The sequence below is a fragment of the Coturnix japonica genome, chromosome 3 (assembly GCF_054131305.1).
Source record: "Coturnix japonica strain WE chromosome 3, WE-NBRP24, whole genome shotgun sequence".
Lineage (NCBI taxonomy): Eukaryota > Metazoa > Chordata > Aves > Galliformes > Phasianidae > Coturnix > Coturnix japonica.
In genome coordinates, this window is record NC_140665.1 from 44,077,046 (window position 1) to 44,653,761 (window position 576,716).

Genomic DNA, 576,716 nt, shown 5'->3' on the forward strand with positions numbered 1-576,716 from the left:
AACTGGATGAGTAAATGCATGTGTCTGAATGTGGCCTATTTACACTCAGTATAAAAATCCAAAATCTTTGGAAGACAAATCTCAGAAATCAAGACACATTCAGATGTGGATGTACCACTCCTTGAGATACTGTCTGGAGTTCAAGACCCGGTTAAGCATCCCACGTTGACACAGCCAACACATGGAATATCCGCACCGCAAGGGAGCCAAATGTGAACCCGGCACTGCTCATCAGCTTCTCTGAGGTTGTTCCAGATATTAAGATCCCCATTTCCTACCTAAGTGGAAGAATTGTGATTCATCTGGGATATGACTGTCTCTGTTGAACCATATCTGTGCATTATGCCATGTTTTATTTCCTGCTAGATCTTGGGGGAGTCACTTCACAGTTCAGCATTGTAAGACACAAAACAACATAACAGTAGCCAAATGAATTTTTCTCATAGAAATGGATAAGACATAGCTAAAGTGCATGACAAGAAGGCACAAGAACATTTGCTGTGTGAGTAGAACAGACTCCTGAAATCAGCCAGAGCTGGAGGAAATAGCTTATGTGGGGAGACTTTTACGTGCCCTAACATGGCAGCATTCATTCTTTCTAAAAGACAGGTTTTCTTGTGGTCTCTTCTAACCCTAAAAGTAATGAGTCTCAGACGTTAAGCACAGCAGAGGCATCTCTACTGATACACCATGTTGGCATATTGACACGGCTGCTCTGCCTTACTGGCAGCACATGGAGGCAGAAACTGCAATGCAAACCCAAACACAATCATTTAGTTTATTGCATCTGTAAACAGTTTGTTGTCCAATTTTATACACCAATTCAAACTCAAGACCACTAAATGTTCTTTCTCCTGAGGCTGACAGCTGATGCAAAACCATAATTCCAAGCCAGTTCTGAGACAAGCAAGTTCTCTTAATTAATACCCTATTTTTACAGGAAACCTCAGATTTCAGAAGGCGTATTTTGCATTTTCAAGAAGTGAAAACATCTTCTGCTATCATCTAGGGAAGGAGGTGGGGATTATGCAGTTTTCTGAAGCTTTCAGCTCCAGCCTCTTCTTTTGTGGCTGTTAGCAGATGGCTGACCTACACCCTGTGTCTCTAGGAGCCTGTAATTCTGGCTGTTAGTTGAGTTCCTGCTGAAGGAATACAGATGTGTGTGAAACATGCAGATCCTGTACCAGAGTGGCTTCTCAGAAACATTTCAGGCTCAGTGGCAATTACAAAAACAAAAGCTTGTGGAAAAGACACAAGAAGACTGAAAACGAGATCCAATGCTAAGTAGTTTTGCTCATAACTGCACTTTGTAAACAATGCACCAGTCTCACAGAAGATTTGAGACTTAAAGAAACCCATGGACAGATTTTGATCCACTCTGAAGGATTCCCAGAATCGCGGAGTCTGGCCCTGTGAAGCATCCTAAAGTGGTGGAGATTCTAGATGATCCCTTTTATTCTTCTCTAATTGCATAAAACAACCTATGTACAAGTTGAAAGACCTTGGAAAACTGTGAAAACATATGGGAATCTTTCAGTGGCCCACCTGCTATGACATTCTCAAGAGGTTGCACAATGTTTCTTGCAACTGCCAGTGATTCTGAACAACTAAGTCATCAAAATTTGGTGCTCTTCTTGTGATCCCTTAGATTTCTGAGATTCCTAGGCCTTTAGCTTTCTCTGCAAAAAGGAAGGGCTGAACGACAGGCTGCCAATGCAAGCATTGATTCAGAGATCTTTGCTCTGTCATAGCAAAAGCAAGCTGCTGGAGACAAGTGTCTAGCTTCTGCAAGCTGAAGGGCATTCCTATCACCCTGGTGCCTAACTGCAGTTTTCCATTCTTGTCATCCACATTTTCATTTACACAAACATTCTGTTTATCTGAAGTATCACAGCTCATTAATACACATCCAGACCTGAGGTCTTCCTACATCAAAAGGCTGGAATTTCATTCAATAGCAATACACAAAGCATAGTCTACTTCGGTCCTCTTGGATCTCACACTACCAAGGAATAACAGCAAAGGAGATTACACTTTTCTCACATTCGAAGGGAGGGAAGTGGTAACATTCACAGCTTGGACCCATTTTCTCTTGTTTGTTCACTGCTGATTAGCAGTACAAACTGAACAGGACCTCTGCTGACTTGTGTTTACATACTCGGCTGTTTGGTTAGAGAACACAAACACACACACATCTACCCTTTGCAGCCTGTGGACCTCTCTTATCCTGGGGCTGGGGGAAGGAGCTGACCTGACAGTGCTTGATTGCGGCCCCTGGACTCATAGCATGCACAGGATGTCCTACACTGAAAGGAGACCTAAGGACAGCATAGGAACTGTTCATCCAAGACAAGTTTTGCAGTGTGGACCAGGCCCAGGTAGGAGTCAGTTGGAGTCAGCATGAAGGCAGAAAGGCCAGGTGAGATGGAGGAATGGGGAAGCTTTGATCCAAGGTCATTTCCAGTCTTTTATCACCTCTGTTTAATTCTCTCTTGATGCCACTTGACATAGGGAAGGTAGGAATGCTGCTACCGGGTGGTTTGGGGGACTTGCAGAGTTGTAGCATTAGCATCTCCTCTGTTTATGGATGAAGTAACATGGACAAGGCAGGTTAAGCATCTGCTAGAAGATATCAAATGGGACAATATCCGTGGTTGCAAGGAAGGGAAGCACTGTGAAGCATTTTTGGACATACTGCACAGCATAATTTCAGGACACAGTACTTCACTTATCTCCAAGAATATCCAGATACAGAAGGAAGAGGTCAAGGGGGGCAAATAACGAGGTTAATAATGGAGGATCAGAAAAAGCTTATGGGGGTTTTATTAACATTTTAAGTAAACACAGTCTATGCTTTCAATGGATGAAGAGGACCTGCAGCTCAGGGAACAAAGACCTCCAAAACGATCAAGTGTTGAAAGCAATTCACTGAGCAGGAACACTACTGTGATCATATACCAGAGGAGTTTGAAAACATATCTTCCCTCCTAGAAATGGTCAGAGACGATTTTGCTTCTACTGCAAGATAAACTGGTTCTTGCTGCTCACAGTACTCCAGGGAAAAATCACAGTGATGGCAATTTTAAGAACAACATCTCCCAAAAAAACATGGCAGGAGCACATTGTCTATTTGCTGTTTGTCTGGTTCTACTTATAACCTTCCAATGCTGTAGACATACCAGATCGTAAATTTTGTGAGGAACGGGTGATCTTTTTAAGATGATGTCTCTAAGGGCTGGGAATGGACTTTGCTACACCTCAGTCAAAACCAGAGTCCTGTTGATACTGTTTTCTTGCTATGCATGTGCAACGCCGAATGTACATGCCATCTGCACTGCTGTCATTCATCCCTGCTGTAGAGAGCTGCTACAAGGCCTGGCCAAATATCATCTCCTGCCATCTAGAGGCTTATTGCACACTTGTGAAGGTATCACCAACACTCATGTCACCTGCTCCCCAGAGGCAGCTGTGGGCTTGCACAGATCGTATTTGGAGAAGCACGTGCAGGAACAACTCATAGCAAGAAGCCAAGCTCAGAAATTCTTCACAGGAGTCTACAAGACTCTCTTTCCTTCTATTCTGTCACAGCCTTCCTTACAATCACTTAAGCCTTTACCTGTGAACCACTTTGCAAATTACATTTACAAAAAAAGATCAACAAAAAGTTTTTGTTGTTGTTTAAATAACAGTGTTGATTTCCAAAAAGAAAATAAGTATGACATTGTGGTCTTGTAGACAGATTTAAAGGCACTGGTTTCCCACAGCAAGGAAATACTTCCTAGCACACCTCTATGGAATGACAAAGCTATATTAAGCCAGTGAGATGAACCTTCAGGTTTGGAGTTTCCTTCACCTCTCTGGGCTGCTGCTCCTATGCCTGATCATGCTTATACTAAGAATAGTTTCCTAAAACTTCACTGAACTTTTCCATGTTACAGTTTGTTTCTGTTGTCCTCTCTCCTTTCACACCATGCCTCTGAAGAAAGTGTGGATCCATCTACTTTACAACCTCATTAGGATGTTGGAGATACCAGTTAGATCCACCTCCTTACCAAGCCTTCCCTCCCCAAGACAAAATAACTGAAGCACTCAGCATCTCCTGTATGTCCTGTGCATATTCTGCTTCAAGTTCTCTTTCCCATCATGGCCATTCTTTTCACCAACAGTTGCATTGCAATGGTATGGCAATGTGGCACAAGTCCTGTGGGAGTGGTCCTGGCTGTATGAGACACAGAAGCATGATGAGAAAGGAAGCTGAAATACAAGGCATGACATTGATTTCAAATGTTGCCAGCTCTGACCCCTCAGGCAGGCTGGCCACCCTCCAGGGGTGGGATATTTTAGACAACTGTTGATGCCAGCTTCACCGTGGGAGGAAGCAGAGCCATGCTACTACTGCATTGACCACATTCCCTTCTTTATTTACCTCATTCTCTTCTGCTGGAGGAAGGCAGTATCTGAAGTATGAGTATCTGACAGGCTGCATAAAAGGACAAGGGCTTAGGGGATAGAAAACCATGAAGCTTCTTCTATGGAGAAACCACAAGGAGCATTGTACATTGTTCAGTGGGCTGGGTTACCTCCTGCCAAGGCCTTCAATTATCTTTCCAAGTGACGCCCGATGTTTCCTTCATCACCAAAGGGTTTTTCTGTTTGCATCCTGGGTCTGCATGCTGGGCTTTGGCTGCCCCCAAGAACTCCTGGCATTTCTCACATGCAGACAATTGTTCCTGTTGCCTTCAAGGCAAAAATCCCAATTCTCACAAAAAAATAAAAAATAAAAATAAAAATAAATAAATTAATTTTAAAATGGTGCAGCAAGCATAGATTAGCATCTGGAACTGACCAGGGTCAGACAATGCTTCAAGCATCTTCTCTGCCTGTCTCTTCCTCCCCACCCCATCTCCTGCTGTGTTTTTCTCCCTTTATTTGCTAGGTCTATAGAATTCCCCACCAGGCAGGGCCCTCGCATTCCTCCACCCTGGAGGGACTTGGACAGGAGACAGCACCAGAAGAATCTGTGTGATTATTCTCTCTGCAAGGATCCTCCCACTTTTCCATTCCATTCCCTCAAGGATTGCTCAGAGGAGAAGACAGGGTTGGTGCAATACCACTCGGAGCCTGTGAAGGGACTCAGTATTCACCAGTCTGATGCCAAGGGCTTGGAGACCAGATGCAGATGTCGATTTGCCAGTGGGAGTGGCACGGGAGAGATGGAGGGAAAGACACATTCCTCTTCCTTTAGCAACATCCAGAGCAGCACAATGTCCCCTTTCAGATAGTGTAGCCACAAAGCTGAACAGATACTTTGATAGAATAAGGTTTTACCTGGCACATGGGCAGAGCTTGTTCTACTGCTTATTCTGTGAAGCAGCAGGACCAGTGTGTCACAGGGACAGTGGGGAATGGAGGCACCAAAAGGCACTCAAGTCTTTTGCAGTCTTGGTGATTCTATGATACCATTGCATCTTGTGTCCCACTGAGTTTGTCCTGGCTGGCTTAGCCTCATCAAAGATTTGCATTGGAGAGTAATAATGGGCAATGCCCTCCACCCCTCCTCCCTAGAATTTCCCAATTCTTCCTCAGCTGAGGCTGTTGGGGGGGGGGGGGGGATGAATTATGCTCTGAGCTCTTCATTTTGAGTGGGACATCCCTGAATGACATCCTTCAATGGGAATACACCTCAGGAGTATTTCCAGCGGGGGATGAAGGAAACAGATCTCTGTAGATGAGGAAATCAAAACCTACCTGTGGTCTGTGAGGGTGAAAATACAGAATGCACTGACTGTAGAAGGGAACATAGATCTTCAAACAGTAAGCCAGACCCTGACTGGTGAAACCAGGCCCTGCTCTTCAAAGTTAGTGACACATTCCATTCACTCATTCTGAAGACTGGGCTCTAGGCCAAGGAATGATTTTGATTTAATAACAGAAAAAACTGTTTTATTATTTCTGTTCTAGAATCACAAAAAGTCACTGAATAATTTACATTGGAATGGAATTCTGCCATTCTCATATCCAAACTGTTGTTCACAAGGACCCCAAGTCCTCTTTAGCAAAGCTGCTGCCTAAAAAGTAAGACCCAGCCCATGCTTCTGCAAGGAGATATTCCATCCCACACACCAGACTTCATCTCCCTTTGCTGAACTGAGACTCCTGTCAGCTCATTTCTCCAGTCTGCTAAGGTCTATCTGAACAGCAATTCTGCTCTCCAATGTGTCATCTGCTTCCCAGCCCCAGTTTATTATCAGCTGCAAGCTTGCTGATGGTGTATTCCTTCCTATCATACAGGTCATTAGACAGTACTGGCTTCTAAGGGGTTGTGCCTATAATCAGCTGTCATTTGGACTTTTTTATCACAACACTTTGAGTTCAGCCCCTAGGAAAAATCAATACATCTTCTCCCAAGGAAGACTTCAAAGAAGTGAACAATTTGTCACATAGTCAGGTTGCTTGACACAGATGACCAGAAAGGATGGAATAGAAATGGCACGATTTATCATAGGTTTATTAGGGAAAGAAGGTATATTTCAAGACCATATATTTGGCACTGTATGGAAGCAAAAGTATCCAAGAACAATTAAAATATTAGAAGTCAAATCATCATGAAAATTAAAATGTTCTCTAATCAGTTCCTCTTCTTCCTGTACAATTTACAGTAACCACTGGAAGGAACTCAAAAGGTATTAGCACTATACGAAATGTAAACTGGAAGGAGACCTGGGCTGTCAGAACAGTGGAGTCTTAGTAATATTAGCAAAGGTACTGAGGTGTTACAAGGAAATGGTAGACTATAAAATTTACTTGGTAAACCATTAGTGCTAGATCGCCCAGGAATCCCCAAATCTTATATTATTACAAGCCTACAAATGTTTACTACAATCATTATAGCTTTCAGCCGTGTCAGCTTTTGCTTTCTGATCTGGATGGAAGAGATTTTGGTAGCATTTTAAAAGAAGTGCATCCTGATTTGTCTTAGGACGGATCAAAGTCAGAGGAGTTTCCTGCTATTGGAGTCTTGTAAAGGCTTGGTGGCTTTGGCTTCCTTTTGGAAGACAAGTTAAGAGCAGTTTCCCATTTGCAAGTTACCTGCCCTGTGCCTCCACAACATGAAGTGAAAGATAAGGAAGGAGCAAAGAAATAAATAACATACTCACTTGATGAAAACTGATTTAAGAAAGGTTACACTAACCCTTATCCTGTTACACTTTCCTTATCTCAATAAAACAGTGGTGCGGTGAAGCTTAGCTACCTGTTGGTGTTAAATGACCACAACTGTAAAGGACAGAAAGTTTAACTGATGCTGATAAACTGCTGGATAAGTGTTTCTTCTGGAAACACTGCCACTCTAATATGGACAAAGGAGTAGATTTCTACTGAACATCCAGTCCGTAGGTTGCCACAGAAATGGGACACGGGTGTTTGATCAATAATTCATATATCAGACCAAGAGTACTCACAAGAATATAGATCTTTCCTTGGTTAATATATTGAGCATAGCAGTATCTCAAAGAATTAACAGCACCTTTTACATAAAAATTCCAAATATATTTATCTAGTGAACAAGAAAATCTCAGCATCTCTAAGCAGTACTTCTGCAGATGTACAGTACTGTATTTATATAGACATACATAGATATATATATATATCAAAGTGAATTTACACTGTGACCTGGTGATTAGTCCAGCAGCGAGTGAACCCACAAGAACTCACAGATAAGTCTTCAGGAAAATATATTGCTTTTGGTGGGTGGCCAGCTACAAGGCATGACTACATAGAAGAGCCCTGGCAGCACCCGCTGCTGGCAACGAGGGACAGTTTAGCATTCCATTCAGCAAGCACAGCATGCTTAGGTCATTCCTGCAAGATATAAGAGACTTCCACATTTTCATGGCTAACACAGTTCTAGTTTTCACAGGTCGCGCATGTTGCAACCACCTCTCTCTGCCTTAATGACCCAGAGGAGGAAGGAAGGACACCAAACCTAGATTCTGTCCATGCTTCCAAGTGGAAGTCAAGCAGTATCAAAGATTTGGGCTCGTGAAGGCAGGACCATGTCTGGTTTCACAGGGGTTTCTTGAGCAGATGGTCTTCACTGGTTTGCTTAATTAGTGGTGGTTTTTTGTGTTGTTTTTTTTCTGACTCAGCTGCTCACAGTCCTCTGGTAGAAATCATCTGAAAAGTGTGGTCAGTCTGTCCTGCCTAAGATGGAAAAGCAGACTGCTACCATTTCCCTGGGATAGGCACGCCACACTCATACCAGCCCACATAGTAGTAGGGAGTTGTGTATCCAATGCGTCCAAATGATACAGGCTCCTGGCGGTACTGCCGGTAATACCCTGTTGGGAAAAGACACGGGAATCTGACAAAAGTGACAGACACAGTGGGAGTCAATTCTACAGTCCAAATGGAAGCATACAAGCTGTCTGCTAGCAAGCTTTATCAAAAGGCTATTTGTTAGCCCTGGTATTTGGCCTAACTCTTTGTTGAATTATTTAACTCTGGTCCTTTATATTTCCTGCAGTTTTGATCGGTTTTACTGTTCAAAATCTTTTCAACTATTGTGTAATGCTGCGGTCTGCCAAAGAGCTTCTGCATTTCACTCCAAAGGTGGCTGTATTTAAGCAGCTTTTATGAAGTTTGCAGATCTGTTTAAATATATGAAATACTCTAGGGCAAAAAATACCATCAGATCATATTATCTCATCAGGCTCAAGAGACTATCAATAAACATCAGCTTTTCACAAAATAAAAAGGTATCATTTCATGCAGTAAATATGAATTTAAACCCTTTCTGCCCCATCTGATAGACTTCTTCTTCATCTGTAGAAAGAATGCAACTGCTTAATGCGTTAGGAGAGGCTCAACATTCTTCTCTGCATAGCTTGTGCACTGGAACATCTGAAACACCGATATGTTGTGCCAATAATGTAATTTCTGTGTGTTCTTTATCTCAGTCTCCTAGACCTAGTTATACACAATTCCCCATTCCTTTTCTGAACACAGAAATGCAATACTTCTCAGGAATATATAAGTATTAATGAGTGCTTCAGTTTCTTCTTGGTAACACCACCATGGATATCAACAAATAACATGGAAACTATTAAACCCAGATGAATGGTTTATATCAACTGATTTTTTTGAAAAGACTGGCTGAATTTCATGGCTGGTTTTCTTTTGTGGAGTAAGACATCAGTCTGTCAGCTGTATTAGTCGAGCAGCTCTCAGAGGAGCTCCTTCAAGGTGAGAATTTTCACTTGGAAAGAAGTTTCTACCAGGCCAGAATAAAAGTGCTGCAGACTGAACTAGATGCACTCCTATGTGTTTTGTACTGAATGAATTGGTCAGAAACCATTTGCAGAGTAGTCTGTTGAGCTGTAGCTGCCCATTGTTTTAAGTGGAAGAGTTTCTGCTCTTTGATTCAATAAAGCGTGTCTTAAAATTGGAACAAAAAGATTTCATAAGCCTATACAATTTCTTTCTTTCTGCTTTTGTACTCTGTTTCTGTAAATTATTTGCATTACATGTCCTTCTTTCTCTTTCTCCCTACACCTGAACCCTACAGATAGTGACAGGCACTTGGCCAGCATCCCACTCCCACACTACCATACCTCGGATGGTGGGCAGGGCTTCAATGTACGACTGAGGTCCTGTTCTTCCATCCAGGTGTGAATCCACAAACTGGCAGTGGTCTTCACCCCTTCCCCAGCTATCCCCAATGCTATAGAAAGTATCTGAAGAGTAATAGAGATGCATTATTTGATTCAGCATTATTTTTGTTTGGGATGCTCTTCTACAAGTGTGGAAACAGATGTAAAAGAAATATATTATAGTTAAAACGCATAATCACCTGTGAACAAATAGCAGCTGAAAAGAGAGAAAATGCAACTTTCACATTACAGAAACAGAAATTATGGAAAAGAGAAATGTTTTATAACTCAGTAAGGAACATCCTCCATTTTACATGTTTATGGACCCACTGCAACAAAGATGATGGATACAGAGAATTTCATTGCAATACATATAACGCAACAGCAGGCATTGAAATGATCCCAGTACCCTAGATCAATAACTGGGAAAGTTTTTTCATTATCTCTCTGCAAACAGATCCATACAAGAGATACTGTAAACCCTTGGGAGTACCACTTACTCAGCCACAGCGACACCTGCCTTCTCCTACTCTGTTCCCATCTGGATCTGCCCTGCAGAGTTCAAGGGTGCATTGCTCTGTTTGGCCATGTGCATCCAGCAGTCACCTGCCTATGAGGCAGGCATGGATCTTCCCAGGAAGATGTGTGGGGAGCAGAACATTGCTTTCAAGGGACAAAGCACAATGTGTCCCTCAGGATACAAATGTGCATACATTTTTCAAGTGAAACTTTCTCCTGTTCTCTATCCTCTGTCTCAAGAGCTCCGCTTAAAAGCTAATGCTACTTTAGGAACAAAATGCAGAGGCAGGCTGGCTATCATACTGGACCTTCTTGAAAGGACTCAGATAATCACCACAAAAGACTCAGTGAGACGTAAAGAAAGTGAGAAGGCAGAGACAACATCAAGTAATCATATAGCAGGAAAATAATCTCAGTACCTACCTTTCAGGTCATCACTGAGGTAAATCTTGTACCTTAAGGAGTTACAAAGAACCACCCCTACAAACTTGCGATACCAAGTTCGCTTCACATACTGCTTGCCACTGCAGTCTGAATAGGTGGGATCATATTTGAAAGTGAATGGGATCCAGATAGGCTCACCACCTTGGAGAAAAAAAATCAACATTAAGGACAGACATCATCAGTCTTAAGTAAACATTCTCACTGATTTTATTAAGAGACTTCTCTACCTAGTGATACAGCTAGTGATGTGAAGGAAAGTCTTTTCTTGCTATTGTGTTAAGAAGTTGAAATTAAAAACCTACTTTTCTATGTTGTTTTCTCACATTAGACCAAAACAGTGGAGGTTCCAATAAGAGACAAGTGAGTCCTTTCATGGGGAACTCTGCCTAAAGCACTGCAGCAGAAGTGACAATGTAATTATATCACAAAAGATTAAATATTCTACTGGCTTGCTTATATCTTTGCTTTATTGAAATGTTTCTTGCACTAATGGGTATAGAATGAGATATAGAACTTCCAGTGTGGTAATTGGTATTCTCTCTACCTACAGAACAGGGTCCTGTTTCTACTGTACCAACCTCCTTCCCATTAACAGACCCACAGAATAACTGACAGCAAAAAAACCTGGAGGTGACCAGGAGTATGGGAAGACCACTATTCTTAGAGGTCTCCCATACTGGCTGCCAGAGACACTTTATATCTATACAGCATCAGAGACACCTGAGAGGACATGTAAAAAACAGGCTAACAAGCATAATCAAGCATATCAAAATATAAACAACATCGTTGAAAAGCCCCTGGACTATCCATTTAAACTGCTTAGGAAAGCTGACTAAGTGTAACAGCCATTAAGGTCTTTTTCCCACTACATACCAGCAGTATTGTTCCTAGCACCAGGATACAAGCTCTTCTGATGATAGGCTGAGTGTGCAATACGCCACAAAAGATGCAAAGTGATAAGATTGAAAACAGAAAGCAAGCTCAGCAACTTCATGGCATGTCCCTGTCATACAGTTCTGTTATAAGTTCTGGAATTTTTTATTATTTATAAGAGTATGACAAACAGTGCAGATGATCATAACAGCTAGATATTAGAAAAACTGGTTATGCTGTATAAGCTATGCTCAGGCAACTGGAGGACACAAAAAAGCAATACAGTTTAGTGCTTTTTACTAAGCAATGAAGGCTGACATACCAGGCAGAAGGTGGGCCCAAGTAAAGCTCATAATCTAACAAAACTTAGAATGTGTTTCTTTTCAAAGAGTATGAGATCCTAAAACTAGCGCAGTGAACTATTTCCCTCTCCTGCCTAAAACTGCTAATTCAACTGTCTGTTGCAATGCTTCTAATATATATAACTGTTTTTCACAAATGTTATGCTCTTAATTTAAAAAAAATGGAAAAAGACTTACCAGGTGGTCTGACAATAAGGAGGGGATTATCTAGAAGAATGAAACAAATACAGAAGGAATCTCAGTATTTTATTCCAAGTCTTGTTTTATCAAATGAAATGTATAGTATCTCCCAAGAAAACAAAGATTAACTGCCATTAGTGATGCTGTGAATGTGGGATTTACGTCTCATTGATTTGCAGGGCTGAGCTGTGTGACTAACACATACAGGCCTAACTTAAAAAAGGGAAAGGTAGCCTGCCTTTGGCATGTAAACCTTAGTCTCAGATATTCATCGTGTTTAGCACTGTTGTTTAGTGGTATTCATTAACATGTGAAAGTCATCATTTTAACTCCTCATGTCACAGTGGAAGATTTTCAAGAGCCAACTAGACAGTGCCAGGAGCTCTGTCCAACACATCAGGAGCTTCTGCTTGCTTGAAATACTTTTCTAAACATAAGGAGGATGGAATAGGTGTGAAATAAAGATAACATATTAACAGTATCTAATGAGTGAACTTCGTCATATTCATTACAATGCTACTTCTGTTGTCTCAACTGGGTCTTATTATGCACAAAGTACCTGAAGAAAAAGTACGGTGCTTATACACTGATGGGGAAAATAAATTCCAGGGAGTTTTTACAGTTTGATTAAAGAAAACAATGGTTTTCTTTTCTCTTCAGCAAATGACTGAGGGTAAGATGTGGTATTTTTGGTAAGCTACTTGATCCCGTGATAGCATTCTTTATGGAATACTCTCATCACCTCAAACCTTCCAATTGTGCTCAAACAGCACTCAGTTTTTTTCTCTCTCTTTTGATCTATTCAATCACTGTAACTATACCACTTGGCTTTAGTTTTAGCAACTGCTTTTGCATTTGTGCCAGCTGGAAAGCCATCTTTGGCCACATGACAAGTGCAGGAACAGTGCTGCAAATAAAACTTTAACTTCAATGGAATTAACTTGTTACATAAAGTTCATAACAGGGTTGATTTTGGTTGGAAAAACTAGGCATTCAGAACTGCATAGTGGCAGTTAGCTAATCAGCAGAACTCCCCAGAAGGTCCAGCACGTTGCATTTGCCCATTGCCAGACTTCTTGGGATTTATATCTGAGCTTCTCTGACTCCTCTTAAAAAAAGAAAAAGAAAAAAGAAAAAAAAAAAAAAGAAAAAGAAACTTCTGAACACGTTATGCAGGACCATTTGCTTTTCCTCCACCTTTGTCTCCCTTTTGTGCAGGCTTACTTTCTTAATGGTTCTTAATGGCTCTTCTGAAGTGACCACTACAGGTTGAAGCTAAATGTGCAAATACAAAGACTACATAAACCCCATGTTGTCAAAAGGGCAAAATTCACAAGAGACAACTGACCTATTGCTCAAGTAAAGATTAAAGGCTTTGCCCTTTATTTTTTGGTGGAATCACTGACCTTTGGCTCAATGGAAATGTGTAAAAATAGCTCACTTAACACACTATTTTTAGGAGGGGGTGTTACTCTTGAGCACACTGTTAGCCCTGTGAAAGAGAAGCGTGCTTTGTCAAAAAAGGAACAGAGAACTTTCTTTGCCCATCTGATGGAACAATTGTTTCCTATATTTCTTCCAGAGACAGCCAATTCCAACTGCTCAGCTGTTCACAATTAGGAAACCAGTTTACCAAATCTTTGGTCAATCTATTAATGACATTAAACTTCCCATTGCTTCTGTATTTTGGAACACTAGACGTCTTTTGTATTTTAAATTTAACTTCCTTTTCCCTCAAAACTTTCACGTCACTTATATTTTCTTAGTGGCATTATGACTGTATTATGTTCTTAGCTTTAGTGAAAACAAATAATTAACCTTAAAAAACTCTCAAAGTAGTAATTTCAGGATAATCACAATTACTATCATGTTTGTTTCAGTAACTGCCCTCCCACATCTTTCATTATGAATTCAGTTATGTGATGAAAATAAAAAGCAGAACGTACCAGATTCTGTGATAAATGAGACTGAAGAGCTAACAGGTCCATAACCAAAGGGGTTCTTTGCTTGGACTTTAAAGTAATATCTGAAACACAATGAGAAGAAAAATAAGATTAAACCATTGATTTCACTGCAATGACTAAATTAGAAATTATATTAAAATAGGGAGAGAATCAAACCAACACAATTCCAGTGAGTCTGAGTGCCCTTTCTTTTGTATCACAGAATTGTAGAATGGCTTGGGTTGGAAGGAACATTAAAAAATATTCAGTTCCAACCTTCTGCCATGGGCAGGGCTGCCATCCGCCAGTTCAGTCCACCCAGGGCCCCATCCAACCTGGTCTTGAATGCCTTCAGAGACGGGGCATCCATAACCTCTTTGGTCAACCCATTCCAGCCCTTAACCACTCCCTGAGTAAAGGATTTCTTCCTAATCTAAATTTCCCCTCTTTTAGTTTATAATTAATCCCCCTTGTCCTATCACTATCTAGCTCTCTAAAAAGTCTTTTTCTCTGCTGTTTTTAATCTCATTTATAAAAAAGACTTGGATTTGAATACTCAGCCAGGCTATGAGCTGGCTGTTACACACAAATTTCATCTTGTTTATTTTTATCATCCTCACAATTACATCCACTTTATAAGAAACAACCAATAGCAGTAGGCTACATGAAAAAAGTTGGGAGGAAATAAATTCTGACCTTTCTGGAAGCTTTATCCAGATTAATTCCTAGTAAAGTAGTGGTATAAGCTGCAAAACTAAAGCTGTATCAGATTTATACAAGATCAGAAGGTAAGCTTTTGACCTTTCTTCATGAACTCTAGCAACAGCAAGATTATTTAAATCATGTGCTTAAATTAAAGCACATGACCAGCTACTAGAACTCCATTCCTTGCCTGACAAAAACAAAATTATTCTGTCTTAGAGAGGAGAATGTGTAAGCATATCTTTTTACTTCATTTCCAAATACTCTGATTTTTATTTGCTGTCTACCCTGACATTTATTTTTATGTTTTTATCCAGTCCAGAAGAAACAAACAAGAATGGAAGATTACTGGAGAAAGTTCCAGCACAGCGTTTTTTAAGTGCCTGTGTTTAGGTTTTCCTTTCTTGCATGCTTGCTCAGTTATGCTCTTGTAAATAAATTAGATATATCTGTAATATTCAACAGCATAGAGCTAGCTTTTAATCCAAAAGCAGACAGTTTCAAAACCATACTGTGTGACCAGCAATATTGTGTGAGCACTTACTCACAAGGATAGGTGCCACCAACCACTGATGGGCAATGTCCCATCCAAGTGGCAGGTATTAAAGCAAGCCCCATGAAAAGCATCAGCCTGCTCACTGTGGCAAAGCTCACCCCATCCTGCACAGAAACCCTTCAGCACTGCTGTGCTTGCATGGCCCAGCAGTGAGGTGCACTGGGCTAAGACAGAAAGCTTCATAGCAAATGTGGTCTGCTATCCCCTGGAAGCTTCTGCCACCAGCCATCATCTGTGTATGAAGTACAGACACCATCTACATCAAAAGCTTTGCTCCCCTTCCTTTACTTCTGTGCACAAGAAATAGCAATAGTCCCTGCAATGTAAGTGTGCAACATGTGGCTCAGTGACGAGTAAGACGCTGATGCCTTGCAAGCTAGCAGGGTGCAAGCAAATTCAACAGCATCCAGCTGCAGGAACCTTGCTTATTCTAGCAAGGAGTAAGTGGGCAGCAGGAGTGGGAGTATTCAGGAACATTCCTGAATGTGCATAAAAAGGCTCACAGTTTTCTTTTAAAAGACATACACACCATGGCAAAATGAAACCACATTAAATAGTGAAAGTTAGCAAGGCTGTGTTTTTTGATCATTCCTAGCATAATCCTGGCAAAAGTCTTGTCCTGTGGTTTCAGCTGTTGGCCTTGATTTCCTGACAACAGATTGTGAGTGTTCAGTGTGGCCGGGGAAGGAAGACAGAGAGGCAAAATCCTCCTGCATGCCCCTGTGCCCCAGACCAGGGCATGAAGCAGAGGACTGCTTTAACTACCAAGTCACCAGTGTTCCCAAAGGATAGTTGCACCAGAGACCACACTCCATTCACACCTCCTTTGCCACTTACACCTCTGTGATAGGGGCAGGGAGCACCGTGTGGCACCAGGCTGACCTCAAGGATGGGATTCAGGCAGTTCTTCCTCTGAAATGGTGGCAATGCAGCAGCCAGCTCTTGTTTATACTACTTTAGAAAAGCAGGAGGAAATGTTTGCCAGCCAAAAAGTGTGAGCCTTTCAATAGCCTTATTTAATGTGTATTAACGTTAGGGTGAAAACACTTCTGGTAGACACATTGCTGCCATGATCCGTATTTAGAATAGGAGAAAGCAACCCAAGAATCTCCTATACAAAATGCATCCACTTAAGCAGAGAAAAGCATGCAGCTTTGTATTTAGTGCTCAGTGCAATAATAGATTACCTAACTAATCAGGGCAATTGTACTCTCAGGTGTCCTACTGTGCACATAAAAAGCCTATCCGAGATACAAGATTGTTGGGGTAGCCTGAATCACTATCTGGAAAAACAGCAATGAAGTTATGAGGATGTTTCTCTTCACTAAATTGGAAAATTAGTTCCTAAGCCTTTAAATATACAGGAAGACTTTCATAGTGCCAGAAAGAAAGCCAGGACTCATGACTTGCTGACCTGTGATTTAAGCATAGACCATGCTATGCTTGCTGTATTAAGTGCATCAATAAAATAACGAAGTCAGGATATGTCAGACATGACAAATAAAGAAGAAATTGCCAAAGCCTTTCTAGTCCGTTTGGCACTCAGAGCCAGAAGGTCTCACAATTGCTGTTTGCAATTGTGAGGCCTGAGTCTGAGAGCCTCCTGTGACATGCTCTGCACAACACCAGAAGTGGTAGCAGACATTCTGGGGTCAAAACAGCCCTGAAGGGAATAGAAACCATGCAGAAAGGGAAGGTTTGAAGATATAGCAGCAAAAGAGGTTGTTCGAAATCACAGGGCTATCTAATTCCTAATGTAAGGCACTGCCACAGCTTTCCTGCATAAACAGAGAAAAGCCTAGCGGTATTCAAGGAGTTTGAAACGTTTATGAAGAGAATAACATGATTGCAAGAGATCGGATTTAGTGGCAAGCTCTCCAGCCCTCTTCATTGCCCTTCTTCTGTGATAGCTGAGAATTAAGCTTAGGAAAGCGATATTGTCAAGACTGCCACTTCAAAGATTTAAGGTTTGAAGTAATTTTAGCACCTATATTCCTCTGTCATGAGGAAGCAAGTCCTGTACCCACCAAAGCTGACCAGTGATTTGCAAATGGAAAAACTTCCACTTCTCAACTAGAGGCCAGGCAAGGCCTCCTAAGAAACCTTATCACACAGGCTAAACTTAGACTTCAGTTTTTGTTTTTCCTGAACACCAGGAAGACATTTTCCCAGACATGTCAACAGCTTCAAGTCTTCTCTGGAGCTGACTTCTGACACAACACCAACCCCTTTCTGGTATTCTGTGCGCACCACAGATTGCACCACCAGTAATCCCGCAAGGAATACCCATCACTCCATAGCATCTGCATACAGCAATCTGACTTATCAGAGATAACTCACACTATTCATTCCTAAGGCAAACATAACATTTTTAGACCAACTTCAGATACCACACCATGTTTTCTTAATTAGGATGGGGTTCTTTCCCAATGGTTAAGGGAGTTATTTTTAAGACTAAAAATATGCACTCAGTTCGGCCTTTGGATGTGGAGAATGTGAATGAGATTCACTGATACACACAAATTTTCTGTTATAAAGAACCCTACTTCACCACAGACCCCACATGACGCCTTTCCTTCTTTCAGACTATACAACAGAGGCCAATGGATTACACTCCTCTTCAGAAAGAATAGGTTCATTTTGTTTGAATCTCTCTGCTTTGAAAAAGCCTTCGTGTTCAACAAAGGAGTCAGTAGATTTGTGGATATGCAAAAACCTTGCTGTTTCTATAAAAATTCACTCCATTACTGTGATCTTCTGAAGCCTGGAGTTCATATATGTCTCAGCAGACCTATTGCTGGTTGGGAGCTCAATTCCCATTGATTCCTCTGCACAGAGCATTGCCGAGTCTCCAAGGGATTTTCACTGCAATTGCTCATCCAGGTGACAGAAAACCTTTGAGATTTTGGCCACAAGAAAGATCTATAGTAGACACTTGATACTGTTCTTGGGGTAGCAGGAGAAGGAGGCTTCAATGAAAGACATTAAGAGGATGAGGAGCTGGGGCTAGAAGGCAGAAAGGCCAGAGAAACAAATGATGGAAGAACCTTCACAGGGGAAGCTGGGGCATGGCGGCAGTGCCTTCCTGGCCTGCACAAGGCATAGTGAGAGTTGGGGAGTGAGGAGAAACTATGGAAAATTAGTGATAAGTAAAAGGGCTGGGGACATAAAGGAGTCTGTGGTGTGGAGGCAGGAACTGGTACTAGAGGCAAGAAGAGAGAGATTTAGGGAAGTGATGTCCTCAGGGAACAAAGATGTACACACAAAGGCAGGAGGGTCTGCATCTGCTTCTCTCACTATCTAGGAAAAGAGTTTAGGGGAAATCAGATGTCATCTGTCTTGTTCTAACAGGAGACATCCAGAGGTAAGCTGTGCCCCACAGCTGTTGTTCAGATAAATATTCAGATAGCTCTTCTATATTTTTGAAGTTGAGGTTTATGGCTTTAGCAATCAACCAAACCCTTGAATAATATGAGAAGTTATACAGCAATTAAAACAAGTGGGATGTAAAACCATACTCCCAACTGCTTTTAACCCTCATACATAAACCATTTTGGAACAAAAAGATCCTTTAAAGAACACTGTTTCTCTCTTCTGTGCTGCTGTGGCTGTTCTAGGAATGACTGGTCTGATTTATACATTCTCATCAAGTGAGGCATGCTAGTCCCCAGGATCAATCCCAGTGCATCTCCCACACTATCAAATACATGAGCAGCACACAACACCTTAAGAGACTGTAGTCATTATAAAGTGAAGAACCAACATCTAGCAAACGGCAGACTCAGCATCTGAGAGAACAGGATTGAGAGACACTGAGTATGTCAGTGATTTTAACATGTTCCCTCTGTGCCTATTCACTTCCCACCCAATCACTATAAACTATTCCAACATCATGCACAGCACACACTCTTGTTTTGCAACTTCTGTGAGATTTTTTGCAAGATAAAGAGCTACACAGTTCCTGCCAAACAGACTTCCAAGCAAGTGTCCTGGTCTCTTTATACCATGAAGCCTCCTCTACTGGCACAACTAACGTAAGCAAACAGCAAAAACAGGCCACTGAGAGCTGGCACCTTTTCCCACCATCCCATAGCTGCTAAATTTTGAGTATGCTGGTATGTTGGAATGGCCACATTAAATTACAACAAGAGTATAATTTAATATACTCTTCCCACAAAAATTGATTAAGTTATGCATACAACTAGAACATATAAAAACTAGAAGTTTTTAAATAAAATTTTCCCATATTGATAAGTGTTTTTATATATACAAACACATATTCTTGTACACACAGTCATCTACTCCAGTATTAACATGGTAAGCATATCACACAAACAGTCATACGGTTCATAAAACAATTTTCTGCCACACAGAATGATTAAAATCTAGATCAGGCATAAATACTTATACCAAGACCAAGGGAAAAAAAAAAAAGATTTTAAATTATTGAATGTGTTTAATTACCTTCCAGAACTGATAAAAATGGATCAAATCCTTACCGTGTGTTTGGCTTCAGGTTCTCAATTGGCAGATGAGTAGTACCTGCAGTTCTGGTTGACCACTTGTTTTTCAGAAAGTCATCGTAGGATGCGCTGTAAACCAGATAGCCTGTAAAAAGGAAAGACAAAAAGCTGGGAGCATTTTAAACTTAAGAGGTATTCCAAGCCTTAGGTGCCATGTTCAATTTCACGAGTTAGAAGGAATGTAAGCATCTTTGAATTTGTGAGTGAATGCCTAGCTTTCCTGGAACCACCCAGGCTACAAGAATGTCCTGTCATTGGCCAATAACAAGCAGCACCAAAGCAGAGGCCTTTTCCATGGCATATATTATATGTATATTCAGATATTTTGGGTCCAATGGCAAATAGGCTTTGATTTTCTTCTAAAAATATTTCAGCTATTTATCTATTTCAGTGTTTTCTAGCAATTTAGAGATTCATTTTTGAAGTCAGTTTGTGCTTTTATGTGGCTCTTAAAAGGTCTGAAGTTGCCTTAGCTCAGAGGGGACTAAATGCAAATGTGAAAGAAAAAGGCAAATCTGGGAAGTGCCTGCAGTGATGCTGAGTGTGCTACCCAGGAGCAGAAGTAGTCAGTCAAACTAATTGCTATTGTAAACACTGCACTGATGAGAAGTGATGCCTTCAGAACTGCTGCCACAGAAGCAGAACAAAAATCTGAAATATCTGGACCAGCATAAATGGATAACTCTGGCACTGAAGGATGACAAAAGGACCTTCTCACTCCTAAGAAAGCAGTCTTTCTTTTCTCCCTCAGAGAAATGTAATAGAGAGAGAATTTCACGAGCAGTTAGCTCAATTTGATAACAATGGTCAACCAGCAAAACTCTCCTCCCTCAGGAGAACAGCCCTGCCTACCCATGCGCTGGGGACATCAGTTCTGCAGTACCTGTTACCATGTCTCCTTGGGCAGGCTTGGCCCAGTCCACGATGACAAAGGAGTGACAGCCTTCTACTGCCACAACAGTGATGTTATGAGGGGCTCTGAGGGGACGAATGTCTTTCTCTTTAAGATCATTAGGGATGATCTCATCAAGGCTTTCCACTTGGAAGTGCTCCAGGGCCTCTGTCAAGGAGCAGGGGGCTGCTGGATCTTTATTTAGATAGGTCACATAAGGTGCTGAAAGAGACAGGGAAGGGTGACATTTAGTTAGTACTTTGTAGATTCCACAGTAACATGCAGGCTGACAATACTCTGTATGATTCCTACAGCTCTGAGTAATAGACAAGGTCATCTGTGGCCTAGGCCAGCTTGGGATCACATCAGGATTTCCTCTGTTTCAGTTTGTGCCCATTGCTTTCTCTTTTCAGTGGACACCAAATGAGTAGAGCCTGACTGTCTCATCTTTACAGTCCCCATCAGCTATTTATGCACATTGACAAGTTTCCTCTTCTTCACATTGAAGAACCCCAGCTCTCTTAGCTTCTTCTCATTCATCAGATGCTCCAAACCTTTCATCACTTTCATGGCTCTAGTGGCTTCCCGCATTTCTGCCTAATCTTTCTAGCCAGTTTGACTTGGGCAGCTCTGGCTGTCCAACCTCTACACATTTCTTTGTACTTCAAGGTGAACTGGTCTCAGCCAAGTTCCGCAGGCTTCCTTTTGCTATAGCAGTAAACCTGATCTAAAGGATCAACATGAAAAATACCGTGGTAGAGAAATGATTGGTGCTGCTTGTGCCCTCTTTAGCCTTTCCTTAGCTTACACCCCTCAGACCAGTCTCTTGCACTTTGCCAAAGGAATTTAGAAAGGAAAACAAAGCTTTTGGTGATCTCCAGGTAAGCAACCAATGTTCACATCACAACAGCTTTAGATTATAGCCTTGCCCTTGCTTGGTAGCCAGGAATCTTCTCTTGCATGTTCTCTCTCTCCATACAGAAATCATCTGCACAAGGGAGATATGCAAGGAACCATTTACTGGTCTTTGTAATCAGAAGCCACTGCAGCAACAAAGCATGGATCCTCCTCAATTTGATTCATAAGCAGGGGAAGGTGGGCTGCCAACATTCAGGGCTACCCCACACTCACAACTGTACCCAATTACCTAAAGAAAGGAGGTCCATTTTTACTGCAAGATGCAGAGGAGAGCAGTCTGGCTGCAAGACCCTCTACACGCTACCTACAGCTGCTCTGGGACGTTGTGTGGAAACATCACACAGACTCTTGGCATTTTATACAGGAGAACAGACCCTGCCAGCCTTTGATTAATATCTAAGACTTTACCAGGTCCTACACAAACATTCTGAAACTAGGCTGAAACAACAGGATGAGCAAGAATAATTCCAAAGTGAAGTCTGAAAACTTAAAGCAATTAACACAGTGGTCCACTGGGTATTAAGGGATTGGCAGTCACAAGTCTTCACCTTCCAGGAACACAGTCTGTAATTTCTATTTTTAAAATACTTATATTGACTGGAATTCCACTTTGGCTCAGTAAATAGACTAGACCATCTTGTTATTTATTTAAATGCAATAATAACATTCAAAATAAAGACTATAACACTTGCTTTTGGAAATGTTTATTCTGTTGCAATAATAAAACCCATTGAAATTGTAGTGTTTTTTTTCTCCAGTGCCTTTAAATGCTCATAAACTAACGTTTCTTGGTTTACCTTATTGGATTTCATGCCCCCTTAGGAATTTTTTCCAGATCTTGCAATGAAGCTAATTTTAGCCCCTCTAGCTAAATGAATCAAGAAGAACTGTCAGTGAGAGAACTAAACAGAAACATTATGAAATTGTTTGGACAGCAAAACTGAAGATGCACTGGAAAAAGTCTTGGCAAATATAAAAGCAAATATTTCGCTCCAGCAGCAGAGTTCCACTGTAAGCCATGTGAAGCCTGCAGATGTTGGAATGGAAAGCAAGACATGATTCAAAGATGACTCTCCATCCCCTGAACTCACATCTGAAACACTAGGCAAGCTAGCACGTGATCTGACCTCAGTTCAAAGTCCAGACATTTTCAAAAGAGTGTTAGGGGTTGAGCAGTGTTGGCTGGAGGCTGGAACACAATGCCCTTGCACCTCAACATCCCTTCAGTCTGACCTCAAGCTGCTTCTCTGACACTGAAGCAGAGCAGCTCTGAGAAGAGTGCCTATCTACACACTCACATATGCTGGAGCAATGCTCACTCCTCCTGACAGCATACTGTGGGTTCATTCCCTAAGTTCCTTCTGCAGAGCAAAGAAATAGCAAAGTCAAATTTATGTCTGCAGGCTTTACTTTTTGGAAAGTTCATATCCAAATGTCATTCATTTATTGACTTTCCCATATGTCCTACGTGAAGCACACCTTTGATGTACATGGTGAAATTACAGGCATCACACAGGGCAGCGAAAAGAACTAGGTCTTCCAGAGGATGATACATCTACGTGGAGACTTGTACTGCCTGAACTACAGGTGTGAATTTGAAGTGATGCAGCTGAGCTTACTGGAGCACCAAAGCAAATACTCTGACTTTCTCACTGACTTCAAGTAAACTGAATGTGATGCAGAATATATAGCACAGTAAAATAGAGACAGGTTTGCACTGCTTCAACAGTACTGGTGTAAGTCCACATGCAGATGTGCAAACATGAAAGCAATGAGCAAAGTACTGTAGAGTAGGTTTCCCTTGTGCCAGTCCTTACAAGGACTCCACCCTAGTCTGTTGGTCATATTCATGCAACAGTCTTGGCTTAATGGCTGATCTTCCCAGAACAAGAATTACTTGCAGCACTAGCATCAAGCTACATAATGCAAAGGATATCCTTACCAGTGAACCGTTTCTTCCCAGCAATGTCATATTCTGATACAGGGCCAGTACCAACAACACTAGTCTCTGGAAAGTCAATTTCTGATTCTGTTGTTGTAGTGGTAGTGACAGTAGTGGTGGTTGGTAGCAAAGTGCTCTCCAAAAACTCATAATCTTCAAAGGAAACACAAAATGAAAACGTTATACCCTATTTTCACATTATTTTGGCTTAATTATGAGAAGAAAAAAATTTCTATGATCAATCCCAAAGAAGTGCCCAAGGAAGCCCTACTACAGCTACTGCACATTTCTTATGGGCCTCTAAATCACAGTTAATCACACTTCAGCCTCGCAAGGGTTTCCACCAAACTGATGGACAGCAAGCACAAAGCCTTAGAAAACTAATGGCACTGCTGACTAGGACCTCATTCACATAGGTGAAAAGAGTGACAGTAAACAAATGTATATTCTATATTTTTGTAAAATCTATATTCTGAACTAGCTCTATTTGCCACTTCCCCTTTCCACCCCAAAGGAAGACAGCACAGTAGTTGAATCCACAGCCAAAGCCTTCAAATGCCAAAGGAGAGAGATAAAAGAGTAGAAAATAAGACTTTTTCAAGCAACCTCCATGTTACTAATATAAAATCTTGGAGCAGGTTCCTACTGCTTTTAAACCCTCCAGTAACTTTCAGACATAGTGTCTTGTACTTGCCATTTGCAGTCCCATTAAGGGAAAGCAAATTGGTACATATGAGCCTCCTGACATTCCGTTGTCCTTGATATTCAGTGCCATTAATTCCAGTGCTCTTTGAAAAGCCACCATGCTACAAGACATGTCATTTGCAATAGATACTTATAGTTAAACAGTACCATCATCGTATATCACATATGCCTCTGGAGTCGCTGTCACTTCTGAATCCAGTCCTGAGAATGTATCTACTGCAGGAAAAAGAAAAAAAACAAACAAACAAAAAAAAAACAAAACAAAAAAAAGAAAGAAAAAAAGAAAAAGAAACATAAAAATTCACTGGTCACCATCCCATTAAAATATTAAAGTTTAAAATAAAAATCTTTATCTTGTTGATTTATAAAGAAATAAAGACAACCACCAAGTTTGCCAGATAACACAGTGACAGTCCATTCCACATATTTAGAATAACAAGTGAGTAGCTAACTGCAACAGACAGGAGTTTTGCTGGAGGAAAATGGTTTGATAGCTGCTGCTGAAAACTGAGAGCAATACACCTTCCAGGGGCTCTGCCCTGGGCTCGAGGGCTCTTGGAGCAGAGGCAGACTATCTACAACCACATGGCACTCATGTCAGGATTTAAAAATATTCTATAGTCTCAAGAGTTGCAAATATAAGAAATCTATATTAAAGAAAATAAAAGATGAATTCAAAGCAATTCACAAAACTAAAAACTTCAGATATCTTTTGCAAGGTATGAAAAATCAAGCAATCCATAGATCCATACCAATTCATTCCAAAAGGCATGGATTTGTGCAATGATGCAGTTTGTGCTGGGTCTCCCAGGGTCCAGCACCCAGATCTCTTCTGCACTTGCTCTAGTCTGATCCAAGAGACTGAATGCCCTTTACATGTTGGGGCACATACATGTGCCTTGTTTTCATCCAAAAGGAATTGAAATTGTTCACACAGAGATTGCTCCATAATACAGATAAAAGCATAGCAAGTAGAGATGACTGGGAGGTGCACATCAAAACCCTCCCATTCAGCCCAAAGACTAATGCAAATGCTTCCTGAATTCCCGCTCATGTAAATCTTAATCACCCTGTACATTAGGTATTCAGCACCTGATACTTCAACTGCCCGGTAGCTCAACTTGTGAATTCTGAGGGCTTCCCAGCATGCTTGGAGAAATTTCTCCACAGTATTCTAAGGACACGAGGCTCAGACTAGCCATGAAAAGCAATGCAAAGAAATCAGAAGCATAGTGCTGAAATCCACAGCAGGTAAAATCAGAAGTCTTCAATGAAACTCTGGGTTTGAGAGGAAGGCAGTATGCAAATAGAAGAGACAGGCAGCAGTGACCTCAGGGTAACTATGCTAAATTAGGGAAGTTCATATAGCACTTAATGCGAGAGAAAGTGATTTTCACTAGGCCAGTACTATGAATATTGGAATTTTTCAACTGCCACCATTAAATAAATTACAAGTGTGAGTGATATGTTTTGTATTGCTTTTTTAAAATTTAAACCTAACAATTATTGTAAAAAATGATGGATTTTTTTTTTCCACTATATGAAGTTTCTTCGTTAATTCTTGCCAGACTTTTATAGCAATTCTGACATTTTCTAATGGTATGTTTAGGCTGTGCTCTTCAGAAGATCAGCTACTTGAAAGCCACTTTTGACAGGCTAGATTTCCTGTGGAATTCTGCAGATCTTCTACCACACTGGTGTCAGTCAGTATCTGCAACACACACCATTCTCTTTGACCCCAGAATCATCAGGAAGGCTCAGAAATTTGAAGTCTACTGTACAATAGATTTCAACTCATTCACACCTATTAGCTAATCAGCTTTCATTCATTTATAACGTATTTATTTATGCTGAATTCTGTTTTCTATTTTTTGTGCCTGTGCAGCCTATTCTACTTCCCTTTCTGTGTTTTGTTGCATTACCTGTGGCATGAAGAGAGTGGGGTTGTCCCCAAAAGACGTGTCTATTATTTTCTCCCCATATATCAATTGTATTCCTCCTGCTTGCTCCAATCACTCTTGTTGCATCTTTTCAGTCAACCCTGCCTGTGCAAAGTAAGGCTAAGTCTTGTTTGCCATGGTCTTTTGCTATCTGTGAAGACAGCAGATTGCTCAACAACTACTTGATTTTATAGTTGAGGCTTTATTCCACATGAGATCACAAAAAAAAAAAAAACCTAACTGATTGCACTGGCAAATCATTCCAGTGCTGTCAATCCCCTTCCTGAAAGTTCAAGACTTTTGAATCTAGTTGATAATAAATTCTGCTGGGTTAGGCAAAAATTCTGCCAGAGAGTAAGTGAATTTGCCAAAGCTTAAGTAGAACACATGTCGGTGTTTTTTGGCACTTGCAGACCCTGGCTGTTTAGAAGTAAAGCTCTTAGCAACAAAACATCAAGCTTTGGAGGAATAAGCATTTCATTAAATGAACTGAAGCGCATTCCAGATACAGATTACAAGGAAAGGCAAAGTAGAAATATGATTTGGAAACCATCAATGGAGAACAGCATGAAATGTTTTGATAGTTCAAGTAGTAGTTGTTTATCCCTCTTGAAACAAATACAGCACTTGTTAAACAAACAAACAGCAACCATTAAGTAAATACTATCATCATGCTTTCTCTCCAAGGAAGCTCCTCTGTGAACAGGCAGGTTGTCTTGCTGCATTCATAAATTGCTGACCAACGGGATGAAGAAAAATGATGCAAGAAAATCCTAATAATCACCCTTCAGACAAATTTTCGTGCTTGTTAGGTTGCTCAAGTTATATAACAGGTAAAGAGTGGAAATCCAGCATCACCTTGTACTTGTACACCTCAATCCATTTGCAGATTTTCTGTTGAAACACCAGACAGTTTAGGAGCGACTTTGAGAGTCGCTCATTCTGACTGAACACGCAGTCTGTACAAAAGTACTGTTTCTCATTCTTGGCTCTAACCAAGTTTTTCAGGCCATGCATACGTGACCTACTAGTAAATCTACTTTGGCTTCAGAGATATACGTATATAAGGTAATGTAAATGGGCTCAGTTACCCACTGAAACTAGCTACTCCAGATGGCAGAAGTCTGACTGCCAACTCTTTCTTTAGGTTACAGCCATGCTTCTGCTGCCCCTGGTTAGACTGAGCAGGGGACTACCTATAAGAGGAAAGAATAAAGACTGCCGTGGTGCTCCTTGATCCAGTTTCATACAATAAGTAGCTAACTGATTTTCAGTGCAGCATTCAGGTGGTGAAAGGATAAAACCTGATAAGAACAGGCTCAACGCTCCATAACTCCAGTGAACTTAGATTTGTTTATTTTGGATTTTAGATTTGCACAACATCCGAAGCTTCTATAACTGCATGAGAGAAATAATGGCATCCACCAACACCATTTTCTATCTTTAGATGAGACAGAAATTAATGTACAAATCTTTGTATTATCTGTGCAGAGTCAAGGTTGTCTTTCCCCAAGTTCATCCATGCTATGCTGCATTTCTGCTTGAAAATTGCTACCTCTGAGGTCTGGAAAGATAACAAGAATCCCATCTTTTGAACATTCATCCCACCATAGCCCAAAAGAGAGACTTTTCAGAACTTACTATGAGAAATAAATGCAAAATGGATAAACTGTAGGGACTCTTTTGGGTCCTCCCCTGGCCTGGAGTGAGGATTTGATTCTAGGTGGCGGCTGTTTTAGCTGCAAAACTGCTGCCTATGTTTGTGCACACATGCATGAACATATGTCAGAAGACTGGATTCAACAGAATGTGAGTTTTTTTCTGAAATCAACATATTTTCATTATAAACTTCAGCTTTGGGGCAAGCTGGCATTTTCTAGTGGAAAACCACTTAATAAGCAAACCCTAGCTGCTGTAGTTTTAGCTCCTTACTTTATCATGCGGGCCAAAATTTTCAGAGGCAGATTCTTTTCTGCTTCACATTTATGCAAGTGTGGCGTACAAAAAGCACAACCAAACAAGTTCAAACAGCAAAAAATGAAGTTACCTTCTGCATTGCACTCTGGCAAGCCATCGAACCCTAACAGCAAGTTGCCCTCATCATCATACTGTGCATAGGTGCCTGGAGGACAGGTTGGGGGTGGTTTCTCAGTGGGAGGTTCAGTTGTAGTTGGTTCAGGAGTGGTAGTTGTAGTAGTTGTTGTGGTGGTTGTAGTAGTTGTTGTCGTAGTTGTTGGGGGTGTTGTTGTAGTTGTAGTTGAGGGAGTGGTTGTTTTCTTAATCATTTCAAGACCAATTAGAGGTTTCCCTCCAAGGCTTATTATTGGTTTATCTTGTGCACTTGCTACAGGCTTACTAAATCTGCCATGTCCAAACAAAGGTATTCCATCAGGACTCACCATTGGGGCACCTTTTTCATCTAGGAGAGAACAAAATCAAAATATCTCATTTATTATCTGTTGCAGGCTAATAGTGTGGTACTTAGCAACAGTAAGAACAACAAGAATGCTGAGCGTAACTACAACCTGCTATAATTAATCTGGCAGAAAAGAATGCTATTATCTAGGAAAGACACATTGGGTGATTCTTTCTGCCTCATACTCAAGAACCTTGCAGTGTGCACCCTGGCATTCCCAGATCCTGTGATGTGCTGACTGTCTGAAGGTGACCTGAAGTATAGTAATCCTAAATGGCTTGCTCGGGATCTAGGAATGCTTAGAGCACCAAACAGCTCAAAGATTTGTACCACGTGCAATAAAAACTTTAGATTTTTTTTCTGTAAATGGAAGCTGCAACTTACCAACAATTGTACGTCCGTCCCCTCCTAATTTCACTCGAAGTGGCTTGCCTTGGGAATCTTGGAGGTATTTTCCTTCAACATTTAACACTAGTCCTCGGTCAAGATCTACAATCTAAAAGCAATAGATGGACTTAAATTTAGCCAACATGAGATAATATGAAAGGAAATTTCACAGCAACAGAAATCCTGGGGAAATTCAGATATTAAGTGTGATGAAGAATAGGTACAACAGCTCCAGAAAGACTTTTAAAAGTGAGCATAAGTATTGCTGACAAATTACTGCTGAAGAAAGCAAATCCCCATGAGCTAGGCTTCAATGTTGCACAAGAACCATATTCATATTGGCCTCTATAGTGCTGGCATATACAGGAGCTACTCCCTTGACTTGCTGCACTACTACTAAGGTGGATTCATGTAACGCTTATTTGAGTATGATCCTTTTAAAAACAGTATTTAAAAGTATGCCCACTAATTTAAAAAATAAAAAAAAAATAAAAATAAAAAAAGAGAGAGAGAGAGAGAAATTAGTTAATTTAGATTGAAATAGTAGTGAAAACAAAGTAACTAAGATTTTAATTGAGGTAGGAGACTGAAGAAAAGCCTCTGTCTCATAAAACAAATCTGTCTGAGAGTCTGGACTGAATTTAAGAGGTTACTTCAGTTAAAATCCAGTCCTCGTTGCTATTTCAACCCAAAACAGCTGAACTGTGTGCTGTTTTAACCTGGGTTATTACATGCAGTGGCACAGAACACAAAAATACAAAAGCTGCTAGCTACTGAGAACTGGGAAGAAGACAAGAGCAGCACTTTCAAGTTGGCAAGAAAAATTTGAACTTGGTGTTACAGAAAAGACTGTTGCAGGAGGAACAGTAAATCATGAGATTTGCAAAGCCCTCCAGGCCCCAGATGATGACAGATAATGACATAGGTCTTCTTGTTTTACAAGATATTTAGAAAATTCTACTTGTAGCAGTGCACTCCTCTTCTGCAGCTGGGACAGTTGCTCCACAGCTTCCTTAGGACCTTTCTAGTCCACTTTCTGAAGTCTATCTGAGTTTTGGATTTGCTTTTCACCCCATAAAACCTACTGTGACTTATTTGTTTTTAGAGCACCATGCCATTTATGGAACAACTTCTCATGCTGACGGTCTTGTTCATGAGCTTCTCTCTGGAGCATCTGGAAGAAGCATCATCACAGAGCCCATCTTTCATGGGAACTGTTCTGGACAGTTTCCATTCACACTGTGCAGCAGTGTCCTGAGTCACTGGGAAGCAAAAGTTCCACTGATCACGAGGAAAAATGTTTTGCTAAGTCTATGGGAGTAATGATGCAGATAAGAATTCAAGGTTTTAAATCAAATGTTTGAAATGTATGAATAATAAAATGGAGTATTTAGATTTAAATGAAACAGTGGAATTACACCATTAAACATCACCTCATTTTACAGCTTCTTTGACTAGGGGCACTGCTTCTCCTCTATTTCTCAAAGAAAAAGTAAGTAAAACAAGAGTCCAAAGCATCTCAAATTTGCAGAGGTCACCCTACCCACTTTGTTCCTTGTGGGCCATTGATTACTCTCTGTCCACTTGGTTTTTCATTATTACCAGTTAATATTTTTCCATTTCCATTCTTTGTTGTAAGATTAGGTCGGCCATTGTAACCTGAAACAAGAGAAGGAAATACACTGTTCAGAAGAAAACTGTGTATACTTCAAAGCACAGTATTTTATAATGTAATTTAAAATGCAGTCTAAAATGCAAAGAAATACAAAACCTCTTAAGACTATACTGTTAAATGCAAATCCTGTATAGGTGCTTTACTGGTGAAGGTTCTAAGATATCTCCCACTAGCAACCCTTAACTTTGTTTAACAGATAAAGATATTCAGGACATTCTCATTATGATACATCTCAGAATCTGCAATCAACATTCAAGAAGTAAGCAATTGAACCAATGTGTAATATCATTGCTGGTTCTGAGTAGCCATATAAGACCCAATTCAGCAGCCGTGCATTGCAGCAGAGGTGGAAACATAGCGATCAAGATACTTTTGAGCTTTGTAAACATCTGCGGAGTGTGTTGAGAGAAGAAATCTTATCAAACAGAATAACTTTCCTAATCTATCCTTACACAAAACTGAACACCCAGAAATCACTACGGATGATTGGAGCCTGTGCAGATCAGACTTCAGGACCAAAGTCCTAGGGCACCACATCACATGGACTAGACAATGTCCTCAAAAACTGGGCTCCCTAAGAACATCCAAAATAGAAAGCAGAATGTTATACTAAACAACTGAGTTTGCATTCTGATACAGAACTTTTCACAGGACTGTTGAACTTTCAAAAACCTCAATTCGGTAAAATTAATAGAAGAAAGACAAGGTACCTTGCCTATAAGGAGGTCTAACAAACTGCCGCTGGGAAGGGCTCCGTAGCCTGGAATTCAGTAGTCGCTGGCGAGGGGACAAAGTGGAAGAGGAAACTGTTGGAGGAACAGTGTGCGTCGTTGTCGATTGAGAATAACGTGGCCAGATGAAGCTTGGTTTAGATGGGGTATGTTTGTTAGAGGAATGAATAATTCGCGATGCTACAGCAGAACTGCCTGGTGATTCAGGAGAAGACATTTTTAATGTTGGAGTTTCTTCCTTATCTTCCTCTTCGGATCCTAGTTTGTGAGGTAGAAGAGTGTCCATAGATTTCCTCTTATTGCTAACAGTGTCATCAAATGTGTTTTTATTATCTCTAGAAAGAGAAGGAGACCACTTTGCTGCCAAAGATGTAGGTTTCTCTTCCATCTCTTTCTGATCATACTCACTGTTATAATCATCCTCTTCATCAGAAACTGACTGATGAGATTTAGAAGAGGAGGAGGAAGGAACTTTTCGAGGAAGTTCAGTTTGAGACATTTTAGATGGTAACAGGTCAATTTTTTTCTCCGTATGGGACACCATTCTTGTAGCAGCCCTTGACTGACTAGGTAATGAGGGACGAGTTTGTCTTGAAGAAGTGGATGACAACTTTGAATTATACTGGTTGTCTTTTGCTTTACCACTGGCAAAACTAGAGTTTGGTTGAGTAAGCTTTGATTTGTAGGAAGGTACCTGAGAACCTGGCTGCTGTTGCTTTGATAGAGATGAACTTGAGCTTCCCTGAGAGAAAGATGTAGGTAATCCTCTAGAAGTGGACACCTCCTTAGGAAACACAGAGCGGCTGCTGGCTCTGTCACTGTCTTCTGTTACATCCTCATCATCTTCTTCATTACTATGGGATGAGACAGGAGATGGCAGCCGCCGGCCCCTGGAATGCAGTACCTTCTGCAGAGGTTCTGAGCGGGAAGTCTTCTGGGTCTGTTGTGATGGAAGATGAGAAGAGAATGTCTTTTTAGGCAAAGATATACTTGGATGGCTTGGGTCCACCTCATGAGTTACAACAGCTTGCCGATTTGATGGCAAACCCAGGAGACCAGGTTCTGAAGTTTTAGAAGGCACTTTCACCAGCAAGGGATCTGGCTTTTCTTCCATACTGCTAGAGAGATCATTATTTTTAGCAGGCAGAGACTGGGAAGAGGCTTTAGGAGAAGGCACATTAGTGTTACTTTGCCTTAGGTGCTTTGTTTCATTATCTGAGTACTTAGGAACAGATGAGGCAGAAGAGCGCTGTGCCTGGGATGGTGACAATGCTGATGGCTCACGTTTCTCTGTGGTAGTCTGCCGTGACACCTCTGATGTGTGGGTTCGAACTGGGGTTCTCCCTGAGGCAAGAACTGGGTGGATTGTCCGGCTGGAAGACGGGGGTCTAACAATCCTCCTGTGATCCTGGGCTTTTGGTAGTGTCACCGGAGCTTCTTCAGATGAATTATGATCCTCTGTCACTTCAGTAGATTGGAGATTACGTTCCAGCTCTCCTGTCTTTCTGGAAGGTAACTGAGATTTACTTGGAACACCTCCTCGACTCAAGATTTTATTCTTATATTCAGAAAGAAGACTCTTTTTATCACCAACACCAGGTGAATGAACAGATGACTGCTTAGAGGGAAGTGACATCTGCATGTGTGAAGAAACAGAGGAACTTTCAGAAGGAGATGAACCAGCATTCACAGGTTTTTTAACCTCTGAATTGTCTTGAATCTTTGTTTGTTGCTTAGCAACTGAATCCTCATTAGGAGCTGGAAGAAAAAAAAAAAAAGTGTTTATTCATAACAATAGCAGAACAAAATACAATAAGAGAAACCAGTCAGGTACAAGAACAAGACTACTTGGGAGAATGTGAGACGGTATTTATTTCTGTACTAATCCACCTACGTAGAATTTTTTGTAACTTGAGTAAAACTTCAAGCAATTAAAATCAAGTATATAAAAGTGGGGACTGAAACATTCGGTCAGCAGAACCAGATATTTAGCAGAACTTAGTCACGACTATGACAGTACTGTTCTGTCTGAGGCAGGACACCTTTTTAGATTAGGATTATGCAAAGTCCCACAACAGCACCTCTTTGACAAGGAGGCAAACATGGAGTTGTATGAAAGTTGGCTAGTTTAGCTGACTTCAAAGAGAAGGAGATGTCAGGAATAGTGCAACCAAAGAGCCAAGTATGGTTTTATTTGGCCTTTGCATAACAAGAGCACATATATTCATGCAGCATAACAGGAAATAGAGTATGATGTGCCTTTATTTAAAATATTACAACGTTCATAATGTTACATGTGGCAGGGCAATGAATGCTCATCTATAAGCTTAACTACTAAGCTTATCTGCTTATCTGCAAGCATCTCTTTGGACAATGTAATGATGAAAAGAGCTAGCAGAAACAATGTTGAAGAAGTAAAATCCCATGGGTTAGATAGATGGAGAAAGGGAGAAGCTAAGAAAAGTGAGAGAATGAACACAACTGGAATCAAACCAAGAATAGGCAAACTAAGCAATCAGTGACTGGCTTGTTGCTTACCTGCTGGGATGGCAACACTGAAGGCTTTAGACTGAGGACCGGGTCCCCTCCTGTTTGCTGCACGAATTTTGAAAATATAGCGCTCTCCAGCCTGCAGACCATCTATGATGGCTGATGTTGTAGCTCCAGAGTAGGTGATGGACTTTGCTCCAAAAGGCTTGAGAGCAGGGGCGTATGAAAGAATGTATTCTGAAATGATTTGGCAGACGGTTGGAAGGAGGAAACTGAAAACAGTCCTGTTTCCAGCGGACAGACTGTATGGGTAGGATGAATTAGAACGTGCATTACTAAAATTAATACACTAGCAATGCACGTCGAGTCAACAGCTGGAGTACAAAGATATGATATATCTACAGATAGGTAAGTTACATCGATATTTGTTCATCTTAATAGAAAGATAAAAACAAATCATTGCAATGATCTAATGACTGAGATGACTTAAGAAATTTGTCTTGTCCTCATCTTTCAGATTAGGATTACAGTGGTACACATGCGCCCTGCTAGTTGTCCGTAGGAAGGGATTACTGTGGGCCTGAAGAGATCTTAGCCATATGCAGATTTCCTTGTCTTTTGAAGCCTCTGTAAGAGCTTTCAAATGGCTACCAGAGGACAGTTCTTTAATAATAGTATAAACATGTAAATAATAATAAATAAAAATAATGGTATAAACATGTAAAAGGGAAAGACTGCAAAACAAAAGGACAGAAAGACAATAATTCCTTATTACCATGTGCTATCAAAATGACTATGAAGTGCTAATTCAGTGGTTTCACTTAGCCAGTGTAAATATCATGTACACTGCTTATTTAGTTTAAATATAAGGCCTCTCTTGTAATACTTCATAGCCAAGCAAAATGTATACTAAGTGCATGTAAGCATTCAGCTCTTCAATATACAGATATCTTCAAAATAGTTCATCTGGGTGCATTGGCTAAAGATGACCAGCCAGATATGGAAGAAGGGTTAGAGACTGCTCAAAATGACAAGCAGATTTTAAATTTCAGATAATGTCGCTACATGATCTTATTTTAAGAAATAATAATTCTTAGACAGAATTGCAGTTCTATTGAAGAAACTGGCAAAACTCCTTCCAAGTTCAAAGAAGAAAGAATTCCAGCACTGCCTTGAAGAATGCATACAGTAGATCTTTTACAGGGACACAGCACACTTCCCTCCAGGACTGGGACTTTTTAAACCCTGAGATGCTACAGTGCTGATGAGGCACTTCCAGAAACCTGTGTTATTGGAGAATACAATCCCATTGGTGGGAATGAGAGAGGCCAAAAATCCTGCCTGTTTCTTTTTGAAGGAAAAAAGGAGGAAAAAATCCAAGAAAGCTTTAAAAAAAAACAAAACAAACAAAAAAAAAAAACACAAAAAAACCACCCTATGCAAGCTAATCGCCACTGACAAATGAGTTTTCCAGCCACATACTACACTGCTACACTGCATAAGCCTTATGTGTGAAATCTGTTGAAATCTCTGTTTGTGCTTGCTTTATTAACAGAGGCATTCCTTCCACAATAAACTAGAGATAAAACACAGTACAAACTCACATTCTTGGCAGCCACTCAACTCTTCCTTAGTTTTGTTTTGTTTTTTGTTTGTTTGTTTCTTGGGTGGTTTTTTTTTTGTTTGTTTGTTTTTTTGTTTCTTTTGCCTAACTGTTACAAATCCTTTGGGAAAACTCCTTCCTGAGCTCCAGTTCAACCTGCTTAATGATGAAGAAGAGGTAAGTATGCATGTGGGATACCTCAGGAAGGTCTGTGATATCCTGGGAACAAGGTGATGGCTTCCCAGCAGTGCAGTAGAAAATCTGGGCTTGGAACAAGGAAATCTTGCTTGGATGTGAGCCACTAACAACCATGGAAGTCCCAGCACAGTCAGCGGTTTCAGTTTGCTGTGTAGTGGCAATCTGCTTTTGAGAAGACCAGGTCCTCTTCAGAGTTACAAACAGAGAATGATGACTTACCTTTGACTTTTCCTTCGCTCTCTGGGAGAGCATCCCAGGATGCTGCTACAGAAGTTGGTTTACCCTTCAAGGGCCAAACATCTAAATTTTCGGGTGCACTCGTAGGAGCTGTGAAACAGACAAACAGTAAAAAGAGCAATTAAGAAAGCATGACCTACATGGTACATGCTTTTTGCGTCTTCCTCTCGTGGCAGAAATGCCTATATGGTCATTTCAAAGACAAATACAAAGTACATACAGAGTCTGGGTCCATGCAAGCCCATATTACACCTTTGTGTCAGGCTGATGCACCCAAAGGAAGAGGCAAGTCCAAGCTGTGGTGCTGTTCCCCAACATACCCAAACCACTTCTCCCACTCACATCCCACTGCAGCAGCACTAGATCTTCTTCATACATACCCGCCTCTGGGGTTCTCTGGAAAACAGACACACTCCATTTGCCTTCCTTTTCTCCCTCCAAGATTTGGACAGCAAACTCATACATGGTGTCTGGTGCCAAGTTCTCCACCAGCGCCCGTCTGTTTGACACCTGCTTGTAATCCCACCTTGCTGATTCTCCCTTTTCCCGATAACGAACACTGTACTGCCTGGGATTAGACAATAGTTCAAACACAAAGCACATTAGCAGAGTGAAAGCAACAGCCCCCGAGGTCCCAGCCCCATCCCACAGTGCTGTCTGTGCTCACTTTTGCCTCCAGATGGTGAAGCACCCCCTACCAGCCACCATCACAGAGACATGCAAGCTCCTGTGCCCTAAGCAAAACTGCTCCCACTACCAACTGTAAAGTAAACATAGAACTAATCAGTACCGTACTGTCAGCATTTCACCTCCAGTATCTATTCAGAAAAGGACATGTGGGCTAATTACCTATTTGCTGCAGCCTTCTGCTTTTCATGCTGTGGGTCCGTCCAAGCAACGAGCACAGACTGTGAGGACATCACTCGAACAGTTATGTCCTGCACCACCTCCACCTCTTCCTCCTCTGAAATAAGAAAATAAAATGGCACATAAACAACAAGAATAGCGGAGATCTCATTTAAAAAAACAAAAACACACAAAAAAAACAACCCAGTAATTTATGCTATAATAGGCAGATAGCATGGATGCGTAGCAAAGACAACAGTAGTGGAAATGCACATGCATTTGCTAGTAGGACTTGAGTACTCATATATTCCGTAGTCCTGTAATATTTTGCTCAAGCAAGTGGCTGCAAAGCACATTTCACTTCTCCCAAATGGGTTTTTTATGCGGGTGGTTCTCAGGCAATACAAGATTTTCCAATGTAAACAAAACCTCCTGCACAGTAGCAAAGAGGTCTTATCTACTACTCTAAAAGCGACTTAGGCAACCTATCCACAAAGAACACACATTTTTCACCACCTCTCATGACGGCAGTATTTCATAAATGCGCCACAGAAGCGGGAATCTCTGCCTTCCTCCTGAAAGTGGTTGCTTGCAATGGGAGCACGTGAAGGGAGGAAGTAAGCATGAGAAGTGGACAGCAACACCTCCACAGAGAAGATGCATGTTGGGATTTTAATGACACAGCTCCCAGTTTTGACAGAGGTATTTTGCATTTGTTTCAAATAGTTGAAACAAATCCATCCACCCTGCACTGTTATAATGAGAGAGTGCAAGAAGGTGAAACAGGCAATGAGGTGACTCAGAAATTCACTCATCCTTTTTGACCACAACTACAGTATGTAGCTTCTTCCCTCCAAAAGAAAGTGAACACTTTACTAGGACTTTGCTGACTGGTTTGACTGGAAATCAACTCTGCATCAAAAAAGGCAGAGGTGTGACAAGAAGGCATTGAGTTGTGGAGGTGCTGGCTTCCATTTAATCAAGCCTTCTTATGGGGTTGTTGCAGTCTGTAATGTTTGCCAATAGCTACAGCAGAGGAGATTAAAAAATAAAGAAGAAAAACAACAACAACAACAACAACAACAAAATTTCAACCATATTGTAAGATTCTATTCTTTTATTAGTACTACTTGAGACACAGAAGCAAAGACAACTACCAGGCTCTTTAACCCACATAGAAAAACCCATCTCTATCATTTGCAATCAAGAAACACAAAACTACCTCATTTCATTCAGATACCTCAAGGAATTGACAGCTGATGTGAAAGAAACATACCTATGACTTTCCTTTTAGTTAAAGATGACCTATAGACAGGTTGACTGCGTCCTGGGTTACTTCGTGATGGCAAAGAAACCACATGAACTGATTCGGAGGCTGCACATGGTGGGAGAGAATAAAGACTTATCTGTAAGCTTTATCGTTATAAAAAACAACAAACATTAGTCTTTACAGGTAAAAATTAATTTTATTCTTTCTCAAGATACAAAAGAATAAGAACTTTATTTGGAAAAGATAAACTCAAAACCCACCATACATAACACCTAGAGACAATCTCAGCCTGAAGAAACTTAGAGTAAGGATGAAAGCCTCAGAAGCAGAAGCAGCAGCAGCAAACACAGCAGCCAAGCACTACAGAGAAACTCGGACCAGAAGAGAACTGGATTGCTAACGCAACATTTGCACAGATGTGGAAGCACTGTCAGCTACAGTGAGTCTCTTTCCAGAGCTGGTCTTGGCAGAAAGATGAAAAGTGAAGAGAAGGGATGAGAATAATTAGGAGATCTCTGCTAGGAAAGGCTGTGAAACCCTGGAATAACTGATAAAGGCGACCTAGGAGTTCTCTCTCCTTGGACAAACCAAGATAAATACGTTCCTTTTGTACAAAGCCTACAAAATAAAAGAGGAAATAGATATTTAGATTACAATGCCAGGAATTCTGGCAGCCGTGTGTGATTTTTGAAACATAACCAGTCTTGTAATCCAAGACCAAACTGTCTGTGAGATCGGCTTCCAATAGACAGGAGAGATTAAGAATTTTAACCTTAAGCAAATGCATCCAAGCAGTAAAGAGCAACCAAAACTTCCAGGAAGAGGGTTAAAGTAAGAGTGTAGACCTTGAGCCCACTCAAGGTAGAGGAGCTCACAGGACAAAGACAGGTGAGAGGACAATGACACAAACAACACAGAAACAAATGCTCTGCCTCAAGAGAAACAAAATCGCTGCAAACCCTATTGTTACAGATATCTCAAGTCCTTTAGATCAAGAGCATGTGATCTAATGAAGGAATACAAATCATCACAGTATGGCAGGACTGGAAGCACAGCAGAGGCCAACCTGACACACAATAGCGGACAGGATCAGGAAAGAACATGGGCACATGAGGGTAACACTCCAGTACGGAGACCATGAAACAGTTTTACTGGTAAACATGGATACCTTTGATTAGAGTTAGTTTTCTATCCACTAGTCTGAAATAATGCAGGGGCATGATTTTTAAGAAGAGGAGAAGGAACAATGGATTTGAGAGGTGCCCCACCACATGCCAGGAGACTGAGCTATGCCTCTTCTCTGATGTTCATACACAGGCAACTTGCATATGGTCTCTCTTTAATACATTTTACTTTGCTTTCCAGCTTGGTAATCATAATTTCATGCAACACCAAACACACTTATAGCAAACATTTTCATTTATAAGAGGAGATCATTCTGATGGCTACAATAACATGATCTATGGCCACGTAGCAGCAACAGGCAATTACAGAAGATTGCTTTTTGCCTGGGGAACGGCCTTGTCAGATATGGCAAGTGAAACCAAAGACACCGAACAAATCAATGGGGCAACTGCCAAGGGCAGTCTGGCAGCAGTTCTCCCCCAGGTGATATGATAGGAATCCAGCTTACCAAGTTTTCTTGCTTCCTGGTTTTGCCGTTCTTGCGGCAGTGGAGCATAGCTCATCCTTCGGCTGCTCTCTCCATACCCACGGATCTGCGATCTGCCGCGTGGACCCCTGAAGCCTGCTCCATAAGGTGGCCTCCACCGAAAAGGAAACCTGCTATCTGGAGACTGGGCACGAGCTCTCAGAGGTCTGCTTGGCATGTCCTTCTCTTCAAAAAAATAAGCAAACACACACAAACCCCACCACAGTTATTATAAAGCATATGACATATACAGCAGCCCACGTACATCTGTTGCAAGCACACAAATAACATCAGAACAAAGAATATAATTCTGTAGTTTTTTAATTTTTCTCTAAAACCCAACTGCAGATAGAAGCTTTCCTGGTAGGATGCACAATACTCCACAATGTCATTTCTCAGGCACTTCAGACAGAGTGGTGCAGCACACCCAAAGTGAAAACACACTGTAGTACAAGAGCTGCTGCCAGAAACCAGGATTGTCTTGCAGCTTTCCTGTTTAATCTTTCCCCATTTTTTATAAATCCCCTTTCCATAGTTCAGGCACACAAGAACATTATTCTTCTGGCAAGTGCTAAAGGTCAGTCTAAAACGAAGCACGGAACAATTTCACTATTTTTAGACTTTATTTTAGAAAGAAATATACATTAAAAGCAGGTTCTCCTAAATCCTTCACTAATGATTCTGCTCACTGACAGCCTTGCATTTAACAGGTCTGTTCTACAAATGCCTCCACTTGACTTCATGAACTCCCGCTACAAGACGCTTGAGCATTCTGCATTGTAATAGGTACCTCATGCAAGCCATTTGGCAAATTAGCAGTGCTCTTCCAAGAAGCAGCAATAAAGCAAGGATTCCTCAACCATCTAGACTGCTCGTACTCAAATCTTCTCACATATTGGCTAAGCCAGCTACTGCAACTGCAGAAATGTCAGGATAACAAGAGCCTGGGACTGTACCAGCAGCCAGCTGCAGAGACCTGGGCAGACATCAGTACACTGAAGTACCCCCTGCCAGAGCAGCAGTGAGATCCTCTGTCCAGCACCAGCTTGGGAGCTCCTACTTATTTCCAGTTATGACACCTGAACTGTGTATCAATGCCCCCATGTCCCCACATACACCAAAAGCAGATTCTTCGCAATGTTCCTGCTCAGTGATACATCTATAAACAAGCTTTGCACTGGGTCCTGACCTGCTGACAAAGCTTCATCTTCTCACAGTCTACAAATAAACTTTTATCCTATTAATTTATTCGTTGGAAAGGACCACAGTGACTCTCAAAGTTGTTTGCGGAGCTCCCTTTGAAGTCTCCAAGAAATGCAAGGTTTCAGTGCTAAACAGGTATATAACACACGCAGAGAACAGCACACTCCCAGTGAACTATGCTATTGCACTGAAACACTGGGCAGCAGCTCAGCACGGTAAACTTTGCTGAAACTTTTATTTCACCTACAGAAAGACAACATCACCATTTTAAACACATAGACTTAACTGTGCCTCCCTGGTGGCTGCTTCTCACCAGTCCAACTAAATGAAGCAGCTATAAACCCAGATTAATCAGCCAATCAAATCAGTACAATGATGAGAATTGCTTTCACAAGGCTCCCCAATCGCTTTTCAAGGAATGTTCAGTCACATGTGCTGTTAAACACCTGCTCCCACAGAGTCTCTTCTTGCTCTCCTGAGCAGATGCTGAGCACAGATTTCAGAAGCTCACCAGTCACTGATCTTGTAGGCAGAAGTCTTCATTGCAGCATCACCACAAAAAAACAAAAGACAGCAAAATCCAAGTTGGAAGGAAGCCCCAGAGTTCTCCTGTCTGACAGGAGCCAGACCACCCCCAACACTAAGCAAGGCCAGCTCAGTCTTCAAAACCCCACAGACAGAGCTCACACAGTGTCCCTGTGGACCTGCTCCTGTGCTGCATCAGCTGCCTAGAGGGAAAGTCTTCCCAAATATCCCACCCAAACCTCCCAAACTGCAACTTGTGAGTGCTTGCAGCAGCCTAACAATACCAAGCAACAGCTTTCTGGTTCAAGCAGTAGCTGGCTGCTGGGGGATATCCCCTCACCCTCTTCTTGGCCAGACCAGGCAAGCCACACTCCCACAGACTCTACCAGCATCACACATGCAACTGGCAACCACAACCTCCTCACATCTCAGCATCCCTCCTGAGCCCCCTCCTTAGAGGCATTCAGCCAAGGTTGGATGGGACCCTGGGCAGCCTGATCTGGTTGGTCGCAGCCCTGCCCATGGCAGGTGGTTAGAGCATGATGATCTTTAAGGTCCCTTCCAACCTGAGCCATTCTATGATTCAATGAGTGAGGTCCCATTCAACAGCAGGACCTAGGATACTGCTGTGGCTGCCCAGCTCTAGCCAGAAGGCAGTGATAAAAGCCCAAGTTTCTTCTCAGCAGTCCTGAACGCTGCTGAGTGCTAAGAGCCAGCTTGGTGTGGGGAGCAGGGAGTGCACTGCAGCCCATCAGCTCTGCTTCACCAGTGAAAGCCATGGCTTCCAACTGGAATTAAAACAGAGAACTCTAAGTGACAAAGGATACAAAAGAAACTAGCCTAGCCAGAAAGCCATATGGCAAGAGTTCAATTTAAAACAAATGTGGCTTTAGGCAATGAGAATTTTACCGGCACTGATGCTGTATGGAGGAGATCAGCTGAGGTTTTAAAACCAATGCTTCCTAAGGGTTCAGTTACTTTCTGCACTGTAGCACATTTACTGCCCATTGTTTCTAGTTTGCTAGTTATCTTCACTCATTTATCTTCTCTCATTACAGTTTGACCAACAGGAAATCATCCTGGACAGAGCAATCAAAGAATTGTTTAGATAGAGCTGATGGTAATTGTAGAACCACCAAAACCCAGTATTTTTATGTGAAGTATGTGTCCAGTTAGGCGAGGAAATTCTTTCTTATTAGGAACGAAGAGAAGCAGAATGAAACTTGTTCATGATGCTGCAGCCCATGGCCTGGGAGCCATTGGCCTCATCCAGAACATGGCTGAAGGCCACATAGGCCAATTGGACACAGAAAAAGACTGCTTCATCTCATATAAGGACCTGCAAGCTTGCTGTCCCAAAGGGCTCAATTGCACCACAAAGCTGGACACTCCACCCTCCACCAGTCAGGACATTTCCCACTCAGTAAGTTCCTCATAGGCAGCAAGTCACTGCTTCCTGCTGTCACATCCCCTGCATCTGTGCACTCTTCTTTGATTGCTCTGTTCAGGATGATTTCCTGATGGTCAGACTGTAATTTAATAATATTTTCCTAAACACTGATTAGGAGGAAGAAATAAATTTGGTTCATCATTTAAAGTAATTCAGTTCCCAAAGTTGTGATTCCTGTGGGGAACCTGAACTCCTCAGGAAAAACAGTTCATGAAAAAAGTAAGCATTACAACAGTCAAATCCCATGACCTTCTGTCAATAGGATCCCATTCACTGCACATCCAGGTGCTAGATGTGCACATGGAAATGCCAAGGCTTGGATTTATGAGAGTGTGCAGTTTATTTATTTGCCTTGTTGAGCTAAAGAAAACAAAAGAAAGCAAAACCTCTTAGAAAGAAAAAAAATCAAGGCATTGTTTTTAATCATAGACTGAGACAAGAACAGGTGCAAGAAATGGTAATGGTAAGGAATGTAAGTACGACCAGGCTTTTTGCCTGATTTAACAGTTTTGTGGACCTCCATTCTGGGCAAACTACAAAAATGAACTACTAGCCACCTTAAGATTTCATCTAAAGTGCCACCTGCAATTAAAATAAAATCATGTCCTTTTCTAAATTCAGTAAAATAAGAACGAGTGACTCCCTTGTGTGCTCTCTTTAGTGTAGAGTTCAAACATTAGCTACAGCTGCAGGAATTTGTATGTTGTATCATGGACCCAAAAATGCAGGGCTGATTAAAGCCTTTGTAGTGACTTATCATAGTTGAAGCATCCACCAGTATTGCCAAAGTTTGTGTGTGTGTCAGGACTGTGGGAGAACGCTTTACAAATGATGTAAGCCCAGAGTTTGAGGTCTAAGCTGAGGATAAAACATCCTCTAAACAACCACACAAGGAGGCAGCTTGCACTTGCCAAATCACACAGATTCTTCAGAAAGCCTCATCAATTATCGAGCAATGGAAAAACAGATTAGCTCCAGATGAAAAGGAAAGTACTGACCCCTAGTAATCAATCTGTAACTGCGGGGAAAAAATATCCCAAGCAATTCAAACCTATTAGAATATTAACGTAAAAAGTAGATGAAATCTAAGGCCACCAAAAAAAAAAAAACAACAAAAAAACCAAAAAAACACCAAAATAATTTAAAAAAATAATTGAGCGCTGTTAGTTTACCACCACAAGTCTAAGTGCAAAATGTTTGCTTTTGCCTTTCGCAGTCAGCAAGAAATTTTCTGCATTTTCTTTCCATATGTCATTACTTTCAGCCCTGGAAAACTGGACCTATAAAATGTGTTCCGCTACAGAGAGAACACGTATTTGGCAGAGATGGCAGACAACATTCATACAGTCTATAAACATCTACCAGTCTTTCCACTCCAGGCAGAAGTTTGGGAGGCTAAACACAATGACCCAAACTAGCAGATTGAAGAGAGACATTGCTTGGAGATAATGAACTCATCAGAAAGTGATCAAATGCACATATTAGCAAAGACCAATAATGCAAGCTGGGAAGAAAATCTTGACGTGGACAGCTCTGCTAAAAATCATCATGTCTACACTGCAGTGGTATGCTGGTGGAATTTTTTATAGATAAAAAGATATGTAGTATGTTAGGTTTTCAGATAAGATCGATTGATTCTGTACCCTGGCTTTGAGACCAGTGCTCCTTTCCCAAAAAATACAAAATAAAACATGGAAGACTAAACAAAATGTGCCAAACTGCTCAGTTCATTCACTCTCCTGAAAGAGCAGATCCTTGTCTTAAGTCCTTGACTGCTCCCTTATTGCAATCAATTGTCCTCTGAGATAATAACATTGCATCTCTGCCAAATCACAAGAGCTATCCAGATTCAGAGCTCAGCAGTGAAGTTTATGAACACCCTACAGCTTCTCTCCCACGACCCACCACCAAGGCTAGAAATCAGCTATGGTTACTACATCTCTGAGATAATTCTTTAGGATATAACACTGTTGTATACCATGCACTCTACTAAGTGTTCAAGCCATTGTGGAGGAGGAATCATAAATACATCAGTTGTATTAAAAAAAAAATTGACAGAAATTGAACAGAAAAGAGAGGCACTATATTTTGATTCTTTAGTTGGCAACGCTAAAATGAATTCCATTTGTGAGGCAAGACTCTTCATAAAACATCAGCACTCTATAGCTTATTATATCAACCTCCCCTAAATACAGCTGCTGAGAAATGAACATTTGGTGACGCTTAAGTCTGTAGTGTGTGGCAAATGCAGCCACAGAAGGCATGAAGAAAGCCAAAGAGTGTTCAGGCACCAAGGCCTGTATCACAGCCAGACCTCTACCAGGAAAATAGCTTCTTGTTTTCAAAAATGCTTTGCAACATGATCTCCTATCATTTCTTCATGCCCGCAACGAGTGTTGTTTTCCATGTGGCTCTCCATAGTCCTCCAGCAGGTAAACCGCTTATTGCACTGGTTTTAAGGGTTGGGACGATTTGGACACATCATTTCATTTTTCCTTCCAATTTAAAATAAGAATATGAATCCGAAAAAGGAGAAAGCAAAACTTCAGTAGCAGAGCCAAGCATCTGAAGCTCTGCAATTCTTTGTCCAGCTCAAGGTTTTCTATCCAGCAGAAAAAGAAAAGCCACATTTTATCATCACTGAGAGGCAGCATGGAAAGCACAGCTACCTTCCTCATCCAGCAATCTGTGCAGGGGCAGCTTTGTTCCCTGCTTTCACATATTCTCAGTGTTACTTATCTTCACGGAGCTATCCCAAAGCCACATCAGCAGAAACGAAGAAAGAGAGCAGACAAAATAACACAGGAAGATACTTGTTTCCTACCCAAAAATTAATGCACCGTGTCACTTTGGCAAAATACTAATGGATTTTTCCTTTTTTTTTTTTTTTAGCTGATAGCCTGATCCAAGGTTCATTGAGAAAGTGGGAGCAATTCCATTAGCTTCATCGAGGGCTGGACTGGGGCCATCCTGAGAGGAGTTCACTCCTCAAAGATATTTCCTGCAGTCAGTGAGCCAGCTCATACAGTGCTGATGTGGCCCTCTAAATCAAGATGCACTGCCTGCTCTAACTGCACAAGACCCTGTCCTTGACTTACTTCAGCTCAGCCACATCACAGAGCGTGGTGCTAACTCTAGCAGGGCTCTTCCTAGCATTGAGGCTCTTAATGTGTAGAAAAGTGGGAAGCATCCAATTAGAGAAAGTAGGATTGAAATGGGAGCCCAAATCCAGCCTCAGGCTTACTGGATAGTAGGCACTGTCAACCTTGACCCCACATGGACCGATTAGCTTTTTTAATGCTGCTAATTCACATGCTTGGCATCAGATCTCCTCCTGGAAATAAGCCAATCAGTTAAAGCAGCAGAGGCAAGTGACACACAAATGCTTTGTTTCACACAGAAAATTCATTCAACACGTTTCCACACACTTAAGCTTGGCCATGGAAAGCAGAGACTGGAACACTTTAGTTCCTGCAAAGCACAATAGAAAGTGTGCCATAATTCACCAGGCTCCAGTGAGGAGTTTTGGTCAGAAAACCGGTATCCAACACTAATGTTTGATTTATGCAGAGCTATTCTTTATACATCCGTAGAAGAGTTACCTAGCTTCCAGGAGACATTCCTTAAATTGACAGCATTAACAGAAGTTTCCAGGGCTCCCTCTGAAGAGCCCTCTGAATGCCAAGTAGAGTAGGACTACAGCAATTTGCAAACTCAACAACATACTTCTATGTGTCTAACAGACAAATTACAACTTAAGAACAGCAGAAAGCAAGTCCCCGAAACCCTGCAGGGGTTGCAAAATCACACCACAGCCCTGACTTGGGCTGCAGGTGCCCATCCCAGGTGCTGTTCACCACCCTGCCACCAGGCAGGGCCTCTTCCTCGGCAGCCCCAGTAGTGAGAGCTGGGAGAGCGGAGGGAAGGTCTGGACAGAAAGGGGGATACATGCACACACACCCTACACTGTATTCAGAGCAGAAGGGTTTAAGAGAATGAACAGCACTTCTATCATGGGAGCAGGAAAGAAAAGAGGCTGCAAGTTTATTTCAAAATACTTTCCATTTTGGATCCCCTTTCCACATTCTGACCATATCCATTCATTGGTCCATTCACTTATGTGAGCAGTCACGTTCAGAATCACAGTCTGTGTCCAACTCTGCAAGCTTCACATCTCCCTTATCAAAAAGATGTACTATAGTGAGACATTATCTCCTTGGCTCTCTACCAACCAGTGAGTTTGGAAGAAAAGGCAGAAGATCTGTGAGTGCCATAGTTTCTGTGGGACACCATGACATCCACTTAGATGACAGCTTCATTCCTGCTTTTTCCAAGGAATCCAAAATGACAGATGTACATACTTATACTATGGTAGCATCCACCAGCAAAAATCTTTCCAAATGCTGTTCCAGACTATGAAAAAGAGCCAAGTCCATAAATCTTATTATTAACGTTTATTCTGAGCCGACTTTTTACTGAACTAACCTACCACATAAGCAGACTTCCACAAGTTCTGATGTAAGAGCAGTGCTAAGCTGTTCTGATACAGGATGAAGACTCAAGATTGCCAGCTCCTCTGGGACAGACTTCAGCACTGCTGTGCTGATAAGAATGCAACTTTAACTTGGAGTTTCCTGAATTCAAAGCTTTCAACACCAACATTCATGAAAAATGAGGTACGCATAGAATAATAAAGACATTCTATTAATAAGTGTGTGTTCACAAGTTTAACATTTCCTTGTGGTTATATGTACGTGGATATAAACTGCATATATATCTATGTGATGCGCTAACAAAATTTATAATACACACTGGAAGATTAAAAAAGACATCACTAAGAAGTAAACATGAAACAAAGAACACCATGCAAAGCAGCAGCATTGCTGTTGCTCCCATATTGACCATAGTAACAACACAAAACCATCCCCCCGAAAAAAAGAAAAAACTCCCAACAGTGTAACTCTGGCTGTATTGGTTGGAGATTATTCTAATCTGCAGTGCAATGAAGCCTTGCTGTTGTAAGAACTGTGTTCTACAGCCAGTTGCTATGTTTTTAAGAAGGATACAGGCCCACCAAAGAAACGTGAAGATGTTAAGAGATCTAAAACATGTGACCTCAGAGCCAGAAGAGATGAGAAACATCTCAGTGCCTGGGGACTGAGGCATGAAGCGCTGTCTCTGAAAACGATGGGCCAAATTGCAGCTGGAATTCCCATTAAGAGCATTTGCAAAACCTCTGCAAGGGGCACTTCCTATTGAACATCATTATTTTCTGAGGATATATCAGTAGACCTCTGTTCCATACAACACCTTTGGGAAAGGACTACCCGCAAAGACCCCAAGACAAAATCAGTGATATATTAAGCACATAAACGCGGGGATGGATTAAAGCTAACCTCGGATTACCTGAAGAATGACAATTACAAAAGGCATCGACAACAAACACTTAAAAGTATCTCTCTTTGAATTCTTTGATGCAAGACTTTATCCAAAGCTCTTTGGTGCTCTTCAAGCTGAGACCTTGGTAGCACACTGTTCCCACCTTTTGTAAGCTACTCCCACTCTAGAGGGAGAGGAGGAGGCAGCAAATCATTGCTCCTTCCCATTTGTGGTGAAGATTAAAAAAAACTTCACAGTCCAGCAAAGCTGTGCAGGAGGGTCCTGGGCTCTCTTGGCTGCACGGCTCAGGCCTCAGGACTCCCTGCTGCAGCCCACACAGAGCACACTGCCTGGGCTTTAGAGCATATGGTTTACATCAAGCCACCGTTTCAGCTCCTGGAGAACTATGGCAACTGCTTGACTCAGCAGACATGTCTAGGAGTATAAAACATGAAACCCATTCCAGTACCAGGCCTACTGAAAATTTCCAGGTGCAGAGCATGAGATGGAGATGGATATAGCACAGACTATAAAATCAGGCATGATACATAGATCTGAAACACATCCACAGTAAAATCTTCAATCATGAAGAGAAAATGGAGTAACACTTAGAAAATAATGTATGTCATAAAAACTTTAATTATTCTCAACTCCCTAATAAACAAGAAATGGAAAAAGCTGAACATTTGGCAGAGCCATTTCAGAAGTGTTTTTAAAACCAGTTACTTCAAAAGCATTACCAGAAAGTGGCATTTAAATCCACCACTCAAGTCCTTTCTTTGTCTAGATCCATCCCCTCCACCTGCTGTTTAACTCCCATTGGTATTATTCTGCTTCCCATGCTAGAACCTTTCTTTCTAAGTTTGACTACGGATTCTCTTCAATGCATCTTTCACAGCTGTAATATTATTAACTTTCTTACATTTGAAGTTCCTCACTTGGCAAAAGTAATCTTTATTTATAGTAAATCATTCTCTTTGATGTGGTTCAACCATTCAGCCAGAAGTGCTATCAGAATGACTAAGAAGGTAAGAATTCCTTTTCCCATACAGGACAGTGCCACAAACTCAACATCAGCTGTTCTATGTGAGTCTGGTGAACCATCCCAGGAGGAGTACAAATGTAATAGGTGTTAGTATCAACAAAATTAAGCTTATGGCCTTCACAGCTTTTATAGCAATTAAATTTCAAATCCCTAATAGCCAAGTGAGTTTCAATTATATATGCAAGTATCCTTTCAATCTTTGTTTACTGGCTTAGTTACATTTTCTCAAGCTTTAAAAGAGAAGCAGGTAAGGAGTTTCTGGACTCTGTGGTACTCCAAGTTTGACTCAACGTTCCCTGACCTCAGGGAGGGAACCTCTCCTTTATCACACCTTATCACAGGAAATTAGGTTTGCAAAAAGTGGAATTTGCTGAATAGAAGAAAAGCTGGCAATGGACCTGATAAAGCCATCAATTCCACCTGATTCACCCAAGCATATCCTTTCACTTTCCCAATTCTGTGCTTCTTATCTGCCAGGCACCTGAGGTTTCCTAGTGATGACCCTACACTGCTCCTCAGGACTCCTGGCTGCTTCAGCTGGGGGTTCCGATGACTCTCAGACCCAACCAGATGGGCAAGGAATTCTAGGCTTCAGTGTACATCCAACTGCAGAAAGAGCACAAATATCAACTTACAGGCTCGGTTTCTGAGATAAATTAGAGCCTAAAGGTGCTCTAAGTGGTGAGGTCTGAATTTAATCTGACAGCAATAAGAAACATGTCAGAAGCAAAGAAAAAAAGATAATAGAATTTGTTTTCCTCTAGATAATCCTTTCACAAGATGTCTCCTAGCTCTAGTCATAAACTCACTGACAGCTGAGAGACCTGCTGGAGAAAATCAGAACATGAATCAACATCAAGCTCCTCATGGTATGGCAGGACACTGTCTGGAACAAAAAGAGTTGCTTCAAAGCTTGTGTCATTCTACACTGTGGAGTGTATGAACACCTTGCACTTGGCCTTGTTAATCCTCATTAGATTCCCCAGAACCCAAATTTCTTTTCTGCTGTGTCAACTGCATCACTCAGCTTGGTGTAACCAGCAAACCTGCTGAGGATATGACCCCACTATGTCATTAATAAAGATAAAGATACCGAAGAGCACTGGCCCCAAGATGGACCCAGGGGAACACCACTCATGACCAGCCTCCATCTGGATACAGAGCTGTTAACAAGTCTGTGGCTACAACCATCAAAAACCTAAAAAACTGCCAAGAAATCAAATTTTCCACAGAGCTAACAATCCTATTACACAGATGCTCTCCCCAGCACTGATGCTGTTTTGCCCAATCTGACCCTTCGTCTGGGCATCATTTCATCACAGCCTGTCCTCAAGTCTTTATCCTTGTCTGCAGGTGAGTCAGGCTCTTCCCCTGGAGTGGGCCTCCAAAAATACCTGCAGGCCAGGTAACAAAAGAGAGAGCTTATTGTTTCTAGGCTGTCATGCATTCCCTCCCCATCCCATGTCCCAGCAGTTAGCTTTGAAGTGGGTTGGCAGGGGACAGAGCTTGAGCATGTACTTTTATGAGCCAAACCCCCATCCTGCTGCCTGCAGCCATGGCCATCGATCTCCAAGCAGGAAAACACACCCATGAAAATTGCATTGCTCGTTAAGAGGCCAACTAAACCATAGAAGCATCTTTGTGTTGTGCACCTGGATCATTTCTCGTGAACTTAAATCTCCATTCCATTGCTCTGCTTTCACATTAGTGCAATTTCATTAAAATCACTGGCACATTACAGAGGCAGTGGAGTGAAGAACATGGCCCTGCTCCTTCAAAGGCTGAAAGAAACATTGTACATAATTATCTTGATGCGAGATATGGACAAGGCTTATGGAAACTCACTGCAGGCAGTACAGTCCTCTGTCTACACCAGCTTTCACTCCATCCCCACCACGCAGTGGCTGCTCACACACATAAAGCACAAGGCTTTATACCCTTAGTTCACATTACTCATTTTCTACGCCTAGTTTCATTCAATGAAACACACCCATTCAAACACCTAATCTCCTTCCAAACTTTCCTCAGCTCATGGCTTCTGGGATGTTTTATGGCAGATCCACAAAGCAGGAGACAAATGCTGCTCCCCTTTGTACTGGTTTGGGATGCCATGTTAAGTGGGAATCAACACCTCTCTGCCACATTCACCTCTTTATGCCATTATTCAGAGCCTTTGAAGAAAGAGTTCATCTTAGGTACCTTTACACCCACTAACTGGATTACCTTAGTCACTTGTGGAAACAATACCAAGTGCTAACTAAGCTGTAACTAGCCAAAAACTCATAGCTTTAACTGCAAGTCAGGTACCTAAGCCACAGTTTTGACCACCCTCCCATCCCCCCAAAAAGGTCAGTGAGGCACTTCTGAAGCAAAGACTAGATTGGGACCCAAAGTCTTGTCAATTGTCTCATTTCCTTATGTATATCACAGACTTCACCAAAATTGCCCTCCCTAAGAGCTCTGGAGAACTTGCATATGGAAGGGCTGGTTTACTCCTCTCCCTAAAGCCACCTCCATACATGCTAAACCTGCTTGCTCCCTTACCCTGTGAAGTAGCATAAATTTTTTAATCTACCAGAGATTCACATGTTTATGTAAAGTTTTTCCATTCCATCTCTAGTTGAAGTGCACGTCTAACTTTCCACTAGAAACTGCCAAAATTCCTCAGGCTCGCAAAGTCAGAAAGTAGGAATTCAAGCTTCATCGTGCACTGAAGGAAAATAAGTTAAAACTATCCATATATTTTTTTCATATTACAAACCGTCATAAATCAGAAAAGTTTGAGTTTCCCAAAGCACAGGTTTGCTAAGAACAAAAAACTGCCTCTGCACTAATCTCTACTCTTTCATTAGAAGCTTTTAGAGATTAAGTTTCTTCAAAAAAGATTAGAAAAAGTACATCCTAAAATAACACAATCAAACTTGCTTCTTCCTATTCACAAAGGAAATGAAAATAAAAAGCCTTAAAACATTATTTAATGACCTGTAATATACAACTGCTCACAATTCACATCTTGAATTAATACCGGCTCTGATTCTTCTAAATAACTTTATTACATGTTATTTTAAGAGATCTTTCAAAAAATAGATACACAGGTATGTACCCTGAAACAGGAAGCTGACTGTGCACAGTCCAAGTCTCCAAAAGTTCAAAACTCATAGATACTGGAAAAAAGGCAGAAAAATTTTACCATTGTCTTTCTGAACTATACACTAGCTTGGTCTCAGAGAAGAAATGGATAAGCACAGATTTTCCTAAGTGATAATCAACCTTCCTGTTTCATTTCATTTTCAGAAAGAAAACACCATTAGTGTGATCCAAAGTAATGTCTTCGTGAAAAGCCCAGGGTTGTACTTCACATTTCTCTATATCCAGCCCTATAATATCTGAGCATGTACAATCAAGGCAAATGGCAACAGCTCCCTGCAGTCACATCAGTTTATGCACTATGGTCTACCAACTATTAGTTGGGGTGGATCAGCAAAGATTTTACCCAATTAAAACCCTTGAAGAGCAGCTGAACATAGTGAAAAGACACAAAAAGACACACATCTCTGAGGGTTTTTGAAAGAGAATCCATGGACATCTCCCTTGGTTTATCCTAGGGATATCTACAACTCTATACACAGATTCCTACAAAGCCATTTGTTGACTGGTACATTATCAATCTGCACAGCCTGCAGCTCCCATGTCTGAGCAGCCAATGTGGGAGATTTGGTAGGAGTAGAAGGAAAGGAGTTACTGATGCTACAAAGAAGAAAATAGATGTACAGGACAGAAGATACATTTTTTGTTTTCCTTGACATAAATGCCCTTCATAAAAATCTTCTTTTGTATTTGCTTTTGTAATGAAGAAAGTCCTCTCCATTCATTGCAGTAATCACCACCAACAGGTCTGCCAGCCAGCATCAGCTGTTTTCTATTTCCAGGACATGGAGCTCTGACAGCATCACTGCATCCTAAGCACAGAAATGCTGTGGCTGTCTAACAGCATCCAGCAAGATCTTGCCTACAGCACAATTTCCTACCATTGTCCTCAGTAAAACAGTCACTGGCCACGCTGATTGGAAGGGAAGTAGGACAGAAGTTGGCTTTTAGGATACTACAGCAGCCTTCCCATGGGGGGTTTGAGACTTTGCAAAGACATAGAGAGTTTAAAATACTCCAAAAGATAATTAATCTTAGAGCTCTTCACGATTGTCTTTTTTATATCTTGTTTCAGATTATATCTACTCAGTCATAGTAAGACTGTGCCTTGTTGCATGTACCAACATTAACTTCAGGGAATCTACTAACAGAATAACTATCAATATGCATGAGCAAATGCAGTAGAATCTGCTCTTTGTTTTTGTTTGTGAACTTTGACTATGGTCTTCAAGGAGTACTACAGTAATTGTTGGTTAAATGAAATCACCCTGAAGGCAGGAAAATCCAAGCCAAAATTCTGGGAAAGGAAAACTGAACAAAAGGAGTAAGGAAGAGGGAAAAGAACAACTGAGGTTAGAAAACAGAAAAAAATAAAATGGGAATTAATAGCTGGTCTTACTCCAGTGTCAAACTAGAAAACAAAAATCCCTGCCTAGGCCCCATCTGAGAACTCACAATCATCTTGAACTGCAGAAAGGAAGAAGTATTTCACTGCACTCTGATACGTAAAGAAGCAGTGCACTTGCTCATTTGGCATTGTGACTGGGATCAGGTATGGCATTGGCCTGGGACAGGCACAGCGAGAACACAGCTCTGAGTGGCCAGAACTGCAAATACAGAACAACCAGCTCAATAGCAAGATACCCAATGACCTGGCCTTTTTTCTTCCAAGTGACAGGGACCAGCAACAGGAGGCATGATTTTACTACTACCAGTGCTTTTGTTGTTTTTTTTTTTTTTTTAAATCACTGTTATTTGTGTCAAAAAGAAAGCAGTGGATAAGTGGAATATAAACCCAAGTCAGTGGTGCAGAGCTCTGAAGTAAATCCTCAGCTTGAGAGTCCTAAAAGCTTAATCCTTTGTTATCAGCACGAAGCAGAGCCCCCCAGAGTGCAAGGGTCATCCTACCACCTGCACACACTAAATGAAAATACCAGGCCCAGAGATCTTGCTTTAAAAAGCAGTTCTTGAAATCCAGCTTGGATGAGCACAGCCCAAGAGCTGCTCTCTGACCGCTGGTTGATGGCCCTCTGACATCGAACCGGAACCAGCAAAGTTTAGGGACAAAAAAGTTTTCAGATATCAAAGTGTTCATCAGGTATTGCCTGCTGCTTGTGAGCTGCGAACATCCCTTCACGAGAACTAGCCAGTTCCCAAAATGAGCTCCTGCTGAAAACCATCCCCAAAATTCCATGTCAGGAACATCCACTATCACAGGGCTTTGACTTAACCTGCACAGCATGCAAGGTGCTGTTCAATGCAGTTAGAGGCAGCCTGAATCTTTTAAGCTCTGTACGCTCAACACTGAGGAAGCAGCTCTGCAGGGACAGCAGACAGAACCTTACCTCGGGTCCCTCTAACCGAGACTGCACCCTACTGGCAAGGCACCAAAGTTTGCACTGCTCTACACATAGCTTAAGCAATTTGCAACTGTCATCTGGATTTGCCATCTGCTACCATTCAGAAGCCTGAAAACACAGTTTTAACAGCCCAAAATACATAAAGGCTCCTGCAGACAGTTCAAAGTTTTAATATTTGCCCTCTCTATTTTTACAAGGAGTGCTTGTAGAAATAGTAAAAGATTAAAAAGAAAATAAAAATAAAATCTAAAAAATATGTATACGGCACAAACAACTTAAGATATACATTCTGGAGGCCCCTCTAAGAACCAAACAGGTACTTTATGATCACCAAAAAATTTTGCAAAACCTTTGGCTAATTTCACAGGGGCTCTTAGATCTTGACTGGAGTCTGTTTCTGCCACTCTCACTGCAGTTCTTAGCAGCATGTTCTGCAAGACAGTGGCCTTAGGAAAAAGTCTTTCTCTCTCCAAGGCCAGCAACAGGTTGAATGGTGGCAATGTGCTGACATGACTCACCACTCTCTTCAAGCATCCTGTCTTTCAGAAACATTATGCTACTCAGCAGCTACTCTGATGCTTGTCCTCACCAGAACAGGAGGTCCTTCAAGTATCTGAGCTCTTGCTCCAGCACTCTTCACTGCACTGACATCCTTACTTCTGGATGCTAAGAAATGAGCCCATGGTTTGTGTATGACTGCCTATCAAGATGCTTGTATGCATGCTGAAGTTGTGTGCCTGCCTGCATCAAAATAAATAAATAAAATAAGAAAAAAATAAAGATCTTCACTTTTCTTACCAAAAAGTCCTGATGGAATCCCAGCCCAGAGCCATCCTCACACCTGGGATATCTCTGCAGTGGGGGACAAGCACCCCAAAAGAGTCTAAACGCACCTAATCACAGAGCATCTCTAGGAAATGGCAATCCTGAGTCCTGATGGGAAAGTAGAGACAGCACTACAAAAGCTATCAGAACGCAAATGTTAGTACCAATGCCAAACATTTTTAGTTCAAAAAACATCCTTTTTCCTTTTGTCTTAAAATGTACACTCAAGAGACCTCCCCTCTCCTTTAGGTAAGCCAACTGAGCCCAAACAGACAAGTGCCCTGCAGTGCTCTCAATAAGGCCATTTCTCCATGGTTCCAGCTCTCAAAGTGCACTCTTCAGATCCACACAAGTCTCCCACTGTCTTGAGACATCAACATGCTTTGCTCTCCATATGCCCCTGGCTCAGGACACCCATATCTATCACACACTCTAATTTAGGATCTGCTTTTCTGCTTCCATCCTATCCTCTCTGATCACAGACTAATAAGACTTCTAAACAAAGCCATCCCCAAACCTTTTTCAATCCAATCTGTTTCCACTTCTCCAGCGTTTCATGTTCATTCCCATCTACCTCACACCATCAGCATAGCTGCTCTGATGCTGGTCTGGAAAGGCTGTCACTGAGATGCACACCATGCCCACTGCATTCCTGACGTGGCACATCCCAAGGCTGCCTCGAGTGATGGCAGCCAGGAGGAGCAAACAGCAGGAGCCCAGAGCTCTGCCATGGGCAACACTACACTGCAGACAAAACACTACATTGCATCGCACAGCCAACGAGAATATTTGGCTTCCTAAGACTGTTCACACTTTCTAGGTTTTCATTGCTGTAGCTGTGCAGCCACAGAAGAGACTATTTTTTTGTTGTTGTTGTATTTCATTTTCTGGTTTTTTTTCTGGGGGAACTGACCCGTTTCTTTAAGGGGTGGATGCCATTCAGAACCCCCTTGGTGGACCACCACAGAGTTGAAGATATTCAGGTAGCTCTTCCTCTCTCATCTGGTGCATACATACACCCTGTAACTGAGGAGAGGGCTCTAGCATCACCGAGATCTTTAAGATCCTACAACACTACCAGTACGTAGATCAACAGTAAACCATCTCACTCACAAACCAAACAATTAAAGAGCCCCCCCAGAGCCTTCTCTTCTCAAGGCTGAACAGCTCCAGCTCTCTCAGCCTGTCCTCGTAGAGGAGGTGTTCCAAACCTTGGATCATTTTTGTGGCCCTGGGATGTGCTCCAACAGGTCCATGTCTCTCCTGTTCTAATGACTCCATATCTAGACAACCCTGGAGTGAGGCCTCCACACAGAGCAGAGGAGCAGGATCACCTCCCTTGACCTGCTGGACATGCTTCTTTTGATGCAGCCCAGGATACAGTTGGCTTTTTGGGCTGCAAGGGCACACTGCTGGCTCACGTCCAGCTTCCCATCCACCCCTAAGTCCTGTGCTCAATCCTTTCACTTCCCAGCTTGTACTGGTAGTGGGGGTTGCCATGACCCATGTGCAAGACATTGCACTTGGCTTTGTTGAACACCATGAGTTTCACCTGGGCTCACTCCTCAAGCCTGTCTAGATACCTCTGAATAGCAGCATTGTATTGACTGCACTATGTAGCTTGGTGTCATCTGCAAATTTGATGAGGGTGCACTCAATCCCAATGTCAGTGTCACTGATAAAGATGTTACATAGTGGTCCTAGGTCTAATCCCTGAGGGACACCCCATCACTCATCTCCATCCAGTCATTGAGCAATTGACCACCACTCTCTGGATACAAACTTGCAACCGGACCCTTGTCTTTCAGCTGTGCCTAGAACTTCCACTTAAGCAGATACATTTGCGTGCAAGCACAGAGTAAATCACAGCATCAAACAGAGGGAGTCTACAGTAGGGACAAAAATCACAATCTGCTTCCTGAGAAGCGGAGGGGATCCTGCATATTGTCCTCTAGGGAGAGTTCCAAGTGGAAGAGAACAGAGGCTGAGCATCACTCAGGCACCAGGTCTTTAGAACAGGGAAAGCGGAGCTGAGGAAATAGGAGATATCACCCTGAAAGTTTGTCTCTGACATAAATAGAGCCAAGTCTGTGGTCCAGCCCTCTGTCCCTGCAATAAGATCTCAGACACTTAGCAAATACATGTATTAAAAACATATGCAACTCAAAATCACATTAAAGCCCCAGTCCATCTGAGCCAGATGGAGCCTTTCTATCACTGCCATTTGCTCTTTAGTTGTTTATAATACATTTACTTTGGGAGACCAGAAACAACAAGCTGATGGCACAGCTCTGAGAGAAGCTGGTGCAGAGCTTTTCTGATGCTGATCACAGCACAGCAAACACATGACCCAGAGCACCTACTCCTGTGAGTGCTGAGTGCCCTCTGCCAAGTCGGCTTCAAGCTGCTGCGGCCCCTCTGTTCTTGAGCTAAGGGGCCATCTGCAAAGGATCCAGCACTAAAAACCCCACACAATTATGTCACCAAACTCAGCATGGCTTCAAAAGGTGATGAAAGGGAAAGACATTCAGACTATGTGAAAGCACAGCTCAGTTGTTCATGCAGAGCACGATTACCGGTACTGTGATGTATTTCAGTGCAGCTGCCACGTGAAGCAAGACACTATCCAGCAGGGATAGCAGCATCCAAATCCAGCCCTCCATCTACCTGGATAGAGAAATGGAGCATGCCCTAACAGAACACCCAGATAAATGATGTCGACTATTCAGTTTCTCTTACTTTTGTCTTTTTTATTTTTCCTTCTTTTTTGAGACAAACGAATGGGAAAACCAACATTCCAGCTCCAGCAATTCTATACTTTCTTCCAAACAAGAATTTCAGCCAAAAATATTGCAGCCAACTATACAGTAAACATGACGACAAATATCCATTTGAAGAGTTGCCTCTTACTTTACAGCAGACATATATATTAAGAATAACTGATTCCTCCACTGGAAAAACAATCAGTAAAAGGCCAAAAGAATACAGCAGTCGGAAAGATTTGCTGGAACAGAGACTGATGTGAGATGCCCAAAAAGACTTGATGAGTAACAGCGAAATAACCATGCTGGAACGATGAAGTAGGAACACACTCCATAGTCCTCTAAGGGTGATTTGCTCTGTTTGATGAAGAACTGATTTGATGATCAAGTTACTCATTGAATTGGGGTGATGTAAAATGCTTACCTCTCCAGACCCCATTCTAACAAACAGGTTCATATGTAATTTGAATGCACATGTTAGGTCTCCTTCCAGAGCAAGGAGAAGCATGGATTAACTTCCTTTTAGCACTATTTCAGTATTTCATCTGTGGTAATCAATACTAATCCATTAGTTTAGGAAAAGCTCTTTACTTAGGATATACAGTTTCTGTATGACTAGGGTCATTCCTTCACCTTTCTTCATTTCTCCACTACTCAGGGCTGATGCCTGGTCCCAGTATAGACCAACTTTGCCAATCAAGCCCTGTGCTGAAAAAGAGCTATGACACAAACTGATTGCAGGGGCACTGCAGGTTACACAGGCTCCTTTACCACCAAGACTTAGAGAACATGGAAATCCAAGAAAAACAGGGCCAACAGGTATCCTAAAGGCTCTTGCTTTCAGGGATCATTTACCTTCATTTGTGGTAGCTGTTTATGTCCTGCTGCCACTGCACTGGAGAACCCTTGCCACTGACATATGATTGTTATCCCCACAACAAGCCATAGCAACAACCTGGGCATACATTTGCAGAAGTTTGGAGGAGCAGCAGAGAGAGGGGCCTGTGTTACATCTCTGAAAGCAAACCCTGGAAGCTGGGGAAGAGGAACTGAAGTTGGCTGAACTGCATGAGTCAAAGAGCCAGCAGCTGCCTGCCATGGGAGAGAGGGATGCAGTAGGAGAGGTCTACAGAGATGTGTGTGCCAGAGAGAAAACGACCCACATCATGGAGGGGTAGAGATACCATCAGACACCATCACAGGTTCCACTGGGGATATGGTGGCAGCTACCACAACCTCCCCAGTCCCCAGGCTGCCTATACGACAGAACAAATATACCACACACACCATGAAAACACCTTTGAGGTTGTCCTTGATAGAAGCTGAGTGCTCAGGCACATGGTCTACTTTATTATAGGCTACTTTCAAGTTTACTTTGGAAGTCTGGCACTTCCCAGGTTCCTGTTTGTCTCCAGAGCACCTGAGTCCTACTACCCTATGACAGGGTGCTGCCAACAAGCACTGCAGCTGGGAATAAATCAGGACTGGGATCAGAGCTTCATGGAGTTCAGACAGACACCAAGCCAATGCAAAACCCTTTGCTGGTGTAAATGCCCCTTTAGTGCAGAGGCAGGCTGTGGAGATGCAGGCTAAGCTGCCAGCCTTCTAGATCCCAAATATTCAAGGGTGTGGAGAAAAGCACAGGAATGTGTGTCCCTGAGACCCAGAGAACAGACAGCAAGCAAAACATCTCAGCCCTTCTCAATTTTAAATCTTGGGCTTTCTAAGCCACTGTCTTGATCTTGGCAATGCTTATCTTGGCACTGCAGCCTGCGAACATTCAACACAAGCTGAGCCAACAGCACAGAGAAAGTATAGCAAACACATAGACAAAAATGTAAACCTGAGATCAGCAGCTTCACGCTGGTCATGCACAGCAGACAATCTCCCAGGCCACCTCCTGTTGCTTCAGGAGCCCCACTGCTCCTTTCCAACCCTGAAGACATGAGCCACACTCCTCCTCAGGGGAGTAAAAGCACTTTGTGGTTTAACATATCTGCAAAACAGTTGCTGCTTCACAGCACTTGAAGTAGAAAAGATGAGTGGGACTTTCAGGGAGGGAATTGCACCAGCGCCAGCTTAAAGGACACGGCACCTGGTAGCAGCACATCTGCATGCCACCTCAGCCACATTCCTGTCCCCACTAATAGCAAGAGCTGGGTGACACTGGGACCAGCTATCAGCCAGAGAAGCCACTGCCCCAGAACACCAGGAATGGAGCCTGGTAAGAATAATGCCCTGCTTCAGTGACCTGAAGACAGCAGAGCACCTGCAGGCAGCTCCGTACCACCTGGAGCAGACAATAAATCCAACCTCAGGAGCTCAGAAGCCACATTTACCACTTCAGTGCTCTGCATGAGAAATGCCAACTTCAGGCACTGCACATGTACGAGAGGGAGTTGTCTATAAGAATGCACACTCAGTACACTGGGTCATACAGACAGGATCCCATTCCTTCTGCAGGCACGGGCAGCGTACAACATGTCTTTTTTCTTTTGTGCCATGATCTACTCCTTCTCTGTAGCCCAACTTCTGCAAGTATTTCCACACATCAAGACAGCCACGATCCTTGTGCAGTCTGCAGGGCTGGAATTACACACTTCAGCAGCACAAGGGCTCTCATACCTCTGCACACACAGACGCTGGTACAGAGCTACACAGTTACAGCATCATCCTCATTACATTACAGCATCATCCTCAATAGCTGAGAAGGTACATTGCATAGAGTCAAATGAGGTGGAAAGTTCCCTTGGGGACCCCACAGCTCTGTGTGTGTGTCACACAGTCTGGACAAGGAGGGAGCACGAGAGCTGCTTCTGCTGTCAGTAAGACTCTCAGTCTGAGTTCAGCTTCGTAAGGTTCCTCCCAGTTTTCTCTCGCCGTCCACCACAGACGGTGCTTCAGCGTTCTTTGTATGAGAGCAACTAAGGAGGGGTTGTTCCCACAGGAGGACAGCTTTCCATCCGCCTATCAGTAAGAGCTGGCCACCCTTCCACACACGGGACTCGGCAGCAGACAGCGAGGGGTCTCTCTGGGCAGCGCACAGCCGCATCTCCCGCAGCCCGGCTCTGCCACAACGCCCCTCTCTGTCGCCTCCTTGGCCCGAGGGGCTGCCCGAATTGGACTGCGGCGCCAGCGCAAGGCCAGAGCTCATAGGAGAAAGCCTTTTCTTTCTATCCAGACAAAAACGCAGGGCTCCTTCCCTCCCTTTGCCACCGTCCCCCCTCACTGAGCTCAGCCAGCCTCCCCGCCCCCCGGGCACATCTCAAGGCTCCCAAACGTAGAGAGAATTTGGGACCAGCTCCCAGCAGGGGAGCACCAAAACGAGGGAAGGGGAACAGGGATGGATTTATTCCCACAGTCTTCAGCCTCCCCTAGAACCACTTCAGACGTTGTAGTCGGACGAACAGAAGGCAGAGTTCGCAGCTGGCTGCCTCCCCTCCCGGGCTGTGACACTTCTCGCAGACATCGCCCGTGTCCCAGCACACCAACTCCCCACTCCATCCCCTTCTCCTCGCGTTCAGGAGTCCCAGGGACGGCACACCGGGCTCCCATCAGGGACCCTCACCCTGGCTCGGGTCACATAGAGCTCTCCGGCTCCCTGCAGCCGCACCGAGCTAGGACAGGGAAGGGAGCAGGGCCGAAGAGTAGCGTCCGTCCCCGCTCCGCCCCGGGAACCCAGCGGCTAAAGCCTGGTGACGGATCGCCCCTCAGAACCCCTGCACCCGCTTCGGGCACGGGATGAGGAGCTCCGCGGGGCCGACGGTGCCGTCAGATCCGCAGCGCTGTGCGCACCCCCGGGGGAAGGCTGGAGGGGATCCGCAGCGCGCACCTCCGGAGCGCAGCCGGTCACACACCAGGAGCCCGAGGGTCGCGGCAGCGCTCCCAGCCGCGCTCACTGCCCGAAGATGCGACCCGCGGGGCCGAGGGAACGCACCGCGTTTCCTTCGCCTCTCCACCCGGAGGGTCGTTCAGCGCGGGGCCGCTCACCCGCGGCTCCCTCGCGCAGTTACGGGACTGCGAGAACGCGACCTGGCCGAGGAGCGAGAGAAGTGCGGGGCGGCGACAGGTGCGGCTCCACGCGGGGCACCGCCTCGCCCGTGCCCGGGCCGCCCCCGGATGCTGCCTACCTGTGGCGGCGGGGAGCAGCGCGGCGAGCAGCAGCAGCATCGGCAGCAGCGCGGCCCGGGGATGCGGCGGGGCCGCGGGGGGCGCAGCCATGGGGCCGGGGAGCGGCGGGGCGCGGAGCTGCCGCCCGCCCGGCGTCCGTCTCCGCGGGGCTGCCCCGCTCCTTCCTGCGCGCCCCGCCGTCTCCTCCTCCCGGGCTGCCGGGACACTGCAGCGGGGCGGCCTCACGGAGGCGGGCTTCTGCCCTCCGCCCCCCGACGGCCCCAGCCCCAGCCCCAGCCCCGGCCCTCGGTCCGTCCCGTCCCGCCCTGGTGAGTGCGGGCTGCCCAACCCCTTCTTCTCCCACCCGCAGGTTGGTGCTCATCCCTCCCGCCTGCGCCCGGAGGAGGTCTGTAGTGCCGTGGCACTCGTAATAGGTCGTCTACTGGGGGGAACTAAGGAAGAGAAGAAAAAAAGCAATCAGAACAAAAATGGTTGAGCGGGATGCGGACATCACAGTCCTTGTCTGCTAAGCACAAATCAAAGCAAACCAAACCAAACGCCCAACTTCGCACCTGCTCCTGTGCAGCCACCCGCCCCGAGTGCCACTACTATTGCAGCGTGTGCGAGAGGGGCGTAGAGGCGGCTGCGGGGACCACGCTGCCAAAGCGCACCCGCACCTCTGCTGTTTGGGGTACTGCTCCAGGGCCCCGCTCTGCGTGCTGCTCAGTGCCGAGCTGCTCGCAGCCCTTGCCCACGGAAGCGCCGCGGCGCGGTGTGTGCGGCCGACAGCAGAGCTCTATTCTCCTTAAGCCCCAGATGCCAGAAATTAAGTCCAGACATCAGCTTGTGGTTCTATGGCAGAGCAATGAGGGCTGTATGCCCTGCTGACGCTGCACTGCCGTACTGGGGGTGATGCCCACTCATCCTTGCTGGGTTTGGGGGCACCCCCCCAAGGAAACGTACCAGTTTGCTTCCCAGCAAAGTGACGCGTGCCCTGATGCGGCCATGGTGAAGTGGGGGCTGTAGCTGAAAAGTAAACTGGAGTCCCAGACTGTGTGGCAGTGTAGGCACAGCAGTACTGACCAGCCAAGGGACCTGATCCCAGCCCTCAGCTGTGGGGGTGTTCAGAAAAACACCTTTCAACACTCCTGGAGTATTGAAACACTTCAGAACCTCACTGCTGCAACATAGAAGAGACTTTTAGAAGCAAAACTGCCTACCAAAGAGGAAAGGAGCCTCCAGATGACAGGGTTCAGGTGGCTGGAGGTAAGACACAAGTACTAACTCCCATCCAGATTCCAGAGTTTGGGATCTCAGCATTGGAAAAGACCAAATCCTGCCTGAGACCTGCATCAAAAACGTTTGTCTGTGAAGGTGTTGTTGGAGAAGGCAGTCATCTGGGAGTTGCACCTGCTGGATTGCTGCACAGAACTGAGCCTTTGCTTTGCTTTGCTTTGTGCTTAGCAGACAAGGACTGTGACACCCACACCCCTCCCATTTTCCTTTTGGTTGGGTTTATCTTTTCTCCTTATTTCCACCAGCAGAGGACCCACTATGAATGTCATGGCCCCACAGATCTATGGGTATGGGTAGCATGGATAGGCAGATACTCACCCTCAGGACCTGGCAAGGCAGGCATACAGCCTCAGCACTTCCTCAAGCACCCACATACCCACTGAAAGGCTTTGCATTTCTCTCCCATCTTTCTTCAATGCCTGCCCAGTGCAAGTGCATCCAGCACAGACAGAGGGCTGAGGCATGGAGCAGCACAGCCACCCATCCCCAAAGGAAGTGCCCTTCCAGCCCACCTGCATGCGCCGTGCACCAGAGAAGTCTTTCTCTTAAAAGGCAGAATTGCACTGAGATGGTGAATAACTCCTGCAACAAGCAGGGTTCTGGACAGTTTATCTCCTGTGCAATCCAGAGCATGGACTTGGAAACAACCAAGCAGGCTTCAGCCCCAGCATTGGTGTGGATATGGAAGTGTGGGCTGTGGGATGGGCAGCTGGCTTGTGGCAATTGTCTGAGAGCTGGCTTCCACACAAGCTGCAGTCTCATCTCTCAATGCAGGTGAGAACACAGAAGCTTTCATGAAATGCAGTAACATTTCCTTTACTTACACACATGAAAGTATGACTGCTACAATAAAGGAGTTTCTGAACAGTTTTGCTAATGGTTTTCATCACAGCATTGAGAAAATTGTTTGAAACCTGCAAGAAATGCAAGAATTACCTGTACGTATGAAGCCTAAGCACCTATTTCACTTCAAGATAAATAGAAAACTGATGTTAATCACTTATGCTTTTCAGTTGCAGTGTACAGTTGTATTGGAGGCCAGCAGCTGCAGCAGAGAGAAACAGGATGAAAGAGAGCCAGGTATTGCCTTCCAGCCACATAACACTCCTGTGAGCACCTGGTAACCACATCCTTCCCTGCAGATTCTCTTCCTTCAGCATCAGTGTACACACAGGTGGTAGAAGCACAGGCAGCTGCATCACATAAAATGCATTTTATGTTCATTTTGAGTTAGAACTATGAAAAAGATGGCAATGTGGAACACATAATAATCCATAATATAATAATAATTCATTTGCTGAACTTTGTCTCTTCTTCTGGTGATCAATGTTTGCTAACAGTTTCTTAATGTGTTTGTTAATTGCTTCTATTTATATGCTTACCCCCATTTGTGTGCTCTCACCTGAACCAAAAGAAAGATTCTCCCTATTTTAATAATGAACTGGCTCAGGTGATGTTCATGAGGTTTGTAGATACATTCAAGAAGAAAAGCTGTCCAAAGAGACTGAAAAGCAAAATGTTAAAGTGATCAGTGGAATGTCAGTGTAGTCGGGGTTCCTGTGCCCATTAGGTAGACTCTTCCAAGAAGAAAGAAGAGGTGGTTGTGTTACACAGTGTCTGCACATGGACACACAGCATGCAAGGCTTTTCAGACAGCAGTGGAGCTGGCATTTCTTGTTCTTTAGGTTGTTTGTGTCTGAAACTGTGTCTTTTCCATGCTGTTCTGATCATGGAAACCCCGATGTTTTTATGCAGGGCTCAAATGCCTGGCACTGCTGCAGTTATGCTCCATTGGACGCTCTTCCTTCCTACAGCTTACAGCTCTACCCTGACTCTCGTCTTGCCTTCCTAAAGCACTTTCTTGCAGCATCTCCTTTCAGCCTTTTTTGTCTTTTTCTTTCAGGAAAGAGAGATCCAGAAAGTGTGTCTCTGTAGCTGATCTGAACAAATTCCAATTTACTGCATTGACAAAGAAACTGAAAAATTAGTTATTGCCATAGACCCAGCCCAAACTCCAGTCACGGGTCTAAAACAACAACCCTGCCTTCAGTATATTTCCTGAAGTTCATTATATCAGTCTGTTTATTCTAAGGTTCTTTCATTTGGTCCTTTTTATCAACCCGCCTAAGGAGACGTATCTGTTACTGCTGCAGCTGCTCCCAAATCCCAGTTCTTCTCCTTCCCCTCCTAGTGCTCTATCTGCACAGAGACTCATTATCCAGCACGATGAGTGTGAGTGGTGCTAAGAGCATGCTGCTCCTCTCTATTAAACAGCTTCTGCTCCTAGAATAATTGATTGGTTTCCTTTGAGTGTTTATGGACAGTATGGAGATAGCACTGTATTATTCTAAAATGTGATTTGTCATAACAGTGAGCGTAATGTGATGACATGGTTCTCTATTCCTCATTTCTTGGTGATTTTCTTTACGAGATTTTGTTAATGTAATTCAATGATATAGAGTTGTAATCTTTACTACTTCACCAGACACCTTTCAGCACTACAGTCAGCAGTAAAATACACAAGATCTGTTTCTGAAAGTGTTGGCAAAATTTATGCTTATGGCCTCAAGAACACATTTCCTTTGCTCTGGCAAGGTTTTACAAAACCCAAGTCCAGCTCTGGGACTGACAGCTCAGTCAAAAACGAAGTGGGTAAATGCAGCAAGCCCTAAATTTCATCAAACCTGAGCAATGCTGTTCCTAGCCTGGAGTATGCAATGCTCAGTGGTATAGGGCCTATGCCAGAGTGATGCCTGGGGAGGAATGTTCACAACTTGGGGACTATCAGGAGAAAAGCTAACTGACTTGATATCCAATGCCAGGCACCATACTTGGTCATCAAACTTGGCTAACTGGGTTTAAGGTTATTTAAACTGCTGAAACTCACAGTCAGCACAAAGAAGCATTGAGTCTGGTAAGCATCGTCTTGGCAAGCCGCAGTCTAACAAAAATGTGTCACCTTGGCCACTCTTACTGTGTGTTCTTCCAAATTAAACACAATGGTAGCTGCTGCTAAAATGGGGAAAGATGCCTTGTACTTCTCCACTGAACCCTCAGCAACAGAAGATCACTTAACTGGAGAGGCACTCCAGTTTTCAAGGCTGTGGTTTTAGAATGACTTTCATATCTCCACAATGAAGCTGGTGGTGACACTGAGACAACACTCTGAAGAAAAACCTCAAGGAGAGACAGAGTTTAGGGCTCTACACATAACCCCAACATGAGCTGGAGAGGAGCTCTGCTGAGAGGGACCTGGGCGTCCTGGTGGACGACAGATTGACCATGAGCCAGCAGTGTGCCTTTGTAGCCAAAAAAGCCAATGGCATACTGGGGTGTATTAAAAAGAGCGTGTCCAGCAGGTCGAAAGAGGTGATCCTCCCCCTCTACTCTGCCCTGGTGAGGCCTCATCTGGAATACTGTGTCCAGTTCTGGGCTCCCCAGTACAAAAAAGACAGGGATCTCTTGGAAAGAGTCCAGCGGAGGGCCACTAAGATGGTGAAGGGCCTGGAGCATCTCCCCTATGAGGAGAGACTTAGGGAACTGGGTCTGTTTAGCCTTGAGAAAAGAAGACTGAGAGGGGACTTGATCCAGGTTTATAAATACCTGAGGTGTGGGAGCCATAGTGGTGAGTCTGGTCTCTTTTCAGTAGTGCATGGGGATAGGACTAGGGGTAATGGGATGAAAGTACAGCATAGGAAGTTCCGCACAAATGTGCGGAAGAACTTCTTTACAGTGAGGGTGACGGAGCACTGGAACAGGCTGCCCAGGGAGGTGGTGGAGTCTCCTTCTCTGGAGATATTTAAGACCCGCCTGGACGCCTTCCTGTGTGACATGGTGTAGGGAGCCTGCTTTGGCAGGGGGGTTGGACTCGATGATCTCTAGAGGTCCCTTCCAACCCCTACAATTCTGTGATTCTGTGATTCTGTGATGAGCCACTTTGCCAAAATAAAATGGTTTCCATCACAGCTCCAAGGGAGCTCCCCCTAAGTCCTACAGAAGGAGCTATGTAGGAGCTAGCTCTATAAGGAGTATCACTTGTTTTAAAGGAGGATCCTGGCCAAGGCTTCTCACTTCCATGTAGTTTGTGCATGGGACTTAGCCATAGTGCCCCTGATTCTTCACACAATTCAGGCAAATCTTCTGCAGCAGTAAGATGATTGTGCCTTCCTTTATTCTTCAGAAAGAGTCCCCCTGGGCAAACAATAAGAAGCTCCATTGCCTAAATCTTTGTGTCAGCCTAGAGACTGGAAACAATGCTGCTATTGCATAAGCCAACCCCCCAAACATTGACAAGTTGTGTCCGATTCCTTCATGAATGGTCTCTCTGTCACCAGGGCGATGAGGAAGGCCAGATTCCCACCCCCAGCCCTGGCTACCACCCTACAATAGCTGGGTGTTTGACTAAAGTGCTAGGCAGCAAGCACTGCAGGCGTTCATCTGTTAGAGCTCAGCACTGCTTAAGGTTTCCTTGGCCAAGAGGTGCTGTCACCATGGGATCCACAGCTGGGAGGGCAGCAAACCCCAACAGGCACAGCTGGAGATGCAGGGTGGGTCTGGAGAGCACTGCCACAGGCTCTGGCTCTGCCCATGACACAGGAAGAAGAGGGAAGTTTGGCAGGCATGTGAAGTTCCCTGAGCTCAGTGGAGACAGCCCTGCTGTTACTGTCTTTGGAGAAAGATATTCCTAACAAGCAATACCTCCACATGATTTAAGGGCTGGTTTGGAAACAGGACACAGGGTCACCCTGACAAAACTCTTCTGCAGCATTTATCTTATTCAGGGTGCTTTATCCTTCAGCTTTGCATGGATCAAATTCTTTCTCTGCTTCAGGAATTAGGTACTTTTATTAAGAAACCTGGGCTGGGAGTGTGGACTGCACACTATTGGTATCCAGGTACTGTAAAGGGAGTTGAAGTTCAGCCTAGTAACAGGAGCCAGTGATGACACTGCAGTTTCAGAGGCTCTTCTCCATCACTGTGATTTTGTCATATCTCATTTTTCCTTTGCTTAATCAAATATTCTTACTTTTCGGTTTTCATCTCTCTTTCTCAGATTATACTATATCACTTTTTCCTTCCACTTCTTCCTTTTCCCTCTTACATCCTTCTCAGCAACCAGGTTTAATACTCTACCCCAGGGAGACCAAAGCTGCTGGACTTTTATTCTCATTATAGCTGACTGCAGCACCTGCTCTCTCTTCCTCACCCTTTTCCCATAATCACCACTCACTCAATACTCCTTTGGGCCCTATCCTGGCACTGCTGTGCCCTGATAGCCCTTTGATGTTCTCTCTTGAGCTTTGACTTTCCCTTACCTCATTACCTCCTAACTCACCAACTCTCACCTTCACACTGATGCCCATTTGATTACCTGGCACCTTTGCCCTTTTCCTCTGGTTTGCCCTGCATCTGCCTGTTTTAGACTCCCTGAAACAGATCTTTGCCATCGTCTACTTTGCTGTTGGTCTGCTTGGCTGAGATGATGACACCTGCTTTAGCACTACCTCCTGTGTCTGGCAGGTCAGTAAAAGATTTCACTAACTCCCCTCACTCCTTTACATGAAATGAGTGCTTCTACCTCTTTATAAAACTGCTTCTGTGTCCCAGTTTTCTACACCTTCTGCAGTATCTCTAAAATCTTCCTTAACTCCCATCGTTTCACAGCCCTCTTCCTTCCCAGTTTTGTGTACTCCCTTCAGAATGCTTCTCTAAATCATTTTCTCTCCATTTCTAACCTTTAGCTTCCCAGTACCTCCATCTCATCAAGCAGTAGCTCCTCTTTTCACCTTTCAGACTCTTCCCTAGGTGACCATTTTTAGTCTCTTTCATCCCTGAGCCTTTGACATTTCCTTGCTTTCTGCCATATAAAACTTCTGCATGTGAAAATTTGCTGTGAAGAGCTGTTCCCTGTGTAAGCCTCATCTCTTGAAGAAGGAACTCAACTCTCTTGTTTCTCACCTTGTCTAAGCAGAATAACTCCTATTCCTTCCCACCTCCAGCACCAGCTTGGGAAACAGAATTGCATTACAGCCAGTGAAGTGAAACTGGCTTGATAACAACAGCTAAGTCATCCTCACCTTGATGGAGAACACCTATGCAGATGGATGGAGATGGGATTTAAGTAATCCCCACAGCATTTATACTACCAGGTAATCTAAAATACTTCTGCATGCATCCAAGTTTAAAAATAAAAAGACTACATGATGGTTGATTCTTAGCAGTTTCTGGTGCCCAGCTATTGTATGTCTTTCTCTTTTCTGCCTGTAGGCACTTCTTGGCAGGGCTCATCTCATTTCTCCTGCTGTACAACAGCCAGAAGAACACAACCTCGCTCTCAGCAGGGCTCTGGCAGCACCAGAACTGGGTGGCAGTGCTCCATCCAAACAGCACTGCAAAGGCAATTGGCATAAATTTTCTGGGAGGAGGAGAAGAGACTGCCTGAAGGGAAACTGTTGTTGCAAGAGGGATACAAAACTCAATATTTCCTCATACTTGGAATGTTTGGCACAGAAGTTATGAAAATAAAGGACAATCAACTCTCTTCTAAGGAAATAGGTACAAAGATGATTTTGACGTAAATTCTTCTCATAAACCCATTTCCCCCATGAGAATGTTGGCAATTAAATGCATTTTAAAAGCAAAGATACATGCTTAATTTGTCCTCTACTGCCAGACAGGAACACTGCATTTCAGATTTGTCTCAAGAACTTCCTGGGCAAGTTCATTGGTGTGTTAACTTCAGTCTTAGTTGTGGGTTACTTTGCTAAGTGCCAGAACTGCTAGGAGTTTATTGATTGCTGAAAAACAGAGCAGTGTTTTAAATATCCAATAGGATTTCACATTTTAACAACTACACACTAATTGTAACAGAGATAAGACTGTGGTCGACCAGAACTTTGGAAACAAAATGTGCAGAAAATGATTGCTCTTTTCTTTTTCATGAGAGGATGCTGAAGCATTGATTCTGATTCAATGTATTGAATTTCTGGCTTTTGCTGTCTTAAGTGAGTGGTTGATGAATTATGAAAACTGGAAAAAATAGATCTTTACTAATCAATTTACTAACCAGTACTTTGGTGGTTAACAAAAGGAGTTAAAAAGTAAGGAGAAAGCACAGAGAAAGCTCCTTCTTGCACAGACTGTTGCTGTTCAGTATCCTAGTAACACAGCTCACTGTAGATACGCTCACCCATCCTCTGTTGCTCTGTGATAGCCCCACAGAGAACTGATTCACATTCAATGCCTGAGACACTTACCCCTGAAGCACTGAGGGATCTGGATCTATGCTAAACAACAGACTTTCCACTGCTGCAGTGTGACTGAAGTTGATGAGTTAATGCCTTGGTACAGGAGCTCTTCCCGCTGCTAGTCAGCAGTGAGCACCAGACAGGGCTTTCTTGAGAGTTCATGTGACACCAAGATTCATGCAAAATATAACATAACAGTTGGCCATGTGGGGATCAGGCCAACCAGTTCCTGATCCACAGAACCACAGTGTGCCCAGCGCCTGCTAACACTGGTGCACAAACATGAGGCAAACCTCCTCTCTTTCCATTCATTAGTTTCCCAGAAAACCTGAAGAAAATTGGTAACATCTCCTGCAACACAATTGTTTGTGCTCTTGCTACGAAGATTCTGGACTTCAATATATCCTAGGTGATAATATCTTTGCTTAAACAGATTGTGCTAGGATTAGACAAACTGGGACTACTTAAGATTCCTGAGTCTGAGGTTTAATGATTCAGTGAAATGATGATCCAGAAGGATTTCCTCTGTAAAACAGGGTGGAGAGAAGACAGATTTCAAGCCCTCATTTCCAAAGGACTTAGTAAAAAGAATTAAAATTCTGGAACACTTAAAAGACATTAAGCCCCACCTTCTGGTGCATAGCTAAATAGCAGGATGAGATATGGCTCTAGGTTAAATAAAATAAGGGAATTTTTACAAGACTATAGGATTCAAGTAGTAAAATGCCTTAAGTAAATACACTGATTTCCACCAAAATGTCAACAAGAAGGCTTTAAAAAACATCACAGTGTTTTATTTCAAGAGGTTTTAATGCCTTACATTCCATGTTCATCACTTGGTATAAACTGTCATGCTATAAAACAAACTTTATGTTTCAACTATTTTAAACAAAACAATTTGAAATGCCCTGCTGCACAAAACCTCTCAGTATGTTGTCTTTCTATTTTGTTAAAGTGAATAAAAATACACATTGAAATGTTAAAAGTTTCTCCAAGGACAGTGAATGCTTCCCAGTCAACACTCCATAGCCCCAAGCCCTAAGTGGTGTTTTCTGGCTCATCAGCAAACAAACAGTAAACATCAGTGTGGTGATCTTACTCCACAGGTCCCAGAAAGGGGCTGTGCATATGTACAGGGAAGAAAGCTTGTGAAAGCAGGAACTGTGCAGCTCTTTTTCACGTTATAACAAATGAATATGTTAAGGAGGGATTGGAGTCAGAAAGCAGACATTAATATGACAGGGTTTTCCTCTAGGTGCACAGGACAACAAAGGAGAAAGCACAATGGGAGAGTAGCCTTCCCAGTGGGTACAGCAATCTTAATGTGTTATGTTGGCTGGTTGGAAAACCAGGGTAAAAAACAGCATGACAAGAGCTACAGTTGCTTAAGAGTTCTTGAGTTCTGCTGTCTGCAGTGCTGATCCTTGTCCTTTTCAAGTTTGGCTTTTGGCACACGCTTGCTCCTGGCACATCCAACATGCTGCTGCAGTGCTCTTAAAGAAGGTGAGGGGGGTTGTTTGTAGGCTCTTCACATCCACAGAACATCCACACAGTGTGAAATGACAAACAAAGCTGCATCCTTGGGAACAGCATGTTTTCATGAGCCACAATTTATAGTATCTAGAAAACAGATTTTCAAGGCAAACCAGTTTTCCTTCAGTTAGTAAATGAAAGATGAATATCTGAGGTGTGCCAAGATGACGCTTGGAAGAAGTAGCACTTAAAAATACATTATCCAACTGTTGGCCCAGTCTGTGTATAATGTATATGTAGATACACACAGTGTCAGTTCACCATGAGGATTTTTTTCCCGCTGTTTCTCCAAGGCCAAGAGCTCTGTTTTTGTTTTTATTTTATGCTGTGAGAGAGAAAATAATGAAAGTTAGACTGATACAAAGAGCAATTTGGATATGTTTTTTGGGGGGGGGAAAGTAGGAGAAGGGCTGAATCCAGTCACCCTATGGGACATTGGGCCTGTCTTCCATTACAGTGCACAGGCTACAAAGCCTGGTGCCATGGGAATGGGCTTTGCCCTCAGCACTCCTTCACTTAGCGCTCCTTCTCCTAGTCACAGCAGACCCATGTTGAGGAGAAATATTTCCTTCTGGCTAACCAGCCTCAGTGGTTTTCATACTGACATCTTCTAACTGCTCCAGTCTCAGGGGAAGGCCACCTTTCTCTGTGAAATCATGCTTTCCTTGCTGGAGAAGATGGGAGGTGTGGGCAAATGAGTCATGACTCTGGGAGGATCTGACAGAAAGTCCTGCCATCGTGGAATCTGCATTTAACTCTGTGGGACTGGGGGGCTGACTGGAGGATTTGGGATGATCTCCAGGGACAGCACAAACACAAAAAGCAATTAGAGCTGCACATTGTTCATCAAGTGACTACGGAGTAAAATTCAGCTCTGGAGTCTCCAGTCTGATTCTGTGATTCTTGTGCATGTGTATCTCAAAACATATACAGGGAATTCGTCTGGAACTGCAGTCTTCCCCAGATTATTCCTCTGGGCATCTGATACAAAACAGTTGCTCGCTGACAGCTCAAAGTAGAGCAATTAGTCATAGTTCTAACAGGCTTGGCCAAAGCAAGTTTGTTTTGTTTTTCTTCTTTCTCTTCTAACATCATTGAAAGACGGAAACAGAGGTATCAGCACCAGGAGCTGTTGCTAGGCTGAGACATCAAGCAGTAGCATAACATTACTAATGCCTGGAATGCTATGCTAACTGACTGCTAACAGAAAAAAAAATGAGATGAAAAACACAGGCAAAAGACAGTGTAAGAGAAGGGATTACATGAAAATTGTACCTAGGCAAAGCAGAAAGAAGGAAATGTGGAGAAAAAACAGTCAGTCATTTGACTTACCTCATGCACCCAATAGTAGCTCATTGGGAAGCAAATCAGAGAGGGCTCATATGGCAGGGGAAAGAAATAGGCCAGAAAAGGCTACAGTTACTCTCTGAAGTGTGAAGTTCTTCCCAACTGCAAAAGTTCACAAGGTCTTTCAGGTGCCACAGACTGGAGCTCAGCAACAGGATACAAGACTTCATGAGCAGAGATGAGAGGCCACATGAAGACCCAACCCAAACTGATGATGAGGACTTGAAACCCACTCTAGAATTCAGTGGGAAGCTCCAGGTGAGATGCTGAAATCTGGGTACAATCTGGGTCCAGATGCCCAATAGATTGAACACCCCAAGTGCTCTGCTCAGGTTGGGAAGTCCTAAGCTGAAAGTACGCAGTGTTGCAGGGCCATCCTGTGGCCTGCATTGCCCCATGTCTTGACATTGCTCCAAGTCAGTCATCCTACACTGCTGCTGGGATACAACAGGCCTCATTGCTTTCTGCAGCTTGCTTGATGAGCATATGGATCATTTCTTTCTCTTAAAGCCTCCTCATAAACAACTGGTCAGAATACTGGGAATGCAATCACGAAGCAGAGTCTGGAGGGAGCTGTCTGCCAAAGGGCTCACTCTAGCTCTCCCAGGTCATCCCAGGACAGCTGGAGTTAGCTCTGCAACACAACAAGTTAAATTGCTCACAGATTTGTCTGTACATAGCTGCTTCAGAACCAATCGCTTAGAAGGAAAACATTTTAACAAGCAATGAAAAGTAGGATACAACTCCTTAAACAATGGGCTTTAGTGCCACTTGTGTGAAGGCCTGCTGCATCCACTCAGCAATGCCACCAAGCCCTGGTGTGGGTGTAAGCCACTTTCCCAGCCTGTGGATGGACCTGTCACACTCTCAGGGCAGCTGGTGGAGGTCCAGCTCCACAGGTCCAGCCAGTGATGTCTTACAGTTTGTTTTTCATAAGTCTGATGCTTTACAGACTTAATAGGAAGGTAGTGGAGTCACCGACCCTTGGGGTGTTCAAGGAACGTTTGGATGTTGTATTGAGGGACATGGTTTAGTGGGAGCTATTGGTAATAGATGAATGGCTGGACTGGATAATCTTTAAGGTCTTTTCCAACCTTGGTGATTCTGTGATTCTGTAACAGAAGGAAACAATACTAAAGAAACATTTCCCTCGTTATTACAGCTTTTACTACTCTATAGATTGAACAAGAGCCTATTCTCAAACACTGCTCCCAATTTAATAGCAGCGCTCTGGTTTTCCAAGCCTTACACATGTTTGCTTAGCAATGCATGCATCCAATTGCACAGCAGTCAGCAGGCCGTTACCTCAACATTTCCACACAGTCTGTAACAACTTCTGGCTCAAAATGAAACATGTTATGTTTTTTTTTCCTTTTAGCAAAAGTGGCTTTCAAATGGTTTTGCTTCCAGCTGGTTAATCTCAGCCTGTTGACAGCAGCTCACGTGATTCAGCTCTGCCAACATCATGCGCAGTCAGGCTTTAAGCCTGTTTAAACGCCACCTCCTGACTTTGTGTGATGTTTACAAACTGTTATCACCCATGAATGTTTATTTAAATGAACCTGAAAAAAACAAATGTGAGTCATATGCTGAATATAACAAAGGAGAAAGAAGTGAGAGAAGTGATCTAAGGTGGACCCTGTGGAGGAAATAACTCACTAGTGCAATTGTAACACTGCAAGTGTTAACTAAGGCACTGCTGTCATTCCAATAAATCAGAAAACAAGTACTAAAAACTATAGAGCTGTAGTACTGTACTAGGTTTTTCATACTGTTCTATTTACCTATTTGGAATAAAAGGTAGGATATAATTTCTGAACCTTAGGAAAAAGCTCAGTATTTCTGCTTACTGGTAAGTTTTAGCCATTTTTTAAAGTACCCATCTATTCCTTTCAGAGGAACTTTGCAAGATAACATGCAATTCTATTCAAGTAATAGCGTGCCCTTATTTGAACAGCACTGTCATTTGCTGCCCTCTGGTGTCATAAAAAAAAAGAAAAATCACTTCCACTAGAAATCAGGAACATGGAAATTGAGTAAACTGTCAAGATTTCTTAATTTCCATATTAACTCAGTAATCCTCACATTTCTACCTGGTGTATTATGCAGGCACGTTACCAAGAGAACAGTAATAAACTGTCAAGCTTGATTCTTCTTCTCTTGAATGATCCATAATTAAAGTACTGTGAGCAGGCCTTTCTACTCGCTTACACCTGCTCTCACAGAAATCTTACCTAAGTCATTTTCGTATTGTATTCTTGGCTAAATAGTTATTAAATACCACATATAACGGCATATATATCTCATGGATATATATCTCATAGACATATATACCATTATATGTGGTATTTAATAACTACTTAACCAATCTATATCTAGGAGATAATAAATCTATATCTAGGAGACATATTTATCTATTAGAATTTTAAATTAAAAATAGCAATAGAATAATATGTACACGTTCTACCCCAACCCACAAAGATGGGATAGTTGGCAGAACAAGTGAAATTCCTTCGTGCCAAACACAGTGCACATCTGCATCGGAAACAAGTTATTTCTTTCACACTTCACTTTATCTGAGATTAAACTACATAAATTAAGGAAAATGAGATGGAGATCACAGTGGAAAGCCAAATTTCTCAGCCAAAACTCAGACTTCTCCCTGAAAGCAGCTTGGCTTATATCATAAGGATGGCCTGGAAGAAGGAGGCGTTCAGCTCTGCCCATGTGCCCTACACTTGTTGCTCACACTTGCTCACATTGCTTACAATGCTTTGTGAACAGCACTAGTCCCCACAGATGTAGCAGGTTACATTTGATTCAGGATCATTTCATCTTTGCCCTCATTGCAGTACATGCAACAACAAAAAGCTATTTCTGAGTTCTTCAGACTGATATTATGGCTTGAATGTGACCTCAGGAGTGCATGCACTTGTTCTTACTGCAGCATTTTCAACAGCTTAGATTATAAGGCTTGGAAAAGAGAATGAGGCGTTTATTGCTCAGAAATTCTGAGGTCACCAACTTCAAAAACGCCATTGGTAAACTTGCATACAACCTTAGCCAGACTTTACTTTGACGTTTTCTATTAGAAATCAAAATTTACTTTTATTACAATAAGAGAAAGCTTATTTTAGGGGACAAACCCAACATCCATTTTGTTTGCAGTCTGAATATAACTAAAGTGAAAGTCACCTTATAGGGATTTCTAGGCATTTTACTTCAAAACAGTAATAAATAACTCCTTTTTTGCCTTCACATCACTCCTATTTACAGTGTCTAACCCCCACATTCATACTTGCTTGTGCAGTCAATCGTGGAAACATCTTTAATCACTGGATGGATACAAACATAATTGAAAAAGAAACAAAGCTGGAATAGACACAAGAAAGAAATGGAAAATGCAAAATACAGGGAAAAGGAAGACGAGGCATAAAGCAGTCCGTGAAGAAAAGTCACTCTGGAGTTTCAGAGCCCTTAATCAACTGACTTGTATTTTACTCACAGATCACTCCATTCAAGAAATGCTAACAAAAAATCAAACTCTTTCAGTGCCAGCAGGCTTCTTCCTTTCCCTTCCAGCAGCAAGTGAGCACCAGTCAGTGGGGCTGGGAAGGTGCTGCCATGCTGTTAAACATCTGGACAGCTGAGCTGAAAAATGTAATATATCAGTATTCCCTTTAGAACCAAGAGCTCTTATCAGCAGATTACAGAATCACAGAATGACCCCGGTTGGAAGGGACCTCAAGGATCATGTAGTTCCAACCCCCCTGCCTGGCAGGGCCACCAAACATACACATTTACTAGATCAGGTTGCCCAGGGCCCCGTCCAACCTGGCCTTGAACACCTCCAAGGACGGGGCATCCACAACCTCCCTGGGCAGCCTGTTCCAGGACCTAATCACTCTCCTAGTAAAGAACTTCCCCCAAACATCCAACCTAAATCTTCCCTCTTTTAACTTAAAACCATTTCCCCGTGTCCTGCTATTGTTGATTACCACACAACACGTTAGAAACAGACAGCAGATTTTATTTCCCATTAAAAAAAAACCACAAAGAGCGAACAGCCGTGCAACTGAGCGAAACGAAAGTGTCCAAGAGAGGGCGTTACACAGAGCTTCCTTCTCCCTGCAGCTCCCTTCGGCGGACACCGAGGATCGGGGCGGCTCCCACCATGTCCCCGCGGTGTGTGGAGTCACAGCCAGCCCGGAGCCGGTGTGTAGGGCAACGGGTTAGGATTCGTCGGGCTTGTCGGCGGGCGGCCCGCACGGCTGCAGCATCTTCTCCATCAGGTTGAAGCGGACGCGAGCCTTGCTCTCATTCTCGGCGATGGCGAAGTAGTTGAGCAGGTCGAAGTGGCCCATGTAGGAGCAGTACGAGTCGCGGTGCTGGTTGACCAGCCACTCCCACTTGGTGGTATCGGCGTGGCCCGTCCCGATGTACTTGGACTGGAGATGCTCCAACTGGCTGTGGATGGTGTAGCGGTCCGTCATGGCGCTGCCCCTGCAAGTCAAATGGCGGCAGGAAATGACGCCACAGGACGGCGGGATCCTTTTCCGCTCCCATAACGGAGAGCGGGGGGGATTTCGCCGACTATCCCGGATGAGGGGAAGGGGGGGGGAATATGCGGGTCTATAAAGGCATGTCGGGGGGTGTAGTCCTAGATTGGACATGTTGGACCATGGAGGTGTCCAAGAGACAATTGAATGTAGCACTGAGAGACATAGTGATACAGCAGGGATGGGCTGATGGATGGACTTGACTTTAGTGGTCTTTTCCAACCTTAATGATTTCTGTGGGCAAAGGCAAACTTTGCAGCTGGGCAGGCACAAGGGCTATGTTTAAGCCAGGATCAAATGTTACCATTGGAAATTACTTTTTCTTTTGTTGATGCGGGTAATATTTCATGTGGATATTAAACTCATGAGCAGATAGAAAACTTATAATTTGTATCACCTATCAAACTTGGTCAACGTTGGGACTGAAATACATTCTATGATTCATCAAATAAGTAGTCTTTCTTGATCATAGAATAATCAGATATAAAACTTGTAAATTATAATTTGTATCACCTATCAAACTTGGTCAAAGTTGGGAATGAAATACATTCTATTATTCATCAAATAAGCAGTTTTTCTTCTCTAGCTCTCTTCAAGAGAGCTGTTTAAAAATCCATGTTAAATTTAATAAGTGTGGAACAATACATGCTGTCACATGGGAGTGCTGACTTGAATTATTTGCTTTTAAATAGGAAAGACATGTAGCCAGCAATTTTCTGAGAGGATGCTTCAAGCTATTTCTTTGTAAATGCTGTATAGTCCAAAGAAACCCACGGAAATCTAATCCAGATGATTCAAGGCCGCTTCTTCATAAATGAGCATCTTATGAAGCCAAGGCCATGCAAAGCAATGTCAAAACAATAAAACAATATAATATCCTAAACTATCTATATTCTAAGCAACAATCAGTCAAAGCCGAGTTTGAAACTGTCTGGAATTCAGGAGCCGGTCGAGAGTGAAGTGGCCGCTGGGTGTCAGAGCTGTACCGACTCAGTACTCATTGCACAGGAGCTGTGAGTTTCTGCCGCAAAATCAAAAGGAATAGAGTAGATGAGGCAGATGCACCAATAGAGGGTGGTAGTGACTGTCCCCTTCAAGGTATAGCCGGTTTTTCACGTTTCCTGTAGACTCTTTGAATGAAAAAGACATAGCTGCCCCTCCAAAAAGGGGAAAGGATTACTTTAAACGATAACTGCAATAAAAGCCCACACAGGTGATGAAATGAAGGGTGTCATTTATATATATATATATATATTTGAGAAATTCCTCTATTCTTAACCATATTCATTTATTCTGCAAGTACAATAGTGCAAAAAAATTGTTGGAAGTTGTGGTAGCCTAAAATGAATGAAGATCTCTTGTGAGAGAAATTAAATAAGGACAATAAATTAACGTATTTATGTGGGAAATGACATTTCTTCTGAACTTTGTTGCTTCTACTGTAACTGGATTCTTAAATCCCTACTTACAGAGCTCATGTTACAAATGAGCAATATTAGGCTGCAGAAATTACCTGTCATAGGTTGCATGCTCTTTTTGTGTGTATTTTTTACCTTGGATTTCCTGTGTCAGCACATACACCGTGAAATCCTTTCAGTAGTGCATGCAGTTTGTCAAGTGTTGTCATAGCCTACAAACATAAACAGCCTCAGGAAATGCTGCTTTTGGCCCTGAAACAGGTGGAAGATCTTTTTGCTGTTTTTTCTCAGAGGTCCTATGAAAACCTTTTTTCATAAGCACGTATCTTTCTTCACATTGTCTTGCGTAAGCTCCTCTAATTTATTCCCCTCAATGTCATAACTATGGCTCTGCTCCAGTGCAAGAATAACGCCTTAATTCTGTGGCCACTAGCAGGCTTTGGGAGTGATCCTGAGATGGGGGAAATGCAGTCACTGGAAGCACTGTTGAATTTTAAACATTCACCTCTAGACCAAACACTAGAAAATGTGTTTTGCTATTGCTTTGAAAGCATGAATTTATAGTGTGGGTATACCCAGATATCTGAAAGCTGCTTTTAGGGTTGTGCTGCTGATTCTTAGCCAAGAAGAAGAACAGGAAAGAAGCAATAGGAAAAGAAGCAATACTGTGTATCCTGCCATTCAAGCGCACACTTCAAACTGTGTGTCTGTGTTTTGGAGGAGAATATCATATTTTAAATCAGCCTGCAACATTTCTCTCTCATGTCAGATACAAAATTCACTGCTGGAAAATCATCTTGTCCTGAGGTTCAGGAGAAGTAGCATTTAGTGCTGGGCAGCAACACGCTCAGTCTTTGATATAGTGTGTCTGGAGCTGGGACAGGAGGCTTTTGTACTGAGCAGTTTGAACCTGTTGGAAATTAAATGTAGGAATGAAAATCCTAAACTTCTTTTAGTGTCAGTTTCAGAACTTTTAGATTATTTTTGTTTTGTTTTCATTTCATTGTATCCTTATGCAAAACTCCTTGAAGTATTTCTGAAATAGTATGTTCTAAAGCACATTGATGATGCAATCTAAAAGTCTTGATAACATAACCTGGCACTGCACAAGACCCTTCACTATCAAAATGAGCATGTGTATGACCTGCCTTCAGTGTCCCTTGCCTGGGAGCAGCTTACAGAATGGAGAGGGTCTGTCTAGCAGCTTCAGCACTGCATTGCTTGCTTGTGAATGTTGGCATATCACTGTGCTCCTTCTGCATATGTCTGAGTAACAGCTACGTGCCTTAGGTCTGCTCTACAGTTCGATTAGCTGAATTCAGAAGTTAAAAGCCATTTCCTAATGTGGTGTAGGAGCACCGTAAAAGTAGAGTCACAGTAGTAGTCACTAGCACAGTGCTTACAGGTGGGACTCTGAAATTCCACAAGCTGAGAAATGAGGAGCATTGCTACCAGGAGCACATCTGGGCTCCAGGACAGTCAGTGATCATTTGCTATCTTAGAGGAAAGATTTGTTTTCCAAAGCCATTACTTAAGAAGATAAAAAATCCCTCCACTAATATGAGTCCCCTTCAAGCTGAATATAGAGCTTGTAGTGTGTCGGGTGAATTGAAATTGCTTGTGTCCACGTGCGTTTTCGTAGTGGGGAAGGATTGTTCTTTTCATATGTTTTGAAATAAAATGAATTGATAGTAATAAATGCAACAAAACTATAAAAGACTGCAAGACTATCCAAGATGCAGCTGTACTCGGACTGAATTTTTCTCTGCCTTTGCTTCATTCACTCCACATAAATTGTCACAGCTCATGCAATTAATAATTGTGTCCAATAAGGCATGCAAGAGTAGGAGTGTTGAAAGACAAATCTTTAAATAAGTCTTAGAGAAGATACCAGAAATTCATGTGAGCTTAAATTAGAAGAAATTGCTTTGAACATTGAGTAGTTCTGTGTATCATGTTACTATCTTCTTCCAATGTGCAGGGTAGAGTTAAGGACACAGGAGGTGATTTTCCTCTTCTGAGTTTGACTCTTGACGCTGATTAGCGCAGCTCTCATTTTTTTATTGACCATGTAAGTGTCATGTTTTAAACACACCGATTTCTTCAGGACAGTACTTTAAAGTGTGCTCTGTGAAGAAGCCTATCTGTAAGTAGGTTTTTTTTCCCATTCCAGCTCCCCCCTGCACACATGCACACATTTCACCTCTCTCTGCAGTAAGCATGGAGAACATCAGTGTCACAAACCGTCCCTTGACAGAACTCCAGCATGCGTGCAAGGGTAAAGCTCATCTGCTAATGCACAGCTGAAAAATAACAGCAGGAGAAGTGAGGAGACAGTGGCATCAGGGAGTCATCCACTAATCTGTCTGATGCTGGCAGAGGGTATTGTAGTAGTTCATGCTAAGAGATGCCAGTCTGTGGGTTGCTCATGCAGCAGACAGCAAAGGAGAGGGGGGAGGGGAAGCAGTAGTGGCTGTTGGGGAAATTAATGCTATTACAGAGAAAAGAATCTAACTGTTCCTTCCTTGTATCTCTAGGAAGAGGAGAGCCAGTAACTGTCAGCTAACCACTTGTTTCTCAACTTCCTCACATGAAAGGAGAAATGGGCATGACCCTCTTGCATTTAATACAAAAGAATAGCTTCATTCGCCACTAATAATGCAATATAGTACATCTCACTTTCAGCTTTATTGAAATATCATTTTTAATTAAATTTAGGGCATATAGAACAGATTTTTTTACTATGAAAAAAAATGCACATGTTCCAAGGACATAAGATAAATGGCTTCCTGCTCACAGGTTTATTTCCTGGGAATATCTTGTTTGTCAGAAGCTGAACAGTTTGGAATGTACCAGAGCCTGAGAATATAAAGAAAGTAAATTCAGATTGTTAAGACTTGGCAAGAAATAAGCCACTGAAAGGAAGAGAGTTATAATCAAGATTGGGCAAGACTCATAATGTACGATGATAGCCATCACACCCATACATTTTGGCATGCGATTTAAGAGCATGAGAGAGAACTGTTGATTTTGGAAAGCAAACATATGCAAGGAGTGCAAGGAGTGCAGCAGAAAGATTTTATCTGTTTTAGATGTAGCCATTCCCCACACCTCAGCATCACGCAGACTGAGAAACCTTGAACTGGATAGAATCCAAACAACTGCTGAACTAAGTACTGTCAAAACCAGGCCCTCAGAAATCACCCAGACCTGGAAACATTTAAGTGAGGTTTTAAAACTGTTGGGGATTATGCTGATATTTGCGGGGTTTTTTTTGTTTGTTTATTTGCTTCCTTGCTTTGTTTTGTTGTTGTTTTGTTCTGTTGCATTTTTAGATTCTATATTTCACCTCATTTGTGTTTGCTTTTCTCTGTGTTAGAAAGAGTTTATTTACATGATATTTGAAAGCACTTATTGTTAGAGAATTAAAGCCATACTTTTCATGTATTCAAGTGACTGCAGGAACAGAAGCTCTAAGAAAAGTGGTGGTCATTGTGAAAGCTGTCAGCACTGGGGGTATGACCTGGGACTCAACAGGACGTGCATCAGTCATACAGAGGACTGCTGATACAGCAGTCATGAAGAACAGGCATTTTGACACTCACATACTGCAGGTACTCCATCCACCTGTGTCATGAAGCTCATTTTTTGATGTCTTGGAAAAGCCTCTTGTGTGAAATTACAACGTTTGCAACCATAAATCTCTGATCCCTTTTCCCTGTCTCCTTCAGCCTCACATAGCTTGACTGTGAGCTCCTCTTGAGTAAGACATTCTCACAGTGTTTGCACAGTAATTCACCCATTGGGGCCTCATTCACAGCCTTGTTGTGGGATTATTGTAACAACTAATGTAGCTGCTGGTGAAGTTTGCCTCTGGGCATGAGTGTAAAGATACCTTTTTTTTTTTGAACAAGAGTAATGATACATATATTCCTTACAGGTAGAGAGGGGGAAGTGCAATCTACCCACTTTGTTCTTTGCTTTCATCTCTGAATAAAGCCTAACTTTCTCTTCGCTAGGCATTAATGATCAGATATTTCAAGTGTGAAGATGATTGGCAACAATCATTTGTACCTGACACCTCAAAAGGATCAAATGTGAGGGGTAAGAATGTATAGGTTAGGTTGTCAACTTAGATGTGCCAATAAAAAAGTCCTCCCTCCAAGATGAGGATGGAGGAGCAGTTCTCATGCCAATGTGTGTATGTGTTTGTGACTGCCTTTAACTGGCATGATAACTCAATTCATGTGACAATAAAACATAGGAAAGTATTTCCAACCCTTGGAGAAAAAAAAAGGTAAAGATAATGAAGTAATCCATTCTAGACTACAACAGCAATTACAACAAGTTTCCAGTTGATTTTTATGAACAAGGGATGAGCATACAGCAGTAGCAACAGAAAACGCTATGGGAAAGAAAATCTAATCTCTTTTAGTACAGGGCTGTAAGCACCACTCAGTGTAATCCCATGACAGCTTTTTGTTCCCTCATGTAGTTAGTTTCTTGTGTGAAGATGAGCTGAACATTATTCTATTTTAAAATGCATTTATTCTATCTCACATAGGTAAGGACATGCAGAATAAAGGCTAAATTTATCACACTTCAACTGACTGCTGCAGGATGGATTGGTCTCCTCAGTGGAGAAGAGCCGTGGGGATGCTGAGTCATAAACTTGCCTGCATAATTAGAAGGGTGAAACAAGTTTGTTGAGTGACTCAATTTGCAATTTGATACCAGACTCATTCCCACATGCACATGCACCTGTATTTTGGAACAGTAAGGGCAGGTAATTACAGTTTGAATCATTTCAGTGGCACCCATGGAATTTCTCCTTCAGAAACACTCTTCTGCTCAATTTCTGTTCCATAATCCCTGGCGTCCAGATGAGCACTTACTACGAAACTCCAGAGAAATACATCTGTGTTTTCCTTTACAGCTAAAACCAATCAACAATAGTTTTCTTGCTGATCCTTAAGTAGAGCTTAGAGTGGTATCTTAGGTTTAGAAAAGAAGATGAATCTTCTGTGTGTGTGTATCACTGTTCAGTATCAGTGGCATAGAAATCATAAGCCAAACATTTTCTTGCAGATAAAGGTATTTATTTCTGCTGCTTTGAGGAAGGAGAAAAAGTTGACCTTCCAACTCTGCTTAAGAGAAATTAGAAAGCACTCTGCATTGAGAGATTGTCCATCTCTGTCAACCAAAGAAACAGAAACATGTAACTGTGCCTTAAGAGAAAGCAAACCATACACCTAGAGAAAAAAATAGTGTTAAGAACAGTCATCTACTTTACGGATGTCACTGTTTCCTTTATAAAACGTATTAGGATGTGTAATAGTCTTTCATCTGGGATCTTTATTGTGTCCTACAAGCACTAACTCTTGATAGATGTGCTAAGAAAGAAAACTAGAACAATGAACAGTCTAGAAGCTGACATAAGCCACAGTGACACTGCCTGCCAGGCGTGCCATGGCAGCAGGGCAGGGCTATTGCAGGCCTGCAAGTGCTCAGCATCCCACTGCAGCCCGCTGCTTCTGGCACATCTTCCCCTGACTCGGTACACTACATCTTGGTGAGACTCATTTCTGACTGCGGTGGTTCACTTGGGGTAAGTTATTAGCCTTTTGGAAAATTTCATTTTCAGTTAAGTTTCTGTTTCCTCCCACATTCTTGAGCAGAGTCTGCTGAGCCCACACTCATGCTGACACATTTCTCACCCTGCTTACACTGCAAGCTGAGCTCTGAGCTCCACATGTTGACTTGCATGGAGAGTCCCAGGTTCAACGCCACTGAGTTCTATCACCTTTATAGCAAATCTGATAACTGTTGCTGTCTTACTCAAATAAAAAGAGAACTCTGTTGGGGTGGGCCAAGGAGTGGGGTGCCTCTGAGTATGCTTTCAAAGTGCTTCTACCAATGTGCTCCACATAAACAACACCTTGCATGTGCAGCCTCTTTGCAGAGGACCATCTAAAGACAAAAGTTGCCTCGTTCAACCCATTTCTCAATTTCTTCCTGAAAATTGGTTAACAGCTTGTGAAAGAAACAAACATGAGGCTTAGAAAGGCCTTGGTAGCAGCTCTTTTCTAAGGAATGAAGACACTCTCATATAAAACATTCATGATGCATAGGTGGAAGTAAGGGTCATGGATTGCTACCCCACCTCTGGGTGCAAGCCCATCCTTCTCAAGGTTTGGGGCACCCTGGATCAGCCCCCAGGAAGGTGGGACAGTCACAAGTATGGTCGTGATTTGCCATGTGCAAGTACCTGAATTCCAGGTGATAGTTTGGGCTTGTCTCTAGGATCTGGAAGGCGTTTCACCAAAAATATATGTTGGAAGTGCCAAAGCCAGCTGCCAGAGCATCTGAATAATTAATTTCAGTTTGCTTTCTGGTTCTTGTCTTAGGGGCTTTGACTAGAGGACATGCACAATCTCTTCACTCAGCTGGACACAATGGCTGTATTTTTATTTTCCTTTATACCAGTATAAGTGTAGGCAACATTCTATCCTCCATCCCGCATTTCCTGTATTTTTTTATGTCGAGCCTGACTCTGTCCCCTGTGATGGTCAGATTTCCATTGACTTCATTCAAAGAGGAATTAGGCAATTAATTTTTACTGGCACAGGCTTATTATTAAGTAACACACGGTATTTTCTAAGCCAACAGCATAGTATTCTTATTTAAGAAATTATTTAAAAGAGAGGAGTGGAAAGATGGCTGTATGGAGGCATCAGCCTGATGAGAAGAATACTTCTACAGGAAAGAAGGCAAAGATGTGAAAAGACATGTAATCTTTTTGTGGAGAAGTCTAGCACTCGGGGGGATTTGGATGCAACTTCCAGTTAGATTAAGGCTTTCTGTACTCCTGCAGGCATTCTGATGCTTTCTGTGATTTCTTTCCCATCTATAATATATGGGTAACCATATACATAGAAGTATTTTTAAAGTAATTGCTTGCAAATTGCTTTAGAGAGCCTGAAGTGGAACATGGTTAAAAAATGCAATGTGATATTTGTTATCACATTAATTGAAAATCTAGTTTAGTCCATCAGCTTAATTTGTCACCAATGTCACATGTATGGCAAGGCTTCTAAGATTATTTAGCAATCACCTTGCAAGTGAAAATGTTACATTCAAGAACTGGCATGTCTTTCTCCTTTCATCTTCAGCGAATAAGAATCTGAAAATTCCCACGTAGTACAGGTTTGAAGGCTGATGGGCATATTACTCTGTGTGTCAGATAAACTGGAGAGCACTTGTTTGCACCTGTTCAATCTATCTTTATGACTTGTAATGTATGGCAAACACTTGTTAAGCTTTTAAGCTGCCTGTTAATATTCTTTGACCAAGACACGGACAGCTCAGCTCATGGATACACCTCAGCCATTCTGCAACATATGCAGCTAGGCCACCATTTTATGTCTTGTCCTGATGGAGTATAGGTTGTTCCACCCAGACACCTGAATGATGACAGAGTAGCCTTCAAAGAAAGCTATGAACTGTTAAACTGCAGGTGTGTATGATCAGAATGACAGACCTCTGGAAAATAAGCTCAATAGATTGGTAACTGAGATCAAAATGAAATGTATATGCGTTGCAGTGTGAATGCTAAGGACCAGCAGGCCTTGCTGTACCAGCTCACTAGCCTGCCCGAGCCAACATTCACGCAGTAACAGCTACTATTTTGAAGGAAATGTAGGGAATTTGTCTTCTCTGTGCATCTTATGGCTCTCCATATCTGCTGCTAGAGGATTTAAAGCAGGGGGCTGCACAGCACCAATTGGGCAGGTGGCCTGGATGCCTGGAGAAATGAAAAGAGAGAAAAAGCCTCTGTAAAGAAGGATTATCTTCCATGTAATTAATTTAACTGTCAGTATACCTGCAGATATGGCAAGATTTCAAATATCACTTGGAAAATTTTCTTGTCATATAAAAGAAACATTTGTCATCACAAATTGATGTGTCTATCTCCCGTCATCTTTACATAGTGCGCATATAAAATTTGATATGCAGGTATTTGGTGTGTTATTTGGAATAGAAATGAAGAATAGATTTGCTTTTCTGCATGCGCACAGAGTACTGACTATTGGTGAACTTCAAATAAACTTGCTGTTGGATATTTCAGGAGATTAATTGTGTTTATCTGATGCTGAATGCTTTTGTTAAGTTATACTTCATTTTAGGTCCACACCAAATTAGTATTACAGCAGTTGTAGATGACATACAGTTAATACTAAACGTGAACAGTATTGTCAATTATTGTTTATGGAGGATCTTCTCTTGCTTTCTTTCACTTACTGTGATGTAAAAGATTTATTCTCTGAGATGGAAAACCTATTTAACATCCTTCTTATCAATACACGTCTAGCACTGCCGTTATTATATATCAGCTTTGCCATAAAACCAATGGTCATGTGTATATTATATATATACTTCTTCTGTTAGAAATGTGTCTGTTGAACTCAGCCAAGGAGGAGAGTTTATTTTATTAGGCATTATACAAGTGTGTATTAGATTATATATCTTCTCAGAGCTAATTTTCTTTCAGTAAAAAATTCCCACAGCCAGGATAGGTTGCTCACTGAAGGTGAAAGTGCAAATAAGGGATAAGAAAGGAATATGTATGCACAGCACAGTCATCTTCTGCTGCGGCAGCACACAACCTATAAAGGGATGCTACTTGTAAGGCACATATATAAGTACATAACATGCTTTCCAGATCATATACTTTTCTAGACTGACAGAGTAGAGTAGGGGCTCTGTGCTCTGGTTTTGATTCATCTGTTGAGACTTCTCCACACATTTGCTCACTCAGCTGTGAACTGAGCCAACAAAAAGGCCAGTGTCCAATGTTTTCAAAGATCTGGGAGTTAAAGGATATATATAACAATGCCAATGTCCAGATCTATCCTGATGCGGAAGCGCACAGTCAATTAACTGGAAACTAGTAGTTGCTTTCTAAGAATCTGTAACCATATGCTTTGGCTGCTGCAGAACCTCTCATACTTGCGATGCTTCCTGAGTTCAGAGCCAGGTGAGAGGCCAGCAGGAGCTGGCAGCCGCACAAGACTCCAGCAGATTTGGTCAGGTTTCATCTTTCTGTAAGCTAACACCAAGGCAGATACATCTATCAAAAAAGAGACATTCACAAAAACAAACAAACAAACAATTAATTAATAAAAGCTATCATTAAGCTGCCCTTTTGCTATACCCACCTCTCTGTATAGATGCTGCATCTATAAACGGAGATATTCCTTGATTGGAGTAAGTGAATCTACAGGCTCCAGTGGCATTTGTATAAGTATTTATAGCAGTTTGGTGCCCACAGTATCTATTGTCTTTGCATTTCTTAACTGTAAGACTTGAAGACTGGTAACAACAGCATCCTGGAAACCTGAAATACTTGCAACAGTCTACAGACAGGTTTGAAAGATAAAATACATGCCTTCACTTTCCTCAGATGGGTTTTGAAGGTTCTCTGACAAATACCTCTCTACCTTGATACACATCATTAATTTTTAACTTTTCCCAGCTAAAACACTCTCCTGTTAAGTATAACCGTAAAAATGACTTTGTTTCATTCCATGGAAATCTGTCATGCTATTGCTCTGTCACATATAACTTGTCTATTGACTCTCCACTGGGTGACACCTCTAGATAGCAACTTGTGCTATGAAATGTATTGCCCTTGGGCTGTGTATTCCAAGCTAGAGTGGATCCCAAATGATTCTTTCTTTGCCTTCAGCTTGCTGAAAAGCATTCTTTCATCTTAGATGTGTCAAACATCACTACCATGCTAATCTTGGATAGGTCTACTGCAGAGCATTTAGATCTAGCCACAAAGCCATTTGTGCAGCATACTTTCAGAGCCTGCATGGGTATCTTGCTTGTTGAAAAGCACTGGCAGCATGGGTTAGGTGATCCAGGCCGTGTAAAACCAAGCAGTTCTAGCACAGAGATGTTCTATTTCATTGAAACTTGTTGGTTATAAGAAAGCAGCCTGTTTTCTCTGACTAACTATTTGGAAAGGATGCTGTACACAAACTGGATGAGTTCTCATTTTCTGATGGCTCTCTTTGTGAGTAATAGAACAGTGTCCAGTTCTGGGCTCCCCAGTACAAAAAAGACAGGGATCTTTTGGAAAGAGTCCAGCGGAGGGCCACAAAGATGGTGAGGGGCCTGGAGCATCTCCCTTGTGAAGAAAGGCTGAGTGAACTGGGACTGTTTAGCCTTGAGAAAAGAAGACTGAGAGGGGCCTGATCCAGATCTACAAAGATCTGAGATGTGTTGGGCAAAGTGGCGAGGCCAGACTCCTTTCAGCGGTGTGTGGAGACAGGACAAGGGGAAATGGGCAGAAACTGGAGCATAGGAAGTTCCACATGAATGTGCGCAAGAACTTCTTTACGGTGAGGGTGATGGAGCACTGGAACAGGCTGCCCAGGGGGGTGGTGGAGTCTCCTTCTATGGAGATATTCAAGACCCAACTGGATGCCTACCTGTGTGACATGGTGTAGGGAGCCTGCTTTGGCAGGGGGGTTGGGCTCAATCTCTGGAGGTCCCTTCCAACCCCTACAATTCTGTGATTCTGTGAGTGTCTGTTTAGCCTAAGCCACACTCTTACCATCCTTCCCATCCACGCTTTTCAGTCAGTCATGTCTCAAAGACTTCCCATCCTCTGCTCTGCCAGGTAACAGAGTGCTCCCTCTGTTGCTGTACCTGCTGTTAATCGAAGGGTGTGTAAGCATAAAGATACCTCACTCCCCAGTGATAACAGGTGTCAGAACATGTTTTATAGAACGCAGAAGCAGGGCTAGGAAATACTTTTTGTTAGGTCAACGGCTGTGATAGGATTCTTGCCATGTTGAGTATGTAGAACTATATCCTTGTGTTCAAAAGCCATGACAGCAACATAGACAGCCAATAGTTTACCTGAAAACAAACCAAGCCTTCAGCTCATGGAAATCAGTTTTGCTCCATTGGTTTCAGTTAACTATTTTTTATGTCCACCACAAAAAAAATACTTAAAGTATGCTCATTTATCAATTAGTATCTTGGTAATTAAGATGCCATCACCTATGTAGTCAACACAAGAGCTAGGGCTATTCCCCTTATCTCTGATCTGGCATTTAACATAATCTTAACTAGATTTGCAGCTCCTTAAGCACTTGTGTATGCATAATGAACCGTCAGATCAATGCATGGGAGCCAAGCTGTGGTTCACAAGGAATTCAGGGGTGTTAAGCTGAGAGCTGGCTCTACATGCCTTCCTGGCATAACGGGAGAAGAATGTTAACTGCTTTCCTAAAGGACAGAAAGAAACAGCCCTGTCATGGGGCGTCCTCCACCTCTGAGCACGCCTCTATCTGCACAGCTTTCAGCAGCCCCACCTTTTCTATCATCCTTCTTCATTCCCAGTCAAGGAGAGAAAAGAGGAGTTAAAAGGAAAAGAGCTGCAGGGCTCAATGCTGCTCTTTGCTATCCCTTGCAAATCCAAACAACACCATGATCTTCAGCAAAGAATTAAGCTGGATTTAGCTAGCTGGCGAGAGCCTTGACTTCTGAATTCTTGTGAGCAGCCCATTCCTCATGCAAGTGAGCAGGATCTTGTTGCATCACTGATGTTTAGTGAAGAAGCTGTTCTGTGAAGTCCCCTGCTTTTGCCAGAGGCTGCAAGGTCTCTGAAAGGCATTGCTCGAGGTGGGAGTGTTGCAGCTGGAGACTCCCCAGTGAAGGCATATAATGAGAGGATTTCCTAGCATCAGCCTCAGCCTTCCTGCACTAATCTTGGAAACAACTCATGGGTATTACTACAGCAGTAAGATCTGCCTTTAGCTATGTGAACAGAGTATTTCCTTTCACACAACTTTCACAGAATGTCTCTCATCTAATGAGAGATGGTATAAAGTGGGGAAAAAAACCCACCCTACTTTGTTACTTCGGTAGCTTTGCAAATAATGCTTCTCAGGACTTGAATAAGTTGACAGGGCTGAAAACTCTCAGTCTCACTTATGGGTAAATCACTTTGTCTAATCACTTTCATTATTTTAAAACTGACAGAAATGAGCATAACAAGTGCTCATAATAATAACATTCCTAAGAAATGAGCATTAAAAGTTTTCCATCTCATGACACAGACAATCTTTACATATGGCATACCTGGTTCATTTGCCATTGCTGTTCTGTCATGGCCTTAAATTGCACCATGGGAGGTTCAGGTTGGATGTAAGGAACAATTTCTTCTTAGAAAGAGTAGTGAGGCAGCTGCACAGGCTGCCCAGGAAGGTGGTGGAGTCACTGTTCATGGAGGTACTGAAGAACTGTGTGGATGTGGCACTCAGGGATATGATCAGTGGTATGGATGGGCTGACAGCTGAGCTGGTGATCTTAATGGTCTTTTCCAGCATTAATGATTCTGTGATTCTAAACATTCTTTACCCACGCAGTTCCAGTAACATGCAGCTTCATTTTCAGCTCCGCCTGTATGAATTAACACCACCCCAGAGGCCAAAGACTCCGCACGGAAAGAAGCAAGAAGTGCACTATGGGGTGTTTTGCCTTTTCCCTCAGGCAGACACAGCTACTCTGTCAGACACAATTTAAACTGGTTATTAACCATAAAACCTCAAGTATTTACCTGCTGCTGAGGTGTTTTTGCTGAAATAACAGCAGCATAGAAAACAAGAGAGATGGGAAGCCTTTGCAACAGACAAAATACATGGTGGGAGTGCACAGATGCAGTGTGAAAGAGGTTTGGGGGCATCAAGGGAACTAAGAATGGCTTTGGAAAGCATAGATGTTCTTCCAGCCATTATTTGCTATCATCATCATCATCAACAAGTCAACACCCAAGAATGGGCTCAGTGCAGCCCTCTAAGTGCAGCCCATCTCCTTTCACACGCTGAATGGAAGCGGGGGTTTGAGCTGTGTAGTAGCCAGTCCAGCACGGTATTTCCGCGCCCACATCCGAAGACAACAAGAAGCGGCTGTCGGTGCCCACGGTGCTGACTGCCAAGCAGAGCCGCCCCGCGTTCGCCCACGTTTCCCGTACAAATCCGCCCCCCGACGGGCGGGGCGGGCGCTGCCATGCAAATCAATGGGCGGTGAGTCGAGACACGGGGCGGGGTGTTCCAATAGGACCGGTACTGGCCTCGACGGCGCGGACTGAACGACAGTGAGTGCGTCTCGAAGGGAAGCACGTTTGAGCTGGAGGTGAGTGCTGCGCGGGGTGGGACGGTGCTTTCCGCGCTGGGCTCTCGGTGTTGCCGTCGGTGTCTCGCTCAGCATCGGGCCCGTGGGGTGTGAGGAGCGCTCTGCAGTTTGGCTTTGCCTGAGAGTAAAGGAAACGGCCCCGTGCGAGTCGAGAGTGAAGTGTGAGCTCGGCAGCAGAGAGCGGGTTGGAGACCGGAGGTGTTTGGTTCCGTCTGTGGTTGTGGTTGCCTGTAAGGGGTAGAGGACATCGCTGAAACGAGAGCGTTCTCTAAACGTACCTCCTGGTCCTGTCTCAGCGCTGCAGCCTGCTTCGCCCGTGCTCCTGCCTCGTGGTGCTGCATTGCGGGCTGAAGGTGCTTGGCTTCATAGCGAGAGGTAACAGCTTGTGCTATTCCCCTTTTCCTTGGGCATCCCTGTGGCCAGGTCTGTGAGCAAGGCAGGAGCTAGTGCTCTTTAATGGCTTCCTATTAAACTGACATTAGTCTCTTGTCCTGCTGAGGAGCGTTAGTGATGCGTGTGTCTGAGATAGCAGTACTGGGGAAGGAAATGACTGGGAGAGTACCGCTGGCCTGCAGCACTCAGTGGTGCTTCTTGTTGCTTCTTGTTTCTCTGCTTCAGGTGGTGTTTTTGGAACCTTTTGTTTTGTTTTAAGCTGTTAGGGATCCAAATGGAAATGCGTGGCTTGTTAAGACGAGAATGCAATTTGGAGGACGCTGGCTTCCTGTTAATGGTTCTCCTTGTTGTTTAAGCTTTTTTCTATGGGAGTGGTGAGACTACAAGAGGAGCACAACTTTAGTCAGAAGGAAAGACAAAAGGTTTAACAGCCCGAAGGAAAACGGGGTGAAGCCTGTTGGTGATCTCTGAGGAAGAGGGCTCCTTGGTGTTCCTGTGGAGAACTGATCCTATTTTATCCTATCACAGCTTGTTCAGTGTAACTCACATATAAGTCAAATGGATGACGTTGGAAATAAATAACCATTTCTTTTTATGAACTCCTTCTGTGCATTAGAGTGTGGTGTCTTTATGCCCCATCCTTTGAGGCACTGAAGGCCCCACTGCCTGGTAGGTGGCAGCCCTACCTATGGCTGGGGATTGGAACTTGAATGGGCTTTAGTGTTCCTTCCAACCCAAACCATTCTGTGATTTCTCCCTGATCTTGTGTGAAGAACAAGCTTATGTCCCTCTCCTCTTTCTTCAGTCTCCTGCTTTCTAAACCCTTTGGAGACTGGTGAGTATCCTCTGGCTTTCCTAGCTTGGTAATGGGAGCTGGATGCAACCAAGGCCTTACTGATATCGAGCAGGGTACAATTGGTGCTTCCCATGCTACTGCTTATATAAGTGATGTGTGGGTTTTTGTTTTCTTTTTAACTTTAAATTAATTTAACCTGATAAATTTACCTCAGCCCCAGGTGCCGGCTCTTCACATTGATGCAGCCTTGCAGAGAAGCCATTCTGGGGGCACAGCTCCAGGCCTGCCCCTGACCATGCCCATGCTCTGTGGCCATGCTACACTGCTGGCAGGGAGGCTTCTGGGGAGCCAGCAGTGTGTGGTTCAGCTTCTGCTTTTTTGCTCTGCTGTTTTGATAGCTTCTGCTGATTGTGTCACCATCCTGCTATCTCATCTAGCCTTCTGCACACAGCGCTCAGTGTATCTCATTTAGGCCTTGTTTCTGTACTTAATCATGGTCTCACGGGACCTGACTTTGTGAGGCTGATCATGTGTGCTGCTTCTTCTCTATCTGCTGGGCAGTAAACAGGAAAGTCTTAACTGATATGGTGTAAGATTATTCTTGATTAACTTGTATCAACAAAAGCTAGGGAGAGATTTCTTGAGTACTGGTGGCACTGTACCACCAATTACATCTGTACCAGTGTCCCTGGTACTTTGAAGAGGCCTGAGAACACCCATAGGTGCTATGTGGTGACTGCTGTACTGCTGGTCAGCATGTCCTGGGGCTGGGACTTTGCCTGCATGTGTGTGTGAGGGTTGTTTCCTGGCTGAACCTCTTTGGTTCTGTTAGAGGTGTGTAGGTTTTGCAGGAGAACCCAGAGCTCAGTCTCCTGTACTGGTCCACGTGAACAAACACCAATAAGACACCTCATGTTAAAACACAAAGGGATTTTTTTCCTATAAGTCGAATACTTGATGTCAGATTGTATAACCATAAGCTCTAAATGTATGTATACTCAAAAAAGAAAAAAAAAGCAGTTGTGCTGATTTACAAATGCTTGTAGAACACTGTGCTTCTGACTTATAATCACATGCAACCTCATATTTCCACGCAGATGTTAGGATAATGTCTTAATTGTGCCTAAATACCATCTGGTAGTAGCAATGGTAGTTACGTGCAGCCTGTACCCAGTTGTTCTGCTGGGCAGACCTGTGTCAGGCTTGTTGAGGTGATTCACCAGAGCAGGATCCACCTGCAGCACTCATTGATGGCATCACATCTCCATGTGCCGTGACTCATCACACTTCTCAGCTGCAGTAATTGCCAGAAATGCATGGATGGCCATCTCACTGTTTATGTTTCTGTATGACTATATGCAAAGCTTAGGGAGGTATAATCCATACTCCCTCATCCCCATCCTGTTTTAACTGAAGACTCGAGCTTTCTTTATCACAGGAAGACGGAACATGCTGCAGTAGTTTGCCTGCAATATACCACATGAGAAGGACTTAAAGGAGAGCAACAGTGGCATTTTTTTCTCTCTGTGATTAAATACATTCTCATGGACATGCAACTGGTTGTAGTAACACTCCCTTTTCAGAGAGCTGGATGTGTTCACAGCTCATAGGTGTAAGGGTTCCAGCAGTTCTACAGTGTTTCAGAACCTGAAGCTGATAACCATAGTGTTTCTAGAGTACTTGGGGAGGGGGAGGGAACCCTCCCCCTATAACCAGACAAAACCAAAGCTGGTTACAGTTTTATAGTAATGGTATTTGTGAGGAAGATGCTGAGGATCCATCTCATTGTCTGTGCAGGACAGGAGACTTGTCAATGGTGATCCACGGCTCCCCTGCAGAAGCATAGACAGTCCAATAAATAGTAACACCAGGTATACATTCAACAGGCTGTCCTCTCTGATGCCTGGATAAGGTTTAACTACCATGTGAACTGTGTAGTAGCAAGGTAAAACTTCAGGTTTTTATTTATTTATTTATTTATTTATTTGCCAGCTTCTTCATAAATATCTGAAAAAATATGTGCATATTTTGTGTGCAGCAACTTCCTTTGTTGGTGTCTGGAAAACCTGATAACCAGTCTCTGGGAAATACTAAAATAGTTATTTCTGCTGAATACTCCCGGGGAGTAGGAGAAACGTTCTAGGTCCCTGGAATTATAATATGCTCTGGTGCCAAAACTGAGTTACTTAGTGCTGTAGAGGAAACCTGGGTGAGTCAAAGAAGCTCAAAAGCTATCAGCAGTCAAGCAATTATGCCTCATTACCTTAAGTTAGAGGAAACAACCGATTTGAATGTTAATGGTTTTTCCCCCCTATGCCTTTCTAACTAGCCTTTGCGGTATGAAAGAAAGCAAGGGAGACATGGAGATTCAGATAACTGCATAAATAGTCTATGGAGAATGAGTTCTCCCTGTTTCTTTGAATATAGTAGTTTGTAATAAATAACTTAATGTAATGTAAGCAGAAGTCAGCACTCCATGTAAGATTTGAAGAAAAACCTGCCCTGAGACACCTGCATTTCCATGCACTCTCACTAATGTGACTGGAAGTAGGATGAGATATTCTGCTGTGCACAGGTGTTGGCTACAATACAAAGTACCTGTGTATAATATTCTCTGGATAAATTTTCAACTTTGTGATGGATTTCTGTGTGTGTGTGTGTATATATATATATAAATATACACATATATGGCACTGTGTCCTAATTGCTAGATTTTTTTGGGTCTTTGCACTCACAGACAAGAAGTGAGAAAAAGAAGCCATTCTACCAGTGATGGGGATGATGTAGAGGTCAGGGAATTTGGTCATAAAATATGGTTTGCATTATGCTCTGATTCAATTAGAAGTTAGTTTTTGTTTTGTTTTGTATAGAGGAAATCCTCTTGCAAACATGTTGTCTGAGTTACTATTATCTAACCTATCGCCGGAGAACAGATACCAGAGAAAATGATTGAATCTGCTCCAAAACAGAAATGTAATTATTAAGTCTGACACTCTTAACTCTGAAAAGAAAGTCTTTGGTTGTATTTACTATAAATTACTCAGTTTTGTGTAGCAGTGGCACATTATTTGACTCACAATTGAGTATATTATGTGCCAGCAGTCCGTATGAGTTTCTGTTTATACTGTATGGTCCACAGAAAGTATGGAAGGTTGCTGGAATGTGCTGATGTACAGCTGGACAATGAGTAATTCTGCCTTTAAGTAATTCTGCCTAGGAGCAGATTGTTTCCCAGTTGTTCACCTCTTGTTTCTTGGGTCATGTCTGTGGTGCATCATGCAAGCAATAGCATGTGGCATTCAGGGGTAGGATACTAGGCCAGTTGAGCTATGGGCACTCATACTGAAGCACGTAGTGACTTTTACCTTCCAAAAGAGTGAAGAACCATTTCTGCAAGCAGAAATGGTTTTAAATGGCTTGTTTTGAAGTATCTGTTCCTCAAATAGGCCACTTCAACTGGAGTAAGACTGTCATCTTGTAAGGCCTTACCCAAGGTTGAAACAATTACTGACTCGACTTTTGTTAACCTACAAGCCGCTTTTAGCTAGCAGGTGCCTTCTGGGAATGATGCAAAAAGAAAAAATACTCTCTGGCTTCCTTCCCAGCTGCTTGTGATGCAAATGTGGATGCTGTGCTGAACCTGCTGGTTTATTTCACTGCTTGTCACCAAACCCAGTGATGTGGATATACAGATGTTAACGCTGAGACGAATAAAGGTGTGCAACTTGTTTGCTTTTGTACATTACTTTCTAGCCTTTCTTATTTCTACTTAGAAGCAAAACATTAGCACAGCAGTGAAGATACATACTAGTAGTTCTGCTGTACATAACTTGCTCTTAACATCCAACACTTGTTACTACAAATAGCTTACTTTATCAGGCACTTTATGTTACCAGTAATTCAGGATTTCTGGTCTGAACATGGGGCTTTTGGGAAGCAGTTTTGTGCAGCTAGAGGTGATTTCCTTTTCTGTCTGAAATCTCATGTCATGCACTCTTATTGCAACAGAATAACTTGCAAATTTCTTACGCATCATGGGAAAGTTAGTCATAGTGATTAACACCAAGAAGCAGCGTGCTAACATGAAGAGGTGAATGCTAAGCATATCCCCTACTGACTGTGCTTGGTGAGTATTTGGCTTCAAAGCAGTGACCTTTACAGTCATTACCTGGCCTGTATTTCCTGTGTGCATGTGTTTGGGTGTATGCATGACAGGTTGCAGTGGGAACTTTATTTTTACAAGGACAGATTTATCTACCCCAAAAATACAAACAGGAAGGTACGTGTTGCAGTTTGAATATGCACATTATTTTGAAATAAAATCCTGCCCACAATGCTGTTGGTGTGCCACAAGGATGCAGAGCTGATTTATGTTCATGTTGATGCCCACCAAGACCCCTGAGTTCTTTTTGCAAAGATGCTTTCTAGCCAGAGAGGCTCAGCTTCTCCTGCTGCACGGAGCACTACATAAGGGAAGAGACTGCTTAGGCTATCCCTAACAAAACGTTAATTTGATCCTTCTGTTCATATTTAGAATTGGATTCTACTGGATCACAGAGATCATAGAAGATGTGGCACGTGTCTTTGGAGATGAACTTCTAGTGAATGGCCTAGATCCATGTATTCGTTCACCGATGTCCAGCTTGTTGCTTTGGGATCTTACTTGGTGAAGTGCCTGAGACCAACAGCAGTGGCCAAAATCAGGCTCTGACTTCTGAATTTACAAGGTATGGAGCAGTGGTCTTCAAGTGTCTTAAGTTGGCATTGTAACTCATCAAGAGTGATGCTGTTGTCCATAGCCAGTCTGTGCTGAAATCTGTGTCTGTGGATTGGGTTGCTAGAGCTGCCCTTCCCCAAAGGGGACTCCTGAGTATATTGAACATTCCGGGGGTATCACAGGAGAAAACCCTGAGGAAGTGACCTGCATTAACATAGTAAATGAGATATCTGACCATGAGCTAAATTATGAATATTCAATTTTATGTTATAGAACATTTTTTTTTCTCAGCACATATAGACTGTAGACAGACTTGGTGGAAGTAATGGGACGTAGGCCAGTGTTTAATTCCAAGATCATTCTGTGTATAGGCAACATTACAGTGCAATCTGAGGCAATACTTGGGAGGTCCTTGCTCTTACGTTGGTGCTCAACTTTTTAACTTTTCATGTGTGTTGTATTAAACAAACAAACAAAAACAGAACACCAGTACTTCACAGAGATGCTGAAGAATTAACATCCATGCAAATTTATTACAGCATTAGTAATCTTCATGCTATGAATTACTGTGTTTCTACTTCCCCATTTGTTCTTATTTTTGTTTTATCTAACACTTAAAAATAGTGGTGAGTAAGAAAAGACAAATTACAAAGTGCATCCTTGAGGGTAGAGGAAGGAAGTGCAGACCTATTCCTGTAAAGTTATCAGCTTATTGTGTAAGTGTTCTTATTCAGTGTAGTTCTCTGTTTAAATGTAAGCTTTCCTCAGTCAGAACTCTTGCTTAAGTTTTGAACAGACAAAAAACTGATATTATTCATACCAAACTCATGATTTGTGTGCCTGCTTAAGAGCAACTCTTGATTAAAATGATTAGTAGATACCTACATCCTTTGAAGTCTGCAAGAACACAGTGTAGCTGCCAATAGATTGAACCATTCTTATTTTTCCGCAGAAGCACCTTTATTAAGTGCAAGCAAATGTACCCCCCCCCCCCCCCTCCCTACACACACACAAGTAATTATTGCTAAGCCACTTGTCAGACTGCTTGCTGTGGGGATTTCTTTAGGAAGTCCACTAAAATTTAGTTTTCCTCAAGCTGGAGGACCATTCCTTCAAACACAGCAGTGATGTAAGCCTGCACACACATGACACACAGAAGTGAGATTCCATCTGCATAAGATAGATAGATCCACACATTAAGATGTGGGCTATTGTTTCCAAAAGTAGGTGTTAAACACCAAATGAATAAATCACTGAGCACAACACATGATAGTCAAAGAATCAGGCTAAAAGTGGGAGGATTTTAGACTCTAGGGAAGCCACTAGCAGTCAGGAATGCAGTCAGACTAGCAGTGTGGCTGCTTTTCAGTCCCACATCTACATTTCAGGTGAAAAACTCAGAAACAATTGGTAACTAGAAGAGATCTAAATAATCCTGAGGCTGCAAGATGGCTCTTTTTTCCCTTTCCACCATGCTGTCTAGAGAATATTCTAGACAATATAGAGAATAACACAGATGGTAGATTCTCTAGCTATGGTTCCTGTAGGTAATCTTGGCCACACAGTTTTCAAGTCAAGTAAACTGGTCATTAAAGCTGCCCTTTGTGATTTTGTTTTCCTTGTAGGTGGGGACTTTTCATCTCAGTGCTATGGCATGAGGTGTAGGTCTTAATTTTGTTATTGCTGTGGGAGGTGGTGGAAAACCTTTGATATCTGAAAGCTTTCCCTGTGTAATTTAATTGCATCTATGTGGGTTCTGGTTTAAATTCAAACAATTGTTACGTAGGTAGATTCCTGACTGAAAGCTCATTTTTCATCATATTGGACTATATTTTTTTCGTTTGTTTTATGTTGCTTGGAACAGAATTAGTTTAGGCTGAAAAACCTTTTTTGTACCAGTGTAAATAAGATTATAATCAGGATGCTTCTTGAGATGAGCATATACTCTCATTGAGCTGAAGAGGCTTTGTCTGTGATGGAATTTTCCTTCTCTTCCCCAACATCTTTAACATATTTAACAATCCCATGAAATTGGCTATAGAATCGAAGTCTTAATTCACATTGGAGTTAGGCCTGTTATCTTGAGTATGTTCACATGGTGGGACTTTACTTAATTTTAGAGTATCTGGTAAACCTACGAAGGGATGTGTCCAGAGCAGGTAATTTGTTTGTAAATGCTCATGAAGGTGTTCTAAGTCCTAGAAAAACAAAGATGATTCCTCTAGACAAAGAGATTTGGTGATGTCATGCTTGTTATTAGTTCTTAATTTGGTTCTCTTTCTCATTAATTTAAATGATGTCATGGAAGATACTACTTTTTTTTTTAATGGGAAACTTTCAGCTTCCTGCTTGCTGCAATACTTAGTATAGGGTTCTCACCAAAGCTTTCAGTCTTATTTTCTGCAAAGATTTTAGCTCTAGAATTTCAAGTGAATAACATACTTACAGGAGATTTATGTCTTGTTACCACTTAACCGGTCTACACAGATTACTCATTCTGCATCTGTTTTAGTGAGATTTATAGTAAGTCTGAGGCAAAAAGAACAGATCCTGACCTGTAACAACAGTGTTACTTTATTCTTTCTGTAAGATCTTTCCATTATATAAGAATAAATGAGACTTAATTAGTTGATTTTACTTAGAAAATTGAGCTATTGCTGTGGTTTTTTTTAATGTTTGGTGCACTATGATTAACAATAGCATCTGAAGATCCTAAACTTGCTGATTCCTTTTCTTCATATATATATATATATATATATATATATATATATATATATGCGCCAACAATATTGAGTAAAGCTGTATACTTTTCTGAGAGACTTCTGCTCTCCTTCCAGGAAAAGCAAGTTTAGAATGATAGAGGATCTGCAATATTTTGGTTTATCTTTAATGTGTCATTAGTTAAGAACTTGTAAAGCAATACTTTACTTACTGTAAATTCTTTTTCCTTCTTTCCTGTTTTACAGGCAGGATGAAAGACCGGCTAAATGAGATGCGTGAACTTGCCAGGCTGCACAACCAAGAGTTTTCTTATAGTGAGGATGATGAAAATTCACCCCGTGACATTCTCCTTTATGAGACTGATTACGCCTTGGAAACTCTTCATAAGGACATAGAGAACATCCGGACTGAAAATAACCTCCTAAGGGAGGATGTCAAGCGACTAAAAAAGCAAAACAGCCGCTTCCTTACTTCCATGCGCCGTCTTAGTAGCATTAAACGAGATACTAATAGTATTGCCAAAGACATCAAGGCCCGTGGAGAAAGCATCCACAGGAAACTCCAAATAATGAGAGATTTCTGCGAAGATGCAATAACAAAATACGGGGTTATGTCTGTCATTGCCAGGGTAGCAAAGAACCATTACGTTGACCTCATGCATGCCTTCCAGGAAGCTATGTTTGAATACAATGCGACAGAGATGAACCAACGGGAGAACTGCAAGATCCGAATTCAACGTCAGCTAGAAATCATGGGCAAAGATGTTTCTAGCAACCAGATTGAGGAGATGATTGAGCAAGGCAGGTGGGATGTTTTCTCTGAGAATCTCTTGTTGGATGTGAAGGGAGCTCGCTCAGCCCTGAATGAGTTAGAGACACGTCATAAGGAGTTGGTGAAATTAGAAGGTCGTATTAAGGAGATTCACGAGCTCTTTCTGCAGGTGGCCCTGCTAGTGGAAGAACAGGCAGACACCTTTGACGTCATTGAGATAAATGTGCAAAATGTTGAGGACTATGTAGGAGAATCCAAAGAGCAAATAAAAAAAGCATTAGAATACAGAAGAAAACACCCCCTCATGACAATCCTCTGCTGCTGCATTTCATTTTGCAAAAGGTGATGATCCTACTGAAGCAATCGTGGACCAACTTGAATGTTTTCAAATCAGATATTCTTTTCAGTGATTTTTCTTTAATGACAACGCCCATAATTGTGGGCACTGTTGTGCAGTTTGTTTTGTTTGGTAGCATGTTCCTAAATGTGCTGAAAAATTGCTCTATTTATGGCCTACTGGAAGTGTTGATAAAACTATTTTAAACTATTTTTAATTGAAATGCACTCTCTTACTGTAACCGGAGGTGCAAGGACTCAGAAGATTGCTGTGCAATGATACTTGTTCCAGTCAATAAAGAGGAATGAAGGACAGGCTAAGAGCCCTAGGGAAAACAACAAATTTCAAGAGGTTATTTTGTTCTTATGAGTCAAAGTGGTCTGCAGGCAGTGCATGCTTAATGCCTGTGGTGACAGAATACACCACAGAATCCAGAGATTGGAATTCTAACTAGTTTAGGGCCTGCTTGATGCAAATACTTGAAGAGACTTTTGCTCTGCTTGTGCAACAAAATACTGAGCCTGGTACCAGGAGCAGGATGCAAGACTAGCTTCTGTTTCAACTTTATTTCCATCTGTCACTGGTCTTAACAGAAGTAAGCTGCACCTTAAAGCATAACAGGCATGTTTTGCTGTTTGTGTTCAGGTGACTGTTTGTCTCCATTTTGAGTGCCCACAACTGCAACACAGAGCCATCACACTGACTCTTTTTAAATTGAGCCACTGAAGATCTTAACTTAAAAACTGCCATACTTTTAGGTTTCAAATACATGCTTCTGCCAATTGATGTATCAGACAGCAAAAGAGATGCGTGCAGATGCCTTCTGTAGAAGCACGTGTAAGAAGACAACAGCTGGGAGACAAAGAAAGCATTTTAGTCTCCTGTGATGTCACATCCCCACAAGCAGTGTTAGTGGAAGGATTACCCCGTCAACAGACTTTTAATAAGCATTGATTTTAATTTGGAGTTTTTATATGTATTTTAATAGCATGAAGGATTACATTTATTAACATTCAGTTTTACTGGTTTACAAAAGTTAAGGATTTTCTCTCATCATTAGAAAATCTCTTCTGGGGAAAGAAAAATCCAGGTGTATTCTTCATCTTCTGCACCTGAAGAATAAACAACATTTTTATGTCATTTCAGTGCCCTTTTCAAGCTTAAAAATAATCTTTCCTTTTGTGTAAGTTTGCCCATAGTTGGTTTGACAGATGAGGAGGGAATAGAACATTTGCAGCCCTGGAAACCACCGAGCATTGTCAGTGAAAGATGCATTCATAAGGTCTGGAGAGTGATTATAGCTGGAAGTTTTCCAACACTTAATATTTCTAGGTGACTTCCTGTTACACTGTGATCTATTGGTATCCTTTGAATTAATGCAGGACATTTTTTCAGAAGTTAGTGACTTTTTTTTTTGTTGTTTTAAATAATTCTTGTCGTATTTATAGCTGTTTTAACAACCATATTTAAGCATTTCAAGTATTTTGTATTTAGAATTTCTGTCTAAATGTGCAGAGTCATCTTGTCAATCACAATGAAGTTTTTCTCTTCTGAACTTTTGCACACTAATTTTATACGCTTAAAAAAATACCCAAACATTTCGTACTGTTTATATTGATACATAACAAAACAACAATAGAAATTCAGCTTCCAAGCTTTTATATCCTTGTGGGAAATGCTTCTGTGCCAGATGAGCTTTTTACACAAAGAGAAGCTAAACAGATAACAGTTTTCAGATACAGGAAATCCCTTTAGCTGAAGCGCCTGTCTGTGGTAACATGGAAGCATGAAGAACACTGGTCTTCTAAACTAGAAGATATTTTGATATTAAGTGATGTCTTGATGATATCAGTATTACGCTTGCTTGAGAGTCTCTCAAACAACCCAGTATTCAAAGTTGAAGCAGGAGAAAAAAGAGCGGAGGTTGAGCTGGCACCGTCATTTGACTGCTTTGGTGCTACTCAAGAAGACAGAAGCCATTTATTCCATTTGTATTGACATTTAAGTCAGTGGAACTGCGTTTGTAGAGAAATACCCTAAGGAGCCAACAATACATGGATGTAAATCAGTGGGAATTAAAATATGTATTTCATTTTGTCCTCATATTCTTAACAGTTAACAATGCTTTTGATAAAAATATGTACCTGCTTTTGATAGAAATATGTACCTGTGGTTTCCTTTTTGCACATGTGTATGTCCACAAAGGCAATAAAATATTTAGTAAGAAAAACTGAAAATGCAGAGTATCGTGCGTTGAGTCAACAGCTCTGAATAGTTGCTCACATAGTCAAAGTTTTGTTTAAAAGCTTCTGGACTAAAGTGTAAATTAATGGTAGAAGATTAATGTCTAAAAGAATGTCCTCAGAATATTTGTTGCCATGGTAAATCAAGTATATTTTGTATTGAGATGGACTTATTATAATTTTTCCTATTGAAAACAAGAATGAGTTTCATACATTCTAAGACTATTCTCTGCTGCGAGAAAAAAATACAAATTTATTCTGACAGTTCTGAAATATCTTGATGATTTTGTTATTAGAGATATAAAGCTTATATTCAAATCTTCAGTCGGGTTTGAGGCACCGAGGAAGAGAGCAAGAGCATGAGGACAAAGGTAATTAAAGTCCTTGACTTCAGGCTGTTGCTGTGGGGAAGAAACTAAGAATCATTGAAATCAGTTTGGTACTCATAAAACCATCTCTCAGTTGCATTGTGAATTAGAGGCATTTGAAAAGCTACTCCCAGTAACTAAAGAAATAATTATCTTCCTTTCAAACTTGTTCGTTGCTTAATACTAAAGTTTGTGGGGTTTTTTTTTGGTTTTTTTTTTTTTCTGTTGTTGTGTAAGAACTCCATTAACTTGCCCAGTAACAGCCAAACAGGCTTTAGAAAAAAAGCCAGAAACAAAAAACACTCCACACTGATTACACTACAGTTGCAAAGAATAATGCCATGCAGGATGAGTGGGAGAAGATGATAAAAGTAAAAGCCTGATATTGTGTTAACGTGCTACTAAAAGAAGCTGCAGAACGGGTGACTTCATGCTTGCTAAGGAGAGCTGCCTTCTCAAAGTCAACACAACTCTTACGGAGCTGTATAGTATAGTATATCCTGTGGAACTTTTTTTCCTTTCCAAGGTGTGAAAAACACCATAGCTGGTACCGAGGGGGTTGCAGTAAAAAGTGAGATGGGCTACTTCAGCTTTTAGGATTGCTGTATTTTCTAATTCCTTGAAAACAAAATAGTTAAATAGTTTCTCTATAGAGTTTTGGGCCATGGCAGATGTTTGAAATAGATCTGAAAAAGAGCTACATGTGACTGTGTGTGTATCTCTACAACAATATCACATGTGATGAAAGCAGGAAATTGTCTTTTAAAAGATACTATGTGTAATGATTACAGTTAATCAGAGGTAATGTGATTTTTTACAGGAAGCCAATGAATCTGTTTCTCTGATATGTAAGAATGCACTAATGGGTGGATCTTCTTCCATATTTGTGTCATAATATATAGTGTTTTCTGAGTTGAAGCTTATAACAGTCACTGAACAGATACTGTTCTGCTATCAGACCTTACCTTACAGTGCCTACCTTGTAAGGGTATTGGTTTGTTTTTTTTTTGCCCCTTGGTCAATACCATGCCAGCACCAACCTACCGGTGTATCTAACCACTGCTTTCTGTAAGTTCATTTCATTTTCTTCACTAGGAGAGTGGTTAGGCCCTGGAACAGGCTGCCCAGGGAGGTTGTGGATGCCCCGTCCTTGGAGGTGTTCAAGGCCAGATTGGACGGGGCCCTGGGCAACCTGATCTAGTAAAGGTGTATGTTTGGTGGCCCTGCCAGGCAGGGGGGTTGGAACTACATGATCCTTGAGGTCCCTTCCAACCCGGGTCATTCTGTGATTTTGTCTCTCGGAAATAATTTCACACATGAGCAGGAAAGAAAATAACCTAGATGATGTTTCTTGAAGGTGTTTGCTCAGACACACCACCACACCAATTGTGGAACACCACTAGCAAATAACACAGCATGTTAAACGTCACACAGAATCACAGAATGACCCGGGTTGGAAGGGACCTCAAGGATCACGTAGTTCCAACCCCCCTGCCTGGCAGGGCCACCAAACATACACATTTACTAGATCAGGTTGCCCAGGGCCCCGTCCAACCTGGCCTTGAACACCTCTAAGAACGTCAGTCAAGGAGTTGTTCTTTCATCTATGGATATCAGTGCATGAATTAGAAGATTAATGAAAAATAGGCTGGATGCTTTACATCTTCTCTCCGTACATATCCCATACTTCCGAGGGTTGGCTCCACCGTGAGCAGGTTTGGTTCTGTGGCACGGGGGAGGTCCGGCTCGGCGCCCCGCCCGCTCCCCCTGCTTGCGCGGCGCCTGGCAGCGTTCCGCCCGCCTCCCCCGTGACCCCACAGTAGCGCGGGACGACCCGGGCTCCGGCCGAAGGCACGCCGGAGGGGTGGTGCTGCCGCCCGGTCCCGGCTGGCTGCGGGGCGCAGGCCCGAGGCGGTGCCGGGATCCCCTCGCCCTCCCACCCCCCCCCTCCGGTCCCGGCCCACCCGCTTCTCCCGAAGCAGCCGAACGGGGCCGCCCGCGCGCGCCGCGCTGTGCGCTCTGAGCCCTCCGGCGCTGGAAATGAAGGCGGGGGGGCGCGGCGGTGGTGGCGGCCTGAGGGTCGGCGGGGTGCAGGACCGGGAGGGAGCTGAGCCTTGTATGTAGGAGCGTCTGCGGGCGGTTCCTGTATGTGCACCAGGATGGCCGAGTGGTTAAGGCGTTGGACTTAAGATCCAATGGACGTATGTCCGCGTGGGTTCGAACCCCACTCCTGGTAAATGAACATTTTTTTTCGGGAGCGCCGCGAATTTGTCGGGGAAGACGCGGGCCGAGGCGGAAGCGTGGCCCGGGCTGCGAGCAACGGGCTGTGCCCGGCACTCGGCGCCGGTAGCGGCCTGCGGGAGCTGAACGCACTGCTGAGGCCTCCTGTAACTTCAGCGTAAAGTTGGTCTCGATGCTTATTGGTGTAATTCTTTATTTTTACTTCCTTTATTTACTCAGCTTTCGGGACGGCGTTTTGTTTTGACAGGAAAGTATCGCTGCATTCCGGGGTTTGGAAGGGTGTGGGGGGGGCACACAGTGAAGTGTGTTTGTCACAGTGCCCGTGTCAGATTAATACATTGAAGTATTGGTGTCCACAGCCACCCTGCTGCTGTAATTGCAGCTGAAAAGATGGTTCTGAGCTCTCAGTCCCAATGTATCGCCCCACACAGAGGCTGGCACAGTATCTTTTTTGACTGTTTACCTATTGAACTGTTCCTGCCATTAAGTTCTAAATGCAAAACAGCGCCTTCTAGAACTGCTCGTTTAAAAGCAGTACCTTGGATTGTTTCATTAAGTAAACTTACATTCCTGTTAGCTCAGGAACAGAGTAGTAAAAACGGGCCTGTATTTGAATGCATGTTTTACTTTTAACGTTGTGATGGATTATGGCCGCCCTTGAAAACCCACATGTTTGCATGCCAATGGGGTAATTCTGCCTGTGCCCTTATGTGTAGGCCTGCTTGTGCAAACAACAAACACTCATGTAACTGTTGCAGATGCAGCACTTGTGGTGATGAAAAGTCCCTGCTATGTCAGCTACAGGATGGGTTGGTGACCACTATTCAGCATTAAAAGAATGGAAAAATGAAAAGTAAAAGTAATTGCAGGTTGTTTGGTTTTTTTTGTTTTTTTTTTCACTGACAAAAAGCCAACAGTCTTCATGTTAAACAGATAAACAACAGTCTTCATGTTAAAGAGATATAGAAGACCCAGAGTTCCAGGCTGCAAATTCCACTCTAGGCCCAGTCCTTCCTGTAAGAGATTTCTTTTGCAGAGAGCTTTACTTGGTCTTATGATGAAGCTGTGTTCCCTGCTTTCTGCCATGACTTGCTGGAGCGTGTGCCATTCTGGGGTTCTTCACCATTTCCTACTCTTGTGAAATAACCATAAAATCCACTGGCAACAAATATGTCCCATCCCCATCCTTCATGTTTCCACATAGAAAAGGATCATCTTATTTATTGTCTTCTATTGTAAGTGAAGTTTTCCACTGCATAATGTAGAGATAAGAAGGATTAACCATCTACAAAATGGTTTGCTCTGAATTATGTTCATTTTTTTTGTGAAGGGAGTTCAGATACTTCGATAATCCAGTCATGTTAGAAAAGCCCATGAATAGAATATCAGTTAATTCAGAAAATAACATGAAATAAATAAGGCTTGGAGCCACGCTTTGAGCTGTGAAAGTCTTGTGAAGTATGGAAAAACTGGTTAACCAGCAAGCTCAACGTGATGTGTGCTGAACAATGTGGGATTCTTATAGGGAAACAGCAAGGCGTAATTGAAGTGAAAATTATTTCTCACTTCATAATCAGGAGACCAGATCAGTAAGGAGGCAGCCTGCTGGTGAAGTACTGTTTGAGACTGTTCTGTTTCAAAAATGTTGAGCAGCTCTCACTTCCTTCAGTTACATTTAGGAGTGGATCTTTTGTTCCTTTACTTAAACCCTTTTCTGTCATTCCAGGTGACCAGTACCTCAAGTTGAGGAAGAGGATATAAGAAAGCTATGAAGTTCTTGATCTGCTGTATAATGCTGTATATGGTGTACTAATGTGCCTTTTTCTGGGATTTTTAATTGCATTAAAATAATCTGAATAAATTGATTCTTTTTCCCTGTCAGGAGCTTTTGTCTGAAGATCACGGAGTACTTACACATGGTAGCGGTGGTGATCTTACACATGCAATTAGAAAAATGCCTTCATGTCCCTAATGATTTTAGGAAGGGAATGTGCTCATCAGGTTTCTTCATTTTCCTCAGTTGTTTTTCCTTCATTGTCTGTGCCTGACCATGGCCCCCTTTCTGGGTTGGAAGTGCTTCAGGCTCTTTCCTTCTGACCTCATTAGCCTCAGCTTTTTCTGAGTGTTGGCTAAAGTTGTTCATGCAGTTTTTGACTGGATTATACTCCCTGAATGTGTGATTTGATGAGTTTCTAACACCTGACTTTTGCTTTCTCATTGTTTGTTGCAAACTTCCATAGGAGTGTTGCCACTGGTGGGAAGTATAGTTTGCATTAGAGAGCTCTGTTTTCTGGCTAAATCCATATTTAATGATTGCCAGGCATATGTTTCACATGTCCAGTTTTGTATCTGTTGCTATTTTCTGTCACACCCCCACTGTTAGCTTTTTATGAGCGCATCAAGAAGCAGATCAGCTGGTCTACCAGCTAGCTGCTGCTGCTGAATGAGGCAGAGATGCTGTCTCTCCCCTGCCTTAGCTGTACTCTACCTCCTCACTGTTTCCCTCAGTCTTCTATTGTCTGTTTCCCATTACTTGGATTTAAAATTAACTGCTGACATTGCCTGCAATTCCTTATTTCTTCACAGGAAAGTTCTTTAAATGAGATAATTTCTTGTGTTTTGGGCTCCTAAGCAGGGTCAGTACGTATCAATCAGTTGTTTTTCTTCCTCACAGGATGGCGAGGGCTAGAAGGCCACCGTGGAGCTCCTGTAGTCCAGCTCTCAGCTTTGAGCACTGTAACAGTGCAATATATTTCTATGCAGGTTAACAAATCTTATGGTGTTCTATGGAAAACATGCCTAACCTGTTGTACTGCATTCATGCTGATGAACTGCCCCAAAAGACACTTGTCACATCAGTAAAAAAGAGATACTGAAAGCAAGTAGATTCAGTGTTCTTTCTTTCTTTATTATTACTTTTATTATATCTGCTTGTCCAGCCCTCACAAACAAATATGTTTCTTCAAAAGCAAAAGAATGATTGGATAGGGTAAGAATGATATTGTATGAATGCACGATCCAGATTCCTGTGAGAGGAGAAAGTAGTTAATGCCTCCCAGTATATAAAACATAGAAACATCATGCATGTGATTAAGTCAGTTTTCTGTAGAAAATATTAGGGAGAGAGCTCATCCACTAGCACCTGGAGTGGAGTGTGTGGAGACAGGACAAGGGAAAACGGCCAGAAACTGGAGCAGAGGAACTTCTGCACAAATGTGCACAAGAACTTCTTTACGGTGAGGGTGATGGAGCACTGGAACAGGCTGCCCAGGGGGATTGTGGAGTCTCCTTCTCTGGAGGTATTCAAGACCCAACTGGACACCTACCTGTGTGACGTGGTGTAGGGAACCTGCTTTGGCAGGGGGGTTGGACTCAATGATCTCTGGAGGTCCCTTCCAACCCCTACAATTCTGTGATTCTGTGAATAGGGTGGAATTGAGCACCTCAGCATTATAGTTGGCTTCTTTTAGAGCTTTTTATTGTGGTCAGAAAATCTTTTCCTATGCCTGCTTCTATTACTTTTCTTGGTAGGTTGTCTCCAAGAGGGATTTCAGTAGCGCTTCAGAGCATACCCATTTTAGGTTGACATCTGCAGAGTATGTGTTAACTGATATTAATGTACATGTTGGTGGTACCCATATCTCAGAACAGCAGCCTCTGGAGGTCTGCTTGAGCCAGTTTGAGAATGCCTTATGGATATCTGAAAGTGCTTAGCAGACTTGTCTTCAAAACCAAGAATGACCCTTAATTTTAACCTTAACTATGTTGAAATGCTGATTTTTTTTATTATTATTATTTTTAAACCAGAAATACTATATTAAGATACTGTCAGATTGGGATACGTATACTTAATGAGGTGCTTTACATTGTTCCTTTTATCTTCTGTTTGTCATTAATAATGTTGGCATTACTGCTTCCCAGGTTGTAAGTATGTTCTGGTATAATTAAAGCATTCAGCTTCCTTTGCAGACAAAACCTCAGAGATAATATCTCTGGAGGGAGACGTTTGGAGCTAACCAAGGAGTTACTGACTGCTGTTTATCTGTAAACCAGTACTTCTGGTTGCGTATTTCTAAATCAGCATCCCTGACCACCGCTATATATACAGGTACCTGCTCTGGTCCATATGCATAAGTCATTGCTTTGCCTAGGAAGAAAACACTGTATTTTTTTCAGCAACTTATTTTTGTAGCCATTTATTCAATTTAAAGACTTATTTCATTCATATCAATATCCATGTAAAAATATAGCTCAGTTAATTCTTAACTAGATAGCTGACTTCCCACAGGGAGGTACTCGCGTGAGTCACTTTTGAGGATATACTCTATTAGCTCTGTTACTGCAGCCAGTGTTTATGGATATAAATTCAAGAACGCTAATCCTGTGTCAGTTTATGTAAGCATATTGTTTATCACTGGAGTTTTGGACAGGCACAGAAGCCTGCTTATATAATGAAAACTGTGGTGTCGGCACAATTGTTATATTCTTAAAATTACTGTGCCTCAACTTCACCTCCTTCGATTGATCTTCAAACCAGCACAAAATGAAATTGAAAATGTAAGCAGCTCCAGCAAAATTCCATTATGGGCCTTAAAGAATATAGGGTTTGGCAGAGTTGCTGTGCAAAAGCAGGATTACAGTGTTTTCCCTATCTCATAGGAATTTTTAAGAGGCATTATAGTATTAGGAGATGCAATGAGACAAATCTATATAAAAAAAACAAGAAATCATGCATAAGCAGTTTTAGCCTCTGCAGAAAGAAAGAGTCATAGGTTATAAGCTCTTTGGAAAGCCCTTCTCCCATACCACCAAGTCATTTAAATAATGAATTCTTGGGAATTTGTAGAGTTGCAAAGACTCGACTGGCTGTAACTTTGTGTAAGGGAGAAATGAAATACAACTTGGCTGTGAAATGAAAAACAATCTTGACTGTTTGAAAAATAAAGGCCCTGTTAACATTAACAAGGTTGAGCTGGATGACTTTTGGAAAAAAGCACTTGGATTCTTTCCTTTGTGCTTTACACAGAAGCCCTGATGCATTTCAGGTGACTGTTTGCAGGACAGGTCAGGCTCTGAACGTGAAAACAAATTCATCTTCTGTTCCACTTGTCTTTCAGTTCTTGGTTTATCCTTTATGATATGTGGTACTAACTCCCAGATTTAGTCTGTGGGTTCAAACAGTTCCTGAAAGGGATGAAGTGCCTTGCAGGCAGCAGTGCTACCCCTTTCACAGATACAGCCGTTTCTGATACAGAAAGGCCAGAAGAGCTGGTCAGGGGCCAGCAGGCTGGGTGATGTGACTCCTCACTTACATGCCTGTATGGCTCAATTACTGAATCATTGCACTGTTTCTCTGTTAGGTGGCAGAAGTGTGTTTCTCTCAGGGTTTTGAGGAAGGAAACAAATTCCGTGGCTTAGCTACCATGTCTGAGGTGACTTTTCTGTGCAGGTTAGTGAGAGAGGTGCAGTTAAAACCCTAATGTGCTTTGTAACAGTTCGCATTTTCTGTATGATTCTCTTGGCACGGTCAGTGGGATAATTCACTCCTTTGAATGGTGCTTTGGTGCTGATCTACCCTTCTTTTTGCCCAGAGAAGTTTCTGATGGTCCAGCAGTTTTCTGGTCAGTGTGAGTGTTCCCAGAAAGCTGGAGGGGTGGCCAGTCAGGTCCTTGGTCATTAGTAGAAATTACCATCCAGCTTTCAGACTTAATTCTCATGGGAGAAGGGAGCAGAGCGTGATTTACAGTGATGCCTTCATAATCACCTGTGATCACAATTCAAGGGGTCTGAAGGCTGCCTATTTATGAAGAGTGTTGGCACAAAGTCTGGGAAATGTGCGTGGCTTCTGGCTATTCTGCATTACACAGAAGCAGAGGGCAGCCCCAGGGCACAGCAAACCAGTCAGACTCCACTAGAAGTGGAACTATTTATGGAAGTTGGCTGTTTTCTCTTGTGACTCAAGGCTGTTGTCTCTTGTTCACCCAGGCTCTGAGCCCTATCACTTTGCAGTTAAATATCTTTCCCAGGTTTTCAGATCAACTGTTTTCCCAGAGGAATGTCTGTTCCTGGCATGTAGCCCTCTTTGATCATATCAAAGACCATCTCACTCATTGAGTGTTGGTGGCTTCTGATAGATGACTGACCGCCACCCCCATCAGAATGAAGGCACAGTGGTTCAGTTGATCCTGCCTCCTAGTTTCTTCTTCCCGTGCCATAATTCACCGAGGAAGTTTGTCTTCTGTGCAAGCTGAGGCAGGTGGTGGTAGGGTTCATGGAAGCAAGTGCATGCACAGCGGGTGGTTTGTTGTGGTTTGTGATGCCTACCTGCATCCAGTTCTCATGCCAAATGCACATGCGACAAAGCTGTCAAGATCAAGTGCTGTTTTTGTGTATATACTCTGTAACTTAGTCAAATGCTGCATTTAGTGAGAGATCTTTTCAGGTCTCCTGACTAAATACCCATAGATGGCATCTTAAGAACAGGTACACAGCTGTTCATTTAACTTCATAGTTAATGTATGATATAGCTACTGTAAGAAACACCCTTCTTGCATGTGTTTCTTTATAAGAAGCTTGATTCCATATCCTCAAACCTGGCCTCACGTTTGTATAACTTCCTGAGTCATTCAGAGTTGCAACACACTTATGAGTTTGTTACTGCAAGTGTGCCGCAGGTAATGGTGTTGAATGCTGAAGTTCTGCTACTTCCACTTCAGATCAGAGAGATCAAAGGTCTGGTGTTTTAAGCGATTTGGCACTTCTAGATAAAACACGGTGCATTCCACGCACGTCCAGACTCTAAAGATAAGAAGGGAGGAATAGAGTAAAAATCCTAATAGCTCCTTGGAAAGGATTGTCGGAATGTACTGTGCATCGTAGTTGTTTTCATCCTTCAGTTTACCTTTATTTGTGTTTTCTACTTGTTACAAAGCTTTCTTTGGCTTTTATTTTGTTTTTTAATTGATGATGTGAACATTTGATGCGTGCCGTGTGAAGATTTTGTCATTTAAACAATTGCTTCTCAGCATTTCAGTTGTTCGGGTAGATTCCTATAAACGATTAAAGCTTTTGGGACTTCCAACTGATGTTATTTTAACATATGGTAACAGTATTTGATAATTTCCTCTGGGAATCCCACCCACTGTGTTAGCTGCAAACAGCCATATGAAGAATGCTGTTCTCATGTTTTAAACTCTTGTAATGCTGTCCCACCCAGTGTAACCTCAATTTGAGAATGACTTCTAATCCATGAAGTAAGTAGTGGAGCTGTACGTTACTGTCTCTCTGATAGAAAGTTATTTCTTCCAATTAAGTTAGCACAGAGATTCCTCAGTTTTACTCTTAATAAAAATACAGTCATGTTAAAAAAAGAAATAAAAAAAGGCAAGTGTTCTATCTGTTTCATTAAAGAAATACACCACTGAGTTGCCTTAAAAGGTGTGTGTGTATGTGGGGGGGGGGGGGGGGGGAGGGTATAGAATTCTCTTAGTTCAATGGAATAAAATACAGGGTATGACAGGATACATTTTCCTAAGTGAAATAGAAAATTGGCTTACGTTAGGTAAAACATTAATGGCAGTTTCATTAAAATGAAATCTTAATGCTGCAGTTCTATCTAACACTGTAATTTAAGACTAGAAATCTTTCTAGAAACTCAGCCCATCCTGCCGTAATGCAGGACTGTTTTAAAACAGAAGCAATTTCATCATGGTGTGTGCACGGTTTGCCAAATTCAGAAGTGTCCCAGGTTATCCCATCATGGATAATGTAAGAGTTTTTTTATTTGATGAGAATGTTGGGATGATTTCTTCTGTAATGCTTTTCACCCCATTTCCTCACTGTTATTACTAGCATTTCGTACCAGGTGCTGTTCTGTCATGAGAGAAACTGCTACTTGACTTTATTTTATTTTTTTGGTTCATGAAAACTTGTCTGCCTTTTCTGAGTGTATTAGTTGGTCCAGTAAAATCTATTCCCAATCTTGTTGAATGTCATTATACTTTTCAGGTTGGATATTAGGAAAAATTTCTTCTCAGAAAGGGTAGAGAGGTTTTGGAACAGGCTGCCCAGGGAGGTGGTGGCGTTACCATCCCTGGAGGTGTCCAAAAATGCACTGAGAGACATGGCCATGGTGGTGATGGGCTGATGGTTGGGCTAGATGATCTTGGAGGTCTTTGTCAACCTTAATGATTCTATATGATCCTTTGATTCTACTTCTTCCGTGGTGCAGTTTAATGGTTGAGTGGGTTTAAATGGAGGCCAGAAGGGGTAATGCTTTATCCTTCTCTGCCCTTAGCAACACTCTCCCTCTGCTGCTCTCAGTGCTGAAGCAGTTTCCTTTGGAGTCAGCTGAACAGCTGTGCTGGAGAAGCAGACCCAGTGGAAACATAGAGGTGAGAAGAGAGGGAGCATCTGTTTGGCTGGCAGCTGCTGTCTGCCTCAGCCGTGTCATGGACCTGCTTGTCTAGATGCCTGCCTGGCCTTGCAAGGTGCCAGCTCTTTGTCTCTACAAATCCAAAGCAATTGAGCTGTTGAGGAACAACGTTGATTACAAAGGCCATAAAAGGTGAAGATAAAGCTTCCACAGTCAAGGGAGTCAGGGCAATGAAGTTTTCAGGGATGGTTAAATAATTCAGACAGCAGACTCTCTTGAGGATGCCTTGCAACATATGTTTTGTGAAAAAAAAATACTGCTTTGGAGCTCCCTTGCAGTCTGTAGACCTCCCCAGACTAAACCTAAGAGCCTTCCTGTAAATAAGGAGGGATCAGGCCCTGAAGGCCATCGAGGCCTCTGTAAAAAGCTGGGGCTTAACCTCACAACAGCCTTAATGGTGGGCTGGGGCCGAAGCTGGTAAAGCCAAGGCTTGGAGTGGTGCCATCCCACTGAATCTGTGCTGTGTGAGGGACACACAGGTGCTCCTGCTGCTGTCATGCTGCAGGGTGGTGATGCAGGGATCCTCACTGGTTGTCCCTTTCTTGCTGCATCAAGCAATGATGAAAAGAAAATCTGAACTCAGCACTAAAGCCAAGCTGGTCGTGGAACGCTGGGAAGGGAGGCCCTGGGAGGGAAATGCAGAGAGCCACTGAATCACTTCACCACCCACAGAAATACTCTGCAGATAAAGTTGTGTTGTTTAATCATAAAGCTCTTGCTGAAATGATGTAATCCTGAATGTACATGGGGGGGGGCACCCAAAAATTACTACCTTAATTACTGGTGACAGCTTTGGCTGAGTTTGAAAGTGTATCCTAAAGGCGAAAAGCAATCCTTGGGTTTACAGGATTTCTACATCAGCTCCAGTACTTTTAGGCTTCCTCAGTGATTGCTGAAAAGGTTTTGTTTTCCTTTATTTTTCATCTTCTAATTTGGTAAGGATCCTTTCCCATTGCTAGTGCTCCCGTGCTCTGTTTATTGGTTGCTGTTCCTAAAAAAGAACCCCAACCATCCAGGCTTAGGTTTTTCGTGGGAAAAAGATGTGGAGTAGGGAAACAGAGGGAAACCTTTAGGATGATTTGTGGCATTTAATAACATTACAAACAAGGCCAACAGCTATTTAAAAAGAAAAGAACTGTTCAGTTGGTTTACTTGTATCAAAAATAGCAGAGGCCAAAGAAGCTCTTACCCACTTGGTTGTGAGGCTCAGGATTTTCCACCCATGGTGTTTGTCCCCCTGCTGAGTGCTTTGTCTTCTATTGGCCTTGGTGGAGGATTTAATAACACACTGCTTATTTTGCTCTATTGCTCTGAGATGTCAGCACGGCTTTGCACATGGAATATTTTATAAAGAAACGGTTAGTTTGCACAAGTCATTTGTTCTTGAAGCGGGCAGAATATTTTAATAACATATAAATTCAGAGTCGTGAACTTTAGAAGCTGGGTTTGTAGTTTTGACCTGCTGTAGTTAGAATTTGTGTCCAGGCAGGTACATAGAGGACACACGGCAGGAGCCTGGCTGACCAGCAGCTGTAACAGAGACCCAGGAGATACCAGGAGGTGAGAAGCTGCTGCTGAATCTAGTTGTCTGGCTGTATCTGCTGTCCTCTGAAGGCCATTCCTGCTCCTGTAGGGCTTTGCAGACACTGCTGGAGGCAATCTCACTTAAAGCACCTCTGCACCAATAGTTGTCAGCGGAGCAGGCTCTGGCCACCTCACAGCATCCATCTGGGGGCCTACTGTGACATTCCTAACTGGGGAATTTTAATAGTTCTCTCTGTGTTGCATTAACACATAATTGAGGCTGCATTGGTTGTTTTTGGCAATGAAGACCCCTTTGGGCTCAGCACTGCATGGAAAAGGCATCCAGGCATTTGCCTCTCTTTTTAAGAGCAGGACGTGTACAGGAGCAGTCACACACCTCATTCCACACTCAAAATAGCATAGCTCTTTCTATGGAAAAGTAAATTCCCAGTTCCTGAGGGAAAAAACACTGCTGAATAGCACTGTGCAGACTTCAGTACTGTGTGTGCTACAGTAGATTATTACAGTGAGGGTGAGCTTCAAGGGACAGTAAGAACAAGGTGGGGCTGAACTCTCAGGGATCCCTGCTGAGAACTGGGCTGCTGCAATTGGGTAACCCCAGTGAAATTCTGCAGACATTTGCATCCAGAACACACCATGGACTCCCTTAAACCATTATTCTTTTGTCCTCCTGCACCTCCCTGTGCATTTATGCCAGCAGTAGCTAAATTTGCTTGATGACAGGGGCAGAGCTTTGCTCCTGCCCCAGCCTAGATATGCTCTCTCCGGGTGAGGGACTTTGCTGCTCCTTGTTTATATTTTCTCTCTCACAATGGCAGCTCGTCCTGGCGGAGCCCTTTGGTACTACTGTGCTATAAATAATCTGGCTCTGGTGTACCTGGTAAATGTTTTTAAGATTAGTCTTTAAGTGCTTCAATTGTAAGTGCGTGCTTGGGTATTATGTTACAGTTATAATGGCACAGTATAGTGGACACTGTAAGAAAAATCTTGGTCTAATGTGCTTGGAAAATTCTTTAAATATACCAGTAGGAATTTTTATTTTCTGAGATACAAAGTTTTGAGTTCTTCCTTTCAAAGCAGTGTTGTTTTCTTCTCAAGCTCTTGGCCTCTGCATGCCACCTCCAGTTAAATACAGCACTGATGCATTAAGGCTTTTTGATGCTCCCTCATTTTCTTTTGACAGTAACTCCAGAAAAAAAAAAAGGCATTTTCTGAGTGGGAAAATAGTTTAAATCATCTTTTCATTCAGTTTTGTGGTCTCTCTCTTCGTTTCAGTGATTAGGGACTTGGCAGGGCTGGGCTTCTTTTTTGATTTGGAAGATAGCTTTGGTTTGGAACATCCCAAAATAAACGATGTCCAAAAGTTTCCTCTTTGTCTGCTGTGATTTCAAAGCAATTTTCATGGCTTCATTCAGGACTGCCTAATAGAAGAAAATGGAACAATAATTACTGCCCACAGAGATTCTAACACAGCAGTTATTTAACTAGGATCTGACAAACATCTCTTAGACGCACTCCCGCTCCCTGAAGAACTGCAGACTTTAAGCCAGGCCCTTCTGATGGAGGTCACTGTCTTTACTCAGGCCAGCTTGAAACAAGCATGAAAGCGTGAAGCAGTGCAAAGCAAGATGACTCAGGCAGCACAGAGATGTGTGCACGCGCTTTGTCCAATGCCATGGCCTGTAGAGCACCTGCCAGCTCACGTTTTGAAAATATGATGCCAATGGTAGTCGTGTGTGCAGCTAAAGTGGGGTTTTCTGAAGGGATGCTTTGGTAGATGTGGCATATCCTGGTCAGACTTCTCCTTGCTGGAGGCCAAATCTGTGAACATCTGTTCAGGGCTGTGAGAGCAGCTATGCAGCTTCTGGACCGCAGCTGCAGAGATCAATGCCAAGGAATTTCTAGGTTGGCTCTTGTCCACCTTGGTAACCACCCGTGTCCTTGCATGATTCAGGAGGGTAAAAGGCACAGTCTACCAAGTGCAGTCTGTGCAAGGGTTGCTGCTGCTTTTGGTGGGCAGGGCTGTGCCACCATCCTGGTATGGAAGTTAATGAACCATGTTCTGCAGCAGAAAGAGATTTTATTAACACCTGAGCGATCTCGTATGCAATATCTTAAATTATTCTTCTGGTTGGGAAACTTCTTAAGGGGGCAAGTACAAAACGTCTGCTATGATTATTTACCAGGATACAGCAAAGAAATAGTGACACATACCAGGTTTCCTGGTCTAATGTCAGGCAAAATTAAAAAGTCATGGTTATTTGCGGAAAAGTGTATATGTTGTACTTGCTTTTGTTGTTGTTGTTTAAATGGGTTTGTATTCATTGTATATTGGGAAGGTTCACAGAATGCTTTGTATGTTTTGTAAGGAATAAATGTCATCTTCTCCTACTGCCTGCCTTTGAAATAACAGAGTGCAGAGTCACCAAGGTTGGAAAAGACCTAAAAGATCATCCAGTCCAAACATTCACTTATTACCAATAGCTCCCACTAAACCATGGCCCTCAATACAACATCCAGTCTTTCCTTGAACATCCACAGGGTTGGTGACTCCACCACCTCCCTGTGCAGTCCATTCCAGTGCCTGACCACCCATTCTGAGCAGTAATATTTCCTAATGTCCAGCCTGAATCTCCCCTGCCGCAGCTTGAAGCCATTCCCTCGAGTTCCACTAACCAATAAACACTGCCATTGTCAAAGCTGTATTAATGTATTCATTTAGCCACTAAACAAACCTGTGCTGGTACACAGTACTGCTGTTCAAAGGAGGGTGAAGCATCACAAAAACAAAACAAAGCAAAACCCCCAAAAACAGGAAACAGTTTGTACCAAAGAGACTCTGACTTACTGCTGTCACCTGCCCTTACAGACTGTGGCAGCACAATGTTGACCAAGGGTTTCTGTCTTTTTGATGATGGTGGTTTTCTGCTCCAGCTTAGAGTTATGTCAGGAGGGTAAATTGATTACTGTAATTGTTCATTAATGCACTCTTGTTTAATGTACTTCTAGGGTTATATTCTTCAGAATGATGATAAATTATGGTGGCTGCAATTAATGTCGCTGCAGTTAAAAGGATGTCAGCATTTCTATTAATACAGGGTAATTTTAGGGGGGTTTTATAATGAAGCTATTAAAAATGGCTGAAACTTAGGATACAAAGTTTCAGTGTACTTTATGCGCACAAAATTGCCTTGAATCTTATCTAATCAATAGATATCGAATCTAATGAGATGCTAAAAATAGCGTTGAGAGAACCTCTGAAGTGACAATTTGTGGATATGGAAGTATAGTCACACGAACAATGCAGGGGTGACCAGATGGAAACATGGTGGTGAAGGTGATGGGCACTTTGAAGGGCGCTCTACCCCCAGCCTGGTCTGTTTGTTGGGCTGTGGGTCCACCCCTTTGTTTTCTGTACCAGGAGCTTCCTGACATGAGGTTTGCTGTCTGTGGCAAAAACAGTTCTGAGCTTAATCAAGAAGTGTAACTGAGTGCTGCTGGATGGGGTGGCTGTAAGGAAGCTGCTCCAAATCTGTGTCCCCAGCAGCCCCTGGTAACAGTGGTGAGCAGGAGCAGTGGAAAAAGTGACGGAACAAAAGTACATTAAATATTAACAAGATGAGCGATGTAGAGGAGCTCCGAGGGAGTTTATACACAAAGGCAGCCAAGCTTCAACTAAAAATAAGCCACCTAATGTTAAAATCTGGTCCCCTCTTCCTAAATATACAGCGGTTTTCTGAAACGATGACAAAGCAGTGATGAATGAACAGGCATTATTATTATGATAGCTGTCAGTCCCAGGTAATGAGATACACACAATTCTTGGCTGTGGCAATCCTATCGGTTATGGGTGTTTTCCAAACACAGAAATGCTGAGAGCAAAGACAAGGAGCCGAGTAGAGGCACGACTCTCTTGTTTCCATGCATTATGGAACAAGGTGTTATTTACTCTCAGGTCAGAGTTCAAGGGCTCCACATCTCAGCACATTTCTTCTCGGTTTCTTTTTCTGCATCTGCTTGTCTTTGCCTTCTTAAAGACATCGAGGGCTTTGGGGCTTTTATTTTCCTATATTTTTTTCCCATCTTTTTTTCTTTATTTCCTCGACGGACTTTGTGCCTAAAGACCCGAATATAAACATTACAGCCCTTGCAAGTGAGAAGCCGACAGCCTCGGTAACTAGGTGGGAAAGCTCAGACTTTGATCAGCAGCAGAGCGAGCATTGCTGTGCAAAGAGGCACGTCTGAAGAGCACCGGGAAAATGAGTTCTGCCGCTTCTCCGAGGTAGCGTTCAGCCTCCTCACTCCATTGCCTTTCCGCGGTTCAAAGGAGAAAGTGACGCTTCCTGCCTAAAGAAGAAAAAGGAAAAGGAGACGCTACCGGGGTAAACTGAAACGGGTCAGGCATCCCAGGCCAGGCATCCGACCCGGCCCTCAGCTCCCCCACAGCAGGACGGCGGCAGACCCGGCGCTAACTCCTCCTGTGTGGCGGGGCGGGGCGGGGCGGCGCTCAGGTGCGGCCGGGGAGGCTCCGAGGGCGGAGCCGCGCTGACCACGCCGAGCCGCGCCCGCCCCGCGGGATCCCCGGCCTCTGGGCCGCGGGGGCCGGGGGAGGAGCCGCGTCCCGCCCCGCCCCGCCCCGTCCCGGCCGTGTCCCGCGGCGGGCACCGCCCCGCCCCTCGGAGCGAGCCCTGGGCGCTCTCCCGCAGCCGCCGCGTTGCCCGGCTAACAAAGGGGGCCGGGGGAGGAGCCGCGCGGGCCGGAGGAGGGGCGGCGGCCGGCAGGAAAGTTGTGGCTTCGTCGGCGCCGCGGGACGGGAGGAGCCGAGCGGAGGGAAACGGGGCCGCTCCCGCCGCCGCGTCCGAGCGGTGAGCGGCGTCGGGGCGGGTGGGCGTGGGGCGGGACGGGGCCGAGTTCGTTCCCGGCTCCCCGCCGGAGAAGGGGCCTCGCAGCGGGGAGCCGGGACGGGAAGCGCCGGGGCCGGGCGGGGGCCTCCTACCGGCCGCCCCCGAGCGGGAGCGGGGCTTCGGGCCGCCCCCGGCACCCCCTTCCGGGCCGGGTCTTGGCGGGGGTGTGGCGGCCGTGTCACGCCGCCTCTTTGCTCGCCTCCAGGTGCCGAGTCGGGACCCATGGGAGCCCTCCTGCGGGGCGCTTAGCGGCGTCGGCAGCGGAGCCGCAGCGCGGCGGCATGGCCCGAGTCGCCCCGCCCGAGGAGGGGGCCGCCGCGTCGCACGGAGAGTTCGGAGACATCATCAAGTCCCGCTCCGGTAAGAGGCAGAGCGCTCGGTTCACTTCGACGGGGTCCTGAGAGCGGAGCGTCCCGCGGCTGTCCCGCCGCTGAGCAGCAGGAGTTGTGCGTCTATCTCCCTCCGTTTTATTTTTGTTTATTTATTTATTAATCGTTAGTCGGGTCTGTTTGTTTGCCATCCACCTCCCGCGTTGTAATTACCTCTGCTTTTGTAAATAACCGTGTGCTTACGGTGCTCTTATGCAACGTGCCGTTGGCAGCTCTTATCCCCGCTCGGAGCAGCGATGCCGTGCCGCGCTGATACCCGTGCAGTAAAGCGGTGCGTTTCCCTCTCCGCATAAAGCAGCCGTGTGAGGCTCCCGGCTCGGGCGCTTCCTCCGGCAGATATGAAGGTTAATGAGGATTGTGCTTTGTTTTGATACGTCTCGGTCTATCTGAGGCTCTGGTGGGTGCCGGGGAGGTGAGGGGCCGTCCTCAAGTCAGGAGCGGAGACTCAGTAGGTGTAGAAGTGCGTTGCTTACACCTTGGCAGGTTGCTGTCTGAGGTTGGTGTCTGGCTGCCCACGGCTTTAGCCTCAAAGGCTCTTTTCTTTTTGAAGTGCCGAGTGCCACCCGTGGCAGAGGGTTTATTCTATACGTGTAATTTACATAGCGTGCTTTCTAAAAAGAAAAACAGTGAAGTTCCATGCATTAAAATCTGTAACTCCTCCACTGACTGTGCCTCGATCTGTCAGATGGAGCGTGTGTGGATTTGAAACTGGATGGTTGCATAGACAGTTCTCTGATGTTTCTCTTATGAGAGCTGTGGTGAGCAGAGTCTCTCTTAACTTCTGAAAGTGCAGTTTAGGAAAGGAACAGTTGTGTCTTGGAGCTTTGAGTGCTGTAGTGCCTGTATAAGTGGTGTAGGGAGCCTGCTTTGGCAGGGGGGTTGGACTCGATGATCTCTAGAGGTCCCTTCCTACCCCTACAATTCTGTGATTCTTCTGTTATTTCTAAAGCTTGGATGTGACTTTACTTGGCTGTAGGCATGTAGGCAGAACCTGTCAGACAGTTTGTGTGTCTGTGTATAACATGTGCTGTCCATCTATGGTACATCCCAGGGAGCTTGGCTGTGTTTGAGGTTTTCCTTGGATGCACGGGTGGTGCAGTGACTGCTGTTGTTTGGGTTTATGAGGCCAATTGTAACTGTCCTGTTAAAACCACTGTAAATTTTCTCTCTGTCAATGAGAAAGTTACTTACGTTCTTAGACTTAGAAGGGTAAAGGATTTGTGTGCTATGCAAGCAATTGTGAGCAGAGATTGCTTTTATATAGTTGGTCATTTAAGAAAATGCTACTCTGACTTGGATCTGGGTGCGTGAGCTTGTGAAGCTGATCACTATATAGCACGACTGGATCTGAACCTTTCCCATCGAGTGAATCCATGGGAGGAATTCCCTAATGAAAGGGCTGAAGTTCACTGCAGTACCCATGGCAGCAAATTAAAGGCCAGTTGTCAGGACTGGGGAAGATATTACTGTCTCTGCTTCCATTTTTCTTAGTTACGTGGAAAGGAGTGTGTTTTTCCTTTTAAAGTATCAAAATGAACAGAGTTGTTTATTGCTGGGCTCATTTCTCCGGCATGGGATGGCCTTCACTGTGTGACAGGAGAACAGTAGGAGCATTACCTTGTAACTTGCTGCTATTTGAGATCTCTGGAGTCTGCGTCTGTTTGAGGACACAGGGTGCAGAGTCAGCTAAGATTTATGGTCTCTGCTTTACTTTGTTTTGCAATAGAAAATGAGTGGTGTTCCATCCTTGAAGGTGTTCGAGAAGCATTTAGAGGTGGCAGTGAGGGAGGTGGGTTAGTGGGCATGGTGATGGATCAGTGGTTGGACTAGGTTATCTTAGAGGTCTTTGTCAACCTTATCGATTCTACTATTCTATAAACTCATAACCAGTAACATGTACCATATCTAGCAGCGAATCAACAGAGCGTGCAAATACACATTTTAAATATCTTGTTATAATTTGGAGGAAGAAGAATCGTTCACAATGGAAATGTTTTCCAAAGACAGGCCCTTAGCTGGTAAGAATATTTCTAAATACTTATGTGTAAGCTTAAACTTTAGCAACCTAGCAGACTCAAACTATTGTTGCTTTAGTTGTCTTGTTTAGGGGAACTGGGGAGCAACCAAAAAAGTCCTACAGATGACAGGAGTGTGGTGGTGGCTTATTGAAAACGTGAGTGTGGATCTAATGCTGCTCTTGTGAGAATGCAATTAAGACTTGTGGGGTTCTACTGCTGCCCTGGACTGTGTGGTGCCCATCTGTACCTGTTCTTATGAGAGGAACCGGCTGTGTGACTTCTTTCTTAATGACTTGTCACGGGAAAGCTGCCAACAGATCACGAGAGGACTAGAAGAGTGTTGCAGCGAATCATGATTTTTTCTATAGAGCAATCAAAATAAATTAACAGAGGGTTGGGATTTTATGTATGTTACTTGTGCAATCCTCTATCACAGGATTTCACAGATGGAAGAAGTGATAGTGCAGGCTATCTAATTCATCCCCAAACAGGATTGATAGAATTGTGCTTCTGAAAAAAGATCCTTGTATGTTATTGTGTTGAAAACACTTTTTCCTTCAGTGTTCCGTAAGAAAACTTGTGGGAGTGCTATATGCTGTAGTTGTTGTAAGTGATAAATGCTTGACTGTGCAAAGGAAAAGTGTTGGGTTTATCCAGTGATCTCACTTTAGTAATCTATGACACTGAGGGAAGAGAGTAAGACTTTACTGTTGTCCAGTTAGCCTTTATTTTCTGCCCTGGATGGTTTCAGTGCAGCAGATACAGGCTGGTTTTGATGAGACATCTTCTGCACTTAGAATAGACTGCAGCAGCAACTAAAGCCACCTCTAAAATAACTGTGCTGCTGTGATAATCCAAAGGGAGGATGCCTCATGTTTGCCTCCCTTCCTGTGAGCCAGGGCTGGAGACTCACTGGCTGGGTGGCTTTGCTGGGTTTGTGGGTTGGATATTTAGTATGTGTGTAGTCTGTGCTATGCCTTTACCTCTACATGGCTGCTTGCTGTGGAAAAGCAGCTTTTCTGTTCTGCTTTGCTACGAAGTTACACATACAAAGCCAGTTTGTATCTTCGAACAGTGTCTTGTACAAATAGGTGATCTTCCCTCTTCGCTTTTGGGAAGGAGTGCTGGGGGCTGATTGCCTTGCTGTGGTGAAAGCAGGGCTGTCATCACCATGCTTGAAGAACAGATGAATCTTTGCTATGATTAATTATGGAAAAAAGAAGAACTTGCTTAAAATCTGTCTTGGTAGTTTGGAATGGCAATATGTAATTAAGCAGTAAGACATGACAGGAAAAACATCGCTGGCAGATTACTGTATACCTCTGGTGCATTTAAAGATAGGAGTTCCTGTCTAAAAGGAAAGGAACTTAATTCTCATCTACCTTACATTTTTAATTACATTTAATACATTTTGCTGAAAGGCTGCTTTAAGAGACTAACTTATTTTTGTAGTTCTTGAGCAACTCTTCTGAGAAGTACTGCTGTTCTGTCCTCATGAAGTGATGCCTGCAGCTGCCCTGCCCTGGGACACTGTGCTTTGCCTCTGCAGACATTCCTTCAGCCTGACCCTATGTGGCCATTTCTTGTCTGTCACCTTGGTTTAATCAGTGCGAACTGGCTGCAAGCGTGCCCTTCAGATCTGTCTGGTGCATGCAGGATGGGCACAGCTGCTTTTGCATGGCGTGATCTTTCCAGGGATGTTCCTACAGAGCATGAACCGGTGAGGCGACGTGGACAAGTGGTAAATTCACAGGTCCTTATTTCTAGCTGCTAAAACGGAGTTGTCAAAAATAAACCTCAAGGTTGCTTTAGGCTGGCTCCTTTCTGTCAGCTATTGCTGCCTTGTCCTCTGTGGACAGATTAGGTACTGTGATGAAGACAGTTCTAGGGTGATGCTATAGCTGTCATGAAATGGCAAATATATATATACCAGACTAGTTTCCTCTAGTCTCTTGATTGGTAGCTAAAGAAATAACATATGCCATACCATGTGCTTGAAGCACGACTTTGCCTTGGAATAGAAAGCAAGGCTCCTTAGGGAAAGAAAAAAACCCAAACCATAAAAGCAGCCCATTGATTTCTGTGTGCTCTGCCAGGAAATGAAGAAATAACCCTGTGCAGGAGCTGCTGCATGAGGCACTCGCTGCCTGTTGTAGTTCAGGCCTCTGAAGGGGTCAAAAGTCACAGTGGGGAGAAGTGGCTGCTGCTGTGCAAGACCCCCGTTTTCAAGGATGACTTTGGGGGGAGGGGTGGACGGGAAGCAGCAGACCCAGAGACCTGCAGTATTCCTTCACTACCTCCCCCTCAGCCATGGAGTCTGATGAAGATGGATGAATCTCAAGAAGTCTAAGGAAAATGATGTGCATATGTGTAAAGAAACAGCCCAAGTTCACAACACTGGCCAGTTTAACAAAGATTTAGCCATATCTCCACAATGGCTTGTCACTTTATTGCCTCTCCTTGGATGTTTCTCTTGACAGGATCACCTCTGTGTAATGACTCACAGAGCAGGGAAGAGTAAGGCAGTATTTGTATTTGAGTCTTCAGTATGTGGAGGATGCTGGCGTGGGGGGATGTAGGGGGATGGACTGGCGTATGTAATTCAGCATATGTGGGGAAGACATTGAAGGTATACTTGAAGTGAGCCAGTTTTGTTTTGGGGCTGCCAGGTAGCTGTATATATTAGTGTGCTCAGAGCCTGCATAACGTGCTGTTTTTGTTATACAGCATCTTTCCTCTGAAGGAAAATTCTCTGAGAAGCCCACAGCTGTTCACACCAGTCTTGGGAGCAGAGATGCTTGCTGCCCAAAGTTGGGGGAAACCATATCTAGTTTGGATGACTTAATAACAGCCTGAAGAATGAATAATAGGGTTTAAACGTGGTGAGGTGGGAGGGAGGAGTTTCATTGTCTGACTTCTTATTGTGTTGATGAAAGATTAAGTTTTAGCGTTCCGTAGTTTGTCAGAAGTCTGCTTTATGTCTTCCTCCCCTGTCTTGTGTTTCTGGAACTAAATGAGGAAGTGAGCTGAGCTATAGTTTCCAAAAGTGACAGTATATGCTCAGAAGAAAACTGGGACTTTGAAGGTAGTGACAAAAATAACAGTAAAAGTAAATAGAAGAGCCCTCTGGCATCTTTGGGTTTGCAAGCTATAGTTTTGGGAATGAAGCAAAAGCTGACTGTCCTGTAAATAGATACAGCTGCAAAGATGGTGAAACATCTGTTTTCAAAATAGAAAAGCAAGAAATTGCTATTTATTAGAATGTGACATTTTGGGCCCTTTTTCTTTGAAGGGACTACCAGAACATCTCATGGTCTATTTGGAGTGAGGAAGTGAGAGGAACAACTTATTTTGTTCCTGGTAACTGAGCTGAGCATGTTGAGCAGTGGCACAAGAAGGACCCCAGGCAGCACACAAACACTTGCCTTTACCTTCTGCAGTTGCTCAGGGCTGGTGTGCTGCGTTATGCCAGGAGTGCTGCCAGGGGGTGGATGACTGCTGCAGGGAGTGTGCAGGCAGCTGTGCTTCCTCCTGCCTGGCTCGTGTGGAGCCCATGGCAGTCCTAAGGCTGTCTGGGTGTGTTGAGGCTGTGTCTTTCCTCTGACCATCAGCCCTGGGTGGGAGCCGAGGGATGCAGTGGGCCCCATTTATCAACACTGTTTAGGCTCATCTATAAATTTCTTTTGAAATTTAAATGCAGTTCTCATGTCAAAATGAAGCTTTCTCTGTGTTTCCCTCTGAGTGTGGATGAAGTGGTGAAGCACTGCTGAGTTTTCCGCTGGTGGGAGCTGGGGTGGCTCCCAGCTTTGGTGGAAGAGTAACTTGTATCTCAGAAATACCGGATACACATTATTAGGAAAAGCTGTGGCTAAATGTCAGATTAGATGCATTTTCTTAGCATTAATTCACTGGTTAACTTTAGGGAGTACGCAATCAGAAATTATTGGTAACAAAGATTCCTTCTGGACTTTGACAGCTTTCCCTCTTGCCTGGTTGAAAACAGAATTAGTATCCAACATCCAAAAACTGTTTCCTAATCCTTTGTAGAAGAATTCAACATCTTTACGACAGTCACTGGCTCATGCACTTAGCTGTGGAGAAACACGCACTTAAGCAATAAAAAAATATTCTTTAATGGGTCTGTTGAATTCATTTCACAAAGAACTTCAGTTAATTCTTTTGTACTCTGCTTTTATTATCTAGCATCAAATGTCATCTTTGCTCCCTTCCCAATTTAGATCGTGGCAGAGGACCAAAGGTGGAATGTGCTCCTGGCATATAACGTTACAGGTTATTGATTGGAGAAAGTGGTGTGATGTGTAAGCTCTGAAGTGCTTTGCTAGATTTTTTAATTGTTGCTGAATGACCACAGTATCCTGAGTGAACAAAGAACACTCTGTGTATGAAGAAGAAAAGGAGAAGATTTATTTGGGAATTTATGGAATCAGGCTTGGTATAGGGCAGAGCCTTTTGGTATCTATGTTACTTTAATTATTATAACATACAATACGGTTATATTAAGAGAATAAGCAGAGTATTTAAATGCCAATAGACCAAGACCTTTCTGTTCCCTCTTTCAAGGCTTTAACTTCTGTTACGACTTAATAATGAGCAACAGCTAAGATCAGCATAAATAGTTTTCAAAGAGAGTTCATTGCTCTCACTCTTTTCTGGTTTCCACACATACATCTTGTTCTTGGATGAGGCTTCTTGTAAAGCTTCATGGGAATGCATTTTGTTGATGTGGTATCTCTTTCTTGAGAAAAAGACTTCGTGGAAGCTCAAAGTAGCAGACTTTCTCTGAGTATAGTTTTGCTCTCAGGGTGTGTAATCCTTCTGTTTTGGATGCTTTTCCCATGTGTTCAGGAATGTTTCTCTTGGACCTGGCTGTAGTGCCCGCTTTAGAGCTTTCTGGTTTATTTTACTCCACTCTTTTGAAATACAATTTTAATCTATTTTTAGGCAATTTAATGCGCTGTTCAGTAGGAATTTATTAAATGTAATCTGAAAGCTGTTAAAAGTCACAATACTGATGTGAAATATTTGCTTTGGCCTTTCTCCCCCCAAAATGCTTATGTGTTTTGCTATCTGCGTAGAGTGGTGTGTGATGGAGCACCAGGTAAGTGTGGTGCCCAGGTAGAGTCAGACAAGGACACAGCTTGCTCCTGGGTGCTGAGGATAGGAGCAAACTCTCCAGACAGCTGCAAGTTCACCTTGGCTTAGGTCCACAGCACCATTGCATCCTCAGTGTCCTGTGTGTCTTTGTTCTGACTGATGCCTCAGAATAGGCTGCGTTTCAGGCAGTTTAGGTTTTAGCTTTTCCTAACAACCTGAGCTCTACTGTTTGAACACCAAGATAACTGAAGGCAAAAGGACCCTTTAGCCACCTAAACAACCCCCTAAAAACTAAGCAAATGTTGTTCTGGATTCATTGGCCATTTGAAATTTAACTAAAGCTGTGAAGCATACCATAGCTTCAGGAAGGTCATGTTGCTGTCTTGTTAAAAGAAATCAAATGTTGAATGTTTTATCAGTGTGAAAGTGAATTCTGTACTGGACTGCACAACCAGCACTTTCTTAATTGAACAAATGAAAGAGAAAGGAAGAACTCAAATGGGGTTGCTCCCACTATCACAAATGTCATACCACTTAGGGTTTGTTCCCTCTTTCGTTTTTGTAGGCAATTGAAGTCTAACTGAAGTTCACTTTTGCCCTACTGTCTGAACATTGACTGAAAGCTCATTCTCAGTTACAGGAAAAGTGTTAAAGGAATGGCAGTTCTTTGCTTTCTGTGACTTTACTGGGATGCTTTACAGACATGCGATGGGTGCTGGGCTCTTAACTTGGTACTGTGTGTCTTAATAAAGCTCCTGCTTCCCTGATCCTTTTACCCTTAGGTGAAATGTTGAGTAGAGATGCAGATTTAGCAGCTGTACTCCAGTTCTAAGGAGGCTGCTTCAGTTGCCAGGGTACTTCATACCACTTTTTCTTCTGTTTGTGGATTTGGGGGAAACTGATGGCAACTATTTGCAGCATGTTTCCAAGTGGATGTTTTTCTCAGTACTTTCTGATCTAGAGGAAACCAGATCTGTCAAAACATCCAGGGCTGTTGAGGTGTCAGGGAGGAGTAGCTGCTGTGTCACTGGAGGTGTTAACTGCTGCCCTGCAGTAGAGCTTCGAAGTGACATCTTTTCAGAACTGGACAAAATGCCCTTTTTTATGCCAAAAGGATAAGTACACCATCTGTACCTTTGTTCCATGTTTGTGTGTGTGGCAGGGAGAGTGTGAGGTCCTGCCACGAGGCCTCTGGTCTGATTTCTCAGGATCTTTTTTTGTAGCTCTTCTGAAATGTTTTCATTTAGTCTGTAATAAAGTCAGTGGTTCTAAAACTCAGGAAACTTGATGTTAATGAATTCCGTGTGAATTGTATGTTTTTGTTTGTGTTTGCTCTAGGAGGGGAAATAACTTCCATAGTAGGTCATGAAGGCTGTTTGTTTTTCCTACTCTATCAGAGCAAAAAAATAGAAAATAAAAATTCCTGACTGTTCTTGGGGACTTTATCCTCTACCTGTGAGAACTGCTGGAGGTTTCCTGTCACTGTGTGGTAACGACTTACTCTTCTCACTAGGCAGTATTAAAAACTTAAGCATGATAGCTACTATCTTTAAATAGTGTTTACATGCTGGCATTATTGTGTGTGTTCATCTCTGTGAAGAGAATCACAGAATTTCTTGGGTTGAAAGAGACCTCAAAGGTCACAAGTCTCCAACCTTTCTGCCACAAGCAGGGCCACCAAAGTCCACACTTAATGCTAGACCAGGCTGCCCAGGGCCCCATTCAACTTGGCCTTAAACACCTCCAAGGATGGAGCATCCATAGCCTCTTTGGGCAGCCTGTGTCAGTACCTCACCACTCCCAGAGTAAAGAATTTCCCCGACATCCAACCTAAATCTTCCCTCCATCAACTTGAAACCGTTTCCCCTTGTCCTGCTGTTATCTGCCCTTTTGAAGAGTTGAAAAATAGTCATAACTCAATTTTTTGAAAATTAAAAAAAAAAATAAAAAAATCCCAACTTTATCCAAATTATTTTCTTTGAAAGATCACTTAATTTGGAGTGATGCACACGGTGTGGTTGGGGTGTAACAGAGCTCTTTGCGTGTCGTAAAGTACCATAATTGAGAAGAAAGGCAGTGGGTTAATCTTTAAACATTTTTGCTTCCTGTAAGTTATAAGATGGAATAGTTTGCTACTGATCTTGTGAAATGGGTGGTTTTGGGGGGTGATTGCTACCAGTTTGTTTGCAGTCAAAATTAAGTCGAAGTTCTGTTCCCTCTCAGAGAAATCAAATTTTATGCGAGAAAAGCGAGGTTCCGTGGTCTGGCCAAGCTGAGTCATAGCAGGACGGTCTTGGTGTCCGTGTGTGCTGTCTTTGTGTTGCATGCTATAAGACAGCTTCCAGAATATATTGGCTGGATTAGAAGGACATGTGTTGGACAGAAGCTAACTTTTCTCACCTGTCTCCTATGAGCACTGGCAATGAAGCTGGGACACTGATGTCTTTTAATTTTAGGCTCAATGTTACAACTGTAAAGTACAGTAGTCCACTCTCTGCCTAAGTGTCAAACCTGCCTTTCTGTATGTGTCTGTCTGCGCTGGCACAGTCTGTATTTGAAAGGTGTGTTCTGGAGTAGCTGGAGTTAAGATGTGTTATCCTGAATTTATGTGATGCAGTCTGTTTTATGCAGGGCAGGTGTTGTGGCACATAAGAGCCAGAAGCTGGAAGGTTCATGTGAAAGGTGATGACAGCAGAGAATAGTCAGCTGAGCTGATTTCCAGCAAGTGCATTTTGTAGTTGTTTGTGGCCCTGATTTATTACCAGTTGTCTTGTCTCTCCAAATGATTGGTCATGGAATGAATAATATTTAAAAATAGATGTCCTGTTGAATTCCAAGTATGGGAGAGTTGGTTTTTGAACATGATATGCAGTTAAAAATAATTACCCCAAACAAACCAAATATCTCCAAATGTTGCTTTTTGAAAATCATAACTTCCGTTCTTCCCAGCAGTTGCTCTTTTTCGTGTGTGTGCTGCTTCCCTTGTATGTATCTTGCTTAGCTTCATACTTTTCCTTTTGGCTGGGGGAAGGCTACTGTGACTGAGGCCATGTCTGCTGCATTGTGCATGTGAGGAAGTCCTAAAGAGCTGGAGAGGCATTTTTCCATACTGTCCTCAACCCTATATGAGTGAAGGCAGAATGGACAGGATAGCACTGGGTTCTGTTGCTCTGGAGTGTGGCCTTGTGACTTTACCCCTGTGGCTGTGTCAGGGCTGTGCCTGAGGGCATCACAGCTCCTGTGTTACAGGTACCGTCTCATCTACTCTGTGGATAGAGAACAACTCAATGAGTGAGTCTAAAAATCCAGTGAATTAGATGGAGGAAGTCAGGATACAGCCTCTGATGCATCTTTCTCTTCACCTCGCTGATCCAGAAGTCATCTACTGGGAGAAGAAAAATGATTTTCCAGTTGTCTTCATTGGAGATAACTCCAGTGAAGACTGAGTTATTTGCTGAGATGCTGCTATGAATGGTTGTACAGAGAAAGTGTGGTGCAGAATGAGCTTAGGGCAGTTATCATGTAGGCCTAGGCTAGAAAACCTTTCAGGTACCTAATGAGAAATTATGGACCCGGTGCTTCCAGAGCCATGAGTAGGGAAGAGTCCTTTGCTATCTACAAAAAGACTTGAGTGTTTTAAGGCATCATCCTCATAACTTTAATTGAACAGCTCCTGAAGTTTGCTACCAGTTTATTACAGTATTATTACAGGAATGCTGAGAGTGTTTTGTCCTGGTTGAAGCCTGTGCAGCATCCTTGTTCCTGTGTCATCTCAAGGGCCCCAGCTGTCCGGGGTGATGACAAACATGCAGGTGTTATTTTTTCCAAAACAGTCACGGGTGGGTGGGGGGAGTTTGGGGTGGTGCCCATCTTTCCTGTAATTGCCTCTTAATTAGAGCCCTTGTGCTGACTTGTCACTCTTGAAATGCCAGTCCAAATTTTGAAATGGTTTCCAACCACTGACCATTGCCCTAAGCACCAGGCAGGAGTGTAGGGTGAGCTGTAGTCTGTTCTCCTGGTGTTGCACAGTGAGGATATGCCAGGAATGATGTGTGGGTCTAGAGAGAGCTCAGGGTGCTTCTTACCAAGTCAAGCACAAAATCCAACTATGTTCTGGGGAGAGTTTTTTGTATATTTTTTTTGCACTAGAGATGTATTGCTTGATGACCGTGTCTAAGACTTAAAGCCTGAAGAGGATTTAAGAAGCTTGCCTGTGTGCTGAAGCTTACATTGAGATCTCTGTACTAAAATTTGGTGCTGAAAGTTGCTCATCTGACCTGCAGAAAGGCATTGCAAGCTCATAAATCAAGAGCTAGAAAAAAGGAACATCGGTCTCCTTTCCCCCCCCAAAAATAAAACAACCCAAACAAACCCTTGTGTTGCTGGCATTAGCAACCATCTGTCCACTGTGGTGGTTGGTGGCTGCGAAAGAACTTAGCGTTACCATGATGTCAGCTCTTGTATTGCAGGGTGGCTGGCCCGCACACAGGGATGGTTCTGATAACATTTTTGAACAGGAACCCAATGTAGGGGAAAAAATAAAAGGGATGTTGTAGTTGCTTGCCCCAGATACACTAACAAATATAAAGCTTATATTAGTGTCATACTGCAAATACTGAGAAGTGTAAAAAGGAGAGGACCTCAGGTTTGTACACAGAGGGGCATTATGTCACCACATAGCTGTAGATCCTTTGGACAAAAAATAGTCCATGATTGACCTGGAGGAACATGGGGGATATGTCTGTGGAACTGAAGGGTTTGGCTGATGCTGGCCAGTGAGTGTTGAGCTCTGGTGCTGCATGGTGCAGAGCTTGTTGGCTTGAGGATGGGAGTTGTAGCACTGAGCTGGCAGGTGTGCTTCTAGTTGGATTATGCAGGATTATTCTGGTTAAATGCCTGCTGGCATTGATTTGTATGGTGTGATCTGCCACTTGAACTATAATGGTGTGCTATCATTGGTGCAGTTGGGGTGTGATTCTTGGTGACTTGCTTGGTGAGGTTGCTGTTGTTTGGGGCTGCTAAATTCTATCAGGAAACGCATGCTAGGGTGCATTGCGTGTCAGTGCAGCTGAGAAGGTCCCAGCCTTGCAGAGGAATGTGTGAGTGGAACGTCCGCTCTAGGGCATGCTTCCATTGCAGCCACTCCTGGTTCTTGCTGATACTTCAGTGTTTCTCTTGAAAATGTTTTTTGCTTGTTCATTTGATGCTACTTCCAACATGAGGGATTACTGGGTTAGATCAGGGCCAATTAGCATATAATCCTTATTTCTAAGGCAGGATACATTTTCTTCAGGAGAAAACGGGGTAAAAGAAGAACAGATAATACCTAGTGGATCCTGTTGTTTATAGCTTTATAAAAACATAGTTCAACCCCAGTGTGTGGGTTTTATTTTCTCAGGACAAAGTATTACACGGAATGTGGTGGTTGGCTTGCCTATGGGCTGGATGCAATGCCTTTGGAACTGAGAAAGCTAGCACGAGAAATGAAGGGTCCTGAAAACCTTAACCTATTTTACACATCAGGTTTGCTCTTGTTCTTCATGTCCTTCCAGTATGAGGTTCAAGAAATTCTGTGCCGTTGCATTCATCCTTAGAGGATTCAAGTTTAGGAGATTAATTTTGAGATGAAGCCTTTGCTTGACAGTGAAGGTTTTTCTGCACTAATATGAATGTGTTGAACAGGCCTACAGAGGAGATAGGAGCTATTGCTGATCGTACCACTGGAGCTGGCTAGGAAAAAGCATGAGTAATTCACTCTGCACAATCTATTTTTGTAGAAGTTTTGGTTTTAACATGATTTGGGCAGAGAAAATGAAATAATGGAGTTTACTGCCAGTTGTGAAGTCCTGGTGCATCCTTTCCTCTGTTGCACTGCCCCCGCTGCTGTCAGGGAATGGGAGCGTACACCATTAGGCAGGTGGTGATGATTAACTGTATGTAATACCCAGGTAGAATCACTAACTGTTGAGAGATGTTTTGCTTATTTATTTATTTTCCACCCCGTTTCTTGTCACCTTTTGTTACAGTATCTTATTTTGGCCTTGTCTCTGGGTTTAATTTGTAGTCATGTGCACATATAATAAAAATAATTGAAATTGTAAGACTTTTTTTTACTCCTTGGGGAAAGAAAAAAAGATAAAGGGTGAAACAATATGATTTTTTGTGATGGAATGCATGGCTGGAAGATGCTGACATACTGTAGAGGTCATCTGAATTAACTTATGTGGCCTGGAATGGTGCAACCTGCTGGTGAAAGTGTTCTGCATAATTTGTGTGGGAAGGAGGAGGGAAATTGTGCAATGTTATGTCTTTGTTTGTTTCATATAACTTGTCTTTTTTCTTATTGTTTTGGGTTGTTATGTCTACTAAACTAATGCCTTTTTCCCCTCTTTGTATATAAAAAAATGCGCATAATTGTTTTTTTTTTTTCCTTCTTGGGGCTGGAAGACAGAGGGCAGAAAAAAGGAGTTTTGTTCCTTACAAGACATTATTTCTGCCTGGTATTCCCACTTGCATTAAGGTTCCTTTCATATTGTTCCAGCACTCTGAAAGGATCTTAACTTTCTATCCTATTTGGAGCCTCTTGTGCTGCCAGAAAAATGTAAGGAGGTTGTAGACGTTTGAGGCTCAGCTCTCATCTACAGGACAATGAAGAGAAAGAAATAATGCAGTTTTGGCTGCCCAGAATTCAGCAGAGCCAAAAGGTCATTAGCTGACAGAGCAGGTGAATTGGGATTATCACAATTTACGTTATTGAAAGTCTTTAAAGAGTAATTGAATTAATTATATTTGATTTTGGTGAGAATCTAAGGCTGTCATGATGGATTTAAATCTGCATCTATTCTCTGGGCTGCAGTGTTGCAAGTGAACAAATATAATGTGTGTGAGTTGGGTGGAACTCTCCTTTATATCTGCTTTATGTCTGTGTTATTGCGTACTTAAAGAATATATCCTCTCTCTTTTTTTTTTTTCTTCTTTTAAAATTCCTTTTCCATCTTCTTTTTGGATGATTAAATTGAAGTCTGCTGCAGTTTGGAGTATCGTGAAAGCTTTTTTTCCAAAGTCTGTTGAATTGTGAAATCTAATTTCAGTGAGAATACAGTTTTCTCCTGCTGTATAAGGTGTAGATAGCTTGAAAGTGTTATAAAACCTATCTGTCTGACTGTTTTCCTACATGATTATTCAATTAGTGCACAGAGCAACAGCAAAGAATTTTTGGTTAAAGTACTATTTCAAATAATGCAGCCTTAAGCAGGGGGAACAAGATAGGTTTTTATTGCCTAAAAAATTTCTCCTATACAACAACCATCAGACTCTTTCTTTAACCCTCCTTTGCAAAATCTAGAGAGACAAGAATAGGGCTGAGAAGCCTGGGTGGGTCAGCCAGGTCACATCTTTGAAAGTCATCCAGCTCATAACAAATGATCATCTACCGGTGATTTAAATGAATATGTTACCTACTGCTATGCGATCCCAGCGTGTGTTTAAAAATAAGAAGTGCCATTTTGTTTTTCAAAGTAAGAGGAAGCAACTTTAATTGCATCTCTATAATAAAGGGTTGTGCGTTAAATCAAGGTGTGTGGGTTTTCTCTGCTGAAAATTAAACAAAAGCTGATCCGGTGATTGCAATTTCTTTTTCATAATAAGCAGAACTAGTTAAACGAGTCCTTTCAGCTTTAAGTAGTTTCTTATAAAATCCTCTCTCAAATTTCCTTCTGTAAAATAAACAGCTAAATTCAATTTGAATAACCATGTATTTGATTTTGAATAAGAAAATTTACTTTATATTCTTAAGTAAGAATATATATATACACACACACAAACATATATGTATATATATATATGCACACACACACACATATATATATATATACACACACACACAAGAGTGACTGATTTTTAAAATGACATCTTCAAGGGAGATATATATAAAATGTACATCTAGGTGAAATAATAGTAGAAAATACCTCCTTGGCCCTGAGTTCTTCTGCTTTTTTTTTTTTCTAAAATGACATTTGGCTCTTCGCTGTGGATGAAAAATGTGTGTGGGGAGGAAAAAAAAAAAAGACATCTAATCTTACATTTTCCCTTTATGCTTAAGCCAGAGTCCCAGACTCTGTGTTAGTATAAAACAAGCCTGTCGGTTCCCAAACTTATTTTAGCTTTGCTCTGCTGCCTGTGTAGTTCTTGACCCAGTGATCAGCTGTGGAGGATGTAGATGGCTATCTTTAGCCTCTTTGAGCTTCCATGTTTAGCTGTGATGTGATCCTCTAAGCTCTCCCCATAGTCTTTTGGTAGTTCTGTTAGTGCTTAAGGGATGCTTGGTGTACAAAGTGGTCGCCTTTTCCTCTGTCCCTCTGCAAACATTCATGTGGAATTTCATTCTGACAGGAATTGTTCAGGTCTGCTTTTGATTCATGGTTGGGTAGAAGTCTGGAAGCAGTAGCTTACCCTGTTCCGAAGGGAGTTTTAAATATGCTCCATCTGCAAGGAAAATTGGATGTTCCTGCTTTACTTGAGGAGTTCTTTAACTTGGCATGAGAGTGCCCTGGGCTGGCCAGTGTGCTTTTTATTGGTTGTTTCTCCACCCCATTTCAGTGGAACTTTGCTGAATTCTCAGAAAAATTCTTACAACCTGACTATGCATTTCCATCCCAGGGAGGAGCATTTGTGCAGTGAGCAAAGTGTGGATGTGGCCGCGTAGCCGTATAACCACACATACTGCCTTAGAGCAGTTACTCATGAATATATTTGAATATTTATATGGTGGATTAACACCATGGTGTCACAGAGCGTTGGCAGAAAATTTCTTCAGGATCTTGCAAGCTGCTCTATGCAAAATTTGTGGTTTCTTTGCAAAAGTTCGTGTTCAAAAAACCACGTCAAAAAAAGCACGTACAAAATTTGCTGAATAAGGATGTCTGGAGTTGAATCGGTTTGATTCTGTAAATGAATCTTGTGTTATGGATTGTCATTTATTCTGTCAGATCTCTATTTTCTAAACTGCTTACGCAGGGGAAAAGCTTTGTACCTTCTCCAGTGGATATCTACGTTTCACTGAGATTCAAGTAGTCACACTGTAGACTCTCTTTAAAATAAAAAGCATTCATTAAAGGTTTCTATAAATTACCACTTGGTTTCAGCAGTGATGTATCTCCTGTGGTCTGTCCTGCGTTGTCTGTGATATTAATGTGCTGGAGAGGGAAAGATACTCTCCTTCCAATTCAAGTGAAATTCTTCATTTCGTGGAGACGTTTGAGGAGTGCTCACTTCCTTTCCTTAATTTTTTCAAGCTGACTTTCTTCTTCAACTGGCCTTGTTCTCCTGTGGCATCCTGCCCAGACTGAGGGGAGCCTACACAAGGGGCGAGGGGAAGCTCACTTCCAAGAAGAAAGCTTGACAAATCTAGAAGAGGAATGGAGATATACAAGTTAAAAGAATAGGGCTGACCTATAAATAAAAATAGTGCAATTCACATTTCACCAGTTAAGGCTGTGTGTAATGTGAAGGTGGGTGAACTCCTTGGTGTGCAATTAAGGGAGAAGTTATCCATGCGGATCTTCTCAGGTGGGAAGGCTGGTCTAAGGTCAGCCAACTATAGGCAGTTAAAATTCAGGATGGAAGGATAGGAGGTTGTAACCACTGCCAGTCTTTTCTTCATTAACCAGACCTATGCAAATGAAACCTGTTCTGTTTAAAATTTAACCCCAAGTGATGACTTCTCTGTGAGCCTTCTAGTTTGGAGGGATCGGTGTTGATGCATAAAAGTGGGGAGTAGGTGAATGTGCTCAAAAAGTGTCTGAAAATTCTTCCAGCTTAAGAGAAAAGAAACTGGGAAAAAGAAAAGCATTTTCTACGTCTAATATATCACATTTAGTATGATAGCAGGTACTGGCTGGACGATACAACTGCCTGATATGAACTGTGTGCTTGTCTGTTTAAAACACCTATTAATGAATTTGGATCCACTTACTCATTTTAGGAACCCTCTCATTTTCCTAACAGTTAAACCTGATCTAGATACTGATCCATTTTAATATGGATAGGTTTGTTCATTTGTTTGCCCTTCTTTCATCCTGCTCTGTCCCTTGTTTCCCTTTGTAATTTGTCAGCAGAAATAACTCTAAGCAGATAGCACTGAAGCAACTGGGACTTTTCCATGTGTAGTTTTCCTAAATTTGGTTCCCAGTTGGTGGGACGACTTAGACCACTAAATTGCTTTTAAAAACCTACTAATCTCAGTTGGATGCAATCTGTCAGTATAGTTGGCTGCTGGCAATAGTTTGCTTCTTAGTAATCTAGCTGCAAGTCTTTGGTTCCTTAAAGTGAATGACCTAGTGTGAATGATCCAGAATGATCCTACTTTATAGGATAAAACTTCTCTTGACTGTTTTTTTCAACCTATGCAGCTCTTAACGTCAGAGCCTTCTTATCAAGATGATCTTTTTTTGCTGGTAAGGAAGACTATAATTTAGAATGCACGTGCAGCTGAAATTTGAAGTGCTAAAGACCTGTTTATGCTATCATCATACTTCTGGAGCACTATCACAACACTTGTTGATTTTCGAGGTACTGGTTTCTTTGCAAACGAGGCCTGCTTATACTGCTGAATAGTGATGTTTTTCCTTCCCTTTATCAATCAGAAAGGAAAGCTATAAAATCAATTTTCTCTGTGCCTCTTTTCTGTGCTTTCAGTAGTCATAGACTTTGAGCTTGATGGATGCATATGATGTTGAGGTTATTTGTAGCTCAGATCTTCAGCTTTGTCCAGGGAACCATCAATGACATTCAGGAAGATCAGACTTTACCTTTAACGCTGCAGCCTAGTTTTATTTAAGAAAACAAACAATTCATAAAAGAAAGCAAACAAAAAAGCTTACCATGACTTCCTGCTCCTTTCTCTTTTATCATTGCAAATGTGGACTAGGCCTTCCATGATGGAAAGAGCACAGAGGTTTTAAAGACTGTAAGAATGTAATCCTATAGTACCTTTGATTTTTCAGATGAGCTGGGTGTAGAAGAGTTCCCCAGGATAGTAACTTTGAGATAAGGGCAAGAAGATTTCTGCTGCCTTGACCTGGCCCAAATAACAATATATTACATGTGTTAGTCCAGGGTAGTCAAGATGTACTGCCTCTCTGACACAGCTGGAGCAGCCCAAGGAGGGGGTGGATTTACATCCTTGCTTTGTTCAGGCTGCAGCAGACACCTGGGCTGTGGGGACAGAGGGGATGGGATTGATGAAATCCTCAAATGTTAGCAGTTAATATAAACCAGGTGTGTGAAATGTAATATAAAAAGTAGTGTTTGCATTTCTTGTATGCATTCTTTATAAATCATAGCCAAAGGTCTCATGATAACTTGCTAATACAAACAGGAGGTATACAGTTGCTATAGTCTACCTAGCTTACGCTTTGGCAATAGATTTTATATAAGAACATGGGATTTATATGGCTCCCATCCCCTCCTCCCTTGTCTATCACTTGCTGCCTTTTGCACTGCTCGGTGCCAGAAAGGAAGGAGAACTGACTGCAGGGCTGAGCTCAGCAGTGCTTTCCTGGCAGGCACTGGGAGTCTAGTGACAGTGTACTGGAAGATCGTTTGGTGAAGTTGGTCTCTGCAGTGAATGCTTTGTTGCCTGCACTGTGTAAAAAGAATTTGGGTTATGCTAAAACCATGTTGGAGGACATCTGCTCAAGCTGACTGCTTGGAACACTTCTGTTGCGTTTGTGTGAAGTTGCTGTGGATGAGGTCACTACTTTCTACTTAGGATGTTCAGAAAACTCTTCCAACGTTATTCCAAGATGTAGGTATTTTTTGGTCAAGAAAGCACTCATTGGCATGGACTTAAAATCCATCAGTTTCTGTTTTTTATTGTCAATAGCGAAGAATCTCTGTTGCAGCTGAGATACACCGAAGCAGTTTTGGAATTCTTGTGACTATATGCTACTGCCAGTGTGATGCAAGGGGTGCTTCCAGGGCAGTGCAAGTTGAAGCAAATGAAATGGAAACTTCCTTATTGTTATAGCAGTTCTAGACGTGCAGTTTTATTAGTCTTTTTTTTTTTTTTTTAAACTTTAGAAAAAAAACTTGGCTGGATCTGTTGAAGCTCTATGTAATTTTTATTAGTAGCGGACTTGGTTGGAAGTGTTCACTGTGTTCACTGTCTTCTTAATTTCTACCTCCCAAGCCTTGCATGGCTTTGAGATTGCCACAGCTTGAGCCTTTTTGCGCCCTTTCAGAAACAGCCTGAATGTGATCATGACTTGTACCTCCCAAATCTTGGCTATTTTGTAACAGAAAGTGGGATTCAGAAGAAGGAAAAATGTCTGAATAAACCCTGTTTTCTGCTCACAGGGTCTGTACTGCATCCCATCCTTGAGCTCTGTGGGGTGTGTGGGCCATAGGATTGGTTACGACTCTGAAGTGGTGTGTTGGGACTCCCTTCTGATGTCACTGCTGCTCTGGCAGGACTTCCAAGCAGACTTCCTTGTTGAAGCAGTGGTTTTGATCTTGTGCAGCCTTTTTGGAAGCAGGCTGCTGATGGGGTTGGTTTGCTGAAGCCGTGGAACAAATGTCAAGCCAACTTACATCAGTAGTGCCCTTGGTGGTTTTGGCTGGAACTGCTTGTTGAGGGTGTGGGGAAACTGAATGGACATCATAGCAACTGAGAGGAGCTCTGGGTATTAATCATGCTGGAATAGGAGGTACAACCTTGTTAGCGTAATAGGGCCTGATGGTCACTTGGGAGTGAGAAGAGTCAATGAACTCTCTTGTAATTTGTTCTGTGGTTATTTGATTGCATCTACAGCAGAGCTGCTTCTCAGTGACCTCTGACCTTGTATACAGTCATTAGTACAAGTTTTACTAATGGTAGTTAATGCTGAGGTGCTTCTTAATACATAATAAACAATAATTTAGTTACACTTGCACAGAGTTCTGTTTCTAATTTACCACAGACCTAGCCGAACTTCTACATTACCGTGCTTGTCTTGTAAACTAAGCTCTTAAAGTCTTTATCATAGAGATGTCTGTTTTTCCATGTTTAGGAGTGCTGTATGCCAAGGGAGGATTGGTTTGTTTATCTTCCTGCTGCCTCCTGTGGCTGATCTGAAGTACTTCTGTGATAGGAAGTGACACTGAGTCAAACTTCTTTAACAAGGAATGGAATATGTCAGAGCTAACAGTGATTTTAAGCTGCAACCCAAAAAAGCACCTACAAGCAGATCAAAGACAACAAGAAAAAGTTTAGTTCTGTGATTGTGATATAAAGTAAAAAAGAAAAAGCAGCAATGAAATTTTGCAGTGCTTCATTTATATAACTCTCATAAATGATACTTAAACAGTATAAAAGTTTATATGGAAGTACATGGGAATAATACAGTTACAAAGTATATTACGTAATGAACGCTGTCTGATGTCAGATTGAATTTAGGTATGGTACACAAATACTCGAATGTTGGGTGAGCTGAAGGCAGAATAACAGAGATGGGAGAGCTTGTATGCCAGCTGCAGCTCACTTGCATAAATACAACTTGCTTTGGTGTTCTGCTTTTTTTTTCTCCTTCAAATTAGTACAACTCTTGATATAGAAGGAAAAGACTGCTGAAAGTGAACCTTTGAACAACCTTAATGCAACTTGCCTCATTAATAGCGTTGTTGGTTCTGCATAGCTGTTGCCCATGTGTTGACAGTCTTTCAGCAAAAGAACGGGTTTTTGACAGCATGCTGTTGACCCTCAAGAATAAGTTAAGGTAGTAATGAAATAACCTCATGAGAGCACCTACCCAGTGATTGCTAGGAGCGGCAAGAGCAATTAGGGTAGAAGGAAGGAGTAGACAAAGTAATTGGCAACTGCGGTGTGCCACTTGGAGTGCTTTACTTGTCATGCAGTGATTGTGGTGTTAGGAATTCCCATCAGCTGAGTGGAATGAGGATCCCAAGCAGAAGAGGTCACGTGTGGTACTTCAGAACTGTAATTGCATCCGCTTTGGTGTAAGACCTTTCATCAGTTACTTATGTATTGCATACTCACGAACTCAAAAGTACAAGTATACTTGCTGCATACATAAAGTATATTAAAGCTTTGTGTAGGATTTTCTTTTCTGAATTTAATTGCTTTAGCTTTACTTCTACAGAAACATTTTAATGTAGATTTTTACTTGGCTTGTTGTAAGGTTGTTCCAGTAAATGTCCTGTGGCTTTACGGCAAATGCTACAAAATAAACTAGAGAGGGAGAATGAATTAGTGGAAAAGGTGATGTTCAGACCACTGAAAATTTGTGCCTGCTTACACTTTGAGTTTAAGGTGCAGTGCTTTGCAAAATGGCTGGTAATACTTTCAATATAGCATATGTATCTTTTTCAACTGTCAGAGTGGTTTAAATCCAAACTCGAATCCAAACTTTTTTTTTTTTTTACATGATTTTTTTTTTTTTTTTTTTTTAATGAGAGTGCTATGTTGTATCACAGTAATTCTGAAGCAGAAATAATTTCAGAGCTTCATTTTTCAGGTTTGGGAATGTGCGTGATTTGCATGACTGTCTTGGACAAGAGGACTTTGCAAAACTTATTGTATCTTTGCCCGTATCTCACTTTTTTCATGTGATTTAACGTTGAAATTTAACTAATGTTTGGTTCTGCTGGTGATGCAAGCCACACTAGTGATCATAGTAGCAGTGTGTGTCCCAGCGTCATTGTACTTGTGAGATGTTATAAGTACAGTTCTGGAGACTGATACTGAGTAATGGTAGGCGAACTCCTGTGTGGTTATGCTGACTTTGCTTAGGGGGTTACTAGGGAATTTTATTATGATTTCGTAGTGGGTGGTGGCATGCAGAGAATAAAAGAATGCAATCCTTCTGTCCAGTGAAGCTTTGGTAATTACTCCTCCACACACTTGAGCTTGAATAACTGAGCCTAGTGTTTTCCATCTGACCTGACAGAAGACTGCAAAGGATATGCACAAAGAGCTTGCTGGTAGTCCTTGAAAACAAACAAGAGTGTAAACACACACAGCCTTCTGATGGCTTGAGGAATTGAATCGCTCATTGTCCTGTAGCTGCTTCCCACCACGTTTCTGCAGTTGGTTCAGTGTGCTCGAGCCTTTCCTAGTTGGTGAGGTGGTGTTGGCTGGCCTGGTTCATGTGCTCTGTGGGATGGGCTGATCTCTGAGCTGCCTGGGAACTGGGGTGAGTGGCTTGAGATGATGCACAGCAGTTGGAAAGGGCGTGTGCCTGTCCTCACAGCTCCTGGACCTCTGCCCATGGCTTTGTCTACAATGTAACTTTTAGAGAGGCTTGTTTTGTTTTGTTTCCCCTCTAGGTAACTACTTCATCTACATTGTTTCCACAGTCATCTCCTTTCCTAGCATATCCAGAAACAATATACTGAGTGCTGCCTTTGTGGGAGCTTCAGTTCTGCTCTCCTGGGCCACTAGGCAGGATGATGGCCTTTGTTGATCTGCTTTTTGCTCCCATCTGACTGGCATGGCACAGTGGCTGTGTGATGGCTCTCCATGAGGTGACTTTGGTCATGGGTTAGTCTAACAAGCCACTACTTTTCAGGTTCCAGTAGGTTCATTGTTTAATGAAGGACATGGTTTCACCTCAGGTTTTTTTTTTTTGTTTTTGTTTTTGTTTTTTGTTTTTTTTTCCAGCTGTAGTTGTATGAAGGAGAATAAAAAGAAGGCCATGCATTTTAGCGGTCATTTTAATGATGCACTTCTAGTACTTCAGTGCAGCAATGTTTTATCATGCAGTCTTTGTACTGTGTTATACCAAGCAAAACGTCTGATGCTGAGTTATCTATTGAAGTGTACTCTCTGGCCTTGTTGCCGTCTTGGCAACTTTAAACACAGTGATTTGTGGTTAGTAGTTGTTAAAAGGAGATCAGTGGCTAAGGCTCTGAGTTGGTGTATAAGCTTTTAGCAGTGAGTGGCCTTTACTAGGGCAAATTAGCAAGAGGTACCGTAAGCTTGTAGTTAGCTGAAGGCTTTAGAGAGGTTTGAGCTGGAACATACATTGGTGGTGTGCTATTGTGGTAAAGGAGTCTTTTATGAAAGGAAAGCCTTCTATTTTGTGCTGCGCAGTTGCACCAGCTCCTGTGTACCCAGCACTGCCTTTCTGCTTTGAGCTGAGTTGGCATGTTATTATTATTTTTTCTTTCTTTTGACTCTGATAAAGTCAGTGCTATTTTGGAAAGAGATGCTTTTGCTGAGCCCTTGTCAGGAGACAGGTTTGTCTTCTGGAGTGAGGAGCTCTTTATGATATTCCTGCTTCTCAGAGAAGGTTTGGAGTGGCCAGGAAGTCCTGGTGTTTTTTTGCAGTTCCCTTCTTTCTAGGTTAGTGACACTGTCTGTCCACTGTGTTGTTATTGTAGAAGTCCCGAGCACTTTGGTAAAGGTGCTGCAGCAGGCAGGACAACTCTGCAAAATGCTGTTCTTCACTCTGCCTGGCTTTGCTTTCTGGAAGAGAATGAATGAAATACATTGTTACAAATGGGGAGGGGAGTAGGCTGTCTGGGTGGGAGAAATTTAATGCTAATTTTACAAAGACTGGTAATAAATGTGTACTTATGCTCACTCAGTGGCAATGGAAAAATAAATATTATGTGCTCTAAAAGGTATGATTGAAAAGTTAATGTCCTGCAGGGCACTATCTGATCACTCAAGTGTCCTTGAAGGACATAAAGATAAAAGCCAGCAGCCTTCAGATGTTTGATGGTGCAGTTACTCCTGGCGCTTTGCTAACTGCCATCCCCTCAATCATCACTATGACCAATACTGCTGTGGAAATGTGCCTGGGATAAATTTAAACCCAGTCATCTCCTCTTCTTTTTCCCAAGAGTAGAAGATCAAGGAATGTGGTTATGTTTTCAGGATGAAGTCAGCGTTAGCAGATGGAGGCTTCCTTAGTTGAGGCCTGAAGGCCTTTGCAGGCTGAGGGCCATGTGCTGCTTCTTGTTTCAGAAGGGCTTCTCCTTCTGCCCTCCTCTTCTCTGCTGCCCTAAGGCCAAACCCACCATCTCAGCCCACCCTGCCTTCTTGGGGAGAGCTTGTTTGTGTTAATAGAATGGTTCAGTTTGAAGGGACCTTTAATAATCATGTGGTCCAACTGCCTGACTGCCTCAGAGCTAACCAAAAGGCAAATCATGGTGTTGAGTGCATTATCCAAATGTGAACATTGACAGGCATGAAACAGCTATTGGATTACTAAGATCTGCTGCTGTTTGGAGTGCCTATACCTATATAGTGTGCATATGTATGTATGCTGCACCTATTGCTTTCAGCTGCTCATCCCATCCCAGCACGTGAAAACCAAAGGTAGAAACTGGCTGGTACTGCTGCTATAGATGGTAGAGAGAAAAGGAGTAGGCTCCTTCTGTGTAGGTGCATCAACCTTATAGGCTGCACAGTATTTGTTTGCTCTCACATTGTTGGTGGGACTGTTCTGTGAGTACACACTATTGATGTACACCTTTGTCAGCAATTGTTATCTGATAAGCATTTAGCTGAAGTGGGCTAGAATGGGATGCCTGTGTATGTCTACTTAAAGTCATCTTGCATTAACTGGAATTAAGAATAAAATCTTACAGGTTTGCCATTCCTCCAGCCTACGTTTTCTGTGTAGATTGAAAAGTATGTATCAAAAGACACTCTTTAATGAAAAAATAGCTGTGAAAATCAGAAGAAAGTTTTGAGATGTTTCTGTTTTTGGAGGTGGAAACTGGCATTTAGAAAGTGGGTGACTATTCCATGCAAGCACAAGGCTTCTACTGAAATACATGTTCTATACTGATTGGGGTTCAAGTGCTGAGCTGCGTGTATGTGCAGAGTGGGCTGTGATTCTTGTTGTAAAGGTGCCTAGAAAAGGAAAGGAATCTTCTTTTCAGCAGGAGTGTTCAGCATTTGGAATGAGAAGCAAAATGCAGAAGGCACCTGTGCCTCCTGTTGAGCTGTTCTGGCTCCTCTGGTGCTGCTGGAAACTGGTGGCTCAGGGTGCTTTGTAGAAAGGGTGGTGCTGGTTGTATTTCCCAGGTATGACTGCAATGTAAACAAATCTGACAGACTAATGTGCTCCGGAAGTTTGCCTAGAGTTTACATTTTAAATGTTCCCTTCTGTACAAGAGGAAAAAAGGGACCTTCCCTTACAATCCCGTGTTGAAGATAAAGAGTCTCTGTATTTTTAGTTACTCTTGAGGGTGTCACTTTTTCTCTGTATATCTCTTTATCATGTTGTCTGTAGTTCTTGATATTTCTTCCTTTGGGATAATCCAGTTGGTTTGTTGTAATAGCCATGCAAGTACTACTTTACAAGAGCTGTCCACTTATGTCAAACCTCATATAACTAAAATGCTGTCTACTGGAAGTGGTCGGTGTTGGAGCCCTCAGTGTGTGAGCACTACAATAGTATCAGTATGTCCTCTGTACTGCAGTGCTGTAACAGCTGCAATACTCAAACTCATTTGAGTGCTAGTTCCTGTGCTGCCCATTCCTTTTTGAGAAGAGTGCTTTTTGCTGTTATGAACCTGCTGTGTGAAAGAACGTTGCAATAGGGATGCTAAAAACTCTTTGTTTCAGTCTGAAGTTGCTGTTGCTTTGGATTTCTGGGGAGTAGAGCTTAAACTAAACAGTTTCTGTCAAAATTGACTTAAAAACTTAGTTTCTGTTTAAGTTTGTCTTTTTAGCAGCCTTTTCCTTGGTGTTGCCCTCTAATTTCTCTATTTCCTTGCTGGAGATCCAACTTTGGATTGTCTGCTAAATCTAAGCATGTTTGTCAGGCCAGTGTAAAAATAGCCTGTCATGTTGTTGCGGTGAAATTGAAAATCCTGAACAAAATTATGGGTTGTTAGTGTCACACAGCATGAATAGCACTTAACTAGAAGCTCAGTACAGCAGTGTTAAGGGGCCTAGCTATAGAGGTAGTGCAGAACCCCTGCAGGAGCGTGCTCCTTCTCTAGGAAGAATGAGGAACTCCTTATCTCTTTGTCATCCCTTTATAAGAAATGCTCTCAGTTCTGGTTGTTTTTCTTCACCTTCTCCTTTTATTATTACTATTTTTTCCCCTTCTCAATCAAACTAGCCTTTCTTTGCAGACTTGTCTGGAAGGGTAGAAATCCAGAGGAGGTAACCAGGGCCTACTTGGAACACAGCTGAAAGTGTGGATACAGCGAAAAACAAGCTTATTTCCTCTTCTCCAAGTGAAAGCATTTTGGGCTCTTCAAAGGCTCCCAGAACCAGATGGCAAGGAAGAAGCGGAAACCGATCTTACTGTAGATGATTTAATTGCTTAAAGGGGAGATTTTGAGATGGACTAGAGAAGTGGTCTTAGGTATTTCTGAGTTCATCTTCAAATGAATGGATGAATATCATTGTTTTTCTTCTTTCCTCTTTTCCTAGTGTTGTGCTTTCTCTTTCCCTTTCCCATTTAGTACTTTGTGTAGGAAATGTGGCGTTCAGGCCTTCTCTCAGATCCGAGTTGCCGTCTAAGCTGCAGTACTGACAAATGTTAAATGTTCCTATGTTGAGCCTAGCCTTTTTCTTCTTAATTTGTAGTAGATGGGTAAGCATAGAAGTGATTTCTATTGATGACACAATTTTACATTGGCTTGACTCTACTTTTTGCTTCTTATTGCAGTTTCAGCTGGTCTGTTTGGTTGATCTTTTTTATCTTACACGATGATAAGAAGACTAGGCAGGCAGCCATCTACTGTTGAACTATAATAGAGTTGGTGGTATGTACAAAATTTGATTACTGCTGTCAACACCAATGTGAACAAATGAGAGCACATACTCTAGAAGGGAGCTGCTAAATAAACAGCCTACTGAATTCAGTAGTAGTAGGAATAGACCTTCTAATGAATGAAGTGTTTATGGATAGTGTGTGTGAGTGCATAGAACTCCTGAGTTTTTTTTTTTTTATAAATGATCTCTTTAGCCTTCTTCAATTGCTTTCCTCCAGAGCTCCCATTTCCTTCTTGCTTATCAGCTTTTGTGGTTAATGCATGAATTTCACACCCCAATATTGCAGGTTTGGACAGAATTCATACCCTCACTTAAAATTCAGCGTGAAAAAAAAAAGCCTTCCTTAAGCTAACTTCTTTGTAGATCATTTTGGATATGAGAATTCATATTGTTAGTTCTGTCTTCATCTAGGCAAGATATGTTTTCTTTAAACTACAGAGAAACTATCCCCTCAAAAAACACTCCCCACACCCCCCACAACCCCCCTCCAGTATTATTAATTTAATAAATATTCTTGGTGAATATTATTGAAATGTTGGATTTTTGGAGTAAAACTTGTAATTAGATTAAAGAAAAAAAAAAGTATTTTATCCTGTATGTGGTGTGTATTTGACAGTGACAGTCAAAGCTCCAGAGTGTGGGTTGAATTAATAGTTTCCCTCAACACCTCTAATATCTTATTTCTGAAGTTCAGAGAGCGGTGAGAGGCTCAGGCATGGTGTGGATCTAACTGCCCTCACAGGCTGCACTCCTTTGTTAAGGAGTGAGGAAGCTTGAAGTGTTGCTTCAGGAGTTGACTATTCTGCTACTTAGCATATCCTTCACATGCCTGTTGGAGGAGATCTTAATTTGGGTATGGGCATTGTGAGGGGAGAGACAGAGATAGTGTGCAACAGTGAGATGATGTATTGAATTGACAGGAAGGCTCTCATAGGGAATGCAGGGCTGTTGGGTTGGTAATGCTTCTGGCATGCATGCATGGCTGGCTGCTAATTGTATACTTGGTAGAACTGGTGTTGTCTCTGTCTTGTGCTTTTTAAGCACATTATAAAGTTTAGATTTGCATTTGCTATGGCAAAATAAATTATTTTTGGTTTGTCTCTAAAATAGGAGTCCTAGATTTAAAGCAGTGTTTTCTTGCTTGCGTGATAGTCTTTGCTTGAGTGTTCCATGGGAACATTTGAACACAAAAGCCTGATTTAGGCCCATGAATGTATGATTGTCTTTATTCATGGAAACAAAACTCTTTTTGTATGCATTTTTCAGTCTTCAACTTTGAGGAATTCCTAAAATTGGAGGGAAAGGGGAAACGAAAAAGCAACTCACAAAACAAAGCAAGATTGACTCCTATTCCCAGTAAATAAAAATCAAGATTTTTCCTTTAGTGTATTTTTAAATTAAATTAAATTAAACCCCCCGTTTGTGTCTGTCAGGTATATGATACAGTAAACTGTGTTACACAAGCTGCTCATGAGAACTGTTCTTATTGCATAACGCACCAATACAGGCAAATTAAATAGCATCTACTTTTCTGCTCCAGAAGCCAATTCATTCATGTATTGGTCCTCTCTGAATGTGATACCTGTGCTTCTGTGTTAAGTCTTCTCTTGCGTTGCTTTTTTGTGACTGCTGGAATACTGTACAGCTCAGTATTCTAGCATGTAGTTTGGAATTACATGTCTTTAAAAGCGATAGGATTGAACGTTCTCTCCATTTGATTAGAACGTTGACAACAGGATGCTGAAGGTCAAGGGATTAGATTCTATACTGTTGATAAACATAGTTTAAAGGCCCATTGTAAAACTACTCTTCTGTCACAGCATTACCTCATTAGCCTCCTGCTTTACTTAACTGGAACTGCCTGACAGTGGTACCTGCATACTTAGTCAAAGTTTGTGATTTTCTTTTTTTTTTTGCCTTGATTTGAAGGCTTGTGGAGAGCCTTTATGCTGAAGTCTTGGCCCTTTTGTTTTTAAAGAGGAGAAAACATTAATTTGGCTGAAACTTGTTACTCATTTGTGCACAGGTTTTTTTTGTTTTTTTTTTTTTTAAGAAAGTTTGTTTCCTGTTTGATTTGTCAGTCGCTGTGTAAGTGAACGTGTCAAACCCTCTGAGGAAAACCAATGCTTCCCTCCCCCTCAGATCCCAGCATGCTGTTCTTGTTGCGGGTATTAGTGTGCGCTTCCTCTCCATCTTCACTTTCCTGTTATTCAAAGAGCGAGCTTCATCATGAGTGTTCAAACAGCCAAAAAAGTTGCATGGAAAAAGTACAAGGTCGCTGTGCCACGGGACACTGCCATGCAGAGCTGTTATCCTTCGCTAGGTAAGAGCGTGCTTAAATGTATTTTCAAGGCTGTACTTGGTAAAATCACCAGCCACATGGATCTGTTCTTATCTTATATATGAGAGCTGCTTTTACTCATTTTGTTCAGGTTTGCTAGATGTAGCAGGAGCAGGTAGTTGCAGGTATGACAGAAAGCAGTTCAAGGGAAGGATTTTTAATAGTGTGTTTTGGTTTTGGATGCTGCTCCACTGCAAGCACTGAGAACCATGGCTGTTCAACAGCTGCTGCTGCAGGACCTGCTCCTTAATGCTTGTCACAGCTTTTCCTTTTATGCATGAAATGCTGTTTCTTCAGCCAATTCAGCCTCCTACTTGAAAGACTTACCTGTACTTTTGTTAAGCAATACATTGTTATGATGATTTAGTATTGATTATGCTTTTATTCTGTATGTTCCTGCTTATCTGGGACTTTTCAAGCTACATATTTAGAACAGTTCTTTCAATCTTGAGGTTTTTTCTTTTTAATTTTGATGCTGTTTCAAAGGAGCAGTATTTCCTGCATGATAGAAGGAATATTTTTTGGGCCAGGATGCCCAAGAGGAGAAGAAATTGGGAGTGTTTCCCTTTCCTTTTCTTTTGGCCGTCCTGTCCCACCCATCCCTGGTGAAATTTCGTGAGTTAACTATTGTGATGTTCTGTAACTAGGCTGGCATGGTAGAAGTGAATTTGGAGATTCCTAATTCCTGAGAGTATGCACTTTAGGGGCAGTGGTTGTCAGATGAGCACTGATTATTTTCTGAATTGATACTGGGACTATGCTGATGTAGAACTGACCAACCCACAGAAACAGCAGTCAATTTCATTCAGATAGAATTTGGACATGATATATGTAGTTGTACGAAAGCTGGAGTCTGAATTTTTCTTACAGCAAGAAAAGAAAAACTTCTTGAGACATAGTGGCAAGATGGCTAATTTTAAATAAAATGTTGGACTGAAGCTCTGGTCTTACATGAGCTTGCTTTTATAACAATGAAATGTGTTTGGATTTATGCCAGCTGATCTGAGATCAGAAACTTTTCCTTTACGGCTCAACATGAACTGTTGAGCAGTTGAAAATGTTGAGAGAAATTTGTAAAGTGAGTAGGGTGGCTTTTCACTGTGATTCTGGAGAACTTGTAACGTTGCAGGTCAGATATCTGGTGTTCTTCAAAATCCATGTATTCATCCTGCTAAAGAGATACACCTTCAGTTGATTTCTTTTGTATGCAGATAGGACAAAGTGGTGTTTTTGTGCATGTTTGATTTCTTTGTTGGTGCCTGTCTGTCACACACTGGTGTGTGAAACTCTTTAGCGTTAAGGACGGCTTTGCATTTGTTAGTGCGCTTGAGCAGGAAGTGCTTAGCGACTGTTTCTTAAAGGCCAGTAGTTCCCTATGAGTTGAGAGCCCACTGTGTTTGAAAGCATATATGTCGTGGCCGGTATATTGCAACTGGAGTTGTTTTGTCATCAAACATCAGGATTTTTTCTAAGAAATTTCCTGTATGGCAATGTTGTGAAGCTTTCATAAAGTGGAGGTCTGTAGACTTGCTTTCTGAGAGACTGACGTTCTGAAATTCACTGTTGTCTGTTCAGTCTTATACACATTTTCCACTTTGCATTGGGAGGCTTTGACAGACTTGTGACTTTAGACTATTGAGAAATAAACAGAGAAGAAGAAAAGAAGGTAGAAGGAGAGAGGCGTGGAAGAGAAGACTAGAGAACTAAAAACTGAAAGTGAAAGGTGAAATCTCTGGGTAGGGTCAAGAAGCGATCTTTCTCCAAACAAGAGAAGACTGAATTTTCAGTAATTTCAGTAATTCAGTGCTAGAAATGTGGGGAAAAAAGGGTAAACAAAAGTTAGTGGTGTGTAACTGTTTCTTCACACTCGTCAGCATTCACATAAATCCAGAATGTAAATAACAGGGAGACGTTTAGAGAAGTTTATGTGCAGCTTGTGTGCGCGCAGCTCTTTGGCCAGAAGGTTTAAGGGTTATTTATTAGCTTGTAAATTTTGCAGTGTTGGCAGAGGTGCAGCTCTGGTCTTGTTGGTTTGTTTGTTCTAATGCTATGGATTTCCTGAATGACAAGAAACACAGCTGTGTGAGAAGTGGTGGGGGCTGGGAGCAGCGAGATTGGAGCCAATATCTGGAAAAATGTGCACATGTAGGTGAGTTCAGGTGAAACCTCACTGAATAAGTTTTCCATCCTCTGAAGACTGAACAGCATAGAAAAAAGGTTGGAGGAGGCTCTCTACTCCTCTATTCCAAACCTGACATGCAAAAGAGACTTTCGTTTTTTTGGGGGGTGGTCTTGAACCTGCTTGTTGTTTCTTGGTTGCATGGCTGGTATTAATAACTGCCTGCTGTTCTCCTCTCCCCTTCTTTATGTAAGCATTGCTTATCCAAACTAAGATTGTCATAAGGCTGTCTACTGTTGTCCTTTGAATGGGAGTGACTTAATTCATCTTGGAATTTGTCAAAACCAGAAGTACTTCTGATGTGGCTTTTAACTTGTGAAGTAGTGTTAAACACTTTGGAAAACAGCACAGGGAAGCCTGTAGTGGAAACTGTAGCGTCAGATCTTTACAATGAGCATGTTATGTTTGAGTTGGAAACATACTCATGCGAAATATGTTTTTCTCTTGTAATGAGATGTCCTTATTTATGTATAAAGGTTTAATCTCCTAAAAACCTGGAAAGCCTCTCAGGTCAGTGCTGCAAGTGCAGAGGCACTGGTGGTAGACTGTGTGGTGCCCAGCCATGGCCAGATCTGAATCTCTACCTGAGAGGATATGAGCACATCTCTCCTGTTCTTTGCTGTTCCATGCTGTGAAAAAGGATTTATGTTCTTTCAGGAAAACTTCTGAAACTGTTCCAGGAAAGCTATTGGGCTACAATGTGTTCATATTTATGTATACATACCCTACCTAGCAGCATTTTCTATGGTTTTTTTTAGTTATTTTTTCTTACCTTAATTGCCTAATTATCAAGGTGAATGCCCCCCTACCACTTGAAGAGGGGATTCCTCACCCCACATCAAGGAGGTAGAAAAAAGTTGCTGGTTATTTGAACCCTTCTTAAGGGTTCACTCTGGCTCAGCTTCCATAAAATGCCAACTCATGTAGCACTCTGCAGTAGTTGGATAACCTTTGTTACTTCTTGTTCATAACGTTGTGAACAGAAGTAAAAGAGTACAGTTTACACTTTGTGTGAGCTAACGGTTGTTCAGTACCACACTCTGTTATGTTTTCATAGGGGTTTAACAATAGTTCAACAGTGCTTGGTGGTGGGGTTTTTCTGGTTTGTTTTTAATTGTGCGTTTAGCTTCTGTTAACAGTTGTGTATTCCTCCTTCTATAGCCTCCCTTTGGAGATCCTAGGAAGGCTAGATGATGAATTAACAACTTCCTGTCAGGTGGGAAGGAATTTATCTGTGTTCTCACAAGATGCATGCACTGATAGCAGCTTGAAATTGTTTTATCATGAGACCATAAGCTGCTACAATAGTAAAAATAATATTTACTGTATTGCTCATGTTACCGTGAGCAGTTGTGAAGCCCTGGGTTGGTCAGTTTGCTTAGCAGAGTTATGTTGGAGGATCAAATTTGTTTCATTTAAAACAACTCTGGCTCTTGAACACATGGAAACTGTATATTTCTTTCTTGGCAACGACGCCAAGATGCTGCTGAATGCATTTTGAAATACAGCGTAGTTTTAGATGAAGCAGACAAGAACAGATCATTTTCATATTACACAGTTATATTTTGAGTTTCCACATGAACTGTTTTTAAAGACTTTTTTTTTTTAGCTCTCTTCTTCCCATGTATGTTGAATTACTGCATACATATTTATGCTGATAAAGTGGATAACATTTTCTGTTTTCTTGTAACCCAGTCACTTCTCCAAGCCACAGGGGAGCTTTTTTGCAATTGGATGAAGTCTGTGCCCCTTTGCATTGTCGGTTGCAGCAGTGCCCATGACTCACTCTTGCCATATGGAGAAAATGTGAATAATCTGATGTTGGTTCACTTTTATGTTTTCACTGAAATGTTCTGACCCTTAACTGGAGGGCTCCGTATGCTTCCTGTTGTGGTCCCTTATGAATAGGCAGGAATTGGCAAGAATATGCTCTGCTATGTGACCTAATTTGTGCGGCGTCTGGGTGGAGTGCATTGTGATCGTCAACGAGCAGGCGGCTGAGAATGTGAGCCTGAGCAGTTCCCTCACCGACCCTTCCAGCGGAGAAATGTGCACTTGTTTTACAAGGGCAGAGGGGAATTGTCATCTGAGTTCAGAAGGGCAGCAAAAAGAACAGTTAAAAGGCTCTCTTCTGAAATTCAGAAGCAGAGGGAGGGGCGGTGGCTGAGCCTGTGCAATGTGGAGCAACAGCCTGCAGCTTTCCTGTGTACCCAGACCAAGCCTGGCATGGAGCAGCGCTCACTGATGACTTCATGTACTATCTGGCATTTGCTGTCATCTCTATGGATTACAGCAGGAGAGTTATAGCTATCTTTTTCTAATTGTGGATTTCATAATAAGCCTATGAAACCTCTCTTATTGCTATAAAACATTATCCAGGCTTGCTTAGCTATTCTGGGTGTGATCAACTTGAACTTAGGGCCTGAGATGTTTTACATTTACAGGATGTAGATGCAATGTTATGTTTTATGCCTGGAATGCAAAGTGGGCTGGGTAGATTCCGGAACTATGACTGACCATCTTAGTAAAAGATCACATGCTTTCCATCGTGCTAGTAAACCATCTAAAAGAGGAAAATACCAAGTTTTTAGCTAAGGCTAACTCCATAAGGAGATGTATATGGGATGATCTGGCAGGTCCTGTCCCTGTGTGTTCTTGCTAGTGTTGGTGGCTGGTTTGAGCCTGGCACTTTGGTAGGTTGAGTCTGAGCTGCGTGTTCATCCATACATCTATGCTTCGAGGTTACCTTCCTTGGATGGAGAGGAAGTCATGCTATGTTTCATGGCTTCGTGGAGCAGAGCCTGTATTATCACTTATTTTCTTTCAGATGTACTGATCTAGTGCAGGAAGGGTATCACTCAATCACTTTAAACTTCAGATTGTTTTAAAAGATCCTTAGCTGGCTTAGTATGCTGCAACACAGAATACTTCTAAAGAGATTCACAAAACACACTGCACAGACTACTGAAATCAATTTCTGCTCCAAGCTATAATAAAAATAATATTTACTTGACCTGTATGACTGAAGTCTCTTAATATATAAAGGAAAATACTTCTTTTTCAGTGCAGCTTTCGAGGTAGCGAAGCGATAATGAAGTCTGTACTTTCTGAAAGTAGAACAAGTCCCCCCAGATAAAGAACTAATGAACTAAATAACCACTGGTAGCGACAGTCTCTATGCAAATTTTTGTCAAATCTATCAGATATGCCTCTTTGTAAAACATTAGTCGCAGTTTCTCCATTTCTAACCCAGAAAGCAAGTAAATAAGATTATGGTCTTTTTAGTAGCTGAAGTGAAAACTTGGAATCGAATATTTGAAAACAAATCTGTGTAACTAACTAACATTCATTTTAGTTTTTCTAATTTTCTGTCATGGGGGTCTTGAATTGTGTTTTTGCCCAAACAACTTGTTCTGAATTCTTTAGTAGTTTTCCTTTCAAGGAATGAGTTTCAAGATTCATTTTGCTTATGACAACTTGAGATTGAAGATTATACTCTCAACTTCTTAGCACTTTGCAAAAGAAAAGTGGAAAATACTGTCAGTTTATGTCTCACCATCATTCCTGTATCCATGTTCTTAAAATATCATGTCAGTGTTTCTTATCTAATCTCCAAGGACTAAATGGGGTTGGGGAGGAAGTGGGGGGGGGGGGAGGGGGGGAATAAAGTTCCCAGTAGGAACTGGGACTTTTGCAGATAACTTTCCTGTGCATGCTTCAATCTATTCTTTATCAACCTTGAGTCACCCACAACGACCAAGCTCATTTTGCAGTATTTCTCCTATGGTTTTAGGTCTGATGTGGTTTTATTGCTGTCTTTGGTATAATCAAGTGGTAAGTGGTATTCTCTTGAGGAAAAAAAAAAAGAGATCTGTTATTTATTTTTTAATGTACAGTACCAACCTTCTATTGGAAATGCATTAATTTTTGAGTAACTTATTCAAGATTTTAACCAGGGCTCTTTTGCTGTTTTGGCAGTTGAAAGAGAAACCCAAAAAGCCAACCACAATGTGTAGTCCTGTGATAGTTCACTTTGGCAACAGGTGAATATCAGAAAACAGTGATGTTTAAATTCATGGTTAGCATCAAATGATTTATATGAATAATAGTGTGCAATACTATAACACGCTTCTTTTGTGTGTAGAACATTCATCTTGTCTCTCTGGGATATTTTTCTTAAATTTATTAGCAAAAAAAGGCCCAACAGCTTCAGGAGTGGTATTCTCAAGAGCTGAGCTGGAATTATTTTATGGCCAGGTAAACTGTTATGCTGCCTTATCTGACGTTCTTCCTTGAACTACAGGGAAACGTTTTTCTGTATGAAAGGCAGAAAAGATGCTTTATGGCAGTTGATAATGTCTTCTTTTAAATGCAGAGCAGCTTTGTTGTTCATCCCCTGTGAGGGGTTGACCTGGCTGGCTGTCAGATGCTCTCCCAGCTGCACTCTCATGTCCCCACTCCTCAGCAGGACTGAGGGAAGAAAAAAAAGATAGAAAAGCTTCTGAGTTGAAATATGGGTGAGGAGTTTGTTTGCTACTTACCATTGTGAGCAAAGCAGACTTCATTTGAGGAGAAGTATTTTCATTAGCAATGAAATAAATTACAGTTGGATAGTGAGAAACAAATCTTGGATCTCTATACCTCGCTCCTTTCTGGGCTCAACTGTGATACGTTCCTTTCCTCCTGTCTACTGTTTGAACACTGTAGGGTAATGAGGAATGGGGATGCGATCAGTCCACAGTAGCTCCTTCCTGCCACTCCTTCCTCCTCCTCGCAACTTCCTGCTTCAGAAGGCATTTATTCCATGGGGTGCAGCCCTTCTGGGCATAGTCACCATGTTCCCTGTGGAGTCCTTTTACTCAGAGGGACAGCATTTTCAACCAGTCTTCTATTTGGGCTGCAGGGGAGCTTCTGCTTTGTGTCTAGAGTACCTCCTCCTGTCCTCCTTCTACACTGACTTTGGTGTCCACAGGGCTGTTTCTCATTTCTCACTCCTTTCTTTGCCTTGCAGTGTTCTGTCCTTTCTTCAGTATGTTTCCTGGGTGCATCACCAGGTTGCTTGCTGGGCTGAGCAATGTCCAGCACAGGTCAGCCTGGCCAGTCCTTGCAGAGCTGCCCCCTGCCAGCCTTTGGGCGCTTGCACTCCATGCCAATGCATCCCTTCTCTAGGGATTATGACTTGGCTTGTCGGTGTGAAGGATGTAAACGGTCCATGAATTTAACCCCTTACAGTCCATTCTGCTGTGATGTGGGCCCGCTGCAGGTTTTCCTTGTAGTAAATACAGGGGGGAAGAAAATCCTTTCTGGACATTCAGCCTGTCAACATACCAGATAACAATAGCCGTGTACCTGCTAGATAGACAAGAGCTGTCCTGGAAAATGAATCTTTCTGCCACTCCAGTGACAAGTAGGTATTTAATGTATAGTTTCCAAGAAGCCTCAGCTGTGGTGCCCAGATTAAACCCAGCGATGCTCTCCAAAAGAGACCTAAGTGTTTCCAAATTGCAGTGTAAATATTAAATGAATGCAAAGACCACTTCAAGGCTTGCAAGTGGAGCAGACATCTTGATTAGGAGCTGAATAATGCATGAACAGAAATGTAAGGAGTATGGGTGACAGGGCAGTGTCTTTATACAGTGCCTGACTCAGGTGAGTCCAGATGAAGTAGCGCAGAGATCTCCTTTACTACTTTAGGTGTAGCTCCTGTTCAGCACGAAACAGAAATGGTATTTTGTGTTGCTACTTACATAGGCTCTTCTTTTTGCTGTAACGTGTGTAAGAGGTTGAGTGTGTGTGTGTGTGTGTGTAAAGCTTTTTGTGTCCGCTTTTGACTGGCAGACTTCCTGTTTATAGACAACTTCTGGTTGATAGAAACTGTGTCTTTGTAAGCATACTGTGCTCACTTGGTATATACTGATAGTAAAAGGAGTTTGTCTTTTAATATATTATGGGAATTTGAAGATCAGTGGGAATTTGAAGATCAGTGGGAATGAAAAAGCCTGCGTATCTAAATTATGTCTTTAAATAGAGTTGGTTTTTATTTATGAGAACAGCTATCTTTTCATGGCAGGTGTGTGCTGCCAACCCTGAGCAAGAGCACATGTTTAAAACCTGTTATCCAGAAATTTCCAGATGGTAAAAATTCGGCTCTTATTCTGAAATAAACTTAAATAGATTGGAAAATAATTCAAACTGTGATTCAACAAATGTATTAATACTGGTGGAAATAAGGTTTTGCTGATAGTAATGTTTTCATGTACCTTCCTTTATGGTGTATGATTATTTAAAAAAACAAAACAAAACAAAAAGCTGAAGCTATTTAGAGGCAAACAGACTTGTATTAAATATTTGGCAGCCTTTGAAACAGTAGTGATCAGCTGCTAAGCAGGTGAAATGTTATGCAGTTCTGCGTTTAATCACTCTATTATTATTTTTAATGGCCTCAAATGAAGTAGCCTGCAGGAGCAGTAGGACTGGTTTACATCCAAGGATATACAGGACAAGCAGATGCTTTCCAGCCCTCTTGCTGATGTTTTATGGCACATCTTATTTCCTTCTCACTGCCTTCTCTCTGATCCCTATTGCAGTGTGCACAAAACTATGAGCTCTGAATCTGGCCCTTTCCAGGCTGATACAGGGTGAGTCAGGTCACAGTGACAGAACTTTTGTATTCATACGATAGTGTTGTCCCAGCAAATATTCTTGAACATTATACACAGCAGAGTCTTCACTGGCAAATAATTAGCTATTGTTTTGACAGTGTTAAAGCACTCTTTATCTGTAAGATAGGAGACATTTGGCTAGCCTAAAAAAAATCACTGTAGCTGTTTAATATAAAACAAAAGGCAAGCGTATGCATTTGTGTGCACAAATTATTGGTGTCTAGAGGAATTCTAGGAAACTAAATTTTCCTCAGCAGATCTGTAGTTTAGTATGCAGTCCTGCGTGAGCCATGTATCCCAATTCAATCACAGATTGGATGTTGCAGCATGAATAAATCTGGATTCACCATCTTTTTTGTAGTGTAGTCCACGGGAGCATGGATTCTGTGGGAGAAGACTTATCGTTTTAGCAGTAACTCCATGAAAAGTTTTGAAACAGCTGGATCATCTGATGGACTTGTTTTATTATTGATTGCCTTACAATGGAAGAATACTCTCCTATTTAATAAATCTTGGAAACTTTATTTTTTCTCCATCTCTATATTCATTCACCTGTGGTATTTTTGTGCTAGCAAAAATGAATTATTGAGCCTTTAACTTTGTGAGAAACACAGACCAAATATATGATGGAGGAAGAGTTGAAACAAAGTTCCGAGTTGGTGACTTATGTTATCAAAGACATTTCCTTGAGTGGTGTTAAGTGATGTTTTCTAAAAACTTTCCTCTAGAGCAGTACTGCTAACAGTATTTATGTTGTATGTGTATGGTGTTTTTTCCTGTGATCTCTATTTTTCCTGCTGTTCAGTTGCATTCAAGTGCCTCACCTCCTTGAATATCTTTGATAAATACCTTCAGTTTCTCAGGCTCTCATTTTATCCACTCTTTCCTCGTACTAAAACATTATATTTCTGTATTTCTTTCTTAACCCTACAAAATAGTGCATTTTAATTTGTTTCTGTCTTACCTCCTCCCTGTATTCCTTTCTACTGTTCTGTGGTTTGGAGACTGACATAATCCAGGAGCTAGATGATGGACTTGAAATTGGGCTAGAGATGATGTGTTCATCTCTATATTACAACATCTTGTTTCATCCTTACCCACTCCTAATGCTCTGTAAATCCCTCTTCATCCATAATGGTACTTTCCCGTATGGGTCTCTCTCACTCTGCTAGCAGTAGAATTCATTCTGTTCTGCGAAGACCCTATTTTCCCTCCTTCCCTAGATAGTATAGCCTGGCAGCAGTTCTTTGTCATTTTTCTAATGCTCCCTTACTGATCCCAAATTACATTGTGCATTTGGAGGGCAGAAGGACTGTAGTCATCCTTATTTGCTGCTCCTTTCTTTCTATAGCTGTATAAAGACTTGAAGAATAATAGAGAAGAGTTGTGACATGAATAGAAGAAGTGGAACAATGTGAACAATGTGACTCTGATTATAGACAAGACTAGAGCTTCTGAGCTTTTATTTATTTAGCCTTTGGCAAGTTGTTATTTTTTTTATTGTATACTTATCTCTGCAGGACTACAGAGAAGCCTCTTGCATACAGAAGACTGTAATTAAATGCACCAAAATTCAAGCTGGCATAATAGCTTGCAAAGTCAGTACTTAGTCACACTAATTCTTTTGAGAGCAAAATTCTTGCCATGTATTCCTTTTCTTAGTCTCTTTAGAGCTCTTCCCTTTGACATCCTGGCAATCCTTTTCAGTCTTTCACTCGATTTTTCACTTGTCACCTAAAACATTTTGGAGTTGTTTATCTGAATAAATAGAAGTTTGCTGAAATGTTCTTCTGCAGCCAATCATGCCAGTCCATAGTTGAGCTGTGTAATTTTGAGGGGGAATTATAGCAACATGTAGTAACGTAACTGTTTAACAAAGGGAAGACTGTATTGCGTCTGATCACTTGATTTTTACCCTTCAAGAGAGAATTTCAATTTGCAAACATTGTGAACAGTGATAATATTTCTTGCGTTATCTGGGCAAATAGAGGGTCAGTCACTGTAAGTATTCAAAGGGCCTTTGGTCCTGCTCTGCCAACTCACAGGCTGTGCAGCTGCAGGAATTCCTTTCTAGCTTCTTTTAGGTGATAAGCTTCATGAGTGTTTGTGTCTTCTAACTGACTCTGCTGCTGCCCCAGGTTGGTCCTATCTGTCAGCAGGGGAAATATGAGCAGTGTACTGCAGCCTGCTCTGTGATGTTTCAGACAGCTGTGTGCATGAGTTCACGTGCTCTACTGTAAGTCATTATGACTGTTCAGCAACCTTGCTTGTGTTCTATGGTTAACAAAATATTTTAACTTTCAGGAGTGCCCTACCATAGCAGTAGCATGGAAAATCAGAAGTGGTAGATGGCACTCAATTACAGGTCTTTGGATGTGTAGATCTGCTTTGCGGTGTTTGAGTTATATTGCATTGTAGACAAACTGTATGTACGTTTTTGTTTGTTTGTTTTTTAAAAACAATAGAAACAACAACATCAACAACAAAACCATGAAAACAAATAATGAACAAAAAAAGCTCCAAACACAGCTGGTTTTGTGATTCCTCCTTGGACTGTGTTCTGAGGTAACAAACAGCTGAGGAAAAATCTTGGAATGGCTGTTTAGAGTTAAAGCATTCAAAGCTTTCAACTGTATTCATATTATAATATTTAAGGTAATATGCTAAAGTGGAACAACTCAAAAGAGCTATGTAGGTGAAAAATGGAATCCAACTAAATTGTAGTCTTTATAACACTATCACCAAGTAGCCAGACATTCTTACTGCTGTACTTCGTAGTTTGTCACAGGTTAAGCGCATCATTTTGAGGTTTTGAAATTTGAAAATCTTATGAATGTTTGTGAAGTTAGTTTGTTACAGTAGCTTTCTCATTCAGAGAAGTGTAAATACATGTTAAATGGAAAGCAGTTCAATAGAAAGTCTCTCTTTTCCTCATTCGGAAACCACATAAAAGTGAATCTCCTTACTTTGATAAAGAGCCAATCCTTTTGCATGCTTCTGAGATTGTATGCCTGCTTTCTCCCTGTTTCCTCTCTCTCTCTTATTTTCCCTTTCACCTCTGGATGAATATACATTAATCCAAACCCTTTTCAGCCTGCTCAAATACAGTCTGGCTTTGCTTTGCCACTGCTGTTTATTGCTGAGGAGTGCTCCTATGTCATGTCTGATAGGTCTGGCCTTTGGCTATGCTAAAGTGCACAACTCTTGTTTTCACAAGGCTTATTATGTATATTTTTTGAGGAGGTGTTTTCTGGAGAGAGATATTTTATATATTATATTCCCAGTACTATTTGTAGTAAGAAATCTTATTTGTTTCTACTTGAAAATAATGTTTTTCTTGGGGGAGAAGGGGGTGAGGTTGGAGTGAGGGCGGTGGTGTGAAAGCTTCTGAGGAAATTCTCCCTTGCATTATGTTAGTCAGCAATGGTGATGCCATCCTGGCTTCTTTTCAGATTTTTTACTTTTTAAATACTGATCTTGTTTTTAATCCAGTAGTACTCTGGGAAAGAAGAAACATTTCTTTTCTTTCTTTTTTTTTTTTTTTTAATTAAAATATCTCAGGTGAAATGCTCTAAATTTCAAGATAAACTTTCAATTTGAGCATATTATCATTTTATGTTACAGCAGTGCTTTTGTCAGCTATATATAGAGATTTCATTCTGTATTTTTTTTCTACTCTGATGTGCCCCTCCTCCCCCCCCCCCCCCCCCCCCCCTTTATTCCTGGGAGTAAAGGTTAATTTGCCATGCAGATGTATTCCTCTCCTCAAAATAAATGAATTAAGCCAGCCAAGGGTCTTTTTCACTGACACAGATTTGGCTATATTAGAGATTTGTTATTAGTGACATCCACGTGTGTTTTCCATAAACCAAACCAATGTAGCGGTGCTACCAAAACTTAGCGGTGTATGTCAGTACTTCAGTGTTGATTTATGCCTATTGGTGATTAAAAGCAATGTTTCTTCCTGTGTTGAATGCTAGTTTTCGTTGCAGAGGTCATTCAAAGACACAAGTTTTTGTAGAAATAATTCCTCCTTTAGGAAAATTCCCAGGTAGAATTCTTGTCTACGTTAGGTAGCAAATTGTGTTGCAGGTCTGTTTTTAAAAGGTCTTGACTGCTTACCAAAGTAATAATAATCTTCTGCTGGCAGTTTGAACACTGAAATTGGTGCAATGGGACTGTTCTGCTTGCATCTCTTCAAACCATGTGTTCTGATTCACTATTCATGTTGAATTTAGGTGACATGATCAAGGGACAGTGTTCCTGGAAGGCGTGCTCTTCAAGGTTCAGCAAAAGCCCACTTCAGCCCGGTGTGGTACCTGTGGTAGTGTCCACAGGTAGATGCCACATGCTTGTACTTCTTCCATAATTAAATCTTCAGCAGTACTTCCTCTAATATACCTTACTTCTCAGTGGTTTGCGTTTCTTTATCCATAAATTATAACCACCTTTCTGTGGACTCTTTAATTCCACCAGCTTATCTTGCAGCTTTTTAAGCTCATTTATATTAGTGCCCTCATTTGTTTTGCTTTCATTGGACTTTAGTGCCATTAATTTTGGTACTGAGGCTGCAAGCTTCAGCCTTGCTGAGGCAAGGGAACCCTCTACTGCAGTAATTTTAGTCAGCGGGTGAAAGAGAGATCTGGGGATGCTGAGCTCTGGAACTGGGTCTGCTTGGCAGCTGTTTTCAGGTGAGGTTTGAATCCTGAGCCTGCATGATATATGACTGCTTAACACCAATGAAGGTGCGCAAAACCCTTCTAGTAAATGCACTCAGGGGAGGGTTACACCTGCAAGTATAACTGATCTATCGGATTGCTGGAGGCAGTAGTAATAATCTGATTTGTAATTGCCTGCTCTCATTAGATGAGCTTGCTTTCCATGTAGTCTGTTTCTAGGTAGGTAACAGTGAAACATCTGTTCCAAATTTTACATGCCCTCACAAACCCTTTTGATGACAGTACTCAGAATCCACATTATTACAGGTTTCAACACAGTCCTCCTAAAAGCTGGCCATTAAATAATAAAAGCATGGAGATTGGGACTAAGTACACATAATCCTTTACTTAAACAGCTGGCTACTGACATTCCTTGGCTCAGATTCTACCAAAGCCTGACAGACTTTGAGCTTAGGTTGCTCTGCTCTTGTGTTTCTGAATCTTCTCCAGTTTTGGGTACCCCATTTGGAGTGGTGTGTCCCACAGGAACTTTCTGAAATGAAGTGAGAAATCTTACATAGGCTCACACTGAAGATCAATTTCTTGTTTGCATAATTACTATTTTAATGCATTCTGATATTCATCCTGCAATTGTTAAACAATTCATTTACCTTCATAGCAGTTAATCAGGAAGGGGTTCAACTTTGGGGGCTAATTAATAACTAAGCCAGGGAAGGAAGCCGGAGTTTAATTGAATGCAGAACTAGCAGCACCTCAACCTTCTGCTGAACTGATCAAACCACAGACTTGCCAGAAGCTGTAAGAAAGGACCATTCATAACACTTCACTCTACTTTATCTTTTAGTTTTTCCTCATTAAGATGTCTCACTAAATATGTAAATTGGATGAGACACCTTTGATTGAGGTGCTTTTTTTTTTTCTGAGGCAAGGATAGTAATTTCTTTCCAAGCAAACTGTTCAAAGCTCTGCATTGAATCATGTTTTCTACACAAAGATTTCCTAATCTCCAGTGATGCAGTATCACTTTTCCTTGGTAAGTAAAAGAATGTGGTTGAGAAATGAAATAATGAATGTATCTCAAGACTCAGACGTGCTTTTTTGCTTCTTCTTTCTCACTAGTTCTGGTAACAGAGCAATACACTGAATTTATTTTAGGTAGATCACACAAATGTAGGAATGGATGTACTTATGATCCTGGTTTCTGTAGTGAACTTGCTGTAGTATTTTAAGAACAGGAATGAGAGAATACTTGGCGTGGTTTGCTCTATAACAGATTTTGGATTTTGATTCTTCAGTCACCCTATTCATTCTTTCCATCTGCTTCTCCTTTAAGTTTAGAGCACCGCTAGGGCAAATAGATTTTATGGACTTCCTCTAAGCCTTCTACGTTTCACATTTCCTCTTTGTAATTACAAAGGTTAATAGGCTGAGGTAAATAATTTACAGGCATCAGCATGATTCTGTTCCTTGACAAAATAATAGAATAGCTAATGAAGCTCCGGCTTCAAAAACCTGAAAGGAAGTAGAGGAAAAAAAGTATAAATTGTTTGTTTTGATTTTTTTGCAGCATCTAAATACATCTTTGTTGCTGAGGTCAGTACGCAGTAGTTTAAGTTAAGGAATAGCTTGTATTTGGAGCTTCCTGCCTGTATTCTGTCTTCAAGTATTACTTGCACTGAGAATTAGGAGGAGTAACATGGTTTGGTGCAAGTCCCAGTTGCGTAGTTGTGTTGCAAGTGTTACAAGTTAGCTACAGAAGAATGTAGAAGCTTTCCTGTACTCCACCAGTTTGGTGAAGCTGTGTAAATGAGCAACTTTCCAGCAAGGGACTCGATGAGCTTTAAGGTAAATGCTGGCAGGTTTATGACAGGTCACGCAATGTACCTGGCAGAAGCAATGCTCGGTCAGTGAGGAACTTGTGTTCTTTTTATTCTTTACCATAAGCAAAGCACGTTGTGTGTTCTTGGACATGTTCTCCTCTTCTCAGCGCGGGTGAGGCCATGCCTACAGTTCTAAGCCCAGTTCTGGACTCCCTAATATAAAAGAGACATGGAGATACTGGAGAGAGTCCAGGAAGGGTTCATGGAGTTGAGGAAGTAATTGCAGCATCTCTTCTGAGGGCTTTTTGTTTTTTCCCCTTCTTTGAAATGTGTGTCTTTTCTCTTGCCTGGTTTGGAGGAGGTACAATGTAGTGCATACCCAACTATGTGCTGCTAAGAACCTGGTGTGTGCAAGAAGTCAATGGGAGCTTTGCAGAGAGAGGCCAGAGAACTCATGAGGAATTAGCTGACAATGGTGAGGCTCCCCGTAGTCATCTGCAGGAGGCTGGTTTACTTAAGGAATTGGAGCATGGTATGTGTGAGTTGGTTACTGTCAGTTTGCTTCTGAGGAATTGGTTTCTATCTGTCTAGAAAAAGCTGTTGACCAACACAGGTTTATAACAGGAAAGATGAAGGGTGCTGGTAGGAGATTTTGGTAGGGAGAGATGGGTAGAAAAGCCTGAGAAAATGATTGATGACTCTGAAGAGAGCAGTGTGAGAAGACAGAACAGAAAAAAGGAGGGGGATTGGAAATTGCAGTCGTTGAAATTAGAAAAAGTTTGGTTTAACAGCACAGGGATAAAAGACTCTGGACAAAGAGGGAATAGAAGGTTCTCTGTTTCAAGTTAGAATTTTGCAGTGTGCTTTTGTCCTTACCTGCCTGTCAAAGAAAAGAACATAATCTATCCAGCTGCTGTTTTTTGTTGTTGTTGTTTTTTGTCATCTGAAGTTAACAGCAAGTCAGCCTTCTTGGCACAAATGATGTGGGTCCTGGGCAGAGCTCCAGGTCTGTGAAGAGCAACACATGGAGTATATTGCATCTCTAATAGTACTTCTGAGAAGTTGTCTTAGGGAGATTTCCATACTTTCTTCTGCCACATCAGATCTATTTTTTTTCCAATCAATTATTACAGCTTTTGAAAAAAAATTTTTTCTTATGTGCAAGATTGTTATTCTTCCGTTAAAAAAGTTTGTCGCAGGGTATGACATAGTGGGAAAATGAAACTAAGTCCTTTGTATCATGACCATTGTTTCCTGCAGGCATTAAAAAAGGTTGTTTTGGGAAGCTGGTCCATTCTGAAACTGCTCTTAAGAAGCAGGAAAATCTGCATAGTTTGTGGCTTGGCTTCCTTCTCTGCCCTGGCAGTATTGCTTGGGTTTGTGCAGGATCTTAAGCATCTGTCGTGTGTCTGATGCCTTCTGGAATGCAGATGGGTCTTTTGTGGGAATGGCTCCTGTGTTATGCAGGAGATTGTACTAGATGTTCACAGTGATCCCTATGACCTTATATCCTGTGAATCACCTCCACAAGTGCAAGTGAGCCTAATAATAGTTCTAATTTGGACAGAGAAGAAAGAGCAGATGGTTAACATGAACTTGTTGAATGTAATTCTATTTTCTTTGTAACCAGTCAGAAATATGAAGACCTAATTTGTGTTCATAATAAAATGAGCTGTAGTAAATGTAGTTTGCATTCACTATGTTCTTATTTATGCCTTCTGACTTACTGCATCTCTTTCAGTGCCATCCTGCTTGTTTAGAAACCTCTATATTGCCAGATTTTGGTCAGGAATTATCCCCTTCTCTCTTCTTCCCACGCGCCAGCCATGCTAGCTAGGATCATAGAATCATGAATGGCTTGAGTTGGAAGGAATCCCAAGGATCATCAAATTCCAATGCCCCTACCACCGGCAAGGCTGCCAAACACTAAATCAAGTACTTGATCAAATTGCCCAGGGCCTCATCTAACCTGACCTTAAACACCTCAGGGATGGGACATCCGCAACTTCTCTCAGGGCAACCTGTTCCAGCACTTCACTGTTGCCTCAGTAAAAAAACTTCCCTCTGACTTCTTATCTAAATCTCTCTTTAGTTTAAAACCATTCCCCTTGTCCTGTAACTATTTACCCTTGTAAAAAGTTGATTTCCCTCATGTTCATAAACTCTCTTTAAGTACTGGAAGGCTGCAGTGAGGTCTGCCTGCAGCCTTCTCTTTAACAAGCTGAACAAGGTCATTTCCTTCAGCCTGTCTTCACAGGAGAGATGTTCCAGCTCTTGGATCATCTTTGTGGCCCTTCTCTGTATCCTCTTCAAAAGCTCCACATCTTTCCTGTGTTGGGAACCCGAGACTTGGATGCAGTACTCCAGATGGAGACTCATGAGGGCAGAGTAGAGGTCCCTGCTGACTGCTCTTCTTTGAGTGGAACCTGAGATACAGTTTACTTTCCAGGCTGCAAGCACACACTGATGGGTCATGTTAAGTTATTCATCAGCTGGGACCCCTAAGTCCTCCTCAGCAAGGCTACTGTCGAGTTATTTTCTCAGTTTGTTTACATACCTGGGATTACCTTGTTACCCAAGTACAAAACCTTGCACTTGCTTTGTTGAGCCTCATTTGGTTCACAAGGGCCCACCTTTTGAGTTTATTGAAGTCCATCTGGATGGCATCACTTCTTTTGCTGTATCAACCACACTGCTCTGCTAGGTGTTGTCAGCAAACATGCTGAGGATGTACTCAATCCTATAATCTTTTTCACTGATAAAGATGTTAAGGAGTGTTGAGCCCAAAATGGACCCCTGGAGGACACCACTTGTTATCAGCCTCCACCTGGACAAATCTCTCTGATTTAAAGATGTGGTTAGGGACCATGTCAAATGCATTTCAGACATTCAGGTAGTTGCCTTCCCTGTCACCAGTTTGATTCATGGTGATAAGAGAAACTCCATCTTTCTGGCTCTATGGGTGAAGATTTTCCTAAGATATCTACAGGGCACATATTATTCAAAGCAATTGCTGTCATTATAAAGGTATTTGGGATACCTGTACTTCAGTCTTTTCTTTCCCCCACAAGCTGTAGCAGCTTGGGGCTGACTCATGAAGCCTGGTTGGGAAGGGAGCAAGCCTACAGTGTGTTCCTTCCCCTATCCAGCCCTTTCCACTTACACCCTGGTCTCCTTCACTCTTTTGTCCCAGTGAGAATGGGAAGCTGTCACGCACTCTCCAGAACTGCCCTGTGTAGGTATGGGGATGCTTTGCCTGGAACCCTTGGTTCTGCAGTATCATCACATGAAAGCAGTCAGGTGGCTGGTTGGTGAGCGTGGGAGTTTGAGCAGGCCTGTGGTGTGGTATCGCAGCATTATTTCTGTCAGAGCTTTGTGCTCCCTTTAAATGCCATTCCAATGTGCTGAGGCCAGCAGCATGGAGCGTTGGATTGTTTTTGCTGGGAGGTATGGGAACAGCTATTTTAATATTGCTTCAGCTGTGAGGATTCCTTCTTCTTAGTTATCAGTTGCTGGGGGATTTTTTTTATTGTGAGGTAAATCCAATTTAGCTTATACTCACGGAACACTTGAGTGGAAACCACAGGGGTTCCTCATTACTACTCTGTGGTGCTTTGTTTCAGCTGGCGTTTGGGAAACACCAGGGAGTGAGGTGTAAGGTTTTTTGATCTGTGTTTCTTTTAGTAGTGCTTATTTCATAGTTTGGTCTATACAGAGAATTTATGAATTGGGCAGCTGCATTTTGTTGCTCTAGGGAGGTGCCATTACTCTTTTGTTAGAGGAACCATTTTTATAGCTGATTTCTTACCCAAATGCAGAAATTGACTATGAGAGAAGGAATGAAAACCATTGTGTTGGCCACTGATCGCGGGGGCTGAAGACACAATGGGAAGGCAGAAGCTTACAGATTGAATGGCTTATTGCTGCAGCTATTTGTTTTCCTATGGTGGTGCAAGAGCAGGGGATCTGCACAACAACCCTAAGTTTTGCTTTTTTTCTTTTTTCTTTTTTTCTTAAAAAATATTAGAAGTATGAAAAACACAGGGAAGAGCTGCTAATTAAGCTTGTTCTTTGTTAATGAAGTCAGAGCCCAGTATACACTACACTCCAGTGCTTTGTAGTTTGTTTGGCTTTGCCTCTCTTTCTTGTTGGGGATAAAAACCACTCTGGTTTCCAGCTTCGAATTTTCAATGCTTATTTTTGTGTCTGTAGATATGAATTAGTCTGAGCTGCTTTGACAAAAGGATGGTTATTTTCAAGATTGTTTTTCAGTCCTAAAAATCCTGCACGCAAGAACAGAAACACCTATTCCTTCTGCTAATGTGAGGCTGTCAGATGTACTTGTCCTGGGTGGGGCAGCGCCTGTGATAGATACTCCTGCCTGCCCAGAGGCATAGGCAAAGGGTTGTTTCTAACTTTGTTACATTCCTGGTGCCTTAATTGAAAGCCACAGGCTAATTCCTCCTTTTATTTCGAAATTCCTTTACTACACTTAAGTGAGAACGTAAATAAAGAAGTGAGGAAGGCAAACTTAAGTCTTAAAATGTGAGCTGACCATTGGCAATTTGTTTGGAACTGGTTGGCAAGTGAAATACAGGATTTATCCAGTTCCATCTGTTGACGTCTCCAGGGCGCTTTCATTATAGTGCTGCTCTGCCAGCTACTTTGGGTGTGATAACTTTTGTCTTTCAAAAACTGAATAGCACAGTTCTGTCATGTGAGCACGTAATGCATTTTGGGGAAATAAGGTAGCTGGCTCTCAGTGTGAAGCAGAGGTTAAATAAAGGGCAGAGCACAATCCAGAGAACTTTGTGTGATTTTTTTTTTATTTTATTTAATCTATTTATTTTTAGTTCATTTGGATTCCTTTATGCTCCTGAACATGCTTGTAAGGTTGAACCTGAATTGCACTTCTAAAGTGTCTCAGTAGAATAGAATCAGTGCTCAGAGTGGAGAAGGTACATAAGACTGTAAACGTGACTACTGCAGGTGCCAGGACACAGTTAGGGCGTTAGTTCACAGGAGCCATTTGTTTTGGGAGTACCCCTGTTGTATAGATGTGCATCATGTTGTACAATAGAAGCTACCCAGACTAGGAAGCTTTTCCCTTCTGTTGTCATCACAAGAGCTTAATTTTGTGTGTGTGTTGGTTTCTTTTTACTTCCTCTTAGAGGAACAAACTGTTCTGATGTCAGCTGTTAAAAGCCCATTAAGTGACTGGAGGGCGTGCAAAGCCATATTTTTTCAGAGGAAACAATTGATGTGGTGGTGAAGTAAAAGTTGGCCCACACTCCATCCTTTGCTGCTATGCAGTTCTATTCAGTCTGAGGCTACAGCGGTGTGAAAGGAAACACAAGTGTTCTAGCAACTTGGTAAATTTGTTTCTCACTCAGCTCCAACTTGCTGACATTTTTAATGTCTTGTGTGAAAAATGGTGGGTAGTACAATGTGCTTCGCTGAATGGTAACACTGTTTTTTGGCTAATTTGTTATCTGAATCATAATGTCAGCCTCCAGGGGTTAACTGTACAGACTCATAGGAATCTAAAGAAAATTAATTTGAGGGATAAAATACCTTGTTGCTGTTGTTAACAAAACAAGACTAGATTGGTTTCAGATTGTTTTCCAGTGATTTATAGCGGAAAGCTTGACATGATCCTAGCTATAATGGCCAATTGCAAAAATTCTACTTTCAGGGGCTTTTGTAACACAAATATGGATGTGTAGTCTAAGTGGGAAAGCATCTCCTGTTTTATTGCTGAGCAGAATGCTTTGGAGAGATGGAGGTAGTGAGGACTCTCATTCTTTGCTCAGTTAGAAAGGACACTGAGAGATAATGAGATCTATAAATCCATATCGCTTGTGCCTCCATCGCAGATCAAGTTAGTTTGTGTCAGTTGTAGGATTTTTGTTTCTCTCTATCTCCCCAGGAAACTTTTTCTTGAAATGAGGGAAAAGAGGCTGGGTTTTTTCTAAGTGTCACATATGCTACTGCAGTGCACAGTCAATTTATGCACTTTATGAAGTGCGTAAATTGAAATGAGCCTGAGGTTTGGAAGGCAGACCTAGGGGGACACGTGCTGCAGGAGAGCATGGCTTGGCCAACTGAAGCTGGTATAATGCTGGGGAGTAGGAGACATCCTTGGAGGGGTGTTCAGTAGAAGAACAGAAGGAAGTTACTGAATGGTGTTTAAAAAGAGATTAACATTTACATCTCAGTGTGCTCAATACCGAGAGTACTTGCAACTAATGTCAATGGGAAGATTTATCAATAGGTGAACAGAATTTGGGACTGGGTCCCAGGCTGAGGTATGCTGATGCTGCACCAGTAGATGCCTGCCTGGCTGCCCAGCCCTTTCACACGCAGTTTAGTGACAGTTCATTCACTTCGTTTGTGATTCATCTGTAAAACCAAGCTGGAGGTGGGTAAGCATGTGAGTGCTTCCAGGGCTGTCCCAGTAGCTTTGCTGTGCTGAAGGAGGCTATTATCTGCATCAAAAGCTTCCTCAGTAGCTTATGAAGTAATGCATCAGGGTAAAAAAGTGTTGGCAGTCTGTTGATTTTATATGGCTGTGGTTTTGTAGGCTGCTGTTCTTCACCAGCTCAAAAGCTTGTGATTTTGGTATGTATGTTGTTGTCCATCCCAGTACTGGGGAGTGTTGCAAAGCTGAGCTTCATGTGAGGGGACACGATCTCTGTCAAAGCTGAAACTATACCAAAGTTTTCTGTAGGCCTCTACAGGTAAAGATATCTCTGCTGTTGAGTTTGGGTGGTGTTTAGTTTTGCCTGTTTTTAACAAGTGAAGTTGAAGAACAATACATTCTCACTCATGGCTTTCTTATTGTCTCTCTCCAGATGAACACAATGATGTACAGAAAAAGACGTTTACGAAATGGATAAATGCTCGGTTTTCCAAGGTAACACTGGTTTGAAAATACTTCTTTATTCTTTTTGATTCATTGCTCAGAACAGCGTTGGTTAAATATACTTTGCTTTATTTTGTAGAATGTGCCTAGTAAAATGTGTCAAAATATTCAATGAAACCATACATCTGCTAGGCAAAACAGTGTTTATTTCTTCATTTTCACCACGCACATAAGCATTTCCCACAAAATAAAAATATTGTTTGCCTTGTTGAAAAGCTCAGAATGAAAGGTTCTATTTGTTGTTGTTAAAATGCATCGTTATCTGCACAGTGGTGTCTGGTTGTTAGTCATCTTTAAACAGTTTATTTTTGCATGCGGTTTTCCGAGTGTATTAAAGTAGATTCTGAGCAGTAGTCACTGTGTTTACTCTGTGCTGCTGAGTCAGCTTTGCTCATCCAAAACACTCTGCAGACCTCCACGTGAGGCCACCTGGTGTTGCCACTTTAAGTATTGACTGTGAAATTTAGTATAATTGTTTGCCCATTTTGAGTTCCCTTTGGCTCTCATGCTGTACATCTCTTGTTTTAATTCTCTGTATTGACTTGAGACTTACGGAGGTTCTTGTTTTATGTTTTGGGATGAGAAGGGAAGCAGTGGTTGCTTTGGGATGCTATTCAGAGCCCACTTCTTATGCTATTCTGCTAATAGTGAAAAATGACGTGTTGCCTGGGAGTGCTGTGCCTGTGGGAAGTTTCTCTGGTTTACAGTTTGAATGTGCAAAGGAATGTGGGTTATGATCAGAGAACCACGTTTATTTTCTCCCATGTTCTTTTTCTCTAGCCAGTATGGTAAAAATAACTGCTAGTTATCCTACTTTGAATAGGGCCTTATGAGAAATCCCAGAAGTTGATGCAAGTGTAGAAAGAATGTTTTGGTGCTTTTAAAATACAGCAGCATGATAGTGCTATGGCAGTGAATGGCTGCTTCTGCAGCAGTGCCCTTCTGATATTCTTGGTCAGCTTAAAAAGAAAGTTTTACCTTCCTCCCGAGCTTCCTGTGCAATCAGACACCAGGCAATGCAGGATTTGTGGCCTCAGTTGATTCATTTTGGCCTAGGTTTGTTTTGGCTGAAAGCTGATATCCCGCACTCTTTATCCAAGGCATGCTTGTCTAGCTTCCTCTTTAGGGGAGCAGTGTGTATACATAAATGATTGCTCTCTATTCTGCCTTTGCTGCTGTAACAGAGGAATGGTTCTGTGGGAGCAGTTAGGCAGGGCAAGATTGTGTAAGGAGTGAAAACTTGGTAGGAAAGGAAGGCCTATTTTTAGAAGCTTACCTAGGCATAAAAATGTCACGATCTTGGAAATGATGGTGGTACTGAGAATGTGTTATGTGGCTTATTTGTACATGTTATGTACATGGCTTTCTATGGAAATAAATACAATTGTTTTTGGCCTTTATATACCCATATGTATATTATATTAAAAAACTTTTCCTTTTATGTTATGTATTCCATAGATCCTGCTTGCCCTCCAGGTGCTATGGTCAGATACCATCTGTATTAGAACAACTTGGTGACTTCATGGCCCATTAAAGTACCTCTAGCTATGTAAGCCATGTTGATAATTAAAGAGATTTATTTTTAAGGATGTACTGCACACATCTGATTCAAACTTGAGCATGCCCACTTTGCCATGTCAAGATCCTGGCTTAGGAAGATTTATGAACTAGCATGTTCGAATTACAAGGAAATTGCTAATGTGAAACAGAAATCTCCTGTAAGAATCTAGTTTCAACTATACTTCGAAAATGAGCAGGGGCGGGTTACATTGTTATTGGAGCTTTTTGCATTGTTCTAGATTTCTTTTCTGTGAACTAGACTGAGGGAGCTGCTTAGTAGGACTGAGAGATTTTGGAGGTTGGGTGAACATAGTAGATTTATGTGGCAGAAAATAAAACAGGGATTGAGGAATGTATGGAAATGCAAAGTTCGCTCTAAGAATTTTAATGATCCTTCCATGTTAACTATATTATTGTGCCCCTTAGTCTAGATGCATAAATAAAAACTAAGTAAGTTAAGTTTTACAGCCTATTTTCCCAACTTTGGGATTTTTGTATGCCATTGCATAACATACTTAAAATTGCCAAACTTGATTAAATAAATTCCGTGTAGATTTATGAAGGATCTAGAAAGGGAACAATCTCTCTCATCAGAGAGTAGGTAGGTGAGTGCAACGCAGTAAGGCTCAATTGTGCTCTATGATAGCGATAGCTTTTTTGGTCACTTGTCCAGCAAAATGTAAGTTCTTGCTCTATTTTGGAGTACAGTAACTTGGTTTAAAAAATAATAATAATAAAAATCTGTTCAGGTTCTAAAATCAAGAGATCAAACATGAAAAAAGTACTGAAATTATGTTCTTATCCAGAATGCTCTACTAGAGTTTTCAGAAATGAGAAGGATTGTGTACTACTTTTTCTGTTAAACTTTGGTATTATTCAGAATTGGATTATGCACAGTAAGTCAATTATACAGAGTATTTTTCTGCTTGCTGAATATTTGGCCACGTGAATCAACATAGTAAACACGATGTTCCTAAACCTTTTTATTACAGAATGGCCAGGGTTGGAAGGGACCTTAAGGAGCATCAAGCTCCAAACACCCTGCCACAGGCAGGCAACCAACCTCCGCATTTAATACTAGATCAAGCTGCCCAGGGCCCCATCCAACCTGGCCTTGAACACCTCCAGGGGCAGGGCACCACAGCCTCTCTGGGCAGCTGTTCCAGCACCTCACCACTCTCATAGTAAAGAACTTCCCCTGACATCCAACCTAAATCTTCCCTTCTTCAACTTGAAACCATTTCCCCTTATCCTACTATTATCTACTCTTTCAAAGAGTTATTTTTAGTATTATTGATTCTTCCTTCATTTCCTTTATGTGATGACTGTAAAGTGTACTAGTCTGTAGATTTTAATGGGTATATTTTCAGAACACCTTTCTGCAATGTAAGAGTATTGTCATGTGTTTACAACTATTGACAAATATAAAAAGTAAACTAATTTTCAGTATCCCATCAAATGTTGGCTTGATCTTTGTAAGGTTGGCTACTTTTGTAGTGTCTTCTTATCTGGGGCTCTATTTGAGTTCTATTTTGTCTCAGGCAGATAATTTATTCTGCAAACTGAAGCAAATAATCTAAAATACGTATTTTAGATTTTGATCAGCATAGGGAAGAGAGTTGGGGAAGATGATGCTTGTGTCATCAAAGACAGGGCTAAGTGGTCTTTGAAGGTTCATTTCTTTTGCATATAGCTACTGGTTACTTATAGGCTATGCGTTAAATTGTAGATCTCACTAGAAAGCCAGAGTTCACAAGGGAAACTTACATGAAAAGTAATTTTTCTCCCGTGAAATGTAACTACATTCTCTAACTAGCTCTACAGATCAATGCAGTGGTGATTGCAGCTTGCCTGACATGTGGGTACAGCCCAAGCTGCAAAGGCCAGATGATCCACAGCTCCTTAGCCAGTTTCAAGTTATAAAACAGGGGGAATCTGACTTTAATACCTTGGCCATGAAATCATTGCTTATTCCTACCCTGCATCTTTCAGTACTGTTCATGAAAGTAGATTAAAAGATTACTCTTTTTAGTGTCATGGGAGAAATCTTGACTAGAAGTAGAGTTTGGATCTAGTTCCACAGGATAGATTTCTGCTCTATCATCTATAGCGCTGGTCTTTTCCTTTTTGCAGTATTCACCTGTGCTTAATAAATGCTTCTTTTACCACCTGGTGAAATAAGTCAGGACCTCTGGATCTTTCTCAGCACAGCAGTAATCTACCCCTTGACCAGAAAACTAAGATTTTGACTTTTCTAGGCTTTAAAAATAATTGCAATTGGAGTGTATTTGCGTGGCATAGCAGCGGGCTCTGGGGTGTGTAGGTAAATCTTACAGACCTGTGACATTTCATCTGACAAACAGCATAGTGGTAGGACACTAGCACTTGTGGTGTGGAAAACTCCAGAAGGTTACTAGATATTCTAGGCACACTGAGACAGCAAGAAGTATTATGTCCCAATTTACACCTGCAAGCACAGACTTTTCTGCCATGTTTCATTACAGTGCCTATTTACTTGACCCTGTTCTTTTCTCCTCACTTACTACTACAACTTCCTGTGTTTGAAAGCTTGACTGAAGGCTTGACTGCCCAACAAATTCTGGCAAATCTGGATTTTTTATCATACTACCTTTTCTGTTCCCATTTCTTTGTCACTTAGTTCCTTATCCAGTGAGACCCAGTTTTTCTTGTCAAAGTTGCAGGCAAGGTCTGTCTTTCCTTCCCTTCTCCATCTCCCACTTGACATCTACTTTTCTTTTTATCCCTTACGGGATTTGATTCTTGTGTTGTTGGTAATGTTTTTGCATCTTTTTGCCCTTTTTGTCTCTTGGCAAAGTGTCAGTCTTCGCTTGTTTTCATGTTCCTATATTGCAAGGTATTCCTTTTCCAAGTTTGCTTTCAGATTGCTTATTTTCCTCTCCTGCTGTTCTTGAACTTGGCAGGTAGGAGCCACATCAGCACAAGAAACATGATGCCCTATATCTTAATTTAGATCTGTGGAGTCAGATCTGTCACAGCTTGTCGGAACTTTTGCTCTGTCACTCTAGAAGTAGTTCACTCATCCAGCATGGGTAAATCGAGACCTTTTCCTAAGGAGTTATCTTCCATTATATTTGGGAAATTCTTGTACGGAGATGGCAAAAATTCTGTTTTTAAGAAAGTTGTGTTCTGCTGAAAGAACATTAAACCCCTGGTGATGTTTATATTACGTGTGTATGTATGTATATTATATGTATAGCGAAAGGATGTGGATTTTGTTTTTCTTTTTTAAGTCTTGAATGCGAATGAACATTCTTGGAGCATGACTTGCTGACGTGGGTAGAGACAGATCTCCCAAGTTTCCAGCATCACAAGCACACTCCTGCTCTGTGATTTTTTTTTCAAAATTTAGGGTTAAAGAGCAAAAAGGAGGTTAAGGTGCAGCATGGGAGGAGACAGCATCATCCAGTGCAGCTCCAATGAAGCCTGCAAGAAGGCAAATGCTTGGTGCAGGGCTTCTGTGCGTTTGTTATCCTGTGCTCTGATACTTCTCCTAGAGAAGTACCAAATAAAACAAAGAGAAGGTTGCAGAGGAGTTTGAGCTTCTACTTGGAGTGCTTAACAACAGGATGGATCTTGTGCATCTTTAACATATTCCATCCTCCACTAGGAATTAATTCTTGTGATAATTGCAAAGTCTTATCTAACTTTCTGAATGTTGTGCTATATAAATCTTTTCCAACATTTTTGCTCCTTAATTTTTTTTCTGTTCTCCAGGGGTTGTTTTGTCATGTAGTAAATGTCTGACTCTATACTTGTGAAGACATATCGCTGCTCTGCTGCTGACTCTTAGCACATGTGATAAATCTTTTTAAAGACAAAAGTGTGCCTGTTCAAGATAATTAATTTCACATGACCCGGGGTACCTGAAGTCGAAGACCTGTTGGAATGGATTTTTTTTTGGCAGGAGAATTCTGAAGTTAAATATATGCGAAAAGGTAGATAGAAAAGATTGTTTAGGCAATTTTATCTGTCCAGGGAAACATGACCTAAGAGAGTCTGTACTTCTCTTTCCAGTTGAGTCTTTGTGGTACAAACAAGGAAATAATTCTCCTGAATTATTCCATGAGTGGAAAAGAATTGCTGTTTGTATCAACTGACATAGAGCCTTGAAAAAATTATTTGGTGTGCTTTTGTTTCTTACGTGGGTTATCTGACCTCAGAGGGAGGCACTAAGAAAGGCGGGAATGTAGGCTATGAGATGTGGTAAGGATGATGAGGCATTAATAAGTTCATGATCTCCCCTGAATTTAGATACTGCATGAGAATTGGTGGTTTTCTGCCTTTCTCTTAACTGCTGTTGGCCTCTGCTCTAAAGAAGTGCGCAGTCAGCATCATCCATGCTGGACTTAAAAGCTTGCAATAGTGATATGGACTGTAACAGCTGATTTTAGTTACTGCTCTGGACTTTGAGTTAGAGTTTGACTGTAATTCACAATCTCAGTTGGTAACTATCCCAGTTGCAGTGTTTGTGTGTCTGTTCATTCTCAGGCATGACAGCTGAATCTGGTATAGGTACGTACAGAAGCAAAGGCATTCCTTTATCTGGTCAGCAGAACCCATAGTAAGCAAGTTACTGTACTGAAGCTTTAATACAAGTTCATGTTAGTTTTGTTATGTTACATATTAGTGTGAGGTAATGTAGATGTAACTCTGTAATAGTAACTCTGGGATGTGGCGAAAATATTCAGAGTTACTGATGACTTGTTTGTTTTGCTGGCTTCCTATGTCTGATATTTGCTTTTATGTTTTTCCTCTTTTTAATGTGTAGTCAACTAGATATCTCAGGCGTTCTGTAAAATGAGCTATATTTAGCTTTTCGACTCCTTAAGCTCATGTCTATCATCTGGTAGAGTTAAACTTTCTACTGTATCTCAGTGATAGGTCTTAAAGCTCCAGACTAACAAAAAAAACAATTATGTAGTTATTTAGTTGCATTTAATTACTTCAGTGTTATTTAATTCTGTCTTTAAGATATTTTCCTCCTGTGACTTTAAATTCTTATTTTATATTCATTACTAGTTTTGTATACTGATTTCACTTGGGCATATTCAGCAAAGAAGTACCAAAGGAAGTAGAGAGCACTCAAAGTATATGTACCAAGTTGCAGTACATCTAATAGTATGTCTGTTCTTCTGTAACTCCTCAATGTCAATGGAAGGAAAATTGAAAAAAGGATCATTTTTAATAATAGTAATAATAAGAGTTATGTAACCGATGGTTAGGGTCTTAAATTAGAAATTGGCAGGATTTAGCAGTTTTTATTTGTTGACATGGTTGTTTACTTTTTTCATTGACCTTTTTTGCTTTCTGAATTTTCCCACATTGAATTCCCATGTATTGGCCTCATGGTGTAGCAGCACTGGACATTTTAAATCGATGTTAGTCATAATAAAGTGTAGTTCTTACTCCTTGTGTTGTTTGTAACTGAGTTTAAAATAAGTGGTTACCATGAGTTTCCTGGGAATGTGTTTGAATGTAACAAGTGGTACATGTTGTTCATTAAGCACTGAACCTATTCATTATTTCTCCTTTTCCAGTATAAAAAGGGGACAGGGTCTTTGCAACTCTTTCTAGAACATGCAAACTTATGCCTGTGCTGACTGGTCTTGCTCCTTATGGTCTATGCCTTTCTCCAGTTCAGAGATCACTAAGAAAAAGCAGCTACTGCCTGAGACATAGAATTGTAGAATCATTTAGTTTGGAAAAGACCCTTAAGATAAAGTCCAACCACCGACCTTATCACTACCAAGTACACCACTAAACCATGTCAATAAACTCCATGTCCACATGTTTCTTTAGTATCTCCTAGGATGGGCTTCCCTGGGTGGCTCATTTCAATGCCTGACCACTGTCTGCAAAGAAATTCTTCTTGATCCCTAGTTTAAACTTCCTCTGGCACAACTTGAGGCTATTTCTTCATGTTATATCACTTGCCATCTGAGAAAAGAAACTGACATTCTCCTCACTGCTACCTTCTTTCAGGTAGCTACTCTCATCTCCAAATTTATGAATCAACATTAAATCCACTTTCTGATATGGGTGGCTAGCAGATGTTCTTTCTGCACCCTCCTTGTCTCATGTTGCGGCAAGGGCTGGTACCAGAAGTGCTATCAAAACTCAATGTAAGGAGGTGGGCTGTTTCTGATCCTTGTTTGTGAATCCTTTGATGCACAGAACACACGTTGCCATGCCAAGGTTACAGCAGACCTTTTCTGAGATTACCTGCAGTCCTTACCTTTTTCTTTTGCTTTCCTTCCTGTTGCTTTGCCTGCCTTTCTCTTCCCTTTCCCTATTTCTCTTATGCCGGTCCCTACTGAGGTGAATCAGCTCCTTTCCTACTGCCTGTTTAAAGCATTTGGGAACCAACTTGGCATTTTCTTAAGTATGTTAATTAGTTCTTTTGGCTATCTTATGATAGACAAAATGTCTCTTATAGAAGCTGTGCCTGCAGCTCTGCTTGCAGGCTGTGAAAAGTATCTGCCAGTGGTGGCTTTTTATTTTGCTGTCACAGAAAATATAAGCTAAGTGGAGAAAAACTACCTTCTGTTGACTGATACAAGTGTTCGGTGAGGGGGATGTGAATGTTTTACACCCTGTACTGGCACAGTTCTGGTACACTCTGAGTCCCTGCCTGTCCTTTGTACTGTCTTGGTAGTGTAAGCTGGGCCCTATTTTGTCTTTCAGAAAGGACTCTTTATCTGCCTTGTGTTTGTATAGCGCTTAGCTGGCCCTTAAGTACTTACCAAAGCAACCGTGACTAGCAATTTGCCCTTGCTTGAGGGCTTAGTATGGTTTATCACTGTCAGTCTTACAATGCACATACTTGCATTTCTTCATCTATTATGCTTGGTGATAGAGTGCTGCTACTCCTGGAATGCTGGTGGAGGCTCTACTGTGTTCTGCTTGTGTCATCTTGAAGTAGAAAGTGAATAAAAATCTGTCAGTTCTGAAAAGGCAAAATTTAGACAGGCTGTGGCTTCTGCAAGATGCTTTTTTTTTATTGTTTGCAAATGTGTATTTGTGTGTCTGAGAATATCTGCACATAGATTTTTTCCAGGAGGCCAGATCTCTTTCTGGAGATTAGATGTGTGGGTATGGGAAGAGCTGAGGCCTTACCTGCAGCATGGGAGAGGACTTCTGCCTGCCCCTTCTACCTGAGCTCTGATAGCTGCAAGCACACCAGCATAGAGCTGTCCTGCAGCTGCAAACTCTGCCACAGCACGACTGAGCCATTGCTGCTTGCACAGGGCACTATGGAGCCCTGTGGGCTGCAGTGATGATGAGCTGCTGGTGGGCAGCTCAGCTCCATCACACTGCTTTTTCAAGTGTACTAGCAGTTGGTCAGATATCTTCTTGCCAAGGGGAGGAAATCCATAGGCGTTTGCAGTGGAACCTGTCTGAATTTCTGTGTGCCTTGTGATCGTGTGTGCTGTGCTTTTACACTGCCTGCTTGTGATAAGCTGCTTATTTTATGACTTATGGGCATCTGCTACCACAACAGTGTTTGAGTGGTATTACATGCAGCCAGACCTCTGCTAGCACCTGCTATCTACCCTCCTGGACAAGTGAACAATTTCTCTATGCCCATACCATCAGTATCCTCTGTGTAGTGATGCAAAACAAATCTAAATAAGATTTATTTATTTTTTTTTACTGTATTGTCCCTGTGAATTGCCTCCTCCCATTACATACCATGAACTGTACAAGAGGTTTCCTGTCCTGCAGCTTCAGCTTGCATTAAACGTTTAGTCGAGTTGCTATGAGAAGCAAAACATCTTGAAGCACCTGAGAAGTGCATGCACTAGGATGAAAACTTTGTGCCCTAGAATGGTTATGGCTGAGCAGTGGCAGTATGTGATGACAAAACATTATCAAATGCTGGGATTTAGTGAATGCTTCTATTGGCTGTTAGTCTAGGAGCTGTGTATCTTTCCATGTCCTTTACCTTAGTATGTGTGAATGTGTATAATAAACGCTTTCAGGCAAAACTTGTGAAAGTAATTAGAAAGTAATTAGAAAATGAATTTGTCGGGAAAACCTATTTTGGATCTAATTTATCATTAGAAACAGACTGATGTCTGTGTATTTTAACTAAGTTGCCTGGCTTACATGGTTGTCCTTTTTGTAGTTAGTCTAGCTGGCTGAAACTGAGTGAGCAAGGTGTGTTTCTGTACGGGAAATTGCAGTGTGGCTCCCCTGCTACTCAACTCTGATTTTGTGTGTGTAGTTCTAGTAGTATCAAACCTGATAAAATTTGACATTTAGGGAAGCCCCTAATGAGTTCTTGAGGAAAACAGATACTCTGTCTGAAAATGGGATTGCGTGGGAAATTGTCTTTTTATTTTTAAGGTTACTAATGGACATTGAGGCAGAAGGAGGAGTGTGAAGGTACAGAAGGCCCATGTCAGCTAATTCAAGTCAGATGGGCCTTTGAGGGCCTTCTTTCTGAAAAGCAATGTTACAAAACAAAGCAATAGAAAAAAGGCAATGTTAGAGGTTTAGGTTTCTTTTTAAGAAAATGTTTTTCTTTTCAAATTGACTTTTCAAGGGGACAGCTTAACTGATATCCTGGCAGCTGGCAAATGAGTGTTAAAAAGAAAATGCTCTTACTTGATGGCACAGTCAGCGGCTGTCTTAATCCCCTCTCACTCTGAGAGAATTTGCCCCAGTGGATTCTCGTAGAAAAACCCCAGTTACCTCCTCCACTAGATATAGTTAGACCATAGCATTCTTTCACAAATGATTCCTCAAATATGCCAAGTTTTGTCTTTTGCCGTTCCTTCATCTGCCCAGCATTGGCCAGGATATTCTCAGTATTAAGCTGCAGATGGAAATAAACATGGCAGAAAACAAGGATATTTTCCTGATCACTGTCATAGTTCCTTGATTTTTATCTACTACGTTCAGTAACAAAAAAGTACACTGATAGATAAAAAGGGAGGAAACGTCCTTTTCAGGTTAAACACTATTTTTTATTACCATGTTTCTTTCTTTATTCCGCAGAGTGGGACACCTCCAGTCAAGGACATGTTCACAGATCTGAAAGATGGAAGGAAGCTTTTGGACCTTTTGGAAGGTCTGACAGGGAAACCTCTGGTAAGAGAGATGTATATGAGTGTGTATTCCTGTTGAAAACAAAACAAACTGTCATGGTTTTTATGTTTGTTTTAAATAAGTGTTTCTAGAGTGTAGTCTGACTGTACTGCTGTCTACAGTTCCAGTGAATTTCCACAGAACTCTACTGGTATAATATATAGAGTCAGGTTGAAACCATTTGTGTAGCTGTTGCATTAGAGGGTTAACATGCTGTTTAGAAAAGCAGATAAAGCCAGTGGTGTTGTTTGCATAGTATATATTTTTAATAGAGGTCTTTAAAGGTCTCTTTCTCGATGATTCAGAAGAGTGAACTACTCCTGATATTCTCATGAAGGATCCCTTAAAGAAGAAAGAAAGAAAAATAACATTTAGTAGGCAAAACTAAAACCTGCATCTCCATTGGAAAAATCTTTTGTGATCCGATGGGTTTGAAAAGGCTGAAAAATTAAACAAGTTCTGTTTAGATTTGAGAATATACTTGTGGGGCTGAAAACTCTTAGCCTGCCAACACTGATGCACCTTCAGTTGGATAGATGAGGTGAAACCTGTGCCATCACATGGGACTAACCTCTTGATTTAACTTCTTATAGAAATCTCAAGTTGATTTGTTGCACTTAACAGGAAATCTTCAGGGATTTAAAATTTTACCTTTCAAGTTTGCCTTATTTTTCTGAACACATGCGTTTCACTGGTAAGTACTTATAATGATTCGCAGTCTGATTTGAGGTCTATTGAAGACAACAAGAATTTCTTTTGTTTCTAATTCACTTGATTACTGTGTTCCAAGTTCAGCTTCACACTCATGCAGTTTGATGATGCAGGAATTGAATTGTGGTGATTAAAAACAAATGGAGTGGCAGATACTGTCAAGAGTTACGGTATTTTTTTTTTTTCTCCTAAATTTAAAAGGAAGGAAAGGTCGGGAAGTGTAACTTCTTCCCAGTGTGCAAAGATTTAGCAGGGTTTTGCTGCCAGAAAAATGAATTGCTGCTTGTTCACTCTTGGGAACAAAAAAATTCCAACTACTCTGGCAAATATTCAAAACCCTCAGATTTTCCCTCAGAACTCCCATTTTGCTGTTGTATTGCCAGTACATAATTTTGCAGATGCTGGAAATAAAACTAACAGCCTAGGATAAGTGAAACATGCTTAAAATCCAAGGCTTGTCCTGTACCTTAGGTAGAGAAATTTTGTTCTGACCAGTTTTCATCTTGATGTTTTTTTTGGAAGTATTGTGGATGATCTTTCTTTTTCTATTAAGTAAAAAAAAAATCACGGGAAAAGAAAAACAATTTTTTCTGTTGCTCACATGCTTATTTTGCTTTGATCAGCTAAATTTATTTTGATACAAATGCTGTCAATCTTTTTCAGCCTAAAGAACGAGGTTCCACAAGAGTACATGCTTTAAATAATGTCAACCGAGTACTGCAAGTCTTGCATCAAAACAATGTAAGCATACTTTTCCACATCTCTTTTTATATACTTCTAAATTTATTCTTACTTGTAAATGTGTTTGTAATGCATAGAATAAAGACTGTAGCACTTAAAATGAAAATTCAGCAGGTAAATTGTTCTCAGTTCTCTTCATCCAGTGTTATTTCAGTGGCTGGTAACTTTGTGAAATCCTAAAATGCAAATTTAATCCCAGTATAACTAAACTCTATTAGAATTACTAAGATGTGTTCAGCTTTGAAAACAAAGCTGACTTATAACCCTGTTATGCATAGCTCATGAGTATGGCTGGACAAATAGCTAATCTCCAGTGAAGGTGCGTGACTTATACAACAGTCTGAAGTTATGACAGGTACTGCGTCTGTGTGTTTTCATGTCCTGCTCTCAAAATGTATGGAGATCTTTCCAGTGACGGCTGTCAAATCTTTGAGTGTAACTGCCTTTGAGGTCTGCTAATTGATCAGGAAAAGCAAACAGAAAACTCCAGCCACTCATCTTTAAGAAAAATGGGAATAATAGCTGTTTGTTTCATTTTTATTTTAAGTTTTGTTCTTATTGTCTAGAAACTAGTACTGTTGTAGCAAAATAATTTCATTTTTCCCCAGATAACCACTCCTGATAAGCATAGTTGTCTATATTTAGAATTTCTGTTTGTGAATGTCGTGAAAATAGTTTAATAACAACATCCTGGCAAAGAAATACATCTAATGAAAAAGGCACTGACATATTTATGGAAACTGCTGATAGAAGAGTTACATGAATGTCCTATATATATAATACTGCAATTTTCCTTCCACATTCATAAACCAGTGTCATATTTCTAGGAAGCAGCCAAAGTTTAGTGGTGGGTTGTTTGTTTTCCTTCTTTGAGGTATTGTAAATATTGATTTATTTTTTTTTTTTCTAAGGATAAGTAATAGGTCTTTCCAACTTCAAATTAATTTAATTTATGAATATAATAAATGAAATGATTTTGAGTTACAGTTATTAATTAGTTCTTCCTTAAGCGAGTGTTTCTAGAAGTAAACAGATGGTGTTAGTTAGCTGAAAGTTACTGAGGTCAGATGTGATTTATGCCTACTGCTTACCTTCATTAGAAAGTGTTTGTGCTTAAGATGAAGGGAAAAGAAGAAGCAGTTGCCTTCTGTGAGCTGAGAGTTTGTGACCTGTACAGTATTCAAAACCTTGAAAGCAACTTAGGAAATGTTTAAAATCTACATTGCAAGGAGCAGGCAAACCTACAAGATGTACATGTTCAAATGGTGATGGGACCTCACTCATCTAATGAGCTGAGAGACTTCATGTTGTAGGCGTAGGTTGCAATGGGAATATAGTATATTATATATTATATATATAATATATATATAATTGTGATTTGAAAAAAAAGAGGTTTTTTTGTTACTCATTCTCAGGAATATTTCTCTTCTATTCAGGTAAAAAAAGCTTTTGTCATATAAGTGTTTTATTTTTGTTCCCTTCTCCTTTGGTCTTTCTGCTCCTTGTGTTCTACAGTGCTCCAGGCTAAACTGGTAGGCACCGACAGCACTTTCAGTGTGTTTTTGCCTGTTCAGTTTACAGTTGCCTGAAGAAAGTATATCCTCGGTATTTATAAGGAGGTTTGTGTTAAAATTCCATTCTACCTGCTGTAAAAACTGGGAGAGGTCAATCCTCAAATCCAAGTACTTTAAAGCATAACTTGTTGCTAATTGCTAATCTCAACAGCAAAGTTTGGGTTTGATTTTACTACCTGGGATGACTTTGTGGAACTGAAAATTGCGTAGCTGGTATCTGAAAGCAATGAGGTTACAAATACGTTTTGCAGAAGTCAAGTTGTTCAGCCTAAAGAACGAGGCAGTTTGTTTGAAGATTGTTTGATAAGAGGAAAAACATCCACAGAAAACCATTATGTTCTTGCATACTAGGTATGTCTTATAAAATAAAATGAAACTTTGTATTGTTCTTGCCTATTTTATCATTGTAGGCTAGATCCACTGACAGACAGAGGTGGTCTCAGTCACTGACCTCTGATTGCCCATATTGTTGAACTGCTAACCAGCTCCTTGGTGTGGCTTTTGTAGATGTGAACAGTGCTGTTCCCACATACAGCTCTTAGGGTTAATGTAAGCTGGGAACTGGATAGTACAGCTTTGTTCTGGAGCCAGGATGAGAATGGAAGAGAAAAGCTTCACACAGAGTTGAAATACATGGTGTTATTTGCCCCTGGAACTGGAGGATGGCTCAGATTATTTGTGAGAATGAATCGCCATGCTCTGTACTATATGGAAACATGTTTCAGTGTCTGCTGTATAGAGGTATTTGTTTCCTTTGCCAAAGGGAGCCGTTACTAGTCCTGTTTCCATAGGTCATGGTGGTGATGCTCTGTTAACACAACAGTGTGCTCTGTTAGGTTCCTCTGAAAGATGGAGGTTGGTGCTTCTTTTCATTGACTGAATGGAGAGGAGTAGCCTCAATTCAGACTGTAAAGTAGCAGCAAGTGTCTGGTGGTGTGCTCTAAGTTCATCTTCTCCTGAGTGCTGAAAACTTAATACTGGAGTGGGTAGCCTCATGTATTCTCTTGCGTGCTGAAATAATCTAATCTCCCTATCTCTCTCCCCATTTTTTGTTTTTAAATATTCTCACTTTGATGTCCGAGGCGTATAGAAAACTTGAACATCTTATGTGTCCCTTAAGTTTTTGGTCTCCTTTTGTAAACTCGTCCCATTTGGATGCTGATTCATACAAAGCTTTAACCTTTGACAGTGTTGTTTGATAGAGTTGATTCTGACCTTTCCAGGTGGAACTGGTGAATATTGGGGGAACTGACATCGTTGATGGAAATCACAAGCTGACACTGGGGCTGCTCTGGAGCATTATCTTGCATTGGCAGGTGAGGAGGATGTAGTGAGATCTCTTCCCTTCCAGGAATCATGTACATCTAATCTGGGATTCTCACAAATCTTTCTGGAGTTTTGTCAGTGTTAAAAAAAAAAAACACGTTTCTATTTTAGGCTGGTAAATAAAGACAGGCCAGTGTTTGGTTTCTGACCTCTGTTGGCTGCCTCCTGTGATGTGTATTCCAATGAGCTATGTTGTACTTGCTCATTTCAGTACCTATGGCTGTTAATTACTGGGACTTTTCATGCTAAAACATTGTTTATGTTTGTTCCTCAAGACTTAAGCACTTACATTTGCAGGTGTTTTTCTGCTGTCTTGGTAGCTTTGTTGGGCTTACATCTTTCATGCGGCTCTGGAGGTTTGTTTCTCAGAGTCATAGATTGAATTGCTCCCAGTTTATCCACATACCTGAGAGGATCACTGGATTCACTTGGAGGGACTTCAGCGGATGCTTGTGCATAGCACATCAAACAGCACACTTCCTGTGTTGGCTGAACAGTTATCCTGTTCTTGCCAAAAGCCTCTGCAAAGTTGTATTTTTGGGGTTTGTTTACTAACGAAACCCCAGTGCAAGGCAGTAAGAAATATTATACCCCATGGTGAGTGCTGGCAGCAATGAGGAGTGGGGGAGGGCTGTAATGTAGGAGTAACTTGCCATTTATTACATGGTGCTTTACTGGTACTTGTGATCAGTAGAGAGTAAAGATGGCCTGAAGGCTCCTATTCCTACCTCTCATATAAAGAGTTGAAGCTTGACTCATAGCTTTTCACGGAAAAGAGCCTTTTCTGGTTTGTAAACTAGCTTGGTTGAAGAGATTTGTAAGCAGGAGAAGTGGAGAGCATGTCTGTAAGGTGTCGGTGCTGCTGTCTTGCAGGTGAAGGATGTCATGAAGAATATCATGTCAGATTTGCAGCAGACCAACAGTGAGAAAATCTTGTTGAGCTGGGTTCGGCAGTCCTCAAGACCTTATAGTCAAGTCAATGTTTTGAACTTCACAACGAGCTGGGCAGATGGACTTGCTTTTAATGCTATCATCCACAGACACAAGTAAGTGACATAGTTCATACCTATTGAAGTAAGCTGCGTTTTTTTTCACCTGTGTCTTTGTGCTTGAGCATTTGCAGACTTCTAGGCTGTTTCAGTAGTTCATTTTTGTTGTAGTAGCAAATAACAATGCATAGATACTGCTGGACCCTTGCCAAAAACAAAGCCAAGGCAGCAATGCAACTCTCATAATTCTTGCATGTACTCTCACTAAGTGGATTTACATCCTACAGAGGTATCTACTATACAGAGTGTATGCTGAATGAGTATCTATACTGATTGATCTCTGTCAGTTATGTTGCTTCTCCTTGCATTTTCTTCATTTTATCTTCCCTCCCATGCAATGGGAAAACTCCTTCACCTTGCCATATCGCTTTAGTAGGAAAGTACAGAAGCTTCAAAATGAAGGATTGAGAAAGATGAGCTCTGTGGCTCTTTTTAGGTTTTCAATATATGTTACTTGAAGGACTCTATTCAGTGCTTTCAGGAGGGCAACTTCTTTGCATGTGTTGTTGAGTAGAAGAATGTTCAGCATGTTAATGGCATGATGATATTACCTCCTAGCCACCAGGTAGCTGTCATAGCAAAAAGTTCATATATTCTGTGTATAAATATTCTGGGCACCAATGTTCTGGGTGCTGGTAAAGTGTTCACAAAGCCCGTGTTCTCTGATCTTCAGCCTAGGCCTGGTCTGATGTACCAGTGTCTTTAGGGTCTGGCTGGTGTTCAGCCTGCACACATGTACGGAGAGCATATGTGCATTCAGAGGGCTTCTGAAAGTTTGGAAGAGATGTTTTGGAAAGGCAGAGAAATACTTATGGGAGTCGCTGGAGTTTACACTGTCAGAAGTGTTAACAAGGTGTGATCTTTACAGGTGGTTTTCTTGTCAGTGTAATTGTCTGTAAAGGCATAGCTCTGCCAGTGAACATAAAGCTTTGTCAGAGAGAGATCACTAGCTTTAGACACAGGTGAGACTCATGTTCCTAATAATGAATACTGAGAAGGACAGAGTTAGAAAAATCAGCTTTAGGCTGTTTGTGGACCTTATGCCCTTTGACTCTCTGCTTGGGCTTTCTGGGTTCTGAAATCTGTGAGCTCTATCCTTTCCAAAGCACTGCTATATAGCAAAAGTACCTGATAAAACCTTTGCATGACTGTGCTTTCCTCTGGCTTTGGAAAACTTCTCATAGTTAGCTGTCTCTCTGCTGTTCCTTTGAGCCTTTTATACCCTCTTCTGGGAACCTGGCAAGCTTGGAATTCTTAACACCTGCAGTCCTTAAGCAAAGCACCATTTTCCCAACACTTCCCCATGTCTTGAACTGGCTTTAAATCCAGGCAGCCTTTGAAAGGGAGAATCTGTAAAAGACCCTTGCAGGGAACAAAGGGATTGAGGCATGTTGCAGAATTGGTAGGACAGCAAAGCTGCTTAGCTTACCTGGATCAGTATTGCCTCCCTGCCTAAGGAGTACTTTCAGTATTGTGTTTTTTATTTAGTTTTGTCCTCGTGCACTTAATATAAGGGAATTCTTGTGGTTCCTATTAAGAGCTTTAGTAGCTCGCTTTTCTCTGTGTGTCTACGAACAGTCTCTAATAGTTTTACCTCTTGGTTGTAATATTGAATAACTTCGTTAACACTCTCAGTACTTAAGTTATATAAAGTAATGGGACATAAAACATTTTATTGTGTTAGTCTCTTTCATTTTCTAATATTAGCTAAGTTCTTCTTTGAATTGAGTTCTATTCTTTGGTACAGTTTTTTTCTACTCCTAGGTCAATACCTAGGTTACGTTCTATTAGAATTTGCATTACTGTGGCAGTTAGTGCATGTATAATACATTCATTGCAAAATGTTTTTCAAAGTAAAAGTCTCTTCTGAAACTTTGTGAATCTGTGCAGCTGTCTTTTGCTTCTTGTATTGAAGTACAGTATTCCATAAACATGTATTAGGAGCTTTACACATTTGCCCCCCTGTCCCAGCTTTTATTCTGGCTTTTTGCTCCTCAGACTCTGTTGGTTTATGGCCTTCCTATTTCACTAAGTTTGATAATCCAACAGATGTTAAAAGAATACTCTCAGGTCAATTTATAACTGAAATAAGAATTAAAAGAACTGAAGGCAATCACATTTCTTCCTCCCCAGTTTCTGTGGAATGCAGAATCAATAGCAGTATTTTGACAAGCCACTATACAGAGGAATGTAAAGTATTTTAATGGTTTGTAGCTGTAATGGCTCATCATGCCCTGTGGGTATAGATAGCAATGGGAGGGGGCCCTCTTTGCTGATGCTTTTTTTTACTCCATACTCTCTGCACTTTACCACTTAGATCTGCTGGTATGTTTTTGAGTATGCGGCTGGGCTGGAAATATGGTTTGGTTAATGCTAATGGAAGTTGAAGGGTGCTGGGCTGCTGATGCTGTAAATCTATCTACATGTTGGTCTAATTCATGGTGTGACTCATGAATGCTTCAGATTTTTCTTTTTAAAGAAGGGAGGAAGGCCAAGTGACATAGTAAGTTAGCAGGTGTGGAGATTCCTGTTCCTGGCTGTGATGATCTTGGCTGGTCACTGAGCTACATGACAAGTTTAGAGTGAGGCTCTCTAGAAACAGAGTAGAGTGACTCTTGATTACGTGGCATGGCCTGACACAAAAACCCCATAGTGGGAATAACACTGTAAAAAGAAAGAATTGAAGAAAATTGCTTCCAGAAGAAATTTAAAACACAGAATTTACTTATTTTCTTGTTATTAGTACTTAGCCTCTAGTTACACTTAATGTAAGAATGAAATGTGGATGGCACTGTGGACATGTGGTCACTTAAGCTGTTTGTGATTGCCAGTATGTTTTTGTATTTCTGCATTTGTGAATTCACTGGGATTTGTTTTTTGTATGTATGTTCATGTTTATATTGCTTATATAGCTACCTCATCATCTGTAACTTAAAATTCCGAATGGCATGGGTCTTTAAATTTAGATTAAATTCACTGTTCTTTTTTTCTGTTTTGTTTTTTGCTTTCAGACCTGAGTTCTTCAGCTGGGATAAAGTTATAATGATGTCTCCGATTGAGAGACTGGAACATGCTTTCAGCATAGCCAAAAACCACCTGGGAATTGAGAAACTGTTGGATCCTGAAGGTGCAAAATAGTTATTCTACTTGAGATTTGAAGCTTTTTGAGCTTTTCAAGAAAATGCTTATATAGACCTTTATTGTTAGTACAAATTCCAGCAATTTTGTGCAGTAGTATTTTGTTTCGGTCCCTTAAATTTGAAGTTAAAAGTATGTAAATTGTAGGGAAAGAGAGAGTATGCTTGTATATGGCTGTTTCAGCTTTGTTGAATGTTAAGGTTCAGACTGGCTTACCCTTCAGAGGCAGCATACAGGAACATAAACAAAAACCATGTACAAATTTTATTTTAGGGAGGGGTTCTATTGCAAATAGACTTTCCTGATGAACTAGAGCATTTTGCAGAATGGGATAGCTTAAGTGTTTGCGATCTTTTGTTCTTTACTATATACACTCTGTGTAACAGTAGCTGTCAACGCTGTGAATACCTTACTGTGAACTCTCATCAGGAAACTTGTGTGGCCCTTTCTTAAAATCCTGAGCTGTCACTCTGCTTTGAAGTGAATCTCTGAAGATCCATTCTGTATGACAAACTCTCAAACTTTATGGATGGAAGCACCACCACCTTATTTATTCATTTATTTATTTAATTTTACCTTTTCTTTTTAAAAGTAAGCTGAATGAGTAGAACTCAGAACCCCAACTATATGTAAACCAGAGTCTGTGAAACTCTTTTCCATATGAAAAGTATACAAATGAACTGACCTGTGCTGAAAGCGAGGGTAGAACTCAAGTAGAAGTGTCTTTTTGAAGGATTTTGTTCCTGAACTGCATTTCTTCTTAGGAGATTCTCAAGAATGTTTCCAAAACCATTTTTATTCCTCAGTAACTTCAGGTTTGGGCTCTTCAAAAAAGGTCATACCTTTTAATGTAAATTCAATTGCAAACATAGGAAATTATTTTTGTATTGTTTCTTTAGTTGTGCTTTCAACATGTCTGAAAATGCAGTCTTTTAAAGAAAACCTTACTAAGGGCTAATTAACAGGGGAACCTGTACTTTACTCTGTATGTGAAGTATTATTGTCTTAACTGTATTCTGTGTAATGAATTAGAAAAGCAGTTTCTTTATTAATCCCTCTTCCCTTTTTTTTTTTTTTTTTTTGATGCAGATGTTGCTGTACCACTTCCAGACAAAAAGTCTATTATCATGTATTTAACATCTTTGTTTGAGGTCCTTCCTAAGCAAGTCACCATGGAAGACATTCGGGAAGTGGAGACCCTTCCAAGGAGATTCAAACAGGAATGTGAAGATGGAGAATTCAACTTGAAGCAGGCATGTTTGTTATCGGAGCCTGTCTGTGTCTTCTTGACTTATTTTAGCTGATCTTCAGGCTTGTCAGTTCCCTGCAACATGCTTTCTATCTTATTGAACTTAATTGGGAAAAATATGAAAAATCATACCATCTTTCTGAATGCCTTCGTTGACTTTATCTTCCTTTTTCTTTCCTGATTCGTCTATGTGTTCTTTTCACTGAGGTAAAAAGTTACATGCACGTTATGTGTGTTTTGTTCGTTTAGTTTATTTTCCTTATTTATCATGGGAAGTGGTAGTCTGAAGTCTGCAACAGAGTTAGCAGCAGGGCTGCTAGTCGTGGTGGGGTTTGGTAGGTATTTATTTCTGTGGGAAGTCCACTGCTCTGTTAAATTATTAAAATGAAAGTTCTCTATCCAGATTCTGTTGGCCCTTCTCATTAGAAATGTACCTAACAGTTTTAAAGTTTTATGAAGGGTTGAAAAGGATCTTAGTTGTTCTTAGTATCATTTTTTAAAGCATCTTTTCAGGTTTTTGAAGATGTCATTTTTCTCTTGGCTGCCTAGGCTGTCACACTTGAAGAGGAGCAGAGCAGTTCTAGAGCAGAAACCCCCAGCACAGTGACAGAGGTGGACATGGACTTGGATAGCTACCAAGTTGCTCTGGAAGAAGTTCTCACGTGGTTGCTGTCAGCTGAGGATGCATTTCGGGAACAGGAAGAAATATCTGGTGATGTTGAAGAAGTCAAAGAGCAGTTTGCCACCCATGAAGTAAGCAGTAAGCTTTTCTTAAGTTATTTCATGGTTTTAGGGTTTTTGTTTGTTTGTTTGTTTTGGTGTGTTTGTTTGAAACTAAATAACTTGTTATACACACACACACACACACACACACACACACACACACATGTATGTTTTGAATGGACAAATAATTGTTCATTTGGCAGTAAAGTAGATCTTCCTAAGAGAAACTTGCAGTATAGCAGGTTTTGAAACTTTTTTTGAGTTGACTTTCTGAGGCTGGCTCACTGATGTCATTGTCACGGGATTATTTGGGTTGGAAGAGAACTTAAAGACAGTCTAGTTCCAGCACCTTTGCCATTGTCAGGGACACCTTCTACTAGATAAAGTTTCCTAGAGCCTCATATAATCTGGGCTTGAACACTTCCAGCGATGGAGCATTCACAGCTTCTCTGGGCAACATGTGCCCCACTTGCAGTATCCATATTACAAGAACAGTCTAATCCAGCCTGATTCTCATTTCTCTGCCGACTTCTGAAAAGCCTGGTCTGCCCGATGTTATCTGCTGTGAAATTGATTGATAATCATTTCAGTTTAATTCAGTGGTCTCTCTGTTTTGATTAGAATAGTTTTCAGAAATGTGTTTACTTCTGATTTCTTGGTTTTTTTTGCTTTTTTTTTTGTAAATTACTTTGTTTTGATTCTGTTCAAAGTCAGAACGAATATTCTAATGTTGCTGAAAGATTGAGGTGTCATGTTAGATGTTTAAGTTTTCTACTGTGTCAGCTTACTGTATACAACTAAAATATAATTACAGGCCAATATGAACTTTTAAAACTGTGAACGAAAGAAAGAGGTCTTCTGGATTTTCACTAAGTATATGAATTTTAGTTAATAACTTCCAGAGTTCAATTTACATGCTTATGGTACCCTTCAGATTTTATTTGCTGTTGATTATAGATTTGTTGGTAAGTTCTTGGTGCATTTGTTCAAAGACTGTAGAAATGCAGACTCCTGATAAGGAGCTCATGGATCAGTGATGTGCCTGCTTGTACTGTTTTCCAGGCTTTTATGATGGAACTGACTGCACACCAAAGCAGTGTGGGCAGTGTCCTGCAGGCTGGGAACCAGCTGGTGGCACAGGGAAATCTGTCACCTGAAGAGGAGTTTGAGATTCAGGAACAAATGCTGTTGCTGAACTCCCGCTGGGAGGAGCTCAGGGTGGAGAGCATGGACAGGCAGTCCCGGTGAGTCATGCCTCACAAACTCTCCTAAAGCTGCAGGACTGGCTTCTGTTGCCAGAGGAATTGCTTTTCATCTACTTTGTGGGATACTTTTTTGTGTGTCCCAATCTGAAAAGTTAATTCTGAAGTCCATCCTCTTTGTACTTTCCGACATAAACAGAGGAAATGGATATAACTTTTCTTGGATTCTTAAGTAAGAGTATTTTAAAACTTATGTTATATAAGCGTACCATACTAAATATATGGTATCTACATGCAGTAGTTACATAAACGTGTTTTTTAATATTTTCAGTTAGTTTAAGCTCCTGAATAAAAGATACAGTAGATGTGAATGTGTTTCTAGAATTAAAGAGCAGCTAATGGAATTCTTTCCCACCGCTGCTTTATCAAGCTCAGAGGTACACATCAAGGAAGAAAGAGATTGCAGCTCTCAGCAGTGGTTCTGGTAGCAGCAAATTGCAGTTTTGAAACAGTCTGTGGTATAAATTGCAGAATTCACTATTATTTGATTTTACTTAACTAGTTTATGAATGGTGGTGTGTCTTTCCTTTAGTAAGTAGAACTTAGTCTGTATCTCTGGGAAGACTGTTACTGAAATAACTCTCCCTGTATTTCCCCTGCAGCCTGCATGACATGCTGATGGAGCTACAGAAGAAGCAGTTGCAGCAGCTGTCTGACTGGCTGACAGTTACAGAAGAACGCATTCAGAAGATGGAGTCCCAACTCTTAGCTGAAGATTTAGAGGCCCTTCAAAAACAGATAGAAGAACACAAAGTGAGCCTTTCTTCTGTAATTGATTGGAAGGTTTCCTTAGCTGAGGAGTTTTTTAAAGGATGAGGATGAGACCGGAAAGAACTGGACACTGTGTAACATGTTAGCACTGGTGAATATAGGAGAAACTGTTTTATCTTTGCTTTGTGCAAGAAATGAAGCCTTTCCAGGTGAATTCTTGCTATAAGGGATGGTATGAAATGCATTGTAGATAATAGACATTCAATGACTGTCAAGTGTTGCTAAGACATACTTGCGATTTGCTACTTAAAATAATGTGGGAGTCAAAAATATCAGGAATGACCTCTCAATTCTAGTCCCTGCTATTACAGAGATTGCATCCTAAGGAAATGTATAGATACTACTCTCTGTGTACAACATTTTTGAATTGGTATGATTCTCACTTAAGCTTCTGGATAGGAGTGTCACCTTTCTAGCCTGCAGTGGTTTTTTGAAAGATGGCCTTTTAATATTTGTCATGCTTTCAGCTTTGGTTTTTTGCAGTCAGTGCTGAGGTTTGACCTTCTGCCTGACTCGGGGCATACCTCACAGGGCGAGAACTGCTAAGTATTCTTAGCCTGTGTAATTTCTTGTCCCACGCTTGCATTCTTTGCTCTTGTCTTCAAAGATCTGTTGATCATACAGTAGCTTAAGATTTTCTGGGATGGAAAGTGATATTTACAGTACTTTAAAGGCATATGGGTATTGCAGAGTTATTTGAGAGGTAGGTTTTAACCAGAAGCTTAGCTGCCAGAAGTTGTATGAAGATTTAAATGTACAGATTATTTTAAACTGATTAGAGTGATGCATGTTTTGTAGTTGCTAGGTATTGATTTGTGTCTATTGTATTTGGTACTTAGGTTTTGAGAAATGTCAACTATTAAATGTTCATAGTGGTTTTCCCATGTGACATATGTATTCCAAATATATATATTTATATATTGTTAAGCGAGTATAAAAGGGTAGGTTCTCTTCTCTATAGCAGATGTATAGAAATTCAGTGCAACTGTCATATAATTCTTCTAGATGGCAATGGTGCATACTTTCAAAAGCATTTCTTTGTTTTCCAGTACTTTAACAAAAGGGTTTATTTTCTAGCAGTCTTGCTGAATATTTGAAGTTTGTAATCAGTGCTGTGTTTTCTAGAGCTTGCAAAGTGACCTAGAGGCAGAGCAAGTGAAGGTAAACTCTCTAACGCACATGGTTGTCATTGTTGATGAAAGCAGTGGGGAGGGCGCTACAGCTATTCTGGAGGAACAATTGCAGGTAAAGTGTTAGTGGTTTTTAGTTTAATTTTATTTTTTTAATTGCACGCCTTTAAAATATTTGCATATAATTGCTAATCAAAAGGTTTTGCTTAAAGACAATTTGTCCTACAAAGCAATTTTAAGTAATACAGTTTTAAATGTAAAATTAATGTGAAGAATTATTAAACTTGTTCACCATAAAACCTGTGAAAGTTCTTTGGCTTTCAGACTAAATTCCTGATGATTTAAGCTGCTTGCATCACCAGCGACTTAAGCATTTTTGTGATGCATCTTTTCAGCAGTTACACTAAAATGGGGAAATGCGCAGTACAATTATTCATTTCATATAGGCAATTTTCATCAGAGAGTTGTAATTTGGTGGAAAAATATACAAACTCGTGAACAGAATTGATCTAGTAAATACTGTATAAATTATTTTCCTGGTGGATTTTTTTTTTTTTTTTTTTTTGAGTTAGGCTGTATCCCTAGTGAAGCATTTAGAAAAAAGGGTCAATTAAAATGCAGTTCATGATATTTTAATTAAAATATGTTTTTTTGTATTTCGTTGTGAGGCTTGTGAATATTCATGAATATTTCCTGCTTTTGTAGAAGCTGGGAGAGCGGTGGACAGCAGTTTGCCGTTGGACTGAGGAAAGACGAGTCAAATTGCAAGAAATTCAGCTTTTATGGCAGGAGCTGCTAGAAGAGCAGGTGAGATCTGTGGGTTAACCACAGTGGTTTCTGAATTTTTGAATTTTATTTTTTATTTCATAAAGTATCTCTCAGTGGGGTTTAACAAAATCTCACAAAATAGCTGTAAAGAGCTAGAATTTTGGTTACTGTTTGGGCTCCTAGTATGTCTTGAACAGTACAGCGCAAATATTTACTCAACTTTTAGCAAGAAAATGTATGCCTCCTTATAAAACAGTTTTGAAGGTAGCTATTTAATGTTCTTGTGGGACTTAGTACTCCTGAAAATTCTGTTACTTTATATTCATCTATTTCAATGAATTCTACAAAATAAGAAAAATTAGAGTCACTACGCGCTGAATCTTTGTCAGAACTTTAATTATAGTATGGTTAGAAGGGGCCTTAAAGATAATCTAGTTCCAAACTTCCTGCCATGGGCAAGGACAGCTTCCACTAGATCAGGTTTCTCGAAGCTTTCTCTCTCCCCCAGGGATGGAGCATGCACAGTTTCTCTGGGCAGCATGTTCCAGTGCATCAGCAGTCTCATACTAAAAATTTTCTTCCTCATATCTAGTCTAATCCTACTCTCTTTTGATTTAAAATCGTTACCTATTTCACTGTCACTGCATGTTCTTGTTGAAATTTACTTTCTAGCTTTCTTATAGGCCCTTTGTAGGTACTGGAAGACCTCAGTGAGGTCTCCTTGCAGCTTTCTCTTCTCTAGGCTGAACAAACCAAACTTTCTAAGCCCCTCTTTGTAGGACAGGTGCTCTGACTGTCCTTGTGGTCCTCCTCTGGACTTGCTCCATGAAGTTCTTGTCTAGGTGTACTGCATCCAGTACACCAGGCTGAGCCTCATGGGAGCATAGTAGAAGGGGTACAGCCACTTCCCTCAGCCTATTGGCTGTGCTAGTTTGGATGCAGCCCAGGATATGGTTGACATCCTTGGATACGAGTGCACTGGAAGCTCATGTTGAGCTTAGCTGGTGAGGCCACATCTGGATTACTGTGTCTGGTTTTGGGATCCTCAGTTCAAGAAGAACGGGAAACTTCTGGAGTGAGTCTCGCAAAGGGCCACAAAGATTGCCAGGAGAAACCTGGACTATCTTCTCTTATGAGGAAGGGCTGAAAAACATGGGACTATTCAGCCTGGAGAAGAAAAGACAGAGGGGATATTACCAATGCTTGTAAATACCTAATGGGTGCAAGTCAAGTGGATGTAACCAGGCTCTTTTTGGAGCTGCCTGGCAACAGGGCAAGGGGCAATGGGCACAACCTGCTACGCAGGTTAGTGTAGTGAATCATGCAGCTTGTCAGTTTGCTGAGTCTAGGCAAACAGTTAAATTGTGAAGAAGATGGCATTGTGAGTTTTCTCTTGCTTTGATACTGTGCATTGTTGGTGGACCTTGAATACCACTAAAACATGAATTAGCTGTTATCATTCTAAAAACAGCCAAAATGATAACTACTGCATGTTTTCTGCTTAGTCAGGTTTGCCGCCTATTGCTAGAGTTGTTTTGTGAATGAACTTAAAAATATTTGATGACTTTTCCTTTGAGGTTTTTACTTACGTTGTTATGTTTTCTTAAATAATGGCATTTATCACTGTAATCCATTGTTTAAACTCTGCAGTAACCAGTGTGTTTAGACATTTGGAAGAAATCAAACTGTGCTGATGATACAGTTGTTGTTGCTCTCAGTTAAAGCCTGGTTTCTTTGACAGATATTTTGTCAGCATTTTTGAGGTAGTTTATATGTTTCTTACTTTAAAATACTGTCTCAGCATACATGTATTTATATATAGAAAATTGTGTGCTAACATTTTCTGATGACTCTTGAGCAAGGTAAGACACTGAACTGAGAAATAAGGAATTCCCAAAAAGCTTTCCTCTTTATGTCAAGGTACTGACTGCAACTGCTGTTTTGATGACCCTATGTGAACATTTTTTCGACCTTTTTCCACCCTTATTTACTATACATGGAAAAATGATCATTGATCGACTGTTATAAAACTATTCAGAGTGTCAGCTTCTGTTGGACTTGTTTGGCTCTCAGTTTTTTTGTTTTTTTTTTTCTCCCCTTCAGTTTTAAAATTGCATGTAATTATATTGCTTTGAAAAAATAAAAAGCCTCCCATTCTTGTTTAATATAGAAAGTCAGATATCAAGTAATCAGGAAGTAGAAGTTCATTTTAGCTGGTTCAGGTCAGCCTGTGTTTGCATCAATTTTTCAAGTTGATACAATGCACTTATTACTCTCAGGTTTGGGTTACAGATTTCTATTAAGTAACGTACCAAAAAATTCAATTTGAAACCGCATAAAACATCTCGATAACAGAGAAGTACCTAAAACATATCTCCATTTCAGTCAGCCATGCAGAGGGATGAACAGCGTTGATGCTTAAGCCTTTTTGTGGCTGCCTATAAATTTTTTTGAAAACCACATTGCCAACTCAACAAATTCTTACCACTCAGGAAACAAATTCCTCCATCAGTGCCAGATATTTCTCAGCACTGTGATAATTATATTTCAGTTTCCTAAGGAGGAGTTATCTTTGACTGCTGATTTAGCAGAAGTTAATTGTATACGTTGAAGGATTTTTAAGCTCCTCTGTTATGCATAAAGTCAGTTGGCTAGGTTGGCAACTCAGTTTTTCCACAGAAAGAGTATGTGGTATTCTCCCAGGCTTTACGGTGTTTCCACCAGTATAACACTTATGTCTGTACATTTTGCACATTGTTATACAGTGGCAGTAAAAAAACTGCCTTCACCCTTTGGCCCAGAAGTTGCTGCAGTCAGTTCTAGGCCAAAGCTAGACTGAGAAGTGACTGTCTGTTGTGAAGTGTGTTGTTCAGTGAAAAGAACTGTCGGCCTTGTTCCATCATTCTATTTTATTTTTCTTCAACGTAGAGGGGTAGCAGTGTGCAACTAAGCTTCATTGAGGAAAAAGCTACATATTGAAGTCCATGGTGATAGCTGTGTAGTAGGGACAAAGTAATACAAAATCTGTAAGATCCTTCCTCCCATTTGATGCTGAGTTATTGCTGGAGTTTCCATAGGTGTACTGCGTGACTTGAGTGATACTCAGGAGAAATTTCCTAGAAAAAAAGTTAAAAACTTGCTTTCTTGCTTTGCCATGAGGTAATCCCCAGAGCAGACTGCCCCACCTTTCAGGAGTTAATGAGGCAGTGTTTAAACCTATTTTGCAACTGGAAGTAGGTATAATAAACACGGTTGTAACTAATAAACAGTAGTCTATGACTGTCTGGGCTAAAAAAGGTCTGAATTAACAATGTAGCTTCTGTGAGAAAAATGTTTGTAATGGCTGGTTTTGAATCTCAGAGGAAGAAGGGTGGAGAATGAAAGCAAGCATACGTGCAGTTTGGCTACATTTAATTTATAAATCCTGCTCTGTAGTGGATGTTTTGGCTATATGAATAACTTGGAAAATGTGCGTTCTCTGATCGTATTGATTTTATTTTTCCCCCACCAAAAAGCATGACTTAATTTTCCAATCTGATATTTTTTGTCCCCCTTTAATGTAGTGTTTTTTTAAAATGTGTGAACTGAAATTGTAGGAATTTTCGAACTGTGTTTGAGATGTAAAGACCTTAAAGAAGAAATTGTCAATCACTGTTTGATAAACTTGGCATGTTCTTTTGTTATTTTCCTTATAATCCGCAGTGCCTATTGAAAGCTTGGTTAACTGAGAAAGAAGATGCCTTAAGTAAGGTCCAGACAAGCAACTTCAGAGACCAAATAGATCTGAGTGTGAATGTTCGAAAGCTAGCAGTGAGTATTTGTATTCTGATCTATCCTTTCACATCTGAGTTTCAGTGAATGGCAAGTTATGAGTTCAACTCCAGTAGGAGCTGTGAATGTATTGTAGCCTGGAAACCAGATTTACAATCTCTCCTTGTCAGATTATTTCACTTGAATTTTAAAAATCTGCATACAACTTTCTCCATGGTCGTTCTAGGTTGGAGTGATCTACTTTGGAACAGCTAACCTGTTTTTGGAATGTTGTACAAACTTGTAGTCCTCTAGGCAGCTGTGTTTTCCAAGTTGGGATGTGTGAGTGTTTGTTTTTTTAATGCACTGATACAGGTTATACTTTAAATAATCATTTGTAACTGTAACTCGAGAGCTGTAGCAGATTGATAGCTTTTTCAGGGATGTACTTTTCTTAAGCATGTCCTTAATGTTTTGTTACGCAAGAAGCCTATGCTACATCTGGCTTAGGTAGCACATTTGTTCGTGGAATTAAAGTCCAAGAAGTAGCAGAATACCTAGTTGTTGTGTTTTAATATTTTCTTTTAACCTCAGATTTTGAAAGAGGACATGGGTATGAAACGACAGACTCTAGACCAGCTGAATGAGCTTGGTCAGGATGTGGCCCAAATACTTGGGAATAGCAGAGCATCCAATCAAATTGACCATGATCAAGAGGAACTAACTCAGAGGTGGGACAGTTTGGTTCAGAAGCTCGAGGATTACTCTAACCAGGTACTTATGCTGTTTTTTTAATCTGGTTAGGTATGTAAACAAATTATTGATACTGTGAGCAAAAAGGGTCAAGGCGAGTTCTTGGCATCTAGTTAGAGGTCAGTAAATTCTCTTTCATGTTGTTTTTATCTGTGGGAAAGATGTCTGGATTTTTATTTTTTTGCTTTCAAAACAAGTTGTTAACCTGACTAGTACTGTTACTCCTTTCTCAGGAAGATTAAGCTTTATTTTTTTTCTGGTGAGTAAAGCAGGCTTGCTGTGTATTTTCAATCAATACAAATGCTTTAAAACATTTGTAAGGGGTCTAGGACTGGACTAAATCTCATACTAAAAGAAAACAAAGACAAAACCAAAAACTCAGAACAAATAAATAAATGGGAGTTGTAGAGGTGTTTATGCTCTGTCAGTACGATTTCTTATGTGTTGAAATCAGAGCAGTTTGTTTGATATGTAAGGATGACAGCCAAGCTGGATTGTTAAGTGTTTATTTTAGTATTTTGAGTGCTTGCTAATATTTAATTTAGACTCAACTCCCATTGACTTCTGTGAGAACTTTGTTTGACACTTTTATGTCTCATGTGGCTATTTTTGCTGATACTGAAAAGTTATTATGGTGATGGCTGCAGTGTTTCTTCACAATCCGTTTAGTACGTAGTGAATGGGTTGTGTGATCTATGAGTAGGTTCCATTTCAGCCTTACTTTGTTCTTGCTTTTGAGTCAGTGAATTGAAGAGTGCTAAATCCTGTGCTTGTCCATTCACTCCCCCCAAACATCAAACACATGCTTAGCTAGAACATACAGAATGATTCCCATGAGTCTTATTCTTTAACATATGGAAGAATGTGGGAGGATTCTACTGACTTCAGTGAGTTTTTACATTAGATTTTAGGTCACCTACTCTGTGTGCCTGCTCTAAGTTGCATGTTTTATTTTGTGGTGGATGTGTACCAGATACAGAACTGTATGTTAATAAACACAAAGGACCTTGGTTCTTTCTGTAAATGAACCAAGCAGTTGTGGAAGAAAATATACAGGTAATTGATTGTGTTGATTTAAATTCACTTGTGCTAGCATGAAATTCTCATTGAAGTGAGAATTTTGGTGCATGCTTCCCATCTGTAAAATAAGAACAGTGGTGTTTTCCTTGGGAGTGCTTTGGCATCTGTGGTACCAATAATTCATGAGTACTTTTTAAAGGCTAGATGCAGTCACTTGTAGGAAGGAGTGAATGAAAGTGCTTTTTACTAAAAGGAACCAAACAAGCAAATTGAAGTACGTGTTAGAAAATGGTATTTAACCCTTTTTGCTAAATCATTTTGTGTAGGTAACACAAGCTGTAGGAAGTGTAGGGATGCCGCAGATTTCTCAGAAGACTTCTGTGGAAACGATGTCATTGAAAGAAAAGGTGATGGTAAAAGAATCCAGGCAGGAATCACCTCCACCACCACCTCCAAAGAAAAGGCAAATCCCAGGGGACAGTGAAGCAAAGAAAAAGTAAGTATATGTCACTGTCGTTTTCCCTCGCCCATTAGATAATACATAAGCTCGTTTCCCTTGGTCTTGGGTTCTGAATCTTCTTTTATGCAAGTGAGGAATGTTTAAGCAGCAGTTGTGAAGTTGGGTATGAGGAGTGGGGAGTTTTCAAAGAAACAGGAAGGCTGCAGCTTCCATTAATTTTAAAAGAAAGCAGAGATGGTGTTTTTTTTTTTCTTTTTCTTTTTTTCTACCTTCAAAAAAAGCGAGTCATCATTTCTTTGTACCTCAGCTCCTTTATTGAAAGATAGAATTGATTTTATTTACTTTGTTTTGGAAAAAACATCTTCACATCATGGGATTAAAAGTGTAGTGAAAGGACCAAGTGTTTTGATTTACTGTGTATTTCTGGTCTCCATAAAATATACAAGAGAATCTATTAAAAAAACAAAACAACAAAACAATGAACACTGTAGAAACCTGTTAAATCTACCTGGTATTTAGCAACAGACAAGTTATTACAGTCTCTTTTCACATGTCTCCTTTCACAAGTGTGTCTGAAGAGACTGATTTTTTTGCACATATTTTTTAATAATGTGTTTCAGCACTTTCAATGAATAGTATATCTAAAACTAAAGGAATTCTTTTAAAGATAAATGAAGGTAAATGTTGCATACTCATCATTTAGCTATTTGAACTTGCCTTAGAAAATGAATTTTTTTGTCGTTCTACTCCTTTAAACTTTTGGCACATTTTCTAGGGAGGTGACAAGTGTGCTGCATCATAGCAAGCAGTTCAAACTTTATTAAAGATCGTGTCAGACTTTCCTCTGATGCTTTTTCATGAACATGGTTGCATTCATTGAAACCAACAAATATTCAGTAACTGGAATTTTGCAGTTTTTTCCACAAAAATTTTGAGTGGCTGACAATAAGTTCTGCATCTGTTCCGAGGCTGTTATTCCACATGAGGATTTACACATCATGTTAAGTCATACCATTGTAGTAAGATATAGTGGTCTCTAGAGTCTTTGATCTGTCCTTCTTTCAAGTTTAGTACAATATTGGTTGATTTGGGAGGGTATTTTTGTGGTTTATAGTGGTGTTTTTTACTCATTACCACATAATCATTACATCGAACACCTAAGCTGCTAGCTTTTTCTTCAGACTAGATAGCACTGTGAACCCTTCAAATGTACTGATGTACTTAGGATTTTAAGACAGTCAACAGAATAGGAAAAAAAAAAAAAGAAAAAGGGGACCATACCAATATTATGTAACCTTTTAAACCAGGTTCGATGCTGAAAGTGCTGAGCTGTTGAACTGGATTTCAAAATCAAAAGCTGCCATTCAGGCCACAGACATCAAAGAGTACAAGAAGATGAGAGAGACTTCAAGTGTGAAAGAAAAGTTAAAGGTAAAATGAAGAGAGGGACAGTTTTTTCCAGTGAATGATATATTTTGTTTCTTTAAGCTGGCTGTCAGCTTGAGGTGTGGGCAGATCCACATGTTTCGTAGGGATTAAGTCCTCTTGTTAAATACTTCCAAGCTAACCAGACATGAAAATCTGACTAACTCGACATAGCTTTTTGTTGGCGTTGTGTCACACAATCCAAAGAGAAATTTAAATGCATGTGTAACTAATGCCTGCTTCAGAATTGAGATAAAACATATCTTGAAGATTAGTATCTTTTCCATAAAGCGGTTTATTTTGGCTTCATGGCTGATGGTGGACTTGACACCCACTCAGGGCCTAAAGTGTTCTGTTATGTTCCTAGGGTGAAATTAAACCCTAGGAACATAACAGAAATTAAAATTTCTAAAATTAATTTTAGAGAAAGCAGTGATTGTTACAACTCATGTAAATTATTACTGGTTTGCAAAATAAGATATGTAGTTCTACAATAACTTGTGGGAACAATGAACCGTTCCTCTGTCCTTTCTATTTCAGGAGTGTGTTCTTGCCTTTTTTTGGTCCCAGAGCATGCTTTGTTAATGAAGGCTTACTGGAGCTTTAGCAGGATCCAGACCTAGTTTTGAAATCAAAGACAATGCTTAAGGTTATCTATAAGGAGACTACTTCTCAGTGTGCTAGTGGAAAATGGTGCCAGTAGGAATGTTTGGAATGATAGTACTGTTGGAAATAAAATAAAAAACAAAACAGTCCTCCCCAATACTTTATATAGCTTTATAGAAGCTTGTAGCCATTTATATAATAGGCTCCAAGATAAACACCAGGTTCACTGCTTTAAAATTTACTATTGGAAGTCTAAGCCAGAGAAATAATCTTGGACATTTATTTCAAAATGATTTTTTATGTCTGAGAGATGAACTTGTTCCTCTAAAAAAAAATCCTTGTAGTTTTATAGCATTTTTCTTGTTGTATCGTGAAGGAGAGTGAAGTTCTAGTGTTTATTGAAATGGGAGTACTAGTATGCTGTAGTTTTTGCTGGAATTCTAGGTAACAGGTCGCTGTTAGTTTCTGCCAGAAGTCTCAGTAGACTCAGTACACTAGTAGTGTAGAGCTGAGGGAATATTTAAGTCTTTAACACAGGTTCACATCAAATAGTATTCTTATCAGAAGTGTAATGTTATAGCTGGTGTCTCCAACAGCTTTAGCAGCTGTGGTGGCATTGTACTCATCTTTTTAATACTTGGGGTCCATCTTTTGTGTTTGCTTTACAAGCAAACAGAACCAGCATCCCTGTTAGAAAGAGCTGGAATGCATATTGGGCAGTAGAGGGAAAATAACATACTTCTAGATAAAAACACACAAACAACAAAACACTCTGAAACTGTTCTCTTTTGGGGTTCAATTTGTAGGTGATAGAAAAAGAGAAGGTTGAAAAAAGCCAAAAGCTGGATGATCTGAAACGAACTGGACGTATTCTTTTGGATCAAATGGGAAAAGGTAAAAGACCTGAAGGTTTTTCAGTTTCATGATTTAATTGGGTGATTTGCTGGGAAATAATACTGAAGCATATATTGTCTGCAGTTATGCATTGCAACATATTCCTTTCCTCTCCCTCGACTTATTTCCTTCAGAGACTTTGGTCATTGTAACAAGTCACACCAATTGCTAGTAAAGCTTATAGACAAACATTATTTTTATTATTTCAAAGCTTGCATACTCATTGGCAAACTTTTAAGAAATTACTTCTGTGTCAATAAAACAACCCTTAATAATATGTTGGCATTTGCATGTATTTAGGAAGAAGAGTTACTTTTATGTTAAATCATGTGCAAAACTTAAGTATAAGATTTTATAACGCAACTATCTTGAAGTGGAAATCATGAAACCATATTTAAGTTGGATGAGTGCGTGTATGTGTGTTTCTATTCATAGTTTTCTCTATTTTTGAAAAAAACTGTCAGGATGTTTTGGTAATACAGTCAGAATTTATAGTTGAAAGTCAAGAGAGAAGCCTACATGCTTGAGAAAATGATTGACTGTCAATTAAAAATTGTGGAAAGCTGAATCTGTATGGCTTGCCAAAATCTTGTTTCATAATATGACTGAACTTCATCAGTGCAGTGTGCCTTCCTCCACAAAAGAGCTATTCAGATCATCAAGATACAGTCTTATAGATCTGCTGTGCATTTGACTGTTGGTGAGCTTTCTGTAACTGGTAGTATTCAGACTGGTGAAAGGATGCTATTGCTGTTTTGCGTACCAATTCCCACTGTAGCTCCCAACTGCTGCACGTTTTCCCATCCAGTTCGTTTGCTAGGATGCCTCAATCTGCAAAGCATCTTGGGTCCTCCTTCCTTGCCTGATACAGGTGTAGTTGTTTAAAATACTTGCCATTTCCTAAACACTGATGGTCTTGAAGCCGCAGATTTGGTTTGGAGTTTGGATTATTACAAACTTGTGGCTCTTTCTAGTTTTCAAACCTTGGCAAAGATATTCCTTTGCTCACTCTTCTCTTTTTCTAAGCCCCTCAACTGCGATACGTTGTGGCTAAATAACCAGTATTTGATGATAATACTAAAAAGCATGTAGTTGAAAAATTGGCTTGTATGAGTGGAAAAGAAGATGCAAAAACTGCTTCCTAATTTTTGCTGCCTTAAAGTTAGGAATCTACAGAAAATAAGGCTAATGTAACTAATCTGCGTCCCCAGCTTTGTTAGGTATGCTAGTGTGTTTTGTCCAACTTGGAATTACAGCCCTTCTTTCCAAAACCAGGCTGAGCTGTACTTGTGTACAGGCACATGTGTATGCATCCATTTCTGGCTGTACAGGCCTTGTCATAGTAGCAGTGACCGATCATTGAATACTCTTGTTACAGGACTGGTTGCAGCTGCTGTGCTTTCGTTTTGTAGATATGCCAGGCATATGGACAGTGGGAGGATCTATTGAGCAGAGCCTTTGAATGCCCTTGTAGAAGCTGGCTGGCTTCCCCAGAATGAAATGCTGGGCTGTATTTATGCTGAAACAGTACAGAAATTGACTCCTGTATATGTATCTCCTTGTACTCCTGTCCAAATGACAGAGTGGATAAGTTCAAATGAACCAAATATGCTTAGCATAAAGAAGTGTATCTTGATACAAAATCAACTTCAAAAGCGTGCAATGGCAAGGACGTATTGTTGAACACATATTGGACTGAAATTTCTTCAAGAAAATTGCCAGATGCTTCTGGCACTTGAAGAAATAATAGAATGTGGAATGCATGTGGATAGGAAGTCTTTTTGCTTATGGTGCTGTGTCCTCAAGTAAAACATCGATTTACCGGAAAGATGGTGTAGCACGTTGCTTCATGTAGTGACAGAGTGGGAAATAACTTTATCAGATTGCTTTTGTAGCTATTCATATTACCTAGTTATTAATTTTTACCTTTGTGGAGGAAAAATAAAGTTATTTAAATTGATAAATCAACATAAATCAAATTAGAATGGTGAAGAGAGTTGTGACAGATTCAGTCAGTACATTACTAAAAACTGAAAACCTGAAAAGAAGGAAAGTGGAGTATTTTACTTACATGGAATCTGGCTTCTATTATGGAAATCAGAAGTTAAAACACTGTTAGTAATGCATTTTAAGGATTGTTGACTTGCAAGTGGAGCCTTTAGCACGTTAATCCAGAAGTGTGCCTACGTGTATCTGAAGAGATTAATTGTTAAAACCTTGTTAATCAAAATTAGTTGCAGTTAATCAACGGCAATTTATGTCATCTGTTTAGAGGGGCTTCCTCCAACGGATTTAAAAAACCTGATGGAAAAAATATTGTCAGGATGGAAAGAAGTGGTTCAGCATCTAGAAGAATTGGCCAGAAAGATAAAGTACCAGGAAGATATAAATGCATACTTTAAAGAAATGAATGAGCTTGAGAAGATTATAGTTGAAAAGGAGAGCTGGCTTAAAAATGATTCTTCAGCATCCCAGCCCTCAGCAGTCCTGAAAGATTTGTGTCAGGTAAGCATGGCAAAACTTGTTGCTTTTGGTTGGAAGCTGTCAGGAATACAGAAAACCCCAGAGGAATTTAGCGTTCTCCGTAATGTAACTCACATTTTCTGAGAGTATGCAGGGTTCTGGATGTGACTGATTTCTTTACCTGAGTTATTGTTGCCCTTACATATACTATATTACATATAGTAATGTAGATAAGTTTTTACATTAGCTTACATCTTTGTGTTAGCAGGATGCGATTTGATTCTGTTTTTAATCTCTTACAGAGGGAGTTAGCTTATCTTGTAAGCTTGAGTCCACGATTGGAACACCTGAAAGCTACTTGCAAGGTGCTCACATCTCAGCCTTCGCCTCCAAACTTCATTCAAGAGAGCTTGAATGGTTTTCTAGATCACTTCAAATTGACTTGCCAGAAACTAGACGAACGTCACCAGCAGCTGAAGGAAGGTAAATATTCTTTCATAAAGTCCTCTCGATTCTCACGATCTGATTTCTTTTTTCTTCTTTTTTTCTTCCTTTTCTCTTGAGTAAAACCTTTTGGATGACACAGTAAATAGTGTGCTCTCAGAGCCTTTGCACTGCAGAGATGCTGCTTAATTTGAAATAAACTTTGGAATGAATTAAAGCAGTTACTGTGAAAATATTGTCCAGTGGTTATAATTGTTCATGCAAGGGAGTAACTTCCTTGATTTTATTTTATTTTAAATCTTTTCTCTTTCAACCACATTGTGTGACTGTCTTGAAGAAGTGTTTGGATAATAGTTTCCATCAATTATGAGATATTGTCAAAGGCTTAGTATAAGGTTTTTCAAATGCAACTTGGAATAAAGTTGTAAAGAGAGAATATGAAAAAATAGTAGTGCGAGGAAATTAGAGAGAAGGATTAGAGCATAGAAACAAGTTGTGCAGAGAGGTAGTGGATGCCTTGTGCATGGAGGCATTCAAGGTCAGGCTGGATGGGGCTCTGAGCAACTGGATTGAGCTGTAGGTGTCCCTGTTCATTGCAGGGGAGTTGGACCAAATGGCCTGTAAGGGTCCCTTCCAACTTTAAATGGTTCTATGATTACTGAAAACAATTGTTTGAAATGCTTTCAAAAAGCTATTTGATAGAAAGTGTAGTACGGGTAACATAAGATTGAAGATCACAAAACCAAAAGCATAAACAAAACCTTTCACTTTCATCCCATTCTAAAGATCTTCAGATAACTTTTTTTTTGAAACTGATTCTACTAGTTTTTGGATAAGGCTGATAAAATCTTCATATTCACGTGAAAGAATGTTTGCATTACCTTTTCTCTGCACGTTATGAACTGCATTGTTCTCTGGTGTTAAGTCATTATGCAAGGGTGTAACATTGCTAAAACTATATTTAATAGATTAGCAAAGTTATACTTAAAGTGAATGATATAGTTTGAAATGTTTGGATCTGTCACTAACATAAACAATATTAGAAATTAAAAGTGGAAGATTAAGGAAAACCTTTAAAATCTAAATGTGAATATGGAGTTTATTTATTTCTCATGGCTTGGTTGAACACGAGTCATACACAATTCCTTTTGTAACATTGATATTTCAAGTTGTTTGGAATTTAGCTTGCTTTTCAGGCATGTTCTACTTGGGTTTTTGTTACATTAAAAAAATCAGTATGAGCATTAAAAGCATCATGCTGGCTTCATTGCACAAAATAGTTATCTCTGTTAATATTCTATGGCTGAATATGAAGAACATGGACATATAAGCAGTTTCTTTCTTTTTGTTTATGAGAAACTGGAGGAAACATTTTGTTAATGCGCCCAGGTGGAAGAGTGTTTACTTTGTGTGTAGTAAAAATAGACTCAATTACTAAATTATTAGGCCATTTATAGTGAGTTGCACAAGGCCTGAATACTTCAATTATGTCAATGCAGAAAACTGTATGAATAAAGTATATCTGCTGCGCTCAAATTACAGTGTATATGTTAATTCTTATTGTGGAGAGTAATTTTTTTATTATTATTATGAGTTGGTTTATATACAATACCAATAAAATGGTTATCTTGTGTGACTATAATACTCTTTTTCATGCCACACATCATTTGAGGGAACATTAGTGTATTTGAACCAACTACTACTCAGTAAAAAAATGTTATGTATCTTGTTATGCCACATTTACGTTTGTGTTTATTACTTTTTTTTTCCTAGTGGTTGATTTTCTCTGGAATGCCCATAGTTAAAGATCAGGGTTTCTGTTTACAAAATAGCTTGAATTGCTGCAAGTTGAGCCATGTGATGGAGAGGAACAGCTAGTGTAGAAAGCAAGCATTTGTGAACTTGGACTGACACAAGTCCTATTCTTTTCATGGCTGTTAAGTGTCTGAAAAGTCCCTGATTGAGTGGTGCTTAGTACCATCCATACTGGCATTTTTAATGGAAACTATGACTTACATTTTTATGAATGAGAGACTATTTTTACTATTTTTTTTCTCCTTCAAGATTTTTTGTGTTTTAGTGACAGTTGTCTTGTTTGCTTTATAACAAGCTCTTCTTGCTTTCCCTGTAAATTGGTACTATCTTTTTAAGAACAGCAAGTTAGATAATTGTGTTTCTCTCTGTGCACGTTGACTCATTCCTTAGTTATAAAGGGCACAACAGTTCTGATGGCAAGCTGTTGAAAAGCTACCTGATGAGTCAGAGCAAGTTCTAGATTAATTTTCACTCATGGTGAAGTAATGAAATTGCTTAGGAATTCAAGGCTGGAGGATGTGCATAGCAGAGAACTGTTTTTACAGTTAAAATGTGCTTTGTTGTAGTTTTTCAAAACTCCAGAATTACATGAAGCCTCCTGTGTAGAATTTCATACAGGACAGACTTGGTCAAAATCAGAGGATCAGAGAAAGGCCTTCCTTTCTTTTAGAAAGGAAAAAAATGTAGCCATTAGTTGACTTTTAGCTCTTGGTGTGTCTCAGCAGGGTTCAGTATCTTACATGATTTCTTTTTTTAATGAATATGCTAATTCACATCTCTTACAATTTGGATCTCGTGTTTGTGTTCTTTCCTTGCATTTGTATTAATTAATCTCTAACAATAACAGAGACAGAAAGCCTGCCTAGCCAGGACTTCCTCGGCTCTCTGCAGAGACTGAAGGATGTGCTGAACGAGGTGGAGTGCAAACAGCAGGCAATTGCGAGTGGGCTGAGCGACCCTAGTAAGGTTGAAAAAGCCTTGCAGCAGACAAAGGTAATCCTTACTTTTTTTTCCTACTTTGTGCCAAGAAGCCCCAAAGAAGGTGTCAGGGCCAAGGAGTGTCCCCCTTCATAGGAGCTTATTGCTTGAGTTGGGAGCTGGTGTAGCTGATCCAAGGCTGGCTGCATCATGGCTCCTGCAAGCGCTGGATGTGGCCTAGCTAGGTGTGGGATGCCTTCCTGATGATCATGTGGACAGCAATTTCATCCAGTTTCATCCTACCAAGGCGTTTTAAGAGGGTAACTGTACTCCAGTGGTCTCCAGATTGCTTTTAAAAGAGAAAAAGCATTTGTGAGCAATAAGGGTATTCAGCACAGTAGAAGTGGAATTTTTGTTTCCTATTAAGAACATAGAGAGTATCTGAAAATCTATGGATGGCAGATTCTTTATAAGTACCAGGGCTTAGTCAGGGAAGGAGTCATGCATCTCCTGTACTGCTTTTTTTTTTAATGCACAAAAAACTCAAACTCAAATATTTCCCTCCCCCCTGCCCCCCAACACATACACATCTCAGTGTTTTTGTAGAATAATGCTGAATTCAAAAGTGCATTTTCTTTTTCCTATGTGACAAAATAAGGAGGGCTGCAGGTGACCCTGGAAGGGCTCTCAAATTCCAGTTACTGGGTGTGGGAAAGGCTGTTTCTTCATATGCTCTGTTTAGCAGGGAGTAATCTGTTTTTTGAGAACCCAAGGAACAAGGGAGTTTGATGTTTCTTCTGTATTGGTTAAGGCTGTCAGAGATTTTGTTGGTCCATACCCTGGCTGAATTGCAACGACTTTTGGCCTCTGGAGATTTGTCATTTCCTATTTGTCTCTGGATCCCTCTTTCCTGTTGTCTTCAAAGACTAATTAACCTGAGAAGACACAGTATGTCAGTGTGGGATCTTTAGGGATTGTTATAGGAGATCAGAACAACATGTGGGTAACGCACTGCCTGTGGGCCTGGGATTGAGCAGCTCCCTCTTCTTCACCATGACAGGCCCTGATACATTTTTCAGGCATAGGCTTGATCAGGGGGTTGACTCAGTCTGTGTCTCTGTGGCTTGTTGCACAAGGCTCTTGTTTTTAGAAGCATACATCCCTGTCCCCAATCTTACCACTGCATCATTAGCTATCCTTTTAGGGGAAATGGTGCATTCTATTTTGTTTCTTCCTTGTGAAGAAAGGGAGGAATGAAAGCATAAGCACATTAAAAAAGACATTCTTCTTCAGTGCAATGCATTAAAATGTATGTGCATGCATCCCACCTATCTATATTAAATGTATATACTATAAAGTTAAATTAACGGTAATGATTTCATTTTTCAGTTCTGAATTTTCTCTTAAATTTTAAGCAAGATTGCAAATGTGCTTAGTTTAACAGAGCAGTGGCATTTTTTTATGTCTCACATTATATTGTAAACTATTGTTCTTTCTTAATGTTAGTAAAATGGTTATTTCAGCTCATGTGACTACTTTCATGTACTTGTGCTTGTATGTGAATCTGTTACACCTGATAATGAAAGCAAACATATATTTTTTCCATCCTTCTCCTTGTAGACTGTTTGTGATACACTGGAAGCCCAGAAGCCCAGGATACACAAACTCGCTGAAGAAACAGAGGCTTTGGAAAAACGGTCTTCTGATAGATCAAAGGCCTACACGCAACAGTTCAGGCACATCCAAGGACACTGGGACAAGTTGAGGCTCAAGGCTTCCAAAGATGTTAAACTACTGGAAGAAATTACATCCAAGTTGAGATTATTTGAGGTAAAACGAAGGGATTATTTTGGTTATAACTCGATAGTTATAGAAGTCAGCCTTTCTTATACTCTTGCACTGAGATGATGCTGACTGAGAAGTGAAATGCTTGTGGATCAGGACAGAGCCTGAAAGCATATAATGTATTTGTGTAAGAGTAATGTGTGGTTTTTAACATGTCCAGTATATTTTTTAATCTTCTAATAACACTGTTTTGCACTTAAAATTAGCATTCATCTTCTGCCAGGACCAGAAGCAAAGATTGCACCAGAATGAGGAGTATGTCAACTGTGTTGCTTGAAGGCTTGATCCCTCCAGGGGCTGCGTGCCCTCTGTTGTGGTTGATGTCAGATGCCTGACTCTTTATTAGGCTGACATTTAACATACCTGCTACAGAAAACCCGTTCCTTCAAGTTTGATTTCTGTCAACAATAATACATAATTAGTACAGCCTGTTAAAAAGCAAGTGAAGAAAATGTTTAGGTACATTGAGTTTTCCAGTTCCAACAGGGCAGGAGCTTTAATGAGTGCCCAATTACAGTTGTATACATATATACCAAAATCTGCATTAATGTGGTCAGGTAATTGAGTTGGATGATGTTGCACACAGAGTTGGACAATCTGTTGGTGATTATGGCTGGAAAAAGTAAAAACCTCAAAGCCATTTTTTAAACCATAAATTTTGGAAAAAAAAAGTCATAGTAGGAGTAACACATTCTAATTAAAATTAAAAGCAGAATGCAAACCCACACTCATGGAAAACTAGACATAGAAGAATGCTGGAGGGAGAAGCTTGCTCCTAGTCTTTAAGTGTCATTCAGTAATAATTTCGTTGAGGACTTAAGATGCCTTTCATTTTACTACTAAGCTTTGTGAAGGGTAGCAGAGAGGAAAAGCATAGCAGTCCAGTCTAGCCTAGTGAGGTTGTAATGAAAACCATGAACCAACCAACCATGGTAGGTGCAGTTGAAGCTTTTCAAAGTAAGTTTTTCTTTTTTTGTGGTAATTTTGTGTTACTGTTAGGCAGTGTTACTTAAAGCATCAAAATAAAAGCCTCTTTTTTTAAAACGTGTTCAAGAATACATGTATTTTCACACATACTTCTGAAACAACTTCTGCTTTCAGTCTGTTTTCTTTAGAATCCATCCTTCTGTAGCTATTTGCAGCAGCCTCAGGCTGAGGAGGAACCACTGGTCAGTGGAATCTGCCTTGTGATCTGCTAAAATGATCTGGTTTGAACTGGATCCTAAAAGAAATGAACTTTTACAGGCTTATCCATGCCCTTGTTTTTTTTTTTGACGAGCAAGCTCTTTGTCCTTAATTTTTCTCCTGACTCTGAGATACACATTTAGGTCAATGCCTTGTTCTCTTCCCTTTCTTTCTATTTAAGCTTATTAGCAGTTTAGGATGATGGAATATTTTACGTGTGAGCATTTCTTAATCTCGTATGTGCTTATCAGTTTTGCTCATCAAATTATTGTGTATTTCCAGTTGTTGTGATTTATCTGTAGCTGCACTGAGCTAGACCTACTTATTTAAAAGTGTGTGTTTTCTTCATTGTGGAGCAGACTCTGAATGAGTCAATACTGGAGATGTGATACCAGAGTCACAAAAGTAGCTTGATTTATAATGACTGGGTACTTGTTAGGAGAGGAGGTGAAGTATCTGACTATAGAAGGGGGAGGGAGGAAAAATGGAATAAGTGGATGACGAACATGTGGTTACTTACAACTGTGCACAAGTGTTTATGTTTAATTTTTCCTTTTTTCATAATTCTGTTCTAAAAATGAGAGGTTCTACAGCAGCACTCCTTACATTTGTGTTCTTGAAAAGAAAATATAAGTAGACAAGTGAACATGGCTTAAAATGCCCTCGTTAGTCAGATGAACAAGGCAATGACAGATCTGTCTGTAGGACCTGCTTCACAGATGTCGCTTCTGCAATTTCTGGTGTGATAGAGGCTCCCCCAGGCTGACAGTGTGTGCATTGGTGACATGGTCTGTTTCTGTGCTTTATTGGTTTTGCTTTGATATTTTCCATAATAGTCATGTGAAGGGAAAAGTAGACGAGTCTCCCTCCCTTGGTCAATTACTTCTTATATTTGCTAGAAAACTTCTGTACCTTTTATTCTGTCTCTAATACCATGTGATTTGTTTGCTATGTTTTTGATTATTACCTTGAGTTCTTCTAAATCTACTGCATAGCTATACATAATGTGGCTTTTTTGGGAGTTCAAAAGGTGATATTCAGCACATTTGTTCTTCCTTGCTGGAATAAATTTTAGAAATCGATCCATCATTTTGGTTTGCCTCTAACAAATGGGAGCTCTTACCCATCCACGGCCTACGCTGGGTGTCTTAGAGTTGATAATTATTTACCTGTGCAGTGCAGGAGCATTTACTTCATTGCACTTCTGTATATTTGGCTTCTGATTCAGCAAGTTATTTAAATATGTGTCTAACTTTGTGAGTAATCCCTTTTAATTCATTTTAGCTACTTATTATCTTTAGCTAGCTGTGCGTGTCTTTCTGTAAGCAAGCTAAATTAAGTGTAAGCTGAAATGCCTTGTCAAATGTCAACTTCATATAATTGTGTGTATATATATAGGTATATATTTTTTTAAACTGTGGTTTCCTGTTAGAGCCTCCTGGGGTCTGATTTTGGAAAATGTTCAGGCTAATGAACTGCACAGAATTCCTTCAGAAAGGAAGAGGCTTGAGGAAAGTGTCCTGAGTCTGACCTCTATTAATAGCATTGTCCTAAATATAAACATGATCTTAGTCTAATGGGTTTTCATTAGTTCTGTCTTTTTTTTTTTAAAGCAGTTTATAATGTATTATCTTGAAAGACAAGTGTGTGTTTTCTTCATTGGTGATGTGTAGAATAGAAGATAATGCTGATGAACTTTGACTTGACTCTCCAGTAACAGTGCTCTGTTGTGACAGATGAGTCAAAATAGAAAGATACCATCCATTAAAAAAAAAGCAACAAAACTTTTGTTTAAAAAAAGTTCAACTATATTATTGAAAATGGCGATCATATGACATAGTTGAATCAGGACAAGAAAAGTCTCTTCTTGAAGCCTGTAGTGGTTTTGTTTGTAAGGGTGATAGTGAACATTCACAATTGTGTGGGAAGGTGATGGCAACCCTCCAATCCCACTTCACCCAGAATATAAGGCAACTGCAAAATTTTTGGTCAGGTGACTGCAATTCTTTATTTATATATTTATTTCTGTGCCTTGCTTTATTGAGTACCTACAGTAGCTACTGTTGGCCCCAGCAGTTAGAATTTTTCCGTGTTTAGTCTAATCCTGTGCAGTATTTCCTTTTTATGCCTATGTTTCTCTTTGAGGCTTTCCCTGCAGAGCTTCCACCTCTCACGTATGTTTGCTATTACACTCTCCTCATCTTCTCACATAAATACGTATAGGGGCCATGTTTCTTTATTGGAATGCAGCAGACCCTTCAAAAGAGTGTGGTGAAAGTGGCTGTATGTAGTTTATTGTGTGAAGAAAATAATTTGTATCATTACACCAAGTCCTTCATGTGAAGCATAGCCACATACTTTTTGAAGCCATGCTTGTCTTCTTACTTTATCCAGCATTTCTGTGTGATATCCAGGATGAGTTCAGTGCCAATTAAACCATGACTGTAAGAGTATCACTACTGGGAATTAAATTTTCACCTAAAGTTAAGAATGGAGAAATTGAAGGAAGAAAATAATGGAAGTGGTGTGATGTAGAATGAATAGAATGCTTGCACATTCTGGAACATTCTTTTAACACTGATTAAAGCAGTTGAAACACATCTGCCATACACTCACAGCATTATCAACTCTTTGCTACTGTGTTTGATTTAGACTAATTCAAAAGTTGTTCAGAAGTGGATGGATGGTGTGAAAAGCTTCTTACTGATGGAAAAGGCTGCTCAAGGAGATGCTGAAGGACTTCAAAGACAGCTTGACCAGTGCACAGTGAGTTTTGTTTTCCTAAGGAATCTTTTGAAATCATATGTTTACCATCTCTTTATTGTTTTGCTACTATTATTGCCCATGATGTATTATGTAAAGCCTGCCAGAATTGTCTTATCTATCTTCAGAGCCAAGTTTTAAGTGCTTCCTTATGTGTATAGCCATAATGCTTTGTACATTTCACAGGTCTTCACTATATCCACAATTTACATTAACTCTTCTGTAAAGGCATTTAATTTTTTTTTTCTCAGTTTTATAATACACAGTTTGAATCTATCAGTGAAAAGTTCTTTCTGCATAAAACTTCAAGGATATTTAAAAATAATAAACTAATATGTATGATTAAACTTGTGTGGTTTAGGAGTTGTACATGCCTTGCAAGAAAGATTCCGTCCTATCTGGTGCCACATAAGGATCAAAGTTAGGTAGAATGTCAACTGACAGTAACTGATTGCAGTGTAACCTCAAATGTTTGTTTCTGGAGGAAGAATATGCAGCTGAGGTATGCTAGAAACATCAGCGTATTTGAAATACATCATCTTGAAAGTTGACTTGTTCTAGTGTTGACATCTTATGTGCAAGAATGCTTGCACTGTGTATGGCGAGCTGTATTTCTAGTTGCACAGCTCTGATGTTCTAGGCCACTGCAGGATTGTTCTAAACAGTCTGTTACAGAAAACATCACTTTTTTTTTTTTTTTTTAAAGTAAAGTTTCTCTGAAGTAATGTAAAATTACAAAATCATTGGCACTTTATACATTTATTTTCTATTTTCTATGTGTGTTTAGATTTTTATTAATGAAATGGAGAAGATTGAGCCTTCACTGAAAGAGATGAAAGAACTAGAGTCAGCTTTTAGAAGTCAATCTTTTGCAGGCATAAATACTTGGGCAAAATCTAGGCTAGTTGACTGCCAGACACAATGGGAGAAACTGAGCAAGCAGGTGAGTTCTTCTTATGTTGCTGGTTCTTACTTGTTACTGCATCTGTTCATTTGCATGACACTGGGAGAATGGTGAAGAGGTGAAGCAGTGAAACAGTTTCATAGAATTATACAACAAATAGCTTGGCTTGAAGAGTCCCCAAGGATCATCATATTTGAATTCACCTGCTACAGGCAAAGTTGCCAGCTGCTCTGGCAAGTACTTGAAGATCAAGATCAAGTACTTGAATAGACTGCCCAGGGCCCTATCTGACCTGGCCTTAAACGTCTCTGGGGATGGGGACATCCACAGCCTCTCTGGACAACCTGTTCCAGCACCTCACTATTATCTCAGTAGAAAACTTCCTGGTGACATCTCATCTAAATCTCCCTTTAGTTTAAAACCATTTCCGCTTGTCCTATCACTATCTACCTGCATAAAAAGTTGATTTTCCTCACACTTATAAATGCCCTTTAAACACTGAAAGGCTGCAATGAGGTCTCCCCACAGCCTTCACTTTTCCAGGCTGAACAAGCTGAATTTGTTCAGCCTGTCTTCCCAGGAGATGTGCTCGAGCTCTTGGATCATCTTCATGGCCCTTCTCTGAACTCTTGACAATATATTTTTGACTCTTCGACAAATAGACTTTACTTGTTGTGCTATCAAAATGGCTAAAATTCAACTTGGCACACTAAATCTTTCACAAGTGCAAATATGTTAGGGAATCCTTCTGCAACAGGGGTTTTGTTTAAATATGTGCATTACTAGGTATTTGAAAAGTTCACTGTGTTCCTTTCAGTTTAATTATTTATATATAAAAATGAAACATTTACTTTGCTTCATACTGCTTTTCTTTTTCTCAGGGAAAAAAAAAAAAATAAAAAAATCTGACCACCTAATTTTGCCTCTAAAATTTGAAATATTATTCTGACTCTGAGTAATTTCAGCCTCCTTCCAGGCAGCTTTAAAAAATAAATGACTATAAATGGACTGCCACTGCCAGTCTGAAGTATGTGGATGTTTCTTTTGGGTGGAAGCTTTCTGCTTTCTGCAGAAACATTTTACTTTTCATCACAGTGCCTGAGAAGGAAAGCCTTGCTGTTGATGAACCTTGAACCTTTACCAGTCTGGCTGGGCTGTAGAGAGGTGTGAGGCCCGATGCTGTTTAAGTGTTCTGTATAAGGATGTACCTAACTATGTGACATCTGTGATCAGAAGAATGTTTTCATCACCTTTTGTATTCCCCTCTCCCATCTCCCCTTCCCCCCATATGACTGTTTTCCTAGGAATTGCCAGCAGTTTACATGCAATGAGGACAACAATCTATTTCCTCTTTCCCTTTCTTACCTCTAGATTTTGTTGATCTGCTGAAAGTGACGTGAACTGGGGGAGGAAGGGATTGGGCAGCTAATTTTAATTTTGCTAATAAATATGGCTTGAAAAATGCTTTGGTAGAAAACGTTTTAACAGAAACCTGTGGTTTTTCACATACACAAGGACATTTATGTACCTGCTGTTTCTTTTTTCACCTTGAATTCTAGATCATTAGTCAGAAAAATCGCCTGTCTGAAAGTCAGGAAAAAGCTGTAAATCTGAAGAAGGATTTGGCAGAGATGCAAGAATGGATGACCCAAGCTGAAGAAGAATATTTGGAGAAGGATTTTGAATACAAGTCCCCTGAAGAGTTAGAGAATGCTGTGGAGGAAATGAAGGTCAGGCATATCAGGTCATTGGAGAGACCTGATTAAAGGGAAACAAAACTTAATGGTTTCTAGGGGCTGATCTTTTGTGAAATTATCATCTGTATGTAAAGGAGCTCAGGTACTGACAAGATTAGTGCTGTTTTTCATCTTTTCTTCATGGAAATTTTTGTTTTAAATCACGAACTATAAATGCAAATATATTTGGCCAGGAGGCATAGAGATTTTATAATGAGTAGTAGCACACAGAGCCTTCTAAGCCAGGAAGGCTTGCGATGCATTAAATCCTGAGAATATGGTACCTCATTATAGGAGAATAAACTAGAGGAAAAGATGTGATATTCTGTCAGTCTAAGTTAGCAGTTATAAAACCATATTCTTCTGCTTCCAGCTGTTGGACTTCAATTTCTCATCCCATGCTATAGTAACTCCGCATTTAGAAAAACAGTTCTAAACAGCTTTGTAATGAAGGTTATCTTGTGTTCCTCATCTGTTGTAAGTAGTTGTGCAGATCCCTCAAATTTAGGAACTACTGACAAAGAAGTGAAGGATTTATTTTTGACTCAATATAAATTATCAGCTGTGCATAGGTAATTTTCTTTGATTGTATGTACAGAACAAACAGGTGTGTCTTGACAAATATTTTGACTTATTCATTACATGGTTACCCTGAGTGGAAAAATAAAGGTTTCTTTCTGCTCCTTACAAGTGCTTTAACAAATCTATTTGAAGATCTGAACTGTTTTTTTTGTGTTTTTTTTTTTTTTAAAGGGGTTTCTGAAGCAGTTTTTGACAAGTGTTTTAATATATCTGTGTCCTTTGAAGCCATTTGATATTTCAAAGTCTGACAGCCTGCTGAGAACATGCCAGGAAAAAAAACCCAACACTTTCTTTTAATTTGGGAAATCTGAGCGATTTGGCACAGTTAACCTCCATCAAATCCAGATTATATTCTGTACTTTTTAATCTGGCAGATGTGTCAGTGAGCCTGTGAATTTTTACTGTAATAACTGTATTGTCTTATATGTGCATCAAGAGTGTTATGCTGTGCCTGCCTCTAGTACTTGGGAAGAGCACTCTGTGTATTGGACCCCAGAGCATTTTTATTTTTACGTAACATTTTGAAAAACTCTTTAGCTTGCCTAATTCTGCTCTTATTTGAATGGAGCTTCCACTAATTTAAGGGAGTAAATTTTAAACGCTGTGAGGTAGGTTGCGATAATCATAAAATCGAATATTACAGATCTCTATCCTTTGCCCTTTCATTAACTAGAATTTCTTTTTTGATTGCCTTACATTTAGAACAATATGTCCAACAATAGCACTGTCATGTACTAAATTCTCCCATAAACTACAATGCCTTATATATCAGAGGTACTTCAACTTCATAAAACTGTCCTTGAAACCTGAAAAGAAAGAGCTAAGGATAATTTCTATTTCTGAATCCTTCTAGTTTTTTTCACGTTGTCCATTCCTAGTCTGTCTCTTACCTTTCAGTTATCCTGCTACCCAAATTCTGATTAGAGCAAAATTCAACAGCCAATAATATGATCTTTCTAGCCATATTTTTTCGTGCTTAGACTTGAGAATATTCTGGCATCTATGCTTGTGGTGTTAAACTGCTGATGGTTGTTTTGAGTGGTTAACAGCTCATGGTTAACAGCATGGCAGTTTAATTGTGTAATATGTTCTTTTTGGGCAGAGAGCAAAGGAGGATGTGCTACAGAAGGAGGTGCGAGTGAAAATTCTCAAGGACAACATCAAGATGTTGGCCAGTAAGGTGCCATCTGGAGGTCAGGAGCTGGCAACTGAGCTGAATGTTGTGTTGGAGAACTACCAGCTACTGTGTAATCGGATCCGGGGGAAATGCCACACTTTAGAGGTAAGACTAGCAGATTTCAAGCAAAACTCAGGTAGGTGACATGAATGGAGAAGGATGCTAAAAATACCTGTACCAGAAACTTTGACATAGCGTTTTGCAGTGGTGCTTTTCCAAGGTTTTTCTCTTGAGACAAGGTCTTATGAATGCATGAGAATCCATCTGAATTCGCTTTTAAGATCTGTTCCATAATCAACACTGGTACAGATGGGTAATGACTCAGAGCTTTGTTATCTATTCATGTTTCTTCAGAAACAACAGAAACTTCTCAATAATTAGAACAAGTTGTTCATGGTTTGTGTACATCCTACATTTCAGGAGGAGTGGGTGGATTTTTGTTACATTCTTAAATTGGTACAAGTATCTGGACGTCTGATATTTTTAGTATGAGTTTAGAGACTTTTGTATATGTTTTGCATATTTATTTTTGTCATGCCTCTATAGTAACAAGTTTTACTATAGAAGTATTCACTATAGAACACTCAATTTTTGAACGTGTTCTACTTCTCTTTTTTGGGGAGATACCTGTGAAATATAATTTCTTCAAGCCTGTGCCTGACCTTCTAGGCTAATTTCAGTTTTTCTGTTGCTTCTAGGAGGTGTGGTCCTGTTGGATTGAGCTGCTTCAATATCTTGATTTAGAAACAGCTTGGCTAAACACTCTAGAAGAAAGAGTGCAAATGACAGAAAACCTGTCTGATAAGTTGGATGTTGTCAACGAGGCTCTTGAGGTATTGTTCTCATTCTGTTGTTTTGGTGACTTTTCAGATAGACACATTTGAAAGAACAAGAGTTCTACTCTTCAGTAGGATACTGAACTGTGTGCTGAGTATTCTGATTCTTCCCATTAACATAGCACTCTGAATTTGGAATGATATTGTCAGACCAACACCCTCCACCCCTCCAAAAATATGAATTTTACTGTTTATAACAATTGTGCCAATTTTGATACCATGCAGAGATGAAACACTGCGCTCTTTTATCATCTGTAAATTAATTCCTTCCAGCACTACCGTGTGAAATGTTGATGAATAGGTGAGAAGTGCTGTGAAGTTTGGTTACATAAGACAAAACAACTGCTATATTTGCCTTGTGCCTTCATGGATTAAGCGATAATTTATTCATACTTCTTTACACTTTTTGTCTTAAGTGTATTGTAAATGTTGCATGCAGCCAGATTTCTACCTCTGAAAGTTCAGAAATATTCAGTGCATTGACTTTACAACTTTTTCTGCTTATTAGTCTCTGGAATCAGTCCTGCGTCATCCAGCTGATAATCGAACCCAGATTCGGGAACTTGGGCAGACACTGATTGATGGAGGGATTCTTGATGATATCATCAGTGAAAAACTGGAGGCTTTCAATGCCCGCTATGAGGAATTGAGTCATTTGGTAAGAATCTGAAGGCTCTGTTTATCAACTCAGTGGGCTGAAATGCTTCCTCTTAGCTGAAATCATGGATGCAAAGCTTCAACACAGGAAACTAGGAAGAAGTTTCATAATGTCAGCTGCTTTCAATTTGGAATAATAGCCGAGGAGCAGAATACAGTTTTTCACCTGTTACCAGTCATGCTCTGTCTTGCACATTTTCCCCCAACCCTCTCTATGTTTTTCTAGATAACTTAAGTGTGTGGAAGAAGTTACAGCATAAGGGAACAGTTAGAAAGCATTCTCTCCATCTGTTACCTTGCCCCTTTCCTGTGCTTGTCTCATCTATTCTAGGTTTACTAGATAGAAGAGAATTAGCTGTATTTCAGGTTGCATACATTTGTTGAGTATTGTGTTAGCACAGGCCCCAGCCAGTCTGTAGGATTGGGGAGGTTGGTTTTTTTCCCCTGCTACTATTGAAGTATAGTCACAGAGAGAATTTGGGTTCATCCTCATTGCAGTGAGCAACATGAATGCATTTGCATAAGCTACGGGTGTTACAAGCTGTCACTGTTAGCATTTACTGCTGTTTTTGCCCTTGTAGCATTTCACTGCTGTATGGAAGCTATCAGCTTTTATATCTGCAGTGCTGATGTGTGGGGTTGTTAATTACTTTCTATCTTGGCGTGTGTGTGCTCTGGTAATAGGGATTTTGTGCTCCCATGGAGTAGTGATCAAATGAACTCAGAAGTTTTGCTGCTTAAGGGGGGGCAGTGGAAGGAAGGAAATGTGAACATCCATTTTCAAACTTCAATAGGGGGGACATTATTTGTTGTTTAGAAGGAAAACGTTCAGGTTTGTGCATCAAACGACGCTAAGCTACAGCATATCGTGATGTCCCTGATTCCCACTGAATAAGTAGTTTTTGAAATGCCTGTTTTTTAACAGCCTACTTTCCTCCTGAAGTGACAGGAGGGACTTGTTTTCAATGTCTTGTATCAAGCAGAAATATTTGTCAGTTAATGATATCACACAGGTTTTTTTTAAATGTTATTTAAGAGGACAGTTTTTTTGTTGTAGGACTTTGGAGTCTTCCCTGCCTTGCTTTGAGAAAGATTAGTATAATTCCTACAGAGCAAATGCTCTCTCATGTTCTACCTTTCTTTCCTGTTAAGGCTGTGAGCCGACAGATCGCCTTGGAACAGCAGCTTCAGACCATGCGAGAAACAGACCACATGCTGCAGGTCTTGCAGGAAAACTTAGCGGAGCTGGATAGACAGCTGACATCTTACCTGACTGATAGGGTAGATGCCTTTCAGATGCCACAGGAGGCCCAGGTATTCTAATATAGCTTTCAATACCGATCAGTTTGATTTATCTGGTGATAGCATTCAGTGTGGACTTACTAACTCACGCAGGTTTAATTTCACTCCAGCACTGATATTCTAATTGACAGGTTTTGTGGTCTGGATTGCTTTCCTATTTTAAGAAGAATTTATAGAATAACACTCTTAATCGTTTTCAATTTAGCAAGCCGTGACCTGAGCCGTATTTTACATGATAGAATCATAATCAAATGTTTAAGTTTAAAATCTGATATCATTTAACTTTACAGACTGGATTTACTCATGGCAGATATTAAGTAGTAAGTAAGCAATTTCCCTGTCTGCAAGGAGTGCTGTAACAACTTTTTCTGTTTTTATGTGGTAGAAAATCCAAGCTGAAATTGCAGCTCACGAGGCCACCTTAGAGGAGCTCAAGAAAAGTCCTCGCTCTTTCCCTCCTGCTTCTCCTGAATGCAGATCTCCCCGAGGTGGAACACTGTTGGATGTTTTGCAGGTAAAAATACGAAAGTACCACTAGGCATTTAAATTTGAAGAGGTTCTGGTATTAAATAGCACACTGCTGTCTGTAAATTGCTTGGTGCGATCAAGCAAATCTCAAAAACAAATAGCATACGCTTCTACATGCTTTCACTAGGATACAAGTAGTGCTAGATTAAATGAATAAGGAAGCTGAAATCCTATAATTATCATGGGATAAGTACTGAAAATAAGGTAGAATGGACATCTTGAGAATGTTTTGGAAGAAAATTAGGGCTATTCTGCACCACATGTGGAGATTAGAAATAGGTGATGGAATGTGGCTTTGCAAATGGTGTTAACATGTATCCTGGGTTGTGGTAGCATGAAAGGTGGATTAGTTTAGAGTATTGTTATCAAACGATAGATGTTAATTTAAATCAGTTTCTTTAAATAATTTTCATTAAAACAGAGAAAACTCCGTGAAGTGTCAACAAAGTATCAGCTTTTTCAGAAACCAGCCAACTTTGAGCAGCGCATGTTGGATTGCAAGCGTGTGTTAGAAAGTGTAAAAGCAGAGCTTCATGTCTTAGATGTGAAGGATACTGATCCAGATGTAATACAAACTCATCTGGACAAGTGCATGGTAAGTATGGAATGTTCTTAAGTTATGTTTGGAGTTGTTTCATTAAAGTGTGATTCTTTTAGCCTAGTCTGTCTCCTGAAGGAAATTTTGCTTCAAGGGGATGAAATTATTGTTATAATTTTTTTTTTTTTTACAGAGTACCTACAGAACAATTGAAAACTAAAACACTGCAGTTCTTTTGAGTTACCTATAAACAGATGAGTTTCTGTGTAAAAAAAAAAATAAATGCCTTGCCTGACCCATGGGAAGCGTGACTCCAGGCAGGATTGCTTAGTTCTTTGTACCTGTTCTGTTTAAATAAAGTTACTAAAGATCAAGCACAAATCACAGTGTTAATCTAATGATGTGGGTTATGTTATGTGGTAAATATTGCTGAACTGTTGGGATGAAATTTATTTCTGTAAAAATGAAAACTGGAGTAAAATATGGAAGATCAGGAGTTTAAAATCTGTTTGACAGACATTTTTGCATTGCCCAGTGTTACTTTGATTTGCTTTTAATCCACAGCTCAGCACAGCTCTTACATGCACCAAATGAAGTAGTCTGAATGTTTGAACTAGAAATTAATCACTAGTATATATATTTGTGTATTGTATATTTTAGAAACTCTATAAAACCCTCAGTGAAGTGAAGTTGGAGGTTGAAACTGTCATCAAGACTGGAAGGCAAATTGTGCAAAAACAGCAGACAGATAATCCCAAAGGAATGGATGAACAACTGACAGCATTGAAATTTCTTTACAATGACCTCGGGGCACAGGTCAGAAAACTAAATCTATACACGGACATTTATCTGCATATAAATAATTTTATTTATTGTTTTGATGTCAGAAGGCATTATAAACTTCTGATTTTACAGCTGATACTGTGTAAGCCATTTGATACTGCATAAACCATTTGCAACAGCCAGAAGCAATCAGTAGAAACATAGAAGGTTACTTGTAGCAGTCTTGATGTTGCTTGGATTTTCTGTGATCATAGGGTTACTGAAGGGGAGGTTCTTCTTCAAGAAAGGAAGGTTCATAGAACTTTCATGGTTTTGTTAAAGCTCACCTGCTATTCTTTAAGGTGTTCATACAATGTTACATCTGTTTGTAAACCTGCTTGCAAGATACTTAACTTTTGAATTGTCATGTGAGAAGTTTGAGTCAATGTAAATTCTCTCTCTCTCTCTCTCTCTCTCTCTCCCTCCCTCCCTCCATTTATTTATTTTTAGGAGATATCATGATGATTTCTAATTGTAATGCGTTTAGGAGTTGCCTTCAGGGTGAAATGATACTGGATTCTTTATTTGCTTCTATTTCAGTTTAAAAATATAATGAATGTACTTTAAGCTTCAACTTGGTGATTATTAGCTATAAGTAAGCTGTAAGCATATTACTTTTAGGTATATCTTAATTTAAAATTACTCAGGTTTATGTATTGTGCTTTGTATAGTAAGATGCAGATGTTTATAAACAGTTATTCTTTTCTGGGTACTTTGTTTTGCAAGATGACAACTTTATAATGAAAATATCTGAATTCAAGTGGATATCTTAGTTGACTAACCCTTTCATTTTTCTTATCTTTTAAACTCTTTGTTTTTCTTTTTTCCATAGGTTACAGAAGGAAAGCAAGATCTTGAACGAGCATCCCAGCTGGCACGCAAAATGAGGAAAGAGGCTGCCTCCTTGTCAGAGTGGCTGGCTGCCACTGAGGCAGAGTTGGTGCAGAAATCCACTTCGGAGAGCTTGCTTTCTGACCTGGATTCAGAAATTGCCTGGGCTAAGGTGAGCATGCTTTAAAAACACATAGGATAAATTAATGTTTTTAACATTATAGCGATTATTGTATTGAAGTAACTGAATTTAAATCCTTGTTTCTATGTCTTTTACATGATGAAGTTACTGTAGATTTGATTGTCTGTGTACAGTAGCTAACTGAATCAGATCTGTTTAATCTCAGGCATCTTGGCTCAAACTTAAATGGCCAGTGAAGTAGTATTAAGATATTGCTATGTAGTTGGTACTAAAAGGTATCTAAGCAATTTAATGTGTCACTAACACAATTCATAGGTATGATGTTTGTAATTGTCAGGAAAAATATTTTTGGTCTTTAGAAAGTATCTTATTAGGAGAGCAAATTGAAAACTCATTTATGTTTTTAATGAGAAGTTGAGCTTGTAACTTTTCATTGAAACAGCACAGTCTTAAGAAGTATAACTATACAAATCAAGAAACTCCAGTAACTCCAATGAGGAGTTAAATAAGGAGAGTAATTTTCTTTTTCATCCATAAATTACAGCTTTTCAGAGGGAGAAGAATGTCTTCTAATTCTTCTGGAGAAAAGGATTTTCTCACATTGTGAAAACTAATATATGTAATAGTTGGAGTTATCGATAAATGTCATTTAATACACTTGTTCTGATCTTTCCACTCTTTGGTTTGTCACCTTTTCCTCTTGGAATAGATCTGTTTAGAATCTTTACATTCCAAAGCTTACAAAATTAGAAAAGCATCTTGTCGTAATATCTTCTCACAATTTTGACTCAGAATTAACAGTCATTAGTACTACACTTCTACTGTAGGAATATCCCTAAGATTTCTCTCCAAACAAGCATGTTAAATAGTTACTGAAGTAAATTTACTATACCACTGTAAGCAATGCAAATAATTTGTGAGCTGTTACACTGCACCACCAGGAGGATAAACCCTTTATATTGCATGAAAAATATTCCTTTCTGTCTTAATGTTTTCTGGAGGTGGTTTTAGAATCCATATAATAATTTGAATGCTTGTTTCTTTCCCAGAGATAATAAACTATAAGTATTTTAGCTCGCAGGTAATAAGATTTTTTAAGAAGCTACAGACAGTATTTGCAATTAACTGCGTTATGTCACTGACAAAGAATTTTCGAAACAGCCAGGTGTTATCTGTAATAATTGGAGATACAGTATGGCAAGACATGTTTCTTTCCTCATGTAAAGCATACATTGATATTCAGGAGATGGCACATTGTTTATTTCTTATACCTGGCTCCCTTGCTCTTGTGATTGGAGCTAGTTTGTAGTGTGCTGTGTGTGAATGGCTCTTCTTGTTTCAGAATGTTCTGAGAGAGCTGGAGAGGAGGAAGGCTGATCTGAAGAGTATCACAGAAAGCTGTACCACACTCCAGGCTCTAGTGGAAGGGAGTGAGACCTCCCTGGAGGAGAAGCTGTGTGTTCTTAATGCTGGCTGGAGCAGAGTTCGGACCTGGACTGAGGACTGGTGCGACACTTTGCTGGTAAGTTGTGACACGTGACAAACCCTTAGAACAGTTGCCTCACTTTCTGTGATGTGAAGATTCGGTGGTGTGTTGTACACTTAGAGGAACGTAGAATAGATTTCTACTTACTATATAGATGAAGAGGTGATTATTGAGATTTGCAATAAGGAAAGTGAGAACTATTTTGTGAGTGTTTGGAGCATACTGTTAGGCGTTGGTACCATGTACTTCATAGAAGTGGCTAATCCTTATTGAATAGGAGATGAAAATGCAGAATCTGGACTTGACTTAGGTGGGAAAAACTTGCTTTAGTTGTTGGTAATAAAACTGTTGGTTTAGTTTACTTTTGTCTTTTAGTTTTTGGCTTTGGTGCAGAACTCATTTCTGTTGTCTTATTTTTGATAGACTTTGTTGTATGGCTTTCTTTTTTACAGAATATCCAGAATATGCTTAGTGAACACTTTTCATGTAATTGTTGCTTTCATGTCTTCTTTCTGTTTTTCTTTTTCCCTCCCTTTAATGTGTCTTCACATTACATTTCAATCTGTTGACTTTATTTACAATTTTTTTTCCTAGTTCCCCTTTCCTATTAATGTTTTATGACCTTCTCTTTTGTTATACCAATAGTGCTACCCCTTTGTCTACTTGTTACTTAGTTCTTTGCTGCTCCCACCTATTTTTTACTCTTCCTGCTACCTTAGTGCATAGAAGTAAGTTGTTTCCAAAATTATTCTGAAAGGGAGCATCTACCATTGCACATAGCCTGAGTGAGTTAAGAAGCATAAAAACATCAGAAAACTGCTAGTGGCTTTGCTCTTTAACTTGTCATAGCTGATTCTGCCAAATTAATAATAAATAACAAACAAAAACACATAATGGAAGTGCTGTCTGTTTCTTAACATGTTAATGAGAGCCTGGAAGATGGACATTGTATTAATGTTTTCTGTGTGACTTTCTGTAAGCTCACGAATTTATTACCATAAGTAGAAAAACAGAACTGATAGAACTAGGCCAAAATGGATTGGTTTCCAAGAGGCCCATGTGTGTGCTGCTCTTCACTCAGACTCAAAGAAACCTACTTACCAGCTCCAGCATTATGAAAAAATACCCAATCCAACCAAACAAAAAAAGGTAATTTCTGTGTTATGTTGGCTTAGGCTGGGAGGGACCATAAAGGTCATTGAGTTCTAATCTCCCTGCCATGGGCGAAGTTGCCACCTGCTAGTCTGCCCAGGGCCCTGTCTAGCCTAGTCTTGAAAGTGTCCAGAGATGGGGCATCCATGATGTTTCTGGACAAACCTTTCCAGTGCCTCAGCACCCTCTGAGTAAAAAAACTTTTTCCTAATATCTAAAATTGCCTTCTTTCAGTTTAAAACCATTCCCCCCTTGTCCTATCACTGTCAGACCATGTGAAGAATCACTCCCCTTCCTTGCTTATAATCTCCCTTCAAGTGCTGGAAGAGATCATCAAAAACACTTTCGGAGTATGTATCAGTGTATCTGGATTTTACTGGCTGGGTGCTGATTGCTCTCAGTGTAAGGGATTGCTTACCATTCCTTCACAGAGGAGGAAAGGGAAGAAACTAGTTCACTTTCTTTTGAGACTAAGCTGCTGTGCTTTGCACATCCCTTAGTGCTTGAGGGGTGTGAAAACTTGCTATTGTTGCTGTTGGCTCTCGGTTACTGTATCTTTTTCTCTGTCTAGTAACTTTGAGTTCACTACTTCCTTTGAGACCCAAATCATGGCTGTTGAACAGACATTTGATAACTTCCTAGTTGTGTGTTTGGGACCCCTCTATCAGTGTATTGCTCCTTTGGACAGCCCATATGTGCAAGTTTTAAGTATGTGCTGTCTCTGAATTAAGGTCAGCAGTATCTGTTCGGCTGAATAAATGTAAGACTATATATACTAATCCCCTAAGGCTGCAACCATTCCTTATGTACATGAAAGACAATTAATGTTAGCAAAAACAAACAAACAAACAACCCAACAAAAACAAACCAACCCAAAACCTGATCTTTTTACATGGAGTATTTCTGTGTTGCTAGTTTGGTACTCCATCTTCAGAGGACTCTGATAAGGCCTGAAGCTGGAAACAGTGGAAGGCATGAACCTTTCTGCATCTTGTTCAGTGCCTGTTGCAAGTCATATAGTTCATAATCTGATGATTTCTATGTTAGGAATAATCAAGGTAGTTTACCTTTTTATATAAATGCTGTAAAAATGATCTGCAACTAAAAAGCTTCTGAACTAATTTTATTCATCTCTGGTAATGAGCATTACCGTTGTGCTTTATTAGATTAAACTGTACTTTCCGTAGGGAAAGATACAAATTTCTTGATACAAAAAAAAAAAAAAAAAAAAAAAACCCACAAAAAAACACCTTAGTCTTCTCTTCCCTTCTTCTGTTTGTGATGCATATTTAAAAAAGGAAAAGCTCAGCTTCCATATATTTAGGTAATAAACTCTATGTCTAAGCAGAATGGTGCCTCTCTAAATCTGATAACTGCTTCATCTATTGTCATGAATGTTCACAGCTGATCAGGACTGCACTACCACAATTCTGATGCCTGTCTATCAGGACTTTGACCAACACAACAGCTTCTATATCTGTGGGAAGCAACTCCTCTCATATAATTCATACCTGCATTTTTGTAATGGCTGTCAGATTTTTGTGTAAACATACCCAAAAAAGCACTACTGTGTCTTCCTCTTTGACCAGGTTTCATGTATGATAAATAGCCTTGCAAATTAATCTTCTAATCTACAAATTTGCCTTTTGAAATTGTCCTTCGTTTTATTTTCCTTCATTTCCTTGTTTCTCGTCCTTGATTATTAATATACTGTAAAGACACAAACCTTTCCATTACATATTACTGATTTATCGAGGCCCTCTTCCTACAAGAACTTTGGAGATTTTCCTCATATCTGTAAACAAAATAATGTAGTGTTTGTTCAACAGACAGAAACAATTTCTGACTGCGTATGACAGTACAACGTAATGTTTTTTTCTAAGAGAAAGAAATTTCATAAAATAATCAGTAAAACACAAAAACTTACAAATATTATAATTGATAGCTTTGGCTGTAATGTCCTTTCAGTTAAAAATAAAGCAAGGAAAAGCAACCAGATATAATGTATACTGTTGTGTATCTGCTAGTAATAATTGAAAAAAAAGTGCTCTGTTTGATTAAGCGATGTTGAATAAGCAGTATTTTAATGTGCTGTTTGTTTTTGGACAATATGAGCTATTTCTGTTTCTATTATTAGAAATAATCATTTATATTATGATATTAATAATTATTATTAGTTATTATTAATAATTAATGTTTGGAATGAAAATTGCAATCTTGTAAATACCTTAATGAAGGTAAAAGGTGTGATCAGTTATTTTCTGCTTCTCTCCAAGGTGTATCCACAACAGTTTCTATTCCGATGATATACTTTTGTACTCAGAATGATGTGGAGCGGCCATTTTTTTCCTACTTTTTTTCTTTCTTTTCTATTTTCATTGATGCATCTTTTTCATATTTTTCCAGAATCATCAGAGCCAGCTGGAAATCTTTGATGAAAACGTTGCCCACATAAGTACTTGGCTGTACCAGGCTGAAGCCTTGCTGGATGAGATTGAGAAGAAGCCTGCAAGCAAAAAGGAAGAAACTGTGAAGGTAGAAAATGTTACAGTTTAAGGAGGAAGCTGTGAAATAATGCAGTTTTTGATTGAAGTCTGCTGCATCGTTTGCTTGTTTGGTACTCTTTCATTTTCCTACTTTAAACCTTTGCTTTTTCTTTCACTTAGCGGTTAACATCTGAATTGGATGATGTTAGTCTGCGAGTGGATAACGTGCGTGATCAGGCTGTCATCCTAATGAATGGTCGAGGAGTGTCATGCCGTGAGCTTGTTGAGCCAAAGCTGGCAGAACTGAACCGTAACTTTGAGAAGGTTTCTCAGCACATCAAAAGTGCCAAGGTGAGGGGAATGCCATGAAATGCTCATCAGGTATCATAATAAAGACAAATGACTTAAGGGAATAAATCAGGTCTTTGCTGAAGTGGTGCTTGCCTGCTGTTCATTCTCTTTTAAGCATAAATCTTTGCATGACAAACAACAACAACAACAAACCCAACTTGATTTATTTATTTAAAATGTTGCAGATGCTTGTTGGACAAGAACGACTCCCTGTCATGTCAGAGCCCCGTGAAGTCAGAGTGGCTTTTCCAGACCTGGAAAAATTTGAGAGTGACATACAGAATATGTTAAAAGTTGTAGAAAAGCACCAGGAGCTGAGCGAGGAAGATGAAAAGGTTTGTGAGCAATAAGAGAATTAAATAATGGACTTAATCCTTTTCTTTTTCTTCCCCACACATTATATTCCCTCTGGCTACCGGGGGAATTCCGAGGAAATCTTTTTAGTGTAGGAATCAAAAACAAAAGGAATTTCTGGGCTTTTGGAGATGTTGCACAATTTTCCCATGTGTTTCCTAGCTGCTGCTGCTGCTTCTTGCATAGTCTGTATTTTTATGGTTTTATATAACCTGCTCCACATAGTGAACTTCAATGTGCATCTATTTTTTCTTCTTCTACTCAAAGTTATAAGGCTGGTGTACTGTGAAAGTAATAAAGTGCAAAATGCTTGTGTGTTTTTTAACTTCTTAAATTTTCTTCCCGTGTAATTTTCTGTATTAAGCTGGATCAAGAAAGAGCTCAGATTGAGGAGGTTTTGCAGAGAGGAGGACAGCTGTTACAGCAGCCTATGGAAGACAATAAGAGAGAGAAGATACGCATGCAGCTGGTGCTACTACAGACAAAGTACAACAATGTACAGGTATGATTGCAGTAGTTAATAGAGTTGCAGCTCATTGCTGGGCTTCCTTTAGTATACCACTTACTATCTGGTTATAACTTTTTCCAGTATGTGAGAGTGTCTGTAGAAGAGTTAAATGTACATATGCCCACCCTGATTGTTTGAATGTTTGCAATTCCAAAGTTCCAAAGTATGGATATTGTCATTAGAAAATTTTGAGGAAGTGGCTTTTATTTTTCCTATTGACTGTATCACAGAGGGCCACTCTGTGCACATTTGCACAGATGGGTGTGGGCAACTGAGCATTTGCTTCACTTGTTGCCTCTTCTGGCCCTCCAGCAGTGGTTTATTTCTACTGCAGAGCTGTGCTGAGTGGGTACATTGATCGCTGCATATACACAAATGTATTCAAGTACATTCATGGGGTTCTTGCTTTAAGAAGTGGTAGTGAATGTGAGTCTGACCCCAAACTTCTTTTCGGTTTCTATAGTGGGTATTACCAGCAATTTTTGACTCTAGTATATGGTAATGCTTTCATGCATATCATATTTGAAATACTTTCTTGTGAAGGAGAGATGAATCTATATTAGTGTTCCATTCAACTTACCTTTTAAGTCATATTTGAGTTTGTTAAATGACATCCTGCTACACCTCATGTGAGCTGTGCAAGACCCTTAGGCTGACTTTGTTACAATCTGTGCAGATAAATACAACATATTTATAAAAAAAATTAAATGGCTTATACTGTCGTATATTCCCAGAGGTGTTCAGTGCCCTTGGCAGCCCTGCCCATGGCAGGGAGGGATGGAGCTAGATGGTCTTCCTACCCAAGCCATTCTGTGATTCAATTGTATCATCCTGTGTTTTGGAATTTTTCCTCAACAAATGATTCTGTAGAGTAGTTTTGTTTTTCAGATAAGTAAGACCTATCCCTTCCCTCTTCTCATATATTTTTATCTTTTTCCTGATGCACTGAACTGTAGGAGGGCAGGTCTTTTCAAAGGAGACAAGTGGTGGAACTCTCTCCAGTGTTTTCTCAGTATAAGAAGGACCATGACAATCTAATGAAGTGGCTGGATGAGGCTGATCGTCGACTACCAGGGCTGCAAGGAATGGAAGATGAACAGAAGTTGCAGGTAAATTAGTCTTTTTTTCTTAGAATGAACAGAGAGAAGGCTACATTTGAGCTTTGGAGCTTGATATGTTATAATTGCTTGGGAAGGAGTGTTTTCAAAATAACAGCATTCATTTTTCATTAGGTAATGATCTGCCTGTATGCAATTAATCTTTTCTACATAGTAGTCATAGGTCCAATATATCCCAACCATCAGGTTCAAATCTTAAAGCAGTTAAATCAAGAGAGTTTCTCATGTTGGTCTTAACGTGAGGATTATGTTTAGCTGTTTCTGATGCCCTGGATCAATTAGCCTGATTCAGAGTCTCATTGGTATATGTGTGAAAAGAGAGTGTTTTGAAGCTTAAACCTGCATGCAGTGTTAGCAATACTGTAACTACTAAGATGCTACCCTTTTCAGCCTCAAATGCTAGGAAGTGAGAAATACCCTCATGTGATTAATATTGTTGTAGACAGTAAAGATTTTAGAAAATGACAAAATTTGAAGTATTTTTTATGAGAAGAGCTGTGTGCCATAGTGCGTGCTAGTGATTCTTGACAAGCACTTTAACAAGTGATTTAATAGGATGTCACGGTCTGATGAAACTAACTTCCCCAAAAAACTGTATTTCGTAGTTACTGAGGGTACAGATACTTTCAGTGGTGTATGTTGTGTTTTATTTTGTCTTTATTATTATTTCTCCTTTTCATCCTTCAAACCACTGTGACTGCATGGTAATTACTTTAATATTTTAGGCAATAACAGTCAGGAACCTTGTGAAGCAGTAAGTAATTTCTTGGACAAGCTTGGGGGCAAGGCAATCTATCAAGTACTTCCCAGTTTCTGCATATGAGCCTTCATTATTAAAACCAATCAATCTCTTTTTGACTGCTGTGTAATTTTTAAACTCTGCACTAATTAACTTAAAGGGAGAGGTAAAATGCTCTGTTTCCCTGTGATACTCATAACCATGAACTTGTAATTTAGTGCTCTTTATTTGCAGTTGTGGAGCAGTGTGGCTTCAGATGCCTATGATAGCTGTAGATCTGTGGCTGGCAGCCTGTTCTTGCTTGTGCAGACTGTAAAAACAAACTTTTCGTTTACTTGGTTCTCTTTATGAAGACTTGAATCAGAGCCTCTCGCACAGTGTTAGGCAACAGAAACGGCCCTAAGAGCCTGCTTTCCGGTCTGGTTGCTCTTTTGGGTCCTCGGTGGACACTCCTGCTGACTGACTGTGGTATTTGCGTGTGAGCTCCTTTGGACCTGAAGTATGCAGTGGGATTTTTTTTGAAAGAAAGAAGATCCGTCCATGTTTGAAGTACAACAGAATGATTCAGTTTTGACTGACATCTGCTTTTAGGGTGAATCAATTACTGTACTGAAAAGAGAAAAAATATGCGCCTAGGTATTCTCCCCCAGTGGGAGTACTCCTTTTGTGCCACAGACTGGACTTCCTCATTCCTGCTGATCTTGCTAGTGTTTGACTGATCCTTTGCTTTCAATAGAGTCTTAGTATTTAGGGACACACTGTAGCTAATCCTTGGCATTTCTGGATAGAAGAAATTCCTTCATCTTGGTATCGGGATGTTGAATGTGGAAGATCTTGTAACTACAGACTATGAGAGTAATCTGTAGGTAGACAATAGATTAGAGATAAAGAAATGCTATCTTTACTCAGATTTAGCTGTGCAAAAAGTCCTTATGCTTCCAGATGTAATTTTTAGTCTGATGGTGTCTGGGCTTTCAGATAAGGACCAGAGCAGTTTTCCTTTCTGCTTTGATACTGAAGCTGCTGCTTTTCCTTCCTGTGTCTCCTGCCTTCTGGTATGTCAGAGATAAGGCAGCCTGCCTCGGGTGACCATAGTTTAATTTTTGTCATGTACTCTCTCTTCTGCTTCACTAATTGATCTTGAACACTTGCCAGGAAGAATGTGCCTTGAGGCTTCTTCTTCTTAATTTGATCTTCTAAGTTTTATTTCTATTTTTTATTTTTTAAAATTTTTTAATTGGGACTCTGCTTTTTTTGAAGGGAAACACAGTGTTCCCTTGAACGATCATTGCTTTAGGTGAACGCAGTTGCTTCAGAATTCCATTGGCATCAACAGAGAAGGAGCTGTGATATTAAAATTCCTTAAGAACAACACCCCTCTATTCCTCATTGTTACCATCTTACTTGTGCTTGATCCCCTACCTCCCTTGATCTATCCAAAAGGCCTCAGACTAGGAGTCCGGTGGAGCGTAACAAGGTTGATGAAGGGTCCAGAGCACCTGCCGTATGAGGAAAGGCTGAGTAGCCTGCAGGTCTGTTCAGCCTGGAAAAAAAAAAGACTCAGCAGGGACTTTGATTAATGTTTATAAATGTCTAAAAGGGAGGTGGGAGGCAAATGGATGAGGCAGGCTCTTCTCAGTGATGTATAGTGACAGGAAAGGTAGCAGTGGCCCAAAATTTGAACATAAGAAGTTCCATAAAACACTGGAACAGGTTGCCCAGAGAGGTTGTGGAGTCTCCTTCTCAGGAGATTTTCATGACCCATCTGGACATCTACTGGTGTGACCTATTGTAGGGAACCTGGGACTCAGTGATCTCTTGGGGTCCCTTCCAACTCGTGAGTTTCTGTGACTGTTATATGGCAACTTCCTTCTCAGCCATGAGCCCAAATGAACAAAAGGGTCAGTATTAGATTAAATGCTGGATCAACATTTCACCTTGATGTGAAGGAGTTACAGGGAGCAAAAAAGCTCACATCAAAAGTTCATAGGGATATACCATACATTTCCGTGACTTTCTTCTTTTCTAACCTTGTTTTAGCATTTATTGAATTGTTCCATTCTAGCTGTAAATGAGTGAAAAGAAAAATTAAACCTTAAATTGCAAAAGTAATTAGTTGACTAAAGCTTTTGAGTAAGCTTTCCAGGTTTTAGAAAGCTGTTCTGAATTAAAAATGATTGTTTTGCAGATGTTGAGTGTATTTGATGCCTCATGCACCATACTGTTTCTCTTATAAACTGAAACACAGACAAGTATTATTCCAGTAATAAAGAAAACATATTTGCTTGCCTATTGTGCTTTTTATAGGGGAAGTTTTGGTTTCCTTAAATGTAAGTGGCGATGTTGTCAACAAATACATTGTTTACTGACTTCACTAGTTAGCATAGAAGAAAACATGGTTGTGTGAGTTTCACGTTGGAAAACTTTTCCTTCTGAAAAGGTTATGCATTATTTTGGCTGCGAGAGAGAAGGGACGAGGATTGGTTAAGAAGTGTGCATTTTCTGATCTGAAGGGTATTTACTTGCTAAGGGGGTAACATGTGGTGATCTGAGGTTGGACTGGGTAAATGCTTGTTTATTACTTCCATGTTATATTTTATGTCAATTTCTTGGGCAGTACTTCTAAAAATCCACTTTGGAAGCAAGCCGGAATATTGCCTTGAGTAGAATCTTTGATAGATTTTGTTTAAAAATATGTTTAAATATAAAAGAGGAAAGGGAAAGAAAATCTGAAACCAAGTACAGAACAGCAGATCAAGAAAGTTTGTGTTAAATATGGGAGGAAACAAATTTCTCTTTAACCACTGAGTTAAAATTATTATTAGCCTCTCTCGTTGAGAGTTCTTCCTTATAGAATATACAATAGTCATCCTGCCAAATGTCTTCCTAAATAATGTCTAATTTATAGTGTTTTGAGTGTACCTAAGAAAATGGTTTGTGTGTTCCTAAATTAACATACCAACATCTGTAAGACTTAGACGTTTGCATTGCATGAGACACAGTTATGTCAAATTCTTGGTACTCCATTTTTTAATACTTAGTACTGCTAAGAAGCTGCTAGCCTGCAGTGCACAGTAGAGAACAGCAGAACACTTAGCTACAGTTTACAATTACAGTTCATCCTTAGAGAAAGGTTTGTGAAGAGAGCAACCATCTCAGTGATGAGACACAGCTGCAGGATATGTGCTTGAAGGAACAGCACCAGGAGGAGTTCAGTGCCATGCAGAGGAGCAGCAGCATGGCCCTGAGCGGGGCTGCTGGGGAAGCAGGAGGTTGCACTGTGTATCAGTATTGGCAGCAAGCGGAAAGTCAGTTCACTAAATGCCATAGGTCTTTTAAATTCTTCGCAAGTTTTCTGATCTGACAAGCATCCTGATGCTTGTTCACATCATCATGTCTCATGCTGCTGAGTAGAAGTTGCTTTCAGTTGTGCAGCCTTTGTCTTATTTCTGTGGAACTGGGGACCTCTTCTTCCACAGAAGAATCACACCGACAAAGCCTTTGGCTTTTGCTCCAAAATTCAGTGATGGAAGTTAGCAAAATATATACAACACATCAAGAAAATGTTTCTCTGGTGAGCATCAAGAACCGCCACGCTAGATTTATTGTTAAAACATATATAGTAGCTTATAGCTTTGGCTGTGCCACTTGCTTGCTATAGTGTTACTGAAGTAAAAGTAATGGGTAAAGATTTCAATAGACTAACAGTTTTTGTACCTGTGTGCATTCTGTTCCTTTGATGTTCAGTGAATGACTGAAAGCATGCTGTGCTTAGCGATTAAATTCTTGAGAAAGCGCACCTCGTGTCCTCAGTATTGGTATGTCAGTTGCTGTATGATTTTAAACTACATAAATAAAATCTTCAGGAACATCCTATGCATAAGAAATCCTGAATGGTGAATAATTTAACATAACCTTTTTGCTGCAATCCTTTTTGCTTTTGAACTATGTATGCCACATATGTTACATCAAGTTAATTTGAGTGGCACATTTGAAATGCTCAGAAACATGTAGAGGATGAAGACATAGACAGGTGTTCGCAGCAACTGTGTTAGTGGGGTTTAATATTTTATTGTTGACAGCTGTGCTAACTGCCTGCATGTATGTGCCCACTTAAATGCAGTGGTTGAAACCACTGGGAGCCAATTATTATGCCTTTGCACTTGTAAGTGTATTTTAAGCCATTGCTGTTAGTAACTCACACAGGCAGTTAAGTGCTTCTACGTATTTCTTGTTGAGAATTCCATTTCATCAAGTACTAGACTGTGACTTGCTTGAATTATTCAGTACTTGTAGGTGGGTTTACCTCTTCAATTCTGATTTTAAAGAACGGGGCTCTTTTCAGAGATTGTGATGGAGTTCTGTTGGACAGAAATTTTTTTCAGTAAGAAACTGCCTTCGGAGTATCTGCTTTGCTCTGCTGTCTTTCCTGGTTGTGGCCATGTATAGCTTCTTACAGCTGGTTTCCTTACAATTCAGATGGAGAGTGTGATTTCTAATTCAAGAGAAGGCTGCACAAACTTACTGTTCTTACTCTGCAATCTGCTAAGATGGCACTTAGCTAGATGATCTGGTCTTACAGCCAGAGCAGGTAGCAGTTGCCAACATCTTGAGGAGTTAGTAACACTTATTGCTGCAAAATTAATATTGTATTACTGGTAAAGCATCAATTTATTTAAAAATAGCTGGGAAATACGAATGGGGATACTTGCTGAGAAGAATCTGGAGAGAAGATGAATCTGCTTCAGTAAATTGGTAACTTATGGGAATTCTTGATGAGGAAAACAGGCCCAGTCATGAAGTTTATGTACTGGAAGGCTGAGAATCAAGGTGTGAGATACAACAGCAGTGCCCTTTCCCCTCCACAGAGTTTTAATAAAGAATAATACAGTCTAATTGTGAAGCATGCTATCTACTGTTTTTTAACTTGTCTTTTCATTAAATAGTTTTCTGCAGGATTCGGAGCTTTCAGAAACGATGCGACTTGACTGGAAGAACCTTTGTCTTTTACTTAAGAGATTTTAATTCTGAATATAATCTACTGGCTTGTAACTTTTTTTCCTTAACATTTCTTGTACTGTGAAATATAAAACAAACTTTCGTACTTCTAGGCAATTGCTGTCCAGCAGAGGTTAAAAAGCCACTTTGCCTCAGGGGTTAGGACTCTGCCTTTTTCAGCTGAATACCTGGTTGAAATCAACAAGGTCTTGCTTGCTATGGCTGATGTTGAGCTGTTGCTGAATGCACCCGAGCTAAATACTGGCATCTATGAGGATTTTTCAACTCAGGAGGATGCTCTGAAGGTACTACATAGCTAAGTGTTCAGAGGGAAGAAGTGGAGGGATTAGCAGTGTTCATGACATAAGTGTGGGTTTGTTTATTAACAATGGTACTGCTCTGAGAAATACAGTGTGTCCCTTTACCTCAGGAACACATCAGCTATATAAAGTATTTCATCCTCTTCATAAAAAAAACAAACTACTAAGAACACTCAGAAGAATTTGTGAGTGACTGTTAAGTTCAGTTGCTATAGCTGATCTTATCTATAAACTGTGAATAGTTATGATCTTATTGTAGATACTGTGTTGGAATAACATTCTGAGGACATTAATTTTTGGTCTTCGCTGCTCATGTTCATTTTACTGATGGCTTGTGTTATTATTGTACTTGTAGAATGTAAAAGATATATTGGATAAACTTGGAGATCAGATTGCGGTCATACATGAGAAGCAGCCTGATGTTATACTGGAAGCATCTGGGCCTGAAGCAATACAGATAGGAGATGCACTAACCCAGCTGAACGCAGAATGGGACAGAATTAACAGAATGTACAATGATCATAAGTGGTAAGTTGAGAATCTTGGTGTTTCTGATCTAGTGGTGCACGTATTATGCCTTTTACAAATGTTTGACAAGTCTGACAGTAAAAATAAGGTTAGAAATGGTTGGTGTCATTGTCTAAGCAGAGAATTCAGTAACTTTGGAGCAACTGGATCAGGCAACCATCAGGATTACTAAAGCATCAGCAGGCACTGTTGTTTTACTATGTTTTAATTCAAGAATAGTGCTTCCAGCTGGGTATCGCTTTCTATGTTTTCGCTGTCTGCCAATGGTCCCCTCCAACATTTGGAGACAACTGTTCCAGAGTCTGGTACCTGGCATTGCTGACTATGCCTGCAGCTATATTGTTGTCTTCATAAGCATGAGTCTCACTGAGATCTTAGTTATGCCTTTCCTCCCCTATAACTTAATTTAAAAGCTTTAACTTATATTATATTTCTCTAAGTATCAGTAAAATTTCATTTACTTCTAAAATTTCATTTCATTAAGTAGCCAGGGTTAACTGGAGAGCTGATCTTCCCATTGAATAAGATAATTGTGTCAAAGAGTAACTTTAGTGTTTATGATTAGCAGGCAAAAGGCAACAAATCACCTCCTTGTTTAGTTCACTGAATACAAATTACTTTTCAACTTCATAAGATGTATAAAGCTTTGCATTTTAATGAGGATAATATTGAGCACAATTTTTTATGCAAAAAAGACTGCTGGACTAGGAATTTAAATGAAAATGGGATGCAACTTCCTGAATACATTAAGTGTCACAATTTTAATGGGATGATGTATTTTAATTAATGAAGACAATTTTAGCATCAGAGTTAAAGAGCTGTATTTTGATATTTGTATTCTTTAACCCCCTTTTTTAACCAAAATTTTACTTTTTTTTTTTTAACCAGACATTTATTCAATCTTGTCCCAAGTATAAGAAAGAAGAGTAAAATAATGCATCTCCTTAGTAATCTCTGGCTTTTTCTATTTCTAGGATGTGTGCAGATTTTGACAGGGTTAGTAGAAACAACATCTGAAATGCTTGGTAAAAGACTGATTAGTTTTCAGAGCTAGTAATGATTTTCTGATTGAATTCCAACTAAGTAGTTAAATCTTGGATAAAAGCTCTAATGTAGCCAAGCACACAAAGCCTTTAAGCATTCAGCTGATTGACTTGGTTTGATTTAAACACGTGTAAATTAAAATGTTTGTTGGTTTTTCATGTGCAAATTTGTGTGTGTGTGCATGTATATATACATATATATACATATATATATACAACCTTTGTTGTGCTGCTTGTATCAGGGCTGGTTTGCTTGTTCTGCTCCTTCTGTCACAAACTTTCCACCAGAGTTAAAAGTGCTGGTGATCTGGGAATGAGCTGTGGCTTGGAAGCATGTGGCTTCCTGTGGAGGAAGCCAGGCATAGCCAAATTGTGGTGGTATGCTTACAGGACTTTCGTGCTTTTACCTTTCATCCCAGGCATTCTGTGTATGGAAACAGCAGCAAGTACATCTATCTCAAAACTGGAGTGAAACCACAGCTCAATGCTCAAAATACTGATGTAACTGTAGGCTGGGACCTGAAACCAGGAAAGCTTTCTATCTCAGCGTTGCACAGTTCTTAAACTCTAGATTCTGGAAAAAAAAAAAAAAAAAAATTCCCCAGAAATTTTCAAGGAAGCCATTAAAATATTCTTTTAAACTATTTTAAATGCTTAGAATACATCTTCACGTTAAATCTGAAATGAGATACTATCTTGAGACAATATGTTCAGTTAAAGTCTGTAAAATGTATGTGAGAAATAAAAGGAGAATGAGATTTTGGGTCAGTCTACAGGTTAGTCTAATGCATTGCCATGGGATGCGTACAAGAAAATGAAGCAGTAGAACTGGAAAAGGGGGTCAGAAAAAATTAAGTAGGAATTTTCCTTTTTTGCTTTCTTCTTTATTGTAATTAGTCCACATGACAAATAGTAACAAAACAAAGCTCTGTAAGTGCCAGGAAATGTGGATGAGCCTCGATTAAAAACTAGATGCAATTCTGATAAAAATAGTCTCTTTAGAACTCTGGAATTGCTGAATTTAATTAGTGAAGAAAATAGATGTAATGTAGCTTTGTAAAGTTTGATTTCAGATGCCTTTGATTCTGTGGTGCTAATTTCATGTTATATCTGGATACACACAGTAACCTTGAAGTCTTTGCAGTTGAAATTGCTTAAGACAAAAAGAATGGGCTGCAAATGATGTCTTTCCTCACATCAGTGAGAACCTTCTTATTTGCATGAGATCTGGTCTCCTGTGTGTCTCTTCTAAAGAATACTCTTGATATTAGTTTGGAATGGGATACTCTCTAGTCTACAACAGGTGATGTAGAATTTTTGTTAGAATCATAGAATGGTTTTGGTTGGAAGGGACGTTTAAGATGATCTAGTTACACCTCTTCTGCTATAGGAAGGGACAGCAGCCCTCTAGACCAGGTTGCTCAAAGCCCCATCCAGCTTGACCTTGAATGCTTCCAGTGAGCAGCAACCTGTTCCAATGTCTCATCACCCTCACAGTAAAGAACTTCTTCCTAATATCTAGTCTAAATCTACCCTCTTACAGTTTAAAGCCATTACTCCTTGTCCTGTCACTGCCTGCCCTTATAAAAAGTTCTTTCCCAACTTTCCTGTAGGCCCCCTTCAGGTACTGTAAGGATGCAAAATGTTGTCTCGAATCCTGTATCCACATTTCTCCTCTTTGTTTTGTAATGGTACTATTTTTTTTTAGCAATCAACAAATAGAAAATAATTCTTCTCTATGCTTTTGGCATGTCTTTCTTACTTAGCTTTCATGGACTCTTTTTTGTGACTTTGTTAGCATTGTAAACATTCACCTTCAATTGGAAACAACATTCTGTGTTCGGTAATTCAGTCTTTTTCCATACTTGAAAATGTTGCTCTTTGAACTAAGCTTCATGTTAGTTTGAGACTGCAAAGATGAAAATCATAGCAAAACTCAAGGGAAATGAGCGTGTGATTAAATGATAGAATTACTTTCACAAGTCTTCTAGTAATACAGTCAGTTATATAGTCAAAACCACCTTCATTTGTTAAATTCCAGCACCAACAGTGCATGGTTTATGAATTTAAAAAATAATAATCTGAGCAATTAATCATTTTTTATATTTCATACTATCTGATGTCTGAACTACTTCACAGTAAAGAAAAAAAGGTTCTGCTGGCCAATTTGATGCAGCTAATCAATCTTTATTTCTCTAAGTGTTAGAAACAATAGCGTGCTTTGGGCTGTCCTTTTTTCCTTCAACTGGAAGTTATACTGTTGGTTTTTACCAGTTATTACCGTGTCAGGAAGCTTTCAGTACTAGGACTTGATTATCCAGGCTACATGCTAGACTTTAGCTGTTTTGCAAGTCAAGTTATATGGAATTCTTCAATACTGCTAGAGTGGAAATTTTAGTCTTTTCACTGAAATGGCTGGCTAGTTTTTCAATGTGTTGTTTTTACAGTTCCTTCGATAGAGCAATTGAAGCATGGAGGCAGTTTCACTGTGATCTCAATGACCTCTCCCAGTGGATAACAGAAGCCGAAGGGTTATTAGCTGATGCCCGTGGTCCTGATGACAGCCTGGATCTGCAGACAGCTGGGCTTCATCAGCAGGTATGTATAATATGTGCAGTAATGGGACAAGCTAGAAAAGCTAGACTTTTGTTTACATTTGCAGTCTTTTACGTGATTCATGTATGAGACTGCAGTTAATGTAATTTCATTTGTGGTTTAAAGTGTTTCGTGGAGAAGATCACAATTCCTGTTTGTAGTATGATGACTTCTATCTTGAATAGTTTTGACTTAATTTGCTAATTCAAATACTGGCATCATTTAATCTAGAGAATGAGAAGATTCCAATTATGGGTGCCTTAGATTTTATTGTTTCAGAATTTGGTTCAATTATAAGTATTGTAGTTAATATATAAATATTGTAGTTTAAACTACAATTTAACTACTTGATAATTTTTTAGACCCACATTATGGAGCAGTAGAATCTTCTGTTTAGCTAAGCTACTCTCTGCTAAAAGAGAGGAAAACACTACTTTAGGGGTCTGAATTTTTCATCCTTCTGTTTAAGAAGTGGCAATCCGAGTGTTATCCTAACACAGTTCTTAATTTTATCCTTGTTACTGCTTGATTTTATTTTTTTCTTCCTTTCCCATTGCAGGGAAATTTGTGTTAATATCGTGAGCTTGCTGTAGTTTTAAGGAATGTTTGGATTTTTGACCCTGACGTCTTCTGACTTTGTTCTGTTTCATGGATTTATTACGGTGTTAGGAGAGCACAGACATGATGATCCTAGCTAATTCAGTGTTATGTTACAGAAATAAACAGGGCCATGGTTTATGAGAAGAAACAGTTGTTAGAAAAATAATAAAAATAGTCCTAGTATCTGTTAGCAATACTGGAAAGGAATCAAAAGTGAGCATGAAATCTAACACTGATCGTTTGAATGAATTCTTGTGATCCTGGGTAGTATTCAGTAGTGTATTCTGTATCATCATCTCTTTTTTAGGACACTTGTTAGAAAACTAAACCGGACTTAATAACAGAATTAATAATTTAAATCAACAACATCCAACTTTAAGTAAGAGCTGCAAGCGCCTATTTTAGTAAAACATTATGCACTCATGATTTATTGTGCATATTATAAGCCATAGATCAAAGTAATCTCTGGTCAGTAATAAAATTGTGTCACTTTTTTTTTGACAGGAACTTGAAGAAGGAGTACACAGCCATCAGAGCAGTGTTTTGGCATTGAACAGAACCGGGGAAGGGATCATACAGAAACTCTCTGCTACAGATGGGAACTTCCTGCAGGAGAAGCTGGCAGGACTGAATAGGCGCTGGAAAGCAATCACTGCTGAGGTCATGGATAGACAGCAGAGGTAACAAGTTACTCAGGAATTTGGATATCTGGCTGGATGTGGTGAAGAGAATCTCTTTTAGCAGGGTGTGAGAGTTAGTGTATTCTATTGCATGCTGTTATTTATCTGAGTTTTCCAGACATTTGGACCTCTTTTTTTAACTGTCTCATATTACTTGTGATTTTTTTTCTTTTTCGAAATCATTCCATTGCTAAGCCGGACACCTTTTTTGGAAGAAATGCTGAACTAGTTCTTTTGGCAGAAGCTAAATTCTGAAAGTACCCTACCTTGGTGCCTGTTTGAGCATTGTCAAAGATACACTAATTGAAACAATTGTATGGTGGAAGTCAAGAGCGGTCTGTGCAGCCATTTAATATAGCTGACCAGTTATTTTCTGAACAAAAGTCCTTTATGAATGAACCTTAAATTTTCTCCAGAAGATTAAAGTGTGAAATATTCTTAGATGAATGCATGAGTTTTCAGAGTGTCTGAGGATACAAGGTTTCCTCCTCTGTCTCTTAATGTTATAGAAAGCTATAAGGATTAGGCTTGAAAATCATAGAATCATAGAATTACTCAGGTTGGAAAAGGCCTCAAAGAAAATGTTGACTGGCACATCATGTTCACCGCAGAACTGCATGTGGATATTTTGTTTTCCTTTTTAAGGCTAAAGGGGGAGAATCAGCAGCTAATAGATTACAGAAAAAAGCTTGATGAACTGCGTTGCTGGTTGGAAAATGCAGAAAATGTTCTGGACACAAGATTTACATTCAACCATGAAGAAAATTTACGAGAATTACAGGCAAGATCCTTGAGTGTGTGTATGTATGCATGTATAAGTTTTGTGCAAAGTGTCAGAATGTGACTTTTGGAGAATATTTTCACAGTGTAAATTGATAAAGAAATATGATGGTTGTGTAAAAGTTTCGTGTGATTGCTTACACAAGCAAGAAGTGTCTTGTAATTAAATCGAGTTGAGTTGGTAATGGTTGTCTTGTCAGATGATGATGGCAGTTTCAGAAAGTGAAGAGTATATATCCAGCCGATAGAATTTGGTAAATGGAATTATACTCAGGATAATACCCAGAAGTCTATTTTATAGTTCTGAAGACGTTGGCAAAAGTCATTAAGGTTAAAAGGGTGTTGTAAGAATGGACAAGTTGATAAATGGACAGATGAGTGTATGCACCACCGTCTTGTTTATTGGGCAGATTTAATACTTTGTTGCATGCTTAAGTCTGTATTTAAGTGGCTGTTTAAACTAGTAAAGGTTTTGGTCGTTTCATGTTACTTAGATGTGTATATACATATATTATTTTCCCTGTTTATATTGTGTCTGGTTTTGACAGCAAAATATCTTTAATTTTAGGATGTGTGAAAGAGAAGGTTTCTGGAATACTGAAAGGAATCCAATAATCGAAGTTACTCATTTTTAAAAAATAAAAAGAAATCTACTGCTAGACCAAATTAGAAAGCCTTAAAGTTGCAACAAATGTATATAAGTAGTTGCTGTTGTATTTGCCTAAACAAGTTTGTTCTCTTTTTAATGACTGATTATAGCTGCTAACTGGCTACTGTAAAAGTTTATTTTTTCTTGTGGATTCCTGAAGTGAAAAGTAGAAGGGTGGCTTATAGGGTGTGTGTGTTTATGTTTGCATGTGTGATATAAGCAAAATTTACTAGAGAACCACTGGCAGGGAATTAAATACTGTATTTGGATTTATCACAGCAGGGACAGCATTTGTAGTTACGATTGTGCTCATTAATTGAATTCCAGGTGCTAGTAAGATTACTGGGCTACTCAGGTGGGTTAAGAATTCCTCATAGGTAAAGAAACTTGGAGAACTTTCCTTGTTTTGTGTAGCCAAAGAGCAATGAGAAGAGAGATGGTGAGAATAGGATAACGTGGGGGAGATGGTTTGTTATTAAAGACTGCTGTTGGGGAAATGGGAGTAATGGATGTTAACTGATCAGTCACTAGTAGATACTGTCTGGGAAATGATAAGGAGATTTCTAAGTAGAGAAAAATAAAATAAACATCTGATTCAAACATAAACAAAGCACATTTTTTATACTTGAAAATTTACTAAAGGTACTATTTGGTATTGCACTAATTCTTACCAGGTGCTCTGTTCCATGAACTACCTTCAGACCTGTGTTCCTGTCACTTTCATGAGCACACCTCATAGTAAGGTGTTTATACCAGTATTAGGGTGGATGAACATGATGCAGGCTAGCTAATATCATATATTTGTTCTAGTGCATTAGGGACAAAACTTGTGATTTTTGCTTAGTAGTGCTTTTGGTCTTATGAGTAAATGATAACACAGTTATGTTAAAGTCAGTGGGAAGTGCACCCAAGCGTAACATTCTTTTTGCAGGATCTGACCTGTACTTTCATCTTAAAGAAGGTGTTGGAAGGTTGATTAAAATTGAATTGTAAGGTTGTGTGAAGTTTTTAACTATCTTTACAGCACATATCATTGAGAATGAAGTATCTTGTGACAATAGTTTCCTACATCCTGGCTCATGCCAGGAGCAAGCCCTTAGTTTTTAAATTATTTCTAAAACTAAGGCAGGTTATAGTTTTGATTAAAAGAGTGTTTCCTTTTGGATACATGTGGTACATCCAGAGGAGGTCAAAGAGAAGCATCTTTTGAGGTCAGAATTGGTGTGAGTTATATGAGGCTATGTAGGTACCCTTTACATTACCCTTTACCACTTACAGCTCTGCATGTGTCTTCTAATTAGTAATAAATGTTGATCTTTGAATATTTAATAATTTCTGCACGTTGCCAAGAGTAAACAAACAAAAGGCAACAAAAAACTGCTTCTGTTACATATTTTGAAGGAAATTTCTAAATACTAGAGCAAAAGAAAAGCTTTTCCTCTTGTTACTGTTTAACGTTTATGCATTTGACTTCAGTCCTAAACTATTCTGTCCCTTTTAGGTCTTAAGGGAAGAGATGGATGTACAGAGAGACAAACTGGAATGGTTGAACAGAACTGAACCTGAAGTTATTCTTGATAAAAATGTTGATCTTCAGGAAAAAAACAAGCTTTCTGATAGCCTGCAGTCCCTCAATGTGAGGTGGAATAAGGTGTGTATTTTTACAGCAGTTTTACCTTAAGTTGAAAATATAGTAGTGTACTCAGAGTGATAGTTTTCCTTTATCCATACTTCTGTGACATCTAAATGTCTTGGAAAGTGTGCGCTTGTTGATGGACTGTCTCCCAGGCATGAATCCATGTCTGTATGGAAACCCTGGCAAGTGTTATTTCATCAGAATAAGTTGATTAATTTACTCGTTTTATTCTATTTTTTTTTTCATTGTCTTTCTTTTAAACAGCTGGATCAAAGATGTTTACTCGTAGAATTATAGAATGTTTTGAGTTGAAATGGTCCTTGAGGATCATCTAGATCCAACCCCCTGATGGGCAGCTATACTTGTTCAAGTTGCCAAAGCCCCATCCAACCTGGTCACTTCCAGAGGGGGAGTATCTACAGCGCTTCTCTGGGCAATTGTTCCAGTGCATCACCACCCCCATAGCAAATAATTTCTTCCTTGTATCTAGTCTAAAGCTACCCTCTCTTAATTTAAAATCATTACCAATTGCCCTGTCACTATCCTCCTTGACAGAGGAAAATAGTCTCTTCCCATCTTTTTTGTAGGCTCTCTTTAAGTTCTGGAAGGCTCCTGTAATGAATGTCATTTCAGAACCTTCTTTCTAGGCTAAGTAACACTAACTCCCCTCAGCCTGTCTTCTCAGGAGAGGTGCTCTAGCCTTCTAGTCTTCCTTGTGGCTCTCCTCTGAACCTGCTCAAATAAGTCCATATCCTTGTTATGTTGGGGGCCTCCGAACAGGATGCAGTACTGCAGGTGAGGTCTCACAAGAGGAGGGGGAGAATCATCTCCCTTAACCTGCTGGTCATACTGTTTTTGTTTTTCTGTCATTGGCTTCTGGCTTTGGAAAAACAAACACTGGGTACCTTTTGGTGTTTTTATTGTTTTTAAATGATACTTTGAAAAGCTTTGTTGGAATATGAAGCCTACCAGTATAGCAAATGTAATGTAATTGTATGTGCTCTAATACATTAACTTTTGCTATTAATGTTGATTCACTCACTGCTTTTGTTTATCTCTGCTGGGCTGCAGGTGTTCAGAGAAGTGCCTGACAGAGTGAGACAACTGGAGGCTTTTGTTGGGCAGTCTCACCTTGTTGCACAGGCAAAGCCTTCTGGTGAGTAGTCATTCCTTCCACTGAGCTTAATTGTATTGAACTTAATACTGTTAGTAGTCAAAAAGCAGTCTAAAAAGGAAAACCTTCCCTATGTACTTAGACAAATGGAAGTAAGAAATGTTTTCTGCTGCTTGGGGGGTTCCCTTCCTGTTATCAGAGGAGTGAGAGAGGGAATGTCGTGTTAGGGAAAAAGTCTCTTTGCATTTCAGGTTTGGACATTGTCCATTTATGTTCCCCTAAATGTGCTGAAGTAGAAGAATGTTTCAGTAAGGCTTAGATGTCCTTGTCAGGAGCCGGTATTGTAGATACAGGAAAAAATATCTAAACTAGCTCTGTCTGTGACTGTTTCCCAGTGGATTTGTGCATTTTGCATTTGTGCCTTTTAGTAACTGAGATCCAATAGAATGTTTATCTACAGCTAATTATCCTGCATACGGATTCTCTGCAGTCCTATAAATGTCATTTTGCATCTTTTGGCTTAGTAGGAGCACAGACAAGTCTTTTCCCATATACCAGTTAGTTACTTTTCTGAACCCTGTAAGGGAAGCTGTCAAAAAATATGGTCTTGTATTAGATATTAATATTGGCTGTCTTTTTCAACAGTTATTGGAGTTGGATAAGCAGGTAGTGTGTAAACAAGATGCCAACGTGTCCATTTTAGAAAACCAGGGAAAAAAGACAGTCCTTGCCTAAGAGAAATTACAGTTTGAGCTTTAGTAAATTAATTGTAATTTTTCTTTAATTCAGCAGCAGTGAAAAATAAATAAATCATGAAGCACAGAAAACTTTTTGGCCTTTCAGAACTCTGTTGCGACTTGCTTTTCTGTTCTACAGACTATTTCTTAAGTAAAGCTCCTGTCTTTTGTTACTGCAAGTGTGTAATATTTATGCTTCAGCTTGATTTAACTTTCTTTTCTTGGATCAAGAACACAGCCAAACACAAATACTATTCAGCCTATTCTTCCTTCTTTACAGCATCAGACCGAACAGATAGAAAGGATGGGGCTTGAACTAGTGGGCATCTGTCCCTTTTTAGGATAGTTATATATTGCCAAGTCTCTGAAGCCTCTTTTGTAGTAACTTGACTTACTTCTACTTAAGTGGATTCTGAGTTAAGAATGGGAAAATCTTTCTGCCAAGTAACTCAAAAGTGAGAAAAGCAATTTCAGGTTTTTAGATTAAACGAAATAATTGTTTACTATGCTTAGAAATCAATGAGGGCTTAGCTTCATTCTGTTAAAAGCTAATGCCAGTTTGTTTTTTTTCTCAGTTATATAGTATTATGGGTGATTTGTGGGCTCTTTGCCGTGCAGTGAGATAAGGAATAACTTCAAAACAAGTAAAAAATCTCATTGCGGTGACTTAGATTTTTGTGATTAAAAAGCCTCAAATGCAAATCTTGCATTTGATCTCTCCAAATTGTACATGTAGCCATGAATTGTTTGATTTTTTTTTCTTTAATGAAAACACCAAACACTTTCAGATGTCCAAAAGGTGGTGCTAGCATCTTCCTCGTTGGAAATTCCTGTTCAGACACAGCACACTTTAGAACTTTCTGCACCTGCTGATCTGGATAAAACTACAACTGAGCTGGCTGAATGGTTGGTATTGATTGACCAGATGCTCAAGTCGAACATAGTCACCGTGGGAAATGCTGAAGAGATCAACCGGACTATTGCACGGATGAAGGTATGTATTTTAATGAAGGTTGGTGGTTGGGAAAATGAGGTGATGTTTGTGATTTCTTTACTAAACATAAAGGCTAAAAATGTATTAAAAAGCAAAACAACAACAAACAAAACAAAACAAAAAAACCCAACATAAAACAGCTACAGTAAATGCTTAACATGCACATTACACTTCAGAATTGGTTCATATTATGCTACTCTCCCTTCTACTATTTCCTCTTAATTCCTTGTCTCCCTTCATGAGCAAGATGTGAGATAGGCACTGCTATTTATTTACTTATTTTATTTAGACAAAGCACACAGAAAAGAACTGCAAATGGTATCTTTAGTGATTATACATAGGTAATTTATGCTGAAGCCTTTGGAGAAGCTTCAGCACTCCATCATTGGAGGACAACCTGCATGATCAACTTTGTAGTGATTTTTTTAAAATGAGTTTTGTTATGTTGTAACTAGTCTAAACTGATTTCCAGAGATATGTTAAAGTGATTATAGGTTTTAATGTAAATGGTTGTGGTGTAAATACTTTTCTGTTGATAGCTTATGCTATGCTGAGCTATGACAAAGGGCAGCATTTGTGAGACCTATGCTGCCATTAAGGTTCGTTGCATTTGACTTAATATCCATTAACATGAGTAACTGTATGAGTACAAGCTGCAGGCTTAATAAGTGCAGAACTGTTTCTGAGGTAATTTAACATCATTTGCTATTTGATAGAATAAATGTGAAAATGCTTTCTTTTGACTGTATAATGCTTATGATATAGAGTTCTAGCACATAGCCATAGTTGAACGATAATGTTTGGCTACATCCACGCTGCCTGTTCTTCCAGCTTCTCTACTCATCTCCTTATAAATGTGTACACTTGCTTGTGTGTTTATATAAAGATCAGAGCTTGGTAAGATGAAAATAAGAACATATACTGGAAAATATTTTACAATGACTGGTGGTAACTGTGATTTGTGCAGGTTAGCCTCCACATCTGGATTTTCACTCGTAATTCAGAATACTTTTGCATTTTAAAGCAGTGCTATAATACTGTGACAGCTCAAGGGTTGTAAATAGTGATGAAGCCGCCATCTGTCTCTGGAGACATAGATGTTTCATTTTATGTATAAGTAATACAGATATTGTTAAGTAAATCCTGTTTTTTGAACCTAAAAATCATATCCTTATTCTCAACAGATAACAAAGATGGATTTGGACCAACGGCACCCTCAGCTCGATTCTGTTTTTACATTGGCTCAAAATTTGAAAAATAAAACTTCCAGTTCAGACATTAGAACAGTGATTACAGAAAAATGTAAGTTCCTCCATTTTGTAAAGATGATATTTCCATGATGGTAAAACCTTCATCTCTTTATCTTAAACGCCTGATTTTTAACCTAGCTGAAGTTGTCTTTCTTGAGTAAACTGAAAATTGGCATTGTGAAAACGTGGGTTTCACTATAGCAGCCTAATGAAAATTCTTAGAAGAAGGATTGCTGTTTATTTTCTTGACCAGCTGTTTTGCTGGGATTTTATGATATCTTACGAAAAACTTGAGTTACTTGGCAGACACATATCCAGAGATAAAGATTTTATAAGGCTTTTTATTTATTGATATAAAAGAGCTATAATATATTTATATATTTGCTGATCCTACATTACACTGGACGGTTGATAAAAAAGCATGAATGTCTTGCTTTGGAACACCCACTTTTGAATTTGTTGACTGAAAATTAGAGCTTTTAATTCATTTGTGTGTACTTTAAATATTTCTATAACATCTTTTACTTGTATTTACGGAAGGAAAGCACAACTGACACAATTAGAAACCAGGGGACATTGTATTCTTTGAACTACTGATGGTTTGCCAGTTGCTAGGATTAGAAAATTAATGCAGCAGGAAATACTGCAGTTAGCAGAAAAGAGAATCCATGGAACAGTGAAAAGATATATTGTGCCAACTTTTTCTGCAAAGTAGTTTGGTAGTAGGATGGTAGCAGTTGTAGTTCAGTGGAGTCAGTCAGTAAGAGGAGATCTGGTCACTTGCAAAGTATCCCTCACAGAAGATGAAAGAGAATAAAGGAATTGTATTTTGAAAACTTACATTGAGTTCCCTTATAGCTGTGCTTGCTAAAGATGGCAGCAGGGAAGCTGTGTATGTTGCCACAAATGAAGCTTCCACTAGACACCCTATGTGTGTGAAGATTTTGCTACCTGTTAGGAAACATGAAAAAAGTTAGGGTTGCATTTGTAAAGAAAATGACGTTTCTTTTATAAGGGCTTCATAGTAGTTTGCTCTTTTCTCAAGTGAAGAATGGAACTACTTTGTACACCTCATACTTTAAATGCTCAGGAGAATATATGCTAGCATATATCTGGACACCTACCTGTGTGACATGTTGTAGGGAACCTGCTTTGTCAGGGGAATTGGACTCGATGATCTCTAGAGGTCCCTTCCAACCCCTACAATTCTGTGATTCTGTGAAATCTTTTAAGTGTCATTAGATGAAGCCCAATTACTCAAATAGTTAGGAGTGCAGAAGTTTCTCTGGAACTTCCGTAGCAGTAACTGCCTAGACCCAGGAAGTTAAAAACAACATGTAATTAGGTTTTCTTGCCCAGTTTTGAACCCATGGGCAGATCCTTGAGGCCACCAAGAATTTCACTGTTTATCTGTCAGAGGGTGAAGAGAGAAAAGGAATTATGTCGATAGCAGATAATTGCATTAGGGTCTCTTGAATGGATAGAAGTTTCAGTCCAGACAGAGAACAGGTTAACCTGCCCATTCATAAGGAAAAATCTGTAGCAGAAATTCAAGGTATATTCATTCATTAATAATTTCAACCCTGCTGCTGTTGTAGATAGTTGTTTCATAGGGGTATTTTTCCTTCCAACCTTGTGGGGAGAGCCTGAAATCATAGGAGAGTTTTCTATAAATTTTATTAGCTAGCACGCAGTGTTATACCCATTTTTCTTTCCTGCTGTTTTTGCTTTTGTGTACACATTTGCTGTTGAGGTTACTGAAGTTTTTTTCTGAGGTCTCATTCAATTCACCCAGTGACCTACGTCATGCTAGAAAATTATAGTCACTTTGGCAAAGGCGCTTCACTGCTACAGTCTGAGAGCTCTGTGAAGCTGAACGGAATTATTATTGAATGTATTTTTAAAGATAAGAGATCCTTCCAGGCAGATCAAGTAAAATGACTTTGGATGTCCATAGAAGATTTATGAAACTGACAAACAAAAAAAGCAAAATAACAAAACAACCTGCAAAGGGTGAAGTTCACTTACGTGATGTTTAGCTTAAACACAAGCCTTGGCATTTTTTACTTCTTGAAGGATTAAAGCAACTTAATGAAATATTAAAGCAACTTGAGTGTCAATTACATTGTTTTTCTAATAAAGTAAAATTACTTACGTTACTGGTAAGGTAATTACCTTGGAGGTGTTGCTTATTACCTGTTGCTTCTGAGAATGCAGTTGTTCTCAAGAAAGCCAGCTTAGGTATTTTTTGCTTTTTCTTTTTTACATTTTTTTTCCTTCCTCTTTAGTTCAAATAATACAACATGTTGCTACTGTCATGACAGGTAATAGGGAAGACCTATTTTTACCTCTACAGGCTCTCAAGAAATATACCTTTTTTTATTGGTCTGTAAGTATAAAGAAAGTAGTAAGATGCTGTTGGTTTCTTTCTGTCAGGCGGATGTACTGCTTTCCCTGATGCTATTATTTTGCTGTAGGCTTCAGTCGTGTTTTCTTTTTCAGTCTTTGTTTATTAAAGGTTAAAGCTTGTTTATTGATTGTTTAAAGTAACTCTATTTATTGAGAGAGGAGCGTGATATTTTGAAGGAAATGGGGCGAGATCAATAGCTTCTCTGTTGTATAATCTACACAAGCCTGTAGAAACCTGTGGTGGAGTGAAAATACTAAAGCACATTCTTAGTGCTCCTACCTTAGCCATAGCTGTAGTGCAGGTGCTACTAGACTGAGTTCAGCACATATGGTGGTCAGTAAACTTTAGTTTGCTTTTTAAGTACAGAAAGGTACTTGCTATGGCACGGCCTTCACCCTGCCCTGGTGCTCCCTGGGAACTCTGCTGGTAGCAGATCTGCTTTGGCATCTACTGAGGCAAACCCTGACTTTTTGTTTACTGGCATTAACATATAAATTACTTTAGGAACTAAAATACAAAATATTGAAGTGACTGTATTTGAAAATGAGTTACATTACTGCCTCTTGTCCTGAGTAGTAAGTGGTAATTAGGGTTACTTGATTGGTTGCCACAGTTATTTTCTTTTTTTGCCTTGTCCTGTCCAGTGGAAAAAGTAAAGAACCAATGGGATAATACCCAGCATGGTGTGGAGGTGCGGCAGCAGCAGCTGAAGTACATGCTGTCAGACAGCATACAGTGGGATGAGCAGAGGAAAGAAATGGAGCATCTCATGGAGCAGTGTGAGATCCGTCTGCGTATGCTTCAGCAGGCCCCAAAGGAGGTGCTTGTCAAACAGATTTCAGATAACAAGGTAAGACAATCTGCAGTTGACTCCTTGGTTTGTGTAATGCTATTGGATTTGTTTGATATCTAAATGTAAGATTTAATTGTAAGGTTGATGTGGTGGTTCTGTGATTTTGGGCACTCTACGTTCCAAATTACTCTTTTTTCATCAGCCTTCTTGGCAATTACTTTTGAGAGAAAAACTGGTGGCATGAATACTTGTGTGCCTTTTTGTAACTGTGGCTTTAGAGCGCAGTATAATCCAATAAATTATGCTATGCAAAAAGTCCTTGTATTGATAAGAATTTAATCATAGAACCACAGCATGTAGCATGTATCATTCCATAGAAATCTATTAACAATAGTAAATCCAAGCATGGAACAAGTTATTTAAAATTATCCCAGGTTTCACTTATCTTATTTTTCCCTCAATTCCATGTGATCTCTGTTGCTTTCTGTATCAGAGTGAACATGCTGCGATAAATCAGTAAATCTGATGTCCCTTGTGGTAGGTGTTTGTAAAAGGGCAGGCAGTAGGAGGCTCAGGGTAAGAACTAAAGAGACTAATGGTTAAGGAGGGGCTCTTATCAGTGTGGAACTTAGACATTCACAGACATTCAATGTAAGGATGTGGCTAGGTATGGAAAGAAGCAGAGAGTTTAGTAATGAGAATTTCTGGCTGACGCTAACTATTTCAGTAAGCAGTAAAATTGTCTGCTCTTCATTGCCTTTCCTGCATAAGCAGAGAACTGGAAATGGGCTCTTTAGCCTCCCTTTTTGCTTTCTTAAGTGAAAATAGTCATGTGTCCAAACATTGAGTATGGAGATAAAAAAGATAAAACTGATTAATAAATAAAGGTCTAAGTACATTATAATGTGCCAGTTGTATCAATGTTAGCATATCTTAACTCTGTTCACATTGCTAAAACCTAAAACTATTTTTACTTCTGTTGCCAGTAAAGCATATGGAAGAGTTTTTCTAGGTCTTGGTGGCTTTAGCAATATCATTTTTCTCACTTGAATTTTGGTTCATTGTCAGGATGCTTATAATCTGTGTTTTTTCTTTTAAATAGAACTTTATTCCATAAAAGAATTAGGCACATTTGTGCTTTTTTTAAGCATAAAAGAGAGTTTTATGATGATAATTGCATAATACAAAAAGCAGTCTGATGTTGATTTTGCTCTGATGTCTCATTCTGAAATTCCTTTTTAGCTGTTAGTGCATGATTTGCATAGAGGAGACATCACAGTAGCTGCATTCAATGATCTTTCTAATAAACTTCTTCGAGAGTATCGTGATGATGACACAAGGAGAGTGAAAGAAACCACTGACCAAATGAACACATGCTGGGTTAATCTGAACCAAAGGTAATTAGTTGCAAGGTTTCACTATATACCTTTCTATTTTAAACTTGTAAGTTTTGCTTATCCCTTACACCTATTTCAGTCCATTCCCTGCAGGCTTAACTTTACTGCAGCATTTGTCTGTGCTTTGGTGGTTTAATTGGTGGTAGTGAAGCTGAATTTTGATGATGGAAATTCATGCAGTTTACTATGGAAGACTTCTGTATGACTTCCAATTCTTTGTTCAAAATGATAGTAATAAGGGTTAAAATAAAAATAAAGAGATACTTCTGTCATGTTTGCTCTCCACTCTGCTTGCGGCTATTTTTTCTCTAAAGGTCTTTGAGCAGTTCTTCCTGTTCTGTGATGTTACTAAGCTCTGTGTATATGTAGTTTGCTACTGTGCTTCCTTTTCATAAGGCTGAAAATATTCAGCTCTGCTTTCCAATGTGTTAATTTATTTAAGGCCTTTCATCTAACGGAAACTTTTCCTGAATGGGGCTCTGCTTTGAGTTTCTGAATGCAGTGAGTCTGACATTCCCATCTAGAAAGCATTTGATCTACAGGAACTGAGATTTGATGCTTCTTTGTATTCTTCCTATTCATCGTTTGCAGACCAAATATTGAAATATGATTGTGCGTGTTTTCCTATGTTTAATATTTTTTTGTGCATGCAAAGTAATTGATTGCTTCAAAAAGTATTTGGTATTTTATCAGTAATTATTATTAGCCTAATGTCTGACTTAATGCCAGCAAATTTAAAAGACAACACATTAGTGATTAGAAGGACAGAAGGGAGAGCTGATCCTATGTGTGTGGGAATGGGGAAAATGAGAACAAAAATCTGTATGTATGCATACGTGTAGGGGCACAAAAAAAGGGAAGCTGCTTATTTATAATAAAAAAAAAAATAAATACGTGAGTTAATTGAGAACAAGTCTTTCAGTCTTTCATAGTAAAGTTACTACAGTTGAATGATATGTCCTGGGGAATGAGAGGAAGAGAACTTTACAGTGGTAAACAGTTGGTTTCACAGGTAATTAAGGAAGAAGAATGTAATGTCTTGTTCTCCTTCCTTGGAGGGAAATGATAGCTTTGTAGTTTTCTGCTTTTGATGACACAAAGAGTTTTATACAACTCCTTTCCTTGTTATTTCCGCTGAGAGATGAGATAAAGGACAGACAAAACTTTATATGGCTCATTCTATGGGATCACTTGAGAGAAAATAAAAACTTGTTGATCTCGGAATGTTTTAGAGACATCTACGGTAGGGTTTTCAAACAACTAAAATATTTCATAATTGATCTAATGTGAGCATCTTCTTTTCATGGTTCTTTGCTTAGAATGTCCAGAAGACAGAGGGAAAGGAAAGACTTCTAGCATATGACAAAACTTCAATAGCTTTTTACTTTCTGAACTAGGTTATAGAGATGAGGTCACCTTTAGAAATGACCCATCTTGACCATTCATTTGAACAGAGTTTGCAGCATGTTCCTCCTGCCCTTCCACAGAGTAAACTAGTATATTTTCCAAAAATGCTGTTAACTTCATCTGGATAGGTCATGATGATTTCTGGGAATAGCGATGCTACTAGAGGTTTGCAAGATTGTTCCTTGTTGGATTAGTAGTACTTGTAGATGCCAGCTCTGTAGTAGCCTCATTCAAATTCAAGCTTTGTGGTTTTGTCTAGTGGTAGCATAAAACTAACCACCTGTGTCAGAGCGGGTGACCAGAAAGCAGAACTACTGACTGGAAACCTCTAATGATTTTGAATCTGTTTGAAGTATAGAGTAGTTAGCACCTTGTGTTCTGTTGTGTGTAACTGAAGCTCCACAGTTATCACTGGGGCTACCATGCTGCAGCCTTACAAAGATGAGCATCTGTTTTGTTTCTTAACTAGTGGCAGAATGTACAGGAGAACTAGGGAAACCAGTGGGTAGCCAGAGCATGGAGCTGCTCACTGCAGAGCAGAGCAGAATTAAAAGAGGAGAGTGTGCAATAAAAGCACCTTTTCAGGGGAATGAAGATTTTTATCTTTGCATTTAAATGCAATAAACAAGAATACTAGTGAACCTTGAGCACCGAGGATGGCTTAATATGACAGGTCTCAGGACAGACAAAGACTGTGCCTGAAGCATGTGTGTCCTATGGCTTCTATAAGCACAGAGCTGTATTTATGGCATAACGCTTTAAATAACCATCTCTGGCTATAGCTATGCCTGGAGGTTGCAGAGGGGGGTCCTTCTTAGCATTATCTGGAATAATCAGTCCTGGATGTCCTCAATAGTGCTATCAGGAAGGCTTGTCACGAAACACAAAGCTGAAGGAAAAATAGTGGCATTAAGAGGCTGAAGCTTGCTCACCTTTGACATTGTTTAAATTGACTATTCTGTCCAATGGCTATTCATTTTTTATTTCAGGATGAAACTGTAGTTTTTCTGTGTCATTCTGCTGCTTCAGTTTTAGACTGTAGTTGCCATCTAAACTGTCTCAGGTGTTCTGTGATTTTCTTTTGATCACACACTTAACCACACTGCATGTTTTTATTGTGAAAGAAAATAATTGTGTGGAACAGAGATCTGGAACAGCACCATGACAGATTAAATGCTACAGGTATAACTGTGTTTTTCTTGGACAGTGCTGATAGAATCTGCTTAAACATTCTCCACTACCGCTGAATTAAATGAAGCTAGCTGCAGCTCTGTGGGATTCTGTGGTTTCTCTTTACATTTAATTCTTGCCTATTGGAATGACTGTCTATCTGAGGCTGTTCCGATTGTATTAGAGTTCTTTGAGAATTTGGATCTCTTTTTTTGTGTGTGGAGAATTAGCTAATCTCCAATACAGAATTCTCAATGAACTTCTCTTTTACATTTGAAGCCTTTACTAGAGTACTGGAGTGAAATGAAAATATTTGGGTCTTCACTGTAAGACAGTTGTTCACTACTGCTCTATAGCATCATTAAAAGCTGCCATGTGGTTGTAGAATATAAATTGTAAATCTGTTAATTTATGCCTCAGGGTTGCATGGTTAGTGCAAGGAATGATTTTCAGCTTTAATTCAAATATCATGACAGCACTGTTACTGTAATAGGTTTTCATTCTTCACTTTAATTTCAACCAAGCAGTGAGTTTGAGAAATTAGAACTCTGGACTGAAGATTACATTCTTCAATGAATCTTATTAGCTCCAAAGTTCAAGTTGTCTCAGTTCCCATCTTGTACACTGGTACTTAAGCTTAGAGATCTGGGTCACTTAGTGTTTTATCCTCCAGGGCTTTTCTCTTTCTTTGAAGGTCACCTTTATTATCAGCCTGTTATTCTTGTTGTCACTCTTGTTCTTCCACCTTTGGCCTTAACCCCCTGCTAGGGAAGAAAATCCCTGCAGAGTGAGAAGCATTTGAAGTCAGAGCTCATAAGTGGTTTTACTTTATGTTTTTCCTCACAGTTCCTTGGTGTGCTCTAATTTTTGAGCTGATGTTTGTTATTTTTTCTTGACTATATGCTGGTCAAACATTTAGTCATCCCTAGCATCCTATTTCTTCTATATTTTTTTTTTTTCCCTTTTTCGAGAGGAGGTAAAGCATGCCAAAGCTTTTTGTCCAGATGAAGGCTTCTTATGCTACTCATTTGCCAGTAGCCAAAACTTGGGGAGGCACAAAGAAACAATCCACAGGATCTCATTTTGAATATAGCAGTTATTAACAAGGGATGTAAGCTCTGTCCTCCAAACATCAGGGTTGTAACTCCATCTTACTGAGGGTTGTTTCTAGAAAATTCTGTTGTTTATGCTGGTATTTGGGAATGTGATCCTGGCAAAGTCGAGGTGTGTCTGATGCTCTTAGTGCCCTTGAAGGAATGTAATGTTTCCTTGCATCCGGATTTTCTGATCTGCTGGAAAACTGGAATGCCTGCTTTGAAACAATTTCTCACACTTCAACTAACTTTGTTAATCAGAGCTTTGAAGTTGTTGACTGTCACAGTTTTCAATATGAATTCTGTTTCTATGACAAGGAAACAGTTCAGATACCAGAAGTGTGATCTGGTCTACTCTCAGGAGATCTGTTCAAGTTGTGTAAGTTAATGTCAAGGTTTTGTATCAGTTCCTTGCATCCTTAAAAAAAAATAAAAAATGTTACAAACAAAACCTTCAGTTGTTTTTGATTGGTTCAGAATCTAGACTATATTCTGATTCTGCCAGTTTTCTTTTCTTTAAACATGTTTGAGCTGACCGTTATGACTATAATGTATTACTCTGAGTGACAGAGCCCACAGCCTTGTCTTTTAACAGAAAGAAACCGGGTATTTGACTTTTTGCACTCCTTTGTTTTTGTTGAAGAGAAGCATTCACACATTTCACCTATGGGAATAACCTCTACCATTAGGAGTAACATAAGCCTGTGATGATACTACTCAAAGAGGAGATACCTCTGATTCTTCCATATGCATTCTTTAAAAGCACTGTGAAATACATTAAGTTTTGAAACGTCTGTTGATAACTAAAAACATCATAATCAAAGAACCAGTGGTACAAAAAAATGATAAAACAAGCTGATACAGATGTATAGTTTCTTAATAAAGAGAAGTTTCATATTGTCTTTTGGAAGTTTCATTGTGATGTGTGTAATACTGGAGGAATATTCTGACACTTGCTGTCTTGTTTCCAGAGCTGTTGATAGGCAGAATATCTTGGAGACAGAGCTGAAGACAGTACAGACCTCATGCAAGGATCTGGAAAGCTTCCTCAAGTGGCTTCAAGAGGCAGAGACGACAGTTAATGTTCTTGCAGATGCTGCTTGGCGTGAGAACACGGGTCAGGACAGTGCCTGCGTAAGGGAACTCAGAAAACAAATGCAGGTGAGAGACTGTTGGTTATTGTGCTTTCTCTTGGTGGCAAATATTATGAAGAAATCTGGCTTCATGAAGTGGAGGTGTACAGCCTATTGGAATGTAATTAAAAACACTAAATTAGACGTCAAGTGTGGAAAGAAGCAGGTCTATTCCCTAAGGTTTGAAATGTGGTTTTTTTGGGCATCTGCGTCACTTAGTGCTCTTAAACCTCATTGTTGGCTGTATTCAGGAATAGTAGGAGGGACAGAACCTGGGTTCAGTCTTTTTTAAGAATACAGTGTATTGATTGGAAAACAGGACTGTTTCTTAAAATTAATGCATTTGGACCTATGGAAGGAAAATGCTGATCATCACTGTATTTTGTATTTCTATGCTGCATGCATTTTCTTTGTTGTCCTGTTTAACAGATTTGAATGCTTTCATGTGTCATAATTCTCCGGAATCTTGTAATATGTTTTTTTCCTTCAATTAGTTTACTTATTTTAGTGTAGTTATTTTGATATGCATAAAGCTGAGAGGCTGCATGAGCTCTCAAATCCTGTGCTTTGAGATTGGTGCCATATATTCTGTGGTCTTAATTCATGGTGTTTGGACAGCAAGATTCTGCTATCTGTAGGACTCTAATCTGAACATATCTATGCTGAATTTAAATGAAACGAGGCAATTTGAATTATCTGATAACAAATTACTCACTGTGATTATGAGGAAAAGAATGACATATTGTGGTTGTTTGTGCTTGTGGATGATGACATGTCAGTCAGTGATGTTTCCGTGATTATGGTCTGGTAACTCATTTGTAGAGATGTGTTCCTCTGATACCCAGACAAAGCTGTTGTTTTGCAGTTTAGCATTGTCGGCTATATGCAGTTGTGAAGCATCTTGGTAAGGGAAGATTGTGGCTTTTTCATTGTTCTTCGGTCTGGTTAAAACTGGTAGAGTAAAGCTATGTGAGGGGAGAACTGCTGGGCACAACTTCTGGCTTTGGAGGGAGGTTTTATTGAGCACTTTATTGCATCCTTTGTCCTGGCTTGTAACCATAACCACTGAGAAAGGAGATGTAAATGCTGGGCATGGCCTCCCCTTATATGGTATTCCTCTAGCTGAAATTATCTGTCTTGTCCTATGACTGCTTGTCTGTGTAGGTGCAGTATAACTGCTTGAGTTAGCTATTGCTTTATGTAATATTTCCAGCTACAAAAGTATTGATAAATTGTAGGTGAAATATATGCTGAAAACAGACAAAATATGCTGGATTATTTTTTATTATTGTGCATTACATATTTTCAAAGTAAGATAATCTGTGTTGGGCAAGGGACATGAAACTGTCTTCCATTGCATTTCAGGACCAACTTGTTAGGCTGCAGCTCAGGTCACTGCACAGGACTCAGTGATATGGGCACTGTTGAAACCTTCTGATTTTCAGTGCAACATCTAAGGTTAGGAACGATACCATAAAAGTAGTCTCAACTTTGAGCAAGGCAGAAAGTAGTGGTTTTTTAATTTGTATTTTTCTTTTTTCAAAGTGTTGAAGTTTGCAGTTATAGTGTTGGTTTATTTCATTTTGCCATGATAAAAATGTAGGAAAAGGCTTTCCTTTCAGGTTGGGGCTGGAACGCCCCAGTCTGTGTCGATCATTGTATCCAATGTTTTTAGTAGCCACCTAAAAAAGGTTTAAAGCTAATTCAAAGCAAGATGCAGAAAATGAACTAAGAAACAGAATTAACTCTGGGACAGCAGGAATGAAGACCTGTGCCTACAGGTTTAGAAGTGTTCAGAATGACTTTGTCTTGTTTGATTGTAAATGGACTGTGTTTGGTCTCATCTTTAGAGTCAAGCTTGTATATTAGCTGGCAAGGAGAAAAAAAAAAAAAAAGCAAAACTGTAAGAAGGGGGTAAATGTAAGCTCTGGATATTGTTTTATGTAGAAGAGGTTTGAGCTGCTGCACGCTTATTTCTGAATGTTTCAATGTTCCTGGACCTGTCCTGCTGCTTATGTTACTTCAAAAAAAATATTTATTGACAGTGTTATCAAATAATGACACTTGGCTGGAGCTGGAGCTGTACTTGTGATGGTAGAGAAGAGTAGATGTAAGCCAGAAGCAAGACAGTACAAGGGGGAATAGTTTAACTGAGTGGAGGAGATGATGGAAAAAAAAGCTGAATTTGAGGTGGATTTCTAAATATGGGATGGGAACAGTTTTTCAGTCTGTCCTGTATGAAGAACATGTGCCTGGCGCTCATCTTCATAGCTGCAGAATGCCTAAGAAGCATCATGCCAGCATATCAATCACCAGCCTCTAAACTGTGAAGTATCTAGGATCACATGAACTTGTCAGAGTTAATGCTGACTTTAGCTGGTGCCTCTGTACCATCCTCAGTGATGTGCTTGAAATGTGTGCATATGTTCGTATGGTAACATATACACTAAATAATATGATCACTTGTTAGTAGGGTCTTCAGATTCCAAATCTAGATAGAAATATGATATGCTTTGAAATTTGATATGCCCTGAATTTATGGTAGCATCAAATAGAAGTATTTAACTTAGAAGGTGAATTATGTTTAGATCAGAATTACATTTAGGTTACATTTAGATTTACATTATTCAACTGAAGCTGAAGAATTATCATGTATTTTGTATTGTATAGTATTTGTAGTTCTTCTCATGAAAATAGTGCTTTACATGTTCTGTAAAGTGATCTATGTTGTCAAAACTATTAATATTTTTAGATTTTTTTAGTATTTCTCATTCTGTAGTTCTCTGGTCTTCCTGTCTGTCAGGATAGACCGATGTTACAGATCTGTTAACAACCCCAAGAGAAGGGAAAGATGTTCAAAAGCATAATAACTTCTTGTTTTTCTTGATACCTGTTGGCATAACTTTCTCTGGAGGAGAAATTTTAATTAACTGAATATTAGGTTTTATTTTATAATATGTATCAGACTTGATATTTCCTTTATTTGCCTATTTGGATCTTGTTTGGCAGAGGTTATGTCAATACACCTAATCAATTTTGATGAATACTTCATTCCTGATGGAATTATACTTTTTTAGATGGACTTCAGAAGACTATATCAGTTTTCCCTGACACTAAAGTATCTAATCTGTGTTGAGACAGTCATTTGCTGTTTACTCCTTCTTCTGCCACCTGTGGTGTTGATGATGACCTCCCTGAATGTTTTGTTACAGCAGCCCCTGTAATACAGATTGAACTAGATCGAACATATCACCTTTGGAAGGAAGGAGAAATAGCTGGCTCTGGTAATGCAGCACTGCCATACCTAGTGGTAGATTGGCTGTATTGCATTGAGAGTGCCTTGCTGGTAGCTAAACACTTCCATGGTTTTAAATATCCTACTGTTATCCTTAGATGACTTAAATAATTCTGCTTTGTCATGGGAAAATCATCAAAATGGTGTTAACTCTTTGGACTCAGTAATGTCTAGGAAAGGAGTGGTGGCACAACCGTATACTTTCACTTTGCCAAAACCCCTGTTTCTTATCCTAGTAAGTCATTCAGGGAGAGACTTAAATAGGAGTGTTTTTTAGGAGCCGTTTCCTACTTTCTTTTGTGAGCGAGAATCCTTTGAGATCACTTTGACTAAATTAGCTCGGAGTTTTTGTAGCAGAGAGGTTTACCCCCTGTAGTTTTTCCTTTTGTATTTGATAATCTAATTTTGAGAAGCACCCGTGTGATTTATTAGTCTTTAGTACGTAGCTAATACAATTAGAGCAGGTATCCCTCTGCTTCTCTCTGAAGATTTATAACACAGTCTGTTATTCACTCACTACAGCTCTGCCAGAGCTGCGTTCAGTCTGAGAGCGAGAGCATCCTTTGCCAGAGTGAGGGAGCAAAAGCTCAGTCTGCCGATTGAAAGCAGCTACTGAAGGAGAGCATCCGTAGTGACACACTGGAGCTGTCTTCCCGAAGGAATTTTTTTCTTGTTTCTGCAGCTTTCATGCTTAAATTAATAATTTTGCCTGGCTATTTAGTGTACTCTTGAATGGTGGCAGATACTCGTCTGCTCAACAACTTCATTTACTCTCCTGCACAGGCAGGGCTGAACAATACTGGTTAGACAAATCTGTGAAGATATATATATATATTTTGCATTTTTTTTCTTGGCGTTATTTTGAGAGAGAAAAACTTATGTTATTTCAGCCTGCTTTGCCTTTGATGCCTGTAAAGCCTGTAGCTCTCAAAAGCAATCTTGGAAGAGAGCATGCTCAGAAAGCTGGCAAATCATTGTCCAGTGACCGGGAGGAAATGATAGTTGCTCTTCATTTATAATGCAAATTCTGAGGTGTCTTCAGAAGTGTGGCAAACTTAAAATGATGGCTGTGGTGAGAACATCTCTGCAGAAAGTTGTGGTGTTGTTGCATCGTTTACAAAGGATGGCAGTTTCTTCTCCACGTTACCAGAAGCTGTGTAAGGTAAGAAATGCAAGACCTGAATCCTGAGAATATCTAATGCTAACTTTTATCTTTTGTTTTCTTTTTTTAATAAAAAGAAAAACAGAACAGGACAGATGTGAAAAGTATCTAAGCTGTACAGTGTATTTTAAAGCCTTCTTGTGTGCATGTTTTGCTAAAAGAATGGTTAAAAATAAGTGTTTTTCAATTAAGAATACATTCCAAAAAGACAAGCGTTATATTGTTTACCATTTTAGTGTCTGGAAGGAAACCATTGCCATTCAGTTATGGTCTGTAAAATACATGCCACCACATCTGCTTTTCCAAATAAGTTGGTGAATTCTTGATAAATGCAGTATTTTAACTCCTAGGTACCCATTATGTAGAACTGCATTACATAATAAAACCCAGTGTTTTTGGTTTTGAGTTTAATGAAACTTTTAGTCAGGAATAAGTTTAGCAGACTAATGTGCAGCAATTTTCACATCGCTTGCCAGCATTTACAGAGTTCTTTCAGAAATTAGGAAAAAAAAAGGAAAGAAAAAAGTTGCATAAAGAGCATGTTGACACAGACTGCCACTCGTATTGGCATTTTTGCTGTTGAGTATTTTGGTGGCTGATTGTTTCAGGTTCCACCAAAAGTATTCTGCTTTTTAATTGTTTGTGCACAGATGCAGTAGTTGGGACTTTCAGTACTACAGTAGCAGTGTATGCTACCTCATAAATAAAGCTTTTTAATCAGGTTAATCACTCATCAGATGAAATTATTTGTTTTAAAGTAATATACACAAAGTTGATAAGCTATTAACACCACTGTGTCAGTTCCTGCTTGGAGTGGTCAAACTATGGTTTGCTATTGGACTTAAATGCAAAGGTCCTGCTCCGTAACTTTGGCTCAGTGCAAAATTGTGTACTGTTGTGTACTGACATGAACCATGCATGAAGTCTTTTTGGCTTCCTTTCAATTTGATTTTTATTCTCTCTGCTTGTGATGCTTTTACAAAAAACCTCAGGAAGCTTTAAAGCGCCCCTAAGTTTGTGTACAAGGAGAGGACCAAAGTGTGTGATCATGCTCAGGAGCCTGATACTCATTCCAAGCAAAGCTACTATAACTCCTCATGCTTGCTTCAATCCAAAACACATTTTATGAACTATGTGCATTAAGAGAAATACAAAAATCTCATACAATAAAAAAGATCTCACCTTTAGCATCTAACTTGAAAAAAAGAAAAGAATGTAACACAATATTTATTGCGTAACAGTCAAGTTTATAGCATATAGGGAAAAGCAAATAACTTTCACGTGGGTCTTTCAATGTGCTTCTGTTTACAGGGCTTCAGAGGTCTGTCTTCACTATGAAGAATGATGGTAGTTTGTGTACATATAAGCTATTTTAGCAAGCACGCTTCGTTTCCGTGTCTTTGTCAGTTCTATCATTGAAGAACTCTGGTTGCTTTTGTGAATAACACAAATCTTTTCCTAATGTGAAGGCATGGATTTTGGTTGGCTTTTAATAAATACTGCAAAAGTGCTTTGAACTTATTTAATCACGTTTTTGTATATAAGCTTGTTTATAGCATCAAACAAGAGCTATTTAACGATTCCTGCAGTAATCATTATTTGCTAATTGGAGTGATAACGTAGTAAATTGTTAGAGACTGAATTTGGTAAGTTTAAACCAAGGGGCAGTAAAAATCTTCTCAAAGCTGTTACTGATGTATTTTTTCTGATTGAGAATGTGTGCAGCGATAGGGATTTTTTGTGCAACTTAGAATTAGAATTTGTTTTTAACATGCTGCTGTTTTCTCTTGTACGTGTCTTCCTGAAAGTAGAATTGTTGTTGGTCTGTCTGTGGAGTTAAATCAGATGCTGAATGAGGAAAGACTTTTACAATCCCAGTCACTTCCAGCAGGTGTCAATGTAAGGCAGTGATATATGGGAATCTGGTGATGGAAATGTTAATGCTTAGATGAGAAAATGGCATGGAAATTGCAAATTAAAAACAGCCCTGGCAGAGGGCTGGTAAGGATCTCTGATAGCAATCTGTATATTTCTATTTTGGGTAGTTCACAAGTCTGTCTGTACCCTATAAACTCTGTGGGTATACAAAATACTTCAGTTCTGCCTAGAAGTTATTTACTACATAGGATGTGAATTATTGCTTCATAAACTAGCATCTAAATGTTTGATGTAAACTGTCTTCTGAAGCAGTGCACACTGCAATGAGATAAACATTTTAAAAGAGCCAATGAAATATTTAAGGCATATCCTTGGAGTTAGTGTTTGTCTATTTCTAAGCACACTATCTATGAAAGAATAAACAAAGCCTTAGTATTAAACTACTGAGGAAATTTGCTCTTGTTCTTTTATTAGCAGATTAATGCAGTAGTAACTGCTGGCAGTCATAGTCTTCATTTTGCATATTTGTTGAAAGCAGGAACAGAAATGAATGTTTTGGTGAGATACCATTATTGCATTACTGAAAAGCAGGAGATCCAAGGTTTAGGAGATATATATATATATATTTGATGCAAGTTTGGACAAATGTAACTTCTTTTTTGCTCATATTGCCCTTTGATTCTTGTACACTCATTCTTCTAGTGGCTTATTTGTACGCTTGGCAGTGTGTTGTCAGGACAGTGTATAACACTGTTTGCTTTCTTGTTAGCACCTCTGTCTTATAAAGGTTTGGTGCTCAAAAGAAACAGAAAAATGTTTTGTATGGATTACCAGCCACTCTGTGTTCTTGCAATTGTGTGGTTGTTCCTAAAGAATATCTTCTGTTAGGTATATTCAAATAGCTTGGACGAGAGTGAGTTTAAATGTTTATTGGGAGCAGAAAAAATCATGGTAAGATAAAAATCAATATATCTTTTTTGGGAGACCAGAATATTACATATAAAAGTGAAGATTGAGAAGCTTTCTCAATTTTCCCTGACTAAAGTGGAAGAATAGTGTTTCTCTGTCAGACAGGTAAATGATTAACTTGAAATATGTATCTTGTTGATGGAGCTTGACTGTGGATTTTTGAAATGCACTACTGACATTGGGGCATTCTTCTGCTGGAGGAGAGACTGAGAAATACAGCTGATAGCTGTATTTTCTTATTCCTGCTCTGGCAACTTCTCAAGAACGAACAAATAAATATTTCCAACACAAAACCCACTAAAACCCAACTGAAAATACTTTCCTTGTAAAGTGCTTGAAATCACAAAATTGGCCTCTGTGCGAGTTTTCACTCTTGAAGGAGTAGAAAGCAAATCAGGTGAATTGCTGTGTAAAAAGAAATAATGTATCAGAAATACACATTTTGGAGGATTTTTAAATTTTATTTATTTTAATGACTGCATAGTTTAAAATGTAACTATCACACTTTCTTTTTTATGGCTGGTGTTAAATTTATAAAGCCATGGGCAGTTCAAAACAGTGAATGTTAAGGTCAACCACACTCCTCTTGCTGTGACAGTAACAGTTGCTTTCCAGAAGATACTTAACGTTGCATTTTGTGAGTAGTAGCAAATTTTCAGTTCATATTAAATTAAAAAAATAAATAAATGTGAAGTTCATGAGGGACAGGGAGATCTTAAAAGAAAAACAATAACAAAATATCCACAAAATACAATAACAAGCCCTCAATACGCATCTGGAAGGGCTATGTTGAGAAATGGGGAAGGAAACTTGTTGAATGGTGAAACTTCTTGTTTCCACTGAAGTTAACTAAATTTTCTGATATTTGCATGTCTTTAATTTGATTTAGAAAATAAATCAGACCTTTGATCTCATTTGTGTATGTAATACAGGTAATCAAGCATGGATTAGGAAGAGAATTCAGAATAAAATTAATCTTGGTTGTATGTCCTGAAATAGGACACTAAATGAAGCTGTACGTTGATTAGAAATTGCAGTATTGACTGTCATCAAAAGCATTGCTGAACTCTATAGGTGTTTTTTTGTTTTAAGAGGAGAAGGTTAAGTCTGCAGTGTTTCATGTTCTTCTAATCTACCATATGGTCTTCTAGAAGCAAGGAGGCCTGAATTAAGGAGAAACTTTGAAATACAGACTATTGCCTACTGAAATATGATGAGGTTAAAAATGCACTGATAAAAAGAGTTTACTATTTTGAAACACAATTCAATCAATATAATCGTCAGCATCTGATGAGCTTAGGTTTTTGCTTTTTGGAAAACAGTTAAGAAACGTATAGGGTGACTACTCCACCTCTATACACCCACTCTGTATTGTGTATTGTAAACAGTGATGTAGAAGTACTGACATCTCTTATGATTTCATAAGGTAATGCATGTTCAGGAGTGGGATGAGACATGACTGGATGTAAGACAGGCAGAACATGAGGCTGATAGAGTGCAATGAGATAGCCTGCTGCCTTTGCAACAAACTGACTGAAAGGACTTGAATGCCTTATCATTTGATGAAGTGTGGATATGCCAAGAATGTATGTAAGTGAATGATCATTTGAAGTTAGTGAGATGGACATAATTTCTTTTTTGATATGGGTTAGAAGTTGGTAACCTGAAAATTGGTGGTACAGTACTTGAAATTCAGGATGTCTGAAGTTCTGGGAGTTGAAGATTGGTTTGTTACTGGCATTTATTACAGAATAATTACAGCAACTACAGAAGTAATGGAAAGACTGAATGGAGAAACTTAATAGCATTTAAAACTGATATAGATGAAGACTGGAATTGAATGTCTAGGAAATCTAATTTCTTTGTAAAATTCTCAAGGAAATACAGCAAGGACATGTTATTTTAAACATTAGCATGGAAGGAAGCAGGCTGCCCAAAGTGGCTGTGGTATTTCCATCTCCAGAGATACTCAGAACCACAGTGGATGAGGTTTTAAGCAGCCAGAGTGAGCTTTGTAATTGGCTTCTGACGTTGGAGGTCTGTGACTTCAAGAGGTCTTCCAGCTTGCAGTTCTCTGTGAGGCTCTGTGCTAGTGCCCTAATACATTACATGTGAAGACTAAAATAGAGCTGTAGTACATCAGTTCTCAACTGTGACTGCTGCCTACTTCCTGTCAAAAGGAACTTCACGTCCTTGACTCACACGAAGGGTTCTTTCTGCTCTACTGAATTCTGATCCAAATTTGGGTCTGCTGTGAATCTGTTCTATAGTCACTGCATGTATTTATTTGAGAGAGTCCTTCTGCAGTGGTGTAACTACAATGGGAACGGTGTTGTACAATTGGTACATATCTGGACTTTGTCATTATGATGAGATGGCATTTTAGTATAATGTAAAACTTGCTGAAATCTGACCTGTCCCCCTCCTTTTCCAGTACTTACTTTTTGCATTGTTAGGTGTCATTTTCAGTTCCTCTGAAGAGGAGAACATGCCACCAGCCCCTTTCACATAAAGATTGTGTGCATCTTGCATGATGAGTCTGACTGAAATATAACTGTTTTGTTTTGCCATTTGCCTAATTGTGATCAGTGCCAAGTGAAGCTTTGTAATAAAACCATGCTTTCCTGTAAATTTTTAACAGGAGACTGTGCTTTGTCATGCTCTATGTGAATGTGAAATGAAACAAGGGGAAACAAAATGAGAATGGATGTAAGACTTAGTAAACTCGATATTTTTTTTTACTGTTGCACCAAGCATTTCTGTTTGCAAGCATAGTGCAGTTTAACAGGAGAGATAGAAATGATGGGTTCTCGGATGTAACTTTTTTGTGATAGCATTTTTCATAGTATTTTGGAAGGAAGAAAAGGAGGATATTTCAGGACAGCCTTGTAGAATCTTACACTGAAAGACAAGTCTGAATTTTGATCTGAAAGTATTTTGCTATTGCAATGAGAATGGACATGAATGTAAAATATGGGGTAGTTTTATTAAGGCATGGATGTAGGATTAATGGGAAAATTGACTTCCATGAACTTCATGTGTTTACAAGGAACTGGATCGATATTTGATATATGAGACCATCTTACCATAGTATTTTACCACAGCACTCTTTGATTGCTGCCATTTTTCATGGAACAACCTTTATCCTCTTTCTCTTAGGGCTCAGTTACTCTGCCCAAATTCCTGAAATCCTGAAGCGGTAAATGCTTAAACCAGCACCATGCTTCACCATTTCCTGTTCTAAAGACACCTAAATGTCTTTAGAACATTTAGATGTTTTTAGACCATCTGTTCTTCTACCTCATTCACATCACTTCAGCATATATTTTAAAAAAACAACAACCTATACTCACTATGTAGCTGGGAAAATAGCACTGTTTGGATCTGGCCTGTAGCTGCTGGTCTTCAGTGACACTGAAAGACCTGTGTTCCCTTTTGTCTCCCTGTCTATATTTAATTCAGACAAGCTGCCATGAGACTGTGCTCCTAAGTAGCCCTGCAAGTTTGCTATTTCATTGGCACTGCTTACGGTCTTGTGGGGCTGCCCTGTGGTGTTCCCATGCTGAGCATTCTTGATTTACTTTGCTGTGGAGCATTCTGCTTTGAAGTAACTTATGCAGTCCTGTGTAGCTGTGTAATTGAATGTGGGTGGAAGGTGTCAGTGGCGTTCCTGATAATTGATGTCCTGTGTTGTGCTACTGAAAGCGATTCTTCATAGTGGTAGCAGAGCTATATTTCCTGGTGTCTTCTGTTGTGTGCTAAGTGTGGTAGGTGCTGCAAATGAAGGAACAAAGTGAAATGCTGCTGATGCTGTAGATGTTCCTTGGTTGCTGATGAGTCCTGTATGTGTGGGCGCCGTGTTGAGCTGGCTGTGCACTGGTGTTTAAAATTTCTGACCTGAAGAGATCTTCTGGGGGGAGGTGCAGAATTCAGTTTTCTGTTCCTGGCATTTCTGCTAAGACTGCTGACCAATTAGTGCTAATTGTGCTGGGTTGTGTGATGCGGTCCTGGAACAGTCATCTGAGGTCACTGCTCTTTGTCACCTGCCTTCTTTGGACTCAGTATGAACTATGCATTATTCTTTCACATTCTTTTTCTTTTAAGGAATAATTCATTATTAACCCTGAGATAATCAGCTACACTTCAAGCTTGATTTTGAATGTTCTGTTTTAAATACTGTAAATCACTTGGTTATTATTATCTTTTATTGTTTACTACATAGAGAAGCATTAGTTTGCTACAAGTTTGGACACTGCAAACTAGTTGAAACAATTTATTCTCATTCTATTACTGAAAGTCTTCAGAATTTGAATGAAGGGTCCCAACTTCTTACTGTTTGAATTCATTTGAGATTCATAGGGTGGAGTCTTAGTAGAAGTTCCATGTAAAACCAAACTTTTCCCCCACCCTTTTTAATGCTTTTTTTTTTTTTATTTTTTTTTATTTTTTATTTTTTATTAAGAAGCACAAACCTTTCTTTTCTAGGAAAATGGGGCCAGAATGAAAAAAGAAAAGCCTCTCAATGGAATTAAGCTTTTATTGCTAGGTGTTTGCATCAGAGGCTAACAGTGGTTCCTCAGGTGTTTTCACTTTATAGAGCCTAGTGCAATGATAGATTAGCTCTGAAATTTCTCCTTCTAGACCTCAATAAGATGGCTACAGTTTTAAACAGTTCAGCTGTTATTTGTATGCAAATGAGTTAGGCAGATAGCTGGATTTCAGGAAGCCTGCCATCCCTTATAATGGAAGGCAACACTGTTTCATTAAGGTAAGGATACTTTTAAGTGAAAATAGGAAAAGTAATGGAGAGGTTTTTGTAGAAGAATTTGGATTTGAACATGACCTCCCAGGAGCCACTCTTCATGCCAATGTGACAAGATGCTTAAATAGCTTTTGTTACAATCTCTCTCTCCCTTTTTTTTAATGCTTATTGAAACCCCTCTTTGCTAGGTAAAGGAGTTCTGTGTTGCATTGCACAACACAGCTTCACGTATACATCTTTCAAATAGTATTGCATCTTTGCAGTAGTCTTTTTTAAGGGAAAATAAATAATAAGGCCTTGGGCAATGTAACATGTTACAATAAGATTTGGGTCTGCTTATCTTAAAGCAGGACATCAGAAAATTACTGAACAGTGATAAAGATTTGGTAACCGGAAACCAGTAGCAATGGTAGCAACACCTCTTAAGCACTAAGGGATGTGCAAAGCACTCCAGCTTTGTCTCAAAGGAAGGTGAGTGCATTTCTTTTCCTTTCCTCCTTTGTGGAGGAACGGTAACAACCTCTTTCACAGAAAGCAGTCAGCACTCTGCCAGCAAAATCCAGATATGCTGATACATATTTTCACAGAATCACAGGGGTTGGAAGTGACCTGAGGAGATCAGCAAGTCCAACCCCCCAGCTAAAGCAGGTTCCCTACAATAGGTTGCACAGGTAGATGTCTGGCTTGGTCTTGGATATCACCATAGGAGATATCTGGCCAATCTGTTCCAGTGCTATGTCAACCTTAACATAAAGAAGTTCTTTCATGTGTTATATACGTGTTTTAGGCCATTACTACTTGTCCTATCTCTGCACACCACTACAAGCCTGGCCTCATCCACTTGTGTCCCACTCCTCTTTAGATACTTAAAAACATTCATCAGATCCCCTCTTGGTCTGCAAGCATTTCTGACTATCTTTCTATACTTCGCTAGTGCTCTTCCTTTTCTGAAGCAGCCTCATATTAAAGGTAGCCCCTAAAAGTTACTTTCAGTTGTGGATTGTAATAGATGCAGTAAGGGAAAAGTGTCAGAGGGACAGTGTTGCTAATAGCTTGTTTTCGTTTTGATATTGCTGGTAAGTAGCAGTAACGGGAGAACTGTAGCCTGCTTGCATAATGTTTGCTAATTGAGCATGTCTGTGGCTACTGACCTGTTGCTGTGGCATCAAAGATGATATTCATTTGGGAGCATTAGTTATTGTTGGTACACATGCTGTTTTGCCCCTGGTAGAAACAATCAGTAGCAATTTTCTTATTCTGTGGGTAAAGTGGAGCTATTTGTTCCTTTGTATTTTTGTGTAATGAACCTCTGCTTTTGGTTAATAGATCATCTGTTCACAGTAGAAGAAATGTGAAAGAAAGTTACTTGCAAGTTCCATGGAACAAACAAACAATGGAATATATGGAAGATAGCTTTGGCTGATGTTTGTTTGGCACCTTAAAGAAGAGCTGATTTTAGGAATAAAACAGAATTACGCTTCGGTCTAAGAAGACTCTTCTACATTGGGTTAAGTGTGCTAATCCTTGAATATTCAAGGTTCCTAATCAAAATTTGAGGAGGCAATGAGGAGGTGAATTTATTAGGTCTAGTACATTGTTGAGGTGTGTGTTTCCTGGAAGTTCTAATTGGTTGTGCTAAAACTTAATGAATATTATTCTACAGGAAGGAATTAGAGTGAACAAAAAAGTAACATCTGCAAATGAAAAGTAGTTTAACTCTAATTACTGTGTTTTGCATATTTAATGTAACTGGGCTGTCAGCATGCTCGCTATAAGTAGCTTCTGTTATCACCAGGTAAGAGCTACTAGAAAGTATGTGAGGAGTCTAAATGCAGGTGACATACAGATGTTCTTCGAGATGACAAGTAAGGACCAGTTTGAAAATAGAAGTGCTTAAATGTGATAGAATTTTTAGATTAAAAAAGGAGAGGGATCACACACACAAAATTACTAATCCCCCAAAAACCCAAACACACCTGCAGAAAACCAATAAAGTAATAAAAAAGCCACAGCTCAAAATAAAGCTAATAGAAAAATTTTGTACACAGAAATGACTTGTATAAATGACTTGTATTATGACAAATACATATATGATTATATTAAGACTTTCTGATTAAAGCACAAGTGAGTGCCTTATATACATGTATCTTTTTTCTCTTGTATGAAATCAAGGGAAATGACTCTTAATTGGTGGTTTCTATGATCTTCTCTGAACGGCAGGTCTGGAGCAGAACACAGCTGGTTTTTAAATGGAAGAAGGTTTTTAAACCACCTTCTCCAGGCTTTAGTCCAATTGCATAGGGCTTGTGGAGGAGGAGCTATGATTTAGATAATCTCAGAAAGCCCAGGGCATAAAGCTAAGTCTGATCACTTGTCTTGTTTAGCTTTTTAAAATTTGATTATAAAGTATGTTTGTATTTTATGGCTGTTTGATACCATCTCAGCATCTTTGCATGAGATAACTCTTTGGTAATGATATTTGCATAGTGAGGAAGAGAAAAGTAAAATGAAATTAAGACATTTTCTTTTTTTCAGAAAGAAAAACAGCTGGCTTAGGGTTATATGAGTAGGATGAATTTCCTTGTTTGTTTGTTTGTTTGTTTGGTCTCACTTTATTGTGATTTCCTAGGATGCTTTTTGAAGTTAGAATAAAAATACTGTTAAGTCAAGAGCTGGCAGTCACTCTTTAGTGTACTTGGAGCATTGAGGCTTTAGTCTGTAAGGGAGCCTGGAACTTTTGCAGACAAAGCAACAAGTATGAATGAAACTACTGGGAAGGCAAAAAGACAAAATAAAATGGCATGACTAGGCACTGAACTACAGAAAACACTCAGCTGCTGAATTGCTATGGCACTGTCCATTTTGTTCTTGTGTTGCAGCATTTTATTAGGTGCTCTAGGGGAAAAAAAGACTTTTTTTTCCCCTGCACAAAGCTTCAGCTTGTCTTCCTACTGCAAAAATATGTTTAGTATCACCTTGAGAAGAGTTAAGGATCAGGCTGAATCTGTAATTGCTCTAAAATTTCTCAGTTCAGAGAGCAAATGAACTGTGCTGTCTTATCAAATGTTGATGCTTGTGTTAACTTTTTTTTTAACCTGTGCCTTTCTTCACCCCCTTACCTCCTTCATGTCTGTAGAATTTCTGTCAGCACAAAATGAACATTTGTTTCTCATACAGACCCTTTTCAGACTTGCTTGGTTAAATGTTTTTGGTTTGACTGCTTTCAGCAGCAAGGTTTGTCCAGGTTTGCACAAAGAGATAAAACTAAGAGATACCGCATCTGTGGTAAATGTGTGCAAATATGCAGGCCACGACCACCTCTACCTCTATGAGTGTGTTTTGCTTTTGGTGAGAGCAAGTACAATTAAATTCCTTTCAATGGAAGAAAGCAAAACAACAAAAAAGTCAGTAAATTACCTTTTTTTAAAAAAAAAAATTACAATATAACAAAATATAATTTGATCACAGCTGTAGGAATTCTGAATGGCTACTGTAATTGCTTTCCTTGTTACCTTCCTGCACGCAGGTTTGAAATCGATTTTTACACACGCTCAGAGAGAAAATGATGACTGCTCCTTCCCTTTTCTGACCTTTTCCTGCCCCTGTCACCTTTGAAATTGGCTGTTTGGCAAGCCTGCCAGCTGCAGGTCACCCAGTCCTTAGTTTTAGGGCTTGTGGTCCTGCCTTCATTGATTTTGCACTTTTTATTTATTTCTCCGTGTAGAAAGGTAGAAGAGTGGCAAATCAAGTTCTTTGGCTGTGGTGAACATGCTTTTAAGGCCTCCTGTGGCATGATATTTGGCATATATAAAAAAAAAATAAAATCTTGTTTCCAGGATGTGTTTTCTGTGTGGCAGAACAGCTGTTACCTACACATGGATCTCCTGCTCAGAGCTCATAACATGATGAAGGCTCTACATATTGCAACAGCAAGATGAGACGCTGGTAGATGTTCCTTGGGGACACACTGTAATTCCAAAGCAAATGTCTGTCTGTACCTACCAGCAGTCAGATCAGTGGGAAATTTTCCCAGCTTATCCACCAGCTTTTCCCTGAGAGAGAATTAAAAAGAAAATTTAATTTTTTTGTACTGCCTGCCTTTAAGTGAAAATGTTAAATGTGTTCAAGGGCAAGCCAGTATTTCAAGTAAAAATGTTAAATGCATAATTCAAGGACAAGCCAGTCTTCTAACACCTGTTGCTACACAACTCAGGGGCAGCTCTCCCAGTGCCCACTGCTCTCTGGTGTACTTACCTGAACCAACCCTGCTGGCTGCTCCTGTCCCTTGTGTCTCTAACTGAGAGGAGTTCAATGGATTCAGTTAACAGTGCACCACCTTTACAACTGACAGAAGAGAAAGAATGCTGCATGGGAATAAATGAAGTAAAACTGTGCACTTTTAAGCTGCTTGTGGTTGGTTGTTGGCCAATTTTCTTTATGTAACGTGGTGGTTGTGGCTGCAGAACATGAAATTTTTGCCAAAAATGAGAAAGCCAAAAATAAAATATAGCGGTAGTAGTCAGGCAGAAGTAAGTATTGTCTTCCTGTATCTGTTAAAACATCACTTTAGCTTAGTTTCTTGTTTTGCCTGGTGAGCTGAAGGCAAGAACAGAAAGGAGAGGGGAAAACCAAAACAAATCAAACCACAATTAATTTCACCTGAGTTAATGTAGAAGAGACTTGGTATCTTAAGCAGATGCCTTTGATGTTGATTGTACTGTTCTGTTACTCCATTCTTTCCTTCACTTTCTCCATTGCTTTAGCTGTAGCCTTTCTTTCTCATACCCAGAGCAGCCACTCTTTGTACTCAAGCCAGAGTGACAAATGCTCTTTCATACGAAGGATGAATCTTGTAAACTCGGTGAGATCAACTTTCAAATGCTCCTTAGCTAAGGTTGTGTACTGGGAAGTGCAGTGTCATCATTTGAGTTGTATTTGGTCCTTCCAAATGAAAGTAGTAGGCTTTGAATGCAATGTGAGGTTTCGTAAATGTAGTGCACTAATCATTGCCATTTGTGTAGTTATATCATCTATAAATTTCCCTCAGTTAAGAGACCAGGTTGTGACTGACTATATTTTGGAAATTCTTCCTTAGGTTGCTAAAATGTTCTTTGTCATGTCTTCTAGCTCAATGCTTCTCCTTGTTTCCCGTGAAGAGATGAAAATTCACTTCCCAACATATGTTACCTGTATTGCAACACAAAGATATGTCTGAAATGTGGGTCCTTGCCATATCTTTCCTTTAGTTTTTCTCCTGAAGCGAGGAAATGGTATCCTTAAAATCTGCCCTAGATGGTTGATAAACCACTTTTTTAAGAAAACCTGCTGGGCCTATTAAACAAATAGACTTTATTACTATCAGCACTTATTATTTTCAGTATAATATCTTAGTTGTAATGTTTACAGCCAGAAAAAAAATATCTACAAAATGGCTGTCAGCAGCGCTGTTTGCCAGTACTGTTCTCTACAGACTGCAGTGCATGTACCATGATGCTGTCTGCTGAGGTTACCCTCCCTGGGATTACTCTGCAGCAGGGCAGCACAACACCACGTGTATGATTCACTTCTTGAGGCGAGATGAAACCCGCTTCCCACCTTTCTGCTGTTTCACTACTAACGTTTTCCAGCTGATGCAGTATAGATGAACTCAGTCATGAACACTAACTAGAATGCAATGTTTTGTTGCATTTTCTTTTGGGAAAGCCAGCTAGATTTTTCTGGTTAAGAAAGTATCATAGTTTCAAAGTAGTGGTAGCCTTTATCTTGACTGTTGTTACTGTCCTCTGGTTTCACTGAATTATTTTGCAACTCCTCAAAGTGAATGCCACAAGAAGGTTTTCCTTGGGCAGCACTGATAAATTACTTCCTTGGGGACTAGACTGTATATAAAGTATTAAAATGCATCATGCCTATGTGATTGCAGTGAAGCTGTGCACAGAAAGCAGAGCTGATTCCTTATCCTGTCCTGTGTCATGTTACTTTTATAGGTATGTAAATGGGATCAGCTACCTATTTCATTCTGATAAAATGGATTTGGTTGAAAATGAGAGGCATAGTGCTGTGGAGGTATGTGGTATGACTGTACCCAAAAGGGCCTTCAAAATTGCAGTGGAATTCAGCATTAAACCTCCCTAAGTATATCTGTTCCTGATGATAGGCAAAGATGTGCTAAGTCTGCTACTGGAGGTTAGAAATGGATATAAGAAATTGTGTGCCTACAATTCTACCTCCAGAATTTTCTTTGGAATTTTTTATGTATCAAATGTGTTTTTCTGTTAAGGTACAACCCTTGATTTTCTGACTTGCACACGGAAAGAAGAACGAGCTATGTATGCACATAAGGATTGTGTATTGCTGTAAGTGGCAATAGAGATGCATAGGTTTAGATCTGAAACAAGACTGGCTCTGGAAGATATTCTCGGAATCTACAGCATTTATTGCTCATGAGTGTATTACAGAAGGATCAAGTGGACATTTGAGATGATGATGAGTCTTAATTATTTGGATGGTAGGGAGGGGAGTAGTGATAAAAGTGCATGAAGAAAATGAAGTTACTACCTATTTTCTTAGCCCCATGTTGAAATCATCTATAGCTATGCCACTTCTTAAAGATATTTGGTCTGTTGTTACCTAAGGGCAGAATTCTTAGAGCTGGATTTAAGCCCAAGTAACTCAAGTTCTTCATGTCTTCACTATTACAGCTTTTTGTTATTGGTATTACATGCTGATGAAATGAGATTAAGTGAAATCTCCATTATAATTGAGAGATCAACCCACTGCATGTTGCTCCCTGGCTATAAATAAATATAATGCATATATAATACATAATATACATATATAAAATCACAGCCCAGCATGAAAGTTGACCCATACATATTGGAAAACCATAGCAACTTCTTTTCAGACAAATCATCATTTCCGCAGCTGTCTTCTGGATTCTTTGCTATTGGCTTAAATAGTTCATGAATCTCAGTGCCTGAAACTTGAAGCAGTTTGCTTGATAAGACCTTGCTAGAGCTTAGCAGAGTGAAAGAATTCTGATGCTGTTGCTCTTCCCCCTGTTCTGATTAACATTGTTGGCTCACGTTCATTGTAAGACCCAATGGTGCAACACCCAGATCTTTCTTTCCAGTGTCACCCTCTTGTTCGTAATTTCTCAGTTACATTTACTGTGTTGATTGTTGTTAGTCTGTTAAGGTGCTGATTGTTGTTCTCAGTGGTGTGCCTTCTTTCCATTCTCCCAGAATAGTTCCTCAAATTGCCAAGATTTGTTACTAATTCTTATCTTTCCTCCAGATAGTTTGTAGCTTTACGTTCTTTGTTTAAATCACTAAGTTGACTGGTGAAAATATTCATATGTACTGGTCTCAAGACCAGACCTTGTTCAGTCTTTATTTATGTGAACCTTGATGGTGAACTGCTCATTACTAAGTGTATTTTTTTCAGTTAGAAATGCTTGAATTTGGAACTGTCTTGTAAGACTTTTGACACTCAGCAAAATCAAAATGACTGACATTTACTACCACTCCCATATTCCCAAGGCTTGTTATCCTGTCAGTGAAAGAAATTGTTAGTCTGACATGATTGATTCTTTACAAATCTTGTTGGCTGTTGCTGATTTTCTTGTTATTTTTAAGGTGCTTAAAATGTGCTTCTGTTTTTTTGTAGAAGTTGAAGTAAAACTTAGAGACATTGAATTCCTTCGTTCCTCCTTGTTCCTTAAGTTAAAGAGAAGAACTGTGTTTGCATTCTCCCTCACTCTTCTATTGGTACTCAGCTGCTAATGGTGCTGATACGTAGTGACTGTTATTTAAGTATTTTTTGGGGGTCAAATTTTATCAAGTGTGCCTAATTTGAAGAAGACAAACTTACCTTGTTACTCTTTGACCTGTTCTTATGAGTTGTTGATTAAAGTTTTTACTGCTTTATCTCTGATTTTGGTTATTTAGCACTGCTGCTTTCTCAGCATAATTATTCCTATTGTGTTCTATAGCTTTAGAGCCTGGGTGTAGCACTTTAGTGTTACTGTTTTTTAAGTAATACTATTTATGGACCAACCTTTGTGCCATTAACAACCTCCCTTAGTTTTTCTCAGAGAAATAAATAAATGTTATGCCTTCTGGGGCAAAAAAAATAATAATTTAGACAAATTGTTTTCTAGGAAAATGCATGTATATCTGCCTTTAGTTTTTCAAAACCAAATCTATACCTCTGTAGAATCACTGAAATTGCTTGTATATACTTTTCTGTCCTTTTTGAGCTGTAGAAGTTTCTTATGTACAGGGAGTCTCTTCTAATTCAGCGTACTGAATATTGTGGATCTGCAGTGATTTGTATATGACTTTAGAGCTTACATGAGAAGCCTGTTAAAATGTTTATGTTTAGAAGTCAGAAAATATTCAGGTAGCGTTTTACTCTTAGGAAGGGAATAGAAATAAATGGTGATGGTTTTTAGTGTACTTCCAGACTGCTACTCTGCTTCTCAGTGAAATGAAGAAAGATGGAAAGCAAATGAGCATGGAAATAAAACTTGGGAGAAGTATATTCCATTCTTGAGGTAACTTAAAATTCAAATGACAATTATTAGGAGTGTTTTGCTTGGTTTGTGTGTCATATGCATTTATTTTCTTCTGTGTGTTTTTTGCTTTAACTCCCAAATAACTTGATTTAGTTGCTATCACGGGTGCTATTATGTTCCATCATACCCAGACTTTACTTAGCGTAAGTAATAGAACAAGTGTGTGTGTGAGATATTTTTATTGGGTTTAGAAACTTCCACTTTAAAAGGAACTGAATTTATGATGCTAGAAAGCAAAGGTCTCTTTGGAATAATGTCTGCCTATATGTTTTAAGACAAAGATGTGTCACTGTCTTCCTACTTAAAGGTAAATACGGAAATGAATGATGCCTAGCAAGGCTGAGGCTTACTTATGGGTGTTCTTGGAAAGCTTGCTGTGAAATTAATTCCGTGTCTAGTAGGTGATGAAAACTAGGCAGAAATTATGCCTCTGTTCCATCCATGCTGAGGAAAATATATTTTTTTTCAAATGTTTTTGGTCTATAGAAAACAGAGCATATCAGGGAATATATGTTGCTGATGAATGGTATATGAAAAAGAGACATGAAGAAAAATAAAAGCACCACAACAAAACCTCTAAGCATAGAAGTGGAGAGCTTTACAGGTTGGGTGACAATTCTTGCTATGTTTCAAAGGAGGGGAGTCTTTGTTCTTCTTCATTTTCTTCAGGTATCAGTTGTATAAAGGAGTATAATGCTGTGGAAGAGCTCATTCAGCTGAAGTTTTTTTGCTGCTGATGGCTATTTACTCTTGGTCTTTCTTCCTCCTTCTGGTTTTCCACACCTGTGTGTGTGTATTTCTGTGGGTATTAGCCTTTCTTCAGCATCACCTGCTGTCCTGCTTTGCACAGTACTCAGCCTGTGGAAGATCCTGGCTGTGAGGAGAATGCAGTTGGCTGGGCATGGGTAGCTGACTGCTCTGAGTCCTAGGCTCAAGCCATGGAGTGGAGCCAACAGCAAATACCTGTTGGAGTTCTTCTGTTGGCATTTGTTCCTTGTGTCTGGTTGGTTTCCTTTGTTGTTCTGATTTTTTTCTTTTTTTCTTTCTTTCTTTAAACGATGCTTAGTGTTCTGCCAGGTTTTAAGCAGTGCTTTTGTTTTCTGTTCTTCCTCCCACATATTCACTTGTGTAGCTGTTCATAGTGCTCATTCGTGTTCTCTGCCGTTTCATCAGGAGATGTGACATTTGCCAGTCTTGAGACAAATAATTTTTGTCCTTTTTCCAACTTGAGGCAATGTCATCATTTTCTGCCCACCTTACTAATTCGCCTTGTTGAGTTACTGATGCCTCCTGTTAATTTCAAAGTTTGGTCTGTGATTTCATGATTCAAAAGTTCATCATGCAACAGTACCAATTCCATATGAGAAGCTTAAAAACTGTTTAGCCCTTTTTTTACTTTAAGTTCCCTAGTTAATACACCAAAAGTTAATTTACTATGTCAGTTTGAAATAATAGTATTTGTGGTTAGTAATTCTTTCTGAATTCCTTGGAGGGAAAAAAATAACACATCTTAGCCATGCGTATCTTAAAAATCAGCTCTCTGGTAAATGCGTGGGATGTTTACCACTGGAGTAGATGTAGGTGACTTCTGTTTGACATGATGCTTATTTATTCTGGGGTCACTATTTAGCGTGCAATTAATGCTGTTTGCATTTGTTTATGATCGTTCTTTCTCCCCTGGGATAGGGATTTATATTTGTGTAGCCTCAATATAGAGTAATAAATTATCCAAGTCTTTCGGAAGCTATGGTTGAGTTGTTCCATAAATTAAAAACTTTTTCCCAAACAGTTCTCTTAAAAACATTAATCTTAACTAACTTTGCTTCTTCCACCACTTGTGTACATTTGAGCCATAATAGAGCAGCCTTTTTTTTTTTCTAAGAAAGAGCAGGCTAGCAGCCACCAAGTGTCTCTAAAACAAGTGTTAGGTTTCTCATTCCTACTATTATCATGAAACATAGTGATGTAAATTGAGTAGAGTTATACTGCTGTGGATTGAATTGATTGTCAACAAAACAAACAACAATAGCAAAAGTGTTGGCAATGATTTCCATCCCTGGATGTGTTTAAGAGCTGTTTGGATGTGGTGCTCAGGGATATGATTTAGCAGAGGGTTTTTAGAATTAGGGTACTATGGTTAGGTTGCGGCTGGACTTGATGATGTTCAAGATCTTTTCTAACCTGGGTAATTCTATGATCCTATGATTCCGTCGTCAAAACTGCTGAACTGAAAAGCTTTTGGAAGTTATTTTTCCTAAAGCTTCTGTTCAAGATATAATAATGTGCTCTTTTTAAGAAAATGAGTATACTACATGTATAAAATGGGTCTTTATATACAAAGCTCAGTTTATTAAGATACAACAGTAAAGTACAAAAGAAAGGAGATTCAATGTTTGAATGTCTGACTGTATTATAAAGCTCTTCTTTATTGTTTCAGTATACAGTGATTTAAAAAAAAACAAACACAACAAAACAGTACTCTTTATTTTTTTGTTGCATTTGTATCTGAAAACAAATGACTCTGCAAAGTAATGAGGAGGACATAAGATACAAATATGAACTCGTCCTGATTGATGTTACCTTTCGTCTTATGGTCAGCTTGATTCTTTTTCTGCACTGGAGTGCAGGAAAATCTGTGGAGAAACATCAGCTGTGAAGATGACTCTCTGGCAGTCTAGGGTGTGGATAGTGGTGTGGAAAGTCTAGGGTGTGGTTACAGGTGAGTTAAGCAAGGAGACTTGTTGGTGATGACCATTGTATAAGAGCCTCTTTAAACAGTTTTAAGATCACAGCAGGCAGGAGGTTACTGAAGCAAGTACTTAAGTAAGTGTCACAATGCTTGTCATAGAAATTAAATGATCAATGATTTTGTCCCATACATTTTTCTCAGATTGTGTTGTACACTGGAAATATTATTATTATTATTTTAATAATACTTCATTTCTCTGCTTGTCCTCTAATTTCTAATGGTCTAACATTTTTAATGTATTGCTGCAGACCCAAGGTTATGGTTGTGGTGCTAATGAAGCAGAATGTTCAGAAGGAAATGATTCCATTTGATGGACAGAGGAGTTCTCTCATGCTTCTGTGTTTGTATATTTAGTTTATAAAAGCAGAAAGGGAAATTTGTCACTGTAATCTTTATCAGGCTAGGAAAAAAATGTATCATTCCTTGTTGCTGAATGATTTTTTTAATGAGTTACCCACGAGTCTTGTCATGCCTGTAATGTGAAGTACTTACTTATCTTCCACATAAGATATCAACCATACCAGAATTAAAAACATTGCTGTATGATTGGGGGAAATATCAACTGTCATAACCGCTCTGGCTGCCTACCAAGCAGTGCAGTTCAGTAGCATCAGCAAGTTCTGTCGCCCAGAACTGCCTAATGCTGCTCCTGTAGTGGAGTGAGGTCTGGCTTAGAGTGGTACGGGAGTCTTATCCATCCTTTGTTTTCCAACAATCGTTACTTCTTGTCTATTAAAAGCTAGTTTATTAGTATAGCAACTTTTAAAAGCATGTTAGTTTGGGCAGAGAAAAGACTTTGCGTGAAATGAAGATTGACTCATAAGACTATTAAAATGCTTCCTAGTTCTCATTTATTTTTTTAGTTCTCATGTGTATTTTGTTAGGTAAAAGCTTAGCTTTTAACAAACGTGCGTTGACTGCTGTATGTGGTTGAGAAGAAAGTTTCTGTCTGGAAGTATTTAAGTGAATACTATCTTTGAAAATCAAGAACATTAATATTTTTTTCCTGTTGAAAATCATACTTACAGGACAGCCTGATAATTATTTGAGTCACAAGGCATACATCAAAATGAATGTAGGAAATGTCATCTCTGTCAGTGTGGATCAGTAGAATATTTGGGAATCTGCCAGTTTCAGAGCGAAACTTTATTGCTCATTCGCAATATTTGCTATATTGTAAGCTTAATTACTAAGGAGGAATATTTGGTTTCTGTATGCCTTTAAGGTTGAAATAACCTCCTTAGAATTGCATCATCAAGCCATACTTGAATGTTTAATATGTTACAGTGATATAAGTAAAGCAGAAGTGCATCAGGTTTGTAATCACTTTGTCTTGGCAGAACTGTGTGGTCTTACTGATTACCTTCCCATTTGAATTAAAGTTTGTGGTGTTTTGTCAGGTAAGCAGAATGATCTTTGGCCCTTCAAGTGTTATTAAAATTTTAAAACAGCATGCCAAATTAAGTACTCATTCTAAGACAAGTGAGAACAGAGTTACTAGTGATGAGAACCGTACCTAAGTGATGTGTGTTGTGATGGTGCTTAAAATGTCTAACACTTTCAACCTAGAGAAGACAGAGGAGATCTTATCAAAACTTATAAATATCTAATAGGCAGAAATTAAATGGATGGCATCTGTCTCTTATTAGTGGTACCCAGAAACAAGGCAGGGGCAGCAGGCACAAACTGGAACACAGTAAGTTCCATCTGCAAAGGAGGAAAAAACATCTTTACTTTGAATGTGTTAGAGCACTGGAACAGGCTGCCCAGAGAGGTTGTGGGCTTCCCTCTGGAGATATTGAAAACTCACCTGGACGCTTTCTTGTGCAACCTGCTGTAGTGAATTTTAGCAGTGCTGTAGGGAACTGCTCTAGCAGTGGGGTTGGACTTGGATGATCACCAGAGGTCCCTTCCTTCTCCCACGTGATTCTGTGGCCAGGATCATGAAGTGCTTGTGGATACCTTCTTTCTTGCAGTGTTCCCTTTCTCTGTAGACAAGAAATTGTCTGGCTCAGTATCTTACCATGCCATTACAGACAAGTTGATGAATCAAGGATTGTTAGCAACCTTTTTTGTATCGAATATTGTTACAAACCACAATATTTAGAATTTCTGTAGTAGGTTTAAGTGCTGCAGATGTGCTGTAGGACACTTGTCAGTCTTGAACTCTCTGGAGACTAGACGTATGGAGGAAGCCATGATACTTGCCAAGAAAATATTAATGGGCTTGTAAAATTAGCTGGCTGTTTTTGATTATTACGCTCACCTGAAATATAAAGTAGATTTTTAATCTGTACAGATGTATTTGTGAAGATATGTTTATTCTGAGAGGGTACTTGAGAGGGGAATCTTGACTTTGTGAAGATCTATGTGCTGTATGTGGTGGTGGTGTTGTATTTGCAGACACTTCTGTATAGTAAATGTGTGTGGATGTGTTAACGCTGGGCAGCTGTCCTGAAAGATTTTTGTGGATTTTAGTGGCCCTATCTGTGGAAAGTCACACAGTTCACTGCTGCTGAAGGTGTAATGCTTAATCTGTTGGACAAGCTAATCTGTCATAGCATTGAATTCTGGTAAATATTGATTCTTTACAAAAGAGCACAATGTACCAAGGAGAAAATAAAACGCAGAGATCTAGAAATACAACAGACATCCAAGATATTATTTTCCATCAAATCAACAAACTTACGTTTAGACAAATCGATGTACTTTAATCCAGTTTCAGTTCTTCGTTGCCAGTAGTTTAATGGTTTTAGTTATCATCACATAGCATTAATAGAGCATGAAAAGCATCATATTTAACAAAAGTAGGAATTAGAATCTGAAGAACTTAATCAAAGCAAGTAAAAATTACAGTAAAACATGATGGGAAAGGGTGATTATGTTCACAATTTAGCAATTCTTGGTTTTTAACTGTTGGCATTTTTTTTTTTTAACTGTTATCGTCTGTAACAGTAGATTGAGCTCAGTTTATGCTAGTGCTAGAAAGCAACCAACTGTATGTAGGAAATCAGTGCACCAGATGAGGAATCTTCTCCAGATGTCCAGGCAGCAGGTAGATGTGATGCATAAATAGGAGAGGAAAGAGAGTGTCCAAACAGCATGTTAAAGTGCTTTGCAAAGAAAACTGAGATGTGGTCATGTTAGTTTGAACAGTAGAGGAATGAAACTATTTTCTGGTGTATTGATTAGATAAGGAGATGTTGTAGGTAGGCTGGAAAAGAAGTGGTTTTATAGTTAAGACAAAAAAGAAGCGTGATGTAGGGTTGTTTTCTTGCAGTTGGTGATGAGCAGATACAGTTCATAAATAGCCTAGAAGGTTGGAACTGTATTGATTTAAACCAAGTCGTGGTGTAGTTGCAGATAACTGAAGATGGTGAGACTGCTGCTTATGGAGCTCCTAAGGTAGAAATAAGGTGATTGTTCTTCACAGAAGTAGTTACTATTTAAACTCCAGCAGTTGTAAGGGGTGTCAACACAGGTCTTAAGGAAAGCAGTTTGTTACGGAATACTAGTCTCAAGCCTTTGTGTTTGAGAGAAATAATTAAACTGAATGGTACTTTGCACTCTTCCATTTTGAACATTCAGCCTCTCAGCTTCATGTGCCTCTGCTACTTTTCAATAATTTTATGTGAAGAATATTATCTCAGTAAATAACTGATTATAATCTGTTATCCAAATATTTCCTAGTACTGCATGTACAAAGGATTTATACAGTGTTATAGATTAATGCATTTTATTTATCTTCCTCAAGGCCCCTAGAAGTGATTACTTATGGTCCAGGTCAAATAAAAGTAGAATTCAGAGCCACTCTGTGAATAAACAATTTCTTAAAATTTAGGATGGTGTAATTGCTATAGAAGTAAAACTGCTACCTTTAAAATACACCTAGGAAGTTAATGTCTCCCTTTTTCTTGCACCTTAAGTATATACTATATATATACATGCACACAGAAACTGTAATAGAATGAAGATCACAGTAACACCATTTGGTAGAGCAAATTCTCAACTACAAAATGCTATTTTTCAACATAGTCACCACCATTAGCTGTGCATTTTCACCAGCAATGAGCAAGACTCTGCATGCCACTCTTGTGAATATCCGTGTGGCCATCCAGAATATTTATTGTCTTTCACATCATTATCACTGTTGAAATGCACCACCCACTGTTTGGTCTCCATTAGTGTTCAGGAAGCATCAATAAATGTCGATGAGTGACATTTTTTTCTGCATGGAAAAATTCAGTGACAACCCTTTGCTTCATATGCACTTCCATGTCAGATACCATTTTGTTGGTCTGTCCCTCTGTTGCCATCTGTCACACAGCAACAAAATGTAATGGAGCATTAGTGAGAAGGTTCAACTTCTACTGCCATACCACCAACATCCACCTCTGATGTCATGGGCCAATCTAATGATATAGGAGGCACTACTTTTGGAACAGTCCTTGTGTGTATATATACACACATACATATCTGTATATAAAAAAAAAACAACCACACAAAACAATAAACAGACAGGAGCTGAATATACATATGTATTTTTATATGTTTATATATAAATAAACCTATATATGCCACTGTAAGTTAACCCACAACTTTTTCAATGTTATCTCTGATTTTGTTCCTCTATTTTTTTATTTTTTAATGAAGCACCATCTGTTCACTTGGCAAAAAATAAAAAATATAAAAAAATTGAGGCTTGCCTACTGATGTCCATGAAGAAATTTGGGATGTAGGCAGTTATAAAGATAGCAAGAGCCATTGTTACTGCAATTTTATTCATTATTAACTGGATACTTTTCTTTCCCATTTAAATAGGACTGTGGCATTCAAATGGCTAATTTGACAACTACTGCAAAACTCACATGAAAATTAATGAGTTGTATATAATTGCTGCACATACAAAGAATAACTTCGGTAGCGTGTGGTATTTTCTGTAGGTGATTGTACTATATTTAAATTCAGCAACAGAAGTTTAATGAGCTTCATCTTTTTGTACAAAGAACTTTGTACTTTGCGTACTTTATCTGCAGAGTGGCAGAATCATTGAAAAGCTCCACTAAGGAAGTGATGATGCTGAGAACTGTGGGTGGGAAGGTGGTGTGAGGCATAAAAGGGCAGCTGGGAACAAACAGCCAGTGTGGTGTGGCTGTCTGTGTCAGTGATCCAAGTGGGACAGAAAAGCCCCATGTCTGAAAATCTCTCAAGGCAGGACTGTCCTTGCGTTTTGGTTCTTATCAAGGAGTAAGCTTGGGGGGGCTATGCCTTTGCATTTTAACTTTGCAGTGTTGAAACAGAAAAAGTTTGATATAAGTCTGAATATCAACATCACTTCTTGGCTTAGTGATTGAAAGGAGATGATAGAGGTTTGAGAATTTACTCTTTTGTTTTTTTGTTTCTCAATTTTATTGCATCTGCAAAGTGGCATTAGGAAAATATTATTAATGTTGAATATTCAAGTTACAAGTTACCACAATTAAGGTCACTTACATAACTTTAATTTCTCTGTTCTTGTGTTTGTACATTATGATTCAGTCTTTGTTTCTGATATCTTTCCAGTCTTTCATCTTGCTTCATTTAGTGTGCAGAAGACAGTACATGCTTAATGAGCACTTGCTTAGTTTTTTTCTTCCCCATCATTTGTGTGGCCCCAGTCCCTTTTAGATCATAGTATTCAGATTGTGAAGGGAGTTTTCAGTTTGTTTGTTTGTCTTTTACAATGCTACAGTACTTTTTTTTATTATTATTATTATTTTTTTTTTATGGCACTATGCTACCAAAGTGCTTTTCACATAGTAACAAATTTGTCTTCTATGCTGAGTGGTGGTTTTACCTTCATTTTGCAATTACAAAGAAATAAAGTAGAGAATCCGTATTCAGCATCTTTTGGATAATTAGTTTGAAATCTTAGGATGTTTGTTTTTTTTTTTTTTTTTTTTTTTTCTTCCTATTTTTGTTGTAAGTGCTTACCATTACAAGGTATTTTGTTTGTTTATGGAACAATTATCATTGGCTTTGTCTGCAGCTGCAAGCTCTTGGCAGCCTGCAGGCTGGTGTCTGGAATATGAAGTCTGGCATGAAAACACGGGAAGTTTTCTTTGTTTGGAAAAGATAAATGCAAACTCATGATGAACATCTTGCAGGATTTTTGTGACAGAGGTAAAAATAGGCATAGAGATGGGATCTTAACACTTAAGGTCTTGTCTAGCTGCTTTAGAGTAACTCTCCTTTCTTTTGCTGACAAGAGCCTGGCCATGAGATGCATACTGATACTGGTCATTAGTTCCAGACTTTGCACTACAATTCTTGTTCATTTTCTTCTGCAAGTGTTGATCCTTTCTTCCTTAACTTTCCCTCTCCCATTTCTTCCTGACATTTGCCTAGGATTCATCAGGGAGAGTCTGCTTTTTTTCCTCATTGCCTTGCTCTGTGGCTTTTTCATTCAGTCGATTTTTCTTTCAGTTATGCTTTTCTCCTTAATACTTTAAGGTCCTAGTCTCTCTTTAGATTCCTTATCCAGATTCCATTATTGTCACCTGTTCTGTTATTCTGTTGCCATCATTTCCTCAGAATGATCCACCTTGCCGCCTGGATGCTGTACCTCCCCATCAGTTACTTTCTTACTCCATTTTTTCCAGCCATCAGTGTTCACTTGAGCACACTCCCGACTCATGTTTTCTTGCTTTGCCTACTTACTCAGTCTTCCTTGTGGGCTCTGTCTTTCTTCTGAGTTGCTGAGTCAGGCAACTTCTATGAATCAAGCTAGTCACAGAAGAGAGACGCTGAAGACAATGAGAGTGTAGCAGAGCTTTGTCATCTCAGTTGATGTGTGTTGACATTACCTCAGGGCACAGGCTTTCTAAATAGAGTTGCACTGGCTTGAAAAATGTGTGATGTGGGAAGAGATTTGGAAGATTTTAGGCTGCTGAAAGTGTAGTTCTTAATTGTTCGGACAAACTGGATTTTATGCATACATTTCCATATATAGACACATTTGCTTAAATTCTCAAATAGGTAAATGTTGGTGCATTTGTTTGGCTGTTTTGGTGGTATCAAAATGGGATGGATCCCACTATTGGAGCATGGTGCTGTAGTTATTTGAAGTACTGTTTTTAAAATAAAATAGTGTTTTTTCTTTTCCTGTCCTTATTAGGAGAAGGAAGGGGAAAGAAAACAAGCTTAAAAATAAATACTTTTAGCTTGAATAGTTAAAGTTAGGTGGAAGGAATAAAAGTGGATGTCTTATAGCAACTGTAAGTAATGGCAAGGACTGTGTTGGTTTTTCAACCTCTTATATTAAAATATAATTGGGTAACTTCGGATAGCACAACTTGGTGAAAACCTGAAGTCAGCTGTACTGTCAGGCTTTGGCTGTGGGCTTGATTCTGAAATTTGCGAAGAAAATATACAACTTAAAGGAGCAGAAATGTATGGTGTCATTATTAATTTATACTCTATATTATTTTTCTACACTACAGGTTTTATGTCTGTGTAGTTTCTGTGATTTTATATTTCCTTTGACAACATATACTTTGTTCTGAAATAGCCAAGATATTGCATCTCTGTAAAACAATGTTATTTGATTTGCTTTTAAAAATCATTTTAGTATTGGAAAAGTTTATTTGGCAGGCCGTATCGTTTCTTTGCTGCTTAGTATTATTTGCTACATTGTCAATTCATTTGGCCTGAGCTTCAATAGACTATAGCTTTTATTTATATGTAGCAATATGGAGGTAAATGGCTAAATCAAGCACTGAAAAGATGAACTATGTTATGAAGATGCTTACGGCTTGTATTTCAAATGCTTTCCTATGAAAGTATTTTTCTTTATTGCATATTATACACTTTTCTATTTCCGAGTGCCTTTTAAGTGGGTATTTTCTGGAACAGCTTGAAGATGAGGGCATACTGTAACACTTCTGTTAAAATAACAAATACATTTATAACTCCATAATATGAAATGCCTGTGGGAAATGTCCAGTTACCTAAGTGGAATCTCAGTTTAAGTTATTCTTAAAGAAGATGCTGTTAAATTTTACCCATCACAATCAGTCCCTTTCGCATGGATGATATAGACTCTCTTGCTCTTATAGTGCTTAACATTTATCTTGATTATCACCAAAATTTTTAGCTTTTATTTCTGCTGAAGCATGAAATCTCTCTCTCCATTGTCATGTACTCCTGGTACAAATATAATTCTTCTTGCCTGGTCCTATTAGATAAAACTTGCAGCAATTGTTCTAGGTGTCTTTTCAGAAATGTAGATTCAGCACACCCGATAATGTTTCTGTTGAATAATTACCATTATCTGTAAAGAAAGCATGCTTATCTATGCTTTGAAAAGAGTGCTAAGGTGTGTGGGGGTAGGAGTGTTGTTACGTTTAGTGTCTCAAACCTATGCTTCCACTGCAGTATGTATGAGCACCAAAAATATTCTGGTTCTGATATAGCTCAATACTGGAGAGTAACAAAACATCAACAAAGAAGTTTGCATGAATAAATACGTTTAAGATCTGAAATACTAAAGCACATTAATCAATAGATATATTATTTAACTACAAATTTGGTTTTTCAGGGAGGCAAAGCAGATAGTGATGTTTTTTAAAACTCAGATGGGCTTATGTTTTCCTTTGGCCTCCTGCCAGCGTAGCTTTTTTTTCATCCATGTGATTTTGCAAAGCAGTAGTTCTTATAGTGCTCTTTTCTAGTGGCTATTAATTGTTAGAGGCACCTCAACAAGAAGATGCAAGAGCAGAACACGATGGATGGGTTTTCCCTCCCTCTAGTCTCTTCTTTTTATGGCTTTTTATTTATCCCTTGTAGTATGTGAGAGATCCAGGCATAGGGCGAGACATCTGGGTTAAATTCAGTTTTCTTAGTCAAGAGTATATGGGGAAGGTAGCTAAACCTTGGTACTCATTTAGTACTGGCAGCTATTGGCTAGGACAAGCATTCCCTTCATTGGCTGAAATAATCGGTTGGATGTCCAGGCCCAGCCAGTGGTGGTGAATTGAGATAAATCCAGCTGGTGATTTCATGAGTGGTATTTATTGGTGATCTGGATGAGGGGATTGACTGAACCCTTATTAAGTCTGCAGATGACCCTAAGCCGGGAGGAAGTGTCTATCAGCCTGAGGCATTGGAAAGCCCTACAGTGGAATCTGGTTCACTGGACTGAGGTCAGTGGAGTGAAGTTCAGTGAAACCAGTCACTTGGTACTGCACTTTGGCCACAACAGCCCTAAGCAGCACTACAGGCCTGGGGCAGGAAGGCTGTGGGAAGGAAGAGGATGTGAGGGTGTTGGTTGACAGCAATCTGAAAATGAACCAGCAGTGTACTCAGGTGGCCAAGAAGGCCAATGACATCCTGGTTTGTGTCAGAGGAGCAGGGAAGTGATTGTCCCCCTGTACTTAACTCTGGCGATGCTGCACCATGAGTACTGTGTTCTGGCTCTTCACTACTAGAAAGACATTGAGGCCCTGGAGCATGTCTGGAGAAGGGCAGCAAAAGAAGTGGAGGATCTGGAGCACAAGTTGTATGTAGTGTGGATAAAAGGAACTGGGATTGTTTGGTCTGGAGAAGAGAAGGTTCAGGAAAGACTGTATGGCTTTCTACAACTCCTTGAAAGGAGGCTGTAGTGAGGTGGGGGTTGGCCTTATTTGCCAGGTAACGAGTGATAGGACAAGAGGTAATGGCTTGAAGTTTCACAGGCTCAACAGGGGATGAGGAGGTGGTTGAGTCGCCATCTCTGGAGGTGTTCAAGGGCACTGAGGGGCATGGTTTAGTGGGCTTTATGTTAGTTGTCTTTTCCAAACTTAATGATTCTATTTCACTAAGTCACTAAGAGATAATTCAGGTACTTCTGCCTAGGAAAATGTGAGCAGGACTGCTGTCTGGGGAAGCATCCAGGAGTGCAGCCATTTCTGGGCTCAAGAATGGGGAGCAGCAGTGTTCTCTGCAGCACCATCCTCTTGCAGCTGCTGGGAGCTGTGTTCCAGAGCAGATGACATGGATGAGCAGAAAGGGACTATTGCATCAATTGGAATGGAGTGTTGAGGCTGAACTTTATTTTGCAGGTGCATCCTGTGGACTGCTCGCATTTAATTTTCTTTTCATCTCAAACTGAAATCTGAATAAAAATAGTTTTAATTTCTCTACCTACTTAGTAAAATATGTAGTAATGAGGCTACTATTGTGAAGTGTTTACAGAAGGATTTTCATGCAAATCTTATAAAGCATTACTGAGCGATTGCTTGTGGCACACAACATTTGTCTGTTTAACCAACCGTGAAGAGGTGGTAAATGTTATTACAGCTTTTAAAAAGGTCTTCAGTGTCCTGGAAATTACAGACCAGCAAATCTGATCTACACACCCACAGAACTGCTGAAAAACATAGAAAGGAAGAGACTTAGTAGAAAAGAAAGGTTATATATTGAGAAAGTCATTAGTTTTTGAAAGTATATTATGCCACAAAAATCAGAGTTCTTTAAAAAGTCAGAAAGCCACTACATATAAAAAATCTTTTGATGGATTTCTTTGTGTAAAAATTCTGTAAGGTTCGTAGAGTCAGAGGAAGTGCCTTTTGGATTAGATTTCTAGATGAAATTCTATGGTTCAGTCTGTTAGTAAATGATTTGTGAAGGTCTGAAGGGTGGAGTTTTGCTGTGTAGTGCTGGTACAAATGTATTAAGAATGACAAAACTAAAATGGACTGTGAAGATTTGCAGTGCTTTCTGTGACGATTAAAATGGCATATGAAAGATTGTGTCAGAAGAAACAGCCCTAATTATCCATGAACAGTAATGGGTTCTTAATTGACAACAGTGGAAAAAAGATCATCAGGGTTATTCTGGGTTTGATTTTAGTGTTGATTCAGATACCGAGTTGTCTAAATTAGAATAGAATTTAAGAAAAGCAAAGACAATTTAATTAATAGCTTCTAATAAAGGAAGAGAGACTAAAATGGAAAGCGTTATTTATGCTACCACATGTCCTTGATAAATCTTGTTACTTGATACTGTATGACTTTCTTTTCACCTCATCCTCAAAAGGATGTTCAACTACAAAAGATACTGAGGAAAGGAAGCAGAGCAATCACGTATCCTGGTTGGGTTTTGAATAGAGTGGAAGTAAATAAATTATGACTCTCAGTAAGGAAAATCATGCACCCTCATCCATCTCACTCAAATCTATAAACTTTGAATAGCAGGGAGAAGATAAATAGGGAGTGATTTGTTCCCTGTGTCTCCTAACATGAGAATGAGGAGGTATCTAATGAGATAGCAAGTTATTAACTAAGAGGAAGTACCTTGTCATATGCCAGATAATTAAATTGTAGAACTCGTTTCTGCAAGACAATGCAGTAGCCAAAAGTAAAAAGCAACTTGAAATGTTTGGACACTAAAACCATGGCAAAAATGAAAGTTATCAGGGCCGATGTCAATGTGTCTGATCCATGAAACCCCCTTGCTCGGTAGCAGTTATAACAGAGAGGAGAAGGAGGGAGGTTCCTCTTTCTATCTGTTGCATTGCAGACTTGAGCTGCCACTGCTCTCCAGTTACATTCTAAGCTGCATGTCCTGTTCTTCATCTTGAAACAGAAGAGGGAAACATTTGTTCATTCTTTATGCAAAAACAGAAGCAAAAAGCAGTCTCATTCATACTCAGAAATATGTCAGTCTGTCAGTGTGCAAAGCAGTAGGGGAAAGCATTGGAGAGGTGGCATCAAGCATCTGATTGACCTTTTCCAGATTTCCTGTTCTGCTATTAATACTTTTAATGGATAATGCAACTCTTTACTCAGAATGTCCTACTTTGATCCTTTCAACTTGCAAGGTATAATTTCTTCTCCAGACTCCTTTGTGCTTTGAAATACTAATTGGTGAAACTGAAATTGTTTAGATTTGTTTTGTTATGTTTTTCTCTGAGCTTTAGACAAGGAAGCTATTTCTGTCCTCTAAAAAAAAAAAAAAAAAAAAAAAAGGTGTTTTGATTGACACCTGTGAACTAACCACCAATTAGAAGTTTGAATCAGAAGGGATTCCAAGGATCTAGAAGTGCATTTATAGCATGGGCATATAAAGTGTTTGCAGATGGACACATGATGAGTTACTCACTTTTGAGAGCTGTGCCATTTGTTGTCCCTTACACACTGATTTATACTCTTAAAGGAAGCTGAGCACAAAAGCTAACAGAAATTTTGCAAAGTTGCCCAGCTGCTGGCTTTTCCTGGGGTGGTGTTTGTTTGCATCTCTTCCTGTTCCCTCTGCACCACTCACATTGCTGTATCAAGCACAGAAATTTCCAAACCCTCTATTGCTAGGTGGAAGTCAGCCTGGTATCTGTTGGTCTCAGAGGGCTATTTGGTCCAGAGAGGGGAAGAATGCCTGTATGAGCTGATATTTTCAGTTAATCTCTTCCTAATTGGGTTTTCTGCTCCAGCTCAGTGCTGCCAGAACCAGTGAGCTTCAGAGCATTTGCACTTTCCCTCTGGGATCATGTTATTAACCAATAAACTGGTTTTTATTTAAAAAGTGCTAGAAAAAAAATAAATGTAAAGGGACCAAAGTGTACCCTGAAAGCCCTTGAAACAGAAGGCTGTTAAGCGTTCATTTGACTTGTGGGTTTTGAATCCTTAGTAGTACTTGACATTTGCAACCCCATATACTAACCTCTTCCTTTGATCTGCTGGAAATCAAAAGTGAAATTGTGGTTGGTAAAAGGGAATTTAAAGACCAAGTTCTGGAAATGTCATTGTGCTCTCATATAATTTAACTTTATATGGATTGTATTCCCTATCTTCTGTGCTTTCAGTAAGCTATCTTCTGACTCCTTTGAGAGAAGTGAAGCAGTGATTACTGTCATGGGAATTTTCTAGCTATTGTTTTCTTTGTCTTGGTAGTTCAGACCCAGGAACTCATTTTTAATGAACAAAAATTCTTTTGATAATGCTCCTATTACAGCTCAGTGCAGGAAGAATGTAGTTTTTAAATTCCTAATTTTTCTAAACAGCAGTTTAGTGCTTGGCTAAGATACTGTATTGGAGAGAAATAATGCAAATTAAGTAGATAAACTAAATAGAAGTTTTACCCTGCAAAGTACTGGCATGTCAGTGACGGAGCCGACTTTGTTTTGGATTTATGATGAAATATGGGAATGTTTTGGATATTTCTCAGTTTTCTCAGTAGTTTATTCCAACCACTTCCATCAGAAGACTGCTAGAATCTAGTTCCTCTGATGTTTAGAACCTTAAAAAAGCACTAGGAGAGGATAATTCATATTTGGTATTTAGGACCTCAGATTAACTGTTATGGACTGCCCTTGGAACGATTAATTGTGTTTCCATCGATCGAACATATGGGCTGTTGTTTTATTTTTCCACTGCAGATCCCTTTGTTCTAGACCAAACATATTCATGGCAATTTTGTGGGATTACTGAGAGCAGAGCATAGTTCCATCAAACAGGATTATTATTTCAAATAAAGAACATAAAAATTGGCAGGATTTAAACTTGGAAAATGCAATAACTTTTGTCTAAAACATTGTAAACTGCTAAGACCTGCTCCTTACTTTAAATTAATGAAATACTTAGAGGAAGTAAGAGATGAATCAAAAAGTTAATGATCAAGAGCTTAGCCAAAGAGGAAATTATTTGGCTTGTTAATGGTGATTAGGAAGCTTCACCCGAGGGACATTACTGGGATGATATAAAGAAATAATTCAGCTCATGGTCCAAAAAGCTGTGGGCACTAATTAAAACACTTGATGAGACAATGCTAAGAGGTGCTACAAAGAAGAACTGAAATATTATCTATGGAGAAAGTAGATGATTTGAAGACCTGAACAGTGTCTTGTGCAAGTCTTGTATGCCAGTGGACCAGTGGTAACTTAAGCTATAAAATGTTCTTCTTAATTGAAAATGTTGTTTTAACTGATCACATACTGATATGTCTCCAATGTGATGCAGAAAACATGACTGCACTTTTAAGATGAATCAATGATTTAAAAATTATGATGTTTTGTTTCTTAAGCTAGATAAGTGTGACTTTTTTCTCCTGAAGATGTTTTTGATATTCCTTGTTAAATAATCAGACTAACTGTAACACAGCTGTTACAAGGCATGTGGAAGAATGTATACCTCACTTAAAAAAAATCCTACTTTTAGGTAATGTAAGAGGGCTAAAAAAAATGGTATAAAAATATCAGTGGTAAGAGGCTTCACAAGTGTTCTGGTGTTCTGTCAAAACAGCCTCAGGTTGAGGCTGATAGTGTTTGTGCTCTTACTTCTCTTGTTAACGACCCAGTGCTGACTTTGAACAAGCAGTGTAGTAGACAGTTTTTGTCAACACATGTAAGCTACATAAAAGAATCTGTAAATTCAAATTAAATATGGAAATTTATAAATAGCTTGCTTTCAGACTTATTTATGTATGCATCTCTTAATTATACGTCACCATACCTTTTCTTTCTTAGAGACTTTAGGTCTTCACAAATACCTCTATTACGAACTTGGTATCAGTATTAAAAATTGCATATTTGTGGAATATTTACTGTCATAATCTAACTTTATGTTGAGTTTCCCAAATTCCTTTAATGCCGTAGATAATTAATGTGTGTGGGGTGTGGAGTCCTGAAAAGGAATCACCAGGGGAATTAAGTGCCTATCACTCCAGCACAGTTCATTTGCTGTGTTTAACACGAAGAATATTAATGTTATGATTCCAGATACAGTTACAACAGTTCTTGTGGTTGGCAGTGGAACAAAGATTTGTCCTTCAAAGTCGGCAAGGGTGTCACACAGACCCAACAACAACAAAAAAAGAGCTGAATGTTTAATTACTGCAGTTAGAAATTGCATATCTTGTGCCGAAGGCTCCCAAATTATTAAGTGATATCAATTGATATTAATCATCCCTACTAGACTGTGACAGTCACTATAAATAGACTCATGGCCCCTGTAGGGCTTTTCTGTAATCTCCTAGTTGAATATATAGGGGACTGATGAGTGGTCTACGTCAGGGAGAATAATGAGAGAGTAACACGGGCTTAGTTTTCATGCTTTGTCTTGAATACTTTGCTAGTAGTGTGCCTCTGAATGGAATGTGTATATTCTTTTTTTTCTCTTATTTATTATTTTGAAAAATATTTTAACATGCTTTTATTTTAAAATCTTGACAAATGAAAACTGAGCATTCAGGATATTTCTCTTTATGTTCCTAGTGCTTTTGTGTGATTTCAGTCAAGTCAATTTCTGTTGGATTGGTTTAGCCATTTTAAAAATGTGGATTCTTATACAAAACTTCCTGTAATGTGAGGCTATTGAATGGGCATGCCAAAGATTGATCTGTATAAATAAAGGATGCTCCAATGGGCTGACGGGGTTTACAAGTAAGTAGAGCCTTATGGGATCATTAGCATCTCAACCTGTTTTCCTTTCTACTGTTTTGTACTTAGCGGAGTCCACTACCTATCAAGTCTAGTAACCCCTTCTGTGGAAGACTTATTCCATAGAAATTCTTTGGCTACTGCCTTCTGGTCTACTTCCTTAATATGCAGTGAGTTCTTTTATATCAACATTTCATTGATCTATGTGAATAAACAGAATGAATTTCTGCTTACTACTAATAATATTCTGAAAAATGTTGGCCTGGTTAATTATTTACTCTTTCTTTCTCTCTCTCTTTTTCTTTTTTTCATTTAGTATGAAAACACTGACCTTAACTACTGGAGATTAGTAAATATTCAGTTGTTCTTAAAACAAGAGGTGTACACTCTTTCCATTTAAATAAGCTTGTTGTATAATTATGGTTTTTCTGTAGAATATCTATGGTCAAGCTTCCTAAGATTTAGAAAAGTAGCCTTTGCCTCCAAAGAGTATTTGGGACATGAGTGAGTGTAGGTGTAGGTAGCATAGGCAGTGCTCTACCTACCTACTCACTTCTTTTCTATGATAGTTGACTGCTCCTCTTCTCAAGGGGATAGAGCATACATTTATTTGAGGAATTTATGAGTTTATTTGTCTGAGGAATCTATTAGAGAATGAGCTGTATTATAGTAGTTGGGCTCCCTGGTAATGACATGGTTGCTAAAGTTATTTACAGGTCACACTGCCATGTCTGTTCTTTGCTAGGTAACTGGACAGTAGGAGTCAATCCCATGTTGATCACTGATGTTCTCATTCTCCTGCCTAGGTAGAAGGGTTTTGCTGGGGGCATGATGTGTTTGAACATCCCAGTGAGAGAAAGCCCTGTGCCCAGAAAGGTCCTCTTCTGTTTGGGTCTCTAGTGATCCTTCTCTTGAGGCATGCAGTGATTGATTTGTGACAATATTCTTCTGTAGCAAGTGGTTTGAGAGTGTGAGCGTGTGGCAGCTGCTATTAAGCTCTTCTATGAGTTTGGATATGCTCAAGTGTTCTCTGGACTGAATAAAACCTTGTGACTGCCTTGTGATTCTCTGTGTTTTCTCTTTTGTTTTTAAATTTTAAGATATTTCCCAATGAAAGACATTTTAAAGGAATATCAATTCCTGTATTATCTTCTCTACATCTACATTGAAATAATACTGAATAGGCTTTGCCAAGGATTTTAAGTCATCAGTGATAGATTGGGATGTTTATTCATATCCAAATTGTTTGCCAAATTGAATTTACTTTCATGTGATGGTAAAGGCCAAATGAATCACTGAGAGTTGCACTGTGCATAGTGGTTTCATTATAGAAACTCATGTAAATGTCTCATTCTGCAGACAGTTATTAATGCTGCTATAATCTAGAGGTCTGCATTGTGTAATGAAACAGATGCTTAATGGATGGTGTATTAATCTGAACTCTCTAAGGGCTAGTTTAGATGTTACTTGAATTCGTTTTGATTTTCATTAGGAAGCTGATTGTATGTGTCTGTCAGCATTGTGAAACAGTGCTCTAAATCTTGTGGGGAAAGCAGCAAAGATATATTTTTAGGAAAGTAGTATGTGAAGACAAGAATTCTGCATGTTGTATTTTTACATCTCTTGAAAGTTGATTTTTGGGGTAACATTGATGTGGACTAACTAAAGTGGAGGGAAATAAAACTCCTGTCATGACAAGAGTCAGTTAACGTCTGGAAAGCCTTATTTTTAACTAAACTGACTCTGATAGTTGGTTTAAAATTTTTCTTATCTGTGTGAGGAAAAGAAGAGGGTAATTACGATGTCTACTCCTGTAATGGAAGATATACCTATTAATTCATTAAAGCAGCCATACCATGCTTATGTTTTTGGAAATTCTGACATCCATGGATTTTTAATTAAAATGTCGTATTTCCTTTATCTAAAATACAAAGGTCATGAAGGTAATCCATTTTGCTCTCTTAAGTGTTTATTCCTTATATAAGAACAGAATAAAATAAAGCAGTAATAGGGGCTTCCTTTGGACAACAGTGGGAACTGTCCATCTACCTGAATCCCCTTTATAAAGGAAAGGATGGATCTGAATTCATAGGAAGAAACTTTAAGCAACCATCTTGTCTACCACATGACCATGCTTTTTGAGTGAATGGAGCACTTGCACAGCAGTGAAGTGCACCAGAAATCCATTATGAATAAGGATGTTTATTATTATTACTGTGTGTGTGCCTTGGTGCCTTTCACAGGAGCATCAGCCTTGACGGTATCAGCCTCTGTCAGTATCTGGTCAGCTTTGATGCCAAAATTGTCAGAAAAATGCATGCATATAGATGGGTTGTGATGTAAATGTACATGTGTCCTTAAAGCAGTAACAAGGAAGGAAGGGATTTAGTGTGTAGGCTCTGGGTGGGCATGGACTACCGATGTGTTATTAGAAGCAATTCTGTTATTGAAGAGTTGTAGTTCTCAAGTGACAGTGTCTGTGATAATACATACAAACTAATTGCCTTAGGTTTATACCACTAAAGATTTTGGAGGCCGAAGCCTCTCATTTTAGGCTTTTCTGTTCTTATCACAATGGGAAACTAGATCACAATCAATACTTGCTTGCATAGTAAATTAAGATATAATTTCATTAGAATGAATTACTATTTAAAGACTTGTATTTCTTTAGCCAAATGTTCCGAAAATATATATATTAATCATTTTATAGTTGAGTATTCATCTGTTTTCACTTCATTCTATTTCTGAAAGAACCAACAAAGCTTTAATTTATATTTTCGATCCATATGGATTTTTAAACATATGTATGTACATACTGCGTTTTTTTTTTTTTCCTGTTGAAATAAGAAATTCAACTTAATTTGGAGTCAGTGAATTATTTTCACCAAAACTGAACTGGAATTATGCTTTTGTATAATGAACTGGTTTTCAGTTCATTGGAAATGCTAGCTAGATGCAATACAAGCTGTGTGGAAAATGAGTGGAAGTGGCAAAGAGACTGAGGTACGGTCGGATAAGCCATAGCTGTGTACTTTTCTGGAAATATGTCTTTATATAGTTTGAAACTTCACCAGTTCCTGTGCGACCCTGTTTTTACAAAGTGAGCAATTTATTTTCATGTCTTCATCATCAAAGGAAAGAGACTTGGGGCCAATTTGCCAAGATTTTGATAATGTTCTTTTAAATTGACTTTACAGGATGTTGCTTCGTAAAGTAATGCATTTTTCAAATGGCATTTTCCATGGCATTTCGTTTGTTAATTGCTTCCATGTGTATACTCATAACATGCAGCGTTTTCTGTAATAAACAGTTTTACAACATTTTGTATGAATGTATTGCAAGGAGAGGAAGATGACGGTAATCGTAACTGAAAGGGTTGTACCCTTAATTTTTTGATCTAAGCATTTTTAATATGTACTGTGTTTAATACGCACTGGTAAAAGTCTTTGCTTAAAATACAGAATACAAAATGATGCAGAAAACTTATCTTACTCCGAGTCATTATGTACTGGCAATTGAAAGAGGAGCATAGAGAGAAATCTATCCTTGGCAATGTCTGAGCAGTGTAATTTGGCTTTGAAGTCAGCCCTGCCTGGAGCAGAAGGCAACCTGAAGAGGTCTCTTCCACTGTAAAGGGTGCTTATAAACAGGAGGTAGACCGGCTTTTTTCACTGGCAGATAGTGATAAGACATGAGGAATGATTTTAAACTACAACAGGGGAAGATTTAGATTATGCAGAATTTATTTACTGTTGTGGTAACTGAGTGGTGACACACTAGAACAGGTTGCCCACAGAAGCTGTTGGTGCCCCATCCCTGGAGGCATTCAGGGCCAGGTTGAATAGAGCCCTGGGCAACCTGATCTGGTGCACAATAGCTCTGTCTATGGCAGGAGGGGGATGGAACTAGGTGTTGGTTAAGGTCCCTTCCAATCCAAGCCATTCTGTGATTCTATGACTTGTTTTTGTTTCTGCCCCAGGGAGTACCAAACAGGTAAAGGATCTGATATAGAAATAAGAATTTGTAAAAGTAAATGTAAGCATGAGTGATGAGTTCGAACAGCCTTTTCCATATGTGACAGCAATGTGTTATAAGGTAGTGCCTGCAGAAAAAGCTCAAACAAAAATGAGACCAAACTTTTAACTTATTTTGAAGTTCTCTGCAACTCGTTGTCCATAATTACTAATACTGCTAGTATTTTCTGAAGTAAAATATTAGGAAGTGCTTGTTAGGTAGGAATGATTCTCAGTTCAGAGAAAAGCAGCAACATGTTACCCACTGAGATATTCCTTCATTTCCATAAGAGGTGTATGTTATTTTCAAAGTTTAAAATGACAGTTGAAAGTGACATATAAGAACAAGAAATTCTAGCTTCAGTTCAGTGTGATTACATATCTCTGATAATTGTTCACATCTCTCTCTGTCCTTCCTTATATAAAATGCCACATCAAATACCTTTCTATCAGTGATGGCACTAATGAAAGGCAAACTAAGCATGCTGCTTGAGCCTGTAGAATTGAAAAAATGGGGTTAGAAGATGGAAACACTTTCCCTCTCTCTTTTTGTCTGGGGGTGTTCAGATGACTGTGATGTTGCTTCTCTCTGGGATGGGGTGGGCGTGTGGAGGAGCTCCTTGTAGGAAACAAACTGCAATGAGGAAATTGGGAAGTCAGAAGTAAAGGCTGAGAAGAAGGAAGAAGCCAATTGAGCAGAGAACAATATAGTGCTAAACAGCATTAATACTTTATTCAGATGCTATCTGCTTCATATAAATTACAGCATCATTCAGGAAACATTAGGCATGTACTGCATGCACTAAGGCATACTTCGCATCTGGAAGCTTTCTATTGGCATTGTGGGACTTCTGTGGATTAAAAATATTTCTTAAATTGTAAGATGTAGCTGTAATATGCTGATGTTAGCCCTTCATTGGAATGTACGTGATACTTTAAATAGTAGAAATCATATCTATATATACATTTAAATAGGAAGCAACAAAAATTTAAATCTTAATATGGTGAATATATAAACTGTTTTTATAAAAGGTTGAGAACTGAGCAGTTCAAATACTGCATTCATTTAGCTGCATTCTCACATGTGGGAAGTGAGTTCGGGGAATGGTATATTGTAAGTAGCTTATGAACTTCAGAAGATGTGATCACATTTCAAGCAACGTGTGTTCTGTGGAATGATCTTCCAAAGCAGAAAATATTTCTTCTATCACTGGCTAGGGAAACTATGTATTTTATATTCTAAAAGAGGTATTTCTTTTAATATAATTCATAAGTTCATGTACGGAATTTCCATAGTGATGAGGAACAATAGTTTATTTTATTCATTTTCCTGCCTTATACTAGAGGCATTAGGTGTGTTCAAAATGTTCTTTTCCTTCTCATCTGCAAGGCCAGTTTTTTTCCACAAGTGTTGTGTTTCTGCATTAGCTCTTGACAATTCTGTTACTGCTTTGATCTGTATTGTGGCTCTCTGAGGCTGCCTTTACAGATGCTTGTTGCCTCTGCTGTACATCTTGCATTAGTGGTAGCATTTTTCTCCCTTTGTTGACAAAGTAATTGTAACTCCAAATGGCGTTCCCCTTCTGCCTCTCTCAGTTAATGATTCGTAGAAATGTAAAATGTTCATTCTTAACAATAAGTGGTACCTTACTGCTTTGATCTTGGGCAACTTTTGTGCTGTCATAGTACTGCATAAGACTGTTCTACAATTTACAAGTGCTAAGGATGAGAGAAGGGCAGGAAGCAGTGTCCAGAGTTGGGCAAGGCTGCTCCTGGCCCTGCTTCTTTTTCATTCTGTTCCTTTCTGTCCCTTAATTCCTCCAGTCCAACACTGGCACTTCAGAAAATAGCTTATCAGAATGTGAGAAGGAGGCTTTTCTGTGCTCTTGTGTTACGTGCAAAAGGTATCTGAGATGTTAGTGCCCAGTTTTCATGTCAGTGGCTTGGCTGTAGAATGCAGCTCAATAAAATAATTAACTTAATTTGCTTTTCAAACTTGTAAGAAAACATGCAGGGTTTTTCATACATTGTCAGTGTGTGTACCACTGTAATAACTTACAGTGTGGGGACAGAATGCTGACTTTTGTTCTTTCTGATGGAAAACATAGACATGGAATTTGTATGAAATAACAAACTGTGAAGCCCCTATTTCTATTAGTCAGACTGAACAGAGATTGTTATTGTAAGGCTGAGAACTATGAGGTAGAAGTGCTATCCTCTGGATTAATTTAAACTATTGTTGTTCTCTTTACTTTTCTAGCTTGGTACTTTCCAACAGAAATTGTGGATTCATTGGTGAACATCCTGAGCTGCTATTTTGTGCTTTCCTTTACCTGTTATAACTAGTTAATTATTGTAACACACTTCTTTTCCTGTATAATTGGAACAATATTCTCCAGAAATAGTCTTGCTTTTAGTGATACTGGACCCTTGACCTGGCTGCATCTTTTATTCCTATTGATCAGTCTCATTCCCTGTCCATTGTGCCTTGCTCAAACTAAAGAAGCTTTTAGTCATTGTTTTAGCCAGATGGCATTGCAAGGAAACACTGTAAGTCTCCCAGTTTTGATCCAAACATGATTTGAATCATTTGTTTCTAAAGAGTCATTTGTATTCCAGCATGAGATCAATAACGTTCCCCGAATTCTGCTGGATCTCTCTTCCAGGGTCATCAATCACTGTGGCTAAACAAGGAGAAGGGCAGCCAAGGAAACTCTCGTCAATGGACATTGCACATAACAATTATATGTCAGGGTAATTGAGACTATGAAAAGTAAAGGCTTAAGCAGAAGCCAGTAAGGGAGGCAGATGCTTCTCATTTCATTAGCAATTCAGAGCTTAAGTGGACTAATTTGTCTGTGCCATCTCCCTGTCCTTCTGTTAATACTCATTCTGTTGTCAGAGGATTGCATCTTCTGAACTTTGTCTCACTTAATTCTCAAATTGAACTTAAATTTGATGTGCCGCATAGCTTTCCTGTATCCTACTATAAAAATTTGTCCACTCTTGAAAGATTAATTTGAAACTTCTCAATATAAAGCAATGTTTTCCCTTGTTTCATATATTTCCTTCTTTATTTTTCTCAGGCATAGAAAGTACTACATTAAGTTATACTCCTCCCCAAGTCTATTTAAACAGGTATTTTTGCAATACTAATATTGTTTGCACATGAGAGTAGCTGCCAAACTGAACTTTTTAACTTAACATAGTTACAAAACTTACTCCCCAAAAAGTGCATTTCTCTGTTTTTGTTTGAGTTTTGAAGGCCTGTATGTTCATTCCATACTTCAGGTTGAGAAGATGACTTTTTTTATTGTTTCCAAAAAATATCTTTATACTAATACAGTAACTTAAATGTAACTTTTAGGTTGAAAGATTTTTTTCTAGTTAAGTTTAATGTTTATCATACTCTTCCCATCCTTCTTCATCCTAGCGAACGTCTGCACGGATTCCCAATGAGTACACTGCTCTTGCAGTGTGCCTGGAAGCCACTGTTTTCTCAGAGGGGGATGGAAGTTTGCTGAAGCAGCTCATGAGTGGTTGCTGTAGGAAAAGCTTTGGCCACTTCTCTCGTGGGATTAACCCATTACCCATGTGTTCTTATACCATCAGCCAGACATTGTCCCTACTTCTCTCAGTCCAATTAATTGAACAGAACTGGATTGGTGTCTTTTGGCACTTTAAGTGTTCAAAGGAAAGTTCTGCATATCTCAGAGGAAAATTTAAACTTTGTTGTAAATTATGCTTAAAACTTGATTCAGAATGGACTAATTTGACCCAAATGAACAGATATACCTAATAAAGTACACTGATACTCTTAGGGGAGAAAGAGATGAATAGAAGCTTTAAGTTTAGCCTACAGAAATGAATAGGGAAGAATTTTTTATGTCATATGATGTTTTTTAGGTGTGCAATGCTTAATTTTATGTGTTTCTAGCATCCCTTCTGTATATTTTAAAGTTCAATTCATTTTCAAGTTTATTTTTCTAAATAACTTACTAAAAGGAAGATCAACTGTGGAGTTTCTGTTAATAAGGCGATGTAAAGCAGCAGTCTACAGCCAGTGTTCAGCGTGGTACTGGCATTAGCCTAATAGGTGTGGATACACCTACGCAAATTACTGAATTCAGTCTCATACTGAAAATAGTCTCATTAGTTAATGCCATGGAGAGAGAGAGCTGTGAATGTAGTAAAGCTTTCTGCAAGTAATTTAGAAAATGTCTTGTATTTTTCTTTTTTTCATTCATTTCTTATGAAAGCTTAGTATATGTAGGTGCAAGTTCTACTCTTGCTAAAAATGGAAAATAAAATTGGCATATGAGTAGGAGATGGCTGTGGGGAAGGGATGACTCCTCTCCCAGTTGAAACATGAGGTAAAAAAAAAAACACCAAACCCATTCTTACTCATTTGAGCTGTGATTTTGACAGTAGATCTGCAGGTTCCTGCTCCTATATTGATACTAGACCATAACATGAGACAAGGAACTCTGAACAAGTACTAAATGGTGAAATGGCCTTAAGATGATTTCAAATTAGTGTACAAAAACACTTCGCTTAACTCAAATAACATTCTTGTTTTGGATTGTACAACCATGCAGCCTTTTTAGATTGACTGTCCTCTATATTTGAATGGCTTGCTAGATCAAGCAATGAATTGGCTTAGGGCAGTGAAAAGCCAAAAGTAATTCATATTCAGTAGGACTACTGTAGATCTATTGTGACTTTGCTGAAACGTGCACAAATTGAGTGATGATTCTTAGCACTTTTAAATAGAAAGAAATGAATCTACAGATGTTCAGAGATACTTAAAAGTTCTTAGAATGGTGTATGTACATGTCAATGACCATTTATATCAGCTACTGATACAACTGCGTCAGCATATGCTGCTTCCCTTTAATTTCTCATGCTCCTTAAAGGCTATTTTATTTTTCAGAGTAGTAAGGTACAGTTATGGTACAGCTGATTGCAAGGATTCTCTGAACCATATATTGAAGTATTCCATTTCAAATGCTAAAGTTTTGACAATGAGCAACATCACTAATCCTTGATAGGGAGAAAATAATTTTGAAAGTTAAAAATTCAACTCCTCAATCCAGCAGCAAGAAGATAGATTTTAGGATTTTTACCCATTATCTGTCTGGAAAGCAACACTGTTTCAAGCTGTAGTTTTTAGGTGACAAATACACCATAGGCAAAATATTGTTTTTAATTCACAAATAGCAACAGTTACTTGATACTTTGCCTATTTGTGACCTCTTGATGGAAATGAATAATACAATAAATATTTTGTGGTTGATTTTTGATTCCTTTGATTTGCTGCAGATATGTGCTAGGTTGATGTACTTCTCAACAAGTATTAGAATTCACAGTACTGAAGTCATCAAGTAAAACCACGGATGGTGCCCAACAGAGGTTATTTGCTCACTTTTGTTATGAAGTGTAACGTAGACGTTACTGATATCAAAGTTAAATTTATAGGTTGAAGGTGTACCAGCTGAATTAGTTTCATATCTATTTGTGGTTCTGATCTGCTTTTCTGGTTCTTATGCTGATTATTCACCTTTGATACCTTAAAACAAACTACTGGATTGCAATTTTCTGGGGGTTCGGTGTACCTACTTTTTGGTCATTGGCTTAGATAATTTCAGTTCCTGTTGGCCTGTGATGTTGCAGTTGTTTCCACAGGAGTTTGTTTATACTTTTAAAAACTGAGGTTCTCCATTTTTATTAAAGCTGCACGGTACCGAGTAAAGTACTGAGCATCAGATTAAAGGTAAACGCACTAAATGCCGGGAACAGCCTAGTCTGATCTTTCATTTAGTCTTTAATCTTAGTCTTTCATTTGAAAAGCAAGTATCAACTTCTGAAAGACGTTTTGTGTTGCTGCTGTTGTTCCCATGGATTTTTGCTAGTGGAGATTTTGAGAGTCATTTCAGAAAAAAGATGAATGGTATTTTAGACAGTGCCTAATGCTTATCTAGGTACCACCAAATACATCGCTGTGTCCAGAATGTCAGCAAATGGTGACATGGGAAACAATGTGCTCATTGACTGAGGTTTATGCAGCATGGGTGTGGTGTTTGGACGTGTTATTTTGATTGTGGCAGGACAGCTGTGTATCAGCATAACCATCTATTCCACCCTGAAAAAAAGAAAGAAAAGAAAACAGCAGTAAAAAGAATTGTGTGTCCATTGGACATCAACTTATCCCAGGAGCTCTGACAGTTACTTTGCTGAACAGTGCTGCATGGCGCTTGGCAAAAGCATGAACATTTAAATTAAATACAAAAGGAAATTGAAACAAGTTTTGAATGTTCCTGTCTTCTAAGGGTCATGCTAATAAGTGTTTAGGTTTCTTTTTAAAAGAAATATTCATTGCTGAAATGTGTAAATCTTAATGAACTGGTAGGGTTTGCTGGTCTTTTCTCTTACAGTCCTTTTATTCTTGATACTAGAAAATCCATGGGGATGATTTTGTTTTCTTTTGTAACCATAATAGCAACCTTTTCAGGCAAACTGAACATGTAGTAAATAAACCTCAATTTGTTACCAAAGTCTTCATGAACATCTTACTCTCTGATCATCTTACATAATAAAAATAGCACTCATAGTGATTCTTCCACCCACAGCAATCAAAGTGTTTTGCAGATCACAGTATCACAGTATCACAGTCTTGTGCGGGTTGGAAGGGACCTCAGAGATCATTGAGTCCAACCTGGCAGTCAGATATTTCTTGTTTGATACATCAGTTCTCAGGTTTGGAATCTGGTCTGAGATATCACAAGAACTCACAACAAAATATTGTCAAGCACTGAGAAAGCAGATGTCAGGAAGAATTCTGTCACCTTTCTAATGTATTTTCTGTGTACTTTCACCTAGCACTTTGCTTAAATCTCTTCCAACTTGATAGGGGTATGTGGTATTTTATTTCTGTTTGAAGTGACAGAAATGTAGATTGTCAGATGAGCTTGTCTGGTGGACTGTCACACATGTATCATCCCCTTTATCCCTTAGAGCTCATAAGAAATTGTAGACTAAAATGTTCCATATATGTATGTTTTTCAGACATTACTGATTTCTGGCCTAATAGCTGGTATGAACACTGTTTTCTTTCCCTGACAACTGGAGGGTGTTGTTTTTTTAATTACTACTTCTTCAGCTGGACTGAGATCAGTAGAGCTTTGCTCCATTTTCTGATTGCTAAAGGGATGTTAAGAAATAATGAATGTGGGTATAAAATCTTATGAAATCATAAAGATCTGTAATTGTGTTTCATAAAATAATGATGATCCACTCTTTTTTTTTCTGGAAAGTATTCTGGTTCTCCTCTCATTCCCGTTACCAGTTTCACCAATTTTGATGTATTAAGTAACAGTAAATACTGTCTAATTCTGGACTTGGCTGGTGACTGTGTCATGTCATGTGAGAGTAACGTGACTGCTGCCTCAGCATACAGTACTTGTCTCTTGATGAAGACGAGTCCTCTTAGGCAGTTTTAATATCACTGGAGCAGAGGCAGTCTTGCTGTGTCTGGGTTGAACCTGAGATGAGTGGTGGAAAAAGTCCTGTGCATACAGGACAAGACATTAAAGTCTGAGTCCTGTGTCACTAAGAAATGCTGCAAGAACATGAGCTGAACTCCCCTCAGGGCTCAGGGAAGCTTGAGACAAATTTATCAGGAGTTGTGCATCACTGAATCCAGTGCTCGGAGATCACCATTGTTTCAAATGAGCTTGTCTGAAAATGAAATGAAACTTCATAAATTCCATTTTTGGCAGAATTAAGAGCTCATTGAGCCCATCGGAGCATGGAATTGCAAACTTGCTGCTTCAGGCGCCAAGATTTTTTGTCCTTTCACTGAAAGATCGTCATGTGGTTGCAGGTGACATTGCAGAACAGAGCTGAATAAAGGAGAACTGTCCCTGGCTCTGCTTTCCTTTCTCCTTTTCTCTCTGCTCAAGGTGATTTTTAAATGCCTTTTTGAGTATACCATGTAAGGGACAAGGCAGCAATTATTCCTTGTCAAATTTATGTTTACCTGATTATTTACATCAGCTGAAAGAGGCCAAAATCAATGGGAGTTCTTTTGTGCTAACAGTGGAACTTCATTTTATCCCTGTCAAAGACCTAATTTGCCTCAGCAACTGCTATTGTCGAAGTAGGGCACAGCCACTTTCCCCGAAGACCTTAGAGCAAACCTGCCAATGCTGCTCTCTTCCCTTCCGTGCCTAGACACACAGAAGATGCTTGTAAAGGGAAAATGAACTTTAAAAATGTAAGGCTTGTGAGTTATGTCTGCTGTTTTTTTACTTTGGTCCTCTGTAAGATAGCTTGGTTTTCACAGAAGTGTTCAAGTCTTGAAGCTCATCAATTTGTTGGCCCTCCTGAATCCCCCTTCTGAGAAATTAGGGCATTTCATGGTTTTGTCATAGGTCTTTTTTTTTCCCCTTTTTTTCCTGTTACTCTGTAGAAGGTTTCATTAAACACTAAGCATTACACAAGCTGTCAGAAGGTCTATTTTAATGTTACCTTGCTGTTCCTGAGAAAGCTGTTTGGTGAACATTGTGTGGACATGCAACATACAGTGGAAGCTGTCTATGAGAATTCCTTATGGTGTGCCCTATCTGAGGACAACCACCTCATGTTGTCATAATTTCAGTAGGATCTTGATGGGAGCTCAGTGCTTCTTCATTCAGGTTCAAAATCATTTCCTCATCCTTTTGAGTTGTCAGCAACCAACACAGTGCTTGGAACCCACGATTCAAAGGTACTTTTGCTGGGAGCAAAATGCACAGCCTCTTAGAGGGGTGAGATTCTTATACCAAGTGTTAAGTTGCAATAATAAGAGTGAAGGCTTCTTTGTTTTTGGAAGTATCTGACACAATAAAAAGAAGCATTTGTCATTTACTCTGCCTTTTTGGAAACTACAGAATGTCATTCTTTGATGGCTTTTATTTCCTTGCAGGCAGACTTTCACTTGTGTTTGTTTTAGCTTTAGTTATACAAACACTAGGCTTTGTGGAGATACGTATCGCCTTTAAGGTCCGTAGTCTCAAGGGATGCTACAAGTACTCAGCACCCTTGATGTGCTCCAAGGTTGTTTTTTAACAAATCTGCTCCTTTACAAATCTGTTCCCTCTTTGCATACCCTCTTTTCTGTATGGATGGGAAGCACGGAAGAAAGAAAAATGTTACACAAACGTGTGAATATTGTTTGTCACTTGTGAGGGATAATAAGGATTGTTATTGATTGTTATTGATCTGTGACAGTGGTTAGCATCCATAGATGCCAGCAACCTGATGGTCCTATTCCAGGCTACTAAGTCTGGTTATCTCTTATTTGCTTTGCAGGGAGGAAATGGCTCAGCAAGAAAGGCTGTAATTTCCATCTTATGTCAGCAAGCATAAGATCAATTTTGTTTGGTTCTTTTTGCTGTTGTTTTAAATTAATGAGAGAACAGTAACACAGCTCAATATATTGGGCAAGTTTCTTCAGTTAACGGAGTGTATTTTTATAGGTGAATGTAGAGAAATCAAGGTATATGGTTAAGGAAGATTTTAGAGATAAATACAGTTTGCATGTTATCCTCGTACTTTCTTGCCTGAAAGTTTAATAGCTATATTTTATTTAATGTGCTAAAGACACTGAGCTCTTCTTCAGCTGAATAGGTTTTGGTGTCTTACATTTTCTCCTTCCTGGTGTTCATTCATTTTACACAACTTGCATTGAGTACTTACCTTTTTCCATGTTGAGCCTTTCATGTTATCCCCAGGTGGCTGATCAGACATGAACTTTTGAAGTGGAAACTCTTGCATTAGAAAAGCACTTTTTTGATGTGGGAAATATGTGGCTCTCAACACTTAGTCCTCTGCCTCCATCCACAGCAATTCTCAGCAGCATACCAGGAATAGGGGAAGTGCAATGGGCAAATGCCTCTGCCTTTTACAGCTGTTTCACAGAATCACAGAATCACAGAATTGTAGGGGTTGGAAGGGACCTCTAGAGATCATCGAGTCCAACCCCCCTGCCAAAGCAGGCTCCCTACACCATGTCACACAGGAAGGCGTCCAGGCGGGTCTTAAATATCTCCAGAGAAGGAGACTCCACCACCTCCCTGGGCAGCCTGTTCCAGTGCTCCGTCACCCTCACTGTAAAGGTTGGATTGTTATTATATGTGCTCATCATGGGTACTGCTGGCCATACCGTACTGGTCCACTCAGTCCTCTATATTGTCGTTCTATAGGCGATTGTTTCAGCATGTGTTTTTTTCTACTCAGAGACAAGCATGATTGTCTTTGTCCACCCCCACAACTTGATGGAAACTTTCTGTTCTATCTTTGTTTTGTGTGTTCTTCCCTTCTGCCTTCTTCCTGCACAGGGACTTAAAACCTGCAGAAGTTCTAAAGAATCAAAATTCTTCAAGAACTTGCTTGATAAAATCCAATGTGAGTTGAGCTGTAAATGCTGTAAGGAGGACCCAGTGTGTTTTGTCCTGGTGAAGCTGACTGTAACCTTAATTCTGCACACCTATGTGAAAATCCTCAATTTCCTTCCTCCAGCATAAACTCAGGCATTTCTGAATAGCAGGTGAAGACCCTGTCTTCAAATGGCAGTTAAATGAGAATGAAAGCATGCCATATTTCAGTGGAAATTGAGTTTCTGACATCCTTAAACAAAGAAAGCTCTGCCTGAATGAATTTGGAAAACCTATTTGTTTTTTCTAAAGTAACAAGTAATAAAGTGGGACTAGAGAAGCCTCAAGCATACTGTATTTAAATAAGCTTTTTGTTCAAGCCAAAGCTTTAAGCTGCAGTTATAGATAATGCAACTTACATTTTATTTCAAGAATAAAGATTATATGATCATAATTTCAATTGTAAATGCTCTTTAGTTTTTGTCAACAGGACACTGATAAGATCTCTATGTGAGCCTCTTAGTTGACAAAATGGCACAGCATGCAGAAAGATAATAAACCTTCTTCTGCGAGAAAATTTGGTTCAGTGCTTTAATAGCTGTAGTCAGATTGGGTATTTCAAAAGAAAAGCATGCTTGCAGCAGCAGCACTGAGAAGCCCACTGGTAGGTTCCAAGTCCCTCTGTGTGAGTGTATTGTGAGTCCTCGGAAGGCTCCCTTCCTATATAACAGTCCTTCCCTTCCTGAGCTCACCCTTGCCTCAGCCAAAGGAGACACAGTGCTGTCTGAGAGCACAGCAGTAGCAATCCTTGTGCGCATCAGTATGCTGGACGAGGCCGACGCTGGAGCTGGCGGAGATGGGAAGCACGGCCTGTTTTCACCTTTGTTCATCACTTTGATTTTGAGCATATACAAGAAAATGATCACAGGTTTCCTGTTCTCTTTGTTCCTTCTCTCTTCTACTAAATAACATGATTTGCTCCACTTCTTAAGCCTTTTGTCAGCGTATCCTTTGAAACATTAATTACTGCCAACAACTTGTTGAGTGTGAAAACCCACTGACAGTGTTCACTGTAGTTCTCCCACATCCTGAAAATGGGTTTGAGATTTCCTGGAACACAGCTAATCTAATCCTAGCAATGCAGAGGAGGAGAGACAGTTTTGGGTAAGGGGGTGAGGTGTCCTGACTTCAGAAGGATGAAGTCTACAGATGTTACAGACCTTATCTTTGGCACTCAGCTGCTTTTCTGGGCTTTGCCCATGAAAATGAGTCCATTAAACTGATTGTGGTTAATGGAATAAGTTAACTGAGAGAAAACTTAGTTTTAAACCAGGCATTAATCAATATTGCAGGCTCTGGGGTGGTTTTGGTTGTGTCTGTAACCCTGCTGGGCAGTGAGGGAGGTATCTCTTCACTGGAGTCTGGCCACTAAAACCTTCATGTGCTGGTGGGGGGGTGGAGACTGAAGGTCTGTGCAATATTCAGAAAGCTAAAAACAAATGGGAGGGATTTAACCCTTGAGGTAAACATGATTTTGCTACAGAAACTTGAAAGAAACTGGAAAGGAGTGGTTTAATGCTGTGGTTTTGGAAGTTGCATTTAAATTGATGCTTCTTAGTGTGGCTTTATGTTTATTTCTTACTTTGGTAAATGCTGAAAATGATCTTCAGAAATCGAATTATTGAGCAGGTTTAAAATACAAACAATAATGAGGGAACAAAATGCAAAAAATCCCCAATGTATATAAAGTAAAGTGACATGAAAGACTGCTTTCAATTGTCCAGTGCTTAGTGCTTAAGAGCATATGATATTCCTTGGAAAGCCCTTAGATAACACTTGTAGAAGCATCAGTGTGGGGATAAGATTTAAAATCCAGCAATAATAAAACATACACTGTCTCGCTTCCTTGATGTCTTCTGACAAGTGAAGTCACATGTACTGTACTTAAATTTTAAGGACTTTGTCTGTGTGAGGCTTGTCTGTGCTTTCAGTTTATGGCTGTAGTGCTTTATAACTGCTCTGTAAACTTATTTTCATTTAGAACCAAAAGTGTTTTTTATCATAAAACAGACAATCTAAGTAGGAACAATCCAAATATTAAAACAATTCAGAAACAGAAAGCCCAGTCACTCCCAATCATCTAATTTTTCTCTTCCTAGTGCATAAAGTAATTGAAGTTCTGCTTGAAGGCTGCTGAACAGGAAAAATGTAGTCATGTTTACTTCATCTGGCTGTTAGTTGCATTAAATAAGTCATTAAAAAAAAAAAAAAAAGGTAGTGCATGTAGTTTGCCTTGTCTAACAGTTGTAAGAACTATCTTGCTTTCTGCTTACCAACTAATTTCAACATACATTCACTTCATCGTCAGTGATTGTCTTAAATTGGCTCTATTATACATACTTACAACTATTTGCGGTGAAGTTAATAAACCTATGAGTCTCATCCATCTTCTAATTCTTTACAAACAGAGCCTATTATTAGTGCTATATTCTGTTTTCTCACCTTTCTAACCCTTCGTTGAAATGCTGATGGTGAGGAGATGGGTAAAAAAATAAAAGATCAAGAGGTAATAACTGAACTGGAGCATGTCGTGCAGTTTGTTAAGGGTATTTGTTATGGGCATGTTGAAGCTGTAAGGTATCCTTCATGTTCATGAGCTTTTCTGACCAGAGTTGGAACATGAGAATTTCCTAGAAATTTCAAGGTGTGTATTTCTCATAATCTCTTCTATCTTGTGTGTGTATTGGAAGTGATTTTACATATTGTATGTAGAGCTTAATGCTGCAGTATGCTCTAAAGCATAAAGGCAAATCCAACAGCAGGAGCAGTTTGGAATGAGAGCAACATTTTTTGCTGTTGCCAAAGAGCTTTTTGCAGAAGGAATGAAACAAAGTTGCCTGGGAGATTCAAAGGTTTTGTTTTTGGTGGTTTTTTCTTTCTTCTTCTTCTTCTTTTTTTTTTTTTTTTTTTTTTTTTTTAGTGACTAATTATGGGTTGGTAGTGCTTATTTGATTTTCTGGCCCATGATGATGCTGGAGTTCTGTGTCCTAATTGCTTGATGTCTGCTTGATTAATGAAATTAAGCTTAACTATTTTCCTCATCAGTGAAGCTATTACTGACTTCGGTAGTAACCAAATGAGTTACTTATTCTTCATAGGGCTTGATATTGAAAGGGGATTCTTCTGAAATAAATGTGGAGAAGAATGTTCATCCACCTACCATATGTATGTAAAGGCTAGAATAAAAAGTAAACTCAGGCTTTGATACATGCTAGGGGGTTGAATACAGTCAAGTTAGTTGCTTGAAAATGCCTGCTATTTCAATTGTCTCATCTTAGGTTTTTAACTGTATTTATCTGTACTCCTTGATAGCTATGCAAAGTCATTATTACATCCAAGTTCTTTTCAGGACAAAGTCAAAATGATGAGAGTCGACTGCCAGAGCAGTCACTGGGAGCTTACTCCAGGGAAAAGATGTGCCAAATGTGCTTAATAGGATAATGTTCAAAAAGGAGAAATCCAGCAGGTGTAAGCATACTGGTCTCAGTTATGCTTCCTTTACAGCAGAACTGTCATAGGTATAAGGAGAAAGTATGCTGTGGAGCTTGGATGCCTGGAGGCAATAATAAATTTAAAAATCATAATGCCTGCTGGGTACGAAGGGGCGGACAGCTGAGTGGCAAAAAGAATTTGCTGTGACTTTTAAAAGCCACAATAAACTATTTTCCTTAGTTGCCCTGTGCAGGGGGAAGGTGATTTCTTACCACTTTGTTCCATGTATAAGAAGTATCGGAGGTGAAGTCTTTAAGCATCAGTGGTAGTATGGACATATTTTTACTTTTTTATGGCTGTAGCATATTAAAGTTGATAAAAGCATATTTATCTATTAATACATTATAGATATGCTGACTTCAAAGTCAGAAGTTCAAGTAACACAAATTACTTATTTTGTATTCTATAAATGCAGAAGATTATTGTAATGGTTATGCTAGGAATTTAAAATGCATTTGTTTTTTATGCAGCAATTGGCTGGCCAGTATCCAAGTACAGAATTAAATGTTAATGGTTCAAAAGATAACAGATAAAGCAAATATTAATGTCTGAGTTTGGAGTTTGCAGGGAGTAGAGATGGTCCAGTTATCTTTGGCTTTAAAAAACAAAACTCGCCCTCAATCCAGGTGACACATCTTCCTGCAATATAAAGTCGTGCAGTTGACTGAGAGTGTAGGATAAGGTAGAGAATAAAATTATATATATTCAGACTTATGAAATGTTTTTTGCTTGGCTGCTTATCCTCGCATTGTGGCAAAATGACAATTTATGCCATGTAGCTGTAATAGCACTGTATTCTGGTTAGGTACTCGAGTCTAATGCCATTGAAGAGAAGAAGTTGGGTAAAGACTGAAATATGTGGTTTAGATGATCTTTATTTAAATGACTATCTATTTTCAATTCTATCTGGTGTAATTATAGCAAGCAAGCACAGGTATTACACCTGAAGAGGGAAAACCAGGAGGACAGGCAGCTGGCAGTCTTAGAAGAAGACTCTTTGAACTTCTTTACAGTTTATCAATCAACAGGAACATTTTTTTCAGTCACAAGTAATACTTAGAAAGGAACAACCTGATGATGAAATCCCTGCCTGGCTTGAAAGCCAGTCTTCCTCCGTACTTCTTGCTTCTTCCCTCATTTTGTCAGTCAGGATCAGAATTAAAACCTTTATCAATCCTCTCAGTGGGATTCAAGTTTCAGTCTCTTCTACAGTGAATTTTGTAATGGCTCTGTGCCTGGGATGCTTTAGAGGTAGTTCCCTGCATGTTTCCCTTTAGCATCTGATCTCTTTCAGATATAGCCCAAGTATGAGATATTTCAATGTGTGTTTTCTGAGTACATTTCCAATGTTCTGCTTTTAGTGATGGGTGTCTCTGGGAAGTGCAAAGAATACACAGCTGATTCATATTTAGTTCCAAAAAGTTAGAAAATCATTGGTAGTTCATAAAGCTGAAGGTCATGTATCGTCCAAACAAGTCAAAAATAAGAGGAGAAAAATCACCACCTTTACTTTCCATGACAGTGTATCATACGTTTCATATCATATGATTTTAATATGTTTCATTCTTGAGTTTTAATGTCCTGTCTCATACCTCTTATTTTAAGGAAGGCCACTTCCTTTCTGTGCTTACCTATTATGGGACTGTCCCTGAATACTGTGAATATTGCACAGGCCTTGCCACTCTAAAAATGCTTTTCTGTGGCAAACTGATTCCCTTTACTCTTTAAGGAAAGATTGCAGTGCTTCACCTTTGTGCTCCAAACCCTTTCACGTAATTCATAATCAGCATTGCAATCACCACTGTAATAGATATTTCAATTAAGAGGAAATTTGAGAAGTTGTGTTTATGTGACTTATATGGTGCTACTACTTCCTTACGGTAGCAGCTCAGTTTGTCCATCTGTCATGGCAAATCTTGGTCCTTGGGGTGCTGTATCACTGGAGCATCTGCCTTCTGGCAGAGGTTAGCAGCAGGTCAGTGCTGGAAGAGCCCTTCGTAGAAACTCATGCACTGGGCTTTGCTGATAGCGAGCTTCTGTGTAGGGAAGAACTTGTTTGAGCTGCCTGTTAGTTCTGCAACATAAATGCTGATCCCCTGCAGAAGGGAGGAGACAGCTCTCCTTCCATTTCTGGTCAAGTTAATGTCATGCATTTTGTAAGACTGATGAAAAAACCACAGTGCTTTTGAACAAGTGAATGTTTTGTGTTCCTGCCCAGAGGTACATCTCTCAAGAGAAACAGGAGTATATTGATTTGTTGTAACCACCTATTGACCCCTGCATCATTCACATCTAAATCTTACAAAAAGGGACACTGTTCTTTCAATCTTTTCGTTGTTGTGGGTTATATAAAATATATGTATGTTCAGTGTATATACAGCCTGTATCATTCACTCTTAACATTTTTGTTCCTGTTGGTTTTTGAAGTTTTCTTCTAGGAAAAAAAACAACACCGCTTTTTTCTTGTCCTTTGTGAAATCATGCTTAGTATGACAGTTTTCTTCTTATTTCCATCATATCTTAAGTACGAAGCAAATTTTTAAGGGGTCTTTGCACGTAAGTAATGTTTTGTAGAAAGACTATCTGTCTTACTTTTATCCTTTCTGAAATTCAGCTTCAGAGTTCTAAGAGCTTCAGACCATGTCAAAGTTGATCAGATATATTTAACTTTTTTCCATTCAGAAGCAGCAGAGTAAGTTTTTTTCTTAACCAGTGTTGGTTTCATTGACTCTCATCATTCATGTTTGCAGTTCCCTAGCATTCAGTTACTATTGGATTTACGTATGATAAAGAATAGGATTTGTTACAAAAAGATTCTTTGCTGTACTGAGTTTTTAGATGTACCGTCCTACTACTGGTCTTATCAATTCTTCATTAGTACTTGGTAAACGAGGAAGCTCTTAAACCTGGATCTGCTGGACATGCAGTTCAGAGCAGAAATCATTAAAAAAAAGTTTTGAGCAATCACATGATTGTACCTCCGTATCTGCTGTGCTTTTAGTAATAAGGATAAAAGTACTTTTCGGTTGATGGTCCTTGCCTTTTGCAGGCTGCCATTAGTAGCATTACTGATGGATAGGAAGTACAATTAGCTGCTCATATTACTACCCATTTTATGTTGTTAGTTCAGATTTTAGAGAAAATGCGCCAAACCGGTTTAATATCAAAATGTAATAAAATGTTCCCAAGTACATGATCGCCTGCATCAATGTATCAAATGTATAAACAGTGCAGGATTCAGCAGGGTGTGGAAAATGTATTATGGGAAAGAAAATGCCCAAGACAATCAATGTTTGGAGATCTGGGCAGAGTACTATGATTATTTTAATTTAAAAATATTTCCTATTGATGTATTTTTATCACTGCTAATTAGTGTGAAAAGACTGACCTTACCTGCTAATGGAGGTAAAACTGCACTATTGTGTGCTTCCCCAAATACATGGCCAGTGGCTAGGAACTTTCAGTTCAGGCACCATATCTGTTGGTTCCTGCTAGCACAGGGCTGCAGCTGCTTAGTTTCTGCCATCGTTAATGCATGAACTTTGGGTAAACTAGGCAGTTCCCAGCCCTGCAAGATCGTTAATCACATAGAGGCTGTAGGTTTTGTTTTGGGTTTGTTGTGTGATGAATATGTGTAGATTGGAATAAGTCTTTAACAGATGTTAAATTGAATAAAATATTCTTGCCTTTAGAAAGGATTTTTAATTCTTCTGAGGCTTAATATGTAGTTTTTTATGGGAAGTACAGAACACAGAAAGGTAAATCAGAAACTGCAGCTCCATAGCATACTAGCTTTTCTTAGTCACGGGTTGTGAAGTTCTGGGGAAAATATAGGTGAATAAGTGTGTAACAAATGCTGGTAGTAGGTGTGCAAATGAGAACTTGTAGGAGATTAAGCAATATATGGGTCGAATAAAATCTGCAACTGTTGCAGAATTAACTACTGCTGCATTCATAATTGGGATTTTTCCTTGCATGAGCAGTGGAATGCATTTAGACAGCTTGACTTCACCAATCAGCAAGGCAGCAGGATTCTAGTTCTGTGTTCTTCATTCGGGAAACTCCTCTCTGTTTATTTTGCAAGCACTTCTGTGGTTTGCAAAATGTGCCCATGCGAATCATATGGGCATGCTGCAAAGGACAAGAGAAATGAAAATCCTGCCTCTGCCAGCAAACTTTCACAAGTTTAAATCTTAAAACCCTGACCATACTAACTAGATCAGTATAATCCTCTCGATGAGAATAATTTTAAAGACAATTTTATCATTAGTGACTTTACCGGCACTTCAAACGACAGTTCAGCGAATTAAAAAGAAAGTAAAAGTAGCACATGATTCCCATTTGGTCATAGGAATAACACTTGCAGCACATTTTGCAAAGGGTTGGTTGGTTTGCTTCTAACTGCAGATTTTCTGACTTGCTGGCAACTATTGCTGAAGCTTTTTTTTTTCTTTCTTTTTTTTTTTCTCCCTGGCAGTTGAGTAATGTGTGGTTGTACGGAAAACATTAGTAGTTGAAATAGGCTTTCTCATGCACACACGCTGTTTGGAGTGGGAATGCTTTAAAACGGAGAGATTTCCTAGTAGCCAGCCTCCAGGTGTCAGGTTTCCCACTGAAAGGCCAGCAAAGGCCTCATACAAAAACAATCTGCATATGGTGAGTCTTGGGTAATGAGGGAGCTGTTAGAGGCTTTCTGGAGGGCCGGTTGCTTTTACAACTTTTACAGTCTGTTTAGCGACAAAATAGGCAGTCTTCCCTTTGACAGGAAGGGAGAGGGGCAGGAGAGGAGGGGTGCATGAGGATTTGTGGTCCAGGGCATTGCAGAGGTGGCTTTGCAGCGGGGAGACCTCCGGGAAGAGGGAGTGTGCTTGTCTGTGAGCAGCACCAGGGCTGGTGGAAGGGAGGATGCTGATTAAAATAATAAACAAACCCTGGAAATAGATCACTGCACGGCTGCCAGAGCCACCAGGACCAAAGGAGGAGTTCCCCAGTGAAGGCTTTGGGGGTTTCAGTGTGATCCCTTGCTGGAGATGTGTTTTTTTTTTTTTTGTTTTTTTTTTTTATGACATGAAGGATGTGACTTTTAAGCGTTTTTTTAATGGGTCTTAGCTGTTCTGCGGTGCAGCATTCCCCTGGCAAAGAAGAGCAGGTCAGTGGTGGAAGCTTGGAGGTGGTATGGCCATCACCATCACAGTATCTTGCTGGGAGTTAGCTGCAAGGAAGGCAGATTGAGGAGAAGTGGCCTCCTGCCAGGTCCTGGGCTGAAGTGTGCCTCATCTCAGTTCTCCTATGAAGAGCCGGCTGTTGGTGCTTCCTATAAGCAGAAGTTTCTCTGGGGATCTTTTTTTCGTGAGTGGAGCAACATGGAAGTAATTGATCCTCCTCCCTGTACTCACCAGCAAAGCACAGCTTCTCTTGTTCAGGCTGCCTGAGAGCAAATGTCGAGCTTGTGGCCTTCAAGAAAGCCTTTGGAGCTCACATGCCATTTCTGAGCTGAAGACAGTCCTGGCCTGGTGCAGTGACGAGCATATCCATCCCCCCAGCCCCATGGGGCCAGGCTGACCTCAAAAGGAGCATCGCCTGGTTCACACTTACTTACCCAGCCCCTGGGAAGGAGTGGGGACCAGGGGGTTCCTACCATGTTGCTGTGTGAACTTCCCCAAGGGAAGTGTATCCTGAGGGAGGGAGACATACAGCAGCTTCCAGGGAGGTTTGGGACAGTATAGTCTGAAAAAGAGAGAGACTTTCTGAAGGCGATAGATGCGGCTTGGAAGACCTGCCAGGAAAATGTAGGCTTCGACGGACATTTGATCATGATTGGCCTGAACTTCAGCTTACGTGAGCTGCTGCTGAAATTTGAAAAGGTATGGTATGCAAGGTTCCATGTACTTGGACATTCCTTTGAAAAATGTATAGTAGAAAGAACAGGTGCATGTTGAACTTGGGATTTTTCATGTGTTGCTGTTAAGGTTCTCATAGGACCCATCTGAGAAAATCCAATGCTTCTTTCTGTCCCTTTTCTAGGTTCTACAGGGTTAGTTTTACAGTGTTTGCTCTGGCTGTGATCATCTTCTCTCTTTTAAAAGGAAATGATAGAGAAATTTGGCCTTTGTGAGGCCAAGAGTAGAGGGGAACTTACTTTACTATTGACATAAAGTGTTTTATGAATTACTATTAAATAGTGTTATGGTGAAATAGTGAGATCTCATGGTGGCTTTTGTCAGTAGAAGAGCATTCCACAAGTGTGACACTTTTCTCATCTTTTCATCTATTCTACTTTTATTCATCTAGTTATTACCAGGAAATTTGGTAGCAGTGATGCTGAGAGACAGGAGGCTGTAATAATTGCATTGATTAGTGAGAGACATGAGCAGATTCAGAAGCAGATTGCTTTCATTTAGTTGACAACACTTCTGATGAAAACTGGATCATACATTTGCAGCAATCTTTAGCTTGGCTTTTTGTTTCTATGTATATACATATGCACACACACATATATACACACAAACAAATATATAAAAGTAGTGTATATACACATAATCTTCCTGTGCCATGCAAGACAGGGGTCATTAGCAAAGTATGTGGTAGTTAATTTACAAATTAAGATTAAAGAAGTTGTGATCGCAAAGCCCAAGTGCAGCTTAAAAAGAATGATTCCATGGCTTTCTATCTTAAATATCAAAAGTTTAGTGTGTCATTTTAATACAAATCAGCACTGACCACATGAATAGTGGTTTAATGGGTATTACTAATTGAATTTAAGTGCCTCATAAAACAAAATCAAGGTACAGGGTTGGGGTTTTTTTTCTGTTTTGAGTTTGATGTATCATTTTTGGTTTATTTCAGAATCATGGTAAGCATGAGTCCTCAGAATACTGTTATGAACTGGTTTGGTAGTTTTGTGTGTTGGGTTTTTGTTTGTTTTGTTTTGTTTTTTGCTGTGTTATTCTTCCATTCATACAGAAGCAAACTTTGGAGGTAATGAGACAGATACTGTGCAGTATCCCACCAACTTTTTTTTTTTTTTTTTTTTCCAAAAATAGCTGTAAGTAACAGATGACAGCATTTGTGACTGTGGAACACTTCCATTTCTCTTTCCCAGTCTGTCAGATGGGCTTCAGTGTTCTCTTGTAGTTGCTGTTGTTATACTTAAAGATTAAGATGCATACTGGAGTCTTTGAGATGCTTCATGACATGGTTAAGACAGGAGTTTAGGAACCAGTGTTTCTAATTGTTTTTGGCCTGTACAGATCTTGGCATTGCAGATTCCATGATCTCCCATGTGATTTGGGTATTCTTGTCCTATTTGTTTTCCAAAGGATTGTTTGTAGGAATTATTAGTGTAAGTATAATTTACAAATCTCAGCTGCCATCGTTTCCCGCTTTAGCCTTAGTCATCTTGGTGTCTTGTGGTTAAGTTTGTAAGGTGGAGGATTCTTGGTGCTTGAGTGCTATGTTAAAGTTAACGTAATCGGTGAATTTCAATCTCAAATTCTAATCTGTGCTTATTTGAGCAACCTTTTTTTTGGGGGGGAGGGGGGGGGGGGAGGGGAGTGGAGGCAAATTCCTCTCCTTCCCTCCACTTCATCTCTCACGATTCCCCACACACCCATCCTGTTCTTTCTTACTAAAGACCTCGCTGCCAGGAGAAACACCATTATGACAGCGATCCTGGCTGCTTTAACTTTCTGGATTTGTTAATACATGTTGTAAGGAGAGAATTACGAGTGCTGTTTGTGGTCGTAATGCAGAAGCCAGATGGCATTTGCAGAAGTTTGCATGACACTCCCTTCCTATGCAAAGCAGAGCCACATTACAGATGACTGGGCAGCGCCTATTTGGCTTCACCCAGTCTCAGTTATGTGCCTGCTGGAATTACTATTAATGGATTTGTGATGCTCCTCGTATGTTCAGTCAGTACCATATGATGGAGCCACACAGACTGTCAAATGTGTGCTGGCTTTCTCAGCCCATAAGTGCATCAGTATTCTTGCAGTGAAATGAATTCTTACCCACACCACGTGAAACCTCTTTATCTGTTAAAGTACAGGTCAAGTGATTTTTTGGAAACTTGAAGCTGCTGTGCAAAGTTTTCGGTAGCAGGAATATGTGAAAATTAGATGTAAAAATATTCCAGAATGTTTTTTTCATGCAAAGGGCTTTTTTTCCCCTCCGGAATTATCTAAAAGTTTGAGCAGCAATCACGTTTCTGTTGTATTTAAACTTTTCTAAATTGCTTTGAAATTATGCTCTGGTCACAGTGGCTGTAGTGATAGGCAGTGTGGTCTGCATGTGACGTCTTGGAGATGTTTAGTTGTCAATATATATGCTTCTGCCAATGGTGGATTTATGGTAATGGCAATTCTGCCCAAAGGTTCTGCATGTGTACTGCTCTTCTGAATGTGAATTTGTTACAAACTGATTGCTTGAAGGCAGATTGCCGCTGCAGGTCTCTGATAAAGCAGATGGGATGAGCCCTTCTAAAGTTACAGCTTCAGAACTCTTCTAAAACCAGAGGAGAGACTCTGGATGAGATGAATACTTGCATTCTTCAGAGACTTTTTCCTTTTTTTTTTCCTCCTACTTAACTCTTTTTGCAAGAGCATCCCTCTCTTGCACCTCCAACATCACAAGGAACAGAGCAATAAAGGTCCCATTTCTCTTTCACAGCGGACACTTCCATATGCCCAAATTGTGACCTAATTCTTAGTCCTTCCTTAAGCTACTGCAAATAAAAAGCTCTTAGTGGAGCAGAGGCTAAAATGTACATCTGACACAGCAGTGTACCCAACTGCAGTTGGCAGCAGCAGGTAAAACATATTTGCTTCAATTTACAGTCTACTATTTAAAAAAAAAAATTAAAAAAAGAAATCCATTCCCTTGTCACTTGCTGTGACACCTCAAAGAAAGATGTTCTGGCTGATGTCTGTGGCTTCCAGTTACGTCCTTTGGTTGGCACTGACATTTTGCTTTCCAGCTGTTCCAGCTGGAAGAGTTTTCTGCATATACTTTGAGCAGTCATCATTTTTAAAGGTCAGAAATAAAAGAGGCAAATGCAGCATTTCTGTGACTGTGTCTTTGCTGACTTGTACGCTGCCCGTGAAGGAAATGGGGAGTCATTCTTGAGGGACTTGCAATTCCCTGTATTGGTACCAAGTGCGCTGTTGTGTTGTAGTCATGAGCATAATTTGTACTGGATGGAAGAAGTACAAAACTGTCTCGTCTGAACACCCTGAGGAGCCTGGGGGTCTCCTTTGCTGGGGAAAATGCAGTTCCCAAAATATTTTTTCATTTGTGATTGGTCAATTAAAGCCCTGCCAAATCCTCTCAAGATCTTTACATGGTTCAAAAGCCACAGCAATTTGCTGTGTGTGTTCTGCAGCTGAAAAGCCACAGCTCTGTGGCTTGTATGTAGGTATTAAAAGTAATGATCTGTGTGCCTCCACATTTTTGCCTTCAATTGAAAGGTTCTGACCCTTCAAAGAAGAAAATTTTTGCCTCTGTTAGTGGTGATGTGTACTAATGAAGATGGCACAGACAAATAAATTCAGGAAAAAAAAAAAACCATGAGTGGAAGGGAATATGCTTAAAAGCCTCAGGAGGTTGCTAAATGAATTAGAATGCCCTGTTGACTTCTCACTCAGAAAAAAATAAATAAATAAAAGGTGCTGGAATTCCCATCATCATGAGAATGCTGCTATGATTTTCTTTTTAGTTTGTTTGTAAAGGATTAATAGTTTCCAAAGGACAATTATTTCTACTACTGTACTTTTGAAAGTATCCCTGCTATTTTTAAGGAGGAAAAAGTAAGAAGTTTGATAGCTTGTTGACCTTAGAGTTGGATTTGCAATGTTTGGATCTGTTTGAATCTGTCGTACACTTTCTTCTGCCCTGGACAAGTTGATGTAGTCTGCCCTGAGGATGTTTTAGTAGGTACTCCAATTGGAGTCAGTTACATCTTTGAGTCCTTTTCAGAACTGCTACCTATAATGTTATTGAGTCTCTCACACCTTAACTTGTGTACTCTTTAGAGAAGCATCCTCTTCAGTTGTGTCATTGTGTGTTGATGTGGTATTTTGATTGAAACTGAAGCAAGAAGTGTAGGGTCCTTATCATGGAGATAAAATTTAAAATGAGAAGCAAGCAGAAAATGAAAGCTTTGAATCCTTGAGGTAGATCATTTGTCATGACAGGGCAAGAAGAAGACAATTAAAAAAAGTCTAAGGTTCAGAATAGAGGTGAGGGGATTTTGAATTCACTTAGCCCTATTTGCAAAACACAGGCAGGAGTCTGATCTTATTTCTTGAATGGAATTTAAATAAAGTAGCAGTCTTCTAATACCATGGCTTGGTAATGTAGATAGTCAGCCTTGTTGTTTCTTCTTTTCTGTCTTTTGAAACTTGCATCTTGATGAACTGTATCCTCAAAGAGCTTTTAATTTAGGACAGTAATCCTTCAACACTTATGCACATAAATAGGTCTGCTGACCTCATACCAGTAAATTATCAATGAAGTTTAACAGATATGTGCACATAAATATTTGCGGAGTAACCAAAATATGACATTAAAGAATTGCTGTGACATCTTGTCTTCAAAAAACTCAGTTGGTAAAGCACTGTAACTACAGATTAAGAACTGTAAACATCTTCTGGCTTATTTACAAAAGAAAGTCTTCTCTATTTGCAGTGTATTTCCTTTGGTTGTTTGTCTTTTTTTTTTTTTTTTTCCCCTTGTTTTTGCACACATAAGGAGAGAATTCTTGCCTGGATCTTCTTTGCTTCACTGGGCTTAGAAAGACTGTTTCACAGTTGTGTGCCCCTCTTTTTGGCAAAAACAACATAATTTTCTTTCCTCATCTCCAGCATCATGTAGTGCATGGCCCCTGTGAATCTGGTTTGGATGGGGAAGCTTGTGTGTGTGTTTACAGGAAAGTGTTTATACTGCTCTGAAAAACTGAAGCTGACTTACCCTTACAGAACTAATCCTAGTTAGAGCCTAAACTGTGATAATTTTTTTTTCATCCTCATTGCCACATAGACAAAGATGAGAAACATGGTGATTCAGTGACCAAGAAAAAGGCATGAGTAAGGGAGTATGGTAAGAGTAAATAGGGGAGGTTGATATAATTGATAACAATCCTGGGACAAGGGGGGAGCCCATCCTTGTTAGTATTCCAACAGAGGAAAATACTTGAATAAAAAAATCTCCAAGCTCTTCTATATATCACTCTTGGGGATTGGTGAAGTTTAGTGTTCACCTCTTGCCTTTAACTATCTATTACTTCTTTACTGCACCTCCATGTGTATATTTTCTTTCCTCCTTTCCTTTCCTCCTTTCTTTTCTTCTTTCCTTTTCTCCATTTTTTTTTTTTTTTCCTCATGGAGAATTGGAAGAGAAGCAAAATCTCGACTCTTTGAACAGCACAGTTATAACATGACCATCACAAATGGGACTTAAGGATGTGAACTGCAAATTTACCATGCCTTAGTTAGTGTAAGAGCACTAGAAGCACTGGAGCAGGCTGCCCAGGGAGGTGGTGGAGTCTCCTTCTCTGGAGATATTCAAGACCCGCCTGGATGCCTACCTGTGTGACATGGTGTAGGGAGCCTGCTTTGGCAGGGGGGTTGGACTCGATGATCTCTAGAGGTCCCTTCCAACCCCTACAATTCTGTGATTCTGTAACACAACACATGGCAAACAGAATAGAACCTATTTTGAATGAAGCATCAGTTTGAACTGCTAAGCATGTATAGTTAAGTGTCCACTCAAATGTAATCAAAACTAGAATGTTTTATGTCATTTCTCAGTAGTTTTAGAATGAATGGTGAAATGGAAGTTTAGAGGTCAATTGGTGATGTAACTTTAAAGAAGTGTGGAAATGGATTTGATGTGGCTGGGATTCTGCAGTACAGATTAGTGTGCAATTAAAATTGACTCTACTGTATACATGTGTATCTCCTGCTGTTTGGCCTTAGCTGGTTTTCAGTGGGTCTTTTTGCATGTTGGAATTGTAAGGTCAGGAGCTGAAAGTGCTTCAGGTAAGGATCTGATTTGTTTAACTGATAACTATACTGGCTTGTGTTGCTGATGGTGTTTTTTTTATCTTGATGGCTCAAAGACAGCAAAAGTGTCTTTTTATCTGTCTTACAGTGAGGAAAATCAGAGCAAAGAATTTGTCCAAAGTGGTGTAGAGCAACTCTGTTAGAGTGCCAGAGCTCCACTTACATCCCTACCTGCTCCTTTGTCTCCTCACATTTTACTCTCTGTGTCTCCTTTCCATACCTCCAGCTGCATCCTTACTTTTTTTCATTTTCTCTTTCATGTAACCTCAGATTCACAGCTATTTTTCCCCTGCTTCCAGCCATTGTAAAAGGCAGGATAGGGAGGTATGAGGATCAGATCCTCTCTTCTCCTGCCCCTGGGAAGAGATGGAAAATAGTGAGCGTTTGTCTACAATTAAAAATAAAAAAATAAATAAAAATCCTTTAAATGATTTCAGTTACTGAATTACTTCCTTTGCCAAATAAGTTAAATTAACATCTTCATCAAGTTTCTGTTAAAATCTGCTGATTAATTCAGTTGAGACAACCAGCGCACCTGGCTTTCCACACATTTATATTACTTAGTGTACACATAGACATACAGATGCTGGAAAGCATTGATGGGAGATTTTGTCTGATACTGTTATAATGTGTTTTAAGAGTAATACTGTGCTTGGTTAGGTGGAAACATTTCCAATGTGTTTCTTGAGGCAGATGGTGAATGAAATATGTTTAATTAAAGATGGCAGGAGAAATAAGAAGCTGAACTGAAATTGAAAGCACTTCTCTTTTCAGTATTTAGTACAGAAATCAGGTTATAATACACCCTTGTCTATGTTTCTACGTGTTGCAGGACAAGGTATGCAACTGTAAAAACAGGCTTGCAGTAGCTATAGTCATTTAGTTGCAGTTTAGGACCATAATTTTTAGTTTGAAACTTTTGTATTGCATACAGCTCCAAATGCTGTATCAAATTCCACTGATCTGTGTTAAGTCTGCAATATTTTATTTCAAAGAACAAAGAGAAAGCACAGGTAAGGGTGCAGCTTTGTAACTTCTGAGTAGGAAAAGGTTTCCAGTACATCTACACTTCCAGACATGCAGGTAACAAGAAACAATTAGCTATTTTAGTACAAAAATGTGCAGAGAATTTATTGTTTATAGTTACAAATGCCGTTTCAGAGTTGAGAATAACTTTCAGACTCCTTTTATCACACATTAAAAAGCTCAATCTTTTATGGTGCTTTTTAATAGAGTTACAGGTTTTCCTCCCTACATCTTAGAGTCAGACTACATACTCTGTCCTAGTGGATAAGAATACTAATGGGAATAAGCTCTTCTTTTGTTTAGAGAACTAAGATATCTGGACTTTTCTTGTTGATGTTTCAGGACATCCAGGCAGAGATTGATGCCCACAATGACATCTTTAAAAGCATTGATGGAAACAGACAGAAAATGGTGAAAGCCTTGGGAAACTCTGAGGAAGCCGCCCTGCTCCAGCACAGACTTGATGACATGAACCAGCGCTGGAATGACCTGAAGGTGAAGTCAGCTAACATCAGGTAAGTAATTAGAACATTGTGACATAAATAGGCAGAGCTCTGCGGTCTTCTAAAAGACTTGAGAAATTTGATCACAGCATTGAAATGAAATCTCTTGTCTTCTGTAAAGTGCCCCTGAGCACTAATGAGAAGATTTGGTGTACTAACTCACCATGCAGGCTTAACTGCTTTTTCTTTCTCCAGAGTTGTACAGCGGTGACGTGCTAATGTGTGCTTCATTTTCCAAAACATATGCTGAATCTTTCCCTATTTTAAATTGATAGCGATGCTAGTGAAGTCATTGTGTGAAGTTACAACTTCTGAAGAGAAATTAGAGTTTTCTTTTTACCACTGAAAGGGATACTTCAGTACGATTTGAATCTTAGCTATCTTCACCTGTAATCATAGTAGAATTTTTTTGATTGCTGCTATTCAATTAAGAAATATTTTAAAATACATATTAGTCAAGCTGTTTACAGTTTTTGACCCTACCAATGCCAATCTCGGTGTCTGTCCAAGCATATTCATTGTAAAAATCTTTATGATGTCATTTGGGAAGAAGATATTACCATATTCATTAATGTGAATTAAGTTCTCCATTAATTTTAAGTACAATAAAAGTATTACTAGAGCTTTTAATCACCGTTGCTTCCTCGTTGGTAACCTCGTTGTTACAGGAGATTGTTCTTTTAATGGAACAGGACAATGTTAAGCATTCATATGAGCTTTGAATTTAGGCACCAGAGTTTGAAAGAGTGAGATGGAGGAAAGGTGAAATTTACTTTTCATTTCCACAGTTAATTGTAACTGATGGGATTTGATGAGTAAAAGCCAATAGGCAGAGCTTGAACCAGAGGAACTGAAAAATTTGGTGTGAAGGCTAGCAGAGGCTGCAAGAGCTTTTAAACTTGGGCTATTAGGAGCTGTAATTATATATAGGTCAATGTGAGAAAGAGAATGAGAATGAAACATGCTCGTGAGTTAATAGTTTAGTCAGTAGCTGCAAGTTCTGGCAAGAGCAATCCAGTTGCTTGGCCTTTCCTGGTGATGATCATACCTGGGAGAGAAATTGGTAGCCACTATGGCCATTATGCATGGCTTGAAGGCCACGCTGTTTAGTTCCAAGGTAGAGAAAGCAATTGCACAGTGAACACTCAAAAAAGGTAGATTGTTGTTCAGAAAAATGGGAATTCTGTCTTTTGTCTTCTGTGTAGATATGGAATGTGAATCCCTCTAGGCAGTACTAACGTTTGCACTGTGTACATTATTACTCTGCTAATACCTGCAATGCTGCAGAGCCATGTATCAGTGAACTACAAGTGGAAAGCAAGCAGGGAAGAGAATAGTGGAGCAAACAGAAGTGAATTAACCTTTTGAATCTGCCTCCTGTGAAAGGAGTGTAACATTTCTAGGTTGGTGTATTTTGCCCTGTTCAATTGCAGTTCACTTGTCTCTCTTAAGAATGATGAAAGCCTTTTCAGGAAAGTAGCAAGACCTGGAACTAACGTGAAGTCAGTGTGTTGATCTGGCTGTTTCCCTTCAAATTCTGTTTTCTTGGTGTACCTTATTTCAAGGATAACTTAGAAAGCATATCTTATGGAAGCATCTTGTGAGAGCAGAATATAATTTCTTAGGGGCTAGTGATAATGATTAATAAATTAAATAAATTAAGGTGTATGAATTTAATAAACTAAGGTGTATATGTAAGTTTTTTAGAATATTTTCAACTATTCTGATCATGGTGATTTTTGGTTGTTGAAAGTACTTCTCTCCCTTAGGGATAGCGTGAGGCTTTCTTCATTGCTTCTGTCCTTACAGCTGATGGTGCTCGTTGCTGTAGAACTCTTATGACATACTTTTAAATGCATGGAAACTGGTTTCAAACTACTGCACTTGTAGTGTCCAAGACACCACCCTGAGAGGACTGTACTTCCCCATTAAATTACACATAGGCTTATTCACGCTTCTTTTTCTCGCTGTTATGTTGCTCCCAGGAGGAAAACAAAGCTGCATGTTTGCCTTTTAAAGTCAAATTCTTAGGGGGAGACTGTTTTCTTCTTGGGGGGGAAGGGCAGAGATAAAATATGGGAGAAACAGGGAAGGATTCTCTATATTTAGACCACCCACCAGATCTTTTTATTCCATGTGTTCCTTTGTTGCTCAGCAGGAGAAGTGTTACCTAAATAGCAGAAACAAAAGCTGAGGAGGTCTCCAGCTGGGGAAAAAGCCTCTCAGGGCCAACAAAAGGGAGGCTGTGTCCCAGTTGCTGCTCTTCTTCAGGATCTTATCCAGTCCAAGCAGAGAAAACTTGCTCTTTAAGATTGCTCTTTCTTTCCATTTCCTTTTTTTTTTCAGTCTCAACCAAGATTCCCATAGGAGTGTTTCTTAAGGAATCTGATGCTGGGACATATTTTTGCTCCAACCACTGCTTGAAATAAAACAATTGTCAGTTACCTGTATTTTTATCAAAGCAGATTCTAAACCACCATTTGACCTGGCAGACTATGCATTGGTAAAAGCACTAACTCCAAAACAAGTGCAGAAATTCTCTCCAAACATGGGGAATGCAAAACTCCAGCATAGCTTATTGGCTCTAGATCTGGCCAGTTTGTATGAGAAATCTAAATACAGCATTAAACTTTACACTGAAATCCAAATCGGAGCATATTTAGGCTCATTTGCTCCTGTGTAGCAATCGTTTTGAATGGGTTATACTGAACATATGGCTTCTCACTCCTCCGGAGAATTAAATACTTGTGGCTGCTTTTCACATTGCTTTTATGTTGAGTATTGCTTCTGATGAGATTAGAAGAGTAACAGGAAAAGTCTAGGCTGATTTGATGTTTTCCCCTGTGTGTTTTTTTTTTCTTCTAACATTTCCAGAGAGATGTTAGCTCACTTTGTGTTCAGAGCGAGGAATTTTTATGCCCTGTTAGTGCAGCCTCTTTCTTCCCCTCCCTCTGACCCTTACTACTTTACCAACACAAGTTTAACTTGTGCTGGACTTGGAAACTAGTGGTAGAGATATTTTGTACTGTCATTGTACTGGCATGTACATAGACACTCAGCTGGAGTAAATTATGATGCATTTAATTTAGTTTTGTATTCCACATCATTCACATTAATACAACATTGTTTTAACTGTTAATATCGTTGCCATGTATGTTAAATTAAGTGGTCTGCCCTTCAAGTGTCATTTAACTAGTGACAGGGGTTTATTTCTCCTTACAAAATTCCAATTCATTTTGTGTGCAATAATTCTACTAAACTGAGCAGAGCGTAGAGTGCTGATTTTTAGAGACTTAAAGGTACTAGATACAGTGATAAGTCATGATGAATAGAGCTTTTGCTATCAAATGCATAGGAGACTGTAGATGTAAACTTTTTAATTGTTGTTGCTAGAAATCCATGGAGATGCCTTATTTTGGTAACAGTCTGACAGCAAAGCTGTACATTCAAATGCAGGCCACCTTGGCAGCATGTTTCCTCTGCCTGATTACTAGGGAGTATTAATTTGTTCACACACAGAACGGAGGGCTGGATCTGTTGAGTATGTAGGATGGGAGGGCAGAGTGCGTTCAACACTTCACAGCTTGATATTTCTAAGGGCATTTTTTGTGGAAAGTGAAAGTAGTTTTGGAAAGGAGAAAGCAAAAGTTGTATATGGACATCACCATGCTGTTGAGAGCATGTGCAGCGGGGGGCTGCAGGTTGGATTCAGTATTGAGGGAAGGGGCTTAGTGTCTGCAACAAGGGAAGATGGGAATAGTGATGAAGGAGAATATTGGCGGTAGAATAACACAAGTAGTAGCTGTTTTGGTTTCTTTTTTCCCTTGCAGTGCTCTCCTAAATTGAGTGAAGGAGAATAGCTTCCTCTTGCTAAAGTTAGTTTATCCTTTGCAACCTTTGCAAGACTCCCCCCCCCGTACCCCCACCCCCCCCCCCCCCGTCCCCCTCGCACACACTCTTATGTACTTCTTTTCTTGGTTCATTTATCCTAGTATCTCTGTGAGATCCCAGCATACCCAAACCTAAGTCTGACTCAAAGTAAAGCTTGCAGCTCATCATCCACTTCAATCCAACTGCTGTCATGTCAGTACCAAACATGTACTCAATGCCATTTGAGAGGATAATACAATAGAATGTTTCAAGATGTGAACTACGTTGAATCAGAAAAAAAAAAAAGACAAAGCTGTTCAAAATAGAAAAGAGAAGACTGAAAAAAACAGAATAGTAACGATCAGTTCACTCATCTGTCAGCAGCAGGGCACAAAGGTGCAGAGCTAGGGTCAGGCTATGCTGGAAAGGACCGTGTTCTCTCCATTCTGTCACTTGTACGGTGAAAGAAATTGTTGTTTACTGGTATAAGCTAAGTACTTTTAGGTCTCAGATGAGTCCATAGCATAAAATGACTGGAGTAAAAGGGAAGGTGCTGGCCCTTATCAAAGATTCCATGCAGCCGTGTAGGCACTGCAGGGAGAAGCCGTCAGGTCAGTGCGTTTTTGAATACAATATAAGGGGGGGATATTGTGCAATTTGGGGATTTTGTTGATTTAACTGGGTGACAGATTCATTCTGTATTAATTCTCTCATACTTCATCTACTGAAGGTGATGTATGAAATAATCTTTGCCACTAATGCATTCAGCAGCACAGTTAATTTACTGCTGATGGCTTCTGGGAGAGTTTGTTGCTCTTGATGCTGGAGATCCAAGGTCTTGTCATGGAAGTTCAGTTTTGTGGTGCCCTAGCTGACAAAATGAGGCTTGTACTTCATGTGCTGCTGTGGTGGAGTTACAAAGCAGTACTCAAGGTTTTAGAAGGTCATATCAAGTACATATTTGTCTGTGTTCCCTCATTTTTCACCTGCTTTTAATGCTTTGCTATGCAAAACGATTCCAGGTAGAGTTGGTTTTTTTGTTGTTTATTTGTTTATTTTTTAACATGTCAGTGGTCCTTAGCAGCTGAACATTTGAATCATTCTTAGCAATAGACAAAGAATGTGTCATAAATAGATAATATCTATCTGTTTGTTTGTTACCATTTCTTGGGTTTTGTACCATTCAGGATATTAAATACGCTTTTATGTTGTTTCGCAGGGCTCACTTGGAGGCAAGTGCAGAGAAATGGAACCGGTTGTTGACATCCCTGGAAGAGTTAATCAAATGGCTCAATACAAAAGACGAAGAACTGAAAAAGCAAATGCCCATTGGAGGGGATGTTCCAACCTTACAGCAGCAGTATGATCACTGCAAAGTAAGTTGCATAACTTTTATAGATACGTATGCTACTGTAAATAATAAAATGAGTCAAATTTGAATATAGGAGAAATGATGTGTGCTGGATCCCAGTGTTTTGTTTTTATTTTTGGTTTTAGTAGAAATTAAACATCTGGTCTAAATCTCTATTTCTTTTATTTCCCCACAACTATATTCTCCTCCACCAATGCAATATTGGTATCTTTTCTGCTGCGATATTTAATAAAGACAAAAACTGATTTTGGTATTTAAAAAAAACGAAGAAGAGAAATACAGAAAAACACCTTAAATAAATACAGAGAAAGTAGTCTGTCATGAGCAGTACTTTTGAGACTTTACTACTAAATAGTTAAGTCTAAGGGATATTTAAGGAAATCTGCATAAGTTTTCCCTTAATTTAGTCCTTTAAAATAGTTATTAACATAAACTCAGAGTCTTTGTTTTTTGAGAGTTCATCTCTTCCTATTCATATCCACTTAAGTCATTATTATCATTATATCTCTGTATGGAGGCACATCTGCTGCTAATGTTTTATAATGATCAAATGATGGATTACTAATGCAGAAGAGCAATAAAAGGCAGGAAGAGATCCAAACATATTTTAAAGGAGGTCAATGAGAGTTGATAGACCTCTACCAGTCATACTCTAAAGGCTTGTTTGTGTTTCTTGCTTGATTATAGTATATGAATGATAATAACAAATACTGCTCTAGTGTGTCTCATTTGAAAATGTCAGTTTGATTTGTAAAAATGTTAGACTTTATATACCACTTAAAAGTAGGAATACTTAGGGGCAAGGGTGGGTTATTTGGGTCAATTGTGAACTACAGTAGTGAGGAGAAATAAAACTTCTAGACTGTTTAATCCCTACGCATAGCTTTAAAGAATGAGGATTATTTTATTATACATTGAGGTTAACTTAATATTCTAATATGTGTATTCACAAGCTCTTAGAGATAATTCCTTCATGTTTCAAAAAGGCAGTGCTCTTCTACTGTCACAAAAAGTATTGGATATAGTTGCCCTAGCCCAGTAATTAATAAGACCCCCTGCACAAAGTTAGCCTGTTCCCTTTTTTGTACACCTATGTAGGCAACAAGTCAGTATTCAATTGCAGATCTGTGTCAGGGAATAACTGGACTTTTCTGGTAGTTATTTTTGTAGGAACAAAGCAATTCCTATATTTCACATGATAGCACTGTGCCATACCAAATAATAACTATTCATGTGTGGTATTTCACTTTCTGTTGAACTTGCTTATTTGTTGTTACTGGAGACAGGGAGCTGGACTACAGCTGTCAACTAGCTTGATTCTGCATGGCAGAGTTTCACACTGTTTCTGAGGAGGAACTGCCTGTTCCTTGCTGAAGTGACAGTTTAAGTAACTCCACCAAAGTGAAAAGTTGGGGACTTTTTCATGTGGAAAGTAGAAATTGAAGGAGGGGGAGAAAAAACAAAACAAAACAAAAACATCTGTAGGTTCTCTTGTCCCATTCTTGGCATAATTTAACATCTGTCATGATGTGGAATCAAAATGGCTTTGCGTTACATAAATTTTTTGCCTTTTCAAAATCTACTGAATTCTTTGTAAAAATAACTGTGATTCCACTCTGTCAGTCACTCTGTGTCTTGAGTTGATGTCACTTGCATTGCATTGCATTAAGATGCTGATTTCGGCATTTGCGCCCTGTGCTAAGCTGAAACTTAATCAGATCAATACTTCAGATATATTACTTGGTTTCTCTCACTCTCGAGGATTTTCCTGTTCACCTGTCATCACTGGCTGTCCAGGTGCTACATTAAATGCCACATTTCTTCGCCCACACTTCTTCAAGCATTAAGCCTCCAAGGCATTTCACATTACCTGTAAGATTTACTTTTTATCAACCATGCTTTTATAACCTCATCATAAGCTTCAGTAGCACTTGTCAGCTGGTGCCTCTCTGCAAAGGGCTTGGGTGCTTCTGCTCTTGTGTTTCCTTTATTTTCACATCTGAGTGATGCTTTGAAATTGTCCTTGTGCAAATTGAGCAGTTCAAAGCAACATTTTATTTCCACTTCTTTGTGATCCCTTTGCTCTTATTTCTGCTTGCTCACCTGATCTTGTCCTTGCTGGTACTTCAAAACGTAAGTGGCAAAATATTCACTGAGCTCTTCAAAGCCATGATATTATCATTTCTGTCCTTCATTTTTAGGATTCTCTAGCCTTCTCATCTTAGCATCGCTTTTTGCCCCTAGTTAGTTATCATTCTTATTAACCTACAGTTTTTTTTCCTCTCAGTTACATAACTCCATCTTTCTTGCTTCAGCTTAATGGTACTAACCCTACTGCTCTTTCCCTTTGTTAGCATCTTCCCCACTCACCACTTAACTTCATCAGTGTTAGATAAATAAGTACAGTGTTATATGGCAGTTTGAGTTAGCTCTCATTGTTTCTGTGCTACTAAAGTCTGTTTGGACAGGAGGAATTAAATTATTTGCAATTTGATTTTTAACCTTGTTTTTGTTTTTAATAACAATAATTCTTCTGTGCTTTAAAAACAAACATTACCCACATCAATGTTGAATCAGATTTATCTCACATTTTCCAGATGAACTGAAATATTTCAGGACGTTGAAAATATTTTTAAATATTTTACTGATTCTTACACTGTTCACATGGACTTGCATGACCCATAGCAGCTTACAGTCTTATCACATACCAAATTCCAAGTGCAGTCAGGCAGTGAGCACATCCTGTCTGGGTGCTGAGCTGTGCTCTTTATCTTAGAGGGGGAAGGTAGTGTTCAATAAAGAACCTCAAATTTCCTATTTTAACTATTTTCAAAGTTTCTTTGTCTTTGAGAGTAGTCTGTGGTGATAGTCCCAGAAACTGTGGAAAAAATCCAGAAGTGCTTAGTTTAAAAGTGTTGGGACAGTGTGTGGAGGTTTCAGATGGTTTTTGGACTCAGGTGCTTCTGTATGAGGTGTACTTATAGCAGCGGCCATATTTATGCTCTCAAAGTATAGGAGACTCAGGTGCAAAGGTGCTGACACAGGCAGTGACCTACAGGGAGTGGTTGCCTTTTTTGGGTTGATTACCAATGTTTTCTCTTTAATTCCTGTTTCTCACTTTTGCTTATCCTTACCAGCTCAGTTTTTTCCTTTCATTCTGTACTTTTACAGTCTTCCATGTGAATATTCACATAGGATTTTGAAGTGCATAATGCAAAACTTTTCTGATCAACTGCCAAAATAGAACTTGCCAAAAAAAACCAAACCAAAATGCCCCAACAAGCTCCAAACAAACAAACAGAGAACCTCCCAAGTGATCTTACCTCATGGATGCTTAACTTAGCTTCTTTTGAGTTGAAAATGAAATTGCCAAGGACCTGTGATTGTTCAAATTGTAATCTTATGTCTTTGGGTGGATCATTACTATTTCCGATACTCATCAAACTTTTTGGGGTTGCTGTCAGTGTTTCAAATTTTACATTTCAAATTTGGTTTGTTAAAGCAGTCAAATACTCAAAGTTGAAAGTATTTGTTTTATTTACTATTTCCACTTCATCAGAAATGTTAGCATAGCCAACTGGAAAATACTTTCTACAAAAAATGATCATTATTGTCATATTCTATACTTTAAATTGTACTCTAGGAAGGAGCTGTGTTAATTTGTCACACATCTCATCACAAAAGGCATGAAGCATGTACAAAATCTATGTAAGTAGAGGTGGTTAGCTGTACTGCTGCCATACTAATTTTTCACTGTGATGTGAGCTGTGAGTGGATGAGAAGAATTAAGCAACCCGTGGTTGGAAGAATGTGATTGATAGACCCTTTTGCTAGTCCGACAGACAAGGATGAGAATAAAGTGGGAGCTTTAGCATTTTGTATCACGCTACTGTGAAGTTGCTCTTCAAAGTAAGGAGATGTCTTTAACTGAAGCTCTTCTCTCTGCGGGGTGTTTGGAAGGAAGTGCTGGAAGTTGTGGGTGGGAATACCTCTTTACAGGAAAGGAAGAATGTAGTCAGTGTTTGAAGTTAAATGAGAGTTTTCCAATGGTCCTGACTTAAAGCCATTGCTCACTAAGGATTTACTGGAATTGATTTTTGTGTTATGTGAATGATTCAGGTGTGTATCGCTCTGCTCTCCTGGACTATTTTTCCTAAAGAATGATGTGTAAACAAAGGCATGTTGCAAAGAATGAAATGTTAAATTAGGATGTCAGTGCAATTTGTTTTTTAACTCGAACAAAAAAATATTGCTTCTGGCTGTATTTCAGCTTGTTCCCTAAAGTGCAGTTGTCTTCTGATAAGTCAGGAAAGTTGAAATGGATCAGTACTTAAAATAATAAATAACCTGGATAATGAAAGAACAAAATATTTAGTCACAAAAGCAGAGTAAAACAAGCTATCTTGGAAAAACGATTAGGTAGTCTTTTCAATACAGTAAACAAAATATTTCTGCCATATAGTTCTCTTAGTACTTCCTTTTATAGGTATATATCTATATCAATAAGTACATTTCACATTGCTCTTGTTTCTTCTAATCTAAGAACCTATGTAAACTTGATAGATATTACTGAGTCTTTTTCAATCCACTAAATAAAGCCTATACTTGAAGTATATCCAATAACTATATGTCAAAGAAGGTATTCTAACTTTGCTTTGGAGCTAAATATTTGTTCAAAATTGGGCTAAAACTGTGGAAACAGCAAAGTAATCAGCATTTCCACCATCCACTGCAACTATGATGTACCTTTTTCTCTGGGGTTTTCTTTTCTCTTTCCAAAAGACCTCTCTGCTTTCATCGTTATTAGCCTTCAGCTTACTGGAAACCTCAGAACAACTTGATGTAGTAGGATGTATCGTATCATCAGTTTCTTCTCCTGTATTCTGGGCTGCAAAACAGTGACTGGTAGTGGCAGGTGAGCCACATGCTTTGCCAGTGAAGGGCTGGAGCACCTAACATAGTGATCAAACATTCTGCAGTTGTGTTGAGGTTTTGTAGCTTGAATACTGTCCTACCAGCGTGTGTCTAAACTGAGTGGGAGCTGAGCCATGAATGTTCTGATTCTTAATAAGCTGTAACAGAAAACAATATTGCCATCATGTTATTGATAGAGATCACAGTTTGAGGACTTAGTATGACTTTTTGAAGCTTGATTACACGAATGACTTGGGGAGTGCTACATTCTTTGACCTCTAACTCTTTCCTTGTACCAGTTCTTTTATGTATATTTAGTTACTTTGTTGTTGCTGTTTTATTTGTGTTTTTCCATTATTTGACTTGAAGCCCTTGTTTCACTGGGGACCTCTGCACTTAAGCATGTAGAAGATTTTTTTTTTTTTCCTAGAACAACAGTTTGTTCATTGTAGTGTATTTTCTTCAATATTAGTGTCAATAGAAGTTGGTATTTACTGATAATATTTTGTACTGGCCACTTGTTATCTGTTCCTCTTCAGCTCCCAGACGTTCACCATCACTGGATCAAGATGACTGTATAACCTTCATATTATATCTATGCTCAGGTCCTCGTGTCATACCATATCTATGCTCAGGTCTCCTTATTTCATACCATATCTGTGCTCTGGTCCTTATATGTTTTTGTACCTGTTTCCCACTAACTTGTCTAATTTCATGCTGAATTCACTGATATTTTGTCTCCAGAACTTTCTATGCCAAATAGACACCAAATTCTTACCACCAATTCTGTTTAAACAAAGAATCAAACTCCTCCACTCTCCCCAACAATGCCAAGAGCAAAATCATATTTCAACTGATTTTCATCTCATTAAAGTTTCAGTGGCCTTTGCTCTAGTGTTATTGGATTCAGTTTTTAACAGTTCTTCACTCACACTGTCCACTGTCTTCATCATTTGGAAATCTTACTCATAACTCTTTAGAGCCTCTTCCACTTCTGAACCTTTTTAATCTCCTACCATTAGAAAGCTGCGATATTGCCAGAACTCCCTCTGCTGTTCATCTCTGTCCATTTTCCTGACTCCACTGCGTCCTGGAGGTGTGTCAATTGGTACTGCGTGTGTTACTTAGGATGAGATTACATCACTGTTTTATGTTTAGTAAAACAATGGCTTTTTACCCTGCTCTTCCAGATCATGCACAGCACTTCATTGACTTTTTGGTTGCTGCTACATATCAAGCAAATGATTCCAGAAGACTGTCAGTCAGACTCCTAAGATCTTTTTTATTCTAAGCTATAAATTCCATACAAGATTTCAGGAGCTCCAATTTAGTGTATGCACGTTATAAAAACAGGTGGTCTTTGAATTGAATTTAAAAATGCTAGTGATTACCTGGAACTTGAGGACATCAACAGATGAACTCTCACTACAGATCAATGAAACAAAAACCAGGCCATTTCTCTGAATGCAAATGTATTCTTGCTAAAGTTTGTTTTTCCAAAGACAGAGAGACAGAGGAAAAAAATTATAACCCACCCCCACAAAAAACCACAAAAACAATACAACGAGATCGGCAGAGAAGCAGTAAATTTGTTTTTCCAGCTGTAGAATGCCACTAGAAAATCAGTCACTATGATACAGTGACTACTGCCATTTTGTTTTCCAGGTGTTTTCATAACCTGCATTAGGTAGAACTGAAAACTATTTCTCTTGTTCGTTCCCTTCCTGTAATGAAACCATTTTGAGATCCTTTCTGTATAACCAGAGCATCTCCTCAGATCTCATTTTTCTGTGATCTGTTAGGATGAATTGGGCGAAGTAAGAAGAGACATACGGTGTTTAGCAAAGCTGTTCACTTGTCATTTGGGGTGTGGAAGAGAGTTTGCAGGGATTACTCCAAATCTTTTAAGAACCTCTTTACATAACTGACTCTTTTCCATACCCAGTCTGTGCAAGTGCTAGGGATATTTATCCTCTTTCATTGTGTATTCCCAAAGGATAAGTTTCATCTGTATAGTTGCTTTGTGGAAAATGGAACAAGTTAAGGTTTATTCTTAAATATGCAGTAAGAAAAACACTCTAGTGTCACATTAGAAATTTTTTGAAATTTTGACGGCAGTTGCAGGCATCAACTGGCAAAGAGTCCCTTTTATTTTCTGTCAAGGATATTGTCATCTGGATCCTACTCCTTCTTGCTGCAGGCAGACTGTTTAGAGGAAAAGAGTATTTTATTCTAGTTAACTCCTGAAGTATTGGATCCTCAATCCCTTGTCTTTACAAACAGTAATCCATACCAGGAACACTAGCAGTAAATTGGAAAAATTGCACTGCCATTATAGTAGTGCTCTCTTTTTTTTTCATTCAGGTTCTTGAGATTAAATTATAGATTTAGAGCTGTATGTACAAAATAGGAAAGGAAATAGAATTCTGCATTTTCTGTTGGGTTTGTTGTTTTTTTTTTTTTTTTTTTCCATTTGTCTGGATGCCTTTTGTTTGTTTATTTGTTTTGAATATAAAAGAATTGATTCCTCAACTATCCAGAATTTCAGAAGTCTTTCTCTCCTTCTGAGGCAGCTGGTTTGCATCTTAAATGCTTGAAGGATTTCTAAGATCTAAAATATAATCTCTTGATTAGTGAAGGGATTAAGCTTATGATTTTACACAGTCATTAAAAAAAATGTGTGCTATTATAACGTATGATTCACTTGAATGTAAATTTTTTATTTTTTTTTTTTGTAATGACACAGACTAAACTCATTAGCAGCCACTTTGTTGAGTGGTATTGCTTCATTAAGTCAATGAAACAGGTCAGCAAGAATTTAGAATTACGAGTAATTAAAGAGAGAATAGCAAATGAGAGAGTTTTAATGAACCAATTGGAACAAATGCGTCATGTTCCAGTTAAATACTACTTTGGGCCATTGTCTTAATTTTTTTTTATATATATAATAATAACTTGCATATTTTATGGCACCATCTCTTTTATGAGTGGCAAACCTGCCCCAGAGGGGACAGATTATGAGTTTGTGTGAAGATTCAGTACCTTGCAAGGATCAAATTCTGGGCAGAAAAGAAACACTTAGCGGGGGGGAAGCTAAAAATGTGATACCGTAAATGGAAGACTGAAAAAAAATGTTGTCATCAAATGAATGCAGGACTGGTGGTGTAGTTTTTAAGAGAAGACTGATGGTATCTGGCAGCTTTGCCCTATGCATCCTCCGCTCATGATTTTCCATCTGGAGTTTCAAAGTCAAGGGCCGCTGTGCAGTGCTTCACGCTGATACCAGTGCTGTGGTTAGCGTGTGCTGTCACAACAGGTCTGTATGCTTTCAGGAGGCTCAGTGCCTGATATAGAAACAAGTTTCCATGCTCTGACTGAAAAGTGGATGTGGATTAACTTTTTTTTTTTTTTTTTCCTTGCTGCATTAGTGTCTCAGTACCCTCTAAACTGCGAGTAAAAATTATTACTGTGAAGTTATAAGGTTGTAACTTAAATATTGTATTTTAGAAGTAATACCTTCTATGTGATTAATTTTCTTTTATAGTGATAGGTGCTTAGTAATTCTGGCAGCTTTTCAGTATGAATAAAAATGAATTAGAACTTGGAACAATATATAGTTCTTTTAATTGTGAGGATTTAGAAAGCTTTTAGGCTCGAGTCATTAAAACTTAGTGGTAGTGCTTAGCTTTCTTATATTGATCTGCTGATTCATTATGAACATCACTTTTAAAAATTCATTTCTACATATTCTTCTAATTAAATACCGAGAGAAAGTAGATGTATATTCATCACAGGAGCGTGAGAGTTCTATTTCAATATTTGAATGTTAAGTCTGACAGGAAATTTAACTCCAAACTATCAGTGATTTCAAGGTTAAGACAAAAAGTACAGCTGATGAGAGTTTCTGATCAGGTTACTTGTCAAAAACATTTGGAGCTAATTTACTCCAAAAACAGAAAATAATATTTTGGTTTGGGCTTTTTTGTTTGTCACTGTAAAGTGTGGTGAAGCTCTTCTGAGCTGCTGGAAGAAAAAGAATGCTGAAGGACATTACGTAGGTTGCTAGAGGGGATGTTACCAGTGCATGCAGGACTTTTTAGGGAACTTTGAGGGTGTGGCACAAAGTGGAGTTTGTCAAAACTCTGCACTTGTTTGGAAGTATAAGTATGTTAGTTACAAATCATAACAAAGCTTGTAATTAATGAAAAAAAAAAAAAAGAAAAGAAAAAAAAGAAGAGAGATAAATACAAAGCTAAGACAAAGCTAATATCTGCTTGTTAATGTGATAAGCTCCCTTATGTGCACCTCTAGCCTCGGAGGAATGAACATGCTCATAATATTGTTGCTAAGTGTACTTAAATGAGTGTTTGGTCCTAGGCTGGGTTAGTTGTGCTTTTGTGCTTTTTCAGTGTCCTGGAATTCAAGGTGGGAAAATACATAATCCGTGCCTTTATTTTGGCATGGTTTCTCATAGCTCTGTTTCTGGCATCTCATCAAAGTCTGACAGCTGTTTGCCAGTTAGTATTGCTAACCTGCACTTAAGAAACATCAGTTTTTTCTCTAGGCACATTTCTGAGCAATTTTCTTCCTCTTTGGTGAACAGATACTCTGCCATTGCTCTCTTCTGTGAGGAGGGACTTGCCGGCATCCAGAAACTGTTTCTGGTCCTTGCACTGATCGTGTCGTTTGAGTTGAGAGATGTAAATGTTGGATTCAGCACGTGGCTTTAGAGTACCTTTAGAAACTGTACGGAGCCATACTCAGCCTTACATAGTAGTTTCTTTTAGAGTGCGACCAGTATCTGTGTGTTCTGCTTTGCTTCTGTGACTGTTCCTTGATACACAAAGCAACCCCCACCTGTGAACACGTGCACTAGGCCCATACCACAGGCTTATTGCCAAGAAAAGTACACAAGTGAGTAGGGGGTAGGCTTTCCAGTGGCAAAACCAATCTGTAAAGCTCTGTACTACTGGAAGGGATATTTTAGAATAAGTAAGTGTTTAACATAAATGACATAGATAACAGATGAATCCACAGAATTGAAAAGCTGTCCTACGGATGTTTTTGGCTTGTAATAATAAGAAAGTAAAAAAAATAAAAAAGAAAAAAAAAATTGTCGAACAAATGGTCTTGATCAGGCTGTCACTGCCATTTCAGCAAAGCTGTAGTTGCACCTTGGCTTTCTGATTATCAGATTTTAGCCTTAATATTACACATATTTAAAATGAAGCTACTGCTTTGGCAGTAACAAGATGATCAGTGCTGGACTTATACAATTGTAAGGTATCTGAAAAGGTACCTATAAAGGTGTGCATACCTAATTTATGTCCAATCTCAGCACAAGAGCTGTGCTGAGAAACTCCACTGAGAGATAAACTGTTTTTTGCAATAATAAATATCCAAGTCTCACCCTTATCGCTTAAGAAAGAAAGTTCGTATATTTTTCTACTGCTTTTCATCTGTGAGGGAGAAGTGCCCAGTTGTGTACTGCCCTTTCTCACACAGAAGAAGGCAGTAAATGGTTTTTAAAATTGCATCTCTGATTTTCAACAGTTAGGTTTGTTTTCCCATTCCACAAAAGTGAATTAATTCTGCAGCATTGCTTCATTTTGCATGGAGGAATTACAGGAACCAAACACAGTTTTTCCAACACCAGCGATATGCAAGTGATCTGCATTTTTCCCTGTCGCGCTGTATTTGTGACACTCTGAGATGCTCAGAGCTCGGATGCAGTGGACAGAGATGAGCGCAGCGGAGGTGATGCATGTGGGCAGAGAGAGACGTGCCAAGGAGTCTGAAGCTACAAGGCAGTCATGCTTGGTTGAAATCATTTATTTTCAATAGGTCAGCCTTGTTTGGGGTTGTTTTCTTATGATTTTGTGCTCTGGTGTATCAACATGCAGCTAATGTCTTCTGACATTTCTGACTGCTAAGAGATTCTTAGCATGGTGAGCATAATTTAGCTTCAGTTACTCAAACCCTTTTTCATCCAAGTCTTTCAATTTATGCTTCTCATGGTGCCACTATGCAGCAGCACTGACAGAGAAGGGAAAAGTTATTATTCTCAACACTGAATTTAAAATTCTGGAGTAAATTTACATGGAGGAAAAAGGCTGTTAGTAAACATACACAAAGAGAAAAAGGGAAAAGAAAAAACCACAGCATGTAAAAGCGAAGGTTTTTTCTGCTTTATTCTGTCCTGGAAAATGATGATGCAGGTATATGATGATGTGGTCTATGAATGTGTGCAGAGCAACTGAACATGCTTACCAGATTTTATTATGCTTGTAAGTAAATGTGGAAAGATTCCTAAGCAAGCAATTACTTCTTACCTGAGTTGCAAGCACTGAAGTCAGAACACTCCAGTACAATGTACAGTATAAATAAATAAGTGACATTCCTTTAACACTTTTATAATCTATATTTGTTGTACATATTACAGTAAGGCTCTCTTGGGTAAATGATCTATGTGTAGGTGTCTTGCTGCACTGCATTTGCATGTTTTACATTTAAGTTGTGATTTATTTCTTTGGGAAATATTACTGTAGATATGTCAGAATATTGGTGATAGAATCCAGTAACCAAAAACAAAATTAAAAAATCTACTTTCAGTTTTAAGACATTAAAATATGTGCATACTGTGCTATTGTTACTCTCTGCATTTTATTTCTTGTTGTTTCTATTTTTCTTGCCCTTACTAGGTAACTTTGCCACGTTGTACTGCTTTGAGTTTTCAAGACTAAAAGTAACAATTAGCTTTTATGTATTCCATGCTTCTTAATAAGAAATAGTTTGATTTCATGTTCTCAGATTTGTAAGAAAATGATTTTTTTAAAATTATTTTTATTTTTTTTAAGGTTTTGTTTTTACTACATGGAAACTTTGTCAGTTCTTTTGTCCCAAATTTTTTTTTTTAAACAATATGAAAAACAAAACAGCAATCAACCAACCAAAAAAGTTTAACCTTTTTTATACTGGAGAAAAAAAGTAGAGAAAGTCAATGAAGTGAATAAGCATAAGTAATAGAAATATTGTGATCTGTGTCTTATCTCTGAGGGGAAGTTCTTGTGTAGCAGAGTTAACTTGGTATTACCTTGCTTTGTGGAAGAAAACGTGTAAGTACTTCTATCTTCCAGTAACTGACCCCAGATTAGTGCAAGCTATATTAAGCGATTTCTTTCTCATAAGTGTGAAAACCACTTTGTAATCTTCCAAAAAGTGGTTAATGACAATTTTTGCAGCAAGGCTCCACATTAACAAGATTAAGTTAAAATAATGAAACAACAAACTTGGTTAGTTAGAAGTTACAAGTTAGATCTGTAATTGGGTGATTTAACACAATTTGCAAAACAGTGACATTTTTCTTTCAGGTTTACGCTGTTTCTTTTTCCTTTTTCCTTTTTCCTTTTTCCTTTTTCCTTTTTCCTTTTTCCTTTTTCCTTTTTCCTTTTTCCTTTTTCCTTTTTCCTTTTTCCTTTTTCCTTTTTCCTTTTTCCTTTTCTTCTTCCTTTTCTTCTTCCTTTTCTTTTCTTTTCTTTTTCTTTTCTTTTTCTTTTCTTTTTCTTTTCTTTTCTTTTCTTTTCTTTTCTTTTCTTTTCTTTTCTTTTCTTTTCTTTTCTTTTCTTTTCTTTTCTTTTCTTTTCTTTTCTTTTCTTTTCTTTTCTTTTCTTTTCTTTTCTTTTCTTTTCTCTTTTCTTTTCTCTTTTCTTTTCTTTTCTTTTCTTTTCTTTTCTTTTCTTTTCTTTTCTTTTCTTTTCTTTTCTTTTCTTTTCTTTTCTTTTCTTTTCTTTTCTTTTCTTTTCTTTTCTTTTCTTTTCTTTTCTTTTCCCTTTCCCCTTTCCCCTTTCCCCTTTCCCCTTTCCCCTTTCCCCTTTCCCCTTTCCCCTTTCCCCTTTCCCCTTTCCCCTTTCCCCTTTCCCCTTTCCCCTTTCCCCTTTCCCCTTTCCCCTTTCCCCTTTCCCCTTTCCCCTTTCCCCTTTCCCCTTTCCCCTTTCCCCTTTCCCCTTCCCCTTCCCCTTCCCCTTCCCCTTCCCCTTTCCCTTTCCCTTTCCCTTTTCTTGTATGTTTTTTAATCAATGTATATATCCTGAATCATAAAATGTTTCATAAAATTAGTTTGCTGAGACAGAAGTAGATCTATTTGAGCAGTGCAGACTATTGCATGTTGTTACCAGTTTGGACCTTCCCTTTTGAGAAGGGAGGAAAACTTTCTCTTTGAATTTGTTTGTAATTATTATAGATGTGAGTCACAATGAAGGAAATCTCTCTGCTACTTAAACAAGTAAACCACTATCAAAAACAGTGTTGTGATACCCACTGCATTGCGGTTGTGCAGCATCATTTGAGATATTACGGTTGGGCCTTTTTTTTTTTTTTAATGCAGTTGAATTGTATGGATATGTCACATTCTCCCTGTGTGTGTGTGTGTTTTCATGTACCTTCAGATGTCGACCAGAACCTGCTTAAGAGGCGTGCATCCAGAGGAAAACAGTCTCATTGCCCTTAGAAGAATCCTTCTTTGTGTCACTTGCAAATATACCCAGACTATTTTAAGTAGTGATTTCTCTGAAGAAGAATAATTCCCATCTTGGACACTGCTTACTTTTTGCAGTGGTGGTTTTACACCACCACTTTTTCATGCTGAGCCGATGTTGAAAGTATTAGCAGATGGCTGAAATATTAACAAGTGATTCATGGACACCAAATATTTGAGAAGGAGCTCTGGTATAATCTGGCATGCTGCAGTAACCATCTATGCAGTGTAAACTCTACAGAGGCTCACTGATCAGATAGTTTTGAAAGCAGAAAGCTGTAGCCAAAAATCTTGGAGAGTAAAATGAAATTCCAGGAGGGAAAGTAGATCTTGGTGATGTAAAATGACTAAGAGAGAAATGTTTGGAGTATTAGGGAGGTGGGTGCATTTAGTACAGAACATAAAATAAAATATCCCAAGTTGGAGGGGATCTGTAAGGATCCTGGCTCCACACAGCACTACCCAAAGATGGTACCATATATCTGAGAGCATTCTCCAGACACTTCTTGAACTCTAGTAAGCTTGGTACCATGACCTGGTGAGCTTGTTCTGGTGCTTGATCACCAGCTGGTAAAGAACGTTGTCTTGAAATCCAACCTAATAATAGATCGTGTTGCAAGCACAATGAAGAGCTGTTATTTGTTAGGGGTAGAACCTTCTGAGTTGAGCCCTAGGTAGTAATTTGGAGTCACTTAATACTTTTTAGATCATCATTTGATTGACATGACTTCTGCAACTGGTACAGTCAAATAGGACTTTGTTCTAAGCCAGCATAGCTTCACTCCTGCTGCCTGTCCCTGACTCTGGTTGTTTGCTGTGAAGGAAGATAATACAGCAACAGAATACAGCGTATCTTCCCCTTTGATTATTATTCAGTTGTCTGTTTAAGCCAAGCATGTCAAACCACAGGCTATATGCAGCCCAGTGCAAGTTACAGCGTGGCCTCACCTCTGCTCCTACTGCAACTTTGCCTCTCTGAGTGACCCGGTCTCAGGAGCGCATCCACTGCTCTGCGTCAGCCAAACGTAGGTGTGCTATTAATGAAACATAGGTGTGCTATTAATGCTGCAACCAGGGTGAGGGAAGGGCACAGTGTGCTGCCAGCTCAACTTACAGCAAATAATTGTATGCATTTTGATTCATTGACTGAACACAATCCCGTAAACAGTAAAAAATAAGTAGCTGTGCTTTTTGTTTTGATAAAAGAAATAGAGAATGTTTCAAATTGACAAAACTGTTCATCACTAGCAAAAGTACATAGCTAATAGTGGTGACTGTGTTAAAAAATAGTGCTTTATAGCTGAGAATTTTCTCTCTTGTTATTGTTCTCTCTGTAGCAGTTGTTGTTTCCATGGGATTAAGATAGGATGCGTTACTTTTGAAGCGACCTTTGTGTATGCGGCCCACGCAAACCAAGTTTTAACCAAGTGCTTGTGACAGTGCTTCCTTCTGCCGAGGGAAATATTCTCCCCTTTATGCATCTGTCAGACAGGAGATACTCGTCTGAGACTTTTTGCTGTAATCTTCCTTTTCTGATTATTTATAATTCATAAATGATGTCACGAAATACAACCAATTTCTTTTGATGATGGCAGTTCATCAGCTAGGGCCCTGATGTGCACTTGCACTGAGGAGGCTGATATTACAGGAAACCATTCACGTACTTGAGACATTGGCATGTTCTCAACTAAAGCACTTCCTATCTTCATACATTGATTATTCATAGGGCTGCATGCAGTAATACTGCTTTTGAGTGTCTGGAGTGTGCACTGCATTTAATAGCTTTCTCAAGACCTCTGCAGTGATACAGGAGGTACTGCTTAATAGTAAAGCACCTTACAAGACCAAACACAATAGGTCTCATTGATGTTTCTTTGAAGAAGCGCAGAGGAAACTTTAATCCTTCAGTAGGAACAAAAGGTGACTTGAGTTTAAGACTCCTGTCTGAAGAACAAGAGTTCAGCATCCAACTTGTAAGTAGTGTTATTATCCCAGTCTGAAACCAGAATCTGATGCTCCGTTAGCACTGCCAGCATGTCAGTGCTCGGTAAAAATACAGACTACACAAACACAGAAATGTCTATTGCTGGCAAACAAAGAAAGGGGAAGAGATTCTCTTTTATGTGAAGAGGTAGATATTTGTTATTGTACAGGGAAGTGGTGGAAGACGTTGCAGATGTACAGATTTTCTAGTGCTAATAGAATATTTGGGTACTTCAGTGAAATTGAGTAATAATCCATTTAATATGCAGAGGCATTTTATGTGTTTTGTGTCAGCTTGGAGGCATTACTTCGTTAGGAAGCATATAAAAATGCTTTTATTTGTACTTTGTTCCTCCCTGCCTTTCTCTTTGAGCATTATCTTATATAAATCATCAGCAGAAATTATACCAGTTGCTGCTTATAAAGATGAGATATAAATTTCACCTTCTGTCAGTGTTTCCACTGTAATCTCATTTGGGGTCTACATAATTAAGTAGTAAAATCTTCACAAAGCTGTGCTGTTAATTTATGCATTACACAGTGTCCCACTTTGAAAATATTTAGAATTAACATGAATGACAGCAATCTCCTTTGCTTCATCATGTAAGCTAAAACTTCAGTGTAGATGGAGGAAGAAATGTAAAATCTGTTTTTTAGGTAGGTACATAAAGCAGATCCATTTGAAACCGAACTTGCTTAGGCTATATATTGCTCCATCTTATAGGTTGACTTTGGAGAGTATAATCTCTTGCAGTACATTAGAAATAGACTGACTGCTGTGCATTGTTTGGAATTGTACGATAATATTTTGCTGAGGTTTGTTTGTCTTGTTTCTTGGCAGAAAGTATAAAATGCATTTTTTGATTGATATCATAGTGTCAGTCTTTGTCTGGACAGTGGCTTTGTGCATGTTAGGATAAATGATCTGGTTTATTCAAAAATTTCTTATAACCTGTTGTGCAGCAGCCACTAGCAGAGATTGTAAGCGACAGGAAATAGAAGAAAGGGGAGATTAAAAAGAAAAAAGAAAAACAAAAAAGGAAAATGGGACAAATGGAGGGTTATTTCCCTTCCTATCTGTCTGCCATCACTCCCTCTCCTCCTTATTTCTCAACAAGTGGCAGAAAATCTATCATCATTTCTTTTGAAACTTATGTCTGAGATATGGTGGTTGATGAAACCTTTTACTTTAAAGCAACAATTTAGTTTAAAATAAATAATCAGTGATAATAATTAACTGCTGTTCAGACAGTGGGACAAGTTTGCTACTCTTGCATCCAAGACAAATGATTGGTCTTTCTTCATGATCCCTTGGATTACTTCTGTTAGTAACAGATGTCAATTCATTTTCCAAAAAGTAAAAAGCTGGAGAAATGAGCGTTTTGGTCTCCTGGTTTCCTGTGTATTTTGTTTCCACTTGGTCAGGCATTTGTGTGTGTGTGTGTCATTTTCATTGGTTGGTTGGTTTTTTTAAAGGACCATGCAGCCCTTTAAATATCTACCCATGTTTAAAGCCAGCTCATTATCATGAGGCTCTGTTGGGCTTTCTAAAACCTCTCTATATCATGTCAGATTTTAGATTACTTTTGCCATTCAGTGACTTGTAAAATGAGAGACACTTATTGTAGAAGACACTCCTGTCCTGTTCAAGTGATCAAGTCTGTGTAGCTGGCATAAACTGATTTAACTTCAGATATGGACCTGAACAATGCCTATATGTAAAAATAAATTACAATGTAATTGTGAAGCGATTACTACATTACAACCCGTCATCCTTCTAGCTTGCTGATATTAATCAATGACAAAGCAATACCTGAATGCCTAAAAAGTACTTGGAAATGCATTGCTTTTTAGACTGCTTGTTCTCAAGTTTGTATGGCTCTTGCAGAAATATATTTCACTACCATTTATAATGCTGCTCATGAAGTCAAGAATCAGGTGGCACGTTTCCAGCTGTGGTTCAGTTTTTGTTATCTTGTGGGTTGGTGCCTAGGTGTGCCTTCTCTGAAATAAGGAAAACATCAGTACCAATAACCTGCTCTTTCATCAGAAGGGCACTGCCGCCCATCAGGTGCCAGCATATACTTGGGTAGTGATTACTGTAGGTCTGTCATGTTCTCATTGAGTATACTGGCATTTTCTAATTAAACAGGGTTAAGGCACAGTGAATTATTTAACAGTTGCATGTGTATATGTTTGTATCTTACAAAAAAAAAACACACCCCAAAACAGAGAAAATATTTGTGGTCTGCAATTAAATCTCCTTAATTTAAATGGAGTGTTTGTTCACCTATTAAAAATAAACATATGTTAACATCACAAGTTACAGTTAATAATTTTAGTATGAACTGTGTACTCTCCAGGAAAAATTAAAACCAGAAGTTTTATGCTCTTCTGCCCTGCAAACCTAGTCCAGACTTTCCTTTAGATTTTAAGTCCAAAACAAAACAACAAATCCCCACCAAACCCTAAACCTCTAGTCTTTCAAGGCTATTGAAACAGGATGGCTGCGATGTTTCCATAAAAATAAGAGGTTCCATGGATTAATTTTCCTTTGTGAAAAGCACGTTGTTGTTCTGTGATGTAAAAGTGAATACATACTTAGAAGCAGCTTGGCATCTGAGAATTATTTAACTGCTCGCATTATGATTACTGCTGTTGTGAAAAAGTAAACACTATTTCTAATTACCCAAAGAGTAAAAAGCTTCAAGAGCTTCTTTTTCTCTTGTTTTGTCAGATTCTGCACTCCCACTCAGGCATTTTGCTGTGTATGGAGCACAACCTGTATGAATTCCTATGTTAAATCCTGATTAGATTGGTTAAGTGAATATTTTTGTAAAAGCACCATTAAAAACTTATCTTTTTTTCTTTTTATCCTGTGCAAAGCAATTTTAAACAAGCCTGTTTTCACCCATTTTTGTGTAGCTTTATTTGAGCCATTAAATTTAATGAATCTTCTGACCTTTTCAGCTGCTGTCCTAAAATGGCTTCAGACCAAAATGAACTGAGTTAGCTTAGATGAGCAAATTAAACATTGTATCATAGCAGGTATCTTTAATATTTATGATATTTCAGCTTGCTTTTCCCATTACAAAACTAGAGCATATCATTGTGAAAGAAAACCAGACAACAGGCACGGTATCAGCATTGTCATTGATAAGAGTAAGCTTAATTGTACAAAGAGAAAACCTCTCTTGGTACAAAGAAGCGTGAGATGGCATTTCATGAAATCAAAGAAGGAAAAAAGGCAAAATTTGTGCAGTCTTTAACAAACTAATCAAACTAAGTTTCCAGCAGTTGTTCAGGAAAAATCTGGAGAGGTTTTCCTTCTGAGAATTTATTGTTCAGCTGTGAATTCATGTGTATGTGGAGATCTTTGTCTTTTCAGATTACTTTTGTGTAAAGAACAATAGTCATAGTACAGTAATCATAATGTTTTCTAATATCTGTCTTGAAGACAATGTCTTTGGCAACACATTAGTGTTTTAGAGAGCATTTTTCAACATATTTGTAAATTACATGGATACAAGCAACCCATGCTTTCCAGTACCAAACTTTTCAGGGTAGCCAAAACTCTCTTAGTGACCTAGAAACACAAATAATAAAGTTTCCCCTCAGTGGGCTAGGAAATAAAAATTCCAGTTACATAACATTATTGGTGCTGGAGGATAGTAATGAACATCATTATGCCTTATGCTTTGTAACCTTTGCTCAATTAAACAGTGTCTCCCTTCATCCCTATTTGGATTTAGCTCTTGTAGCATCTTTGGGGAATGCAAAACTTGAAGCAGTTCCTCTTTCTCAAAAGACTAGAAGGGGTTCTCCTTAATGACTGACAAATGATTAACTGTGTGAAAATCAGTTTTCATTTTGTTTCTTAAGAAAAAGCGTGGCCTTGTACTCTTTAAGTCAATAAATGCTTTTAAATGTCCTTTAATGCAATCTATATTAAAATAAAGCTTAGTTCTGCCACTATGATGTATAGTATCAGATTCTCTTTTGTGCCCAAAGGAGTCTGTTCAAAGTCTCTGCAAGGTTATTGTAAGTGAAAACTTTTCAAGAGGGCTTCAAAATGTCATTTTTTCTTTTTAAATGTAGTTAAAGGAAAATGAAGAAAATAGCCTTACAGTTGTTGAACTACTTTTGACAACATCAGAAGAAATTCAGTTACCCTTAATTAACTAAGGCATAAGCACATAAATAGTTAGATACAGTTTGAGATTGTCAGTTTATTAGTTTTTAAAAGTAATATTTCTGAAAGTTGGAACAATAGATGATAAAGCACAGTTTTCATCCTCCGTCTTTTTTGATGTTTTTTTGTGTGCTGTTCTACTGTAGCACACTTGGTTTAAGAAGTAGTTAGAGGTGCTTATTTTAAGTAATGCCAGTCTGTAAGAGTACACAGAGCAGGATGGTTTTTAAATTGAATAGCCATGAACACATCCTCTCATCCATAGGCTGGTGTGGGAAAGAGAAATTAATAGTCTCATTGGAGAAGCAACCTATTTCTGGCCTGAAACATCATTTTTGAGAAATCCATGGGAAAGTCCAAAGTAGGCTAACATTTCTTGGCCTTCTAGTATAAGATTGCCCGTGTGCAGTCTTATTTTCTCTTTTGCCCAAATCTGTGCTTTTGTGTTCCTATTTATTTTGTTTTGCTGTTTATGCAGGCACCCTAGTAACCGCAGCTCTGTTTTGCTATTGTTTTGTTATTTGTATCGCCACCACAGCAACACATGGAGAATAGGAAACAGAAACAATCCAGGGAAAATGCAGTCTTCATCACTCGTCATTGGCTGTTTCTAAGAAGCCTTTTGCAAGTGCTGTGAGATATACTTCCAAACTTTAAAATTTAATTTTAGATTCTTCCATTTGAAAAAGCGAATCTGAATTAATCAAGATGTATTTATTACAGATCATCTTGAGTGAGGTCACATGGCATATATGGGACTTCAAACGGAATCAGGCCCAGTCAGCATGAATTTGTGAAACTCAGATCTTGCTTGACCAGCCTGATCTCCTTCTATAATCAGGTGACCCACCTGGTGCATGAGGGAAAGTCTGTTGATGTAGTCAACCTAGATTCAGCAGAGCCTTTGAAACTGTCTCCCACAGTATTCTCCTGGAGAAGCTCACAGCCCATGTCTTGGACAGGCACACTCTTTGCTGGGTAAAGAGACAGCTGGATGGGCCCAGAGAGCAGTGGTGAATGGAGCTATGTCCAGCTGGTGACCTGTTACAAGACCCCAGGGGTCTGTACTGGGGCTTGTCCTGTTTAGTGTCTTTATTGATGACCTGGACAAGGGCATTGAGTGCATCCTCAGTAAATTTGCAGATGACACCAAGTTGAGAGGAAGAGTTGATCAGCCAGGGAGTATAGGAAGGCCCTACAGAGGGCTCTGGACAGGCTCTTTTTTCTCTATGATCCTTTCTTTCCTTATTTTGATCTTCGTCACTGTTGTCACTGATTACTGTTTACATTGAGCTAGGTTTCATCTGTAAAGCCCTGCATGCTGCGTAATTCTCTTATGCTCATCTCCAGGTATTAATTGTTGTATATTATACACCATTTTTCTCTTTGCTGGTTTCTCTTGTCACACAAATTGAGTATAAAGTAATAACAGGTAGATGCATGGTAAAGTGCGCCATCTCAAATATGGTTCTTTATTTGAATGCATTTTTTGTCAGCTGGAGCAAATGTATTATAAAATTTACTTTCACATGGAGATGTGTTTGGAGACCAAAATATGTGCTGCTGAAAATTTGTGCATATGTGTTTATATTAAATACTGTCTGTCATGAAGGAATAGCTTTTAAACACGCTACATTTATTATGTTTTCTTGCCGATTCTTTAACAATGCAGACAGCTGGCAAAGACTATTACAACCTCAGTCTCTGTGTGATATGTATAAACAGCCTCGTCTCCAAGTTTTCTCAGTTATCCTACTTACTCCCTTCATCCTGCCATATGCCATGAATGATTTTTCCATTTCATTTAAGTGTATAAAAGTAACAGAAGCTTTGCAAGCACCTGGCAGAGTAAGGATGACTAGGTAATTAAATGCTACAGGAGCTGCTGATTGGCATACGAAGCTGCAGTGTGATAAAGAGATACAAGCCACAATAACATGCATCTTTACTTCCTTGAAGGAGTGAATAATGAGATCTGATTTAAATATGTTCAGTTTTTAAGAAGTTTCCCATGTGTTTTCTTTGAAATTAGCTTTGCCTTCATCTGTTGGAACTGTTAAGCTGGTCTGCTCCTTGAATTATTCTGTACAAGTCTGTACCATTCAGAACAGGAAAAAAGGCTGTAAATCAACCATGTGTAATTATGGAAGCTCAATTAATATGCTTGAAATGTAACCAAAAGTACAATTGAAGGAAATATGTGCTTACAGGGTACACTAAATTGTGTAAAAATTCATGAATAGCAAAACTTGTTCTGGCGTCACAATTTCTTAAATGTGGAAATGACTTCTGATATGAAACATCACTGACAGAATTTTTAGAAGGCCTTGGTTTAGGCAAGTTCTTAGCTGTAAATTGGGGCAGTTCTTTTGGAAAATGGTAGCTTGTAGGAAGAGTTTATATTAAAAGTAATAAGCATCTGTGTAATCTGTGTTATCTTGATGTAATGGGGTAAATGACGTACAGATTCCAAAGTTAGAGTGTGAAAAATTTATATTTCACAGTTACTGAAAGAGGAACAAATAAAAATGGGGAGTAAGTCAATGACTAGTAATAGTTAAAAATCAGGTATGTAACACTACTTGGATCCCTCCCTTTAATGAGTCTGTGGAAGAGATCAGAATCATGTGTAGTGATTTCTTGGGTTATTCTGTCAGTCAGTTAACATGATGGATCTCCTTTTGCCCTACTTTCATTTATTATTTGATGCCTACAAAAAATTTATATTAATTTTTGACCTATTTTTATCCGCATAAAGAATCATAGAATCATACAATCACTCAGGTTGGAAAAGACCTTAAAGATCATTGAGTCCAAACAAGATCTAACCATACTACCCTAAAAAGCTAGCTCCAGGGAGTTTTTCCATCTACCCAAACCTGTGTAACCCTCAAAGCAATACAGGCGCTTTTAGTCCTTAAAGCTGAGTAAGGGAGAATGACGGGACACAGTCATATACTTCTCTGCCGGGAAAGGTGCATCTATTTTGAGTAGCCATTTGAATGGTATCTTTGCAAAACTGAATAAGACATAAAAATACACAATTACACTTCATACTTTGTAAAAGCCTTTAAACAATAATAAAATTCAGTATTGCAGCCCTTATGTTAGTTGCTGGCTTTTTTATGACTTACTTTTACACTGTAGTGTTCTTGTAGATCTGATTTCTCCAATGAAACTTTTCTTCGGTCCACTCAAGTCAGATTATATTTGAACTAGAGATCAGATTTCTAAGTGGATTTCTTTTTTGTTCTATTGCAGAGAGGTTTGCATGGAAGGAGAAGAGGGTATTGGTATATCTGCTTATTCTTGCATCATGTACTCTCATTGTTGTTCTTGATTACTTGCAGAAAGAGAGACAGGAAAATTGAGTGTTGCAGAAGAAATAAGGAAAAAAGCAATGCAAGTTTGAATAGCTGTTCTGAAGCTACTTCTTACATCTGTAGCATAAGAAGCATATGAACTTTAATGTAAAAAAAAATCTATGGCGGGCTTATGTTTTTTTACTCATAAATTAATTCAATATTAATATTTCACATATGCAAAGTTTCTTTCACATTAAAAGATTTTATTGTCATGATTTATTAATTATAAGGAATGACACCGGTGATTTGTTAATGATGAGCTATATGGGCCAAAGTCTGTAGAGTCGTTGTTAGGATAATCTTAAAATCTCAGTTTGAACAACTTTGGTGACAAGGATGGTGGAAGGAGGGAGCAGAGAATTAAATCCAAGGTCTCTGAGGTCAAACTTGATTGAAGTTTTATTGAGGGTGATCAGGAGAAATTGATGAGCATACTATGTTAAGCTGGCAAGACAGCAAAAGAGATCCATCTCCAGATTATTTCTAACTTTGCTGAAATTTCTGAGCCCAAAATCTCACATAATGTCAGAGATATATATATATAAATAATAGTTTTTTTAATATATATATATATATATATATATATGTATGTATATATGTATATATATGTATATATATATATATAAATGTTTTGGAAATATTTGGAAAATTACGGGGGAAAAAATAAAAAAAAGTAAAAAAAAAAAATAAAATAAAAAAAAAGTAATTCTAAGTAGAAACACTTCCTTTTTCATGCTGAAGTAATAGTGCCTCTTTTTCTTTGATATTAAAAATTAAGATAGTGTTTTAATTATGACTCCACACAGGTTCTAATAACCCAAAACAATTTAAATTGGTAATTTTTTTAATGCATTTCTCCAAGGAGCCTTAATTGTACAATAGCAATAATAGCTTCCTGTCTTCCCTCTTTCCTGAAGTAAATTTCTGCATATGGAATGTTTTCAAGATTTGTTTTAATTCAGTGTATGTTGAAGGACTTCTTTAAGAATGTTGCATTTATGGTACATCAACTTGTCAATACAATTTTTAAGACAGTAGGGCTTGGTGTGTAAATAACTTTTTTTTCCTTAACATAGTATGTACTAAATCTCTCAAAGAAATTGGGCTTATTTTGCTTATTGTTTTTATTGCTATACATGCAGGATTAATGCTGTTCTGAAGACTTTTTTTGGTATAAAACCAAGGGTTAATACTAATCAGAAGTAGAACTGTGTAATGCAGACTGAAATGTTTTCATTATTTTGGAAATCATACTACTTCTATAAATATAATGGGAGATGGCATATTTTGATTAGCTTTCATTGTTTCTTAATATTTGGAGCAGAAGTAAAGTGAGAAGGAGTGGGAAAATTCAGGGAGATAAGGAGGGTGAAGGAACAGTGGGGGATGCAGTGTTGGCAGAGAATAACATACTGCCACCTGCAGGGTCAATATCAAGTGGCTGGCATTTTTGTATGTCTGGCATCAAAAAGCTTTCTGATGAGAAGGATTAGGTAGCACTTGTAATATTTAAATTGTATATATTTTCTATGCTGGACAAATAAATATGGTGGTCAAGGCAGAAGCTGAATGATTGTTTGCAGAGCCTAGAAAAGCCTAAAGAATTTGTGTAGAATGTAAGGATTTTTAAGTTAGAAAAGCAGTTTAGAAAACTGGGACAAAATTGTGTTTGCTGTACAGGAACAGAGCTTCACAGAGAAGGCAGACCTTGTCAGAGTATTGTTCCCAATAGTGAGGCTGTATAGGTTTGAACCATGGGATCCACAAGTTCTTTCAGGCAAACAGACACTTCAGGAGGTCTGTAGTCCAGCTTTCTCCTCACAGCTATGGTCAACAAGCTGCTCTGATGAGGATGGCTCTTCTCAGTCATATCAAACCAGCAAGGATAACAGCTGTAGAAACCAGCTATTATGTCCCTTCCAAAGCCTTCTCTTCTGCAGGCTTAACAACTCCATCCCTCACAGCCTCTTCTTGCAAGATAAATGTGTGTCAAACATGGTGGGAACATCTAGAAGGCAATAATTTGTTTGCATAGGCTTAGTGATGGAATTTCTAAATAGAAGTTAAAAAAGTCACTGTTATTGTTCTGTACTGAAAGGTCATTGACATATGGTGGCTGAAAAGAATGGGAAGGGCAATCTTGTTGCTGTTACTGTGTTGTCATGCAGTATCAGTTTTGTTGCATTTTCATTCTTATTTTTTGTTGTTGTTGTTGTTTAGCATTTAGATGAATTAGAATCACAGAGAATATAGTCTATTATGAAAAAATGTTTTACTTTGCTCTGTAAATGTTTTTGTTTCACAGTGTCATTAGTGCAACTGTACATACCTGAGGCAGTGCTGGTGATGTGAGAAAAAATGAAAGAACAATGGCAGGAGCACAGGAGCATTTCTTTCACTTCAGCTGAATGGTTTTGTTTGTGTGCAGCTAAGAAATCAGAACGTAATCTAGGGAGGAATTCTGAGAATTTGTCTTCAGTAATCTAACACTTTTGAAACAACTTCATCAAGATATGGTATAGTTTGGAATAGATGAAATCTTAAGACAAAACCTCTAATGCTCAGTTTTAGGATAGGCTTCTCATTAAGGCTTGTTTAAGTTTAGAAGCCTGACTTCCAGGAGCAGATGGATGATAGCCTTTGTGGCTGGTATTGCTGGATCCATGCAGAGCTTTTCATCCTCTAGACATTTGCTTTTTAATGAGGAAGTTAAATTTGATGTTCTGTTGTCCCCCTGAAGTTTTTAACAATGCTTCTGAGAAGGTTAACCTCAGAGGAGTCCTTTTATTTTTGAACAACAATGAAAAACAATTACGTAAGAAGAGCTTTTGCAAGGAATCTGCAGGAAAATAAGAATTTAGTGATAGTTCAGGTTTTCTAGACAGGAGAGCCTAAGTGACTTCAGCCATCCAGAAGTATCTTCATCCTTTACCCTGGACAGGAAAGTAACTTCAACACTTCCACCACGTGGAGGGGTTTGGAGAAAAGAAGCCTTTTTTTCTGTCTGCGCATATTTTACACTATAAACTATTTCCTGATGTCTGAAGCATTTGTCTTGTTATGAACACCAGCTTACTTTATTTAGTTCAGGAGAGAACTGAGCAGATTGTGACAGCAAAATGACCATTGATTTCCTAATCAGATTTTAAAAAATATTGGAAGATATTAAGCGGAACATTAAATTAATATTTAAATAATATTTTTTGGTTGATAGAAAGTAGTACAAATAAATCATACAAAGCAATTTCTTTCTAGTTGAGATTGATTTATACTTTAAAAAAAGGAGTAAAGGGAAATGTTTTATAGGAAACATATCTGACTACTCTTTTGTAAAAGGATGGTTACAATTAACCCTTTAAAAAGGTCGTAATCACTAAAGAACAAAACATCATGAAATTCATTTCTATTATCGTGGAAGCATTGCAAAGTTGCTTTTTTCCCCCTTTATATAAGATTTAATTGTTTCTGTATATAAAGATTAAAGTATCTGAGCTAATTTGAGAAGTTTGTTTTCAGAATATATTCTCATCATAAAGCTTGTGGTTGAATATTGTTCAGGTTTTAAGAACGTTGTTAATAGGAGACAGAAAAGTAGTGTTTTCTAAGGAAGTCGTTTTGCAGTAGAAGCTGTGAAATTTTCACAACTTTCAGTAGATACAGTTTTTTTTATTCCACAAAAAAAAAAAATAAAAAATTGTAGTAATCTACTACATACTAGCAATCATATTAATATCAATAAAACCTTTGATCAGTTTTGTTTAAAGTTCAGTGTAATGATTTCAGTTCCCGTTAGACAAGTGTTTTAAAGATCTACCATTATTATCTTTCTTGTATTCACTTATTCAAGTTAATTCTGTAATAATAACCTTTCTAACCTTAATTCATTTCTTTTCATTTCTATTTCATAAAATTTACATTTAATCTTGCAGTCTGAATCGCTACACAAGTCCACTCGGATGTGAAATAAGGGAAAATGGTCTACTGTCTGTTGTTTATAAGATCAAATTACAAATGACATTCTTCCTTCTCTTTGCGAAAGGCTCTGCGACGTGAACTGAAGGATAAAGAGCAAACCATTCTCAGTGCTGTGGACCAAGCACGAATTTTCCTTGCTGACCAGCCAATTGAGGGGCCCGAGGAACCAAGAAGGAGTGCACATTCGAAAACAGGTCAGAGAATACTATCTTCCCATTGGGAATAGTCAGATGATAAGAAAAAGGACCTACTTGTTCCTAGTATGTATTTTCTATTGCAATTACTTGATTATGCTTCAGAGTTTTCCAAACGACTTTCTATTTATTTTTTTTTCCCAATGATTTATTCTTGAACTATTACTGAATGGCTTTGGTTGGAATTATTCAAGCTTTTAATGGAAGAAGAAAAATCTTTTGCATTTCCTTTTCTGGTTTTTGATTTTAAACACATCATCAGTTCTGTTCATTTCTTTTCTCTTTTTTGTACACATTATTGTGTACACCTTGAGTATAGTCAGAGTAGCAAATAAAGAATGAGTATTTTTACATAATTATTACAAAATCTTACCCCACAAACGGAAATGAATGTATTCTGTGAATACATTCTCATTAGAATGTGTTCTAATTGTATCTCATTAGAAGTAAAACAGGTCAGCTTTAGGAAGGCAATCATTACAGAGTTATAAAGATTCAAATCTTTTGATGAATTATTGCTAAGGAATGAAACACATCTCTCCTAGAAATGATATTTACTTAATATTTGCCAAGATAATTGTCTGTATCAGAGACCATCAAGAAAGTAGTAATTTTTCCCTATTAGGCCCATAATCCCCAAATTATGAAAAATGTACCAAATATCTCTGTAATTATAGAGAAAATATGCTATGATCAAAGTATAATTGTCAGAAATCTTTTTAATACATTAGCCACTTTATAATAAAATCTTATTTCTTTTAGTTATTTAAGAGTTTATATTGGAAAAAGCCAGTAGTCATTTACAAAGATTTCAGTTGCAGTAGAATGTGAATAATTTACTTTTCTATATATTTTATAAAGTTGTAGCTACTTCTGTAACTATGGCTTGTAGCTTCTGTAAGGAGTTGAATTTTCTTCCAATACATAATTGAATCTGTACAACAAACGTTTCAGGTTTGTTCACTGGAAACAAATAATCTTTCCTGCATTGACAGAGTAACTTCTGTGCAAAATTTCTTATGATTTTCTATTCCCTGATTCAGCTTTGTGTGGAAGTTTGAATATTGGCAATTAGAGCCATTTTTTCTCTGTGATTTAAGTTAGCTGCTGTGCTGTGTTTTACTCTTTGGTTTTTGAAATCCTTGGAAGCATTCTGCTTGTCTTTCTAAGTTTACTCACAATCTTGTTTGATATATTGCATCTCTAACGTTTTCCTTGTTTTGAAAAACAACCAACTTCAGAGTCAGGAAATAGGAAAAGCTCTTTTCTATATTTGCTCATTCTGTTGAGAAAGTATGAATTGACAGACTTTTGTCTCAGAAGCCTTTGAAATACCTAATTGAAATGATGACATGCACTAAATGTTACCAGTGTCAAATGTTCTTTCTCTAGCAGGGGCTGATATCATTGGTATTAGTGCTGAATGAAAGTGAAAAAACAAACTTCAGATGATATGCACCATTTAAAGTAATTTTAAAGCTATTACTGTTATTATTTAAACTCCTGTAAGCTACAGATGGCAGTGATAACAGAATAGCAGGAAAGTTGATGGCCGTGGTAAACTGCATAGCAGTAATGACCACAACCAAGCAGATGGTCTGTAAATGATGTGTGAGCACCTTGTGTCTGTTAATCATATCTTAAACTCAGTTGGGTTGGGAAGCTTTGTAGGTATGGTTTGAACTTCTTTCCTTGTCCTTTAGTTCCATACATATTCTTTTTCAGAGTGTAGAGTGGGCCAGTGCTGGCTACCAGCTGAGTATGCACCCCAATGCTCACTCACTCCTGTGTCTCAACTGGGAGAAGGAAAAAAATAGGCAGAACACAGATGAGAAAGTTTATGGGTCAAGATGGAGATCAATCCATTGAAAGCTACTGCTATGGCTAAAGCAGACTTGGTGAAAATAAACTATTTATAGACACTTAAAATAAAGATTTAATTAGTGAGTCAGTAATAGGAAACAAATAGACAAACATTAAAAGAAGACCTTTCCTTTCTGCTTTCCTATGCTCAGCTTGACCCCTTCCTTCCCAGCTCCTGGACACTGAAACCACATACAGAGCAGTATTTCTGTAATTAATAGGCTTTCAGGCCAAAATGTATCTTTGAATCTTCTGCTCTGAACTCTAATATATCAAAAGATATATAATATCACCCATCTCCAGAAATCTCTGCTAAACTTGAACGAATCCAGAGACGTGCAGTGTTTCTTCTGAACAATGATATTTAGTGAGAGATTTGAGTACAAGATTGTTTGCTTTTAAAATGTTTCAGGTTTTATTGTCAGTCAACCTCTCAGTCGTGTTCTCTGCAATACATTAAAGTTTGCTCATTAACATCAGTGAAGTACACTTAACATTGCTAAAGGTGAAGAGCATGGTTTTGGATTGTAAGCTGTACTAGAAATAGCAAAAACATTACTTTTGGAGGGAATTCATAGTAATAGCATTTATTGGAAAATCACTATTTCTTGAATTTACTTAAAACAACAACAACAACAACAAAAAACAAACAAAAAGAAACAACCGAATTGTTGAGGTGCAGGGTTAGCTAATCCATAGAGGTTGTAAAATATTCAGCCCCTCAGGTTACATAAAGGAAAGGACAATGCAAATGCCTTCTTGCTCCTTGTGTAAGAATTTGGGGTACATTGGGCTAGTTATCCCATGATTATTTCAGTCTCCGGTTTTTCACAGTAGCACTAAAGTCTTGCCACGTGATTCTGCCGTGGTGTGATTTGAGACTCTTCTGTACTTTATAATAAATTAAGATAATTTGAGTAACCTTTTCACATCCCCTTGAAATACACAATACAATCAAAATATAATTGAAAAAAAAATTACCTTCTGAGAACATCTTTTACAGATATTCATAATATTTAAAAATAAACTCTATCGTATCTTTTCTTCTCACTCATCATCTTTGAAGCTTTCTCTATTCCTTTATAAATACACGCTACAAAAGAAAGCTGAATCATAATCTAATTCAGTCTTTGTATTAGTTGTCTGACTTCACCTAATTTGTATTTGGGCTGTTAGGTAAAGGAGTAATTCCACCTAGGCAGGAAGTCATCAACAGTATCTGAGAGGGTTTTTTATTTTGAAATAGAAATGGTAACGATGGTTTCAGTTAACTAAAGTCTTAAATTTGAAACTCTCCTAAATTTAAAGAGCACAAAAACGCACAGCACACACAGGCTCATTTGCAATTAGTGACCTCAATTTCAGTGACAGAGTGAGAGCCTGTGTTGTTTCTAGCACTTCTTTTTCCTTGTTCTGATGCCCAAGTAAAAATTTGCTTGTTTGTACAGAGGCTTCTCTGGGGAGATTTGCACAGATGTTTTCATCAACAGAATATTGGATTACTGAGCATTACAGTTCTGACAGCACATCATGTCCTTTTGGAGAGGATTCTCATTACCTGCTTGTGAATCTTATTGTAATTTATGTGCAACTTCTGCTCTCATTCAAATTTTATATATATAAAGTATGTATTAGCAGCTGAGGTACTGCTTTCCATGGGTTGTTGCTTCTGTCCTTGCATGCTTGCTGTAGGAATTGAAATTGTTCATGATTCCTGACTGGGAGAGGACTGGCAACAGGGAGTTCTCTGACTGATGCATTTACGTGCCAATTCTGAATTGCTTTCTCAAGTCTCTTGTTGCCCCCTAGAACTTTTCATGCCAGGGAAAGCAGCATTGCAAGGACAAGGGGTGAGAGATGTAGGAGAAAACTTACAGGAATTGGTTTTGTCCTTGATTAAACAAGATAAATTTGAATACATCCATTGTTACATCACAACAGAGTATCTGTTATAGGTTCCTTTTTAATTTGATATTGACTATGACTTTGTTAATTTCAGCTTTATCACAAGAATGTAAAATCAGGATATGAGCTAGCTTTGATTTCTTCTCTGTTGTGTTGCCCTTATACCTGCCATGTCAGCATTCAGTTGTACCATGCAGTACAGTAATTGGCAGAGTCAAACACAATTCTTGAGCTTCCAGGAAACTTCCTTAGAAGTTCATTTTATCACTCATCATTCTTTATCACCTTTTATTCTCATTTTGTTTTTCCGTATTTCCTTAGGGATGCAATGTTACAATAAATAAATAAATAAATAAATATCAAACTTGATCCTTTTAACTTCAGGATCTGAATGGAGCTGATTGACAAAATCCACCAAGCTGCCTGCTGAATTTTATAAGTGCTCAGGATAAGGAAATCAGAAATACTTGCATTTTTAGCTTTGTTGCCATTGTGTAGGAGAACTCTAAGAATTTGTAATTATGATAAACTTTTTGCATAGTTGTAGATCTATGGCAGAGTTAGAGATGGATGTTTATTAAGGTTACTGGACATGGATTGCACAAAGGATGGAAGAATTAGTATTTTCTGCCCCTAGGGTTATACAGATCAATGATAGAGCTTCTCTGATATTCTGTTCTTAAAATTCCACTGCTGTAATATGAGGGAGTGGAGATATTTATTTATTTATTTATTTACTACAAAAAATTAGTTAATTTACACAAATTAACATCTTAGCAGGTTAGTGATTCCCACTGCAATTGAGAATGTTTCCAGGAATCTGCTTTATTGTAATAGTTTTGTTATGGCAATCAGATTCCTTGCTTTGAAAGCTTTTTTTTTTTTTTTTTTTTTTTTCTTTTCCCCTGTATCAAAGGTCACATGATAAACACGTCATTTAAAATCAAGTATGTTCTGTCTGTTTCATAGTTTCATAGTTTCATAGTTTCGTGCTGTTACCTTCTTTTAATTGAAAGCTTAGAAAACCCGATACACCACATCTGTGTTATAAGAGAAATATATCAGTGAATTATGTGTGGGTACTTTAAACATGCAGCCACATAAGATACTCTCCTGTTTTCAGACATAAAAGTCAAATGTCTTCCCTTCTTACTACTGAACAAGTTCAGATAAATTCTTTGCCATTATATTTGCTCTTAGTAAGAAAGACCTAATAAATAGTTATTTTACTGTACAGAGTTGGCAGGAATTCTATTCCAAACTACTGGACATACCTATCACACACTACTGGAATATGCTTTTATTCTCTCCTACCCAGATGTGCTGAGGATTGAAAGCTTGAGCATTACAGAAGAATTAAGAGCACATGGGCACTGGAGGTCAATGGGCTCCTGCCCAAAGGCTACTTACACTGTTTACGCTGTTTTCAGCATTGCAACCTGTGTTTTAGCTGATGCTCAAACTGCATTTGAAACATGCATCTACCCATGAGAAGATCTCATGGTGATAAAAATATTCATCCCTCTTTTCAGATAGATCTCTGTTATCCTTCCAGTTAAGGTTACCTAAATGGAGCTTTAAAGTTGGTCTTTGCAGCATCTAAACAGTAGCCTGCTTGAAGTCACATTATTAAAAATTCAAGGAAGTAGTTTTGATTTTTCTGAGTGGTGTGGAATGAAACCTGAGGGGAATTAAAGATTGATTTCTTAACAGCTGAATACTGACAAAAGACTAAGGCCATAGTGGTTAATTAGTAGTTAATTGTACTATTGTTTTTAAAAAATATATTATTTTCTTATTTTTAACCTCAGGATGTAAGCACTGTTACGTGCTGTGCTGTGCCCAATTTTATCTGAAATACAGGATGCTTCTCAGGCAGAAGCTGTGTTCTTAGAATGCTGCTTTGTTTTAAAGACAGCTATCATCAAAGCTTAGTCTGTAAGAGATCTCTCTCTACAATTGCAATGTAGCTTACAAATGGATGTCAAGGGTCAGAACTGTCTATTGCCTTGTCTGAATTGTCTTTAGTTTGATTTGGTTGTTTGTTTTTTTTTTTGTGTGTGTGTGTGGTTTGGTTTTGTTGTTTTTCTTAACTTGGTAATCTGCAGCTACAGTGCTGTGGAAGGAAACAAAACTACATCTTTGCTTACCTAGAGTAAATGGGACTCAGTGATGATATCCTTTTCTCTGTTAGTACTCTCCCTTCAGCAGAAATTGGAAGAAGATGTAATAGATTCCTGATGCTGTAACAATTCTAGTATCTTTTTTTCAGGTTTTGTGGCAGGTGTAAACTAAAATCTTTTCCATACCTGCTTTGTATTCCTTCAGCAGCACAATCTTTAGGCTTCCACAGTGCTTTAGATCACAGTATTTAATAAAAATGGTGCCTAGTTTTTCTGGGAAGCATTGAGTTTTGATTATACTGATAAATTACACTGGTTATGCTGCATAAATGCATAGTGCTCAGCAGTACTGTAATCTTTAGTTTTCCTGAGATAGACGGAGCGGGATAACTTAATTATCTCTCAACTGAAAGTTATTTTCTCTTTGTTTCATACATCTTCTTGTTTCTTCCCCTGCCTCCCCCCACCCCCCATTGGGAAATATGAAGAACCACTAATAACTGTTTTGTGTATCTGCCTGTATTATTCTTACATTTCTGTCTGGAGATAAATAATCCAGTCCCTCTCCAAAATTATTCCATATATGAAGTTAGCAGCGCTGTGTATTCATTTTCTTTGGTTTTGGGACTCTGTCTTCTGGAGGCGAACGCTAATTTGTCTTTTATTTTGCAGACTTTTCTCATTCACTCTGTTTGACTGTTTATCTGCTTTGAAGAACTTTCTGTTTTGATAGAATAAAACCTAAATAGACTAAGACAAAAAGGAGTGCTTTTTTTTATTATTATTTCTTTTAATTATATATGCAATAATTATTTGAACTAGAAGAGAAAAGGTGACATGCCTCATTTTTAGTCCGACTAATTGCTGCATTTCCACATTAACCACTTGCAGTTTGTTCTTTGAACTTCCTGTTAGATCAGAACTAAGTTTTTGGTCCAGATTTTTAGAAACCCAGTGAATGCTTTCACTGAAGTGATGATAAAATCTTTGTCAGACAGCTAGAACGGTGCTCTTGGCTAACTAGCTTGACCATGTGCCATTGTGTGTGTTCACATGCTCTGAAGTTGTTTGTAATGATTGCAGTACAGCTTTAGCCATTGTTTTGCTGAAAAGATTGATTGAATCAAGGAAGAGAAGAATGTTCAATAGTAAAATAAAGCAGAAAATATCCCAGAAGTAATTATGTAACTCTGTCAAGACAGAAAGAGGTTGCTAGCTCAAGCAGAGTTGTTCAGAAACAAAACTGCCATAATCAGAATAGCTTACCAAGTCTAAAATAAATTCTTAAACAAGAGCAGCTTTCCTCACTGAGAACTTTCATATGTAAGTATTCTTTTTATATGCAAGTATGTAAGGAATTTTTACTTCTAGACTTGGAAGTTTTCTATCCAAGGCATGCACTGCCTTGAAACAGCTCTTGTGACAAAGAAGTGCTCATTAAAATCAAGGTTTTTTTCACTACAGAAGCATTTGTTTCTTGCTCATGTTCAGCTACTGTCCTCCTTCCCTCATAAACAGAAGAATATAGGCTTTCCTTGCTTCTGGGAAGCTGCTGAAGTGGAGATAATGTAAGAAGTAAGAAAAGAGAAAGGAAAAAACAAACAAAAAGCTGCTAATTTGGAAGACTTTATATTAAGGAGGGACAAAAGAGCTGCAAGTAACATGTAGCATTTTTTCACAACATAAAGAAAGTGTGTTTTTCTGCCAGTTTGTGTAATGACAGATTGATGAAATAAATTTAAAACTCATAGAAGAAAATTCCTTCTGTTAAAACATCTTTTATGAGACCACGTTTACAGTTTTGTTCTTTGCAACCAGTATCTTGAAGAATGTGCTCCCTGCTTGAAATACGTAATGTGCTGCCTGTTAATAAGTTGGGTTTTTATGATGAAAAGATGAAGTATTGCAAGATGTATTTCTCTCTTAACTGAACAGAAGCTGAATGGCTTTATAGCTCGTAAAAATGTGTTTTTGGCTTTATTACTCCAGCAAATGTCTTTTTGGAGCATTCCAAAGATAAAGCAGTCTTGCAAGCAATTAATATTTTTCAAATAAAATTGGTGGCAGATTCTGTTGCACAGTGGCACTGATTTGATGAATGCTCTACTGAAGTATTTGTTTTCAGTTCTGTTGGGACACTTAAATCACCCTGATCAGACTGGAATCTTTTTCCTTCCCAGAGTATGTATGACTGGTTTGTTATGAGTAGCTGGTCAGCCAAGTAACATCAGGCCATTGTTCTCCTCTTTGATTTTCATTTGTAGCTATACATTATGTTTATTTTACTTACTGATTCTGCCGGAATGAGAAATAGTTGTTGATTCTGCTGTGTCAGAACGATCATACCCAACCAAAAGCTTCCCCTACTCAGGGAGCTGGTGGAGTCACCGTCCCTGGCAGTGTTCAATAGGCATCTGGATAAGAAGCTAGGAGATATGGTTAAGTGGTTTTCTGTAGGTATGGTAAAGGGAGGTTGGACTAGATGATCTTGTAGGTCCTTTCCAACCTTATGATTCTATGATTCTGTGACAGCTTTGCAGATGTGCAACTTGTGCTTTATCTGATTTCTTGGCATAATGTCCCTGTTTATTCACGGTTGTGAAGTGCGAACCAAGGAGACTCCTCCACTGGGTCTGCACATTTCTTCCATTTTTTCAACAAAGTTCAGTATTTCCTTTCATTCTGTAGTGTTCCATCTTCAGGTGCTTCCTTAGTTCTCATTTAAGGTCCTGAAGCTTCCTCTGTTGGGGCCTGATTGTCCATCTGATGATACTCAACATTGCTGCTAGTTACAGCTTGCCTCTGAGGCTTGCACAGAGGCTTGTCTTCAATTATGCACAGCACCTTTGTCGCTGGGTTTTAGTTGATTGTCATTAATTCATCAATGAAATATAACTGTTAATAATTGTAAAGAGACTGCAAGTGATAACTTCTTTGGTATCTTTAAGTAAGCAATTGATAGCTTTTATTTATTTTTTCCTGAAACGGCGACTTTTATCTGAAAAGGTTTGTTTGTTTAGAATATAAGCTTTATTCCTTTTCTTAAAATCTCTTGCAAATGTTGGGATAAAGATCATCCCAGATCTATATTGTCCTACAATGTAGCGTATTCTACTGTGAGCTGCAGGAATTCAGGAGACAGGGTACAATTTATCACAGTCTGTTATTGGTCTACATCTTTATTCTACTTGTTTTGCTAAGTGTGGTTTATTGCTGTGCCTCTGTACTTTGGAGCTGCATATATAAAGATGCCTTAATCTTCCTACAGGTGTGTGTGTGTATATATATATATTTATATATGTATATATATGTTGAACCATCTCCTCCAATAATTGTCATGAGACAGTATCTAGTTAAATGATACAGGATTTTGTCTTGACAAAAAGACACATTCTGCTTCTGAAACACCATTTTGCCATTGCAGTATCCACAAGCCTGGCTAGCCTATACCTTTGCATGCAAAATACAAAAATACACATGAGCGGTGCTCTTGATTAATTGCTTATGACGCTCAGCAAGTCACTGCGATATCTTGAATACTCAAAATGTGTTTTGTTCCTCTCAGCTCTGCTCTCTTCAAAAGCCTCTCGGTTGTTTGAAATAATGCATTCCATAACCTACAACCAAGATTTATCTCCATCTTTTTTAGGTTGTTTGTTCTTGTTAATCCTTGTCTTTTACTCTGCTTTGGTTGTTTTTGGTGATAATTTTTTTCTTAACTGGCAACTTAGTTTTTAGCTCACTTTGCTTTGCCGATATTCTAATACATGGTAGTCAGGGATAGTTTCCTATCATCTTATCAAGCTTTATTTTGTCATTAAGAATGATACAAGTTTATTTCAGTTATGGAAAAGTGGACTTTCTTCTACTTTGTACCTGCTGAAATAAATTATCAATTAACTGCAGACTTACGGACCTTCTTGAGCATCCCTCCTAGAGGCACTCAAACTGGGCATGAATAAGAGAAGAAATAAACAACATAGCTTTTCTTTGTCTCTGCAGAGTTGACCCCTGAGGAGAAAGCCATGAGGATTGCCAAAGCTATGCGTAAGCAGTCATCAGAGGTAAAAGAGAAATGGGAGAACCTAAATGCCAGTGCCAGTATCTGGCAGAAGCAAGTAGACAAAGCATTAGAAAAACTGAAAGACTTGCAGTGTGCAATGGATGACCTCGATGCTGACTTGAAGGAGGCTGAAAATGTGAGGAATGGCTGGAAACCTGTGGGAGACTTGCTCATAGATTCATTACCAGATCATATTGAGAAAACTACAGTAAGTGTGGAATTCCTGCGGAATATTCAGCCTATTATGTTCCTCCATTCTACCATGATGTGAAATATTGTATACTCTATGTATTTAAACTCATATACAATGTAAACTGCTCTTTAAAGACTAGATTTGAGGTTACAAGGAAAATCCAATACTCTGTCACTTACTGTCAAGCAAGTAATGATTTGCAAGCAACAGAATTGTATGAAAAACAACATTAAATGAAAAATGTACTCTAGGATTTTTTTGCCTAGAAGTACTGTCTAACCCACAATTAGGCCATGGTTATTTTTGGACCTTTGCCTAAACACTTGCTGTGTATCAGCAAGCTGAGTCAGTTACCCTGGCAGATGTAACAGATGTAACAATCACATATAGCTACCTTCTTAGAAGAACTTTAAGAGCTCCTTTTGTCATATGAAGATATGTATGTATGTATATATATATACACAAACATTTTTTGATTTCTGCTCCTCAGCTTTCACAGACTTCATGTGCATTGTCTATTTTAGCTTCTGTGAGCAGAAATTTGCTTTTGTTTTGGCTTGACTTTTCTTAAGGATTACTTTAAAGGGAAAAACAAACATTACAGTGGAACATTCTCACGAGCATAACAATTCTTGCAATGAAGATTCCAGGCTGTGTATACAGGGCTCAGCATTCCAGTGTTGCTGCTCTTGGTGGATAGTAGTTGCCCTTTGCTTAAATGCATGGGTTATGTAGGGACCCAGTAATGCAGAGCACCTCAAAAAAAAAAAAAAAAAAAAAAAAAAAAGTAATAACATTATCCAAGAAAACTGCCTCTGATCATCAGGATTCTTTGGTAAATGCCTGATTCTAGAACATGCTGGGTATGCTTTTTTAAGAAAATCAATATAATAGCAGCAATATGATGCTATATCAGGGAAACTTCTGTTTCACAAACACACCTTTTCAGTTTTCAAGATCAAGAAGGAATTTGAAAAAGAGGATCCTGATATACTTGACAATCCATGACTTTCGTATCAGTAGCTGGTACTGGAAGAAGGAAGAGAATTTGCTTGTGAGATGTTCACTCAGAACTGCTCTTTATTTATACAGCAGCCTGTGGACTTCTGTGAAGTAATGTAGCCCTGTGTTAATTTCGTACTTATCAGTGGAAGTATCCTCATTCTCCGAAATTTTTTGCTACCTTCAGGTTTAATGGAACCTAAAATCTTGACACAGAGGCAGTAACATCACACATTTACATCCACAGTGTATCTGATTTGAGAAGAATAGTGCATCTTCTTTTCTTATATTTTAGTGTAGATACCAAAGCTATTGCTGCTGAATAGTTCTTTAATCTCCTGTTAAGAAGTGATTTGTTGTATCTCAATGGATTATTCTGTAGAGAAAAGTAAAGCAAAAGTCCTTTAGATATACATAGCTGTTTAAAAAATGAAACATCTTCTAAAGTAATAGAGGCATGATGTCCAGGTTCCAAGCAATTCTTTGCCAGTAGGTGCCTTCTTTTTCTGGACCTGATAAGAGAGGTTTTCAAGGGAAGTTAATAATTGAATTGTCCAAAGAATCTTTCTTTCCAGTTATTTTTGACTTGTTTCATGATGTTTAGCCAAGCCATTTATAGGAGTGAACAATTAACTACTCACAGTAAGAAAGAAATTTGATGCAGCTTTTCAACTGTAAATAAAGCTTGCATCAATTTTGTCTTAATGGTGTATTTAGTTCCGTTCGATTCAATAAACCTTTTTTTCTTTTTTTTTAGTCATGGTAATAGTTTTGCTGTACAGTTATAATCAGGTAAAACATTGTAGTCCTTTGTTTGTTGAGAAGGTACATTCCTTCATGCTTTGCTAATTCAATAATAGTTTTTCAATTGAATGTTTGTTAGCTGCTCCGTACTGGAAAACTGTAGTTCCTGAATACATTTTTTCTTAAGAGCTCTTGACAGTGACTGTATTTCTAAAGCTCATGCTCTGTTATAGTCTATTTCTATTTGAAAAGAAAGCTTCTAAAGCCATATGGCATCATTAATCACCTCATTGGAATCACAGTACTCTTTTTAGGGGTGGAATTTGAATGTGGGCACTTGGGTAAATTTCATGCAGTTTAGTTTTTACTTCTCTCTAAAGAAGTAAGCAATGAATGTTGAAATAAATGAACTTCCTTTGCTGGAGTGTTCTAGAGTTGCGTACAGTTGTTTAGCATAAGATGCTTTATTGGGCAAGTCAGCACTGTGATCAGTTTATTGCAGTTTTTTTCCTTGCTGCTCAGATGTCCATTGAGCATAAATGTTGGCCTGTTACTTTTTTAGGCTTTTAGAGAAGAAATTGCTCCCATCAACTTGAAAGTTAAAACAGTGAATGATTTGTCCAGTCAGTTGTCTCCACTCGACCTTTATCCGTCATTAAAGATGTCTCGTCAATTAGATGATCTCAATATGCGGTGGAAACTTTTGCAGGTATTCTTCAGAATGTGTGTAGTAGCTGTGGGGATGCTCATCACCTTTTTCTGTTCTCTTAAAAGATGCATTATTATTCTTTATTTGTTATTACTCTCTTTAAGATGTTGTTTGAGTGGTACAAAAGCAACAAGAGGAGTTTCCTTTTCTTCTGTGGCTTGACCAACAACTATTCCTTTCAGACTGTTTACTCACTCAAGAAACTACATTAATCTCTGGCGACTAGACCATTATTATAGTTTTTACCATGTCATAGCAGCCTTTTTACTGCATAAATCATTGTTACTGAAAGTGTGTGAATATTTATATTGCGCTTCCAGCTCATGAGAAAGCTGCTTTGTCTGGTTTTGATGGTTAAGTTTTTTGAAGGGAGTTTTTGCTTAGCATAATATAAGTATTAGTAAAGTTATGACAAGATGTAGGCTATTCCACATTTATCAGTATAAAACAGAAGAGGATATTCTGTGAGATATTCATATTGTTTCGTTACGATTTTCATTGATTAAATGGTCCGAGAAATGTAAATCAATGTGCCTGATTACAATTCAAACTAGTGCAGTCTTGCACTGAATAATTTAATGAAGTTTCTTATATTAGTTAAATATCATTTAGCAATCTTTGTTCTTTCTGATCATTATTTATTTGTTTATTTATTTATTTGTAGTAAATAATTATTGTCAGTCTTCTGCTATTTATTTATTTGCCTGGCTCCAAAGGGTAATATGAAGTATCTGAAAGAAAGGAGAAAGAGATGGGGGGAGGGTGTTACCTCCCTGTCTGAGAGCAGTAGAACAGAAGTTCTTTAACCCAGGGACTGGCTTCTGAGCTTCTGAATCTTCCCTCCCCTGAGAGATAGAAACTCATACATGTTATGTATGAACTTTCCTTTCCTAATATAATTTGACAGTTCTTTTTTTTCCCCTCAACTTGATTTAAATAAGCAACTAAATTGCTGCTGGATGCACTTGTGCAGTTTCAGTTAGTAAACTGGGAGGGAATCATCAGCCAGATTGGTTCTGTGTTGGAAAGGTATTGTGAGATCAATACAGCAAAACAGGGTCCTGCTGACTACAGATGTACAGACAACAGAAGGGCTGGAGAAGCAGTCAGAAACTTCAGTGGTCAGCTATAGCTACGTGAATATACTTTCAGTCATTATTGATCTGCAGTATTCATAAAAAAAAAAAAAAAAAAGACTGCAGTCTTTGAAAGGCACTTTCATTAAGTAAATATAAAATTAAATAGGAATGTAGCATTGAATACCTGGTAGCAAGTAAGTGCTATTGCATGACAGCATCTTAAATTTATTTAACTGAAAATGAGTGCATACCAGAGTTGTTATTGCCATGACTCTCATGTTACAAAGTAAATTTTGTACATACATATTTATGCTCAGGTGTCTGTAGAGGATCGCCTTAAACAGCTGCAAGAAGCACACCGTGATTTTGGACCTGCATCACAGCACTTTTTGTCCAGTAAGTTCTTTGAATTAATTGATATGTTTAATGTATGACTGCACAGAAGACTTTCTCAAAAACTGTTTGCCCATTACTGACTGCCCTCCAGGGTTCCCTCTGACCTGAAGGACAGGAATCTCCTATTCCACCTTATTAAGTGCCACTCTGTTTATATCCAGGGGTGTTTCATCTTTGCAGCCATGCTGACATACTGGTGTGCTGTCCTTGGGGGTTGCTGCAGTACCTTGCTGAGTTATGACTGCATCTTTCTTTGCTTTCTTCTCTGTCCTTTGTTTGCTACAAGGTCTGACCTGTCGCTACACATTCTTTGTGTTCCTAACCACATCTGGCCATTCCATGCTACCTCGGTCTTTGGCTTTGGTTCCATGATTGCTGGGATGACACAAGGGAAGTACTGCTTGGATTGTGTGCTATTAGGTGCTTCATGTCATAAACCCCTAGAAGTTCAATTAAAGGGGGCTGCAGGTTGCAAACCTGAATCACTTCTTCTTGAGACAGATATCTGTGAATCTTCTATTAAAAAAAAAAAAAGAGATGTAAGCATAGAATCTCCTAGCACTGCTAATAGAAGGCAAAATAAGATGTTTTGCTCCCATAGTCTCTGGTCTGATATATTTTTAATAGGTAGATGTGTTGTGATGTCAAGATCCTCAGTTTTCTGACCTTCTAGCCTATCTACCATCATCAAAGTTAACATTACAAATGCTAATCCAAGTAGCTTTCTGCTTTTTAACTGAGGGTTTGTATAATAAAATTGTTGCAAGAGTTGCAAGAAATTAACGTAAAAATGAGCAGCTCTGTCCCAGAAATTTTCAAGTATGTGACTGTATAGTTAAATAGTTAATATAATAGAAAACATCAAATAAATCTTGATTTCATCTTGAGGTATATGACAACAGTGTTCTTATTTTAAACTGATATTTAGTTTCTCAGTAAACAACATGGTAAGCAAGTTTTAGTGTTTAAAAAGATTGCAGCTGTTGGGCAAAATTAAGATTCTTTGGGTTACTTTTTTCTTTTTAAAAATGACAGAACATAACAGATTTTTTTGTTTATTTTTGTCTGCTTTTTATTTATTTTTTTTGTTTGTTTGTTTGTTTCCTATGTAAACCTCATTAGAAATATAGCATGGCGTGTAGCCATGTTGGGTTTTGTAGAGCTCCCAGGTCTTGTAACCTTGACCTGGACAGTGCACCAACATCAAGATTTGCTAAAAAGAATCTAAATAGAAAGGTACCAGACTTGCCATCTGGGAGATTAGTTATTCTAGTTTGTGTAATTTAAACCAATTAGGAGGCAACACAAAGAAGAAGTATTTTTCCCTACTCTAAATGGTTACTTCAGTCCTTTGTAGCTGTTAGGGCTGTTCAGCTCTCTTTGTCTTGATCAGTGAAAAAGTGTAGTTGACTGATCTAAAGAGAAAGGGAAATAAAAAAAGAAGTAGTGAAAGAGCCTACATGAAAAACAAGGAAGGCTGCCATGCAAGGTTGCTTATTTTGTTTGCTTTGGCTTGGATTGTTGTCCTCATTTGGCTTCTAGCGTGCTATAACAAATAATCACATTCACAGGACTATTAGCAGTAAACTGCAGTGGGAGCTGGGGGCAAGAGAGTCTTGAAATTTCAGAAAATGGCTTTGTTGCTGGATTAAACTTTTGTAGTATGATGTCCAAGGAGACTATGCAGAGCTTTATCAGCATGCTTCAGCCATGCTTAGGACATCTTCTCTCTACTTAAGTGGACACAGTGTTTACACTACATACAAAAGTAAAGAAGGGAAAATTTCTAAAATGCAAGTTGTGAGGTACTGCAAAAAGCTACAGATAAGTAGGAGTGTCCTGCAAAACCAAACAGTATGCAGTTATCCATGTAAAGTATTTGTTAAATTGAACAAAACAATCACACAACCCCTTCCCTGTAAAGAACAGGTAAGTCTTAATTCTCTTTCAAGAGCTTGAACAGTTAACAGAACTTAATACTTAAAACTTCGTATGAAGTCTGTTAAATGAAAGTCAGAGATAGTAACTTTAAAAGGAAAGCAATAAAAAAATCATTAAATCCTGAAAAATGAAGGGTTTATCCTGGCAGTTTGAAGTAGTGCGTGTTCTAAATCAAATTTTTCAAACCTTCTTAGCAACCATAAATGACTTCTACTTATAAGAAGGAAGTAGGGCTGCAGTTAGGATAAAATAACCTCAAACTTCTAAAGCTAAGATTATGATGCAATGCATGTGTCTCATACAAACTTTCATTTTTGAATGAAAAGCAGGTTTTAATCTGTTCTGATCTGAGTAGCAGCTCTTTTATGTACATTACCTACCTGGTACTCTTCTTGCAAGCCTCAACAAGAGTCCATAGCTTTCCTTCACATGATTTTCAACTGACTGGCTCCCAGTTGCCATTTAATCAATAAATTGTGCTAGCAAAACACCTGCTTCTGCCTGTTCATCAGACTCCATTCCCTTCATCCTCCAATTTCACTAGCTGTGGATAGTAATGTTTCGCTACATACTATGCCCACTACTGCTTAGTACTGCTGCTGGACTTCTTGGAAGACTAAATTTGAGAATTTATCCAGATAACCACTAAGAAAGGGCACGGGGATATTTTTAAATGATGAATGATGTGAGATTTGGCACTTCTGAAATGCCATGAAGTAAGAGACTGAGCAATATTAGGAAGCTAATATTTATTACAATTTATAATCTCATCAGTTCTATGCAGAATGCAATTGCTTCTCTTTTCAGTGTTTTTGACATGGTAGGAAGCTCACTGTAAGCTAATGATCCATACATTTTACGTGTCCTTAATAGGCGAAGAAGTCTCATAGTATGTTATCCTCAGCGAAACAAACAACAAACCCAAACACTGTGCTGTTGTCTCAGTCCTTTAAAAGCTAACTTATTTTTTCTACAATTTCACTTATGTTCTAAGATCCACTCCTCTCTGTTTTGTTTTGTATACTCTTTCTTAGAAGAATGCATAAATGTACACAGAGCACAGCACTGGCTCTGTGTTCCCTAACAAATGGTGTGGGCTTTCTGTGTCCTGCTCAAAGTATCTGAGTGGTGTTCAGCCTTTAACTAATATCTGCAGCCCTGATAGCGAGTGCCAGAATCGATAACTACTTTGTTCACTTTTCATCGAGAGACTGATTTTAGAACAAAATGGAAATTTCATTTTGCAAAGGTCTGTGCAAGTACGGAAAACTGGCAGTGCTTTTAGAAAAGTTGTTCCCAAATAAAGTATGACTCGATCCATTATAATAAGTAGATAAATTTATTGGGTTGTTTAGTCCATATCTGTGTCACCGCAGAATATCTATGGTCAGTCATAGCACATAAATCCAAATGTATACTACCTGTGGCCAGATTTTCTCCTGGTTAGCTGTCATAATTAGTGTAGTAATGCCTGACTTGTCATAGGTGCCAAAGTGCAGCATTAAAAAATGAAACTGTAAATCCAATGGCCTCTGTCACCTACCTGTTTGGTTTATTTGTTTTTTGTTTTCAGCATTATATATTGTTTGGTTTAACCACACAGTTGTTTGCTCACTTTTCCCTTTCTCACTGGGATGGGGGAGAGAATCTGGGGGATAAAAAAACCAACAAAATAGAATTAGTGGGATAAGGTAAAGCTGAGTTTTATGAAGATAGAGAAAAGGAAGATGGGATAAAAAAGATAATAGTTGTTACAAATATATATATTTATATTAATGCATACAAGTGATGTACAAGCAATTGCTCACCGTCTGCTCTGCTAACCCCTGAGCTGCAGAAGGATACCTGATTAATTGTTTCTCTATACATATCCAAATGGAGGTGAAAGGCATATGGAGAGGCCAGGTTCTTCTCACTGGCATGCAGTGATTGGACAAGGAGCAGTGGCCTTAAACTTGTACACAGGAAGTTCTGTACTAACATGAGGAAGAAATTCTTTACAATAAGGGCAACAGAGCAATGGAACAGGTAGCCCAGAGAGGTTGTGGAATCTTCTTCTGAGGGTATATCCAAGGCCTTGTTGGATGCCTACCTGTGCAAAGTACTGCAGGGAATCTGCTTTAGCAGAGGGGTTAGACTCAATTAACTCTTGAGGTCCCTTCCAGTCCCTGTGATTCTGTGAACTCCTACCCTTTTCAAAAATTACGTGTGATGTCATATGGTATGGAGTATCCTTTTGGCCAGCTTAAGTCAGCTGTCCTTATTCACAAGGGCTGAGAATACTGCAGCAGCCTTGGCTCTGTAAAGCACTGCTCAGCAACATCTGGAAACAGTGGTTTTTCTCTTAAAAACAAAGCATAGCATCATACCAGATGCTGTGAAAAAAAACAAAACACAACTCTTTTCCAGCTGAAATTAAGACACATATTTACATATAATTACATATTGCATATAATATATATTGTTTTGTATTTATATATTTCTTAGGGAATAATACATATTTTATATACACATATTCTAGTATGTTATATTACATATTGATATTACTGTACGTACTATGTTGCGTATATTAATATATAATAAAATTGAATATTGATGGAAAGCTTCAGCTTCTACTGCTTTACTACCAACATATGCTTCTGATGTTATGGGCCAATGTAATAATTATTTATTTACTTAAAAGCAAAGATATTACTTTCTGAGTATCCCTTATATATGATTTCTTATGTAAACATTATATGTTAATGTTATTTTACATTTATATGTGTATGTTTATATATATAGTTAAATATATTTAGCCATTACTAAGTTTTTCCTTCACCAAGTAATTACCCCTTACTGCAAACATTATTTTCATCATTAGATAGTAATAGACATTTCCTCTAATTTTTCCAGTGAAATAACGCTTCTACTCAGCTCAAGTCATTTCCAAAATATTCTTGTCAGATAATCTGTCTCTCTATACGTTAACCTCATGTTTCTTAACCTATAAGCCATGAAATGTTACACAGTCCAGGAAGAGATCACAATCATTAAATTCTTCAGGGAACAGCTGGCTTGGAAGAGGGTTAGGCCTGTCCCTCTCTGCCAACCTATTGGTCCTTATGCTGCTTGTTAAAGGATGTGAGATGAAAGAGTTGCTATCAAATGGATTATTCAAAGAGGGATGAACTCAGAAGTAATCTCTGCAGCAAATTAAATCAATCAAGAGCTTTAATTACGTAAGATCCAAAGTGGGTCAGAGCTGCATCTTGTTATAACAGGTTTTTAAACAGAGGTCTTAGTGCCTAGGAATAGGCACTCTGTTTTAAAAGTACTTGTGTGTTGTTGGGTATAGATTCATCCCATTGCAATAAACAGCTGTACCTACATGTCTTTTCAATCTTCACTTCTATGTCACGTTCAGTGAAGTGAGTTTCTTCTATGGTAAAACCCTAATTAAACAGGCAGTAGTCTGGTAGTTTCTAACAGGCCTTGTATGTTCCTGAGGTTCTTCAACATATATGGCCACTTCTAAGGTATGTATATATCAGGAGAGTCCTATTGACCTGAACACTTTTTCCTATTTTATCTTTAGATAAGTGGAATAAGTAGAATTGTAGTGTCATGTGTGATCTTATGCTTTTTGCAACATGGTAGGCTGAAGGCTTCTTGGTGTTACGATGATACCTCTTGACTTATTAGACTTGCAGAAATCCTGCTATTCAGCAAGAAGTGCAGACAGCTTTTCAAGCCGTTGTTGTTGTAATGTAAAGCATTAATCGATATTAATCTGTGTTGCAAATAGGAACTAAGGAATTGTTATAATTAGGAATAAAGTTGATATTTCTCCTTTTTGTTCTGTTGTTGACTAGTGTAGTTGTGGAAGCATTTATTTTCATAACTGAAGGTGGTGATAGTTCTGTGGAGGTGGGAAAACTACTGTCTCCATTTCTCTGGATGGATAGCTTGCTTGTTCAGAATTTATTATCCTTCTTTGAAGTAGAATCACCACATTTATTTTATTTCCAGCTTGGCATCAAGTAGATGCCTAAAATCATCTTGATAGATTAGAGTCATTCGCTCCAGCTGATTTTCTAATTACTGAATATTATTTGGGAAATTATAGTTGTTCCCATTTAATTTATTGAAACTGTTTCAATTGTAAAATAAATAAATATAGTTGGATTTTTTGACAGGTGTTTCTAATAATCACCTTCTGTTTATTTCCTCAGCCTCAGTACAGTTTCCATGGCAGAGATCTGTTTCACATAACAAAGTGCCCTATTATATCAAGTAAGTTTGCCTTGTTTCTTTGTAAACTTTCTTTAAGCAAAAAAAAGGAATTTAAGACCATAAACTGGTGGGAAAAAATAGGTGGTAAGTAGTAACTAGAAGTGTTATTAAAAGTCTTTCTCTATGTTGTTACACTGCATACACTATATGTTTTCATGTTTGTTGTTTGGCATGCTCTATCATTTCAAAATACCTCAAAACAAAGTCGGTGACAAACCTTAACCAAAACCTCTTCTCAAACATGAGAAACAATACAGACACTCCATTGTAATATGGTATTGGTATTCAAACTAAGGAAATCCTTATGTGTGTGATTCAAAGTATAGTGGCAAAATGCTACATAATGCACAAATGCACATAATGTGTTAGCAGAATGGTGGTAACTAATTTTAATAAAGCACATAATATTCCACAAAAGTCCTGCAGAAATACATGTTTTGATCACCCTCCTGTCGTTGTACATAACATTTAGGAAGTATTTATGGAGCATAATCTTAGTGTAAATGTAGCATTAATATAAATATAAAACTGTAGAAATATCTTAGCTACCAAATAAAATAGTTATTTGTTTTGGAAACAGTAAAAAGTAATTAGTTTTGGAGTAACGGTGATGTTGATGTGTTCTAGTGGAAGCAGTAGAGCTAAGCTTTGGATTTTTTCAGTCCACAAGCAATTATTTATGTACTGCTTGCCTGTGCTTTAAAGGTCAAAGATTGCAGCTTTGAGAAAAAGATAGCTCTTTGCTAGAGAGGTAGATGAAAATTTAAGAAGATACAGTGAGCAGTAAGCGAGACCCAGAGGTGCTGGTTTTAGGTTGATTGGCATCTCTGTTAAAATGTTATTGGTTTGAGATTTAAGTCTGTAAGATAACACTGAATTGGTTTGGCACATAATTCATCTTAAAAGACCATCAGTGAGGACTTTATACTATTGCATATCTTCTCTGTCATAAATTTGAGAGCCACATTTTGCGCTTCGAATAATTTATGAGTTCTTGAGAGCTCTGAAAAAGAGGCGGTGGTAAATCTTTTTGTTTATCTATGTTGATCAAACCTATTTCTATCGCTCTTGAGGTATGACAGTTGTTTTTAAACTGTGATCTGAAGACAGGGGCTTTTGTTTTGTTTTGTTTGTTTGTTTAAGGAATGTGTGGTAGGTAACTGGAGAAAGGAAAAGCTTGCTCTAAAGATTCTTGAATGCTCTATAGATGGGTTGCAAGTTCTGCAAGTTCTGCAAGTGGTGGCAAAAGGCTCTGATTATGTTAGAGGAGAGAGGATTCTCCCACATCCCCTACTGAAAAAAACTGGATGGAGATGCTTCCCAACTTAGGGCAGCAATGCAGTGAAAGTGATCACACTTACTGCAGCAATTCAAAGAAAACTTTGAATTGTCAGACTATACAAAACAAGAAGAAAAGCACCCTTATGCAATCTTAATTTGTGAAGGAAGCCAGCTAGTGCTGAAAAACAAAACATAGGATTTCTCAGAATTTATTTTTTTGAATGATGTTGCACAAGACATTTGACAAAGGGAAAATGTAGGACAAAATTGCTGATGGCCAAGGTCTTCTCAGAAGAAGAGACCACTGGTTTATTTTGTGGACGGTATTAGTGAAGTAAGAAGAATTAACTACTATATCTTGAAGATAACTTTTCCAGCAACCCATCCCTGATTTCAGCATCTTATGTGCTGCTGAAGTAATATCTTGATAATACAATTTAAGACAGCAATGGTGGTTGTTACTTTATTCTGAAGGAACAGACTGAGAAAAATGCAAAAATCTTTTTTATTGCTTTGTAATGATGTCTTGGAAACAGAAGGGAAATTTAGTATGCATCTCAGTAATTTATATTGTTTGAGATCAGTCATATTTAATTTTTTATGGTAAAAGTTTCATGTTCAAGGATATTGTTAAAAGGTATCAGTTCCTCATTTTGAGAGCTAGAAGGGAAAACAGCAGGACAAGGAGAATAAAAGTATGATTCAATGACTGTTGTCAGAGAACTGAGAATTTTTAAAGATTCCTTTTGAATGTCGAATAAATTCTAATTGAAATCAGGATGGTTTGCTTATTTTATTTTTATAATTCTGGATAGGACCACGCATCACCATAATCAACCATAAATTCATACCTTTATTTCATTTTTGCTGCTCTTTTGTGAGTGTCCTTGAAATAGAAATGATAAATATTTAGGAAGTGACACAATGGCAGATGATGATGTAGTGGTACCTCTGTTGAGATGAATGCTTTTAAAAAGTACTGCACTCTGCAGTTTTATTGCATATAGAGAAAGAAGTTCTAAAAAAATAGAGAACTGCAGCTAACGAGGCAGGAGGGAGTCCTTCAAGGAATGTGAAGCTGTAAGGAGAACGTCAGAAGGATGCAAGATGTCTCTATTTTCAGATGAGAAGCTTTTGTTCTGTTTGTTTCTTGATCCTGATGTTAAATTGTATTTACATGCACGGAGAGAAGCCTCTTTCAGGAAGAGGACGTTAATGTGTAATGTTGGAGAGCATTTATTAGCGCACTGTATGCCTGCCTCTTTGCTGTATTTAATCACGTGCACATGAAAGATTTGAATGGCAGTATACAAACTCCTTTAACCCATAAGTTCATACTGAAGCAGTTTGAGTTTGGGACATTTTGGAAAGGATTGACTCCTCTGCTTGGATGGATTATAATGCATCGAGATTGGGTTTGTTATGGTGTGTGTGCTCAGTGTAACGGCAGGTATTCAGTTAACTGAACTTACTCACTTGAATTGTTTTATTTTGCAAATCAGATTTCCCAACTGGATTTGCTTCTGCTGAGGTGATTTTATTTCGTTCTTTTTGCCTCCTTATTTGACTTTTTTTCTTAATGGCAGTTGGTAGAGGTTTTTGTATTTCTGTAGTCTGAGTCTTCTCTGTAGCAGCAGAATTCAATCAATGAAAACACAAATCTGTAAAATCTGGATTATGTTGAGACAAAGCTTAGTCTTTCATACATTGTAAGAGAATCAGACTAAAAAGTAGTATGGAAAATGATACAGCATGCATGGATCTTACTAATCCATTCTTGCTAATGAAACTCAAGTTTGGACGAATGGTTTGGCAAACATGCCACTGAATGCATCTTTCTTAGGATGGTTTGCAAAATTTTCAGAACTAATAAGGAGTATTTTCTACTATTTTTCATTTATAGCTAGTTGAATTGCACAAATAAGAAATTATTGGGCTGTAATGGAAAACTGCAAAAAACAGCCCTATATAACATGGCCCTTCAATAAAAATACCCTGAAGCGAAGGAGAAGAATAAAGGGGACACTATGTATGATCTTTAGAAATCATTGAGGAACACACAAGTCACTGAAAGGAATGTACAGAAAATATAATTACCCTGGCAGTTCTCACTGTTGTTCATTTAACTGTAATTTAAGTGTGCTTTGGTTGTATTCCTTTCAAAGCCATAATTTAGTAGATATTTGTACTGTGCAAAAGAAACAAAAGGAAAATGCAGAAAGGGTCACAGTGAGTTTAATCTCATGCAGAGCATTAAATGGGGAGAGCAGTTTCTTGGTGTAATCATTAAATTGATCAATATCAAACTCTATAGTCATTCTGGTTACTTCTGTCACACTGCAAAGGGGCTGGCATCATTGTCTTAAAAATTGCATTTTATCACCTCCCATATCATGTTCGGTTTTATGTGGGAAAGGGATGAAATGCTTTCTGCATCTAGATTTTTTTTTTTCCCAAGGCTGTTCAAGAAATCTGTCTGGATGGTTGTTTTATGCCTGTTCAGGGAAGAAGAGAGTTAATGGAACGGAGAAATTTAACGTTTTTCTTACTCTAGTTGTAACCGTAATTCCATTCTTAGGCGTATTAAGAAATATCTTCTTTAGAAGGAAGAATAAAATATAATTTGCAGAAAGCGGTGGTACAAATTTCAGTTTTTGAGATTTTCTTCAATTACTGTTTGCCACACTGGTCTTCATTTTCTATTAGAGAAATACAGTAGTATGTTTTCTCTGGAGGGATTTCAAAATATCTGCATATAAATTGCTCCACCAACCTCTAAAATACATTATCCTTGCAATGCCTTATGCCAACTCTTTTTTTCACCATAAAACAGTATTTTGTAATGGACTTTTAAAAAAATACATAAATAAAAAAATCAAAGCTATGGGCTGTCTGGCTAAAGTACCATGGTTTCTGTAAATCAGAAGTATTCAGAGTATTCTTATTCCTTCTGAAATCTGCCAAGGACAGCAAACTCAGAGTTCTGTGTTCTTTAGGTTCATTTGTAATCAGTAAAGACCTCAGTAAGCATTTTGGACAAATTGCTACAAGAGCAGAAAGCTTCTTAGCAGGGATTCTGGGTACTGTTTCAGAGTCGTCTTTCAAGCTGCTTGCCAGTGACTATCAACAAATGTATATACTTGGCCCGTAGTAAGTAATTGCACACAAGTTTGCTTTCTATATATTTATTGCAGAGGAAAAGCTAAAAAAGAGTGAATTTATTTATTTCTTCTTGTAAGTCAAAGAAACAAACGGAGATTGGCAACTTGTTTCATTTGCTTTGATAGGATTCTTATTTCTAGAGATCATAAGTGCTTATTGTCTGTCAGCTCATTTACAATCATCATCTGTTTTCAACAGGAATTATCTTTACTGATTATAATTAGAAAGCAAACATAATGGATAAGAAGCAGCTTGTAAGGGCAAATGTTTGTCACTTAAGCTTTAGAGAAGTTCATTAATATGTAGGGTTTTTAAAAATTGGAATATTATAACTGTAATGTTTGGTTTTAGTTATTTAAATTTACACAAATACATTTAGACTTTTTAAAATTACACTGTTTTGCCTTGTAATCTATTCATGAATGAGTGTTTTATGTTGTTCCTTGTACTGTGATGCTAAGTTTCAGCAGAACTGAAACACTCTTAATTCTGAATAACTCAGTTGTCTGATACTAACCAAAAAAATGATACTGGATCTTGTGGCTTAGTCAGTGAAATACTTAAAATTCTTTACTGACTAATCTTGCCATACATTACTTTGTTTGAACTACAAAGACACATCAGTGATCACCTACACCAAGGAGTTTACTTTTGGAGAAGCAGATGCTATGAAAAATGAGCATATGAACATTTGCCAGCTTTAGATCATGAAGAAGTAGTATTTATGTTGTGAAATTTTAGATCTATCTAAATAAAACTAGACCTTTTATTTTGATATTATTTGTAAATGTTGATTGGAATATTCCTGACGATATACTAAGCAATTTTGTAAATGGTTCTAAAAAGCTATTGAACTGAAATGGTGTTCTGATGGCAATAAGATGAATCTGATTTTTCTGTATCTTCTTGTATGCAAAAAAATTGGCCCTTCAGTCTGAAATTTCTTAGGATGTTGTAACTCAAAGATTAACTTCTTGCTTGTAACTTTGCAATTTGAGAATCATTGGACTTTAAACCGTGAGACCAGGAGTAAACACATTTGTTGTTTTAGCACAGATCAAAGAAACTGGGGACAGAACTTGCACAGTAGCTGCATGAAATGATGAAAGACTGTAGATTGTCTGCCCTTGTTAAGTGCCTCTTTTGAGTTTTTTCAGTTTAGTGCGGTGACTGAAAATGACAGACTTTTCTCGAGTTTTGATAAGTTTGCGTGTAAAATTCTTCTTTTTCCCCCATTCAGCTTTTGCATCATTCCAAATTCAGATTCAGGTTAGCTTCTTTGCAGCCTTAGTTTTCCATCACTGAAAGTTACAGATTATTTTCTGTAGGAAAATAACATTTCTTCATGGTCTTTGATAGATAGATACCAGCAGGGCTGAATTTTCCAGAAGACTTCTTAACCTCTGTGTGGTGAAAACAACTCATTCAGTTCTCACTAATTGCCTTCTGGACATAGCAGAAATTATAAACGCCAGTGAAATCAAGTTTCAGTTCTCTTCGTGATGTTGTAAAATGATTTTGCCTCAAATCTTCAGAAAAGGAGTAGAACAATTTTTATTTTTTTTTAAAAAAAAAAACAAACAACAGTGCAAGTTGCCTGTCTTGCTTTCACTGTTTATGGACCTTTGATGTAGGGATGATACTTTTCCAATATGTATGTTGAATGCCTATAAAGAAAATGTGCAATCCTTTATTATGAATTTTATTGTTCTTGTAGGTCTTATATGTGCTATTTATGTTTAGCAAACAAGGTGTCAGAGAAGCAAAGGAATTCTACCTTTATTCTCTGGGTGATACCTGACATTGTAACTAAAGCAGTGCGTGTTTTAAATAGATTTCTAATGGCATGAGCTTGCATAGAAAGGAGCCACAAGATCGTGATCACAAAGATCTCCCTTGGTTTAATCCAGTCTGGCTTATCTCTTATAGTCTATCTAGTACTGTGAAGCTTCCAAGCAAAATTGTCAGTGCTTGATCTTCTTGCGTTAGTAACGCGAAAACTACTGGATCTGCAACAGAGAAAGATCTTATTTCTAAGAGCTGCTCTACCAACCAAATCACCAGAAAGCACTGTGGTTTGCATGCCTCTTGTTTGGAGTGTTTAATAAAATGACTCCTTTGTCTGAGGATTTTATTTGTAGCATAGAAAGATTATCTGCACACATAGAAATCCTTGCATATTATGAAATTTTTATCAAAACTTTGTGCTAGAGAATGTCATTGAATCCAACCTTCCCCACAGGTGTTTGTTTGTTTGTTTGTTTTTAGCTCTTTTTTTAATTTATAGACACCTTTTTTCCCCCCTCACCCCATTCTCTGTAGTCTTTCTTTGGTGTCTCAAAAATGAAGCCTAACTTGTGGAATATGTTTAGTGGATGGACAGATCCTAACCAGAGCAGTGGCGTTGCTGACTCCTTTGATGTAAACAGGCTGTTCCATCTGTGATTCACTCACTGTCAGCCCACTCCTCTTCTCTTTTGGATCCATGTATGATTGCCAGGCTGCTCTGGATGACTTCTTTCTATATGAGAACTTTCTGTATGAGAGGGGGAGGATCACCTCCCTTGACCTGCTGACCATGCTCTTTTTAATACACCCCAGTATGCCACTGGCCTTTTTGGCCACGAGGGCACACTGCTGGCTCATGGCCAACCTATCATCCACCAGGCCGCCCAGGTTCCTCTCAGCAGAGCTCCTCTCCAGCAGATCATCCCCTAGCCTGTACTGGTGCATGCAATTATTCCTCCCTAGGTGCAAAACCCTCTTGTGCTCTGCCAGTCTGCCTGTTCTCAATCCCAATTTTAAACGGTTAATGAAATAATGATGACATCCCATTTAACATAGTAGTGCAGATATTTGGCAGCTTCAGGACTAGCTTTGAGATTATTTTACAGCCATTATATTATATTTCTGTTCCTGTTTACTGAATGCATATATCTCCTAACATAATGTAATTTGTTTTATACTTGGGTTTGTGAGAGTGCTGTACAGTCAGTTACCTTTACTTTGGCACCACACCAAACCCTGATACATCCTTCTTTTCACATTGGCTTCTTTGTGATTTATTCATATTTCCCCTGCTAGGGGAAAAATTGTATAGCTACTTGTTTTCTGAAAAGACTTTTCTGGACAAGGATGAACATAACGCTGTTTTAAAAATGTCTTTCTAGATACTGAAAAACCTGTTTTTTAAATACTGGTGTGTCTTGACTTTGGATTTCAGCATATCAAGACCTTGAACACACCAACTAGAATTTGAAAGAAACCTTGAATGCGATTTCCGCAGTGATATTATCAAACTTACAGTTCAGGAAAGAAGGTCAACTTAGTCAGGGTTTAAATACATAATAAAAATAAGGATTGTATTCAAATAGAGGGGTATACTTCAGCCCTTTCCTGAATTTTGAACACTTGAAAGTCAACCAGCACCTTAACAGAATATGTTATTTGGATTGTATTTTGAATAAAACCCTCATGTTTAAATATAGTCATGTGCAGGGCTTTTCCTTCCTTTCAATCATCTGTAATAATAATAATGACAAAGAGGATTCATTCATACTAGATTAATAAGAAATACATATTTGGCTATGAACTTCCATAAAAACCACCTCAAAAATCCATGGTGGTGTCAGTATCCTAGTGGGAAAGATTGGCCTAATGAGAAGAGAGAAGTCGACTGCAAAGGCCTAGACCAGACCCAAACTTGGAAAGGTCACACTGGTGTACAGAATGCAAAATGGTACTTGGATCCCCAGTGCAGAGGCACAGTGCGTGCACTTTGCAGTAGTGTATCTCAGCAGGGTGCAGTGTAAAGATCATAGTATCATAGTCTCGTGCAGGTTGGAAGGGACCTTAGAGATCATTGAGTCCAACCCTCCGGGATTCGAGCCTCTGTGTAGCAGAGCGGCACTTCTACCACTTGCGCCACAGGGGGGATTCGAACCCAGGGCCTCTGGTGTTGCAACGCGGCATTCCTACCACTGCGCCACCGGGGCACTGTAGCGTGAAAGATAGACTTTCAACACTTATTTTGTTTGGAGCCTGCCTCCACTTCAAAGAACTTGTTTTGTCTCTGTACACTTTTGCAGCAGGGGCCTTCTAGACTCTGGTTTTGCACCACTTAGCATAAAAGGGTTCATTCTTCATTGGTTATGCAGTAGAAAGTGATAATAATCAATGATAAATTATTGTGCATCCTCTAAGGCACAGCTGTGCGTACAGTGTGAAAATACAATATACACTACATTTAATGGACATTTGAAGTCAGTATTTACAACAAAATACTCCTGTGCATAAGAAAAATGTGTGTGAATTTTTAAATAGAAGCAAAAATTAAATAAGCCATGCTCTGTTCTCATTAATTATTATCTGCTAACCAAGCATCACTACCTTTTCATTATAAACTTGTAAAGTGAGTACTACGATTCTTTTAACACAGCTTCTTAAATTAATTTTGTAACAAATTGATACTAATTGATGCTGCCTGTTGAATTTCAATTCTATGATACTTTGCAGATTAAGCGTGGGATGAGTGATCAGATTTTCAATCAGGTGTGCTGCACACAAAGTTTACAATTGTTATATGTTTTCTGATACACGTGTTCAGATATGCAGTGGAGTCTAAAGTAAAACATCAATGCTTTTTATTTTTGAAATGCATATTACAAGTATTTTTACTATGCTACTGCTGCAGGAAACTTTGTCTTTCAACTTACTAATGTGCTTTAGCTTTATAGGTGCTTCTGCTTCGTATTTAGAATGAAAAGTTAATGTTGTAATGAAAATGTTAATGATGGGCTGTTGTTCAACTTAGCAATTAAAAGTGTTGAGGAGCTGAGTGTCGCAGATCAGGTCTTTCAATAAAAGATTTGATGGAGTTCTTCCATTTTTAACACAAAGTCAGAAGATTTTTCTTTTGTCCTTTTTACATGTGCATATATGTTGCCTGAAATTTTGACTGCCTCATTCCTTTGTAGTCATGAGACCCAGACAACCTGTTGGGATCATCCTAAAATGACTGACCTTTTCCAGTCATTAGGTGAGTGCATTTCTTAGTCCCTCATATGACAGTCATTCCATGAGTGAAAGCTTGGATTAATCTGTTGACCACATCTGAGTTTCCATGGGCTGTATGTGTCTCCTCACTCTGAGGAGATGCATCTTGATCATGTCTGTAATTTTCATTCTGAAAAATATTCTCTGACTCTGTTCTTTAGTGCTGTATTTTATTTCTGTTAAGCTCATATCAGATTTTTCAAAGATGTGGGCTATCAGTCTGGAGTGAACTAATATATCAGAGCATCTGCGCTATCATTAAAAGCTAGACCTTACTGCAGTACAATGAATTCAACATGCCTGTAAGGATAAAATGCTTTTAAGTGTGGAGAATAATAACCAATTACTGTGCTTATCCATTTGTAAAATAGAACTTATCTGACTTCTTCTTTCAAAGCGGTGCTAAGAGAGTCATCACATGGAAATAATGGGTTAAAGAGCCATTTTTTTTCCCATTACTGTGACCCTTGCTGCCCTTAATGTCTGTATATTGTCTGACAGAATTTTAAGATATTTGATAAATGTGCTGTATTTGAACACTTGTCTGAAGTCTACTCAGCTCTGCTTAACAGAATCATAGAATGGCTTGGGTTGGAGGTGACCTCAAGGACCATCAATCTCCATACCCCTGCCACATGCAATGCCACCAAGCTCCATACCTAATAATACATGTAAAACTCTGACATGTGTTACATCTGCCTAAGATAGTGATTAGAATCTGGTGTGGTGATCTCAGAACACACTGAGATCACCACATGATCCATGAGGCGTTCTCTGCAGGTGAATTCTCTTTAGAATAACTTGTCCGTTGCTTTTGTTTGTTCTGATACATGCTATTAATTTGTTGCAGTGAAAATAAAGGATGTCGGGCTTTTTCAGTATGTAGCAGTGTGAAAAATTATGTGTGAAGGAGACTTGTGGACTCTTTTGAAGACTGCTCACATTTCTGTTCTGCTCTTTCAGCTGACTTGAACAATGTACGTTTCTCGGCCTATCGTACTGCCATCAAAATCCGACGACTGCAGAAAGCACTGTGCTGTAAGTTTGCCCTTTGAGACAAACAGTTTCTAAACAGTAACTGGGGAAGGGAGGGTGAGCTTAAGCTTCATAATATTAATGTTTAACAGGGAACCACATACATCCTTGAAAAACTGTCTACCAATGAAATGACAAGAATTCCCAATAGTGGGTATTGTCACATATAAATAAAATCAGTGACCAAAAAGGAGTGTGGAAGGCAAACTGAAGTAGTATGCCCATTTATAATATCTTAAGAAGTGACAGGAAGATAAAGGTTAACCCTCTGCCTGTTGTATACTATTCCTGATATGTAACATCTCAAATGATCAAGGCTAATATTCTAAACCTTAACATAAAATGAGAAATTTTACAATATTCCGTAGAACCAAATTCAATTTTCTGAAGTGTTTACGACTGCATGATTTAACTTTGATAGTAATCCTCTGAGAGAGAATATATTTCTTGGTGAACTCCACATAAAGAGCAATGTAGGACATTCCATGTACAGAAATGTAGAGTATGGGTTTGTATAGTTGGTTATGGATAGTTGGTATTACTGTACATTTTAAAACAGACTATGACAAAATAAGATGTTTTTACTACTAATAATAGTATGTGTATTTATATTAAGAACATGGGAAAAGATGTTCAAGATCATTTTTTTGCTTATCCATTGTACGGGGCAAACAGTATGTATCAACATGTACCTAAGAAAAAATATAGAGTAAGAAAGCAAAGTAAAAATCTCCTTCTGTATGCCACTGTCAAGAAGGACTGAGAAAACAGACTGCACGTGATGGATGCCGATCATCCAAGAACGCTGCCTGTTCTTGACAAGCATACCAATAGTCTAGCAATTTGTAGAGATCAGACTGCATTTGTAACATCTAATAAGCTTTGAGGAGGAATATACTCCCTATCCTTGCTTTTTCAACAAAATATATCAACTTCTGTGTCAACTGCAGTGGTTGGCTCTCCTCATTCATAGCCTTCAAAAGTGAGCTACTATCAAAATGAATAGTGTATCCAGTTTCAGAGGAGAGAGGTGCAAGTGGAGAGAGGCAAAAGCAATGAGAGCTAAAGAGAATATCCCAGTTTGAAAGAGCCAGGAGTAAAACTGTCATCTTTACAGATTCTGTGTGCCTTGTTTATGAAGCTTTGTGCTTGCTCCATCTCTGTCGCATGACAATGGAGACTGCATACCTGCTTTTCTTTTACACTACAGCAAAATAAATAAATAAATAAATCTTTATTATGTGTGTATATTTGACAAAGCATTTATGTAATTTGTGAGAGAACAGCAATGTGAATTTTAAAGATGGATAATGCAGATTATTCACAAAGATGAATTCTACAACTTTCTGTCTCTGGGGAAGGAGACAGTGAGTAAGATGAATTATTGACTTTTTATTGTTGATGAATTTCTTGAAAGGTGGGGACAGAATCATTTTCTTGTCTGAGTTACTTTAGTCTTCCTATAATTTAAAATGTAATTTCCTGTAATTTTAACTGATTTCTAAAGGTGTTTGGATGTAGAATGCCTTAGAAAAGCTTATGAGTTAAGGCAGAGAAACTGTCAAAACAAATCACTAGAAAATGAGGTCATTGTAAATTGTAAAATGTGACAAATTGCTGTCACAGCTGCAGTGTCTGTGCAGATGAAAAGGCCTTTTGGTGAGAACTCCAAGGGCACAGCTGAAGCAGGTTGCTCAGTCTCGCTTGCACTTGATGGATTTTGACTTTGCAGTAAGGACTGGTAATACTGAGTTATTACTGAGTTACCAGCAGCTTCAGAAGTAAGTAATTTAAGATCTGTTTCATTTCTGTCCTTGCTATTGCTAGAAAAAGTAGGGGGAAGGCTGTTTTTTCCCTACTGTCCCCTTAGAAATAGACAAATAGAATCACGTTTCACCTTGCTCTGCTTGGTCTGGTTTTGGAAGGTAGATTTCTACAGAGACTGATGTATGTACGTACCTTGTATTTATTTTGAAGGAAGCTGAGAAAGATCACAGGCTGGCAAGAACTTGGTTAGTTTTTCTGTCTCAGGATATGTGGGGCATATATGCTGGCAGCAGTGTCCTGTTGTAGCGCAAGAATGGTGCCAGAGAGAATATCCTCTGCTGCATTTATAGAGCAGGTTTGGAGCACCAGGCTCTGACAGTATTTTACTACTGTGCAGCATACTTCAGCTCATTTCCAAAAAATGATTTTGCTCCACATACTGAAGTGTAGCACTGAAAGGGAAAGAGGGAGCAAAACCTCCATGTATATTCTGAGTGCTGTCACTAAGCTCCTTTAGGTGATATAAAACTTCAAAATGCCAGGAAGAATATTAACTGCACATAGCTAAGGGAAGAACAGTAAGGCACACTTTACGGAAAGAGAGCTGCACAGACTTACCTTATCTGCTTAGACATTTGCATTGACAGAAGTTTCACAGCAATGTCTACCTGTTTTCTCTGGGGTTACAGCACTTTTACGTTTGCCACTACCAACTGTGTGTCATCAATTGCTCCCAAGTGCATCACACACACATGCTTGAACCATGCTGAATGATGTTTTCTGTTTATTAGTTTCCTTTGGGAAAGTCTCCTCAGTGCAGATGGACAAAGCATGACCCTTATGTCCACTGGCTGGTCAGTAGGGTTTTTGGCCATACAACATGTTTGAGCAGGTGCAGAAGTACTGCAGAAATGCATCAAGAGCTGTATAGAATCATCAAGGCTGGAAAAGACCTAAAAGATCATCCAGTCCAACCGTTCACCCATTACCAATAGGTATAGAGTAGGTTTCATGCCAGCAATGGCATGTGAGTCTCATTAGCTTTTCCTCATTTGTGTAAATACTGTTAATTTAAAAAACATTCAGTAACTGAAGTGGAATGAGAAAGTATCCTCTGTTTACCTCAGACCAGTCCAGGGACTGTGCTAGTGTGCAGCCCTTACTGCAGCAGGGTAGCTGTTTGTACCCAAAGTCCATTCAGCCAGCTGAATGCTGAAGTAAGGAGGGACAGTAGTTTCCTCAGGTTGCTCTTCATGAATGGTGTACAAGTGTTGCTTAATTTTCATTACTACAACAGCAGTTTCCTTTAGTGTGAAAATACTGAAAGTCCCTTTCCAATACCCTCTAAAATGCTTTAGCGGAAGTGTTGAGTGTGAGATCTTAACTCCAGCAGATAAGGCCTGAAGTTAGCAGGTTCCAGCCCCCTTCCTCCACACCCTCAACAAATATTCTGTGTTGCATTGTGTATGTTGTTTTCGTTTGTTTTGTTTGATAATTTAAATATGCCTGTGAGATATTCCCAGTATATTACATAGATTATATAGAAAGTGATACTGCAGTACACTGCCAAATCCTTTGGCTGTCTCAGGTCAAACTAGTGGCAAGGTGTTTTGCTACAATTAAAGATGTTTGTTAAATCATGTTTGGCATTTATTTACAAGCCCAAGAAGATGACCTTAAAAAAAAAAAACAAAAAACCAACAATAACAAAACAAAAAGGAAATGGAAAACGAACAGATGTCCCTGGTAAAGTCAGAGAACTGATGACAAAGTTCCTCATTTTGCAGTTAGTTTTGGTGTTAGAAAAGGTAGATTAATATAATGGGATTGGAAATACAACCTTCTTTTGGCTGATAACCTTATTTTTTTTCTGCTAGATGCTCAGTAAATCCTTGACATACTGTTCATAGCAGTTAGTGTTGCCTTGCTCCTGCTTTTTTTTCTGCTGTACTTATTTTCAGCCCAAGCTAGACCTACCTAATCTGCACAAACTGCCCTTCTAGGGTCCCTATTGAGTACCACTGATACAGAGCAATTTATAATGCATCATGTTTCATTTCCTTTGAGAAATGACAGTATAAATGCATTCCTGGATCTCCAGAAACAGCTGTGCATAAGCTCAGGATGCTTCCTTTATATGTACTGTAGCATTTATGCTACTAAAAAAATGTATCATCTTTTGCTTGTTTTGCTGAAGTCCTTATTTCTGTCCAAAAATATCAGAGATATTATAATACTCTTAGACTTATATTACTCTTAATTCTTTTACACCAAATGTTTGGGTTTTTCCAGTTTGTTTTGCAAGAGGAATTAAAAGAGTTAATTGACAGCTTTTTGTTTGTATCATGACGAAACCATGTTTTCATGATTAACATCTGTGTGAGATTTGAAATTAAACCCACGTCACCTATAAAATGTGTTATCAACTGCTACAGAAAGCATGCTGTAACTAAGGAGATGAAAATGTTTTTTGTGTAAGCATAGGTTTTAGTGCTCTGGAAAACAAAACAAGTTTCACTTCCTTCACTCTACTTTCTTTCAAGCCTCCATTTAGCTGCTGCTATTGATTTAATCAGGCCTCAGTACATGCCTTTTGGAGAATATTTTCACCTAAGAATTTGCTTTGCTTTATGTTTAATCAAAAGTGATAATCTTGAAAATTGATTCAGCTCTATGGTAAATGCAGTAAACTAAGTCTAGTGCGCATCTGAAGTTAGGATCTACTACTTTAGTGGCTTTCTAAATGTTCTACTGAAGTGTGCAGTGCTATTGTGGTGTTCTTCCTGATTCATTTTTTAAAATATATTGTACTAAAATGCTGTGAACTGCTAGCAGAGAATTTTTTTTTCTCTCCATAACATTACTAAATGGAAACTGCTTCTTGGGATCATGCTAATGATCTGCATTGTTTGCTACAGTATGCACATGAACAATTATTTCAGTGCTATGCTCAGCTATCTGTATTCATACCTTTTTTTCTTTTCTTAATTCTCTGTTGTTAGTGGACCTGTTAGAACTGAACACAACAACTGAAATTTTCAAACAGCACAAGTTGAGTCAAAATGACCAGCTCGTTGGTGTCCAGGATGTGATCAGCTGTCTTACTACCATCTACAGTGGACTTGAAGAGAAACACAATGACATGGTTAATGTTCCTCTCTGTGTAGATATGTGTCTTAACTGGCTACTCAATGTGTATGATAGGTAAGTCATAAGCTCTTGTTTATGGTAATTTAGTGTTGTATTGACTTAGTTTGTATGAAGATACATCGTATATAAAAAATGCTAGACTTGTAGGACTGTTACATGATTTTTTCAGGTCTACTTTCTGGAGGAAGTGTTCACAATGGAAAAATGATTCAGCCTGAAGAAATTATTTTTCGAGAAGCTGAACCTTTTGATAATTTTGTTACAGTGATTAACGTGCAGTAGCTTAAAATGAGAAATTGCAAGAGCCCTTAGTACAGACCAGTACTACTTCATAGATTCTTTAAATTTTATTTTAGTTATTGTGGCAGGGGTCTGAAAGAGTTGTGACAGAGTAAATAAGCCATTTATATGCTGACTACTTGTTATGTTTTAGCATTCCCATATTTTTGTCAGATGGAACATTTCTGTTAATTAGACTCCTTGTCACTACTTCTGGAATATTAGAGAGCTCATAAAGTAATGACTAGGACTTCTTTGGGCAAATGTTTTTATTTTGCAGATCTTTGTTTTGTGGATGAATATACATTTCGTTTACAACAGTAGATCAGCGGCTTGCTCCACTTAAATAATATAGGATATTTAGAGTGAGAGGCTTAATAAGGTCAGAGGATTTTTTCTGTAGTTACAAGGTTTTTATTTTCAAACTGATCACTCAGCCATTATTTTTTTGGTTTACCTTTTCTTCCTAACTTCAGTTAGAAATTGGTTGTTTAATTTGTACATATTTAAAATGCATATAGTAAGCAACAACACATTCTCTTTCAGTAATGTTTCCTGTTGCTCCCATTTTCCCTTGATGTTAATGTTGAAAGCATTAGTATAGGCAATTGTTCAAACTGATGAAAGTATTTAAGATTACTTCAAACTTTGAAAAATGGAGGATGAAGGTTACCTCTTACAGCACATTTCCTTGCTCCCCTGTCAAATCCATTAAAGAAAAAAGTTTGCTGGAAGAGAACAGGCACCACTTTTCAGCTGTATTTTTTTTTTTTTTTAATTGGCCTTTAGGAAAGAACTAATTTGTCTCTTGGCATTTCTGTTGTTTATTGCACTGGTGTTATACGCATACAATGTTTCAAATCATTAAACTGTCTACAAAAAGCATCTGTTAGTCGCATGCTATTAACCTGAGATTTAATTACTGATTCACAGATTGATGGCAAGATAGGAGGTTCTTCAGACTTACCTACAGATGTCTTTGGCCCTTAAAAAGAACCAGTTTATTTTTAGAAGTAGTAGACAAGCCTGTTGTATTCTGGTTTCTGACACATCAGAAATGATTCATCCTTCAAGCTGAGCACAGGAGAGAAACAGATTAAATTGACTCGGTGACTTTTACTTCCTCAAGGACTCACAGGTTGTTCTGGAAAGCAACATTTGCCCTATAAACATTTTGCAAACTTAAAGCACTTTGAGTATGTTAGTCCAGATAATTTTAAAAATAAAATTTTTCCTTTTTCAAATGAGAGCCATGAAATAAAGTGGTTGATCAATTAAATCATGCTGGCAGGCCCGTGTTTAAATCGTCCAGAAGCAATAGCTGCTAGTTATTGTTCTGGACTATATACTGTCAAATTTTCTAAAATGTCCAATGAAAATGGACCAATAGATTTCAGTATGAGATAACTTAACAACCCTTGAAATCAGTTATTTCAGATATTTTGAAGTCTGTCATACAATATATGAGTATATATACTACATGTACTACTAATTGTGGGCAATGACTCATTATTTCAATAAGAATTTCCCGTAAGGAAACTTCTGTATGCTTTGTGTTTTTGTTACCTATTGTTTTTCTAGTTTACCTGACAAATTAAAACATCATGTTAATATCCCAGGCCTCTCCCAGCCTGAGGTTTTTATGCTCGTGTAGGGCAGCCTTGAGTTGAGGAGTGGGAGGCATGTGAAACATGGTTTCTGTTTCAAATATACATGGCCCTGTTGCAACTGTTATCTGTATTTCTTATTCTTACTGCCCACCTCCCCACTGCCCCTGCCTTTCTGCATCCTCTAATTCTGCTGTCTACTGAAACACAATATAGGATAAAAGCGTTCTCTCCTTTGACTCTGTGGCTATGTTTTTGCTCACACTGTTTTTTTCATCATTTGTTTCTGATATTGTAAGATATAGTCATTTTTTTTGCAGGAAATAAGTTCTTTAATGTTATCTGCAGCTGTGTTAGATTTCTGAAACAGATGAATGATTGGTCTCTCCATGGATGTAGAGTTCAAAACATGCAACAAAGTTAATTGTGCTCCACTCTCTCTTGCATCTCTACCTGTGCAGCACGGTACCCACTGATGAGTCTGACCTCTTTCCTTGGCAGGAACTCTGAGCAGGGAGTTCGACCAAATGATCTCACAGTGTCGTTGATTTTGTAGCTATGTAGGCTGGGTAAATTTAAATAATTGAATAAGAAGAATCAGTGCTGCAAAGTCTGTAGATTTAGTGTGAGGTTTGTTGGTTGTTTTCCATTTATAATTTATTAAGGAAGCGGTTTTTGTGCTAAGGAACTTCTTCACAGTCCCTGCAACAGCCTGCTGAAACCTGGAGAGCTTTGAAGCCTCTATGTACACGCTCTCACTTTTAAACTGCTGAGTTTTCCTGATTTTCTTCCTTTAACAAACAAATGCACAAATACTCTAGTAAGTCCTTAATTAAATCAGGCACAAGTGAATGCTCTACTTTGTTTTTCCATTGAATACAAAGTTAAAACACAGATAACCATACTCAGGAAAGAACACTGAAAGCATTATCAAGGTTGCAAAAAGAACCGTATATGAGTTAGGCTCTGCCAGAATGATGTCTTGTCTGTGATTGAAAGAGGTAATTTGAAACTAAGCTTGAATGTATAAAATAGGTGGCACTTTTACAACATTCTGGAAAATTGGGTCCTGGTTTTCAAGCTAGGCAGTAAAACTAATGTGCGCTTTTGATTAATTTGGCAATAATTTCTCTGTACCTCTGTTTCAACTTATGGAATAGAGAAGATAATACTGTCTAGTCTCACAAGATTAGGTGATGGTTGTGAAGAAAAATGCATTAATATTTGTAGGGTGGTTAGGTAATGTACTGAGAAACCAGGAATAAATTAATAATCTTGTATTCAGTGCAGCATTTGTGAAGTAAATCAGATAGTAGAACGTATGTTGATTGGGGAGAATATAAAGGGATACCTAATAACCACTCCAGAAGTAATTAAAGAATATATTATATTCCATCACAAAAGTGATCAAACTAACATATCGGATGATATAAATTGTATTATTATCTTTCTTGCTGGAGTAGGATTCATCTAACCTTAAATGCAGGATGCCACTGCAAATGTATACAGCTCATCTAGTGTTCTCATGGTCTGTTTGCTGTCTCATCTCAAGACAAATCGTATAGTGTTTTCTAGAGTTTGGAAACAGAAATCCTCAGATCTCTCACAGAATGTTTCTTGCACTGATCCTGAAGTTCAAAGTTGTCCTTTTCCATATAGCCTGGTTTTATTGTTTTAGTATCTGTTTGAACAGTGTTTTTCTTGCACTTTTAAAAATCACTTGCTTTTACAGCCATTTGTCTGTTAAGTTTGCTTTAGATTTGCCTTGTGTATTTCTTTTCACATTGTATAAGATGAGCCTGAGGTCATTTATTTAGAAAGAATAACAGCTCTACATTGTTTAATTACTGCCTGTCATTGACTCTGTGTTGGTGCACATGTATATCAGAACATTTTAGATGGAAGGAACAAATGAAGTGGAAGAAATTCCTTCAATATGAAAACTTGGCATTAGATTGAAGTGCTTGTTTCATAGCAGATTTCTTGCTGCATGCTTATATGCATTTTTTCAGTGCATATCTCATTCAAAAGTCATATCGAGGATTTTATAGAGCTAAATTTCTGTCCTTTTGGAGCAGAGTGAAGTGTTTTGACATGTAAACTATTTAGCTGAGTTTTTGTAATATGTAATGTGTTGCTCAGTTTTAATTTATTTTGAAATATGAAAAAGAACTCACTGATGACTTTTTATTTTCCATGGACTCAAGTTGTAGTGAAATGAAACAAACTATATTAAATTGTTCTGTTTTTATAATTTCAGTGGCCGAACTGGAAAAATTCGAGTGCAGTCCCTGAAAATTGGGTTGATGTCTCTATCTAAGGGCCTTCTGGAAGAGAAGTACAGATGTAAGAATGTATTTTATAAAATGCTTTTTTGTATATCATATAAAGTCGTGCATAGTAATAATGCAAATTGTTGCAAAAATTTGCAGTATTACATTTCTTGTGCCTGCAGCAAGACCGTTTCCTTATGAGTAAGTAAAAAAGAACTGTTGTTATTGTAATCATCTATGACAGTGGAGAACATAGTATCTATATCCTGACTGGAAAGTATTGATGTGAGTTATGCATTGTCATATTTCACAGCATTACAGTTCTTCCAAAAACAAAGGAAATGTAGCTGTGTAGAAGCTAGAGAAGTGATCTACTTGACTAATTTTGTTCAACTCTTCTCTGATTTTGACAAACAACAACAAACGACTTTTTCCTATGCATAAGAAAGATGATTTGAAACTCTGAAGATAATTTTCCAAAACACGTGCTTACTGACAGAATGGTACAATTAAAGTTTAGATGATATTGATTTAAATAACCTCACAAGCTTGAGAAATACTGAGTAGTTTGAAAATATTTGCTGAAAATATTTGACCAAAATAATTGCAGGAGTAGAAGAGAATCAATAAACTTTATGACAAAGTCTCATGAGAAATACAGAATGAGAGATTAAGCTTTGTATAAGAGCATCATAGGTGATTGGCAGTTGTATATTAGGCACACAGTCTTAAAATTGCTTTTCATGGCAGCAGTTCCTTTAGATATTTGGAGGAACTGTATAAAATGGTTAGCAACAGCATTTGCCATGTGCTTTTGAAGTTCTGCATCAATTTCTGCTTTCTTTAAAAACATTTTAAAGTAACCTTGTAATCCTGGATTCAAAATTTCAGATATTGAAATAGGCCTCAATGCATAAGCTATTTGTACTTTTGTTAACTGCTTATGTATTGAGGCCTATTTCAGCATTTGAATTAGAGCCCTTAGTAAGACTTTGTTTTTTAATTTCTTTGTCATTTGACATATAAGTGAGATAGTCTATAACAAAATGGTCTTGTGGGCATATTTTTGTCTAACAATGACATACCAGATGGTAATTCACCATTTGGTGCAAAATTGAAAGATTTTCTACAGTTGGGGAGTTAGACTGTGGTTAACAGAATAATAGCCCTACCAAAATATTGTTAAAAAAAATCATCATTCCAACTGAGAATAAACGCATTTTAAACTGCTGTTGGGAGCCAGTTAGTATACTTACATTTGCTTAATACAGACATTGAAGCAAAATGAGGAAATGACTGCAGTGGATTAATTTTTGTCTTTGTTTTGTTCCTAATGGTAAAGTAAAAGCAGCAGATCTGCCGATTTTTCGGAAAGACCAAGAAAGTTAATGCAGGAAAAAGGTCCCAGGAGACTTCCATGCCAAATGGTCGTAACTTCAACTTGAAATACATCTGAAACTGAAATAGTAGCATGGTCTCCCAGGGCAGAGAATTAGTAATCAGTTAATGCATGCACTTTTTTGTTGTTGATCAGTATGCCTGGCTTTGATAACTTTAGTGTATTATTAGCTTTATTGTTTTTTTCTTGATTAGCCATGGAAATGTCAGAAAGTAAAATACTTTGTGAAAAAGGTTTTGTGGAAAAAAGAATGAAATGGAAGTGTCATGTATGTATGGGTTCTTGGCATTTGGTGGGAACGCAGTCAGCATTTTGGGATCATTACATATGTCACAAACTGACCTCCATTGTGAACTTTCTTGCTTTTGTTTTTATCATCTCCTACTACTCCTACTAAAAGTTTAAAAAAACATTTGTTTGGACCCTTCAGGTGTTTGTAAATTGCTTATCCAGCTTTCTGCTCAGGTGTTTTCTGTGTCAGCCTGCACAGAGTTTAGGTTTCCAGGAATCATCTTGATGAAACGTAATTTCTGTGCTGCTGAGATGTTAGGTTTCTGAAATAATATGATAAACAAGGAATGACAATTTCAATTTACCAATAAAATTGACCTTCATTTTTCTCTCTTCCATTTTGGGAAAAATCAAACTTCTGCACTTCTTCACTTCTTTTCTTTTTCTAATATCAAGCTTTTTTTTTTTTTTCTTTTTCTTTTTCTTTTTTTTTTTTCCCCTCTTCATTTTATCTTTTTAACAGCCAGCGTTATTCACATTCACTTCCAGTACAAATAGTAATTTTGTTGATTGCATATTTATTTCCAATATAGATAGACCTTTTCGATTCAACCAGTTTTAATGGTTTTATGTTCAAATAAAGCTTCGTTTAAATACACTGCACTGCACAGAGTTGACATGAGAATGAATCTTTAATTAAAAAAATCCTGGCTACTTCTGAAAAAACACTGGAGCCTCAATTAAAGAATGCCTGTTCTTGAAGGTGCTTAAAGACATGCTTAACTTCAAGTAGATGCCTGGATGCTCCCGTGAATAAAAATGGACCTGTGAACATAAGCAAGTTGCAGTGAACTGTTTTCATCTTTGGTTGTAGAGCAAGTAGTTCAGGGCCTTTTATATTTTTTTCCATTTGTGGGGCTGATTACCTGATATGTCTGTATCAATGTTATGCTCTGTTTTGTCCCCAGAACAAAGGGGTATATGTGAGCAACGTATGGGAAATGATCTCCGGCCTTACCTTGCTCTCACATCATTCTTGGTGATTCTGGGGAAAAGACTTGCTTGACTTTCATCAGTGAGCCTATCTCTGCCACTTTACAGCTGCTTTTTAGATCTCCTTTGCTAGGATACAGCTTGTGGGTTTCTATAGCAATGTTGGCCATATAGTAGGGACATTTTTGCTTTCTGAGCCTTTAGTTGAGCATCATCACACCAGTGGCATTGAGGATTTGTAAGGAGGAGGATGCTATTCAATTTGACTTTGACATTCAATGATATGGCTCAGATACCAGTGTTGTTTTTTGGTTTTTTTGTTCCTGGAATATTTTGGAGGAGTTTGAGCTTTAAACTGTTTTTTCTGATCTTCTCTTTGCATCAGCCTAAGCTGATCACTCTCCTTCTCTATCCTGTCATGTCATTTTTCTTCTGGTTTTTAGATCCCAATCAACAAGAGCTTTAGGGTCTGGGGAAGAGTTTCCTCTTCCTCCCAGCTGCAGCAGTGAGCAAATTGATGTTGTGGTACCTGTCTCCACTGACAATGTCTGATTAAAAAGTCAAGCAGGTATTTTTTGCCCTATCATCTTTTTTAACAGGGCTCTTAAATACTGGAAAACTATTTCAACTGCAGCAACAAGCCTACAGCAGGGCAGTGCTTGTCAGTACTGTTGTCTGTGAGGTTTGTCTTACTGCTAGGTGCTGAAGATGCTGGAACATCAAAAAAGCTCAATCAAATTTATAGAGAACTAAGAAATATTTTCTGTGCTGCACATAGGCCTTTTAATTCAATACTTTTCTGTGACACTGAAGTAGGTACAAGCAGTATCTTTTTCCCCAGTAAGTGTCTGTGTAGGGAACAATTTACTTGACCCTTTCAGCCTCAAATTTTTCAGTTATATTAGCTTCCCAGAACACCATTTATACTTCAGGGCTTGTCATGTGCCTTAGGAATGGGAATCAATAAAAGAAACGTGTGTGGAAACAGATGTGGATTTCTAGGAAGCAAATATGATTCCTGTTGAGCACAAAAAGCTCTTTCAGTTTTGTTACATCTCTTACTTTTCTACATAGCTGGTTGTGGGTAGTAGGAACTATAACAATGTTATTTATTGGGGAGTACCACATGAAGCTGTATGGTTCAATTCATTTGGCCTGATTCCTCTCATTTGTGTGGTTACAGATGCAGAAAAAGTAGTCAAAGTAGTCAAGATTTAGGTGAGGGTACTCTGTTGGAAATGGGATTGCGGTCATCTGTACCTACATCTGGATTAAAGGAATGACAAAACTTAAGCTGTGGTTTTACCAAGTAAGAGGAGCATAGATGAAAATGAAATGAGCTGGTGCCTCTTGTTGATGTTGCAGATCTCTTCAAGGAAGTGTCGGGTCCCACAGAAATGTGTGACCAGAGGCAGCTCGGCCTGCTGCTGCATGATGCCATCCAGATCCCCCGGCAGCTTGGTGAAGTGGCAGCTTTTGGTGGCAGCAACATTGAACCCAGCGTGCGCAGCTGCTTCCAGCAGGTGAGATAGCAAAAACCTCATGGGAAAAACCTGTCCTGAGCCCTGTGAGATTTACTTTTACCTGGTGCAACTTCGTGCAACTATATTGTTAAAATTACTGGGAAGTTATTGTTAAAGTTGAGCTGTGAAAGACTGATTCATCATTTAGGAGACAATCAAATTACCTTCTAGCAAAAGAATATATAAATATTTGTGTTAATGATGACATGAGCTGCTATGAATGCTGTTAAAATTTTTGCAGCAGCCATTTTACCCTGCTTCACATCATTCGAACCTGATTCTATAGGGATGATGTACTTGCTGGAACAAGATGTGATTTCAACAGAACAAGAAAATGATGTCAATGTTAACTTTTTACCCTATGCAGAAGGAAATTATTTAGCATTGTTTTTCTGACAATAGAGCTTGTGGTTTCAGGGAAATTTCAACCAGTCATGTTATATATTGTGAGACTTTATGCAGCAGATCAGAACATGAAATTAAGCTGTCTTACAGCCCACTGTTCAAGTCCATACTGCATACAGGCAATTAATGAGGCCGCAATGAGCTTCTGTCTGTTTAAAGAAGATGAGAAGAAAAAAGATGTCGCAGTGGAACGCAACCTAACTCAGGATTTGTCACGGATGCCTAAGGCTCTGGCTGTGTGGTAGTGATAACTGTACATCTGGAGTACATTACTTCTGTGACAGTGACTGCTTTATGCATTGTCAGAAATTATATATGGATTAAAATATCACAGTATATAAAATTACTTACTTAAATATCTGTAGTTTTATTGGATCCAACAGCTTAAGTGTTATCAAGAATTTGTAATAAATTTTTCTTTCACGATTCTTTTATAAACACTTTTGTTTTCATTGTGTGCTTTGAAAATCCAGTTGTGCTGGCTTTGTTTTTGTTGGGTTTTTTTTTTTTCTGTTTTGTTTTTTAACAGCTATTTGTTTATTTAGCTTTTTTAATTCATTTCTGAACTCGGAGATGACTGAGATTGAGAGACTGTAGGTAGAAATCTTGAATAATTTGCTGGATACACATGGAAATTGTTTTAACCACTTAATGTTAAAACCTTCTCTAAGGTTTTAACGTTGCTGTTTCAGACAATAAGGGATGGTGATTGACATATCTATCACTGGCCTCAAGTGATTCAAGTCATACTAAAATGAATTATTAACTTGTTAGTGGCAGACTTTGAGTAGCAAAGAGGAGCAATCTTTTATGTTTCTCAAGTCATCTGCCCCATCTTCCCACACTGTTCATCATGAGTGTGATACAGTAGTAAGGTGGTGTTTCAATGTGTTTTATAGTACTGTGTTTATACTGATGATCCATTTGATCTCTGACTTCACATCAATGCCTCAAGTTCTCTTCCTTGTGAGGTCTCATTTAGAGTACAACATCTAGGCATGAGGACATGAGACCCCCAGCATAAGAAGGAGGTGGAGCTGTAGGGAGTGGGTTCAGAGGAGGGCCACGAAGCTGACTGGGAGGCTGGAGCACCTCTCCTTTGAGGACAGGCTGAGGGAGATGGGCTTGAGAAGAGAAGGCTCCAGGGAGACCTCATTATGGCCTTCCTGTACATGAAGAGAGCTTATAAGCAGGAGATGAACTGACTTTTTACATGGTATGATAGCGATAGGAAAAAGGGGAATGGTTTAAAACTAGGAGGATATATTTAGAAGAAGTTAGAAGTTAGCTGTTAGAAGAAAGTTATTTATTCAAGGAATGGTGAGGCACTGAAGCAGGTTGCCCAGAGAGATTGTGAGTGCCTGATCCGTGGTGGTGATCTAAGCCAAGTTAGATGGGGCCCTGGGCAACCTTATCCAGTGGGTGTCAGCCCTGCCCATGGCAGGAGGTTGAAATTAGATGATCTTTATGGTTCTTTCTATCCTAATTCATTCTGTGATTCTATGATTTATAATTAGGAAAGCTCAGAGTATGCAGCAGGATGTCAGAGCTCTCAGTCTAGTGAAAACAAGTATTTTGCTGGTAGGGAAAGCACATTATTCCTTTTTTCCTTTTAGTAGAAAAAACAAAAAGGCTTGAGTTTAAGAAGCCTTGCATTGCTTTTAGTCATGTGTTACAATTTTAAGTATAGCTTTCATTTTAAATTGTATTCTGTTACAGTGAGCTCAGAAAGACAATGTCTGTTCTTATTGCTGACAAATAAGATGAACATAATTCCTTTATAGCTAGATTCCTCTATTAGTTACAACTTGAATGGAAACATGTTTATTTGATCTTAAAAAGTCATGCTATTATTTTAGCTCTGCTACATTCTTTCAATGATTGCCTATAAAGTGGCAGATTTATTTTTCTCTTTTTTTTTTTTTTTGAATGCTAAGGAAAATTTGTTTGTTGAGTCTTCTAAAATTGTATTTCTTTTTATTTCTATTATTTAAAATTTATATGTATATGTACTTTCCACAGAACCACAATAAGCCAGAAATTACTGTAAAACAATTTATAGATTGGATGCACTTAGAGCCACAGTCTATGGTATGGCTACCAGTTCTGCACCGCGTGGCAGCTGCAGAAACAGCAAAACATCAGGCCAAGTGCAACATCTGCAAAGAATGTCCAATTGTTGGCTTCAGGTAAGAGAAGGGGAACTGGGTGCAGTTTCTCTGAAAATATCTGTTTGTTTTACATGCAACAAGTACACGTTCCACGTTTGCTTTTTCACCATTTTATCCATTTTATGGGAGCTGCCACCCCTGGTTAGACCACAGTGGATCTCTCTACATGAGCTCCTGAACCACTGTGTTCTCATCTAGTCCCACTGGTAAATACCCAGTGGTCTTGTGACTGGCAGATGTGCAGAATGGGCTGTTATCAAGTATTTTGGCACTGGTGGATACAAGAGACAGCTGTATGTTTTGTGAGGACAAGAGCAAAAGAAAATGCTTATTTATTTCTCATGTGGAGCAAGAGGATTCATGGTGAATTGGCTACCTGCCCCCATCTCCTCCATAAGCACTGTGAAGCAGTCAGTCATGTCAGCCAGTACTGAACTCCCTTCAGCAGCAATCCTTCATTGTTTAGCACAAACATTTATATGTTACTTTGATGAGACTTGCACGGTCTTGCACAGTTCCTATCTCGAAGCATTGAATGTGGTATAAGTTTAGACGGTTCAAAGGAAGCTGTGAATTCTCAAAGGAAAAATGCCTCCAAGGATATTCTCCTTGTTATTCTCCTGAGCAGTATGCTTTTACTGTGAATCGTGAGGCTTTGGCTATTTGGTGCTCTTTATGAGTACTGTTAGAACTAACATACATCTGTCTATTGATTGCTCCAGAGTATAAAAGATGCAAAATGAATTAGGGGAGCAGAGCTAAACATAACTGTTCATTTTTCTACTGTTGTTATGTAATTCTGTGTTTTATTTAGGAATGATAAATCAGTCTTACCTTTAAGTGATTCTAAGGCTTTTCTTCAGGTACTGAGGCAGGCATGTTATTTTTGTTCCTCATACTTTCTCTTTTTCCGTGCTTCTGTTATGTTAAAGGATATTAATATGGATCTTTTGGTCAGACTCATCCCACCTAGCTTTAGGCATGAAAACTTTAGTCAGTCTTGTAAGAGCTAGTGATTGTCTTCTTTTACTATAAATATGGAGGTGTTAAGTACTTCCAGAAGTTATTAATCTGATCAAAGTCTTTTGCCTGTCTTAAGAGGAGATGAAAGATAGATGTTTCTATTTTTCTTAATTAACATTTGTCAGAGTGTAGCATGGCTAATCTCCAGTTCATATCTCTTTGAGATGCCTAAGTTAGAGCTGATGCATCTTGTCTGTACTGAAATATCTAGTGTGGAAAAGGAGGACCTGGAGGCAAAAGAGAAAGGAAGACAAAAGAATGACTCATTTTTAATCATTTCTGTAATGATGCTAGAGATCTGCAAAAAAAAACAACAAAACACAACAAACGTGTCTAGCATCTTAGCAGTAGGCAGATGCTGCCATTTAATCCATGGGCTCTTGAGTAAAAGCTACAAGCTTTTGCATCAGCATCCTTAAAAGCAAACCTTTGCTTTTATAAACACTTATTGTCATGCAAAACAAAACATGAAACTCACTGGGGGAAAAAACGTAGATGGGTACTGAGAACTGCTCTCAGGAATCAATTTTGTTTAAACTTAAACTATTCAGTAGCTATTCAATTTGCCTCAGAAAGCTCATTTTAGTTTCAGACAAATGATAAAACCTCATCCGGTCAGAACTACTGTACTATAAAAACAAGAGTGGGTGGAGCCTGGAAATGAATCATTACATAATCCAGTTTTGGTTTAAAAATGAATTAGAACTATCATTCTCCTGCTGGCTCTGTTTAGTAAAAAGTATATTTAACACATTTTCTGCTTTATTGTTATGCATATAGATGTTCCTAAAGAAAACCTGAGTAAATAAATCAACTTAATGTTGATTTTAGGAAGCTCTAATCACTTTCTTTAATGTCCCCATAGGTACCGGAGCTTAAAACATTTCAACTATGATGTCTGTCAGAGCTGCTTCTTTTCTGGCCGTACAGCTAAGGGACATAAATTACATTACCCAATGGTGGAGTATTGTATACCGGTGAGTTCCTATTTACTGCCCATTCCTAAGGGGTTGTTTTTCCATATTATTTGTAGTCTAAATTATTTTTAACTGTCCTTCGCCACTTTGATATTCTGCCAGACTTTCTTTTCCATCTGTCTTGCATGGCCTGTCTTCTCACTCTTCTCTTTGAAAGTCATCTGGTGCTTTACTAGTGCTGTACTAGTCACTGTGTTCAAAGTCTGTAGAAATGGGGAGAATTGTCTACTCCTAATAACCACTTCAGAAATACTCACTGAGGGAACTTTATTTGTTTTGTAAAAATAAAACCAAAATATTGAATATAATTGCAGTGCTTGAATGTGTGCACATGTGCTGTTTTAAGATTGAGAACAAGATGCATCAGCTCTAACTTAGGCATCTCAAAGAGGTGCTTTTCTTAAGACTAGTCTCATAGTTCTTCAGAAGAATTTTCATTCAATCATAAAGTTTAATAGCATAACATGTATATAATTTAAGTAACAGTGCTAAAAGGTCTGTATGCATAGAACAAATTCAGATCTGAAATGACCCATTATATGAACAGAATTAAGACATGGCTATTTAACTTGCATAATCAGTACCTACATGCAGTTCATTTTAACTATTATCTGAGTTGAGTCATGACTGAAGAACTGATTTCACAAAATGAATCTAGTGCTGCTTATTACTGAATCATAGGATCATTTTGACCTTTAGAGGTCATCTAGTCAGGCTCCTGTGCAAGCTAGATAATGTCATTCAGAGCCTGGTCTAGATATTGGTATCGTCAATTATGATAGAACTATGGAGAAAAATCACCTTTACTTACCTTACTTACTTTTACTTTACTTTTTACTTTATTACTGTTGTTTCTAGTAATGTCCTATGTATTGCTGGAGTACTAATTTGGTGCTAAGCCTCCCTACAGGTTGAACTCAATTAATGCAATGTAGTATTCAAGAACTTGCAAAATGGTTTGCAGCATGTTGGTAGAATAGCTTATGTATTTAGATGGAATGATGCCCAAAAAATAGAATAGTGCTGAGTCTACACAATAAAAAACAATCATAAAAATGGAGGTGCCGAAGATCCATGAATTATTCCTCAGAGTTCATTATATTACAATACGGATAGTCTGAACAGAAAGAGTGCATTTGGTTTGCTAAGGTTAGCATGTTTTTAGAATCTTTTAAGCTTGATTCAGATGCTGTTGGTGTTATTTTTGTGGCCTTTGTTGCAAAGCAGGCTAAAAATACATGCTCTCATTGAACTGCCTTAATGAAATCTAGCTTCTTTCTTTTACCTAAATGTATTGATACAAATGCATTAATATCAAGATTACTAGCAATAATTTGCTACTTTGGTTATGTATATATATATACATAATATATATATATTTCTGCAATTCACTGTAATCCTACAGTCAGAATCTAGCATCTAAGTCAGGAATACTCTTAAGTCTTTAGTTTTTTGGAACAGTAGTGATGGTTGGGTTATATGAATGTGACTCTCTGTATCAGTTACATCTTTTAATTCCAAGCAGAAATAATTACTGCATCAGTTTTCTTTCTCCAAATTATTTTGACTTATCAGTTCCTGTATTCCATAGCAAAACCTTAAAAGCAGCTGATCTGAATATTGATCTCAGATCAGCAATGACGAAAACTTAATCATTGCAAGCTTGATTTCTGTTGAGTTTCTGTGTCACTACACACACCTGGCACAGCCATTAATTTGGGGAACTTTGTTTTTTTTTTTTTTGTAGCCTCTCCGTGCAAAAGGGTGGGTGCAAGGATTAACCTCTTCAGCATAAGGAAATAAAAAATAGTAAAGATAAAATGGATTTGACATGTTGGCAGAGAGAACTCTAAAGTAATTTTTGATGCCACTGAATACAGTCAGAATCAACTGACTGTATTTAACTTCAGGATATACCTTACTCCTTCTAGGAGCTCTCTTCTGTTATCTTCCATTACATTTTGTTTGCAAATGATCTACTGTAAATTTTGAATGACTGGGTCTTCAAAAGAATTTAATGTGATGTCCAAAGTAAATATGTTCCTAATGACTGTGTTTTTAATTTTAGTAATTTTCATTGGCAATTTACCTTGCAAGAGAAATGAGCATAATTTTATTACCCTGAAGAAGCTCAGAACAGGATAAGAAAGATGTCAGAAAGTATTAGCTGAATTTTACTTTACCCTAGAGTGAAAATTTTGCTTCAGGCACAATAAAGCTTATCTGCAGTAGTGCCTGCTAAGGCTCCTCCTCTAGGTAAGTAATCAGAAAGCTTAATGGCTACTGACAGCCAGAGAAGACAGTTACATTCCTGAACATTAAGCAGCCTCGATGTTTTATAAGCAACTGACATAAGAAAGTCAGTGGTTTCATTTTGACAAGTTTATCAGCTCACCAAGGGTGACACTTCACTGTTAACAAAATAGGGTTGTTCTATGGGGAAGATCAGAGAAAACAGCAAGAATGGGCAAATCTGAGTATTTTATATGCAGAATATTGCTTCCAGCTGTGGAGCTCAGAGATTATTACTCCTTTCCCTGGAAAAAAAACACCACACAGAACTATCTTTGATATCAAGCAGCTGCTCAACATGCTTTCCTCTAGTTGCTCAGCTAGCCAATTTATATGATCTACTACTCTTTTGCAATTTAACTTGTAAAATTTTGAGTTAAAAGTGTTACTCTTGAAATTACAGCTTGTTTTCGTTGCTCACAAAATTTCTAATGCCTCTTAGTGAAAAAGTGCTATGAAATGCTTCTATTTGAAAGTGTTCAGAAAAAGGTCATCTTCATAGTACTACACAATGCAGACATCACTGATGCAACAGTGACAGACAAAAATACATTTCTTGTGTCATTAATAACCTGATTTTTTGTGGTATCTTCTCTTTTGCCTCTATCAAGGACCATGAGATGCTATTGAAAAGTGTATGTGCTTTGCTGAATGGGAAAGAGTGTGTAAATTTGAACATATGTTCAAGTTATCAGAGAATTGTGTGCTTCTGTGTTAATTTAAAATGTATGTGTTTATGAGGTTTGCTACAAAAGTAATGCTTCCTTTTGTATTCTGTTGGCCCACAATGCCAGAGGCAGATGTTGGTGGTATAGCAGCAGAGGCTGAAGCTTCCCACAAATATTCCATTACATTTTGTTGCTGTGTGACAGATGGCAGCAGGGGGGCAGTCTGAAAAAATGGTGTCTGACATGGAAGTGTGTATGGAGCAAAGGTGTGTCATTGAATTTCTCCTTGCAGCAAAAAATGGCACCCATTGACATCCATGTCAGTGAATGTTTATGAAGACAAAGCACAGTGAGACGGTGGATTTCAGTAGTGGTGGTTGTTGCAGTTTCCATGGAAATAAATAGGAGGCATTAGTTTTGGAGTGATTGACATGTGTGAGTGTGTATTATACATCAAGTACCATCTGGTTAATGGTGCAGAATCTACTTAATGTTACAGATCAATAAAATGTCAAGAAACAAAATATGGAGATGTAAGAAAGATTTTTCTCTTTAAAAAAATCTTAAAATTTACATTGATATTCACATTATATGTATATCTTATATACAATATATCTTTTACAGCTCTCCCAACAGTTTCATTACATTCTTATACTTCTTCCCAATAAAGATTTGTCCTATTACTAATGCATGAAAAAATTTATCACAATCTTTTTCTTAACCTACACAGGAAAACTATGCCTAGCATCTTCTGTATTTTCTGCTGTTTTCTATATAAATCCATAAGTTTCATAAGTATGTATTGGTTTACAAGGTTTTTTTCCTGGTTCTAGTTTGACTTATGACTCGATTTAGTCCTGACTGTGTACTGAAGATTGATAATGCCAATTTGTCAGTTATTTCATATATTTTCTTAGAGACATTAACAGAGTTTGTTAATTATTTATGTATGCCAGCCATGGATCTTAGTCATTCTTTCCTAAACTTCACCATTTTTAAGAACTAAGGTTTTAAATGAAGGCTGACAGAATTGTATTTTGCCTCAGAAGTTTTTTTTTTTTCCTTCTTCTTCTTTTTTTCTTTCTTTTTTTTCTTTGCTTTTTGAAGTACTTCTTTAACTACTTCTAGTATCTGTGCTGTTGACCTGTGTGGACCTAAGCCGAGATGTCATAGTTTAAGGGGTTGTACAAGTCACCTGTTGTTTCTAATTTAATAGATAGATTCTACGCAGCAGCTTCTGGCTATTCATTTTCAGAAGATAAATGTTATAGCACCTCTCTTTTGGCATGGATTTTGATTGGATTGTGTAGTGTAGCTGTGGGCAAAAACATACGATAAATGCTTCTAAAAGTTATGTCTTCATCCATGTGGAAAAAAAAAGAGTTCTTCCATATCTTCTCAAATTTCACTGCTTAGTATTTATCATCCTCACTCAGTATGCAGTAAAATTAGTCTTTTCAAGGAACTGGATCAGACTATCATATCAAGTAAAGAGTACACCAGAGGAAAAGTTTGGCAGCTCACCACACATTTATTTCTGTAATGTGTAGGTAGTAAAACTTTCATTCATTGGCCTTGGGACAGAGTTCCATCTGCTGGAGTTACTGTTGTGTGAGAAGCAACAGCTCTTTGGACTTCACAGACCTCATTTGAATGATTCCATGCATGTAGCAGATGCTTTCTGAGCATGATTTTGTGAGCCCTTTCTGAATTTTACCTGTATTAAAATCTGGCCTTCAAATGCTTCTTTATCCCAAATGTGCCGATTTTGTTGCTACTCATTAAAGCCAGATGACACAAACATCAGTTTGACTATCTGTTGTTTTTACTGCTACTCTGACTTGCATTACAGATTTTATAACTGCCTGTATTATAAATATTGAACATATTTCCATATTCACACATAAATTTTATGTTTTGACAATAGAAGATACAATTGAAGAAAAGTTTGTCTGACCTGCTGCTAGGTTTTTTACTAATAAGTAATGGAGAAAAAAAAATAAGAAACCAAAACACTCTTAACTCTTCTTATTTTACAGATATTCATTCACTTTAGCATCTTTTTATGTTAACATGCTTCTCCCTAAGCAGCATCTGCAGAAATACAGTCCACAGCTTGTTACGGGGTTTGGGCTGTAGACTGTGGAAGCCATGGCAAACCAGCAGCTAATACAGGAGGGGAATGGCCAAATCAGTGTTCTTGCTTTTTGCAGCTGCGATTAAAAAAAAAAACAAAACAAAAAACCAAAACAACACTGCTCTATATGGTGGGGATCATTCTGTTAAAGTACTCAGTTTGGTCTGAAAACGAGAGTGCTATAAAGTCAAATTGTATACTGTTGTTTCTGCCCACAGACATCTGTTATAGCCACTTTCACCTTGTATTGTCTCTTTCACCTTCCCTGTCTGCTTTGCTTCCCTGCTTTTGAAGCAGCAATTGAGTAGCATTACCAAAGCAGTGTTGTCATTACCGCTGTGATTATTTCTAATTAAACTGATCCTTAAAAGCAGCTGTGCCAATTTAAATTCTCTTCTAAATTCCAGCTGTGGGAGTGAGATGGAGTTAAGCATTTGTTGGTTTTGGAAAAAGCTGCATCAGTGAAGACTAGTAGAAAAGCTTCTTCAGGGAGCTTTTGCTGGTTGTAGCTGGTAATTTTAGACTTGCAAAATCTTGGGGCTGATTTTTGTACCAGCCTCATAGTGTGGTAGGAAGGAGGATGCTGTCCCATTGTGTAGGTTTGTTACTTCAGGCAAAGATTGTTCTTACCAGATCTGCTTCTGACTGAGCCTCTGAACAGCGCCTGTAGGATGGGTATAATTTTGTCTGCAGCTATTTCTTGGCCCTGGAATGATACAGATAATTGTAAAAACCTGTAGGAAGAGATCTAGTGACATGAGAAAATTCTCATTAAAAGCTTGACTCTTGCAGGAGAGAATGGCGTAACACTTACTGTTTCTATCCCATAATAGGGTTTTTCAGTTCAGGTATATAAGAGCAGGCATTGAATATTTTGTGGCAATTTGTGAGTATGTGGGGCTGTGTAAACTCTGTGGTGTATTTTTTGTTTTGTTTTATCAAAGTGAAGCCATTCCTGTTAGCTGTATTTTTTTTAAGCAAAGCCATTGCAAGGCTTTTATTTTTTTCTGCGAAGGTGAGTCACAAGATTGATGTACATGAGTATACTGTCAGAATTACTTTCAGTGGCTGAGAGTATCCCCTTATATCTGGCAAACTTTGTTCTTTTCAGTTTTATAAGACTGTAAATGCTCAGCTTAAGACTTGAACCTGTTTCAGTTTTTCTCTAATTTATAAAGTAATTGGTAAATCTAGTGCATTCATTGCTAGGAGTTTGAAGCCTTGTGTCACAGAGTTATCTAGATCAAAAAATGTCTGTGACAGGGAGGCAGTAGGCCCATGGGCCCCCTCACCCCAAAAATGGGAAGGGAAAAGGTGAAGAGGTAGGGAGATGAGAGCTGGGCTCAAGGAAACAATCAGAGCAACGGCAATGATCTAAGGAGGAAAACTTATTTTATTATAGTATCATATTGGAATGCAAGATAATACAATATAATACAATCTAATTGAAACTGAGGCTAATAAATCAAGTAAATAGAGAGAGAGGTTTCTGAAGACCGAGAAGCCTACTTTGAAGTTGAAGGCGTACGGCTTGGAAGCACACCCACATCCACTGCCAGGCAGTGAGAGGGAGAGCAATCGTCACTTCCATGACGTATTTCCCTCTTTGACCATGAGGCCCTCTGGGATGTGTAGTTCTTCTTCTCTGTGCTCCACATGATGCTATGATGTGGAATACCAATAGAAAAATTACAAAACCATGACACCTCGCTGTTTTCTTCTTTGCTTGTTTTTTCTATTAGAAGTGAGTTTGTAGATGCATCATCATTATTAGTGTGCTGTATTTCACAACACTGAGAAGGCATTTTTGACATAACTAATATTTTCAAGTTCTTCCTTCTTTCAGGAAAATAGCAACAGTATTATTATCAGTGCTATTTAGCGGTGTTCAATTTAATTTCTTTTAACATTTTAAGACGACATCTGGGGAAGATGTACGAGACTTCACCAAGGTGCTGAAGAACAAGTTCCGCTCAAAGAAGTATTTTGCAAAACATCCACGTCTTGGCTACCTACCTGTGCAAACAGTTCTGGAGGGTGACAACCTGGAGACGTAAGCTTAATTATAGAGCAAATGCTCTTGGTATTACTGGTCTGCTTGGTTAAAAACAAAAAAAAAAAAAGTAAAACCAAAGATTGACCAATTGTTTGCTTTATTTGTAGATCTTGCTTGAGTTTGAAAAGTACATGTTTTTATTTTGATTTTATAAGTATTTTGCTACAGAGCCATGTAGCAGTTAATCTGGAAGGTATCTTAATGGCTGTTTTACAAAAAAAAAGCCTGTGTAGGTTTCTGGAACATTCCTTTTTACATGGTCATGGTTAAGTCCCTAGAGTACGAAATCTCTGAGCTAATGAGTTCTTACAAACTTCAGAAATTCAGTAGGAATGATAAAGCAGAGCACTGTCTGTGTCTCCTCTGTGTTATGTGCTGTGTTGACAGAAATACTCCACTTTATTTACTTTGATGGTTGGTCGCTGTCAGCAAAGGAGGCTCTAATATGAGAAAAGTCAAGATATTTTAACAGGGCACCAGAAGTGGTTTCGTGAATTGACTCTCTGTGACATCTTGGTTGCTTCTATGTATGTTGTCTAAACACTGTACCACTTAGTCAACACCAGCAGCCACTGTGGAACTTCAGCATATTTGCTCTGCTTGCATGCACTTGTCCATGCTCAACTTTTTGACCAGACAATTGTATGCTTTATTTACAGTAAAAAAAAAACAACTCATTATCCATTTAAGAATCAGAAGGAAGTAATCTGAAAACTGGCATATCTGATGGCCTCTGTTCTAAGCATAATGTACACACAGATGTTCAAATGTTGTTCACGAGGACAGTCCTTGACTGATCTCTATTTATAAACAACAAATATGTCACAAAGGGAAGCAAAAGTTTGCCAATGGTGCCAGGAATTTGGGTATCAAAACTGTAATCACAGGTTGTGGTGAAACTCTTTTAGCCTGATGTGTGGAAAATACACAGATAAATTGCCAGTACTTTGCTGAGGAAACTACTGATATGGGTTCTCCCTGCCTCAGGTGGCAATGCTCATTATCATGGTTCTTGTAAAAAGTTAAATCAGAAATCCTAAATGCTTATCCATGTGACAGAATATTATACAATGTATGTCTACCTTAGATTATTTTTATGCAGTAGGAAAATAAGCACTGATAACTTCTATGTACAGTGGGGTGTTTTGTTGTTGTGGTTCTTTTTCCCTAGTATTTTTTTGTAAGAATATTTTCTAGTTAGTTTAAAAGGAATGCTTCAATGCTTAAACAGTTTTTAAACAAATTGGTTGTGGTTTACAAAGTACAGTTTAATCAGTAATACTGTTTTGATATCTTTTAGAATTTGATTTTTAACAAAATGAAGTTTGGAAGTCAGTCTCCTGTCGTTTCATGATACACTGTAATATCTTCTGCTGTCTCTTTTCAATGTCAATTGTTGCTGGTTCAAATAATGAGTGGGTTGTTGGTTAAAATAATATGTGTTCCTCTAGCATTCTCTTGCTTAGATGGCTCCAAAGTTTGTTTCATAGTCTTTCTTTCTTTCTTTCCTTTTTTTTTTGTCTTCCTTACAGTCCTATCACTCTCATCAGTATGTGGCCAGAGCAATATGAGTGAGTATGCAGAATCCCTTTGTCCAGAAGGCTTGATAGACTACTTTTCTCTAAGCTGAACTGCTGCTAATCTGATGTGCATGAGCTACAGGGCATGGCTGTCCCAGAGCAACAACCCCCTCAGCAATATTGTGAATTTATTTATTTGTCATCAGTCTAAATTACTTTAAAATAACTCTACATATATCATGAATTGCTTTTGACACCAAATAACTTCTCTCTCTCTCTTCTTTTTATTTATTTATTTTTTTTAATAGCCCTTCTCAGTCTCCACAGCTATTTCATGATGACACGCACTCCAGGATAGAGCAGTATGCTACTAGGTAAGAAATGCACAGACTGTTTGTCTCCAGAACCCTGCATTTTGTGATTGATTCTTGGTGATTTTAATCTACTCTACTGGCTGGGCATTATTTATTAAAAATATATAATTCTCTGTATTCAGATGTAAGACAGACATTTTTAAATCATCAGCTTCTGAATATGGTTATATAAAATATAAAGTAGATGCCTTAAATCTGTCAACTGTCATACAAAATGAAAACTTGCAGAATGACTGTATTATTTCTGAAATGGGCTGTTTTCCTTTTATTTCCTTTTTAACTTTTGGGAATAAACTTAGATTCTTGATATATAGTTTTTCTCAGATGTATTTCAGAGCCAACTTTTCTTTTACTTCTGTGATAGGCTGACACTATTCATTGCCACTGACTTATAGCAGAGGATATATTAATTACAGGTGTTTTATGTTCTCACTTTTGTGGGATCACCCAAGATCTTTTAAGATATAATGTTTATTGTACTGAGTCCATCTCTGTGCTTAAGTGTTTCATTGACCTCTCTTCTGTCTGTTTGGAGCCAATGATATTTAAGCACTAACCAGAGCTAAAGGCAGTCTGCTTTTAGGAAAGACAGAAATTGATCCATATTCCCACAGGAACTGACTTGATTTTGCTTTGGGAGTTGGGTTTTTTTTTTTTTTTTTTTCCTGCTGTAATTGATCCATCCATCTTACAAACAAAATTAGCTTTTTTCAGCTTTTTGAATAAACATTAAAAACTTATGCTCAAGTTACCTATTTGCGACTGTAATCTTATGGGCACCATGAATAAAGTTTCAAAAGTTTGTTAACAAGCATCTATGTTACCTATCACATGATCTTTGTATAAATGGAAAAATGGGGCTGAAACTGATGCTGAAGGATTGTCTACTGTCAGCCTCATCTATTTTCTTTTTTCCTCTCTTTTTTTTTATTCCAACAAACTGCATTTGCATTCTTTCTTAAAAATACAGGATATTGTGAAAGTTGTAGCACTTGTCAATTACTTGGAACACGTCACTCATATAAATCACCCAGTGTTTCTTTGAGTCTGTGACTTCTCACTGCTTTAACCAATTGAAGTCTATGGATAAGTCTACCATCTATACACAAAGAAATCAGAGTTCTCTACAAAGATGTACACTGCATGAGACAACATTCAGAACTGAGATGCACACAACTGGAGAGATACAACATGTTATATTTCCTACATTCTGGTGTGAACTCTTCTGCTTTCTCATTGGTTGAGTACTTCAGGATTTACAGCCTCTCCAGCACTTCTCATTCTCTTAGCAGATGTGCTGCCCCTGTTTACTGCTTGATTAACCCTTCCCAATTCTCTTCCCTTTCTTGCATAGTTTTTATCTATTATGTTATGCTGAGAGAACCTCTTATAGTTAACCTTACCCTCTGATTATTATTCAGACTGTGGAACCAGTTTCTACCAGTACTTCTGATGTTTCTCAAAAATGCAGATCTTCTACTCTGCAAGCAGGAATTTCTTATATCCAAGCTCTACAGCACCTCTTTGACATCAATACATCTTACTGATACCAAAAATGACATTTCTTTCCCCACACTTTGATATCAAAAGTGTACTTGCTCTTTGTAGCTTAGCGAGTAGAATTAGTTAATCATAGTATAAGTACTTTGAATTATAGGATTCTCTTTGGTGAGCAAATCTACATATTTATTCCTATTCATGTATACCAAAGTTACTATATCTGAGGTGTTTCTAAGCAGAAGTGATCTTCTCAGTGCCTCTGTTGAAACTGTTCAACACAATCTATGAAAGTCATGGTCTTTCCCTGCCTTTCAGGCTTGCACAAATGGAAAGGACCAATGGCTCCTTCCTCACAGACAGCAGTTCCACTACAGGAAGCGTGTAAGTAACTCTTGCTCGTTCAGGCCTCTAGGAACCTTGCTTATAGCTGTAGGTTATAATCCTTTGTAAGTTGTAACACAGAATTTAATTTAGCTCCAGTGAAAGCAGCAAATTAGTATGACCCCAGGAAGACCTGGCTAAATTTCATTATTTTGAGAATCAGTTGTATAAATGGGGGATTCTTGTTTGGTGAAATAAGGCAACTCTACATTTGTCAGCTGCTCCACTTCAAAAATGAGGAAATTTCACGTCACTGGAAAAAAATCACAATTCTGTTGTTTCTATTTTGTGTTCCTTTCCTGCTTTTATCGTAGTATAAAAGAAAACTTCTGTGTCAAAATAGGTAGTGGAATGGGTCAATAACTTTTGCTACCTCCCAGAACAGTTTTATTCATTGCAAGAAAATGATAAATACTGCAGGCTATACAGAAGAGCTCTTCTATTTCTTGCTCAGTTTTCTGGCTACTGATTTATGTTTGTACTTGGGGATATAAGTATAGTCCTACATAATGTTATCAAAGCTATCTTCTTTTTTTAATTATGTCACATTTTAATTATAAAATGCTTTGTTAAAAGGAACTGGTGAACCTGAAAAGCATAAAACCCTTTGAATTACTGATGAACTAAGTACAACTTTTTTGGTGATAAAATACATTGATGTTTTAACCTTCTTGTATCTTCTGTTCTGTTAATTATATCAGTGTAGTAGGACTCTGTCTCTTTACAGTTATTAATTAATAAAATAAACTTTTTTTTAAAGGGAAAACAGATTAGTTAGTTAGTTAGAAAATGCTGTTATTCTCAGCATACTTTCATTGACTTTTTAAAAAATCTGACTATGAAATTAGCTCCTAATTTACTAACAGTGTGAGATTTTAAATATTCTGCTTCAAAGAAGCACTTGTGATAACCTTCAGATTTGTTTTTTCTTTTCTGTTTGATACGCTCCACTTATATAATTTTTATTGGCAATTCAGCTGCTTTTAAATGCAATTTCCTTTCTCATCTACAAAAATAGTCTTTATTTTTAAAAAGAGGGGTGAACGTGATGAACTTGTGTACAAAAATGGGAGACAGTTACAAATTTGTGTCTCAGTCCTGTTGTCAGAAGAGAACTATTACACAAGAAAACATACAGAAGTTCAGAGGCCAAAGAGGACAAAAAGAAACTATTTTTCCCAGTGACACTTTTGTTTGTGGATAACATTGCATATTTCTATTAAGCTACGTGCACAATTACTCCGAAAATTCTGAAGAACTGTCATATAAAACTTGTAGTTAAATTATTGTGGAAAATGGAAGATCCTAAACTTACGATGTGATGTTACCTCATAAGGTTAGGATCCCAGTTTCAATCGTAATTTACCCACAGAAGAACATTTGGAATCTAGCTTTATAGCTTAGCTCTATTTTTATTGTTTGGCAGCTTGACATTAAAATATGCATGCTGTAATCATTCTGTATAGACTGAATTGAAACAGCGATTTGAAACTTGGATGTGCATTTTTCAACTCAGAGGCATCTGCAGTAAACTTGTCTGAGAAAAATCTCATTTTCTTATTATATTCTTTTGAAGCTTTAGGAGATTTTTGAAGATTTTAAAATCAAATTCTCTCTCTGAAAATGGAGTTCTGTGATCATTATCAGTCCTCAATAGTCCCACAGCTTAATGAGAACCTATCACAGAAGCAAAGTTGCAATTTGTATTGGAAGAGCCTTGTTAGGTTAGCAAATTCATCAGCAGTATGTTCAACACTTCATTCTTTAGATGGTATGTGTAAGAATTTTTCTTCAATGAAGTATAACCACCAAGGAAGACTGAGACAACAAGTTAGCTTCTGCAGTCTGTTAAATATCATGAGGTTTCTTTACAGAAATGAAAAATGAAACGTTCTTCAATTAAATTTGTTCTTTTTTAATTAACCTCTTGTCTTGAATCTCTTCATGGTATCCTTTAACTCCTTAAAGATTTCTGCACTCCATTCCACTAGGATGTGAAAATTCTACTAAAATATGTATTTTCCTGAACTGGAAAAATATTTGTAGACAGCAAAAAGACTTCATAAGGAGAAATGAAAACTTTTCAGCAAAGATGTTGAATGGTATTCCTCACAGAAAGACATGCCTCACAGTTTGACGATTCACTGTGTAGGAAATCTAAAAGACAGAAGACATTTTTGAGAAATAGGAGAACATAGTTCTCTTATTTCTATAATGTAAGAACTGTTCTAGCTAACCCACACTGAAACTAATTGTGCTGGCCAGTAATATAAATTGTTTGTGTTTAAATGTGAATGTTTAGTAGCTGTTTTTTTTTGTTTGTTTGTTTTTTGTTGTTTTGTTTTTTTTTTTTAAATGAATGCCTTTAATATCAGTCATTTTAGTGTCTGCAGTGCTCTTGGTGGCACTTTAAAGTCAACTGAAGATATTTTCCTTGTTAGAAGCTGTGCACTCAGGTGCAGGGGTAGGAGCAAGCAATGAACAACAATGATAGCTCAATCTGGCACTGCCACTCAATGTCTTATGAGTCAAAATGGAGTCCCAGTAATATATTAACTTAAATACTTAAATACATTGACATGGTGTAAATGGTTAAAAGGCAATTTGTCATAATGAGAAATTAGCTCCAGATTAACATTAAAGACTAAAACAGCATTTCAGAGTAACTTCTTGAACCTGCTTTGAGTATTTGGCATCACATCTGTAAGTCCAGGTATGCTTGATTTGGACTAGATGCATTGATTTGAAAAGAACACTACTGGAAAAATGAGGATAATGGAGGAAGGAGAGTCACAAATATACCTATTTCTTATTATCCAAAATCTTAATCAGGCAAAATAAGAACACTGATAAAAAGTGGCTGTCAGGAAATATGAATTTTTTCTCTACAACTCAGTCTTGATGAAGGCAAATGATATGTAGTTGGCTTTTTTTTTTTGTCTCTTGCTCCCTTCATGTGTGTTTTGGAATTGATCTGTAGAAAATACTTATCCAGAGAGAACAGGATATTTCAAATGCCATTTTCATTGGCTATCCTTGTTGGGGTGTTCTTGTTTGAGGTGTACTTCTTTCAAAACTGAACTTCTGGGATGTTATTTTCACTTCTTTCTTGTATGATGGAATGCTGAAAAGGCACTGCAGTCTCTACTCTTGAAATAATTCTGTGTAGTTCTATTTTTTTTTTCTCAAAGTATACAGAGTCTTCAGAAGAATAACAACCAAGAAGACTAAGGAAATTATTTGGATGTTGTTTTTCTTTTGGTGGCCAAGAGCTGTCTCTAGCCAATTCTGATGAATAGGTTCTGTATTTCTCAAAATTAAAGTATTTCCATGCCACAGAGCACATCTCACTCTTTTCAGTTCTATGTCATTGTGAAGCCCAGTGCTGGAACTCCCATGCTACTAACAAATCTTAATTACTAGTGAGCCTTAATTACAGTTATGATATTTTTTGGTGCAGATTTAAGGCACTGGTTATTGAAATCATAATTCTGCAAGTTAGACTAGATGTGGAAGACATAGTAAAATTATACTTTTCTTTTAGAAGACTGTTTTTATCAGATTTACCTTTAGCACGTGAAAAAGACTGCTATCATTTCCAAGATATGATGATTTAAAAAGGAACAGTCAGTATTCACTCTGTCACATACAGACACTGAGGCTCTAAGCCAATGAAAGAGGAAAGAAGTCTATTCAGTCTCTGGACCAAATAACTGGGAGTCCAAAAAAATAGCATTGTCTGGACTCCTTCTTGAAGGAGGATTGTATTTATGTGTTTTGGTGTCAACTATTGGACACAACGGAGTGAAAAATATCTAAGTATTTTCCCTGTAAATTCTTTCTTGAAAGCTGTTTATATCTCTTATTAAAAAATGAGGTTACACCCAATGTAAAATCATGACAGAATTTAAATTTTAATAAATTTAAATGTAATAAATCTAACTTTGCAGAGCGCTATTAAAAAGAAATCTATTTCAAATGTCCTACATAGTCGTTTATAAGCTAATTCATCATCTTAAAAAGCAGACAGTATATTTCTGATGCCTAATTAAAATAAGCAGACTAAACTACTTTATCAGGTGAGCCTTCCCTGATAAACATCAACACTTTACTACAGAAGAAGCCTATAATGCACTTACACTGTATTATTTAAATTAATATTTAAACAGTGTTTTGAAACCTGATAGAACTTCTTTCCTTGTCTGTAGTCTGCTTTAACACTGTGCTGCTTTGCTTGCTGAAGGTGTTGATGTTAAGATTGCAGTTATTGCAGTTTGCAGTGTGGGGACATCCTGCACATTTCAATGGGCACACGGTGTACCATGGTGTATAGAGCCCCAGCAGAAGTTACATCACTTTGGAAAAAAATTTGGTTATAAGGAGTGGAGTTTTTGGTTTGTTTTGTTTTTATTAAAATAGAAAAAGGATGGAGAGGTGCCATGGCATTTTCATTACCACATCAGAACCTGATCCAAACTTAATTAACTACACTTTTTATGGTTTTATTTATTTTTAAGGCATTTCAAGTAAGTCACTTGCAGTTTATATTCTCAGATTCTTGTTTTCACTATTTCTGAACGACCAGCAGCATTTGTTTTCCATGCATACATTAAACTGTTGTTGTACACTACTAATCAATCCTCTCTTTCCTGTGCATTGTGTGTTTATATGCTTTTGTAGTATTTTTAGAAGCAATTCATAAATTTGAATACAGTTTGCTGAGATGTGCATCTAACATTTATACTTTAAAATCTTGCAGGCTTATTTCATACTCTTAGTCCTTTCACATAAACAAGCAAATGAAACCCTTCAGCTTGACAAAGTTGTTTGCTCATGTAGTAAATGTGTTTTTGCTCTGTCTTAATCTGCATTGTTGTATTGCTCCAGAGAGGATGAGCACGCCCTTATCCAGCAGTATTGTCAAACACTGGGAGGAGAGTCACCCGTGAGTCAGCCACAGAGTCCTGCACAGATACTGAAATCAGTGGAAAAGGAGGAGCGAGGAGAGTTGGAGCGCATCATTGCTGATCTTGAGGAAGAACAAAGGTGTTTCATAAGCATCCTATTTAGTGTTTGAATTATCACCTCATCATTTGAGCTAAGTGTATGCTATATATTGTTGGAGAAGCTGATAAGGGATGCATCTAGAAGTCATTATTACAATTATTTCAACAAAAAAAAAAAAAAATCAGCCAAGGCATGTCATGCATGACGTAGTTCTGTTAGGTAGAAGGGGGTGAATGCACAATAAAACAGCATGGGTTCATCTCTGCTTCATTGTGTAGAATTTTTTCTTAAGCTACATGTCAGGACATTGTCTTTGAGCTACTGCTGTTCTCTAGTTGGAGATCATGATAACATAATTTGATCTAAGGATGTTTTTATTTTAAATTATTTATACCATCATTCTATTCTTCAATATACCAGGAGTCTGCAGATAGAATATGAGCAACTAAAAGAGCAACATCTTCGGAGAGGAATAAACCCTCTTGCATCACCTCCTGACTCCATTGTTTCACCCCAGCATGCTTCTGAAGATGCTGAGCTCATTGCTGAAGCTAAACTTCTGAGGCAGCATAAAGGTCGCCTGGAAGCAAGGATGCAAATATTGGAAGATCACAATAAGCAATTGGAGTCTCAGCTTCACCGACTACGTCAGCTACTTGAGCAGGTGAATGTATACTCATCTCTGTGTTTTCTGGCATGTGACTTCTGCATGATGGATTTCTTGGTGGTGCAAATGTGTTGGAATTTTACCATAGGTATTTTCACTGTTGGTGTGTTGTGTTGCACTCAGTCATTTCTAAGGTGAAGAGACATTTTTCCAGCTCTGCTCTGAACTACTATGTCAGATTAGCACAGAATGATTATAATACTGGAGTGATCATGGTAACTTTAGAAATATACAAATATTTTTTTCCCAAATTTAAAAGCAGAGGGAAGATATATACCCTTTTCCAAGTAGCTGTACCAGTCAAACCCTGTATTTTTCAGTTTCCCAATCATTCCTTAAGTTATTTCATTCTGTTGCCACAGTCAATCACTGAAACCTTTCTTGACACAACAAAGACATTGCCAGAGAGATTTCTAATATGCAAAGGAACAAGTATTTGCATTCAGAAGTCCAGTTCTTGAGTAGCATGTTTACACCTATAAGCCACAGCAAAGTGGTCTACTTACAGGTAGGTGTTGGAGACAAGAGTGTTTTTGCAAATGCCAGTAACTAGAGATTGTAGAATTTTTTTTGCTGGGGAAAGAAATGTTGATCATTTTTTAAGAATGTGCACATCTAGATAGAAAAAAAATAAAATGGCAAATTGTACAAGGTGTTGTTAGAGGTGCTAGATTGTAGAACATTGTGTGTGGAAGCTTAAATGTATGAGTCATTTCCCAGAAGTAATCATGACCACTGGGTCAGAGTCCAGTAAGGCAAATTGATTCCTGCCTTCCTTGAATGGGATGATTGGGTGTATGATCAGATGATTTAACTAAGAAACAGGCTTTATAAAGCAAGTATCAGAATGAACTAAGTTCCTGCTGTTGATGATACCCTTACTACAGTGATGAAGATTCGGTTGTTGTTGTTATTCCCCTGGCTGGCTGTTATTCTTCTAGGTAGTCTTGGTGTCATAGCATTAGGATGCATTTGTTCCAGTGACTTCCCTACCCCTCTAGCAGAATATTATTGTTTTTGTTGCCGTTAATCTAGCGTACTAAATCAGTGTTTGAGTAGTTTACATATTTAACAGTGTAGATAATTGGTGCAGCTGTTGATAATCATTCATGAAGTATCTTGGTAACTACTGCCAGCACTAGGTGCTTTGGAGAAGAGTTATAAAGTTGTAGAACAGATACACAGAAGTTCTGCCAGACCTACAGACAGTTTCAGCATAGTGCTTAAAGCATAAAAATGTTCACCTTTTATTTTGTTCTAATTTGCCTGTAGATAATCTCATTAATATTATATTTTTGTAATCATTAAGTACCTTTATAGCATTCTTAACAAGATCTTTAAGGAATCCATTTGTGTTGTGCTAGTGGGCAGTGGCTTTGAGGAAACAGCAACATTTTCTTCTTAGCAGTTCTGCCTCTGAGTTTTTTTGATCTGCAACATTTGGTTTCTGATTAGGGTAAGGTAAAACAAAGAACTTTTGAAATACATCTGCTTTGCTTAAACCACATTTGGTATGCACTTGCTCTTTTGCTTACTGTCCACTATCTCCCTCTTCTGGGGAGTCGTGCTGGCCTTCTGATTGTTTCTTCTGCACTTCCCAAAGGTATTCGCTATTCTGTTCTGTCCTCTTCTTTTGGTGTGTCTGGTATCAAGTCAAGTATTTAAGAAGATCTGCATTATTGCTTTTTGTTCGATATCTGTGATTTTTCAATATAGCTTTCTAAATACATCCTTACTTTATCATTCTGTGTTCTTTTGACCTGCCAGTAAGCAGTTTTTTTGCTAGCTGTCTCCAAGGATGCTGAAACTATTCCCCTGAAGGGCCTCCAAAAACTTAAATAATTCAAAATTTCAGAGTATGTTCTTTGGAGGTTCTTTATGTCAACATCAGTAGAGTTTTGAAGCATCACTGAATCATGTTACTGTCCTCTTTAACTTTCTGGAAAAATGACCGCTTTTCATCATGTTTGTTTTTCTGTCTATGCTGTTCACAGTGTGTGAAAGTCTTTCCCTCTCTGACTGCTTGGGAAAGACTATTTCAGAAGCCAGCTGGAGATTTAGGTTTATTTATTTATTTCCTTTGTTTCTGTCAACTGTCCCAATTGCATTTTTAGTGGATGTAAAAAATTCCTTGTCTTGGTAATGAGATAGATAATTTGCATGGAAGATTATCCTAAGTCCAAATGACAAAATACGCAACTATGTAATTCCTTTAGTAATAATTACTGGTGCTAAAGGACACCACTGTCCATCTCACAGCACTTTCTTTGCTGTGATTGGCATTACATGTTTTCTATTTCTTCTGTCAACAGCAAATGTCTCTGTTTCTCTTTTCCACTCAGTCTCCTGACTGTTGTTTATGTTAATGAAGTGCTACTGAATCTAAAATACCTCTTTGAATATAAAAGAACCCTTTGTCTAAGAAATAGGGTTAGAAAATTAATGAAACTTAGAAACTCCTCCAGTGAGTTAGATCTATATCAGAGTCTTCAAAGACATTCTTTAGAGAGCACCTTTAGCAAAAAAGTGCATGCATCCTCACTGCACGTTTGCCTTCTTCAGGTCACAATTCTGAGGTTAACACACTATTTTTATTTTTGCAAGCCCAAAGGATTGGTAGCTGTCACACAATGTTGTCATTTTGTCGGCGTGATTGATTATAGTGTGAAAGAGGAAGGTGAAATAGAATTTGCTCGTGACTGTTTTGATACCACCATGTTAATCATACAGAAAAGAAAAAATCCATTTTCACTTTTATTTTATAGAGCCTTTCTAGATACTACATGTACAAAATAGAATTAAGAGCTATTATGAAGGGCATTTAAAGTCTAATTTGATTTTCTTTGTCTGAACAACTGAATAGAGGTTTCATGCTGGATTTGATATTGAATTTAATGGAAGTTAACATCTCCTGTCAGTGGATGTATGGTAAAACTGTAAGACAACATATATAGGGGCTGCAGCTCCCTCTCTTGCTAAAAGCAGAGGGTCTTTAGGAATAAACAGAAAGAGCTTTGTGTTATTTTGTGGCTGGGAGAATAAGCCAGGAATAAGAAGGAACATCTGCAATGAATTGGGAAAGGGAATTAGCCTGCTTCAGTGGTATTCTGTAGCTAGGATGTCTGGGAGGTGTTTGTTTGTTTAAACAATGACAACAACAGAAGTCAGATCAGTAATGAGTGTGACTTATCTGACCCTTAAGCTACATTTCAGGCTTTTCTACGCGAAAGACACCAGCAGGATTCATACAAAATTGAGTTGTTGATCCAAATTGGTTAAAATAAATATCTCCCTTGAGATCCTTTAGAACTGCAGTATTACAGAGAAATCCCTCAGTTTCAGAATTTTCTGCAGCACTTATTTGTTCCCTTGTATCTTTATTTAATTTTATGTAACAAAAAATACGTCATCCTTGCAGAAACTGAATATTGAATTTTAGTTCCACAAGTTCTTGGTGCTCATTATGTAGCCTTAGAAAAGAGACTGTGACATTTCTGTACCTCCAGTTCTTTCCCATTAAAATTTGTGTTATCTCTCATTAAAAATGTTAAATCACAGAAATACATGCAGCTATAGCCTCGATTATTTTGCATTTAACTTCACTCAGTATCGGATTATTAAGGCTTTTCTTCCACTGCTGGAGCTCTTCTATTGCTTCTCCAAACCCCACTATTCATCTGCTGAGCCTTATGGTCTTGACTTTGTAATAAGAGGATTTGGGTTTTGTTTGACTTTTCTTGTTATCATAGTCATTAGAACGAAATACTGTCTGTTGAAAATGAATTAATTAGACATTGGCCTCTCATTAGAAAGGAATGCATTTAAAAAAAAATGAAACTGTGATGCTTCATTCTGACTGCTACAGCAATATGCGATAGGTCAGTGTAAAGTATTCCAGTATGTTTTATTTGCTCTCAGTTAATCTGCTGTTCGAGTCCTCATGCTTTGTGTGTTGCTGTGTTCGTTTGTTGTTTTTTTTTTGTCATTTGCAACAGTGCTGCTAAGTGACAGTAAATAACCTTCACTACTAATGTGTCATTTAATTTTGTAGGCTTCTCCTTTCTATCCTAATTAATCTTGACTTTGCAGTGTTTTGCTATCCTTAGTCTAGCCTTTGTGTTGCTGTACTGCAGTTTACTGTAAAGTCCAGCGCTGATCTTCCTCACTCAGTCATCTCTGCATCCTTTATCTACATTTACTGCTTGAAGAGGGACAGAAATCTAGTCCAGGTACAGGTGTGCATTTTGGATGACTCATATCCTCTCTATCCATCTCTTTGTTATGTGGGCAAACACATATTCTGCCACTGAAGCTACCTTTGTTCTACACTGAAGTAACCTGTAATCTTCGGAGAGGTTATTTCATCTCCTTAGCTCTAAACTCTTCTTGAATTGCAGCTGCTGTGCAGAACTTCCTGGGATTAGTTACCCCAGACTTGCTGCATTTTAAATCACTAAATTCATTTTACCTAGACCCTGTAGCTGGGCTAAAGATTTATGCTGAATAGCAAAAGACTTAAATACTCAGTAGGCATTCACTGCTCATACAGATGTCTTGATGGTAAAATCCTTGCCTGCCTTGAGAGCATTTCCATTTTTCTTTGCCTTCTAAGTGCAGAGCAGTCTCTCTTGATTTATTCTTTTAGTCAAATTTGGAAGTTGGTATTGTCATAAGGAAAGAGAGATGAGACTGGGAAGAGAAAAAGAGATTTGCTGAATGCTCACGGGAGCATTTCCTTCTATGTCTTAGCATTGTGTGTGCATGAAAAGGTACCTCTCATTGTTCAACAATTTGCAGTTTTTTGTTGTAGGTTGTTCATTTTTTACCTTATCTCAAAGAATTGAATGTTACTATGAGCTTATTATTGTGAAGTACTAAGGAGCAAAGTTGTGCACAAATGAGCTGTTGTGTCTGTTCCTTCTGCAATGAGTCTTGTAGATGTTCTAGATACTTTTTCAGTCTCAAAAGAAAAATCTTAAAAATAATTTGTGCATTTCTTTTGTGGTTGCTTTTGACAGATTTAGGTAAATCATCTGCTTATTAAGCTGTCTGAAAGTAAACTGATGATATGCAGTCAAAAAGATAAATCATGTGGGCAGCCATTTCAGGAAAGATTATGTAATTGCCTCGAATAGAAATGCTGTTTCACATTTCAGAAAAGTCATTTTTTTGAGCTTGAGTATTGTGTAACTCTTCTTCAAAGGATTTCTTACTAAAATCATAGAAGGAAAGAGGAACTTTGATTCTTAAGTTGACTGTAGGAATCCAGAAAGACTTGCCTCAACAGTTTCAAAGTTTGGAGAATCCTGTTCATAGTTTTGTGGAAATTATATAGTAAAATCTGGGGATTTTTGCCAATCTGTAGTTCTCCAAACTATGAAGAAGCAGCAACAGCAGGAGTAGTGGGCCATAACTTACTACTTTTTAGACTTAACAGTTCCCCTGAACGGATGCCCTCTGGCATCTGGCTGTGAAAGAAGTTTAGTGAAATAATTTCTGGATTGAACTGATGCCATTAAGCATGATCAGTCACCTCAGCCAAAGCTTCTTAGCACAGCTTAGTTGGCTGTCTTATGTGTATGCACATATAGATATGTACATTCATACATACATACATATATTATAGTATCACAGAATCAGAGAATGGCCTGGGTTGAAAACGACCATAATGAGCAGGTAGTTTCAACCCCTTGCTATATGCAGGGTTGCCAACCACCAGACCAGGCTGCCCAGAGCCACGTCCAGCCTTGAATGCCTCCAGGGATGGGGCATCCACAACCTCTTTGGGCAACCTATTCCAGTGCATCACCACAAATATATAAACATACATACCCAACCTCATTACTAACATTGTGTAGTCTTTAGATGTAGCTGGGCTGAGAGGCTTGTCAGGCTGTTTGGATTGTACTGTTTCTGTGTCACACCGCTACATAGGTCAATATCATTAGTAAGGTGACAGCTGGAGTGTTATAAGAATTATGCTTAAGCATGAACTTTTTTTTTTTAGTAGGTTGTTTTGTTTTGTCTTCCTGATAGCTGTGTAGACCTAAGCCAACTTTGAATACTTTGAAGACAAAGTGGCAGGATGATCATATACAAGCTCACACTTAGATTATGTAGGTATCACATACCTAATTTTGCATTTCACTTTCTCCCATGTAGCCTGAGTCAGACTCGCGACTTAACGGTGCCTCCCCCTGCACTTCGCCCCAGCATTCAGCCCTCAGCTACCCGCTTGATCAGGAGACAAGCTCACAGTTTCATCAGGCAGGTGAGTGACTGTTGGGTAACATGTTATGTGAGTCTATAGATGAATATGGAATGGTTTTGTTTACATCTTTCTGAAATTATTTACCAACAAAAATACACAAAAAGGGGCTGATCTTCGTCATGCTACTGGGAACAATGCTTAGTGCGCCTGGAGTGCTGCTTCCTTGCACCTTAATGCAGCTGCTATATCACAAGGTTCTGAGTGATGGATGTCTTATCACAGTTTTTTTGGTCCTTGCTGTTGTGAGCTACTGGGCTAGTGTTCCCTCCCCTGGGAGAGACAGATTGCATTGGAGTGAAATGGCCAACAGCTGTTTGTCCTACAGTACATGCATACAGCCAAGTAATCCATCAGATACAGGAACACATGTTCAAATGCATATAATTGAAATTTCCTGATTGCTGCTTTAAAAATTCTGTGTATGCCCTCCTTATTCTGGTACTTTGACCCCAACCCTCAAAGGCTTCGTATCTTTAGCAATTCTTATTTAGTAGTGCAGCTTTTACATGTCAGGAGATTTCTCACTTGGAAGATTATTTTAAATTCTCCAATAGCAAAACTCATTAGTTCCACTGACAATTAGCAGAAATAATTATGAACCATTGAATGTTCAAAAATAGGAAAAAAACCCAAACATTTTTCTCAGACTATCAAAGTGTAATTTCCTCCCTATTTTTCTTGTCAAGCCTTTGTTTCATAAATTTAAGAAAATTATGTTATTTCTGTGGAAAGACAGAAAAGTATTCTTTTGCATACTGGGAAGTTTTCATTCAGCAATGACATGTGTTTTCATTATAATTTATCTGAAAAACATGGGACTTTTCTGAGTCTGATTTAATGCAATGGTAGATTTATAAGTGATGCTGTCTAATTACAGAGCCAGTTGTACTGTCTAACCATTCCATGTGCTAATTTTAAACAGCACTTAAAAAATACCACAACAGCATATTGAATAAATACTGCCTAAAAGAAATTCATTTATTTATTTATTTTAAAATGTGTTCATTCCAGAAGTTAGGTGACAAACTGACACAAAAAGCGCAGAACATAACTGAGCAGTTACTGAGTATAATCCCTCCATCTTGTTAACCTTTAACTTAGCCGTAAATTCTTATAAACTGCTTCTTGTTGATAGTTCCCATCAGTTAAGTTTCGGGTGCAGTGGTTGAGCTTTAATAACAGAAAGTATTTATGCTGCAAATCAGTAATTTAACTTTCATTTCCTCTCACAAATCTGTCAGCTCCTGCAGGTGAAGTTACAGATTCTTACTTCTGATGAAATGTAAAGCAGTATGATTGGATGCGAACGCCTTTAAGGATGCTGTCGTATTTTTTTATTTGCTTGTTACTAAATTAATTGCCTTTCTTGTTGTCATATCTGCAGATGACTTTTTAGTTCCACCTCATGATACCAACACAGATCTGACAGATGTTATGGAGCAAATCAACAGCACATTCCCAGCTTGTTGCTGTAAGTGTAAGCAAAGTACAGCTCTTGTTTTTGCAGATAAGTTTCTGGCATGTATAAGTAGGTACTAGTCATGTTCGTTCTTCATTTATACTGTAGGATGAGCTGAGGACTAAGATAATAATAACTAATACTACTCTGACAGTAGTAGTGAATTTGAGGTGGTCTTATGAAGAAAAAAGTCATTCCCGTAGTATTGATTAAGTAAAGATCTTCTGCCTGATAAGATATCTCGTCAATGTGTACAAGTTTCAGAACTCTGTTCTTTCTTGTTACTCAATATTCATTCTTCCATATCTATGAAAGGAAATTAATAAATATTCTTGTGTTTTAAATTGAAGTTGTTTGCTGTAAGAAAAGCCTGTTGCTCCACGTGGAATTTTCATTTGTGCCTGCATAAGGGAAAAAGACACCTAGAAGTTGGTTTCTTGCTTATGTAAAATCTACATAGAACCAAAGTGAATGTAAATTCAGAAATTGTGAACAGTGCTTCTATAATAGAAATTGAAAAAAAATAAAAAGCCATAGGCTACAGTAGGGACCATAGCCCAGTGCTGATTCCCTGAACTAATTGCTGAACTAGTTACTAAACTAACTGACCAGAATAAATAACTGTTAATGTGGCATATTACATCATTCCCTACTTAAGTACATTGAAAGTTAATCTTTTATTCAGTGTCTGTTAAAGTAAAATCAAATAGCTTCATATGCACAGCTTCAATCAGCCAGCATATGCTTCTTCTGGTACTTTTCCTTGAAGAGTGTCACTGTACATGGAAAATGAGTAGCTGTCTTTCTAGTCAGTATTTCATACAGACTGTTATTTTATTGGTTTTGGCAGGCATGGGTTAAAGCAGCAACTTTGTTATTTGTCTTTTTTACATATGTGCATACCTTTGTCTTCACATTCAGCTTTTCTGCTTCAGCAAAACAGTAGTGAAAGCTGATACATTCTTCCATATTCAACAGTTCTTTGAAATGAAATGTAATAATGATGGTTAGTTTTAAAAGGCATGTGAAAAGGAGGTGTTAATGCCCAGTCCTTTGGGAAACACCAGAGCTCTGCTCTATTCTATGTTGAAAGTTCAGTGAACCTTGTTAAAAGTACCCCTTTTATCTCCTGTATATACATTGGCTGTGAAGAACTGCATCAAAGATTCACTTTGCACGTTTTGAGAAAGCAAATGAGAATTTAGCAAAAGTGGTTGTGATTGCTTTATAAATTAAGGATTTGATTATAAGGAGGATCTGTTTTTGATGCCAACAGCTAGTGGAACTACCTGCCACACCTCAGAGGTGTCCTGTGTAGTAAGTAGAAAATACAAGCAAAGTATAGCTCTTGTTTTTGCAGATAAGTAGGTACTAGTCATGTTCATTCTTCATTTATACTGTAGGGTGAGCTGAGAACTAAAAGCTATCTGACATTTTATTAGAGTTGTGATGTTAGAATATAACCAGTGTTCAATAGGTAATTTCCCTGCATTGGGTTAATGATAGGTAGATCCTAGCAGCAAAACCACAACAGAATGGGTTCCAAGAAGTAAAACCTAGTGGAAGCACTGTTCCTTTTCTAGTACAGTCTTGAAGCCCAAAAGTAATTTGTTCAGAAAGCTTTGTTTCTTCTAGTGATGTTAACTAGTCTTTGGGATAAAGATAAAGGTTCTTTGCTTTCCACAGACAAGATGCCACTGACCTTTTTCAGTGCTAAGGACTACTTTGCCTGTCCTTAGCGCTAAGGGGGAAGAAGATAATATCAACAACAACAACAACAAAAAAAAAAAGTATGAGTTCCTTCTGCTGAAACTGTAACTTGAAAATAATTAAAAACATTTTCTTGTTTGAAAACAGTAGGAAAATTTTCTTGTGTGCTGGCAGTATTTTCATTATTATTTTCCCCTAAGTTAAAAGGAGTGTAGGGGGAAGTACTGGAAGCAGGTCACACACAGAAGTTATAGTGTCTCCAGCCTTAGAGATTGTCAAGACTGTTGTTGGCTATCATCTTACTTTCAGTGAGAGGTTGCACAAGATGACCTGCAGAGACTATCCAGTGTTGCTATGGCTTTCTGAATCCAATTTCATCGTATAAATTGAAGGTCACAGTAGAAGGCTTTTCATGACTGATTGAGGTCCAGGTCAATCTTTTTGATGTACTGATAAAGAAAAGATACACTAAAATACTGCCTGCCAACCTTCTCCTATGCTCCTGAGTCACACTGCATGCTGTTCATCAATCTATGACTTCATACAGATATCAGAGTATTTAGCAACTTCTGGAAATACTCTGGATATGTGAACGCTTTGGCTGCAGTAGCATTGCAGTGTCTTAAGTGTATAAATGGCTATTGCTATAACATTCAGGTCTCACAGCATACTGGGACTCTCTTCAAAACCTCTAACTTTCATCTTCACTGCCTGTATCTCAAAAGAAACAACAGGGATCAAGAACTGCAGCTGCTCACTGTGGGAGGTACTGGGAGGAGTGGAGAGCACTGTCAGTATGGGGCCTATAGCTCAGTTGCTAGGCTCTGGATATGCCTGGTGACGTGAATCCTAAACTCATCTATTAAGAGGTGAAAACTTGCCAGAAGATGGGTTAAAAGCTTTCCAGCCTGATGAGTGATATGGTTTCCCTACAGTTCAGAAATGTAGTTTTGAATTCTTGAAAACCAAACAGTATGAGAAAAACAATCCAGTTATGAAGTCCTCGCAATTCTCAGTTTTATGTGGTTTCAACCTCTGTGGTCTGTTGAACCCTGGGAGTCTGTGGACTAATTCCAAAGGATACTCAAAAGGGCATAGACTGTTTCATGTACTATGCATAATTCTGTACCGATTTCCCCATGCTGCTATCTGATCCTTTTTCTGAAGGGTGAATCAGGAGGAATTCGTTTTGCTACAGACAAATTCTTTACACTTCTATAACATGCATTAAAAGAAGTTGGAGGAAAAAAAGTTGTATTAAACTACTAACCATAGAACATTCTTGGATCCTAATCCCTTGGGACCCTGAGCAATGGTTGCTATTGGCTGCTGTTCTGATTGCATACAAAACACATTGGGAGAGTTCTGCATAGTTGAAGGGACAGTCACAGTGCTTAGGGCTTTCCAGAAAGATGGATTTAAAAACTTTCAAATAATTTCAAAGTAGCCAAACAGAAAGTGTCTCATTTTTTTAATCTCTGTTAATGGCTGTGTCACTCTAAAATAAATAAGCATGCATCTTGCAGACTTGATGCAGTAAAAGAAGTGAGGAGAGAGCAACAATTTACTGCTAACTTTTGGGATAAAGATTCCAGTTTCTCTAGTCATTCTTGTTTTTTGTTCTTACCTGACATCCTTCTATCCCTGCATGTATTTCTTGCTTTAGGTCTCTGACCCATCTTCTTCCTTTTTGAATGAAATGTCTAAATGTCACAGCTATTATTGTAATACAGATAATATCAGTTATTCACTGATATACCACGCTGCTCTAGTATGAATTTATTTTACCAGAGAATTTTATAATACAGCATTTATAGTTCTGTGTAGCTGTAAGTGGTGAAAAAGGAACAATATGATCTGTGTTCATAATGCTGTAAATTTGTTACAAGAAAAAGTATGAAGAAATTATGCACATACCATTGCAACATGCTTGTAGTTAAATGTTTGTTGTTGTTGTTTTTTAAGATTAAATCTTTCTATTCTTTGACAGTACATATTTTCCTGTGTATAGTTATACAGTCAATAGGTAAATAGGGGTTGAACAGATGTTTCATATGAAAGATTATCATGATAGAAAGATAAATGATGTGATAAATGGAAAATGCTCACTGATGTTGAAGGTTTGTAGTAAACTCCATAAGGGAGCAATCTCCAGAGAAAGAGTTCGTGCCTTAGTGGTAGTCAGCCCTTAAATGAGATCTATGAGAGGTGGAGCTCAAGCTCCACCCCTTCCGGTAGCAGAGCTGAATTACCTTCACTTGTGCTCCCGCAGCTGACTCATTGCTTGCCTCGGAGGTTCAGGCTGTGATCAACAGTTTCCCATACATCCTGTTACTCTGTTACTGTATTTGTTTTTGTACTTCCAAGATACAGAGTGGTGGAAATTTCTAACTTTTTTTTTCTCTTTTTTTTTTATTTGCAGCAAGTTTCACGGGCAGACAACAGGTATGAGGCATTCTGATGTATTTGCATAGTTCTTGGAAGCAGAGTAAAACAAGTGGGAAAATTCCATTGAAGTGAATTGGCTAGTTCTTTATTCTCTCCCTAGCAGGCTATTTGGAGGCTACACCACTGTAATAGGAAATGTAAATTTTGGAATATCCTAGTTAATAGAAAATTCCTATGGGCTTAGACATTACCAAAAGTATAGTGATGTGAAGTTTTAGTGTGCTGACCATAAGGAATCAGCTCAAATCTATCAGCTAATTATTTTCTAACCAGCCTCAGCTCTGCAAGATTAAAACTGGTTCTTGCAAAAGACATCCATGTGTGCCTTTTCCCCTGTGTCTGTTGCTCCAGATGCAGATGGGTCTATGGATCAAGAGCTGTGGAGTAACTTAGTATTAAATTATGCTGCCTTTCACAGTAGGCAGCCTCTTTACAAAACAAAATAATTTATTAGGCTATTCTCACAAAAATGTGGAAATCAATCTGACATTTAGATACTATCATGTTCTTGGAAATCTACCTGGTATGAGCAGTTACATTTCTCTTACAAATAAGAGAAATAGGGAAAAGAACAAAACAAAAAATCACACTCTTGTTATAGGTTTAGGTTCATATTAGAGCAAAATTATGACTAATAGGGAACAACATAATCTTCTGTCATTGCAGCGTTCTTGCAAAGTTTCGTTGTTCAGTGTGCCTAATAGATAATCATGGATTGCTATGTTTAAGGTGCCAGAAGAATGAAGTGATAGGCAGAGTTAATTACTTCCCTAATTTCTTCACCTTGTCCATTAATCCACATTTTGTAAGGTCACACCTTTCCCATGTTAGTATCCAAAAATTCAGAAATATTACTTGGCCAAATACTTCCTTGGACTGTAATATCTGGTGAAATAGAATTGCCCTTCCAAACACTGACTCAGACTTTAGGCTTCAGTCTCTAAACAAGGTAAATTAGTGAATTAAAATAACATTTTTCAGCAGCCCTTCCTGTCAGCAGGCATAGGGATATCGTTCAGTGTAATCAGTGATTAATATTAATCTTCCTCAAAAAGCATTTGATTTTTTTTAGAAACAAAATTATTTCTGAGTTATCTCATACTTGAAATACACCTCTGCAGCAGCATTTAAGAAGGGGTACTTGTCTGTTTTGCAGAGAACAGAGTTATAGACTCATGAGATAGCTTGGGTTGGAAAGGACCTTAAAGATTACCCAGTTCCAACCTGCTGCCATGAGCAGGGTTGCCAGCCACCAGCTCAGGCTGGCCAGGGCCCCATCCAACTTGGCCTTGATCTCCTCCAGAGCTGGGGCATCCACAGCCCTTCTGGGAAGCCTGTGCCTCACACTGCTCTCCATGTAGAGGATTTTTTTCTGACATCTAATGCAATTCTCCCTTCTTTTAGTTTAAAAACAGGAGCCTGGAAATAAGTATCACATTTTGTGGGGCTGTGTCCAAGCCCAACTTGTGTATGCTCTCCAATTTACCATTTAGGATTCAGATAGAACAGTAGTTTGTCTAAACATTTTTTCTATGGGTACACAGCAAGTAAAGCCTGTAAACTATATTTATTACTGTGTAGTCATAAAATCCTTTGAGCTTTACTCAATAAGAATTTTAAGTAGTGCAGCACAGTAAAATGAGGATTCTCTTAACTACATGCCTGGGTGATTTGCTGAATCTTGTGACAATACATCTAAATTTTTAAAATACAGTTTTTTGCAAAATTACATCTGAGTCCTTAAGTGAACCAAGTTCAGAGAATTTAGAGCTCTCTGTAGGGTACTGCGCATGTTAGTATGGTACTGACATGGCTATTTCTCATCATTACAGGCAATGTGAAGTGCTCATTTGGACGTCCACCAGTGCTTCCTGACGTGCAGTACAGCCCTTTTCTACAAAACACCAATTGAGAGTTCCACTCCATCAGAAGTCTGTCTGGGACCTTGGAACATGCTGTTTGCTTTGACCGCATGTTCTACTTGAAATACTAAAACACTGAATACCCAAAGATGAGGATATTGTTTTTATATTATAGGTTCTTTTTCTTCTTCCCTTTCTATGCAACTGTAAATTAATGAGCAGTGGAGTATTTGTCACTGATTTGTATAAATATACAGCCGCGGGAAAAGGGGCAGGGGCTTTATATACGTTCTTTTTGATAAAGTGAACTGCATAAGGAGTTTGGAGCAAAATGTTACATTTATACATTCCTTTCAGCTCTTTGCTTTTGCATTGTAAAATATCTTCAGTTATATTTTCATTCATTTAATATTCTGTTCTGATTATTTATATGCTAACAGTCTGATCAAACACACTTCAGAATTACCCTTGATTTGTTTTCAGAATTGGAATGTGAAGTTCCTGTAATGTGCATTGTTGTTACTGTTTAACACAAATTGCCTTTAAGTGCAAGCTACCGTATTTTAACTCCATTAAACAAGGTAAACTCTAATTTCAAGTCATAATGATTATCATGCACCAAAATAATATTTTTTAAAATTCTTTTAGTTGATTCTAGCCAACACACTCCATTTGGAGGATTATGTTTTAAGCTTTACTTTACTTTGAATCAGGAGATAGCTAAAAGAGGACTTAGATGATAGTTAAAGTTGTTTTTAGTAAGGTCTAAGCTAGTGTAATCTTGCCCAACTTTGTTTGGAGATAAAGCTTTGCTGTTCCTTGCTGTGCCAAACTTGTTTCAAGTTTCGGAACCAACAGTCTGTGAACTAAAGCTCAGTTCTGTGAGATCCCCTATTGTTTATTCAAACGCACGAGTCTTTTGGCTGCCTCTTAGAAATGAAGAGACAATTAGAAAGCCTTTTCCAATACTGTTGGTGATAGAATGTTTTCTTCAAAGCTGCAGTACTCCTAGATTGCAACATGTGGCATTGTAATCTTGCAACTCATCTTTACCTTTGAGATTATTTATTTATGTACTTCAAGTAGGAATAATTATGGGAAAGTTATGTCACTGATCAGCCAATTTCTAGATTTAAAATAATCATCAGAGTTTTTTAATGCCTTCATGGAGTTTACAATGCTGCATGGACACTTGCTTTCATGTCAAGACATACCTTTAATTGGTAAAACTGCATGCAATATATATCATGTATAGTGGAGAAAATCTAAACTATGTCATTGTTGATTATTACTGAAGAAAAAAAGCCTCAAAATAGTATTGGAAGAGTTATAAATTCTGTACTGCTACCAAAAGATTCTAGAGGACATTAAAACAAAGTCAGGAATATTTAGTGCTTATGAGGTGGTGCCAACTAGATTGTCCTGCACCCACAGTACTCGCTCCTGGAACACTGCTGCTTGAGGAGCGATTTGGGCACAGCATTGACCACGTTCTAGTGTTGGCTCTGGTGCCAGTTCTTTCTGAACTCTTTGGCAAATTATTTAACCACTCTGCCTCTGTTTTCCCATCTGTAAAATGGGGATGACAGTACCTCTCAAAGGTGTAGAGAGCTTAGTTAGTTAGCCTGAAAAGCTCTATTTAAATGCTAAGTATTATTCTTGAGTGGGTGGAGCAAAACTGTCAAGGTGAGAAGAGAAGAAGCTGGCTACTATAAATGCTTTGTCTATTAAAAATAAAGTAGCGTAGTTATTCTGAGAAGAGAAACACATTTTACAGAAGAGGAAAGCCATGACCACCTTTCTACCTCAGACCTAACTTCATGAGTAGTATTGGAAATAGCTTTATATTCTGTTCTCTGCAAAGTATTTTGCTTTTATTGAGCTTACGTCATTCTGTAGGCAAAGAATCCTTAAAAATAGCCCCCACGTAAGTTTAAAAAGACAAAAAAAGTCTAAGTAGTGAATTTGGTGGCTTTTATTTTTGTTCTGAATATGAGGTGATGTGTAAAGTTGTTTTTCTGCCTGTGTTTGTATGCATCCTTTGTCCTCTGCTGCCAAGTAAATGCTACTTCAAACACTACATTGTAACATTATTCCTCTGCGATAATAATAAATAAATGGAATATATTGCAGTAAGATGAGAAAATGTATGGTATTCCTTCAAGTTTTGAGTTCCTTCAAGGATGGCACTTCTCATTAATACGTGCTGCAAATTTAATTCTGAAGAGAACTGATTTTAAGACTGGAATGTGGTTTTCATTTATATAAATGAGACAAATCAGTATTTTTTCCCATAAGTCCGTGTGTATCTTCTGAAGTTTTTCCACCTTCAGTGATTTAGTCTGGAGTCCTGTTCAGCTGCATGACAGATTTTAAATATGATCAACAGAGATGCACTGCTTTAATTTAAAAAGTGCTGTGTATACATGTTATGAAACAGCAATAATACACGAAGGTTTGTCAAATATTAGAACTGTAAATTAGTCTATGTTTCAATGCCATTTACTCAACATGCTCAGCTGAAACACAGTGCTACTTTTTCAGTCATAATATTTCTAGTCCCATTACATGCTAATTTGTGGTATTACCATTAAGCTTTTGTCAGTGTTAGAACTGCTGTGCTTAAGGGAGAAAAAACGAGTAAGAATTCCTTGAGGAGAAAGTACCTGTCACCGTGGTGACAAATTTTGAGGGGCAGAAATATCTAAATAGCTCCTCAGGGTTGGATTTAGACATCTTAAGATCTTGGTTTTTGTTTGTGTATGTAGAGGCAGCTTTCCTTCTCAACTTGATGCGTTGGTCTCAAACAACAGAAAATCTCATGACAAATGACCCTTTAATACATTTTCTCTGCCATGTTTTACAAGTAATGGATGTATTCAAAGCTCATGTTAATTTGTTTAAACTATTTTTTAGCTTAGGAACTTGGGGAAAACAAACAAACAAAAAAAAAACACCTGAAGACTCTTCTTTGAAAACAGCTCCATACAGAGTATTTTGAGCCATGTGACTTTTTTCTCCAGTGTCAACTATTTTCTGTTTGTTAGAAATACTACAGATTTCTGTGTCATGCATTTGTATTACTGCATAGGGTTGCTGCAGTGTAATTCTGAACTTGTTTATATAGATTGTGAGCAATACACCATAAAACACTGGGGCAATTGGTGCTAATAATGCACAGTCTACCTGACCAGTGAAGGACAGCTGAGGTGTAAGAACCAACTAAATACCTCTCAGAGGGGAGTAGAGAGGAACTAAAGCTGCAGTGTTTGTTAGGATAAACCTAATATCAAGCATTTGTTAGAACCAAAAGGCTCACTTCTAACCTCTGACTGCATGAACTGCAGTGCTAGCAGCTGGAGTTGAGGCCAGATGAGATAATATTTGTCCTTTCTTCTCCAAAAAAAAAAAAAAAAAAGAAAGAAAAGAAAATGAAAAACAAACAAAAAAAAAAACCACAAAGAAACAAAACAAAGAACAACAAAAGAACCCAACAGTGTTGTTGATGTTTAGGCTTGTATTCTTGTACTGCTATTCATGAACAAAATAATATGGTTTAAGTCATTGGAGGAAAGGAAGCTTCAAAATGATGCCATCTTTGCTCAAAAAGAATAAATACAAGAGTATGAATTGGACTAGATGGCTTTCAGAGTTGCCTTAAGGATTCTATGATTGTGTGGTTGATTCTGTGATTGTCTGATTTTCTTTGTATTAGTGCAACTGTCTATATCAGCCTACTTGGAGAGGTTGCCTAAGCCGTCTTTTCCCTGATATGGGATTTTTTTACTACTAAAAAAGCAGCCTATTTGCCTTTTCCTAAATGTAATGAATAGATGTGTGTCCCTCAGTCAAAGGATAAACCCAAATTAATGATGTTTTGTAGATCTTGTCAATGCAGAATAGACGTCATTCACTTATTTCAAATGTAGAAGTAGTTAAGATATGATTGGCTGTTCTTGCTTTTTAAAGGTGTATGTGAAAATGCACTTATTTTCCCCTTCCACTCTGAAACGGATTTTCTTGGGTGTGGGTATTCTCCCTTTCTGGACAGAGGCAAGGATGTCCAGAGGTTCAAGTGATGCTATCTGAGCTACTTGAATGATGAGACTTCAGCTCTGCTAGGCTAGAGAAGCAGCAACCAGGCACAAGTTGTCTATGGCCACATAAGAATTTGTGTCAACGCATTGTCCTGGATCAGGACTTCTGTCCTCACAACTGTTACTTCTACAGTTAAAAAATGTGGGGTTTTTAGTCATTTACAATACAAATCATCCTGTGGAGAGAATTGTTGGCTATATGTATTTTTTGTTCTCTTCTAGTACAGAGTTGCTCTTCAAAAAACCTTCCTGAAGGAAAAAATTCACTCCACTGCAAGTCTGAGGCATCAATCCTGTCCACTGTAGTGCAGAAATGAAGCTGTCATTCCACGAGGCTGAGTATTCTATTCCCACGACAATAATGAAAAAATCAGCCTTACAAGTCTAGTCAAGGTGTTGATTAATAACAATTGTATGAAAAAAAAACCAACACCTTTAGTTGGATAACTAAAAGGGAGAGCTGCATTCAGCCTTGAATGAAGCTCTCAGTGATCAGTAACTATTCCTTATGTTCATCAGAAAAGGAACTTTCTTCCAGTGGTCAACAAAGATGAAATCTTCCTTGGCTTACACATCTTTGGGAATCTATCTTCTGTCTTTAACACCACTTAAATATTCATGATGTTCCAACAGAAATTGCACTCTTTGCAACTTCAAGCTCTGCTTTAGAAAGAACAGCTGCAGGCAGGCACAGCAGCCTTTGTTGGAAGGGGAAGGTGGGGGCTGCTTCCAACTATTGCAGACAGCACCAAGGAATCCCTCAGAACAAGACCTGCTCTATTAGCATGCTTATTAAAAGTGATAAGCCAGAGAGGCTGAATAGATTTCCTACATGCCACTATGTGTTAAGAATTAATGCCTACACAGAAAATAAAACAACAAAACCACATAGACAGGATCTGTCTTATCTGTTAGTCATCATCTCCAAAACATATTATTTCCAGATGAACTATTCACACTCCTGTTAGTCTCTCTTTTTATAGTCAGGTAAGCACCCTGACAATGTCTTGGTTTTGTACGTTTACTAAATAACATTTAGCTTAGAGACATATATATAAGAAATACTCATTTTATGGCAATAAAATAGCCTAAGGTATGTAGCTGAAAGAAAAATAACTCAGTATTAAATGTATGCAAAGCAGTGGAGAATGTAATTGTTAGAATTTGTTGCAAGCTAGAACAAGTGACTTGGTTATAAAATATATATATATGAAAAACACCTAGCAGTATTGCAGCAGCTCTTCATCTGCATGTGGAATTCCTTTTGCCCCCATAGTAATCACTATGTCTTTATAACTGGGATATAAACACTTTGAAAAATCGCTCAAAATAATAAGTGGAGGATGAGATCCCTTACCAACAGTCTGAGAATCTCAAGCTAGTTTTAAGGAAGTAAGGAATAAAAGCCACTTGGATGAGAAAGATTCACCTGAATTTTATATGGCAATAGGCAAACATTTGATCAAATACAGTAACTTAATGTGAGTACAAGCCTGAAGAGTTGCAGCATAACTGTGGCACTACAAAAATAGGTACCAAAACCATTCATTTTTCTTCACTGGAGATCGGATTTTGCATACTGAAGGGTAGGTCTTTATCTTGAGCAGTTCAATGCAATTGTGTTTCTCTGTATGTATTTGCAGTGTGCTACTAATGCCTAACCCAAATATGTGGTTTCACACATTAGAATAAGAGAGTGGACAGAAGATACACTCAAGCTGAAACTGCTATGAGCCACATCACTGATCTGAAAGAAGGGAAAGTTAAGGGTTCTCCAGATCTGGCTGTTTAAAAGCAGGTTGGAAGTTTGCTTTCTTCCAGTCTTCAGAATCCTTCCCCGCCTAACATGACCTTTCTGAGACCACTGAGATTTACTTTTCAATGACATCAACAGGATTGCTCAGCATGCACAGGTACACACCATCACATCTGTAGACTTATCTATATACAGTTTAATTAAGTGTTCTCTAATCTGATCCTTCTCAAGTGACAAGGAGGACATTTCCATTGCTCTAGACTTCCCTTCTGGCCTCAGGGACCTGAGTTTCGTGTAATGGTATGGAATTACCAGTAAAGATGGTGATGAAGAAGAGATTCAGCACTTCAGACTTCTGTTTGCTTTGTCACCCAGTCCCCTTCAGCAATGGGCCTACATTTGCCCTGGTTCACCTGCACAACTCTTAGCAGTTCTTCCTTGTTTAGAAGTAGGAGGTCCACCAGTCTCTCCCCTCACCAGCTCCTTGGTTACATGTTAGGAAATTGCACTGATGAATTTTTCACCATTAGAATTACTGAGCCAATCTACCATCTTACACAGCTGAGAATAAACCTTTTGCACCAAGAAGAGCAATAGCTGAGAAGGGAGGGATGTTTTAAACACAGATGCTTGTGTTGGTTTTGCTTAATGTCCCTGAAGGTATTTTGGTGAGCAGTTGTGAGGAGTCTAATGAATGGCTGTGGCAAACAGACATGCACACAGAAAGAAAAACTATTCAGATGCATTTCTGCCTCCCTAGCCCCAGCAGCCCCGCTGGAATGGAAAGCGTAGCTCTGACCTACTTGCTTTCAGCAGGCTGCAATTATAGCGCCTATCAATTTTCTATAAAAATACAGATGTGAACAAATGGAAAACCTGAGTGGCTCAAACATGAGCAGAATAAGAATGCTACTAGGCCCCTGTTCCTGCCAAGTTTTCCTTTTTCCAGGCTGAAAAGGAAAACTAGGTGAAACAGAAGTAGAACATCAAAACAACTGTTCACATTTTACTATGAAATATGGGCCAGCCTTTGTATTCAAACAGAGCAAACCATGGTATCTGTCTGCCTACTGCCTACACATGCATTTTTCTCACCCAGAAAGTCTCCTTACTTGCTATGGAAACTTACTGGTCACCTTTGTGAGAGCTATCTTTTGGTCTTGAATTCTCACAGTAGTTTCTCATAGCACAGTTTCTGCTGCCCAGTTGGTGGCAAGGGCCTGAGCCAGCTGTCCAAAAGCAGATGCAGCAATCTAGCTCTGTTCTCCTCAAATACAAAGGAATGTTCCTTCACTTGTTCTACTGATTGCAGTTTTGCTATACAGCCCTTATCTGCTGCTAAAGCTCAGTATCTCAGGATAATAACCATAGCTCCACAGGAAATGCAGAAGCTAATAGATGAGTTTGCTCACTTTTGGGTTACCCACCCATAGGGAAACTGTTAGGTTATGTCTTGAGCTGGTAATTGAGCACCTGGTGAGAGGTGCAGCTGGCTTAGGGAGCACAGGTGGATTGTTTGCATCTGTGCACCCCATCTGACCAGAGGAGGTGGACATATAAGGGCCAGCCACTGAAAGCAGGGCATCTCTTGGACTTAAATGCTGTCTGTGTAGGATTGTTGTGTTGGCAGAGAGCTTCTTCATCAGGTGGGTGACTTCAGCTCTTCTTTCTGTATATGACTATTGGTCTGCCTGTGAATATTTTACCAGGTATTGTCAAGAACCTGTCAGAAGTAATTTTGCTCTTCTGTGAGTGGAAAGCTACTTAATATCGACCTTGATAACGCATATGAATGAAATTCTTTTGATAATGACTTGCATTCATGTTACTGAAGGCCTGTTGGCCTTATTTTCTTATCAATACTAGTACTTGTAATGTTATTTTCAGAAGTATAATTAGGAGGTAGATACAGATAAATATTTTTTCTGAAATGCCACTCCCATATATCTGTATTTCTTCTTTACTTGCTTTCCCAGATACAGGCTCACATCTGTGCACTTCTTATGGTTGGCTTCTTCCATTCATGTATTCAGAGACCATCAGTATTTGAACACAAAACAAGACCACCAAGAAACTGATCACCTAGCTTTCTAATTAAAAATTCTGCAAGCCTGTCAAGGTTGTTGCTCTCTTCATTATTTATAGTATCTCCTGTGCCTTATCAATTACTATGAAGTGGGGAAAAAATAGTACAACTTCCGTTTCTTTGCCCCAAGCAGTGCTCCCATTGAAAGCTTCTTGGAACGTGTGTCTTAAATTAGAAACTTTTTGTGAATAATACAATGTCATTGCACACAACTGAGTTATATTTCTTACAAGCTGATTACAAACCCCCCTAAATGAGATCTCTTCATGACACTGCTGATTTTAGGGCTCTTTATGGTTCAATAAAAGCCAAAACAGGAAAGCATAATCATGCTTTTCAAAGCTATTTGAAAAGTGCATTAACATACATACTGCAGCTTAAGCCTGTCAGCTTTGTCTGCAGTCACTACATCTATTTGTTAGTTTTACCCAGTTGTAAAGGAAAGAATAGTGATAAATTAAGATTATAGCGTGTCTGTTACCACAGAGATTGGATAAAATATAACACTTTATTTAATGTAGTAATCAGCTTTAATGGGGAGAGGGTATTTTTCTAACTATATTTTGCCTGAATAGCTGCTGTTGACAGATGCCTGAGGAATTTTTTTTTCTAGTTTCTAGTAGTAGTAGTCACATCTCTCAGACCATACATGAGATTAAACAATGTGATTCAGAGCTATTGCAGCTGGTCCAGAGGAAGCCATGCAGATGATCAGAGAGCTGGAGCACCTATTCTGTGAAGAAAGGTTGAGGGAATTGAGATTCTCCTTGGAGAAGGCTCTTGGGAGACATCATTGCAGGCTATCAGTACTTGAAGGAAGTTTACAAGCAGGAGGAGGGCTGAATTTTTATGTTGATAGATAGTGATCTATCTATGGATAGGACAAGGGGGAACAGATTTAAACTGAGAGGGGAGGTTTAGATTAGATGTTAGGAAGAAATTCTTCATCCAGAGAGGTTGGTGAGGCATTGGAGCAGGTTGTCTATAGAGATTGTGGATGTCCCATCCTCTCATACTTTCAAGGCCAGGTTGGACTGGGCCCTGGGCAGCCTGATCCAGAGGATGGCAGCCTTGCCTACGGCCAGGTGGTTGGAACTACATGATCTTTGTTTTCCCTTCCAACGCAAACCATTCTGTGATTAAAGTTGCAACATTCCGCACCCCCTGACTTTTCTCTTCTTAAGGCTGCCTTAAGTGGCAAGGTAAAAAGAGAAGTACTAATATTGTAATAAAGCACATTTAAAAGTTCAGTCCTCTGGACTACCCTTCCAGTAAGGATTGTCTCAGAAATTAATTATTGGATCTGTCATTATTTCAGTTAGTTGAAAAGTATCACAGACAACTGTGTATTACAGGACAGAGTTATGCTGAAGGTAGTTAAACAAAACTATCTATGATAAATTAAAGAAGTAATAAGTTGGCTGCTAACCTAACTGCCTCAGCACCTCTGTTGAGATGCACTCCCACAGGAGAGGCAGTGCCAGCCCCCCTGGGTCTCTCAAACCTCGTCCTCCCACCAGGCAGGGTGAAGAGAAGGGCAGTGTCCCAAGATGGGCTCCCCTGGCCCCAGTTTAGGACCACTTAATATTCTTTTGGTAGCATCTATTGTTCAGCAACACTTAGAAAGGGAAGCTGTATTTACATGGTGGATATTAGCAGAACAGAGTAGGTAATTAAGAAATAATGACTTCAGAAATGTGCTTTTGTCTCATTGCAGGAGAAAGAAAGGTAACTTGAGGTTGAAGGGGAGTAATCATCTTACTGTTCAGCTCCAGGGAACCATGCACCAAATTAGCATTCCCATCAAATCCTGTAAAAGAACTTTGCCAATTACCTATTCCCCTGTCCCTATCAAAGTTGTGTGACTGAAGACTGTGATCACTTATGTTCAGGCTTGAGCTTAGTGTTTAGAGCATTGCATTGACTTTGCATTAAAAATTTAGTAATGAATTACTGCTTAGTGTCAATATGATCTGTATTCAATCCTTGTGAGTGGGTATATGTAGGAAACACTGTTATGTTTTGATCGCAAGCCATCTTTTATACATACATGCACAGTGTCTATCATGGACTGAACTGCACTTTTGATTCCCAGCTGCCCTTGTGAGAAGACTGAGTTGACAAATCGAACACACTTGCTAATAGAGCATTCTGATAAAAGATGTGTTGAAATTACAGATGATGTTACCACATGCACCCAAGAAGCTTTTTTTTTTTTTTTTTTTTTTTTTTGTTATGAACATCATTGTTTTTCTCCCTGCAGAGCCTGTCCTGTCTGTTCACTTATGGGCACTAAAAATTTGCCGTTTGTGGCTGTTGATTTCCTATAATCCTATCAGCTGATGGCTCTGGACTTCATGATTATAAATTTATTTCTGAGATATTTACTTAACAGATCGTTATACAAAATCACAACTAGAAGTGCCAAGAGCTATACTGACAAGACGACTGCAGTGCCCAGAGCCTAAAGCTGTTTCTCTTCTTGTACCAGAAGGCAGCTGACACCTAGAAACTAAAATTCCTTACAGTTTCCCATGTGTTTGATCTTTGTCATTTGAACGCAGACAGGAGTTGCTAATCAAAGCTTCAAAAAGACGCAGATCTCACAGTCAGCCTTGCAGCGACTGACACACATTCCTAAGTTTATTTCAATCACAGGTCAGATTCCATCATCTGAAGAACTTTTCATTATATTTGATCCTCTATAAAACCATCTCCTTTCCCTAAACTGGCATATGTAACTCCAGACAGCCAATGGGAGATCAAGGCAGCATCGTATTTGTTTTCACAAAAAAAAAACAACCAAAAACTTATCTACCAAAGCACTTGGAAGAGCCTAAACAACCTGGTACAAATATTGATTCTTCTTGTACAACTTAGCCTATCTTCGATACAGAAACTACCCTTAGTCTGTGTTTATAAATATTAATCATTCCGTTCAGTTCACCCATAATTACTGTTCTCCTTAAAAATGATATTTATAAGCTAGTCTGCTCGGGGATTTAGCTCAGAGGTTTTGTATTTCTACTTTTTCTCTTACGCTGCAAAAAAAAGAATGATAGAAGTATGACAGTCATTATGATCCCTATCTATTTTGGAGATATTTTTAGTTTTCTTGCAATTATATGTTGTGGTCCAGGGCTGGCAATCTATGTCAAAGTACTTACAGAATTCATCATGTGTAGGCACCTAATTACTCTTCAAGAAACTAATTAGTGGCTTAACAAGGTAATTTAAGGAATAAACTACAAAAGTTTCAGACAAATTCATCACTACTGTTTTCTAGCCACACAGCAGGTTTTCTCAGCCTCCTGAGAGACTGGCTTAGAGTGTCAGGGGAGGATCACATTGGGTGTTAGGGACAGATTCTGTACCAGAGTGTGGTGGGCTTGGCCCCAAATACTCAAGAAGTGTTTGGACAGAACACTCAGACATAGGGTTTGGATTTTGGGTGGTGGTGTACGGAGCCAGGGGTTGGAGCTGGTGATCCTTGTGTGTCCCTTCCAGTTCAGGATATTCTACGATTCTATTTGCTTTATAATTCTACATGTTATAAGCTATTTCACTTGTCTGAAGTTAATTGCTTGCTAACTTCCATGTTTTACATACATAGTTTGCACCAGATGCTAAAGCTACTGTGAATGGCAGCCTAAATAGCTATTCAGGTCAGCAGAAGGTTTTATCCTGTAAATAAGACTTTGTATGTGGTTCAAAAGTAGTGAAGTATGAAATCGTATTGTTCAATGAAGTGCTTCCTAGGAACAGAGGCAGCCCTTTCTCCATTTACTTGAATCATTGCACTAGATTTCTAATACATGCCCTTTGCTTTACCCATCTGGCTTTACTAACATAGCAAACACAGTATCTTTCGGACCTCATTTTCCTTGCTCTTTATTGATGTATGGTCCTTGCCTTCCCCTTTACCAGAGAAGAAAGTCTTAAACATCAACATATGGTGTAATAGTGGCAGATACAAAAGTTCTGCTTCCCAAAATCAAAAAACTATCAGCATGATTTTCTTCTATTCATTCAGATTTTTTGCGAAGTGCATGTTACTCTGGTTTATGCTGGAGAGTTGCACAGTTCAGCTGCTGGAGCTGTTCTGCAGTGGACTGCTGTCATCCTGCATAGCTGCCGTCTCTTGTATGTACTCTCACCTCAGCCCTCGGAGGGCAGTGACAGGGCTGTAAGTCAGCCCTGTAGCTCTGATTGAGGTGATTCAAAGGTCTGCAAGAGGGATGGCAATATAGAAACTCTTTATGAGCAGGATAGTGAAATAATAAAAAACAGAATAAACCACTGAAATCCAACTGTAAGTTGTATATTGTCAATTTCAGGTCTAATTATATTGATTGACATGAGGTGCTAATCTGGAATAAAAAATGTTATTTTCTGTCCAGCGCCTGCTTCAAGCAGCTTGGCTTCTAAAAACCCACACCAAAAAGTCTACAATCTTTGGTTTACAGATGAAGCAAAATATCTAGGTGTGTGGAGAATGATACAGACAGCTGCTGTTCTCTCAGGTCCAAAGCAGTATCAGGACAAGAGCCTGGGGAAGTTAGTTGCATCTGAGTTACTTGCTTGAGGGCCCCTTCTCCTTTTCATCTGAGCTCCACAGCCACATGTGTGAGGTCCATACTCTGTGCAACATTCTGCCAACTCCAAGTGACCAAGTATTAGTTCTAAGTATAACTTCCATTCAAGCACCTGAGGAAGGACAGCAGCAACCTGCACACAGAGCTGGTGTTTCCAATGCTGTTACAAATTACGTTACTGCATTTTAAGTCACAAGAATGACTACACTTCTTTCCGGTCTCCTCCTTCATTGCTAAATAGCAAGCCAAATATTTGCAATCCTCTCAACAGAAATACTGCTAAGGAAAAGGCTTGTTAGGTTGCAACTCAGCTTTGCTCTTGGGAAAATCAGTACCCAAGCTTAGGCTTACTGGTTGCCAGATTTGTCAGATGTGATCTACAGTAAGTTTAAACAGAAAGAGTTAACAAAACTGCGAGTCATCAGAGATGGCAACTCACTTTTCACTGTGGTGCAAACTGAGAAGTTTCACTGAAGAATGTGGACTGCTAATATCCACGTTGACACTGGAAAGGAGCCACAATCATGAATGACTATGATAAACAACTCTTTGTCATGGGAGGATTTAGAGGGATCAGGCCTGACTGCTACAGCAGTGTAACTTAGATTCAGGGATTGTCTTTTGGCATGAACACCTTTAGCTATTAGTACTCCCAGCTGACTTCAGTTTCAAGACTGACATACTCGGAGAAGATGAAGCAGTATTACCGAATATTTATTTTAAGATAGTGTTTTTGGGAGAGAAAAATGCAATATTCCCAAAACACATTATTTGTTATCAAACCCCAGCCCCTATGTATAATTCCAACACAGTTTGATCTCAGTGCAGGCTATTTTCTTTCTACTGTTGGCAAAGCCAAAAGAAAACCAATTTTTGCCTTGCAGCAGTAAATGATCTCTGGAGGCCCTAGTGAGATGTCATCTACTTCTATATCTTAATCCTGTGGGAGGCCACATGGCAACTCAGAACGGGAACCTCAGTCCCTCAGTGAGTCTCGGTCATTAGTGCTGGCCTCTGATCATTGAATTTTTACAGTTGGAAAAGATCTCTAAGGCCATCTAGTCCAACCATCAACCTATCCCCACCATGCCCAGTCAGGGTTTCATCTCTCCTTCGCTTTACACAGCTCAGAGTCCGGCAGCTGACTGCCTGCACAGAGCACATTAAGTGCAGAAGCTCTCATATGCTAGTGGCATGGTCTTGTCTTTGCTTTTTCCCTGACAAATTGTGTTCTTGGCACAAATTCACTGTTTGCTGTGGTGCTAAACCACAGAACTGTAGGGGCTGGAGGGGACATTTGGAGATCATCTAGTCTAGCCCCGTGCTAAAGCAGGTTCCCTAACAGAAGCTACACAGGAAAGCACTCAGATGGTTTTCAGTAACTCCAGAGAAGGAGGTGACCCAACCTGTCTGGGCAGCTTGTTCCAGTGCTCTGTCACCCTCAAAGTAAACAGTTTTCCTCATGTTTGTATAAAAGTTGTGTTCCAATTTATGCCCTCACTGTTGAGGAGCTTGGTGTTGGGTTTGATTATCTGTTTTATTAACTGTGATTTTCATCCCCCTGAGTGTTGCTTAAAAATGCTTCTGTTGCTGAGGGTAGAGGAAGAACACACAGGTAGCACTAAAGATAAAGAAGTTGTGTCTCCTGGATTATGAATTTTAATACAGTGAGTCTAAATTCCACTGATCTGGATTCACTGAGTATAGCCTAATCAAGTGAAAATCATTACCTTGGGAGTATGAATGATACATATATGATATGAAGATACTATTTCAATTTATCAGCTGAAGTCTATAAATGTAAATTATGTGTTTATGCTTGTGGAGAGATAAATAAAAACTGCACAGATGATCTGAAACCACTTCTGAGATGCTTGTAAAAGCTAACACCGTGTAGGTTATGTGTGTGTGTGTGTGTATATATATATGTATGTATATAACATACCTTGCAAAAAAATATTTGCATGATGGTATTTCCATGACTGCTTTGGTGGGTTGTTTAGAGTTTCTTTTTATTTCTCCTTGAGTGAGAGGTTCAGTGCAGCAGAGCCTCAGCCAGGACAGAAATGCAGTAATACTGTCTTTAGCAGGAAAATGCTGACCTTGTGGGCTTTTCAAGATCTAGAACAAAATTCCTCTAAAAGATCTAGGATGAATTAATAAGTTGGGATCTGCTAAGTGTTGTTCAGAAGGAGAACAAGGGACAGATGTAAAATGAATCAGTCCGGACCTACCAGACAATCGCAGATAGAGTGGTTACTCAACAGCAGAATCTGAGGTGTGTGATTTAGGTCTTTCCAGAGCTGTAGATTAAAAAAACAAGTATTTCCTTTTCCAAAGCATTATATAAATATTGGCACATAGGATGTGTCTTCATGCTAAGTATGGACTACAGTATTAATGGATGGGAATGTGCTGTGTATAATATCTACTTCAACAAAAGTAATAAAGCAAAGTTAAGAAAGTAATGCCACTCTCTGCTTTTCTCTGTAAGCAAAGATTCTTAATTTTGCACTAATTCTTATTTTCTTTAATTTTTAAGAGGAAAAAAAATAATTAAATATATACTTAATTGGGTTGGATTGCTGTTCTGTGTTCTGTATTAACAGTACACTTTTGAAGAATAAATATGTGTAATGTCAAGACAGTAGATTTATTTATAAACCTTGTTACTCATTGGTTTATAACATGGATGTAACCAAACAAAATGAACAGGCTAAGTGATAATCCTTAGGTGCTCCTCTCAAATTGCTAACATTGTTTCCATCAGGAAGCCAGGTATGCTACTTTATAATGTAACCCAGACATTAGTTAGTAATTTGGAGCAATATCCTTCTTCTGACTGTATGTTTAGTGCTGGATCTACTTTATAACAGAAGTTCTGGGACCACTGGTTAGGTTAAATAAGAGTCCTACTAGCCCAGCGAGCATCAGATCTAGACCAGTATCCTGCCTGGAGAAGTTGTCTTAATTTGACTCCGTGCTGATAAGATGTTTGTAATGTGTACTCTGCTTAACAGGGGCTTGCCTGTAACCATCAGTAAATTACTATGAACAGGATATGAGTACTGCTGTTTCTGCATTGAAACAGCTAATACAACAGTAGCATTTGGAACTGATATCTGTCTTGTAATGGCAGCTGACAGAGGACTCATATATTTCCTGGGTTTTGTTTTATGGATACCATAGGAGAAAGTTTTCATCTCTCCTTTGGGAAACTCTTGACATCTGTAGGAGCTATTTGCAGTGAATCTGCACACATACTTATGAAGTATGTGCAAGAGATATACTGTGCGTACCGTTCACGTGCCTTTTCTCTATATAGTGGCTGCTCAGAAAATAATGCCTCTTACTTCATTATGTTGGTCCACAATATTAGAGGCAAATATTGATGATATGGCAGTAGAGGTTGAAACTTCCCATTAATATTCCATTACATTTTAATGCCTTGTGACAGATGGCAGCAGAGGAGCAGTCTGACTAAATGGAGTCTCACATAGAAATGCGTATGAAGCAAAGGTGTGTCACTGGATTCCTCTGTGCAGAAAAAAAAGCAGCCACTGACCATTCATTGGTGCTTTCTGGACATTGATGGAGACCAAACAGTGTTTCTAAGGTGGTGGGTGGTGCATTTCAGCAGTGGTGACAGAGATTGTGGGTCACCTTCATTGGTCCAGATTTTTGCGAGCGTGACTTACAGGCTGTTACTCATGGCTGGTGACAATGTGTAGCTGATGCTAGAGACTATGTTAGAGAAGTGTTTTGGAGCTGATACTTTTCTCTATCAAATACTGTTATTGTTCTCTTTGTATCTGTTGTAGTTTTTATGGAAGTAAATAGTAGGCATTACTTTCAGAGCTACCTACATATTTTTATACTGATGGTGGCAAAACATGGTACAAGTAATATAAAGTGTATGTCTGTGGCTGACTCAACCGGTGAATCTATCAATACAGAATGAGCTGTGAGAAAATACCTTTAAAATGAGGTGTATCTGAAGGTTATCTTGATTACTGTACTTAATTTATGGCTCTGCATAAGTCTGCTATGTGTAAGGGAGATAACCACAAGGTTATGAAATGAATGAGCAGAACATGTACTGCAGGAATCAGTAAGCTGTTCAAATCTCCACTGCTTCTCTGTCAGGTGAACTGAAGTAGTGAATAGTCTGATGATCCACAAGGTTGATGCAAATTGTCATTTGGATATGATTAGGCTGTAAATGCTGGGTTTTCTAAAACAGACTACTCAAATTAGAAGTGCCTTAGCTTCTCTGTTCAACTCAAAACATTTCCCATGATGGCTCCTTTTTACATCTTAATTGATTGGGAAATTAACTCAAACTTTAACTCAGACTACACTGCAAAGCAATGAAATTGAAATAATTAAAATCTTAGAGCAAGCATAGTAGATTTACTGAATTTTCAAGCTTGGCTTCTGACCTCCTGCATATCTGGTGCATGACATTAGAGGCTGACTCTGGCCTTGTCTCATTGACATATTTATGGAAGGATCTGAGGGTGCTGTCTGAGACTTGTCTCACAGAGCACATCTAAATTTGCAAAGCAGATCTGCAGGACACATTGAGATCTCTGTTTAAGAATATGCCATTGGCTCTAGCAGTTGGCAGAAGCCATCAGCCATCAGTGTCATGATGTAGCGGTCAGAGTGGTCAGCTGGGTTCCAGCTCCAAATTCTGCCTTTACTTTCTTTCAGTTTTCTCCTAACAAAAGAGTAAAGAGAGGCACATCTCCTTGATGGCCAGCCTTTCACAAAGAAAGCACTGAGCTTGTGTGTTGAGTGTAGCCCACCTACCCATCTTTAGAAGCTTGCTTGTGGAATATGGCCAAAAATACATTAATGGGCAGCAATTAGAGCCAAAATCCAAACTTGTGAACTCAGTAAAAGTGTGGTTAATACAAGGAAGAGAGAAGTGCCTCCTTCTGTCTGTGCACTCATCTACTCTGGGATCAAAAATTGACATGTAAAAGTCTTTCTATGTAGTGCAACAGAGCAGAGAACTTTCTCTTACACACCTGGAGTGTTCATGTAGGCAGCCATTTGAACAAACATCCTTCAGTGTCAACAGAGAGACCTGCCAATCTCCAGTGAGACAGGAAGATGAATGATTCTATGCTGTTTTTGCACAGCAGCCAGCTTCTTCTTGCACTGCCGTCTCACTGGGCTGTCAGCTCACATAGGTTGTCTAAAGTGTTGCAGTCAAGCCTCATGAGTCAAAATGTCTTTAATAGTACAGAACATTTTGAGAAGAGACCTGATCCACTGCCATGATGGCAAGGAATAAGTTGTGTGAAAACAGGCCTAAGGCAGCTGGATATGCTTGGATTTTTACCAAAAGGATATTGTGATAAAGGGAGAAAAACATAGAATTTGTTGTAATCAAAATAGGCACCACAAATATTTTCAGTGAATTATTCTTATTGCACATCATTGCATGGTCTGTCTTGCTACAGGTTTTTATGCAGGACTTTTTCCCCACTGCTCTACTAATGGTTCAGATTTCCAGAAGGTTGCAATTTCAAGTTGCTCTGAATTATCCAAAGTGAGAGCTCTTTCCCTACCTTATGAATCCACTCTGATATCCAACTCAATTTATAACCTCTAACTTCTGATACACCTTCTTCTTCTGCAATTCATTCCCCACAGTAATCATCTGTAAGCATACTTTATAAATGAGATGGAACCAGTATAATTTAGGGATGAATTTGGGTCTCTTAACAGCTGTGATAAAATAATAATTTTGTTTCATTAAGTAGAGTATGAATTTTAATTTGTATAACAGGCCTTTAATGAGTACACTAAAAATCATTCCTGAATGCAGTTGCATTACAACAGCTGATACCTTTATTTATTAGAATTACCCAGAAAAATAAAGCTTTTGATCTCTGTCCAATGACCTCCTGTTAGTGGCTCACAGGGCAACACACAGAGAGTCTCAACTGAGATTTATCACAGTATTTTTCAAATTGACCTGAATGTTTGTATCTAAAAATAACTACAATCACAGACTAGTTAATAAGAATAGTCAGGGCACATTTTTTGGCTCACATCTTCAATTGCTAGGCTTATGGTAGTGGAAATGCTTAGTCACAGCCTGAAACAGTGATTGAGCACCTGGTGGGAAGGCCAACCCAGGGGAGCTCAGGAGTATGCAATGTACCTGAGTGTATGGAAGGGGTGGAGCCAGGATACACCCCTTCCCAGACCTTACTTAAGGGTTGGTAGTGGAGATGAGGTTATCTTGCTGGAGATCCTTATCTATCTGAGGCCTTTCCAAGGTATGTAGTTATTCTTCCTTTGTTTCTGTGTCTGTGGCTGCTGCATTCGGGCTTGCTCTCATCTGTTGTAGCTAAAGACTTTGCCAACTTGCTGTTATTTTCTCACTGTGGCATTACAGCTTACAACTGGGAAGTTTATTGTTGGGTGTCACTTTTAAGTTGTATAGGATATGCTCAGTTTGTTCTATTTCCGCACAAAGATTTTTATTCCAGAAAATTTACTGTAACACTTGCATGCTACTTTAAAAGAATAAAAATCCCAGAACCGAGGCCCAATTTCATTTTTCCACTTACTCTCAATATATTTTATAACTCTTGAAATCCGAAGGATATATGTATATATTTGTCAATACGTTATTTTATGAAACTTAAGTTCTAAAAGGTGCTAAGCAACATTGGGATGCCTTCACAGCTGCCTATCACAAATAACATAGGAACAACTTTTCAGTAGGCAGCAAACTGTGGCTTGAAATGGTTCCTTCTGTAAAAGCCTATAAAAAAAACACTCAAGTGCAGATGTGAATTCAGTGCAACACCTGACTTCAAGTTAAAGGTTCATTGATACATAAAAATGACAGATCAACTCAGGTGCAGAGCAGAGGTGGAGAAGTATCAGGTGTTAATAATACTGTTACCAGCTGATATAAATTACTTCTGATGTTATGGTATTAATGTACTCCGCCCAGAAACAAAATTTGCTATGAAAGTTTATAAAGCAAATAAGCTATTTCATGTTTTGGTTCATTACCAATGGAGATTTTGCTGCAGGATAGTTGGAGACTTTTCTAAGCTTTTTCTCTCCTTCTCTTTTCTGGCTTGCTCCTGTAGCTGCTGAAGGATTCTGAGATGTTGCTGTCTTCTGGCCTTCTGCAAGGCCAGCACATCAGCAACACAAAGCTGCTGACTGTTAGCAGATTGTTAATACAGGCTGTCCTGGTACGTGTGCTACCTTAATGGGTTCCCTTCTAGATCCTGGGCAAATATATTATCTTGGCTCTATCCTAGCAAGGCTGTAGGTGAAATTCGTATGCAAATCTAAGCAAACTTTGATTTTTTACTGGTTTCTAGTGTGTTAATATTTGATCACGTTTGTACCTCCAGTGAATGGAGAGGGAGGCTGTTGATGGGAAATTTGACAGCTGTTTACTGCAAATCCTAATGGTGTGTCCTAGATTAGCAGAAAGGCTTGACATGTTGATGTTTAAGTCCCTTCTCATGAATGTTTCATCACTAGCAGCAATAAGTCTTTGTACGTCAATGATTTTCTACTTGATTCCTCTGATTTTTATTTTTTTTTTTTCCAAATTAAGTCATATTCTCACTTGCACTGTTACCAAAATGCCAGCTGTGCAAAGTAGCTCAGGCATATCCATGCAACTGTCACATCACTGCTTTTAAGGCACCCAGGTTTTGCAGAAGAATGCACAGATACGTGATAGGCAAATTCACTCCAGTGGATAGGATAGATAGGAACATGGGGAAGAAGTACAGGGAGCAAAGTGGATCCCAAAGTGACCCTACTATAGCATACAGCCTCGGATAACTGTGATTTCCAGTGCCTTCAGGTCACCTCACAGATCTGCTAGAGATAAATCAGTGAATTATATACTTGGAAGGGGAGGCTGGCATACAAAGTAAGAGAGTAGATGGCTGGAGCAGTGAATATCACAGTGGTGAAATCCATTCTCTCTCTTCCTCTCTGGAGTTTACATCTTAAGCTGGCAAAGCATGTGTGAAGCTGCCTGTAGGTAAGTGTAGCTGAGACATAAATGAAAAATGCAATGCTGAAAGGGTAAATTTCATTGAGTTTTATCTAATATTAAGACTGAATGAAGGTCATAAATAAACATCCTCTGGGAAAACTTGCTCACATTACCCTAGTTTATATATCCCTTACCAGCCATTTGTAACTTCTCTTCATGTGGGACAGTATCCTTGGAGTAACATCTAGATAGCACTTCTATAGCATGAGAGACTCTCTCTAGCTCAGGTTTTTAAGACTATAACAGGAAAGTTTCTATGGTTTTCTGCCCCTTAGTTGTTACAGCAGCAGGCAATAAATAACCTTTGTGCCTGTGGCGCGCCTGGTGCCTGCAGATGCCTACCACATCTTTCAGAAGCCTTTCTTTACCAGGTAGCCACAGCTGCCTACTGATCTTTCAGAATAATAGAAATAAGAAGGGATTTGGAAAGCCTGAAAGGATGGCAGGTTTCAGCCATAAGAACTTTAAATGGGGTGAGAGTGAGAATGGGAGAAATAGGAAAAAGTACGAAGAAGAGTGGTGACCTTTTCAGCAATTGTCATTCCTGCTTTCACTTCTTGAGCACATCGCTCCTGCTTTCACTCCATGAAATAATAAAACAAAGTGTATGATCATGCTTTCTTGTTTTATTATACAAGGGCCACAAAACTGCTCTAAATTCAATGTTCGTGAGAGCCTGATCATTGTAACTGAAGAACCCTGTGGAAATCTAGTTTCTTGTCTACTACATAGATAGATGTAAATATAGGCACATTTTATCACAAGCAGCACTTGGCCCAATAGTGATTCTGCCCAGCTGTGTGACAGTATTTTTCTAGTATAACTTAATAACATAATAGGGATGAAAATGAAATTGTATAATTGCAGACGCAGGCAAGGGTACATCTGGAATTTTAACTTCCTTTCTGTTTTCTGAACATCTTCTAATTCAGAATGACCTACTTATCTATAGACATCTCTAACTAAAATGACTTGGATAAAATGAGACTGGATTTCACTCCCAATCTAAAACAGGAATAACATTCCTGCTGTAATGTGTTGATGGCAGAAGCATACATGGCCTGGTCCTGATGCTACTCTCACAAATTTTACATAATCATAATTTTACACCTTCAGGGTTGTTTTTTCAATTGGTGGTAGATCACTGCAAATTAGGTTGGATCTTATTAATGGTGAGGTTATATGAGGTTGCCCAGTAACTTTAGTTTCTTAAGACACTGAAGAATTGCCCCTAAATTGTTTAGGTGGGGTAGAAAGTGATAAAAGTAAGAAAATACAAACATGCATAACTGAAGTTATTATGAGGAACTCGGTTGTGCAGTTGTGCCGCAATGCTCAGCTAGTTCATTTTTAAAATTGTAATTAGATTTTAATTACTGAAGCAGATGGAGCCCCTATGGTCCAAGTAATAGATGCAGTAGAAGTAATGTTGCTTGTACAGCTTATGCTCAGTCTCTAAAAAGCAGTGGAAAAGCTTTTCTTCCATTTTGTCTGATTCTGGTGAATATACAGATGGCTGGTGTGGTAAGAACTCCCTGTATTAATCTGAGTTCAAATTTGCCTTCAGAGCAAGAACTGGGCTTACCCACTCATACTTTGGATGAAACTATAGTACTGTGAATTTGTTCATTTTTTAAAAAAATAAATAAATAAAGATCACCCTTATTTACAGTTATAAAATTTTATTTTGCAACAAATGGAGTTTCTTCAAACTGTGAAAACCTGTATGGTTCAAAGTATGGTTTTTCTACCCCTGCCTCCCACACTTAATTTGAAGTCCACCCCTTGACCATCCTAAGGTAAGTGAGAGGGCTTATGGTATTAAAACCATACTCAAAATGGCATTAATGGCTCTCTCTAATTGATTCAATAAGAGTCATAAAGTACAATGGTTTATTTTGTAAAAGCGATGGTAAATGTGAACACCTGCCTCATAAGTTCCAGGAGGTGCTTTTTAAAAAAGAAACCTTCCTAATCATTCTGATGAGCTCAGAGAAGCCATTACTGTCATTCCAAGATTGCTCTTCAAAGATTACTAAGACCACTGCAAAGGTTTTTATCAACTCTCCCCCCTTGCCCATCTGTTGGGATCTTGGGACAGGATCCTCCTGTTGAGGCTGTACCATGGAGACAACTGTTGGTGCTGTTCCCTCTCACAGCAGCCCTGGATGGTCATAAAGGTCCTAGTTGAGCAGTGATGTGTTTGTGGGTCTGCTGCTGAAAAGAGCTGGGAGACTGTTGCAAGGGATCTGTGCCCTAAGCAGAGCTTTGCAAGGCCCAGGTGCAGGTAGTTACCATAATGAAGACTGACGAATAGGAACATGAGGATCTGATGGGCATCTTTGTTAACTTACAGAGGCAGGCTGCCTAGAAAAAAAGAGCTTGTTTCCCTTGAGGGACCTCTTCAGCTTCCAGAATCTGCAGAATGTAGATATTTCAGAAGTATGAGCGTGTCTGAGTTTCTGGCTAGGTAAGGAGGTGGTGATATATACCAAACATTGGGAAGTAAATGGGAAGTTTCTGCCTGGGGCTTTGTTCCTCCCTCATTTTATTTATTCAGACAATAGGGAGCACAGCTGAGCAAAAGAAGAGGCTCAGGAGCCTCATATAATGTTTACTAAAATAGGAACATTGTTCTTCTGGGAGGTGAGCCCAATCTGAACCTTGCAAGGAAGGTGCAAAGGGAAGTAGGGCATCTCTGTTAATGTGGAGTGCACTGCTGACGTACATATTGAGTATGGTTTCCCAACAAGACCACCAGCTCAGGAACGACAGCTATTTTTAGCAAAGGCAAATGTTTCCACATTTTAGGAGTAGCCATTTCCAAGTCAGTCCTGGTCAGCACTCACAGCTGTATGTGCTCTCAGTACTCTCTGTATGTTAGCATGAAATAGATGGCAGCCTGTGATCAAGTTCTCTTCTGAATGGTTTACATAGTTGTGTAAATCTAATTCCTTTATTCTTTCTTCCTTTGTTTTTCTTTGATGTTAAATTAATTCCTGGCACTTTAGTTCCATATATATATTTTTTTTTTCTAAAATTACAGAGATTAAAATTTTTAGTTCGCAAAAGTCATCAATCTAAGCTGTGGTGGCACAATTGTTGCAAAGGATAATTAACTTCCTGCTGCTCAGGGTAGTTTTGAAATTTGTGTTAGCTTGAATATCTACATCATCTAGGATTTGCAAAACTGAACAAGAAAACTTGTGAGACTTTCTTAGTCTGTTTTCTAGCAGTTCTTTATTTCCATGTGGGAAATACTATGAAGGCAACCTGGTCTGTATTGGCTGTATCAATTTAATAATATTGTTTACACTCTTCCCAGAATTGTATATTTACCAGATGTGTTTCTGTAGCTTCATTGGAACTAGGATATTATTTCATATATTCGAAGCAAATGCTAATTTTCACATAGCTTTCTTGGATATAATCAGCACCAGAGTTTACCTATAACTTTACATCTCTGTACTGGAAATGATGGATTCTGAAAGAAATCTCAGTGTTATGGTAATTTAAGTGCAACATTGTTCATTTGTCTTTCTATTAAGGTAGTCCTGTTTTGGGGGGTGAGGTGGAGTGTGGAAGGTTTTTCTTTATTAATGGAGGGGGTATGAGCAGAAATCCAGGTGAATATCCAGTGGAAGTTACTTAAATCCTTTCATGATGCAGTTGTTGTTCATTTCTGTTGTACTGGGAAGCTTTAAGAAGAGAAACTGGTGGAGCTTTGATATTCATAGCTACTGTAGCAGACATCTGATATCTTAATCAAATGTTAAGTCAGGGTATCTGGCAACTCAAAGAGCATCCAGGTTGGTCTGTTGTAGAAGGACAGTTATCACAAGCTCAAAAGCTTTCTGTGCAGTACATCTGCTTTTGACTATTAGAATTATAGAATCACCAAGGTTGGAAAAGAACTCTATCACCATCCAATTCAACCATTTGTCTGTCACCATTATTTCCCCATTAAACCATGTCCCTTACTACAACATCTAAATGTTTCTAGAACACCCCTATGGATGGTGACTCAACCTCCTCCCTGGGCAGCCTGTTCCAACTCCTGACCGTTATTTTGGAGAATAAATTTTTCCTAATACCCAACTTGAACCTCCCCTGGTACAATTAGAGGCCATTCCCTCCCATCCTTTTGCTTGTTACGTGGGAGAAGAAGCAGATTCCCACCTCACCACAACCTCCTTTCAGGCAGTTGTGGAGAGCAATAAGGTCACCCTGAACCTCCTTTTCTTCAGGAACAATACCAGTTCCCTCAGCCACTCCTCTGAAGACTTTTATTCTAGACCCCTCATGAGCTTCATTGCCCTTCTCTGGACACACTTCAGGGACTCAGTGTCTTTCTTGTAATGAGGGGCCCAAAACTGAACACAGTACTCAAGATGTGCCCTCATCAGCCCTGAGTAGAGTGGAGCAATTGCTCCCTTCTAGTGCTGGCAATGCTATTTGGTGTTGTTCCATTGGTGTTCTTTGCCACCAGAGCACACTGCTGGCTCATGTTTAGGTGAGTTATTGACCAACACTTCCAGATGCTTTTTCTCAGTGCAGTTTTCCAGCCACTCTGCCCTAAACCTGTACTGTCACCTGGGGTTGTTTTGGCTGAAGTACACGACTTGGCACAAGGTTTTGTTGAACTTCGTTCCATTGGCATCAGCCCAGCTATCTTCCTTGTCCAGATCCCTCTGTAGGGCTTTCTGAACCCCAGGCAGATTAACACTTCTTCCCAACTTGCTGTCATCTGCAAACTTACTCTATGCCCTTGTCCGGGTACACAATGAAGATAGTAAATAGGACAGCCTCCAATACCAACCCCTGGCATACACTACTCATGACTGCCTGCCAGCTGGATTTAACTCCCTTCACCACCACTCTCTGGGCTCAGTCATCCAGCCAGTTTTTTACCCAGCAAAGCGTGTACCTGTCCAAGCCACAGGTTTCTAACTTCTGCAGGTAAACACTGTGTGAGACAGTGTCAGAGGCTTTGCTGAAGTCTAGGTAAACTACATCAACAGCCTTTTCATCATCCACCAATTGTGTTTTATGATCATAGGAGATCAGGTTGTTCAAGCAGGATCTACCTTTCAGTTGAATTTACAATACATCTTTTCCATTAATTCAAAGAAAATAAAGGGGACTCTAAGGAAAAAGAGTTCGAAGATATTGCAATTATTTTTCATAACAAAGCTAAGAAACTTTTCATGAGATAGACTTTTTTTCAGACAGTTCTGTCTTGTGAAGACTCATGATCTTTCTAGGCCAAAGTGAATGGTCATAAATACTTGTATTTTCAGACTAGTGAGAGACCCTGACCAGAGGATGTGCTCTGAGTAAGAAAAAGGCATATCTGAAAATCTTTTACTGACCTTACAAAGATTCTAATATAACAACTGTAAAAGGCATATGTGGTATTTTAGTTAGTTCTGGAAGGATCTCTGAAGAATGTCTAATGTAAACAATCTGAACAATATAGCATATTTTGAAAGACAAGACTTACTGATGGTATACAGAAAACTTAGACAAAACATAAGTATGTCATAAATTACACTTTATAGGAATTGTAGGAAACTGTAGTTGTGAAGTCAGTGAATCTGGGGTAACAGTTTATGTCTCTAGTGATGTTATAATTTTTTTAATGGATATTTACAAGAAACCAATATTTTGTGTGCAATTGCATAAGAAGTCATATGTAACAATTAAAAAGGAGAGGATTTCTACTTGCAAAAGATATTCACCACATAACAGTGAAAAAAAGAATTCCTTTATTTCAACACTGTACAGAGAACTTTACTGCTTCTGTATATCTATACATTCTTTACACAGGAAAAAAATCAATAAAAGAATCACAGAGGTTTTTGCTTTTTACCTTTCTGCCTTACCAGATTTGCTAAGCTGGAAAAATTATATGAATCAAACAGGTTTTAAAATTTTGAAAATACTTGTCCTTAAAACAATTTACAATTGTATTCACTTACAAAAATTGAGGGGGAAAAGGAAACTTTTAAAATGTTTTTTTTTTTTTTTTAATGAAGTTATACTTCAAGATAATGAAAAGAGCATTTTAAAAGTCTAGTGAAAGAGAAATTTTGAGAGCTCTAGGTGACATGATGCCATCACAAGGCAGTCCAGTCATTCACAGAGGTTGCCACTGCAGGTGCCATTCAAAGTAATATGCTACAAACTTGCAAGCATTAACTTTTTTTTGATACTTACAGTCACTTGAGTGTCATTATCTACAAACAGTTCCTATTAAATGGGAAAATCAAAAAGTTCTTTCTCTGTTTCTACAGGCAAATGACTTCAGTCTTAGGAGACGTTAATGTCTGATGTCCTACAGTTCAGGTAGCTTCAGTCTTGTCAGTGTAGGTTAGTGGTTTTCTTACCTCTTCTCCATACATCTAAAGGATAAGCACAGTGTCACAACTAAAGAGAAATGTAGGAGCATAGAGTGTAGACGCTGAAGTATGGTATGCTTCAGCAGGCACGAGGCAGGGGCTAAATAATGAAGAGCTCTGTGGGAAATGAATAAGGAACTGAAAATACCATCTTAAAGTATATAGGCAGAGTGGTTCCCATCACTTTTTCTGTCTGGAAAAGTGCTCATTGCTAGTGTCTGTTTCATTCTGATTTCTGTGTTGGTAACTCTCATCTCTTCATGTCAGATCTTGTACTGTCTTTCTGCAGGGTGAGATGTTTATGTATATATATATATATATATATATATATATATAAAGATGAGGCTTCTGGAAAAGTTTGTGAATGTGAAGCTCAGCCTTTGCTGGCTGAGGGATGCAAAGAACACTGAGTGTAGCCTCAGAGCCTGGGATATTGTGCAGGCAGTGCTGTAGGCTGCATTTCCTTGGAGGATATCAACCATTTTGAAAGGTCATTTTCCCTCTTTAGTCTCTAGAGATCTTCTAGCAAGCATATATTTTTCTATAGCAGCCCCAATTTCTAAGAATGACATATAGCTGAAGGAGACATTTGGTCTTAATGGGTTGTGAACTTTGGCTTCCAAAACTGGTTGTAGATCAATAACTCTGCTCTTCGTTAAGAAAAATAGGGAATGGTTAGACATTTGGGGGATGGGGAGTAGGAGGGAGGAGAGAAATGCATCTTCCTGGATACAAGTGGAAAGCCATTACCTAAAAGATACAAGTAAGGATCCTATTTCAACTAGCTCAAAGCTTTGGGTGTTCTAATTTCAGTGACTTTAGTGAGGAGTGTTAGATTTCCTCCCCTCCCCCTAAGAATTTCCTGGTTTTATATGACATTTAGCACAAGAGCTGTTTGGCCACATCCTAAGTTTGAATTATAAATATATTAATTCAGATGTGAGCATAATGCCTTCTATTTTATTATATTGGTCTATAAACTCAAAGGTGGATATTGGTGGTACAGCAGCAGAAACTGAACCTTTCCCCCACTATTTCATTACATGTTGTTGCTAAATGACAGATGGCAGCAGAGGGGCAATCTGACAAAATGGTGTCTGAGAGGGAAGTGCGGATGATGCAAAAGCCTATCATTGAATTCCTTCGTGAGTTAGAATTGGTGGTGCCCATGGATACTCATTGATGCTTGCTGAACCTTTATGGAGATCAACCAGAAGATGTGAGCACAGTGAGGTAGTGGGTGGTTTTGTAACTTTGTCAAATAGTGTTACTGTGCTCTTTGTTGGAAATAAATAGGAGGCATTACTGTCAGAGAGGCCTGCATGCTCTCTTTTTGGCAAATGTTTAACAAGAATTTAGGCATCTAAAAAGTGTATATAGTAAACTCCAGGACTCTTTAAATACTTACTTTAGAAATATATTCACTTCTGTGCTTGAATAAATATGAGTGTTTTGGATAAAACTGATAACATAGTGAGAGCAACAGGGGAGAAAATTGAGTGCAATGAATGTTGATCTTAAAGGCAGCATTTCCTTATTTTCTTTTTTTTTTCATAGGAAGATGAGCTTGGAAGAAGCTCGCAAATTCAAGCTATGCTTTTCAGAGTACATATTATACATATTACCAGCAGTGTAGTGCTATGCTTAGACAGATGGAATCAGATTGCAGCACTGTGTGCAAAATTATTTTCTCTCTGGTAGATAATGAGAGAAGGAAACCAATGTAAAAACAAGCAGTTAGCAAATAGAAAAAACAAACAACAACAACAAAAAAACAAACACCCAACAAACTAGTAATTATCCATAAGAATGACAGGAATAACTTTAATAAATTATTAGCAGACTTATGGACTCACATGAGTTGAAATGCTGAGAGGCATCTCAAGATTTTATTCAAGACATGGGCTCTTAATTGAAGATTATTTTTAACGCTTATAACCAACTTGTTCTGGAGATTGTGCCCTGCTATACAGGTCTTCTGTAAGGAGTTCATCTCTTTCAGGGTGAGCTAGATGTCAGGTCAGGAAAGAAAGTAGGCTTGCTCTTACCTGGAAATAAGATTTTTGGGCTAATGGTTAAGACACAACCTCATTACACATCTACCACATATATGTCTGAAAAAACAACGTCATCGAAGGAACACCCAGTGCAATGCTACTGATATACTACCCCAGCTGCCAGGTATAGCTCAGTGGTCATGAAATATATTTGCATTCATAATTTTTGAAGCTATATGCCTACTTTGTGGTCTGTATTTCTTAGTTGTTGTTGTTAGTAAAACAAATTGAGCAGCTCAGAATCTGTGTGTGTAGAGTTCTAGGAACATACAACTGGACCTTTAAAGTATCTATTTTCAGAACTAGAGAAATTAAATACATGTTCTGGAATGACTGCAGAATATTGTTTAAACTTTCTTAAAAAAAAAAAGTGCATTCCACTTGTCAGAGGCCAAGCTTGATCAGAGCAAAGACTACTTGTTTCAAAACATTACTGATAGAAGAAATGGTGTTGACTTTTACTACTAGAAATGGTAACTATGGATGGTAAAGGTATAAGCAAAGTAAAGTGTCATTCTTGATTGGTAATGGATGAAAGGCAAATAGATCAGATTACAGGAAGAAATGTTAATTCTGCATCTAAGAATACTTGTATTTTCTTATGTTTACCCTGCTGCCAAAAGCAGTGAGACTAAACATCACCGAACAGGTATGTCTAACAGAGAAATTATGCTGAGTCTGTGTAATCTGACAGCTCAGTATTTTCCCCATAGAGTATTCAATACCTTTTTACTTGCATCTGTTGATTTATTTTCTGATGTACAGCTCTGATGACTCAGTGTTGTTTGCACAATCATCACTTCTGTAAACTACAATGATGGATAATAGTATGGGAGTGAGAGCCCTTTCCCTCTCAACATAAGCAGAAGAATTCAAAATAGCAGCTCTTCCCAGAAATTCGAGGGGGCTGTGCAAAACTCCTTCCTTCATTCTTTATAAGATTCATCCAGTCATAATGGTAGGCAAAATACTGCCAAACAGCAATACTGCATTCAGTCAAGGAGTTGTTGGTGCAGACATAAAAGGCTATTCAAGTGCAGGGCAGCACAGAACTAGATACTAGCTGTTCTATGAAAATGAGTCATAGCAGAAGGCACACAGGAATGTTGGCCCAGGGAAGCAGGTTTTGCCTATTAGTATAGCATCTCTTCTTTAGTGTGAAAAATGATCTTATAAAATTGTCGTCTCTTAGTAGAAATCTGTGTTTTCCGTACTCTTTTTTTCTTTTTATTTTGACAGTGGTTAGAGTTTAGTTACTCTTAAGTGAATGCCCAAATTAGTGTATTTGCAGATCAGTTTCAGATGTTCTACAAGGTTAATGTAGTTAGTAAATCTACAGTGCAACTGAGAAACTATGCCCTAAGCATTTATTCTTTTTCTCTTCTTTGATTTCTTATCCTCTAACCATCTCATGCTGAGACATACTATTTTATCACCTTGCAATTTCCAATAACTGTTATTCTATGGCAGGAAAAAAATAGATCAATTTGCCCCTCAACAGTGACAAACATGTCTTCACGGGGGAAAAAAAACAAAACCATGCTATTCATATTTCCCCTCATTATTAGCATACAGTTATTTGTATAAACAGAGAAAGCAGAGTTCATGAATTCAAACACCGTTTTCTCCTTTCAAGCAAGTAGACATAACTGATTGTTGTTATACTAGACTCATGAGTGATATGGGTATGTTTTCTGTGTTACAGAGTAAAAGCATCAAAAGTAAAGCACCTCTTGCACTTGCAGATTCTTGATTTAGCTCTCTGTCAACTGGAAGCACCTTGCTATACCTAACAGCTTCACGTCTTCTGTTGTTTTGAGTGGCCCACACCAGGGAAATTCTGTGTGAGAATCAGACAGGAACAAGTATAGGGTTAAAGGATGGCCAGGTTGGACGGGGCCCTGGGCAACCTGATCTAGTAAATGTGTATGTTTGGTGGCCCTGCTAGGCAGGGGGGTTGGAACTACATGATCCTTGAGGTCCCTTCCAACCCGGGTAATTCTGTGATTCTGTGATCATCCATACATGGATGGTGTATTGCCTGCAAGGCCTTCTCATTTTGGCTGTGGCCACCCAAAGCTAAAATGGGATGCATCAGTTTTGCAAATCAACGAAATGTGATTTTTTTTTTTTTTAATTTTATTTTTATGTTTAAAGCAGTACTTCTGAAACTGTGACTGGTTTCCCACACATGAAGGAGTTGTTTTTCTTCAAGAAGTGTATTGTAAGTGATATCAAGCAAAATAAAGGCTTACTTATACTAACAATTACAGAACACAAAGCTAACAAGCTGTTAAGAAAAAAAAATCACTAAGGTGAACTTAGATCATGACAGAAAACTGCACTGGCAATTCCCCACAGAACAGCCTTTGGTATTTTCTGAGAAGTCTTTTCCGGATTTACTCACTAGATCCAAAATCCAGGAGCCACTTGGCTTTTAGAGAAAGGTAAAGGAAGCCAGAGTTAAAAATATTTGCCTGAGTACATTTAGAAAGAAACTTCTGCTTTCCTGGGAAATGCAACTCTGCATGTTTGTTTGTTTTAAGAGTGTAAATTTTTGTACTTGTTTTTGTTGCTTGTTCTATTCCATTCTTTCAATGTAGCCTACTGATTTTTCTGCATTTAGCTGTGGGATAAAAATACAGCACTCAGACAAGGATGATGGCATTCAGAGCTGAATTCTCTGTATTGCTTTCTTAGTCATAGGATTTCTTAAGGTAAGCAGTACCCATGTGGAACACAGACTTTAAATTACAGGAAACAAATCTTAGTAAAGTACCTTACAGTGACCTTTACTTCTTCATGCATCTTGTTTAGTCACTTAAAAACAACACTATGTGGCATTTCAAAACCTTTTTATATTTATAGCTTTCCTCTTACCTTTTGTGTCCCTGCACATGAAGAAAATGTATGTTAACTCAAGGAGATTTTTTTCTTTAATGAATATGCCATTGCAACATACTTCTTTGAATCATCTTCAATCAGTAAAAATAATAAACTTGAAGTTTTTTTTCAGGTATATAACTTTATGTCTGGCTTGGCATCTATGCTGTTAAAGACAAGGACATTTTCTAAAAAGGAAATCAGGAAAAATGTCACAAGGGAAAAGGGGAAGCAAATCTCCATCAGGGGCATAAAATACATAAGTAGAGTTTACATGCTTTCTGAGTATTGAAAACCTTGTCAACCTTCCCTAATTATTCCATCTGGTCCCATAGAAACTTCATCCCACTGCCTCCCCCTACAAGCCTAATTTGTTTTGTATCATAATCGTGCTATTATAATTACAAAGTTCAAAGAATAATTTGACAGCACTAGCTAAAATGATAGTTGACTTTCACTTGTTATATTCTAGTGTAGAAGGTAAAGTTTTTGTTTTCTCTGGCAAATTTGAATATTACTACAAATATTAGCTTTGTGACTCCTTTCTAGTTTCAATTGATGGATTAGCTTTGGAAACAGCTTCCTTCTCACCTTTTCCTCCTTTTCTTTGGAAATATATATATTATATATATATATATATATTTTTTATTTTTTTTTTAATTATTATTATTATTATTATTATTTTTTTTTTTTCTGTGCAGTTCTCACCTGATAGGTAGGATATACTGTGTAGTGGAACATGAGCTTCAGTTGTTTCCAGGCCGTTCTTTTTAATTAGTAAGCATTAGGTAATACATGCATATGAACATGAAATCATGAGGTGCATTTTCTCTGCTACAATTTTATGCTTAAAACCTAAGCTCTGAAAATAAGTAATAAAAATATGGCTATTCTGTTTGCTTAACAATATTTCTATGAAACTTATTTTATTGTCAGAACTGGTTTGGATTTTATAGAAAATATTTGTTCATTGTTGAATAAAACTCAGTGTCAGCATTAAGCAAGTGTATTAGTGAGGATGTAAGTTAAACTGTAGAAGGAAGTATTTCGATTGAAAATGCAGGATTCCAGCACGGCCAGTCAAGGCTATTTTGGACCTTTCTTCAGAAATCCCCTTCACCAAGGGGAGGTCACGCTTGACCAACCTGGTGGCCTTTTATGAAGATGTCACTAGCTGGGTGGACAGGGAGAGGGCGGTAGATGGAGTCTACCTTGATTTCAGTAAGGCTTTTGATAATGTCCCCCATGACATCCTTATAACAAAGCTGAGGAAGTATGAGATTGATGAGTGGACAGTGAAGTGGGTCGAGAATTGGCTGACTGGCAGAGCGCAGAGGGTTGTCATTGGTGGTGCAGTGTCTGGCTGGAGGCCTGTAACTAGCAACATCCCCCAGGGGTCTGTACTGGGTCTGGTCTTGTTCAACATCTTCATCAATGACCTTGATGAGGGGATAGTGACCACCCTCAGAAAGTTTGCTGATGACACAAAGTTGGGAGGATTGGCTGACACGCCTGAAGGCTGTGCTGCCATTCAGCGAGACCTGGACAGGCTGGAGAGCTGGGCAGTAAGAAACCGGATGAGGTTAAACAAAAGCAAGTGTAGAGTCTTGCACCTGGGTAGAAATAATTGTATGCACCAGTACAGGCTGGGGGAAGAGCTGCTGAAGAGGAGCTCTGCTGAGAGGGACTTGGGCATCCTGGTGGACGACAGATTAACCATGAGCCAGCAGTGTGCCCTTGTAGCCAAAAAAGCCAATGGCATACTGGGGTGTATTAAAAAGAGTGTGTCCAGCAGGTTGAAGGAGGTGATCCTCCCCCTCTACTCTGCCGTGGTGAGGCCTCATCTGGAATACTGTGTCCAGTTCTGGGCTCCCCAGTACAAAAAAGACAGGGATCTCTTGGAAAGAGTCCAGCGGAGGGCCACTAAGATGGTGAAGGGCCTGGAGCATCTCCCTTATGAGGAGAGACTCAGGGAACTGAGTCTGTTTAGCCTTGAGAAAAGAAGGCTGAGAGGGGACTTGATCCAGGTATATAAATACCTGAGGTGTGGGAGCCATAGTGGTGAGGCTGGTCTCTTTTCAGTAGTGCGTGGAGATAGGACTAGGGGTAATGGGATGAAAGTACAGCATAGGAAGTTCTGCGTGAATGTGCGGAGCACTGGAACAGGCTGCCCAGGGAGGTGGTGGAGTCTCCTTCTCTGGAGATATTCAAGACCCACCTGGATGCCTACCTGTGTGACCTGGTGTAGGGAGCCTGCTTTGGCAGGGGGGTTGGACTCGATGATTTTTAGAGGTCCCTTCCAACCCCTATAATTCTGTGATTCTGTGACATGTGTGACGCTCATTGTTCCACACAGGTTCTGATCCAGCAGTCTCATTATTATCTCTGTAGTGACTTTCTACTAGAAATTAAACCAGAAGTACAGTGATATATAGAGGACAAAGCCAGTTGTTACTAAGCTATGTCTACCTATATAATTATTTTGTGGTGCAGAAATTGAAAGTTTTACTAAATATGTCTTATTACATAGACATAGTAGTAAATAATTTACCAGTATGTCTAAATAAGGCATAATAAAATAAAAATAAAAACAGAACTCTAGTTGCAGTTCTCCTCTGCTGAACATCTGCATTGCATTGCTATCAAGTTTCTAACATATAAAATCAAATATATAGTTGTCCACTGACTCAAGATATTGAGTGCAGTGATGTATGCTACTGAGCAACTTGGTTCATTTTCATTAGCCAATTCAGTTTTGACTAAGAAGTAGCCACCAGCACAATGCATAAGGGTCTTGAGATGAAGAACAAAATCTAGAACCATAGAATGGCCTGGGTTGAGAGGGACCACAATGATCATCTAGTTTCAACCCCCCTTCTGTGGGTGAGGTTGCCAACCACCAGAACAGGCTGCCCAGAGCCACATCCAGCCTGGCCTTGAATGCCTTCAGGGATAGGGCATCTACAGCCTCCTTGGGCAACCTGTTCCAGTGTGTCACCACTCTCTGTGTGAAAAGCTTCCTACTACTATCTAACCTAAAACTCCCCTGTCTCAGTTTAAAACCATTCTCCCTTGTCCTGTTGCTATCCTCCCTTGTAAGCAGCTGTTCCCCCTCGTGTTTATATGCGGCCTTCAAGTACTGGAAGTTGACCATGAGGGAGGTCTCCCCAGAGTGTTCTCTCCTCCAAGCTAAACAAACCCAATTCTGTCAACCTTACCTCCTCCGGACCTGCTCCAAGAGCTCCATGTTCTTTTTGTAATGGTGGCCCCAGACTTGGATGTAGTACTGCAGATGGGACGTCACAAGAGCTGAGGGGAACAATCACCTCCCTCTCCCTGCTGGCCACCCCTCTTTTAATACAGCCCAGAACATAGTTAGCCTTCCAGAATGCAAGTGCTCACTGCTGGCTTGTGTCCAGCTTCTTGTCCATCAGGACCACAAAGTCCTTCTCTGTAGGGCTGCTCTCAAGATTGCCCCACATTTTATATAAAAATACCTGGGGTTGCCCCAGTTCAAGTGCAGCACCCTGAACTTGGCCTTATTGAACCTCTTTAGGTTTTCATAAAACCGCTTCTCCAGCCTGTTCAGGTCCCCCTGGATGGCTTCCCTTCCTTCCAATGTATCAACTTCAGTGCTCAGCTTGGTGTCATCTGCAAACTTGCTGAGAGTGCCCTCGATGCCATCATCTGTGTCGCTGATGAACGAGCCTACCCTTTCTTGTAGTGAGATCTTTGAATTTTAGGAAACGTCATCACAGTCTGAAGGCAAGTTTTTAAATTATTCTTTGTTTAGCAGGTGATTTACTGTGGCAATCATGATGTGAGAAGAACTGGCATTAAACTGCTGACATCTATCATCATAAAAACAAGAGTGGAAACTATTGTCTTCCACTTGCTATAAACTGTCAGTCTGTTATTGCTAAGGTAACAAATTAATTAACTGTGGTCCTTGAATGTAATTTTAAAAAAATGTAATAATTATAATCTTTTATTAGTAAAGCCACTTAACACTACCTAAGGGAAAAACAAATAATGGAATACAGCCTTAAATACCTTGGGACTTTCAGTTCTTGCATGTATGCAGATATACAGAATTGCTTAGATACATTATGTGAGTTGTACTAATTCCGGTCTGCTTTCTTAATGGAGAGGGTTGACTTCACATGTGAATGAAAGAGTGGAATCATCTTACGGTACTATACTTGGACAAAAGTCATTAGTGCTAAAGAACAGCAATGTGGTGAGGTGGAACCACATACATAGGCAAAATCACATGACTGGTCTATTGCTTTGGTTGGTATGTACAGCTCTGGTATGTTAAAGGCAAAGAATTAAGAACAGCTTTGAAATATTTCAGTAAAGGGGAAAAAAAGATAAAATGCAAATAGAGGATGGCTTCTGTTCTTAGTGTGCTCCATGAATTCTATGGGTATTTCTACTTTACTTTTTTTACATATATTATTCACACTAGTTTTAATCTGTTTTCTTTTGCATTTCCTGTTCCCTTGAAAACTGTTTTTCTGTCAGAACCAATAAACTGTGCCTCTACAGATCTGTCTTACCATGGACATGTACACATACATATTACTATTTATTTGTTCACTCTACAACCATTTTCCTTAATGCTCTAGTGGCTCTGCAATTTGAAAAAGAGTAAAATTCTAGCAAATGATATATTACTGAACTCTTTAAGATTGCACATATCCAATCAATTTGCATAGTGAAGTTAGACTCATAATTCAAAATTCCTAAAACTTCATTAAAAGATTTTAGTTACGAATGAAGTTCAGAAATCTACCTCTTCATCCACCATTGATCATTAATGATGGTCCCTTAGGAACAGAATCAGCAACTTCTTACCACTCTGTGATACAGCCCAGTGAGTCTGAAGTATCATAAATATAAGAGAGAGAATTAGAAACAGACAAGATGTCTGTGCATTGAACAATGCTGCAACATCATTCATATTTCTAAAAAGTTCTTATTTTCCCCTGTATATTCAAGCAACAAGCTTAAGGCAGTAAGGGTAAGAACTCCACAGAAAAACCTTTGTAGTGTGCTTGAAGCCTTGACATTTCAGCTGAATAGTGTCCAGCACTGAGAGATCAGGTCAGCTAGATCCTCTCTGTAAGAAGCTGCAGTACTAGGTACTGAATCAGAATTAATAGCTCTCAGAATATTGAGGCTTCCACTGATAAACATTTTAGAGATCTAATAGATCCTCTTTGTTCTCTGTTTGTGCAGAAGTAGCCGTTCTGAGTATCAGTACATGCTTTACAATCTACTAAGATATTTGCATGGTCATTTTTTGTTGTATATAAGAATTTTAGGCGCAACTGTATTAATGTCATGGTTTATTTTTGTGAAGTGAGAACCAGCGTTATTGACTGTAAGTTTATTTTCATATGCTCCATGACCTTCACACTGTGAGCTCCATCCCTATCAGTGTCAACATTTTTCAAAGGATTTATAATGTTTCTATTTGTCATTGTTTGAATGTTCCCAGTCTCTGAAGACAGAGAGGTCAAAGAACAGAGTGAATGAGGCTGTTGCTTGGACACAAATAGCTGTTGCTTGGACACTGATAGCTCTTTTAAGGATAGCTTTGCTTACTGCAGAATAGTACTAAGCCAATATCTCTCACCTTTTCTGATTTATTAAAAATAATAATAATTAAAAAAAAAAAAAAAAAAAAAAAAACAACACCCTTCAGTTAAAACTAGTCCAGAAATTATCCAAAGTTACAGGTAAGAGAGAACAATCTAATACTACTGTCATTTCTTTATAACTTCAGTTTGGATCAGTTAGCAAAAAGGATTAGCTCTGAGGCTAGCTGAGAAACTGTCCTGAGTATGCTACTTTTCAACTCTGGTTTTCAGGACAACTGAGCTGGAGAAAGGTGAACTAGAGAAAAGTTTGGTCACACAGATAGTGGTGTGCTTTAGGAGCCTGTGCTTTGGAATGATTTGGACTAAGTATTTTTTCCATACATGTCCACAAAATAGGGAGAACACATTTGTGCATATGATACCAGAAAGTTTCTAAGCATTGGAAGAAGTTAGCTATCCAAGTGCCCGCTGCAGTCACTGAAGATCCTGGACTTACGGCAGTTACCCTAATAAAGATTTATAGGGCCTTTTTGGGTTGTCTTAGAGTTTCTAAAATATCCACATCGTCAGACATAAGGTGAGACCTATGAAATACCAGAGTCCTTCCACATGGTTGACTGCGGAGATGATTTAGAGCTTCTAAAATGTTACTTTACATCTTTGTTTAGAAAATTACCTCAGTATTTTATGTATTCTGTATACTTTAGAGAGAGCTAAATTTTTTGCTAGGCCCTGTAGACAATTTTCATTACTACAGCCCCTGAGTAGGTATTCTAGATATCTTATAATATCTCAAAGAGATCTGGATGTCCAACTTTAATTATCTGAACTGAGCCCTTGTTCTCTGTAATAATGGGATCTCAAACATGAACAGGTACTTTATTCATGAAATGAATGCCATTCAAGTTGCCCAGTCCTGCTACATCTATCTATCTATATGTATATCTAAATATATGGGTATCTATATTTTATAGCGAAAGAAAAGTATACATATGATATTTATATATAAAATAAAAGAATACGGGAATCTAAAAGAGAAGAAAATAAGTCCTTCAGCAATCTCAAATTTCCTTGAAAAAAATCAGGCAAATAAATTATTTACTACATTAAACTACAGGATGTAGTTTGACTTTAGTTAGAAACCTGTTTATTCAGGTTTTAAAAGTGATGTGCTACAGACATAACTATATGCATTAGCCTTTATTGAGATGGGCATAAACTTTTCACCTTCAATTATCTTAGGAAAGGGAAGAGTTCCAGAATGGTTTGGCAGGGTCTTATTTGCTTGTATCTCGAAATGGTTTGGCAGCAACTCACTAAACAGTGAATTTTGAATTTATGTTTCATTCTTTTCCTTCAGCCCAGCCAATACCAATACTTTTCAAGATAGTTAATCAATTTCTTCTGTATAACTACCAATTTTCTCTGAGATGTTATACATCATCCTTCTCCAGTGTTAATTTCCTGCACTAAATGTTGAGAAACTTGAAGTAGAAAAATTTGAAGAAATTAACAAGACTGTTTTTTTGTTTGTTTGCTTGTTTTTCCTCATTGCCTGTTTGACCTGAAGTTATGGTACATTCTCATGGTTATGGGTATACATTTCTCAAATAACCCAATTTATGCTCTACTTGATCTTGAAATAACAACAACAACAAACCCCACAACTCCCTCCCCCCCTCAAAAAAAAAAAGTTGGTCCCTTTGTCCATGCCCACAAGATTTTTGCTTAGTTCAAATTTTATCAGTTAAGAAATTATTTGTGCTTCTAAATGGCCTTAAGCAATGTCCTTATGCTCTTGCTGTCCTTACATGTATTACCTTGTAGCAGGCAGCCTCATAACATGTATAAGTTGTGTTCCTAAAAAGGGACAACAAAACATAATAGTCTTTAGCCCTGTTGATTATTTTATTCTTTGGTGTGTTCTTCAGTGTATTTCTTCATTATCTCTTAATGTTCCAAGTGCTTCAGCATCTTTGTCTGTGACCTTCACTGGAATTTGATATTTCTTCTTACACACTCTTAGTCAATAGCTCATCAACATTACCGGTCTGAAGAGTTAGGTATGGTCAAAGGGATGCTTTTATTACCTTTTATTTGTTTGAATCTTTGTGCTTTTCACTATTTCTTTTAGTTTGGTGTTGAGCTGAAGTAATGTTCTGAACATAATGCCCTGAGAAATGGGGTACTCTGCTGGACTAAGAATCAGGTGACGTTTTTCTGGCAGACCTCTCCAGTGCTATTAACAAAGGACGTGGGTCATTACTGATGTAACTGCTCTGCTACTTGAACTGAAATGGTCAACGAGCTGTTCCCCAAGGCAGCAGAATAATTTCAGTGCTCTAAATTGTTTTTCTACACTAAAAACCAACTCAGTTTTGTGTGAGTCTAAAAAGGGTTATTGTCTTCTTTTTTTTTTTTTTTTTTTTTTTTTCCTCCTCTGTCATTCTATCTCATTCTTTGCCAGACTAAATATCCTGAGAAAAATTCATTGTGCATTTCTGGCACAAATCTGGAAGAATTTTACTAGAGACCAGATTGTACAAACAAAATAGATATTTCAGTAACCTCTCTATTTTTGTACTAGATAGTTTAAGATGATGGAGTGTATGTTGTAGCTGTCTGTAATATAGCCTAGATAATAGGTTAGAATATAACAAATTATAGCTTCTGTTAGCCTGAGATGTTATGTACTTTATAATATGAAATAGAAAAAAACCAATATACAAAAGAAATTCAGGTGCCTCATGTAAATTCTGTGTTATAAGTAACATCTAGTTATACAGTCTTGTCTACATTACTTTATTACATGAACTAGTGGCTGACAGTTCTGTCCAGGTAGGAGATTGGAGCTGGATGATCTTTAAGGTCCTTTTCAACACAGGTCATTCTGTGATTGTATGCAAATAAATGTATGTTAAAAAGTTAATTCATATCATGGGCAACTTTATAAACAGTCTCATTATGTAATTTAATTCCTGTTTGTTAAAGATTTAAAAAAAAATCAGTCTTTACAAAATAGGTAGTTCCTTAATGTGGAATCCATTTCCAGTACACAGTGATTATTTCTGTAGTGCATCAGAAGCTTCACATTAATATTTCATTTCCTCCTCCTCTACCAAGGCAGTAGCTACTCTCTCTTCCCACAGTACATATGCTGAAGTGAAGTATAGTCATTCATGTGATACAATATAGTAATCAGAAGTAAATTACACCCTTTTACACTGCCACTCCCAATCACAATACCTAAAATGATGAGATAATTATTGTCATGGAAACATGGGAAAAAATAGAAGAGTAGTCATTGAACAAATGCTGTAATCATTAATAGTAAACGCCATGTGAAATAACAGTTTTATACTAATGATTATCCCAAAGCTCTAGTGGAAACTCTAGATACACTTACTGAGCTGACTGCATGTAGACTCCAAAAACAACAACAACAAAACCCAACAACAACAACAAAAAAAAACACACAAAAAAAAACCCACACAAAAAAAGTTAAAAACCAATAAAAAAACACAAAAAAACAAGGAAAGCATAAACTGGTCAAAATATTCTGTACAGTAAAAATTTCTTTGCTATGTTTTGTACATTGTACATTTCCCAACATAAACATGGATTTCCATATGCAGTGGTTTCACAGTCATGCCTGAATATTTCCTCTGACTTCAAATACACTATAAAGCTCAGGCTCCTGGGCTTTATTACATAAGAACTGCTTAGAAAGTAATGCCTCCTATTTATATTAGCCTATGACCTCTATGGTGAATGTTGGTGGTATGGCAGTTGAAGTTGATCCTTCCCACTGACATCCCATTATGTGTTGTTTCAGTGTGATAGCAGAGGGGCAGTCTGACAGAATAGCATCTGACATGGAAGTGCCTATACAGCAAAGGTATGTCATTGAATTTCTTCATTAGTTAATAATGGCAGCCACAGACATTCAACAGTGCTTGCTGAGTGTTTATGGAGGATCTGAGTATGGTAAGGCTGCAGTTGGTGTGTTCTAGCAGTGGTGACTGGTAGATTTTTGAGAGTGTAGCATGTAGGTGCATTCTCACCAGAGGCGAACAAGACCCTATGTTGAAAATTACTGTTTTGTAGCTGAGAACTTGTTCTATCAAATGTCATCATGCTCTTTGTATTTGTTGTATTTTCCTTGAAAATAAATAGGATGCATTACTTTCAGAGCTAGCTAGCTATTTGTTGCTAGTTTTTCATTTAACCTCATAGCACCTCTCATGACCTCCTTGCTCTGCTTGTCTCATGCCTTCCTTTGTTTTACTCTGCAGAGGGAGAATCATTAAAATGGGTCTCCCTTGCCTTGCTGATATTTTTTCCTCACCAAAAGCTGACATGTTTTCCAATGACAAGAAAAACACTTTCCCTTGAAAGGAAATCACCACATGATCTCTCTGTAAAAAGCCTATTTTTCCCCCTACCTTTTCGGATAGCTTTCTATCTTCAAGGGAGGATCAAAGAAATACCTTACAATGAGCACCTATGTGAAGGGAAAAACTCATGAATGTGTGGATTTCTCATACTTTGGAAGATGGTCTACATTCTTTTCTGGATGCTCAGCATTGCACTTAGCTGTTTTGCTTAGCATTTCATTTCGACTATTTTATTTGGGGAAAAAAAGAAAGAAAGAAAGAAAGAAAGAAAGAAAGAAAGAAAGAAAGAAAGAAAGAAAGAAAGAAAGAAAGAAAGAAAGAAAGAAAGAAAGAAAGAAAGAAAGAAAGAAAGAAAGAAAGAAAGAAAGAAAGAGAAAGAAAGAAAAAGAAAAAAAAAAGGATGAATTTCCATTTTTGCTATATATACTGCTTATCTGTTAGCACAGGACTTTATTTAAACTAATCTTTAGAAAATGGATCTTTTATGAGACTCACATGGCTGCAGTAAGTTGTCACTTTCGTGTGTTTTCTTTTTACAAGGGTAGAATAACTAGAGAAGAAGAAAATTAATTCAATCCCATCACAAGGAATCCCTATGCTTTCAACATGCTTATCGCATTTTGAGTGTGGAAAAAAACACTTTTCAGTGTTTCATTGTCAGCCTCTCATTTTGAGAAAGTGACTTCACACAAAGAAACAATAATGTGTCAGAAAAAGAAAGATACTAGAGCCCTGTTTCTCATTTGCTCAGGCAGAGAGGAGGAGGTGAAGGACTGCAATGAGCAGGAAAGAAAGAGGAAGAGGTGATACTTGTTGATTTGGCTTGATATAAGAAGGGCTTTCTGTGATGAATAAGGTCACATTATAAAGAAACTAGGAGTTCTGGTGCGTGTTTTTTGTTAGAGGTTCTCAACCAGAACTTCCGCAGTCTGAATATCTGTAATCTTGTTATAAAGGCAAATAGAAGGTGAACTGGAGTCTTTGTAGCATTCGTAAGAACCATTGCTTTGACTTTTTATTCTGCATGGGTTGGAAGTGTTTGCGCATGAACAATTCTATCTTCACAAATCAATTATGATACTAAGCTGAATGAAGCTGTGACTGAAGTGTCTACTTTTGTAAGGAGAACATTTTCCTTCCAGTTTTCCTCAACAGTTTGCTTCATCAGAAGAAATGGATTTTTGTTCAAGTATGCAAAAAATCCACTCTTGTTGTTTTCCATTACATCTATCAAAGCAAGCAATCAGACAAGTAAAAAAAGCACTCAAAATGTTTATCTGTTATAGAAATGGCCTCTGTTAAGTTACACCTCTCCAATGAATGCTTGTGCACTATAAACAAGTCCTCATATTCTTCAGTTATTTCTATTTTTTTGCTTTTTAATGGTAATCTCCAAAGCTCTGCACAAGCCTGATAGCTACCTCTAATCTTTATAGCAATGGCTTTTAAAATATTCAAATGGAGAAAATTATTTTTAATAATCTATTAGTCTGGAACAATTCAGGCAACATGCTTTATACTCATCAGTAAATTTCTCTTTGGTCCTCAGGGCAAAGTTGGATTTGTCAGGCCAAGACAATTTTGATAACCAAAATGTTTATTGAAAAGAAGGAGAGACTGCTCACAAAGGGAATAGTGTTAAAGCAGTGCCTCTCAAAGGCTCCCTGGTGGCATTTTTAAACAGAATAGCACCAACATTGCTTTGAACCCTCTAATTGTCTGTACTTGGAAAAAGTTAGTATGAAATTTTCTTAAACAAGAATTGTCTTCCTCATTTTCAGAAATAGATGTTGCATGTTTTGTTCATGTACAGTTACACTACCCTAAATGTAATGTATTGGAGGGCTAGACCTCCAACAGACACTGGTCAGTGCCTCTTTTGCTATCCAGAAACTCCTAGAAGTTACATCCCAGAGTGTTTTTGATGAAGATTTTGCTGTGAGAGCTAAATGAAAGACTTAAGTACTACAGCAATTTTTGAAGACACTGTGAGGTTTAAGTAATGTCACCCAGGAAACAGATAAATTGACTATTGAACTCCTGAATGGAGGCCTATTTAGCTTGTCCCCCATCTGTCTTTCAGTTTTCCAGGCTATGTTGCTTACATATTATTTACCTTACACTGAAGTATTTCACTAGACTTCAGCTTTGACAACTCCATGTACTGTCTGCATACCAGAATAAGAAGCTTTTTCCCACTCTTCCTGTGTTTGACCAGCTTTCTGCAGCAGCTTCCTCATCTTTGGTCTTGCCTATATTTCCTGCAGAGACAGCCTTCCCAGGGTCCTGGTTCTGCAAAAGGACCCCCTCCTTACAGCGATGTTGCTGCTCCTGTCCTGAATGCTTTGTATAAGGATAACATTTTCCAGTCCTAAAAATGTTTTTGTCACTCATAGAATGGGATTTTTAAGACATTTTTTGATATTCTCAACATTTCTAGACAATCTTAGCTGTGAGACGAGAAGCTGCACTTAGAACATTACGACTTCTCTTTTTTCTATTGTCATAGTTTACTGTCAAAGCATCGAGTCTAACACTGCTTGACAGTGGCTGGAGCTTTGGATAGGACAGTTAAGCTCTGCATTTTCAGCATCGAAAGCATGTTCAATTCTACACTATTTTTGCGGTGAACTTTCCTTATTTATCTAGTCTGGAAGAGATCTTCTGAACAGAGACCTTGTATTTCTTCTACCTGTGTAAAAAAGGGATCTTATTAATAAGTGTCTTAAGCATGGCAAACAAAAGTATATGGCCAATCTCCTTTAGGTAGTCTTGTGGGGACAGGACAAGGGCAAATGGTCACAAACTTGAGCATAAGAGTTTCTTCATGTGAGAGCAAACAGCCAAGATTGCCAAGTGTGTGCTCATGGGTGACAGGAGAGGACTGCATGGGCATATCTACCTTCTGGCCATTACAAGCAGTCCAGTGTGAGAAATTTTCAAAACTTAAATTTACAGAAGCCATTTCAGAACTAAAGAGAGGGAGGTTTTTGATCATCTATGCCACTCCTGCTAGGTTCTTTTACTACTCCCATCATTTTACTATTTCTAGAGGTCTTGCTGTGTACATCCGGTACATTATGAATATAAATGCTGTGCTGTGAGATTGTGAAGGCTTTCTGAAGAGAATCGTGCTAATTTCTCATGTGGAAAATAAGACATGTCTTGGATATTTAGTTAAATTCAGACGGAATGAAACAAGTGACAATACTCTACCACCTGTTTGGCTTTTCAAAATCTTTTCATTTCAAGATTCACAGAGATAGTAAGGAAAACTATTCATCAACTGAATAAGGAATTAAGCAGCAGCAATGTGAAACCTATTTTACATAAATATAAAAAATAAGCTAATGATTTGAATGTTGAGTTTGCCGTAATTGTGATTGTGGAAAAAAACATGGGAAATGACTCAGGAAACTCAGAGTAAATTTTTATTTGAGATTATGTTAATATTTTACTGAAGAAAACTATAGTAATATTTCCTTAAATGATGAAAGAAACTTAAATTCCCATTAATTTATGTGACCAATGTTAAAACTGCACAAAACAAAATATTTTACTGTCAGAAAATCTTTCTTTTTTCAACAGAAAATCTGTAATTTAAAACTTTAAACTTCTAAAATATATATACTATCAAATTTCTTTTTGATTTTCTTTTGTAGAAGACAGGATCTCACTTTTAGTACAACTTTATGCACACTAAACATCACTTACAAAGACTTCCAGTTTGCAATATTTTATGGGCAAAAAATTCTTCTGAAAGAAAGAAAAGTTCACATTCGTCAATTGCTGTTCCCTGAGGACAGCTGGATAATGATGTAGAACACCTGCATTCTTATTGCAGTTAGTCAGGGCATTTTGAACTCACCATGAAATATTTATTTCTTGGCTGAAAAACATGAAAAGTTTTTTAATTATTAGAATGAAAAACACACAACTGTTGTCTTTTGGCTAAGAGTGTGTTCATTTTCTTGGAACAGAGGGAAAACAATGAGTCAATCATCTGGATTTGTGTCACATACAAATAATGGCACTAAGGAAAACATGAATTACCCATAAAACTGTCCAAATATGAGTGAAATTAATTGCAATCAAGAACCAGCAACAAATAAATTTTACCAGGAATAAGGCATAGAAGGAGATGTATAAAAATAGTGTAATTATGCGCTGTGAGGGAGCGGGCATAGATGGACAGACACTGTTTTTCATTATAAAAACCAACTCTGACACTTTCCTGTTTAAAGTAAGTGTTCTTGAATTTTTCAACACCAAATGTATGTGTCTGTAACAGCTGGCATTTTACACCAGTACAGGAGAACAGTGAAAGGAAAACACTTCTATAGTAATCTTTATTAGTTGTTGGAATGCATTTATTGTAGAACCTGCAATCATTTAACCTATGTAGCTTCCGCTTTTAAATATACTTCTAATTAGTTTCCTCAACTTTATCTAGCTCTAATTTCTGAAATAATGTGCTATAATGGTGGATTTTTTGTGTGTTCCTGATTACACTGAATGTACATGTCTTATGGTCATAGTTCTATGTCAGTGTGTGAAAGTATTGGTCTCCAACATCACATCACTATTTTTGCACAAGAAATGTTGGTGCCCAGGGCAGAGGACCACAGTATGAGCTTCTCTGTGATAAATGAGAGAATTAGAGAACGGAGCTAAGCAAACATATTTCCAGAATCCTTTTTAGCGGAGTGGAAATATATTCTGTGACAGCTATGGGACACACTGATTATATACATGTCCCATAGCTGAATAAAAAAGTTTATTATTGCAGTTATCACTTGTATCATACAGATGTTTAAATGTTGTACTAAGGAACGTGGTTTAGTGTAGAAATATTGGTGGTTTGTTGGACTACATGATCTTGCAGATCTTTTCCAACCAGGGTGATTCTGTGATTTTAAGCTGCAGTTCCATTTTACATCACTATATTAATGTTTTGCCAAACAGAAGAATATAGTCTGTACCTTTCTTGTAATAATTAATTACTGACTATCTACACCACTTTCTATAGCTATTACATTGAAACATGCTTTCATTTAAATGAGGTAACTGCATTAAGAAATTTCAAAATTTAATCCATTATTTCTATAATTCAAAGTAGGACCAATTGGTGAAAAGCGTTTTTAAACAGCAGAATAAAAAAAAATCACTACGAAGATAATCCCTGAAGACAGAAACAACACAAAGCCAGGAATGATTGTTAGACCACTGAAACAGTCCTCTCAATGTCTGTAAGAATGAAAAGAGCAAATATTTCAGGTAAACAAAACTCTTAAAACACAAGATACATGATATCATCACAGAATAATCTAAATGTTATGAGCCTTTAATACAGTTTTTTGGAAAAAAATATTGTAGTAAATATTCAAGTCTAGTTTCCATCTAACCTTCCAGAGTGCTGAGACTGTTGTAATTCAAAACACTATCGCAATCTTCCAGATTAAACACCAAGTGCTATACAAGAACTCAGTCACCATGAATATTGCCATTACTCTTAACATTCCTACAGCCTTTTGCTCACAAAAATCATGAAATCGACACTTTGTTCACAGAGCTCAATTACATTTGTTTCTTGGAGAGGTGACAGGAACTTTATCGCCTTTCTAGTTCTAAAGGCCTCTTGCGCTAATAGAAATGAATTGTCAGTTGTCAAGAGCTCTGTTACAGATGAAAGCAAAACTCTTAAATTTCATCAGATCAAAATAGGGACTAGAAATTAGCCTCTAGTGAGATACTGAAGAACTCTGTACTTCCTATTGCAAGCTCAGACAATTCTTGCAAGTACAGCAATGCAGTGTGCTCAACAGGGTGCTTGTACTCTACTTCTTGGCTAAAAGTATTTTCTGTGAAATTCTTCACGAGAAGCATGTATATTGTGCCATCTATCTGAAAGCTTACTAGCATTTATGCTGTAAAATAACCATCTGCTGCTTCTTGACAACCTGAGCTGGGAGGTCAGAGTGGCTGTATAGCACACCAGTTGTGCTGGGTGCCATAGAGGGGAACCACACAAATTAGTTGCTGATGGGAGAGCCACACAAAAATTTTTTTTGTTGTCTAATTTCTTCTCTGGGGTTTATTCTGAAAAAATTCTTGTGTTACCTGTGACATTGGTCTGCATTTGAGTTTTGTAAAAATGATCAATGAGAAATTAAGTTGTGTCTAACCTATATATAATCCCATCTTCTCCTCTTAAAAAGCAAATATTTATCAGAAAATTCGAATGATGAAATTTAGCCTGCTGTGGAGAGGAAACAAGAGTTTCAGGGACTCTTGTCCCTGCTGGTGAGTGACTCAGATGATAAACTGCCAGTACAAATCATCAGACTGGTGTCTGGCAAGAACCAGAACTGGCCTTGCTCAGTTCTTTTCGCTTAAAAAGAAAGAATTGTTTATATGTATACTTTCTAATGGAAGAGAATTGGACAAGGAATCAAACAGGAGGAATGAGGAAAAAAGGGAAAATGCACAAAGAAGGCTTAAGACTCCCTTGCATTTCAGCCAATATCATGATAATGAGGTTGTGGATGCAAGGGGAGAAATTATAATTTCCCTCATTCATCAGTCTAGTTCTGTTAAGTGTCCAGGTAGCCTTCATCTTGAGTTTCCTAGATATTTGTGTGGCTATTCTAACAGTGAGAGTTCATGGTAGAGTTCACTACCTCTCATTAAGCAAGCTGAGTGGCACAGTATGAGAAAATTTGAAGAATGAATATTAGTAGTTTAAATATATGAATTTAATTCAGGCTGGTGAGTGCATAAACTTCATGGGAAAGAGCCAGGAAATTCCATCCAGCACAATGACTAAAGTAAACTGGCAGTCCTCCAGAGGGTGGTATTCCAGTCTGTTGAAATGGAAATGTTTTGTAAACATCTCAGCTTTGAGAAATGCTGGTGGTGGAATGGCCACAGATCTCCAATAGCTTTTCTAGTGGTCTGCTCTGCAGACTGACCTTCCAAAACCTATGTCCATGGGTCCTGCTCAGAGGCACAGGCCTAAAGGTTCAGGAATCTCTAGGCAGAAAAAGGGATTAAATTCAAAATAAAAGTATGAAGTTTCCTGGTGCTTGTCCTGACTGTATAAAAGACATCCTAAACAGTTAGCATGAATGACAATGGTCTAATCTATGTCCTATGAGGCTGGAAGTCTAACTTGCATTAAAATTATGAAAATGAAAACTGAATTCTTTGGTACTTCTTTGGGCAAATATTTCTGGATATTATATCTGGATATATATGCATATATATATATATGTATGTATATATAATATCAAATATTATCTGGATGAGAAAAGAACACTGCTGGGTGGGTGGTTGCTTGTTCTGGCTGTGTTTTTTGTTCTCTGTCTAGTTGCTGCTGTTGTCCAGTTGCTACTGGTTTTGTATTCAGAGATAAACGTTTATGGTGAATGCTGAATGGTTGAGGAAAGGGGCTGAGTAGGTTTTTGCTTTCTCTAGTTAGGCTGATGCAGCTCTTTGTTTCATGACTTCTTTATTAGATAATGTGTCTAGATTCAAATTTAGTCACTATCATTAATTTTATTTTTATTAATTTACTTTAGTGAATTATATTGTTCTATTAACTTGAGCTTATTCACTAGAGAATAGTACATCTCTCTTGCTTTGGGAACAGTTTTACTTGATTTTTTTATATCTGGAAGTTATTAGAACTTTTTCAGTGTCATGGTCTGAACTTTTTCTGTTCTTTGAGCTTTGTCAGTAATTAAGAGGAGTGAGAATTCTGCCTCAAATGTCTCCATTACAAAAGTATTTCTGTTTAATATGATTTATTTAGAGTATATAATTAATTCTTAATGAGACCTTTCAACCTTAATTCATCAATGTTCTTTTTAAAATACTGTGAATATCATTCTTACATCCTTCCAAAGTAAGACAGAAAAGTTGCACCGAAGTTGTTAGTACATTTTTAAGGTAAAAAATCCTATCCACTCTCTGAAATACAGCTAGTATTTCATCCTATAATTAACCTTTTTGTCAAAAGCAGAGTGTGAGCTATTTGGAGTTGGGGAAGATGCTGCTCTTAAGTACTGAGTATGTGTGCAGAGGAGAGAGATTGAAAGAATGAGTATCTACTTCTTCAGGACAGTCTGCTACACTTAGCAAGGAGGATACAGCTGATAAAAGAAACAGTTTTAAATCCCTCTGGGAGAGGTCAGGAGCCTTAGGGTTCTCAGGCCTCTTTCCAGGCCTGAAAATGTTTTGGCTGGGCTGTGAAGCTATGTAACATGGCTGAACACCTCTGATACTGGTCAGATTCACAACTACTGTCACCTTTATGATCCTTCAAAACTACAAATTTTTCCCTCTCTTTGGCAAATATCTTGAAAGAATGGGTGGCATAATGTAAAAATAAAGATCAGCAGTGGAGACCATGTGCTAAAGTAATGAAAAAAATACATTTGAAGTGGATAAATTAAAAGGAAAAGTTAAATGCTCTGAAAAAAATTGTCTGGTCTTGAAAAATTAAAGGGCAGTTAAATGAAGTTTAGAAGTTTAGAATCATCTCTCATAATTTCAATTCCTTGGTAACAGATTGATGTGATTTACATTGCCTAGTTTCACAAGACAAGATCATTCCAACCTATGAAGCTCTTCAGATATTATCATGAGGGCATCATCCTTCTACCATCAGCAAATGCACGTGTAAAAAGCCTCAGCAGTGAAGTGTGCTATCTCATTCAAATACAGGCATGTGCTTTTAATAGATACTCTGTTGGTTGAAGGGACAGAGGTCTGTGAGTTAGATCCAATGTGTCCTAAGTTTCTGATGGTGTGTGTGAGTTCTTTTATTGTAGAACTACGCACAGAAAACATATTGCCAATAGAGTTTAAATACTTCAAAAAGAAACACTTGGAAGTTTTGAAGAACTAAAATTTAAGTTTCTAATACAAGTAGAGAAAATCACTTGAAACTGTAATTTGTTTGGATTAATATTAAATATGCTGTTACAGCAAAGTGCAATATTTCAATTGGGCACAAAAATCAGTATGAACAGTGAGTCACCTGAATGTTAATTTCCTTATGGCTCTATTACCTACCTGTAAAGTGAATATGTTGCCTACTCTCAAAAAACTTAATATTTATCAATAACTGTGATGCATTTTAGATAACCTGCTTAATCTGTAAGAGACATCAACACTGAAAGTAAAAATTTTTCTAGTCAACCCAGCCTTAACTGATGTATGAAAAAGAGGGTGAGAGGCTGTAATATGAGTAGCAAGGTTATACAGTGTAACTTATTCATTGAAGGAGACAGGAAACAATAAAATATGGTAATTTAATTAGGGCTACATCATAGTGAAAATACATCAGAGATGAAATGATTGAAAAGTTCCACATAGTCTAATGCAACCAAGAAATTTTTCTGCTTTTGAGTGCTTGACTTTTTAAGCTGAATATAGTTCTATCATTATGGGAATTATTATTGTGTTTCTTTTTGTCCAAGCCACTACTACTTAGATTCCAATCTACTTCATGTTCTTTTCACATTGCTCTCAAAAGCCATTCTTGTGCCTTGTAGATCCAGGAATTTCTGCTAAAAATGTGATTCCTGTGCAAGAACAATTATGACACTGCCAACAGCATCTCAGCTCTTCCTGGACAGGAAGAAGATGGTGAGTGCTCCAGTAGATTACTCAAAATGGTGGAAGTAATTCTGTTCTAAAAAAGCACCACAGCAATGGAATAGCAGGTACTGTCAGACTTATAAGTCTGTCTAATTGGATAGTAGGATTCTTTATCATTTCTTTATCAGAAACTTTGAAGAGTTATTTCTGGAAGAAACTAGCCAGTGCAGTCTTGACTGCACTGGTGAATTGGTGAACATGATCACTCACAATAAAAAAACAAATAAAAATGGGTGTGATTTCACTGCCATGGCTGATGGTAAAAAGGAAGACAGAAATAACACTTTTTTTCAATGGTCACAAATTTATCCAAACCAAGGAAATGAAAAAATCACATTTTATGTTAATTTTTGCTTACAATTAGGCTTAAATTCATGAGAACAAATTATTTCAATATAACACGTTAATTGTTCTTGCCCTGAACAAAATCAAATAGAGCTAGATTGACTATCTGCCTTAAATATGCCCAGTGGTTTAGAGAATGGTTTAGGGGATGGTAAGAAGCACAGCAGCATTAAAGATCTGTAACCCTAGAAGTTGGAAATAATGTTTCAAGAGTGTCAAGGAAGAAAGCAAATAAGGAAATGAGCAAGTGATGAAGCCGTCTCCTGTCTATATTTCTTAAAGACTGCTGTAAGGCATTGGCTTCAGCTCTCTGCTGCTCAAGTGATCACTGTGTGAAAAGGGCTGTTAGCCTGCAGGTGTGCCATGATGCTGACAACAGAACACCTACTCGAGCTTTTTACCAAAAATTGCCCTCCTCTGTTTTCTGTTTCTGTATGTCTTACTGAAAATTGAACTGGACACTCCTGGAGCACCTGCTGATATTTGTCCGCAGTAGCAGTGCTGTTGAGGATTAGGGCTGCTGAGAAACTGCATCTATGAGCTTTTAGGTAACTTATCTATTTGTGGTAAAATGGTATTTCTCTAAGAGAATTTACCATCATGGAGACATTTTACATATTATAGGCTTCTCTGGACTCCATACATCACCTTATCATCAGCTTTACTTTGAAAACCAGACAATTGCAACCATTAATATTGAGAACTTCTGTTTATTTAAGGAAAATACACAATCCATCATTTTCATCTCTGGATAAATCATCCATTACTTTAAATCCTAGTGACACTTAAATAAAAGGTTTAACTGTGATTCAGTTGGATTTACACACCGCAATTATTTTTAAGCAGACCTAAATAGATGAAGGATTAGTCACTTTTGAAACAGAATTTCATACTTAAAAAAAAACCAACACAGTACATCTTAGAAAATGCATTTGATGTTGTGGTAAATTAAACCAGTACTAATATGGTGGAAAGATGATCTTAAGGAGACAGAAAGAGATGAAAACACAAGAATACTTCCATGTGTGTCACCCAGTAAGAACAGCTGCCAATGAGAGCATCAGCCTAGCACATCATTACCTCCCTTGACAGTTTTGATACCTCCTACCCCTTGATGGGTCATGCCTGGGGAACCACACTACAACAGAGGAAAAGAAATATGCTTTAGCATGACTACCATAGCCACCCCTGAGCTCCTGCTACCACTGGGATTGAATCTCAGTTCAGCAGAAGTGGTTCTTGTTGAGAAAATTGCTAATTTTAGCGGTTGTATTTAGCTCATTAAATATTGATTCCAGCTCATGTTTTCTGGTGAGGCCACCCAGAGGTGTCTGTTTGTTTCTTGTCAGCTGCTTGTAGGGAGCCACGGGACTGCTGTAGCAGCAAAGAATGTCTCATTTGGCAAGTCCTTGGGTATTGCAAACTGTCTCATTTCAAGGTGACAGCTTTTTGTCTTCATTTTGTTTTTGCTTGAAATCTAATCCCTGTTCACATTCTGCCAGTGGTTTATCGTATCAGAGCCAAGTGAGAGTGAACAGCAATATGAATTATTTTTTGTACAGTAATCATTCATAGGCACAAAGCTGCCATTAAATTCCCTGAGCACAACAATTTTGACAGCAGTCCTACCAGACTTACACTGTTTCATTGGTCTGATGCGCATTAGTTTATGTTATTTCTAACTTTTTTCTGCTTAGTTATCCTCCTGCAAGCAGCCTCTGCAACCCTTCTGGCAGGAATCATGTCTATCTGGAACTCATTTCTCACTCTGTCATGCTGTTTCTCCATATCACCATCCAGCAAAATTGGAGGCTGCTGAGATGTTGTTTCAATATTTAATCTTTAGAATTGTGAAAACTTCAACCCAGATCTATCAGAAATGAATCCTCATAGGCCGTACAAATTTTGCTGTGTGCCGTTGTTGATAGGAAGTAGGGAAAATGTATACTCAGGATGAATGTTTGTAGGTTGTAAATTCTCAAAGATGTCTTCTTCCTTATGTGTACTCTCCAGGCAGATCCAGGGTTCACCTGATGTTGGCAAAGAATATCTTCAGCTGGATTTCCTTACAGTGAAAAGCATCACATTTGTCTTTCCCCAGGATTGTGAATGTTCTTATGATCTATTTATTTTCCCCTTTATCTTTTGAAAGGGAATAAATAAACACAGGATATTTCCTTTAGTATCAAATTCAAAACACCGTAGGAGTTGATCATTTTCTGAAAAACAGATCACAGCCTCATCTCACAAAAATCTGAAGTGAAACTGAGGTTACTTTTGCATTCACTTTTGCATCCATTCATTTGCTCTTTTGTAATAGGCAATGTCTTTCTTACCTTATATTCTGTGAATACAGACTAGCCAGCACACTCTGGATAGGGTGTAGATGACCATTATCTCTCATGTTCCGTTTCAGAGCTACATAATTGATGCTCAGGTTTTCATTTCCGTCCATGAAACCATAACTTTTTTTCATTTTATTGTTTATTTATTTATTTGTTTGTTTATTTTGCAGTTGCAGTATACAGAAGCTCACAGTGGATTTGAAAAACAATCATAAAGTTCATTTGACATGATCAGAGTTAAAAATATTTAACATTAAATATATATCTCTATATATGTGAAAATGAGAAACGTTTTATGCAAGAATGACATATAATTTTTATAAAGTTTTATATAAGTTTTATATAAGTTTTATAAAAGTTACAAAGTTTTATAAAGTTTTATATAAGTTTTATGCAAGAATGACATATAATGACATTTGATGTGATACAATATGTTTGATAACAATACGTTGATTACAATACATTGAGATTATGTATAGGTTGTGAAATTTAATGTTCATTGACTTGCTTGCAGGATTATCCACCAGGTCAAAGATATTAATTTAACTTCTGTTGAAACTTCATTACTGGTTTAACATTCTTTTTCTCAGAGCATTCCTCATAATGGCTATTAGGATTATGGATTTCAGTACCTCCGGTAGTTAATCTGTAGTCTTAACTACTCATCTTGGAAGTTAATTGAAAGTCTCATCTCCCAGATGAGCAGTGCTGTGCCAGGTTGTGCTCACATCTATTCGAGGCTCAGCATCAGCATCATATTCATATACTTTCAGTCTGGGATACTGGCACTGTTGGTTAACTTAGAAGGGGGCCAGTTCTTCATGATGTCCTCAAATTGCATGGCTGTAGTTAAAGAGCTACAAGCATCTGCATTCTTGCGCTAATGACTAACTTGTCTTAAACTGATCTGATAAGTGAAGACAGTGTGTCCCACTGTGCACAGATAAATTCTAACTACATTTAATATACTTCTGTGCTTTATTTCAATTATTTCATTTCAAATTCTTCTACAGCTGTCACTGATGAGAAAACAATTAATGCCAATTTTTTTTTTTTTTTTTTTTTTTTGCTGCTGTCATTGTGAGGGATGGAGTGATGTGTACCTATTTCTGCAGTGCCACAAAACATTTCTCCCTTCAGAAACATTTCCACCACAACAGGATGTTCATCTATCTTTCTGCTCTCAAACCAATGAGCCCAAACAAGCTAATTCCTGAGAATTTTATCATTGAAAGTGAGGAAATGTGAGAAATGTCAGTAGGTCCCTTAAGGATTTCACCACTTTCTGAGATTTAGTGGAAATTACTTCCATGATTTCTGGCTGTGATGCAGAAGTTTCTGAAAAAAAGGAAAGAAGGTAAAGTTCGTAGAGAAGGGCTATATATCCTTTCTAAACTAGATTGCTCCTTAAGTGACAAAGATCTCATTCTTGCCTGTCTTTTTTATTATCAATGATAATTTTATTATTAATGACTATGAATTATCTGGCTTACTATAATTTTACCTTTAAAAAAAAAAAAAGACATACAAATCATATCTCATTACCTAATAGGAGGTGATACAAAGCCGTCACATAGGTAGAAAAGTGCTTCTCATCTGCCTTTTGTATTAAATCCAGTGGTCACTACATTTCTGTCTTTGTAGCCCTGTACTGTGAAATAGGTTTCTTTTCAGGGAGAAGTAGTTTGTACTCTTGTGTTCACATCCTGGCTAACACATCTCCATGTGAAATGCTGGAGGGGAAAAAAAAAAGAAGAGAAATGAAAGGTGATTGTGTGGAAGCACAGAATAAGAAGAGGGGTCTGAGATTACTCCCAGGAAAAGTAAATTCTATTTGGTGTAGATGTGTTCTAGGAAATAATTTGGAGAAATGTTGCAGTTCTTAGCAGCTCAGTAATAATATTTTACTTTTGCAGCAGCCTGGACAGCTCTGGCACTTTGACTGAATCTTTCCTGCTCAGATTTGTATATGTCTTCTGTCAAAATACAGCTGTAGGTAGTCCTGGGAGATGTCAACTTTCCATTCAAATTATATGTAATACTGAGTTTCCTCCCTGGATGTTCTTGTAATACTAATAAATCCCACATACAAACATTAGTTTCAATGACTTGGGCCCAATTCTTTTACATAATGTTTAGGCACAAGTTTGCCATTTACAAATCTTCCGTGTCTAGACATTAAGACTGTCCACAGAGCCTTCAATCAAGGAATATCTAGTTAGAAAGAATTCTAGGGACAGGATAAATAATTAGTAAACCAGACAATTAAAGGATTGTAGTTTTAATAGAGTGGGTAGGGGAAAAAAAGGGCAGCCTTAAAATCTATGGGAAGACAATCCCTTTGATTTAAAAGCATTCTAACATTAATCACAAGGGACAAAGTTGTCATTGGTTATGCAATCTATAACTGCTCTTTTTGTTTCCTTTCAGTCACTGTGGAAGTGGAGCACAAAGCAGTCACTTTGGTTTCTTCATCAGCATTTTGAAATGCCTGATTGAACTGAAGAGATATGTGGCACTGTCTTTTATCTACATGCTAACAGACACAGCTGTGCTGTGCAGTTCTGTAAGCCTTCTTTGCAATTCATTTCCAAGTCCCTGCAAAAATTGTTCTCTGCATTTCCAACAATGTATTGTTTTCAGTTTCAAGGATAATGTAAATATTTGCTGTGGTTATATTATCTACAAACTGCTTTCTGCATGCAATAGGGAAAGCCCATCATTCAAATGCATAAGCAACAGTTTTCAAACAACAGAGGGAGTAGAGAAGGAAAGAAAATATCAGAGGAAACATTTTTTTTCTGTTCATGTATGTTTTTTCTGTTCATTTATTTCTTCAGAGACAAAAAACATCCTTGATACCTTCCTTACCATATCTGCCTTTATTATAGAAAGAAAACTGATAAAGAGAAACTGAAATATTTCAAATATGTATGTATATAAAGACTATATATTTTTCTGTCCCAAATGTCTGGGAGACAGGAACGAATGTTTATACATACACGTGTAGGCACAGCCATGTTGCATTGGAGATGTAAGCATGTATCACTCATGTACACAGAAGTGGCCAAGTTCTCTAAGAAATTTAGGTTGGCATCAGTGAAGAGGACCATATTTTGGAAATGATTTAAGCATTCTAAAGGGCAAGCAATTCAACCCGAGTCCTCGGACAACACTGGAGATGTGGACCATGTAAAAAGGAGACTAACGAATAGCACGAGAGAGAAGGCTTTGCTTTGGTAAGTGGCCTCAGTAGGATTGATACTCTTCTGCTGCCTTCACCTCTTGAGCCACTACCTGCAGAGGGAGTTTTGAAAATCTGAGATAAGAAGAGGGAGAAGGAGGGAAAATGAATGATGAACTGTACAGAATACATTATCCCATAGTTACACTAGCGTATGAAGCTGGCATACACTTGAGTGCTGGTTGTAAAGGGCAAGCCTACTCTTTCCAGACTTGTAGTGTTTTCCCTCTCGATTCTTCTCTTTCTTTTGTACCAGCCTATTTTCAGGCTGATTTACCACCTAGCTGTGTAAATACTATGTAGGCAGAAAGGATAAGAAACAGAGGGACAGGAAGAGATCAGGATGGTCACTTTCTTCTCTTGTGATGGCTTTGCACTCCCAGGGAGTTGATACACAGAGGGAAAGGGATGGGCAATTGAATTTGCTTATCTTGTCAAAAACACAAAAGTAATTTGATTAAGGCTCACCAAATAGGCACTGAATAACAAAAGGTTTCTGAATATTTTTGAAGAAACAGTGTAGCCAGGTCCTTGGTTGCTGTTCAGAAATAGATAGGGGGAAAAAGAAAAATAAACAAAAACAAATTTAATGGTGAAGATTAATAATCAGAACAACAACAACAAATAATCAATAAACTTATGGTTTTTTAAACTTATTTTTTTCCCCTGTTTTTAAATTCACAGTACTTTCTTTTCTGGAATACCTGAAATACACATTTGAAGACAAAATGTGCCAGGTTCAGTGGTGGGAGAAATGGGTGAAATATAGCGGCTTGAGAAATACAAGAAGCAGTACTAGATGTTCTAAGACTCCCTTCTGAACTTAGAGCTCAGTGAAATAAGGCTGTAACAAGCTATGTAATTGAGTTTAAAAATACACCACAAAGCTGCAAAAATCTTTTACTTTTTTAGTTTACAGATGGCCGGACATTGGTACAAACATTTCTTTTCCTTATTTAAAATTGTTTGTAACTTTTATTCTTTGCAAAATTGATGTAAAAATAGTACAAGCACAGGTGCATTAAAGATACTGAAGAGATTATGGGTACTGGAGAGGGACGGAAAGGTTTTCCAATGAATAACACAATAGCAGTAAGTCCCATGTGCCAAACTGTATTTGATGAAATTTCAGTTCTTAGTGCTCCACAGCCCAGTGACAGTCCCCTGGTCTGCTATTCCTTGAATTCACTCATATTTTTAACATTTATTTAGTTGTATCTTGTGCAGGTATGAGGCAGAACATCACGGCAGACCAGCTCTGAAGTAGAAATAACTGACTAACAGAAAGGAATGAATGCCACCCCTACACACATAGCTTTTGTTTATTACTGTCAATACTGGTAATTTGGTTGCAAGAGAACAGTGTGATTTGTGTACTACTGCTTCTCACAGCACAGCAAACGGAATTGTACTCAGTGTCTGATAATAGGGCCGTTGAGTCCATGGCCAGAAGATCATTACAATTGTTTGACGATTTAAACATCTGCTTTTGCAGCACTGTCCAATGTAGTGGGGTTTGACTTGCAGCTCTCAATGTATTTTCAATTACAGCTATGGAAAGCTATACAGGGAATATATGGATCTTGTTAAAGAAGCTCATGGAGCTCCCAGGTGTTCCAACAATGTAGACTGAAAACCTTCAGTCTATAAGATATTGCAGTTGAGTATAAACCAATGAAACTAACTTAGTTACAGTTTTCCTTTCTGCAGTATGAGGTACCCAGGAATTTAATTATTTGTCAGAGGAGCCTTCATTAATAAAAGGATGCTCTGACAAATCATTCAGTTTTATCTCTTCTTTAATAAAAAGAATGTGTTAATGGTATTGATAGAAGTTTTATTAACTACTGTAATAGTGAGAAAAACAGTGGCACCAAATATAAAGTGTGAGTCAACTGCCTGAGCTTTATAACCATTTTAAAAAATAAGATGAACCATTTTGAAAGGGCAAACATAATTCTTATTTTAATAATCCCGCTATGGTTTTAGAGAGGCTCTGCTCCCTATACCTTCAGTAAACTGCAGGGCAGCTGTAAGCAGTGCATTCAGTGAGCTTCTACCACTGGCATCATTCTGAAATTGTGGCCATAAATGTGTCTGACATTTTTCCATAAGTACAGAGTCTTCCTCTTACATATCACATCCTTCTATTTTCTTGAGAGGCCAGAGAGAATTTCAAGGAAGAGATGGAAATATATAACATTCAAAGTGGGCAAATATATGCTTTTCAATCATTAAGCTTTTGTTTCTCTGATCAGAAACCACTTAGATTTTTGTCATTGGCTTAGATGAAGCTGAATGTACCACGAACAAGATTCATTTATCAACCTTTATGAATTTTTGGGTAATCTAGTCTAGGTCTGGGGTCTTGGCACTCTCTGTGGGGAGAAAAGCAACCCATTTACCTTTCTACAGGCATAAGTATAAGAAGCACAAATCAGTGTCTGGAAGGGTTTTTCTGTTCTCTCCTGACTGTAATGATGGCCAGGCAAGAGCACCTGAATTTTATATGTGTGATGTTAACTGATATGAATGTCACCTACAGCACTTGGCAAAGGAAACACAGACTATCAGTGGTTTCTGTAATGTTTATGAATTACACCTGGACTCATCATAATAATCTTATGAGTTTTGCATTTGTGAGAATGCATAGGTCCTCTATGGAGGACCTATGAATGAATGAATGCTCATTCATTCAAATGTCCTCTCTACTAATTATGGGACTTCACTATTCTCTGTGCTTATATTTCCAGTAATAAAAGAAAATATCTTTGCTGTCTCAGTTCCAGCCCCAGTAAAAAAAAAAAAAAAGAAAGAAAAAAAGGACAAGAGCTAAGAAATTGGAGAGCTTTTGGTATCTCTTTATTCAAAAAGGCTTAACTGTGATTGTACTGAATTACTTCAGTGACCAATAGAAGCAAAAAGGGCAACTTAACATTATACTGACAGTGCCAGATGTGCCCTGCAGGGATAACAGTAGAAACATTTTAAATAAAAATGTTTTAGTTCCCCCTTCATTGATTTTGTTTTCTCTCTGTAAAATCACTATTTCCCCTAATTGGCTGCTGAAATAATTAGTTGACTCCAAGTTTGTTTGGACTTTTAATAAGGAACTCTCTTCCATCAGATACCACGCCTAAACTGACCTGAGAGAATTTTTGGAAGTAATCTCTGTTTATAGGAGATTTTCTATCTGTCTTAATTTCCTTATGAGCAGTCAACTCTCGAAAGCTGTTGTTGTTGCTGCTGAGTATATCTCAATATTATGTTGCCTAAATTTGCTTCCAAAATATTGTGAAAGAACATTTAAAAATGCTCAGCATGACTAAAAATAGGTAAAATAGCATTTTTATTAGCATCTAGATAGTTTTCAAAGAGCTCAGATTGATCTACTAGGAAACTATAATTTTCTTATCAATAATGTCTGAAAATCAATCAGAATTTCCTTCCATAACAGTAATTTTAACATCACCACAGCAATGCAAGAGCAAATAATATGTTTGAAAAGTACTCCTCAGTTAAACAATACCATTTGTTGCTTGAGTGTTTAAAGATCATCATGTAGGTTCTCTATAAGTTCCCATGTGTCCAGTGTATCTGGATGATTTGTCACTCATCCAGTAAGATTTCTACACACCTGCAATTAAATGTACATCATGAACACCTACCATTTAGATGTAAGTATCTTGCTCTCTTCTTAGTAAAGTGCATATCCTAATGCCTGTGGGATAGTAAAAAAAATCTCAACAAAGCCATTTTTATGTGAATGAATTGTCCACATGGGTGTAAAGTGAAACATCTCTGAAATTATTCTTACATGAGCAGATCTAATTCCCATTGGAAAGCAAGGAGAGGAATCTGTTTTACTGTTTCAGTGTTCAAGGGCAGTTGTTCTTCAAAATGACTCTGGAGGCAATGCTGGTTGCTCACACTACAGGGTGATAAGTTAATTACATTACTGAAGATAGAAAAGTCTAGACTCTTCAGAGCTTTGTAAACATGATACCTGAACAGCTCCTAAACAAATTATGCCTGGCAATCTAACGCTGCTATTTTTTACTATGCAGCAATGAAACAAAATTACTACTAGTTGCCTGTTTAGCACATTTAGTTATTGGCCATGCCAGCAGAAAATTATTCCTAAACTGCATATTCCAACACACTTTGCCAATATATATGCAGTAGGTAAATACCCCTTGAATATTAAGAAAAAAAAATCAGAAACAGTAGGGAAATATATGCGTATTTTGCTATATTTTACTGTTTGTGCCTACTAAGAAATAAAGATGTGGCAACATAGAACTGGCCTCTAAAGAGGATAAAGTTTTTACAGAGTAGCTTTTGGGATACAATTTCTTTGCAAACCCATTTCACATATGGGAGAAACTTACCTTCCTTCTTGCCTATACTAGAAATAAGCTCTAATTAGTTTTGAATGATTAAAAGGATGTATAGATGGAGCACAGTTTCCTCTTTTTCCCTCTTTCTGAATATACCTTGTGTTTGACCTCATCACTGGCATTTGTGCTCTTGATGTTTCTCCATCAATATTTTTTCCTCTAACTCCACCACTCAGTTCCTGACATGTCAGTTTTCCCTATAATTTGTTTCTTTATTTGAAATACCCGCAGTCATTAGATTATTTTTCATTAGAGGGAATGTGTGTGTAGACCTCTCTCGCTTTCACTTGAGCAAGTATAGCAGTTTAATTTTTTGTTTGTTTTTTGTTTGTTTTTTTTTCATTAATGTCTGTATCTCAAGGATGACTGTGAAGCAGTTTATTACTATGACTTTTCTCAGTATCCAGGACCTGACTAGCTTAGCTTCACTGGACAGCACATTTTTAAAAATTCATCCTGAAAACAGGTGGATTGAGCTATAACAGCTGGAGCTGAGATGATTTCAGGCTGTCCAGCCTGAAGTTCTGGAGGCTCCACAATACGAAGTGCAAGTCCTGTACAAAGCTATCTGCACCATGACATATTAAGGTGGTTCCAAAAAGCAGCTGAATTGGCTTGGATGCATTGACCAATGCATTGCAGTGATTTCAGAATCACTCTGCATGACCCTGAAAATGGCTTTACTTGCTACAGGGGTAAGCCCAAACCTTTCTATGATACACCTGAGCTAACAATAGTACTACTAATAAATTTTAAGAATAAATGTACTGCAGACAAGGTCTCATGGGGATATCACTCATATTTTGCTTTTAGGGGATTATTTAGAAGTGTATTTATAGAATTCCTTGTTTTGCTAAGCTGGAAAAAAGAAATGTAGTAAGAATACTTGCATTAACTGCATTCTTTCAGAAACAGTTGCGACAAGCATAGGTTAATTAAATCTGACCAGAAAATCAACTATATAATAGCTTTGTATAAATCCTCTTACTTCAATAGTTACTTCTTCACACAAAAGTGCTAACTCTATAAAATCTGTCATAGGAGGCTTAAATTGGTAGTTTAAGATGTCTTCAATAGCCTCTGATGAAAAACTGTCTAGTTATACAAGATGCCCTTCTAGCACAGCAGTTAGAACTGACTTTTTTCAGGGACCTAAAATATTTGTTTTGTCATGATAACAGCCTGACTAATAATGGTTCTTATTTCTGAGATACCAAGAGCAGAAAGTTGGAGATATATTGGTATGTACAATCTAATCAGAAACTATGGTAGTTGAAAGTAATGAACTAGATTTTCAAAGCCTTACTTCAGCTGCTTTAGAGGTTCACTAGAACAGTCACAGACAGTCATAGGTAATGAATTTAAAACAAAATGCCGTGCTTCAAAAGAAAGGTTTCTGTTATCAGTGAATTTGCATGATTCAATAAGTGGAATTTGCAACCTACTGCTTATAGATTTGATATTTAATTCTCTGATTTTCTAGGATTTTCTCTTCTGCAGTGTTATTAATTGTTGACCTTGTAAGTGATAGTCAACATCTGTCATGTAATTACATAGTACCTGACAGGAGATTAATAAAATGACTAGGAGAATACAGCTTACTGGAATTCCCAGTCAGGGATGAGGGTATGACATTCAACTAAAGTAGCTGAATTACTACTGCTCTTTGTGATCTGCTGCAGGAGAATTCATCGCTCTCTGGTCTGAAATACATAACTCCAAGGTGACTTTACCAAACTGACAGCCTGAGGCATTGTGTCTGAGCTGACTGGAAAGGAAAGAGGGGCAACCCCAGCCATCATAGTCTGTCTTTCAAGCACACAGAGCATCCCTGCCTACCTACCTACCATCTCAAGGCAAGCAGGCTGTCTGTGGATTAGACACAAGAAAAGACAGGTATAGTGGGAAGTGCAAAGCACAGTGAGATGGCAAATTTTAAATAGAAAAACTTCTCTGTTGTTACTCATCTTCTTGTGAATGACGGAGAATGAAGAGAGAGAGTGGAATGTTTATGTAATGTTCTGTAGGAATATCAGGTTATTTGGTGCAATTTAACCACTTCTAAATTATTTGAACTGGTTTTGAGCTTGTCTTAAATGTATCATTTTTCAGTAGTGACAAAAAGAAGTAGATTCCAGGGCACTGGAAGAGGAATCAAAATGTTGTACAACCCTAGCTGAGCCTTGAGATACAGCAGTGTCACCTTTTTGTGCTCATTGTGGCCCAAATGTGCACTTGCATGTGCAAAGCAGTGATTGTATTCAGAGTACATGGGGAAATTATGCTTGATTCTCTGTAGGTCTTTTTTTTTTGGCTTGGGCAAGATACATACAGTAAAAAGAAGTTCTACTTCTAATTCAAACATCCAGACCCAGCTGTCAAGAAGGTGAGACCTCCAAAGCAGAGCAGATGCTTTTAGAAATCCTCTGAAACTTCTTATCCATACTGGTTACATTGCATTTGTTGTCTTGTTTGAGAGACAGTTTTGAAACAAGGTGGAAGTCTTGACTGAAGTCATCACAGAAATTTCAAAGCTGCTCTGGGGACATAGTCACCCACTTAAACTTTGTGAAGTATCAGATTCCTTTTTTTTTCCTTTTCCTATTTTTTTTTCCTTTTGCTAATAAAGCAGTCTGCATATACTTAGGAAATTGTGACTGCTTAAATTTTTTCTTTCCTGTTAAATTCTAGATATTTATATGAACTTCCCCTCTGAAATATTTTGACTGCTTTGACGTATATTGCTGCCTTATTTCTTTGTCACTGAGCAGAAGTGACATTATGTTGCTCAGCAGTAAAAATAATGTCTGCCAGCGAGACTCTGTGGTGTGTGTCTTGATGTGTTTTGAACTACTTTTGGATGAGCAATGACAGCTTTCCTATTTTCTCACTTTGGATGGCCAAACCCATGGTCTTCCTTCTGCTCCAGATTTAAAAAGACATTAAAATTATTACCCAAACATTTGATTGACTTACAAACTTTCTTGGTAGTCTGTAAAGGCAGTAAAATAACAACTAACCAACCAACAAAATACCCTCAAAAGACTACAATTTATTTCTTTGATGGTATTACTGTTGCCAGAAAATTAAATGCAATTTTGAAAACAAAGTGAAATATTCTTGTCAGAATTCCAAGTTTCCCCACACATAATATTTTACAGTGTTGCTTTAAGATGTATATGGTTGTATGACAATAAGAGTGCAGCCTGAATGCTGTTGAAGGAAATTTATGAAAAAATGGCTATGGAATTATTAATGAAAACTCCTTTTTTCAGCATTAGTCATACTCTGACTGTGAAAAATATGGAGTCTTGGACCTGTGAATGCAGCAGCAGCATTTTTTTACTAATGGTCCTTTCTGAATTAGAAACAGCTGTCACCGCTTCCCTATTCTTTTCATTAGTCATTGTTACTTAGATAATATGCTTTTCCTGTACACTCCGCTCATTTTTTTTATTTTTTTTTTAAGAAAGTGAGCTAATTATGGTATTAAAAATGCAATGAAAAGGAATTCTCATTTTCAATACCTTTTCCTTCTTTTTTCCACTTTCTTTAATGTGGTTGGTAGATAAACAATAGATATCTAATTGAGACAAAATGTTCTTTGATCGTTAATCATAACTTGCCACATATTCTAATAATTATCTATTCAATTATGCCATGTTTTATTTTCAATGAAGATTAAAATTATTACATTCTACAAAATAAACAACTGAAATGGGCTAATAAAATCACTGCTATGGAACTCGCTGCTTTTATGTGTCTGTGTAATAAATGGTAATAGACAGAGAGGCAAATGATGCAATGGAAAATCAGTCCAAGGTGACTGCCAGAGAAGTAATGGTTTAAAATTACTAAGCATTTGCTATTGCAACTTGCTATTACCATTTCTTGCTTGGAGCAGTTTTTATAGATACAGATTAAAGATTTTTCCTTTTAGTTGAATGAGGTGCTTTGTATGAAATAAAAATACACTCTTTTCTGCTTGACCATAATCTTATTTTTTTAGTCTATATTTCCTACAAATGAATATCCTTCCACTCCTTCATTACATATCATCTTTTATCTGGTTTATATTAGCTGGTGGATCATCTAATGCGTGTATGGTTATGCACAGTACTCAGATATAGGACATCTCCTCCCCTTTCCACATCTCCACTTCTGTCTCAAAAGAATTGTTTTATTTATTTCATTATTTAAATAGCATTCTGTAACAGAAATGTACAGAGAATTTTTTTTTCTTCCTTAGTTGATAAGCAGATGACAAATAATATATTTCTGTTTCTCTTACCTGTTCCTCTTTCTGGGACTGGCATAGAATGTATTCATTTCTGCAGTGCTCCCTCTAGTTGGAAAGGGGCAAGATCTGTTTGGCTGCTGGAGAAGAGGTATTCCCTCACCTCCAAGATGTTCATAAGTGGATACTGTCAGATGGCTGAAAAGATTCTAAAATTTGGACTGCAGCTGCAGAGAAACAGATGAGCATAAATCATATAATCAAATACTATATGGGCTTCTTATTATTGACTGGGAAAAGCTCTGTCACCTCCAGTAACCAATTGATGAATAAAAGCAAAAATCACCCTTCCATTATTTCTTCCAGTTTCAGAATGAGCTTGTCTCACCCTTGTTTTATTGTTCCACTTGTCAGTATTCTATGCATTCAAGCAGCAGGTCTATAGATTTCAGAAGTCTGATGACTATTTACAGTGTAAAACAAAAAAATGAACAAAACACTAAACAGTCTGAATAAAGATCTGCAATAATCTCTTGTGTTCAATAGACATAGCTCATATATCAGATAGTAAATATTTAAAGTTCTATTAGCCTCAAATGTTGAAACTCAGGATCTTCACATGTAAGAAACTTAAAGACAAATGGTATTATTAAGTTAGTTCTAAACTGTCTGAGGATTTTCCCAATATTCATCTTTGCAGTCAGGAGAAGCAGAGATATTTGTACTGTACTCTTGTTGTAAGTACTTCGACCAAATGCTACACCACTCAACAGTTTGGCACCTGTAGCTGTATGGTGATTTAGAGCATGCAGGTCATGCACATGGATTTCTATAGATCTGTATTCCATGCAGCGTTGTGGTGTGGGGAGTTTCATAACAGAAACCAAACTAGTGACATTTTTGGTGAGAAAGGCTACATGCCAAGGTATGTTTGAATTCCTTCCCCTTCTGGCACTGAAGGAATTAAAGAAGAAAAAATTATGGTACCGTTAATATAGTTGTCATTGAAAATACCATCATATTTTTGTAGGAGGAAAGTAGATGGCAAGATTTCCTCAGCCTGAGCCCCAAGAGAAATGTATACAAACAAGTATAAACTTGCTGAAGTTCTGTCCTATAAGGAAGGAAAAAGTTCTGTGTACGAGGTAACATGTCCAGATGCATCAGAATGTCTCTTTGTCTTACCATGTGCTACCATAGCACAGGTGTTATAGTAACGTATACATTAAATGACACTGACATAACACCACAGACAGTACAGCCTTACTCATCTTTTATCCTTGTGTCTTTCACAGCCTTTCAGGAATACCAATGTGAAGGTTTATCTGTAAGAATGTGTCACTTTATTCAATTAAAGTGATAAGTAGTTTGTCTGTACTAAGGCAGAGAATGTACGCAGTACCATTTCAAAGTGTCCTTGAAGACTTTCATCACTCAGAATGTACTGTTCCCAGTGCCCCGTAAAAGGAGCTGTCTCTGTATATGTCATTATTTGGGCTGGAAGGTCATATTTTTGCTGGTATGATATTCAGTTCTTTCTGTAAGCAGTGAAGTGTTTCAATAATACAAAGGCTATTGGATTTTTTTTTTTTTTTATCTTTCATCAAAATGAACATGATCAACTTTCTCTGCCCCTGGGTTAGCAGAGAGATATAGAGATTAGCCATAGCAGCTGGCTGCAAAGTTAGTTTTAAGGATGAGCAATCAGAGCTAATGCTTGAGATAACGGGGCTTACAAGGGCCCCTGGGATCGTTATGCAACAGTGTAAGCTGCTGCAGAGTTAGAAAAAAGAAGTCTCTTTGCTTTACTTTGTGTTTGGTTTTGAAAAAGCCTAGCACCAGCTCTGACACTGAAACTTCAGCATGTGCTTAGTATCTCTTGGCAGCAATTTCTGTATTTATGAACACACAGTTGTCATTAGCCTCAAAGTACAAACCTAGACTTTCTCCTCCACACACACAGGTGTAACAGGCTTGGCTGAATTTAACCTTGTTCTACCAAAGGTTTAATGTTCCCCAAAAAGTTATGCATCTGATATCCATCACCTCCCTATATCTGAGTGGGATGGCACTTCAAGAACTTCTTGTTGGCTGTTTGTTCTCAGTGCAGTCATCTCCACCAGTGCAGAAAGGCAGCTGAAAGGGAGATTAATTTTTTTTTCTTGCTCAGAATGGTTCTACATAAGATCTTATTTTGCACAGCTGTAAGGAACAACAAAAGTTGAATGTCAAAGGAGAAGCAGTATGCTGCTGCTGCTGGACTGTGTAAGCTTTCAACTTAACATAAAAATAAAGAGAAGGCTAATATCAGTGCAGTAAATGTGCTGGTCAGAACTTGATTACCATCTATAATGGAAGAGAAATTATGTAGTTTTCTAGAGTTTTTGTCCACATTTTACATTCATTATACTGAAGTGTGAGCTCAAACACAAGCAAACAGAGTCTGTAATTGAAAAAGGACAGACCTACAATAGTGTCATATCTCATCGCACGTGTCTATAAAAACAATGTATGCACTCATCCACCTTGTAAGTATACAGCATTCTTGAAGGCTGTGATTTTATCATTAAAACAAACCCTCTATGTCATTCTCATGCCAGAGTTCACAGACAATGCCATTCTGAGCATGTCTTATATCTCTGATATAAAAGCTTGAGGTAAACACAGGCTGAGAGTATTAACAAAATCAAGAATGTTGAGATAATTACATTGTGATCAAAAGATCAGGGAACTGTATTGTTTTTATGATCTGACTAACCTCTGACTAAGGAGTGTCAGACTGAAGAAATGCATTCTCTCCAATTTATCACTGGCTTTTATTGCAGCTAAGTACTGTGTCATAGCCCAAATAGCTGGCAAAAGCATAATGTATAGAACCACTCTCAAAGAGATACTTTTGTTGGCTGCTGCAGGGAATATGGAGATGGTTTTCTTACTGATTTTATATAATTATCCCTTCTATATCTACACCCGTATTATTTATATTCAGACCTCTATTGCCATCAGTATGGTACATTATCTGTTCTAAAGGTTTGCAGACTCTGACAGTGCACATTGCCCAGTGTTAACATTTACATAGTCCATAACAAATGTCAAATAATTGTGTAACTGCCAACTGTAGCTGGTCACCTGTGCAGCTAAGCAAATAATGTAAACAGTCTTTCCTTCAACCAGTTTAAGGGAATCACCTGTAAAGATATTTTCATTACACTGTACCCAGGAGGTCTAAATGCATAGTTCTGCCAGTATTTTGGCATTATATATTGGGGGGGTTGGGAGGGGATGGGGGGGATCGAGATTCTGAGGATGGGGCAGTTTATTATTTTTTTAACCAGAGAATTCTGTTACTGCTAATGCTAATTAATTAAGCTTTAGGAATCAACTGCCAGAATCACCTGGAGGCAGCAAGATAGGGTAGCAGAATAAAAAACAGGAAATGGAAGAGCAAAAACACTGATTATAATAGCAATGTAAAACCAAGCAAGCAGAGATACTTATGGATGTAATTTAGAATTTCTGTTTGTGTTCACTATCTATTATATCCTAATTAGCATCTGCTTTTTTCTCCCCCTCTTTACTTTCTGTAAAGCGGCTGGTGAGTTTTGACTAATAATGCATTCTTTGTGTTGTTCTCCAGAGAAAACTTTGCGCCATGAAGTGAGTGCCAGCAGCAGTGCACTAAGTACGCTGTGAGAGTGCTTGAATTCTGTCTCTGGCACTGAGGAGCTAATTCTTTGCATTTTCTCAAACAGCCTTCGTCGTTTCACTTAGTAAAGACTCCTTTGAGGCTTTTGTTCTATTCTTGCCTCCTTCCAGATGCCAGCAGTCACTGCAGGAACTTGGTGGCACAGTGTTTCTTCAGTATAACTCTATTTAGCTGAGTGAGAAGAAACATCATGTGGTGCCTTTGACAGTGCCAGGTCTGCTACCTTTAAATCTTTAGTGAATCAGCAGACTAATGCAGTGAACTAAAGCAATTTATGTGGAATGGGAGCAATCTAAGGTACAAAATGGCAGTTGGGAACTTAACTTAATGGGAATTAATGGTTGTTGCTGGAGATCTTAATTCTTATTAGACAAATTTCACTTTGTTTCCACTGCTGGTGCTTTTAAGCTGGGGGGAAAAAAGAAAAAAAGTTTTAATGGAAATTCTAGACCTTAGTGATTAGTGCAGTGCTGAGAAATAAGAAGTCTTAAACTTTTGTGCGGTGTGGATTACTTTGTATAGAGAAACTGCCTTGCTGGCCACCATCATTTCTCATTTGCAATAAATGGGCTGCTTTTTCAGCTGTTCATTTTTGTAAGGTCAGCTCAATCTATCCTTTAGGACATTTCCAGGCAAGAGCAATAACTGCCTGTCTGTAAAAACAGTATCAAGAATGCACCAGATACTCATATATATTCTATATCCCTTTTATTAATATATAATATTAAAACCCAGGAAAAGCCAATTCCATGAAGAGGAATAATTTTTTCCATGTCCTCTGGACATTTTGTGAATTTTTTTTGAACATTGTTGTTGAATTTTGTCTTTTCTTAGGAAGGTGGGTGTCTACCAGGGCTGGATGGGCAACTTTGCTCAGTTCCATAATGATCCTAAAAGCATCTAATCTAAAGAGTGCATTCATGCCATAGTTCCTTAAGCTGCCTTAGTCCATTCCTGGGTATGCATTTGATGTTGTTTCTGTTGTTCAACAAAGTTTGATTAATCTCCTTGTTGGCTCCTCTAAACTAAGAGTAAGCAGAAAAGCAGACCCACATTGCACTGTTGTTTCCCAATCATTTTTAACTTGGGTATTGCAAGGTAACTGGTAACTGCATAAAAATGTCTGAAACAAGTACGACTAAAACAGTAATTAAAGCATGAAGGTTATGGCAATGCAATGGTTTATTGACGATGGTTTATGACCACTGGGGTGTTGAAACTAGATGTTAAATTCCCTTCCAACCCAGTCATTCTATGACTCTATGATTGATGGTCTCAGTGTTCTTACCAGCAGTGAAACTCACAAGAATGGCAGCAAAGAAAGTAGTTTTCCAGCTTGGGGACATGAGAAAGTATTTTTGTCTTTATCAAATCTCTGATGAGTCTTGTATTGCCTTATCTCTAATGAACATGTTTTAAGTCATTATGGAAGTACATCTTTTGCATATTTACATGCCTGTAATAGACAATAACATCGTCCTCATGTCCCTGTCAGTAAATAACTTCTAATTTATAGGCATCTCTCTGCCTACAATAGATGTACCTAGACAGTCAGACATACATTAAATTACACCATTTTCAAATGTGTAATGTTCACATTGGTCCCAAACTAGCCAGTTTACACTGTTGAATTCCCAGTTTTTTCAGATTATGTCTTTTTCTTTCAAAAAGCGTGCAAACTACACTGAATGTGAGCAATAGCTCTTGACTAGCTATCCTTGTACATCCTTTCTGAGCATCAAAGCATTCATTCTGACATCAATTGTCAGGACAGACATTTTGAGGGACTTCATTTCTTCAACTTCATCTAAAGCTGAATGATTTAATTATTTAATACATATAGTAAATTTCACAGACTTGTAGCAACAATGAGTAAATAAATGACTTGGTGAACACATTTGTTTGTATCAATTCAATCACTTAACTGTGTCTCAGCATGGGTTTTGACACTGACAGCAAGAGCAATAAGTGGCCAAATTCTATAGCAGATACTTTGATGCTGCTCACACTGTCCTTTCATAAACACCGCTTAAATGAGCATGCTGCAGTTGTCTAGATGAACATATATAAGAGAGGTTAGATGGTGTAGAGGATATATTCTTTAACAGAATATATAATATTATTATTTATCTTTATTGATTATTTTATTATTTATCTTTAACAGATAAATTACAGATTATGCATTTTCATATCAATCATCAGGAGAGCCATATATGCACTCACCATTATTAAAAAAAGATATGGCATGGATTATGCAAACATACACATTTGCTTGAACCAATTATAAATATTTGATTTCAGTTATATCTGGGAACTGAATGTAATTGAGTTAACTAGAGGCAAGACAAGTAAACATGAAATTAGAAGATTTTTGCCTTAAGAAACCTACCAGACCTAAATTTCAAAATATAGTTGGGTACCTTATGAATGACATAGGCAGTCATGGAAGAATTTCAGAATATTTGTGTACCTAAATCACACTGTAATCAGCAGGAAATAAACACTGAGATATTATGGAAATCCCTTTCTGCCTAAAGCCCTATATATCAAAAAGTTTAGCCATCCTTGCATTTCTTTCCTAATACCCTGACTACATTTTAGGAAACTTCCACTAGACATCCATCAAACACAACCTGTAGAGACTATTTTCACTGCTATCTCACATTCTGCTCAATGAGAGAAGATAACCCCACTGACAGCTTGAAGGCAGCAGTGCTCTTGCATAAACAACAAGGCTTTAGATCTACCACAGACATTCTCAAAGAAAGAATATGTTGTTATGTTTCATTCTCGCCCTTGCAAGGTGTGTAGTTACACTGCAGTTCTGTAAGTTTATCTGCTATACTGATAGATGGAAACAAGCTTTTCCTAACCAAGTTTTGACACAGCATCATATAGTTGACAAAGATGCACATTTTCTTTCTAGACTAGACTGAATAAAAAGCATTATTATTTTTCTCAATTAGGAAGGTGTAGGGGAACTGTTACATGACAGAGTGAACTGATGATTGAGTACCTGGTGAAGGGGATGGCTGGCCCAGAAAGCACAGGTGCAAGCAATTCACTCATGCTTCCCATATGATCAGAAGGAGAACACACAGGGTCCACCTCACTATGGGCTCATTTAAGGGCTAGCCTTCAAAGGGAGACAGTCTCTTGGTTGAAGGCTGTGTCCTGAAGAGTGTTCTTTCTATTTCCACAGACCTTTACTACCAGCTGGGTGAGTCAGCTATTTTGGATGTGTGATTATTGCCATTTCTTATGATTCTTTGCCTGGTATTACAACAAACTCATCAGAAGTGGTTTTCTTGCTTCTAAGGGTAGTCAGCAGGCTGGGATGGGGGCTGTAGAAAACAAGATCTTAATCTCTGATTAAGATGATTTCAGTGCAGAAGTGATTTTTAAGCATAGAGTCTTTGTTCTTTTTGTATCCTTTTGACATGGATTATATTGTCTTCTTGTTTTCCATGTGTCCCAGACTATTTGTTGTTGTTGTTTTGTGAGTTTATTTCAGAGGAGGGTGCCTACCATGGTGAATTGTAGATAAAGAGAAGGTTGTGCATGCAGTTTTTCTTGACCTGTTAATTCTTTCTCAGCCAGCAATTCTTGAATGGTTGTGTGCAGACAGAAGAGGTTACTGCAATGGCAAAGGAGGTATTAATAGCCATCTAATATGTTTCAACTATGATCCTTGGAGCTCAGTTATCAGAAACCTCAGCAGTTTATCATCAGTTGCTGTGTGCTGCTTCTGGTCTTCCTGACAAAGGTTAATCATCCTACATGAGAATTCAGGATGTCAAAGACTGTAGGTATAGGCATATACTTCAGACCTTTACCTTCACTGCCTAGCACGTGATGTCATCGTTTGCAGCTGCACAGATTAGCAAAGAGTGAATATTTAATGCAGGAATAGCATTAGGATCCAGCCTTTCTTATGTTTAGTTACCTCTCTGACAACAATTCATGGATGTAAAAGATTACAGGAGGCTTTTAATTTCTCCCTCAGTCTGCTTATGCAAGTGAATGAGTGGTAAGACCCTGAAAAGGCTATCTTTTCAGGTAACAAAGCACTTATTTCTTTATTCAGGAGCTTGAAAGAGCTCCTCGTGAAGCTGAAAGCTTCTTTATTTTCACTTACTCATCTTGACAGTTGAAATGAACAACTTTCGTCTCCTTGGGTTAGTCTCTTCTCTCTCTCCACTTTGTACAGATATATTTTAGATTATCCACTCAGATCACTGGGGTCCTGCTTTGCTTCACTGAGTACTTAATTTCCTGGCTTTATCTACTGACAGTAAGTGATGCAACTTATGATTCATCCTTAGTATTTCATTAACGTTCTCTCTTAGCAAGACTTTGCTGGCTCCTGTTTTTCTGTTCCTCATTTAATATTTTTCTTTCTGTGCCTTGTTTTTCATATGGAATCACATTCTATGCTTAAGTGGGATTACTTGGGTGGAGCTTATAAAATACCTAAGATTTCTTTATAGTGTTCTTTTAGGGAGCTAAAATCTGTCCCACTCTCTATCTGTATAATATGTGTTTAACCAAAAGCTTATGAATCCACTGGTAATCAGACTTGGCTAGTGACTATCTCAAAACAGCTCATAAGTTTCATGGAACCAGAGAGAAAGAAAGGGAGAAAAGAATCTACTATACCTTCCCTGTTAGAAGGGACCAGAGAATCCAAAGAGGTTATGAATGGAGCTGTAGTAAAGCAGGTTTCCTTGCTTCTGCTACAGTCAGAACTAATTTCTTTTTAAATGTATTGGCAAGCACTATAACACTGAAGAAGAAAACATTTTCTGGAATACTGTAAGTGATGGGGGCTTTGGTTGTAATTATAGAATGTTTCTCATTTGTGCTGCTTGTGATCTGTGTTTGGCAAATGAAGCAAAGGTTCTCAGAATGGGTTGTGACACCACAGGCCAGCACCAACCCATTTTATTTTTTGTACAGATGCAGTGATACAGAATCCCAGTGAGAAAGGGGGGAATGCCCACAGCCAGCAATCCTGGCCCCTGAATTACTAGTTGAAGTGGCCTGGCTGGTGGTCTTCAGTCTTCTTAGAGGGGAGGACTGAAAGATGTGGCTGGTCTCAAAGAGTTCTCTGGGAAGAAGTGAGAATCTCTTATGAGCTAGGCATGTTAACTGAAGTTGGCATCTGATGTAAGATAACTTCTCCTAGAGGTTGTACAAGTTCAAAGTAAGATGCAAATCTTGTCCTCATCTAAGACAAGGAGGGACAATTGAGTCTTAACTAGCAATAGGGTGTGTGAAACGGGTCAAGAGAGGGCAGGAACAACTTCACTGAGATTATTTTGACACATCAACTAGTCATGTGTAGAGCAAGTAATTTCAAATACTTATGATTTCTGGGTGCTCAAACATCAAAACAGCTGGTTATCTAGTGTGGCTTTTTTGTTTCTTTCACATGGAAAGCCAAAGACTAGCTAGGGTGTACGTGCTGGTTTATTCTATGGGTGACTCTGCACGTCGAGACCTGGCACATTTGTAACACTCTCATATAAAGATTTCAAAACAGTTGGTGCAACACTTCCCATGTATAAACTGATAAATTAACCCATCAAATATAAGTATGGTAACAGAAGTTAATATCCCATTCTATGTGTAATGTAGTCTGTGGGTAACACTCATTCTGCTCTGGAGCCGGCAGGCAGTGCATGCCCATTAGTGCAACTTCTCTAATTCTTTTTGATAACTCCTTCACACTGTTTTTCACTTGAAGTGTATAAAAATTATTATTTAGGATCCTTTCTGCTTGCTTGTACATCACAAAGGAGATTAATTCTGATCCTGTGTCTTTGTTGTCAGTGAAAACATGCTAGATACTGTTACCCCTTGTAGCCTCATCCTATTCAGTTATCAGTCTCCTGCATAAATTGTTGGTGGTAGGAAATGCAAGATATCTTAGATCTCTTAGCACTGGTTCAGCAACCAGTGGTTTTCTTTGGTTAGCTACAACTGTCTGGAATTAGGAGTTACAGCTTATTTTTCCAACAGCACATGTTGAGGTACACGGTATAAAAATGCAAATACTGAGAACTTGTGAAAGAAGGATGCACAGAGTTGCCTGTGCTTTAGTACCTCTCTGAAGTGAGAACAACACTCTATCAAAGTATCTGATTTCTTACTGCCATTAAATGTCTGGAGGTTTCTTTATGGAAAAGAATATCAGAAGTTTTCCAGGGCTTACAGCAGAAGCCTTATTTTCTTGCTAGTCATTTAAATGGCTCCTGCTCTACACCAATTTCTCATGGCCATGCACCAGTGAATTTCATATATTTACATTCTGTATCTTGCTTGATATAAACTATGAGAGCAGACATGCTGTGGAAGCACAGCAGCAGCATTCCAGTAAGGTATGTTGCGTGAGTTGGTCCTATGTGTGTTCTTGATGATTTATACTTCTCAAGCTCCTATGCCCAAGCTCCCACTGGCAACATATATACATCATACATTTGCTCATCAGATAAGTTTATTAATACAGCTTAGCCATGTTTAATCAAACAGAATAGAGGCATGAATTTGCTTGCCTTGATCTCTGAGTCACCTTCCTCTTGCATATGTAACTTGTCTGCAGATTTTGCGTTCTGTGAATGTCAAGGCTAAAATACATTGCCCAGTAATTATTTTTTACTAATATAAAACATTGATCTCACATAAAATATTGGGTGTATTTTGCTGAAGAGTGGAGCTAGGTTTTTTTGTTGTTGATGTTTCTTTGTTGTTATCTTCTACTTTAGCAGATAAGGCTTTCCATACCTTGCCGGGCAGTCAGAATGTTTGGCAAATTTGAATATTTATCTGTGCAAATGTAGCAGGAAAACAAAACCACAGAAGAGTACATTTGTTCAACTTAGCTGATGTGTGAATAGTATTCAGCAGTGCCACAAATCAGTCACTTTAATCAGCTTGAGAAATATCCCGAGCATGTCTCTGAGGGAACTGTAGAGATATAAACTCTGTTATGTAATGTCATATGAAGTAGAGATTCATTTACTATATTAATTAGGAATATTTATCTAAGAAAAAGGTTTACTGTTTCAATAAATTTTTATTGATATTAATGATGTTTGGTAAAACTATTCAAACTTTCCAAGTAGTACTAAATAGTTACCAGGATCAGCAACACCCCTTCCCTCCCTCCTCAAAAAGGGGCTTACTGTGTTTACACCTTTTCTTGAGGGTTTTAGTTTTCTTCAGGGTCATTTGTCTTAGAACTGTGAAATAAGTTATTGTAGGGGATGAAAAACTCCTTCTTCTGTGAGATCTGATCCAGTTTGTCATTTGAAATCTCTCTTAACTTTTAAAATTGAGGAGTAAATAAATATGGTATTTTGTATAAAGTGCTAATTTATGTAATACTTAAACATGTGATAGGATTATGAATAATATACCTATTTCTATAAATGCTTTGTTTCTGGGGAAAAGGTGTAGCATGTAATAATTGTTTATTAGAGGGGTATCTTTATTGCAGAGACCTGCAAATTCATACAGAGTTTGGCACTGCAAAGCTTTGGATTCTTGATTTTTTTGTTTGTTTTCCTCCTATCCATGGGGTTAAATTGAAGAGTCCTACAGAGGAATAGGACAGAAATATTTGGAAGTTAATTCAATTCTTTGCTGTTTGCTCCTAATTACATCTGGAGGACCAGTTTGTTTCATTTCTTCACATTCTGACACTTGGCAACAACTTGACAGTGGTTAGTTTTGCATTTCTTGTATTATTGAAAGCATTAGTAAAATATTCATTAAAAGAATTCAAAGAACATCAAAAAGAAATATGAAATTTTTTCTTCTTAGCATTCAAGTATCTTTATTTCCATCTTTAGAGGAATCTTCCTGAATATATCTAGATAGTTAATGCCTGCATCATCTGCATGAGTTTCATTATCAGATATCAATATACATTAATAAGTACTGCAGGAAATCAATATACTCTTCCATCAAAATACTTTTTTTATAGTGGTTGGCTTTTCACCGTGCTAGAGAGGACCAAGTCGTCTGCAGGTTGTTGGGTTTTTTTTTTGTTTGTTTTTTGTGTGTGTGTGTTTTAAATTCTTTTAAAAAAAGCTTAGGAGTGAATTCCAGTTCACAGGGAAGCATAAAATTAAACATTTTAGAGTTTACATTGTGCAATTTGCAGGGATTAGAACGACTATATTGATAAATAAATAAAAAAGATGGGGGATTGACTTTCAATTTTTTTATCTTGATTAAAGCACTAGAAAACCCAGAGTGTATTCTTATTAGCATTATTTGATGCTCCAGGGAGTATTCACAGCTGTATTTCAATCAAGTAATTTGCAAGATATTTAACTAAACTGGATTTGTATAAAAGTGAATGGGTACCGCTATTGGATGAGATGACAAAACTTACTTTTTTAGTTGTTTATTAGAGAGAAAATAAACCACTACGCAAGTGGCACTTTCATTCCTGGGGCTGACACAACTTCCTTAAGTCCTGAGCAAAACAGTTTGACGGTGTTGTCTGTTTTCCCTGTCTAAGTATGCAAGGGCAGTCTGGCTGTTCCAGATGTGTTGCCACCTTCCCTTATTTTCTGTGTGTGTAACATTTATTTCTCCTGAGCTTAAATACCGTAGAAAAGAGAAGCTGTAGCAAACTAGTGCTTGATGGGATATGGATTCTCTCAGCTTCCCAAATTCTGTGTTAGAGCGAGGAGAACGTGTAACCAAAACACTTTCTGCTGTGCTAAGTTATGGGCTACGCTGGTATAACTGAATGGAGGGGAGGGGGAAAGTGATGAGGGTTTTGCCTTTTTCAATCACTGATGCTGTATACTGAAGGTGTTATATTACTGTCCCTAGAGTTTCAGTCATCCATAGGGTCATGTGGTCTTAATCAGTACTTCCAACTATTTCTAAGATCTGAAGACCATAAATCACATTTTGGAAAACAGACACAACTAGAATTATGCCTGAGGAGGTGATAAAACAGGATCAGTTGTCCGCTTGCAGCTATCTGAAAGGGAAAAAGAATAAGGAGTAAAGACTATACAACATCATGCCTTAAGGCAAAAGGAGAAGAAAAGGAGCAGCACGATGAGGGAATTATTAGGGAAGATGCAGCAAGGAGAGCATGAGGTAGAAGACAAGAGTAAAGCGTACATGAAAGATAAACAGAATGGCAGGCAAAACTGAAGATAAAAGAATGCAGTTATTTTTGTGAAAATAAACAGCCTTAAAGACAGCTGCAGATGAAACCCTTCTTCAAGCTGTTGCTGGAATTATTCCTGAGTGAAAAAGCCCTGTGACAATCCTAGGTGAACACGTGCAATGTTCTGCATAAAGTGCTTTGAACATTTTATGCCTAAAATTCAGATGTGCAGGTGGGAGATGTTAGCTATAAAAAAAAAAAAAGGGGGGGGGGGAGGGGGGGGGAGGCATATACAACAAGTCTTGTGAATATGATGTGATTTCAGTTTCCTGCTGTTAGCTCACAGTACTCCATCTACAGACTTGGCTTAGGCATTTTCTGCTATCACATCATTCTGTGCTGCAACATCAGCACAAGCTTTGAATAGTTCTGTTTGGCATTCTCAGAAGTTCTCTCAATACGTTCTATTGAGTACCTCTCCATCAATATCAAACATAATTAGTTACTGGCATCCATAGCTTCGGTATAAATATAAATTTGCCATTTTAAGCAATTGTTTGAGTACAATCTACATAAAGAGTGCTTGCTACAAAAAAACATTTGATAGAAATTCTCTGTGCTTGTAGTCTATGCCATGACTTCAGGAAAGAGACTTGTCCTTAGTGGAACCCACCAAAAATGATTTTTAAATGAAGGCAAAAATATATATATATATATATATTAATGCAACACTTTTTCTTCTAGGAAACAGTTCCATTCAAGACCATTTGTAGCATTTAGAATCTGTATGCTTACTCTTTGATTTAGCATGCTGTAATTAACAATGACCTCTATTATCTACTAAGAGGTCAGTGCTTTATTTAGTTAATTTCATGTGAGCTTTTATTGCTAAGGAAATGAATGTGCTTTTTATTTTTTTATATGAGCAGATAGTAGCTCTTACAGAATAGAAATCTATGCCAAGATGCTCTTGTCAAAGAGAATCAAAGGCTCTTAAATATAGACAATTACTTAAATACACAGCGTATTAATGGCTACATCAGACAAGACTTCTCTTGAAATTACTGTCACGAGTAAGAGCAAAATATGAGTGAAGAAAGCAGTTCTGCTTCATCCAAGCTGCAATCTGATCATGTTATAACAGAATGAGAGACATCATCAAAGCTTAGTTTCACTCTTTTGGGATGGGATCTTCCTTTGGACCTCACTGTTCTGCTTCATGCATCTCTGGGTTTGCAGCTGAACCTGTGATTGTTGAAATATGATGAACATATACAGTTGCCCTAGAAATTTGCTGGCAATATCTCTGCTGAAAGTCTAACCTCCGGTGAGAGATGTCTCTGCTTTACAAATGTGTGAGACTTCACAGATGGTTTAACTGCCTGGAATGGTTTCAGTCCAAAAGTGAGAGAAGATTTAGTGAGAACTATTGGTGATTGTTGGACTGGGTAATCCTGTAGGTCTTTTCCAACCTTGGTGATTCTATGGTTCTTAGATGAAATTAGAACAGACACAGTACATCAGGTTTTCTGCATAGCTTAAACACATGATGTCAGGCTGTGATTTCACATGCAAAAAAATGTGAGATCTTTCAGAATGCTGTAATAGAAGGAAGATGTTAGTCCCACTAGGACTTTCATTTCACAGTTAAACAACTTTCCTTGTGTGCCTCACTGCCTGAAATTCAAATGGTTTTGAGGTGTGTTCAGAATTTGTTCTCCTACAATGCCCAGGAATATTTAGGTATCTGGAACTGTAATTCTCCAGAATGGAATGAAATAAGACTATGTTGGAGTTCTCATGTATTTCCAGTAACTTTTTCAGTTTAAAGTTGGAGTTTAGAGAAGACCACTGTTTTCTGAGGTTTGTTTTCTGTTGCTGGGTGTACCACTGTGTCTGGGAAGAGAAACCAAATCTTAAGTTTCTTCATGTCAAAATTGATGGGAATTTAGTTTCAAACTAGCAATGCCACCTGTCTGTAAAAATAGAATGTACATTTAAATATCTGAAGACCATGATCCACGAAACTGTGCAAAATTTTGTAAAGGAGGTAGTGTTTAATGGGACACACTGGGATAAAATAAACTGATTTAAGATCTTAATAGGAAGAAAAGACTTCAGAAGAGAGGGGTTCTTTAAGGTGGATTTGAGGATCAAGCAACAGAGTTTCTAGCTGATCAAGGGAAGGGACGTGTCTTCTCATTTTTGTGTGTTGCAATGCAATTTCATACTTGCAGAATTGTTTTTGTCCTTAAACCACCTTGTGTTGACTTTCAAGTGCAGCACTGGTTGTGAGACCATACTCTGAGTATTATGTGTTTGTGAAAAATTGTTAGCAGGTTGTCTGTGTTATAAGACTGAGTTCTTTTGCAAACTTTTTTTCAAGGTGACTTGTTTCCTATTAATATGCTTTCTTTTTCAGGCCCATGGACTGTTGCCTATCCTATTTCTGAAAGTAGCATGTAGCTTGCTGAGTCAGGGTACAGGAAGAGAAGCTTTGCCTCCCTAATAAATTAGCAGTAAATTACGGACTCAAATGCCCTGATGTAGTCAACCAGCCATGGCAAATGCTTGGCATTTGCTGCTGCCTTTATTTAAAAGTTATTAATTGTTTAGTTTTTAAAGCAGATTTTTTTTTTTAATATATGTATCTATAGGCATGTATTCTCTGTGCATGCACAGAAAAGCTGATAGGTCATTGATGTAATATTTTTGCAGACAAGAGACATGTACAGTAGATATTAATGTGTATATTTGTGAATGCACAAAGGAAACTGAAAACTGGGTTTCTGCTTGTTATAGGTGTAGGCAGTGATACTCTGAAAAAGTAGGTCGAGAATGATAGGGACTAACTCAAATCAGAAATGCACCTTGCTCTGAAGACAGGAAAAAAAAAAAAACCCTACTTATTTCTGTTTCCCCTTTTCAGATTCTCAGTACCAGACAGAAAGCAAAAATGTTCACATCAGAAAACAATGTGAGAAGGGTAATTCAATTTCTTGTGTTATCTCTAACCACAATTACATTAAACAATACCAGAAGTCTAAAGAATAAAGCTTATATTAATGATGCTGCCAGCCCTGATGTCAAAGATAAAGATGTTTAGATAAATTTCAAATAAAGTAGGTTACAGTTTTATTTGAACTATTAAGACTTACAAGGCTCATTAATTGCTTTATAACGATTGTGATACTGTTATGGCTCTGTATGGTCTTTTTGGACATGAGATGTAATTGGTCATTGCAGCTTATAGCTGTAAATCTGTCAGTTTCTATGCTGAAATGAATACTCAAGTAATTCACGTATATTCTAGCTTTAACCTTTGTCTTGTTGGACAAGTATTATAGGGAAAAAGAGAGAGACAATGCAGACAACTGCATAAAAAACAAGATGTTGCAAGCTTGTAATAAAAGGGTCACCAGATGTGTGGTTTTATAAATTTTATTTTGTCCTGGACACATTCATTCTTGTTGCAGATCTGCAATAGTTTTCAAAATGATGAGTGAATCTTGGAAACTGTTGACTTGACTGGTGTTCACTCTTCTGTGTGCTTAGGTCCCTTTTTAATTGTTTGCACACAGTCTAGAAATTACTTCAAAGCTTCTTTTCTTTCACAGCTCAAATTTTCAATTGCTACCAAACATTTCTGCAGCGTCACAGCTACAGCTTGGCTTTGATTCTCTGGTTTCCTTTGAAATAGCTTCTTTCTTTCCTCCTTTGTTTCCTTTGGCTAAATGCTGTGATAGCTCTTTGGTGTATAGCAAGAGGCTCTAAGTTTCAAGTAACCTGAGGAGTGGACAGAACCCCAGGAGGGCTTAGAAATACATTTGCTAGGGGGGGCTGTGGAAGAGCCCTGGAATAGGTCCTTGTGCTCAGTTTCATGTCAGAGTTTAGAGCACTTCTTTATCTGCACCTTCACAGATTTCTGAAATGAGTTTCTTAGCAGTTTTCTATTGAGTTTTAGAGAAACAAGTAGGACCCTGTTGAATAATGTGTTGCTGTTTTGAATCAAGTGAAAGATCTATTATTTATAGGCTTTTTTTTATAAGAACTTCACAGATGTGCCCAAGATAATTATTTGAAAATATAGTCAATAAAAGCAGACTGAAAACAGCCACCATCCATCAAAATACGACTAATTAAATAGATGATACTATTGCAGATAAAGAACTTTCCCGAGGAAAAATGGGCAGTTCCCTTTGAGCAGTAGGTCTAATACAAAACGACTCCAAAATTATGTACATGTATTTGTACTTATTCACACACACACACTGTTCCAAAAGTAATGTCTCTTGTTATGTTTGCCCATGTCAGAGGTGGATGTTGGTGGTGTGGCAGTAGATTGAACTTCCCACCAGTGTTTTGTTGTATGTGGCAGACAGCAGCAGAGGAGCAGTCTGACAAAATGGCACCCTGACATTAAGTGCAGGATGAAGCTGAATTCTTCCAAGTGGAAAAAATGACACCCATTGACATTTGTTGATGCTTGTTAAGTATTTGGAGTCAAAGCATTGCATGTGAGAACAGCCAGGTAGTGGAGAGTGCATTTCAGTGGTGGTGACTGAGATGTGAAAGACAAGCCGTGTTCCAGCTTACATACATCATTGTGATGCTGATGAAGCTGAAAGTTTGAACTTCCAGCAGCAGGCCAGAGAAGAAGGCATCCTTCCTACTGCAACTCAGTAATGCTAGGCCTCATACCAATTTGAATATCATTGCCAGTCTTGGCTGTACTGTTCTGTCACAATCACCGTACAGTGTGGATTTGGTGTCTTCTGACTTTTCTCTGTGCAGGCTGTTGAAAGATGGACTGCATCGTCAACATTTTCCTAGCAGAAGTACTATCATAGCATCTCTGAAACAGTGGGTCACCTCCATTAGTGTGCATTTTTTTATGAGCACAGCATGCAAGTTTATTTTCACTACTGGCAAAAAATGCATAGTGTAATGGTGGTGAATAAGTTAGAAGATCTTGTTTTGTAGCTGAGAATTTGCCCTATCAAGTAGTGCTATTGTACTCTTTGTGTCAATTGTGGTCTCCATGGAAATAAATGAGGCATTACTTTCAGAGTGACCAACATATAAACAGTAAAAAAATACTGAAGCCTTTAGTCATTGGCATTTAACCTCTAGTCAGCAAGAGTAGCCTATCTACTGCTTCTCAGTTCCATAGCCTTGATACTTTTTGCCTGTCCTATGGTTCTTTGTCATCCTGAGATGATGTGAAACAATTCTTTATGCTAATTACACCCTGTTATAAGATGCTGTTAGTTTGGAGTAGTGAGTCTGTCATTTATGGAAATGAGCATGTGAAGTCAAGAGTAAGGGCAAAGTTGCCCTAAGGAGGGGCAGTGTAGAAGAATAAAGACCACTCACAAGCACTCCAGCATTATCTCATTTTCGTCTAGGAGCAGCTGTCATGGTTACAGCTAGATGGTATTTAGAAAAAGTATTTAAAATAAATCTTTTATTTCCCCTGGAATTACTGGAGAAGCAGCAAATTACTTTTTCAAAGGAGTTCAAAGTGGTTAGGCTGTTTCATTTTTTTTTCTGAATGTGTGGGGCTGTTTTTGCTTGGAATGCAGCATCTCTTTCAAGCTAATGTGTTGTTCAATTTCTAACTGTGATACTGCAGAAATACTCTCCTTTTAGTCCTCTGTAGACATTTATCACAGTAATGCTAGCTGGTGGGTTGGAGGGATGTTATTTATTTCACAGTGGCAAGAAGCTTCTCTCTTTCCTCTATTATAGTATTCATTTCTAAGGTGATTATTTTCCATCTGAATGATCTTGAAGCTCATCCTTTTGGGAAAGGCCAGCATGAAACTGTAGGGTTTTTTTTCCACTTAAACATTTTTGAGGAAAGAAATGGTACATTGACTTTGCACTGGCTTTTGGCAGATAGGTAAATTTTACCTTCTGCTTCAACTCTTGACTTACAAAATGCATTTTTCAAATGTTGCAGAGCACTCAGGCCTAACAATGGGTGTCTTATATTTTCTTTAAAACCTGGGTAGCTCACTGAGGAATTACTAAACCATTCACCAGTGAGTGGCATTTTCTTCGCAAGACAACAGTAAGCAGGCACATTTTGGCAGTGGAGTCTGCTACCCAGCAGCATGCACACAATGTCTGAACTTTTGACAGAAAAATCCCTACCTGTGTCCTTCTTCCCTCTTTCTGTTGCTGTTAACAACTGCAAGGAGGACAAGTTTGCTCGTCCAGGAAACTTAAAGTAAAGCCTTACCAAGATGAGATTCAGGTTAGCTTCTTTTCTCATGCCAGTTTAATGTTCCAACCCTCCAGCCATGGACATGGACAACTTCTACCAGCTCAGGCTGCACAGGGCCCCATCCAGCTTGTCCTTCAGTGCCTCCAAGGTTGGGGTATCCACAGCTTCCCTGGGCAGCCAGTTCCTCAGCACCTTCTGTGTAAAGAATTTCCTCCTAATATTTAGACTAAATATCCTCTCCTTCATTTTAAAATCATTCCCCTTGTACTAATACTATGCTCTATGATGAAGAGTCTCTCCCCATCTTTTCTGTAGGTTCCTTTTCAGTTCTGGAAGGGCTGCTGTGAGATCTTCTGTTATCTAAATAATCCCAGCTTTCTTTCTGTAAGAGAGATTCTCCAAGTCCTCTTTCTGGCCTTTGAACCTGCTGTAACCAGTCCAAGTACTTCTTATACTGTTCTATATTGACTTTTTCAAACTGTTAAGTGCTAATCAGGGATCGTTCTGATTTTCCTCATTGTATTTATGAAGGTCCAGGATAGCTCTCTGGCTTCCTAAGGTTTCTTTGGATCTAACAATCTGTGTAACTGCTGTATCAGACTGTGTTAGAGTGAGAAACCACTTCCACTTACCAGCTGCGGCTACTAAATGCCTTACTACAAGACAGCCCCCCTCTAGCTGTAAAGATGGAGTCAGCTTGAATAGAGGGGGAAGAATGGGAATACAAGTAAAAAGGCTTGCAAAGGAAACATGGTGAATGCTTTAATCCCCTCAGTGCTCAGTCTGTTATGCAGTGCAAGGGGACTTCTGTTCACAAATCCTGTTAGCGAACTACTGGATTTACGTATACGGTTCCCAAGGCACAGCTTTCAAAATTGTTCTTATGATGTTGCTCCATCAAAACTAGCTTGCAGTTTTTAAAAAATACTCATGGAAATAAATCTTTTGGGAATATGAATAGTGCTTTCCAACTCTGCAATCTGTTTCAGAGAGCTGTCAGAAGCAAATTCTCTGACTTCTAAAACTCTGCTTGCATCCTTTTTCTGAGTAAGCACATTCCATTTTATTATTTGTATGTGCTCTCACATGTTGCTTTTTGAAACTGGCTTGAACATATATTCAGCTTCCTAGAATGTATATTGATTTCTGTTTATATATTTTTTTCCAAACTCTAAATCCAGTTTTCTTTTGAATTCATGAGACCTGTTCAAGTTTTCCTAGAACTTAATGTCAATAATGCAGATATTTCAGGAGAGGATGCTTAATTTTAGTAAGAAAGGGGAAATTAAGTAAGTAATTAAGTAATATCTGACATCACAAAACTATTTTTTTCATTACCAATAAATCAATCCTAATTTGCATGTTCTACTTTCTTTTGTAAGAACCATGATGTTAGATATCTAAGATAATATCCATGATGCAAAAAATTCTTGTTTCTTTAAAATGCTTATGGAAATATTGGATGCTCTGTAGTAATTTTCTAAAGCTGAGAGCTTTGTTTTGATAATGAAGCCTTTTCCACTCATTTTGCTTTTTTAACACGTTACTTTTTAAACCCTTGCAGTTAAACTTATACTGAAGAGACTACCGATACTGGGAGGAAAAAAACCCAAAACTTTAAGAAATGTGGCCTTTTTTGATGAGTGTGATTGCACAGAACTGAGATAATGGGTTCTCTGAAGATATGAATAGCAGAGGAATACCAGAATTATTCCCCAGTTTCCTACAAAAGCAATCCACTGGCGTAAACATTCAGTAAGAGTTACTAATTCTCAGTGAATACTTAAGTGATGGAAAACAAGAATAGCTGTTGTATAAACAGTAGATTCTAGTTTTAGGCCAGCTACTGATCTACTCTGTTGTCTTTATTTCTATCTTATAAGCTACAAGTTAATACAGCACTACCGACACCAGAGGTGACAAAAAGAAAAGAACAATTAATGGAAGTTATCCAAGAATTTCTGCCCCTTAAGCAGAATCTGGGAGCTTGTGCAGCTGCTTCAGTGTGGACAAATAAGGGCTGAAACTGCCCACAGCTGGCTTCCTCCTTTTTGCAAGGACATGTGACAACCCTGGCTACATCTTTAGACATGCAGAGAGAAGTAGGTAACTGGTTATGGTGAAGATTTGAAATGGCTTTTGGTGAATGGGGACGGGTAGAGAATTGTACATGAGTTTTATGGCTGTATTGGGATGGCTCCGAGCAGTTCCTAAGGCTTGAGTTTTGCTATGGGGCAGTCAGTTTTGTACTTGAACAGTCACAGGGAAAGGGGCATTTTAAACAAATTAATGTTATAGATATTATATTAAATTTCAGCTAAAACAAACCCAAGGCAATTTTCAGAAAACAAGCTGGAGCAGTAAATTGTAGAGGATCTCATAAATGTAAATGTAATCCCCAAGGCTTAACATGTACTTATTTTCTCTCCCATCTCTTCCCTTTTATATTTTTTTTCCTTTGTTTTATTTTGCTTCTCCAAGCAACACTTCATATGAAGCTTCATGGCATATCATAAATTTTTCTTCCAACAATTAATTAACTTACCTCTGGGTAATATATTTTGCAGAATGACAGCATGGAACTGCTAACAGTACCTTAGAAGGACTTAGTAATGGTGTGGCGCTTGAGGTTGTGAAGAAAGTTTGAGTTTTCTTAACCTTCCCAATTAAACATTAAAACTTGCTCGTGGGGAAGAAGGCTTGAATATTTAAGCAGCTAAAAACATTGCTGAGCCTATTTAGAGACCTATCATCAAAACCAGGACACACGTGACATGTTCTACCATTGATGATAGTCTTTGACTTCACAGCCACCTAAGCCTGTCTAATCATAAATCCTTAAATAAAAAAAAAAAAGTAAAAATAGATGCAGAATATTATTTTTTTATTATTATTATCAAAACCCCATAAAATATTTAACAGGTTTTCTTGGCAGGGTTTTAAAAAGGCTTTCAAGGAGTAAGAAAGTCTCTGATAAAGAGAAACAGAGTTGAAGGTGACAGTATTTGATGATCAGACAGACTGCTTGATTCACGTTAAAGCTACTGAAAGATAAGAAGAGTTATTTCAAGTTGTAGAACTTGTGCACTGTTCATTGTTTCCATGGATCAGAAAAAGCCAACTCATTCATAAGAACCACTTTGTCAAAGGAAGTGTAAACAATGAGGCTGAAAAGGAGGACTTTGGAGTTATGATCTGTCTTAGAAGTACAGAAACATCACCTGGTTTTATTTTCCCTTCAGAAATGTTTTGTGAAGACAGAAATTTTCCTTCAACTTTCATCTAAGTTCTCAGGAACTCAGTCTATTTTCTCAGCCTATTTTCTCATTTGAAGTATTTCTGGGTTAATGGTCCTCTGAGAGGATTAGTGAAAGGCACTCCATGCCTTCCATTTCTACCTCTTGCCCCTTAGGAAACATGAGGAACTTTGTCCATCCTTAAGAAGAACAGTAGAATTAAACTACCACTGGATGTGTTGAACCTCAGGACTCTTAACACTCTTTCCCTGCTAACTGCTTGGTCTATTACCTTGTCACAAAACCATGGTGCAGTATGTCTGAACATCTTTGTTTAGGGGAAGACAAAGACTACATTTTAAAAAACATCGACAGCAATAATGGAGGGTCAATGATTCTCTCATCAGATTCCAGTCTTCCACATAATTTAGACTCATCTTCAAATTTTGAAACTTTGTTACTTAAGTATCTGTTTTTCTCTGTTTACTCTCATTAACTTACTGGAATACATTGCACAGAGAGGTTGTGGATGCTCCATCCCTGTAGGCATTCAAGGCCAGGCTGGATGTGGCCCTGAGCAACCTGGTCTGGTGGTTGGTTATCCTGCACAAAGTAGGGGGGTTGAAATAGATTATCATTGTGGTCCTTTTCAACCCAGGCCATTCTATTATTTGATGACCATGCTGAATAGACTTGATTTTGGAAAGCTAGGTTTCTTGTGAAAAGCTCAGTCTTAGCTTTTCAAACACTAGGTCATGTTTAAAAATTCAGGCCATGCATTTTCCTTTGAAAAGACTATTTTGAAAAATGAAACCTTGCTTGGCGAAAGTATTTTACGCTTTTCTTTGTACTATTTCTTTTGTTCTTCTAATAACCATTAAGGCCAACTAATTCTCTAATTATGAATGTAACAGATAGCAAGTATATTTTTGCCAAAGCAAAAGTCACTTCTTTGAAAATGTCTGAGTGGAATGAAAAAGCCTATATGGGGAAGTCGCATGCAGTTTCTACTTATCATGTTTCTCCCAGTTTGTCTCTGGGTTCTATACATTCTGACCTGACCTCTGCTAAGAATACCTTTCTTACTCCAGCATCAGCAAAGTGATAACCAAGAGTGAGGAATGTATAATTCATCAAGTGAGGGCAAGCTAGGACTGGGTTTTAAATTGGCTGGTCCCAAGCATGAGAGTGCACACCTAGAGAAATGTTGTCAAGAGCTAGGGCAAGAGGTGTGACAATTAGAGCCATATAACCAGGTGGAGAAGAGGAAGATTAAATTTCAGAGCTTTATTTGATGGCTGCTTACGCTTTATGAACCCCAGGTTCCCCTTTGATAGTACGTTTGAAATGTGCACCCAAGATACATCACAGGGCAGGGGATGGAACAGGGGAGGTACTGCCACATCACAGCACAAATCCTCATTAATGCCTACAACACTCCACTAGATATCAAAGTCTTCTTGCCTTATTCATAGGTTCATAAGATAATTCATAGAATTAAAGAGTCATAGAATCATTAAGTTTGTAAAAAACAAACAAAAAAACCTTCAAGATCAATCAATCCAACCATCCACCTTGTCATCAATACTTCCCTCTAAACTATGTTCCTTAGTTCAACATATAAATGTTTCTAGAACGCCTCCAGGGATGGTGACTCCATTGCTTTCTGGGCAGCCCATTCCAGTGCCTCACTGTTCTTTTGGAGAAGAAATTTTTTTAGCATCCAACATGAATCTATCCTTGCACAACTTGAGACAATTCCATCGAGTACTACTGCTAGTTACATGGGCCTCAGATTGCAAAAAACCTTACAGTTTCTCTACTTCAATCTTGTTCCTACAGTAGGATTGACAAGTACCTCAGTTACTCAGAGCTTTCAAACAAGCCCTGAAACTCTAGGACTGGAAAACAGTATGTATACTAGAACTTGTGGTTGAAACAAGAGTCACCTCAGATTTGCACCTTTCTGGTCAGAACAAATATTTAATGTAGTTCTTTCGTATCCTTTGTATATGTCTGTCCACATTGCTTCCTTTTTTGCCTTTGGGTCCAGTCATTCAGAAGTCAAATAGTTCTGAGTTTGCTTTCTGTCTTCTAAAGAACGTTTACATCCAATCTGCTGAAATGAAAGGTAGACTTGACTTGATGTCAAGCAGTTACTGAGTGAAGAGAACACTTGAAATGTTTAATGATATAAATGACAGAGTAATCTGTCTAGAGTTGAAGTGTCATGGTAATAGATACATCATGCAAGTGACAGGAATGTTATTATTGGCCTTGAAACATCCATAGATTCTAGATGTTGGAAATAACTTCTTATTTTATTATTATTCTCCTTTACTAATAATCAGATTAGATGTAAGAAGTGAAGAAGTCCACCCTATTTTTATTTATTTATTTATTTATTTTAAGTTCTATGTTGTCCTGTACATTAGCTAGTGAAGGAATTATTCAGCATGAGAATCATGGTTATGAGATTCCACTTGCATTACAGATTGGCATTTCCTCTATCCCACCATGCCTAGTGGCATTTCCAAGTCAAAAATAAACAGTCAAACAAAAAACCCCTTGGAATGGGAGGTAATACTTTAGAAATAAGTTGAGCTCAACAGTCCAGATAATTTATACTCTCAGGACTCCTGCATGACAGCATACATGCTGGAAAAATTTAAATCTCAGTTGGAACTTCAGAGAACCTTATATATGTAAATTAAAAAGGCTTCCATATTAGCACAGTCTTCCTTAAAGGCAAGCTGCATGAAGGTCTTATGTAAGACCAACTATCTCAAGGATACAGTTGAGACATCTCCTTGACAGACTGACAGCTGAGAGATGCTGAGAAATCACTTAGAGCTAGCTCATTCAGAGTAATAGTATTTAAAGGACAGTTTTCTTTGTGAGCAACTGAAAAGCTAGTGTCTGGATTCTATTTATACTATCACACATTTGGTCACAGTTGAGAAGAGAGGCAGACATCCTGAATAGGTCTTGAGTAATAAGGTGGTTTTTGCTCCTCATTTCCCATCATCTCCTGAAACCCTGTTGTGCTTCCCCATCAGTTCCTTAGATAAAATCCACAGGATCTGAAAACCAGAGAGGAGCTTGGAGCTTTGCTGAAAGAGGTAGCTAGAAGCTAAAGTGACTGAGCTCAGACTCTTGTAACCTGACAACTATATGCCTATAAAGTGTGTTTGTTGGGCTGCAAGTTCTTATCCCATGTTAAATGTAATGTAATGGGATAACTTCAGGAAAGCTCCATGATAACATGTATAAAGAAATCTAGGAAACAAGCACTGAATAAACACTGAGTATTTCTTTTGCTTTTTTCTACCTTTTCTAAAAGTCCCCCTGCAGACCTAAGATGAGTGACCATATGTGATATATGTTATGATGGGCAAACCTTTAAAATAGGTAGTTGACATCTCTTAAATGGATGCATACAACGCTGGTATTATAGTAGTAACTATACAGCTCACGTGTTCGACCAAAAGAGAGCAAGTTAACTCTTAAATGCAGAGCAAGATGGCATAACTATAGCTGGATAAATTCTTATGTTTGCTACTTATTGATTACAACAAATACTTTAAGTATTTCTTTTTCATTTAATTTTAAATATATCTTTCACATGCATCAAACTCTTTCTTATTTTATACTGCCCTAATTTGTATCTTCCAAAACTGACTCAAACACAGCAAGCTGCAACAGCTAGGCTTACAAGAAAATCTGTTTCTGGGGACTTCCTCCTTTTCAAGCCATAGAATTTGCTCCTGAAAATTACATTTGCTAAAGGCACAAAACCAAAAAGGCACATTACTCTATTTAGATCAACAACAGTTTTAGAACTAATGTACTGTGCAAAAGTGGGGGTAAAAAACAAGCTTTTTAACTAAATGGTGACAATTCCTTCACATTTAGTATTTGTACTCACATCTCATACAGACATTTCTTATCTTAGATTTATTTATTTATTGTATAAAGAACAGCAATTTGGAACATGTTTTACAGGTTTCCGAACTTTATTAGCTATAATTATTTTCTGTCTCTCTTAAAGCTGGTTCTATGCACATGAATTATCCATGCACATGAATTATCCTCCCCTCTTTCTATCTGTTCTCTTTTGTTTTGAAATTACACTGTATTCATGCAAGAAGCATCATAAACAGACAGAAGTAACTTAAATGAAGTCAAGACGATATACAGAAATATAAAATGTGAGGGATAGAACAATGTCAAAGTGCCCTGTAAATCTGTGTAGATTATCTGTCACAGACCTGTAAAGCCACTGAAGCCATAAGATATACTTTCTGGATTGTAATTTGATTAAAGCCCTGATAGAAGAAATCTGCTCTCAGATCTGAGCAACAGCCTTTTCTGTGCTAGTGTAGTGTGGTCTCTGCACATGTAGACCAACTGCTGACCCTCACTTTGAGTGCTATGCATTGAGCTTGAGAGATACGGTGGCTTTGCTAGAGAGATGTGGGTGCAAACATTCATCCGTACAGTAACAGTGCAGGGAGTGCTGCATTCAGTTCCTGCTAGAGCATGACAGCCTGGAAGGGCAGGGATATGCTTTGATATATGTATCACCATGACAGAGTAACCTGCTAATAGCATTTCCTTGAAAATGTTGCTTATATCCGTGTGTGTTTCTTTCTGTAGCGTGATTGTAAGGATACAGGCCATTTTTCAGAACAATGTCTGAAAAGTTTTATGCAAAGAACTCATCTAATTCCATATTTAGAATCCCTTGCTGTAAAGGATAATTATACTAAGAGGTCTAACATACCCTGACTCTAACTGTCTTGAAGTTGTTTGTGCTGTTCAGTGTGAAGATTTCATTAAAAATACTTTAGCAATAGTAGCAGTTGCTTATTAGCAGAAAAACACTGGGAAATAACTGCTGACCTTTGGGATCAGCTTCATTTCTTTTACAGCATAATCCTTAATCTTAAGCAAGAAAAAAACCATTTCTCAAATATATCTCTGTGACTGAAAAGCATTTCTGTGAGTGAGAGCCAGTAGATCTAGTCTCAAACCCTTTGAAAGAGCTGATCTGACTTGGCACTCTGCTTTTTTGTCATCTTAGCAGAGACTGTAATTGCAAGCAAAGCCTTTCTGGGACCATCTGACTTCTCTGAGTGAGGAAAATAGCCAAATCTATTTTATTGAAAGCAGAATGATATCCTTTGGAGATTACTGAACAATATCATGTTTTTGACATTTAGCTCTTCTCTTTTTTTAATCTTGGAAAGTAGCAACAACTGCAAACAAATCCAAATACCAGGAAAGGCTTTTTTTCCATGAGGGATTGTAGAGTTTTCTTGCTGCACACATCTTGGTTTTGCATACTAATCTCCATTACAAAGCGTGCTTGACTCTCCTCCCACTAATGTCAGTGACAAAACTCCCACAGATTTTACGCTGAAACAGCATCAAACCCTATTTTGCTGTTAGTTTGGAAGAAAATACATACTTTGGTATGTCTCATAAAATTTCTTGCCCCCTTTCATTCAGGGCCTCTGTATAGAGGCATGAAGACCTTGCAGATTCTTAATTTATGATATCCCTCTTACTGTCACAGCAATAAATTACAATGTCATAGTCCAAAGGATGGCATTGTTACAACTTAGAAACAGTCCTTGTGAAAGAATACGGCTAAATTTCACTGAAGGTATATGACAGGTCATGAGAAATGGCATGAAGATAGTACATGTCTGAACATCCGTCTTTGCATTTGTTTTCTGCTCCTCCTTTAGTCTTCAGAAACCACTGAATTATTGTTCGATGCCAAATACTTCCCCGGGGAAAATGTTCCAAATGCTGTGCCTGAGGAGCCAGAATCCAGCACAGCTCAAATCTGTTACCTAAATGTCAAAATGCATCTCCCATTGTAGCCTGTCATTCATCATGGTTCCTGCAGGGAATCTAGCTTCAACTTTAAGTACCAGAAGGAACATCTGTAAGTGCTCCATCACAGTAAAAGGCACCAGCCTATAATTCACATTTGCAAGGCAAGCAATGTGCAGAAGGATTCCTGCACCCTTTGCTGTGCTCACTATACTTCAAAAATTCATATGTAGCTCAAAGGAGATAAATGCATAGACAAAGTATAGGTGCAAATTATGGTAGCTTAATGTTTCTTCTGGAAAACTGTTTCACAGGAACTTCTAAACAATGCCTTTGTTTCATTCTCAAACTAGACTCCCAAGTGAAACCCTCATTATATTATGAGTTCTATTAGCCTAATGAGTCTGAATGCTACACTCAAGTTTTTCCATACAGACAATTCTTGAAAGGTGGTTAGCGTGAGGAGAATAGATTTTCCTGATTAACCCTAACTGGGAATACTGATTGTACGTGCCTTGATTTAGCAGCATCAGTGAAAGGTCAACAGTGATCATGGTTGTATTTTGAGCAGTACTTGGAGAATGATGTTTGCTTACTCAGTTTCATTGTTTTTATGCTAGAATAAAACTGACTTTTAAAAATTAGATTGATATAGTCTAATTAATTTAATCTATATTTATTTAATCTAACTTAATCAAATTTGATAAAAAATTAGATTAAGCATACAGACAATCTTGACAAAAGTGTTCATGCAGAAAGTCAATGAAGTCAATGAACATCTGCTCCAGAAAAATTTGTTGGGTAGATAACCTATTTGATACGGACAAGTGACTACAGAGTGACTGAGCAGCTGCAGCACGCTACCTCTGCAGTCATTGATTTGCACACACATTAACACTAAACCTGCTGCAGAATGAAATGTGTTATCGTAGCCCACGTTAAAGGTGTTGTAAGGTCATACATTTTAGCTGCAGTCAGGGTAGTGGGGAGATGGTAAGATGTGAGTACTGTCTAGTAACGTGATTGGGCCTAAGATTAACTCAGTGCTGGTAATGATTATTAGAAATTGTCTGGCAACCACCCTTGCATTTGCAGAACTGTTGCAGTTTTTGTATTTGCCTTCATTTTTCCTGGAACTGAAAGGAAGTGTGAATGGACAACCATAACCACACAGAGGATGGTCTCTGAAATGAAGTAAATGGGAATTAAACTGTGGTTCCCTAAACTTTCTGATGGAGAAGTGTCCTGGTTTTGGCTGGAATGGAATTAGCTTTTTCCACAAAGTCTGGTATAGCTCAATGTTTTGGATTTAGGAGGTAAGAAATGTTGATATCACACCAATGTTTTGGTTGTGGCTGAGCAGTGTTGCAAAGAGCCAAGGACTTTTCAGCTTCTTGTGCTACCTTGCAATGAGGTGCTGGGAGGGAACAGAACTAGGACAGCTCACCTAAGGAGATGACCCATACCATATGGCATCATGCTGGGCATTAAAACTGAGGAGAATTGGCTGGGGAGCTGCTGCTGCTTGGGAACTGACTTGGTACTTGTCAGCAAATGGTGTGAGCAATCATGTTGTGCATCACTTGTTTTGTGTAAATAATAATAATAATAACACAGTTATATAATGTATAATCATTCATTGTTATTGTTATTATTAACTCTTCCTTTTCTGGTTTATTAAGTGGTATTTAACAGGAATTTTACATTTCTCCTTTCTTTTCTTACTGTTTTTCTCCCCAGCTCACTTCAGGCAGGGCAATGTGGTGCTTAGCTGTCTGCTGGGTAAAACTCAGCAAGAAGAATTTTCTGTTTTGATTGGGTATTTTTGTTTTTGAATAATCCCTTTCCTCCAACTGCTTAAATCTCAGAGTATACATAGCTGGCCTTGGATGATATTGTTGGAATAAACATACTCCCATCTACGTGGGCAGAAATTCCCTACTGCTGTTTTGATTGATATGCGAAGCCTTCAGTTAAAGCATTTCCTCAAAACTCTAGGAAAAAAAAATACCTTTTTGTTTCAAGATTAACTTTTTCATAGCAGATCAAAAGACATTCTTTAAGCCTTGTAGTCTGAGTGAGAATTTTAGCAGCTAGGCTGATGGATTTAGCAAAATAAACAAAAGCACAACAGGATGCTATTTAGCAAGAGATTGTAAATAATAATAACAGTCATCAGTAGCTAACCTTTAATTTCCTTAGAGATGGCTTCCACTCTAACTGGGTAAAAATGTTCTACTTTTAGCCTCTGTCTTGTCCAAGTGTTCTGAAAGATGGGCTAGAGAGATTTTAGCCCTGTCAGCATTAGTTTTATTTCAGGGCTGTCCGTGCAGGAGTTAGAATGGGGTTCCATAAAGCAATGGGTTCATATGAGGTCAGTGGCATCAAGGCAGGAAGAGATGCACTGCCTTACTGAGGAGTTACTGACAAAGGCTAGATTTTATTCTAATGAGGTCAATCACCTCAGGGTCCCACTACATTCAGTGAATAGAAATTAACTACAGTGGTAGACAATTTAAAGCGGTGAAATTACTCTCTGTCTCACATCTCTACCTCTTGCATGTATCCCATACTGCCCCATCACTGCTCTCTCAGTGTGTGCTTGGGAGCAATGTGTGATGTTTTCCAAACCATGGTGGAATGCTTTGTATACAAAGTGAGCACAGCACTACTGGCTACATATTCAGCAGCTTAAGAGAAAAGGAGTAGGTGGGGGCTCATGAATTAAAAAAAATATAGGGTCATTTTTGTACTGCTTGGAGAACCCTGGAGGGAAGAAGATGGGATTCTCTGTTTGCACATCTTAATAAGCAGCAGATTTGCAAAGGACTTGGATATGGCTACTCTTTTCAGTGCAGTAACTTTGAAAGACAGCCAACTCATCCACGGAGATAAAAGCAGAGGAGTCAAGGGAGGGTGCTGCTGTGTTCAGGCTAAATTAAACTTCTGAGAAAGAAATGAGCCCTGGTGGAACTTGGTTCTAATGTAGTTATGCTTCCAATCCAAGCCTGAGCTGGTCTCTCTGCAAAGCACTTCACTGAACATGCACTTATTAATCTTTAGAAGAGTCTTAAATGTGGAGTTTGCTCAACGAACTGGAATTAATTAGGATAGCAGATAACAAGAAGATGCATCTCTTTTGATAGAAAAAGAGGATGATTTTCTGACTGATGCTGCATTAGGTACACCTTAAAGCTTTTTCTATGTATCCTACACCCAGCTGATCTCATTCTTGAGTGCTGTCTGATGTCTCCGTACTAGTCATTCATACTAGTCCCCATACTAGTCATAGATGGGGTTCCCAAATTTGTATTTCTTTGCCAACAACTGATAAAGTTCTCTGAGATCACTGCTGTGTATAGGCAGCTAGTAACACTTACATGAAGTGAACTTAAATGCATGAAATAGAGCAGGTTATATAAAAAAAATACAGATAGGGAACAGATATTTTAACCCAGTCTTGAGTTTCTGTTGCAAGTGAATTGTGAAAATATAAGACAGCAAACACAAGCTGTGGTATAGATTTAGATGACTAGAGAACATCGAATTATTTTGCTCAGATTTTAGCTTGCTTTAAAGTTCACTGGTATAATTATAGGCAATGAGAAGATAAGGCTTTTGTATCAGGATGTTAGGAGATGTTGTTTGAAAAAAAAAAAAAAAGGGTAATCCTTCAATGAAGATTTACTTTACAATTTGGGACAGACTCTGTGTGTATGTAGAGTTAGAATTTGCATTAGGATTTATCTCTCCCTGCAGAACATGTCACCCTTGTAATTATTCATTTCTCCAAAGCTCCATTAAATTAAACAGTTTATATGAATTGTTTGCTATATAATATGAAAAGTGCTTGAAATTTGAAGGAAATTAGTTTGCAAATACAGAAAAATTGAAAGACAAAAAAGTTTTAGTTAAAAGATTGCTACCTGAAAAGATGAGCTCTTATACCTGCCACCAACATAAGAAACACAAAGAGTAATTACTTATGAAAGAGTTGGAGTGTTGACAAACATGTTTTCCACTCTTAAATGGTCATAAAGGGTTACTTTACTCACCACAGAGGGAGGAATATGCTTTTAAACACTTCTTAGCACACACAAGTTGTTTCTCTTGTTCTATCAACACTACAGGATTTCAGGAAACAAATATCAATTTCTTAATATGTAATTTAGTACTGTGATTCACGTTTTTTTTTTTTTTAAACTGCTTTTTCAGAAACAAATAGATCATCTATGCAGATTATTATGTGATTATCTGTCTCTATTTGAGAAACGTTTTCTAGTTTTTAAGAACTCTCATGTCCACACATCTCAGGAACTTCTGATTATTATGATATTATCCTTCCCTTGGTACATGGTGGAAATGTGGCAGCTAGGGTTCAATGAACTTCTTTAAAACCAGTTGATGTGGACTATTCAGCCGTTGGCAAAAACATTTCTTGAGGCACACCAGTCGTTTACAGTGTAACTACCGCATAAGTCAGTTTTGTGTGCCTGTCACTCTGACCCCAGCTAAGAAATTGAATCAAAGTTGCACCGCAGTTTTGGTAACAGTCTTTCTTTTAATCCCGAACTGGTTTGAAACATAACTTTAACGGTGGGCTGTAAAGTAGTTGTCCCCATAGAAAAGGCTCATCCACACTGGTAGAGAAAGCAATTCCAGAGCATAATGACAATCTTGAGAACATATGTAAACTCAGGAGTCAATTCTTCACTAATGTAACAAAAAGACTGCTGTCTCTGGAGCTCTTGTTCCCCAAGGCTCTTGTTTCCCAAATGAGTTTGCTTTTATGATACCTATGGGAAGCTTTCTGTTCTATTCATTTGTTTGTTTTTCAAATTGGCTGTTCTGTGAATTCTAAGTTGTATTTATAACATACACTGCTCACCTCTAAAGTTACCTCCAGAGAGTATGATTCAACTCCCTTTGGCTGAGGCATTTCATGTAATTAGCTACACCTTCTCCAGCTGTTCAGCTCAGCTCAGCTGTGTGCCTTACAATGAAAGTCCTGTAACCACTTATTTCCCCCTCAAGTAGGATTGTTGCAGCATGCAGGAAGAGAAGGGTGCCTTGAGCTGACCTGGGGCCTTCGCTGACTCCTGAATACATCCAGTCAACACTGTAAGTGTGTATTTATTTTATGAGATATATGTTTAAATGAGCAGAATGATTCAGATTTTTCAGAAGATATGAATACCTACTGCTAGATGAGAAAGTTGTGGTCTTACGTTGGGCTAAACAATGATGTCTGAAAACAATCTGCCTGTGTAAAATTTTGCAAGGATTTTATTTGTTTGTCTTTGCCTTTAGTGTCCCATTTTATCCTTTAAGTAGCCTTCCTCTGGCTTTGATATGATATTTACTTCCAAGGCACTGTTCTAAACTCTTTCATATTCTCTTCATGTGTTTCAGCTGGTTAATTAATCAAATAAATACTGGTATGGAATTGTTCTTTGCTATGCCTTCCTATGACACAGAGCTGGTAATTAATGTCAGAACAAAATCTTCAATATGCTCAAGTATGCTTTAGTATTCACCCATATCACTTATGATACTGGTAGGAAAAAGACTTAAGAAAAATAGGTTATTCTGCTTCTTGTGAACATAGTTTGTATACAGTACCATAGATTCTCTAACACTTGAAGGTTATGTTTATTATTAATTTGAAAACTCTACAAAGACTAATTTGAAGTCTCTACAAAGCTAAAAGTAGAGGAACCTGAGTAATGAGAAGTATTTCCTAAAAGACCATACCTCCCAACAAAGTTTTGTTCTTAAATATAAAGTATCTTTGCTGCAAAAGACCTCGATGTAAATGGACAGAAAAATGAGCAGCTGCTGATGAACACTTAAGGTAATGGAATTTTGAATAATGTTGTGAAAGAGCAGGACTTTGAACAGATAATGTGCATAGTATTTAGCTCCTCTTGTTTACATCAGTGTTGATTATTACCCTTATATTTTAGGAAATGATAGTCAACATCCATCACTGCTGCTCCTTGTTTTATTGGATGTTCCTCCAACATAATAATTTTTCATCAAGCTACTGTTCATTCCTGTGATTATTCCCTTTTCAGTTTTCAGTGACATGCACTTAGCTTTGCTTATGCTTCCATGTTTCCTTTACTTCTTGGACCACATTAAACAAAAAGCACTCTCAATTTGAGATTAACTAGAATTTCTTTGCTTCAGCAGAGGTGCTGTTTTTCTTTCAGATATGTCATAGTAAACAATTGTGATAGAGATATTCCAAACACTCTAGAGCTTACAATTTTATTTTTTTTCTGTGTAACAGCAGTAAGACATTTTGTGCTGTGTAAACATAAGAAACTGATCTGTAGAGTCTAAGAGAGAACAGGAAGACTGTGAAGGACAGTATTAATTACACTATATAAACTCAAATGCTAATATTTTAGGCATATTTCAAGTTGTCTTTAATGTTGCAGAAGCAGTAGTGAAGAATAGCTGTAAGAATGTATCACTGAAATGCAACAGATCTTAGGCTGCTTCTGGATCCTCTTGTAATTTTGATGCCTCAGACTTCTGCATCAAAGTTCCATTAACAACAAGAGTTAGAAAAAAAATATGTTTCTTTCAGATGCACTTATGACATTAAGACTTGTGTTCTGTTGACTTTTAATATGCAACAGTCAAGACTAATTCTCCCCATTACAGCATTCTGAACAAAATGATTTCCAGATCCACCACAGCAAACTGATAACTATAATGATCATTTAGTATGTACTGCCTAATTCAATTTTTAAATGCTGTCTTTTTGGTTCTGCCAGATGGGTACTCACCTTATTCAGAAGTTAGGTCACCCTCAGTCACTAATTCCCAAAACTCACAGCTATTTTAAAAAATAAATAAATAAATAAATCTTCCTCTTTAGAGGCTCATTAATATAATTTATGTATTATTTTTGAGCACTAGGCCCTTTTTGGCATGGCAGTAGAAGGAGATGATTAAAGCACACATACTTTCAACAAACATTCCACTGCAGCTCAGCCAGAAACTATATATGTGGACAAGATTTTCTATTTGAAATTCTGTGGTTTTTGCAGTGTGGAATGTCAGAGCTGTTAACTGCCAAGATCTCTTCAATATTTTACAATATAACCATATGTAATATTCACTGATGTAAATTTCAGCAGTAACAGTGATCACTATACACCTAGAGTAGGAGAGTCTGTGTTATTTTGTGTTATTTGCTATTTTTACATGATGTGTATGTAAAAGGAAATCCACAAAAATTACACTTTTTTGGTCCAGTTTTCATGTAAACATAAGCTGAACTACACAGTCTAAGAGAGAACAAGAAAACTGTGATTAGTATTAATTCCACTATATAAACTTTAATACTGCAACAATATGAAGCACTCCTTCACCTTATTCTTCCATCTAGCAGTAGTGACATCATGCACCATAAATCAGGCTTAGTGGCTCATGAATTAGCAGGCCTCCAAGCATATACTGACATGATAATTAAATGGTCCAGAGAAAACCGCTTTTAGCCCTGCACCAGAAGAGAAGGAGAGGAACACAAAGAATTGATGAATCCTTTGAAGAACATCTTGTTGGCTCAGAGGGCCTCCTATCAACATCTCATAACATCTCTGCATCCACTGATGAAGACTATCACTTTTTTCTCTCAGAGATATGACTCTTTTTCAGCATGCCCCAGTTATGTGAATTTAGTCACATGGCAGACTTAGAACCTGAACTTGTAAACTATAAAATGTGAAGTGAGCCAGAGCTTGTGCCAGATTTTAGCTCAGTTATGCATGCCATCTTTGTACTTCCTGGATTTCCTGTTGTTACTACTAAGTAGCACAATTGTTGCAGACTCTACTCTTAATCCTCAATTTCCCCCTCCAAAAAGTGCCACTTTCTAAGAATCTGTCCTTTGTTATTGTTGCTCTCCTAAAGAGTATTACAGCAACAAAAGTAAACAAAGCTATGGAGAGAGCTAAGAAACTTATCTAAATTGTGCTTGATTTACTGGTTTTGAATAGAGACTATGCTGAAACTAGGTTGTGAGAAATTACAGTTCTAGCAAATGTGGGAGGTTTTGAAGTGGGTTGTTATTTAAGATTTTCTGACAAAATTGATTGCTAGCTACATGAGAACCCCCTCATTACTACATCACTCAAAATATGAGTGAAACATATGAATGAATGCACAGCAGAGCCATGTTTAAAAGGCTGAGAACTTAAGTGTAAATGTTACAACACAGACATGTCGGAAGATAGAAAGGGCCCCAATCCTCTCCCTTTGATATCATGAAATTATCAAGGTTGGAAAAGACCTAGAAGATCATCCAGTCCAACCATGACCAATACTTCCCAGTTAAATCATATCCTCCAGCACAACATCCAAATGTTTCTTGAACACCTCCATGGTCAGTGACTCCACCACCTCCCTGGGCAGTGCATTCCAGTGCCTAAAAGAAGAAAATAAAATAGACCTGTGGTGTCATTTCGTAAGTTTGATAAAGGAAGTGACATAATAAATATTCATGCTCATCCTCCTTTAGTGATGTTGTTTTTCATTTTGATTGGTGATTTTAAAAGGCACATTTCTTAGTTCTTAACTTTTGGAAGGTTTTTTATTATACTGCTCCTACAAGTATGTAAAAACATCTCAAGATAAACCAGTATATACACAGAATCTAGAATTTTATCAAGTGAAATGATGCTGGTGCTCTAGAGAGATGAAAATGTTTTACTGAGCAATAAACAGCCTGAGGATTTTTATTAATGACAGACTTGTTAATGCGTGAAATGCCTCATAACTTTTCTCCAGGATGTTTAAGCTAATAAGCTGCTAAGAATAAGATACTAATTTTCCTTTCAATAATCACTAGCACCATTCCATTGACTTTGCCGATATCTGTTCTGCCTTACACCAATGCAGTTAAAGTACTGAGCCTTAAGTCCACACATAGGTGTGGGCAGCAGGTCTTCAGGGTGAGGTAGAAGTAATACTCTTGTCTAAGCCTAGTTTTTGGATGACTGATAAGACTAGCAATATCACCATAACTAAAATGAATCCTAAATAGTAACTTCTCAACAATTTTGCATCCATGTAAAACTTGTTTCTTCAAACTGACAATTGACAACTGCTCCTCAATTAAAATACTTAGCAGAAAGAAAGAAAGACAATTATTTAGTTAAGTTACAACATCTGTATTTGTCTTTCCTTTTGTTCTAAGTATGGCAGCAAAGATCAGTGGGACTGGACAGTGCCAGGACAAGAGACAATGGGCACACACTGGAACACAGGAGGTTTCTTCTGAACACCAAGCCGTGCTTCTTACTTCTGTGCTGTGTGGGTGACAGAGTGCTGGCACAGGCTGCCAGAGAGACTGCGGAGTCTTCTTCATGAAGATCTTCAGCAGCCACCTGGACTCAGGCCTGGGCACCCTGCTTTTCAGGGAGCTGGACAAGATAACCTCCAAAGGTCCTTTCTGTGTCAACCACTCTATAATTCTGTGGCATTCCAAATGGTGGTTGGTTTTGCCTGTTGTTTTAACTCAGGAAGGGAAAATCTGCACAAGAGCATTTTTCATTTTGTAGTCAAAATGAAAGACATAAGATAAAATAAGTATAGAGTTGTTTGAAAGATAAAGAAAAAAAAGACAATTCTTTCAAGCTATTAAACAAAAAATAAATCACTGCATCTGAAATTCAGATGAATCGTCTAAAGGTGCTTGCTAAAGTTGCATACAAGTTCTCTAAGTGTAACCTGGAATCTGAAACACAGATCATAACTATTTGATTTGGTAAATGTGTGACTGCACATCTGAGGTTGCCAGACTGTTGCAAAGTCACCAACCCTGAGGCCTGATGTGCCTGTAGTGCTTTAGGAAAATGAAGTTATCTGGTTAACTGAGTACAGGACTACAGAATGGTCATGGAATTGTTAATGTGTTGATGTTTGATCATCTAGCACAAGACTTTGCTTAAATAAGTGCTAAGTTCAAACCAGGGCCAAGGTTTTTTTTTTTGTTATTGTTGTTTTTTAAAGAATTTGACATACCTGATGGGTGGGGGAAAATCTGCTGATGTAGTGTATCAAGACCTCATCAGAGTCTTTGATGCTGTCTCCAACAGTGTTCTCCTGGAGAAGCTGGCAGCTAATGGCTTGGACAGGTACACTCTTTGCTGTGTGAAGAACTGGTTGGGTGGCTGGGCTCAGAGTGTGGTGGTGAATGGAGTTAAATTCAGCTGGTGACCAGTCATAAGTAGTGTACCCCAGGGGTTGGCACTGGGGCCTGTCCTGTTCAGTATCTTCCTTTATTGATGAATTGGACAAGGGGATTGAGTGCACCCTCAGTAAGTTTGCAGATGACACCAAGTTGGGAGGAATGTCAATCTGCCTAGGGGTAGGAAAGTGCTACAAAGGGATTGGGGGATACTGGATGAAGTTCAACAAGACCATGTGCTGGTTCCTGCACTTTGGCCACAACAACCCTAGATGGTGCTACAGGCTTGGGGGCAGAGTGGCTGGAAGACTGTAGAGAAAACAGATCTGGGGGTATTGGTCAACACTTGACTGAAAAAGAGCCCGAAGTGTGCCCAGGTAACCAAGAAGGCCAATGGCATCCTGGTTTGTGTAAGAAATAGTGTAGCCATTGGGAGCAGGGAGGCGATCATACCTCTGTACTCAGTCCTAGTGAGGCAGCACCTCAAGTAATTTGTTCAGTTTTAGGTCCCTTACTACAAGAAGTTGTAGCCCTGAAGTGTGTTCAGAGAAGGGCAAGGAAAGTGGTGAGGGGTCTGGAGCACAGGTCTTAGGAGGAGCAGCTGAGGGGATCAGGGATTGTTTAGTTTAGAAAAGATGAGGCTCAGGGGGTGATATTGTTGCTCTCTACAACCACCTGAAGGGAGGTTGTGTTAAGATGGAAGTTGGCTTCTTCTCCCATGCAACTAATAACAGGACTACAGAGAATGGGCTCAAGTTGTGCCAGGGGAGATTCAAGTTAGTTGTTAGAGGAAAAAAACCTTTGAGAGTGGTCAGGTGCTGGAATATGCTGCCCAGGGAAGTGGTGGAATCACTGTCCCTAGAGGCACTCAAGAAATGTTTAGATTTTGCACTGAGGGATATAGCTAAATGAGAAATATTGGTGATATCAGGATATTGGTGATGGTCAGACTAGATGATCTTAAAGGTCATTCCCAACCTTGGTGATTCTATGATTTTAATTGCTGCTGAGATTTGTGAGTCAAGTGCAACATTATAGAGTAGGGTCTTAACTGCTCTCACCTGTAAAAATTCCCTGAAATACTGAGAAGGATGAAAAGGGAAAGAAGAAACTGGAAATGTTGTAAGTGAACAACTGAATAGACTGAACAATTATGGGGGGGGAACACTGGAAAGTGATGATGCCAGTATATCCAAACATATTAAGCTTTCAGCTTCCCATTCTCTTCAGATTTTCAATGACATTTTCTTGGTTAAAGGGTAAACCAGGCTGTAAATGCCCTTGAGTCATACATAATTTGTGTAACTCCAGTTTGGCTAATGTTATTTTTGCACACAGTTTTAGGACAGCGTATGGGATTAACTAATTTAAAACTGACTACAAGTAGAGAATTGTATGTTCCCTCCAGTCATGCTCGAATTTATCTCCCCAATTATCTTTATCAACAAACATTTCCAGATTGCTTCTGATTTGTCTATTAAACTAGACTTGGTGCTAATCGAGACTGTTTGTAACCTAGTAATCATACTGTCAGCTGCTACTAGCTCTATGGAGATGGCAAGATTCAGAGAAAAACAAAATTTCAATTAGACGGTTATCTAACCTGGTATTTGTTGATGGGCATATTATGTAAATTCTAAAAGGGCAGAAAAAAGGATATATTTAAGAGACGTGGACAGAGGTCAGCTGATGGCCCATCTCTGCAGTCAGGATTTTAAGTCCTTGCACATGAGAAGGTAGGCAAGAGCCTGTAGTGAGATATGTTCCACTGTGCTTTTCTAAGGAGTATTAAAGCAATTATTCACAATTCACACTCAATTACATACGTAAATCTGGAAGCCAAAAATGCACAACTGTTTTGCAGCACTATAAAAAAAAATAATAAAAAAAAAAAATCACACTTTTTGCAAAATTATTTGAAAAATACTGCATATCATTCTGAATTTGCTGTGTTTTTTTTTTCATTGAATTAATTCTTTATTTTCATGACAGTAGCACTTGCACTCACATTTGCCTCAGTGGTTTGTATACCTGATCATGCACACTCTCCAACTCATAATCTTGCCCGAAACGTTACAGTGACAGTCAAGAGGGCAAAAATTAACATTATTTTTTTTTCTCCTCAGTCTGGAAACTAGAATCTGGAGAGATCAGGGTTGTTGGGAGTTCTGCATTTCTTTCAGTAGAGGTAAGATATAACAAGCACGTGAGTATCCTATTTTCAGAAGCACTGGCTTGAACATAGCAGAGACCTGGTCAGAGCCAGATAGAATCACAAGGTTGGAAAGGACCTACAAAATCATTTAGTCCAACCACATGCACGGCCAGGTCATAGTTTGTCTTTTAGTAACAGTCAAATTTACATCTTCCTTTAAAAGTATGTTGTAGAAGTTTGACAAGCTGAAATGAATGGATTGCTTATTGCTTTGAAATTTATCAAACTGTGATTCTAGGAAATAGGAAGGAATGCATGCTTTAAGGCATAATAATTATGGGATTTATAAGAAGTATAAAAAGGCCACTTCAAACCAATTTAAAATGATTGCACACAGGCTTTCTCTCATCCTAGATTAAAAAAGATTGTCTGAAATCAGAGTAGGAAAGAGGCAAAAGTTTTTATATATGTTCTTTCCCATGTTTCCCTTCAGACCTAAATCCACATGAAATTGCTTGGGTCAGGCCCTGTGGGTCTTTGTGCAGGCACAGACTGTTTCAAAACTGAAGATCAAATATCTTACTTCCTATAATAATCACAAACGCAGTGGGATCACAGAACAGAAGACATTGTTTCTTAGATATCCATATTTCTAAAGGCTCCTAAGCAGCTTCATAACTGCTGTTGTCCATAAGTGCACTCAGTCTCTAGTTTGTTGGTGTTCAGAGAATAAGTGGGAAACACTGAGAGGTGTGAACATGCTTCAAATGAACTGGCTGCCCAGTTAAACAATGGTTAAATCTCATAAACCTCAGATGTAGCTATATGAATTTAATCTCTCCATTCCTACCCTACATTTAATGGGAGGGAGACCTTTAGAATATCAGGCTCTTCCATGAAATGAGCTCCTTTTTCTTCCCTGCCCATGTAGGCTCTGTAGCTCTCATGGGTACATCATATGGAATCCTTAAGGAAACAATTGCCAGTGTAAAATTACTAGTTAGATCTTTTCACTTCTATTTTGTTCAAGACTCTGCTTAAGATTTATAGAAGCAAGTGTACAATGTTTACTTACGTGCAAAAAGTACAAAGTTCAGAATGTATGCCTATTTTTAGGAAAAGATCCGTTAGACATTTTCACAAAAAAAGAGCTGAAAATTCAAGTTATTTTCTGAAAAAAACTGAGGAAGACACCCAAGAAAAATCAGAAGAGAGACACCTTATCAGTGTGAATGTTGATGAATGCAGATAAAAATGATGTATGTGCAGCTGCCAAGAGCCACAGTGACATACCTACAGCTAATCACGGTAAGACATTCACACAAAATATACTGAATGTATGTAGTAGTGTTACTTAATGAACTGAAGAGACCATCTGTCTCTGAAGCTGTTAGAAATAGGACTCTACAAAAAAAACAACAGAAGTCTTATTCTTTGTCTCCAAGGTATGGACATGCACCTTATCAATATGCATCTGCTAACCTTAAAATTAAGCCAGAACATGACACACAAGGCACTCTGAACAAATATGGAAGGAAGAGGAGAAAGAGATCTAAGATTTTATAAAATATGTTGGTGCACACATATTAAAGACAAGCTTTATTTCTGCTGTCCTTCATATACGAAGTGCAAACATATGCAAAAGCAGAGGTACTGATGACCTTTGCCATTCTATAAATGTTCTACAAATAGCTTTGTAGAATAACTGTACAGACTTTGAATGAAATGAGAATATAAAAAATGTTGTATGCTGCTGCTTAGGATGAACTCAAGAAAGCCAAGATGTCTCCAAGAGATTGAGAAGGTAAAGATGACACCTGCTGGGACAGATAACTTAACAGGAAATACGAGACAATGAATTCTTAGTACTGGAAACTAAATTAGAATTAGAAATAGAGAAAGAAGAATAGTAAATTAAGAAATTTGTTTTAAATTAGAGAAAATGGGCATGTGTGTGTATAAAATTAAAAAGGAATCCAGGAAAGGGAAGGAGAACTTAGTCAAAAAATAATGCCTTTAAAGAGTAAGAAGATGTTCTGGAAGCACTGGAGGTCAAAGACAGGAACAGAGATTTGACCTCACAACTTGGAAAACAATTTGTTTTTGTGCCAGGCAGGCAGCAACGCATGGTAGGTGAGTTTGGGAAGGGAAGGCTGTGGGCAGCTGCAGTACCTATGCTCACTCAAAAAAGTAAATAGCATGCATGTTTTTCTTATATCATATTAGGAGAAGCAATATCTTCCACTCGAGAAGCTGATCTTAGTGATGCTCTGGACACAATCAAAAGCAGCATATGCGAGGAAGAGACATTTGTCCCTCTTCCAGATTTTTTGGCAGTCACTCTTGCCTTGTGCTAAAAAACTCTTTCATCCACCTAAAAGCCTAACATAAAAGAAAAATTCAGTATCAGCCACCTCTCCTCCCACTGCATCCAGTCAGAGTTCTTTTGGCTGGAACTGGCCTAATTTTTTTGTCTGCTTTCTTAACAGTCCCTGTGATCTTATCCCACTCCTGCTAAAAGGCTCTTCTTACTTACAAGGATCTGCTCTGTAACATTCATCTGTTCCTTCATATTGTCTGCTGCTTTGTCCCTAGCTACTCTGCCTTTTAACCTTTCTGTTATAGTTTGTTTTGTTACTGTGGTTCTTGTTTTTGCTTAGCCTTTCATTCATACTTTGAGCCTCAGTCCTTTGCATCCTATCTGCTCCAGCCAGCTTTTCCGACTGTGCTTAGAAATGTCAAGGTCCTAACAGGGTTATAAGCTGTTTTTTGATGCTTTTTGTTTTGTTTTTTGTACAGATGGCTTGATGAAATAACTTGCAAAATATGAGAGAGAGGGGCAACATTTTCACCAATTCAAGTAGGCAAGCAGAGAGATTGTACAATGATTCAAAAAATCCTTACATAGCTTTGAGAAGCTATAAATAATTTAACACTTTGATTTCCTTGATACGTTCCTCTTTCTGGGAAATAAATTTTAAAAAAGTATTATTTTGTTAATGAGTTATTTCTATGAAATAACACAATAATAAAAATAATAAAATACAATTTTATATACTTGAATGTCAACTGCTGAGTCACAGCCTCAACCACTGACTGAGCACCTGAGGAAATTGACCCAGTCAGCCCTGGGAGCACAGGTGAAGGCAGTTCAACTGGGAGACTGGAAGGGGTGTGGCCTGGCTGCGCCTCTCTTAAACCTCATTTAAGGGCTGGCTGCTACTAGGGAAGGATTTCTGTTTGGAGATCCCTCTCTTGTGGAGTCTCTCCTGCAAGCCTCGATCTTCAGAGATGGGTAAGCACCTTTACTTTTTCTTTGAAATACCATCCTATCCATGCTGGTCCCTTTGCTGTTATACTCCTGTATCACCCTTCAACCACGTTAATCTTTCTAATTGTAACATTTATTAAGCCAGTCAAACTAAAATACTAAAATGACTTTTTGGAATGTCTTTAAATGGATCAAGGAGGAGAACATTACCCCGATGTAATACGAGGATTTCTAGGAACACCCTACTATGAACTTGCAGTTTTAATTGAGAAATGGGGGCCCCTACAGGTTACAGGAAATATTTCCTCCCCATCCTGCATGGTGAATTAGATAAATACATCTTAATTACAAAAGAGCAAATTCTCAATTTCATATAGAAGAGTTACAAGTATAACTACACTGTTTAGTTTTGTTCTGTCAGAACATAAGTGCAGCACTGTACATGCCTATAGAAACTGTGGCAATTTATTACTCTTCTAAATGCCTAACAGCATTCTGTTAACATTAAGCAGATGTTTTCAGTAGCTTTGTTTAATATATATTCTTTCACATAGCAGTTGTGTCTATGCATTCCTCCACAATTAATTACAGAAATATGTTACAATATCTTGTGAGAAGGAGAAGGCCCAGGTTTCTACAGTCTAAATCACTCTGTTGACCTTCCTCAGACTTAATTAGGCTGTAAGTAGGACTGCCAATTGTATAGTTGAGAAGAATATTTTGTAAACAACATTCATATTCTGATTGAGTACAGATTTCACTTCTTTTTTTATTCCCATATTATCTTTTCCTCTTATAAAAATGCAAAGGATGCAATACACATAAAAACACCTTGGGCATTGCTCAAATCTTTGAATATTTTGTATGGATGTTTGTTTTGGCAACTCCTTCTGTAACATCAAAGGGTCTTTGGAACATCAACAGAGGTCATATTTTGGTGACAACTCCTTGTAACCATTCCTAAGAGGCTACTGGCATTAGTTCAGTACTTTGATTAAGACACTTCTCACTTGGCTTCAGCAGCATTTTGAGGAAGAAGTTATACATGAGATAAGACCAAGAGTTACAAACAGTGTGTTCTCCTTGACTCATTTTGGAAGACTTACATAAGCTATAGATGTTTAAGATCTTGTTCTAAGCTGAAAAATTGTGCGTATCTTCCCCTAAAGGAACAACGGGAGAGCTTGATTATCATCTTAAATTGAATTAATGACAACTTTGATCATGTTATAATTCACAGAATGGAATGTAATGCTATATTGTGACAGAAAGTACAGTAATAGTAGTAGAGTGGCACAATCCTAAGCTGTAACAAATAAGAACAAGATCAAATGCAACAACCATAGACACAGAAACAAAGGAAGAAAAACTGCTTACCTCTTTAAGTCCTCAAGTAGGTAGAGAACCCCAGCAAGATACTCCACTGCCAAACCTTAAATGAGGTTTGGGAAGGGGTGGATCCTGGTTCCACCCCTTCTGGTCACTCAGGTACATTGTATGCACCTGAGCTCCCCTGGGTTGATCCTGCCTTTCCACCAGGTGCTCAGTCACTGCTTCAAGCCATGACTTGGCATTTTCACTACACAGCTTTAAATTGTTACATATTTAGCTACTTTGGGGTGCTTGTTTCATCAGTACAAGCTGTTAGAAGCAAATGGTAAGAACCATTAAAAATCTATTTTGTGTATAATAATAAAAAAAAATGTTTGCACCTTTAAACAAGAAAAAGAATACATACACAATTTTTTCAATGCAAGAATGTTGACAATTTTAAAGCTATGCTATCTTTTCATGATGATAGTGTAAATGAGTGGTAACAAAGCAAGATTTCTTCATAAAACAGTTCTCACTATAGCACACACAAATAGTTCTGTTTTTAAAAAGACTGATAAAGTAAAAACTAATTGAGTGTTCTTGATAAATATCCATCAGTATGGAATGCTGCAAGGACTTTGAAGTGCATTCAACATAGAAAATATGTCAGCCTGAATCTGCCAGCAAAAGAATGCCTCCTTAATTTTTAGCCACAGACACTTTAGCACAACAGGTAAAAACAGACATTTAAGTGACATGAAAAATTAGCTTTGTAGAGAGCAACCCTAGGCTATTTGTAATCACAAAAAATAAAGTCAGCAATGACTTCCCCAAAGATGTTATAGATAATGAAGTCTTGCAAGACTTTGTGCATTTTAATCACTGTGTGTCAAATTGCAAATCATGTCAGCTTTTTTGGGAAGCCCTTTCTACAGCCTGACACCTCTCCAACAGAAGCAGAAGGGACTGAGATGCACAGTATGGGGGATGCACAGTCTGTCAAGCTGCTGGTAGGAAATGAGGACATATTCAGGCGAACAAGCACCCTAAGCAACAACTGCTGGAGCTTTTCATTGGAGGAGTTGTCCCTTGAGGTGCAATTTACTATTTAAATTTGTCAAAAGCTTTCAATTGAAAGTTTAACTGCATCATTTGGGAATATTTTTATGAAGAAAGATGAGCTTAACTCAAGGATGTCCAGTTAATATAGTGCTTTGGGTACCTATAACACCATAATATAAATGGCACTGAAAATGATGCAGGGACATCTTTCTTTCTTCCTTCCCATTTTAATCTATGGATAGAAAGTTTATGCTCCAGGCCTTCTGCCTTTTATGTCTTCTCATTGGTGCCACTGCGCCCAACATCCCCAGTGTCTGGCACTCAGCCCTAGTTCTGGAAGGTTCTGCTGTCCCTGCTAACGTCCCTCATCTCTTGGTTGATCCAGGCACCCAGCAGTGGCAGAAGCAGGAATAGGGGGTAGAACATACATATATAGAGGAAGCGTTTCGTAAAAACTTGAGAAATGAAAATAAAATTGAATAAGGACAAAAAGCCAAAACGAAACAGCAAATCACTGACTCCCACTGCTCCCATTGACCTGCAAATCTATTCTAGCTGTTCCAGATGCCCTAGCACCATCTAGAAGAGCATGGCATGGGTACTGCACTCTCCCTACATCTCTGCTGCCTGTCATCTATGCATTCAAACCATAACTGATATTCCTGCCTACCATGCTATCAATTACAAACCCATCAAGCTGAGAGTCCCTCAGTGCACGCGTGCCCTTCCTACCTGCACAACCCACACATTTACCTCAGCACTTATAAGTACCCTCTCCAATTTAGTCAGTCATCACTGGCAAAGTTTGTGTTTATCTATCTCTGTCTTTCCCTGACACTATTTATGGAAGGCGAGGTTAACCATAAACCAAAATTAATTGACATTTAAAATGAATTGAAAAGTGCAAATTAGACCATTAGGTCACTTAAAGCACTATGCATAGTACAGCACAAAATTTGATAGAGAGTAGGGGTTATTATCACAGGTTTATATTTCATCAGTCATTTTGTTCATGCTGTTTGCTTTTCCTTTGTGATCCAGTGAATGATAGGCAAAGGGAAATGATTTCCATTAAAAGAGGGGAGATTTAGGATGGTTATAAGGAAGAAGTTCTACAATAAATCCAACCTCAGCCATTCTGGTTCTTAGCTTAGAAGCAGATGTAACGCATAACGATGAAACAAAACCTGTATCTTTTAGAAAGTTTGGAAAATGTTTCAAAAAACAAAGTCGACAAAGTGCCAGGCAGCCAGTAAGATATTTCCGTGGAATGGATTTATGGCACCATTAATTTAAAATCAGACATCTCTGTGTCCTGCTTTATTGAAAGTACCAGTTTTGCCATCAACTGCTCTACTAAAAGACAAATTACTTTCGATGGCACAGAGCATATAGACTTCAAGTTCATTTCTAAAACTAGAAACTTTGATCGAAGCGAATATAAACCTCATTATTTTCATCTTCTCAATCTGGACAGGAGAATATTGTCAGATGGTTCTACATTAAACCTTTGAGGAGTTAGGCCTGTAATAACCCAGCAACCCTTTTAACAAAAAAATATTGTAAAAAAAGTAGTAGATTATGGAGCTAAAAGAAGATACATCAATTCAGGTTCAGTATTATTTATAGATGTACTTATGCTTTTACTTCAAAGCATGCAATTACTACTTCTCTTTCTCCCAATAACTTGCTATATGATATTCATCACATAACTACACTGAGTTGAAATCAATCCAACAGACTCTGTGCATATTTCATATTACTTTACACATTGTTGCTACATTGTCATTCTATATTTTTTTCCTGACATACAATTTAGAAGTTTATATAGCCTCACAGGTTTTCTATTATAATATATTATATATTATAATATATAACCAACTATAATAGTTGGTACCAACAAGAGGTAGTGCTGAAGTTCTTGTGTGCATTGGTGTGTGTATGTCTTGATTTTTTTTAGTAATCTATGCATTCAAATAGTAAATACATTACATGAGAAAAGTGTCAGTCTGAGCAGCAATAGTTTCTACGTTTTTTCTATGAAGTTAATCTTAGAGATCTTTGCAAAACCCATCAGCACGCTACAAATTATTTAATGTTCTTTAGCTGCTTTTTAGTCTTCCTACAAGATTCATGACTGTTTTTCAAACAACTGATAACCAGAATTTCCCCCCTCCTAATTTATATTAAAACTTTATATATATATATATATATATATATATATATATATATATATACATATATATATATATATATGTATGTATATACAAGTGTGTGTGTGTATATATATATATACACATATAAGCAGTTAATACAAATGAAAAGGACAAGAATATGAGGTTCCTCACAAATCTCATCAGGTAAGTTTTTTCTTAATGTGAGAACGGTAATTATCATGACTGTTTAACTCTGTCACTCGATTAATGCTTGCAAAATGCTTTAAAATTACTGACTGGGAGGCATCAAGGAGCAGCCAGTGGTTCCATAGGACATTATGTCATAAAAGTTACAGTGATTTAAACTGAAATCTACAAATAAATGTTTAACAGCTGTATTAAAATTGCTAGGGATAACATGGTACTGTTTCAGGTTTTACTCAATTGAAGTTTGTAAAAGGAAGGAGCACCACAGTCCTATAAATCATCAATTTTTATCTCATTATAAAAGGCTCTTTGTCCCCATTGCTCACAATTACATACACAATCATTGCTGTCAAGCAGTAAATGAAGTTTCTGTTCAGCACACTCCCTGACAAGAGAAAGTCAATGCAACAGCATTTGTCAAAGGAAAATGAGATGCTACTAAATCCTATGAGGCAGCATTTGCCCTCTTCCCTATTCAAAGTGAATAAATGAACTTTTGCATGGAAGAAAGTATCTTCTGGAAAAGTACAGTATTAAATTAGGGAAAAAGGAAAAAAAAAAAAAAAAGGAAAAAAAGAAAAAATGAAGGAAGGAAAAAAGAAAGAGAGAAAGAGAAGAAAAGAAGAGACGGAGAGGGAGAGGGAGAGATAGAGACCCTGTTCTGTGTAAGAGAATAGAGAGATTTGAAGTTTTAGGAATAAAAGCACAGAACATCAGCAAAGCATATTCAGGCTGGTGAAACATGTACGCACTCCATTACAGAGAGAAAAGGGCTGTGAAAAAAGTGAATTTCTTTTCCCCCTCTGATGTTTGCTCTTGCTGGAGTCAAAGAAATGTATACGTAAGTATATATGTGGGCACTTGTATATCTTGTTCTAATTTAAAAAATATATCAGTTAATTGATTTATCTGGCATCTGCTGCTCTGTTTTCTCAATCAAGTCAAGCACCTTCACAAAACACCCAAATAAATAGATATTTGCCTTATGTTATGTTATGCCTATATGTTTTGTTACTCCAAAAATTAATTAAATTTTACAAGCACGCAAAAAAAAAAAAAAAAAAGTGCCAGGAATTTCTACAGCTTTAACAAAACCTAAAAAATCCAGCAATAAACTGGGATCCTGATTCTATTTTCCTGAATCTTCCTTCTAGCCTGACCTGAAAACCAAACTTACTACACACACATACACACACACTAAATAAACGAATAAATAAACAGATCCAGAAGAAAGTCATGATCTGTCCTTTTCCTGCTTTTATCTCAGGAAAGGGATCATGGTGAATGATTGTTGTGATTTTTAGAAATTTAGAGAATTTTAGATTTTCAGAAATCAATCCACCCATAGATACTAGTTTTACTTGGAGTTTGAGCATTAATTTAGGGTGACTGTTAGGAAATGTGAAGCTTCGGGAATCTATTCAATATGATGCACAGTGGTATCAGCAGTAATCATGGGTTCAGTGCTTCTGGAAACAATTCATGATTTGAATTTCAAGTCAGATTTAGGGCTGGGGATAAGTCTGGGAATTCTCTAAAGCCTGAAGAACTCTACTGAACTCTGTGGACACTGCAGGGAGCTGGTACAGTTCAAGTCAGAGACATTTTTTCAGATTTCAGGCAAGAGAAACATCCTCTTGTAAGGATAAAAGTAAGAGTGGGGTAAAATGAATACCCCACAGACTCAACTATTGGATGTGGACAGGCTTGCAGAACAAGAAAAGCTGCTGAGAGGTCCAGCTTGTTCTCCATTATCTTTACTCTTTTTCCAGTCTAAATTCCATGATAAGGTTTGAATTGGACTTAACATTAGAAAATATAAAGGCTCTGCAGGACCTGCAGAGCCTTTTTCTGCAGAGTCTAAGATGAGACCTTGGGGTTACTGTTATTTGCAATCCCAATCTTACATAAGTATTTTATATATTTATTCATAACATGTTCACATATTACATAATATTAACTCAATATAATGCATATTTTATAATAGATCTTATGTACTTCCAGAGGCATGCATCTGAGGATCTAGTCGCTGATCTTTAGCATGAGCAAGAAGCGAGATTGATTTGTCTTTTTAACATTATGGCCCAGTCTCATCCAACTTTTCTGTGATTCATTTTTGTGGCTTATATTTATAGTTTTAATAATAAATGCAATTGCATTTGTACTTACCTTGCCTAGAGTACACACACACACAATCTCTAAAAGACAGAAATCTGTCACTTTACCCATGCGAACGTACCCATACCCTGTACGTTCAGCAAACATTTCAGTTCTTGAGGCTATTGCTTTTCTCTCCAGTAACCTGTTTATTTCTGAAATCTGTAATATCTCTGAAGATGATAACGACATTCAATTCTATTCTCTTTCAAAATGTTTTGTTCTCTTTCCCTCTTTGGTTGGTTCTCCATTGACCTTTTAAAAGTGATTAGGTTTTGTGACTGGTAACTAAATTTTTTGTTAATAGTTATTGTAGGAATAAGGCCATAATATGATTAGGATCAGGATTATAGGCTAAGGCTAGTGTAGGCAACTGTTATCTTTTACCATCAACACTGGCACGCTGACTGTGACTAAGCTTAGGTCTATGGACTGTAGTTAAGAAATCTAAATCCTAAGGTTCCTATTTTATTCCTGAGTTGTTCCCAGACTACAGAATACAGATATGGACTTTTACTATATTTCATTTTACTGGTCCTCTGGCTATGAAAGGGTAAGTATTATCATTGGGAATATAGTTTACGTTGGAAAAATCTAAACACACAAAAGACTATTTCACTTTAAGACTTTTAAGAGACTCCAGAGACTAAAAAAACAATTCCCAAGGATACAAATTAAAGTAAGGATCATGATTACGTTTCCGTGATTTAAGAATATATATATATATATATAGTATAATATATATATAATATATAGAATATATAAATATATATATGTATATATAAGAAAAAACAAATTGGGACTATTCTGTTTTACAATAAAATCTTATATCCTCCAAGTAATAACATTTGTCCCAGAGATACAATTAAATTTAGGGACTCTAAAATAGAAAACTTTAACACTCCAATTTACAGAATGGTTCTGCACATCCTGAAAAGATAGAAAATATGTAATAGGTATAAGATTAGGACCAAACCCTTTCACCACACCATGTTTGCATAAAGCGTCTGTAGTTGAAGTTCAGAGTTGGAGACAAGGTTCAGGTTTTGCAATGTATAGCATAATAAGCTGTATTTGTTGGGCTAGTTGGAGCCTCCAGCATTGGAAAGAATGTTCATGAGTGCCAGCAGCATATTTATACTCTGTATATTTGATTTCTAGGGCATCTTGGCTGGCTCCTAAATAAAAGATATCAAGAGAGTGTGCTCAGGTGTTGGCCCCTGAATCAGTCCTGTTGCTCTTCAGCAACTTCCCTACCCTTCCTTCACCTCCTCCAAACAACACTTTTTAAGACAAACATTAAGGATAACTTACTCCAGGAGTAAATCCCCAAAGGCTAGGCTGGGTGGGACAACAAATCCATCTCCTCCTCTATAGAGTCCTCCAAAATCATTTCCTTAATGTCTGTACCCACTCCTGCTTTTATGCTTGGGCACTCAACACACAACTTCAATTGCAGTTGAAAACAAAAACAAAACAACACTTGGACCTCTGCCCTTTCTGTTACTAATCTAAACAAAAGTAACAGTTCCCAAATAGAAGGCACATAGTTACACATAATCTCAAGCTTTGCCACTAAAATCAGGTCTGCTTCTTTAATTCTCATTTTAGCCACAGGAAGCACTGACCATTTTGAAGGAAGAATCTTGGAGTAAAGTTCCTGAAAAGTCTGTCAAATTCGTATGATGGCAATAGCTGTGTGAAGATACGATAAGTCAGAGCAATTCAATGGTAAACACGCCCTCAGAACAAAGATGCGACTGCTTAAATTACTCTGTAGTTTTAATACCCTAAAGCATCTCAAAAATCCCCCAGATCTCAATTTCAGCAAAATCCCTCCTTGATCCAACAAGTTCATTCTTAGATGTCCTGGAGGGTTGAAATAGGGAAGAGAGGTCTATACTGAACAAATGTAATGGGAAAAAAGAATAAAAACTGAAGTTGTACCTCCAATGTTTAATACAGATGGAATACCCTGAGGTTTTTTAGATGAAGGTTAATCCAAAACATGACCTTCTTAAATGCCCTAAAAGCTTTCACCTTTGGAAAAAAAAATCCTGGCATTTGCCATAGTAGGAGCATTAACAAATCAGAGAAATTCAGATAGATGCCATTGGTATTTTTCAGTATGTGATCTCTTCTCTGCTTCTTCTAGATGAATGAAATATTGAAATTACATAAGCACAACTGCAGCAAAACTACCACAGTAACACTACTTACAAAAACAACACAATTCAAAAATGCATCATGTTACTGAAGTTACATACATTTGAAACAAAAAAATTAAATATTTTATAGTAAATTCCATATGAAATCTCTCCTGAAATCCTTTTTCACCTGACTATGAATTGCTTTCATTGTGTTTTAAATGGAAATTGTACAGAGATATTTTTAGTCTGTTTGCCTTAAGAAAAATGAGACAGAAGCATCTTCCAGGCAGCCATCCACTTCAGCAGCACACTTCTATTTTTTACTCTGAAAAGTCCTTTTGAGCCAAAATAGAGACTGTATATCTATCTCAACACATCAATTCGCCATACAGTACGAGAAGCCTCAAATTTCAGAATGAAGCCAGGACTCATCTCTAACAAAATTTAGTGGCAGCCATAGCAGGTGCTCAGGATTGACAAGTGATGCATTTTCCATACTTTTGGAAGTTAGTCCTAAAATGCTACATTTATACAGTCATCACGGGATGACTGTAGGCTAAGGGTGCTGTATTTGAACAATGTTGGTTTCAATCTGCTTTTTGTTGCAATGAATCCAGCACCATGTTTAACACACCAGCAGAGAAGATAAGAGCCAAGGGATTGTCAAGGATGAAATACACAGATGCCTAGAACTCAGGTCACAGTTGTTCAGTATCAATGCTGAGATACTTAGAGCAAAATGAAGGCTCTTCCACTGTCAGGTTCTGCAGTTCAGTTTTGCAACTAAATAGAGTGCTACAGTAGTATAAGGCATTCATTTCAGCTCTTTGAGTATGGATTTCTCAAGGCACTTGCAGACACACACGTTCATGAATACAAATAGCCATGCTAGTTCTGTTCATATGCTACCAGAGCTGTATAATTTAATCCTCCAATGCTCATATACGTGGCTAGATGTTTACCTAGGCTTGTGTGTAAGCAGGAGAGGAAAAAATATCTGCGCATATTCCATACCGAACAAGCAAAATAAGCACATTTCTATGATTTAGTAATAGTCTGAGCAGTCACTTTTGTACTGAAGAGTACTCATATGAAAACTTGAGAAATGCTGAGCAAGATATCTAACTTTCTCTACTATTTATGTATTAGGAGAAAAGCAAAACACCCACCTGCCTGCAGCTGTCTGCATGTCAGTGAGGCAAGCTCATTTCTTTTTCAGAATCAATAAAAGATTCAAGCACCTAGCTCCAGACTTCCAAGCGGCACCGAGAAGATTAAATAAACAAATTATATTTTTACTTCCTTTGTCTAAACTGGGAAGAAATTTTAGAGCTTTCATTACTGCAGCTTCACCACCACCTACGTACCGGAAGCTGTAGTCACCCAGTAGACAACTCCTTATTTCAGTCACCACAGTGCCAAGGAAATGCCTCCATTGCCCTCATGGAAAGCTACTATTTCACTCTTCACCTCAGAGGAAATGCACATCTTCAGGGTTCCCCCATATGCCACTTAACCGGAGCAATAGCTGGCTGGCACAGACTGAATTCTGGAATGGGAATACAACAAATCTGATACATCTAGTGAACACAAAGATGTCTCAACATTAACAATATGCAGACCTATATCAATAGAACCCACCACACGTACACACATAACCTACTTAGTTACTCAGCACCATTTTTCTTACAACTCTGCTTTCTCCTCTTTTCCTGCTTTTCTTCTCACAACCCCTCCTGTTGCTTTCCTCCCCCTTTCCAGCACCACTTCACACACTGTGAAACGCTGCTGCTCCCCCACCATACTCTCCCTTGCAAATGTCTCTCACTTAAGTCATTGTTTCAAACCCTAATTCATAAATTAAATTCTGTGTTCACTGTCCTGTGAATTAAGTCAGTTCTCAAACTCTGCATAATTTCCAATTTTGCTGTAATCAAATGCATTTATAATGGAAATATTCCCACTGTATTACTAATTTATCATTTTCCTTCCATCTTAAAACTACTGTTTTAACATTCATATAATTTATTCAAAAGTTTGTTTAAGCTGAACTATTTTCCTAACAAAGATTATCAGTTTCCCAGAAAATGAATGACTGGCTGTGAAGATCTCTATTTAATGTTTTCTAGGGTGATACCAGATAGCTCTCCTGAAACTGGTTACAATTTAGTTTCTCCTGTTTGTATTCTCACTTCTTGTAGTTCAACTTTCTGCTCTCCTTTGAGAGCCTTCTTATTTCTTCCAGTACTTATTTCACTTCTCTGTGAAAGGCAAAAGAGAAGATATGCTGTCTTTCTAAATATTGTGCCTTGAATTAATTTTTCATAAATGAGACAAATTTTGTCATGTTTCAGCCATTGCCTTCTGCCCATTCCCATGTGTTTTCCCCATCTGACCTTGGAACTGTTCAATACAAAATACACGTACAGTCAAAGGTAAGGACAAGCAGCAAAACCTGTGTCTTATTCATGTAAGACTCGTAGCCATGAGGCTAGGAAAAAAATCCTATTCTGAAACCTTCTCCTCCCAGTCTGCAGTCACAAAGTTTGCAGCCTAGCCACAGAAGTGTCTTGTCTTCCCCAAAAGAAGCTTTCTCCTCTAGTTTTGCTAGTTCTCCTCAACTGAACGTTTTGTTGTTTGCTTGTTTTTTTAAACTTCAATCAGATATAACTGGATCATTACTAAATAAAAAAACACCATCACTGACAGTGGTCTACAAGAGACCAGAGATGCACAACACAATTAAACTCTTTAGGGAGCAACCTCAGATGTTCCAAAAATTGTTCTTCAATGTTTAATTGCATACAGCAAAGGAAAAAAACAACAACAACAACTCAGTAAGTCCAAGAACCACATCTTTCATGTTAATCAGTCTGCTTGACAGCTTCTTGCCTGCTTCCAGGAAACTGGAGAGAAGGCAGTCCTTGCTCAAGCTCTCTTCCTCACTACAACAGATCATTAGTTTTGAATATTATTTTATAGAACAAGAAGACATGATGTTGCTTTCTTTTAAGTAGTTAAATCAAACTAAACCAAAATATTTTGTGAGCTGTACCTTAAATGAAGAAATTCAGACATTTCCAACCTGTATCAAAAATGAACAATATTTTACTATATGGTAAAATATGTAAAATTCTATAATTAATCATATTTATTTTAAAATCAAATGGAAAATTACCCCATAATAATTATAAATCAGGAAATAATTTGTAATTATAACAATTACAGAAAAAAAAACAGATGTAAAATTATACAGAAGTTTCCAGCAGCGCATAAATCCAGTAGGCTGGGAATTTACTAATGCTATGGGAGACATTCATTAAAACTTTCATATCTTGGTAGGAAATACCATAATTACTTTGAGAAAAGTGGTAGCTCATTACGCATAATTACCCTCATTTCAAGCAGCTTTAGGCTATTGGAATTGGAAAGAAGAACTCTGGGGGTTCTGGTTTTTGTCCCTTGCTGGTGCACAGGTTTCACCAGGTGAGGAGCCCCACAGCATGAGTCAATTTGGTCTCGGGTTCTCACTTCTGAGGGGAAACTGGTGAGAGGGTTTCTGATGATCATATACTATGGTCACCGGATTCTAAGGTGATGGTACATGAAAATCTGGGCAACCTCAGTGGTAAACTTTTTAAACTGTGTGTGCAACAACAAAGTCTAATTATCTGTATGCATTTTCTCCAACTAATTATCTTCACATGGAAAAAGATCTTCTAGAAGATATTTACCAGGTATGTGACATCAGTAAGTCAGATCTGGATGAGCATTACTAGTTTTTATGTCACACGATCAGTCTCAGACTGTTCCACTAGTTCACTAGTGTTCTGACGCTAGCAATTTAGTCCTTCATGCTTAATTACACCACAGCCCTCAGACAGAAGCTGAAGTAACTGACAGGGCTCTGGTCAAAACTGTGATTCAACAATCTGAGGTTAATTAGGTAAGACTATAAAACAAATGAATGTGAATATCACAGTTCAAATGTACACTCTTTAAGTAACATTTTGCATTCAGAAACTTTCATATAAAGTTTGTAAAAAACAATGCAAAATAATCCTAGTAAGCATGAACTGGGAAGAGGGGAGGCACATTTCCCTTGTTCCCATTACGACCTAATGGCTTCAGCTCGCACAGCATAGTATTCTGATTTAATTCTTTGTTGTATTGTAACAATATAACTCTTTGAATAACATTTTAGCTTTACTGTTTTATTTCAGTGTTCACCTAACACACATTATTTCAACAGATTTAAATTCAGTGTTTTCTTTCTCCTCTCTTAAAGATGCTTTTTAAAACACATTTGCTACACTTATCTCAGTAATATGCCGAAGAAAGTCATCAAAGGACAGAGAAGCACCAGATTTATCAATGATGAAGTCACTGGATTCAAGGCAACTTTAATAAAACTACATTAAGAGTATGGAATAAATCAACTAGGGAAGCACATGTCTTGTGAAGAGCTAAGGAAAGCTAAATATGATGTTGTTTAAAACTTGTTTTTTCCCTAATATCAAATGCAGAAAAGATAACAGAAAAAAATGGATCACTGAAATTCCTGTGTCTCTCTCTCTAATCCTTGCTGCCCACCTACCTGAAGTGAGAAATATCATCCTTAACCTTCTTGGAGATAGGATCTGACAATAGTTCAACGTCATTACTACAAGTTCACTGCCACTACAAAGAGAACTAATATAATTATGACAGCATGTCCTGGAAATGTTTTTGCAGCAGGATGATCACAGGGAGTAGTTTAATTCTACTTCTTATATGCTTTCTCTTGCCATCAAATTTGGACTTTTTCCTGACCAAAAAAAATATATATATATATATTTTCCCTACTAGATCTATTGTAGTGGGCTGCCCTTAGAGACCACTTCTTCCACTACAGTTGACCAAAGCCTGGTTATTTCCCTAGAGTAAATTAAAAATAAATAAACTGAGAAAAATATATGCAGAAAACCATAGAATATCAGTATCATCTGAATTCTGATGTAATTTAGAGAATTCTACAGAAAGGATGTGTTTGACAAACACATCCAAAGATGACAAGTTGATCAGAGAAGCAAACTAAAAAAAAAAAAAAAAGCATAATGCCAATAAAATGTGAAGGGAAAAAGAGGCCCACAATCACTTTGCTCTCTTTTACTGTATTGGGATTCCACTGATAATGTTCATGATCACAGACAGGAGAAAAATAATCTTCCTGAGTAGAATTAAAATTAATAAATTAAAAACAAACAAACAAAAAAACCGAAAAACAATGACCCAAACTGTATACAAAAGGGGAGTAAAACCAAATAATTAGATAAAGGGAAAAATCACCTTTAATTTCTCATTTCATTTGGTTGCAGAATCCTGAAAGGAGCTTTTTAAGAGCTACCAAGAATACATGCCACAGAAACAATAAAAATACCTTCCTTTCTTCTAACCTTAATGTGTTAAAACAGATTGAAGAAAAGGTAAAAAAAAACAAACACAAACTAACACTTTCAGCAAAATCCATTCAGCCAGAAAGCAACAATTTCTTTTGTTAGTCTAGCAAAATATTTGCTAATGTTTCCATTGAACTGACACACTCTCACAGAAAAAAAGGCTGTCTTCTCCTTCCCTCCCCTTTCCCCCCTGCTTTTTTTTCCCCCAAAAAGAGCAATACTTGGTCTTTGGACCTAAAACACATCAGAAACCTCTGTAACAGTTTTACAGTGCAGATGATGGAATAACAGCCTCTGGGAACATTCCTGTTTCAATTATGGATATAGACACAGCCAAAATGTCTAAAGGTTGTGCATATTTAACTCAATGTTCTGGAAAAGCAGGCTGCACTTATTACAAGGTTGACTTGCTGTGCTAAGATATTACAGAGAACTAATTCATCTGAGTTAAGCGCATATCTGTTTCAGTTAGTAAACAGTCTCAGTGAACAACTAATTCCATATAATCCCAATTATGAAAAAACATTTGAATTTCTCAACATTGAAGGCTCCCTCCGTTCCAGAGAAACAAATGAAGGTTTTGAAAGACTTATTTTTTCCGTAGTCCTAGTTGAAATAATGAGAAGAGACTTGTTCTGGGTGATTTTTCTGGAATAACACACTGTGGCAATTCTAATCTCCTGAGACTATGAAAAATTACATCCTAACATTCATCTTTACTAAGCTTCATCCAAACCATTTTAGATGGGCATCATTTAACTTTCTCCTCCTGTAATATGCTGTTCTGTACTCCTCATACATTTAATCTGATTCCCATCAAGTTACTGACTTCTTGGTGTGTGGTTACATTAAGATCTCCTATCAAGCCTCTGTAAAAGAATTCTGTTGTTACACTTTTTCATAGAATCCTAGAAGTCCTTCTGGTGCCAGTTTGATTAGAATTGGTTTTAGGTGGGGACTAAGTCTAGACAAGTGAAATAAATCTGTCATTTTCATGGACAAAGATAATAAATTTGGGGGTTTTCAGTTCAAAATAACTTTTCTCCTTGGGTGTCAGTCTGATGAAGTATCTGATATTTTTCTGGATCATCGAAGACACAAACTATTCCTAAGCTAGTGATTTATTTATTTATTTCTTCAAAGGAAGAAGTTACTTCCTTTAAACTATTCAGCAGAGGTGTTTTTGCAAAGTTGTCAGAGTTGCTCAAATCACAAAATTGTTAGCTAAGCTTTCAAGTGAAGATATGGTCGTCTGAAAAGGGGGATAAAAAGATAATGATACTCTTTTCTTTAATTCTTCCATGTATGTTTGGAGTTTAGTGACAGGTTCCTTTTTCTTTCCCTACCCTTTCACCAGGAGAAACAGCTTGGAGAATGGCAAAGTAAATCTGCGGTGCCCAAAGGTGAGCACATCCCTCTGTATCTCACCTGACCTCTAGAAGTAGCAGGCTGTTCCTATTAAATACTGCAGTACAACTTTTCTTAATTTCAGTGCACAGCAGCCAGAACAGTGGTGGTCAATGGGAAAATAGAAGAGATTGGACTATCTGTGAGACAACAACAACAAAAAAGTGTACTGAGGAGAGAGAAAAAATAAGGATGAAAGCTGTTGCCATTTTCCCTCACTGTAGTTCTCCCACCCCCTCATACTTCACCAGAATGCTCTGCAGGAGAAGCTGAAGAGTAGCTGGCAACACAAATACAATGCATCAAGTGGGGAGTGAGAAGATATGCAAATAGTCTGGTGTTTATATTTCTTGATATGTAAATATTGCTGTCCAGAAGTTCCAAGCCTAGCAAAGGCCAGTAATGAACATCTTCAACATTAAAACACTAAATTAAATATGACGTTAATAGGAACCATTTAATGCAGTTCGGCTCTGCTTTGATGGCCATTTTAATTAGATTGCTGCTGTGCTGAACTGAAAAGCTGCTGACAGCTTCAGAAAACTATGGCTTGCAATACAGAAGCTCACATGATGTTGCTGGATCCCAAATTGCATGTATAATTAATGAGGTACGTCTCACTTTGGGCAGCTCTTATGGGACTGTAATTTGATTCAGATGTCAGGCAAATGCATGGGCATTCACCAGCAACTCTCTGGTGTATGGTCTGAGTAGTAAGGACTTTTCCTTTGATGGGCTCCAGCAGTGGGATGCTGCAACTCCTGTAACAATTGCTCCCTTATTATGAGGTTAATAGCTACTTGGTCTGTTGATTTAAATGTCAAATGTTTCTCACCACATGTGTGGACAAGAAGGTTGGATGGATTTTAATAGTAAGGAGGGGAAGTACTACAAATTCCTCTCAACAGCAATCAAAATTCCAGCAGAACTAAAACCTCCCACAAGAAAAAACGTATTCCATCCAGTTTGTTTGATCTCATATGTAGGACATCATCCCTTACATAGTTTTGTAGAGAACTAAATAAGTTAAAGTCCAGCTTCCCTTGAACTCCACAGGAAAAGGAGGAGAAAAATGACTGCATAACAAAATCATAGACATCAAATACATCAAAAAGGAAAAGCACCATAACTTCAGCATTTCATTTATATGTCTCATCACTAGCTGATTAGAAATGCATACAGATACTGCTATTTAGCAGGCAGTATTTGACTATCAAAACATTCTGTAGCAAGTTGCTCCAAAAGTTGAGGTATTAAACAGAATTTGCTACTGCCATCCTATGTTACTTGAAAGTTCTCATACTGTCAGTCAACTGACAACGGCTTTTACTGTAAAGCCTCTCCAGCACAACACAGGTTGAAGAATTCCATCTTCCTCCACATACACTTAAGAAGACAAAGATCAGCTCAGTAAAAAACAAGACTGAAAATAAAATGAGTTATTTTAGAGGGTTATTTATATCTCCTTTGCAGTGCCTTGTGCTCATCATCCAGTTTCAGAAAGGGCTCAGTAGAAATTATGGACAAAGACTTTGGGAACATAAAGCTGAGCATGCAGTTGAAGAGTTGCAAAACTATTCTAAATGCTATTTCATTGAAAAGAATGATGGAAATACAGTACAATCAATTTGTTCAAATGGGAAACAAGCACACTACAAATGCCACATCAATATCAAGAGCTTCAAATTTCCCTTCCATATTTTGTTATGGAAGATAATGGATAAAATATCCAAAAATAACAAGCAACACAGAGAAGTTAGACTTGAAAATTCAGTTTATACTGACTTAAAAACCAGATACTAAGGAAAACATTTTTAAATTGAAAAGCTGGAGATGAAAGACAATGAAAAGAAGTTACTAACCTGTTCTTTTTAAATACAGTGCAAGTTGTGAAATTCCTTGTAATTGACATAAGATGCAAGGAGCTACTTATGATTTGAAGAAAGGAGGGAGCCTTTTGCAGTTAGGTGTACCCAAGTAAATCAGAATAACACACCATATATGAGGGGAGAATTAAAAACAGAATAACTAACCAATATGTATAATCAAGTTTGGTCTGTGTGCGTGAGATGCTGGGAGAAGCTGTCCAGTGTATTCAAAGTTAGGCTGGATGGGGCTTCGAGCAACCTAATCTACTGAAAAGCTTCCCATATGGCAGGGAGCTGACCTAGATAACCTTTAAAGGTCAAAACCAAAAACGGTTTTTCCAGCCAAAACTACTCTGTGGTTCTATCATTCTGTGATTATTGTTTCTTTGTCCTTGGCAGGGTCAACAGTGAGAAAGTCTCTGTCTTCAGCGAATTTCATTCAGTCACTGTTCTCATTTTTTAGCATCTCAGTTCAGATCAGTGCAGTTCTGAAGCAAACACCCATCATCTTCAGAGCCCCACTATACACCTCCTTCAGTGACCAGTGACACCAAAACCCACATTTTGTGAATGCACTGGACAGCAACAGGCTATAGCTACGTAACTATTATCTCAAGTTCCCCTATCATTTGGACAGATTTCAGATGACAGGAAAACATACAATGGGGGTCTCCAAAGCAGACAAGTTCCAGTGAGATGAGCAGTCTGAGCATGTTATGGGCAGCAGGGCAAATGTGTCCATAGCATGTTAAGGAAAAGAGCATTCATCTGGAGATGTAATGGGGCAGGAGACACAAATTTGCTTATCCCACATTGTAAGGGTGGCTAATTGTAAAGGTATTGACCAAGATGGTGGTAAATAGTCAAAGTTTATTAGCAAAAGAAAACTCACCAACATCGATGCCTTGACCAGAAAGCTGAGGCAGTCTCCACTGGGGAGCGACCTCCAAGAGATGCTGCTTCAGTGGTGGTCAGCCCTTAAATGAGGTCTCAGAGGAGGTGGAGTCAAGGTCCACCCCTTCCGGGAGCACAGCTGGATTACTCTCACGTGTGCTCCCACAGCTGACCCAACACTTGCCTCAGCTAATTAATCAGTGGTTCAAGCTGTGATTTCCCATACACACATTGAAGCTGCTGTATTAAAAAGTGAAACTGTCATCTTGCTAGCAACTTGCCAGGTACCAAAATCAGGTCATTCAGTCTATTGACTCTACTGTAGATGTAACGCTCTTCCCTACTTTTGGGAATTTCTATACTCTTTTCCACTTGCTATACTTCTACAAAGGGTGCAGAGTTGAAGGAATTATATGATGTGAAAAAAAGGATGCAGTTGTTCAGTTCAAGACAGAAGCAGTAATGGTAGTGCTGCCAGAAAAAAAAAAACAACAAAAAAAACAATTTGAAGTGAAAGCTTGAATTGTCTTATCTTTAAATTAATTTGTTCGTGACAATTGATATTTTCATTAGACAAAACTCTAAATCCCACATTTCTATGTTTCTGCCTTATCTCTTCATCTTTCCAAATCCTCTCATTTGAGTTCTCCGTGTGCAGATCTGTTGGGTAAGTAATAAAGCACCTACATGAAGTACTCTATAAATCCAAAGAAATATCACCAGAATCACTGACAACAAGAATCAAGTTGTGAAGGTTTATCAGACTAGCAGTTGAAATAATTGCTTAATTAAAAGCATTGTACATTATGTCTTTAATGCAATTTACCTGCATGCGTAGATCCACCTTCCAAGATCCACCTCCTCAGCCTGGAGTTTGCTGACAGATGAGAAAG

The 576,716-nt window shown here is 38.7% G+C and overlaps 4 protein-coding genes, 3 long non-coding RNA genes and 1 other non-coding gene across 18 annotated transcripts; 6 read left to right on the plus strand and 2 right to left on the minus strand.

The window, feature by feature from the left end:
- Window positions 1-6,491: 6,491 nt before the first annotated feature.
- On the minus strand, window positions 6,492-62,836 carry FNDC1 (fibronectin type III domain containing 1). The gene is made up of 20 exons (XM_015858070.2): window positions 62,480-62,836; window positions 39,636-39,839; window positions 38,009-38,107; window positions 36,736-36,850; window positions 36,267-36,454; window positions 35,869-35,976; window positions 33,897-34,085; window positions 31,338-33,116; window positions 30,496-30,611; window positions 28,950-29,061; window positions 28,197-28,568; window positions 24,357-24,425; window positions 23,505-23,657; window positions 20,636-20,866; window positions 19,729-19,837; window positions 13,975-14,054; window positions 12,026-12,055; window positions 10,593-10,754; window positions 9,612-9,734; window positions 6,492-8,339 (listed from the first exon to the last, which is right to left on the minus strand). The coding sequence occupies exons 1-20, from the start codon at window positions 62,568-62,570 to the stop codon at window positions 8,224-8,226; spliced, it is 4,446 nt and encodes a 1,481-aa protein (XP_015713556.2). The 5' UTR covers window positions 62,571-62,836; the 3' UTR covers window positions 6,492-8,223.
- Window positions 62,837-77,891: 15,055 nt separating this feature from the next.
- On the minus strand, window positions 77,892-78,401 carry SF3B5 (splicing factor 3b subunit 5). Its single transcript, XM_015858076.3, has one exon. The coding sequence runs from the start codon at window positions 78,373-78,375 to the stop codon at window positions 78,115-78,117; it is 261 nt and encodes an 86-aa protein (XP_015713562.1). The 5' UTR covers window positions 78,376-78,401; the 3' UTR covers window positions 77,892-78,114.
- A 5,481-nt stretch (window positions 78,402-83,882) lies between these two features.
- On the plus strand, window positions 83,883-87,984 carry LOC107311533 (uncharacterized). The gene is made up of 2 exons (XR_014943988.1): window positions 83,883-83,963; window positions 84,424-87,984. It is a non-coding gene; the product is annotated as an uncharacterized LOC107311533 (long non-coding RNA).
- A 4,967-nt stretch (window positions 87,985-92,951) lies between these two features.
- STX11 (syntaxin 11) lies at window positions 92,952-105,043 on the plus strand. Of its 2 annotated transcripts, none has more exons than XM_015858201.3 (3): window positions 92,952-93,071; window positions 98,795-98,987; window positions 101,944-105,043. In XM_015858201.3, exon 3 carries the CDS (start codon window positions 101,949-101,951, stop codon window positions 102,813-102,815), a length of 867 nt encoding a protein of 288 aa, XP_015713687.1. In that variant the 5' UTR covers window positions 92,952-93,071; window positions 98,795-98,987; window positions 101,944-101,948; the 3' UTR covers window positions 102,816-105,043. The 2 variants fall into 2 exon arrangements, with proteins under 2 accessions (XP_015713687.1, XP_085397563.1); XM_085541437.1 differs by lacking the exon at window positions 92,952-93,071 and adding an exon at window positions 96,255-98,386.
- A 2,468-nt stretch (window positions 105,044-107,511) lies between these two features.
- Window positions 107,512-115,094, plus strand: LOC107311579 (uncharacterized). The gene is made up of 6 exons (XR_014943990.1): window positions 107,512-107,650; window positions 109,385-109,462; window positions 110,333-110,540; window positions 111,628-111,766; window positions 113,019-113,090; window positions 113,685-115,094. It is a non-coding gene; the product is annotated as an uncharacterized LOC107311579 (long non-coding RNA).
- Window positions 107,571-107,653, plus strand: TRNAL-UAA (transfer RNA leucine (anticodon UAA)). Its single transcript has one exon. It is a non-coding gene; the product is annotated as a tRNA-Leu (tRNA).
- Window positions 115,095-122,392: 7,298 nt separating the features above from the next.
- UTRN (utrophin) lies at window positions 122,393-449,330 on the plus strand. 10 transcript variants are annotated; one of them, XM_085541440.1, is made up of 75 exons: window positions 122,393-122,502; window positions 122,747-122,901; window positions 174,343-174,404; window positions 185,019-185,111; window positions 186,483-186,560; window positions 189,358-189,450; window positions 190,334-190,506; window positions 193,521-193,636; window positions 194,737-194,900; window positions 195,446-195,649; window positions 196,682-196,863; window positions 197,484-197,634; window positions 198,778-198,897; window positions 199,488-199,589; window positions 203,253-203,360; window positions 203,895-204,074; window positions 205,400-205,569; window positions 206,841-206,964; window positions 208,371-208,458; window positions 210,731-210,963; window positions 211,224-211,404; window positions 214,028-214,173; window positions 215,719-215,928; window positions 219,781-219,894; window positions 220,679-220,834; window positions 222,355-222,525; window positions 224,216-224,395; window positions 224,989-225,123; window positions 225,635-225,784; window positions 226,936-227,097; window positions 227,471-227,599; window positions 228,035-228,208; window positions 228,812-228,967; window positions 229,806-229,976; window positions 231,289-231,468; window positions 234,991-235,119; window positions 235,251-235,421; window positions 235,607-235,756; window positions 236,140-236,277; window positions 237,240-237,392; window positions 243,252-243,443; window positions 243,814-243,986; window positions 247,477-247,627; window positions 248,729-248,904; window positions 249,550-249,685; window positions 251,835-251,984; window positions 253,041-253,125; window positions 254,609-254,814; window positions 255,999-256,116; window positions 259,119-259,324; window positions 260,510-260,664; window positions 265,307-265,496; window positions 335,660-335,832; window positions 340,910-341,066; window positions 368,089-368,218; window positions 378,112-378,380; window positions 380,674-380,820; window positions 382,217-382,295; window positions 388,451-388,511; window positions 397,931-397,992; window positions 398,973-399,047; window positions 403,814-404,015; window positions 408,108-408,193; window positions 412,109-412,266; window positions 414,694-414,860; window positions 416,731-416,842; window positions 423,856-423,992; window positions 425,528-425,566; window positions 425,824-425,889; window positions 427,705-427,770; window positions 432,658-432,816; window positions 433,198-433,441; window positions 439,607-439,715; window positions 441,100-441,186; window positions 442,861-443,039. In XM_085541440.1, the coding sequence occupies exons 2-75, from the start codon at window positions 122,823-122,825 to the stop codon at window positions 442,911-442,913; spliced, it is 10,452 nt and encodes a 3,483-aa protein (XP_085397566.1). In that variant the 5' UTR covers window positions 122,393-122,502; window positions 122,747-122,822; the 3' UTR covers window positions 442,914-443,039. The 10 variants fall into 10 exon arrangements, 9 of the variants coding, with proteins under 9 accessions (XP_085397566.1, XP_015713564.2, XP_015713568.2 ...); XM_015858078.3 differs by lacking the exons at window positions 122,393-122,502; window positions 122,747-122,901; window positions 442,861-443,039 and adding exons at window positions 151,968-152,130; window positions 445,307-445,329; window positions 447,165-449,330; XM_015858082.3 differs by lacking the exons at window positions 122,393-122,502; window positions 122,747-122,901; window positions 427,705-427,770; window positions 442,861-443,039 and adding exons at window positions 151,968-152,130; window positions 445,307-445,329; window positions 447,165-449,330.
- A 97,214-nt stretch (window positions 449,331-546,544) lies between these two features.
- Window positions 546,545-557,712, plus strand: LOC146761385 (uncharacterized). Its single transcript, XR_014943991.1, has 4 exons — window positions 546,545-546,658; window positions 553,871-553,932; window positions 555,661-555,703; window positions 556,699-557,712. It is a non-coding gene; the product is annotated as an uncharacterized LOC146761385 (long non-coding RNA).
- The last annotated feature ends 19,004 nt before the right edge of the window (window positions 557,713-576,716 follow it).

Excerpts from the sequence above, each read along its gene's own strand:
- UTRN (XM_085541439.1), top strand. The coding sequence starts at position 152,037 with ATGAGTGTTCAAACAGCCAAAAAAGTTGCATGGAAAAAGTACAAGGTC. Across the intron at positions 210,964-211,223 it reads TCCTGAAAGATTTGTGTCAG|AGGGAGTTAGCTTATCTTGT; the intron begins GTAAGCATGGCA and ends AATCTCTTACAG. Across the intron at positions 224,396-224,988 it reads GGAAATGCCACACTTTAGAG|GAGGTGTGGTCCTGTTGGAT; the intron begins GTAAGACTAGCA and ends TGTTGCTTCTAG.
- SF3B5 (XM_015858076.3), bottom strand. The coding sequence starts at position 78,375 with ATGACGGACCGCTACACCATCCACAGCCAGTTGGAGCATCTCCAGTCC.
- STX11 (XM_015858201.3), top strand. The coding sequence starts at position 101,949 with ATGAAAGACCGGCTAAATGAGATGCGTGAACTTGCCAGGCTGCACAAC.
- FNDC1 (XM_015858070.2), bottom strand. The coding sequence starts at position 62,570 with ATGGCTGCGCCCCCCGCGGCCCCGCCGCATCCCCGGGCCGCGCTGCTG. Across the intron at positions 14,055-19,728 it reads AACCTGAAGCCAAACACACG|ATATTACTTTAAAGTCCAAG; the intron begins GTAAGGATTTGA and ends ATTGTGTTTCAG. Across the intron at positions 10,755-12,025 it reads CCTTATTGTCAGACCACCTG|GTGGTGAGCCTATCTGGATC; the intron begins GTAAGTCTTTTT and ends TTTTTCTCCAAG.